Source organism: Talpa occidentalis, unplaced genomic scaffold (assembly GCF_014898055.3).
Source record: "Talpa occidentalis isolate TD23 unplaced genomic scaffold, MPIMG_talOcc4v2.1 talOcc4.10, whole genome shotgun sequence".
Taxonomy (NCBI): domain Eukaryota; kingdom Metazoa; phylum Chordata; class Mammalia; order Eulipotyphla; family Talpidae; genus Talpa; species Talpa occidentalis.
This window is the reverse complement of record NW_023600993.1, coordinates 41,272,118-41,848,833: the sequence shown is the minus strand read 5'-3', so window position 1 is coordinate 41,848,833 and position 576,716 is coordinate 41,272,118. Positions and strand designations below refer to the sequence as shown.

General features: G+C 42.0%; 15 protein-coding genes, 3 long non-coding RNA genes, 1 other non-coding gene and 2 pseudogenes across 53 annotated transcripts in view; 11 read left to right on the top strand and 10 right to left on the bottom strand.

The window, feature by feature from the left end:
* The window catches only part of CFAP20DC (CFAP20 domain containing), a 190,244-nt gene extending 22,351 nt beyond the window's left edge, over positions 1-167,893 (top strand). For 2 of the 9 annotated variants that reach the window (XM_037491944.2, XM_037491880.2), the window contains exons 5-17: positions 49,603-49,717; positions 58,348-58,504; positions 65,737-65,901; positions 75,705-75,841; positions 76,492-76,651; positions 78,078-78,185; positions 79,357-79,479; positions 81,815-82,149; positions 91,545-91,916; positions 109,378-109,581; positions 119,927-119,988; positions 153,016-153,110; positions 165,510-166,124. In XM_037491944.2, coding sequence (XP_037347841.1) covers positions 49,700-49,717; positions 58,348-58,504; positions 65,737-65,901; positions 75,705-75,841; positions 76,492-76,651; positions 78,078-78,185; positions 79,357-79,479; positions 81,815-82,149; positions 91,545-91,916; positions 109,378-109,581; positions 119,927-119,988; positions 153,016-153,110; positions 165,510-165,622 — 2,049 coding nt within the window. In that variant the 5' untranslated portion in view covers positions 49,603-49,699 and the 3' untranslated portion in view covers positions 165,623-166,124. Of the gene's footprint in view, positions 1-49,602; positions 49,718-58,347; positions 58,505-65,736; positions 65,902-75,704; positions 75,842-76,491; positions 76,652-78,077; positions 78,186-79,356; positions 79,480-81,814; positions 82,150-86,031; positions 86,081-91,544; positions 91,917-109,377; positions 109,582-119,926; positions 119,989-153,015; positions 153,111-165,509; positions 166,125-166,381; positions 166,670-167,584 lie in introns of those variants that run through there. The other 7 variants (XM_037491908.2, XM_037491915.2, XM_037491899.2 and 4 more) reach the window with 7 other exon arrangements.
* Positions 28,563-28,793, bottom strand: LOC119230633 (small nuclear ribonucleoprotein G-like). Its single transcript, XM_037491967.1, has one exon. The coding sequence runs from the start codon at positions 28,791-28,793 to the stop codon at positions 28,563-28,565; it is 231 nt and encodes a 76-aa protein (XP_037347864.1).
* On the bottom strand, positions 43,818-43,952 carry LOC119237754 (small nucleolar RNA SNORA16B/SNORA16A family). Its single transcript, XR_005123399.1, has one exon. It is a non-coding gene; the product is annotated as a small nucleolar RNA SNORA16B/SNORA16A family (small nucleolar RNA).
* Positions 167,894-168,286: 393 nt separating the features above from the next.
* Positions 168,287-183,073, top strand: LOC129145774 (uncharacterized). 2 transcript variants are annotated; one of them, XR_008551805.1, is made up of 4 exons: positions 168,287-168,330; positions 168,440-168,524; positions 169,681-169,774; positions 182,850-183,073. It is a non-coding gene; the product is annotated as an uncharacterized LOC129145774 (long non-coding RNA). The 2 variants fall into 2 exon arrangements; XR_008551804.1 differs by having other exon boundaries at positions 169,568-169,774.
* A 35,054-nt stretch (positions 183,074-218,127) lies between these two features.
* Positions 218,128-221,316, top strand: LOC119252998 (uncharacterized). Its single transcript, XR_005126964.2, has 3 exons — positions 218,128-218,363; positions 219,392-219,647; positions 221,188-221,316. It is a non-coding gene; the product is annotated as an uncharacterized LOC119252998 (long non-coding RNA).
* A 4,669-nt stretch (positions 221,317-225,985) lies between these two features.
* FAM3D (FAM3 metabolism regulating signaling molecule D) lies at positions 225,986-247,231 on the top strand. Its single transcript, XM_037491869.2, has 9 exons — positions 225,986-226,033; positions 227,807-227,914; positions 231,568-231,588; positions 235,551-235,668; positions 236,358-236,416; positions 240,014-240,064; positions 243,336-243,420; positions 244,150-244,276; positions 246,463-247,231. The coding sequence occupies exons 1-9, from the start codon at positions 226,021-226,023 to the stop codon at positions 246,550-246,552; spliced, it is 672 nt and encodes a 223-aa protein (XP_037347766.1). The 5' UTR covers positions 225,986-226,020; the 3' UTR covers positions 246,553-247,231.
* Positions 238,956-373,082, bottom strand: KCTD6 (potassium channel tetramerization domain containing 6). Of its 9 annotated transcripts, XR_008551791.1 has the most exons (9): positions 372,660-373,082; positions 367,141-367,285; positions 342,795-342,864; positions 339,830-340,907; positions 299,013-299,119; positions 274,615-274,669; positions 250,258-250,295; positions 249,035-249,179; positions 238,956-238,974 (listed from the first exon to the last, which is right to left on the bottom strand). XR_008551791.1 is itself a non-coding variant. In XM_054695043.1 (4 exons), the coding sequence occupies exons 2-4, from the start codon at positions 367,188-367,190 to the stop codon at positions 340,221-340,223; spliced, it is 807 nt and encodes a 268-aa protein (XP_054551018.1). In that variant the 5' UTR covers positions 367,191-367,285; positions 372,660-373,082; the 3' UTR covers positions 339,527-340,220. The 9 variants fall into 9 exon arrangements, 7 of the variants coding, with proteins under 7 accessions (XP_054551018.1, XP_054551027.1, XP_054551022.1 ...); XR_008551792.1 differs by lacking the exons at positions 238,956-238,974; positions 249,035-249,179; positions 250,258-250,295; positions 274,615-274,669; positions 299,013-299,119 and adding an exon at positions 336,650-336,668; XM_054695043.1 differs by lacking the exons at positions 238,956-238,974; positions 249,035-249,179; positions 250,258-250,295; positions 274,615-274,669; positions 299,013-299,119 and having other exon boundaries at positions 339,527-340,907.
* FAM107A (family with sequence similarity 107 member A) lies at positions 251,363-297,852 on the top strand. 5 transcript variants are annotated; one of them, XM_037491823.2, is made up of 5 exons: positions 251,363-251,789; positions 277,978-278,041; positions 294,455-294,629; positions 296,181-296,337; positions 296,856-297,852. In XM_037491823.2, exons 1-5 carry the CDS (start codon positions 251,766-251,768, stop codon positions 296,961-296,963), a joined length of 528 nt encoding a protein of 175 aa, XP_037347720.1. In that variant the 5' UTR covers positions 251,363-251,765; the 3' UTR covers positions 296,964-297,852. The 5 variants fall into 5 exon arrangements, with proteins under 5 accessions (XP_037347720.1, XP_037347728.1, XP_037347747.1 ...); XM_037491850.2 differs by lacking the exons at positions 251,363-251,789; positions 277,978-278,041 and adding exons at positions 287,009-287,234; positions 289,078-289,282; XM_037491831.2 differs by lacking the exons at positions 251,363-251,789; positions 277,978-278,041 and adding an exon at positions 280,012-280,217.
* On the top strand, positions 276,176-276,257 carry LOC119237790 (U2 spliceosomal RNA; annotated as a pseudogene).
* Positions 309,014-337,176, top strand: ACOX2 (acyl-CoA oxidase 2). 3 transcript variants are annotated; one of them, XM_054695001.1, is made up of 15 exons: positions 309,014-309,096; positions 310,943-311,155; positions 311,863-312,025; positions 312,196-312,347; positions 312,740-312,847; positions 314,973-315,092; positions 315,354-315,469; positions 316,065-316,237; positions 318,255-318,417; positions 319,537-319,727; positions 321,157-321,336; positions 322,941-323,046; positions 327,275-327,492; positions 333,609-333,741; positions 336,860-337,176. In XM_054695001.1, exons 2-15 carry the CDS (start codon positions 310,996-310,998, stop codon positions 336,920-336,922), a joined length of 2,046 nt encoding a protein of 681 aa, XP_054550976.1. In that variant the 5' UTR covers positions 309,014-309,096; positions 310,943-310,995; the 3' UTR covers positions 336,923-337,176. The 3 variants fall into 3 exon arrangements, with proteins under 3 accessions (XP_054550976.1, XP_037347707.1, XP_037347699.1); XM_037491810.2 differs by having other exon boundaries at positions 310,924-311,155; XM_037491802.2 differs by having other exon boundaries at positions 310,896-311,155.
* A 57-nt stretch (positions 373,083-373,139) lies between the features above and the next one.
* On the top strand, positions 373,140-378,100 carry PDHB (pyruvate dehydrogenase E1 subunit beta). The gene is made up of 10 exons (XM_037491762.2): positions 373,140-373,256; positions 373,345-373,398; positions 374,656-374,763; positions 374,852-374,914; positions 375,023-375,058; positions 375,209-375,494; positions 375,906-376,016; positions 376,346-376,437; positions 377,132-377,273; positions 377,574-378,100. Exons 1-10 carry the CDS (start codon positions 373,215-373,217, stop codon positions 377,717-377,719), a joined length of 1,080 nt encoding a protein of 359 aa, XP_037347659.1. The 5' UTR covers positions 373,140-373,214; the 3' UTR covers positions 377,720-378,100.
* A 1,292-nt stretch (positions 378,101-379,392) lies between these two features.
* On the bottom strand, positions 379,393-451,841 carry PXK (PX domain containing serine/threonine kinase like). Of its 7 annotated transcripts, none has more exons than XM_037491737.2 (18): positions 451,635-451,841; positions 428,732-428,782; positions 425,878-425,925; positions 418,203-418,389; positions 410,028-410,105; positions 409,622-409,695; positions 408,692-408,766; positions 404,971-405,075; positions 404,298-404,399; positions 402,594-402,755; positions 402,085-402,202; positions 400,436-400,514; positions 398,157-398,205; positions 393,757-393,834; positions 393,147-393,233; positions 392,341-392,410; positions 389,606-389,665; positions 379,393-379,774 (listed from the first exon to the last, which is right to left on the bottom strand). In XM_037491737.2, the coding sequence occupies exons 1-18, from the start codon at positions 451,734-451,736 to the stop codon at positions 379,557-379,559; spliced, it is 1,743 nt and encodes a 580-aa protein (XP_037347634.1). In that variant the 5' UTR covers positions 451,737-451,841; the 3' UTR covers positions 379,393-379,556. The 7 variants fall into 7 exon arrangements, with proteins under 7 accessions (XP_037347634.1, XP_037347626.1, XP_037347644.1 ...); XM_037491729.2 differs by having other exon boundaries at positions 389,606-389,668; positions 451,635-451,835; XM_037491747.2 differs by lacking the exon at positions 389,606-389,665.
* A 1,810-nt stretch (positions 451,842-453,651) lies between these two features.
* On the bottom strand, positions 453,652-459,903 carry HTD2 (hydroxyacyl-thioester dehydratase type 2). Its single transcript, XM_054694982.1, has one exon. The coding sequence runs from the start codon at positions 459,888-459,890 to the stop codon at positions 459,384-459,386; it is 507 nt and encodes a 168-aa protein (XP_054550957.1). The 5' UTR covers positions 459,891-459,903; the 3' UTR covers positions 453,652-459,383.
* A 94-nt stretch (positions 459,904-459,997) lies between these two features.
* Positions 459,998-465,193, bottom strand: RPP14 (ribonuclease P/MRP subunit p14). 2 transcript variants are annotated; one of them, XM_037491699.2, is made up of 6 exons: positions 465,035-465,193; positions 463,364-463,461; positions 463,181-463,265; positions 460,986-461,062; positions 460,497-460,575; positions 459,998-460,054 (listed from the first exon to the last, which is right to left on the bottom strand). In XM_037491699.2, exons 2-6 carry the CDS (start codon positions 463,438-463,440, stop codon positions 459,998-460,000), a joined length of 375 nt encoding a protein of 124 aa, XP_037347596.1. In that variant the 5' UTR covers positions 463,441-463,461; positions 465,035-465,193. The 2 variants fall into 2 exon arrangements, with proteins under 2 accessions (XP_037347596.1, XP_037347579.1); XM_037491682.2 differs by lacking the exon at positions 465,035-465,193 and adding an exon at positions 464,722-464,924.
* Positions 464,963-471,100, top strand: LOC119230517 (uncharacterized). The gene is made up of 3 exons (XR_005121773.2): positions 464,963-465,119; positions 469,242-469,331; positions 470,506-471,100. It is a non-coding gene; the product is annotated as an uncharacterized LOC119230517 (long non-coding RNA).
* On the bottom strand, positions 469,048-519,231 carry ABHD6 (abhydrolase domain containing 6, acylglycerol lipase). Of its 3 annotated transcripts, none has more exons than XM_037491655.2 (10): positions 519,113-519,231; positions 504,192-504,256; positions 493,889-494,041; positions 484,404-484,560; positions 482,920-483,033; positions 479,957-480,089; positions 476,978-477,135; positions 475,553-475,607; positions 475,237-475,337; positions 469,048-470,644 (listed from the first exon to the last, which is right to left on the bottom strand). In XM_037491655.2, the coding sequence occupies exons 3-10, from the start codon at positions 494,005-494,007 to the stop codon at positions 470,468-470,470; spliced, it is 1,014 nt and encodes a 337-aa protein (XP_037347552.1). In that variant the 5' UTR covers positions 494,008-494,041; positions 504,192-504,256; positions 519,113-519,231; the 3' UTR covers positions 469,048-470,467. The 3 variants fall into 3 exon arrangements, with proteins under 3 accessions (XP_037347552.1, XP_037347540.1, XP_037347545.1); XM_037491643.2 differs by lacking the exon at positions 519,113-519,231 and adding an exon at positions 516,639-516,744; XM_037491648.2 differs by lacking the exon at positions 519,113-519,231 and adding an exon at positions 508,264-508,305.
* Positions 498,738-498,972, top strand: LOC119230509 (translation machinery-associated protein 7-like). The gene has a single exon (XM_037491709.2). It carries the CDS (start codon positions 498,755-498,757, stop codon positions 498,947-498,949), a length of 195 nt encoding a protein of 64 aa, XP_037347606.1. The 5' UTR covers positions 498,738-498,754; the 3' UTR covers positions 498,950-498,972.
* On the bottom strand, positions 508,312-516,922 carry LOC119237595 (V-type proton ATPase subunit D-like; annotated as a pseudogene).
* A 17,758-nt stretch (positions 519,232-536,989) lies between the features above and the next one.
* On the top strand, positions 536,990-558,432 carry DNASE1L3 (deoxyribonuclease 1 like 3). Of its 2 annotated transcripts, XR_008551772.1 has the most exons (9): positions 536,990-537,282; positions 543,985-544,073; positions 546,380-546,466; positions 547,576-547,688; positions 550,226-550,338; positions 552,955-553,112; positions 556,314-556,410; positions 556,657-556,956; positions 557,049-558,432. XR_008551772.1 is itself a non-coding variant. In XM_037491619.2 (8 exons), exons 1-8 carry the CDS (start codon positions 537,133-537,135, stop codon positions 556,771-556,773), a joined length of 924 nt encoding a protein of 307 aa, XP_037347516.1. In that variant the 5' UTR covers positions 536,990-537,132; the 3' UTR covers positions 556,774-558,432. The 2 variants fall into 2 exon arrangements, 1 of the variants encoding a protein (XP_037347516.1); XM_037491619.2 differs by having other exon boundaries at positions 556,657-558,432.
* Positions 540,370-573,012, bottom strand: LOC119230461 (uncharacterized). Of its 2 annotated transcripts, XM_037491630.2 has the most exons (3): positions 572,433-573,012; positions 554,889-555,002; positions 540,370-540,443 (listed from the first exon to the last, which is right to left on the bottom strand). In XM_037491630.2, exons 1-3 carry the CDS (start codon positions 572,950-572,952, stop codon positions 540,388-540,390), a joined length of 690 nt encoding a protein of 229 aa, XP_037347527.2. In that variant the 5' UTR covers positions 572,953-573,012; the 3' UTR covers positions 540,370-540,387. The 2 variants fall into 2 exon arrangements, with proteins under 2 accessions (XP_037347527.2, XP_054550954.1); XM_054694979.1 differs by lacking the exon at positions 554,889-555,002.
* LOC119237525 (translation machinery-associated protein 7-like) lies at positions 542,618-542,857 on the bottom strand. The gene has a single exon (XM_037501533.1). The coding sequence runs from the start codon at positions 542,855-542,857 to the stop codon at positions 542,618-542,620; it is 240 nt and encodes a 79-aa protein (XP_037357430.1).
* Positions 573,013-576,716: the final 3,704 nt, after the last annotated feature.

The following is a 576,716-nucleotide window of genomic DNA, read 5'->3' as shown; positions in this document are numbered from 1 at the left end:
CATTTAAGTTCTGTGTTGCCAGGAACTCTTAACAACTGATTTTATGATTTAAATGATCAGTATTTGAAATTAAATATTAGGTTGTGGTTTTAGGCACCCTAGTTCATGGGGAAACATCAGATTTATTGCAGGCCAATCTTTAAAAATATACTCCCATAAAGTTGGTGGTCACTAAGCACCCTAAGGTTTTGTATCTAATCTTAGACACCCCTCACTCTTTAACTCTCAGTCCACTCCTCCCTCTTGCTATAACATTCTGTAACATATAACATTCTGGTTACTGACCACCTCCCAGGTTTTTATGCCTTTGCTTAAATTTTCATCCAACCTAATCCTATCTCTTTGCATTTTGAAAACCTAATTACTTTTTAAGGTCAAACTCAAATGTATATCCTCCATGAACCCTCCCATGCCCTTCAGTTGCAGTAAGTCCTTTCTCAGTGTTCCCATAATTGTGCACATGATTGTTTTGAGGGTAAGGATGTCTTACCATTGTGATTCCTACGGCACTTAGAAGAAGTCTGTATATGGGGGGGGGGGGATTCTCAACAATGGTCACTGTCAAACTGAAGTGTGTTGGCAGATTGCCAGTGTGGTTCTCTGATTAGAAAAAAGATAGGAAAAGAAACAAGAATTAGAGTAAGAAGCAGATGAACTGTCTTAGGAGTGTTCAGCTTTCCTTTTCTCAGCCTTGGTTTCTAGATAACAAATGTCTAAATCTTAATTTAACCTTTTCTTTGCCCTCTCATATGTAAAATGCACTTCTCCTAGCCACACCTCTACTGGCATAATAGTGACTTTTAAAGAATGAGGAAAGGTGGAGGAACTTAAAGATAAATAAATTCTCTGGAATTTCCCCAGAGTGGTCATCTGGGTAGGTATATTGTAAAAATAAATATTTTCAAGACTAGACTAAGTAAGGAACTCCAAACTTGGCTCTTAGATGAAAACTCTGAGTATAAACCTATAATAAGACTCCCAGACAACTTTAATTAAAACCAAGTAGTCTGCCCTTTTTTATTCAAACACACTAGTATCTTACATTACATATCTCCTGCAGGCTATTGAAATAAACAAACAGTAGTAATGATATGAAATTATTAGTATCATTGAAGGTTGGTTGCATTTGTTACCAGTAAATAGGAACAGCTGTTCTGTTTCATATATAGTTTTTAATATTCTCTTTTTTTTAGGTTTCAATGCCATTAATTTATAGCTTATAAAATAAAATATCTCAGCATCATTTAAAATCATGTGTGATTATTGATATACCATAAGCATAGTGATGTGTAATAAATCTACAAACTCACTATATTTTAGAAATGAATGGTTTAGTATAAACCTTAAAACATTTTAGCAGCTCAAGTCTCTATTATTATGGTGAAAATACAAATCTCATTCAACTCCCTACTTTTGTAGAAAAAGTCTTGAGGCCCAGAAAAAGGGATGTGACATTCCTCAGCACACAAATTTCTTAGAGGCAAAGTCAAGGCTAAAACCCAGATCTCCTAATTATCTAACATCTTGAGTTGGAAAAGGCTGCCATGTTATTTTGTATGGTTCTGGACTTTTTAAAAGTGAATTTTTCTCTGCAAGTATTTTGGACTCTCAGTTACAGAAAGTTAATCTTGTTACTATAATAAAAATTTCTACTCCTCCCCCAATCCTGCTCCCCCCAAGTCACCAGAAATAAGTTAAAATTTTTGTTTGGATCAGTATTTACAAGTTGAAAACATAAAACTTTTTTTTTTTAAAGATTTATTTATTTATTTATTTATACAAGCACTGGGCACAGTCAGAAGCGCGGGAGGGTGAGAGAATTCACCAGAGCCAGAGCAGGGAGCAGAGCAGGCAGAAGGACCAAAGTACACCGCTGAGGGGAGCAGCGGGCGGCAGGAGAGGTCTGCGCGCCATGCGGGACCCTCCTCCGGTGGCCATGGAGCAGCCGGGGATTGAACTGGTGCTGCAGAGGCCGGGGGCAGCCTCGCAACCCAGCGCTCAACCGCTGCGCCACCAGGGAGGCCCGAAAACATAAAACTTTTAAACATTGTTTCCTAGGGACAGAAAATCTATTTCAGTTATTTCAATTGAAAAGATAAGTATTGGAAGAATATGGAGAGATATTCCTATCAACTACAAAAGTTGATATGAACCTCAGGGGTTGATAATTTCAACACCTCTCTTTCTGTCTTTCTCTCTCTCTCTCTCTCTCTCTCTCTCTCTCTCTTTGTCTCTCTCAACTCTTATCTCTCATTCTGTTTATAAGTTTGCTCTGTTCTGACTCATCCTACAAACCAGCTTTTTCTGATTGCTTGTCACTATGCATTTGAAAAGATAAGACTGCCAGTGAATCCCCTGTGCCCCTACCACTCTGACACCTCTGTCGTCTGACTAACCAGGTTCTGTCTGTGTATCTTGTAGTTGAAAGTTTTAAAAAATAACCACATTTGGTCCTTGGCCTATCATTCATTGGCTTTAAGCCAAGTACTCCATCCTTAGTTTCAGATTCAGAAATTGTAGCTGAAACAGATTCCCTTGGACAGGGCAGACAGAGGAACTGATATACACGGTACAGTACAGACTCTTTGACAGCCACCTTAGAACCTTTTTCTTTCTCTGTCACCTGCACATGACCTCTACTACAGATATTTTTGAACCCCTCCCATAGTATTCCAGGGTAAATAGCTTTTTATTAGAGTCATATCAACTTTGATGTCACTTTTGTTCCATCTAGACCTTATAATTCATTTTTGTGGAATCCTAAGATTATCTCAGTGATACTGTATAAATTGTCTCAATCAGGGTAGACTCTGCTTTGTGCAGTCACTCAGGGATTAAGCCACAGTTCTTTATTGCTTCTTTAACTAAGTGATAATACTGATTAAACTAGTGAGGTTTATTAAACATCTACAATATGTTAGACTTATTTCATACTGTATTTGCCAGGTTTGCTAAGGTGGCTGACAATTTCATATATTTCTGTGTGGCATTACTTGAAAGCTGTAGGTGAGCTCTACTTTAGCTATAGGTCGACTATGTGTCTGTTCTGTGTCTTCTCATTCCAGAACCTGGATCGAACAAACAGCTCCTATCTGGGACATGCTGTTCATGAGGCAAGGGCAGAAGAGCAAGATTCTGAGCAGAACCACACAATTGAATTTAAGGCTTCTCAGATATGTGTGACACATATCACTTCTACTTACATCCAGTGGCCAACACAAGTCATACGACCATACCTAAAATCAGTGAGACAGGACTATTTTATTTTTTAATAAGAAAGGGTGGGATAGGAATAATTGTGAATAATGAAAATTTATATAAACACATATTTCTTTCAGTCAACACACCATTCTTAAATGTGCATCCTCACCATTCTACAGTTTATTAATTTAACAATTATATATTGCACATGTAGTATGTCCTATACATTATGCTCTTGAATTAATAAGGTTCAGGTGGGGACCCTCACAATCCTGTTTCTTATGTTATGAGAGCATGTGTTTGTTTAAAATGTTGTGACCCTCAGATATACATATATTTTCTTTGATATAAAATAGCAGTTCTCAAACTCTTTAGTCTTAAGACCCCTTTACACTATAAAAAATTATTAAAGACCCCAAAAAGCTTTGTTTATATATTTTGTATCCTCTTGCCATGTAGAAAATAAAACAGTAACTTAAAAGAGGCTATTATTTAGAAATAACAACCCATTACATGTTAGCATAAGTAATTCTAAGTAACTATATCATAAAATCTATTTTCTAAAACAAAAAGATATTAGTGGCATTGTTCTTCATTTTTGCAAATCTCTTTACTGTCTAAGTAGAAGACAGGTATATTCTCATATCTGCTTTGGTATTCACTTTCTTGTGATATAATACATAATGTCACCTCTGGAAAATGCCATTGTATACTTGTGAGAGAATGAAAATAAAAAAGACAAATGACATCTTAGTGTTATTCTAAAAATAGTGACCTCACACAGTCCCTAAAGGGTCTTAGAGACCCTCTAGTGCTTCCAGACCACGGAGAACCAGGGGTCCTTAAGCACACTGAGAGAACTGCTATTTTAAAGTAGATTTTGAAGCAAATAGATGACATCCACACTTTGTGCATTTACCTGGACTGTCACCTTTCTGTTAATTCATTTTGTAAGTGAGGTGTCTTTGTTGGTCAGGTAGGCTAACTACTATGACTCTAGATAATTTCCAGATCTCAGTGACTCAACATAGTAAAGGTTCATTTCTTGTTTAAGTCACAGTCACAGTTTAAGTGCAGGACACACACACACACACACACCCAGTCATTTTAGGGACTGACCAAGAGCCTTCCATTTCCAGCCTTGGGCCTTTGAGTCCTCTACTGGATCCTCTGTTTCTGCTCAGCAGAATAGAGGAAAAGAGAGCCTAGAGGTTCATATAGGGGGATATTTGAAGTCACATTTCTCTGGCCAGAACTCATATACCACCCATAATGGCATTGGAAGCTGGAAAATGTGGTCTAGCTGTGTGCCCAAAAGAAAAAGAAACAACAGGATTTGGCCAAGACATACCAGAATAATCAACTAAGAAAAGTCAACTACCAGAATAACCAACTAAGTGTCTAATAAACAAGTTAAAATAAAACTTTATGATTTGTTGTCAACTTTTTTCCCCATGTGAAAACTAATGTGTACAAAATACAAAGTAGTAGTACCTCCGCTTTAAGAAAAGTTGTAGGGACATGCAATCTAAAATTACTTTTTAACTTTTCATTTTGAAATACACTAAGTCCTCTTTTAATATCATCAGTAGGTTCATGGAACCTGACTTTAAGCAATACAACATACGACAAAGCCAATTTTGCCATAGATTAATTGATATAAGCAAGAGCTAGGTTCCTATGCCTTGTTTCTGATCACACACACACACACAAAATTCTTACTAAAGAACCAAAACAGTCATTTGTATTCATTTACTCATTGTGTGTTTGAGATATGCTTTAGAAAGGGCTCCTACCCATTGTTGGTTTTCATCTTGCACCCTGACTGGGAGACACATTAGACAATTAGACAGTTTAGACATGCCAGTAAACCTCATGTGCACATCATCTTCCCACGCAGACATGGGGAGAATGCAGACTGCACATACAGTCGCCCTGGTCAGAAATTGACTTTTTTTTTTCCATCGTTGTTACAATGAAATAACATTATTCAAGGAGACCTATTCTAATTTCAAGCTTAAGAAAAATTACAAAAATTATACTAAGAACTACAACATAGCTTTTGCCAAATTCACCAATTATTAACACTTTGCCATACTTGCTTTTACTTGTTTTCTCTATTTATGTCTGTGTCCATACACATTTTCCCCAAACTATTTAACAGTAAGTTGCAGACTTCATTCATACCTCTTTACTAAATACTTCAGTGTGTTTCTAAGAATGGACATTTACTTATATAACCACAATAAAATTTTCAGAATGTAGACATTTAATATTGATAATACTATTATTAATGGTGTAGACTTACTATCTTTTATGATGATTATGACTTTGGTCTAGGATTAATTTACGTTAATTTGGAGTGGTCCTTCGGCCTTTCTATATCTTTTTATTTATTTTTAAAACATCCTTGTTTGTTTTTTCACAATATAGGATTTCTCCCTTCAGGTGTGGTCACCATAGCTTTCCCACCACCAAAGTGCCAGTAGTCCTGCACCACATTCCAGTATGCTCTTCTCCCTCACTGCATTTCCCACTCTACCTTACTCCCCTTCCTTTTCCGTCACATCAATTACTTTTCTGAAAAGTATGGGTTATTTTATAGATTGCCCCTTGATTGACTGTGTCTGATGTTTCCTTATGATTAGATTCAGGATATACATTTTTGACATAAATACTATGAAAGAGATGTGTGCTCAGTGTGGTTTTAGCATGGTGCATTTTATGTATTTGTATGTTCCATTGAAGGCGATATTAACTTTGATCACTTGGCTGAAATGGTAACTGGCAGGTTTCATCATGGGAGAGGTACTATTTTCCTCTTTAAATTGAATGAGTCATTTGTGGGTTCGTACTTTGATGCTATGTAATTATCTTGATCCTCATCAAACTTATATTCACTAGTTTTGCATATTAGTTCTTGCCTGAACCAGTGATTACTATATTTACAAGATAAAGTGAATTTTACAGTTATTTCTCAGTTACACATGTATGAAGCAAGTATGATAAACATTTGTAGATTCTCTGCCTGGCATACTGTGCCACTTTTTTCTCCTCCCCAAATTATCTGAGGAGCCTAAAGACTTCTAGTAAAACTGATCACAGCTTAGCCTACCTGGTGTCACTTTGATTGATGGGTCAGTTAGTGCAGTCCAGCCATTTAGCCACATTTATTCTTTTTGAACTGGGTATCTGATCTGCTCTGGCCCGATCAGAGTGAATTTTAGATCTCCTGTTTCAGATGCCGGACTAGGAGCCCTGTTTGCATCTGACACTGGTCCTGTGAGCATGAGGATAAAATTGACCCTGGTGGCAGAGGGGAAGGAATAGAAAAAAATAGGGTCATTGATGACAGTGTTGAGCTGTTAAATAAGCTGTTAAGTCAACCCCGAAGCCTGCCCTTCTTCTGTGATTTCCAATAATAGCTGTTTTACCTGATTTTAAAAAATTGTGAAGAAGGATGTATGTATGAAACGTTTTTATTACCCAACAAAGAAATGGGTAGGTTGTGTGTGTGTGTGTGTGTGTGTGTGTGTGTGTGTGTGTGTGTGTGTTTGCTCACTGTGTTGGTAATGGAACCCTGGCATAGGCTATTATGGAAATGTTATAATCAACAGTGTACATCCTAAGTACCAAAGGGCATATGAATTTATTTTTAGTAGTAAAGTTGTTACAGCTGTGGAAAGGGGCTGGATTCATTTGGTCTCATTTCAGCCAACCAAACCAACTTGAGTGAATTAACACATATTGGGGGGCATCAAATATAAGTATGTTAGGGTGTGACATGAAACCCAAGGACAATAATGCAGCTAGGTTTGCAAGCAAGCACTCGAAAGCCTTAAGTACTCTCTCTATATATATTTTTCTTTCATCTCAGCTTTTTCTGTGTTTCTGCTTCATTTCCAATCATAAAAGGCAATTTCAAAATACCTAGAGAGAGAATATGGTTGTATTAGTGTGGGTCAGGCATTCACCCTTGTTCAGTTCAGTTGTGCTCATTGGTATAAAAGTGGTTTCAAATAACCTAGCCCTAAGGGTAGGGAGATGATTTCAGGGAGCAATTCTGAAAGAGAGTCCAGAGTTGGCTAGTAGAAAAACAGTGTGGATGCCACAGCTAGCTGAGGGCATAATTACAAGCAGGAAAATTGACTTGTGGTGCCTTCTCTCTCTCAGAACTCTGCCCCTCATTATTAGCTTGTATTTCTCTTATTTGAATTCTTGAGAAGATGCTCACTAAGAAGGCCTTAGAGTTTGGGTTGTAATCATTCCCAGGATGTTTATTTTATTAGCCAGTGTTTTCACCGGTAGCAGCAACAACTGTGAAATTTCTTCTAACTACAAATTCTCTTGTCCTACCCTGTAGTACTGAAAGAGAAACTGGGGACAGGGCCCTATAGTCTGTTTTAGCAAGTCGTCCAGGTGATGCTGATGCACTTGAATTTGAAAACCACTGCCATGGGGAGTTCCTGAAAACCCACAAGGTGGCCCTGTCTTTCCCCCAGGATCTATGTGCCAGCCTGGGCAGACTGGCTTTGTTTGAGTACCATTGCTCCAAAGAGAACCCTAATCTCTGGCTTGTAAAGAGTAAAAACAGCATAATGGTAGCTATGCCCAGGTCAGAACCTCCATCTTTTCAATTTAACTCTAAGAGACCACCACATAATATTTCTTGGACATTTTTCTGCCTATGCACAGAAATGTGAATATTTCTTGTTCCCCACCTTCCTAGTCTTTCTACTCCTCTTTTTACCCTTCTGTTTACTTCCTTTTTCCCTCCTCTTTCCCTCCTTCTTCTTCTTCTCTTTGCCTTCTACATCTTTATTCTTTCTCTTTGCTTTCTACTCACTTTTTATTTCTCATTTCCTTTTTCCTTTTCCTTCTCATTTCTTTAATTGTCCACTTGCCCCTCCCCTCCCCCCTTCCACTTCTAGTAAAGGTAAACTTGCTCAAGAAAAGAAGGTGAGTGTCTGAGAGCCAGAGTGAGTAGTAAATGCTATTTCATAGTTTTCCTTATTACTTAAAGATGTTCTTAGACATCCAAGGCCCCTTCAGGATTATCCAGGATCTGAGCCTCCTCCTTCCTGTACCTTTTGAGCAGGACCTCAGTCTTATGCTCTCAGCTGTCAGTCCCCTCAGCCCCTAGCCCATGCCAGCCCTCCCCTAGGAATGAACTCACACTGTCATATGCTGGTGAATAATTTAACAAATGGCTTTGGGGTGAGGGCAAGGTATTGAGGAGTCCTCATGTTAGCACTTGCTAATTTCAGTGGTGTAAATACTCCCATCCTGGCCACTTTCAAGCTACCACCCAGATGTTTTTGATAGAGGAGCTGAGAAGAGATGCTCACAGTCTGTCATAAAACAGACTGTTCTCATACACACTAAGGACGTGGCCCATGTGCACTGCTGTCTTCCATCATTAAATGCATGTTTTAGAGTCTACCATTAATGAATGAATTGCTGTAATTTGAAATATCAAATGTTTGATTAATCCTCAACAGATCAATTTTTAGGACTGTCATTGGAATAACATAAAGCAGCATATAATACCACAGCACTACCTTTTAGATGAAATAAAATTCAACTGCAAATACTATCAAAAAACATTACAGCCCTTTCCATGATTTGTAAACTGTTACCTCTTTTTTATTTGATCAAAATACCACTATAAATTGATGACACTTTTCAGATTATAGATTATAATCAAGTACCAGTTAATACCCAGTTAAAAAACAGACTATTACCCAGTAACCCTGTCTTTTTTATATGCATTCTACATCATCTCTGGTGTATTATTACTATTTTAAAGTAACTTCACATTATGTTTTATGATACATTTCTTCCTGGCAACAGTTTTGCATACAGATGGAAATGTTGGGAATCTAGTTTAATGCTGATCTTATTTTTTTATTCTGTTATGTGATTGATCTGGTCAGTGAACAAGAAATTCTTCGAGGCCATCCATCACTCCAGGCAGCAGCTGAGCTAAACCTTCTAACTCACTGCTTCCAGTCAGTCATGCAAGATTTGGGTTATAAATATTGAATGTGCAAACAACTGTTTAAATTAGCTGTCCTATCTATTTTATGCAATTTCAGTAGAAAAGCAAGCTGATATATTGTTTAGTGGCAGGAAGTTGAAGACAGTGAATTCAGTATTATCCTTCCATACGTCAATGAAGCCTTCCTGTTGGCAAATATTTAAAATAGTTAGATCAAATTAATTCTTGTTCTCATAAGTTAAATTAGAAGTAAAAGCAACTGAGCATGTAATTTATGTAGCTTTTTTTGGTTTTTATATTCAAACAGTAGCAAGACTGTTAGTAATTGTAAATGTAGCCATCTGTCATAAATACAGTAGCCAATTGTTAAATGCTTAGTTATGTGAATCTTGTTACCTCTTTGCAATAATGAAAATAGCTTAATATTTGGAAAATATTTGGGCAGGAAGCAAAGTAGCAGCTGTCTTATCCTACCATTCCTGGTAAGCATCTAGAATATTGAATATGTGCAGGTGTTTGTTCTTCTGTTACTTGGAGTTGTAACAAGTGTACATACTTACACTGGTGTTGATATATGTAATAGATAAAATGCCAACCATTTTGTCATGATTCCTAAGAGCCTTTTTGTGTATAGTAAATTTAAGCAAACTCAAAAATTGCTGTCTGTGTCTTAAATTTATCCTTCAAATTATATTGTACTGGGAACATCCTTTCAAATGGAAGACATGTATCTAAGCCTTCATTAATAGCATACATGAACTGCCTACCAAAGAGAAAATTCTTGGTCTCCCTATATAGGCATGCAGGGTGTTCAGCAGCATGTGTCTCTTAGTAGTTGGACTGCAACTGAACAGAAAAGCTGGGCAAGATTTTATGTTACTTTCTATGCCAGCCTCTGCTCATTGCTTACCCATATCCATTTATCTCTTCTTTAGCAGAGTTTTGGTTAGGATAGGGACGAGTCTAGCTAAATAGATTTGCCTTCTAGACTCCCTTATAGCTAACAATGACCATGTGACCCAGGTCTTGGGGTTTTGTTGTTTTTTTCTGTGTTTTTTTGTTTTGTTTTGTTTTGGGTTTTTTTTTTTTTTTTTGCCCGTGAAATGCTGGTGGAGTTCTCTTTGTAGTACCTGTAGGGAAGCCTTGAAAAAAGGGACAGTCTCAACTAACTTGATCCATTAGCCCTATCTTTTGGCACTTTGCTCTTTTCTTGTTTTCTGCATAAAATATGACTGCAATGCATGGAACTACAGCAGCCTTCTCGAGCATGGATGCCAAATCTATATCCTAAGGATGGCAGAAGAAAACAGAAAAAATGTGGGTCTTTAATGGGGTTATTTCACCCCTAATCTGTCCCAAAATCCCTATCCTTAGACTTAGTATATAAATTTCATTCTTGTTGAAGCCACTCTTTTGGGTGGAGATGAGGGGTACCTGTAGCCTAACAAATTCATGAGTGATTTACTTTTGTTTCTGAATTATCTCAGTCTTCATGAAATTGTGCATGGTGTTATTTGTTTGCTTTGTTTTGTTTTTAAAGAATCTGCTTTGGGATTTAAAAAAATACATTTATTTATGTTATGTGGAAATAAATTGAATCATATTGCCATGTTAATAAGCTTCACTATTGATGATTATATTGATTCATAATTTTAGTGACAAAGATCACAATTGCAGGAAAATTCAGGAAATGTTCTTGATACCATCTCTCAAATCTTATTTCCCTCTTCTTTCATCAACTCTTACTATCTTTTCTTACCTTTCAGTTGCTCATACTTTTTTAACTAGTTGTCACAGATGCAAACCTGCTGTTATTATTTTACCTCTTAAAGGCTTTCTGTGATTTTTTATTTAGTCTGAAAGGCATTTTTCATTCTGACTCTAATAGTCTTGGACAGTAACATCCCCTGCTCTCTACATTCCTTTTTCCAACATATCCCCTTAGCCTGTACTGTCTCTAACTATTGGTAGAGTACTAAAACTGTCATTTACTTTCATTTATTCAGTCTTCCATGTCCTTTTTATTCTGAGCCCTTTCTTTTTTCTCCAACAAAATCCTATTCATTCTAATAAACTAAGCGCCAATGTTTTTCTCTTTAGAAACTTTCCCTTACTCTTCCAACTATATCTTCTATACTTTTTATAATTCTGTGATAGTATGTACTAGGTTTATTTCTAGTTACATACATGTCTGTCTTTCCCAGCAATGGGAGTTCCATGAAGAGATGCGTTGTTTTTTATTTTTATTTTTTTTAAATATTTAATCTTTTTCCTTTTCTTTCTTTTTTTAAAAATTTATTTATTTATTTATATAAGCACTGGGTACAGTCAGAAGCACGGGAGGGTGAGAGAATTCACCAGAGCCAGAGCAGGGAGCAGAAAAGGCAGAAGGACCAAAGTACACTGCTGAGGGGAGCAGCGGGCGGCAGGAGAGGTCTGCGCGCCATGTGGGACCCTCACCATGCAGCCGGGGATCGAACTGGCGCAGCAGAGGCTGCAGGCAGCTTCACAACCCAGCGCTCAACTGCTGCGCCACCGGGGAGGCCCCACGTTGTTTTTTATTTTAAAGGTTCAGTATCTTAAGTCAGTATCTAGAGTAGAGTAAATGCTCAGAATTTTTGATAGGTTTTTATAACAAGAAAATTAAAAATTTGGGCCTCCCTGGTGGCCCAAGGGCTTAACTCTCACCACTATGAAACTATCAGGCCACTGTAGCACAAGTTCCATCCTGGCCAGGGAGCTGACCCACATGGCACAGCAGACCTCTCCTGTCTCACCCGCTGCTCCCCTCAGCAGTGTATTTCAGTAGATCTGCCTGTTCTGTTCCCCTCTCTGTCCTGGAGAATCCTCTCACCCCCCTGCACCTCAGGCCTATACCAGCTCTTGTATGCATAAATAAGTAAAATAAATCTTTTTAAAAAAGAAAAGAAGGGCCTCCCCTGGTGGCGCAGTGGTTGAGCGCTGGGTTGTGAAGCTGCCCGCAGCCTCGGCAGTGCCGGTTCAATCGCGGGCCGCAGGCGAGGGTTCCACTTGGCGCACAGACCTCTCCTGCCGCCCGCTGCTCCCCTCAGCAGTGTGTTTCGTCACTCTGCCTGTTCTGTTCCCCACTCTGGCTCTGGTGAATTCTCTCACCCTCCCGCACTTCTGACTGTACCCAGTGCTTGTATAAATTTAAAAAAAAAAAAATTTAAATTTAAAAAAAAGTCTTAAAAAAAAAAAGAAAAGAAAACTAAAAATTTAAACTTTCTGCACTCTTCATTGAGTATTAGGATTATGTACCTTCTTATTAAATATACTTCTTGCTGCTGGTAATCAAAGAATATCCATCAGCTACATAACAAATAATGTTCCTTCTGGGTTATCAGTGCCTTAGTGTTTTATGACTCATGACTGATTTTCTTGTTTCTTTGTGTGTCTTTAATTCGGGGATTACATATTACACATTTCATGTAAGTTGCAATGAAGCTTGAAGTGAACAACAGTTACCTCCAGAGAAGAACATGCCTTCTCTTTTAGGTGGGTGCGTGTGTGCTGAGTGGTTCCATGGTTGGGCTGGAACTAGGCTTTGTTGTAGCTTCAGTGTGATTCAGTTTGTTACTAATCTTTTGAAGTAAGGTCAAATCTTTCCCATTAGAAGGGTTTAAAGCAGACTTAGCAGATTTACAGATGCATGATTTCCAAACTAAGAGATCTCCCTCTGCTTTATAGCCTGGATGTCAGGTTGTTGGGTTACTAGTGAATTCCCTGTATTGTCAGTCATATCCCTGTCTTTCTGTGCCTTGGGAAATCTTTTTCCTCCTGTTGCCTGATTCATACCTACTGAGAAGGTCGCCCATACTCTGAAGGCCTACAATTCCTGGGGAAAGTCTTTGTCAGTTCTCCTGGACACCCCTAACCTTTGGTATCTGCAATCCCAGAGTACCTTAGGTGAATTTCTCTCTACTCTACCCTTCCACCTCTACATTCAGTCTGCTATTCCCAGCACTTGGTGAAGAACCAAGTTAGCTAATAGATAGGGGCTGGCTTTTAGTGGGGCTTCTCAAAATTCTGATCCATCACTCTAGACTACATGCAGCTGTTAAAAGTTAGGCTAGCCGGGCCTCCCTGGTGGCGCAGGCGGTCGAGCGCAGCGCTGTGACACGGTCTGCAGCCTCTGCAGCGCCGGTTTGATCCCCACTGGCCTCGAAGCAACCCACATAGTGAGCAGACCTCTCCTGTCTCACCCGCTGCTCCCCTCAGCAGTGTATTTCGTCAGTCTGCCTATTCTGTTCCCCGCTCTGTCTCTGGTGAATCCTCTCACCCTCCCGCGCCTCTGGCCTGTACCCTGGCTCTTGTATAAATAAAATAAATCTTAAAAAAAAAAAAGTTAGGCTAGCTGTAAGAAAGGCAGTAGTGAATGGACATTGTGGCAGACACAGAGGAAGTAGCTAGTCCCTTAAGAGTAAAAATTCACAAAATCCTGTGGGTGAGGTCTTGGAATTGTTATGGAAACCCAACCACCTTCCTATTCCTGTTCTTTCTGACCCTGATTAATCAACCTTCCTTGGGTTTCCATAAATAAGTATCTTTACAATAAAATTTATTTATTATTATTAAAGGTTTATTTTTAAGCCTTTATTATCAACCCTTTATAATTAAAGGTTAAATTTTAAAAAGGCTGTTTTCTCCTTACCTTCATCCATGGGTGGTTCTCTGTCTTTCTTCTGTCCTGCTGTGAGTCTTTCATATCCTAAAAAGGTCTCTGTCACTTCTGGAATTTAGTTCATTTGGGTCTTTTTGCATCCTTAGCATACTGGTGGGTTTTTAAAGAAACTATGGATTCATAATTTGTCAGGTTTGCTTTTTGTTGAGGTGAGGGAGAACCATCTTTCGCCATGTTCCACATCCTAGCTTCCTCCTTTCTCTCTCCCTTCCATCCTTCCATCCATCCATCCATCCATCTCTCCATTCATGCTTATGTGTATGTGATACACACACACACATATACACACACAGACGTGAATATATATTTAATGTGAGGACATTTAAAAATATTTTTCATTGATGAATAAATTGTTTCTGTATTTCTTATACACCTTGTATCATTTATTTTCCTCTCTACCTCCAAATTGCCAAAAAAGTATTTTCTTGCACTCCAAGATTCAGTGGCTTAAACATATTATCGCTACTTCTCGTGCATCTGTGAGATGGTTGGCTGATCTTGACAAGGCTTGCCTGGCACCAGTGCTTGAAGTCATGCAGGACAGTAGCCTGTATGTACTTCCTTGTACTACAGCAGGAGGACCCTGCCCTCTCCCTGGAGGGGCCATATTGAGCACTGGAATTTGTCAGGTACAGTAAGACACATGTAAGCGGACAAAGACGCACAGTGAGTCTGAAACAGGGCAAGTTTTTCCCACACAAGGGGACAAGTCCAGCAAAGGCTGTGAGGCTTCGTTTTTTTAAAATATCTTCCTAAAGAAATGTTCCAGACTCCTGGCCCATTCTTATGCAACCAAGAGGAGGGTCAAAAGACCACACACATGAGGAGCGTGCCATTCCCAAAAAGCGTTTTTCACAAAGACAAGAATGTCAGTTTTGTCTTTGTGGTCAGATTAATCCAGTGGGACTGTTAAAAGAACTTCTGTATTTACTTTAAGCAGAAAGCACTTTTGAAATGAGTCCTAAGTAATTGGGGGCAATGAAAGTGAAATTAGAAAACCTTCATCCTAATATATATTCTATGTTTGTTTTAAGTATGGGCTCCTCTGCTTTCTTCCTGCAAGCTAGTTTCACACTTCTCCTGGTATGGTGAATTGGGATTGACCAAATTTTCATAACATGTCTGGAAAATAGATAACAGACATTTTCAGACTTCCGCCCAGTAAATTGAAACTTAAATTGTCTGTATCTAGACTTATTACCATCACCAACACTGTTTCTCTGATATTATTAACTTGGATCTTATATGGGGAAATTTAGGATTGCTTTAGGATATAGATGACTGTTGGTTCAGAAAGGCATAGAATAGTACTATAAATATAACTCAACTATGAAAGCAGACTCTGTTGAAACACAGCTATTCTGAAACACACCTGACTCTATCATCTCTGTATCTGAATCTATTTAATGCATTAAGTTACCTAAACCTCTAAATACCAAGTTTCTGACTAAAGGACCTGTGTAATAAATCTTCATATTCCTCTTGCCTCTTCTCTGTAACTGTGATGCCTTCTTGTTTTGCACGACACTGTTTTCTTGTTAGAGAGAAGAGAGAACAAGGTTGTTACAATGCAGAATTGCATCCATAGCTTTTCATAATCTTAAAGCCTTTCAAAATTTCCTCTCCCTTCTGTGATGCATTTTTAGTATGATTAATCAATGTATTTCCTAGCCTTCCCCCACCCATCTGGCAACTCTTGAAATGATTATAAAATAGGTCTACATATGACTCCAGGAAAGAACATAGGATTTTCCGTCAGAAATTCTGGATGTCTTACATCTTTGTCTTTAACCAAGAACTTGGTGAATGATTTAATTTTCTGAGAACTCCAATTTCTTTATACATAAAATGAATAAATGCCTACTTACTGTGAGGATTGTTTGATGATAAAAAAAGAAAGCAGTATTTAAGTTGTGCAACTGTTAGTTCTTGTTAAATACGAAAAGGTCTTAGGTGCTCTCCTTTTCTTATAAACTTTAAGAGACAGCTCCTTGGGTGATGCGGAAAGGTGAAAAATACAGCTAATCTCAATTGATAAGCTCAAGAACATTGATTTGGCATCTCTCACTGTACCTGACGTTACATCAAGTATATCAGATTTGTGGTTGAGAGAAGGAATAATAGAAAGTAAAATTCCATAATGCTTTCTGTGGTGTTAATTTGTAACTTGTTTTGCTTTTTTCTTTATGACGTCTGGGATGTACTTCAGTATTGCTTAAAATCAAAATTATAGTATTTTCAATGATAGTTATTAGTACATATATTACTAAGTAGATGTTTTTAGAATTTTGAATGAAATTTTTTATGAAATTTAATAGTAAACCGTGCTTAGCACATGATAGTTGCTCAATATAATATTGAATGAGTATATGATTTCACATTTAAAAATACTTCCACCAGCTTTTTTTTGCTTGAAACCATTTTTGTTATGCTAGATTTTGTAAAATACCTTGATAAGGAACATAAATTTTTCCCAATAATTTTTGCACAGAGATTGGGGTTGTAGTCCCTTGTGGGAGGACCACATATCCTTTAGGACAGAAGCTTATTTATTCAGCACATGTGTTTGGAAGATGCTTTCTACTTCCCTTGGATAGATGAGGAAACTGAGACTCTTGGAGTATGTTTTCTGCAGCTTCTTGTGGATTAACAGAACTGGGACCCCAACTTCTTTCTTTCAGGCTCTGGCAATGCACACACCTTTAACTTCATTATTCTGACTCCTGGGCAAATTAAATTAAGATGGTAGCAATCATGTGGCCTTTTAGAACATTGTGGGTATTTTAAAATGCCAACCCAGTTTTATTTAGTAGTTCACTTTTTCCATTTAGAACATTCTTAGTTTTGGAATCCTCTTTGCCACAAGTTACATTTTTGTTCTCTCAATCTACACTAGTTGGTTAGAGACTGTGGAGCCCCTAACTGCTGTTATAACCAGACAGTTACATCCGGTCCTTCAGCTTTCTCCCCAAGGCTGCCCCACATCAGGTTAGTTCTCTGCTCTGGAGAGATTAGAAGGCTTTCTCCCTCAAAGGCCAAGTCCCAAAGTTTTAGGATTGTTATACTTTTTACACCCATGTTGTCATCTACCAAAAGTAGTAAATTGGGTCCTAAGTTTTTGCAGTGATAGGAAAGAATCTTTAAGTATAAAGTGTTGAGATTTAGTACATAAATTATAATTTACAATTCTATGTTATTTTAACATTGATTTCAATCTTCTTGGTCTTCTCTCCTTTTTATTGTTTTGTTTTGTTTGTTTCCATTCAGCCACTTGAATTTACTCCTTTCCTAATTCTTATCTTTGATTCCAACATGCATCCTAGTAATATTTAATGTTTTTTTAACCTTCTTGGAATTAAGAAAACAGAATTTATTTTCCATCCTTGATTTTGTTTTATCTGATCCTCCCCTCTCCCAACGTGGAAGCCAGACCCAAAAAGATCCATCTGGACATTGTTATTGAGAAAGTTACCTATTTGCCCCTCATTCTGTATATTATTTATCGGGCAAATAATAGATTAAAGCATTTTGCTGTCCTGTGAGGCTAGACCTGCCCCCTTTCGAGGCTTAGGGTTCAGAGTATATCCTTAAATGAGCTTATTGGCCTCATGTTCACTTTCCTAAGCTCAGAGCAGGGCAACCCTTTCACCAACTCTGCATCTTTCTTTGAAGCATTCTTGTTAGGGAAAAAAAAAATGTGTGCTTGGTGATAAAGCTAATTTACATCTAGCTCTTGCTTGTCTTCATTGTAGGTCAGTAGCAAACAGTTACAGATCACACCTTTTGTTTCCCTGGCTTAGGACGTAGTAGGCAGTCAGTGAATTTAATTATGTACTCTAGACTGGAAAAGAAAACCCCTGTTTAAGTTGCCTTATTAAGGTAAATATTTACATTTTGTAAGTTTGAAGTTATCTATATGTTATGTATTATAAATCTGCATATATATATATATATAATCTTTCTCATGCCTTCAAAGTTCCAAATAGAGTAAATCACAGTCACTTTTTGGTTAAAGTTCTCAATGTTTTTTAGTAGTGAGCGCATAAAATCAACCATTTGGGTCATCACATGAAGTCTAGAATAAGCTTTTCCAAGTAACAGGAAGACATAGTGGCAGAATCCTCATTCTCTTTTGTCGTCAGTTTAGCATTTATTGGCAGAGTTAAATATAAAAAACGCTAAGCACAGTTTTTATAGGTGAAGCTTATTTATGTAAATAAGTTTGGAAACTATGCCTATAGTTTACCATAAACCCCAGTGCAGTGATATTATCTAAAAAGGAATTAATATTGGGTCTCCCCTGGTGGTGCAGCGGTTGAGTGCTGGGCTGTGAGGCTGCCCTCAGCCTCTGCAGCGCCGGTTCATTCCCCAGCCGCCGGCGAGGGTCCCACAAGAAAAAAAAGAAAGAAAGAAATTAATATTATAAGTCAACATCTCTTTTTGCTACATTTATACCAAAGTAATTTAGCATGAAATTAGTAATTAGTCTGCATTCTCCAGAGAATTAGAACCAATAATATAAATATTATCAGCTATTATATGACATAAATATTTTATGTTATATTTATATTAGAAATTTATAAATTATATATATATCACATGACGAGATTTATTATAAGGAATTAGCTCTTACAGTTATTGAGGCTGAGGACTCCCACAATTTGCAGTCAGTAAGAAAGAGACCTGGGAAAAGCCATGTCCAAGTGACAACCAGGGGAAGGGTATAAGCTCCAGTCCTTGTCTGAGTTTGAGTTCATAGGCAGAGGGCCTCTGTCCCAGTTCAAAGACTGTCAGGCAGAGAGAATGAGTTCTTTTTCTTAAGTTTTCACTCTGTTTAGGCTTCCAAGGAATTAGATGGGGCCCATCCACAGTGGAGAGGGCAATCTGCTTTATTCAGTTTGCCAACTGTTTGAAACAGCCTTACAAACATAATCAGCATAATATTTAGCCAGATATCTGGGCACTATGTGACCCATCAATTTGATAGTGAAATTAACCATCACAGTAAGTATGAGCCATAATGCCCCGTGTAAAGGTGAATTTCTCTTATTCATGTATATACTCTTAAAGATGTGTTTTTATTTTCCTACACAAAGTTAATTATTTGGCCTGCTTTTGGATTTTTATTCCTTAGTTCTATATAAAATTTTTATACAAAAATTTAATCTTTTTAATTTCTTCAGAGTGTAGTGTATTTTTATAAAAGATTATTAACAATTACTTCTGCTGCCATTCATTACAGTTTAAAAGCATATGCCAGTGGTTGTTCTGGAAAATTTTCAGTTTGGGAGTCTAAAACATAGATTTGATAGACTAGAGAGAAAACCTTTTGAGTGATGGGGCAGAGGGCGGGAGACTGCTTTATGCAACTGTATCTCTAATATCCTCAAAATGGCATTGTGAGGATATACAGTGAAGGTGGTAATTTTGTCATTGCAGAAAAAAAGGGGCTGTAGGCAGTGCAGCCTGCAGCTTTTCAGAACATGGAGGAAAACGTTTCAAAAACAGAAAAAGACAATTTGAAAATGCGAAAGAAAATGGATATCCTAGGAACATATTAGATTATTTTTCACATATAGCGTTCCTGTAACCCTAACGAATAGTACGATAGCTCCACCTACTGCATAAAGAGGCAAAGAGGCAAAAACAACCTTCATCCCCATCACAGATTATTTTGTTTTTTTCTAGTCTTTTAACTCTTTACCTAAGTAGAGTCATTTACAGTGTTCTTATTTTTTTATTTCCAATCATCATTTCTGTCCTCTCCCTACTAGTTTCATCTTTGAAAGATTTGTGAGTGTCATTTTAAAAGCTGTCATTTCAAAGAAAACGTTATAGGAACTTATAATTTGAGGATTTTAGTTGCGGTATCTGGAAAGGCATGCTCATAAGATACAATTGTAGGTATATATTGTAATTGAATAAAATATGTGTGAGATGGAGCAAAGGAAAGGTGATATTATTATCTGATGAGAACAAGGATTTTAAAGACCTGAATTCACTAACACTAATTTGCTTGGTGCCTTCAGCAAGTTACTTAACTTTCTTTGTGTGCTGCAGTTTCTCTATTTAAAAAAATGATGATAATGGCATATGCCTTTTCTCTGCCTCATAGAATTCTTATCAGAATGATAGAAGATAACGTAATGCCCCACTTATCCAGCCATCATACTACTTCCAGCTTCGGCCATCTGTAATGAATTTCAGAAAGCGGCCAAAAAAAGCCTGTGAACCAGGAAAGCACTGCATGCTTTAAGAAAGGGCAAAGTCCATTCACTGGGAATTGTGTGTAAATTAAGCTCAGGGACTTAAAGCTGGTGTGCATGTGTGGATGTGTGGACAGGTCTTTTCTCTAGTTCCTCCTGTAGTTCTTTCCTCACTATATTTACATAGGAAAACATTTTGAAAAATGGAAAAGTAGGAAAGGATGATGGAAATGAGTACAAGTGTCTCCTTAGAAATTCATCATTAAGGTAGCCGAAGAGATCCCAATGTCCAGTAGCATGTAAGGCTAGAATTGGAAGTAACCAGCTTTCTGTATTTCAGTTAATCACACTATTCTGGGGTCTCTGTTTCAATGTTTACGGGCCATAGCAAAAGTTTTCTGAATTGTGCCTCGAATGATTTTTTAAAAATACATTTGTACTGCATTTTAGGAAGAGTTCCATTTAAAACAAAAGTCTTTACAGGGATATGCATCATTTATGTTGGAATCAATATATGTAGACTATCTCAACTTTTCAAATTTTGATTTCCTCAATCAATTGGAAATTTACTGTTTCCTTCTTTGTGATTTCTACTCTAATCACTTTCTAAATCATTTCAGAGCAAATACAAGGGATTAGATTCTGGAAAACTGATTTTGAGGAGTAGGGGATATATGTCTTACAAAATAAAAATATAAATCAATTGTTTTCTTTATATTTATTCTTCTATAAAAAGGCTTTTTGGGGGGCCTCCCTGGCCACCAGTGAGGGTCCCACATGGCGCGCAGACCTCTCCTGCCGCCCACCGCTCCCCACAGCAGTGTACCTCGGTCCTTCTGCCTGTTCTGCTCCCTGCTCTGGCTCTGGTGAATTCTCTCACCCTCCCGCACTTCTCACTGTACCCAGTGCTTGTATAAATAAATATAAATCTTAAAAAAAAAAGCTTTTTTGGGGGGTAGAACTGAAAACTTAAAGTTCTGAATGTTTATGTGTGTACTTTTTACATATCTTAATTGACTAAATTGTATTTTCATGTAGTAAGGGCAATACTTTTGTATCTATTTCATATTGAAATGCTTTTAAATAACATCTTCATTAAAATATGTACTAAATTTGTAAATGTAAAACTGAACAGCTCCCAAAATTGTTTCTGTCCAGTGGGGCAGGCAAAAAGCCACACCCTCATTGTTCTTCCTATCTGAGATGGGAAAATCTGAAAATTTAAATGAGGGTAGGGTAGATCAAGGCTTCTCAGACTATTTGAAGACCCAAACGGGCCTTTTTACCTTTTTTTCTTTTAATTTCCTGTTTCTCTTAGACCATTATGTCATTCAACTAACTCTATAATGCTAGAGCATAGCAGTAGTCACATGCTATCCATGTGCGTTTGACAACCCCTAAACTTGTCTATACCATCTCTAATGAAATGAGTCCAGGGACAACATACTTGAATGTCACAACAATGTCATTAAGTTTCTGAATATTTACTCAGTTTTGTTACTTACCTGATCATGGACTAGTAATAATCTACTTGCAGGCAAACATCTTGAAATAGCACTTGATAGAATAATGATTAATGACACACACCCTGGAACCAGACTGCTTGGATTTGCATTCTGGCTTTGTCATTTTGCTAGCTATGAGATCCCAGGCATGTGATTCAACCTCTCCATGTCTTGAGTTCCTTATTGGTGAAATGGGAATAACATCTTATATCAAGTATCCACAAGCATGATAGGAATAAAGCACGCAGTCACTCAGAACTTAATAACTTAAAAGCTTGCTCACTATATGGTTGGCAGCCACGATATTATTACTTAAATCTGCCCAGCTGAATTTTGAACCTACTTGAAATTTCTATATTTTCTGACATTCCTAGAACAATTGTTTTTGAAACCTAATTTACTTTTTAAGTCAATTTTAAGCAAGTTAGGCAATCTAAGTCAAGAATACTGTTTCGGAAGTTTGTAATTCATTCACTCAATATGAATAAATGATTCATCCATTAAAGAATATTATCTACTGGATATTTATTAACACACCTTTTTCATGTTCAGGGGAAGTGTTTAGAAATCATTAAGTCCCCAGTTTATTACCGAGCTGTTAGAAGTCAAAACTGAAGAAATTTGGCTGAAGATGGGTGTATCTCTTTTCTTACTTAAAAAGATGTTATTGTCAGGTCCTTAGTTTGAATTATTTTACTCATCTTCCAAAACATTTAAATTGGCATACTCAATGCTGTGCAGGCTACAGCAAATATTGTGCCTTTGAGTTATACAAAATGAAACGTGGGCCTCCCTGGTGGCGCAGCAGGTTGAGCACAGCACTGTGAAGCTGTCCACAGCCTCTGCAGCACGGGTTTGATTCCCGGCTGGCCAGGGAGATACCCACATGGCACGGCAGACCTCTCCTGTCTTGCCCATTGCTCCCCTCAGCAGTGCTTTCTGTCCGTCTGCCTGTTCTGCTCCCTGCTCTGCCTCTGGTGAATCCTCTCACCCTCCCGTGCCTCTGGCCTATACCCCGGTTCTTATATAAATAAAAAATAAATCTTTAAAAATAAAATAAAATAAATCTTTAAAAAAAATGAAACATGATCAATAGTTTTCATTTAGTAGCACCCCAGTGCCAGTGGTGAGTTTTCCTCTTTAGTAGGTTACTATTGACATTTGTTCTAAAATTGATGAGTATTTGTTTCTTTGGGAAATGACTGAAAATTGTTGGGAATATGGGCTACAGTTGAACATGCAGACAAAAAGGTATCGAAAATACCATAAATTCCTTCCTTTGAAAAGAGGCTTATTCATGTATTCATCAGTTGTTTGTGATTGTATACCCAGAAAATATGTTTTTAGTGTCTTTGTTCATTCATTCATTTGATAAATATTTATTAGTGTTTACTATGTGAACACTATGCTATGGTTCTAGGTGCTGAGAATATTTTCAGTGATAAAGTCAAATAAAATCCCTGTCCTAAAGTTAACATTGTAATAGGGAGACAGGGAAGAAAACCAGACCTAAAAAAAAACATGGTAAGGTAAGCATTATGGAGTAAATAAGTAATAAGAAGGTACATAGAAAGATCTATTTTAGGAAAGGTGGGCAGAATAAATGTCTCTAGGGAGATTCAAAGGATGAGAAGGAGCAAACCCTGTGAAGAGCTGGGAAGAGCTTTCTGGCAGGTGAAAGCTGTTGTTTACACTGTGCAGTGTCTTGCACCAGGCATTTCAAATAACTCATCAGTTGTGGTAGAAGCTGTATCTTTTTCTCCAGCTGTTTACAACCTGTAGTGGAAGACTACAAAAATGACTGCCAAAAAAAAGTAATTTTTACTTTCATTTGCTATGCCAGTGTTTCTGCCTCTTTGGAGCTGTTAATTTCTCCATTATCTACCACATCCTCCCAAGACCTCTCTGAGGACTGATCAAGGCTCTGGTTCGAAGTTCCCGAGGCATTGTCAGAGCACAAAATGCAGTCCATGTGCTCATGACTTTATTACATGTTATCCATCAGCATACTGCAGGCACTTCTCAGGCATTTAATTCTATTGGGAGTTTTTTCTGATACAAATTACCTTCATTAACTGTAATTTTTTATACATTATCTACAGGATTAGCTAGTTTTGGAACTCTTGACTAATACCTTTTTCAGAGATCATAATTCTGTCCATTTCTGCTCTCTCCATCTTATGCTTTGCTAATAATGAATCACTACAATGGCTGTTTCTTATTCTTGCCCAAATGAAGCCATAATTGGTAAGCAATAATTTAGAATTTACTTCCAATACTGAGAAATAATCATCTGGTGAAATGTAAACTAAATTTTGGTTTATTTTTTTGCAAGTAGTATGCAAGTGAAACATTTTTTATTTAAAAGTTAATTTTTATAGATTTCTTGTAAAACAGATTTATATTATAAAATTTCATCTTTTTTAGTGGAGTGGGAAGTATCCAGAAAAGTTCATTAATGAATCTTGAAAATTTTGATCATGAGCTACTTACAGTGTCCTTTTTGCATACTTCAATGATACTGAATACCTCTTTAAGACAGGAGATGAGTAATGCTGTATCTAGTGAAACTCTAGGAAGAATTAAATGCAATCATCATTAGCAAAAATTCTAAAAACAGCTTGTTCTTACTCAGTACTTTGGCTTCCTTGCTATCTTAATTCTGTATGTTGCTTCTTTATATAAGATGTGCTACTCTTAGTATTGCAAATCTGTAGCCAAGTATGAACAAATGACCTGGATTCTGAGTTTCTTATACACTGTGAACTGGATTTTAGTCTCAATTTTAGTAACAGTAAATCTGTAAAATAAAATGATAAATATGATGTAAATTTCAATTTTTGATTGGATTGATGAAAGACTTTAGAATGTTTACTGACCTTTTATCTATAATTTCTATTACTTATACAGTTACCATTAATTTTATATTGTCTTGTTAAAATATAATACACTGATTTTGTGTCCTGTTCTCTAAATCTAAGCTGTATAACGTGATTTTTTAAATGCATAAAATATAAATATTTTAGGAATGATTCCTTTTGGCAGAAAACATCATAATAACATTTAGAACAATCAATGAGTTTTGGTGTTCCCTTGGCAAATTATTATTTTTTCTTCAGGTTTCCAGTTACAAAATAATAATAAATATCTTACTAAAATGCTGAGTATTTAAAATGACAAATAATTATTTAGAACGAGACTAAAAGTGGAAGAAAATTTAGAATTATTGATAGCTAAGTATTGTATATTTATATTTCCCTATTAGGTCCAGCTGAAAGTACAGAAATATTAAATAATTAATCTAATTAATGAACATACATCTAAAATCCCTTAGCAAAGAATAGAAAACTGAATCTACCAAGGATAAAAGTACTATGTGTGATGGTTATCTCAATGGGTTATTGCAGGAATGGAAAGATGTTTAAATATGAGAATATCATTAATGTGATCCATGCCATTTAAAGATTAAAAAAAAATCAACAGTTGAATATGCATTTAAAATGCATTCAATAAGGCTCATTATTCATTCATGACAACAATCATCAGCAAACTAGGAAAATAAGCACTTTAATCGTGATTGAACTATGTGTTGAAGCCTTGTTTCAATCAGGAAAGTTTGGGCTAAAATCACAAATAACCCCCAAATCTCAAAAGCTGAATTTATAGCAAAAAGATTATTTTTTGTTCATACTACAAGTCCCAGGGTACAGCAAGAGGCTCTGCTTATTCTAGTAACTTGGAGAACCAGGACAGTATATTTTTCCATAATCAACAGAGCAATGAGAGAGGAACATTGTGACTGGTACATTAATTTTAAAACTTTCTTTTAAGATAACAATGTCAATTCTGCTCATGTCACTGGCTAAATCAAGTTATATGACTAATCTAATAAAAGGAGTGGTGAAATGAAATTCTACTATATGTCACGAAGGAAAACTATATAACATTTGGAAACAATCCAAATGACTGTAATAAGAAATATATATATATTTGATCTTTGATGTTGGTTCCTGTTACAGAGCTCCTAAAGCCCTTGGAATTTCCTGAGTGACAAATGAGAGGAGCATTTTTTGGTTATTTATAACAATCTCGTTTAAGCTTTCCCTGAGTTGGTTGACTCTAGTAAGAGTTACCTGAAGTCACTCTTGGTGGGCCTCATACGTATGGGGACTGGTTACCAAAAATCCGACCAGTGATTAAAGGGTTGGGATTTTCACTACCAATGGCCAATAATTTAATCAAATGTGCTGGCTGAACAGAGCCTCCTTAATAATCCCCAAACAACAGGATTCAGAGAACTTTTGGATTTACAAATGCATTAAGATGCTGGAAGGAAGGAATGCCCATGGAGAGTTTGGAATTTTTGTACCCTACTCCCTCTTAACTTTCCCTGTGTATCGCTTCCATTTGCCTGTTTCTGAGTTGTATCCTTTATAATAAACCAGTAATAGTATGTAAAGCACTTTCTTACCTGACTTGTGGGAGTTGTTTTAGCCATTACTGAGCCTGGGAATAGTCATGGAAACCCCCAATTTATAGTTGGTTTATCAGAATTATGGGTAGCCTGGGCACCCTATTGCACCTGGCATCTGAAATGGGGGCAGTCTTGTGTACTGAACCCATAACCTGTGGAGCCAAATACTAACTACATGCATTAGTGTCAGAACTGAATTCTGTAGTTGGTTGCAAACCCAGTCAGAGAATCTGAAACTCTCACATCCCACTCCCATAAAAATTAAAGGTTTAAGAGATGATTATTATATATACCAGAGAATCATTGCATTAATTATTAATTTAGTAATGTTATATTAATAAATTATTTACTAATACATTATTTATTAATATATTGATAATTATTGATGTTATAATTTTATTTCTATTATATAATTTTAATAGCAATGTGTTTGATAAATTAAGTTGGGGAACTTTTACTCTTCTTCTCATCTCAATCAATTAGTATTGAGTTCCTTAAAGGTTAGACAGAAGTTGTCTCTAATGCTTCTAGACTTGGTACTTTTTGGTGGATGAATTTTTTTTAATTGACATGATTTTGCTACTAAAATCATATTTTACATCTGTTACATTTGTATGTATGTATTTTTCCCATGATGTGGTTCTATAATATAATTATAGTTAAAATTACAGTTAATAAAGTGTTGCTAATATTGGGAAAATACCTATAACATTAGACTTATAACACAGGATTCCAGTGACATCTGTAGTATGACTTGCTAATATTTTTAAAACTAATGGAGAGAGAGGAAGAAGGAAAGTATCCTCCAAGGATATCCTCTGCTGCTGGGTACCCCAAGGCTTTTTTACTGATATTGAATGAATTATTAAATGTCTTTCTCGGTTTGGGATTTCCTCACCACAAAGGGTGTTTTAAAGTCAGACTACATTCATGTCCATGCCTTGAGTTGAGGGTTTTGATTTTTCTCACAGTAGGCTTTTCCGCAACCCAGAACCTGCCCAAAGGCAAACTTTTTTGCTTCCTGCATCAGTGAGTAGAGGTTTCTGGTATCTCTTTCAAAGAGGGGGGCAGTTATTTCACAGTCTGTCTTTATGCAGGAGTCTCAGTTCTAGCTTCTCGTTGTATGTAAACCCAAGACCACATCTGCCATTCCCATATAGATGTTACAATCCATAATTTTACACACACACACACAGAGATATGATTATTATATATATTTAGGCCAGATCGCCTCTTTCCCCAAATCCCCTCAACTCATAGCTGGCTTTTTATTTTATTGTATTACTTTTTATTACTGGGGTGACACTGGTTCAACACTATATATGATTCAGGGGAATAGGTTCACACCCCCTCAGATGTACATCACCACAACACAGCCACCACCAGACCACAGATATCCCTTCACTATATACCACTGGGCCATTTTACCTCTTTATTCTCATCACAACTTCTGTTCCAGTAGCCTCAACTCTGCAGTTATAGTTCTACTATTTGTTTTGGTTTAGGCTTGTCTATTCCTTTGTTTTATTTCTCTGTATTACATATGAGTGAGATCATCCAGTATTTCTTTCTCCCTCTGTCTTACTTCGTTTTACATAATCCCCTACAGTTCCATCTAGGTCGTTGCAAATGGCAAAATTTCATCTTTTCTTATACCTAAGTAGATTCAATCGTGAATATGTACCATATCTTCTTAATCTACTCATACGTCCTTGGGTGCTTAGGTTGTTGCCAAAACTTAGCTATAGTAAATAGTATTGCAATGAACATAGGAGTGCATATATCCCGTCAAATTAGTGTGTATGAATTCTTTGGATAAATATCTAGGAGTGGAATTGCTAGATCATATGGTATATGTTTTTTTACTATTTTGAGGGGCTTCCATACTGTTTTCCATAAGCCCTGGACCAATCTACATTCCCACCAAAAGAGTATAGGATTCCATTTGCTCCTTTTGCACAACATTTGTTGTGTCTCGATTTTTTTTGATAGGAGTCATTCACACAGGAGTGAGGTGGTATCTCATTGTTGCTTTGATTTGCATTTCCCCTGATAATAAGTGATATTGAACAATTTTTTAAGTGTCTTGTAGGCCATTTGTATATCTTCTTTGGAGAAGTGTCTATTTAGCTCTCTGCCCACTTTTGAGTGGGTTCTCTGTTTTCTTTATATTACTTGTATGAGTTCTTTGTAGATCTTAGATATCACTCCCTTGTTGAATGTATTATGTGCAAATATTTTCTCCCAGTTGGGGAATGTATTTTCATTTTAATGATAGTTTCATTCACTGTGCAGAAGCTTTTTAGTTTGAAGTAGTCCCAGTTGTTTGTTTGTTTTGACTATTACAAAAGTTTATTTAAAAAAAGTTCTGTAAGAAAATGTACATAACCCAATTTTTATATCATAGTAAAAAGAAGCTGTGCAGAGAGGACATATGGAAGTGGCTGATTTCTCTGGCAAACACAGCCACTGCTTATACTTGTTCCAAGACTTCTAACATGATAATACTATTTCCTTGTATTACCACCATTCCACTACTGTTCTGTTGCCCACTAGTTGCCATCTCCACACATTTATCTATCACAAGATTCATAAAGGGATCAAATCCCCCTGGTACTCCTTGGAAATGTCTGCCACCATTTAATTTCAATGATAACTTTTTGCCCATAAATTTTTTCAACTCAGGAAGGTGACCTTTGCTCATGGTGTCTACTCCACGAGCTCAAAGATGCCTCCAGACAAAATTTGTGGCCTCCCCCTCCCATCCAATTGTTTATTTTTTATTTTCCTTATAGCTGGTTTTTATTTCTCTTCATTCTGGTGCAGATCAGTGTCATTCTTTATCACTTAAACTTTGTCTTTCTTTTATTTTTCCAGACTATTGTGTTTGTAGCAGGCAAAGAATATCCATGAGCTCAGTCCACCACATTGATAGAATCCCTTGCTTTATAATGAAGGAAAAATAATAGTTTACCAAAATATAGGAATGTAATGATGACTTATGAGTAATACATTGAATCAGGTTGAGAGTAAACTAATTGGGGAATGCTACCTAGATCTTTCTTCATTCAATATTTACTCAGTATGTACTATGTGAGATGCTAGAAACTGTTCTACACCTTGGAGATACAAAGATAAATAAAATAGAATTTCTTTCCTTAAGGAATTCATAATCTGTCAAAGAGAATGATATAGAACAAATAGAATGCAGTGAGATAAAAGCTAAAAAAAGTATTTGTAATTGCTTTGGAACATTTTAGTAAAATGCAGTATAATTATTTTTGCCTTTCAGAGTTAGAGATGTGATAAGAGTGTATGATATTTCTAAAAGATCTTATACTCAATAGAACAAAGGAAAACTCACAAAACAAAAGGAAAGAATGATATTTAAGGCAAGGGCAAACCATATATTGATGCCATATATTGATTTGCGTAGGGAATTAGGAATAAGTAAAAAAGTGATGGCAGATGAATTTAGATGACTAGGCACAGGTAATTGCATTTTATTCTGTAGGCAAATGATTTGTTGCTTTTGTAAATTAGGAGGATGACATCAGTGTTATCTTCCTAAAGATGTAAGTTGCTGAGAGAAATGCTTGACACAGAGGGTCAAGGGAGGCCTGTTGTGCCCAGTCCGGTCAGTGATGATGGATTTTGAAAATTAAGAGAAGTGAAGAGAAAGGATAAGTAGATTTCAGAAGTGGGGGACTTTAAAAGAAAGTTGCAGAGTTAGGATAAACAGAGGACAGAAAGGTGATTAAAAAAACCAAAATTTATTGAGCACTGACACCAAGTCAGGCATTTTACCAACTTCCCTTAACTCTCACAATTCTGTAAAAATAAGTGATGGAGTTAAGACAGACTCAGACAAGTTATGAACATTCCAGCATCAAACCTGTGAGCTGTAAGCCAGTATGGTCTGACTTACAAGCTGGTTTTCTACTCCTTTGTTACTCCACTGTAGGGATTTTTTTTTTTTTTTAATTCTAATCATTTTTTTTTTTCATGGAAGTCTAGCTCATAGTTTAATAAAGTGAAATGATGAGCAATTCAACAGTCTCTAAATAACTATAATTTGAAACTTCAAATTACTTCTCAACTGTAAGTTAATTAAATCTTCCAAGACTGGCCCTCTAAAGTTGAAAAGAACTTGGCATGTGTTACATGTCATTAGGCTATATCTATCTTTGCAATGTGATGATTCTGCACCCCAAATTTTCTATTGATGTCAGTGTGTGATTTGATAGAGTTTTGGGGCTAGAAGGGATAATTAATCCCAAACCTTCTGGTGAAATTTATCAGAAGCTAATTCACAATCTGTATCCTCAGCACTAAGCTAGTTCATTTTTCAAAAAACAGTGATCACTCAGGAATATCTGACAAATACTGTGTCACTACACATGGAAGCCAATCACAATTATTGATGGATCAGTTATTGCAGGAAGTCATTTTGGACCTTCAAAAGAAAGGTTTTCTTTAAGTCAGTACAGAAGATTTGATTATAATAAGCAGAACAGAATACTATCCCTAACTAGTTCTGCAAGCTAGATTCTTCCCTTTTTCCCCACTCTAAACTCATATACATTCTTTCCTTTTTCCTTCAAAACACTAATGATGGGAACTTAAAAAATACTGCCATGAACCTCAGTTTCTAGGCTTACCCCACCTATGCTTTACACATAGGTTAAATTATGATTTGTGGGTCAGAGGTAAAGGGAGTCTGCCATGGTGGTTTCGAAGACAAATGTTAGAACTGGATTGCCTGGATTTAAATCCTTGTTCTGATACTCACTTGTTATGTGATCCTAGGGTACTTAGCAAGTTACTTATTAACTATAAATTAAGAATAATAAGATCTACATCTCATGGGACTGTTTGAAAATTAAACTGTATGCAAATAACTTGGAATAGAGCCTGGAAAATAGGAAGCCTACATAGTGTTTATTAGCACTGGCATTACTGATATTTATAAGCAATAACTTCTATTTCAGTGTGTTAGAGTGATTGTTATTAAATTTAGAAAATAAAATATTTGCTATCTTATTTCCAGTAAGCAAAATTTTTAGTACACTAAGAACAGGCAGTCTCTTTTATGCTTTCCCATTATGGTGTTTCGCACCCATTTTGTTGTGTAAATCTTTCAAATAGAATTTAAAACTGAAACATAAGTTCTAAAACTGCTATCTAAATTGAATATGGCTTTTGTGCTTTTAAAAATGTATTTTCTTTGTTACATTGGAAATTTGGTACATCTACAATCTTCCTGGTTTAAGTAATCTTTAGAAAATTAAAATGACAAGAAAGGTGGGATTAACCAGATTTATGGTTCTCAAAGGAAAGTTGTGAACAGCTTTCAAATGGCAGATGTAGCTATTTTAATGGATAGCCCAGACTGGTCCATAAGCCTGCCCAGTGTTGCACTGTCCCATAGACAGCCACTTAAATAATGTAATGGCATGAAAATGGTTCTGGTAAAGAATTCTTTGAAACAAACTGCAATGACTTATTGTTTGGAGCTGTCTAAAATGCCATCATCATCCTAATGGCCCATGGTCAGAACATTTTTCTTCAGATGTTTTATTTCTTCCTCTGGCTCCCCTTTATCTGTTGAAATTTTCTTTTTTTTTATCTGCATATTTTTAGTAACACAAATCAGGCTTAAGTTTCATTCACATCATCTAGCCTCCCCTAAATTCTTTGCCCTTCTTTTTTGGCTTTAGATCAAGAGACATCCTGTCTTCTAATCTCATCCTTTGTGAGTTGGTTTTAGTAAGATTTAGGGTAACCTTATCTTCAGGTTCAGAGGGCTACTTGACAGAAGGATTAACAGCACAAAGACTCAGTGGTGAGAGGCCTGTGGCATTGAATTTGAGAAGACACGTATACATTTAGCAGTCCCTTATATAAGGCACAGCATGTTGTATAATGTGCCGTGCTTTATAGCTATAGTAATGGTAGCGTAACTAGATGTATCACAAAAGCACCACACTTCCTTATTGATGTCCATGGCAGATGATGCTAATTGATCATGGCAACCTTGCTGTCCTTCTGAACAGTCACTGTAGACAGTCACTGCCAGTCTTTTGATGTTGGGTCTTAAGATGAAACCTATTTGCCATCCAGGATATGATTTTTGCAAAAGACAAAAAGTGTTCTTCAAATGGGTTTTTCTTATATTGATTCTCCTTAAAAAAGAAAGAAAAACAAGAGGACAAAGCTTTAAATCTCAACATTTCTTTAGGGAGGAAATATAATATGGTTCAAAATATCAGACATCTCAAGCAAGACTTTGGCAATGCTGAATTCAGTCTGTTCATAGATTGGCAGCCTAAAGTGCTGAAACTCAGTGCTATTCCTTAAGATGAGATCAATATACTTCAGTAACAGACTGGAAACAGAGTTGACATTCTCTTACAGAATTTCAGAACCTGAATTTCATATTTCTCAGGCTGAGCGCTTTCCTTCTTTCGTGCAATGGTGGGTGAAAAGGGGCGACTCATTTCTCAAGAGCTTTGATTATGCTCAAGCTCTTGGATAACTTCTTTGTTGTGCCATCAAAGTCCTAGAATATGAACAAAGTTTACTTAATAATGACAGCCAATACATAAAGCACATAAATGCCTTATTTTGGCCATGCTCAGTACTCTTAGACAACATCACTTTTCATTCTCTTGGCAATTCTCTGAGGTAGGGCATACTTTCATGCCTAGGGAAAAGGTGAGGAAATTGAGAAGAGGGAGCCCTAACTTGCCCAAAGCCCTCCAGCTATCAAGTAGCAGAACTGAGGCTTTTGTCCAAGGCAGTCTGACTGCAGACTCTGCTCTCCTGACTTCCACAGGAGCCCTCTTTCCTTGAACTGCAGATTTTCTAATTCTTCTTGTTTGATGGATCATATCATCTAGTCTGTTTCTAGCTCCAAAGAAGGAAGATCTTTGATCATGTGAGATTTTCTCGGTTAGTACATTCTAGAATATTAGTCTGGGGTTGAGGTATCTGGTGAATCATAGCCTCACCATCACTAGCAGGAGTAAGGAACCCTGGTTAAGCCGAGGCTTGAAGAGTACATCAAGAATGCTTCAGGACCTGATGAGAGTGAATAGTTCTGAGTTTAGCCAAGAGGAGGCTGGGGTTGATAAGAACTAAAAGCCAGAAGAGTACTTTTCTAGTGAAGTCAGCCATGTTTCTTTAAATGTTGTCTTTGAACCACCTGCATTAAAAGTTAATACATCCCAAGTCCAAAAAATATCTCCTCCATATTGTTTTGTTTTGATTATCAAAATAAATACATTTGAGCTATGTAAGCTTATCAACTATGTGTTAATTAGATTGCTTTTCTTTGCAACCTGAGAAACTAGAAATAGGGAGAAGTCTTTGGCTTCTGAAACTTAGAAGACAGGAAGTTGGAAGGTAAGGGTGGGAGGATATTACAATTCCAGGGAGTGAGGAAGCCAGAAGGTGCATAAGAACACGGGGAACCTGGAAGAGGGAATAGGAAGGTAAATGTTAGGGCTTGTCTTCCTTTTTTTTCTCCTTACTCTACCCCAGAACAAAGAGCTGTTCAGGACTTGGTGCTCTCTAACCTATGTCCAGACCTTTTCTTCTTGGGTTCCATCAATTTTAGAGAGGAACTACCTTTGCCTTTCCCCACTCAGTTCCTGAGAGGAAGAGGCTGAGTTTTCCCCAGGGCCTCCCTGGTGGTACAGGGGGTTAAGATGCAACCTATGAAGCTCTCCACAGCCACTGCAGCATGAGTTCAATCCCTGGCTAGGGAGCAATTTACATGGTGCAGCAGACCCCTCCTGCCTCACCCACTGCTCCCCTCAGCAGTGTATATCAATCATTCTACCTGTTCTCTTCCCCACTCTGTCTCTCACCCACCACACCTCTGGCCTATACCCCAGTTCTTGTATGCATAAATAAATAAATCATTAAAAAATTGCTTTTGGTAACAGGTCACTTTCCTCTCCTTGCAGCTACCTTCTCTTCTTTCAGATTCTTACACAGATTTCTAGCTGACCTTGGCCCAAGGTGGAGTGAGGAGAGACAGAAGGGGGAAGTATGAAACAGCTCTTCCTTGCAAAGGAGGTAGTTTCATACTGTCTTATTGTCTCTGCCGATTTTCAAATGTTCTTTCTTTCATCACCCTTCCTGTTTTTGTCTTTATCACCCCAAATAAAAAATGTTTACCAAGGAATAAACTGTGCCTAGAATTGTAATATCCCCCAAGTCTTGCCACATGGTAAAGAAGCCCTGAGTGTTTATCATGTTATCTAATTAGGCATCTCCTTGGTTAGCCTTTTGTCTTTTTCCTTCAGAACACTTACCACAATTTATAAGTACAGAGCATAGTGGGTGCTCCGTAAATATTAACAAAGTGAATGCTGTCTGGGAGCACTGTTTGTGACGCATAGGGATACCCACAGAGGCCAATTTGCCAGCTATATGCATAATTTAGTTTCCTGGCTATAGTCAGAGCTTACCCCAGTGTTTGCTAGAATGTCTGGTATCATCTTTCATAAGTTTTCCTGTACCTAATGATTACTGTTGCTTGTGAAAAGTATTAGCTGCAACTGTTTTACCCCTTTCGTTCTGATCATAAGCCTTCATGCATCCATGGGAATTTCTAGCTGTGAAAGACTAATCATTCAGGTATTTGGTCCAACCGAAGTATCAAACAAAGGAAGGACAGCAAGAGTTTGGTTGGGCACAGAAACGAATGATATTAAAAGGGCTAGGCTCCTATTTCCACAATAACCTTGCAAGTGAGATATTAGCTCCACATTACAGATGAAGAAACGAATGACCTGACAATTAACTACTCACTCAAGAGTCACAGAAAACAAATGGTAGAACCAGGATTTAAAGCAGCCTGGCTTCCATGACCTGTGTTCATCCATTTGCTCTTTCGGGGTACCAGTTGATGATAACATTCCTAAAAACAGAGTCTTCCTTTCTGCTCTGGATTCTTCAGCAAAAATAATGATATCATCAACCTGGTAGCAGTGACTCAGTGTTTTGACAGCATTCTTTCTCATCCACATTTTAGCTTTCCATTTTCCTCCATCCTCCACTGCTATTTCCTGGCCTACCTTTTCTTCCACTTTTACCCCCTTCCAGAATTAGAATATTTCCTGAATTTCCCTCTCCTACCAACACTCAAAATTAATTTTAATCTCTGTAAACTGTTTAGATATTGAGGTATACTTTGTTGCATAAACAAGTAGATATTGTCCATTGTAAATGCAATTGCCTTAGAAAATAACATTGTTTATAAGTGAAGTCAAAGGTTGCTTTTTACAGATTGTTTCTGCAAAAGCAAATAGACCCTTGTCATTCATAATAAAGGTTAAAATGCTTTGAAATTTAGGATCAACTGCTGCTCCTTTTTCAGGGGAGGTAAGGAAACACTTGGATGTTTAAATATACTTGTGTGGGAGTGTTGTTACCACTGTAGATTGTGCTTTACAGTTGCCATTTTATCACATCAAAAAAATGTTATCTATAGTCAAATGTTCCTATATTCAAAGCTATCCCCTGTTCTTTTGTCCCCTTTCTTCAACTAAAAGAAAAAAAAAAAAAAGCTGTGGAAATGACTAGCATGTAGTACCAAGAGTATCACAGACCAGAACAGGTGTTTTTGTACTATTATTATAGAATCATTGGCAAAAGAAAGGAACATCAACCTTGCTTTAAATCATTCAGTTATTCTCTTTTAGACTCTTGGTGCCATAATAGACTTTTGATCTCAGGCTTCCCTGTCAATGGGAAGGACCAACAGGAGATCAGAGGACAGAGAACGAGAAGTAGGGGTATTTCTTCCCTTTCCTCCTGTCAGTGACCTCAACTGTGAAGATCCAGTTGTTCTGTCTCTATGGGTCTTTGACCCTGTAGATCTAGAAATGATAATAGAGGCCCACTGATTGGTATGTCTTAGTGTCTAATCATCCTCTGTGTGTTTCTTCAGCCCTGTTCACACCTCTGTAAGGAGTTATTTATTTGAGCCATAAGGAGTGAATTGTTTCCTTTCAGGTCCCTGACTCTAGAGAATGAGACCTGGAGCCTCCCTGGTGATACGGGGTTGAGTCTCAGTGCTGTTATCACTATGGTCTGAGTTTGATCCCCGACCAGGGAGCTAACTCACATGTGGCACAGCAGACCTCTCCTGTCTCACCCGCTGCTCCCCTCAGCAGTGTATTTCAGCAGCTCGGCCTGCTCTGCTCCCCACTCTATCTCTGGTGAATCCTCTCATCCCCCACACCTCTGACCTACACACAGGCACAAAAAGAATGGGATCTGGTAAATATAGGGTTATTTATTGACCTTGTGAGCCAGGAATTTAGATTCTGTACTCAGAACAGGGTGAAACCACTGAAATGTGATAGGATAATGGGTCCCCATTTAAGATGAGTATATTGATAGGGTACAGGGGATAAGAATGGGAGAAGGGAAATAACTGGAAAACTGTACTGGCAAGGAATGTATAGCTAGAGTCTGAGTGACAATACAGGAAATAGAAAAATGAGTGGATTCAGCATAAAACTTGCAGAGAGAAACTTGCATAGACTTGCAGAAAGGAAATAATGAATCAAGAATGACTTCTAGGTATGTGGTTTGAGCCACTAGAGAATGGTGAGGATGGGGAACTAGGGCACATTTCTTGATGGGTTACATTTGAAATGTCTGTGAAATATCCAGGTAAAGATTCCTTGGATTTCAAGGAATGAGTTGGAGCTAGAGATACAGATTGGGTTGTCAGCATAGTGATAATATTTAAAATCAGAGATGGAAGTGGATATAGTCCTGGAGAAAAAGAATATTTAAAAAACAGAGAAGAAAGCCCAGGAGCTCCCAGCATTTAAGTCTTTAGGAGCTATTTGAACACACATTGAAATTCCTCCCAAAATAGTGTTTCAACAACATATGAATCTAATTTTAGAGAAAAGAATGAATGCTTCAGAAATCCAATGTGAAAATGCTAGGTAGTTCAGTTCTCCCTATTAAATAAGCTTGATATCTCACTAGACATATCTTTAAAAAAGAGCAGTAGTTCTACACCTTCTAGGAATACTTCTTACTTCAGCTTTGAACATTGACACAAATATAACTCATGTGACCACTTAAGTTGCAAACTTGTGAATTGACTATAGATCTTGTACAGTTAATTTGCCTCCTTATCTCAAGCTCTTATTCCTAACCAACAGGATTACGCTCAGGTGGTGAATTCTACATATTGTCTAGCTTAATTTAGAAATGTGCTTACATTGATAAGCTCTAGCTTAATTCAAATGAAGGAAAGCCTTTGAATTCCACTTTTCATTTACTAGAATATTTGACAATAAATGTTTGAAAACGACACCAGTGTGTTACTACTAATGCAAGCCATCAACACCTAAATTTATTTGCTTTTTACTTCAAAAGTATCACACCCTGCAAGGAGACATTCCTTGTTTTTTTCTTTAGGTCCTCTACAAATGATCATCCTCTGACTCCAGGGACCTATAGATTTTATTATATGGCCTTCCAGCTTGTATATTATAACATTGAACTGTCATCTGTAGCATCCATTAGAATGTTATTGATAAAACTTCCACTTGTATTGAACTAAGCACTCAATAAACCACTATAAGTAAATTGTTGTGCTCTTACCTCAAAGGATAGCCTATTGATTCCCCCTATGAGTATGAGCCTAGCAGAATGACCGTAGTTACAATTCCCTTGTAGTACCTGTAAAATGTTGCATAATGTCTTTTTTGAGGTTTCAAGAAATAAAGAATCATTTTTAACATCCTTTGCTAAAACCCTGTATCATTTTTTTGTGTAGAATATTTATTTTAAATAAATAATTTGCCACTTAATTGTTGTACTATTCTAATCGATAGTACCGGCTAGAACGTTTTCATTTATAATTGCATTATATAATAAAAGTAAACCATGCCCATAATAAGAAAATTGTGCTCATTCTTCAAAGGCAACTCCTCTTAATAGTTCATTTTGGGTTTTTTTGAGTGCCTTCAGAGATTGTGTATATTTGTATTTGTGTGTATATTACAATTTTGTTTTCTCAAGTAGAATCATAGCATTCCTACTCTGAAAATTGGTTTGGTAGTGAAAATGAAACTTTCTCCTTTTTCTATCTTAGGAATCTTTCTACATTGCCATTGATTAATGTGTCTTATTTTTTAAAATAGCTTCCATGCATATTATTGCATAGCTATGGCTTAACGTATTCATCTAAACCTATATGATGGACCTCTAAATTTTCTCTCTGTTTTTCTGTAAGAGTTATAATGAGCATGCAATGAAATTGTATCTCCATGAACTTGTAAAATTTCCTTCATTTAAAGATATGTGAGATTTGGGTGTGAAAAAACAGAATACCATATATGTTACCTAAGGAGTTAAAATCTTCTTCAACTATAGTGACAGCATCAGTAGAGCAAAGTTGAGGAGGGAGAGAAAAATCTGAAGATTGAGGATTGGAAGTATTCAAGAACACCTGACAATTTTACTCATTTTTAGATACTGTCAAATTTTCACTAATGGGCAACTTATAGCAAGTTTTTCAAAAGTTTTCAAGAGTAGGGCCTCCACTGGTGGCGCAGGCGGTTGAACGCAATGCTGTGAAGCTGTCCGCAGTCTCTGCAGCGCCGGTTCAATCCCTACCAGTGAGGATCCCACATGGCGCAGCAGACCTCTCCTGCTGCTCCCGCTGCTCCCCTCAGCAGTGTATTTCGCCAGTCTGCCTGTTCTGTTCCCCACTCTGTCTCTGGTGAATCCTCTCACCCTCCTGCGAATCTGACATGTACCCAGCTCTTGTATAAAAATAAATAAATCTTTTAAAAAAAGTTTTCAAGAGTAAATAATTTGAAATCTCCAATAATTGGAGCTCGTATAGTATTTTTATTGATAATTTAGCATCCTTAACTCATTTTATGATTTATGAAAATATACTTTTAGCACCAAGTATCTTCTTTATTGTGTTCTTTGAAAACTGATGATTTATGATGGTCCTATTCAGTTCAACAGAAGAGTCAATTAACTGGAATAAACCTCTGAATCCTAATGTCTTCATATATAAAATAACAATTTATAAAAAAACCATTGTGACCATTTTAGAAAAATAGACATCTGTACAAAAAAAGTATAGAGTGCTTGTAAAATTTGAACAAATGTAAACCTCAGTAGTAATCCAAAAAATGGAGGGAATATGAAACTTTTTTCCTTATTAAATTGCAAAGATGTGAGTATGGGTAGTGAAATGGGTACTCATTATTTTCTCTTATCTGGAGTTAAAATCAGCAGAACCTTCTTAGAAAACATTTGAGTAGGGCTTTCAAGTGGCTATAGACTAACTATACAATTTGACATAGCCAAATTCCACATCTTGTTATCTATCCTAAGAAGATGGTCAAAAATACCTGCAAAGATTAGTATACACGTATGTTAATCACTGAAACCTAACCCATAGAGAATACATGAACCATGGTGGACCTCTGATAAGTACCTACATATTTCTGGGGGTCTGAAAGTCTCCATACATACATTCTTGGGGAGACTGAAAAAACCCTTTGCTATGAACAAATCTCTGACTAAATAAGCTTTGAACTCTTGCAGAGGAAATACAAGTTTTCCAGACATAAAGCAAAAAAAAGATAGATGACTTACAGTTATGATTTCAGAATTTATAATAAAATTACAGAAATCAGGAAAATAAGGTTCTGACATGAAGAAGATCTATAGATCACTGGAGTAGCATGCAGACTTGAGAAATAAGATCTTGCATTCATGGTCAGTTGATAGTTTACAATGTTTCTAGGTGGGTAAAAGAATAGTCTTTCAACAAATAGTGTTAGCATATTTGGATATCCACATGCAAAAAAAATTGATTTAGATCTTTCACAAATGACTGCAAACAGACATGAGGGATCTTTTTGGAATGATGGGGATATTGGACAGCAGAATTCTGGTGATAGTTTCAGAACTTCTTAAGTATACTAAAAATCTTTGACTTGTACACTAAAAATGGTGAATTTTGTAAATTATGCCTCAATAAAGCTGTTTTTAATGGGGCAATCAAGTGATAGAGAAAAATTTCAAGAGTTCCAGTTATTAATTTAAAATCACATATGTGAAATATGCATTGTAATGAAAGTTAACTATAAAAATTAACAAAGTCTATATTTTTTTAATAATTCAATTAAGTGTATTCAGAATTATCACTGTTCACCATTAAGGACAGAAGAATTCTCAATGAATTTAAACATCAGCTGAAAGGATCCAGGAAAAACTAATAGAATAAAATTCCTTGTGGTGATTGTTAAGCTTAGGAATGAATGTATAAGGAAGGCCTTAAACCTGGAACATCTTCTGGACAACTTTAAATGTCAGTACACAGTCAGTTATCTAAATACCTAAACATCATTGCATATATTTAAATATACTCTTTTGCAAACTCACTATTTCCCTATGATTACATCAAATTACTTGATAGCATCCTTGAAGATATGCATTCAAATTTGGTGATTTTTATGTCATAAGAAAAATGAATACCATTTGATTTTAAGAACAAATGATTCTAATAAATGGATCAAACCATCAAAAGTCTGACAACATTTTTGCAAGTTCTTTCTAACCTAAAGTGAACATTCACAAATGGTTGTTAATGTACATACAGAAGAAAAGTGAATAGGTAATCTGAATAGATGAGTTTATCTACACTCTTGGTTGGTTGCTGCCATTTACTCAAATACCCACCAAGGTTGCCATAGTGAAAAAGAAATTGTCAATCAAAGATGAAGATATAAAATGGAATTGAAAAGTAATTTTACTCTCAAATGGTTTGCAAATATAGATGTTAAGTTTGGAATGAATGCCGTTAATGACCATATTGGGAGAGTTACACACCTGCTGATCACTAGAATATTATAATAAATGAGGTTGATTTTCTTGTTGACTACCTCCATTTTCCCCGAACATTGTCTCATTACTTTTCCTATCACGTTGTTGACCCTTCACTATTAATATTCACAGATATAAAAGTATATTAACTCAGTTTTTAAATATGTATAATGTAGGCATCTAATACACATATTTTTATTTATTTTTATACAAGAGCTGGGGTACTGGCCTGAGGTACAGGAAGGTGAGAGGATTCACCAGAGACAGAGCAGGGAGCAGAACAGGTAGACAACTGAAATACACTGCTGAGGGGAGCAGCGGGTGCGACAGGAGAGGTCTGCCATGCCACCTGGGAATCTCCTTGGCCTGCTGGGAATTGAATCTGTGCTGCAGAGGCTGAGGACAGCTTCACACTGCTGTCCCTCCACATAGTTTTATATGTATATCTTTAAGCATAAGAGGAGCGATGCCGGTGTTGCTTGTCTTTTTCTGCTTTGTTAGGTCACAGAAGGTTTTAGATGGTGAAAATCAAGCCTATATAAGTGAAAAGCTGTTTTACAAAGCAGCCTTTCTTACAGCAACTAAATTGTCCCCAAAAAAGCACATAAGCGTAATGAAGCTTTTAAGTAGTCACACATATGCATTTATATTCTCTCATGAATGACTAATTTTAATTTTTTTTTTTTAAGTAGCAATTCAGCATGCTTTCAGAATCATTTAAGCTTAGCTCATGATTTTGTTTTCCCTCCCAAACCAACTATTCTTGATTATGAGATTGGGGAGGTTTGCATATTTATTTTTGCAAAGACAGTAGGCTAAATCCTCATTACCATATGGGTAGCTTAGTCTTAATACCTCTGTCCTAAACTGGGCATGATCATTTAGAAATTCTTCCTGACATTAGAACCATCATAGTTAGATTTAACCGAGAACTACCCTGTAAAAGCAAAACTTGACCACTGTGAGGGTGAAATCATGCTGTACATCCATTGTGTGGTTCTTGTTGAGCTTCACAGCTTAAGTGGCTCACCTCTTTTAATAAATATTTGTTGGATTACATTGAAAGATCCATTCTAAGAAGAACAAATATTTATTTTGAATATTCATAGTCCTCCTGCTCTTCCCAAATATCTGCATGATTCCTACCTTTGCGTCATTCATTCCAGTGGTTTTGATCCTTTGGTGCCTTCTCCAGAGGGCCTTCTTTAACTACCTTTTCTAAAAATAATTTTTTTTACATGCCCTCTCCTTCCCCCCACCCTTGCTGTCCTTTTTTTTTCTTCTTGGCCTTATTGTGCACAGTTCTGTTATATTATCTCCCCCATTAAACACATGCTTCCTGGGGGTGGTGGTGTTTTCATTTTGATATCCCTATATCTCCCAGATTTAGCACTAAATAGTTAGTTGTTCAATAAATAGATAAGCATGGCAGCAGAAGGGCTTCAAAAAAGATAGTTCTATAAATATTTCCTAAATAACTACAAAACTCTGAACCTAGCTCTGTGAGAGTACTTAATAACCAGTATGTGGTGTCAACCCTTGAAGAATTTACAGGCTAGTAGGAGAGACAGATTAGAGAACAGTCCATGTATGATGATTCCCACATGAATATTTTTTGGTTCAAACAAAAGAAATTTATTTTCTTCTAGTCCTGCAGGAGTACAGTCCAATATCAAGTTGTCAACAGGTTTGACTGGTTCTGAAGCCTCTCTCTTTGACTTGCAGAAAGTCACTTTCTTGCTGTGTCTCCATGTGGTCTTTCTTTAGTGTATGCATGTTCCTGGTGTGTCTTTTTGTTCTCCAATTTCTTGGGGTTTTTTTAATTTGTGTTTTATTGAAGTATTTAAATTTCAGGTGTGAATCATTCAGAATCAACATATATGCACTAAATTAAGTTCACTGCTAAAATCCCAGTTCTGTCTTTCACCATACCATTGTCCCTTTTTTCCCCAATCAATCCACCTACCCCCACCTTCCTCTTCCCTTTTGGTAGTAGAAAATTTATCTATTTTTTTTCAGTCATCTGTTTGTCTTCTCTGTATACCACATCTCAGTGAAATTATATGGTGTTTGTCTTTCACTATGGGCCTAGTAAACTAGGCACAATTCCCTCTAGATACTACCATGATACCTTTTTAATGGATGAGTACTATTCCATTGTGCATATATACCACACATTCTTCATACATTCGTCAGTTGATGGACACTTACGTTGTTTCCAGTTCTTGGCTATTATAAATAGTGCTGCAATAAACATAGGAGTGCACATATCTCTTCAAATTTAAGTTTTTATATATTGGGGTTAAATACAGAAGTGGAATGATGAGGTCATAGGGAATTTCTATTTTTAATTTTTTGAAGTATCTCCATACTGCTTTCCATAAAGGCTGCACCACTTTATAATCCCACCAACATTGTATATTTGCTATTTTATACACACACATACACACACACACATTGTGTATATAACAATGTGTAGGGCTCCCTTCCCTGCACATCCTCTCCAACACTGCTTATTTCTTTCCTTTATTTATTTTTTTGTTTATTTATTTATCTTTACACAGCTGTTGAGTGACCTTCCAGTTCCCTTTCTTTGGTCTTCAGCATCAAAGGTGTGACAGGCCTTTGGTTCTGGTACTGATGCATGAAGCTTTTCAGGGTAATGCCCCAAAGCACTAAGATCTGTGCCACCTGCTACTGGACTGTCCATTACAGAAATCCATCCCACCCCAAGTGCCCCACCACACTACTTCTCTAGTTAATTCAGACTCCAGCAACAGAACATATATACTGGCCTCTGGAAAGGTCTAAATAGAAAAATTGTAGGTAGAACTGTATTTTCCCAAAATGTTGCAGATCAGTTACAGCAAACAGAATGGCGACCGTCAAGGAAAACTATTACTCTGGGTTCCTTTTTGATCACAGCGGCTACGTGGAAGCAACTACAGCTTCGATAAGGGCCCCTGTTACCTTTTGTATAATTGACATTCTGACAGGTATGAGGTGCTACCTCAATAATGTTTTGGTTTTAATGCCTATAATAATAAAAAAAAATTGTGCCCATGTCCTTTACTCAGACTATGATTCGAGGATGTTCTTTTTAAAGAAACTACACAATACAACCATGTATATGAAGGAGCTGAAAGGATTAGATTATCAAACAGACTCCTAAGAATCAGAGGTTGTAGCCAGTCTTAAATTTTATTAATTTCACAGATACAAATTGTATTGCAGAAAGAGATCTGAGACTGCAGTTACAGCTCTCCAGTCCTTTCTAAATGGACATTGGCCCAGATTTAACAGATGAGTTCTCTGTACAATACATGAAATATATTATTCAAAGGGAGCTGTTTTGGTCATTATATACATTTGTAGCTAATCTGATATTTTCCAGGGAACTGTGCCCCAAAGTTCATGGATTCCAGTTTGTTAACCATAAGCAATCCCAAATAGGCCAGGTACATCCTGTGAAAAACATTACTTTTCCCTTAATAAATACCATTAGTGTTTTTGCCTGAAGGTTAATCATGTTTACATGGAGCTTTGGCTGATCACCTTTCTCTTCTGGAATGTCCTTTAGTAGAAGAAAAGAATGAATTGCAAGCCTGTTAACCACCTTTTCCTTCTAGGTACACTAAGCCAGGTGACTACCATCCACTGGAATTGTCAGATAGACTTGTAAATAACTTGCCATTATTTCTTCTTGCTTTACCTTTTTAGATAGTTTCCTGGCTCTGCCACCTGCTAGCTTTGAGACATTGAACAAGTTACATAAAGTCTCTCAGCCTCTCACTAAATTGGTAAGGTGTGAATATTAATTCCTATTTCAAAGGATTGTTGGGAGGAAGAAATGAGATAACACTGGTGAAATAATGTGCAGATTCTGACCCATAGGAGCAATTCAGATGTTGCTTTTCTATTTCCCATCCTTTCTGGGTTTTTTTTTTTTTTTTTTAAGATTTATTTATTTATTTATACAAGCACTGGGTGCAGTCAGAAGCGCAGGAGGGTGAGAGGATTCACCAGAGCCAGAGCGGGGAGCAGAGCAGGTAGAAGGACCGAAGTACACTGCTGAGGGGAGCAGCCAGCAGCAGGAGAGGTCTGCACGCCATGTGGGACCCTCCTCCGGTGGCTGGGGAGCAGCTGGGGATCGAACTGGCGTTGCAGAGGCTGTGGGCAGCTTCGCAACCCAGCGCTCAACCGCTGTGCCACCGGGGAGGCCCTCCCATCCTTTCTGTTTGTAATTATGACCTTCATGTCTTCCCTCCTGGGATCTTGGTATCACATGTTATGGCTCCCCACAACCAACCCTGGCTTTATTCAGTACTACTCTTTCTTTCAACCAGCTGTGATGTTCTCGCCCAATATGTCTGAAGAACCCCTTTCCCCCATGTCAGTCTTGCTGTCTTTGTTACATGAGATCGTCATGAGCATCAACGACTGTGGTGCATCAACAATTGTGGTGAAAAGTGATATTGGAGTAGACTAAGACTGAGAAGTAAAAGATAATAGGTAGGGAGAATAGTAAGGAAGGGTATTTAAAGCAACAAATGACCTGAACTAGCATCATGGCTATGGAAAACCAAAGGAAGAAACCGATATGAAGTTGTTAAGAAAGTGACTTTGACAAGATGTAGCTACTAATGAGCTTAGTTAAAGCAATCAGTGGTTCTTAGGGATCCTCACTAATAAATGAAAGAATATTAAGTATATGTATGTGAGTAACTATAGTGAGACAGTTAGGTGATTCCCAAAACATGGAAATGAAGAAAGCAAGGTTAGCATTCAGATTTTAATTATAATAGTTCTTGGAGCAGAGGTTTCAGACAAATCTAGTGGAACACTTTGTCAATGGAAAGAAGATAAGCACACATGAGCAGAAGTACATGCACACACAGGCACACATGGGCTTTGTCCATCTAAATGCAGTGAAGGTTAGAAACATAGCTGTCAGATATTAAATATGCTTGCAAGAGCAAGATCTTCTTAGTGTGGATATTTATAGGTACCACCTGCTTTAAGAGGAAGCCAGCATGAGCTTAAGTAGATACTAGAATCATTTAGATGAAATTTTATATCTGGATTCTGTTTGATGTGTGACTTTGGGAAAGTCACTTTGCCTTACTAACCTTAGTTTCCTTACCTGTTAAGTGGAGATGATGATAATAATAATAATAGCTATTTTGTAGGGTTTTTCAGAGGATTAACTGAGAAAATACATAGAAGTGCTTGCTAGAGTGATAGCATGTTGGAAATATTCAACAAATGATAGATACCTAGTAATACCTTTCCTTTGTGGAATGAATGCATCAAGTACAAAAGCATAAGTCACTTATTCTAATTATATGCAAAACCAACCTTCTGATACTTGATAGATTATTTTTCTTCAGACAAAGTACTACATTCTAGTAGAATACACTCCAGTCTTGCTAGCTTTGAGATCTTTTTAGGAAGCTCTACATGAAATCAAGGTTGAAAGGAACATATCTGTGACCTACTGGAAGATTGGATTTAGAATGGAATCCAGAATAGAGCAAGAAGAGATTCTATCGGATTAAGAAAGGGAGAAGATAAATATATTGAAAGTGTTTGGCTATGATTCTGTAAGAACATAAACCAGGACACTCTTGTCAGTGCCGGCACAGTGTCTGACAAATAGTAGTTACTCAGCAGACACTGAGCAAATGAAAGAGCCTCAGCTTTTTTCATTTACAGTTGTGGGGTTTATTGTCACAAGTGGACTTTGGCCCAGATTTAACAGATGAGTGGAGACACACAGGTGACTACACATTTATCAAAACAAATGAGATCGTACACTAAAATCTGTGCTTTTCAGTTACAGAATTTTATCCCAGTAAAAAAATAAAAAAGACCATAATTTTCTATTTTCTGATTTCCATTCAACATGCAGTGTAGACTCCTGAGCCTCTTATAACTCCCTGTGGGGAACAATAAATGTATAAGCCCCTTACCTTGAAATAAAAGCCATGCCCTTGTGATTTGAGTCTTACTTTCCCTTTTCACCTGATGTCTATTCCTTACCTACTAGGTCCTAGCCCAGCCGCCTTACCTGTCTAAAGTGTTCATTCCTTGATATTTTCTAGTTGGGCCTCTCTTTGTTTCCCTTGAGTGCATTAAGGATAACTTGCATTTATTTTAACTTTACTGTATTTATGATAACTTTGCACTTACTACTTTTTTCACCTGCCTTTTCCACTAGAATACAAGGTCTGGGAGCATAGGGACCTTACCTTTTTCACCATCATATTCCCCAGTGTATTGGATATTGTCTGACTCAGTGCATGTTTGTTCAACATGTGATAAATATTAACATATGAATGAAAGTGTGTTTCTTTTGTTCTATATGTTGATAAAGAAGTATACTTAAATGTTCCTATAGAATTTGACCCTTACCAATTCAAATAAAAGTGACATGGTCTTATCCTTACCAGCAAAGCAAACCTTTAATAAACTGTCTCAATAAATTTTAGTTGATGTTACCAAACTTTTTGTTTGATACAGGGGAACTTTTTCTTCCATTTTTCCCTTCTACAATCTCTATGTAGCTCTTCTATTTCCTAATTAGACCTTCCTACAGAAGAGACCCTAATGGCATCCCTTATGACAATATTTCCCAAAGCACTTGGATCCTGTATTATATTGGTGAAATGTTTGAGCACACTAACCACGTAGGTACATTTATTTATTTCAGAAATAAATAGGTTGCTGTATAACATAATAATCAAAGATGCATAAAAATAATATTTTAAAGGATGGGATGAAAATCCTAATATTTTCATCCTGCACTTCAATGGCTATTTGTGTACTCCTCTCTGCTCCCCTTATGTTAATCCCACTTTTTTTATTTTTTATTTATTTATGCATACAAGAACTGGGGTGTAGGTTAAAGGTTTGGGGGTGCGAGGCTTCACCAGAAACAGAATGGGGAGCAGAACAGGCAGATCTAATGAAATGCACTGCTGAGGGGAGCAGTGGGCGAGATAGGAGGTCTACTGTGTCATGTGGGTAGCTCCCTGCCCAGGGATCGAACTCATGCCACAGTAGCTGGCAATAGCTTGATAGTGCTCATACTGGAGAGGCCCCCTGTTCACCGCACTTGGAAGATACTGCCTTGAAGCAATATACAGCACATCACTTATACATCTAAATGTAACGCTACAGTAGTGTTAACACCTTTGCATTTTAAATCTTACCTCTAATGATGGATTGAATGGTTTTGTTGTTTTATTTTGCCAATAGATTACAATTTTAGGTCTAGGTGTAATCATCTAACCTAAATTTTTACTGTATTTATTCTTAACAATGTTCAATCATAGTGTTTCTGTAGAAAAAATATGTAGACCATTTTTAGAAGGAGGAAATAATGAAATTTGAAAAGTAGAGAAGGGAGACAAGAAAAATTTATAAAAAAGTCTATGTTGGCTTAAAAATAATTAATTACACTATAAATATTGATAGCAGTACTTGAATGAAATGTTATCTCCTTAGGAAATTGTTAACTGTAGAAAATTACCCATTATTACTTCTAGACAAAGTCACTAAAAATAGAGGGGTAAGTCACTATTCTCCAGTAAAAGACAGTCTTTAAAGAAGCATCAATTCTACAATATAGCAGCCTAAAACAGGTATGGAGATTTTAAGCCTGCTATGTTACCTCTGAGACCTAAAGGAAGCAGAACATAAAAATGAGCCTCTATCAATTTGAAGTAAACCTAATCTTTGTGATCATGGCTGTGGTCTAAATCTATTAAAGATGTTCAAATTCAGTGTCCTTGGTATCATTGCAGGTTGACCTGAATAGCGAGCAATAAACTTGTGTATTATAATTCTGTCTCAAAGATATGTGCTTAGGAAGTGAAACCGACAGTCAGTGTTTTGTCTGTCTCTAAGCAGACTAAGAGCCTATATAAAATGACAGGTGCATTTTTGGGGAAAGAAACCCATAATGTTTTCCTATTTAGTTGGTGACAGTATGTCCCAAGATAACACACGCTTAAGGGGCTGGAACAAGCATGGTTATTAAAGGCTAGCAGTTTCTCAGTTCATACAAATTGAATTTTTTCATAGGTTGCAAGACTGTGGAAATCTAGTGTAGAATACTGAAATAAATTAGCATATTAAGTGACTTTATACATCCAAGCTTGTGAGCTCTTTGAATTTAAGGAAGAAATTTTATTACTTCTTGAAGGAAAAAGCAATTCTTAAATTCCATGGTTGATCTTCCTGTTAGAAAGGACCTATGATAAATGATATCATTTTGATTATTTTTTAAAGACTTGGTTATTTATACAAGAGCTGGGGTACAGGCCAGAGGCATGGGAGGGTGAGAGAATTCACCAGAGACAGAGTAGGGAACAGAACAACAGACTCATTGAAAACACTGCTGAGGGAAGCAGCACCAAGACAGGAGAGGTCTGACACACCATGTGGGTTGCTCCCTGGCCAACTGAGAATCGAATCTGTGCTGCAGAGGCTGCAGAAAGCTTCAGACAGCTTCACAGCGCAGCACTCAATCTACTGCTCCACCAGGGAGACCCCATTTTGATTATTACTCAAAATGGTTATTATATTGATGGGAATCTTTCCTTTTTCAGCATTACTGATTTAGGGAACATCAAAAGAAGATTGTATTTATCAACAGTCCATAAGGAACTGTCCTCAACCCCTCTTCATGCAAAAATTCCACTCTTCATGATCAAGCGCAAAATTGTAAGTATCACATGAATATTGCTTAAAATAATAAATTCAGTTCAGCAAATATTAATAATAGGCCTATTCTGTGTATAAGTTATTTTGTTCAGTACCATGGTAGTCTAAAATATGAATAAAATTCACACACTTTCCTAAAAAATCTGTTAGGTGAAAGAATATTATTATTTGAACATCTAGAATGTCACCAAAACTGTGATACAGGAAGCACAGTGGAGAGAAAAGTTACTATTGATACAGTGAAAGGGAAAGAAGTTCATCTGACTACATGATGGCAGAGATTGCATTTGGTATATACGTTGAAATTCTATGGGATTCCATGGGGGGCCATGGGAGACCAAGCATTCCAAGCAGAAGAAACAGGAGCTGAAAGCCTGGAGGCTGGAAAATGGTATATCTTTGGAGAACAGAGAATGATTGTTGCCAATTTGGGGGGAAAAGCTTTAAGAAAATATCAGTCCTACAGTAAATCAACTGATATATTGAGAGGTTGGGAGATTTTATGCCTGTTATTTACAACCTCTGAGACTGAAAACAGCTTAAGAGTATAAGAAAGTAAGCAATAGGGGATAGGCCCATAAATGTGGTATGATATGAAATCTCTCTCAAGCTTCAGTCATTTCAGTGCTGCTGTCACGGCTTTACCATGTTAATATACTCTCTATTCTAGTATGTTCTTAATATTTTCCTTTAAATCAACCCAACATTTTTTGGCTTAGATAAATTTATTATAAAAGAAAACTTGATATGTCTCTTATAAATGGAAAACAAATGAAACTTAATTTCCAAAAATGAAATGTAACCACAAAAATATGCACTCTCAAAACAAATCAATATTTGAAAATCTAGGTAAGTGCTGTTTCCTGGGTATGACTGTTCTGAGGTCTGCTCTTTGTTAAAATATTTCAAGCTTTCTCCCAGGAATACTCAGGAATAAAGGAAAACTGATAGAGGGAAATTCATTCTGTGATCCAAAATAAATGACATTTATTCTGTCATTTAATGTCACTACCATATACCATCTAAGATAAATTCACAGGTGGTGCATGTTCCACTCTTTGGGAAACATAGTAGAGAAAAGGGAGCCATTATATTTTTGATTTGGGGCACACAGTCCTGTGTTTGGAATCGTTTGGAGGAAATAGAAGAAAGTGGAGGTGAGATCACTTGCAATAAACCAGTTGAGAGTTATTAAGGATCATAGTGGTAACAGTAGAGGAATGAAATTGAGTTAGCATCAAAACCTTATAGTCAAATGAGCTAAAACATGTAAACAGAACTTTTCCATATTGGTACATTCTATGAGAGAAGGAATCACAAGGTCAGAGAAGTTCTTCTGAAGAAGGGGGCACCAGAGCTGGGCATTGGAGGAGGAGAGGGAACTAACTAGTGTAAGTGCTGCATTTCTAGAACAGAATTAAAAGTAGTTGCATGGGGTGTGCACGCAATTCCACCGATCCAGTGCTGCTGAAGAGAAAGCAGAATAGTGGGGACTTGGTAAGGCTGGAGAAGTAAGTGAGGACAACCTCCTGGTAGCCTCTATAATTCTAGCCAGGTAACCTGGACTTTTATCTCATGAGTTATAGGGAGTCATTGAAGGACTTAGAGTAGCAAGGGGTCATTTAATCAGATTTACATTTTAAACAGGACATCATTTTAGAGATAGGTGGAAAGTATAAGACTGAAGACCTGAAGGGCCACTTAAAAAGCCACTGCAGTGGGCAGTACATGGGAAGTTTGGTCTGATTTTATTGCTTTTGTACTCCCAGTGCCTATGCAGCACTTGGCTCCTCCAATGCATAAATATGTAAGTAGGTAGGTGGGCATATAATGGATAGAAGCATGGGTTAATTATATTTAGGTGATAGTAATGAGGTGTTTGGGTTGAAACTAGGATGAAGAAGAGGAAACAGGGTTGAAAAATAGATGTTAGAAAAGAAGAAGAGGAAAGGCAAGGTTGACTCTCAGATTTCTAGTTTGGATAATCGAATGTTAGATAGTGGTGACATAGAAAGAATCCAGGAAAAAGAGCAAGTTTAGAAAGGGAAGATAGAAATGTTAAAGGGTCTCCAGGACATTCAGATTGAAAATTTTGCAACTACATACATTTTAAAGTCTTAGAGAGAAGTCTTGTCTGGATATGTGAGTGAGTTCAGCATGGAAGTAATAGTTAAAGTCATGAGAATGAATAGCATTGCCTGCAGAGAGAGTATAGAACAGCAACAACAAAAGAGTCTAGAGAAGGAAATGCAAGGACCTGCCCAATAAAAAGGCAGGCACAGGAAGAATCCATAAAGGAGACGGGGCAAAAATAAGAAAATGATGTGAAGCAGAGTGAAGTATTGTAGAAACCATGCGTGTTTCAATAAAGGGAGTGAAGATGTGAAGGTATTTAGGGAGGTTGCAATCAGGAAGCCATTAGTAACTTCAGCGAGAAATTTTGGCCTATGAAGAAGAAGTCAGGGTCATGGACTAAGAGAACAAAAGATAGAGACAACAAGTACATGCTGACCATTTCTTTTAAGTAGGCGTATTCACTGAACTTGATGTTGAGTAAAGGAGAGAAATCAAAGATAACAGATTTTGAGTCTGGGAAACTTGGAGATTGGCAACTCAGTAACAGATAGAAGATGGGTTGTGGGATAAATTGTATCTGTTTGCAGTATAATTCTTTAAAATATGCATTTCATACTAAACATTCCCAAGTGCTCAAAGACAAATTTTACATTCTCCAACTATTCAAATTAAATCATTTAATACATGGAGGAAATGCCTTAGTGCCTCACAAATAAAAGTTGTTTTCATCTTCTTTTATTTAAGTATTGATTTCTTATTCATCTAGGATTGTTTAGAGTTCAGTGTTGGTTGAGTGGTTTCTAAGAGTTAAATCATATGTGGGACCAATACACTATTTTGTGTGTGGTTAATAAATCAAATTTGTCATTACCTTGTTTTAGTGAGTTCAGTCACCCTTGTCAGTTAACTAACTCTGAAGTTTCTGGATATTGTATTAAAATCTAAACACATTATATTCTGTACGTGGCTATAATACATACAGCATGTCCTCCATCCAGTGACATTATTGAGACTATAGTATTTGAAAATAAAGTGTCATCTTTCTGTTATAAGTAGGCCACACAAATATTATGTTGAGATCGGAAGTAAACTTGATTGAACTATCTTTTATATTTAATAAATGAGTTCTGGAGATGAATATGGGCTAGAAGTACTAGTTACCTAAGGACACCTAAGGACACTATTTTGACTTAGACATAAAATAAGGACACCTAAGGACACTATTTTGACTTAGACATAAAATAACTGTAGGTCTGCAGGGGAGTATTCCGTAGATCATCTGTCTACCCTTATCTTTCCCACTCCAATCAGATATCTCAGCAGAGCATATAAAAGAAAAGAGATGCAGGTTCAAACATTACATGTAGTTGTTTAAAAAAGAATCCTCATGTGGAGAAATCAAACTGGTCTCTATCTTAGATGGCTTCAGTTCTTGCTAAGTGTTAAAAAATGAAAGTCACAATATAGCTGAAAGTTTTCTTCTGAATGTTGTTAAATCTGGAAAGAATTGCTCAATTACATTTAAGACAGTGCTAAGCAATTAACAAAGATATTTGTTCCTATAATGAAATCATCAAGTTATAACTACTGACAATGTACTCTATTCTGTATTTTGTTAAATATTATCATGTAAATAATATACAGGGGTTAGTAGTATGGCAACTGAATTTTGACAATTACTAGTTATATAACCATGCTTAAGTTCCTGTATTCATTTTTCTTATCTATAAAATGCAGATAACATGAATATGTTTTTAAATCTTACTATTGAGATTGTTGTTGAAATTTAAATGAGTTAATAAATATAAGATTTTTAGAACAATGCTTGGAGTAGACTAAGACTTAGACAAGAATTATAGGATCTATTAGTTCTTTAGGCTCTACTTCCAGGAAGCCCTTGATGATTTCACTCTCTGTGAAATATATATTTTGGATATAGCCTATCATTGTCATTCACAAAGTCATAACTCTAATAACACTTCTTGCAGTTTAATCTTCTGCTTATTTCTCTTTTATCTGTAGTCCCTATCAGCATAGTAAGTAGTCAATAAATGTTTGTTGAACAAATTGGCAAGGCTTAATATATCTACTTACATGGAAGACAAAATTATGAGTTTATTGTGAAGAAGTTGTATAAGCTTATAAATGTGCTTGGCAATTCCATGAAATGTCCATGAAATTTAAACAAATATCAAGGAATTCACTTTGAAAACTTGCTCTGATTTCACCTCAGTTTCCTCCAAACCAAAGAGCTGCTGTGGCAGCAGGGTCTTTTCTTTCTGCTGCTAACATAGTTATTCCCATTGCAATCTTATACTATTAAAGCTGAGTCATATTTTAGAGAAAATTTCTAGAGCATCAAGGTGACATTTAAAATGCCAATCAAAACGTGCATAGAAAACATACAGATGATCAACAAGCGTATGAAAAAACATTCAATATCACTTATCAGAGAAATGAAAATCACAACCACAATGAGATATATCTCACACCTGTGAGAATGGCCATATGAAAAAACTAGAAAGAATAAATGTTGGTGAGAGTGTAGAGAAAAAGTAACCCTTATACACTGTTGGTAGAAATGCAGACTGGCTAAGCCCCTATGGAAAACAGTATGGAGATTCCTCAAAATAGAAAAATTAGATCTACTGCATGACCTACTCCTGGTTGTCTACCTGAAGAATGCAAAAAACACTAACTAAAGGGAATATACATATGCCTGTGTTCACTGAAGTACTATTTACAATAGCCAAATTATGAAAACAACCTAGTGCCCAGCAACAGGAGTTGATTAAGAAGATGTGACATTTTATAAACACACACAAACACACACACATGATGGAATACTACTCAGCTATAAAAAAGATGAGCTGTTGCCATTTATATAAACTATGCTATGTGAAATTAGTCCAAGAAGAAAGACAAATACTAGATGATTTTACTCATGTGGAATATAGAGACAAAAAAAATAACAAAGATAAACTAAGATGAAAACAAACCCTAGAAATATGACTGCAGAATTGAGACTACTAGAGGGGGAGGGGGAGGAGAGGTAGAAACAAAGGGGAAAAGGGCACAATGGTCAAGGATAATTTAGCCCCAGCATCCCCTCCTCAACTCCCATTTCTCCTTATAAGGACGTAAGATGATTTGCTTTTACTGGGAAAATTGCTTTTTAATACAGTATAACAGTTATTGCTTCTCCTGACCATGTGATGAAACAATGTGATGGCCATTAGAGATGAATAAGGTCATTGTGAGCAGATTTTCTACTGAGAAAACTAACCTTTGAAAAGTTTTTCAAAGCTACAAAAATAAATGACTTAAAACCCCTTTCTTCACCTTCATTTTAGGAGCACAAAAACAGAATGAAGTTCTAAAATTCTGGAAAGAGATGTATTTCAGGATTGCTGGGTTATGAAATTGTGGTTTCTTGTCATTTCCTTTTATAAAGGCAATGCTGGCTCGAACTGTGCACTGCGTGTTTAGGGCTCTTTTTTGACTGGCAAAATGAATACAATTATCTTCAGCTCTCTCCCTCAGTAATGGCAAAGAGTAGGGGCATGGGACATAAAAAAAGTGCTGCGACTGGGACAACCAAAAAAAATGTTATTGCATGCATTTGAGTGTGTGAGTGTATGTGTGTGTGTGTGTCTGTGTTGTGTGTGTGTTTTCACAGAATATACTGTGCCGTTACCATTATAATGTTATATTGACATGAGTCAGTAAAAAACTAAAAATTGTCATTGAATTATTCTTTCACCCTTGCCTGCCAATTCCTTCATGCAAAATATCATGCTAAAAGTAAACAGGATAACTCTTATTAATCCAAGCACCAAACTGAACAGAACTTTCTTCTCTATTAGATTGCTTGCTTTCTATTTTATATTTCTTAAGAACCCCATAATTATGAATATTTTATGTCAAGAACTCTTCCTTGCTGGACAAGAGATGCATACAGAAATAAAATGATCAAGAAAAATGTCAAAAAGGGAATTTTAAGAGCTGATGATATCACAGGGAATAATGAAAATAATATTTCATAAAGATCAACTGTAATTCAGATAATCCACCTCTTGCTAGTAAAAACTTCATATTCTTTTCCAAAGCTTCAGAAACTATATCACAGCATTTATATTTATCTGAATAATGAGTTATTTGTTGAAGCTTATGAAAATTGGAATCTTTATAAATATCAGCTAAACCCCCATATAAAACTATTTCCTTTAGACAGGGAGATTTGTGAAAGTTATTCTCATCTTTTTCAGGAACTACAGCCATTTGAACTTCTAAGAGATGGATTAAGTAAATATGTTTTCAGTTCACAGACAGTGGATTTGTTGAATGATTTGTAAAATGAAAAATTGAAAGTATTGGTGGTAGGAATGGATGTATATGCATGACTTCATATATTCATATATTCACACAAGCCTACCATTATTTGTTGAGTCCAGACAGAGGGAATAAAAGCAGCTTGACTGTAAAGGATAAGCAGAGTATGTAGTGAGTCAGGGCCTGGTTTCCTAGGACTCAGTTTTTGAAGAAGGTGTAGACACCAGTTCCCCAAAAGAGCCGACCAACTGGGTCTGATAGAATGTCCAGGTTCAGCCACCTGCAAAATTTTAACTACACAGGGAATAAAACTGCAGGGTCCTGAGAAGGAATGCCCAACATGTCCGTAGGCCTCTGGACCAGAAAGCTCTTATTCATTGTTTAAAACCAAACCTAGTATCACCTCCAAGCCTCTACTGAATGTAGCAATATTTGGTTTCAAAGAAAATGAAGCAGATAATTTAAAAAACAAATTTTAGCTCTAGAAACAAAGAATTTATATAAGAAAAGGAAAGGTAATCTTAGATCATCACTTGGCTCAGTTGTGCACGATATTTGTATAGTTATAATGAGGAAAACACAGTGTATGGTTTTTAAGGAAATAAAACAGAAAGAATGGACGATAATTTCCTAAGGAGCATGAATTGGGGAAAGTAAGATATGTAAGTGAACTGAAAGTTTTATCTACCATAATAAGAAATCAATAATGGGGCCTCCGTGGTGGTGCAGGTGGTTGAGTGCAGCGCTATGAAGATGTCCAAAGCTTCTGCAGTGCCGGTTCAATCCCCGCCGGCCACGGAGCAGCCCACATGGCGCAGCAGACCTCTCCTGTCTCACGCGCTGCTCCCCTCAGCAGTGTATTTCAGTCAGTCTGCCTGTTCTTTTCCCCGCTTTGTCTCTGGTGAATCCTCTCACCCTCCCGCACATCTGACCTGTACCCCGATTCTTATATAAATAAATAAATCTTTTTTTAAAAAAAAGAAATCAATAATGTCTAAGTATTATTATTATTAATACTTTAGAAGTATTAAAATACAGAGAAAAGAAACAGTTAAGAGTTGACTCAGATGAGTGGTGTGGTGACAAGACTGCATTTCCTATCTGTCTGACTTAGATTTGCATGTAACATCACGATGAACATTTAAAAAAATTTTTTAAAGAAGTCTTTCCTTAGTCTCCCAACCCTCCCACCTTGAGCCCCATCTGTATTAACTTAACTGTATATAGTAGGTATCACATATGTGCCTCTCTTCGTTTATTTAAGAAATAATTTACTGCAGTCTCTTTTTCCTTACTACAAAGGAAACCACCTTAGGTTTGCCTCCATTGAAATCAACATTCGTAAATAGGAAAAGTTTGCCTAAAAAAAAGACATTATTTCCTTTATCATTAATATAACTTTCTATTTCAATAGATTAATAAAATGAACCATATGTAAACTGTGCTTCTAAACAAATAATGAAAAAATATTTATTTACCAAGACACACAATATCAAGTACAACTTTTCTCTTTTTTTCAGAATTTTTTCCTGCAGTCTTAAGTATCTTGATTTCCTACTAAATGATTATTTTCCCTTTCTTTAACTCAGTCGGACCATTTAGAAAATACATTTCATGATGCATTGAGGGATCTAATTGTTTAATGGGCAGATTAGTCCCTTTAAGGGTACTTTAAAAACTGATGAATACCAGGCATACTTACAAATTCTTTAGAAGAATCTGTTTCTGTACAATAGGTTAATTGCTTATAAGTAGACAGTACTGGCCACAATTTAAATCCGCTTCTGATTTCATCCATGCCTTTTTCTTAACAAAAGTGAGTGGCTAATTGTGATCCAGTCGGTCCCCTTGAAGGAACAATTGGCTACTTAGTCCTGATTTTCAAGATTTAAGTGGTCTAATGTACCTGCAATTAACTTCCTACTACCGTACTGTCTACAGACCTAGAGTTATTTCCCAAAGTTGTCAAAGCCTTGTTTTATGATGGGAATTCTGAAAGTGATTATCATATGACCAATGTGTAGTTTAAATTGTGATGATTTCTTTGGAAGAACTGAGGAATTTTTTAAGAAAACTGAAGCCAAGACATAGATTTGGCTAAAGGGGAGAATTGGTTTTGGACTGATGGATACAACTAAGGTCCTTAGTTCCTTAGACTTTCCATGAATATATGGCTTATCATATGACTGTAAGTTAACTCTTCTTTCCTTTTCTTGTTTTAGTGGTGCAATCTGTGCATTGACTTAGTGGCATTTACCAGTGAAATATTTAAGGGAGCAGTTTTCCAGTCATTGGATGGAATTATTGTCTCAGCTAACTGTAAGCTACGGAAAATCTTCACTTTAAAATCAAAGCCTCAAGACACTGCTGATAAAGATGGTATGTTCAGGTTACTATTAAGATTTTTAAATCCTCCATTTTTTTTTTAAATTAGACATGCCTTTGGATAATATGAATACACGGGAGTATATTCTTTTTTAATTTTATTTTGCTTTATTGTGAAAAGAACATTTAACCCAAGATCTGTCCTCTTAACAAAATTTTAAGTATACAATATTGTTGATTATAGATACAATGTTATATAGCAGATCCCTAGAGCTGACTCATTTTCACTGAAACTGTATCTATCAAGGACTCTTTACAACTCAACAGCAAAAGGACAAACAGGGCCTCCCTGGTGGCGCAGCAGTTGAGTGCTGGGTTGCAAAGCTGCCCACAACCTCTGCAGCGCCGGTTCAATCCCCGGCTGCTCCCCTGTGGCCACCGGAGGAGGGTCCCATATGGAGCGCAGACCTCTCCTGCCGCCTGCTGCTCCTCTCAGCAGTGTACTTCGGTCCTTCTGCCTGCTCTGCTCCCCGCTCTGGCTCTGGTGAATTCTCTCACCCTCCCGCGCTTCTGACTGTACCCAGTGCTTGTATAAATAAATAAAAATAAATCTTTAAAAAAAAAAAGGACAAACAGCCCCATTTAAAATTGGTCAGAGTTTGAATATGTAATTCTCCAAAGAAGATATAGATGTTCACCTTTAATCATTAGGGAAATACAAATTAAAACTACAGTGAAATACCACTTCACACCAACTAAGAAAAATAAATGTTGATGAGGGTGGAGAGAAGTTAGAAACCCTTGTACATTGCTGATGGAAAAGCAATAATGGTCCATCCACTATGGAAAACATTTTGGCAGTGCCTAAAAAAGTTAAACATAAAATTACCATGCGACCCTGCAATCCCATTCTTAGGTATTTGAGTTGTGGTGTTAGTCCAGGCTTATTTACCCCTTTAAATAGCAAACCTTTATTATTATTTTTTTAGTTTTATTGAAGTACCATTGATTTACATAGCTGTTAGTATTGTGAAAGTATAGGACCTCTGCCCCCCTAGATGAAGTCTCATAGCACACCCACTACCCATAGTCTACCACCATAGTCTACCCGTGCTTGCTCCCCACTTTGTTCTCACCTCTCCCCAACCACCCCCCCAACCCCCACCCCGGCAGCCTCAGTACTATAGTCATCTTTCAAGAGTTAGTTTTTAAGTTTGGCTTTATCTGACCCTTTGGTTGCTCTGTATTCCACATACAGGTGACACCATCTGGAATTTGTCTTTCTTCTTCTTCTCATTTATTTCCCTTAGCATAATCACTTCTTGCTCCATTCATGTTGTTGCAAATGGCATGAGTTAATTTTGTCACTGAGTAGTATTCCATTGGGTATATATACCACATCTTCTTGATCCATTCATGTTAAATGTCTTATTAAAACATGCTAAGATATAGTAGTTTTATCATCATTGTAATGAAGATTCCTTGCTCTTAACCACTATAATATACTGCCTCTTAATATCTTTATGCATTACATAATAAACGCCATAAAGACAAGAATTTTTAAAAATATGATACCAAATGCCCAAAAATAGATGACTGGATCAAGAAGATGTGGTACATATATACCATGGAATATTACTCAGCATTCAAAAAAGATAAACACATGCAATTTGCAGCAACATGGATGGCGCTGGAAGGGATCATGCTCAGCGAAATAAGCCAGAAAGAAAAAGAAAAATACTGGATGGTCTCACTCATAGCAGGAATCTAGAAAACTTAAATAAGGGACCAGGAAAATGAATAACTAAGAAAGTGAAAATCAAAATCAACAAAAAACTATGAACCAGAGACACTTTTTGGGGGGTGAGGGTCGGGAGGGGAGGGATTGGGGTCAGAATGGAAGGGTTGCAATTGTATGGGGAATATAAAAATAAAATTAAGTCATATAAAAAAAAATATGATACTTGTATGGCAAATGAATGAACTAACAAAAATGAACAGACTTTATAGTAACGTTGTTGTAGATTATTTCTGTCCTCTAAAATTCATGTTGAAACCTAATCCCCAATATGATACTACCCCAATATGGAACCTTTCAGTAGTGAGTGGCTCATGAGATTAGAATATGATCAGGGTCCTTTTTAAGAGTCCTTAGAGAGCTCCTTCACCCCTTCTGCCATTTGAATTTATGACAAACAGCAGGTCTGTGTGTGAACCAGGAATCAAGCCTTCTCCATACACCAAATCTGCTGGTGTCTTAATCATGGAATTCTTAGTCTCCAGAAATGTAAGAAAGAAATTTCTGTTGTTTATAAGCCACCTAGTCTATGGTGTTCTCTTTGGAGAACCCAAACTAAGTTAGAGTTAGAGACACTTTTGTGTTTTCTGCATGGTTCTCTCCGGTGATCATAGGTGAGATGTCATATGAATAAGGCACTGTACTTGGCTCTGCAACTATTCTCATTCTTATAAATAAGATTCATAATGTTAGGTCTAGGACCAGTGAACTATTTTAAAAAATCGTTCCTTATTTAAACTATATGAATTAGAAGAAGCCATAAACTGAAAGGGAAATATTCCTATTCTATAAGATACTCACGCCTGATAAAATGGGGTTGAGGATTTTTAATCTAAAAGTGCTTTATATGTATTCAAATTGATGACTTAATTTTTAAAGCTAGTTAAGATCCTCATCAACAGTATTAAACACCTACATATAATGGTTCATTTTATGATAGTTTGTAGTCAAAGAAAGGCCAACAGGGTTGCAAAGTCACTCAAACATTTAATAATACACTAACTCACAGAGGGAGCAAAAACACCAAAAACCCACCATCTGGTCGTGTTTGGATGCTACATGAGCAAATCTGTTTCAGCTTTTCATAGCCTTCTCCTTCATGTACCATTTTGCCATTCTAAGCAGACCATTCTAGCCAACATTATGTTCTTTCAGAATTGTTAGCAAAGGCGGTTTAAGTTCGATTATGTCATTTTTCAAACATGAATCAAGCAGTCTGCATGTTTCCACACACAGTCCCTTCCAGAAGACAGAACTTGTCTGAAAGAACAATGCATAAGGGCCCTGGTTCCTTAGTATCGATTGCCATCTTGATTTGTTATTTGCCTTCTGGGGAGAAAGATGTGACATCCAAATAAAATGTGCATGGAGTACTTTTCAAGATATAGCTGAACAAAGAACAACCAAAGAAGAAGAATGGAAGACATGGCAGCTGCATTTAATCTTGGTGGAGTGTTTTTAAAGGGCTTTTGTCCATGACCCTTTATTGAGCATCCCCTTTGAACCAGATGCTGTACTAAATAAATCTTTGGGATTCTCCCACCCTTCTCTCCCATGCTAACAACCCTTTGGCAGGGCTTTCTTGTAGTTCCTAGAATGCAGCAGTCCTTCCGCCTTGGGAGTCTTCAAATCCCTGTTCTCTCCACCTGAATGATCTCCTTTCCACAAGGCTACTTTCTGTTTAGCTGTTATGACTCAACCTAAATGTTTCTTTATTAGAGGACACTTTCCTTGATACTCTGTGCTGTCAGATTCCCTTTTCATAACACCTTCAGCTTTTCCTTCAGATCACTTAACAAAATTATAATTGAATACATAATTTATGATATAATATGTTTTATAGTCTCTGTTAGGTGTACGGTTCAAGAAAGTTCTAGAAAACCAGAGCAGAGTACTGTGGCTCACCACTAGATTCTCAGCTGCTACACAAGTTCCTATTGCATAAGAGAGCCTCAATAAGTATTTGATGAATGATAAAATTAGAAGGTGAATTAGAATACAGACCATACCCACTATATACTCACAGTTCAGCACTATTTAATTTTTAGCTAGAACCAATGCTATTTTCAGAATTTAATCTTTATTTTTACATTAAGCTGTTAATTGCTGAAAAATAAAATAACCCAGAAATTGGACAGGAAGTAGAGAAGTGTTTAGCTGTAAGGTGGTGGGGAGACAATGTAGCTTTCATTAGTTCTATCAGAAATCCAATTACCAGCTTAAAAGCCTTCATTGTTTGGTTTCACAAAAATGAGACTAAAGCTCCTTTCCATGCAGTTCTGTACAAACTTCCAGAAAATCTGAGAATTAATAGTTGGTAAATGGGCCTAGTGATTTCTCTTTATTTGAAATAATAAACCAATAGTTTTTTCTCTAAGTTTTCCTTTTATTGCAAGGTTTATACTACCCATAGTTTCCCTCAATGAATAGTCCAGTAAGTACTGCCTTCTGTGAACAAATAGCACTGTGGGAACAAAGGGACAGTAGATCTATAAATAGGCAAGATGACACAGGAAATATTTTTAAGACTTTTAAGGTAAAGTCTGATTTGTTTGGCCAGTTATATTCCTGTAAGAGTCAGATTGGAATTTTGTAATAGTCTCTGCCTTGTTCTCTGCATAAAAGTTTATGAATTTTTGGTTGCCAGGGATTTGCTGTTTGTCCCTTGTTAGTTGGAAAATCATACTTTGTTTTGAATACATTTCAATCTTTATATGGCACTGTACCCTACACCATCCACCCAAGCCAAAATTTCCATAATTTCTCTTATGTTGATTGTAGATTTGAGAATGCAGCATTTTCTTTCAGTTTTTTGTGGCATACAGAATTTTCTTCCTCTTTTTATGTACAGTCTTAACCTATTGATATGATATTGTTGTGGAAATTGCTTTTTTCTACCTCAGAGGAGTTTGAAATGATATGCTAAATATGTCTCTGGAGTTATTTTACTTATTTTCCCAAATGTTTTCTATTTTGAGAGTTCATTTACTCAATTACTTTGTATTGATTTTCTAAATGTTGAAGACATATCAGAAATGGATGGACAGAGAACACCTGAAAACTAAGATTTGTAAGTCCTACTGCAATTTTAATGACTGGAGCATCAGGACACTTAATAACCATTACACTGCTGCTGATGAGTATTTAAGTTTTTAGTTAATGATTCCTTTTCGTTTTCAAGATTAGAACATTAGAATTTAATTAGAAAGCTGCCAGGGGTTGGGTGCACATAAACCTAACACCATTTGCCTTTATAAACATGGATAAAGTTTAAGCTTATATAATAATGATCTTTGAGGGATGATTTATAGAATTTTCTTCATACTGCTTACATTCATATATGCACACTTTTTTTTCTAAAATATACATTCTAAAACTTGAAACATTTTACTTATAAAAATTAAATATAAAGGAAGTGTTACAAAGAAGAAAATAAAAACTATGCTTGCCACTGAAAGATATTTTACATTTCATTGTAGTTCCCTTTAGTATTTTTTTTTAAAGATTTATTTATTTATACAAGCACTGGGGTACAGGGCAGAGGTGTGGGAGGGTGAGAGAATCCACCAGAGACAGAGCAGGGAGCAGAACAGACAGGAGGACCAAAAGCACTGCTGAGGGGAGCAGCGGGCACTACAGGAGAGGTCTGCTGCACAATGTGGGAATCTCCCTGGCCAGGAATCAAATAGGTGCGGAGGAGGCTGAGGACAGCTCCACAGCGCTGCACTCAACCTACTGCGCCACCAGGGAGGCCCCTCCCTTTAGTATTTTTGCTATTCATACCTGGGGTGGGTGTTTAACCAACAGGAATTTATTTTCTCACAATTCTGGAGGCTGAAAACTCAAAACAATGACATCAGCAGAATCGGTTTCTTCTGCAGTCTCTCTCCTTGATTTCTATATGGCCATGTCATCCCTGTGTCTTTACATGGTCTTACATGTGTGTCCTAATTTCCTCTTTTTTCCCCTCCAGTTTAATTCAGAAACAAATGTTATCTATCACCATATAAGTTTGATACACTGCATAATGGTTTGATTAACATATATTGTGAAATGATTATGACAATAGGCTCAGCTAATATCCAGCCTTCTGATGCATCTGTTTTGGTCTCTGAGGTGCTTCTAGAATTCTTTCAGTGGTGTCTTATTCTTAAATTGTCATAGTGAGGGGGAGCAATGATAGGAGTGACCTGTGTCATCTTGTTGACTTTCTCTGTCATTCACATATTTTATTTATTGATTTTCTATACTTGATAGTTTTTGGTATTATTTTGGTTTAGCTTCATATCTTGAGCCTCTCCCATGTCATTCTCACGTTGATAAATACAATTTCTTATGACTACTGGAAAATTCAAGTTTTCATTTTTCAGAAATGATAAGATTTACATAGATCTTCACCTGAGTTTCTGAGTTTTTTTAACTTCAGAATAGATTCATAAAGTGAAACTACTTAGTAAAATGGCGTGAGCACGTTTAAGGCTTGTATACATATAGTGAGATTTTTTTTTGGAATGCTGATACCAATTTAACTCCTGTATGTTACAAAATACACAAGACTTAAAGTAAAATAGGTCATAAAACCAAACCAAAACAAACCCTAGAAATCTGAATATAGAGAGGTTCCAGAAGAGAAGGGTGAGGTGTGAAAAGCAAAGGAAGGGTCGGAGGGTAGGGGGTGCTGGCACTCTGTAGTGGAAGATTACTGGTGTTGTCGTGGTAGGCATGGTGTGATAACTTATATTTGTAGAGGTTTCAAACTATACAACTAAAATATATACAGTGCTGTAAATCAGCGTTACCTCAGTAAAATAATAAATAAACAGAATAGGTCATATAAATAAATAAGAAAAAATGTTCCCATAGTAAATTGAGTTAAAAACATGAACAGAAAATTTAGTAAAATAAAATTTTAAATACCTATATAAACATATATGAATGATATAAAATCTCATTAGAAATGCAAATTATAATAATAAAATACCATTGTAATTATAAAACTTTTTTCTTTGAATGTATTTGAAGCTAAGATGTTAACACTTGAGAAAGCTGGGTAAAGGTAAAATTATTTCACAATAAAAGTTTTAAAAAATTTTTATTCATACAATGGTTGTAGGTACTTATTTGATTGTATGAGCCAGTATACTCTCAAAAATCTTACTTAAGAACATACCTAACTAGTTCTTCTGTTAAATATTGAAAAAACTAGCATTTGTGAGCAAAATATTTCCAATGAATACTCTCATTTTTTACACAGGTTTCTGAACCTGTTCCATATGTTCTATACTTTAACTCATTTAATCCTTTCTACAGTCCTAGAAAGTAAACAAATTATCATGCTTGTTTTACAGATGAGAAAACGAAGACTGTAAAATTGAGTAACTCATCCAAAGTTGTACTCTAAAATGTTTTAATTGGTTTCATTTGTAACATGTGTCCATTGGCAGAAATGGCCTACATTTTGGGAATGAATATTTGTCTATATTTCCAGCTGGATATGCTGTTCCCTTTCCAACAGATGAACCTACAGACATTATTCCACGAAGCTGCCAACTAACGACAGATGTTCCACAAGTCACACAGCTGCTAAATATGACTAAACTCCGCCAAACTGAAATAAAATTTGGAGGTCATCCTCTCAGTTCAGCAGAATCAGGTATGCACTCAGGCTCTTAAGTTATATTTGTTTGTAAGACCAAATAGGTAGAAAAAACATCTTTGCAGTGTTCTTTAATAGCTTGAGATTAAACATTGAGTCACTTTTACATTGACTTGTGTGAGTGATGACTCATTATTTTAAATTTCTCTTTGGTGACTAAAATATTTTTGGAAATTTTTACATGATAAACCAAAAGATTCTTGATTATTCCCCTCCTTTTCCTTTATGCCTCTAAATCCTACCATCTATATTGCCAAGCATCCCTCAGATGTGTCTCCTATAGTTTGTTGCTGCTTCCATTATTCGAGTCCCCACCATCATTCATATTATCTTTCTGTAATACAGATATGATCTTTAATTAATGCCTTTGCAATTATCTGAAGACAAAACAAAAAGAACCTTAGGAAACCACCCAAAGCCAACCTCCCCTATCTCAGCCTACTCCAACATTCCATCTCCAGACCTTTCTTCTCATTCCCTGGGTGTGATTTTTCTGACCACGCCATTGGTTTTCACATGTTCCTATCTTGGGATTTCTGGGTTCTTGTTTTGTTTTGTTTTGCTTTGCTTTGCTTTGCTTTGCTTAAAATTGCTTTCTTGCTTTTTCTGCTTAGAAAAATTCCTAATTCATCCTTCTAGATCAATTCAAATGCTACTTCTTCTATGCAGCCTTCTCTAATTCCATCAAACATTATTCTCTTCTTTCCATGACTTCCTTCCTTTACTCCTTCCTTCCTTTTTTCATTCTTTCTTTCCTCCCTCCCTGCCTCTTTACCTCCATTTCTCACAATACTTTATAGTGTAGATTACTGAATGAAGCATGACACTCTCTTGAGCTATACCTTATTCATCTGTGTCCCTGGCATCTAAAACCATTCATGCCATATGCCAGACCAGAGGCTGCAAACTCACATCACTGCAGAGGCCAGTCAGATAACAAGAATAATGTGGACCGGATGCCTGAATATTTAACATGGAAAAATATTTTCTGCTTCCACAGTGAGCCTAATTGGGAGTGGAGGATGTGGCTAGGTGAGAGTGGTAAAGTATTAAGCATCAAAGAGATTGTTCTCTCTACTATTAAAAGCTGTGCAAATGATATCATAAATGGCAGTTTACATTCAGCACTTATGAGGGTGCTATAGGAAGTGGTGAAAAATAAATTAGAGATTCATTCTCAGTTTTGAAAGGGTAGCAGCTTCAACCAAATATTACAGTCTCACCAGATCTTTCATTTGTTTTTCAAGAATAGCTAAGTATCCCAATCTTTATGATAAATCTCCCAATTTAAAAATATTGTCTTAAGTCTAAAGTTTCTTTAAACACTCGGTAGGCCAAACAAAACATCCAGAGCTGCCAGTTTTTCTAATAGACACCCATAGCTATTGATCAGATGAGTTAATAGTACTTACAACTCAAGAAACCTAAGGTTAGTTAGCTCACTAGTGCTCCAACCTTTATATGTTAGAATTACCTCAGACATTTAAAAATTTAACATGTACATTTTTTCCCAATATCTGTGTTCTATACCCAAAGATCCTGACTTAATTGTCCTGGAATAGAGTTTTCTATCCCTCCCCACCCCTCCAGTAATTTTAATGTGCAGCCAGGGCTGAAAACCACTGGATCACTTATCCCCACAAAGGTCGTGTGGTTCGGGTGACATTCATAAATACTGAAGTAATTCGGAGGAAGGTGAAATTCTGGTCATAACAGAGCATTTATGGAGGAGAGGTATATCTTGAAAGTATTCAATAAATACTTATATAAGTATCTATAATAAGTGAAAGATTTATAGAAGTGTAAGATGGTACAGAAAACTGAGCAGAGACAGCAGAATGAATGGAGAGTTTACTGAGGGATTACTGAGAGGAATGGTTGGAGTAGGCACAATGACTGTATTGCAGGAATACAAGACAGCGTGCCTTATGTTCCTAAAGCAGAGGAACAATGACTTTTTTTTTTTTAGAAAATTTGAATTTGACGTCAGAATTCAAGATGAACTTTTAAATCATTTGGCTAGAAATTAAGGGACACAACTAAGATGACTTTGAAGGAGTCTGGGCATAAATGAGAAGTGACTGTGAAAGTGAAAAGCAGTAACCCTAAGTGAAGCTGCAGAGAATAAAAGTGTGGCAGTGACCCTGTGAGAAACTGCAGGGAAATAAGTGTGATTCACAGATAACGCATGGAGAGAGAATGATCCGCATTATACCAACTGAGTAGAAACAGGAGAAAAGAGATAACCATGATAAAATTAATGAGTTTCAAAAGTGGACTCAGTTTTCCTCCACATTTGTCTGTTCTGTGTGTATCTAAATATTCTTGGTGTATCTTCTTTAACCTCCTATGATGAAATTTCCAAACTTACAGAAAAATAGGGAACCCCCATGTCCCCATCATTTCCACATTACCAACTTAACTTAGCATATTTTGATAGTAGCAGTGAAGGCCCAGGTTGTGAGAATATGTATATTTATTATGTGCAATATCTTTGAGAAGCAGGGGAGAAGAGAATATATACAATCCATGTTTGCTAAATTACATGAACGTACATTAAACTTTGTAGTTCTCTTTATAAAAATATGTTTCAATGGCTAACTTTGACATTTCTGAACTTTGAAATTCACTATCAATTAATATAATAATTATTGTTTTGTTTGAGATATTTTATTTGAAGGATATAGATAATGAATATGTATAGAAACATAGACTATAGATAAAAAATATTTAAGAGGATGAAAAATATGTCTTACTACCCAGACAACCACTATCAACACCTCGGGTCACAGTTCATTTTTTTTTTTAATAGCTTACATTTTTGTTTATTTTTTGTATATAATTTTTTTTTTATTTTTATATTCCCCATACAATTACAACCCCCTTGTTTTGACCCCAATCCCTCCCCTCCCCGCCCCCCACTCTCCATAGAGTGTCTCTGGTTCATAGTTGTTTGTTGATTTTGATTTTTACTTTCTTATATTCTTTTTCCTGGTCCCTTATTTAAGTTTTCTAGATTCCTGCTATGAGTGAGACCATCCGGTATTTTTCTTACCACAAAATGAAACGAGTAAGAGTCTTTTCAATAACCAAACACCATATCTGTATCTAATATGCTGTGATAGCAGTAACAGAAGAAATGACTAGTCTGTAAAGTCTGTCATAGAACTCTTTGTGATTATACATGCTCTTTTTTAAGTCTATATCCAGATATTTTAAGTCTTCATTTAATTTAAAATTCAAGGATACTTATAATGTCTGAGATTAAGGAATGAATATTAATTGCACCGTTAATTCAATACTATAATTAAACAAACTTTGTCACAGTTCATATTTCTCCCAACTTTTAGAATAGGATATTAGTGTATATTTTGCAAATTACATAAATGGGCTTTCAATGCATTTAATAGTCAACTTGAGGTATAAGTACAGAAAATTAATAATCACCATCTAATAGCATATTTCTTCTGTCCTGTGAATCCTAAATATATTTATATTAATTTGTAGCCACAGGGTTTATGATTACTCCTCTCAAGTAAATCGGAATTGTAGATGTATGGCAGCTAAAATTATGTCAACATACATTGAATTTGGTAGCTCTCTTTCTAAAAATACTTTTCAATTTCTAATTTTGACATTTGTAGGCTTTAAAAAATCACTATAAATGAATATTATAATTATTGTTCTCTGTGTAGGACATTTTATTTGAAAGGTGTAGCTAATGAATAATGCCCAAGGACAGACTTTTTAATCATGGAAATGCCATGAGTTATTTCTTTATTTGAATTATTGTTTTTGTGTCTTAAAAAGAAAAAAAGCAGGCTCCCCACGATGAGATTTGAATTGCATGAGAAAATGCTTTGTGTGTTCTTGTAATTGACTGTACAGAGCTCATGTAAATTGTGATATTTTATTATAAATGCACATATTGAGAAATCCCAGCAAAGCTGCTGCAAAAGGAAATAGCTACTTCCTATGGTTGCTTTCTAGTTTTCAAGCAAAAAAAAGAGATCTTGAAACTTCTGTTTTAGCGTGCATTTTGTTGAATATCCTATAATTTGATCAAGAACATTTAATGAAATGAATAAAATAATGCGTTTCAAAAAAGGATATGTAACTACACATTTACACTGTTCACTTTGTCAATTCCCAGTGCACATTAGCTAATGACTGTTAGTCTGCAAAGGGCTGTGGGTTCTGATGATATTTTCATTAATGGGACCTAGTTTAATTGAACCAGAGAATCAGATTTGTTTATTGAAGTTGAACATTCAGCTACTAATGACAAGAGGCAGTGGTCCACTAAGCACAAATCAAAACTAGTAATTTACTTAAAAATTAGAAGGCAGTTTTACTGAGTGCCCTCCTTCCCACAGCGGCAGTCTTACTTGATTTTTATTTCTTTTTAAACAAGAAGAGACTGACATCCCTATCCCTTAGCACAATCGCAAACAAGTAAATTGAGTAAATTGATGTACTTAGCATAAACCATGAAGTAATCATCTAACTATATTTGGCATTGACCAGATCCTTATTAGAATTTCTTCTTTGGGTTCCACATTATGAAAGCAAGATTCAAATCAAGGAACAAAATATACTCTAAGTAAAACCTAAAAGAAAAAGGAGTTAAATTCTGACTTGAAGGAGAAAAAACAAAACACCTTATTTCTTTTTTATACTTAGACTTTTGGTAAGCCTTGTCTCCAATTGTCAGTTAAAAAGACACCACACTTTCTCGTTCCAGTGTCTTATGATAATTCAAGATTAAATACAGCCACCTCTTATATTTGAATTATATATTCTCTTTCTCCATCTTTATGAAAATGAGGCATTACTGGTCATTTTCCTTCACTGAAGTTTTTTTTAATGTGAAAGGAATTCAGTATGGATGTTGATATCACAAGCCATTTGTTGAATGACATTAATTTTTGTGTGTTTTTTTTGCCAAATATTGAAAAAATTTACATATATGAATCATAATATTAAATATGAAGAATACACATAATCAGTTTGATAATTATGCTGTGTTTGTATGGCTGACTCATGCCAACCTTACATATCCTTTAGATGCCTATTGTGACATTGCTTGTAACAACAAAAACCTGGAGGCAACCAATTTGCTCATAGTAGGGATTTGATTAAATACCCAATACTAAGGTACTATGTATGCGGCTCTGTGGAGGACCATTTGTGATGGTCTGGAAAGGCCTAAAGAGCCATCACATTAAAAAATGGACTCCTATAAGGCTGTTTGTGCATGATCCCCTTGATGTAAATTAAAAAGACACTTACCTACAGATATCTGCATATACACACATTTAAGGAAACACAAGAAATTCAATAATTACCTTTGGGAAGAGGGACTAGTAGAGTCCCCAAAGACCAGATGCCAATTCCCTGTTAAACATATTTATAACTGGGCCTCCCCGGTGGCACAGCGGTTGAGCACTGGACTGCGAAGCTGCCTGCAGCCACTGCAGCACTGGTTCGATCCCCGGCCACCAGCGAGGGTCCCACATGGCGAGCCTGCTGCTTCCCCCAGCAGTGCCCCCCACCCCCGGCTGCCTGTTCTGCTCCCCGCTCTGACTCTGGTGAATTCTCTCACCCTTCCTCGCTTCCGACTGTACCCAGTGCTTGTATAAATAAATAAATCTTAACAAAAAAAAAATATTTATAACTATTTGAACTTTTTCTTCATAGGTCTTATCACATCTATAATCATGAAGCTATTTACAGATTATTTATTTTAATATCAGTCTCCCCCATGAGACTGTGAGCTCCTTGAAAGAGCTAAAGAGTCCTAACAGTGGCTGACCAAACTAGGTGTCCAAGTACTGCTGAATGAAAGGAGGAATAAAAGAATAAATGATTGAATGAACTATGTAAATTGTTAAGTGCTATGAAAGATAGAGAACAATAAGATACTTTCTAAGCATATATTCCCTAGTAGGCACAGAATTTAGCATGTTATGCACGTTGCTTCATATTAACTAACAAAAATGCCATGACTTAAGTACTGTTTTTAGCCCAGTCTTATGAAGAAGGTAAGTCTTAGAAAAGTACCAAGCTTATTGCTCTGCTAGATCAGACTTGTTAGTATCTTTGGCATTCTTTATAACAACACACATAATAAAATAAAAATTAATCCAGTTCAAAGTCTGGATTCTGGTAGCAGGTTTAATTTTTATTTTATTGTTAGATAATAGATGTAAGTCTTGAGCATGACCCTTCAATGATTAGAGTTGAAAATTCAGCAGGTTTTTTTGGTTGATCTTTGAAAACCCTGCAAATTTAAATGACTGTACTAATTAGAACATTGTATCGTGAGACAAAAATTAATGTTTATTTTTCTAAAAGACAATTAGAGAGTAAACCCTCAGGTTTTACAATCTAACTACAAAGGCATGTACCCTTCGGTAAAATAGCAAAATAATTAATGGTAACATCTCTGACCTACACCAAGTTCATTTTCCGCAAACTCAAGAAAATGAAATGCCTAGAGCATGACTTTAATCTTGATTTTTAACCTTATATTATGCATATTGATATCAGCTCTTAAAAGAACTCCTTTTAGAATTCAAAAGGCGTGCTTTTCTTCTTGTAGTTTTCTTTTATTAAGATTTTTCTCATTATAGAAACTTCGTCCCTTCTGCTTTTTTATTTTAGAAACCAAGGGTCTAAATTAATTTTCCCTGTAGGTTTTAATTGGAACCCTATTATAGTAGATACATAGCATGATACAGGTTTATAGAGGTGATTATAACACCATAATTATAAACAGAGAATTGTTGAAGTGAAAGAGACTGAAAGAATGTGTGTTAATTGTACTAACAAGTTTTAAAAGGTCTGTTAATTAAAGAGATACCAAAAATGGAGTACTGGTGTGCTTTGCTTTGTGAAAAAAAAGTGTACTAAAATTTAGAAAATTTTGACAGTAGAGTTAAGTTTAAATACACAATGGTAGATTATTAAGGAAATTTGATAGAAGATCATCCTATAAAATACAAAATAATATCTAATTTTTTATGACTTGGGGGATCATATTATATCAAGTTTAGGTGTATCTTTAATAGCAGTAGACATCCACTGCTAAGCAAGAGCTTCCTCCAAACAATTCAAATTATTTAAGAATTTTATTTTTATTAGTAACTATGAACTAAATAATATGTTCATTTTGTTGAAATTATAGTTAAATTATAGCTGATTAAAATTTTCCTTTTAATCTGGGGTATTAGCCATAATTTTGGTAGAATTTATCCATTGTCTCCCATGCTATCCTGGGTGCATCAGATGGGCCTAACTATAGTACTAAATAAATCATCTTTCTACTGAAAAGAACTTAATTAATTGAAGGCGATCTGCGTTGTAGACAAAGAATATAGAAAACAACTTCAAAGACACCAAAGATGGTGGAATAGGCAAAATTTGTGACTACCTCCTTTCATGATTGCAACAAATGTACACCTAAGTGTAGAATTATTTACTTAGAAGGGAACCTGAAATCTGAACAAATAGAGCTAACATGACAAAGGATAAAAAGGTAGCGCCCAGGAGAGTAACAGGGATAGAGACTCTCACCTAGTGGAGAAGAAACTCAACTAAGGGCACAATTGGGAAGACATTGCTAAGGTACAGAACATTTCCCAAGGAGGTGGAAGGAATGGGGGTAGGGTTGTGTGTAACGCCCAGCATCCCAACCCTATAGTCAAGCATAGTGGAGATGAGCCTCTGAAACCCTTCAGTACCCACAATTGAAAAGAGAAACAACAGCCTAGGTCACAAAAGATACAACTGATGAGTCCGTAATAGATTATTCCAACTGACCTGGAATTTGGGTGTTGTTTTTTTCTGTTACTGATCCTGACAGACCACTAGTATTGTATTTTCCCAAAATTGATATTTATAAATCAATGGGGAAAAAAATCCAGGTGTACACATAGCCACGTCTGCTTGCTAACACTAAGAAAATCACATGTAACCATATAGGCCTCTGATTGTGGTGCCATAGCACTGTTGTGTTGAAAGCCTCACTGTTTATATAAATATTGATGTCCTGTCATTGATGACCCTCCACTCTCATCACCTACATTCTGTCAGCTCCCCAGTTTTGTCTTTGTCCTCAATTCACACAAAAAGCCTTCAGGTGTTTTTTTCTTAAAGTGAAATTCTCATCAAAGTTAGAAATATTTAGTCATTGAATTCAACTTCCCTCCCAACTCATTACATTCAATGGTTCATTTTGCCCAGCAGTGATCAATTGTTCCTACTCTGTGTTGGGCACTGGACTGGGCACCAGCACAAAAGTTGACGAGCAGTCCACTGAGTGTAAATCTACTGAAGTATACGTTATCAGAGCATTCCATAAACACACGTAAAATTGTAATTCTAACAAGTTCTGTGAAGGAAAGGTTATGGGAGTATCTGTACTGGGGAAACTTAGCCCAGTCACAAAGGTCAGGGAAGATGTGTCTGAAGAAGGGAAACAAGAGCTGAAACATAGAGGCCAAGAGGGAAAGGAAGAGCCTTCTGGCTGTGGGGAATAGCGTGTACAAGTGTTCAGTAGGCAGGAAGAACTGAGAAGGCCAGTCTAAGTGGCCTTCTCATTTTCTTCCATCTCAAAGTGAGATGGAAGAAAATGAGAGGCTTAAGATAAGAACTGAAGCCAGAATAGCATCTTCATGCACGTGATGCTAAGGCTTTTCTTAATTTTAAGAATTAAGTGGGGGAGGCACTGAAAATTTTGTGTGTGGAAAGGGAATGACTCAAACAAATTTATGTTTGTATAAGACTGTTCAGGCTACATTTTGGAGAAAACAAGGGCCAAAATAGGCAGTAAATCACTTAGACTTTGATATCATCTATGAGAGGAAATGTGCTTGCTGGGACTGAGTGCTGGTGGGAAAGATGGAGAGAGAGAGAAATATGGAGAGGGTGGGGGATCGAGGATGACCCCTGGATTCTGGTTTTTCAAACTGCATGGATTATGGGGTTACTCATTAGGACAATTTTCAGGTGATGTGTCCTCGAGCCATCTACTCTACAAGGAGTAGAGCTCAGTGTAGAGGACTAGGCTAGAAATGGAAATGCTGTCGTTTCCCCAAAACCTTCAGTCTCCGTTGCCTAGGTATTTAGCATTCTGGGGCTCTTTTCAATGAGTCTAGTCTGCCTTCCATCCAAACTGGTCATTTCCTCACTCTCCTAGTCCTTTACTCGGGTGCATTTTTCTGGGACACCATACAGCTTTTATTCTTGAAATCAGTCACTCAAGGTCCATTCAAGAGGTCACTAATTCTTCATTCTCACTGATCTGCCTTATGGTATAGTTGCCTGTTTGCTTTTACTGTCACCTCTCTCCAGACTCTCTCCGGGGAAGCAATATATCTAATCTATTTGTGTCACAGACAACCTCTAGAAAATGCCCAAGGCAGTGCTTAATCAAGTATGTGTTCAATAGAGTTGAATAGTTTTATTTGTTATGTCCTTATGAAGAAATATATGCATTTTAGTAGTTTTTCTTTCTCTCTTTTTTTAATTTAGAAAAAACTTGTATCATAGTGGTTCTCAAATGATTTTAAGAATCACTTGGGGAAACTTGTTAAAAATGTAGATTTCTTCCTCCATTCCCAAGATTCTAATTTTACATTTCTAACATTGGACCCCAGTATGTGCATTTTTACCAGTGCCTAGGGGCAAAGGGATTTAGATCATATGACACTTAGACTCACTTTCAGAAATATGGCAGCATGGTGTTTGCATTTTGCCCACTAACGAACTGTTAATGTCTTCCTTTAACAAAATAGATCAATTCATAAACAGAGGAACGAGTGGTGTGCGGAACAATAGAAGTCAAGATGTTTGTCACATTGCCTTTGGATCCAAAGTTCTTGGACCACCTCCACTCTCTGGCAGAAGGAATAACTTGAGGATGTCCAGTGAGGTAGGAGCAAGGCTTTAAGAGCCAATCTAAGCTTGAATGGCATGGTAAGCAAACAGATTTTTTTCCCCATGGAGAGGAAAAAGAGACACTATATGCCGAAGGCAAAAGAACTGAATAAATTTGGAACAGAAAATCTATATTTTAAAAGACCTCAAAATTGTTTCCTTTTTGTCATATCAACATAATTAACATTTTTGAGTACTCTTTTCATTAAATATGTTCACAAAACTTAAAAGCAAATATAGATGAGCAAATTTTGTGGGCTCCTTCAAAAAGGAGTTGGATCATCTCCAGACACCTTACAATGAACAGATTCTCAAATGTTATATTTTTATTTTTAATTTCTCCTGAATTTCTGACATACACAGTGATTTTTCAGTACAACTCCTACCTGCTAAAGATGAAATATAGCAAATAAGCACATTCAATTTATGTGTCTAGAAGACTTGCTAGTCTTCTATTTTATCTCACAATTTCTCCTTCCTTTTTCTAATTTTCTACCAAAATTGCCCTCTCCACCAACTTTTTTACCTTCTGTTTTTTTTTCCCCACTCATTTGTCCAAATATTGTTTCTTCCATGTATAGTCTGTGGGAAATAAATGTAATTCCTATATTTTAAAATGTATGTATTAATTCCTTTTCCTTATAGACAATAAAATCTGTTGGGTCTAAAAATAACCGATCTTGCCAGCAGTCCACTGCACAAAAGTGTGAAAACAGTGCAGAGATGTCAACCTTGCTGTCTGAGTCTGAGGAACAAGGAGATAAAGAAAATATTCGCCAAATAAAGCAGACTGTACCTATTCATGGTAAGAAAGAATCCTGCATAAGGATCGGTAGCTAGTGAGAGTAGCGAGAAATGTTCTTAAGATAAATCCAAAACTATGTATCTATTTAAAAATGAAAAGACTGCTAAATATTAAAATATATTTAGAATTTTCATATGTATGTTATCTCCTAGAACCTGTCATTGTATTTATTTATTTCAAATTGCTATAGAAGCCTGTGTTTTTATATACTTTATGATGACAAGTAAAGAAATAACCTAATGGCTATTTTATAGATTTAATATTTATATTCCAAAATGGTATTTTGGAAACTCATTTTAGGTTTTTTTTTTAATAATTTTATCTTTTAATTAATCTCTTCCATTTGTAAAGTGCTCCTTATTTTCTCTCACTGAAAATAAAGATATTTACATTTTATTATTATATTATAAAGCAACCCTGTTGGTTAAAAAATACTTTTGTCCCATTTTGTATCAATAGATTGAGAGTACAAGGTTAACTAGCAACAGAGAGGTAAAGTGATGTACAACTTGTAATCATTGGAAAGAATTGAGGCCAGAATCCAAGATTTACTACTCCCTGTCAGTTTTTCCCCTCTCACTGGTCTGATTTTTGTGAGAGAGTTGGCAAGGTGTGGGGAGGGTATTTGAGTTCATTTTCTTGAATTCAGAAATTAATGATCACTGTTACAGACTATATCTCCCATGGAGTATTAAACTGAGATGAGAAAATAAATAACAGCTCTATTACTATGAGACTTTGAACAAGTTTCTCAAATCCTGTCTGTGAGCCTCATTTTCTCATCTGTAAAATGGAAATATAATTATTACTGGCACTAGTATGAGTAAAACATAACAGCCATCTCAAAGTGTCATTATGAAGGTTCAGTAAAATAAACCAGTACAACGTATCATATTGTGCCAAGAAATTAAGCATTCAGTAAATGTTAAACGCTACTCTGATGATGATGATGATGATGATGATGGTTTAAATTATACTTACGGTTCTTCTCCAGGTTTGCTTTCAGTTCAATAGGATTCTTTTGGAAACTGCTCTCTACGTTCTCAGTGAAACATTTTTAACTATACTTACTCTTCCAGAGAAAGAAATATTGTTTTATATTGACTGTCAATTCTATTTTTTTATGTTTTGAGATAGCCTGTTGCATGATTAACATTAATCAAATTGCTTGTAACTCTCTCTAAGGTTATTTACATTAATAAAATGTACTGGTAAGTTTTGAAAGTCTGATAGACTACTAATATTAGAATAGGGATAAACATACTTCCTAAGAAGGAATAAATTGTGTCTTTGATACAGCTTTACTTTATGTCAGGATGGCACATGAACATTCTCATTATAGCTATAATTGTATTTACTGAGTTATTTCAAACCATATAGTACTTTCTGTTCTGGCTTTTTGTTCTTTAATATGAAAATGTACCAGCCAATCTGCATCCACATCCCCCTCAAGAACCATCAGCAGATAAGAATAACAACAGGAGAAGATTACGGTTAAAAAGCACCAGCAGAGAAAGGACAGAGACACCCAGCGGTATGGCACTAATTCAATACTATCTTATATCTGTATATTATTCAGAGCAATGGGATCTCTCTCTGTAGGTTATAAATTTCAAAGGATTATGAGCCAATTCATTTAAAATATAAATGTCTGTTCTACAGGGATTATGGAAATCAAATTTTCTGCAAAAGAATTGCTCTAAAGCCCTAACAGAGATTTGCCAGATTAAATAGAGAGCACAGAAATAAAGGACTTCCTATTTTTACTTGCAAAGACTGAAAAAGTTCAATTATTGTGGTTTTTTTTTTTTAAAGAGCCAAATTTGATAGCGGAAGTTCCTGCCTACAGACTTCACTAAAATTGAACTTACCTCATAAGTTTCTATATTTCATTATGTCTCTGCTTTTTAAATTGGGCCCTTTTCAATCTGTTTTTTTTTTACATTTGCTTTCTCTCCCTTTGGACTCTTGGCCACCTGCTCTAATGTAGGTTGAAATTTAAACTCTTTGCAATCAGTTAAGCTTTAAACAAATGTAGATGTCTATTATAGATACTTATTTAAATATTGGATTTGGGATAAATCTGCATAGATTTGTATATACCTACATTGTTAGTCTATCCTGAATCAAGCCCAGAGTACATCATGTACATATCTGTTAGCATAATTTCTCCAAAATGTAGGGCTCTTGGATAGGTTGAAAGTCAGCTTGCTGAGTTTCATGTTATTTTTATAAAATACTAAATAGAGAAGTTCATTCTGTAGTATACCTGTGTCTATTTTCTTTAGATGCTAAAGGAAAAAGCTTGGCTTCAAAGAATCAGATTTAGTAAGAATTGGAATTTAAAGAAAACACTCCATTGTAGGTGCTTGGAACCAAAGAAAAAATATAAGACTCTTTAAAAATTATATGGGTTTTATAATTCCTTTTATCACACAGTATAAACCTTAAATCTAAACTATCCCCATGAAAATATCAAGGAATTTAAGATGAATCTCTAAAAAAATGCATCTTAAACATAATACTGAAAATTATATTGTCATTTATATGTGTGTGTGTGTGTGTGTGTGTGTGTGTGTGTGTGTAAGCTGTATTATCACCTCTAACATACAGGGAAGTTTACCAAATTAATACCATTCTTCACAAATTAATTTTTATAATTATCAAAACAAGTAATATAGTGGAAAACATTTATTCTAATAAAGGCAGTTCTTCAGGACATAACAGGAATGAAGATAAAGCAACAACTGCCCTCACCACTGTGTTGCAACAAAGAGCAGAGACGTTGAACCCTAGCATTCCAGCACCCCAGTCTCCTGATCAAGCAGGTTGGCATCTTTATTATACCATAATTGCTAATAACGGATATAAATATGTTAAAATATCTCAAACCCAGTAAGTGAATAGTTACCATCTAGTCATTTGCTAATCTATCACTTTTTGTAAATCTCCTTTCAATTTTGATTTTTATGTCAAATTTTAACGGATGGAAGAGTGTTCTTACTTTCAAATTTTATGACATTGGTTTTCCTACTCTGCAAAAAGTTTAAAACTTCGAAGTTTTCACATGATAATGTCCCCCTCCCCAATATCTACTGTTGCGTTTCTCCAGTATTCTTTATAATAGAGATGGCTGGAGTGTAGAACATCAAGCCCAGCATCATATCTTGCCTAGCAGGTGTGTGGTACTTTCAAAACAGCAAATTGTTTTTGAGCAAGGGAAAAAGGAAAATAAATGAAAATTGTTTGTAGTTTGTCAGTCTTATTTATGCAATGTTGAAACCTTCATTAAAATGTTAGGCGCAATTAGTGTCTCTAGCATAAATCTGACTGTGTAGAAAAACTAATTAGATGTTTAGGTGATCATTCTTGCATTTATCTTGTTTGCTGCAATATTGTGATTACACAGTAATTTACATATTTTCCTAAGAAAACACACCAAATTATTCATTACAATTGATATGAAAATACTTGAGGTAGAACTATAAATTCCAAAAAAGCATGTGAATGTGAGATAGAGTTTGTTTAGTTTCTTTCACCTTGACTTTTTGACAGTTAATAATATGTTTGGCAATAGGTCATACAAGTTGTGTAGTTGCATAATGAAGATTCCCAGTAACTTTTTCTTCAAAATCTGCATGCCCATATGCATAATGCAACACATTAGTTTTTATCATTTCTAATATTTATGAAAGCACTTACCATATTTGCTAAGCACCTGCTATGTGCTTAGCACCACAGGGGTTACTGTCCAAAAGAGGACAGCCCAATGAATCTATTCATTTCCCCTGCCCTCAACAATACTGTCTCAGGAACCTCCACATCCTCTGTGAAGGTTGTCAGATGAAATAGACTCAGTGTACCATTGACATTATGGGCATACCTATATAATCTGATCCTAAAAATATGAAAACTTTGTCCCTAAGGATTTCTTTAAAAGTATACATTTATTATCCTTTTTGTCAGCAAATTATAGTCTATGATTGTCCTAGGTTAAGAAACAGGTAAATTATGATAAATAAAATTTCATTTGTACATCAATGTTATTGTCGTTGAAGGTGCTTTTGTGTTGCTTTTGCTTTGGTAATGTAGCCTTTAGAGTTCCAAATTAGGTACCTTTTTCTTTTCTTGTGATGATAAATATAATCAGATACAATAGTCCAGCATAAAATGACTGCATCCACATCATGGTCCTACAGAACACAGATTCTTGTAAGACATTTACATTAACATATTTGAGCAAGTGAAAGTAAATTTCAAGAAAAATATCGATAAACTAAGTTGAGAAAATGCTAAACTTTTTCTTACTGTCATTTTAAAGAAGAAAGTGAGCCTACTTTTAATGATATTGATTATAAAGATTTGTGCTTTCTTATTTGCCTGGGTCAGAGTTATAAAATCTCTCTCAGTGTTGAATAGAAGATTAACATTGTTGAAAGTTTTGACAAATGTATCTCAGTGATAGCATATGCTATTTTTAAAGAAAACAATTAATGCTGTGCAAAACAATCTTTTTATATCAAATCATTCTCTTCTAAAATTAAGCATAAAATCTTTTTCACCAGATCAATGAATTCACCAGTCACATTAACAAGTATTTCTGTGGATTTACTGTTACTTGAAAAGTCTACTCAGTTTAGTCTGTGAATTATCCTGTTTCAGTCAGGATAGGAGAGAAAAAGGAGAGAAAAAGACTCAACCTTTTCATGGTTTCCTCTCCTCCATGACTGGTAATTTGAACAATGCCCAGATAATTTGTTTGAAGAAACTTGTTAAGGACTCCATCTTCCTGTAGTTAAAAGAAGATATTAATACATCAACCCCTTTAAAATTTTGAAGATTTTCCCCTTCTGAAATGTCAAATTAATGAGGCTGTGCTATAAGGAACTTGCTGCAAAACAGGTGATAATTATTTCAGACTTGAATTTCCTGGCCAGTGTTACAACTCAGATGCAGAAGTGCAAATGAGTTGCCCGTAGCTATAGACACTGATTTATGAGTTAAATATTTGGCAGCCTACAAGATGGTGGATAAATTGCCTTCCTTGGCTTTTACATTATTTGATAAATCTCTAGTTCAACAAGAAATTTTAACCTAACTACATGCCTAAAATAACATTTACAGAACACTGCTCTAATTTTTTTCATCTTTTCCAAATGTCAGATGAGTGGATATTTCCTGCAAATGATGACCACATTCCCCATTTGGCATCCAGCAGACAGTCTTTACTTCTGGATGATGATTCCCACCAAATTTCACACCTGTGGCTAGAAGCCAGCCAGGAAAGTGAACATGACCTTCAGAGAGAAGACACCCAGATTGTTCCCAAGGACATTTTCACTTTTTCATCAAGACCACGATCAGCACCTCATGGAAAGACACAGAATATGTCCCCAGAAGGCTGTCCATTTATTTTGGATCTGAATGAAGATACCAGTATAACAAGAAGAGACACCCAATTGGAGAAAGATCTTTATGGCAGTGACAGCAGCGAAGAGGTACACTGCTTGATGAGTGAAGTAGCTTTAAAGCAGAGTTGTTCTATTAACTCCAATAAGCACTAAAACTAGTTGAAATGAAAGAGGGGAAATCAACTGCTATTTATAAAAATGCAGCAGATTGCAGTGTCAGTCAACAGTTGCTTCAGGTTGTTATGGTAACTCTAAATTGCTGCCTTCTTTTATTAACAGTCAGCCAATTTCATTTTTAATTATGGAAACTCGTTTTTGGTTTGGTTTGTTTTTCATTTTAATCTTTGTCTCACAGAATGAGAACTAATATACAGTTTAGTTATAAGAGAGCAAGACGAGTAAAGCATTGAGACCACATTGTTCTAGATCTCTGGGGAAATTGTATTGCAGTTGCTAAGCATTCTAAATTGACGGTTTTCTGGCTCCCTTACTCCCCTGCCATCTTTTCACCTTAGACCTATTAGGACTCATTATTTTCCATATGGTCCCAGAATTTCAAGCCTTGTGCCAATTAAAGTTTAGATAATGATTATGGCTTAGTGCCGGGACTCGCCTTACAGTAGGTTTTTTGTTTACAGTTTTTTAGAATGCAAATGTGTCTTATAAATTAATAAATTCATAAAAAGTTTAGGAAAACTTATTTAAATCAAACTGAATATATTCTGAAACATTTGTTTTAAACAATACATTAGGGTAACTCTTTTTTGCCCAATGAAATGAATTTTTGAGATGGGTATTCAGATTTTCTAGGAAAAATAATTACTTTAAAGGCAGATTACAGTCTAGTTATGGTTTAACAGAATTATACAAATCATTTCCATGTAGAAATTTTAGAAATAATTAGAAAAACATTTTGTGTATGCTTACAAAACTTTTTTTTAATAACTATCACTGATCAATTTTTATCCCCCTTGGATAGTGGGATGTAGATTAAGTCCATAGCATCTACCTTCAGAGCCAGTGAGAATATGGTGATTTTATTCAGGCAGTAATTGTGGTTTTTTACAAATTCAAAGAAATTTCTTCCCTGAAGTATCTGGAGAGATCTTTTTTTCATAGTAACCTTGTTTCTGAGTGTGATGGTACTATTAGACATACCAAACATAAACCTACTACTAACCTCTTTATGATGCCAGCATTTTAAATTTTGCTGTGGACATCTTTGTTCACTCTGAGTAACATTAATATTTGTCTTCAACATGTAGTATTGTTCCCATCCCAGTTGTCTATTATTCTACAGTATTAATTGGCTCATATGATAAACTAATTCCTATCTTTTTGTTAATGGGACAAAAAGATCCCCTTCCCGTGCACACAGTGCTATCTCTCTTACCTAAGCCAAATGAAGTACTATATTGGTGGAAATTTTATAACAGGAAGGAAGTGGTAGGTCTCTGAAAAACTGCGAGGGAAATATTATGGAGAAACTGTCCTTTGAATAACCAGACATGAAAAACGTACCTCTTTCATCTGTGTGAAGGATAAGCCTTGACAGGAAGCAATAGAGTTTCATGAGAAAATGAAGTCTAGATTCTGAATGTTTTCATTTGTTATCACTCTATGTGCTCCTCGCTACTCTGTGTGCTTTTTGCTACTAGCTACTCTATTTCTGACATCCTTCAACAATTATGATGCAGACATATACTTATTACCACCTATATGAAATTCAAAATAAATTTATCATCCATTAGCCAGTTCTCGCTAGCATAGCTATCTGATCGCCCCTGTGCCACGACCAGCAGAATGACCAGTAGCATGTGGCTGAGTCTCTTATGACACCATCTCTTTGCTAATACCTGCCCTGGGCAACTTTTAATCAGAGAGACAGCCAGAAAGAAGGGCAGATGCAAGTTTGGGAATTTACTGTTAGAAACAATAATGAGATACATATGAAAATATAAAACTATAACCAATAAAAATGCCAGACTATCCTTAAACAAGTTATAGAATTTTTAGTCAAATTATAGATTTTTTAGTTATCTCTTCCTTATCAAATTGAGTTTTGCTTTTGCTTTTTTGTGGGGTTTTTTCATTCTTTTTCAGTAAAATTATTTCTCCTGCTTATTGTTTTAGTCCGTAGGAAATAAGATTGCATGTGTAAAATATTTCTTTGCATATAGTCTTTGAAGAAAAATAAATTTAGTTGATTTAGATGTCCTTATATATTAGTCACATTATTTTAGAATGCTATAGCCTTAGAATAACATAGTTTAAGGAAAACATAATATGTTATAAGTAATGATGGACAAATGAGTAGTAATTACATTTTTTATTATGCTTGAAGTTTATAACTTGTAGTTAAAAGTCTTTATCTGATATTACACCACTGAGTATTTTTAAATGGAAATAAAGCATATGCAATAGCGTATAAACTAGGCAAAATCAAATCACATTGTTATGATAAAAGAATATTGCATGTATAATAGTAAAGGCTAATTAAAATAAGCTTTCAGCGATACATTGTAATTTAAGTTGCTAATAATTAATTCACATCTGAGATCTTCATTAGTGTGAAAGCCTCAAAAGTATGAATTGTTTTATACATGTTCTTGTCTTAATCTTTATTTTACTATATATTTTATTTTATTACCCAGGCAGTCATATATACTAATATTGCCTGATAATTAATTTATAATTCTTATTTGAAAAGCATTCTATGGCAATATATTTTGTGGTGAGCTGTAAAAATCAATGCTACCATGTAAAATGAATTATCTTAGCAAAGCAATTAAAACAGTGCCTTTCACACTATTGCAGCATCAGAAAAAAAATACGCATGTTAATATCAACTTTATTTTGCACTTTATGCTATTATTCTCAACGTGTTTTCCAGAATATATACCTGGTTTGCAACTTAAAATAGTTACCTTTATATTAATTTTCTTACTCCTTAGTTTAATTTTTCATCTAGAAACACTGTCATTTTTTCCCCCTAAACTCTGGCACTGTATAACATACAGAAGCAGATATTTGCAAGTCCAGGTAATTTGTCTTGCGTAACAGCCCAAATTGGAACATTTGAGCCAAAAAATTATCCATACTTGGACATAAATTATGTGAACTGACTACCCGGTGTGTTCAAAATAGCTAGGAAGCGTCCTGATCTTCTCTCCATCTAACTCTGGAGGACTGCAAAGGACACATTTACAAAGAACAGATTAAAAGGACTATCTGTGTTCATCCTCCCTCTAAGCTTTCCCACCATTGTTGCTTTCGAGATATTTTTTTTAACTCAGTAATTAAGCTATTTCACTTCATTTTTTTCCTGGTAGCATATATTCATGGGTTATACACCAAACCTCTCACCGTTACATATGACTAATGATTTTGAATTACTTTCTCTAGCACACTTACATATAGAAAATAGAAAGGATATTTCCTCAATATGAAGCTGTTTATATGTCTGTATTTAAAATGTTTAAATGTCAATTTATGCATTAGAAAAAAATGGAAGGACTCTACATTGAAAATATTATCTTGCATTTTTATTCCTGTATATTGTAATTACACTAACAGGGAAATTTAATATTTATTCCAAGTAAGTAATTCTTTTAGTTGGTTGACATCTGTGTGTCTTTATTATTATTATTTGAATTTCTGCTCTCTGAAAAAGTCACAGGCCCCTTGCTTCCTGTGATTTGGCTTTTTGTTGCTATAGGCAAGTAACGAAAATGTAAAATGCTTGTCTGCTGAGAAGAACATTCTATCACTTTTGCTAATAGATAAGCATCTTGCAGATAAATATTTGGTTGTGGATAACAGTTTTCATAAGAAATATTTAAAGTGTTGTCAGTTTTAAAAGCTCGAAAGCTAAGTTATAGAAAAATATCTTTTAGGCTTGGATAATTAAAGGAATGTCATCATTTTTCCCCAAATATTCACGTGATGATATTTGCCCACCCCACACAGTCCCAGTAACTGCTGCTATGATTTGTCTGTGAAGCATCATTGACTACAGGTAAAGACATTTACAAAAATAATGTTCCCTACTCCTTAATATGCTCCTTTTATTAGCATGCTGCCGGTTAGTTACTTATTAGAAACAGTCATATCTCCCTCTCATTTTATTAGTTTATAAACTTGTAAAATGCATTATAAGCCACCATTATCAATCTTGGCCACCCAGAGAGCATTGTATTTTAATAGTTTCCTATAAATTTCATGAGGAAGAAGTAGAAGTATTCTTGAGGATAGTTCTTAGTGAAGAAATTTACATTATATTTGAATGGTCCATCTTGTTATCAAAGAAGGAATCATCTTTTCATTCTATTATGACCAACATCTTTAACTCTATTTATGCAAATAACTTTTTTAGTTGTCAACAGATTTACCAATATCATTTCTATTTTCCAATGGTGCTGTTGTTCACCTAAAAAAATGCTGTCAGTTTCTACATTTAGTTACTAAAACACTGGATAAAAATTCCTGCTGACTCGATCTCAATTACAAATTCAAACTGCCATCAAAAATGTGTTTAGAATATTGCAGATGTGTTTTGTTACAGAACTTTTAATAATGTTGTATAAGATCTTTTTCACAGTGAATTGAATTTAAAAATCAATTGAAATATAAATGAATATGATCATGCACTCTTTCAAAGACTAAAACAGAGTTATATCCTAACTCACTCAACATTAAAGTTGGGGTACAAAGAGCCCGGGTCCCATCTGCTCCAAGTAGGTGGCCCTCAAGAGTCATTAAAATTTTCTTTTTAAAATTACAGCTCAGCAAGAGCATTCCATTTTGTGCATCAAGAAATTATTGTCCAAATGCCCATCTGCATGTCCTTTTAAGAAATGTAGTTCAACAGAGGAAGTGCTGGCTCCTTGGGGAAATCATTCTCATCTTCAGTGTACATATGCTGTGCTACAGTTAATCAGGCAAATTCTATTGATGTTCCTGGCACTGGGGCGTGATTGAATATTTAACAAACAAATGTTTCTGAGCCCAGAAGACAAACGGTTCAAGAGATTTGGGACTTTTTAAAATATATATATTACTTTTAAATCAAAAGCATTTTGTATTTGTTCTTCTGAGAAACAGATGAACAGATGATTGGAATGTGAAATTAGCATGACAGTTTCTGTACTATTCCGACAAATTAATTCAATTGCTGTACAGGTTTTCAGTAGCGAAATACTAAACCAAAGAGGGAGAAGTGGTTGTGGTTCAATTAAATCATAGTAAGCTAACTTCTTATGCATATAACAAATGCATATGTTATATATAAAAAATTAACCTAAAAGCATTTGAGCCCAGTTGAGTTACACCTGTGAAACCAATAAATGTCATCCATATTTGTATCATCTATTTTAGTAAGGTAAAAGTGTTACTAACAAAAAGAATAGGGTTTTGCCAGTATACCATTCCTAGTAAATACTGTACCATTTTTTATTCTCCATTTATTTCCTCTCTGAAAAAGAAGCTGACCCAACTTAAATCAAAATATTACTCTCATGTCATCTTGCCTGTCTCATCATTTTTCCTTGTTTCCCTTGTAGGATCTGGGATAAATTGGAATTAGTGATTTTGGGATAGGCAGAGTAGACAAGCCTTTTATACCTGATGCAGATTTTCTAGCTATTTGTCCTTTCCATATATTTAAAATAGCATGGAAACATATTATCATGAAATGCACTATAACCAAGTGATTACTGACCAGGGAACACAATTAAATCTGTCCATTTTCTTGGTCCATCTCCAAAACGGGTATATCTTTGGACAAAAGAATAGTATTATGAAACTTCTTAAATGACAATTGCTGCTTTCTGTCTTATCAAATTATTACTTTTGTAGGTATCTGTCCATGTTCTTTATGCCTTTAAAACTTTATGTCTTTTAAGAGCGGTGTCTGCATTCTTCTTAACTGTGCCTCAAAAATGCTTTACACATAGCAGGAGCTTAGTCAATATTTGTTGAACTAATATTTATTACAAAATCTCTTAGTTTCTGCCTAGGTCATATACAAAATGGAATCCTAGAGTGATCCAGAGATTCTGGCCCAAAGAATCACAATCATAACTTTTCTACTAAACCAGCCTATTTTTAGAGCCAGTCTGTTTTAAATCCACAGTACACATCTTTATTTTTAATTATGAAAATATGATGGAAATGAGTAAGTAGAGTATCTTTTCGTCACAGAAATTCTACTGCCAATTGTATATGACAATTATGGGAAGTCAAGCTGGATTTTTTTTTTTTTAAGTTGGAGAAGAGATAGCCAGAATGAATTTTTAAAACTCTATCCTAGCTGTTTCAATGCCTTTTTAGAACTAAAAATGGAGGATGATCTCTACTTACCTTCTGTAGATGAAACTAAGCTTTTTTATCTCTGTGAAACAAAAATTTCAGGAGTCATCACTCCATCCCCTAGTAATTTAGAACATGAAGTATTTTTCAGGTCTCTGGCACTTTTTCCAGTTTTCTGCTCAATTGTTCTTCAATGGTATGAACATCCTCAGGATTCCCAGACTTATAGTGAAGGTGAGCTCACTCAGAAAAGGGCACACATATAGCAACATACTTGTTGCCCGAAGCCTGCAACTGAGACCACGTAGTACAGTTGAAAGGGCAAAACTATTCTTACCCTTCTTACTTTTTCACTTGGGACATAAAATAGGCCCATGGATTGATACCAAATCACCTTCACTCTCTCTGGTCTCTGAATATAAGTTTCACCATCTTTTTTTTTTTTTTTTTTGGATAACATAAAAAGAAGGGAAATGGGTTTTAATCAGATTCAAAAAAGGATTAGACATTTTGGATGATCAGTATCACCATCATTTTTAAAGAAAGATATTTATTAGGTCAAGCCAACATAGACAAAAATACAGCCCCAAATGAGTACATGAAGAATGTTCATAGAAAATGTTCATAGGCAAGCTGTTTCTTAGGAGAGATTCTAAAACCAAGTTCCCGAGCACAGCTATCTGCTAATCCCACCGACTTTGCACAAAAGGGAAAATCATAACACCACAAGATTAGGACTCTCAGACTCTATATAAGAGGTTTTCAAAGTCCCTGAGTACAGTGTACTCTGCCTTCTGGAGACTTCTCAGATCAGCCTAGCCTCTCCATCATCACCACCATTGCCTTAACTCAGCCATCTGAGGATCTATAATAACACTATAATGGTCTCCTAAGGCCTCCCTTTCTCCAGTCACCACAATCACACCAGATACCCCACACACAATATCCACACAAACTCACACCTTTGTCTTCTCTTCTGTGCCATGCTGGCATTCCCCTGCTTCTGGCCACTCAGTGATTCCTCATTGCCTCAGGGACAAATCCCTGAACAGCAGGGACTATGTTCTGATCTACCATTATGTTCTCCTAGAATCTGTAGCCCTGGAGCTATAGCTACCCCCAGGCATGATGAAGATAGGAAGTGGCAGAACAATGATAGACACATAGGCAGTTTGACCCCTTCCGATTAAAAATTTTAATTAATTCCTCCGTGTGCTGTGTCCAACCTAGAACAGGCTTTCTCACATTTACACACATTTCACTTCTTTGAAAGGGGAGTTCTACCTTATGTAGTGATCGGTACATTGAGTATGTACGATGGCGAGAAATGCAGGAAGAAATCGAACAGTTCAAAGTTTAAAAATACCCAACTTTGCATGTTTGGTTCTGTGTAGCTATATATAAAAGGATGGGGGAATAGCTTCCTGAAACTGATTATAAAATATACATCATCAGACATCAAATGACTTTAAAATTTACTTTGTTTTTATTGATTTTTTTCTATTGTAAGTTTATCATTTTAACATCCATTTATTTATTACATGTTAAGTAGAGGAGACAAATTGAAAAAGTGTGCAAGCAACACTTTAAATTTATTACTTGATAGCAGAAAAATCTAACAACTGAAATAGATTTCTCATTTTCATTATTTACCCCCATGGCCATTGATTTTATGTAATTCCTTCTTCTTTGGGTTTTAAAATTTTAAACTTTTGCTTGCTTACAGACAATCACAGAAAAATGTACTTGTAAAGTTCTAGCTTTGACTTTCAGCTTTTCAAGAAATTATAGTTAATGAGAGTCATATCTTATCAAAAAATACTTTCTATAATTGAAATTCTCATATAAGAAAAATAGTTTACCAAGCATATCCTGCTATCTATTGCTCATGAAGAATAAAACTGTCCTATAATAATATCAGGCAAAAATACTTTATAGGCCCAATTTTTTTTTTAAGGCTGAAGAAAGTTATCTTTTATTGAGAGATACATGAAGAAGAGGAGCAGGTTTTGGGGGGCATGGAATAGGGATTTCATTTTGACACACTAAAATTATATATATATATAATGAAATATATATTTTATATAATAGAATAATATATATAATATATTATATAATAATAGAATGGAATAATATATTATATTATATTATTTATATTAATATATTATTTATAATATTTATATTATATATATTATTATATATAATATAATAATATATTATAATAATAATATAATAATATATATTATGTATATATAATGAAGAGCCATTGTTTTACATCCTTGCTAATGTTTTGACAATATCGGATTTCCCCTTTCAGGTGTAGTCACCTTGCTCCTCCACCACTAAAGCACTCAACTTCCTCCACCCTAGTCCACTGTGCTCTCTTCCCACTTTTTTCCTCTCCCTCCACCTCCACCTCTAAAAGCTATAGAACTGTCATCAGCTTTCAAGGGTTAGTTTTAAAGTTTGTCCTTGACCCTCTCTTTGGTTTCTCTATATTCTACATTTTAGCGACACTATCAGGTATTTATCTTTTACCTTCTGGCTTATTTCACTTCGCATACTCCATTTCAGCCCCATTCATCTTGCTGTAATGACATGAGTTTATCTTTTTTGATCACTAAGTAGTATTCCATTGTGTATATATACCACATCTTGGTCCTGTCATCTGTTTTGGGTCACTTATGTTGTTTCCATATCTTGGGTATTGTAAATAGCGCTGCAGTAAACATGGGGGTGCAGGTTTCCTTGTTTTTAGAGTAGCATAACCTGCTCACATAAGTTAAGTGCCATAAGTTCCTGTTCTTTCTCTTCCCAAGGAGTTAGTTTATCAGGAAATGAGGTAATAATTCTTAGATGTATTAAGTAATTCCCTATAGATCCTCTTCTTTAGACACTCTTTGGAATTAATATAGTGACTATTTTCTTGATTGTTCTCGTTACTCTGGTAAAAATTGTGCCTTTCCCAGACCAGAGGCAGACTTAGCAGGGCATTGTAGCAAATGATTTATATTTATTTACCTTGCTGCTTTTAGTTATATTTCATTGCAAAATAAAGTAATATACATATGCTTTTTCTTTAATTCATAGAATATATACACTTACTAAGAATTTGTCAATTTATTCACCACAAATTTCAACTCAAAATGATTTTCACTTTGTTCTCCATGTAGGGTAACCACAGTGTCCAGGGTTCTCCAGTTTCAACAAGTAGTCCTTCAGGGTTAACTCAGTTAACATTAGAGAGCAAGCTGGGAGAGGCTTCAAGGTGGACAAGCAAAGGATATCTAAAAAGTGCCCACTCAGAAGCAGAAGCATCAGAAAGCCAGAATTCCTTGGCAAAGCAGATAGATAGTAAAGACTTTCAAACGAGTTTGGTGCCTACACCATGCCTTTCTCCCCCTGGAAGAAGAAGTGACTCCACCCAGAAAACTCCAGATCCTATTACCAAAGCAAAGAACCTACCAGCCCAGCAAGTGCCAGTAAACAAAGGCTCCCTAAAGGAAATCTCAGGGGAAAAGTTGAAATTGATTCCCGAAGTGTCTGTAAGTGGTTTCACGTGGTTTACATATGCAGGCAGCACAGCCTGCTGTGTTCTGTTCTGTTCAAATGGCACACATTTTAGCAGTGTCTGTTTTTCATCATTTGGGTGATCAGTAATGTATTTTCTTTCCTATTCATAGCAGCTGTTAAGAGTACATTGCACATCCCAACAATAATAGAACGCCTCTTGTTTTTAATGAGAAAGATAATTATCATATTAGTTATTTTTTATTTCCCAGTTACTTCTCATAATTTTAGTTATCACGGTCTGCAAATCATAAATGAAGATCTTATTTTTGAGCCAAAAGCTTGCCAGTAAAATTGACAGCTTTTCAATAACAGTGTACATTAGGAACCATAAAAATATCATTATTCTATTCACTTTCCGGTCTCTTTGCAGCAGTTCCCCAAATAATAAATGATATGAGTGAAGGTTAACAGTAAAGCGGTGTCATTGAATAAATCCCTAGGCTAGTTTGGTGGCTATATTCATGTCCATCAGATTGATGGACATTCTGTGTTAGTTCTTTTCTTCCTTCACTTCCCCCATAGCTGCACTTAGAAACTAGAGACTATGCAGAACAAATGACATATATTCCATTTTCTTCAAACATCAAAGATTTTCTGTATTTGTCATGTCCTAAGTATTCACTGTATGTTACAATGTTAAGCTTTGGTTCAATTATGTTCTAAGCAATTTAGGATGGGTTAATTATTACTTAGCACCAGTTATAGACATATTTTGTATATACCAATATCAACAACATAGAAATAGGTAATATTACTTAAACATTTCCCATGTGCTAGTCGCTGTGCTAAGCCTTTTTCCATAAACTATTTCATTTAATCCTCACAAACAAAAACCCTGAGAAAGTATCACCATCCCCATTTTTCAGACAAGGTAACTGAGGTTCAGAACAGATATACAATTCGTTCAAGTACAAGAGCACTTTAGTTAAGGAATCACAACTCAAACACCGTTTGTCTGAGTGGGTAGCGCCATGCTGAGCTGCATAAACAAGTCTTAGAAAAGTGATGGCCTCGCCTCAAGAAACACCCAAAGATAAAACTGAAGTGTGTTTTCATCGTTATATCTCATATTTGTGTGCGTGTGCACATACGTAAGAAAATAGTAAATCTCTTAATCTAATGAAAATTATGTTCATTATGGTGATTAAGGAAGAAAGCAGGCACTATTTTCCACATTTTTCACTTTGAAAATATTTCTAATACAAATGTTCCACCTGACTGTATTTTTCCCCTTTGGCTGTGCTACTAATTGGAATACAACTAATTAACTGACCATCCAGATTTATTCTAAAACGCAGCTTCAGTTGATAAGTCAATACTGGGCTGCCAATAACAGAACCAGAGCAGGTCTTTGAGACGCTTCTATTCAGTTTTACCTAAATTCTTTGCCACCACTTTCTCTTGTAAAAATCTGTCACCCTATATATCCCCCCAAAAAATGGTTCTTTTCAATCTTTTTTTTTTTTAAAGATTTATTTATTTATTTATACAAGCACTGGGTACAGTGAGAAGCACGGGAGGGTGAGAGAATTTACCAGAGCCAGAGCGGGGAGCAGAGCAGGCAGAAGGACCGAAGTACACTGCTGAGGGGAGCAGCGGGCGGCAGGAGAGGTCTGCGCGCCATGTGGGACCCTCCTCTGGTGGCCGGGGAGCAACAGGGGATCGGGGATCCAATCGGCGCTGCAGAGGCTGCGGGCAGCTTCGCAACCCAGCGCTCAACCACTGCGCCACTGGGAAGGCCCTCTTTTCAATCTTTTTATTTGTCTGTAGAAATAAAACCAGAGCATGAAAATAAACTTGGTAACTTCAGTCACAAATGGGCTTTGTGTACTTGGCCACTCAGCAGAGTACACTGCCTGAGAAACCGTGCTCTCTGACAACACCAGGGAATAACAAAACAGGAAAGGGACCGACGTTTGGAGAGAGGGGGGCCCTTCTTCACCCATTCTCTTCATCTAAGAGGTTTTTAGGGGCCTCCCCGGTGGCGCAGCGGTTGAGCGCTGGGTTGCGAAGCTGCGCGCGGCCTCTGCGGCGCCGGTTCGATCCCCGGCTGCTCCCCGGCCACCAGAGGAGGGTCCCGCATGGCGCGCAGACCTCTCCTGCCGCCCGCTGCTCCCCTCAGCAGTGTACTTCGGTCCTTCTGCCTGCTCTGCTCCCCGCTCTGGCTCTGGTGAATTCTCTCGCCCTCCCGCGCTTCTGACTGTACCCAGTGCATGTATAAACAAAAAACAAACAAACAAACCAGCAAACAAATAAATAAAGCATGCCTCTATTAAAAAAAAAAAAAAAAAAAAAAGGTTTTTAGGATAAAACAGTTCCCAGAAACCATTTTGATTATTTTAGGAGAACCTTTGGGCAGCCTCTCACTGCAGATTACATAACACCTGCCTGACATACTGTCTCTTCTTCTGCACAGGGTCCCTCTGAGATATTACTATTCCATTTTACAGCTAAAGAGACTGACAGAGCAATCCCTTCAAAGGGATAAAAGGGAGAAGGAGCTTAATCTCTGATGAGGGAATAAAGGCACAGAGGCATGGCTTCCCATTTGTGCAGAGAGGTTTGACCTCAGTGTCAAAATTTGATTTCTAACAACCCACAGAATCACTGCAATATGCCTCACGATTGTGAATGTGATCATCTCAGTTTAATAGGGTAGAAAATTATTGAAGGCAAAGGCAGTTTGCCTCATTTCAAAGTGAATCTACAATGGGAATAGAGTGTTTTTCAGAGACACCATTTGAAAAGGAAATTCATGTCACAGCAAAAGGGATCTTGCAAAGGGTCATAGCAAAATGGATCTCCACTTGATGTTTGAAGTTAAGTATCTGAACACAAATTTCCTGAGATGAGTGTGTGTGCTTATTAACTCCACAAAGGGATTTTTCTCTAGGTCCTAGAAACCTATAGGGGTGACTTAAGTAACCACTGAGTTTCAGTTCACACAGCATAGAATTCAGCCTTTTTTAGATCATTTTCATCACTCCAAAAAGAAACTCCAAATCCATTAATAGTCACTCCCCTTCCCTCTATACCTCCCCCTGCCCAAAACTCCTGGTGACCATTAATCTACTTTTTTTTTTTTTGTCTCAGATTTGCCTATCCTGGACCTTAGATATAAGTGTAATCACACAATGTGTGATCTTTGGGGTCTGACTTCTTTCACTTAGCATAGTGTTTTCAAAGTTCATCCATGTTGTAGCATTTCATTTTAATGCCTGAATAATCATCCACATTATGGATTTGGCATATTTGTTCATTCATTTATCATTTGATAAACTCTTGGTTGTTTCCATTCACTACTATGAGTGATGCTGCTGTTAACTTTCACAAGCAAGTCCTCATGTGGACAAATGTTTTGTGGAAAACTGCCCAGCTGTTTCCAAAGTGTCTGTACCATTTTACATTCCTACCAGTAAGGTAGGAATCTATTAGGTATTGGGGGAGGAGGGACATGGAGGGCGGGGTGTCTAGTTTCTTTACAACCTAGTCAGGACTTGTTATTGTCTGTCTTTTTTTATATGAGCCATACAGTATGTGGGGAGTGGTATCTGCGGTTGGGTTTGCATTTCTCAGTGACTAAAGTGCCTTGAATCTTTTCGTGTGTTTATTAGCCATTTCAAGCTCCTTTGGAGAAATGCTTATGCAAATCCCATGCCTATTTTTTTAATTTTTTTTAAAGATTTATTTATTTATTTATACAAGAACTGGGTACAGGCCAGATGTGCGGGAGGGTGAGAGGATTCACCAGAGACAGAGTGGGGAACAGAACAGGCAGACTACAGAAATACACTACTGAGGGGAGCAGTGGGCGAGACAGGAGAGGTCTGCTGCGCCATGTGGGACCCTTGCCAGCTGGCCGGGATCGAACCGGCGCTGCAGAGGCTGCGAACAGCTTCACAGCACTGCGCTCAACCACTTGCGCCACCAGGGGAGGCCCCCATGCCTATTTTTAAGAGGATTATTTATCTTTTCATTGTTCGGTTGTAAAAGATTGGATACTAGTCTCTTGTGAGGTAGATGATATGCAAATACCCCCTCTTATTACCTAAGTTGTCTTTTCATTTTTTTTTTTTGATGGTATCTATTGAAGCATGAAAGTTTCTAATTTTGATGAAGCACAGTTTATCTATTTTTTCCTCTGTTGCTCATGCTTTTGGTATTACATTGCCTAATCTGAGGTCACAAAGATTTACTGTTTTCTTCCAAGAGTTTCATAGTGCTAGCTCTTAAACTTAGTTCCATGTTGAGTTAATGTTTGTATATGTAGGAAAGTAGAGATTCAACTGTGATTTTTGCATGTGGCTATCCAGTTATGCCAGCATCACTTGGTTGAAAGATTGTTCTTTCCCCATTGAATTGTCTTGTCACCCTTTATGAAAGTCAGTTGGCCATACATTATATAAGGGTTTGTTTCTGGACACTTAATTCTATTCTCTTTATCTATATGTATCACTTTATGCAGTGCCACACTGATTTGATTAGTATAGGTCTTGTCCATTTGTTTGTTTTTTTACATTTTAAAAGGACAGGTTTAGGAGGAAAAGGAGAGAGAAAAAGCGGTGCCTGCATAGTCATGGGCAGCCAGGAGTGCTGCTGATTATTACAGTTTTATCATCAGTTTTGAAATCTGGAAGTGTGAGTGCTCCCATTGTTTCCTTCCTCTTTTGATTGTTTTTATAATGCTGAGTCCCTTGCATTTCCATTGAACTTGAGGATCATCTTGTCAGCTTCTGAAAAAAAAAAAAAAAAAAAAGCAAGATTTTTATTTTGATTGCATTGTATTAAATCTATTTCAATTTGGAAAATACTATCATTTTAATAATATTATACATTGCAATCTATGGCATATCTTTCCATTTATTTGTGTCTTTAATTTCTTTCAGCAGTGGTTTATAGTTTTTTTAGTATAAAAATCTTTGCTGCTTTTGCTAAATTTATTCCTAAGTATTTTATTCTTTGTGATGCTATTGTGAATGGATTTGTTTTCCTAATTTCATTTTTTGCTTGTTCATTGTCAGTATATAGAAATACAATTGATTTTTATATTGATTTTGTATCTTGCAACCTTGCTGAACATTTATTAGTGTTTTTGTGAATTCCTTAGAATGTTCTTTTTACAAGATCATGTCATGTGATTCAAGACATATCTACTTCTTATCAACTAGATGTTTTCTATTTCTTTTTCTTACCTAATTTCCTCCATAAATGGATTAATTTAAAAGGAAAACTTTTCTTTCAGGATCCTTAAATTTTTAATTACTTATTATTAACCCCAGTATGAATTCTAGCACATGATAAACTCATTTAGGCCTAGGATTCTATTCATATGATTCATAGAAAATGTAATTGATACAAGAAGAAAATTTTGAGAATTTTCCTGGGACTGAAAGTCCATGTGATATTAACATGAGCACAAGTGGGAAACTGCCTTTACTGATTAGCAATCATGGTACTTATATGTAGAACACTAACATGCATGTGAGTTTCTACCACCTAAGCTGGGTTTCTAAAGTGATAGGATATAGAGCTATTCTGGTTCTATTTCTGGATAAGAACAGCTTCTCTTCTATTGAGCACCTGTCAAGCCAGTTACTCTCCCAGATACTAGTGATACATTGGACAGATAAGACCCCTCTCTTTGAAGGCTTCTATCTATTGGGAGACACGGGCAATGAACAAATAAGGACATAAAGTGATTATAAACTATGATAAAGACATGTGAAGGGAAAAAGCAGGGTGATTCTATAGAGTGGCAGGATAAGGCATAATGGTAGGTTCTGTAAGTATTATCTGACTGAGTAGATGACATCTGAACTGTTACTTTAAGTTTAAGATGAAGCCAATCATGCGAAGAACATTGGAGTGTTTCAGGCATCAGGAATAGTAGGTGCAAAGCTAAAATGGGCACTTTTGTTCTCAAAAGTAGGCCCAGACAGCTTTCACCTGTAGTTAAGGGGAATTTAGAGGAGGACAAGGTCATAGAAGTTGACAGGGCTGGGCCTCCCCAGTGGCGCAGCGGTTGAGTGCTGGGCTGCAAAGCTGCCGGCAAGGGTCCCACATGGCGCGACAGACCTCTCCTGCCGCGCCCACTGCTCCCCTCAGCAGTGTATTTCGTCAGTCTGCCTGTTCTGTTCCCTGCTCTGACTCTGGTGAATTCTCTCACCCTCCCGCGCTTCTGACTGTACCCAGTGCTTATATAAATAAATAAATAAATCTTTAAAAAAAAAAAAAAGAAGTTGACAGGTCTCAGATCGTGTAAGTTCAGGAAAGCCATGGAAAAGAAGGTGATGTTTATTCCAAATAATGCAAAGACCTGCCAGTGCTAGTCTTTAGCAAGGCACTGACATTTACATTCAAAAAGTTTCCTGTAGTTGTGTCAAAAGTGGAGGCAACAAGACAAGAATGGAAACAGGGAAAGCATTTAAGCCATTACTCTGATAGATGAGAGTGGAGATGAAATCGCAGGTTTCTAGAATATTTGGAGGTAGAACAAACAGGGTATGGGGAAGAGGCAACAAGTTGACTCCACGGTGACTCAGATTTGGAACTTGAGCAACCAGGTAGATAGTGATATCATTTACTGGGTAGCAGAAGATTTCTGGTGCATCTGAGCTATAATCTTAGCCACCAAAGTATTGCAATTGGGAATCTTAAGTGTACATTCCATTGAAACTCAGCTCTTGCAAAGTGTCAACACGAAGTGACTTTATGGTAAAGGGAAACTAAAAGCTCTTAAGAAAGTATAGGAACGGCCCTCCACCGTGGCGCAGTGGGTTGAGCACAGTGCTGTGAAGCTGTCCGCAGCCTCTGCAGCACAGGTTTTATTCCTGGCCAGCCAGGGAGAAACCCACATGGTGCAGCAGACCTCTCCTGTAGCACCTGCTGCTCCCCTCAGCAGTGTATTTTGGTCCATCTGCCTGTTTTGTTCCCCACTCTGTCTCTGGTGAATCCTCTCACCCTCCCATGCCTCTGGCTTGTAGCCCAGTTCTTGTATAAAAATAAATAAATCTTTAAAAAAAAAAAAAGAAGAAAGTACAGAACACTTTCCAATCCCCTGCTGGAGAAAGGTACTAGTAATTCTTAAGGAACACTTACTGAAATTGATTTGCAAACTGCTTGGTAACTTCTTTCTTGAAATGTTTTATTCATATTATAATAGAGCTCTTTATTGTTAAGTTCAAATATTTTTAATTAAGAAAGAAGTAGAGCCCTCTGGGTAATATTGCAACTAGGTAGATAGCTGGTAATTAAACTTTTCCACATGTATAATTGCATTCAAATAATTTTGGATGAATCATTTTAAACCTAAAAATGTCATTATGTGCATCTTTAGACAAACAAACAAAAGATGTGTGTAACAGACTTTGTGGCTCCAGAAAAAGTTTGAGCTTTTTGAAGAATGGTTATTTTCAGAGGAAAAACAAAATATGCTACCAGCTAGTTACACATTCAGGTATTCTCTTTAGGAAAAAATACCCATGACTTTTTATAGGAAAATATTGTAAAATGTATCACATAAAACTTTTGAGTTTAATTTTCACATTTCCATTTTTGAAAATAAAGACCAAATTATGGAAGGACACTTTGAAAGATATTTCAGGCCATAGTATAATGTGAGAATTTTTATCCTTTAATTGTCAAACCATTTCCTTTGGCTAATATAAATGGATTAGTTTCATTGCCTTCTTGATGAACTTTAGCCCAGTTAGGGCATGACTAGCATCATAATTTTTTTAGAAATAAAAGTTTACTCTTCTATGCAGTTTGTGTCCTACAAACTTAGAGAAAAATGAATGTCTAAATTATTTCAGAATTTTTAAAACATTGTTCCACTGCATAAAATTCTGCATTTTCTAGGGTATATAATAGTCTTTGTTCAAAAGGATGCCATCTGTCTCTCTTTGAAGTTGCCACTCAAGTATGCCATTTGCAGCTGTCTTTCCAATAATGCCCCATTGTTTGAAGAATTCTGAAATGTCTTCTGACCCCTAATTTGCTTCAGCTACAACAATATTGATTGCATTGTTTAAAAACACCTGTTTGGGAGTCAGGTTGCCCTGTGTATTGTACATATGTTCATCACCCTGGCCCAACAGTATAGATTCACCTAGGGGTGATTCTGTCATTTTTGGTTGTTTCTACCACAGGTGTCCACTGACATCATGTTGCCCTGGACCACCTGATGTTACAGCCTTCCCCTTCACCACCCTCAGGCACTTCCCCAATAGGGTCCTATGACAAGTCTGTCTATGTTTTCATTCTTCAAAACAAGAAGTCAACAGCAGGGGACCTTATGGTTCATATAGCAAGGCAAGTCACACAGATCTGGACTTGAGTCCTGGCTTTGTTTCTTGCAAATGTGCCCTTAAACATATTTCTTAACCTTGTTTGAGCCTCAGTTACTTCATATGTAAACTTGGAGAAAATAATATTTATTCTGTAGGGTTGATGTGATTATTAAATGAGATAATCCGCGTGGCACACTTTGCTCATAATCCAGCAGGATAATTTCTTTTACCTAATTCTGAGTAATTAGAAATATAAACCAGTATGCCTGGAATTCTAAAGCATCAAAACATTTTCAAATTTAATAAAATTCCAGAAACTAATTATTGGTACTGTTCAATATGTGATAGCCATGTGTGCTTCTTGTCTTCTGTTTATAGTTTATCGAGTGTTAACATAAGAATGAATTAATGGATTACTTCTGCCAGGTTTACATGTTAGGTTGTTTTCAGTTACACTTCAGAGAGAAAAATTATTAGAAGCAGGGTGAGGTCCCTCTCCAGTTATTCTCAGAGACCATCCACTATGTTCACATGCAGAGGCCTATATAGCTTCATGGTTGATGGGATAGACTTGGATAAGACTAGTAGCATTTCATACACCAGAGGAAAACCACAGACATGCCTACCAATTAACAACCTTTACAAAAGAGTCTGATATTTCTTGTTTTGTCAAAACTGCATCCTTTCTTTGTCTCTGAAAAAGCAAGGTCTCTTATCTCAGTTTTACTTCTCAGTGTCTGCTGTATTGCTAAAGTTGCAGAATTTGTGCTACCAAGAAAAGTATTTGAATTAGGCATAGGAATTTCCCAGGTGAAACTTGCTTCTAGCCCCCACCTTCTTTTTGAATATCTTTCAATCCAAACTCTATGCTGATGCAACAGAGCGGCTTGGTCCTTTTACTTTCTCTGTCTCTAGTGTCTGTAATTTCCTGTTGATCAAGGCAAAGTGATCTAGCTAAAAGTATATTAAAAATAAAATTTGGGTGATGATACAGAATTACAGAAGGTAAGAGAACATTTTCGTATCTCCATTTCTGAGCAGTTAGATGTGCAACCAATGTGCCAGCTACTCATATGAAGAGGAACAATTTCAAATCTCAAAAGTTTCAGAAATTGAATAAAGACTATAAAAATTAAGGGACTATCAGAATTATAAATCCATGAAATTACATTGTTTTTTTTTTTAGCCAATATATCGTAACATTTCACTGTCAATTCTCCAAATTCTAATGCTAAGGTGAGCATCCTCTTAGCCAAATATTTAAGAAACCTCTTCTTAAAAGTCTTAATTTTCCTAGTTTTGAATAGAAGCAAATCATACTTGCCATTTTCCTACTTTTGTAAGAGGCTCTAGGCTGACAATATTTCCTAGACACAGTGGGTTCTGAGGTCTTTGATTAAGAAGCTTGTTTGTATCTTTAAGGATTGAGGGTGCTTGCCGTGTGTCAGGCCTTCTACAAGGTGCTTTATGCTCAATCTCCAGTTGCCATCCTTCCTCACAAGAGGCCTTACCTTTTATTCTTGTTTCACAGACCAGGACATAAAGAGACTAAGCTTGTTCACAACTAATAAGTGACAAAATAAAGTGTCAAACAGAGGAGTTAGGGCTAGAAAACCTAGTGCACCTTCCACCACCACCACAGAACCACCCCAATCCCAATGAAAGGCACTGAAGAAATTCTGTGATTACTTGATAACTTAAATTCTATTGCCACTTTAATCTTTGGAGTATTTTAATGGGCAGAAACGTACATATGTTGGTATATCTGTCATATACTACAACCAAATTGTTTTTTATTCTAGAACAGTTCAAATTTAGTTATCTTGTCACTCCAGAAAACATCAGTTGTCTTCTGTTTACATGTGTGTAAGCAGCTTCAGTACTTGTTTACTTCCTAGTTCTTTTTCAAACTACCATTTATTAAATGGCTAGATATGTTTGTCCCATGTACAAGACTATACTCACCTTGTAGATGTTCTGTCCCTGCATATAATAAAATGCCTGTTTAATTTGGTTTTATTAGATTCCTTCTAGTTATGGAAGTACCCTGAACTCAGAAGATAGTTGGTAGAATATTATTGTTTTTCAACTCACTTTAAGGTTGGTAAGAGTTAAGCTGTATTTATCAGAGAATTCTTTCTGAAAATTGACAAAGCAAAATGCATGGAAGTGTGTTTCTATTCAGGTCATAGATTAAAAGGTTATTCTACACGTATACTTGTGTATATGATTATATATATGTATATGTATACATGTCTATTAATACATATGTATATACATATATACATATGTGTAGATGTATGTATATATCAATATATAATTGATATTGTTTTAATATCTCTTGTGTTTCCCCCTCCCAAAAAAAAAAAAAAAAACCAAGAGAAAGACACATATATGATACAAAGTTCTCTCTCTGCAAGGAATTTTGCCACTATTGTGTTTAATTACCCAAGAATTCTCTACCTGAAACACTCTTAAAGGATTAGTATGCCTAGATATTGACTTGTGGATGAGCCAGAGTTGTAAAGTGTCTCCAGGTCACATGTTAGAAATGCTTGTGACAGATATTTCAGAGGCAGCATTGGGTCTAGATACACTTAGATACACATGACTGTTGTTGAAATAAACACAATTCAGATTCTGAACAGTTGATTCTTTTAGCCTTACTCCTGATTTATGTTGTTTAAGTTGACATAGCATCCATTAAATTTAGTAAATTTTTACAGGTTGTACTGAGCTTGGTCTTTAAGTTTTGATTTACCTCTTTGCATGGTGAAGACACATGCTGAAAGCTACCATAAATTGGGAATGAGTTATGTGCTCAAGTATGTGTCTCTTACGGCCCTCTGCTCTCTTCATTCTTATTGTTAGTCGACCTTGTGTCCCCAATGGATCAGGGCAAAATCTCAAGTGGAATGTGTAGCTCAGGAATTTGAAACAAGTCTTAAAAGAATACTACTTGGGGGACACTAATCTACTATCAGCTATTTAAAAAGTAAATGTAGAATGTAAATGCTGTCTGCAAATAGCAATAAAGAAGAAATTAATCTTCAATTAAAATGCTAGTTAAAGTTTAAAATTGGTTTTGGAAAATGGACTTCTACTTTTCTTGCTGTCATGTTGCGTTTCAAAAAAAACTTCCTATTTATAACTTCAAGACTCTTAATAAAAAATACAAATTTGAAACTACCAATGATACTGACTCCCCAGCCACATTTACACAATGCCAAGGGTTGGTGGTGGGGAGGAGGTTGATTTTCTCACTAGGACAGTCCAGAGTGAGGTGCAAATGACAACAAACCACTTCTTGGGAAGTTTTTTTTTTTTTGAGTCTTAGTCTTTGCTATTGTTAATCATAGAAAAGTGCACGTATCAGATACATATACCCTGATGAATGTACATAAAATGAACAAATCCATGTGAATATCACCTCAATCAAGAAAGAGAACAATACTACTACCCCAGAAGCCCTATTGTACTCCCTCCCTGTCACTGTTTCTTCCTATCACTACCTTCTCACAACTTTCCCCAACCTGAGACTAGTTTTGCCACTATATACACTCTTGTGTCTGGTTTCTCTCCCTTCGCATATAATTTGTGAGATTCAATATAGCACCATTTCATTGATATATATCAAATGTATACTGCTGCGTGACATCACACCATTTATCGATAGTTTCCACTTAGGAATGATTAGGAATATGTCCTTTGGTAGGATCTTTTAATAAAAACGCACAGGGAAATGAAAGTCACTTGGTCTTAGAAGGTTTAGATTAAATTCTTTTAATTTTTATCCTTGTTACTTTGAAACAGTCTTGCTGATTTAACTTTAAAATAGTAACATATTAGTATATATAGTCTTTTTAAGATTTATTTATTTATTTATACAAGCACTGGGTACAGTCAGGAGCGTGGGAGGGTGAGAGAATTCACCAGAGCCAGAGCTGGAAACAGAACAGGCAGACTGATGAAGTACACTGCTGAGGGGAGCAGTGGGCAGCAGGTGAGGTCTGCGAGCCATGTGGGACCCTCGCCTAGCGGCCCGAGATCGAACCGGCGCTACAGATTCTGCGAGCAGCTTCACAACCCAGCGCTCAACCGCTGCACCACCGGGGAGGCCCTGTATAGTCTTTTTAGTGCTTTGTTTAAGTTCTGTTTTAACTCGCCCCATGTTTTCCTGACTGATGTTTTAAAGATGCTGCTGTTACACCTTTCTTACTCTTCAAGGTCCAGCTTCGAGATCATGTCCTCCATAAAACCTTGACTAATCCTGTAAGAACCTTGACTAATCCTCTCTTTTCTGAAATTCCAAACTATTTGGTATATCTCCCTTTTCTCCCATTGCTTTTTTATATTATATCCTAACAGACACAATCCCCTTTGTATTAACTCTTTTTTGTATCTTGGTACATTCTTTGTGTCAAGGATTGTTTGGTAGATTCTCATTTAAAGTATTTACAATAGGATGTCCTCTGTGCCATGGGTGTCAGGCAATTGCAATGCAAAACTGATTCAGAAAGAGTCTCAGAGGTTTTGTAGGCTCCAGGATGAGAATAATGACCCAAATAGCTCCCAATTCTCTTACCTTCTCATCTGTAGAGACTAGAATAGAATAAGGCTCTTGATCTGATCTTATTCCTTGACTGGGTCTTAATTTTGCCCCACACCACCACCGTAAATTTACACTATGTTACCCATAGTTCAGTAGAACTGATCTAACTGAGGCTCACAAATTTCTATAGGAAGATATTTAACCATTAAGCTATTCTGTCTTAAAATCTTGAGAAGAGAGATTGGACAAAGAATATCAAGTTGAAAAATTATTTTTGTTTGTTGTGTTTTATAATTTTTCTGGTGTTAGCAACTTTTCATCATTATCAGGGCCCTATATGACTATTGATACCAAAACTCAATACATGCTACCTTATTTTATATTCATTTTCTTGTAATTCTTAATTGCCCTGCTAGAAATTGTAAGGCCTGTGAAAGCCAGGGCACATTTTACTTGTTTTGGACTTCACTGTCTTTGGCTCCCAATAATGTCCGGGGAAAGATCAAGGAAGATGAACAGCTTGAATGGCTTCAAGAGCAGAGAACTTATGTGGAAATCTGATCGCAGCTGAATTGCATAGCCTTGAGCCCATTACTTCATTCTTAAAACAAATCTGATAATCTCTCCCTTCTTTCCTACAAGGATATTTTGAGATGAAGAAATTGGATTATACATAATATTTTGAGTCTTTCAGAGGTGGAATTACATAAAGCACTTTGCCTCTCAGCAGTTGCATAATTTAGTTAGATGACATCTTGTGTTGGAGTCCACTTTAATGTGAAGACTTTATTGCAAACCTTTAAAAAAAACATTAATAAATGATTCAGCCTTTCTGGTGATTTTGAAATGGTTTAAGAGAATGAAAATCAATAATGTATCAAGAGACCTGTCTCCACCACCAGTTGTTCTATTCATGACCCTGGAGAAAGTTGCTTCTTTCTCTCTGCTCATTTTTGGTTGCCCCCTTCCAGAGTGTTGTCAGTATACATTTTACTGTTGTATGAAATAAAATCATGGAAATATGCAGTTCTAAGTAAGCATAGCACCAGGAGTCCCTGGCACATAATAGGGTCTCAGTAAGTATCTATGGAATAAGTGAATGAATCACTGCAGATTGCTGCAATATTCTAGTCAGGTATTATTTCTTCAGCCTGTATTTCAATACTGCTAATGGTAGAGAACTTTCACTACCTCTGAAGGCCACTCATTACACTTGTCAATAAGTTTAATTATTATCAAATGCCACTTTAGACTTCTGTGAAGCTTTCTCTAATTCTGCTGCACAGCTGGACACTTCTGTGCTGTATTCCTCAAGCAAATTTCCATTGTAGTATTGACCGTGACACATTGTAGTGTTCTCTTCTATAAGACCTATTATGTCTCTTTCTAGACTGTGAGCTCCATGAAGACAGAGGTTACCTTAATTTCTTTATATGCCCAGCTCCTAGAATAGTATAGAATGGATGAAAGATGGAAGGAGGGGGACACAGAAGAAGGAAGAACAATATTAACAGGAAGCACATGTGTTGATTGCCAACTCAGTGGTCTTTTAGAGAAATGTACTCACACCAGAAGGTGTGTGCCAAAGAAAATTCATGGAACTTCAGGCTGAAAAATTTTAAGCTATCTCCATTTATTTGGTTATTCAATTATTTGAATTCTTTTTTTTGTGTATAATTTTGCATACATAAATACTATTTTAATATAATTGTACTTATGTTAAGTTTATAAATAAACATACTGAAAGATACATATTCAAACATTTTATCAAAGATGCAAACGAAAAATTTAGAGCACCTTTACCTAGCTCTTTGTCAGTAATATGCTCAGTGTTTGAAAAATACCATTTCATTTTTTCCATGGGAAATCTGATGAGATAAACACTTTGGTTCCATTTTACAGATGAAGAAGCTGAAGCCCAGATAAGTTAGGTGATTTCCCCACTCACATGCTCCTGGTAAATGCTGGAGCTAGGACCCACACTAAGATTTGTCTGACTCAACTGCTGCCTTACTCTCTCATGGTTTTCTGTCCCAGCACCTAGAATTGCTCCACAGGCATAGCACAGGCTTGTGGATTAAATAAATAAATTGAATGGGGCCTCCCCTGGTGGCGCAGCAGTTGAGCTCTGGGCTGCGAAGCTGCCCATAGCCTCTGCAGCGCCAGTTTGATCCCTGGCCACCATTGAGGGTCCCACATGGCATGACAGACCTCTCCTGCCCGCTGCTTCCCTCGCAGTGTATTTCATCAGTCTGCCTGTTCTGCTCCCTGCTCTGGCTCTGGTGAACTCTCTCACCCTCCCAAGCTTCTGACTGTACCCAGTGCTTGTATAAATAAATAAATAAATCTTAAAATAAAATAAAATAAAATAAATTGAATGGATGAATCAGTTATACTCCATACATAATAAAGCTTTCTCCTTAAGAAAAATTGTGAAAATGAAAATAAATTACCTTTTTCAATGAAAAATCATCGCATTGGCAATGAGAAGCCAAACGACACACCTATTATGTGACACATTAGAACATCTAGTTCCATTTTTGACAGAAAAGCCAAAGTGAAAGACATCCTGTCACTGTTCATTGTTGAGTCTAAAGTTTGGCTGTTGGTTTCATTTTCAAATTCAGGAGGGTTTGTTGGTTTGTTTACTTAAGATACTGTGATCATCACCACTACCTAACTTCAAAACATTTGTGCCACTCCAAAAAGAAACCCCATATCCATTAGAGTCATTCTCCATTCCTTCTCCACCCAAACCCCTGGTAACCACTAACTTACTTTCTGTCTCTGTAGTTGTCTATTCTGAGTATTCCATACTAATGAAGTCATATAATCTATGACCTTATGTCTCTAGTTTATTTCAGTTAACACAGTGTTTTCAAGGTTCATCCATGTTGTAGTGTGTCTTTGGGGAAGATTATTTTGATCTAGTTGGCCTCAATGACTTTCTACTCATTTCCTTTGTGTGTTTGTTACTTGTCATTCTATCCATGCAATCTCTAGTGGGACATTTCAGGAAAAAACATTTTGTAAAAATTGAAGAACTTGCTTTTTATATGAACTCTTGCTGTAATAACTTTACAGTACTTTCAGATATGACCTGATAAATAAAAATAAATGTATTTCAGGAGGGGGGCTAGGATGGGGGTGGAAGAACAACTGCATGGCTTCTCAAGGTGGCAAGTTGTCGGAACTATGAAAAGTAAGAATCTAAGTGAGTTCCCTCTCACAACTTTTCAGAATTCTCTACATCATATTTTCAGATGACAAGTTTTTACATTCTCCAAATTATGATACTACTAATGCTTTATTAAAAAGCTTTCAATGTCATAGGAATGCCAAGAATTAACTTCATAATTGTATTTTCTTAATTTTTTATGTCCCTATAAGGCAGAAAAGAAACAAGAGAAGGCAATAGCTGTCTCAAAGTGTTCTCTAAGGAAGTAAATGTAAAGGATCGAATATTTAAAAAAATGTAATGTGTCATGGAAAAACCTTTTTTGAACATAACCAGTGTTTCCAGATATACAAGAAAAATTCAAGATTGTTTTTAAGTTATAAGCCAGTTCTGGGTGTGAATCACATGGCTCATAAGTGATACTAACATTTTAGCAATGTTGAAATGAACATTTTCTTTCAAATTTGGTTTAAACCAAAGAGAAAGGAAAGGTTTGAAAACTCCATATGCCAATTTCACCCTCTACTGAAAAGAATATTTTTATTTTATTTTATTTTGAAAAGAATATTTGTATTAACCGCTAAAAATTTGTTGTAGTAATCCACATGCCCAACAGGTCACATACATAATGAAGTCCATATCAATGTGTTTATTTTAGCTGCAAGGTCTTTCTGGCTTTCAGACCTTCATGTTCCAATCTTATCTTTCTTTTATTGGATGGTTTTTAATAGCATTGGTCATTTTCAGTCTTACTCTAAGCTGAAAGTATTTGGTCATAACATTCACAGTGATGTAATTCATCAGTTCCTTGGTAAACTGCATTTTTAATGGGGAGCAATTTTTCTTTTTTAAAAATAATGGCTTTGAATTTTTATCAAGTCAATCTTCAGATACCAACTATGGGAAATAGAATAAGATAGTAATGGTGCTTGACTTTGTAGGACTCATAACCTACCTGTGAACTCTAAAGACAATTCTGTAACTTCAGTTATGACAAAACTGAACACTTAAGAATCTGTGTGAGCACATAATGCAGAAGGTGACTAAGCTTGTGGTTGCCAGAAAAGACTTCCCTGAGGAAAGGACACATAATTTGGTACCTGAAGGATGTCTAAGGAGTTAGCCAGTTCCTGGGACATGGGGCCAGCTTGTACACTGACCCTAAGGTACACACAAGTTTGATGCTTTGGAAGACCTTAAAAGATAGTATTATGACTAAGGTGTTAGGAACAGAAACACCAGGTGAGGTAGGTAGGGTAAGCATCTTATAAAGGTACTTTAAAGACTTTAACCTCTGTGAGTGAGAAGCCATTGAAGAGGTTAAGACTGACAAATGCCATTTGTCAGTAGACCATAAAATTAGGAAAGGCCAAATGACTCTTTATTCTGTCACTTTCTTCTCTCTTGGTCAGGAATATGACTGGAGAAACTATCAGACCAGCCAGATGAGTGAATCTGAGTTACAAATGCTGGCGAGCTTACGGCGGCAACAGAATGAAGAGCTGGAGGACACTGGGGCTTCCCATGGCCTAAGTGCATCCCAGGTTGACAACTGTAATGTCAGCATAAGCACCAGCAGCGATGACACAACCACCTGGAACTCCTGCCTGCCACCTGTGAGTACCAGGCTTCGAGAGGTTCTTTCTAACAAAGCCCAGAATTGCCTAGGAAAACTAGGGCCCAAAGGAGAATGTTCCCTATCAGAAATATTGAGAGCCCATTCTATATAATGTTTTAGGACTGGAGGCATTGTCTTTTCTTTGAGTCTCTTACTTTCAGGTAATGTGTGTTAACTCTCTGATGATATATAAAGAAAAAACAATAATTTTACTGCAGACTCGGTATCCCATTGGATCCCCAGCTTCTAGCACAAGCCCTAGCATGTAGAAGGGACTCGGTATTTATAAATAAATATTTGGTACATGAATGATCAGCAAGGAAAAAACTATCGATATAGTAAGTATTGTTCAGATATGAGGGTAGAACAGAACCTTCTGTAGACGTCACCAGATGTTCACTGACTGTGTCTAAGGGCCATGAGGAGCACTGTAGGTATTTCAGTGGCTTATATTTCCCCATTTGTCTATACAGTTAAAGCACTTTATTTTTTTTTAAAGATTTATTTATTTATACAAGCACTGGGGTACAGGCCAGAGGCAGGAGGGTGAGAGAATCCACCAGAGACAGAGCAGGGAGCAGAACAGGCAGAAGGACCAAAATACACTGCTGAGGGGAGCAGCAGGAGAGACAGGAGAGGTCTGCTGCAACATGTGGGAATCTCCCTGGCCGGCCAGGAATCAAGCCAGCGCCATGGAGGCTGCAGACAGCTTCACAGTGCTGCGCTCAACCCGCTGTGCCACCAGGGAGACCCAGTTAAAGCACTTTAAATATGGCTTTTCATATTTTGAAATAGGAATTTCATATTTTAAATATGGCCTCACTATGAACTGTCTGGGGAGCTGGCACAGGTTACAGTCTTCCTGTTTTTTTGGGTGAAGAAATGAAGCCTTGGGCCTCCCCGGTGGCGCAGCAGTTGAGCGCTGGGTTGCGAAGCTGCCCACAGCCTCTGCAGCGCCACTTCAATCCCTGGCCACTGGGCGAGGGTCCCACATGGCACGCAGATCTCTCCTGCCGCCCGCTGCTCCCCTCAGCAGTGTATTTCATCAAGTCTGCCTGTTCTGTTCCTCGCTCTGGCTCTGGTGAATTCTCTCACCCTCCCGTGCTTCTGACTGTACCCAGTGCTTGTATAAATAAATAAATAAATCTTTAAAAAAAAAAAAAGAAATGAAACCTGTGTGTCCAGGCTTCCCCATTGGCTCAGTGGTAGAGCCCAGAGCAAAGTTCAGTATATCTGACTCAGTACTTCCTCCAAACTTCCATCGTCAAGGATCTTATGATTAGTTAGAAAGACTAAGGAGAAACTTCAACAGAACACTTCTATATAGCCCAAGACATGTCTTGGTCATTGTTATAATTATGGTAATTAGAGTAGAGCTACCATCTCTTTAAGCTCCTAGAGATATTTTAGATCTCCATAAGCCCTTAGAACATTTACTTCTAAGGCCACATTCCTTGGTTTCATATTTATACATAACTATATAAAGGTTGAGTTCAAGTGTAGTTGACAGTGAACATTTTAAGTGTTTTATTAAATATTTATTAATTTTGAAAAATGTACTCTTAGTATTTTAAAGCCAATTGATTTCCAGGTCTCCAAAGTCTATGTGGGCCTTGGCAATCTCAGAGCCCTGGCACTAAGCCTTACATGTGTTGTCTAATATATCCTTACTGCACATATGGTAAACACTGCTGAGTTCCTGTTTCCAGAAGAGAAAATTGAGACCCTTGAGTAAAGTCATTCAGATTTAGCTTGGTTAGATTCTGAAGTGTGAACTCCTAACCACCATAATATGGTGACTTCCTGAGATGTGACTTAATGTTAAATGAGTGCTACTGATAGCCAGTGGAGGGTGAAGTTTCTGCTCTGGAGAGAACTCATATGTCTTCATGAAGGAGGAATTCAAACTGACTCTAAGGAGCTGGGCAGAGGAGGCAAGAATTATGTCAATTTTTCATCAGAGTGAGACCCACCCACCTCAATCTCCCCCTCCGTCCCCCAGGTTTCTCTTGCCTTCATTATGCTTTCATTAAAATGAACACTTAGGCATGCATAACCTTGCTAGGCCTCAAACAGCCTTCGTGCATTACCCTCCCAACATAAATACCCCTTTGTGCTGTTTTTTCAGAATATCTTTATAACCAGATCTAAAAACATAAGGGTAAGTTGCAGATTATTGTCAGTGCGATTTGCAGGGGAATTGAAATATTGCCTACCTTATAAAATATTCCTCAGCAGTCATTTAAACTACAAGTAAGAAAGAAACAGTGGCCTCCTGTCATGAAGTAGCTGGGAGACCAACATTACAAAGGGCAAGCTGAGGAATGATTATTTATGGACTGAAAAGACTGAACTCTTGGTTGCCCTGGATACCATGTTCTCATCACTGTCCTGTTCTGGCAGGGACTGAAGTCTCATGCATGACAACTACTTCACTCTAAGAGTATACAGACAAAAATAACCCCACTGGTAATGAACTTAATAACCCCCATATGAGAAATTGAAAATAGTCTATTTTTTAGATAGAGAAAATAATTGAAAAGCCTACCTTTGGTATTCATAAGATACGTTTATTATTTCATCAAATTCCATCTATTCTAATATTGGTACTATCACCAAATGGAAAATTGTATTCCTTAATGAACTCTGCATCTTGTTGCTCATATGTAGTTTAAATAGAGCAATTTACAGGAACCATCATGGTCTTTCTGAGAGCTCATGACTTTCTCTTTAGAAGCTGTACAGGGACAGCGAAAAAGAAGAAATGAAAGAATTCATTGCCTTTATTTATCATAATGATACCCTGCATTTCTTATATCTCAGTGAATGACACCGCCATCCCCACTGGCACTCAAATCAGAAATTCAGAAGACATCTCCACTTCTACTCCTTCATTTCCTATACCCAGCTGGTCTCCAAATTCTGAGGATACTCTCCCCATTTTACTTCTTAACCCTCACTACCTAATGCCATAGACTTGGTACTTTATTTTTCATTCAGATTCCCTCAACAGTCTCCTAATATCACTGGCCCTCCAGTCCAAGCACCTTAGCCTGATGGTTAGTAATATATGTTCTGAAAGAAAATTGCCAAGGTCCAAATCCTTATAAAACCCTTGGCACTGGGCCTCTCCGGTGGCGCAGCAGTTGAGCGCTGGGTTGCGAAGCTGCCCGCAGCCTCTGCAGCGCCGGTTCGATCCCCAGCTGCTCCCCGGCCACCGGAGGAGGGTCCCACATGGCGTGCAGACCTCTCCTGCCGCCCGCTGCTCCCCTCAGCAGTGTACTTCGGTCCTTCTGCCTGCTCTGCTCCCTGCTCTGGCTCTGGCTCTCACCCTCCCAAGCTTCTGACTATACCCAGTGCATGTATAAACAAACAAACAAACAAACAAATAAATTAATTAATAAAATACATGCCTCTTTAAAAATAAAATAAAATAAAATAAAACCCTTGGCACTGTGTGTGAGACATAGTATTTAATAAATTAAGTCTGGTTGTTATTATTACTATTGTGATTATTCATGCTAGTGCTCTTTCTAAAACCCAAATCTGATCTTTACTCCTCCCTGCATAAAACTCTTGCAGGATTCCCCACAGCCTCTAGTTTGGCATATAGGACTACCCTTAATTTGAGACCACTCCCTCCTCCAGCCTCATCTCTCACCACGCCCTACCTTTTGGTCTATGCTTTAGTCCCAGTTGTAATTCTTGTCCCTGGTACCTAACTGTCCCTCAAAACTTAGCTCCAAACACCTTTATGTCCCTTCTCCCATCCTCATTGTAAGAACCCAGGATATCTCCACAATCACTCTCACCACAACCTAGCTAGTCTGTCTCACATTAATTTATCCCACGTATTTTTCGATAGATGTGATATGCTGTGGACTGTGCTAGGGATTCAAATAAGGCTTTACTCAGCCTTAAACTGTTCATTTTGAAGGGAAGAAGAGAGTAAACAGTTCACTGTAACTCAGGGTGGTAAGTGAGAATATCAATAAAGACTTTTGGAGCTCATGAGAGGGAGCAACTAGTTCTGCCTGTTGTTTTCAGGGATGCTTTCACAAAGAAGGCTCCAGGTAAGCCAGAATTCAATAATGAGTGCAATTTTACCATTATTTTACGCTCATGTAGAAAGAAAGAGAAATTTCAAGTCCTGAAAAGGGATAGAATTAAATCTGTGCAGGTGAGAGTGGAGTCTCTCTCAACAAGATAACCTCCTTTTATTATCTTTCTCCATCAGCTTTAACAGAACTTAAAATGAGTTTTTGCTTTTCTTACCATCACTACCCACCCTGCACCCAATATTCACACAGAACATACTCTCACCACACTGTGGCTTGCCCCACTGCCCTGCCCTTCAGGTCATGCTTTGCTGATGATCTCTCTACCTTCAGACCCTCTGATCCGTATCTACCAAGAACACTCCTTAACTTCCAAGAATCCAACTGAGATCCCACTGCTTCATGACATCCTTCTTAACCCGCAACCACCCTGCACAGAATTATTTGTTTTCTTCTCTGGGCTCCCATTATTTTCATGCTTAAAAATAGCACTTACAATTTCAAGTAACCATTGTTACCAGTATCCCCCAGGCCTGGTTGTGAGCCCCTGGAAGGCAAGACCGTGCACAGCACAAAGGTTGGCATGAGGGCACATTTAATCACTGCTCTCGATAGTTGTCAGTCGTTGGTTGAATGAATTCATCAATAATATGAAAATTTTCCTTTTTTGCACTAAAATAATCTTCATCAAAATTCCTAAATAAACATCAGCTTTGTTTAAATAAATCCTGAGTGGTGCAGATAGTATTTTACATTTAAGATTTGATAAATGGATATTAAATGGGAAAATCTCCCTCTGGGCAGGATCTGATGACCAATGGTAAAAACAGGAGGTCTGGACGGGTCACATTATGTTCAGCATCTTCCTAACAGCTTCGCACGCGTTGCAGTCTGAAGCCAGAAAGTCCATGCAGAGTAGAATGCAGTCTTTAGCAAAACCTATTGTGTTTACCACAAGCTGTGATTCCTCAGCTTTCTTCAGGATCTGTACAATTCAGAGTAATATGTCCTGTTTAAAAGGTGTTTAGATATAATAAATTAGTCATTTAAAAGTGTAATTAAATGTAACCATATTTCTCATAGCAAATTGGCTTTTGTAGGCATCTCTTGCTGAATAAATCAAGCCTACTGAGAAATCCATTGGCCTTTGACAGACAAATTTTTCAAAGTTTCTAACTTAGAACCAAATTCAATTAAAACAATACTTTACAACTTCTGTGGAAAACAGACTACAAGTAATCAATTTTGGAGGGTTTCTCTAAAGAGTAGTCCTCATGAGATTTGTTTCAGAAGTGGGCTCTAGGCAGCCTTAGGAAAGGAATTAGATGTTAGTTATAATAGATTCTAAAATAAATATATTTTAGTGAAGCATTTTGATTGACAATAGCATAAAACCAGTCGTGTGTGTGTGTGTGTGTGTGTGCAGTGAGGGGACCCACATTTTAAGGAAAAGAAATAGGCATAGCTATTAATAGGCACAGCTTCATGTGATGAGCAAAAGAATATGGATTCTCCTTCAGCCAACCTGGGCCCAATCCAGTCAGTAGCATGACCTCCTATAAAATGGGCAGAATATTGGCTTGGTGAGAACCTACTGCACGCATGGCATGTAAGTGCATACTAAGTCTGCTGCTGACAGAATAAGTGCATACTAAGTAAGTCTGCTGCTGACAGAGTTAAGTGCATACTAACTAAGTCTGCTGCTCCTCTAAGGTTATTCTCCTCAAAAGGCCACTTGAGTGATCAGAAAAACATTTCTAGGACATTTTCTCTTTTTATGACCACTAAGGGCTAGAATGGGGGACAGAGGTTCTGTTGTATTTGTTTTGAAGTAAACTTACTAACATTGGAATCCATACTGATCCCCCTCAGAGCTTCACTATTAAATTCCTTGATTATTACAGTATTTCAGTATCTCCAATCCATCTCTAAACAGGCTTCAAGATATGCGTGCTTTATGTGCATGCCACCTTATGAGCAAATGCCCCAAAACCGTCACTCCTTCAAGTTAAGAATTCCCATTACCAGGCCTCCCTGGTGGCTCAGTGGGTTGAGCACAGCACTGTGAAACTGTCCACAACCTCTGCAGCATGAGTTTGATCCCAGCCAGCCAGGGAGATACCCACATGGTGCTGCAGACTTCTCCTGTCTCACCTGCTGCTCCCCTCAGCAGTGTTTTCCGTCAACCTGCCTCTTCTGCTCCTGCTCTGTCTCTGGTGAATCCTCTCACCCTCCGCACCTCTGGCCTATACCCCAGTTCTTGTATGCATAAATAAATAAATCTTTAAAAAATAATAAATAAATAAATTGTTTTTTAAAAAAAGAATTCCCATTACCTAATATGAAGTGCATAAGTCTCCTCAGCTTGTTTAAAAAAAAAAAATTATCACATGCATCCATCAAGATGGCACAGTACAGAGCATAATATTTGAAGGAAAAAAAGGACTTCAATAAAATTACAAGCATATGGTGAGGTTCTCAGACAATTTATTTATGGTCTTGATTAACCTTGCAACATTATTGCCATTTTCCTAGGTTTTCCATAACAACATAAAAATATTGTCTTTACCTTTAACACGGCGGGATTATCTCATCTCCTGTTCTTTTAGTTAGCCTTCACTTCTCTCCCTCACCCCAAAATTTCTAACAGCTTGATCATGGAAAAGCAGAGCTTCTTGTGCTTAGTGGTAGTAATTTTTTATGAGTGCTGTTTTTCCTGGCATTTGTGCATAGCAACAGCGCCACCCAAAGGACTAGGTCCCCAGTTTCTAAGATCTAATCCTTTTCTTTGCTCTATGGCATGTCAGTGCTTTACAGGATGATTGCTACCCGCCGTGTGTCCAGTATGTAATATACTGGCATTTCAGGCTCTTTATAAGTTAATAGGTCTTAATTTGTTGTGATCTACAGATTCATTAACTTCTCAGCTCTCTTTGGGTGTAATGAGTATTCCTTTAATCCTCCCGAACTGAAAAGGTAAGTAGTTGACTGTGCTAAGCTGCAAATAAATCAGATGAGCAGATGTTCTTATACCACCATAGAAATGATATACGAAAACTGATATTAGAGTCAGTGTAATATCTGTGCTGTCAGGAGAAAATATTGAAATGTGCGAGCTGTTCTGTGTTTAGTGACTATGAAAGTCACTCCATGAAATAAACTTTCCTCATTCTCATAGTATTATCTTTTTGTTTGTTCCAAATTTAGTATTGTGGCAAACTTATTTATTTTAATTTTAAATATATACTGACAAGTCATGAGAATGAAATCAAAAGAATTTAATTTATGTAAGAAGATAGTCATGTATTTCAAATAAATGCATTTCTGGACCAGTTCTTTTTCCCTGCCATAAACGGTACTGAGTTTGTCGTATTTGTTATTCAAAATCTTAGGAATTCCCGATAGGTGAACCATCCCCCCACCTGGATGAAGCACTATAACCTAGTGGGTAAGAGGATAAACTGTGGAATCAGACTGCCTGCGTTCAAATTCTGGTTCCACTGCCTTCTGGCTGGCAGAGTTTCTGAATTTCCTCTTCTGTTAAGTGGAGCCATTAAGCCTATCTGTTTCACAGAATTGCTGTCAGGACCAAATCAGATACTATCAAAAATTTAACAGAGTAAATCCTCAATAAATTTCAATCACTGCTATTATTATTATTGTCACAGTTATTTGTAGGTGTTGGTTGTTATTCCTTTGCCTCCTCTTATGGTATTCTTTAAATATGGCTGAATTCCAAAATCAAAAAATGAATTTTTAAACTTGTGTTTTCATGGGATATTACCTACATAGTAATCAACAAAATAAGTTTATGCTGCCTAGATGTAGAAATATATCTATTTCCTTTTGTGGATGGGGACATCTGGCTTCAGACAGTCCATCATATTGCCCCCAACCCCATCCAGTGTGCTTGGAGAGCTTTTAGAAACCATTAGGCACATTCTCATTCATTTTCATTTGGGCCAAGGAACACAAAGACTTAGTCCAAATGAAAGCTTTCAAAGAATCAAAACAAAGTTATGGGACTAAACTATCTTAAAAGAACTTTTTAGCTACATCATTGCCATAATCCTGTCACTGAATCTGATTATAAAATTGGGAGACATGTATAGAGTAAGTAATGTGGGATCACCCAGTTTTGTGTGGCACCTACTCCAAAGGAAGACTTGCTTCCTTCCCAAACTGGGTCATTAGCAGTTGGGGTTTATAAGTCAGTTTGTAGCAGCTATATTTATAAATCAGAATGCTCCACCATTGTTGTATTATTATTATTAAAGTTAAGTGAGTGAGTGAGTGAGTGAAATGTTTTTGGATACAGCTTGGTAGTTAGTTTTCAACAGTAAAAATTAAGGAGTAATGCATTCAGACTGAGTCCCATTGCCTATAATTATTTTAACAGAATTTTTTGTTTACCCTTGTATGTATTCATGTCAGCAGTCCTTACTCCTTCAAAAAGTTTCCACTAGTTATTTCTTTTTTGTTTTCTAACAGTTAAGAATCACTGTGGATATGAATCTTTCATTGATTGCATTCGCTTTTACTCCTTGTATCGTTGGATTTATTTATGTAAGCATGAGCAAACATGGAATGGGGCCAGTCTGTGTAGTCTTAAGTGAGAGCTAAGTCACAAATGAGACAGGATTCTGTAGCCATTTCTGTTCTCCAGAGAATGCAGTTAGTCATTTGAAATAAAGGTCTGGGGCAGGTGTAAATAGAAGTAATGGTATAGAATTAAGAAAATGACTATTTGGCTGAATATCGGGACTATGATGTTTGGAGAGTTATGGAAAGACCACTGAAAGTAAATAAGCACAAGTCCACTGGAGGCCTGAGTACAGCAGAAATACTAGGCGAATGCCAATGAATGTATTATCAGTAGTATTTCTGCAGCAGTGCGAGTTAGTCAGTTAGGCCCTTTGCTTGCTAATTTCTTTTTTGCTGTGAAATAATAAAGCCTAAATCATAGAACTAAATTTCACTTGCAAATTGCCGACAGTCTTATTTCTCCAGTGAGATCAAATATGTCTTATGACATGTTTTTCCTTCCACTGTTCTCCCAGCTGTTGTTTCTTATTACTGAAATGGTGATGCATTGATATTGGTTCAATTACCAAAGTATCTGAGTACATTTAAATTCACAGTGCATCACAGATAGGCTAAGTGACTGTGATTATCAGACAGGGTGTTTGATTTAAATTAAAGGAACACTTCCAAGAGATTATTTATTGGGAAGACAGTTTACTCTGAAGAATTCCCATCACCCACATCATTAATATTTTAGGAGGCATTTAAATCAGGAATATGTGGAAAATAAGGAATGTGTGCTCAATATTTCCAGGCACCTCTGCTGCACTGTTTTCCCCAGTTGAGATCAGCCCTGTGGGGCCACATTATGGGTAAGAAAATCTTAATACCATCCCCATTGGGTAAACAAATAACTGAAGTCATTCGAATGCAATTCAAGACCATAAACCAAATTCCAACCTTTAATAAAATGAAAATCTTAAAAATGATTTTCATATTACAGTTACATAGCTGTTAACTATATAAGAAAAATTGAGCTGATGTTTGAGAAGAAATTTGTATCAAATATGGTAGAATTTTGTACTTTTATAGTACAAAAGAAAAAGATCAAGATCTGTTGGAGACAAGTGTTTAAGGCTAAATGGAATGTCATTGTTTAACTGTGTTTTGAAATTGACTTTTTTTGTGGAGGGAAAAGTTGAGATTTCACATTTTTTATTAGGTTTTGGCGTTGTTTTTTTCACTTCCGTGATTTATGCTTGAGGTTTCATTACACACTTGGGAAAAATGATCACTCTGACCTAAGATTTACTTGTAAAATTCCATTAATGATAACAGAAGTTACCCTTGCAAGCTTAGTAACATGGAGATATAAATATATATTCTATATCTCTAGGTCTCTGGGTTATTGCTGATATTTGTTATGCAGCATTAGTTCCAGAAGATACCTTGTTTTGATTTTGCTCTATCTGGAAATATCAACCAATGTTAACTGCATAAAAATTTCACAAAGAGAATAATTCCACACATGAACTTTAATTATACCATTGATGCTGCCTAGTTGAACGACTGTTTTCTCATTTATATCACTCTGTTATTTGCTGGATCTCCCAAACAGTCATTGACTTTACTTAAAATAAACTCAGCCTCTTCTTGCAGATTGCGTCTTAGGAAAAAATTACAATAATGAGAATGCCTGTGAAAGTATATGTAAAGAGCATTATGCTGATTAGTCCCTCACAAATGTTTTGTCTTTTATAGCCTGTCAACCAAGGTCGTCACTATCAGAAAGAAATGAATCCACCTTCCCCTTCTAACCCCAGGTAAGAATCATTTATAATCTAAATGGTTTTGTTTAAAAAAGTTTATTAGAAGATTTTTCATTTTTCTTGGTTCCATGAAATTGTTTTCTAAAACTTCCAAAGAGCTTCCAATGTTCTTTAGAAGTCATCATTTGGTCTACTTCTCTTATTCAGACTATGGTCTTGAGATCCACAGTTTACATAGGTTTAAGTATCACCTCTGCCTTTTACTAACTAGGTCTTTGAGCATGTCATTCAGTAATTCAGACATAGATAATTCCTCAGAGTACTTTGGCGAGGATGAAATGAACTAATACATGAAAAATTAATTCTTAACACATAGCAAGCTGTCTTGCTTTGTTCTATTTTTGTAGATATTTTAATAAGTATTTGGTATTTAGTGTATTTTAGAAATAAATCTTTTTCATATATAGCCTAGTGTCTTTAAATTTATCTAGATAGCTAATATGAGTTCCCATGGTCATTATCTTTTTTCATAATTTCAAAACTATTTCATTACTTCAAAAATGTTATTGACATATGAGTTATGTCGATGTAGAAAAACCTCATTATTTTAGGCTCATTCAGGACAAGCAAATCTGAATTATATATTATATATTATATATATATTATACATATATATGTGTATATATTATACATATATATGTGTATATGTAACAATATGTGCTAAATGTATGTAGTATTATATGGCTTTCTTAATAAATAGCTAAATAAGGCAGCTTATCAGTATAAATGAGTTATTTCTTTATTACTATTATTCTATGAATATATTGAAAATTAATCTATCTTGAGTTCCACCCACAAGGTCTCAGTCATTGTAATGCATCTCATTATCAAGCTCTCACCTATACTGTGGTTGTTCCATGAAATAGCCCATAGAGCCAAGCATTGTAGCTTGGCTCAAGATGTGATATCTGTAACACAGGTTCTGGATTAAAAGCCCCTGGTAGTGGTATCAAAAACAACTTAGCTAGTATTAAGAAAGAGGAAGAGATGGAGAAAGGAGGAGAAGTTTGTTTAAAAAAAAAAAAAACAGGACTGTATAGGGCTGTGTCCTAGAACCCAAGGGCAGTTAAACCTCAGGAGGGGTCTGACACTGGTAACTGGAAAGTGGGAGGCAGCCACACACTATTCCAACTCCACCTCTGCTTGTATTCTCCTGTCTGCTCCATTCTTCTCTCTGAGCACCAGCTTTCTCTGCTTCCCAGTCACGTAAGGCTGATGACAGCTCTTGAGTTCATGTATTACAGCTTCAAGTGCAATCTTAGATTGACAGACTATGTCTGGATCCCAATTCCTATTTTCAGGGGGTGAGAATAAGATGGACCTAATTTAGGTCACTCACCTATTCCTGGTCCAATCAGCAATAAAAGTAAACAAAGCTATGTAAGACTCACTTAGCTACTAGGAGACTGCCTACTTCGTTTACAGGACTTTCAGTGGGACCCAGGATACTTATGACATACATAGTATAAATGTTGTTTATTAGTAATCTTTTCTAAGTGGACTTATACATCTGATCTATTCATTCTTTCTTTTTTTCTAGTAGAGAGAATTCTCCCTATCATATATACTGTTGACCCTTGAACAACACAGGGGTTAGGAGCACTGACCACCAAGCAGTAGGAAAATCCATAAATAATTTATATAAATTTAATATTTATATAATATAGAATTTATATATTTATTTGTATAACCAACATCCCTGGTTGATGGAATCTGTGCTTGTGGATAGGAAAAAACTATGGATAGGAAACTTACATATATACCGTGCCAGGCAGTTCAAACCTATGTTGTTCAAGGGTCAAGTGTGAATACAGGAGTTCAAACTTGAGATTGTAATTGCAATGCATATAAAATGGTGTTTTAACATTCTTAAAATCAATTATCCCTTGATATGTGAATTTGTCTCTTGCAAACTTGCAACTCTAGAATTGACTACAAACTCTTTTTGTCCATTAGTGAACTTTCAAGATAACTAGAAATCCAATTTTGGTCCAAATTATAACAGTCAGAATTTGTAGTCTGAATGAATGAAAGTGATAGTAAGAAGTATTAAAAGTAGAGCTCTTTGTTTCATTAAAAGGAGAGAGGGAGCCTAACTCTCATCCTAATTCTGCTATTAACCTAATAAATGATCTCAGATGAACCTCTCAGTCTGTCCTGACCCCATTTAATAATATGAATACCCTCATGTGTAAAGGAAAGGGATTTAAGTTACATGCTTTCTGAGAACACTTCCAAATTTATGATCCCGTGTCTTTAATGAGACTCGTTAGAAGCTTTACATCCAAAAACCAGTTTCACTATCAAAGGGAACACCACTCTACATAGAAAGCTTACTCCAAAATACTGGATTAATTTTTAATTGATATTTAGGTGTGGTAGTATGTGGCTTTAAATATTTCTTTTAAAATGTGATTCCCAAAGATGGAATGTAAGAAAATTCACCAACTAAAATATGTATTTTATTTGGCCAATTAAACTTTCATTCATGTAGGAAGAATAAATTTACTGTTTCATACCATAAAAGTCAAATTCTAAAGCACAAAATAAAATGCTGTCAATCCTATTTGCCGGCAGGTTATCCACCAGTTTCCTAGAAAATTGTTAGCTGTTCAGAAAACCTACAGATTATATGGCTTGGCTCTGGGCTCATAAATCCAGAAACTTGGGAAATTGACAGAAAGGCATTATTGGGCCATAAATAAAAAAGATGATGAAATTATGAGGTCAGCATAGATCATTGTATAAAAATGGGATAAATTGAATCATGTAATACACATTAATTTAACTCAAAATTGAAAGCAATGAATCTTTTTAAGATGTGTATGTATTATATTTCGTACAAATAATATCCTATGCTTTTAGACTCTACAGTACTTTTAAAATTAAACTTTTAAGTTAAAAGGTACTGTTTAACACACATGAATAAATATTTCAGAAATGAAAAGATAATCTTTAAGTCTACTCTTGAAGAAACAAGCATCCAACCTGAATCCCGGATTGAAAGTTCAGGATATAGAGGCTCTGAACAATACTCGAGAAGCAACTGAGCTCTTAATTTCCTGGTTGTGATGAGAGTAATGCAAATATGTGAGGATGGGGAACAGTGTACATGCAAGACCACCAAGGGGGCTGTACGAAGGTGCCCTGTGGGAGGTAAAATGATCACATTAGCTTCACTGAAACACCTGCATCCAGAGTAGAAGCCACGATTTTCAAATTATGTATGTTCATACCCACATACATACATCGTCAACTTTAACTTCATTAATGTAACAGAGCAACCAGCATACCCCAAAATCTCTCATTTTGTTCTGAAAGATTTTTATTTCTGCAACACAATTACCTTCTTAGTTTTGTGTTTGTGATTAAAGATAGTATGTAATCCACAAAGTAGGCAAATCTGGGTTTTGAAGAGTTGACTCTAGGATAAAAGTGGCTAAAACACTGCATATATTCATATATTGTTTTCCTTGGAGTAAAAGAATTCATTTGCACTCACTGGGCAGTGCTTGACATTGGATGGAGGTGGGATAGAGCGGTAATGACTTCCTGAGAAGTGTACTAAGTGAAATATACAGCGTGGCTCACCTACCATATTCCCTTAAATGTCTGCATTTACAACAAAGCCATTTCCCAGAGTTGTTCTTGCCAAGCATGGGTGTGATATTTCCCATTATTTTTGCCAAACATTTCGACTGATATTCAGGCAGCGTCTGAGACACATGGGGCTCTTGCTCCCAGTGTCCACTCCACTGCCTCTTGGGGTACTGACAGCCTTTATGACAAGGTGCAGAAAAGGCTAACATAATCTAATACAATTTAGAGGATTGTCGGGTAGGAGGAAACAATTTCACAGTTCATTCATGTTGAGAAATGTCTCCTAGCATATTTGCTGCCAAACAGAGCAAAATGGATGCTGTGTTTATTTTCAAATGCCACCTATTGGTTTGTGGGGTTCAGAGCTGTCCCTCAGGCACATCCATTTATGTGTTTATGTATTTTCTTCAAAACAGCTCGACATTTTAGCTCAAGAATGAGTTTTATTTTTTTAAACAGTAGAAAAAATATGAGATTAGTAATATTCAGCTAGTGTGATACATATGTAATAAATATACCTATATATTAATTAATAGATTGCTTACCATTTAAGTAATTAATTCTTGACCACTGTTTTTGTTAGGAAGGGGTTTTAAAAATAAGCTGTGATTATGTTCTTCTTGTCTGTTCATATGAATGGAATCGATAACCAGTCTTTTAGTTCAAACGATTATACTTGCTACTTTTATAACCCATGGAAAAGTTAGGGAGAGGTGGAAATGTAGCCCAAGGGCCTTTAAGTTTCTAAATATTTGTGCAAATAAACAATATAGAAAGTAATTCTGGAATGCCCAAACAGTAGTAAGTGGCATGGTTTTCTAAAGTGTTGGCTTTGTGATTTATCACTTAATCTGTAGTTTTTTAAATGTCATTGCAGATTGTGTTAGGGCCTGAATCCTTTGTAGCTTTGCCACATGTTTGTGTGTTATAAACATGAGTATAACTATAATTATCTGATAAAGCCCTGTAGACATTGACAAATGATTAATAACCACTAACCTCAGTTTACTCTGGCTCAGCCAGTCTGACTGTGAGGCAAGCTAGCCTATCGTCCTAACCTACAAACTCTACTCTGGACTGATCACAGTGGCTTCATTTTTCTTTTCTCTACAAATGCCAGGGGCTCAACCTGATGGACATCCCCTCTACGGCTTAAGCTTCTTTCGTCCCAATACAAAAGAAGGAAAATGTATAAATAAATTATACATTTTCATTATACAAATACAGGACTTACATGGCCTGCTTCTCTTCAAACACTAATTTTGAATTATTTTGAAAAGAGTAAGTCAGATTTTTGACCAATAGTCTTCCTTCAAACCAAAACACAGTGGAGGATTTCCTGATTATCTACACAGTTTCCCTAAACATAATATGATTATTGTTTTCAGTTACCCATTTTTGTATTAAATATTGATGGTTTGTTTATAGAACCAGAGGCATCTATTTTTTTCTCTCATTTCTTATTAGCTTTAGTTAGAAAAAACCATAGATCTCAGTGCCTCTCATTTCATAATCCTATCGCCTCAAATTAACATCTGCTTATTTGAAGGGAATGTTTCTCCATATTCAGAACTCTGGGGTCTGGTTCAAGCTCCTTGACTAAAAAACCTGTTAGGCTATTTTCAGGTTCCCAGGGCAGAGTGTTACCTGTCTCTCCTTCCTGTGGTGGCCAACACAACCTTAGGTAGGAGATCTATCAGTATTTGAACTGAGTGTGGGCAGCATGGCAGGAAGGAGTAGAGGTATGACCAGATATCATGGAAAAATGACAGTCTTCATCCTAACTGTTAACTAGTTAAATTTCAAATTTTTTCCTAAGTCTTTGCAAGAATTGTCCTTTCCTTTTCTGAAAATAGGAAGATGGTGGTATCTCTTTATGACAACCAGATTAAAATTATGTTTTTATGATAGGGTCCTGTTTGAACAGAGCTTAAAGCCAATTTCCACGCATAGTCTACTCTCTTCCAGCCCAGAGACTCAAACACACTAGTAGCCACTAAAATAGCCCTAATCCTTAATGCATAATAGAGTATTATTACTTATACAAGTTATTTAATAACTTCCATATTGCATGCTGGAAGTTTTATTTCCAGTCCTGACCCTCCCCTGAATCCCTACTGATGGAGCTAACCTGTCTAAGCTGCCAACTTGCATTGAGTTTCTAATGCACACCTTGAAGCCAAGCAATCAAAATACGACTTAACCTTTCTCTCCCTCTACATACCTGTTTGTTCTTCAGTCTTCACATCTCAGAAAATACCATCATCCCTTTCCACTCAAGCCGGAAATCAAGAATGATTCCTGGTTTCTATCTCAAATTTCCAGCCTCAGAAGTTGTCTGGGTTTACCCTCCAGCCATACTGTATGCCAATTCCAGCCATTAAACTCTTCACTGCTACAGGCCTTGCCCAATTGCCATCATCTCTAACCTGGACAGATGCCATAGCTTCCCACCTGTTTTCTCTGATCCATTGGCCCCTACAGTCTGTTCTCCACACAGCAGCCAGACTGGTGTTGTTCCACATAAACAGGCATGTAAAACCTCTCAAAGTCTCTCTCATATGCATAAATAAATAAATCTTTTAAAGAAAAAAAAAACCTCTCAAAAGTTTCCCACTGCTCTTAGAATAAAATTGAACACCTCACCTGAATGCCCCCTTCTTCTCAAACCACATTTCATACTATTGTGCCTTTGATTCAGTATGTATCAAATGCCATGGTCCCCTCTTTTTCTCAAACACTCCCACTCTTAAGAACTTTACATGAGATGGCCCCTCTGTCTGGAGTTTTCCTGTCCTAGAGGGGGCAGAGCAACCCTCTTCTGTCATCAGGTCTCCATCTAAATGTCATCTCAGGGCCTCCCTGGTGGCGCAGCAGTTGAGCGCTGTGCTGCAAAGCTGCCCACAGCCTCTGCAGCGCTGGTTTGATCCCACATGGCACGCCGACCTCTCCTGCCGCACCCGCACCCGCTGCTCCCCTCAGCTGTGTTTTCAGTCCTTCTGCCTATTCTGCTCCCCGCTCTGGCTCTGGTGAATTCTTTCACCCTCCCATGCTTCTGACTGTACCCAGTGCTTGTATAAATAAATAAATAAATAAATAAATAAATAAATCTTTTAAAAAATGAAATAAAATAAAAAATAAATGTCATCTCAGAGAGGCCAAAATAGCCTCAGTCAACTTCATTACATAATCTTTTTTGTTTTCACCCTAGGGCCCCTCACCACCTTAAATTTTCATGCTAGTTTGCTTATTGTCTTACTCATATAAACTACATGAGTTGGGGGAGTTTATCTTCCTTACTTCAATATTTGTACTCCATGAGAGAAGCATAAGCCATTAGGACTAGAGAAATACTAATCAATAATTTAGTTATTCCCATGTTTCCCAAAATTACAAACTTAGAAAATCCATGTGCCTGAGCATTTGAGAACACCAGATTGCATCTTCTTCCACCTCCTCAAAGCTTCTATGTCCAAAATGATGACTCCCTGAAGAATCTTACCCTAATTTTTAAGTCTTCCCAGTAACTGCTATTCATCCTATAGTGAAATTGATTACCTTTGGTACAAGGTCCAGTATAAAGAAGGTAATTACCAAAGCAATTATTTAACATTCTAATGTTTTATAGTTTCAGCTTTTAATGAAGATTCAGCTTTCCCTTGTAATGAGCATCTGTAAAAAGTCGAAGTACTCTGGTTTATAGTTGCTTGTTGATTTTGATTTTTACTTTATTATGATTAGTCTTTTTCCTGATCCCTTATTTAGGTTTTCTGAATTCCTGCTATGAGTGAGACCATCCGGTATTTTTCTTCTTCTTTCTGACTTATTTCGCTGAGCATGATCCTTTCCAACTCCATCCATGTTGCTGCAAATTGCATGAGACACACTATGGAGTGGCAGGGGAGAGGGGAGGAGGGATTAGGATCAAAACTACGGGGATGGGAGTTGTATGGGGAATATAACCAAGAAGAAATTGCATACATTGTGCAAAAATGAAAAATGATGTAAAAATATATAAAATAAAAAAAAGTCGAAGTATTAATCCAGTTTATAACATACATACACCTCTATTCTGTCTGAGAGGTGGGAAGAGAGTGCAAGCTGAGAGCCAGGATAATGACATGAACCTAAGGAAAGTATGACCGTAATTATGTTTAAATGGCCACAGTTTGTTGCATCTGTTGGTTCACTCACTGCCTTATTCATTTTATAACCTAAAGCAGAATAGCTTCCCTATGCTTTAAACAAGGAACCACTACAGAACAAAATGATTGAAACTGTATTGCTGCAGTATTACCTTCAGCAGCATTCAGTGAGTATTTCTGAAACACCTACTGTGTGCAGAGCACTACACTAAAGCCAGAGAGATGGATTTAATGTGCTGTGGGAGAGCTTGAGACCTCCCAGCACAAGGCTGCATGTCATCAGAACAGTGTGTGACTTTTAGGAAAACTGCCTGGGGGTGGGGGGCCGTGTGCCGAGCCTGGCAGGGAGAAATCTCAGCCTTTCCAAAGTTGTGTCCTCTCACAAACTTTGTGCTTTTGTTGACAGTTGGTTTTACTTCTTCCCCGTAATTCTTTTATGTCTCTTGCTAATGAAAAGCACTGCATTTTGAAATTGATTGAAGTGAAAAATACATAATTTTTCACTCTAGCCAACATATTATGTTTACCAACATTTACAGTTTCCTATTAGGCTGTTCATTACTGCATAAAAACTCACTCAATATAATATATACTTTGCAATTCACACGTCCAGCCTGTTTAAAATGACTTGAAGGAGAAAAAGCAAACAACTTGTAGCTGATTTGATTGAATTAACAATAACATTATTGTTCTATTGACTCTTTCTTGTCCATTGATTTTTAAAAGCCTTTAGCTCCCTTGCTATCTATTAAGACAAATCAGATGCAATTTGGTGCCCAGGACAAGAAAATGAAATTGGATGGTAGGTTTATACATAGAAAAAAATTATATAAGTGCTGAAACAAGACTGATTAGGAGGCAGCTTCTCATATTTTGCTGTAAACAACTTCTTTGCTGTTGACTTCTAAGGTTAACGATAATAACCTTTATTTTATTATGTGAACACTTAGACCAAATGAAGCCAAATGGATTCATAGGTAATGTACTTTATCTCTTATTTAAGATAAAAGGAAACTTGCTAAAATTTTACATATTCTCATGTTTTCAGTGCTTGTTTCTCTTTATTTCCTGGTCTTATAGACTAATAAACAACCCAACCAACGCAAGAAAGGAGAATAAAATATATTCTGTTGAATTAATTGCAATTTTTAGACAGTAAAACTATTTTGTTATCAAAATAGAATGAACAAGAAACCTGAGATCTGGCCTGAGCTAGGGTCAGTCATTATCATGATAAAAAGTAGAGCTCAGTTTGAAGTCCTATCTGTCTTTATGGAGGGCAGTCCATCCCTAAATGCCTGAATGAATGCCTCTTTTTTTTTTTTTTTATTTGTAAAGACTATCTTTTTCTTAACACCTATGGGTTTGGAGGTGGAGATTGAGAATCTATTCATCCACCATGAGCAGTGGAAGAAAATTCCATTTGACCAGTGTTTTGACTTGGTCAAGGGTGCAGGCGCTTTGTGTTTTACCATTTGCCCTCTTCCAGCCTCTTGATCAATAGGCTTTTATGGAAACCTGAAATTCCATTTATTTTGTAAATACTAATAACTCACATGAAGAGTCAAAAAAAGTTTTAGTTTCTCCTGCGGGAATAACGAAAGAAATGGGAAACAAACAAGAACAACCACCCATATGACATTCTCTAAATTTGCTTGTGATTTTCTAAATTTCAGTGCTAGCAAAAAAGAAAGTTGCAGCAAGGCATACAGTAAATGAAGATATTATGTATTAGAGAAGGAATGAATCTGTCACTTTGACGGATTGTGAGGCGAAGAGCAGATTAACAGATTACTCATAGTCAGAAGGCAGCTCAGTGTGAAAAATGTGCAGGAAATGATAAGTGTGGGTTTGTGCTGATTTAATGATATTTTTAAACTACAATAACACTCTGGTAGTATAATATAATAAAGCCCTTTGCTTGCATTTTAAAACCATCAACATATGTCCAGTTTGACCTTAAAAACATTTTGGACCATTCCCTATTAAAATATGTAGCTTTCAAATTAGAAAAAATTTACCATCGAACACATCACAGCAATGACCTACCAAGAAATATCATTGGCTTTTTTTTTTTTAAAGATTTATTTATTTATTTATACATACAAGCACTGGGTACAATCAGAAGCGCGGGAGGGTGAGAGAATTCACCAGAGCCAGAGCAGGGAGCAGAGCAGGCAGAAGGACCGAAGTACATTGCTGAGGGGAGCAGCGGGCGGCAGGAGGGGTCTGCGCGCCATGTGGTACCCTCCTCCGGTGGCCGGGGAGCAGCTGGGGATCGAACCGGCGCTGCAGAGGCTGCGGGCAGCTTCGTAACCCAGCGCTCAACCGCTGCACCACCGGGAAGGCCCGATATCATTGGCTTTTAAAATCACTTCTTCACTAACATAGCATTTGTAATACAAATTTTAATTGCATTTTTAGCATACTAACACTACATGTACTTTTTCTTTGTGCATTTAAATCATTTACAAGAAACTGGTATCTTCTAACAGCCTTTTCCAGTGAAATGCTTCATAGATGCCACTGATCTGTCTTCATATTTTCATTGCAGTTTTTTAGTTTTGTAGATGAGATCGTGGAGTACTTATGAATAAAAAACTATTATATTTTCCCATAGATAATGGATAAAAGTAGTTCAAATTTGAATTGAATACTCTGACTCACAGCAAGAAGATGAATTATTTGTTTCACTTTATATTATTATAAATATTTATCAGAAGCAAAACTTTTTAAGAGGTTACATTTTTATATAAAATTTGGTATTTGCATAGCCTACTTTCCGTTAATTTGACAGTGATAGACTGACATTGCCAAGAATTTTCAGATAAAATTTCTATTATGCATTTAAATGGTTTTTATTCTAATGCCTTAATATCCTTAATGTAATATAGGTTTGAGTTGTTTCATATTATTTTCTCTCAACTCACCAAAGATGGTTTTACATAATTAGGTATAATGAAACTTGTAAGAGAGTAAAATATTACATTTCTTGTCTAAACACTTGTATCTGACCCAAGTGCAAATAAATATACTAATTTAGCATGCCCAGGGCTTGATCTCAGACATGATTACGATTCAAATTGTTTTACATATACAGTGAAGACTTCTCTCAGAATTCACAATGTTTTGTACATTTCTCATTTTGAATATATTAACACTCTCAATTTGCTGTCAGTAAACAACTAATATAAAAAGGTAGTCATATTCTTCTTGATAGAAATTTTAAATGTATGCAAAAAAAGTTGTTTATGTGTTTCCTGTCTTCCTTGCATATTTACTGTCTGCGATAGTTAACATGATTTGCAAAATAGTCCTAGTTCTCCCAATTCCAAGTATGTTGTTGGATTGCAGCTGATTTTGGACAGAGCCAATTAGCCCAGCTAACTCTAACCAATGAATTGTGAGCAAAACAATCTATTGCCTGTCTAGAGCACTTTTTTTGTATTTTTTTTTTTTTGAGGTAACATTGGTTTACAAAACTGTATATGATTTAGGGGTATAGGTTCACACTTCTTCAGAAGTATGTTTTACCATGCCACACCCACCACCAAGGCACCCACTGTCCTCCACCATGGCCCCCTCATTCCTTTGCTCCCTACCCTTCCCCACCCCATCTCATGGCCTTAATTTGGCTGGAGCATTTAATTGCAGGTAGGAAATCCTCTAGAGTTCTCTTTTCCTCTGACACTAATATTCAAGATGGTGGTAGATTTGTCTAGCTAAGACACTGAAAGACTCATAAAGAGAGCTCCCCTGCTGATCTTTTATGGACTTTTAATGTGAGTGATGTATAAACCTTTGCTTTTAAGCCATTGAGATTTGAAAGGCTGTTACTAGGCATAACCTAGCCTTAATCTGACACAGTTACTAGCTATGACATTGAATACAGTTAAGTCAAATTATTTAATGATATTTTACATGCTTTCATATTTTAAGGGCTGCAAATTTAGTTAAAATGTTGAGCTCATTTATGTGACTCATTGGCTTATGGTGGTTTTAGGAAGTAATACAGACCAGTTTAAACCATAGACTTTATAATCAAATGGCCGATTTGTATCCTTGTAAAATTACCTTTCTAAGCCTCGATTAAGTTATATAAAACATAGGGATTTTGTTTTACTCCCTACTTTATATTGTTACTATTAGGATTAAATGAGATAATGTGTGTAGTTTTGCATAGGGCCTGACATTTATTTTCATTAAATGGCAGAAAGGTATAATGCTTGTAACAGGGATGTTAATAAATTTCATAGAAATAAAGTTCCAAAGTAAGATCACACTTTGAATCAGATTCCTAGAGAGTTTGAAGAGCTTATAGAGATGATTTCATCCAGCATCTCTTCAAAAGCCCCTCTATACATCTTTGCCAGAGAGGCATAAGGTATCAATTCCATTACTGAACATTCCTTATACTGACCTGACAGGCTTTCCTACAGCTTCTCCCCATTGGTCCTAGTTCTTGCTCCAGAACAATAATTTGAGTCATTTTTCTTTCACATTGCTTTGTGGTTGTTACACTTTCTCCTCTAGTTCTCACTTCTCCAGCCTCTTACTTTTTTGTCATTTTTCCCCCTGGCATAATCCTAATGTTGCTGGTTTTTTTTTTCTTTTTTTGGACACCTTTGAGTTTATCAAATTGGCATTCTCAAAATTGAACAAAAATAATCTGTTTGGACTATTGTTAAGGTACTGTATATTATTAAGCTATTGTATATTTTAGTATAGCTTGAATCACATTTATTATTTAATGCCCTTATCCCACTAATGTCTTATCTTTGACTTTTAGTCACCTAAAACTATCACCATCTTGCTCCTGGACTATTGCTATAGCCTCTTGAGTAGTCTCCCTGCATCCACATGTGCTTTCTCACCACAGCCCATATCCATTCTCTACAGAACAGCCAGAGTAACCTTTCCTAAACACACATCTGACTGTGATAGATACATATTAAAACCCTCCAATGACCTCCATGGCTCACTGGTAAAGATCAGAATTTTTTAATTACCTGCTAGGCATGAGTGGCTGGTTCATGTGGACTGAGTCAACATTGTTTTGTTCCATTTTCTTTTTGCAGATCTGTGTGTTATCCATACTGGCCTCCTTTTCTCTTCTCAAACCTGCCTACTCAGGGCCTTGGCCCATTGTTCCTTCTTCCTAGAATGGCTTTTCCCTGCCTTGCCTCCCACCTTGCCTGGTTAACACTTACTCATCATTAGATTTCCTCTCAAGCATCACTTCCCCTAGGGAGCCCTTGAGTCCTCATCTGTGTGTTCTCATAGCACCATTCAACTTCACAGCACTTACACATTTTTGCATGATTATCTGATTGATGTTGGTCTCACCCCACTCTATAAGCTCTAAGAGGGTTCTGTTTTTGCTCACCTGTTCAGTCTGTGCCAGAATCTAATACAAAAGCTACATTACACAAAGCTACATTTTACACAAATCTGATGGAATATTGTGGAATAAAACTTGTACAATATTCGTGTCTAAACCAATTTTTCTTGACTATCAAGATCATTCTGAATTTCAATTCAGTCATCATATTCCCTTCTCAGTCCAATGTCTTACATAAATTTGAAAATCATGTTCACTGTCCCCATATGACATTTATTATAACCTTATATAGATCATAACTGATCTATGTAAAGATTTCCCACTATGTTAATATTTATCAACAGCCAATTTTAAATAATGTGATTGTGGAAAAGGAAAAAAAAAAGAATTTTTTTTCTCCAACCTCCTAGGTTCTGAGTCCTGAAAAATTAAACTGACAAAAGACAAATTAACAAGAAAAATACATACAAATTTTACTTAAGTGTGTAGTACACTTATACACAGGGGAAACTCAGGAGTGACTCAAAGGAGTGGTTAGAACTTAAGACTTATGTAGCATCTTAACACGGAACAATAAATTTTTCCAGATGTAACAAGACAAAGGAAAAGGAATTTAAGCCTTTAGAATGGCAGATTGTGGGAGGGGAAATATATGGAGGAAATTAATGCAAGTTAAGGATTGTTTTAGTAAGATTTGTTATGTAGTCTCCACTGCTGTCTCTGACCTGATAATATCTGGTTATTAATAGTGGTAAGTTCTTATACCTTGAAAGACACCTTCCTCATGAGAAATTTTATGTCCTTCTTTTAGAATGGGGGAGGTCAAAGAGTCTTTCCTGAATCTGCTGTGTCTCAAGTATCTTCAGCTTAAAATAATCAATATGACAAAGCAGTTACCCCCCATCCTTTGACCATGGCAGTCATTGCTAGTGAATCACAGTCCTCTTGCCCCTGAACCCCATTATAAACATAAATTATTTCTCATATACAACAGGCACATGGAAAAAAGTGCTAAATTTTTATCAGAGAATTGCAAATCAAAACCACAAAAATCTCACACCTGTAAGAATAACCTATATCAAAAAGGCCAGAAATATATGTTGGCCAGATTATGGAGAAATAGGAACCCTTGTGCAGTGTTGATAAGAATGTAAATTAATGCAACTTTTATGGGAAACAGTATAGAGATTCCACAAAAATCAAAAATTCCAAAAAAAATCTACCATATGATCCAGCAATTCTACTTCTAGGCATCTAGCCAAAGAATATAAAAACACTAATTAAAAAATACGTATGCACCCCTATGTTCATTTCATTATTTACGGTAACCAAGATATGGAAACAATTAAGCATCCATCAGTAAATGAATGGATAAATATGTGGTATATAGACACAATGGAATAGTATTCACCTATTAAAAGAAGATGAAATCTTGCCATTTGCAATAACATAGGTGGAAGTGGGGGGGATTATGCTCAATGAAATAAGTCAGAAGGGAAAAGACAGATACTGGATGATTTCACTCATGTAGAATATATTTAAAAAAAAAAAAAAAGGAATAGACAAAACCCAAACAAAACAAACCCTTGAAATCCAACTGTATTATTGAGGCTACCAGAAGAGAAGGATAGAGAGGTGAGAGCATAGGAGAGAGAAGACCAAATGGACTATGGTAGAGGATTGTGGGATTTTGTTTGTGAGCGTGGTATGATAACATACATTTGTAGAGTTGTGCACCTAAAACCCTACACCCCTAACATATACAATATTATAATAGACCATTATTACCTCAATGAAAAACTAAAATAATAAAATTCTCAATATAGCAACATCCAGATAATACTGCCAAGCAGAATTAGCATAATATTTATAATCTGTCTTCTTTTAGCTAGAATTAAACAGTTAGGGTATCAAGTGATATCTATTACTGATCCTAAGGACACTCACTAACTCTGGCGTTACCATTTGGCTAATGTCTCCTACTCTAAAAGTCATCCCCTCTCTTTTCTAAAACCTTCCTTGACTGAAGGAAGAATAACTATGCTTCTCCACAACCTTGACTCAGTTCTCCAAATCAACCATTATTCAATACATACAACATTAAATGACAGGCATGATATATTTTTAAATTAATTAATATAAGTTCTGCCTTTGGCAATGGCAGACTTGGTTTTTTCCAAGAACTTCCCTCTGAGAACAACCAGACAAGCCAGACAAAATATGAGAATCATCTGATTGAAGTCATTGGAGAGCTTCCAAAGCAGTGAGAATTTATGGGGCCTTGCTCCAGAAGAGAAGGGAAGCCAGAAAAGGCAGCCTGCCTGTTGTGCCACTTTTCTCAGGAAAAAATCCACTTCAGAAAGCAGCTGCTGAGAGGCTGAAAAGCAACACAGTCTCCTACAGCCTCGGGGGACAAAAATTCGTTCAGGACTTATGAAGAGAAAGGGCCATAGTAAAGCCCACAGTGCTACACCTTAAGTAAAAGAGTTAACCAGAAACAGACCCACTCACTGAAGGATTTGAAAAATTTATTTTGAGTCATCCTAATTGCTCATGGCCCTCTGACCCTACCCTAATTGCCAGAAGCAAAGGAATCACATCTCAAGGAAGAAAACATCAGCTAGAGCTGCTGTCCAAATGAAATAAAATATAAACCACATATGTAATTTAGAAATTTCTAGTAACCACATTTCACAGTGAAAAACAGGTGAAATAAAATTTAATGATATATTTTGTTTAACCTGCTGTATCCAAAAATATTACCATTTCAACATGAAATTGCTGGGAGGAAAATTTTTCTTTGCTGACTTAGATTTGGGTAATTGGGGAAGAGCCTGGAATTAATTGATAACAAATTAATAGGAGAAAAGGTTTATTACATACACATGTGGATGCTTTCTATATAAGGAATGGCTCTGAGCAGCCGGGGTAAGAGTTTATAGATCAGCTTAATCAGAGGAATTGGGGAGTGACTAGGACTTCAGTGGGAAAGGATGGAAGGTTCTCATAAGGTTTGTTTACACAGTTTCTTGGAATGCCCAGTTACTAAAGGTTATTACCTCCTTCACTGGAGACCTTCTGGGGGTGGGGGGTGGGGGGCGGGGGTTTAGTAACCCACTCTTGAAAAGTTCTGCTTTCGTCAGATGAGAGAAGTTCAGGTAAGATTTGTTTCTGCATCTGCTTTTTCTTCAAATGTTTTTAATTTAAAGTAGTCTTCATGATATTCTGGTTGTTTGTTAGTCCGTTCGTAATCAGTATAAAATATTGTATTAATAAGATATTTTACTTTCTTTTTTTTTCAAATTAAGTCCTTGAAATTCAGTGTGTTTTATCTTCATAGACCCTCTCAATTCAGACTAGGCCCAATAAGGGCTCAGTGGCCACTTGTGATTACTGGCCACCATTTTGAACAATGCAACTTTTAAAGAATAGCTTCATGACCATAGAATAGGAAAAGACCTTTTAAATAGGTCTCGAGTGTCATTAGCCATAAAGGACAATATTGATAAATGAGACTAAAGAACATATTAAAGGACACTACTTAAGAAGGTCAAGAAAAATTAAAAAGGAATGCCTAGAGGGGAGAAGATATTTGTAACACAGGAAGGGATTCAGAAATATATGTCTAGGATATGTAAGGAGTCACAAATCAGTAAGAAAAATGAGGTAATCTCAACAAAACAAGCAAAATAACCAAGAGACTTGAACAGGCATTTCACAAAAAAAAAAGGTATGTAAATGGTTAGTGAATGTATGAAAATGTGCACAGACTCATTAAAAATCAGAGAAATGCAAATTTAAAATACCTATCATGACTAGAATATAAAACACCAGTAATTTTGATAATGATGTGGAGAAATTGGAATTCTTCCACACTGCTGGGGCGGATATAAATTGATACTACTACTTTGGGAAACCATTTTGGCAGTATGTACATGAGCTGAAATATCCTATTGTTCTATCCAGGCATGTCTCTCCTGGATATATGGCCAATAGAATACAAATACAGGTGTACCCAAAGACATATATAAACTGTAGAGACCCCCTCAGACTCCTATAATTGACAGAAAGATTTTTAAATGAAAACATTTGAGCCACAGAAATATAGAAAGAAATGTTACCTGACTTTCCTTATCTGATTAGTTTCATGAAAATACAGCTGCCATTCAGCTGTCATGACTAAACTTCCCATTCCCTTTAGCATCAAAAAGCCCAAAAGAACCTTCTATACATTCCCAGTGAAGTTCTAACCACCCCCCAACTTTGTGAAGTTGGCATATAAACTGTAATCTCTTGCTCTTCAGTGAGTACTTATTAGTAAGCACGTATGTTTATTACTAAGCACATGCATGTATAAGTAAACTTTTTTTTTCCTGTTAATCTGGCTATTGTCAGTTAATTTGCATATCCCCAATTATTGGATCCAAGTGGGGAAAGGACATTTTTCCTGCCAACATAAACATATTCACAGAAGTCAAAATCAGAAACAATCTATCTCCTTCAATAATAGAAGGCATAAGTAGTGATATAGTCACACAGTGGATTCCTATTTATACTCAATAATATGGATGAATTTTGCAAAAGTGGTTTTCAATGAAAGAAGTTAGACAACTCAGGAGTACATAGTTTGATCCAATACGTACAAGATTTAAAAACATGAGACACCATCTGAGCTACCTTTAGGGAGCAAGTATGAGGTCTAGGAAAAGGAGTGAGGAAACTTATATTCTTGGCCAAAGTGCTAATCAACATCACTTTGGTATCATTCCTTGAGCTGTACATTTATTATCTCTGCATTTTTCTATGTTTGTATTAAAGTTGAATGCAAGAGTTTATCCATAAGAGCTGTTAGCGTAACTCTTAGTCTGATACAGTCAGTTTGCTCTTCAGTATTACTGTATTTCCTGTCTTTTTTACAACTTAGCATATCAGTTTTCTATAGAACAAGGACAGTATTTAGGTTGAATAGCAGCTGGAGTAACACCAGAAATAATTATGATGATGATGATGGAGGCTTGGCAACATAAAATTATTGCCCTCCCTGGCAAACCAACTTAGTCACCAGAATGGTCCAAGCAACAAAAGAATTCTGATTATTTCCTCCCAATGATTTAAAAATAGCACTTTACCGCCATATCTGTTCAAAAGCCCATTTATCACCCACATCAGTATTCTATCACAATATTTTTCATAACTGAAATGTAACAACACACCTTGTAACTACTGGAAAGTAAATCTAGTCAACTAAAGATCCTGACAGCTTGCCCCACTTCTTTATTTTCTTGTACAACCAGCCAACGTTGGGGGAAAATTAAATTGTCATTCACCTCACAGAGTCTTCTTTTTAGCACATCATTGTTTTATTTGACTACTGAACATAAAGGAATAACCAAACTTTGAAAAGAAAATGGAAATCACTACATAAATATGGGATCTGATGATCTGACACACTTAATGATGAAAATGATACCCTGTAGTTATTCTTTACAAAAGCCTAAGAGCTAAATTAAAGCATTATATTAAGCCCCACCTACTCTTTCTGCACCATTAAGTCCCATCATCCCTTCGAAAGGTTTAGATGGTTTTATTTTGTATTCTAATTTTCAGGCACTCATTCTCTAGTTAAAACCAGAAAAGAAAAAATGCAAAGGTTTTTGCTCTTGATTTGCTGATAACTTAGTTACAAAGCATTTAACACAGTTGTCTTAAAACTATAAAAGATGTTATATAAAGATGCTCAAAAGTGAGTCTTTTGTGTAATTTTAAATAATACTAACTGCTATTACTACAACTATCACTTATTGACTCCATCTCTAGAACAGACACTAAGTGACAAAGAATTTCTACTAACTCTATTACTTTCATATTCTCTGCCACGACCCTCTGTCCCCAATTATGTTTTTCCTATATTGCAGGTGAGGAAACAGGGAGGCCCAAAGCTTCCAAGATAATTAAAGTCCAAATCAAAAACTGTGCAGCTTGAATTGTATGCTATGTTGATACCCCCAAATAGGTCTAATGTACCAGCACCACACTGGATTATTGGGTTTTCTATAGCGGTGGTGATAGTTGTTCCTGTTATCACAGCCCAATGCTAGCCACCTTTCATCCAGATATGCAGCGTGGAGATGTGTTAGTGTCCCATATGGAACCAGTCAGGTCTGGCTGGATTTTAGGAAATCAATCCTAGAAGTTGAAATGGTCCATCTAAAGTCATGAAATTTTTCTCTTTAATTCCCCATTGCCGCCCCTCATTACTTGTACAGTGCTTTAGACATGTAGCTCCAAAATATCTGTGGATTCTCAATGACAGGATATCTTTGGTGAACTGGGTTTAAATGTGAATTTAATTTGTTCATCGGAAGCCCATTATATTGGAAATATCCATCTCTGGCCCCAAATCAGCCATTCTGTGGTCCCAATTCTTCCTGTGGATTCCGAATCAGTGGTAGAGTATAGGTTGGAGTTTTTGTGAGTCCCGCTCGTCTTTACCCTGTGATGGAGCTGTTAATAAGAAATACTCATTAAACCCTCTTTTATTTTCAAATTTCAATAGTACTTTTTGCTATCTGAAATATTCCTCTGCAGGGGAGAAAAAACTTTTCCCGTCTATCCTCTAGGTTCTCCTGCAAATTAGACTGACAGACAAATTAACAAGAAAAAAACAAACAGAAGCTTATTAGCAAATGCTTTGTGTATGTACACAGCAGTACTCAGTGATGAGTAGCTCAAAGGAGTGGTAAGAATTGGAACTTAACAAAAGAATAGTAATTTCATAGAAAAGCGATGAGATAAAGCAAAGGGGCTGAAGTAGGAGTGGCAATTGTGGGAAGGTAAATATATGAAGGAAACTCATGGAAAGTAGGGCCTAATTAATAAGGTTTGGTATGCAGGTTCCTTTGCTGCCATCTCTGCTAAGTGTCAAGAGTTGTCTCCAGTGATAAAGACTCAGCACACCCTTTCTGATAGAGGAGGAGGACAGAGAGTTTTTCTTGTTTCACTTGTTCTCATTGCCTTCAGCTCAGAACAGTCTTTATGTGGCATATTTTGGGGTGGTATATTTTGGGATGGCATATTCTGAACCCCTTCACTTCTTTGTGTGCTCATATATTATCTCTCTCCACCTGTAGACTGTTAAGTCCCTGTGAGCAGGGACTATGGCTTGGTTAGTACTCTTTTGTCAATACCTAAAACAGAAGTATAAAGCAGCATAGAACAGGCATTTGCCTACTTTTTTTTTTTTTTTTTTTTTTTTTTTTTTTTTTATGTTCCTCAAAGATGTGATGTTAAACTCGGGTTTTGGAAGATCATTTGTTTCCCCCGCATCTTCAATGATGCTGTGTTTACTTGGAATAAGAGTTCTTGTTCTATATGCATCTGTCTGCTGGTAAAACAGTAATATTTAAGTCTCCCACAGAAATAGAGAGGTCTAAAGAGCTTTTTGAAAAATATCACAGCTTCATAGAGTTTTTCTCGGCCTATTTCTTTTGGGAAAAAATATCCAATAGATGCCATTCACACTTTGGTGAATAAAATACAGGACCCTCTCATGAACCTAAAAAAAGTCAAAGTTGGCTGTGGCCTAACTTGATTCTCATGCTTGCCCCCATGTAAGAAATGACAGAAGACTTAGCCCCCCAAACCACCTGAAATGGGTAGCCTATAGAATACAAAATAGATTCTCGGAAGAAGAGCAAGAGAAAAAGTATAGTAGGCCAACCAAAATCATAGCTACCATAATATATTAGTAATGGGTAGACTTTAACTCTTCAACAATTCACTCCATAAGTATTCATTGAGTGACTATGTGACATTTATCATCTTTCCTTTCCATTTCTCTTCAAGAAAACATGTGAATGCAGATGGTATTGAAATTACCTTGAATTCTCCTAAATTTATTTTTTCAGGTAAATTATTTACATATTTCCATAATGCAGCTATTTTGGCAACATTCCATTCAACAAATGTAATGTCTAATTGCAAAATGCTAGTTAGTAAGTATTCATTCAATTCTTACTAAATTCAGTGCACAAAAAAGTTAGGATTTCTTTTTATCCCCAAAAGGAATTTTAACAGATCCAGCTCCAGACTGTATTGCAGAGATCATCTACACAAAACATAATCATCACTTTATAGCTATAACTGTAATTTTAAGAGCAAGAAATAAACCATTAATAAACCAATCTAGCATTAGACATCTTGACATTTAAATTGACTTACTGCAAATAAAATAAGCAAATTGAACTTTTTGATTTACTCATCAGACACCACATAGATGCAGTTCACATTCACATCTTAAAAATGTAATAAGAAAATTTTCATCTCTTTATGTCTGGCATGTCTGTTCCTGATGAATTCCATAACCAACTTGGAAGGCACTAAACTGAGAGAAATCTCACATCACTTTTTTATCTCCATTTTATTATAGTATGATCTTTCCAGATAGTTGATTTTTTGTATGTGTGTCTTCAGTATAGCATTCGGAAGTTACTACCCATATCTACTACCTAGATGAAACTTAGCCTTCTGGCATGGAACATGAAGGTGGAGAATGGAAACATTCATGTCCACGGTTCTCATCCTAAGAAAGAGTTTTCACTTTAGCCTGACCTGATTTTGCATATTTAGAGAAAATGTTCAATTTGTAGCTTTAGCTAATGGCATTACAATGTCACACTTCTCTGTTTAACATTCAGCTTTGTTAATCAAGAAAACCAGATTGGCTCTCTGCATGTTGATTAAATTGATTACAGCTGTAGGCCTTGATAGCATTTTTTTAAGTGTCTCTAATTAATCAGACAATGCTTGATTAGTTTTTTCTGTTTTGAGGAGATAAACTGACTTCCTTGAGAATTTTCACCCCAAAACGATTCCCCTCCAGTGAAAGGTAAAGGATAAGTGAGTCGCTGCCTAGTTTTCTATGATGCTGAGACCTTTTATCTTTAGCAACTGAAAAATAAGAAAGCCTTTGAATAGCAGATTAAAACCTAATATTAAACCTCTTTTCACATCCTCACATGAATATATCTCCTGGGAGGAAGAACGCCTGTGTGTGCCCATGCCCTCTGGGTTTCTAGCCCGCCTGCCCTCTATTGCAGTGTATCTTCCAGCTTCCCTGTTGTAACCATTCACTGTCACCTTATGTCATTGAACTGTCATACCTGAAATCGCAGATTTCAGCCCAGGAACCATTTTGTTTTAATAAGCCGTCTCATGAATGATGTGTTAAAAAAAAAAATAAAATAAGCCACCACCACCACCTATTTTTTTAGTCATAGCTCGAGCATTAGGTGAAACAGCTGTTGTTTATACAAATGAAAATTTGACAATTTCCAGGAACATTACCAACATTTAAAAAGATCCAAAATGTTCTGCTTTCATCGTTAAAGCTGATATTTCTAGTGGGGAAGGCTATTAGGATCAGCTCAGATGGTGTGTGTGGGCCCGAGGAAGGTGCCCCTTGTTCCTCTTCTCTTCCAAGGTTGAGGGAACAATCGAGACTCCTGTTTCTAATAAGCACTGGCACCTAAAATATTTTTTCAAAGAGATTTTAAAGCTGTATTTCAGAAGAGTTCTTTTATAGATATTATCAAATTGGAAGGTTCTGAAAAGAGAGAATTTGACTTTAAAACAGAAAGTAATAAAAAAGAAAAAAAATTCAACCAGAGTAGAAAAATAGAAAATGAGAAATAGTTCTAAGTCCCCCGCTCCCTAACCCCTAATTACTTACTACTCCCAGGCATATGATGGTTATCAGTTTCTTGGCCATCCTCCAGAGACCTGTAGTCCAGAGACTATGCATATATAAGAAAATGTGTTACATTTATGATTTTTCAACAAAATGGGATGACGCTCTATACTATTCTACAACTTACCTTTTAGATTTTTACTGAATAGACTTTAGATACCTTTCTAAGTGTGCATTTATCGATCACCAGGTCCTTTGTTAGCTGTTGGATATTGTTTCATTGTTTTGAAATACAGTAATTTTCACACGATAAAAACTATTATAACAAGCATCCTGATGTGCATATTTATGTGGGCTTGGGCAAGTGTGTATTTACAATAAATTTCTCACAGTGGAATAACTTGTTCAAAAGGTAATCCTAGTAGATATTACCAAATCATTCACCTCTCTTTATGCTTTGCTTCTAGATCATAATGATTTTCATCAAACTTTTGCCAAGCTGTTACATGTTAATAGTAGTTCGTTATTTTAATTTGTATTTCTATAGTTATATATATGGCAAACATCTTAACATATTTGGAGCAATGGGGTATTTTAAATCTTTGACCTCCCCATTCATCTTTACCTACTTTCTGTATCATGTCTTTTATTTGTTCAGTATCCTTTGAACACATGAACCCTCAATAGTTGTTTGAATTTAACTCAGGAACACATAGAAAGAATCTTAAATATTCCTTAATAGAGTGTAAGATTCTTGCGGCAAATTGTCATCTCTGGAAAGCTTCACTGTCATAGGATGACAGAAACAAGATGTCTTCTCAGGAGACTTCTGTACATTAATAATACAATGGGAAATGGATTTTGTCAAGGGACAGGCTCTGTGTTTCTGAGATGTAGTTTCATATACACATGTACTATTGATAGATTTCCAAAATAGAACCACCTGTCTTGCCTAGATCATGAAGCAAAGAACTCCTAATTGATCTTTCTCACCCCTCTCTTATTCCCCACCAGTCTGTTTCTACACACATTCTAGTAAGTCTTACCAGAGCCCTTCTCCTTACTGGTTAGAGGTTCTGTTCCCTCTAACATTACTTACTTCACTCTCTTATGAGTGTTGAGCTAAGCTTCATCTCCCAGAAACTGAATCCCTCAAAGGCAAGAATCATATCTTATTCCTAGTACTCAGAATAAAAATTGCAACAGTGCAGGGGTTCAGTAAACATCTATTCAATGTAAAATTATAAAGTAGCCACATTACAGCATAGCAAAGGCAAGACAGATGTCAGCCGTTTTCCATGTTGTCTCATGTAAGTGGGCTATTACCGTTCACATGTTGTAGTTGAATTTGATGGCTGATGCCTGGATTTGTGCCTCCAGAGCTGAATTACCTGCCATATCTAATGAGTCAGTGTCTATAAAATGGTCCCAAGATGCTATGTTATTAATGTTTTCTTAACCTGAGGGAAAACACTGCCAAAAAGGAAACACATCCAGTTCTACAAAGAATGTATAAGGTATATTTAATAATATAAGAGAAGTTTATGATTTTTGTGATTTCTTGGAGCATTGAGCACTTAGAGAGAGCTGAGTCCTCTCTGTTCTATGAATTTTCTGACACAGACATTGACTAACACTAGAGGCCAGAAGAAAAGAGTACTGATATCAGATGAAAATATAGTACTTTCTGGCATAACTTTTGTTATGGAGATGTGAACCTATTCCAGATGTCGCCATAATGTAAACATCCTCTGGGACACTTCTAGGAGGGAGGGCAAGAAATGTCTAGGAAAAAGGGGCCTCCCTGGTGGCGCAGACGGTTGGGCGCAGCGCTGTGAATCAGTCTGCAGCCTCTGAAGTGCCAGTTTGATCCCCACTGGCTACGGAGATACCCACATGGTGCAGCAGACCTCTGCTATCTCGCCCACTGCTCCCCTCAGCAGTGTATTTCAGTCATTCTGCTGCTGCTCCCCACTCTGTCTCTGGTGAATCCTCTCACCCTCCCTCACATCTGACCTGTTCTTGTATAAATAAATAATTTAAAAAAAAAAAAAGTCTAGGAAAAATAATTCTCATAGTGTTCTCAATGAGCTGCCTCGGGGTCTTCCTCAGAGAGGTCATCATTTTCCAATCTTTTCACTCTCACTTTGTCTTTTTCTTATAGCCCTGATCTTCCCATAAGTATCCATTCGTTCATTCAACAAATATTTTCAAGAATCTAATATGTGTCAGAGCCAAAGTGAAGAAGACATGCTTCCCTGCCTTATAGAGCTTATCCTCTGGTCACAGCTGCTCTGAAGAAAGCACTGTCTCCACACCTTTTGCTTTCTGAGTTCTGCTCACTATTCCTTCCTTGTTCCTTAGTGGTGGCCAAAATCCTGGGATTGTGCACTTTCTCTTGTGGTTTCCCTATATCTTCTTTACCTTTGTAATAAAACCCTTTCTTCAACCCTCCTCAAATCATCCTAATTTCATTGTATCTAGTGTTTCCCCCTGGGAATTGACTGATTAAAAAAAAAAACTTGTAGTAGACTTAAATCTCAGGCAAAGCTTCTCTGAAGTAAAATTTAAGCTGAAAGATAAAAGAGTAAATAAAGTGTCTTAGTCTATTTGGGATGCTGTAATAGAATACAATAGACAGACTGGCTTAACAACAACAGAAATTTCTCACTGTTCTGGACACTAGGAAATTCAAGATCAGTATGCTAGCTGATTTGGTGTCTGGTGAGAGTCCTCTCACTGTGACCTCACACAGTGGAAAGGGCAAAACAACTTTGGGGGTCTCTGTTTTAAGGAGGCTCCACCCTCCTGAGCTGAGTACCTCCCAAAGGCCCGATCTCCAAATACCATGACATTGTGAATTAGATTTCACATTATGAATTTTGACAGAGATCCAAGCATTCAGTAGGTGATTTTGAAGAGACTGAGGATGTGACTCTCCCTCTGAAACCTGGAGGTGGTATGGTAGCAACAGTAAGGGGAAAAAACAAAAATATGCTGCTGCAGAGATAGTAAGGACCAGACTATGCAAAAAATAAGCCAATTTAGTGATGTGTAATTTTACTCTAAGACCAAATTCTGAAAAGCTTACTCTGGATTAAGGTAGAAGGAGTTCAAATTGGGAATCACAGAAGGGAGAGATTCTAAAGCCATAGACTTGGATGGTGGTAACATGTTCGAGACCTAAGGCTAGGACCTTGTAATGTACCCCTAAAAATTTCCAGCACACCTTCACATAGAGAACTACCAAGATCTCATGAGCTAAACTAAACCAAACTCCTGTATCATCCCAAATGGTTTTCTGCTTTCAGATTTCCCAGATCATTCCATGGCACCAACATTGTTTCATTCCCAGAAACCAGACTTCAGCTTCTCATTCACTCTTCAGAGTAACTTATAGCATGCAACAGGGAGTAGGGTCACTAGAGGCATATGAGTTTCACTTCTTTTGGCTCCCATCTTTATTTGTGGGACTGTCACTCATTTTCAGATTTGTTTCAGGAGTTCTAGGGAAGCAGAACCCTGACCCATATTAGGTCAGGTATCCACCTTTGGACCTACATAAGCTGCGGGTTCGTGTAGGAACATGACAACACCCAGAAAGCCGTGAGGTTAGAGGCAACTGTTTATTACAGAAGGAAGGACGCAGAAGGAAGTCTGGATAGTCTCTCAGCTCTCTTCTGCACTGTTTTAAAGAGAGATTAGAATCATTCCTCAGAGGCCCCAAAGAGAAAAGGTAGAAGAAATGGCTAGTAATGAAAAGAAAAAGATTTTAGCAGTCAAAGCTATTTGAAGATGAAACGTGATCTATGAAAGTAGTCAAGACACCATTGCTGATAGTGATCAAATATGGATTCCATACCTTTTGGTAGAAATGTAGAAGGATTTCAAAACCTAGATGGGGGTTGTTCTTCCAACACTAAGAATTTAATGAGAGAACTGCTGAAAACAAACCAAAATTAAACAACAGCATCTTAATACACATACTAGTTCATCTTAGGGAGATACAAAAGAGTTCCCAACTTACAGTTTGTTTCCAACTTCTATTTTGAGCTTCCAACTTCAAATGGGAGATGAATTGTATGAAGAAATATCATTGGTATCTCTTTTTATAAGCTTAAGTTTTAATTTTTATACTAGTAAACATATTTCTGAACCAGCATTCTGTTTGCTGAGGCAAAAAATTAAATTTTTATGTTTTCACTATAATGAATATGAGAAGAATAGACAGGACACAGCCTGGGCAAAGGCTTTCTGATGGTAGGAAGAATGGAATATTCCAGTAGTTGAGAGAAGACCTTTATAGCTTGGGCATAGGAGTGAGAGGGGAAAGAAATGCAAAATGATGTTGGAAAAATACAGAGGTGTGTCCCAATACTCTCACCAAATAGTGTGTGTACCAAGAGAAAGAGGAAACAATAGCTTGTTCCCAATAGGTGGAAAAGGAGCAGTATGGAAGACAAATGCAAAGTGAGTGGCAACAGTAGTATTATTTGTTGTTATGGAAACTTTCAACACTGAATGGCAACGAGTATTCTGGACTGACAAAGAGACTCATTTAATAGTCATGCATTTGATAAATATTGAAGTGCCTACTCTGTGCCAGACACTCTGCTAGGTGCTAGTTAGAGTCAATTGGGGGAGATTACATTCATCAAATGATCAAACAAATGCTGTAATTATGAGCTGAGATAAGAGCTGTAATGAGATCACTGTTGAGAGTAACAAAGGAACTCAGCTAGATTAGAGAGGGGGTGCCAGGAAGATTTCCCAAGAATGCAATGTTTAAGCCAAAATCTGAAGGTTGGGTGGGATTTTTACCAAGCCTAGCAAGGGTAGGAATAGGGGAAGAGGAATAGACTGAGCACAGCCTGCACAAAATCCCCATGATGGTAGGAAGCATGGAATGTTCCAGGAATTGAGAGAAGACTATAGCGTGGCTTGGACAAGGCGAGTGAGAGGGAGTAGAATGCAAGATGAGATTGAAAAAAAATACATAGAAACTGTGTGGACCCTTGAAGTCCAGGGTGAAAGTTCTAGTCTTACCAAGTACCATAGCTCCCAAATAACAATGAAGGGTTTTAAACAATAAGCTGACATAGATTAGAATTTTACCTGGTGTGAATTAAAGCCTGAACAAATGACTGGAAGGAGATCAATGGAGAGCTTTTGCTAGGGGTAATGTGAGGCAAATTGTCACTTGGACTTTGGTGGTGGAAGGAGAGCTGGTGAGAAAAATAGATTCAAAAAATGATTTGGAGAAAACTGACAGGAGTTTTCATAAGAGCTTTGAGAGTGTTCCACTTCACAGTCCCTTCTTCTCAGATAGGGGTTGTTCAACTGCAGTCTGTGGACCAAATCTTCCCTGTTGCCAGCATAAATTTTTCAAGTAAAATTTTATTGGAACACAGTCATGCCCATTTGTTTACTTACCATTTTCCTGTTTTCACTACAGCAGAGTTGAATAGCTATAACCAAGACCTTATGGTTTGTAAATCCTAGCATAGTTTACTGTCTGGTCCTTTACAGAAAAGCTTTGCAAATAATGGATTTTACTCTTCTCGGAACCTCACCTTTGTGATTTTCCTAAGTCCACAAATTCTTAATTTGGGATCTAAAAGTCTATGAATGCAGTTAGATAATCTTTAACCTCCTGAAATTGGAAGGAAAAATTGGATTTATGGACATTTTTCTGGGAAAACTTTCCACCAGCTTTTAAAAAGAATCTCAATTTCCTCCAAAATAAGATATGTCCCAGTCATCTCCCCAGTGTGTTCCCTGGCAATAGAAGATTTTAAAACCCAAACTTATTTTGTTGAATAAGAAATGTGCACTGCTACCAAGAGGTAAATATCATTAGATATCAGTTTGAAATTGCGGTGAATTACTCAACTCCTAATATAAGGTCTCCTGTCCATGTATATCACTGGGCTCACTCCTCTGACCCAGAGTTAATATAGCAGTACTATAAATATAGACTGTATATTAACTATTGTCATGTTTTTTAAAGTTTCCAAAGAATTACTTCCTTAAATAAAGATTTAAATGCATACAAGGTGGTACATAGCTTCATTGCAAGAGAATTCAAGGAAAAAACAGATCAGCCTATGTGTGCAACACAAGTGTTCTGTTGTCATTTTCTTGGGAAAAGTCACAAGATATGGTATTTATTCTTCATCTATTCATCGTCTTAACTCTTCAAGAAAATACATCTTCTGGTGAAGGGCTCATCATCTACAGATGTGCTTAAAAGTTCTTTCTCTCCAGTTTCAAGAGGGGCGGCAGGGGCGGGAAACCTGCTTGAGTCCATGAAAGGAAGGAAGCCTGTGAGCGTGGGCAGCAAGTAGGCCTGACTGAGAAGGATGCTTATCTACCAAAGAAGATGGAGACTTTTCATAACAAGACTATATTCAGAGCTAAGGAAAGCAACCAAAACAAAGTATCAAGTCCAGAGGAACTAGCTAAGAACGGAAATGGTAGAGCAAAGAGCAAGAACAGATTCCAGAGGGCAGATAGCCAGGGTTCAGAACTGTAGCTCAGAATGGTGTGCTGTGAGTAATCCTGCGGTCAGACTCCTCTTGATTAGATGTTTGCAGCTTACTATTGAAAGACATGGAGGTTTAAAAGAGTAGATCAGGGGTCTTGACAATGGGATGGCATTACATATCATATATAAAGATATAAGCAGGTAAGTGCTTGACTACATTTTTACTTAATAGCAAGTCATAAAAAGGGCTCTTGGGAAAATGAAGCTGTTAAATATATGTAGACAAAAATGAACAAAAACAATTTCAGCAGACTGGTTAAACTGTATAACCTGAAACAGTATCTCTCATTGTGTGGTCTGTGAAATCCAAGAGAGATAGGGGTTCCAGATGCAAGAATTTGAGCAATGTGCATACTCCATCGTGTGTAAAAGACTCTCAAAAGTCCTTCAAGAAGCATCCCGGTTGACTTTGTTTAGCCCAATATTTTCATTATTTTATAGTTCACTTGGAATTTTTTTCTTTTGAAAATAGACCTTGCAAATGCTTACTTAGCAAAAAGCCAAACAAATTAGTTGCTTTGATCAAAATTTCTTAATTATATAGTCTTCCAAATCGTAAGATAACCACTTATCAAGAAAATTCTGCAGTCATGTTTAAAAGATAAAATTAAATGCACCCTACATCTTACACTTACACCATCTACCAGAATAAACTCTAAATGGACCAGAAATGTAAATGTAAAAAATGAAACCATACAAGAAGCTGGAAGAAAACTTGGGTGAATTTCTATAGCACCTCATAGTAGGGAAAAGCTTCCTAACCGTGACTCAATATAGAGAGGTGAAAAAGAAAAGAAAAAAAGATACATTTGACTACAAAAAAGTAAAAAAATTCTGCATTAAAAAACTCATCATAAGCAAAGACAAATGACAAAGTAAGGGGAAGAGACAAAAAAGTGTGATAGAAGAAGGGGCAAAAGATACAAACAGACCAAAAGATGATAGAGACAAAAATATACACATATGTGTGTATATTGCATACATGAATATAGTCAGCTCCACTCATAATGCTCATACTGTAAACAAATGCAAACAAAACTGCTTTCAGACATCAGTTCTCATCACTCAGATTGGAAAGCATTAAAATTTACTCAACAACATATTCCTGTGCCATGTCTGTGGGAAACCAGCACTCATACCCTACTGGTGGGAATGTAGATGGGTATAAATCATCTGGGGAAATTTGTCAACATACAACAAAACCAATTTTGCATTTATCTTTTATTCCAAGAATCCCACTTCTAGGAAATTACTTTGAATATAGACCTTCAATTATAAAAAAATTGAATATGCCCAAGGTTATACTTTTCCGCATTAGTTATAATAAATGTAAAATATGGAAAACAAGTTCAAACATGGGAGAATGGTAAAATAAATGACAGTCCATCCACAGGGGGGAGCTGTAGACAGCTGTTTAAAAAAAAAAAAAAAGAAAAAGAAAAAACCACACAAGGAACCTCTAAAAACTGGTACCAGTGAGTTCCGGGAAGTGTTAAGTTGTAAGGTGAAAAAAATGAAAGTGTGAAAGAGTAGTAGTAGTAATCTACCTTTTACATAAGAAAGAAGAGTAATAAAAAATAAATATATATCTGCTTATTTTTTGAAAAAAAAAAAAAAAAGACATAGGAAATACAGAACTAATGAAATTGAGAGTTGTAAGTGGGGATGTAGGTGGAAGTGATGAGAGGAGAGGAACATACTGGAATAAAAGAATGTAAGCCTTACCTGAATATGACTTTCTGTATAGTTTTGACTTTTGAACTGTTGATGTTTTATGTACTCAGCAACATAATAAATATCAACAAGATTAGAAAAGGGAGCAGGGGGCTCAGAAACTAACTCAAGTAAATTTTTGAACGTAGCATTCTGTCTGAAAAAAAAAAAAAAAACTTCAACAGAGAACCCTGGAGAGTAAGTTTAGGGTGTTTTATTGGTTGCTTTATTTTGGTTGCTTAAGCAATTCTGACACTACTTTTGGCATTTTGTGTACTTCAGGAGGTGAGATGTGAAAGAGGAAAGGTGAGAATGAATTGGGGTTTGTATTAGTATTGCAGAAATCAATATGAGCCTATAGTTGTAGATCAGGGTCATCAAACTTTTTCTGCAAAGGGCTAAATAGCAAGTACTTTATCGAGTAGCACAAAAGGAGCCACAGCCAATAAATAGACAAGTAAGCATGGAGGTATCCAGTAAAATTTTACTTATGGTCACTGAAATTTAAATTTTACATGAAACATTATTATTTTTTCCAGCCATTTAAAATGTAAAAACCATTCTTGGTTTGCATAATGTGTAAAAATGGACCAAATTTGGCCCATGGACCATAAATTTGCCAATACCTATTGAGAGAGGTGATGATGAAGTGGACAGGTAAGTAGGTAGGTAGATATATCAGTAGGTAGGTAGATAGATAGATAGATAGATAGATAGATAGATAGATAGATAGATAGATAGATAGAGTAAATGTGATGATGTACAAATTGGGTGATCTGAGTGACAGGTATATAGGAATTCTTTGTATTCCTTTTGTAACTTTTCTATGAATCTGAAATTATTTTGAAACAACAAAGCACAAATGACAAAAAGAAGAAGTCTATACTTTTCATAGCTGAGAAGGTAAAAGCATTAATCCAATCATTAGCCTAAGACATGAATGTCTTACCTTTTAGAATAATCAGATAGCAACCCCCACCTACTTTTCCCCCCATGCATTGACAATTAGTAGGAGCTACTAATGACATTGTATGCTTTCTAATTTTCCTGGGATCATATGTATGCAACATCATATGATAACATTATTTTGCTCCTGCTCGTCCTTGCTCTCCATCACTCTTTGTGAGTAATGAGGTCACTGTTCTGGTAATTTGTGAGTGACCTTGTAATTTACTATAATGTAGGAATTTTTTCACCTGCTATAATTAAATGGACTAAATAAAAGGTGCTTATCAGAAAATGCTTCATTAGCTTGGAAGTCTGTGACAAATTCTTTCTGATGCCCTTAATGTGTTGTTATGAAATTGAATTACACAGCACATCGCCTTGCCAGTTTCACTAGCCATAATCTAGTGATAGCTAAGGTGAACTGTGACTGAACATATCTTAAAATATTACAAATCAGAATTGGGTAATTTTTATTTTCAGGCACTTTTTATACAGAAAGAATGAATGGCTTGCAAAGAAAGTCTCTACTGCATAGACTTATAATCTTATTCTGCCATACTTTCCCGGGTTAATGCCAACAGAATTCATTTCCTATCTTGGCTTATCATTGTAGATAAAGCACATTTTGATCTTCATTAATAATGAAGATTGTGGTCTTAGCTGAAATTTATTGAATTCTCACTCTACCTACATACATACCAAATATATTTTCATCCTTTTTTTGTCATTTATTATTTACTTTTTACTGATGAGGCTTAGTGATATGAAATAACCTGGCCAAGTTCTTAAATTAGGAAACTTCAAGCTGGGATTGCCCTGGAAAGCCAGCACTCTTAGTTATTGGTTGGGATTGTCTACCATTGTAAATAAAGACACTGGATATTAATTTCTAGACATCTTATCTTTCTGAAATGTGAAGGAGGAATAATGAAGATCCTCTTTGTGGAAACTCCAGGGAATTAAAACTCCAAGGGAAAGGTAAAATATGTATATGGTATTAGAGACATGTTGCTGATTCACTTTTTTCTCTTCTTTTCAGGGACTGGTTAAATATGTTGAGTCCACCAATTGTTCCTCCCAGTCAGCATTCAGCAGAGCTGCATCCAGATTCTTCTGGAAGTTTGAGTGCGCAAGGTGGGAATATGAAAAATGCTATGCATAAAAAATAAAAATAATTAACTAGAAACAGAAAATCAGTCATTTGAGATGCCACTGATTTTATTATATGCTGATCACTTAGGTTCACACACAAAATGAGGTAACCTACGCCTCATTTTAGAGGATGATAATAAGTTCTTTGCAACTACAAAGAATGTAAGAGAGAAATTGGCCTTATTTTTCTAAAGGTTAATCCCAGGGCAAAATATAGTTTAAGACATAAGAACATGACTTTTGTATCAGAATGACCTGCATCTGAATTACAGTCCTGTCATCCCTGCTGTGTGAACTTTATGAATTTTGGTTACTGCATTTATATAAGATGACTAATACAGAGCATCCCTGATGGCACAAGGGGTTAAGTCGCAGCACTATGAAGCTATCCACAGCCACTGAAGCAGATCCCTGGCCAGCCAGGGAGCTGATCCACATGGCTCAGCAGACTTCTCCTGTCTCACCTGCTGCTTCCCTCAGCAGTGTATTTCAGTCAGTCTGCCTGTTCTATTCCCCATTCTGTTTCTGGTGAATCCTCTCATCCCCTTCACTTCTGGCCTGTATTCCAGTTCTTACATGCATAAATAAATAAATCTTTAAATGATAATAATAGTAAGACTAATACAATAGATAAAACATCCACCAAAAACTTTCTTATCATGATTCAGGGGTATACTGTGTACAAAGCACCTGAGAGTACCTAACAGATATTAGCTCTTAGTATTATTATAAAGCAGACCAATATTCCACCATCAATGAGATACATATTTTCATTAATAGAAACACAGTCTTTTCATTAAAGCAAAGGCTGGCACAGAGCTACAATGGGTAGTATTAGTAATAGAAAAATTGAAAGGATGCAGGAATGAAAATTTGCCTGGGGTTGCCTGTGTTGGCTAAAGCCATAAAGATGAACTATCAATTTCTAGTTGTAGCTAGAATATGACTATTAGAGTGCATGGAGGAGAAACAAAAAAGAACCTTTGGTGAAAACAGAGAGTTTGAGATAGTAGGGGTGGAGGGAGTCTAAAGTGCATAATTAGTGTGACAAATAACCTGAGAGTCGGACTCCCTGAGACAATTTTAGAGTTGAATTTGGAAGGTGGAGGTGCTATATCTGAAGTAAAAAAAAAAAAAACTGAAGCCAATATAAATTGCTTCAACAAAGGTGCCAGGTTTTTTTTTGTCCCCTAACTGCCCCAGGGAGAAAGTGGAGCATCCCATTTTTCTTCAGGTATGGAGAATTCAGAGCAAGAGCTCATACATCTGAGTTACACGTTTTGGCCACCCAAGGGATGAAGATGTCTCTATGATTTACTATCTGAAATAGATTATGCCCCTCAAATTGGGAATCTTTTTAGAGGTGTACATTTATAATTACTTATGACAGAAAAATAGAATCTTGGCTGTCAGGAGGAGACCTTGCTGTAAGGGAACAAATAATACGTTATGATAAGTGTCCTAAATAAGCCACAGGAACTGAGAGCATGGTCCTTGAGCAAAGGCACCTGAGATATATTTGTGATAAGTACCTGAAAGGATATCTTAAAGTCACCATTGCAAAGTGACGTTTTGACAGCAGGAGCTTAATTATGTTGAAAGTAAACAGAACTTCCATCGAGGGAAAATTAACAAATTAAATTCAGAGGATTGTAAACATGTTCTGGCCAGCATTATCTGGTCTTGTACTCCTTCTGCCTGTCACCCTAGATTTTTGTCAGTTTTCATTTCCTCAGTTTTCATCTCTGATATACTTGTTTGTAGTTATTTAATACCATCAAAAACTAGTGTTTCTTATCTGGCTCATCTTTCTATGTTACTGGCATAGTCTATACTTAAAAATATACTGAGACAGAATTACCATATGTTCTAATAAATGTTTGTCAAAGAAAAATAATGGGCTTCAATAGCCAGCTTGGGGCACACTAGTGGGTTTCTGGTGCCCTGTACCACTGAGTTAGCACTTCCTCTATGTCAGGCACTGTGCTAAATTGTTGCATTTAGCCCTCACAGCAACTCTATGAGAAAGGTACTATTATTGTGTGTATATTTGTTGTTTTTTGCTGCTAAAGAAACTGAGGCACAAAGTGCTTCAAAATTTGCCTAAGGTCACAGGACTGTCACTGGCAGAACTGGGACTTGTACCCAAGCAGCCTGGCCCCAGAACCCAACCACTGCTTTTATACTTTTTGGTTTTAAGCCAAATAAATAGATTACCTACTAAAAAAAAAAAAAAAAAAATTGTATGTGTGAAGGAGGGAGGAGAGGCATCTCCAGGCATTAAAACATTATTTTCCCGCTGAGTGTTTGAACTACAGGATAACGAAATTAAAATATCTCAAGGGTTAAGTTGCGTGGTTCTTTAAAGAAAAAAAAAAAAAGCAGACCTCCAGTCACCTACTTAGACCCTGGACTGGCCTCCCTCTCCCTCTCATGCTTATCAGAAGTGTCAGGTGGCCCCGGGTCCCCCAGAGGAGTGACTGAGGGGTGCAGGGCCAAGGGGATAAGGAGCAGAACGAAGGACACCACCACAGAACTGCAATGTCTGAGTATTTGCATGTTGTAGCCCATCTTTTTAAAGGCCTTTCTAGATGATCTTGTGTCTAAGTAGGTCTCTCACTTAACCTTGTACAATTTCTTCATGGTCTTTTGAGTTTGTAATTTGTGGTTTGCTTACTGCTTTACTGTCTTTCTTTCTAAATAGCCTATGCTTTTTTTTTTTTTTTTCAAGATTTATTTATTTATACAAGCACTGGGTATAGTCAGAAGTGCAGGAGGATGAGAGAATTCACCAGAGCCAGAGCGGGGAACAGAACAGGCAGACTGACAAAATACACTGCTGAGGGGAGCAGCGGGCGTGGCAGGAGAGGTCTGTGCGCCATGTGGGACCCTCACCCGGTGGCCAGGGATCTAACTGGCGCTGCAGAGGCTGCGGGCATCTACGCAATCCAGCGCTCAACGGCTGCGCCACTGGGGAGGCCCTAGCCTATGCTTTTTTAAGAACAGAAACTTTGTCAGTTTTCTCACTCCTGGATCCCTAGTACTTCTCTACAATTTCTGGTTATAGTAGATACCCTCCAAATTCTTTTTACAGTGAGGACAAGGAGGAGGAAGGGATGAAAAGAGGAAGATAAATGTTCTTCAACTAGTCATTTCTTAGTAACAACCTGGAGTTGGTTGGGGGTGGCATAGGGTCATTCATTGTAATCTGATTTTCGATTTTCCCTCAATTCCAAATTTTTTTGTATATTAGATATATTCCTAAAATTCAACAATGAGAGTATTGAACTTGGACCCATGCATTTTAGCAGTTAAAACACCTTATGCAGTGCATATATAAGCAATGTAAAGGTGTCTTTTAAATGAAATCTTCATATGGAATCCCAGTTTATAAAACAAATAAAGCAGAACTCCTCTAGCTAAAGAGGGAATTAGGGTCTCAGAACCCTCCCTGGGGCTCTGATGAACCAGTTAAAAAACACTGATGTAATCCGACCCCCTCCATTTGCCTGAAGAGGTAAATGAGTTGACAAGATCAAAGGTTCAATCAGAGCCTGAGCTAGCATGGAGAACCAGGTTTCCTCCTCCTCAGTGCCTTTCTGCACAGACATTGCTGGGACATGAAGGCTTATTCTCAAAGAAAGGGGGTGTCTCTGATCCTCAGACTTCTGGAATATAAATAATAACTAATGTTTAGTCCATCTTCCAGGGTCCCAGGCCCATCTGCACAATAATACAATAGTCACTGGGTGCCAGTACTAGTGTTACTTATTATTATTCCATTTTTCACATGGATGGTGGGACTTAGAGCAGGGAGCCCTGTGCTGAGCCACAGATGGAGAGGCCACAATGCTCCCATGCAGCTGGAGGCATTCACTACATTTTAACAGGGAAAGATGGCCTGACTAACATAATTCCAGAAAACTTTCCCCAGGCCCTACAAACATAAATGCATGTGTGGCCCTTGAGTCCCTATTTTACTCAGTACAAGTTTGTGTACCAGTTAAAAAACACTGATGTAATCCGACCCCCTCCATTTGCCTGAAGAGGTAAATGAGTTGACAAGATCAAAGGCTTGTTTGTTTGGAGTCAGTTTCTAGTTGGCCAGAATGTGTCTCAGGTGTGTAAGTGCCACCTTAAAAGTGAACAGCTGGCTTCTAGCAGAGCCCAGCAGCCAGCAGGAGCAGCACTGTGCTCAGTGCCTTCCCACTGGACAGAAGAGCAGGCCATGGTCTCCATTCCTCATGGGCCATGATATACTTGCTGAATATCAGTTACCATGGGCACAGGTGCCTGAACACTTACTAAAAATTGTGTTTTCCTCGAGCTCATGTAAAATGTAAAAAATGGGAAGTTAAGTTTTCAGAACCTAACTCAAGAAAACTACCAAACTGACCTTTAAAAATGAACTGAACGTTGCTTGAAGAATAGTCGTCAATTTGTTTTTGACATTTGTTCCTTTACAGATATGACCCTTAAATTATTCAGGCTTACCAGCTCCAAAATGGAATAATAATGATCCCCGCTTTGGGTCTGTAAACCTCTCTTACAGTTTCCATGGATTTTGACTAAGAAAAGTATTCAGAAGAGTTTTTGGAATTGCCAGTCTCAAAAAAACAAGTTACTTCTTTTTATGGTGAGGGAGAAAAAAAATCTCTTTTGAGAATTTTTCCCCCCAAACTGACCTTTCCATGACTACATGGTCTGCACTGATGCTCCATCTGTGATTTGAAAATTTCTCAAAAAGAAATTTCAATTTAAAGTAATTTCAGATGACTAAGGCTTCCAGAAGACGGAAAAGTCTAAAAGCCTCCTGGACAGCACAAGCCTGCGGGCTACAGAAGGGAACTTTCCTTTGATCCTGATTTCAGGTTCGCCCTCAGCATTATCTCCTCGCCTGTTGTCCAAAGTCCTCTACCTTTCTGGCTTTCTATCCATAGAAAATAAACCTCCAAACTCCACCAGGAGCAGGAAGAGGCAGGGCCTGACTGTATAGGGTGAAAGGTGAGGAACCAAGGGAGAGAGCACACGCTGTTGTCTAGCAAGACTTCATCGGCCCCTGTTTTTAATACCCACTCCCCATGCACATGTACACACACGCGCACACACAACTTGCCGCTTCTGCAGAATGTGGTGTCTCCCTGGAGTTGTCTATAAACAGCAAATTGCTTTCTTTGGCCCCAACAACTTCACCCCTACCAGCACTTAGGCATAATCCTGTCTGCAAAGAACCTAATCATCTCTCCATTCACTTTCTCCATCATATATTGTAACGGAAGTTACAGATGGCTCCCAATTTACCCCCTGCCCCCATCCCTTACACCCTTATAACCCTTCCTCCTTCCCACTCCCTCTGAACCTCAGAAACCTCCCTTGGTTTATTAGGGTCCTCAGTTTTTATAACACTTCTGTGCAAAGCCACATAGGATATTTCTTAGTGACCATTAATTTATCTCCCACAGGATAGAAATAGGCAGCAGATGCTTATTTTGTAGATGTAATATCCAAATTACTAGTAAAGACTTCACCAAAGTCTCACAGTGCTATGACCAGCAGGAAGGGACCCTGGTCCTTGCACAATCCTCCTGGCTCCTGCCATGCAGTTATTTGCCATTTCCCTAATACTCCAAGTCTAAAAGCAGTCTTCTAAAATCTGCTTTAAAATTCATTGTCTCATTAGACATAGTGCTTCGTGGAACACCTGGTAGCCCCAGCACGTGATGTGGTGCCTCAGACATGCTAAAGGCTCCGTGATGTCTAATGAGTGAACAAGCACATCTGCATGGGAAACATGAGGATGATTTGGCCTCCTTGTGGGTCTTCCCTTTTTCTTAAAGATTTATTTAAGACGCATAGAAGGTCTCCTCCAAAAAACAGTGTTGGTTATTTGCAAATCACAATAGATGTCGATATTAATAGAGCATCTGCCTGCTCCTGTGTCACCTTTTCCTGTGTGTTTCCTCAGGGTGGCATCCTAGCACACCTGGCGTGGGGCTATGTTATGCCCCCACCATACAGGTCAGGTGAAGGCCACAGCTAGTCCACACACCCACTGTATATGAAGCAGGATGCTCTCCAGGACTGTCTGGCCAGATAGTCAGACAGTAACCCCCGCACTACAACCGCATCACAGAATTCCCATCTAGGTTTGCAAAGACCTGTATGAATACCATGGCCACTGCAATAGTTTTAATTTAGTAATTTCTTCCTGGAGCTTTCTGATAAAATAATACTCTTTATAGTACTCTCCTTAGACACATAGTGTCCCTATCTCAACTCTGAGCTATGAAATGATTAGTATTAATGTCTTCTTGATTCCAGAGTCCCTGTCCCTTCCCCTGTGAGGCAACTAGTTGCCTTTTGTTCTCTGATTAGTCTTGGGGTAGGGAGATTTTTCTCTCTCATGCAGCTATCAGGGCCCTGGGATGTCTTCTCTGAAGAAGTGATGAGGCAGGGGAATCAGCGTTATCACTGGTATGAAGAGATCCCTTCTTTGGGAACTACTAGAAATAAGCCCTCCAGTAGAGAAGTAAGCATGTTGTTAGTGTCTGAGGCTCCCTCCCTTATTCAAACATCCCTACCTATTTATTCCCCAAATACACGTCAAAAGGCCTTCTGATCCAGCATGAGGTCCAAGCTTACTTTATGGAATTGGGATACTTTTTCCCTAATGGCAGCTTTACCCCCTTGCTGAAATTAGGCTCTGTAGGCTTCAAAGCTCAATAATCTGGCTAAAGACCTTTCTTCATGTGTAACAAAATGCATCCAGAGTTGTAAGCCACACAGTTATAGGTGCTCGTTTATTTTGTGGGGGATTTTCCAACTTTCTTGAGGTATAATTAACGTGGGACAGAGTTTAAGTATAAGATATACAATAAGAAGGTTTGGTGTCAAGTATGTATTTGAACACTGCATATTTATAAGAGTACGTGAAAGTGAAATTGCAAGAAATCCTAATTAATCATCCAAATCCTTCAACATGTCAGTGTAAATGGCATTTTCCAAGTAAAATATAACCTTCATTTTTTTAAAGGGTGATTTATTTATTTCTTTAATGAAAACTGAACTATGATTATGGCATGTTATTTGCCTTCTAAAAAAAATATAGCTTTCTAATAAAAGAAAGTCTTTTTATTCTTTTTATTTCATTGTTATTCCTTTCTCTTTCTCTGGATAGAGGGCACATATTTGCTGAGAACTGAAATCCAGCAGACTTCCTCAGGTTTTAGTGCAAGTTAATTTTGCCGTACTCTGAGATATTGGTGGAAGAGTTTGCAAGCACTTGGTACTCAGCAGAATCTTATCTAAAATGTCATCTTTATTGATCCTAAGGCTGACTGTTCCAAACTGTGATCCCACACCATTGAATTGTTTAAACAATAGTGTATTAGTATGCACATAAAAATACAGTCAATCAGTTCTCAAGATCTATAAAAGAGAAAATGCATTAACCTTAAAAAAAATTCTTGATGGCAGCATCAGAAAATCGAAAACCAGGGATAATGTCTTGATTCAGAGATTTTAAATCTGATAACTGGTGTGTCATCATTTATTTTCACATTTGAAGACTTTGCTTGTGCTTATAGGTTTCCTATTATCTACAGATAAAATGCATTAAATATAGATAATTAAGCATTTATATTAATTGACTTTCAAACAGTGAGAAAACTGGAGGGATTATTTGCACTAGCTGATCTAACCTCGGGGAGAGCCTCCGATATTGCTGTGTTTGCTCTGGCCCCTTCTGTTATTACTATTAACAAATTTCAAAGTGGATGAGGCTGAAACTTTATAAATAAATCATTGTCTGAAAGACAATTTCATTTCACTAGAAATGACTTTTTGTGTGAAGAAGAGTAAAAATGTAATTTGGACCCCTGTCCAGATGCTCTTAGTCTAGTAACAGAGAATGGTTTTGTTTGTTAATTCATCCTTTTAGAGTTTCTGAAGCCAGTCTTTAAATAGAGCAATTTAGCATTTGGGGGAAAAACAAACCCTGCACTATCCAAGAATATAATTGAAAATTACCCTATACCCATGCACAATAATTACCTTTCAAAACATTTCCCATTGCTTGACATCATAGTGGTAATTGCTTAATGATAATATAATTTCATTACGTAGGGATTACAATGGCAAAATGATGTAAGTTGGAAGCTTTGAAAATTAAGTTATAATGAAAACAAACCTTTTATGCAAGTTTAAAGCACTTATTTCAATGTAAAATTATACATAATATCACCCAATTTTTGTACTAATGTCATTGTTGGTAGGATTTTTAAATTCATCCATTTAAAGCTTTAGTGCTAAAACCCACAAAGCCTGCCTTAGTCCCATGTTTATAATGCATGAGGTTCCAGTTTATAGTGATATGTATTGGAACAAATGCATTTATATAGCAGTTATAGCTTCAGTTTGTGTGCATTGTGTAGCAAAACCTCTACGAATGAATTGGATCCACCTCAATCCCTTTGCAGTTAGGTGAAAAAGACCCATGGTCCATTACAATGGTTATTTCCATCTTGAAAAATTCCTGACTAGTTGTACAATATTTTGAGTGTTCTAATTTAATAGCACCAGTTTAAATTTTTATCTTTTTGGAAAGTATAGGCACATACTGCATTGAGCAATTGTATACCATGTAACAGAATTTCCCCCACTGCGTGGATGGAGTATGAACAAGACATCAGATTACAGACCACCGAGATTGTTTTATTCATAATCATTTACCTCAGTGAGACGTAGTTTTACCATTATGCCTGATGGAGAAATTAGTTTTCTTTCTGAAAAACATGATCTATGGTGAAAGAACTGGTTTGTTTGTTTGTTTGTTTGTTTGTTTTAAGATAAATTCATCACAATGGCCTGTGTAAAACTAGCTGGGAGCTTTGTATTTCATATCAGTCCACTCTAAGTATTTTGGTAGTGAAAAATCAAACATTCAGTTTCTGGGTAAGGACTAAGGTATGAACCCCCACTGGTCTGACTTAGCCATCTTGTGCTTTCCACCATGATGATGATAACTATGGGTGTGTGTGCTAAGTGTCATTTTCTCATAGTTACTATCCTTACTTTACATATGAGTAAGATGAGGCTCAAAATGGTGAATTTCCCCAGGGTTTCACATCTGTGTCTGGCTGATTGCGTTGCTAAATGTCACACTGATTACCTCTATGAAGCCTTTCCTTTGTACTTTAAGCTTTATCAATGTTCTTGTTCTGATTTGCTAAAAAAAAAAAAGAAGAAGAAAATTATAGCCTATGGTTTATGACTTCTTTTTATATCTTTCTATCACTTACATCTTTAATGATAATAGTAACCACTATTTATTGAACAATTGCTGTGTGCACTGTACTATGCCTGCTACCCAATGTTCACTATATTCTTCCACAAAATCCTATAAAATAGTCATTGTTATTCTTATTTTATAAATGAAAAACCAAAGGTCCAGTAAGGTAAAATAACCTATAATTAGACTAATCCTATTCAGGTAATAAACCAAAAAGTTTCCATCCATCTCCAATTTTTCACTCTTTTCCATGTTTAAGTTCCCAGGTTTGTCAGGTTCTAGAGGCCAGCAGTGCTAGATCTCAGCCAGTCTGCAATTGCAACTCCCAGTTTAACTCCTTACAATCTTTAGTAGCTGCTTTTGTTTCGTGTGTGTGTGTGTGTGTGTGTGTGACCTCCAACTAGACTGTCACATCCACAACTAGACTGCTCAATCACATAGCAGGCACACAATAGTTACTTATTGATAAACTGATTTTGTTCTGTTCTCTGCAGTAGGTGAGATAAAAAAGGGATGATGGATTGAATATCTGAAAGTAAAGGAAGTGCACACTCTTCTTTGATGTGCTTGATGTGGAGACGTGACCTAAAGGGACTCATCTTCAATATGTAGCAGCCACTTGAAAAGCATTCTCAACCTCTCCTACCTAGAGGGAGAGGGGGAGGCAGAGCCTGGGGAATCACTCTTAAGGTGACAGTAGAAAATGAAGAAAGGCAGCCTGCCTTCTCTGAGGTCCTGTTCTTAAACTGTACAGGGCCCTCAGGTCAGCTACCACTAATAACGAGGGCGTTAGCAAAGACCTGTCATACTTCAAGGACATAGACCACTGCAGCCAAGAGTCACAGAAGCTCATCAAAGGCACTGCAGGCATCATTGGCTTTGGTCCCCTGTCTTACGCAGGGTGCATCTACAAAAGCTTGCACGAGTGACTGCCCCTGCTTCATCGCCCCCACCCCCACCCCCAGAGTCCACATCCCATTTCCTGATCAGCTCTAATGTTTAGAAAATTCTTCCTTGTGTTAAACCCAAATCCGGCTCCATGTAACTTCTACCCATTGGTCTTACTGTTTCCTCTTGGAACCCCACTGAATCTTCTCTCTCATTTGCCACCCTCTATCTCTTTAAAGCCAGCAGGGCTGCTGTGACCTCCATCAAGCTTTCTCTCCTCTGGAGTGAATAAACCTGGTTCCTTTGGGCTTAATTGGACTTTTTGCCTCTGCTTGTCCACGTGGACTTTTTCATCTTTGTCAGTGGTTTTTGGAATATGCTTGTTTCCAAACCTAATTTCTGTTAATGTAGGATGCCTTTACAATTTTTTATTCTTTTCCATCTTTAAATTTCCATAATATACTAGCTCCCAAATGAACATGTTATACCACCTTTTGAACAAAATCATCAAGCACGGTGTGGCAAAAAGAACACAGAAGCAAGTTTAAGCTTCCTCCCTTACACTGCTTCTGACTCACCTAGGGACCTCAGGTGAGCTGTTTAACTTTGCAGTCCGCTTTCCGAATCCATGAAATGGGCACGATAATTCCCACCTATCACAGGATTGTGAGAGTCAAACCAAGTAGTGCTTGGGAAGGTGCTTTCTAAACCACTGATGTTTTAGTAAGCATAGCAGACGCTTCATTGCTCAGTCAGGCTCCACTTTTCAAGACTGCCAGCACTGCGTGCAACTTACAAGAGCATCAGCTGACCGCCTGGTCTGCCTGCATCAATGCACACTCCTGAGAAACATGGTGTGTTTCTGATATCATCACATCCCTAACACCTAACTCAGTGCCTGGTGCAGGAAGGGGTCACTTTCAATGCTTTTGAATATTTAGGAGGATGGGCAGAGGAATGGCTATGCTGTGGTTTCAAACCCCGCCCTCTTCACCCCTTCGCCTTGTTTCCTTGAGCTTAACTCCAGTTTGTCACCATCCTGACGCTGCCCATGTACCAGCATGGTCTGAATTTGGCAGAAGTCCCACCACCACCACAATCCCTTACTTGGAGCAGTGACACTTAAGATCACAAGCATTGCTGCACAATCATTTATTCACCCTTTCAAAAAATATTGTTTACTGAGCCTCTATGATGTGCCAACCCTGCTCTTTGCCCACCCTCCAAGCCCAGGTTTGCTTTTCTTTGGTCCTCAGTAGCCTGGGCTAGGACAGAGAAAGAAGTGTTGTCTTAATCATCCCCTTCCCCTTGGGCCTGCTTAGACCTTCAACTTGGGAAGGTCTTTACCTCCCAGCCTCTGAACTCTTATTATTTGGATATTCAGAAGTGTCTAGAAGGTTCTCATTTCCTGGTGATGGCATCAAATTCCAAAGTACTTACCACAACACTGGGCATATAATAGGTGTTTAGGAAAGATCTTAGAAACACATTTTTTTCATTGCATGCTATTTGTTAGAAACCAACCAAACCTTACTAGTATCTTGGACAGTAAGAGTTCTCTTCATCCAGATCACCTAAATGACTCTCACCAGATAAAATCATCAAGCCAAAGGTCATGTTCCCAGCAAATATGACAGACCTTAACTACCGCTAATAAAGAAAACACAGGCTGACACTGTGTTTTCCTCATGTGTTCTATGCTTTTTGTATCTCACATTTCTAAACAACATTATTATTTTAATTCATGTTTATTTGGTAGCCTTTTTGGATCGATAGGTGAGGACTGAGTTCTGTGATATCATTTAATTTGTCCTGTTTTGCATGTGTACAGCTCTGGCTGTGAAGAAGTCCGGAACTAAGATCATTGAATTTTGAATCCTGCTCCAATTTCCCTAATCCGAATTAGCATAACTCCTGAATTCTTTGGCCCTCCCCCTTTTTGCTCCTCCCTGCCAATTCTCCATTCCAATTTTTCTTATCCTTTGTAGCAAAGCTGCCCTTGCAGTCTCTGTTTCTCCTCCACCACGCTGTACTGTAGAGCTCTCCGCCCGTCTGCAGCATTTCTCTTCTCCAGCGTCAATATCCTGCCCACTTTAAGAAAATCTCTCGGGAGAGATGGTGATTCCCACTTCGTTGCCCTTCCGGTTTTGCAATTTGGGAATGTCCGGCCAGCAGCTAACCTGTCTGTGGTTCCCCTTCCACAGGTGAAGACGACGTGAGTGTGGAAGAGGACGAGGAGGTGCTGACTCTACTGTATGACCCATGTCTGAACTGTTACTTTGACCCCCAGACAGGGAAATACTATGAGTTGGTGTAATCCCTCCTTTCAGAGCAAGGAGTGCCTTCCCCACCCCCAGGCAGAGCCAAGGGCAGTTGTGACTCTGCGGAGTTGGCACCTCAGTGTGTGTTTGTGTGTGTGTGTGTCAGCAGGCCTGCAGAATCAAAAGTAACGAGAGAGATGAACTCATTTTTGTAAATAATGTTCAATGTTAAGAATACCTACATTCATTTTGTAGATGCGTGTGATTTTTTGGGAAATGTGAAAGAATTAATACAGATGTGATTTTAGGACTTTGAATTGGTTCTCATTTGTTGGTTCTCATACTGTACATGTAATTTTCTTTATTTCATATAATTTTATGTGAACAAATTAAGAGTTATTAAATTCAAATTTTGCGCAGTGTTAATCTGTAAATGATGGCTTGATACACAGAAAATGTATTCTTGTTTAAAAGATATCTGGATAACCTTTTATTTTACTACCTATTTGTATTGAAAATAAAGTATGATGGTCAGACGAATACCTTTTCAACTGCTTCTTTTTATTCACCACACTTTCTTTACCAGAATATTCCTAGATGGTACTTACTTTTCCTTAGATTCTTACAAAGGAAACTCCATGAACTGGTCAGATTTTTGAACACATTTTATTGGCACTGGCCCCACCACTTCCATGTTATCATAGTTTACCCAGAGTTTGCCATAGATCAGAACAGTGTTAGTCACTTCAGTTTCTCAGTGCTGTGCTTTGCTTTGTGGTTTTGTTGTTTCATTTTTTTTGTTTTGTTTTTACCAGTTATCTCTGAATTCTAATAACAATCCACATCTAGCTCATGGGTCCAGATTTAAAAAGAAGTCACTCATTTGAACACCCCTTGAGCTGGAGCCTTTTTTAAGTCCATGAGGCTGTATCACTGAACTCCACTTCCTGCATTACTAGGAAGAAATCTTAACGCATCTTGAATCTGAGGAAGCAGTCTTGAATTGTGTGCCACGTATATTAATATTGAGCCCAGGGAAGTACTTATTATGTTAACTGGCATATTTTGTTATTTAATAAAGATTTTTAATAAAGAAGAGTACCACTGCAAATGAAAACTTATTGATGTACAGTTGGATTTAATGATGGACTATAATTTCTTTTAATGTTGCTTGATAGAGGAAATGAGAGCTCTTCTTTCAGGGGTAGATTTGGGCTGCTGTTCAAAGGATCATACATTATTTAGAACCATGTTTGTATTTGATAAGCCTTTAATCCCACTGTTCACAAAGTATACCTTTGTTATGAATTTCTCAACTGAGACCTTCATACTTAGAAAATGCAAATAAACCACTGAGACTTCAGAAGGCATGCTTCAGAATGATAGCTGGGTTATCTTGTATGTGACCTTGAAGTTTGGAGTAGGGTTGGAAAGTCTTCCTTCTTTAATCAGTCTCAGGACCATCCAATTGAAAGCCTCTACTAATTAAGACCTGTAGTTACAAATGTCAAAAACATCATAAGCTAAAAGTACTTAAGGATACATACTTGAGTGCTTCATAAACCCAAAACACAATGCCACAAGGCTTCCAGATGAGTTCAAGCCAGGACATAGATAATTCATTTGGGATTCTGGAATTCCAAGCAACAGAAACCCTTGATCCCAGAATTTGAAGGTTTGTTGAACAGTCAGACTACTGGAGGCACAGAAAGCAGGGCAGATCCAGGAATCCTACAGCAGTGGCTACCAGCTTCCCCCAGTAAGGTCACCAAAATGACAATGCCAACTTTTTCTGCCTCAGGTCTCTGCTCTAGGAACAAGAGGCTGATAAGCTTTGCCTTGTCCAAGAATTAATGGAATGGGAGCAAGATGATCCCTAAAAAAGGAGGGTGGTATTACCAAATGGGAGGGATGCAAAGCCTGCGAAAATGACAGATATTTACCCTGGAAGTCTAGAAGCCTCATTAACCTCTGATTTTATTTTTGCCCATCTCTTCTCTTCCTCTTCTCTTTCTCAGCTACTCAGCCTGCCTGCTGGAACGCTCAGCCAACAACACAGAAATATTAACTCTCCATTCCAATTCAGGAATCCTAGACCTGGGATTCCTATTGGCCCAATTTAATCTGATGCTGCAGAACCTTCTATTGCAGATGAGGGCAGAAGACAGTTAAGGCATTCTCATGAACCTAGCAGATACTCCAGAGTTATCTGCTACAGGGTTTTACCATTTTTTCCATTTTGTCTTTCTAAGAGAATTAGCTTCATCGCTGTTGATATTTCTAAAGAAACTTGAAAAACAGAAACAGAGTGCTTCACACTGCCAATTTCAAACCAAAATAATAATAAATTTCCTTGGAAATTCATTGGATACTGCTTTACTCATGATCAAATTTAACTTCATTTTAGAATCTCCTGGAACATGTAGAAAAATACTGATGCCTAAGTTCCACTCTCATAAAGTCTAATTTTATTGGTCTTGGTTCAACCTGAGCATCAGAAAATTTTAAAACCTCCCCTGACAATTCTAATGTGCAGTCATGGTTGAGAACCGCTGCTATCGATTAAATCCAACATGATGAGAGGGCAGAGGCTTTACCTAATAGCACATGTATCAGTAAGGAGGAGTCAATATTATAATTAGTCTCCATTTTCATGACCTTGATTTCTATTTTTCTAACCAAATGTATACTGAGCATTATATCTGAAGCTGTTCCAAATGAATCCTGAAAAAAATCATTTGACTCAATAGGAAAATACATCAAGGTAATTTGGTACCAATTTGGGGACTGATTCAGTTTCTTGTTTCACCTATTTCATGATACAACTTGCCAGTGACTTTGTCTTTTGTCTTTTATTTATTATTTAATTATAGAACAGGGTAATGGGAATCATGGAAAGACAACTGTCAGTTGATACGCGTCATCCATCACCTTAGTGATTTACCTTCCCTGGAAATTGTAAGTTCTCTCTCCTATTAATTTTATTTTCTATTAAAGGAAAATACCAACATATGCAAAATACAGTGACTTTTGCAAAATAACTTGCCCTATTGCATTTCTCCATATTTTTAGATTAACTTCAATTAAATCCGACGTTTCAACACATCTTGATAGTTTTTGGAAGTACAAACTGTGCTTCATAACCAAGAATACTTTAGTCACAGAATGTATAATCTGAAGGACAATTAATTAAAAGAAGTAATTTTAAAGTTGCTCTTTGGCTTTAATTAAAGATTTAGCTGCTGAAATTTTCTGGAGTGTTCCTCTTTAAAACACGTTTAATGACAGCAAGTACAGTATGAAAACAGTCTTTTCAAACTTGCATCCTATGACTTTGTCTTCAATCAAAATAACCTGAATAATGAGGACTAAGAATCACCTAGCCAGATATGGTTGTATTATAGGATTTCTATTTCATAAATCATTCATTTTGCATTCCCAAAAAGTTAGTCATAAAGAGAATTCTTGTCAAGCAAATCCTATTTGTCTTTTTCGTCCATTATACTAGTTGAGATAGAATCATCTAATTGGCCCTAGGAAGAACAATCAAGATCATTTCTTAAACTCTGATTTTGCAATTGAGAAAAGTGAGATTTAGATTGGGAGTTAATTGTCCAAAGGCACTCAATTGTAAAGGGGAGAAGAGAGCCCATAAATTCTCACTTCCAACCCAGTTCTTTTCCCAACCTGAGAGAATGAGAATGATTCAAAAGTCCCAGTTAGATGCACATCACAGACACTGGACAGTGGTCAGTGGAGGGCACTGGCACCCTTTGGGAACCCATTCTCTGGCCCTCACCTAACATTTCCTTCTCTTTTGCTTTCTGCAAATTCTCTTCTCCCATTATCGGCTTTTACAATTTAAAGATCAGCATTTCCCAAACTGTGTTCCAAGCAACAAATTGCATGCAATGTTAGTTTAATGGGAATCGGGGAGGGGTCCATGGTCAAACAGTACTGGAGAATACTGTAGAAATAGAAATGTTCATTTATCTTTACAGGGGAGGTTCTCAATTACCTTAATAGACTAACAGGCAGAAGGAATGTCCATGAGGAATGGAATATGCAGCACTTCTCGAATTGTTTTGTTCTCAGAACTCTTTTTCACACACAGGACTTCCTTTACTGCAGTCAATCCTTCTCCAGTGTCTGCAAGACCTGACTCCCCCAGAACCCCCAAAAATGTGTCTCCCCAAATGGATGGATGGGTAGGTTGATTAATTTTAATTTTGTGTGTGTTGGTGGTGGTGGGGGAGGGGGTGATGTGTCTACTTTAAATTTTTGTTTTGCCCAGATATTTCACAGACCCTGACCATGCAGTAACATTATTGTTTGGGATTTCATCTAAAACAAGCTATGCTGAAATCTGAATATTTTTTAAGTCAGAGGCTTTGGTCCTCTAAGATGGAGGAACTATTTTTTCCCATATTTTAAATTACGCAAACATAACTGTAGGGAAAAGTTAACTTATAACAAAGGATAAATCTAAAAGTTCATTTATCACCTATATTGGAGCTTTACATCTTAATGAGTGTTTTGGTTCTGTTTTGGGTGGTGGTAATATAATTTAGACACACATTAAGTCAAAATAATTTGACTTATGAGAATTAAATAACCAATAAACATGGGTCACAGATAACACTAAATTTTACTGCTGACATATTCTTCTGTAGTTAATCACCTATAATCTTGTGAAGCATTACAGAAGTGAAGTGTGGGAAATGGTATTGATTGGTTTTCATCAGCCCAACTTATCATTGTCAATGTTTATGCTGAACCTGGCAAGATTTAAGCACATAAACTTGCTCCTCATACTATTAAGTACTGCTGATATTTTAACCTGTAGATCAGGGTAAATTATCTCTAATTTGCTATAAAGGATATTTCGAAAGACATGGGGTGAGGGGCAGGGAAGGAAATGGTTGTGCCCTTGATACCTTAATAATTGAGATAAGCATACTCATCTAGAAGTATTTGACTTAAGAAGTCCAGGAAGGGGAATTTGTCTTTGTTTCTGATAATATGGCATCCTGAAATAAAATTTCTATTAGTGATAGAGTTTCAATAACCTACAAATAAGTTCTAAAATGGAATTAAAACTATCTCGTTTTGTTTTACAGCTTGCTAAACCCGTTTATCTTAATTAATGACCCATGGTAGAGGATTACTAGGTCTTTGGTGGTAGGCATGTGGTGATAACTGCATTTGTAGAGGTGTGAAGCTATACCCCTAAAACATGTACAGTGTTGTAAATCAGCATTACCTCAATAAACAGTTGTTAGAAAAGGAAAATCAAAGATTAACACCTTGTTTTTCCTACTCTACTATAGGCAAAAAACAATTCAGACATTTCAACACTGAAAACTTAAAAAGCTTTCAGCCAAATCAGTTGAAGAGAGCTTTCTTTCAAACCTTTCAGCTGGTCAAAGAAATTGATAGTATCCTATTATGAGCTAATTCTAATAAGCAGAATATACTTTCCCCCTAATACCTGTCTTAGTCTTTGATTTTTAATATTTAAATATTTCTGAAATCCATTTTGGTGTCTAGGTCTCGGCAACACGCTTATAATATCTTTCAATTCACTTATTTAAAAAGATTTTAATCCCCTCAGGGCAGGTAATTCTCCAAAACATCTGCCATTATCAAAAGAAATTTGATTTAAAGGGAGAAGTGGATGCAGCACCTCCATTTATTAGCTAAACAGAAGAATGTCTGGGTGCTTCAAAGTACAGATAAACAGCAAAAGACTAATTCCAGATATTCCTGTTGTAATTGTCTCTGATCTGCTGGTGTAGATCATGGTAAAATCCCTGGTAATATCTATAGCCTTAATTTATAAGAGTTATCACTGCTTATATTTCTCTTAAAGTCTTTGAGAACCTGTTCGTGTCTTGTCAATTGTAATTTTCATTATAATCCGAACACTTAACCTTGCCCACACACTGCATTAGCTGGGAACTCAAAAAAATGCAGCTGCCTGGACCCCTCCCCTGGGGATTCCTACCTGCCCTGGTTTGAGCACCACTGTGTTTAAAAGTAGCCAAGGCTGAGATTCTCTGGCGTAATCTGCTCTCCTTTCTTGTGTTCATCTCCCCTCTTAACTTCCTGTGGTGCCTGAATCAGTAGTTTGAAGATCCCCAAGGGCATATATAGTCAGTGACCTTGGAAAGTTTCCACCAATAAGCTAACCATCACTTGATGGATTTCATCTGTGAGCAATCAAGTAATGTTCTAGCAAGCAGCTTTGGCTCCACGTGGTTGGTGACCACTGGACTGGAATACACAAGTTGCTTTGTTTTGCTTTCTTTCTTCCGTCTTGTATACATTCCAAGCTAAACTATTCATTCTCCTTCCTGAATGTCAGATTATATTTTATGTTAATGAACATACCTGGATTTCAGCTTCCAAATCAACGAAGGAAGGAAGGGTTATCAAGGGACTGGATGAACATGGTGAAAGTCTCTGTCTTGGGCTATTGAAAATAACATGAGTGTGCATGCTTTTAAGTGTATATTTTATCACTAGAACCATCAGTTTACAAAACTATTCATGACTTAGTATCATTAAATTAAATACGGTTAGGAGGTCTGGGTATTTTCCTATTTGTAGTAGCTGTTAGTGAGTCAGATCTGTTTTTCTTCATATAAACCTGCTACTTTTTCCCACCTGAGCAAAGGTGTAGATAAGTGGCATTCCATTTTTCTGCATCTGTGGCATGCTTCTAAACAGGAGAGGCACTGGGAATTAAAAACCTCGCTCAAATCATTCCCTTCACAGTCATAAACCTTTTGCAAAATCTGTTTCATGCACAGCCTTGAATGGGGATGCTTTGAGCTCTGAAGGTCTTGCGATGATTCTTGAACAGTGGGGTTAAACGGCACAGGAAAGAGTGGGAGGAAAGCTTGGAGATCGAGAAATCAGTGAGTCAATAAGCAAGCTAGATGGGACTTGGAGGACCTCAGCTCCCGCCCAATTATCTTTGCAGAGTGAAAATGGGGGTGACATCCATTTGTGAGGTAAGACTGTAGTGTGGTGTTTTCTCAAATCTTCAAGGACAATTTGACCCCAACACTCTGGAAAATTTGGAAACATCCAAGATGCCGATAAGTGTACTACGCATGACAAAGCAGTAGCACATAGCAAGCCCTCAGTAATGTTCACTGTTGTATTATTTATGACTGGGCCTATGTAGGGTCAGGAAGACCACAGTGCAGGTTTTCTGATCCAGCAGATCGAGTAAAGGAGGAATCAGAATCCTCAGTGGCTTTTTGCAGGCCTTTTATTTAGATTACCAGGAACACGGCAGGCAGGGGTGCTGGGGGGCCGGGAGGCTGCAGTTCTCGCAGCCCCCAGCAAATCCTCACTCTATCTGGACTCTCCGGCCTTCTCTGCTTCTCTCTCGGCTTCTGCTACTTCTTTCTCGGCTTCTCTTTTGGCTTCTGTTCGTTCTTGGCTTCTGCTGGCGTCCCCGTGACGCCGCCCTTAAAAGCCCAATCTCAGTCCAGGTGAATCCCATCCACCTATGCCCACACCCTACTCCAGGTGCCCGCCCTCAGGCATGCATTCAGGACCGCAAGGATCCATCATCTATCCTGATGGCGGGAGGGCAGAAAAGCCTGACATTTTTCCTTACCCTACAACCTACCAGACCAAGAGCTTTCAGACTTGGAACTCTGGCGATAGACAATAACTATGGTATCATTACCTGAAGGCTGGCTGGTCTTGATTCCCTTGGCCAATAAAAGGAAACAGTTTGAGGAGAAGGAAAGTAGTTTAATTTGTCAACGAATGGAGGAGGGCTGCAGGCGCGTGTCTGAGAGACCACCATCCTGCTCTTGGGCAGAAATCAGGGGTATTTATCCAGGGATACAAGGGAGTAGAAGGGGGAGTGGGCAAGGGTCAGCATGTCCATCCTTCCAACACAAGTGTCTGGAGGTTTTGGTTGGTGCCAGCTTGCTTTCACGAGCACCTGGTGGTCAGCTATTCTGATGTTATCTTCCTAGTGATGCTCTTTTCCTTTGGGATGTAAGAAAATGAAGTTTGTAATTTGTGAAGCCCAGAGGGCAAATGAAGGAAATGGGAGAGCTTATTTGGTGGGCCAGAGAGAGATACTTTGTTGCTGCATCATTATTATTCCTATAAATATGAATGATAGGTATTTTAATGTACATAAGTTAGAATTTCATATCATGCTATAAAACTAAGCTAAATAGTGTTTTATCAGTATTCTCAAAGAATAGGAGCGTCAGTTTCAGATAATTAACCATAAAGTAAACTAACAATTTCCTAAGAATTAGGGGAAATATGACTCACACTAACTATAGATTAAACACCTGGGGTCTTGTAGTTGGAAAATAGACACTCCAGGAATTCTTCAAAACTGTATTTAGCCAATATCTGTAACAACTCTGGTCTGATCCATATGGTTGATCTAACTGGCTGCACTATGAATTTTCAGTGTCTTACTCCTAAGTAAAATAAAAATCTAAGACCAAATCAACCATTCCTTGCCAAAACAAAGATTTCAGAAATGATCAATTCCAAACCATGTACCTCAAGTGTGTTTAAAAAAGGGTTTTTAACTTTTAATCTTCATGGTAAATTGTCTTTGCTCAGCTAATTTGTCTAATACATATTCTTAGGGATTTGGAATAATTAAACAACACTTGTTAAAAGTTTGTAATCCAGATTTCGCATAATTTCAGCCTGACGCTCTGTTCCTCTTACACTAAATTAATGAGGTCTTTCTCATAAATGGATAAGCTTATGTTAAGAAGTTACAGGACTAATCATGTTTATCTTTGCCTTTACTTGCTATTCCGGTCAGCCATCCTCTACAAATGTTTCTCCCCAAATTTCTTTCTAGAACTTAATCACAAGTTACAGATATGAAACACTTCACAAAAGAAAAAATTCCAACGTCTTCAAACCACCCCCCTTTCCATTCTTTTCAGCCATGTTTGCTGCCTTTGAGAACTGAGAAGTTGAGGGAAACTCACAGTCCCCCTCACTGCATGTTCTCACCACAACTTTCATGCCACATAGGGTGTTGTAAACCAGTTAGGGTGAGAAGCAGTTTTTCTCCTTAGTCTTTTTATTCTCCTACTGATTCCAGCACCATCAGGTTTTAGTTCCATTTCCAATACCAAGCTGTAAAAAAATGTACATGTCAGCCTCTAACGTAGAGTCTACCATAAACTTCTAATAATGCTTTCTGAAAGTTATAGTTTCATTCTCGAAAAGATTAAGGGCATTTTGCATATCTTTTGATTAACCCTAGGCCACCAAGATTCTAAGGTCTCTCATCCTTGGTCACATTCCCTAAACAACATCACCACCTTTGGGCCTCCCCGGTGGCGCAGCGGTTGAGCACCGCTCTGCAAAGCTGTCCGCAGCCTCTGCAGCGCAGGTTCGATTCCCCGCCGGCCAGGGAGAACCCCATATTGTGCGACAAACCTCTCCTGCCTCGCCCGCTGCTCCCCTCAGCAGTGTCTTCGCTCTATCTGCCTGTTCTGCTCCCCGCTCTGGCTCTGGTGAATTCTCTCACCCTCCCGCGCTTCTGACCTGTACCCCAGTTCTTGTATAAAATGAATAAATCTTAAAAAAAAAAATCTCCACCTTTGTTTTAACAATTACCGCTTCAGATTTATATGCAAATGCAGTGTTTTTTTTTTTTTTTTAAGATTTATTTATTTATTTGTTTGTTTTGTTTAATTATACAAGCACTGGGTACAGTCAGAAGCGCGGGAGGGTGAGAGAATTCACCAGAGCCAGAGCGGGGAGCAGAGCAGGCAGAAGGACCGAAGTACACTGCTGAGGGGAGCAGCGGGCGGCAGGAGAGGTCTGCGTGCCATGTGGGACCCTCCTCCAGTGGCTGGGGAGCAGCCGGGCATCGAACCAGCACTGCAGAGGCTGCGGGCAGCTTCGCAACCCAGTGCGCAACCTCTGCGCCACCGGGGAGGCCCAAAAATGCAGTGGTTTTTAAATACACTCCTATGACATCACTATAGTATTTCTACTGATCTAAATTTACCAGGTGCTACGAGATACCATATCAAAGGGGAAAAAACATCCATTGCTTTTTCATTTGACCTAACGATTCATTAGGACTATGACTCTTCCCAGTATTCTGTTCTGCCCCAGAAATTGTACCATTACCACTTGGTGAAAATGACTCTCTTGCCAATTGTCCTCATCATCTTTGTTATCATCCCTCAACCATATATTGAGCTCTCGCTGTGTTGCCACTGAACTGGATGTATGCGTTTTCTCATTTAACAAACTCCTGAAACAACCACTTCGTAAGTTTCCACTTTACAAATGAGGAGACTGAAGCAGGGACAGGTTCTGTGACTCTCCCTAATGGCAATACAGGGCCTAGTAGGCCTGGGTGAGATCAAGTCTTATGACTGACCATGGGCAGCAATAATGACCAGCAATTGATCTTGTGATAAGTAATGTCCACATTGCTAGTTAAGAGGAAGTGCTCACTGAGACACCTTGCTTCCTGATTTGCTTGAAAAATATTTTTCTGTTTCTCTGTTGTACCTTATACTAAAAAAACAGAGTCTGCATTAAAAAATTTGTTAAATTCATAGGAAATGTGCTATATTATCTAAATATACTTTAAGGTTACTGATATTTATACATATTACTAGCATTCCTGTCTATTATCGACACATTTTACAAAGGGAAAATTTGGACATGGTGTGCAGGTATCATTTCAAAAATCTACTCCACAGACTTTCTTCTTACACTCGCCATTCCTGTGTTGTTTCTGTAGTAACCTGGCATCTCTAGCTATTACCTTTTTGTTGGCACTAAAAGATCATTTATAATCAGCCCTCCACTTGTTCTGCGATGCACCCCTCAATTCATAGCACAACAGATAGTGCGTGTGTTTAACAGGACCTGAAGCATTTATCTTGAGTTAAACTCACATTAGGAGGAGTGAAAATATCAAGAAATGTGGTGCCGATTCAGCTTTCAGTTTCACAACTAATAAAAAGAACCAAGATCCTGGTTTCTGGATCTTGGGAGCCAATCTTGGCCCCTTCACACCCATAGTTCTCCTTCTGCTTACACAGGGAAGACTATGCCTAAGCAGTCACACCCCAGAAAGGGAAGTTTCAGAAACTTATCTTTTCAAAAGTCAGTGTTTGGGGTTTCCTTCTCCTGAAGAGCCTCTAGCTCTCCAGAACCGGATATGACAGTTTTTAGTCACATCAGTAATCAAATAAACTCTATATTCAGGGCCTGTTAAGTCAGAGGTAGAGGAACCACCAAGCTGAGCCCAAGATCACAAAGACACTCACATGAATGCGGGGTTGGACACACAGACTTTACGGACTCCAACAAAGAGACAGCCATGTGACTTCTTTAAAAAAACAAATTCTGTGATCATTTTATAAGTAGTCCTATTACATTGCATTGTCATTTGGGAAGAGTGAAAGAGTTAAAATGTCAAAAAAAAAAAAAAACACATTCAAAATCACACTCCATTCACCATCTTTATGCAGTCAGAGTCTTTCCCATCTAAACCAACAGCAGAGCCATCCTTCCAGCTGCTAAGACCAGAATACTGAGAAGTAACCTTGACTCCCCCTCTCCACACCCCACCTTCAGATGTCAGGAAATTCTCTAGGTAGGCTTCAGCCTCAATATATTCAAAATTTAACTACTCCTTGCCACCCTCATCATGATCACCCTACAACAGCACCACTGCCCTCTCTCCTTATCTCATTACAACAGCCCCATAGCTATTAGCTTCCTGTTTGAACATCCCCCATTCCCTCAGCACACCACCACCCATCTGTTTTCAATATGGCAGCTACAGTGAATCTTTAAAATCCTTTAAAAATACAGCATATCAAATCACTTATCTGCTCAAAACCTTCTAGGGGATTTGAATTTCCAATAATGGTGGACTCATTCAAGCTTCCCTTTGGGAACACTTGAAAAGCCCCTAAACAAACAAACATACAAAAAAAGCCTTGGGCTGCTATAACAGAATACCATAGACCTGGTGGCTTAAACAACAAACACTTATTTCTCATAGTTCTGGAGACTAGGAAGTTCAAGATCGAGGTACCAGCATCTTCAGTGTCTGGAGAGAGCCTGGTGTGCAGACACCCACTTCTTGCTGTATCATCACACGGTGCAGATTCCACTCAGTTGGCTGCTTTCTGGGGCCAAGGCCCAGGCCCCAACAACCAACTGCTGCTCCCAGGCTTTTGGTTACCTGGCTCTGCCTATTCCCACAACCATGCCCAGAAGAGTTTACTCTTACCACCTTCAGAGGGGGGTTCCCAGGCCTGAGCAGGCCCTAAGCAGGCAGGGAAGAGGTAGAATCACCTGACTAGCATCTGATAACCAGTCCCCAGGGATTGGACAGCAAGGAGTCTGTCCCTCCTTTCAAAGGGATTAAGTGACAGCATCCTGTATGGAAAGGTTCATAGCTATGTTCTTTTCCTGACCCCATTAAGTAAATGTTTGTCTTATGTCCATGTTAGATACACCAGGACAACAACAAAAAGCATGTTTAAGGGAACTCTCGCTTCCATTAGAAATCACTAGCATATTTTTAACTATAGTTGTCCTTTCTCAAAAAAAAAAAAGTGGAGGGAAGATAAAGGGGATTTTATTGAACTCTTTCTGTGTCAGCTACTTTAATTGTAATGAGAGCAAATGGTCCTTAACAATACTGTGGGCCAGGTATTGCTTGCATTATGTAATCATCACACACCCCCCAAGTGGAAAGTACCACTTAAACCCAAGGTGGCAAATGCAAACACTGAGGACCAGAGAGAGAAAGGACTCTGCCCCAGGTCACCCAGGTACTGAGGGGCAGAGGCCTGCCAGTCAGCACAGCCTTCTCCTAACCATCACTCACACAGCCTCATATCAACCAGAAGCAAATAGAATCGTATAATTAATAGTCACTTATCAATGCCCCCCAAAGTTGCCAAAAGAAAAGGGGCAAGAGTGCTTTCTAAATTAAAATCAGGAAAGTTTCTAAGAAAGAAAATGTTCTTGCAAAGAAAGAACATAAATAACAGCTTATGTATTCTTTCCCATTATCACCACTGCTGAACTAATAAAATTGATAAAAGTGGAACACTATTTACATGACATGAGTTAAATTTTTCCATTAAAAAGTATAATGTTGGATGATTGTACACTTTTTGTGGGTGGAAGAGGGGGGAAAGCCTTTAACCCTCTGCAATTGCAAATGTTGGTACAAAGTGTTGCATATTTATTAGCCCATCTGCCTTTATAGCATTAAAGGGGGTAAAAACCTGACTACAAGCAATTTATTCACAGTTTCAGTTTTACCACCTGATGTGCAAAATAACACCACTCCATAAGCATTTATTATTGCGCTGAGTCATTTCGATTTTCAATTTAATTCATAACATTTTTTAAAAGATCACAAAAGCAGACATCAGCTTTTGCTTTCAAATTTTGGTTGAAAAGAATAATCACTAGTATTCGGGGTGAGCAAGATGAGTCTCTCACCAGCTTGTTTTTTGGGGATTGTGTTTGAGTTTTCAGAAACCTGATTACTAGGTTGTGAATGTGGCAGCTGCCCATTACCTAAACGGACAAGGTAGAGATTTGAAAGGTGAATTTGAATCAGGTATTTCTAGGGCAGATGACTCTGCTGGGAGGCAGCTGCTGTTTTTTTTGCTAACACTGAATGCATTCGCAATATAAGCTGAAACTGTTTATTGCTCTTGGCAAAATACCAGCAAGTGTCTATCAGCTGGGGCATCTTTCAAAAAACAATTGATCCCAAAATAACAATTAAATAAGGACTCAGGCAAACAACCACAGCCAGCATGTGACTTTTACACTTGGAAAAATGCAAAAAAGAACTTCAAGAGTGACCTGTCTACTCAATACTCTCTTCCAACTTGGCCCTGCCTGAAAGGGGAGAAATGGGCTTTTGAGTGAACAATAGTACCTCTCGGGTCATCTATTCCACCAAGAAGCAGAATAAGAGTCCTGTAAGCAGTACCTCTGAGTTCCAGTCTGATCTTTGGAGTCCAGATGTTTGTAGCTGTGTAGCAACCACACCAAACCTACCTGGTGGAACCCACGACCATGGTATTAAACTCCTAGATTCTGTGAGTGGGAAATTCATCTTCATGACAGGGGCCTCCACTGGAAATGCTCAGATGCTGGCAGCATCCAGACATCTGGGAACTGGAATCATCTGGAGACTTCTTGATGCACATGTCTGGTGCCTGGACTAGCGTGACATGAAGGCTGGGCTGTATCTGGAACTCCTGACAGGAACATCTACAAATCGGCTCATCATATGGTTTGGACATTCCCAAGAGGGAGCATCCAGAAAGCAAACGTGCCAAGAGAACCAGGTGAAAGCTGTGTGACCTTTTCTGAGCTAGTCATACGGCTTCCCTCTCATTTCGTGGTTACAGCAACTCTGGTGAGAGTTCAGAGCAGCCTGGGTTCCAGGGCACTTGGCAAGATCACACTACTGTAACAATCTTGGAAAAATATACTAAGGGGCCTCCCCGGTGGCACAGCAGGTTGAGTGCCATGCTGTGAAGCTGTCTGCAGACTTGGTAGCGCCGGTTCGATTCCCGACTGGCCAGGGAGATTCCCACATGGCACGGCAGACCTCTCCTGTCGTGCCCGCTGCCCCCCTCGGCAGTGTATTTCAGTCGTCTGCCTGTTCTGCTCCCTGCTCTGTCTCTGGTGAATTCTCTCACCCTCCCGCGCCTCTGGACTATACCCCAGTGCTTGTATAAATGAAAAAAAAAAGAAAGAAAAGAAAAATATACTAAGTCACAACTTGACCAGATCATGCAGCTTCCGTCGGGATTCCTGCTCTGATTCTCTGAAAGCAAAGTGTCGAGAAAGAAATACAAGATCCCAGAAGTGGCATCTTTGGAGAAATCCCTTCATTTGTTCCACAGTTAGCTATTGTGTGTCATGGTTATCAAAGTCCTGGGTGACATAGTCTTCCTGCCTCGCTCCAGACCCATCAGAACCATGGGACCCACCTCTCTTTCTTTCTTTTTTAATATTTTAATATTGTATTATTTTTTACAACACTGTGTATGACTCAGAGGTACAGGATCATACCTCGTCAGATGTGAGTTGCCCCACCCCTCTCTCCAACCACACTGACTTGCTTTACTTGTCTCTGGGCAACTCTTTTCTAGAACCTTCCCCCGTCCCCACTCCCCACCCCAACTCCTACCCCCACCCCCCAATCCCCAACTGCCCTATCTCCACCTCTAGCTTGTTAATGCCTTCAGATCTCAGCTTTAACATCATCGCTTCTTTGTGAAAAACTTTCCCAAACTCCCTGATTAGGGCAAATTCTCAGAGTAGATACTCACAGTGCTAAGTATCTTGTCATTCTTGTAATACTTTTAAAGTATTGAATGTCTATCTCCTCATCTTGACTATAACCTCTATGAAGTCAATAACTCTGCTTTTGGAGACCATGGTAAACTTCACACACATGTTAGACAGAGACAGACAGACAGACAGATACACACACACACACACACACACACACACAACTATAAAATCCCTGGCCCAAAGAAGGTATTTAATAAACATTTGTTGGAATAGATTTATATAGCTATTAAGTCCCTCATATCCATCAGACACTGTGTTAGTATGGGACTAAATAGTGACAGAGGCAATCCCACTACTGTCAACTTGAAACCACATCTAGGAGGGAGCCAGGTGACAAGGAGATGTGTATGGAATGCACACACTGAAAGAAGAGGCCTGGGAATGAAAGTAAGGGGGGTCTAACCTAGCCTTGGAGTCTGGGAAAGTTTTCTTGAGAATATGAGATTTCCACCAAGCCTTTCTCCCACCACATACCCTCAAGGCCCCCAGCCCACCCAAGCATTCAGCATGCAGGTCTCAATTTCTTTCTTTCTTTTAAGAGCAAATAATTACTCCTTTTAATTTATATCTATGGAGTTTTGCAGGATAAATCAGGATAAGCCAAAGAATAGGGAGTGTAAATATATTTCTCATTGCGAATGGGCTGTTTAATATTACCATGTGCACTAATTAAGTTGTGTGTAACACGGAGAGCACTTTGACACTGTTAAACTTAATGACCCTCTACTTAAAGAGGAAAGACACATTTACAATGAAATTATAGTCTGAGCTGTAATGCTAGCTGGAGGAATGCCTTCGAGTAGATTGTTTCCAAACGCCTCAAAGCACCAGCTTTGAAATAGCAATAATGTACAAGAGGCAGTGCTATCCTTTAAGCAATTTGTTTGCTGGGATATGTTTTCTTCCTATCCATGCAGCAGAGCTGAAAGTCAGAGCAGCTAGTAAGCTCTGGAATTGTCTTCCTGACCTTTGGAGCCCAAAAAGCATTAGATGCACCGTCTTGTGTCAAGGGCTCACATCAAGGCCATCACTCCCACGCAGGATCTCAGTTATTCTTGATGACAGCCCTATCAGGCGTTTTATAGCCATTTGATAGATGAAGAAACTGAGGCTGAGAGTCTAAATGATTTATTCAGTCCTTCATTCATTTCGACAAGTAGGTTTCAAAGCACTGTGTTCTGAGCACTGTGGATTCAACGGGGTGGGGGTTGACAGGTCAGCAGGGAGCTGGCATGCAGTGACGGGGTGTGGGACTGCCAGGTGTTCTCTCTATAGGGAAGTGGACTCCAGGCAGCTCTGTCTGATTCAGAACCCAAGTCCTAACCTCCATGCTGCACCGCTTCATGCCCAAAGGAAATATCACAAGCGAACCTGAGCTGGTTCTTTGGAGAGAAAGAAGATGAGCAATGAGTTCCAGTTCTTCTGGGGAGACACGAGCTCCCATACCAGGCATAAAATGGAAGAAAGAGAGTTGAGTAGAAACAGATTCTTCCAGCCTAGCCGCAGCCAGGTGAGACTTTTATCAGAGAGAGCTGTTTCTCCAAAGGACGTGTGAAGCATCACAGCTGAAAAATCTGGGCCAAGCACAAGATCTTCCAGAGCTACAGGGTGAACTATTTGCTAACACAAGTCATCATATATTTTATTAATTCATTTCTTAAATAATATTATAAAGCACCTACTGTGAGTCAGGTAAAAACTGAAACTTGTGCACAAGGTAGATGCTGCCCCCATGTACAGTGTTGACAGTGTAGAAAGACCTAGATTCACTAGAAAGCAACTAGCAGAAGCCTAATATGTTGTCTCCCTAACTCAGGATCAAGAAACAATTGTGTAATCCCACTAATTTTCTTTTTCATTTCTCCCTCCTCTACACTGTAGGATTCAAGGAACTCCCGACCATGGCTGTTTTGTTTAACACAATCTATCCATTGCCTAACTAGACCAGACACAAAATTGGTCCTCAACAAGTAGTGAATGAACATATGGATGGATGGATGAATGAATGAGGCCAACCTTGAATTACTCCAAACCTAACCCAAGTAGGAATGGTAGAAATCAGAGGCTTATGAGAAGTGAACTTATTAAGAAGCTGGTCTGGGGCCTCTCCGGTGGCGCAGCGGTTGAGCGCTGGGTTACGAAGCTGCCCGCAGCCTCTGCAACGCCGGTTCGATCCCCAACTGCTCCCCGGCCACTGGAGGAGGGTCCCGCATGGCGCGCAGACCTCTCCTGCCGCCCGCTGCTCCCCTCAGCAGTGTATTTCATCAGTCTGCCTGTTCTGTTCCCTTCTCTGGCTCTGGTGAATTCTCTCGCCCTCCCGCGCTTCTCACTGTACCCAGTGCTTATATAAATAAATAAATAAATCTTAAAAAAAAAAAAAAAAAGATCCTTATAAAGAAGCCGGTCTGGTTAACATCATTTTTATCTACCAATATCCCCTTCCCTTTGTGTTGCTAACACAACCCTGGCTTGGCTAGCAATGCACCCAATTAGAGCATTCCTTCCCAGATTCCCACATAGCTGGCGATAACCAGGTCAACAATTCTGGCTAATGAGGTGTCAACTGAAATTAAAAGTGGGGCTTCCAAGAAAATGATTGTTTTCCTGATAACAATGAACAGACTCAGCTGGCACACTATTTTTTCTCCTCTTCCCTCTAATTCCTACCTGAAATTCAGAAGCAATGCCTGGTGATGTCATAGCCATTTTACAACCATGAAATGCAAGTCACAGGCTAAGGATATTAGAGCAAAAAGCCAGAAGTCTGAATCCTTGATTTTTCCTTAAGCAACTACCCACAGACCTGGACTGTAATTTCCATAATACATTCCACGTGAGGAGAATAAGCCGCTCTTTCTGTCTCCACAGATTCCAAAGCATCCTTGGACAGAATTTGGGTTTCAGGAACTTGCGGGGGGAAAAGGTTACGTCATTTTTAAAAACCTCTGAGGTACAGCATTCCCTTCCATTATGTAAGTGGGCAAGAGACCAAAGCAGAATCAGCAATGCCTGTGACTTTGTCGATAGAAATCACAAAAGTCTTCATTTAACATTGCAGTGGTAGCTTTTTTCTTGAATTATCACTTGCAGTTATTACTATTAAAAATTTCTGGTGACTAGTTATCAGACTCATTGCTTGATCCAATTATTTAATGCTTTAATAAAATGGTATATACACTGCTACATCCCAAATTTGAATTTTTAAAAATATTTTAATAACTATTTCAGCATAATTGGTTACCCTCATAGTTTTACATATTCTTTTCTATTCTAATCTAGTCTGTTCTAGTCTATTCTATCCTATTCTATTTTATGCATGTAAAAACAGTCATCTACAGGATTCCCCAGATTGCAAAGGAGGTCATGGCTCACAAAAAGTTCAGCTCCTCTATTCCATTGAGTTAAGCTCTGTGATCAAGTTTCTTTATACAAGCACAACAAAATTCCCAATGGACCTCCCAACATCACCAGCTGATACAAGGGCAACTCTGAGGGATGGCAATTTCTAGAACCAAAATAGAGATGCTGATAAGTAGAGAACATGTTTTGTAACTGATTTCCCTTTGATCTTGATATTTTTTCCCTAGCCCTAAGAACCCCCTGTTGAAATGCAGTTTCAGTAGGAAGACAGTAGAGGAGGCCCTCACAAGTCTCTCGCGGACTGGGTCTTCCAATAATCACAGAGCAACATCAGGTGCTGATGTGGAAAATGGCAGCCTTCTGTCAGTGTATGGTTCCCCAGGCCCAGAAAGTTTTAAAAATTTATGGGGATTTTGCCCTACCTGTACTATCACCCTCCGGCAGGCTTCCCCCATGCCCTTCTTGCAGGCAGTTGCTGTAAACTTTATGGTGGCTGATGTTATGTCCTCCTGCTGGCATGATTTGTACTCTGATGGTTATGCAGCTTGGCATGCCTAACCTTTGAATGGCCTGCCCTTCATCACAGCTGCCGGCTTGCCCAGAGCCATTTGTCCAGACCGCAGCCTCTTGGCACCTTGTGACATGATTCCCATGGACTGATGGGGAAACCATAAGAAATAATATGTCACATCTACAGAGTGATCAGAGGTCACCCCTTCTCTGTGGTAATAGTACATCTGCCCCAGAGAGATGAAATGACCATCATTTGTAATGATGAAAGCCAGTCAGCTTTATTTTCCTATTGTGTTTGACCATAAAACAGAGCCAGAGCCTGAGAAAGACCCAGAAGGTCTCAGACACCAGTGGGAACGCCTCACGTTGGCAGTTGCTGGGCAGCACGGGACCCTTATGGAGTGAAGGTCCTCTGCTCCCCCCAGCCTAGGACCCCAAGACAGATGCTACTCTCATGCTTGTCAAGGACCCTGAGTCCAGTGAGTGTCCCTCCCAGGAGGCTTTGTGTACTACTTTGACTAGAGGTAGACAGTGAATGTGGCAGTTATCTATTGCTGTGTAACAAATTACCTCAAAACTTGTTGGCTCCAAATAATAAACACTCCTCTGGTCATAAATCCATGCACTAGAGCTCTGGTCTCAACTGAAGGCTAGACTGAGGAAGGATCTGCTTCCAAGCTCACTTACATGACTGCTGAAAGGGTTTAGTTCCTCACAGGTAGTAAGGGCCTCAGTTCCTTGCTGCTAGTCAGTTGCCTCCCTCAGTTCCTGGCCAAGTGGGTCTCTCCACAGGGACAGCACATGACATGGTAGACGGATGCCATGAGAGCAAACAAGTGAGAGCAGCAGAGCATGACCAAGATGGAAGCCAGAGTCTTTTACATTCCTTCACTCTTGTCACATTCTGTGAATCAGGAGCAAGTTGTTGGATCCAGAGGACCCCTGAAGGGAGGGAACTGCACAAGACTGCATCACTGGGACTCACCAAAGAAACTGCCAACAACAATGGTAAGTATTGTAAAACTCTGTTCATACTTGATGCATGCATTACATTTCTGAACCTAATTTCTTAAACTTCTATCTCCAAGTCACAAGTATATTGTTGCCCACCACCAGGGGTCCTTAACCTGAGATCCCTGGCATTGTGGGAAGGTTTTAGGACTTTCCTGACATTGTGGGTCAAAGGCTGGATATACATAGATATTTTGGGGTAGACTCTATTTTCATTAGATTCCCAAGTGGGATCAAACCTTAAAAAAAACGAAGAATCACTCACCGTGATGTTTAGAAACATCTGTGTTCCTAAAATGCCCTCAGACCGTATGGAAGGCCAGTCAAAGAAATGGCCACACAGCAAGTTGGAGCTGGTGGGACTCAGCTGGCCTGCTTGAGTTCTTCTCAGCCTACAGGTAGAGAAACAGGGGCCTGAGGAGGGGATGGGGGACAGGTAAAGGTAGAGGCCCAGGATCACAGATGTCCTGGCGTGTCTGCAGGCCAGATGGTTGCATGTGTCTGCTGCCCCTGATCTCATTAGAGATCAGGGAGCGGTGCTGTGCTTTTTAGACGGCTGCCCCGCACATGTGGGTCTTTGCCAGGAAACAGTATAAATGTTGCTGCAACACAGTGTCCTGACATGTAAAATTTATCCTCAACTCTTTGCTTATACTTCCAATTTTTTCCCTTCAACTTGTCTGAAAAATGTTGCTAAATATAGCAGTTCACTCTCCATAGGGCAGCAAATGAGCACTATTGACTTGGAAACTCACACTGTTTACTGTCGGGAGGGAGAGGAGCGAGAGATGAGGGGTGGTGCCTATGATGAAGCCACTTTTACAAAGGCACTCCCTCTAATCCAATCCTTAGTCAATAGTGTGTCTGACTTTAACTACCCCTTCTGCACCCTTAAGATATGTGACCGTGAGTGAATCACTCGACCATTCTGGGCCTCAGTTTCCCTGTCTGCAACATGAAAATAATAAGGGGATCCTCCCTATAAGACATGGGGAGTATTAGGTCAGATAATAGTATGAAACACTGAGCCTAGCATCTGGTCCAAGAAAGACTTAGACAAGGGAAAGCCCTGCAGCCCAGGACCCCATGGCTGAGTCTCTTCTCTACCACTCCCAGTTGACCTTCAGCCTCCAGCTGCTCTCTCAAGAACAGGACAGACCTGCTCAGAGATGCTCAGAGCCACAACCTCGCTGCCCTCCCAGCCTTTCCATCTCCACCTTTCAGTACACTTTCTATTCATCGCAGCCCCTGGGAAGGACATGGGAGCAGCGCTCACAATCCTCTCCCCCTCTGGACTGGACGGCTTGGGAAAGAGAGCAAAATGACTCAATCAAATCCCCTTGCAAACATGCTAATAACCAGCCTTTTGAAAAACACAGATAATACTCACGGGGACCAAGTCCTTACCCATGGAATGTTCTCAGCAGGATATACCTGCTTATGGCAAACAAATCTGAAACCTGTAGATTCATAGGGCAAGCCTCCCTGGAAGGTGTCATGTCATCTTTGTATTCATCAGAGTATAAAATGGAGATGCTTAATGATGGGAATCGTTCTCTTTTGACTAAGTGTTGCTTGCACAGGCTTTGATGAATGGCTTCATTTGCTAAATCTGGAAGAGGGCGCACCCTCTGTAGCAAGAGAGGGTCTGGGGATGACACTGCTAGTCCCTGGCCCCTTCCTGACTCACCGGTGCTTGGCAATAGACTGTGTCCTTTAAATGGTAGTGAAGCTGGATACCAGGTAAGGGCGCTGATTCTTGCAAGTCTGACTTGGTAAGCCAAACCTGAAGAGTGAGCTGCAGAGGCTGTGGTAACATGTACCGTGACCACATGGGGTCAGGGCCCTCATCACATTTGTGTCACCCACTGGACCTGACCCAGCAGGTGCTCAGTAAGTGGTCACTAAGTAAGTGTTAGTTGTTTCATCTTAGGAATTGCCTTTTTAGCCCCCGACAGTTTTAAAAAAGCATTCAGCAATCACACAGCAGGGAGGAGAGCAGGAGAGGGAGCTAGACAGGTTAAGGGGGAAGAAGTCATGCAGAAAGCTGTGTGTTTCCTCAAACCCATTCTGAACACTTTAAGTCACCACCCAGAAATTGCCACCAATGTGACAGAGATCTGGCAGGTATTGAATGCCATTCAAAAGCAGTCCCCCCCAGCTCAGATTTACTCCCTGTCATTGTGATAAATAATGCATGGATTAAGAAGGATTTACATTGGTGAATGAAGCCATTACAATCCACGAGGTTGAGCTTGAGATTTTTGTGGAAACAATCCATTTTTGAAGCATATGAGGCCACAAAATCAAGTTTCCACAAAGTCTACTAAGCTTTTCTTAGTAAGGAAAAAAAGCAAATACCATTCCTTTTCCTCAAAATAAATCAATAATTAATATGAAATGCTTTTTTTTTTAAGTCAGAAATGCAGAGATGGGAAAGCAACACAGCAGGCTTTGTCAGCCCGTTTGTCTGGGGTTTGCACATGTGTGACACAAAAGAAGAAAACACTGGACCGGGTGGCAAAGAGAAAGAGGACTTGAAAAGAAATTTAACATTTATTGGAAAATAATTTTCCACAGCATTATAATAATCCATTAACCTCAGAATAAACCTGAAGTTAATGGTTATTATCATTATGAAGCAACATATCTCATTTCCCAAGGCAAACAAAACCATCATTTAAAACAATAGTGCCTCCTTAGAAGCTGCTTAATGCTAATTTTTTGTGTGTGAATTAAAATCCATTACCCAGAAGAGGAAGTCCCCAATGCTAATGACAGGACTGTGCCTTAGTCCAGGGCGTGGGTGGCATCGCACACCTATCTTAACAGGAGCGGAGCCCTGAAATTGAATCACTGCCTGGAGATTTTGCACAAAATACAACACTGGGAAAGGACCTTGTCAGATCGTATTCTGTTTTATAAGGCACCTCACAGTGTACATTTAGATCTCACAGATCTTACTCTGGGGCACCAGGGGCCCAAGGCTGTGAGCACCGAAGTGTTAGAGGACCAGGGGGGCAGTAAAATGAAACACTGTCCCTTCAGTGTCTGCCATAATTCCTTCAGCTTTTAAAGTGATACTGGAAAAACAGGTGTGTATATGTGTGCACACACACGTGTGTGTGTGTGTGTGTGTGTGTGAGAGAGAGAGAGAGAGAGAGAGAGAGAAACAGAAATAGAGACACACAGAGAGAAACAGAAAAGAGAAATAAACAAGAGAGGGAGACAAAGAGACAGAGAGATAGAGAACATTTCTCAAAACCCAGGATTTAAAAGAAGACTTGTTTGATTTGTTAGCTAATTATCTCAATCGGCATTTCTCAATCTTGGTATTATTGACATTTGGAGCCAGATAAGTTTTTGTTAGGCGGCGGCTATAGGGCTGTTCAGCCACATCCCCCAGCCTCTACCCACTTAGTAACAGTCACGCCACTTTCTTCCCACTTTTATTTTATTTTATTTTTAAAGATTTATTTATTTATTTATACATGCACTGGGTACAGTCAGAAGCGCGGGAGGGTGAGAGAATTCACCAGAGCCAGAGCGGGGAGCAGAGCAGGCAGAAGGACCGAAGTACACTGCTGAGGGGAGCAGCAGGTGGCAGGAGAGGTCTGCGCGCCATGTGGGACCCTCTCTGGGGGGGGCCAGGGATCCAACTGGCGCTGCAGAGGCTGCCGGCAGCTTTGCAATCCAGCGCTCAACTGCTGCGCCACTGGGGAGGACACCTTCTTCCCACTTTTTATAACCAAAATTGTCTAGAAACTTTCAAATGTCTCCCATGTAGGGGAGACTGCCTAGACTGAGAGAACTACTGACTGGGGGTGAGAGGCTATCAAAGGATTAGGACACTGGTGCCTGCCTCCCTAGTGGCGCAGTGGGTTGAGCACCCCGCTATGAAGCTGTCCACAGCCTCTACAGTGTGGGTTCGATTCCCGGCTGGCAAGGGAGAAACCCACATGGCGCGGCAGACCTCTCCTGCCTCGCCTGCTGCTCCCTCAGCAGTGTCTTCGCTCTCTCTGCCTGGTCTGCTCCCCGCTCTGTCTCTGGTAAATTCTCTCACCCTCCCGTGCCTCTGACGGTACCCCAGTTCTTGTATAAATAAATAAATCCTAAAAAAAAAAAAAGGATCAGGACACTGGACTAGGAAGGACAGTGTCTCTGGTGTTCCATGTGCTGGTGATGTGCTCAGGAAATCTGCCCGGAAGCTACAAAAGACAAAATGCAGTTTTCAGAATCTTTTCACCTGTGATGTCATCAAAAAGAATATAAATGAATTCACAGACATCCTTTCATCACCTGCCCACAAAAGAGGAGTCAAGCTTGCCCCAATGTATTGGTCAGGTTTCCCCAGGAAAATAGAGTGGATAGGATGTGTGTGTACATGGAAAGGGAAATTGTTACAGGGAATCAGATTATGCAATTATGCGGGCTCAATATAAGTCTAAAACTCAATATAAGACTGGAAGGCTGGAGACTCAGTAAGAATTGAAGTTCAAATGCAAAGGAATTCCTTTTGCTCAGAGGAATTCAATCTATGTTCTATTTAAGCTTTCGACTGATTAGAAGAGGCCCTTCCATATTACAGAGAGCAATCTACTTCACTCAAATACTCAAAGTCCACAGATTTAAATGTTAACCTCATCAAAAAAATAAAAATGCCTTCACAGAAACATCTGGAATAAGATTTATGCAAATGTCTGGGCACCATGGCCCAGCCAAGTTGACACATGAAATTGACAAGCACAGTCCACAGACTCTATACTCCCAAGAAAGGCCTGACCCAGCCAGAGGAGTTTTTGAGTTTTCTGATTGGGAAAATTGAGAGGAAAATGAAGTGAAGCATCACAAGCAGCAGGCAAGGGCAGGATCTGAATGAGGCTTTTGCTTTGTGTTCCTCTAGGGAACATCTGTGGTTATGAAAGGGAGTGAATGGCAGAGATTTATAAAATAAGATTTCAAGAATATAGTGAGGCTATTTATCATCATCAGAGCACTCAGAGTACTACAGATAGGAATCTGGTTGTTTACAAAAGTGCTTGAGCTATGTTCTTTCATTCCTACACTTTTTGGGGACAGATCAACGTGGGTCTTGGCTTTCTAGGCATTACACACATATGGGAGTCACCACCAAGCCACGATGTCCTCAGGTGAGGCATGGCTGCTGCTGTGCTGAGAATAGTGTACTTATTTGCCAACCACAATGAGAGGGACCCCAAATTTCCTCTAATAGTCATGTCTTCTCTGCCTGAGCACCTCCTGAGAAGCTCTCTGACTTTCTTCTCATTGAAGTTCTCCAGCAGTCCAGATTAAAAGGGCAGATAACCAGGCAGCCCTACAACTCAACCTCCAGGTTTAGCCAATTTGGAGTGATGGGCAATGACGAACCACTTTAGTTCAAGATGCACCAACCAAATTCTCTCTCTGCAAACCCTACAATCAGCTCAATGGGATTATAAACAAAAGACTTTATAAGGTAGGGCTGATGTGGTGTGGGCCAACCACAGCAGAGAATGAGAGTTGGCAAGAAAGGAGAATGAAACAGACACACAGAGAGAAGTTAGGAAGTTGTCGTTCCTTAGGTACAAATGTCTGAGAGCTGAGATCCACGGATGGTAGCCCATTAGAATGAGGCCCCCCATACTTGACAGAGCTACATTCTCATGGACTCTGACATATCCCAATATTCTCCAATAAGTTTCCTTTGTCCTTCAGTTCATTGGACTTAGTTTCTCTATCTGACGAACGAACAATGCTTGGTGAAGTCAACGATCTACCTTCATCAACAGAAAATCATGTTCTGTCTCTGCACGGGGCCTCAGTCAATACTATCTAGCAGATTCTGTTCATTGTCCCTCAAACAGCTTTCCTCCCCTCTTCCTCGTTGGATTGGCAAGTACACCCTGCAAACTTCAAAGGAGTAAGACCCAGTCTATTGCCCCCTGGAGTAAATGAGGATTGGGCTAAGCCAGGCCACTTGCTAGTGATGATACATGATGGCCACTTGTCATTGTTCTGGTCAATGACATATCAGAAGAAACTGCTAAGGTAAGCGGATGGGGAGACACTTCTGTGAAAGATTTTACTTGCTGATAAAAATAAACTGATGGAAGAAACTGTCCTTGATTCTATCAAAATGCATGTTTCTATGTACAGAAGTTTCTTATGAATCAGTCAAGGACCAGGTTATGTAATACAGAGGGCAGAACAAAAAGGAGAAAAGAATCAGGGTCTTTTAAGATGTTTTTGAGCCCCCTGAAATCTACCCTTCTTGGGCTCCTTAATACTTGAGGAAATAAATTCTTTATTTTAAAACTAAGTAAGCCTATTTTTTAGTGTTGTTTTAATGTTGTATGTTCTGCAACAACAGAAAATATAGTTCTCCAACCCAAGAAAGTAAATAGTCTTAGAGAGATCATATGATAGTGATGATGATGGTGTGGTGATGGTGATGCTGCTGACACTGGTTGTGACAAAATGATGGTAATGATTACATTCAACATGGAATTACCCACTGTGGTGAGTGTACTGTGCACTATGATGGTAGTGGTAGAGCTGGTGATAATGATGATGGTGGTGGTGGTAGTGGTGCTAGTGGCAGAGGGGTTGGTGATTCTGACAGAGCTGGTGATTATGGACAGGAATGGTGACAGTGAGGACCACAGCTACCATTTGTTGAGTGTTTTCTTTGTACCAGATCTACTTCTGACCAGCTTTCTCAATTTCTTAGACACAGAGGAAATGAGATAATAGTTGCAAAAGCTTCTTTAAAAGATTCTTAAATCATTACACTTAAAATCTACTTATTAAACAGTTACTGCAGTCCTACACTGAGCTTAGGGCTTGAAACAGTTATTTTCTCACAACTGCATATAATAAATACATTGTATATGTTATATATATATAATAAAAATGATATATAATAGAGTTGCACTCCTTTTTTTTTTGTTTCACCACTGACAGCTTCCGTCTCCCCCACCACCATTCCCATTTCCATTTATCCCACATCTGGGCAAACCAATAAGAAAGCTCAGATATTCCCTCCTGGACTACTGGGGAAATTCTAACAGTGCAAAAACCTGCCCAGGTGTTAAAACCTCATTCCAGTCCCACCCCCATAATAAAAAGTCAGAGGCACTGCCCACTCACGTCATTTAAGATTAGCTTGGTTGCCTGCTCTCCCCTCCCTAAAAGGTCTCATGACACCATCAACATGTTCAAACCCTTTTGGTATGTGACGTCATCTGTCTTGCCATCTGAACCAATTTTTCAGTGGTGGGAGATTGGTCTTATCCTCTGTAGAGGACAACCACAAAGCAAATCCTATGAGATACAGAATCTTATTCATCTCATTTTATGGATGAAGAAACTGAGAATCAGAGAGGTAAATTTACTTCCCTCAAGTCACATAACTGATAAACAGCAAAGATGGGATTCTGCCTGACTCCAGAAACTGAACTCTGAGCAACCAAGCTGTATTTTCTCTACTTCAGGGGATGGAGGATGAGGTTAAAAGATTAAACAGGCCACTTACTGTGAATGAGTCTTGAAAAATTGAAAACATTTTTTCACTTATTCATTCTTTCAATCATTCAACATTTAATTAATTGTGTTCCTGCCACATACCAAGCTAAGGCTAGATTTGGGGACCATACATGTCGACAGAAACCATTTGAACCAACTGGAACCAAATGCTCTTCTGGATGAGATTATATAGTTTTGGAGTAAAGTGGAGGTCAGCCAGGCCAAATCCCTAGAGAAAATGCTCAGAAAAAAAAAATAGCCAAAGTGGGTAAGCTGATTGAGAATGAAGGATGAGGGAAGGGCCAGAAAAAGGTAGCCACAGTGCAGCAAGCCTGAGTCTTCTGGTTGAGCATGACACAAAATCAGGTCGAATTGTTAGGGGGAAAGGATGTCCTGTGCTAATCCCATACAGACTTTGTGGACCCCACCCCCACTCCAGACTAAAGCCATCAAGACATTGGGAAAGACAAATCCGGTCACCACCAAAGGGAAGGTGGCTGGGATCTGAGGGTGGAGTTAAGCAGCCAGGTTGGGTATAAAAACCAAACAGTGGGCCTAGGTGGGGCTCGCTCTCTCACTCGCCTCCTGGCTTCACGGCTCCTGGCTCGCGGCCAGCTCTCAGAGCGCCATTGGGGATTCCAGATCCGCGGATCGGGTAGGACACATTTAAAACTTTGTCTCCCACTTTTCTCCCTGAGTTGTACATTTCCTCATTTGCCCTTCCCTTGTGAATAAACCTTTTATTAACCTTTCGCATGTGCCTGCAGTAGAGCAATGATAAGTCCTTTAAAGCGCACGGGTGAGGACCCACAGTCAGGCACCCCGTTTTGTATCGGGGCTGCCCTATAACAGAGGGAAGAAATTCATTGAAATGAATCATTTTCACTTAAAATTACTGATGAGAAAGTCACAATAATCCTCAGCACCATCTTGGGCTGGGAGACTGCCTCACTAATTAATGAAATGAAGGATTAATTTATAAATCAAATACTCATATTAAAAATTCAGAGGGCAGCAATCAATATTTTTCTACTCATGCTAAATTTATCTAATTTTCTGTAATAAATGGTATTAGAAGATGATTATTGGTAAATTAACAGAATATCCAATTGAAACACTTCTTGAGAACGTTTGCCTATTTGGAGGGTTCATTTATGGAAAATACAAGGCTTAGGTAGATCCTAAGGACCGTGAAGTAACTGACTCCTCATTGAGCAGTGGAGAGCTTTAGTTTGAATGGCATAGTGACAGATCATCCAGGACCATTCTGAGAATAAGTCAGTGTGTAGAAACATTCGTCTTTCTTTTTTTAAATGGGTCAGATCTTACATCTCCCACCCCGGGGGTCTGGGTGTATTGGTCTTAACCAAGCCAAATGGACACTACTTCCCAGGATTTTGAATCCAACACTGATATTCAGGGACAGAGGGAGCAGTAAAAGGCCTGTCATAGTGGCCCCAGGGCCACAGTGACTACATTGCCCCTGCTGCCTGGCACTACAGAGAACTCTTGATTCTCACCCATTTCCTAAACCTGATTTTCAAACCACCTGTCAATTTTAAGGACTCTGATGTCCTTCCAATAAATTCCTTTATACTAAAGGTGGCCAGAGTCCACTTCTCTCTGGCAACCAAAAATTTTGACTAAGACACAAATAACCTGAGGGAAGAAGTAAATTATGCATTAATCAAGTTTCTTGTTCAGGTTAGGTTCACAGTGTCAGGTAAGAGGAGCTTGCTTTTAGAAATATGAGAGAAGGCAGCAGGAAGCTATTTAGCTTTGATATATGGGGAGAGTGTGGTTTGGAGGGCACCTGTCTCCAAATGAAATGGGGACAGAGAGAATTATGACCAGAAAGAGAGGCAGGAGAGGGGAGTTGATCTGTTTAAGCTGAGCACGTGCAATGAAGTCATTATCTAACAAACAAACAAAGGGCAGAAATGCTATTGGGTTGGTGCAATTCCCCCGGGTCCCTTCTTAAAAGGATGAATGGCAAATGTGCAGGTCTGGTCGTGAATCAAGTCAGTCCGCCTTCCTGGGCTTGTCTGTCTGGTTCCCAGGTGTGTCCTTAGTATTTGCTCTCTAACAGGGCTCCTTCTGGAAAGGTCCTAAACAAACCAGTGACATATAGCAGGTACTCATTAAATACATGTTGAAAGAATGAGCTAAGTAGAACCCCTGAATTATGCCCCTTTGGGTGGAAAAAAAGGGTACAGTCTCCAGAAATGGTCCTGCGCTTAGCCATTGGAGAACTCTTGCCATCTGGAAACAGATGTTCATTCAGTAATATCTTTCTTTTACAGGTTTTTGAAAGACTCCCAATGACTCTTTCATTCTGGAATTCTTGCCACCCGGAGGCCCCTCCCACACTGATTAGGGCTAATGTACATGCTAATAAGATATTGCAGAAATGATGGAGTGCAACTACTTCCAAGACTGTCATAAAAGACATCACAGCGTCCACATTGCTTTCTCGGATTCCTTGCTCTGGAAGAGGCCAGCTGTCATGTTGTGAGAATGTTGGTGCAGCCTTCTGAGAGGGCCCATGGAGGAATTTCAGGTTTTGGCCAACAGCCGGCATGAACGTGTCAGCCAAGTGAGTAAGAAACTTTGAAGTCAGGTCCTCCAGCCCCAAATCAAACCTCAGAGAACTGCAGTCTCATGTGGGGTCCTGACCCAGAATCACTTAACTCACTCCTGAATTCCTTATTGACAGACATTATGGAAGGTAATACATTTTATTCCTATTTTAAACTGCTAAGCTTGGGAGAAATATGTTGTGCAGTAATAGATAAATAATGCACGAAAGGTATGTTATAATCCAAAGTGCACAGAAAAATAGAGATTTGAGGTGACAAATGTCAGGCTTTTCTGCCCTTCCGCCATCAGGACAGATGATGGATCCTTGTCCTGAATGCATGCCTGATGGCGGGCACCTGGAATAGGGTGTGGGCATAGGTAGAAGGGATTCAGCTGAGCTAAGACTGCTTTTAAGGGCGGCGTCACGGGGACGCCAGCAGCAGCAGTAGAAGCCGAAGCAGAAGCCGAAAGAGAAGCCGAGAAGCAGCAGAACGAACTCCAGAGAGCTCAGATAGAGTGAAGACTTGCTGGGGGCTGGGAGGCCTGCCAGCCTCCCAGCCCCCCAGCCAGCACCCCTGCCTGCCATATGCCTGGTGAACCCCAATAAAAAACCTGCAAAACCACTGAGGACTCTGACTCCTCCTTTACCCGGTCCGCATGGGATCAGAAGACCTGCCCTGTGTCCAGTTCCTGCCTTTACAACTCTATTCAGAGTATGTCCTCTATCCTCAAGTTTTACTCCACTCCAGTAGATGTCTAGTAACTTAAGGGTCACCAACTCTTCAAGTAAATAATTTGTTAATCATTTTCTTTTTTTTTTCTTAAAGATTTATTTATTTATTTATACAAGCACTGGGTACAGTCTGTCAGAAGCGTGGGAGGGTGAGAGAATTCACCAGAGCCAGAGTGGGCAGCAGAACAGACTGACAAAGTACACTGCTGAGGGGAACAGCGGGCGCAGGAGAGGCCTGTGCGCTATGTGGGATCCTCGCCGGCAGCTGAGGATCCAACCAGCACTGCAGAGGCTGCAGGCAGCTTCGCAGTCCAGCACTCAACGGCAGCGCCACTGGGGAGGCCCGTTAATCATTTTCTTACAACATATTCACAACTTATGGGGATATATGGTGACTGCCAAGATCAAAGTTCTGGCAGATTCAGTGCGTGGTAGGCACCACTTCCTGGTTCACAGGTGGCCATCACCATGTCCTCACATTACAGAGGGGGCAAGGGAACTCTCCGGGGCCTGTTCTATGAGGACTCTAATCACATTTATGAGGGTTCCACCCTCATGACTCAGTCACCTAAGGGCCCCACCTCCAGATACTGTCACACTGGACATTAGGAATTAATATTAGAGAAACACAACCATTTGCTCTGTGGAAAATCTCTCTTGAGACCCTGTGGTTCTGAACCAGAATGATCACAGCAAAGCTGCTCCTGAATTTCTGACTCCCCACAGAAACTGTGAAAAACAATAAATACGTATTGTATAAATTTTAAGCTGCTATGTTTGGGGGTGATCTGTTATACCGCAGTAGATACCACATTACCAAGGCTGACTTACCAGAGGAGCTGGTAATAAAGTTGTCAGTGGTGGGAGACCAATGAGCACAAGGACACATCATATCTCTTGCCTCACCTCCTGCCACCTCCTCATTGCAGGAAGCAGCTGGGCTGATTATAAAAAATGCCAATATTGAAATTGAAATTTGAGTATTACGGACCTGCTTGGGTGCCTGCTTTATATTATGCTCTCCAAATGATCATATCCCAGAATGTACAATAAAATGAGTTTGCCTCGAGCACCTTGGACCCAAGGGGGTCCCTGAAATGGTAAGAAGCAGAGGGAGGAAGGGAGGTGCCGGGCTCAGCCACATACATGGGACTCCCCTGACCAAGTAGCACAAATGCTTAAAAACTTCTTCAGCTGCACTCAGCCAAAAACGCCTGGCCTTTAAGGCCTCAATCCCTCAGTAAGATTGCAGCCTGTAATAAGAGCCACATGAAACCCTCACCTTGTCCAAATATTGCCAGCTCTCTCCTGCCTAGCTCTGTTTCAGTTCCAGGAACAAAGGTACAAGTTGGCACACAAGGCAGAAAGTGAAATCCTTGTGAAAACCTGGGTAACCCCTAGCTCTGGTAAAGATGAATTGTGTGTGAAGAAAATGGACCCAGTAATGAAACACCATTTGGTAGAAATGTATCTTGTAATGAAACCATGTGACTCTATACACAAGAATCCTCTCAAACATTTGTTTTTAATGCTTATGGTTTTTTTTTTTTAAGATTTGTTTATTTATTGATACAAGTACTGGGTACAGTCAGAAGTGTGGGAGGGTGAGAGAATTCACCAGAGCCAGGGTGGGGAACAGAACAGGCAGACTGACGAAATGCACTGCTGAGGGGAGCAGCGGGCACAGTAGGAGAGGTCTGCTGCGCCATGTGGGACCTCACTGGTGGCCGGGGATTGAATAGGCACTGCAGAGGCTGCGGGCAGCTTCGCAGCCCAGCGCTCAACCGCAGTGCCTCCAGGGAAGGCCCTAATGCTTATGTTTTGTGAGTGATAAAAGGAGAATAGGAAGCAAGAGAATTTGCTTCCATTCATGGAAGATGAACAGGAGGTGGGGATAATGATCTAAGCCATGGACCAGAGGCTGGGAGAGAAATCTCTACATCACCAGACATTGTATTTCATCCCATTCAGAGTCATTAAAAGATAATCCAACACACTTGTGAGTATTGACCTCATTCCTTGAGAGGGATTTCAAGAATTAGGATACACTGGCCTCCATACTCAAGAAGGGATGCCAGGCAGCCCAGGGCTGGGAGAATAAGATTTTAGGCAAGTGCTTTAAGTTCTCTATACTTATATCTATAAAATAGAAACTATGATCCTAGTAATTTCCTCTATACTGAGCATTAACCACACACCAGGCAGTAGGCTAAGTACAGTTTATCTAATCCCCCAAACACCAGTGGCTGATGAGAAAGTTAAACAACTTCTCCTGGATCCTGCTGCTAACCAACAGTCAAATTGGGTTTAGTCCAGTTCTCTCTGACCCCAAAATGTACACACCTAACCACCGAGCCACACTACCTCCTGCTGCATGGGTTCAAATTTGAATAATACCAGTGAAACTGCTGTGTGGACCCTAAAGTGATAATCAGATATCAGAGCTGATTGTGATTATTATTACTATTAGTAGTTAAGAGAATTATAAGGTCATCACTCCCAGCTGAAGCAGACGAGTGTTGGATATACACGCATTTAATATATACATGATAAGAGGAAAAGTAAGCCAAACTGATGATTGATAAGTAGAAACTAAAGAAAAATACAGGGACTAAAGTTAAACAAAAAGAGACAATTGCCACATTCATTCAATTAGGTCCTGTTTACCGATCTGTTGAGGTCTGAGCCACATTTACTGGTCCCTAAGGGATCCAGACTCGAAATTGAGTGCTAGTGAATTGTATACACAGAAGCCTTCTGATAGGGACAAAACCTCAGTCAATATTTGCTCTCAATAATATTTTTCATCAAGATATGGGGAGGGCCTCCCTGGTGGCACAAGGGTTAAGACATAACCTATGAAGCTGTCCACAGTCACTGCAGCACAAGTTCAATCCCCGGCCAGGGAGCAACCTACATGGCTCACCTGACTCGCCCGCTGCTCCCCTCAGCAGTGTATTTCAGTCAGTCTGCCTGTTCTGTTCCCCACTCTGCCTCTGGTGAGTCCTCTCACCCCCGGCACCTCTGGCCTGTACCCCAGTTCTTGTATGCATAAATAAATAAATCTTTAAAAAAAAAAAAAAGATATGGAGACTTGGTTAAAATAAGGAGCTATTGTCCTTCAGGGGACTCCAAACAGGACCCAAGTCAATGAATTTATTTAGCTTTCTTTCTGGATTTACGTCAAGGTTGGCCTCTTGAAGCAGATTTCAAACATTATTCCAGGAGCCAAATGCCTATAGAGGGCCAAGAATGAAGTCAGAGCATCGACAGGAACTAATGGAGGCAGCATAATGGACCTAAACCTTATCCCCTGAGTTGGTGACAAGGATCCTCCCCAAAGCTGCTGGACTTTGGCCCCAAAATCTCTTCAGAGCCCACACTCTTCCTAAGACAGAAGCGGAGACACGGGTTCCCCTCCCCCACAGATTCTGTCCTCTGATTCAAGTGCTAGAAAGATACTGCCCAGCCAACTCAGTGGGGAACAGAATTTCAGCAAAAGGGAAATCTGAAATATTCAAATCTTGAAATCATCTCTCAGAGTCACTGAATTCTATTAAATCCTCCAAAGCAGAGATCATTTCTTGCTTATAGTTGCTCCCTCAGTGCCTAGCGGAGAGTCTGGCACAGTAGAGGTAATGAAATGTTTTTGTAGTCCTAATATATTCAGGAGCCTCCACTCCATGGCCATGTCTCCGCAGAGTATGTTCAAATAAGAACTGTAGTCCAGAGAGGTTGCTGCAGGCTATGGGAGAGCTGGGGTGACGAGGCAAGTGTGGTTGGGGGTTATTAACTGACTCCTTTTTCAGGTTTTCTAAGAAACACAAATAAAAAGAGGAATTCTTCTAAATGTTTCTCTTAGAGACCGGAACAGCAGGAGAAGGTGGAATAGCAGGGCCTTGGCTGTGGAGGTACAGACTCAACTCCAAGGCCTCTGGGCAACAGATTACCAAGGGCTAGAGATCCAGGAAGACCTTCAGTCTGGTTTTAGTTCCTTTACCACCTTGCTCCCACCATTAAAGATAAAGAGTGTTTAAGTCGAAGTAATTTATATATCCCATTATATTAGTTTCAGGGGTACAACATGATGATTCCATATTTGTATATACTGTGAAGCATTCACCGCAATAAGTCTAGTTACAAACTGTCACCACGCATAGTTTCAAATATTTTTTTCTTATCATAGAACTTTGAAGATTTACTCTCTTAGCACCTTTCAATTATGCAACATTGTTATTAATTATTGTCACCAGGCTGTATATCGCAACCCCAAGAATAATTTTATAATTGAAGTTTGTGCCTTTTGACCCTCCCCACCCTTGCAACCATCAATCTTTTCTCTATATCTATGAGCCCAGGATTTGTTTTCCCTTTTTTTTGTAGATTCCACAGCATTGAAATCATCCAGTATTTGTCTTTCTCTCTGACTTATTTCACTTAGCATAATGACCTCAAGTTTCATCCTTATTGTCAAAAGTGGCAATATTTCCTCCTTTTTAATGGCTGAATAATATCCCTGTGTTTGTGTTATATTTGTAAAGGTATTTCTGAATGTTCATTCTTTTCAAATTGCTTTCATCCCTTCTTCCTTGTCTGTGCTTACCAAAGCCACCTACCGGGCAATGGGCTTCATTTGTGGGGTTTAGGAGTTCCCATTAAACTCTCCACTGGAGGCCATTTTTGAGTAAGTGCACCAACACCGCCATTTTATCCTCTAGCCTCCCAAAGAGAGAACCTGCTTCATCCCGCAGTTCTGTAAGCACCCTCTCGCTGCTCACGGGCAAAGGTTGATTTTTTATGCTCACATGTGCACATTAAGAGGTTAACCGATAAGGAAGATCTTTCTCAACAGCACCAGTCTGGCTTTCGGAAGCAGTGACTGGCATATGTTGTGGGGGTGAGGGAACCATACGTTTAAGCACTTTCGGAAACTCTAAGTGTGCTCTTCCTTTATCGTGCTACTGGGCAGCCATCCAATAATACCAGCTGCTCTCACGGAGATGTCTCTAAAACAGCTGGCTGGCTTGCTCGGAATGGGAGCAGCTGAGAGATAATGTGATTGCACATGAGAGATGTGGGTGAGGGGGTATTCTAAAGGGAACAGTGGGAACATTATATTAGGATGGTTTTGGAAAGGGCAAAGACAGTTTATAAAAGGTCACAGGAATCTAATATGGTTCTTGATAATGAGATTTAGAACTGAGGGTTCACATTGCAAACAGTGTCAAAATGCCAAAGCAAGGCGACCTCTTCCATTTACTAGCAAATAAGATGAGTTGAACACCTGCTGAGCATTGGTCCCTGTGCCATGTGTTATGACAACTGAGAGACATAAGGGAGAGAGACTGTTTGGTGGTGTCTTCCATCAGATAGCGCAATTAAACCCCAGCTCCTCCATTCACTAGCTGTGTGTCTTTTGGGGTATTGTCAAATGTCTCTGTACCTGTTCCCCTACCTGAGAAATAAAGCTTTCCTCATAGGTTGTAGGAATTTAGCAAGATAGTATATCACAAAGGGCATAGCATTGTACATTGTCAGTGCTTAAAAAGTAGATGTGATTAATTTTAGTAAATTAATTTTTAACAAGGTCTGAGGTAGACTCTGGTTTTGCTGAACTTTCTTTCAAAAGAAAGAAAGACAGTGTGCATGTGAGAGAAGCAGGGAGAGCTCTTGGATGAGGAGACATAGGTAAAATTTACAAAATCCATTCCACTAAAAGGTGCTTAAGGAGAAAGTGACCCTCAACTTAAATTTTCACACTCAGGTTAATGAGTGTGGAAGGATCGATGAGAAATGGAAAGATGAGAGAAATGTCCACAAATAAAAATTTACCAGAAGTGGATAAAGTGATTTAAGAAACAATAAGAATTAATAATGATTATTAACTGTCATATGTCATGGAAGCCAAGACACACCAATATTTCATGTGCCACAAAGAAAGAACAAAAGCCACTAATTGAACAAGGAGTTTTCTTAATAGCAACTGTATGAGGCAGCCCAATTTCAGATATGCTCAAGGGTAAAAGAATGCACATGTGAGAATCAGTGAAGTATGGTATTTGCCATACTCTACAATAATGATGATGCATTTTTCAAGCATTTTTAAAGCATTGAATCCCCACAATTAAATTGGCATAATGGAACCCATTTGGCAGATGAAAACTAAGTTTAATCATTTGTCTAAGGTCCTGTAGCCCATAAATGCTAGAAGTGGCAATCAGATTTGGAACTAGCTGACAAAAAAACCCAAGAGTTTATCCACCATTCTACACATGAAACATAAAACCCAGAGCAGTTGAGTGAGAGGGACAGAGAGAGCACCATGAACTAGCTCAAACCCCAGAGAGCCCTGAAGGTCAGGGTAAGTAAGCAGTGGTCGTCTGCTCCAGAACCATCTACTGAGCCATGTTATATGGCAGGCACTGAGTTGAGCATGGAATAAAAGCCAGAGGGTTCCTGCCTTCAGAGAGCTCATGGCCAAGCAAGGGATCAGCAGTCTGTGGGACATTCAGAGGGAGGGGTGCCACGTTGACAGTGTATACGAAGGAAGAAATCTAGACCCTGTACCCAAAGACTGGGGAGGGCATTCTGAAAGAAGTGACTATTCAAGGGGACCCAATAGGTCAGACAAGAAGGGTGTGGCACCAAGGAGTGCTGCTCACCAAGTGTCTGATGTTCTCCGCTACATTACCCAACCTTCCTTTCAGTTAGCAAGGGACCATGTGACCAATTCTGGTCAACAGAGACTGAGAGAAAGTGGCCCATGACATTTGCCCTCTGAGTCAGTTAAGAGCAAGGTGCCCCCTTTATCATCTTAGTCTTTGTGCCAGTGACCTTGGAGGACCTCCAAGGTCACTGGTCCGGGTGGAGAAAGACCACCTGACCCACACTGCACTTTGGAGGAGTAAGACAGAAACTGTAGTGTGAAAAGTGACTGAAAACTGAGTCCTATTTTATTATCACCACACAATCTACCTGATCCTGATTAATCCAATAGGAAAGACTGTCCTGTATAGGAAAAGCAGAAAGTGCAAAGGCAAGGAAACATGGGAACCCAGAGAAATCAAATACTTTCTCTGGCTAGAGCAAGAACACCAGGGGTTGGAGGCATGAGATGAAGCTGGAGAAATAGGGGTGCCCTCTGGGGTCTATAGGCTATGTAGAAATTTAGGTTGCTTTGTGTTAGAGAATGGATTAGAGGGGAGGTAGGCCAGGTAATAGATGCTGGATACGCAATGTTCTTAGAACGGCAATGAGCATAAATATAAATATTTATTATGTGAGAAATATTATATTATGTGAGAAATATCACCATGTAGTACCCAAGTTGGGACAAGAGAGAAAGATGGTCCAAGTTGCTTCTAAGGTCTTGAACTTGAGACACTAGGTAATGGTGGTATGCCCACCACCAGTAGGGCAATCCAAAGAGAAATTCATGGTGGCGAGGGGTGTTGATGGCGCTCACTTGTGGCACATTTTTGCAGCTGAGTTTATAAAAGAGCATCATCTTGGGGAATTTGTGGAGCAGGGCTTGGTGGGGGAAATCCAGGAGCTCGTCTCTGCCTATTCCAGGCTGCCATTCTTCCTGCTTTTTTCCATTTGCAATCGGTTCAGTTAGACACGATCTCTAAATTAAGGCTTCTAATGACAGCCCAGGTTTTCCTAAATGTTTTATAAGACCAATTAATTGCACTAATTTATCTATCAGCTTTTTCTGAAATGAGTTTCCAAGACATAATTAGACAATTGTCGTTAAACCTGTGCAACAACTCCCTGAGAATAGAAGCAATGAAATAGTGTTTTCCTTTGTGGCTGCCACCTCAGGTAGCTGTGGGAAAATATGAAGAAACAGAGGTCTAGAGTTGATGGGGAAGGAAAGGAACTCTCGCTGGCCCGCAGGCACCACCTGGTGAATGGCTCCCAAAAGAGGAAACTTCTGAGGCCTCATGGAAGTGTCTGGAGACTGGCTTCAAGATCTGATTAATAACTACTAAGGATTCTTATGAGCTGGTTGATAGCCTGAACTCGGCCATGGTGAGAGTATTTACAGCATGGGAATCAGCAGATGCTACCAATCAAGGCTCTTCTTTTTTTTTTTTAATATCTCTTACATCACGTGTGTTCCCTGTAAAATTCCCACCCCAATTCACCCACTTTTTGTGGAAGGAGAGGGGAGCCTTCTTTCCCAACACACCACTGGTTTATACCAAAAAACGGTTGCAGGGATGTGGAGGTTGAAAGCCAACCCAGTAGCTGGCTCCACCAGTGAGAAGGGGGTCTCTGTGGTCTTTGGTGGAGGATTATGGGTGCTTTGGTGGTAGGGATGTTGTGGTAACGTTCCTCTGAAGAGGTGCGAACCATATGCCTAAATTACATAGTGTTTTACACCAATGTTACTTCAATGTTACTTAAAATAAAGTTACATAAATAACTGAAGCAATATACACTAAACTGTGTCATGTTTGTAGCCATTACATTTGCTTTTGGGTTTTGGATTTTTTTTAACTATTTGATATTTTGTTTGTATTTTATCTGATTCAGTAAAGAAGTGATCATTGATAATCACACACAGTTCTGACACCATCATTGTTTCACTTTCATCTTACTTATTAAAGTAATTGAAAATAGGCCTCCCTGGCGGCACAGTGGTTGAGTGCTGGGTTGCGAAGCTGCCCTCAGCCTCTGCAGCACCGGTTTGTTCCCCGGCCCCCAGCGAGGGTCCCACATGGCGCGCAGACCTCTCCTGCCACCCACTGCTCCCCTCAGCAGTGTACTTCGTCAGTTTGCCTGTTCTGTTCCCCGCTCTGGCTCTGGTGAATTTATCTCACCCTCCCGCGCTTCTGACTGTACCCAGTGCTTGTATAAATAAATAAATAAATCTTTAAAAAAAATTAAAGTAATTGAAAATACCAACCAAGTTCACGACAAAACTACACTTGCTCACTCAATGACCTGAAAGACTTCTTTGCTGAAGCAGAATGTAATCAAGCATGTGTGCATTAGTTTAATCTTGTTAAATCTTGTTTGAATTGCAACCATAAGTTGGCTAATACAAGAAGTCCTCAAAAAGAATTGAAAGTATTCTGAAAGCCAAAGTCCTTTGCATACAGAACTTAGAAAAAAGAGCTTATTTTATTATTATTTAAATAATAAGTATGTTAGATACATATCTTTATACCAGTAAACTATAATAATCTTATTTGTAATTAGGTGTGCACACTCTTTTTTCTGGAGAGCTGGTTGTAACATTTACCAGCTTACCCCTCATGGACACAGATGTCTCAGCAAGTTCAGAGTAGGCATCAGAGTGAATGTGCACAAAGTCCTGAGGGAACATCAGGAGAGACTTGGCCTCGAACCAGAGGGGTATGTGGTCAGGACTCTGACTCAGATTGCTGCTCTCAACTAGGTCAGGGACAGTGTGGATGGTTCTACTGGCCAAGGTCAGACACCCAACCTGGATCTAATCCAGCTTGATAAGGAATAAAATTTATGGAAAGTAGGTCAATCAAGGAGTTCCCTATGCTGTTCCCTGTCTGAGTTCTGGTTCCAGAACCTTCCACAGCAAGGGAGATGAGGTCACATTGTTACAGGGCAGGGAGAAGGGCACCCCAGACCCTGCAAACCTGCATGCTCTAAATAGGTTCTGCTATCTGCTGCATCAACACAAAACATGGGAAGGAACTTTAATACAATTAGGAAACAATACAGGAAAGGCAAAGAAAGTACCCAAAGTTACCCATCCCCTTGTGGGTAAAAGTCCACCCAAGCAGGATTGGCCCAGAGCAAGATCCCAAAGCCTGCCACAAGTCTAAAGCATCTTCCAGTGGGAATGCACAGAAAAGGATCAGAAACAACCAGACAAATCTGGAAGTGTTACAGGGCAGCCCTGATGCAAAATGGGTTGCCTGACTGTGGATCCTCGCCCGTGTGCTTAAAAGGGCTTATTAATACTCCACTGCAGGCACACACAAAAGGTTAATAAAAGGTTTATTTATAAGGGAAGGGCAAATGAGGAAATGTACAACTCAGGGAGAAAAGTGGGAGATAAAGTCTTAAATGCGTCCTACCCGATCCGCTGATCTGGAATCTCCAATGGCTCTCTGAGAGCTGGCCGCGAGCCACCAGCCGTGAAGCCAGGAGGCAAGCGAGAGACACCCCCAAGGCCCACGTGTCTGGTTTTTATCCCAAACCTGGCTGCTTAACTCCACCCTCAGGTCCCTGCCACCTTCCCTTTGGTGGTGATGGGATTTGTCTTTCCCACTGTCTTGATGGCTTTGGTCTGGGGTGGGGGTGGAGTCCACAAAGCCTGCATGGGATTAGCTCAGGACATCCTTTCCCCCTAACAGAAGGAAAAGAGCAAAATCAAAATCAAGACAAAAACCACCATTGTTGCCTCCCCTCGGGCCTCTCACCCACATCTGTTTCAGCCAGTCCATGACCAAAATGCAAGTGCAGTTTCTTCACGCATCTCTCAGCTCATGTGCCTCCTCCAGGTCTCCTTCTGGCTCTCCATCCCGCTTCCTCCTTCCTCAGTCTCCTCTGCAGCTTCTTCTCTCCCTGCTCAGCTCCACCCTCCTTTTTGGGTGGGGCAGGGGACCTGGAACCTCCCCCTTTCCTGGGGACCACCCTGTTAAAACATCTCCCGAGGGAGCAAGTCCTCAGCATCCATCAGGGCTCCTTCAAAGGAGAGGACCCAGCAGTCCTGGGGTTCACAAAGTGTATCAGTTGGCTGGGAGGATGCATTCTGCTCTGAGGCAGGCTCCTGCTGTGAGCTTTATCTGCATCTTTCACTTAATCCTGGGGCTAAGAGAGATTTGCTCAAGCAAATTCACACTGCAGGTGAGTGCTGGAGCCAGGATTTGAACCAGGTAGAAGGACCACAGGCACACTAAATCTCTGTGGGAAACTAGCTCTTTCTCAGCCTAGTAAAGACAAAGCCTGACAAGCAAGGTAGGAGGACATATGGCCTCATCCACATAAAGCCCATCACAATGGCGGCAACCGTGGCAGTAATGATGACAAAGCAGCTGTAAGAATGGAGAGCAAAACTCTCCATTTCATTTCATATGAATTTCAGATTTCTTTGCTGAGAGATTGTGTCCTCTGACTAACAGGAAACAAATTTTCATTCTTTTCACAAACTTTTATTGTGTTTTTACTAAATTCTAGAGATGGGAATTACAGAAGAAAAAAAAGAAACAAGACACAGGAAGAAATAAATGGCGGAGCCCCTAAGATGGCCTCCAGCCCATGCTGTGTTAGGAAGCAGACCTCTTTTTTCCTTTTCATTGTATTCACCTGTCCCAACTGGTATAAATCCTTGCTGGTGCTCTGTTGAGTGGATAAATGCCCTAAGGGTCATGCCTGAGCACTGCCTCCTGCGCAAAAGAGGCCTGGAGACAAAATATCCTGAGGGCTGCCCTCCCTCAGGCCTGCCTTGGGAAAAGACGGCCAACCCCCCTCCCTACTGGGCCACCCACTCAGAGCCCAACCTCTGGGAGGGAAACTTCCAGTCACCCACCCTATGCTCTGACTCTCTAAATGGCTGCTTTCCTCTCTCCAGAGAAACCAGACCCCCTGACAGGAGGACAGATTCAAGTCAGCACAACTGCCTGGAAGCTGGGAGAGATGAGCCCTCCCTGTTGGAACTAAAGGACAATAGGTATATGAGCCACAAAAAACTATGAACTGGTCGTGAGAGCCAGCTGCTTAATCCCCACACCTTCCAGTCTCCCTGCCCTGCCTGAATGCTCCCACAGCCTAGAAAAGCAGGTTGGCCCCCAGGTAGCATGCCAATCATTTCTCCTTGTTATCAAACTGCTCCAAAGCAGGCATCCATCCAAGAAGGATTCCACAGCCGTGGAGAGGGGCGCTCGGCTGAAAGCAAAGTCTGGAAATGGGAAGATTACACAGAGTATTGACAATGAATACTGATTATTGTGATGACTGATGATATCAGTTAACAGTGATAGATGTTAACTGTAAAAATGTGGGGAGAAAAGAGGTCCATCGGCCTCCCTGGTGGTTCAAGGGGTTAAGACGCAACCTATGAAGCTATTCGCAGCCACTGCAGCACAAGTTCAATCCCAGGCCAGGGAGCAACCCACATGGCGCAGCAGATCTCTCCTGCCTCACCCACTGTTCCCCTCAGCAGTGTATTTCGGTCCTTCTGCATGTTCTGTTCCCTGCTCTGTCTCTGGTGAATCCTCTCACCTCCCACACCTCTGGCCTGTACCCCAGTTCTTGTATGCATAAATAAATAAATCTTTAAAAAAAAGAAAAGAAAGAAAAGCAGTGCCCACTTCCAAGAGTCACGCTATTGGTGCTCTGCCACTTTTCTTGCTGTCTGTCATCCATGTGTGTCTATTACTTACATTATTTTAATTGGAATCATTCACAGAAAAGTATTTAGAAATCTGTGACTGTGGTAAGAAAAGGAGAAGCCAGATCCTGTTACTGCCACATAGCTAAGGCCCTCCCCGCCCCTATTTTCTGGCAACCTGGAGGGCTGAGGGGAGCTCCGGAATTGTGGTTGCTACTGAAGTCGAATTATGATTGATACTGAAGTTCCCATCACTCTGACAAGTGGAGGTTTGGAATGAGATTTAACTTGATTTAGAAAAATAAAGGAATATGACATTTCTTATAACCATGGTTTGGAGTAAGATTCATACCAGCTGAATGAATGGGTAGATTGATGGATGGGTGCTTGGATAACAAGCAAAAAAAAAAAGAGAGAGAGAAACAGACAGGAACAGAAAGGAAAAGGGAAAGGGAGTTATAGAACAGAGAGACACATATAGATGCTCATATGTGCATAGAAAATTCTAGAAGAATACTTAGAAATTGTGAACAGCTGTTCCATCTTGGAGAGTGGATAAAAGTGGGCATTTAAATGGTTATTTCATACAGCTCTGCACTGTTCTGAATATTTTAGCATAAACAGCATTACTTTTATAATTCTCAAAACAGTTTGAAGTGATTTTCCCACTTCAATTATTATAAATATGTTAGGTTACATGGCAAAGGAGAATTAGACTGCAGATGGAATTGAGGTTGCTAATCAGCTGACCTTAAAATAGGGAAATTATCCTGGATTATCCAAGTAGGCCCAATGTAATCACAAGGGTCCTTAAAAGCAGAAGAGAGGAACAGAACAGAGTCAGAGAGAGAGATGATAGAAGTGTCTTAAAGATGCAACATTGCTCTCTTTGAAGATGGAAGAAGGAACCACAGCTGAGATATAGCTCCTCTCCAGAAACTGAGACAGGGTAGGAAACATTTTCCCTTGGTGCCTCCAGAATGTATGTAGCCTGAGACACCTTGATTTTAGCTCGCTGAGATCCGTGTCAGACTTCTGACCTCATTCAGCCAACCTATCCATCCCCCACCCAGAGCAACAGACGCCCACTGTGGGCAGTCTGGCCTAGCTGGTGGCAAATCCTCCAAGCAGAAGAGATTTTGCCAGCTCTAACCCTGGCATCGATGGAAAGACTTCCATTCTCACTGCTTGTTGCGATTGTTCAAGGGAACAGCAGTGGCACTAAAAGAATGGAAGAATGAATTATTAATGCTTGTGAGAGAAATATCTAACGCTATTAGTATTCTATCGTTAGCTGTGTCTCTCAAGCCAAGGCACTGATTTTATTACTAAGCAGATCAAGGCACAAAGCACACATGGTCACATTGGATTTGGTCGATTAACGAGGGTAAGGAAAACCGTAAATTGTTGGTAGTTTATTGATGGCACCACTTGGCATAGTAATGCTTTGTGTCTTTCTCCCTTGGCCTCAGCACACACCTGGCTTCCTTTTGTTACCAAGGCCCATGCTTGCTATGGGAAATGCTGCTGATTTGATGCTCAGGCGAGTACAGAGAAATCCCTATGAAGGTCCTGGGCCAGTTTCTTCTCAAAGATTAGAACTAGAAAAATTGGTGTGTTCGGCATTCATTTCATTTGTAAGCTAACTCTTACATCTTTGGACACCCAGAAAGGCAAATATAGCCTATCAAACACACACAGTTGTGTGCCCCCCGGTACACACATATGCACACACACTACTGGCACCCAAGAAACACACATATTCATGTGCTTCCACACACTTAGACACACATGTGCTCCCCACACACAGGACTCTGCTGGGCCATGTTGTCTCAGACCTGCCAAGGGTAGGTTCTGCTCCTCTGGGCTTTTCTCTGAATGAAGCATTCTAATTCAGAAACTACCCCAGCTCTGGGGAAATAATCTTCAGATTATTTTTTCTGCCTGCCAGGAACACCAAGCAATGATCAATTTTTAAAGAACCCGTCATTTTAGGGAATGCTGGGGCCCCTGGGTGTTCTGAAGCCCCAGGGAAGGAATTGCTTAATATTCTGGAGCCCTCACCCCTGCCTCCACAGCTGTCAAAGAAGGTGTGTGTGTGTCTGTGTGTGTGTCTGTGTGTGTGTCCATCCCTTCTCAACTGCTTGCTAGCTGTGTCACCACGGTCAAGTTAACCTTCCTGTGCCTCAGTTTCCTCATCTGTAAGTTATAGGTAAAAATAACACTTCCCGGGGGGATTATGTCAGGATATGTTTAGATAAGCTTGTACCTTGTGTAAGGGAGTACCAGGCAGACAGTAAACACTGCATAATGTGATGCTGATATTTTTAGTTCTATACTTATCTAATCTCCTGGCTTTTCAAACACACACACTTTGAAAAGGCAGTGCTCCAAATCCAGTCTTCTATTCAGGGGACTCTTTCCCCAAAGTTTTGAACAACTTCGATATCCCTTTTCTCACTTTTGCTTCATAAAGGCTTGTGGGGTAGTGTAAATAGAAAGACTCAGATTTTCCTACTTTTGTGTTGGAAAAAACCTGTTGTCCCTACCGTATTTCTTTTCTATATGTCTCCTTTACTTTCACATGAAACACTTCATTTCTGACACTTCTTATCACCAAAAATGTGGGATTTTCCCAACACCAAGCTAGTCTCTGCAACACCAGCTGGGTGCCCTATACTCTTACTCAGTTCTGCCTCTATCTAATTGCAGATCACATCCAAGCCCACAGCACTCAGTCCCACAAGACTGCTACATACACACACACACACATTTTCAGAGGTCATTTGCAAGCCTAGGTTGTCACCTGTGCTTCATACCAACTGGTTATAGATCAGAGGTTCCAACGATCTCCTCAATGGGTTTGATTAATTTACTGATCAGCTCACAAAACTCAAGGAAACACGTACTTACATTTACTAGGATATGATAAAGGGTATAAAGATGGAAGAGAGGCATAGGGTGAAACATGTGGGAAGGGGTACAGGATTTCCGTGATGTTCTAGGGTGCCACAATCCCAGCTCCTTCACATGTTCACCAACCCAGGAGTTCTCCAAACCCAGTAATAGTGGGATTTTCGTGGAGGCTCTATCAGATAGGCATGATAGATCATTAGCTACATTTTCAGTCCTTCCCCCTTCTCAAGAAAATTGAATGGGTGGTGGTTTAAAAATTCTAAGCTTGGGCCTCCCTGGTGGCTCAAAGGGCTAAGCACCACACTATGACGCAATCCGCAGCCTCTGCAGCACAAGTTCAATCCCCGACTGGCCAGGGAGCAACACACATGGCACAGCAGACCTCTCCTGTCCAACCCGCTGCTCCCTCAGCAGTGTACTTCAGTCAATCTGCCTGTTCTGCTCCCCACTCTGTCTCTGGTGAGTCCTCTCACCCCCTGCATCTCTGGCCTGTACCCCAGCTCTTGTATGCATAAATAAATAAATCTTAAAAAAAAAAAATTCTAAGCTTCTAATCACAGATTGGTCTTTCTGATGATCAGCCCCTTTCTAGGGCCCCACCTCATTAGGACAAAAGACACTTTTATCACCCAGGAAAAGTACAAGGGTTGCAGGAGGGCTGAGTCAGAAACCAAGGTCAAAGACCAAATATTACAATAAGAGATGCACGTAGTTCCCTTATCACACTCAGGAAATTACAAGGGTTTCAGGAACTCTGTGCCAGGAGCCAGGGTCAGAGATCTATATATATATGTAGAGAGAGAGGTTTTTATCATATTTATCATAAACCACAATACTACTGAGAGGAAGGTTGGAATTATTGGTCCCATAAAAAAAAAAAAGGAGAAAATAAAGCTGCACAAAGATCACAAAATGTGCCTCCAAAGAGTGTATTTATAACCTCCCACATACACACACAATTGAAATGCCCAGCAGCTATGGGGGTTAAGTTAGGATGGTACGATGTTATTGTGAATAATCATTAAAAAATCACATCTACAATATTTCATTGATGAGAGGAAATGCTTAAGTTATTATTAAAAAGAGAAAAGTACAAAGCTGGATGCACAGGAAAGTTCTAGAACACAGTCAGAGGAGGAAATTGGCCAAGATATTAACAGCATTCCCCAAAGAAGGTCACACCTTCCTGATTTTTTTCCTTTACACTGTTTGATGCTTTCCAAAATTTCCATGATGGAACTGTCTTGTTTTTATACAATTAATTAAGAAAAGTAAGTTTATTGAGCTGCAATTACTCCTCTGAGTACATGCAGCTGGTGTCAGCAACAAACGGCATGGTGACCAGTCCCACCTCCTCGTGCTGTAAAGTCAGCCTTTGGCACCAACACCACCAAAGAAAATGAATCAACTGTCAAACACCAACAATTATGCTTTCCAGACCTCCTGCCAAACCGCACTTAACACTGACTGGCAAGCTCTTTCAAAGCAGTCATCTCAGACAGAAGGATTCCTGGTTCCTTTTACAGCAAAGTTGATTTCAAAGATAATATTACACCAATAAGAAGTGATTATCATCACAGCCAGAGTTCATTGAGTCTACTATGGCTAGACCCTCCACATACTCTCCTACTTTATTTACACAACCGTCCTCACTAACAGGGATTATCCCACTTCATAGAAGAGGAAATTGCACCTTAAAAGGGGAAGTTTACTTGACAACAGGACCCAGCAGTGAGGAGACACCTGTCTGAGCCCAGGCCTGTATGCTCTACCTGAGTGGAGGGCAGGGCAGTGGGGTACATGGGAAGCAGCATCAATACTGACGCCCAGTTGGTTCCTCGCTGAGTGAATACTGGGGAGAATGCCCCCTTGGAGGCCTGCTCAGGCCGATGCTTCAGTGAGCACTTTGCCAGTGGAAGGAAAATGAAGGAAAGATTTCATGATGGTAATTAACTTCTCCAAGATATAAAGTCCTTGGAGAGACTTCCCTGAGTCTTCTGTTCTTTCTGGGGCTGTCAGGATGATGCCTAAGACCAAGATGGGGAAAAACGGGTGGAAAATGGAGCTGGGGGGAAACCCAGGGTCACACGACTTCTCAGTGTAGAGTGGGGGCTACAGTATCTGTCCCTGGTCCAGTGCTGCAGGATGGACCAATGCAGAAATGAACTAACACTCATTCATTCATTCACTCATCCATTCATTCAGCAAACATTTATTGAACCCCTGTTGATCACCAACAAGAGAATAAGATTCATACCTGAGCCTCAAGGGAAAGGCACTGCTTACGAAACATGCCAACATCAGAATTAGGCTACAGGTGAAGGGTCATTTGCAGTTTGGGGCTCTGGGAGAGTGCCACTAGTGGTCTGTGTTGTCTTGCCATACCTTTACCAGATGGTGAATGCAGATTTCTCCCTCAGTTCAAGTAGCTACAGCACTAAAGGAAATGTAAGCCTTTGGCAATCTAGTGCAGCAACCTTATCCCCACCCCCACATCTCTAGCCCACAGCCTATGGGCTGGGTTCTAGGACCCCCACCCTGAACTGACTCTTAAGCTACAGTTATCCTGATTAGTGATAACATTACAGGGCAGCCCCGATACAAAACAGGTTGCCTGACTGTGGGTCCTCACCCGAGCGCGTAAAAGGACTTATTAATACTCCACTGCAGGCACACACAAAAGGTTAATAAAAGGTTTATTTACAAGGGAAAGGCAAATGAGGAAATGTACAACTCAGGGAGAAAAGTGGGAGATAAAGTCTTAAATGCATCCTACCCGATCCGCCAATCTGGAATCCCCAATGGCTCTCTGAGAGCTGGCCGCGAGCCACCAGCCGTGAAGCCAGGAGGCAAGCGAGAGAGACCCCAAGGCCCACGTGTCTGGTTTTTATCCCAAACCTGGCTGCTTAACTCCACACTCAGGTCCCTGCCACCTTCCCTTTGGTGGTGATGGGATTTGTCTTTCCCAGTGTCCTTATGGCTTTGGTCTGGAGTGGGGGTAGGGTCCACAAAGCCTGCATGGGATTAGCTCAGGACATCCTTTCCCCTTAACAATAACATGTCAACCAATACAACAGAAAGCACAGCATTCAACACCAATGCCCTAGGTGATCCGATTCTAACACAAGACCTTCACAGCAGAACTGGGAAGAAAAGCAGTGTGTTTTAATCCATAGAAATCATCTCAGAGAATCAAACAGAATGAGGAGGTAGAGGAATTCACTTCAATCTACAAATCAAAACAAAGCCCTCTGGTACAGTGACTTCACGGATGTCTTTGGGGACTTGACTAAAATGGCAACTAAAAGCAAACAAATGGGACTACACCAAATTAAAATGCTTTGCACAGTGAATCAAAACTACCATGAGATACCATCTCACACCAGTGAGAATGGCACATATTAAAAAAACTAGCAACAACAAATGTTGGCGAGGGTGTGGAGAAAAAGGAACTCTTCTGCACTGTTGGTGGGAGTGCAAACTGGTCCAACCACTATGGAGAGCTGTGTGGAGATTTCTGGACCTACTAAACATAGAGCTTCCATATGATCCAGCAATTCCACTCCTAGGTATTTACCCAAAGGACACAGAAACATCAGTTCCAAAGAGCACCTGCACCCCTATGTTTATAGCAGCACTGTTTACAATAGCTAAGCTTTGGAAACAACCCAAATGCCCAAAAATAGATGACTGGATCAAGAAGATGTGGTACATATACACCATGGAATATTACTCAGCATTCAAGAAAGATAAACACATGCAATTTGCAGCAACATGGATGGCGCTGGAAGGGATCATGCTCAGCGAAATAAGCCAAAAAGAAAAAGAAAAATACCGGATGGTCTCACTCATAGCAGGAATCTAGAAAACTTAAATAAGGGACCAGGAAAATGAATATAAGAAAGTGAAAATCAAAATCAACAAAAAACTATGAACCAGAGACACTTTTTGTGGGGTAGGGGGCGGGAGGGGAAGGATTGGGGTCAGAATGGGGCGTTTGCAATTGTATGGGGGAATATAAAAATAAAATTTATTATTTAAAAAAAAAAATGCAATTTGATCAAAAAAAAAAAATGCTTTGCACAGTGAAAGAAACTATCATTAAAACCAAAAGATACCTACTTAATGGGAGAAAATATTTGCAAATCATATATTCGACAAGAGATTAATATACAAAATTTACAAAGAACTCCTATAATACAATAAGAAAACAAATAATCCATTCAAAAAAATGGACAGAAGAGCTAAATAGACACTTATTGAGGAAAACATACAAATGGCCAACAGGCACATGAAAAAGTGTTTATCACTATTTACCATCAGGGAAATACAAATCAAAACCACAATGAGATATCATCTCACACTTATGAGAATGGCCTATATCAAAAAATCCTCACAGGGGGAGTGCAAACTGGTCCAACCACTATGGAGAGCTGTGTGGAGATTTCTGGACCTACTAAACATAGAGCTTCCATATGATCCAGCAATTCCACTCCTAGGTATTTACCCAAAGGACACAGAAATATCAATTCCAAAGAGCACCTGCACCCCTATGTTTATAGCAGCACTGTTTACAATAGCTAAGCTTTGGAAACAACCCAAATGCCCAAAAATAGATGACTGGATCAAGAAGATGTGGTACATATATACCATGGAATATTACTCAGCATTCAAAAAAGATAAACACATGCAGTTTGCAGCAACATGGATGGCGCTGGAAGGGATCATGCTCAGCGAAATAAGCCAGAAAGAAAAAGAAAAATACCGGATGGTCTCACTCATAGCAGGAATCTAGAAAACTTAAATAAGGGACCAGGAAAATGAATAACTATAAGAAAGTGAAAATCAAAATCAACAAAAAACTATGAACCAGAGACACTTTTTGGGGGGTGGGGGGCGGGAGGGGAAGGATTGGGGTCAGAATGGGGCGTTTCCAATTGTATGGGGGAATATAAAAATAAAATTTATTATTAAAAAAAAAAAAAAATCCTCACAGGACCCTCCTGTTGGCGCAAGGGGTTAAGACACAACCTATGGAGCTGTCCGCAGCCTCTGCAGCTTGAGTTCCATTCGCTGGGGAGTGGCCCACATGGTGCAGCAGACCTCTCCTGACTCGCCCGCTGCTCCCCTCAGCAGTGTACTTCGGTCAGTCTGCCTGTTCTGTTCCCCACTCTGTCTCTGGTGAATCCACTCACCCCTCACAACTCTGGCCTATACCCCAGTTTTTGTATGCTTGAATAAATCTTTAAAAAAAAAAATCCTGACAGAAGTGTTGGTGAGGCTGTGGAGAAAAAGGAACACTCCCACATTATCAGTGTTAAGTAGACTGGTCCGGCCTCTATGGTAAACAATATGGAGGTGTCTCAAAACATTAAAAATGGATCCACCATATCATCCAGCAATCCCTCTGTTAGGTATCTACACAAAGAATACAAAAACACTCATTCCAAGGGATATATACAATCCTATGTTCTTTGCAGCACTTGATAGAGTCAAATTTTGCCACTTTCTGGGCCTCCCTGGTGGCACAGGGGTTAAGACGCAACCTATGAAGCAATCTGCAGCCACTGCAGCACAAGTTTGATTCCCGGCCGGCCAGGGAGAAACCCACATGGTGGGACAGACCTCTCCTGACTCGCCCGCTGCTCCCCTCAGCAGTGTACTTTGGTCTGTCTGTTCTGTTCCCTGCTCTGTCTCTGGTGATTCCTCTCACCCGCCCCCCCATCTCTGGCCTGTACCCCAATTCTTGTATAAAAATAAATAACTCTTTAAAAAAAAAATTTGCCACTTCCTCTCTGCTGCCCCATCCTACCTACAGTTGATCCATGTCCCTCCAGCATTCCCCACCTTAACTAAGAACCTCAGAACAGGTGATTATCACCTTCATTAACTCATTCTTCAGGTTTCACCTCATCCCTTGGGGCCCCAGGAGGTTGTCAGCTGAGGGCTGTTTTAAGGTGTGGTGTGTTTTAATTTTTTTTTTTCCAGGTGAATGTTGTGTTTCATTCCTGATTAAGTTGTTCAAGTCTCCCCACTCTGATGCCTCCACCCTACCCCCCAGCCAAGGCCAGGAAAACTCTTTGAGGAAGAGATAATCACTTGGAAAGACTTTGGACTCATTTCCTCCCAGGTGAGTATTTAATTCCGTCCTTCCTGGTGAGATTGTTTAATAGGCCAGGGAGAGAGTAAGTCACACCTCCTCAGCGCACAGGAGGAGGAGCTGGCCCACCCACGGTTCCCATAAGCACTTGGTTTCTCTTTACTGCTTCTAGAGGATGCATCTGGGAGGCACCAAGCCCTCAGAGAACCAGGAGGCTGGATTCTCTTAACAGCGGATGGAGGGTAGTAGTTGACGGGCTCACAGACCCACGGCGCCAACTGAGCCATCTTATCTTCTCCACGGAAGCAGGAGGAGGGAGCCCTGAGTCTTCAGGTATGTTTCTACTAGAATGGAAAAGGTTATAACTCTAGGCCCATATTATTAAGAGAAAGGAAAAGAATGGTGGAGAGGGTAGAAAATAGGAGTGAAGAGCCTGAGAGAGAAGGAGGAAAGGAAGGGAAGAAGGAAACCATGTCATCAAAATTGTTTCTGCGATCAAACTGAGGAAAGCAAGTAGATTTCAGCTGAGAAGCCAAGTCTGACCAGTTCATAGTCAACCATGATACAGATTTGGAGGCTGTGCTGAGGCACAGTGCAAAGGTAGGCCATGAGTGATTTGTTATGTCCACCACGGGCATGAGAAGGGGGTTATCAATTATCGCAGGTAATTGATAACCCACACTGCAGGCTTTTTCTAAACCACAGAGTCCCCTTGACATTTATTCATTCACCCATTCATCTGTTCATTCAAAAAACATTTTGAGCTATGATCCACACAAACATATAAAAAAAAATGAGTGAAAAAGGGAGGAATGTTCTTTGACCTCATATCTCACTTTGCCGTGAAAATAATGATTTGAAAAATTACAAGGAAAGCGCATGGTCTTCAGAGATTTTCTAGCTGTGTCATGTCAGCTAGTTCCTTTCTTTTACTGAACCTCAATTTTCTCATCTGTAAAATGAGAGTCACTGTCTGCATATCCCTTATAAATCCTTATAGCACTTACTGCCTAGGCAGCCATGATAATCATTGCAAAAATATATAACATAGCACCTATCTCATGCCAAGCTCAGTGTTAAGTGCTGTCTATATAATAACACACCTGATTCATATCACTTATCCGAGGAAGGTACTGTTAGCACTCTCATTTTGCAGATAAGAACCAAGACGCTGAGGTTAAACAACATCTCTGGGCAGTCTCACACAGACCTGATCATGGCTACAGAAATATCCTAGTCTTGTGCATTGTGCCTGCGTCCCGAGCTCTCTATCACCCCACTAGTGACGCCTAGCGCCTATCTCCTCCATGCCTCCACTCAAGCACAGAGGCCTGAGCTCCATGCTTTTACTTTTCTCCCAGGGACTCCTGTACTTTGCAGATCCCACTGACTTCATTGGGGTGACAGCCATCTTGGTTCATCAGAGTTCATGACCCAGCTGCTTCTGATGGAAAGGGAAAGACTAATCCACTGAGTCTAAAGTGCCTTTCCTCGTGCTTGTCCTACTGAGGTGATTCAGAGGGACCAACAGCAGGTTGACATGGCTCAAGGGATGAACTCAGAAGCTCCAGGCAGCCCTACCAGGATCCAGTTAATCCACTCTAGTGACACAGACAGGTATTGAGCAGAGAAATTCTGGTGGTACAAACTTGTCGCTTGGAATAAAGTACCCCAAAATGCCCAGAAAGCTGAGGTCACCCCATTCCCTGGGATGCTGGAGGGAGGGGTTAAATGTTTGGCCAGAAAACTTCCACCTTTCTCCTGTTGCTCTGTCTGGGTCTGGAGGAATTCATTCCTCATCAGTCCCCACATGTCTCTCATCCTAGAGGGATCTCTGCCTCCTGGGAGGGAGAATGGAGAGTTACAAGGGCCTCCCCAAGGAAGAGAGCAAGGGGACCTACTTAATTACAACTGTCATAGAGTACTTCCTCCAGCTGTCTGTGCCTGTTGTATCTTGCATTTAATCTTCACTAAATGAGGGGTTGTGATGGCCATGCACAGAATGGGAAATTGTGGTTGAGAAGACTGTGTCCACAGTCCACGGCAAAGCCCAGATGAGTGAGGCTCCAAAGGCCCCACTCTTACCCATGATGCTATGCAGACTGGCAATTCTCTTGCCAAAGAAGGACTATTTGAACCTGAAGGTGTAAATATAGCCACAGCTGAGTCTACTAAGGCCCCAAGCAAGGCACCTTCAGATGATGATCCAGTCAGGTGACCTGGGAGGAAGGTTGCCTGAAAGCCCACGTGACAGAGAACACACAGCTGAGCCCTGCACAGGATGTGGGGGGAACACCCGGGAGGAGGGCACTGGCTGGAGAGTGGGGAGGAGGGACAGAACCTTAGAAACTCTGTGTTTTCCCATGAAAACCTTCCTCCTCCATCTCCTAGGTAGGCTGCAACTCAACAAAGGGAGCACCAGGGCTCGTGTGCACCTTGGGCTAAGAGTTGGTGCAAGTTCCAGCCCAGGGCCAATATAGTGCCCCTCCCATTTTTATTTTTTATTTTTTTAAAGATTTATGTGTGCGAGAACTGGGGTACAGGCCAGAGGTGTGGTGGGTGAGAGGATTCACCAGAGACAGAGTGGGGAGCAGAACAGGCAGACTGACTGAAATACACTGCTGAGGGGAGCAGCGGGCAAGTCAGGAGAGGTCTGCTGCGCCATGTGGGTTGCTCCCTGGCTGGCTGGGGATCGAACTCGTACTGCAGTGGCTGCGGACAGCTCCTGAGGACAGCTCCCTTGTGCCACCAGGGAGGCCTCTCCCTCCCATTTTTATAAATAAAGTTTTTATCAGCACACAGCCACATTCATGCACTTACAATGGTCTATGGCTACTGATTACCACAATGGTGGAGCTGAGTAGTTGTGACAGAACACAAAGCCCATTAAGCCCCCAAATATTTCCTTTTTGGTCCCTGACAGGAAATTGCCAAGCCTTAATCTAGAAAGAAGCAAAGTAGTTAAGAATAGGGACTCCTAGGTCTGTCTTGCCTGAATCTGTCTCTGAAATCCTTTCTTCCTCTGACTCTTACCAGTGTGAGGACTGAGCAACTCTGTGCCTCAGTTTACCCAAATTCCTCATTAAGCTGTTGCTGATTAAATTGTTCAAGAAGATTCTTGGAAAACATCTAGTGCACAACTCTTATCTCGTTCTAGGAAATAGCCCAGGAACATCAAGAGTCAAAACCCTGCTCCTCTTCCTAACTCCTTCCAACTCCTGCTGAGTGGCTCTGCATGACCCAATAATTCTATCATTGGCCAGAACTGGAAAACCATTAAGATCAATAAAATTAAAATAGGACATAATGGAAATAATGGGCTTATTTCCTTCTGAAATAAATGTCACTGGAACAGATTGTTCAAGTCACCAGCCTTTTTGTTTATGGATTGATTCGCTATTTATCGCCCTCTGTATCAGTGACATAATCAATAATTGCCTATAAATACCAAGGGTTATGAGAAAGACCATTTCGAGAATGAAAGGCAGCCTCTGGTTACTTTGATTACCTTACACAGGACTGAGCCATGGTAATCAAGGTTCTGTGTGGTCTTGGGTGTTGAGTAGAAATTCAGAGCAAGGGATTATCAGGTCTGGTGGAGTTACATGCAACCCCTGGTTCCAAGTGGGCACTTAACAGCGCCCTGACCCACAGGGTGTGTACACAAGTGTTGTGTGTGTACACGAGGGTTCATGTGCAAGTGCCATGCCAGCGTGTCTGTCACTGTCAGTCTCAGATTCTCTGCTGCTGCTTCATTCTGTTTGTCTTTACCTCAGTCTTCTCTCCCTGAGTCTGTGTTCCTCGGAACTGTCACTCCCTATATTATTTCCGTACACACCCAAAAGAGGAAGCAGAGATCCAGAGAGGTGTGTCTCAAAACACACTAGTCAGTGCAGCCCAGGTCTGCCTGGTCCCAAAGTCTATCCTCTTTCCTAACATCCCAGGCTTGTCATTGCCTGATCTTTCCAGGCCAAGGCCACCCGCACTGCCCCTGCAGTTCAGCCTTTGTGTCTGCATCTTCTGGTGGGACTTGTCTGCAACGGGAGGTGACAGGTTGCAGTTGCTGAGAAAGGGACTTCAGCAGCTCCAGACGGCAAACTTAGCGTTATAAGGGAGAAAAGAGCTCGGTTTCCATAGATCTATCTCGGGAAAAGCCCTGACTGGTCCTGTTGAGGCCATACACGCCTCCTGAAGCAAGCATAAGGAAGCCTAGTGCTCTGACAGGCCAGCCCCTTTTGACAAGCTGGGGTTCTCTGATCTTCCCCCATCCAGGACCACGGGTGGGCCAGGAAAGCCTTCCCAGAGGAAGTCACTTCCTCTGAGGTCACAGACCTGAAAGATGAGTAGGCTTTCCAGGCGGAGAGGCAGGGCAATGTTGCTCAGACAGAGGGACTAGCAATGCAAAGGCCCAAGGAGCCTCACAGCATGTCTTACTTGGAGCCACACCCCCCATGCCTAGCACAAAACCTCCCTTCCTATGGTGCTCAGAGAGGGCTTCAGGAATGAAATCTGCAATTGACTGTGTAGCCTTAGACAAGTCATTTGTCTTCTCTGATCCTCAGCTTCCCTCTCTAGCTGGTGATTTATCATCCTAACTTAGGATATGCAAGAATCCAGTTCATTCTGTACCCAGAAACTCAAGTTCTCCCTTTGTGCCCAGCATTCATTGCACTAGGCCTGCAGGAGATAAAGCCTGTGTGAGGCAGGTTGGGGGTGGAGAGCACCCTCAAGGTTTATGCCCTTGACAGCCAGAAGTCAGAAGGGGCGTGGGGAAGGACAAAAGGAGAGGTTCCTGTTGAGGGTGTGACCATGGACTCCCAGGTCAGGGAGTCAGGTCAGAGAGTCGGCAGGTGCTCAGCAATTCCTGCCTTCCCATCCCTCAAGCCCCCACCGGCATTTCCACCCTCCCACCCGGCCTGCCTTAGGAATATATGCTACCCTGGGGCCACCGTGTCTGTGTTCCAGGTGGTAGAACTGTTGTAGAGCAACCCCGATACAAAACGGGGTGCCTGACTGGGGGTCCTCACCTGCACACTTAAAAGGACTTATCAATGCTCTACTGCAGGCACACGCGAAAGGTTAATAAAAGGTTTATTTATAAGGGAAGGGGAAATGAGGAAATGTACAACTCAGGGAGAAAAGTGGGAGACAAAGTTTTAAATGCGTCCTACCCGATCCGCCGATCAGGAATCCCAAATGGCACTCTGAGAGCTGGCCGCCAGCCAGGAGCCGTGAAGCCAGGAGGGGAGCGATAGCGAGCCCCCCCAAGGCCCACGTGTTTGGTTTTTATACCCAACCTGGCTGCCCAACTCCACCCTCAGGTCCCAGCCACCCTCCCTTGGTGGTGATGGGATTTGTCTTTCCCAGTGTCCTGATGGCTTTGGTCTGGGGTGGGGGTGGGGTCCACAAAGCCTGCATGGGATTAGCTCAGGACATCCTTTCCCCCTAACAGAACCAGCATACAGAGCAATAGAGCTTTTAGTTCCTGTGATTTTATTCCTGTTGCCCCATAACCTGAGTAACAGGTTGTACAAATCCCCCAACAGGATCAAGGAAGAAACTGTTTCATTTTACCTGGCAGCTGCAGAGGAAATTCTTGCCCCACCCTCCTAGCTGTTTCAGGTGCTGTTCTTCCTCCTCACCCCCCTCCTAGCAAGTCAGTCAGTCCTGAACTCCAGCTGTAAAGCACCCACACGGGTCTCCAGGGTGGCAACTCAACCACAAGGGCCACCAAGTTGAGAGCCCCCCGCCACCCTGTCCTTCCTCACAGCCTCTCCCGGCAGCCAGGATCTCTGTTTAAATTGGGCATGACAGCGAGAGATTAGGTATGTGCCCCAGCCTCTACCTCTGACCTATCTTCTCTCCCCCCTGCACCCCCTTCTGTCTTGTTCTTCATGTGTGTCTCTTTCTGAGTCACTGCCGTACCCCTCCCCTGCTCCTTGTCCTGTCTTTCTGTTCACGCTCTTTCTACAAATATCCGTGTCTGCCTGTTGGTCCAGCTCCATTTGTATGAGCTCCATTTGTATCCTTCAATCTAGCCACCAGTCTCCTGGATCTTCCACACATGGGGAAGCCCACAGAATGTCACCCCTAGAGGCCTGAGCACCTGGAATATAGTGCCTACCCGGCAACACTGGAAAGCATGACATAGCGTGTATATGGAAGAAAGACAGGTTGGCAATTTAAATTTTCAGGAAGTTAAAGTTCTACAAAATCTGAGGGATTGGGGTTGAGTGATAGCTCAGCCTTATCATCCCAAAGGTCCTAGAGGGGAAGGGTCAGGACAGGTAAGAGGATTTTTTGAATTCTCAAAAAAAGATGAAGGTTTGCAGCTGAGTCGTTGCTTTAAATATCAAGGACTGACCCGGCCCAACCACCTGTGCCTAGTGCTAAGGTCAGCCTCCTGTCTCCCATCTGGGTCCTGGCAGTTGGGCTTTGGAGACCATGTCTGTTGAGATGGATTCTTAGGGTAAAGAAGATTCTGGGGTGGGGAGGGGGCAAGAAGGGAGGTTGAGAGCAAGTTTTTGCAGTTAGAGACCCTCTGGAGGGTCTTGGAGTGTCCAAGACCTGGAAATTACCCAAAGTCCTGCCCTAGCCATCCCTAAGTCTCCAGAGACCTGCTGGCTGTTTCAGAGCTGCCATATCACTGGTGACTGCCCAGCACCTGGGAGGTCGCACAGAGGAGAGATGGGGCTGAGGATGACCCTGTTCCTGCTCAGGACTCAAGAAGGCAGGAGACCAGTTTTTTTTCTCTACTTTCGAGATAAAAAGCACTGGCAGGGGGACGCTGGGCACTGGGCAGCCGGAGACCTGCATCCAATTTCTGACTCTGACCATTGAAAGCTGAATAAACCAGGACTTAACCATGGTGCATCTCAGCTTACCCATTCCTACATTGGGGGTGGGGGGATTGTGAGGATTTACACAGCAGCAAAAATCACTTGAGTTTCTGCTGCCTGTTGGTCCCCCTGGGACTAGCTAGCACGCTGTCCCTTGGCTGGCTGGAGAAATGGAAGGAGGGAGGGAGGGAAGAAAGGGTGGAAGTATGGCTGGATGAACCAAAGGCTGGATGGGTGAGTGACGAGATCCGTCCTCTAAGAGACAATGACTGGCAGACTATGCCGTCATCTGGTTTCTAATAGATACACTTAAATAAAAGATATGCTGAACTGAATATATGAATATAACTAAAGATATGCTGGACTCTTATTTCATATGGCAGATGGTGAGGAACCAAACTAAAAGGACTGTGTTCTCCTCAGAGGTACTAAAATGGAGCAAACCTGTGGGTACCTGGGTTGACCCCAGTAGGTGCAGCCTCACCTTAATGCTTGTAAATGCAGGACATGAGCCAAAAAGCAGGCACATAGGCTGAAACACCCATAACAGGATTTAATTATACAGGGAGCAAAGAAAGGGACTGATGAGAGAGAGAGAGAAAGAGAGAGAGAGAGAGAGAGAGAGAGAGAATGAATTTATAGGCTATCCATATGCTATCATACCCCAGAAAGAATCCACTGAGCAGAGATTGAAGTTCTAGCCAAAGCTGTACATGGCAAACTGGCAACTTATCCACACCCCTCCTAACCAGCAATTTAGCTGTCAAAAGCCAGAGGTATTGTGCCAAAAGTGCCAGCAGCTTAGCTATTAGAAGTCCTTTCAGTCAAATTGCCAAGTCTCATGGGCTTTACTGCCCAAAGCCCCAACCCCACACTTTTTCCCATCAGCCCCTGCCCAAGGGGTGGGGTTTGAAAAGCTCGACCTTCTACCATTGAGTTGACATCAGTGGGTGAAATCTAGAAAGCTCCACCTTCTTTCGCAGAGTTGGCCAGGAGTACCGTCCACTGCCTTGAAATTTGCTCCTCACTGTTCTTATAGTACCTGTTCCTTAAATCTTTTTCATAGCCATACTTCAGATACTGATACCCAATTCATTTTTATTCTCTCCGCAGGCTAACACTGACCTGAAGCTGCTCTTTATCTGGCCAGGATGAGAGTGCCAGGTAGGACCAGTTCTGAGAATCCTTAGGCTCGGAGTTGGGGTCTGAATTTGGCTTGAACTCTGAGGTCATTTGGCCGTATCTGTTCTCAAATGATCAGGCTAGAATTCCAATTGGGGAGGCCTGCAACAGTGAAAGAGGAGACTTTCTGCCTGTAGCCTGAGGGGCTGGAGAACCTTTGGCACAATGGCCCCACCTGGCTGGCACCATGGGGATTGACCATATCTGGGAAATATCTGACCCTCAGTGGAAATTAGGAACTAAATAAAATAAACTAAATAAAAACAGAACCCACAAGGAGGGTTCTGTTAGATTCTTCATAGCACAGGAGTTGGGTAAGAGGAGAGGCCTTTCCTTCTGTTCCATACCCTCGTGCTGTACCCTCTTTGTACAGATAGGGAAAAGGAGGCTCTGAATAGGAAGTGGACAGATTCATTTATATCCCCAAACAATTGTGAGGGAATTAAGAGCATGAGATTTGAAGACTGCCTACTTTGCAGGGTTCTAATCCTACCTCTGTCATTACTAGCTAAGTGACCTCTCCAAACCCATTTCCTCACCTGAAAAATCAGTAGCATCCAACACATAGGTTTATTGTGAACCAAACTGAAATAATATATGTAAGAGCTGTCCACACAATGCCTGGCACAAAATGAGTGCTATATAAATGTGAGCTGATACCCAAGAGGAATACTGGGTGCCCTGAGCTACACTGTGCTCTAGAAGATGATGAACCCCATACCTGAGCCCCACCCCACAGGACCCAGGGGCCATATCCCTGGACCCAAGTAGCCAGAGGCCAGCACAAGCTCACAACTGAACTCAGGGCTGAGGAGCAGGATGAAGCTGAGAAGGGGGCCATCAGAGGAGAGGGAGGGGAACTTGAAATTGATCCTGAAGGCAGAGGGGGTTGGGGGCATTACCAGAGTCCTGGAATACTGGGAGGTGAAATGGTAACCACCTCTGGTCCTCTTGGAAGAGTGAGGAGAGCAAGTGGGACAGGAAGCTCTAGATAGCCCTTTCTGTGTGTGGTTTCCTCCCCAGTGATGTATGGGGAGTCAGGTCATAAGGACGAATCAGCAAGGCCAATGTGTATTCCACAGACAGCATTGTGTGATTACTTGTGGTGACTTTCAGAAGAAGATAATGGAAAATGAGAGGGACCAGCCCAACTCCCCCAAGCCACCCTGGAGGCTTCCTCCTGGTGACAACTACCCATCCCTCCCAGAATGTCTTGACTTCAGTGGCAAGGACATTACCATGTCTTCTCTGTGATTAAGGGACTCCAGGTCATAGAGGCCAAGCCCTGCCCAAGCCACACTTGGAGTTGGCTCCCACACCTGTGCTAGAGCTCCCCTCCCAAGGTCATCGGCCACAGACCCTGCCTCCTGCACTCCTGCCACCATGCTCAGACCTCACGTCAGGGTGCTGGATGCAAGTGCTGATGTTCAGTCATCACCCTAGAAATTCTCTCTCTGGTGAGCTAAGGAGAGCCCAGGAACATGCATTTCTAACTTTCTTTTTTGGTGCCCCCACTGTGGGAAATATTCCCAAGTAATTTTGCCCCATGATCTCACCACTTGATCATCCTGTGGATTCACACATGGTCTCACGAAGTGGCCCCAAGAACTGGTCTCTGAGGTGGGTGTGGGCTGGGCCTACCACACCAGGTCTCACGACATGGTCCAACTGGGGGATTTGGTAAGGACCCATGGGCAGTCAGTCTTGCTACAGGACCTGCCAATGTGCTCTCATCGCTGCCTCCTTGCTCTGCAGTGCTTCTTCGCTTCGTGGCCCTCGTCTTTGTCCTGGTCATCACGTGCGTCTTTATTAGCAGCTACACCAGCTTCAACATGAAAACCCTCCACTCTCACCGCTGGATAAGTGAGTGGGGCTGACTGCGGGGGCCAGGGACTGTGGACCGGGGATAGGGGTTAAGAATTTATTTATTCCCCCAGGAGACATCCAGACACAGCAGGGATCCCCATCTGCCTGCCTTTGGGACCCCTGCCGTTGGGGATGGGAAGGGAAATTGAAAGAGGAAACCCTCAGGCTGTCGGGAAGAATGTAGCCCATGGGGAAGAGAGAAGTGTTCCAAGCCCCTGGCCAAAACATGTGCCTACAACAAGGACAATTTTGGAAATGTGACTCCAGGAAGGAAGGAAGGAAGATAGAGGGAAAGAGAACTTTCTATGCATTGAATGGCTTCCCTTAGCTCTTGCTGTTTCTTCTGCCTGGAACCCTCTTCACGCAAATCTCCCAACTCTTCTCCACCTTCAGGTCTCTGTTCAGATGTTACCCCCTCAGAGAGGCCTTCCCTAACCAGGCCCAGATCCAGCCATGCCCCTCCCCCTACTTCAGCCTCCCTCATGCCAGCCAGTGCCTTCAGAACCTCACAGTCGCCTTCGTTATGCTGTTTATTTGGCGTTGGCGCTATCCCTTCGAATGGGAGCTTTCTGAAGGCAAGGAGTTTGTCTTGTGTATACCCATCTTTCCAGCACTTGGTGCAAAATAGATCCTTAGTAAATATTTGATGAAAGAAAAATGGAGGATGGATGGATGGATGGGTGGATGGATGGATGGATGGATGGATGGGAAGGGGTCATGTATACTGGCTGCTTTACACACAAAGACTTAATCTATATAAAATCCCCATGGGATGATCCAAGATATGGTTGTGGAATGGACTCGTGCATGATCTAATGGTGTCGTTCTGTGCATGATCTGAGAATATAAGAGCACAGGGATATTTTTTAAAGTGCCTAAATTTCTCTTGCAGATATTAGAACAATAATGGGAACTCAGATCTCCCAGACCCAAATCCTTCAAAGTAAGGAAAGAAAGAGATAGGATTTCTACCTCTAACCCTTTGCACTCCGAACCATTCTGGACATTGGCTACCAATGTCCCCTGAGAGGGGACAGCAGAGTGCAAAGGGCTAGATTTGCCCTCCTTGAAAACCAAGAACCACTTCCACTGTCGTGGCCAAGCATGACATATAGTGACCCAGGCTAGCTCACAGTTCTCCAAAGCAGGGAGTAGCCAGCCACCCCATCTTTAACACAAACTGCCCCACACAGTGGAGTGCCAGAGACTCCGTACCTCATCCTCTTCTTGCCAACCTGGCTATACCATGTCAGGATGATGTGTATAGATGTGGTGGCCACGATGTCCCAGCCCTAGGGCACTGCTCTTACAGGTCAGAGATTGATTGGACCGTGCTGATAGCCTTGGAGAAAATGGACCCAGGTCAGTCTAGGAGGCTCAGAGCCTGCATGTGCTCAGGGATGTCCTCAGAACGAGCCCCAGCCCAACGTGGGAGAGGAGACAGTGTCGAAAGAAGAATGCCAAAGACAATTCCCTCTCAGAACTCAACACCTCCGACTAACAATCACTAAGCAACCTCTCTGATTGATCCCAGAGACCCCCCAGAAGAGGAACAGGTGGCCCCCTGCTTATGGTCTGAGTCAGAGAAACAAATAGACTTACTCATAGAATGCACAAAACCAAAGGTGACCCAGATTGGAGAAAGGCTTGGAGCAGCAGGAAATGTAGCCGTGGGAGAGAAGCCATCAAAAATGAGCAGCGAGGGGCCTCCCTAGTGATGCAAGGGGTTAAGTCTCAGCATTATGAAGGCACCGGGGCAGCTACTGCAGCACGAGTTCTATCCCTGGCCAGGGAACTAACCCACATGGCGCAGCAGACCTCTCCTGACTTGCCCGCTGCTCCCCTCAGCAGTATACTTCAGTCAGTCTGCCTGTTCTGTTCCCTGCTCTGTCTCTAGTGGGTCCTCTCACCTCATGCCCCACCCCCCCCGCCCAACCCCACCTCTCTGGCCTACACCCCAGCTCTTGTATGCATAATAAATAAATCTTTAAAAAAAAAAAAGAGCAGCATCCAGGAGCCAAGGGGGTTCGTTCATTTACCCCAGAAGTTGCACACACCCCTAATTATTGAATGCATTAATATATAAGAAGAGCTTTTACTATAACACAAATTCATTTTTTGCTTTTGTTATTATATTGATACATAATTTCCTTTCTAATCTAATCCATTTTACTTTATGTATTTTGTAACTTGCCATCTGTTAAATAAGCTAGTGTCAAATGTCTTGGAGACGTGCAAGTTAATTTACTCCAAGGGTGGTTTTTTGTATGTTTATTTTAATTTTTTTATTGCATTTAATTATTTGTTTTCTTACATTGTTGTTCATTTTTGTACAGTATTTGATTTCTCCCCTCAGGTGTAGCCCCCATGGTTCTCCCACCACCAGATCACCCGTGATCCATCTCCAGAGTCCCTTGTGCCTTCCCTTGTTTTAATCCGCCCCCTCTCTTCCCCCCACTGCTGTGTGGCTTAGATCTGTATTTTGTCTTTTTCTAAGGGTGTTTTTCAAACCACCAAAAGGGTCCGTGGCACAGAAATCAGGAAATGGTGAATCTTCCATTCACCTGGCAAATTAAGCAGGGTGTTTCAGCTGGGGCTAACTCTCACTTATATTAAAAGAAAGAAAAAAAAAAAAAGATGGCATGTCATGACTCATGTAACAGGGACTTCCACAGGCAGCAGGTCATAGGTTTGGCTGCATTTAGAGTCCTCCATAAAGTCCCCAGAATCTGTCCCTGTGTCCCTGGACTCTGCTCGTTGCTACCTCACCTCATTCCATGGGCAGCTTTCTCTGCGAGGCAGGTGTGATGGCCCCAGCTGTCCAGATGCTCACCTTCCAGCTTAGCTGAAAGAGGCTCCTTCTCTCCCCCAGGCCAGATACAGAGGAATATAGCATGTGACTGGCCCCTCCTGGAACTTCCCTGGTGGGGCTGTGCGTGGAGGCAAGGGTAGGGGCACTCCAGGAGAGATAGCCCCCCAAATTGAGTAGAATGTGTTTGGGGGTTAGCCCAAAGAAGAGAACACCCTCCCCAGCATCTCTCTGTCTACTGGGGGCCATGTCCTGTAGGACTCACCACCTGTGTGGTGGGAGACATGGTCTAGAATGTAGAAACAGCCAGGACACTGCATAGCCAAGGTGTCTGGAAGTGACTGTGGCCATGAAGCCCCAGGCAGGCAGGCAGTGCTGCAGGAAGTCAGAAGAGGCCCCCTGACTGGGCTGAGAAATGACAGCAGGGCCAGGGTGCTGGGTGCTAGGCTAGGTCACTGCATCTTCCCTGCTCCCTGTGAGGGTGGATGACAGTCCCCAAGGTGTGGTAAAGGAACTGAGGGCTGGGAGGTTAAAGCTCACACACCTGAGGCAGCCCCAAGCTGCAGTGGGTCCTACAATAGAGCCAGGGGCGGGGAGGATGGTGGCAGCCACAGTGTGAGCAGACTCATGGGAGATAGCAATCTTAAAGCATTTCCGCATGAACTGACTGAGCGTGAACATTTCAACATGAACTAGAGGGGGCCTCTACTTGAGCAGGCCAAAGCCACTCTAAGGTCCCTCTTCACACACCCCAGTCCCAATCTTCGACCTGCAAGGGGTAGGGAGTGGGCCGGGGGCAAATCTCTCTCTGACTAACAAGATTCTGTCTTCTCTCCAACAGATTTGGTCACCAAGGAGAAGCGTGAGTATCTACTCAGCTCCCACTGCCTTAGCTTGAGATGTCTCCGGGTCTCTACTCCGGATCTTATAGTCCCAAAAAATCTCGGTTTCCCAAGTGTGCCCAGCTCTCTCCTCCTAAGGCCCTATGGTGCCTTTTGAGGTCCCTGAACACCGTGGCTGGGTACCTTCTCTCAGCCATTCAGAGGCATAGGAACTGCTTGACTGCTCCTTCCTAGGTCACCTGCCCTGCAGGCTGGACCACACCCCACCTTGCCTCCCCTGTAGTGCTTCCTCCCGTCTCCCCTCCCCCAACTTGGAGGCCAAGAATGGGGCCTATGTTTATTATCATCACTGCAGTGAACCCCACCACCACCACCAGGCCTGGTTCATAGTTCCATGTCAGGCTTCGCAGGGCCTCCAGAGACAAACAGAAGGTTCTGTCGATTATCCATTGGGGTAAAAGAGCCAAGTGTGCCAAAAAAGGTGGGGAAAGTGTTCTGAATTCCAAAAGGGACACCCCTTTCCTGAGGAATGGGGCCACAGAAAATATCAGGGAGGAGGTGGCTTTTCAGCTGTGCTTGCAGAGGAGGGGGTGGCTGTGCTTGCAGAGGCAAGAGTGCCTAGGGCTCCAGGGAAGACTTTGATGGGAGAGTCCAGGAGGTGAGGAGTGAAGAGAGTGCTAGAGGACAAGCATGTCCCACACTGAGATGTGTGATCAGGGCTTCAGGAAGTGCCATGCGCCGAGGTGCGGAGAAGGTAGAAAAGACAATAATAGTAACAATGGCTGGTGCCTACTATGCATCAGACGCTGTATTTAGAACTTCACTAGCATCTCATGAGTCCACACCACAAACCTATATAGGTGCTGTAATTATGTCATTTTATAGATTAGTAAACTGAGGCTGAAAGGGTGAAATCTCTTGACGAACATCTGCTGGCTGTGAGTGATGGAGCAAGACCTCCCATCTAGATCAGAACCCACTCTCTCAATACCCCTCTACCAGAGGCAACACCTCCGGGTCTCCCCCCACATACCCCAACCTGGTAGTATCTGAAGAGGGATGCAGTTCCAGGAGAAGGGCACGGGAGTCCCAATATGCTGAGGGATTACAGCATAACAACTGTAAGAGTCCACACAAATCTTTCCCCCAACATTCTCAACCCCATCTCTTTGAAGCCCCACGGAGTCATAATCTGGGCATAGATTGTCACCACATCTTGGTACTGAACACTCAGACATTAGCTGCTGGAGGATGGCAAATCCAAGAATGGTGCTGCCTCCCACCCTGCCCACTCCCGCGGCAGACATCACCAATCCCTCCCAGCACTCCGTCCCTCCTAGCCCACAGCAAGCCTCAGGAGCCTTATTGAAGCTTCTAATAGATCCATTGACATTAAAGTTGGCATAGCTAAAGGGGGAGATTTCTTTTTTATATATATTTTAAGAGCAGGTTTATTAGAGAAAGGGATCGGAGAGTAAAAGACACTTGCATAGACACAAGCGGGCAGGAAGAGCTGCCTGGAAAGGGACAGGTTTGCAAAGAGAGGCCTGCAGCATTGCAGGTGGGCAGCCTTGAGAGCGGCCTCCGCTGAGGGAGGTCAGTGAGGAGAAGTCCCGGCATGGTACAGGTCACGGGCAGGCAGGAAGGCTGCTGCCCTGCAGAGGGAGAGAGTTGGTGAAAAGAAGCACCTGCATAGGTGGGCAGAGGACTGTTGCCTAAAGGGGGAGATTTCTGGCGAGTCACAGAGCATATTGCTGGAAAAGTAACCCAAGTCTCCTGATTTTACCCCATCCAGTGCTCAGCTCCATGCCCTAACCAGCATCACTTAGGATTCCCAGAGGAGTTGGGCAGCTCATGGGGACAGTCCTCCCAAGCTGAGCCCAGAGACAAAATCCCTTGCCTCCCACCGACTTGATCCCACGGGCATCGTCTCCTTCCAGCGCCAAGACTGTGAAGGCTTGATGGTCAGATAATCAATTCCAGAAAAGCCTGCTTAAGCCAACCTGCTGACACCAGGTTTATCAGACTTAGCTGCAGTTGTTTAGGTGCTGGGTAAACTCTAAGCGTGGCCTGAGGCCTAGAACAACCCTCGGCATAGGTGGAAACCTCTGCTTTCACGAAAAACTGACTTTGCCACGAAGGGGCAGGTGGCCTGCGGTGAAGCCCAAGGCTCGTAGATGAGGCCCCCGGGCCAGCGCCACTTCACAGCCAGCCCTGGGTTGAGAGGTCCCTTCCAGAGTTTGGGGAAGTGAGTTAGGTCCACATCCCCAGCCCAGCACTCTCCCTCTGGAGCCCCAAGCTTGGACACCGCTCCCTTCTGAGCAGCCCCCAGGGAGTGCCTCCCCTGTGGCCCTTGCCCTGGTGATAATGTCCTGGTCTGAGCTCGGCTTCCACCCATTGGGGGATGTGCTCAGCATTGGCATGCTGGGGGTGGAGGGCACAGGACAGTCATTTCTGCTCAGGTCACCAGGGCTACCCACTCAGATGAGGGCAAAGTCCATCAGGGTGCCCTGGTGAGGGCAGCATTCACTCCTAGGAAGGGGCACCTTCACCTACTCGTAGGTGCCGTGAGCTTGGCAAGCCTTGTACCAGTGGCACGTGTCCCCCCCAGAGGGGTGCTGTCTCCTGATTCACATGGAGGCTCCCTGTAGGCTAGCAAGGGGCCTGAGACCCTCATGGCCCCGATTGCATCGTCCCTCCCAGCTCTGCCCAAATATTTATTGAGTGCCTACTACATGCCAGACACTGGAGTTGCTGGGATGATTTATCAGGATAATACATACATATAAAGTGCTTGCCTCTGTGCCTAGCACAATAACCCCCTCAGGTACGTGGCTTCTATTAGGAAGACTGTAGATTTGTTCCAAGCACGTGCCAGCGTAGCTCAGCAAGACGCCTGGCACAGGGGCTGGGGGGAGAGAAGCTGCCCCATCACCACTTTGCAGGTGAACTTTCTCTAATTCCATGTTTGCCAATCTTCCCTAATGGTACTTCTGAACTGTCAGGTGATATTAAAAAACACACATTAATATAAATTAGAACCTGCCAGGCAGAAAGCACAGGTGATGGTCCCAACTGGCAAAGAGCCCGCTGAGGGCTGAGCAGCTCAGCAGCTGTGTTTGGGGGTTCTATCAGCATGTGCTGCCATTCCCGGGCCTCCAGGGTTTGCCCTGCGAGGGCCTTGTGAAGGGGACATGGCTTTTAATAACAGTCACAGGAGTCAGAAGAGCCTTGAAAGGAGTCCTCGGTGGGTTCCAAGTACCATGCTAGGCGCTGAGTTGCGGGGGGCTGGTAACTTCAGCCTGATTCATGTTGTATCCCAGGATCTAGCCCATAGTAGGTATCCAGGAATTGAATGACTGATGGAATGAATGAATGAATGAATGAATGAAAAAAAGCCAGTATGTACTGACCATTAACCTCTGTTCATTTATTCCTCACAAGAACCCACTGGGGAAGGCATTAGTTACTCCATTTCAGATGAGGAAGCTGAGATGGAAGGGGCTTGAGAACTTGCCCAAGGGAACCCAGCAGTTGAGGGGTGCTCCCACCCACCATGTTCAGGCCCCCAGTAGGCTTTTTACAAGGGTCCCTGCGAGCTCAAAAACTGCCGTGGCCCTAGAGAAAGGTTCTCAAGAGAATCCCTTACTGACACTTACTGCTTTTTAGCCCCACTCAAGCTCCACATAGACATACTGGAGGCCTGTGTTGAATTACCCAGGGGCTGTGCTAGGACTGGAGCTGTGCTGAGAAGCCCAAAAATAACTCTGGGGTGATCAGACCACAGTCAGTGTCCTGTGTCTGTTCTGAGCTTGCTGGAGGCACTGAGGGAGAACAGAAGGTGGCCAACCCTCCAGCCTGAAGTGGTCAGCAAAGGCTCTTGGAGGGGTGGGGAGGCGGCTGAGCTGGGGTCCCACTGTCCCATCCTCCCCGGGGCCCCTTCATAGCTGCTGTCACCAAGGTTGATCTGTTTCTCCTCCAGGGTTTGTGAAGAATAAGTGCGGCCTCTTAAAATCCTGTGCAGCCAACTTCTTTGCATTTAAAATGAACAGTGGGGCCGCCAGCGTTGTGGGTCCCACCTTGTGCTTCGAAGATGAACTGTAAGCACCGAGGAACTCCTATTTATTTCTTGCATTCTTTATTCATTGAGCTAGTGTTGGTTTACATTGTAGTTTGTATTTGGGGGGGTATAGGACCCCCCGCTTAAAGTATTATTGCTGTAGAGTACCCACCGCCAAAGTGCCTGTGCCCCACCACCTTAGTCCATCTCCCCTCTGGATTCCTCAGTTCTGTAGATCAGCCTCTGCAAAGGCAGAGGCTGCAGGGGCAGGCCTGCCCTGAGGCACCCTCAGAGAGGTCTGTGCTGAGAACATTCCCACCCCCTCCTCCCCCCCGCCCCAGATGGAGAAGGAGCATTTTCCCCAGGATACCACAAAACATGGGCATGAACACTGGCAGGCAGGAACACAACTGGGGTCCCTCTGGGCATCCCAGAGGTCAGAGGATGGCAGCAACCTTCTGTGTTCTGCCTTCCATGTGACCCTGCCTGCCAACACCTCAGAACCCCAAGTGGGCATCTTCCCTCTTCTCTGAGCAGACTGTTCTGGTCCAAACATGCCATGAGAGAATCCTCAGAGATCCCAGCCACGGCTCATTGCCAGGAGACAGCAGGTGGCCCGCATTATTCCGTGTGTTTCCTGATGCTTTTGCACGGTGCCGGCTAGGCCCATGTGGAGCTCCAGAGTCACAAAAGCAGGACCAACGGTTATGTTTTGTCTTTCTTCTTCAGGATCATGAGTCCTGTAAAAGATAATGTGGGCAGAGGCCTGAACATCGCCCTGCTGAATGGTGAGTTAGCGATTCACTGCCCCCACCCAGACAGCCCCAACATGTTTCCGCACTGGAAAAGGGAGGTGCTGAGGGAGGTCATTGCTCCTTTATTCAACCAACATTGCCTCAGCTCCTGCCACATGCAGGCATCAATCCCGTAGTGCTCAGGAGGGATGCCTGGTTGGCCTAAAGGATCTGATGCTGTTCTGCCAGGCTCCTGCCCTTTGCATCTACCTCAAGAGGAGATGCTCCTTCTGTGAAACATGACCCCATCCTCAAACCACCCTAGCTCACACCAATGCACAGGGTCAACCAATGGCAATGTAACATCACAAGTCAAGTGCATACCTTCATTCATTCATTCAATAAATATCAAAAGCAGCTACTATGGGCCAGGCCCTAGACAAGGTACTGGGGATCAGCCATGAACTAGAAGGTTTCACAACCCCTTTGGGTAGCCATGAAGTTACAATCAATCACAATGTGATGAATATCTGTGGAAGAGAAGGAAGCACAGCTACAGAAGCTGGGTGTGGAGGCAGTCAGGGAAGGCTTCCTGAAGGAGGCAATAGATGAGGTCTGAGAATAGTTGGGGTTGGCCAGGAGAAAAGTATGGAGGTTCCTTCCAGGCAGGGGCAACATTATATAGGGAGCAGGGAAGGGAAGAGAAAAGAGAGGCACTTAGGGGTATGGGAGGGGGGCATACAGGTTCTTTCTGGCTGCAATATGGAAGCTGGCAGTGTTAAGAAACAAGGCAGTGGGTGGGCTGCTAAGAAGGGAATTTGAAAACGCTTTGAGGAGGGCCTGAGGGCCAGATGACATTTCAGAAAACTTCTTCCAGCTCAGAGTAGGGAGGCTGGAGGCAGAGAGATGGTGGAGGGGTTGGGGAGAGTGGGGAGGAAGCCCACAGTCTCACTAATTCTTCATCTCCAGCCTAATAACTAAGAGACCAACTGCAGGTAATGACTGAAACAGGGACACTTCTTAGGAGAGAGTGGGGCTTAAGGGGCCACAGAGGACAGGTAGTCTGGCCCCAGTCAAGACCCTCCCCTCTGCCTCTAAGAGCCATTTCCTGGGACAAGGGTCAGAGCAAATGAGAAAAAAGGCACAGCAGACACTTAGGGACATGGTAACAGCTGTGTGTGGCACAACCACATGACTGCACTTAGGAAGTGACAGGTTAAGTGGAACCCTGGCCTTGCCAACTGCAAATCCCTGCACCTTGCTCCTTCAGAAGCCAACTCCCCTCTGCCAAGGAATCCTCTGGTTCAGAGGAGAGGAGAGGTCAAGGTCTGAAGCAAAGACGGAGCCTTGCCTGGAGTGGGGTGAGAGGGCAGCTGTGCCAACTTCCTAGGGGCCCAGGAAAGGCCAGGAAAGCAGGAAAAGAGGCCTAGTTCTCTTCAGTGGCATGTGGGGTGCTCAGCGTGGTCTCAGAGTTACTAGTTCCCAGGTTCTTGAGCTCTCCAAGAAATAGAAATAACAGGGATTCTGGTCTTGCAGGTAGCAAATGAGAATTTATTAAAACTTATGCAGTTTAGCCTAAGGGACAGGGTCTGTATGCTGCTTCCCAAGAAAAGGGTGGAGGCTCCATTTAAGCAGTTTTAACCCAGCGTAACATAATTAGGGGGCTGGAGTCCGTTCTTTCTTCTTCTTTTTCAGGGGGTCATTTCATCTCTTGAACTCGATCTTCCCATGCCTGTGACCTCTAGCCAGTAATATGGTGGATTCTGTAGCATCAGCCTAGAGGGATGTTAGCCTAGGGGTGTATTCATTGTGAAAACTTTATTTTAGCTAAAGTATGTATTGGGGAAAGTTTCCTTCCTAGAGGTAGGGACGGTCACCATCTGATTGTGGGTGGCCTGACCTGGTCTCACATCTCCAGTGGAGAAAATGCTACTTTCTAGTTAATAATGACTTGGTTGGCCTCAGCCTGAGTCAATATCAAGGATCATGGAGCTTCTGGAGACTCACAGGACACAAGAGCATTCTGGGCCTACCAGACCCCAGAAGACTATAGGAGCCCCAGTTTGCATTGACTGTCCCCCACAATCTGCACTCATCCTCTGCCCCACCCACCTACCCTAGTGAGGAAGGCAGGAACAGGCTGGATCCTCAGCTGCCCAGGCTGAACCGCGCCAGTTGCTCTTCCCTCAAGTGGGCCGCTACTGGAGAAAGCCTCTTTGAATAGTCTCTGATTGCTTGGACTCAGATGAGGGCCTTCCTCCCGCCCTTCACAAAGTGCAAAATAAAAAAAAAAAACCACTAATATCATAAAATGCTAACTGAGCACTTACTGCGTGCTAGTTTCCTTTAACTTCCTCACCTTGCTACAGTGGATCAACATCCCCGTGTTGCAGGTAAGACTTGGGGGCTCAAGGAGTTTAGGCGACTTGCCCAAGGATACACAGCCAATGGAATCATCTAGATAGATTTGATCCTGGATCTGGCAGAACCCAGATCTTAATCACTCAGCTGAAGTATGTCCTTAACTACAAATGTCTCCAGGCAGGTTCACAGCACCTACCCCTGCCAGCTGTGGAGAAGCTAACAGCTCACTGTCCGGCTGCAGGCCTCACCTGTACAATGAACAAACAACAGTTTTAAAAGGATTGCTAAACATTAACCTTCTTACCCTTTCAGGGGAGCAGTGGTTCCTTGAAATTGTTCAAACTTAGTTCCTCCCCCTAATTCTAGAAATTTCCAAGTGCCCCAGGTGAGCTGAGGTGCCCCTTGGGTTGGACTTAAGTGACTCTGAGAACTTGGAGGAGCTGCAGAGTGAGCAGCCCCCAGGAGAACTACCAAGGCTCAGGTCCTAATAATCCCCACCCTTTTCAGAAATCTGCAAACTGCAGTGGGGGAGGGAGAGAAGGGGAAAATGTAGTCTCCATCCCCTCTGCAACACCTCCATCTAGTGGTGCCATGTAAGAACTGCAGCATTTGTCCAGGACACCTGGTCCCTGTAGAACTTGGCCCCCTTGTAAAAACCACAAGCCACAATTCAGATTACCAGACTCAGGACACTAAGTCATTGAGCCCACTGCAAAGCCCTTTGCTTCAAGAATTGGAGGGCTCAAATTGCAGGTGTCTTATTTAACGCAGGAATAATGATGACGATTGTATTTTGATGACTTATTTTGCTGCTAAAATTTATCTCATGTGCTTACTGTTTAAAATATATCTAATTTGAAGCCCATTCTATGGACACAAAAAAATAACATCAAAATTGCATGGTGAAGGATAGACTTGGGCTTTCCATGGTGAACTTAATGCAGTGCCTGAAAATTGTATAATGTTACCATACAGTGTTACTTCAATTTAAAAAGTGAAGACCAGAATGCTAAATTGTGGGTTAGGAAATGACCAGGCAGAACACAGACCTACACTGGTTCAATCCCATGCATTTCCAGAGAGCCCACTACACTATGTTCTAGTACCTCCCAGATCAGCCCAATCATCATGTACCTACTTTAGTCCTGTACACTTTCTGCAGCACCTGACTTTATTCTAGTCTTATCCTATTTTTAGATCTTAGTCTAAAGAGTAGCCTCTTTCTGGAAAATGACAGGCAGACTGACACATCACAGGAAATAATAGTTCCACTCTCTTATCCCTTAGGAACCACGGGGAAGATGCTGAAACAAGACTGTTTTGACATGTACGCTGGAGGTAGGCATCTCTGTTGGCACTGAAGTCGGGTGGATTGAGCTACTTCCTGTGGCAGGAGAGCCATGAGGGTGCTGGGGTGTTTGGCTTGTGTTTCCATCGGAGACAACCAGAAAGAGGCAAGGTGGGGCTTAAAGATCAGGCTGCTGCCTTTGAAATTCTGCTGTCTTAATTGGGCTCTCCAAGATGCAGACCCTGAGGCAAGGGTTCAAGTGCAATGTTCATTCTCAAGGGTTGGCACTATGGAGTTGGGGAGACCGGGAAAGGAGGCAGCCAGCACAGCAGGGTATCAAGCCATTGAACACTGCGGCAGTTGTAACTCCAGAGCCAGTGTCATGTCAAATGCATGCCTCAGAGATATCCTGTAGGGGCAAGGGAGGTGCCCCAAATTCCTTGGCATCTCCTAGCACGTCTGACCTGCCCCAGGATGCAAAGTAAGATCTGGAAGCCAGAGCAGACTTTCAGGCAAAGAAACCCCCAGGACTGGCTATTGGGCATCCAGGCTATGTACACCAAATTGCCAAGGATAAGAGCACGTGGCCCAGTTTCCTCTAGGTAACGGGTATCTTCTTTCAAGACACAGGGGCCTCTGCCAGGCCTCAGGAGAGAATCAAAGCCTCCCAAGCTTTATCCCAGAAAGGATAACTCAGATTGCAAGATCATGGATGGAGTATCTTTTCTGCTCTCTCTGCATAGACATGCTTCTGAGCTTCTATCTGCACATGACCCCCCTTTAGGAAGTCACTGTCCTCCTGGCCCTTAGCATAGCCCAGTGATGAGTCACTGACCTGGGCTGGAAGCTGGTTCATCTAAGTTCCCAGCAGCAGCTTCTTCACTCACAGGCCCCCAAACAAAGCTGTAGTTGTGGGTGAGATTGACAACAAGCCCCACCCCTCTGCCAAACCTTCCAAACCAGGATAAATCACTCCTGGGCCCAGTATGCACCCACTGTCCAGCTGGCAACTGAACCTCCCTCCAACATATTTTTGCTCAACCATAGAGCAAAAATGCATGGGGCAGCCCTTTGCAGAGGGCAGCGCAGCCCTGCAAGGATTGGGCCCAACCCCTCTTCAGAGTGCTGTCTCTCTCCCCTTCCCCACCATCACAGGGCCCTGGGGGCTCAGGTGTCACCTCCCACTCCCAGGAGGTTGCTAGTGGAGTGGACAGGGCCCTGCAGCTGCCAGACAATGGGCTCTCTTTCTTCTGACTTCCCCAACTTTGCCTCCACCTCCAGGGAAGACCTCCCCTACTGAGCCCACCTACCACATGAGCCTAAGAGGGAGACAGGCAGCAGGCACAGAGGCCAGAGGCCCACTTGGCTTTGCAAACAAATGAGATACAATGGGAATCTACTGTCCTGAAGCCAGGGCTGGGGAATATTTAGAAGGTACTCTGTGGTGCCAGCTTCAGCCACAGGAAACTGCGATTCTGGGCTCCAAAGGATCCCCCCAATGGCAGTCCTTTCTGGTGGGGGCTGCAAACCAGATGTGCCAACCAGAACCCAGCTCCAAGATGCACTAAGGCCTCTTCTCCGGGTATGTCCCAGAGCTGCAGAAGCCCCAGGCGGTGGCTGCTGAGGGGAAGGTACATGGCTGCAGCCTGGACAGGCACATGGGGGTGTTCACTTGCAGGTGTGCAAAGCACCTTCTAGTGCACAGGGAGCTGGGGCCAAGGACAGAGAAGAGAGCATGGGCCATGGGCTGAGGGCAGAGGCCTTCACTTATTCTCTGCCTAGGATCCTTCAGAGAACTGGGGTGCCCTAGGCCAGGTTATAGAAAGAGGTCCAGTCTCCAGAGTCAGAGATTTCAGCCTGTGTGACCAGAGGCAGGTGACTCCTCATTTTTTTTAGAATTAAATATTTATTTATTTATTTATTTAGTGTATGTGTGGAAGAACTGGGGTGTAGGTCAGAAGTACGATGGGTGAGAGGATTCACCAGAGACAGAGTAAGAAACAGAACAGGCAGATTGACCAAAGTACGCTGCTGAAGGAAGCAGTTGGCGAGACAGGAGAGGTCTGCTACGCCATGTGGGTTAACTCCCTGGCCGGGGATCGAACTCAGGTCATAGCATTGATAGCAGTAAGACTTAACCCCTAGGCCACCAGGGAGGTGATACCTCCTGAATCTCAATTTCGTCATCAGTAGAATAGAGCCAAGCGTCCGCGTCCTATGACTGATGTGAGGATTAGGTGACAAACTGCAATGACTGGCTGGTGGAGCGACCCAGGAATTTTTAGTTTTCTCCCTTCCCATCCCTCCTCCCTGACTCCAACCATGTGGTTGAGTTGCTGGGGGAGGGTAGCATCTGGCAGAATGAATAAAGGAAAAAATAATTCAGAGGATGAAATTAAGTTTGATAACGGCTTATTAAGAACAAGGACATAACCATGTTGTGGGGAACAGGAACAGAAGTGTCTCAAGACCAAGTCATCCCTTCCCACAAGACACCAAAAAGGATGATGACTTTTTAAAATGAGAAGATAATTAACAGAGGACACACTTCATTTTTTCCAAATATGTCCTCTCTGTCCAAGACAAAAGTGAGATCTTGATAATCTGCTAATGGACTTTCAGAACTCCCACTTTTTGTCTGCAAAGCTCATTTTGGGAATGCGGCTGCTGTGGAGGTTGGTCACAGGCTTGTCACTGCCTGGCGGTGGCTGGCCTCACCCTGATGATTCTCCCCCAAGGGCTCTTAGACCCTTTGTTCTCACCCCCACCCCATCACCCCCACCCCCACCCCCACATACACACATAAGAATTGCAGATGTTGGGCCTCCCTGGTGGCGCAAGGGGTTAAGCACTGCACTATGACGCAATCCGCAGCCTCTGCAGCACGAGTTCGATCCCCTACCAGCCAGGGACCAACCCACATGGCGCAGCAGACCTCTCCTGCTCTCCTGTCTCGCCCGCTGCTCCCCTCAGCAGTGCCTTCGGTCTGTCTGCCTGTTCTGCTCCCTGCTCTGTCTCTGGTGAATCCTGTCACCTCCCCCCCACCCCCCACCCCCCGCATCTCTGGCGGGTACCCCAGCTCTTGCATGTATAAATAAATCTTATAAAAAAAAATTCACAGGTGTCCAGAACCCACCCCAGACCACCTGGGTGAGGGGCCCTCCTGCACTGAGCTCTCCCCAGGACAAGGGCGACAGAGCTTCCCCGGGCGCCTCCTCTGATGGAACTCGGGGTTGGTCTCCAGACCCGGCAGCAGGAATAGAATGAGAATGACCGACTGTGTTTCCCCTAGATGATGAGTGCTTTTCCTTCCTCCCCCAGATCCTGCTTCCCTGGTGAAATTCCTTAAAGAAATTCCGGAGGGCGTGCTGGTGATGGTGGCCTCCTACGACGACCCAGGGACCAAGTGAGTGGGACCCTCATGCCAGGCCACCCTTGGTGACGCCAAGCAAACATTCACGTCCCCAGGGCCCCTCCCACTCTCCTACATGCCCCATCTTCTGTCAACTTCTCCTGAAGAAATAACCAGACAGTGGTGCACACTGTGGCTGGGGTGGGGGTGGGGGGGCCATCACTGGCTCAGTCACAAAAGTGGAGGCTGGAAACACTCCCTGTCACCTGAGAGCCGATGGCTACAGAAATTGTGACGTGCCGTGACAGAGGGCCTGTTATATATATGACAGGATAGACAGCCTCGAAAATGATGAGGCTGAGAATACTTAAGCACAGAGAAGAATGCCTACCCTTGGGGGTGGGGAAAAGTTAAGAAAGAATGTTCTTAGAGTGCATGGCAGGGAGATATGAAGAAAATACATTAGCATTTTCCAATGATTATGTCAAGGGGGTGAGATGGTAATTTTTGGTTACCCTGTGACCAGAATGAACGTATATTGTTCATTGTGAATGTCTATCACAGTGTCCAAATGAATGTATATTACAAGTGGAAGCAGAAGGAAAACCTTCTCAACACCTCTCAGCCCCTCTGAGTGGTCTTTAGAGGAGAGTCCTTGTGGTCCTGCCCAGTTTCTCCTGCAGGGGACACAGCTGCTGCACAGCAGGGGGAGAGGGCAGCCCAGTATGGGGAAGCTCACCCTTCTCCCCTCGCCCCACCTCATGGCTTTCTCCTCCTCTGCAGAATGAATGATGAAATCAGGGCGCTCTTCTCCAAATTGGGCAGTAAATATGCAAAGGAAATAGGCTTCCGGGACAGCTGGGTCTTTGTAGGGGCCCGAGACATCAAAGATAAAAGCCCCTATGAGCTGGTAAGTTCTTGGTGGCCTCCCCAAGCCACTAAAGTGGGGTGGGTAGTGTGCTAGGGATAGGTGGGGTGGACTGGGGTGGCTTGGGAAGGGCACACAGGGCAGTGTGGGGAGGACCATCCCAGAGGTCAGGATGGACCAGCTGGCCAGTCCCCCAGGAGTAAGTGGTCTTGACCTTTCTTCAAAGAGGTGGGTCATGTATAGCTATATAGATAAGTACCAAAAAGGAGAAAGAAGGATGAAGTGAGGGATGGAAGAAAGAGAAAGGAATGTAGAGATGAGAGCTCTGTGATTGAGCAGGAGAGCCCAAAGCGAGGAGCCTAGCTTCTGCTCCCAGCCATGACCTTAGCCAAGCCCCTTGTCCCCTAGGCCTCGGTCTCCCCACCTGTAACAGGGAGGTTTTGGACCAGGGGAGCCTCAAGGCCCTTTCTAGGTTCCCTGTGGAGTTGAGGGACTTGCACCAAGAACAACACACAGCAGAACCTCCCTGAGTATGTGGAAGAAGTAGGAAGGGTCCAGAATATGGGAGTGCACAGTCACAACCTGGGGTGTGGGGGGGGGGGAAGCAGAGGAGTCTGAGAGGCCCCCAGAAGTGGAATTTGAGAAGCACTCATAGGAGGAAGGCCCCCAGGAAAATGCTGTTACACACACATACACGTACATACACACACACTCACAGACACACACTCACACACACATATACAACACCAAGGCAACCATCCCTGCATCCCCAGCTCAGAGCAATTCTGGAAGCTGGGAAAACTGGCCAGGCCTTGCCCAGCTCACAGCAGTCCAGTCTCCGCTGGTGAGATCATTCCTTTCTTCCCAGATACCACGATGGGGATCTCGATCCTTCATACACAAAGGGCTGTTGAAGAGAACAAACTCTGCCTGAAGGCAGTGGGAGTCAGGGGAGGCTTAAGCAGCAGAGTAACAAGAGCAGACTGATCATAAAAAAGGCTAGCAATGGCAAGCACTGGCTCTGTGCAGGCATAGCCAAGCTGGTCCCGTGCAGGGTCTTATTTAACATCACAGACCAGGACCCAGAGACATAGGGAGGTGCCAACCAGCTTGCCCAACCAGAAGGCCTTGGGCTACTTAGGTCTGCCTGCCTCCACTAGCAGTTCCAGCACTGAGAGTTTGAGAACTGCCTCCCTGGCTGAGCGTGGAGAAGGAGGTGGAAGGAGAACAAGGCCGGGGGCTGATGCTATCACCAAACAAGAGAAACATGGATGGGACAGGGGCTGTTGTGGGCAGAGAAGACAGTCAAGGGCCCCCTGTATTCCAGGAGGGCCACCATGGGGGCTGTGAGGGGGCTGCCTTGTCTGAAAAATGTTGCCTCTGTTCATATGTGTATGTTTCTAAGAGAATGAATCAAGGTAATTAGAAAGTACAAAGGAGAGGATTCTGTTACTCCCTGGGAGCGAAGGGCACAGGATGCAGGGGCCAGAGGCTCAGGACTCCCTGCGGGAAGCACTGGGGCAGGACTACCTAGAAAAAGTTTGAGGCTGCACTGTAGGGGTGGCTCTGCTCTTTCTTCAAGCGTTGCTTCTGGAGCCCAAAATTCAGGGCCAGGACAGCAAAGAGGAAGTGTAGAGAAAAGTCAGTTCCATCTTTGTCTCACGCTTAAGATCAGCTGGTTGGGACGAACCAAAGGGCACGACATGATTAAAACTGCACATGGAAACTGATTTTTAGAGAAGTAGTTATCTAGAACTTTTTGCTAAAACTTCTTGTGTAGGTTAGCCACAATTATTCCACGGTAAATTTTTGCCATTTTTTTTTTTAAGTTAGAATTTTTTTTTTAAAGATTTATTTATTTATTTATACAGCACTGGGTAGAGTCAGAAGTGCAGGAGGGTGAGAGAATTCACCAGAGCCAGCGCGGGGAGCAGAGCAGGCAGAAGGACCGAAGTACACTGCTGAGGGGAGCAGCGGGCGGGAGGAGAGGTCTGCGCGCCATGTGGGACCCTCCTCTGGTGGCCGGGGAGCAGCCGGGGATCGAACCGGCACTGCAGAGGCTGCGGGCAGCTTCGCAACCCAGCGCTCAACCGCTGTGCCACCGGGCGGCCCTGAAGACTTTAGGTTTTAAAGCATAATGCAAACGCAGGTCTGAATCCAAGACTGCCCCACTCCCGCCCCCTACCCCTCTACCATGGTTGATGTTTCTCTCTCTTCTCTCTCCCTAGTACTTAAAGAACCACCCAGACTTCAACAAATACGATGGCTGGCCGGAAATGCTAGAGCTGGAGGGCTGTGTGCCCCGGAAGGTATTTTAGGGTGGATGTGGCTCTGCCTATGTGAGGACCTGAAGAAATGCCCCCTGACTTGGGAATCGGAGCCCAGGCTTCAGGCCTGGACTGCAGGAGCTTGAGGAGAAGGGAGAGGAGCCGCAGAATGGAAATTGCTGAGGGCCCCCACTCTGTGTGCTTTCCTCTTAAGAAACAAAATCCTCCCAGGACTGAGGCCCCCTGCAGGTGGTCATCTGTGGAAAGAACAGGTGTGTCTCCCGTGGGGACTGCTGACTGGTGCTCTGCCCACACCTGAGCACAATTAAATTTTATTTTTGCTGATTTTTGCATGAACTTTTTGAGTACTCCATGTGCTCGTTTCCCCCTGGGGTGGACTGGTTCAGACTGGGTTTGCCTGGACCATGAGTTCAGATAGGCCAGTGGCAGCCTTGGGCAAGCTGTTAGGTAGCTGGGAAGATCAAGCTCATAGGGTTTCATTCAGGCCTGAAAGGATCTGTTGTTCCCACATAGCAGTCACCGGAGGACTCCTAGTGTTGGGGGTGCGGTGAATTCCTGCTGTGTTAGACCCATAGCAACAGAGAAAGCCAGAGGAACAGATGCGGAGGGCACTGTCTTCACTGGCTGTTTCAGGGAGAGCTGGAGGAGGCAGGTGGTGTGAGAATGGCCAGAGCAAAAGGAAGCTGCAGGGGGACACGGGGGAATATACCCTCTTGTTTTCTGTACCTTTCCCCTCCACATACCCCCCACCCCCCCCGCACACTCCACCCCCACCCTCCTGCTATAGTCCCTGAGATGAGTTTCCAGTGCAGGCAGTATGTTTGGGAAATGATTCCAAAATCCAGAGAAGCAGGACTATAAGTCAGGGAAGGGGGCCTGCAATGAATGTGTGGACCTAGCTTCACCCCACAGGAAGACCATGCCTCAGAAATCTCTTAAAGGGAGTGAGCTGGGCACTTATACACCAACTCCCATCAGTCACTGGAGGACTGCTGGTTTTAGGGGTGCAGGGAATGCCTGGGTGCTTCTTCTGCCCTGCAGAGGAAAGGACTGCTATCTGTGGCTTCCCAGTCCTCAGCCAAGAGATATTGACACCACTGGCCTGCTGGAGGGGGACAGCCTGAGAGAGATGGTGCTAAGACCTTGCCTGGGGTCTCTGAGAAGCGCCTGGGGGGGTGCCCTAGCCAAAGTCCTGGAAGGGGGTCACAGGAGCAGGAAAACATAGGTGCACAGGCTCCTGGAGTGTGCCAAGGAGACTGCAAGGCTCATGAAGCTACCCCAGCCCCCAAGCCCAACAGCAGAAGCTGAAGTGCTGTGTGCACTGGTGACATGGGACTCTGAGTTCCCAAGCCCTGGGGACAGGCAGGACTTTATTATTTTTTCTATCATTGTTCATTTTTAAACAATATTTGCTTCCCCCCACCCCCTCAGGTGTAGTCCTCATAGAGTTTCCTTCACCAATGCACCCATGCACCATCACCTCAGTCCCCTGTGCGCCTCCCTCCCTCCCTTTGCTGCCTCTCCCTCCTCCTCCCCTGCAGGATGTCTCTGATTTATAATTGTCTGTTTTGTTGTGTTTTGTATTATTTTTCCCCCTGATGTCTTATTTGGTTCCCCTATATTCGTCCTATAAGTGGGGCGAGCAGGATGAGGAAGGGGAGGCAACCACACAAAGGGGCACTTGCAGATGAAATCCCAGCTTCCGGGGCCTCCCTGATAGCTCAAGGGGTTAAGATGCAACCTATGAAGCTATCCGTACCCACTGCAGCACCAGTTCAATCCCCGGGCAGGGAGCTACCCACATGGCGCTGCAGACCTCTCCTGTCTCGCCCACTGCTCCCCTCAGCAGTGTTTCAGTCAATCCGTCTATTCTATTCCCCATTCTGTCTCTGGTGAATCCTCTGACCACCCCACACACACCTCTGGCCTGTACCCCAGTTCTGTATGCAAAAATAAATAAATCTTAAAAAAAAAAATCCCAGCTTTCATTTGATCCCAGGAATGTGAATTATGCCCCATGGTTGCCCTGGCTGCATTATGGAGAATGGAGTGGAGGCAGGGAGGCCAATGCAGAGGCTGCTGTATTAGCCAGAGAGAAGGCAGTTACCTGGACCAGGATTGGCATGAGGATGGATCAATGGGAACTAGTCTCAGGGATATTCAGGGAGTAAAATGGGGACTGACTTTCTCATCATCAGGATGGACAAAGTTTCAGGGATCTCTGAAAGCTACTTGTATGCTCAGAATTTGAGTCCTGTATTCTCTACCCCCTCCTAGTCAATATGCCACCCCTCCCTCCCAGGCATGAGGATGGGGTGGTGATTAGGGATTTGATTTCTTAATATATAAATTTATTTTTTTTATTTTCTTACATCATTGTTCATTTTTGTACAATATTTGATTTCTCCCCCTCAGGTGTAGACCCCATAATTCTCCCACCACCATGACATCCATGACCAACACCGTAGTCCCTTGTGCTCTTTATGCCCCTGTTTTGACCCCTCACACTCACCTTCCCCTGCTGTAAGCCTCAGATCTAAAGGTTTGCCTGCAAGTTTTGTCTTTGTCCAGGGATTGGTCTCTGTTCCCTCAGGCACAGTGAAATCGGTCCAGCAACAGCTGTCATTCTTGTCCTCGCCAGTAGGTGGCAGCCCAAGCTAGAAAGGAAGGGGTGGTGGTTGTACTGGACTGTACCTGGAACTTGCCAGGGGCAGTGGATTTTATCATCAGCATTATTAACAGCTTCAGAGCAGCACCCAACTTCTGTGGTGACTCGCTACTGTCCACATATGCTCTGCACAGAGCTTTACGTGGATTACCTCATTTCATCCTCACAGCTCCAGGGGTGGAGCCATTGTTACCTCCTTTTACACGCGAGGAAAATGACTCAGAGAGGTCAAGTGACTTGTTCAAAGTCACACAGCTGAGGAGCCACAGAATAAAGACTGCATGCCTGTCTTGTTTCCCTTACATGAATCAGAATCAGAACATGAATCAGAACTACTCAGAAACACAGGCCCTAAAACTACTTTGATTTAAAGTACTTCACTGCCCCACCTCCTCCCAGCCTTCTCTTTCTCCTCCCGAATGCCTCCAAAGATTCTTCAAACTTGCTCAGGACCTCCACGCCAGCATCCTCAACTTTCGCCATCATTGCTTTGGAAGAGATGGAGATGCAGTGGATTTGGGAGATTTGGAATTTCTCTTTCTAAACCCTCTCATATTTTGTATGCCTTGCTTCCTTCCACCAAGTGGTGGTTCATACCCATATTGCAGACTCTAAGAGGTGTGCCCAGACCACACTGGTGGGGGGGGGGAGGTGTATTTAAAGCACCTGCTCTGTGCCAGGCACTGTACTAGGCTCCAGGGTGGGGGGGGGCGGGGGACCACCCCCCCATTCCTTCTGCCCACAGCATAGGGTTCAAATGTTGCATTCGGGACCCATAACCCACCAGAAATCAAGATTCATACCTTCAGCCAGTTGAGGCCTCCAGTCAACCAGGCTTTCGGTACAGCTTATAAGTCTTATTTCAGCATGACTCCAAGCAGATGGAGAAAATGAATAAATGTGTAAAATTCCTTTTCTCTCCTCCCACCCTACCAAGAGCCAAGCTGGTGGATAATTATGGGACAGCTGCCAAAGGAGTCTGATCTTCAGGGGTGACTTACGGCATTTTTACTCTTCTGGCTGAATGCCAATTAATCCTTGCCCTTTATAATTTCATGGGTGCTCACCTGAATGCAGGAAATTGGAAGCTGCATCCCGGTCATATCTGGAACAGAGGGGAAAATGGGGAAGTCAAGAATAGGAAAGTCAAGGGTGAGCCCAAAAGAAGGGCAGCAGGAAAAAGCCTTTTTTGGGGGGGAGGGGGGACTTAGCTGGGTCTTAGATGATGGGGAAATACAGCAACAATAGTAACAGCATTAATCGCCATGCTGTGAGCATCTGCTCGGAGTCAGGGCTGTGCTAAGCACTCTTCATACTTACACTATTTCATTTAATCCTCCATCATTTATTCATCCACTCTAACCACATTTATTTGAGCAACTGCAGTGTCTGGTTGTCCCCAAAACTGATTGTTTTGGACTCGCCAACGGGCAGTGGATTTATCATCCGTATCAACAGCCTCATCAGTATTCGCAGCACCCAGCTTCTATGGAGAACCGTTGTTGTCCAAATATGCTGTGTACAGAGCTACGTGAATTACCTCATTCCATCCTCGCAGCCCTTGGTGGGGATCACTGTTATATCCCCTCGAGTCCAGTGGAAGATTTTCAAGCAGGGAATGACAGGACTTGATTCATGCTTTAACTAACTGCTGGCTTCAGCCACCCACACGCCACCCCTTTCACTCTCAGCACCCACCATCCACACACAGAGATGAGGAAAGTGGGACCCAAATTAAAGCATGTCCCCCAGATCACACAACTGTGAAGATGTGAAGAAGAGTCTGACCCAAGACCAAGGTGATTCCAGGCTCAGTCTGACTCCATACTGGCAACAGAGAAGTTAGGGGGTGGCCAGTGAGGAGGAGGGTGGCTGCCGGCAGGACTCTGAGAACTTGGCCTCAGCGTGGAATCGGCCTCCAGATAGTTTCCTGGCCTGAGCCCAGACCAGAGGCCCTCGAGACCTCCCACCCGATACACTGCCTGGGTGAATGAAGTGTTCTGCTCTCGGAGTCTCTGCTCTGGGAAAGCCCCAGGCCCACGTGTCCTCAAAGATCCATTATTAACATAGTTGTTCAGCTGAAGTTTACATCCCTGTGCACTCCCGCCCTGCACCCGCCGCCCCACGCAGCCTCCACTGTCTGGATCCTGTTTGCCTGGTGAGAAGGCCAAGTCCAGCCCGCTGGGCTGACAGAGGTCACTGGCCAGGCTGAGCTGCGGACTGTGTTGTGAGCGTACTGCCTGACTCTCCCCCACCCTGGCCACCTCAGTTTCCCTTCCTGAGAGAGGCAGGAGTCCAGGAAGAAAGGAACTGCGGGGACCACAGGAGGACACGTGGGACTTCTGGGGACACTGGCCCCTCTGTCAGGATCAGTCACCCTAAGCCTGCCCGAGGAGTGCTGGGCTTAGGAGCAGCTGTGAAAGCCGTCTTTGTGCCCAAGGAGAATGAGCTGCGAGAGGATCGGGGCCCTTAGCTTGGGGAACCCCTTGGGCCCCTCCTGAAATCAGGACCAGAAGAAAAGACCCCCTCGCCTGGCCCTCCGAGGCCCACCCAGGCCCAGCGCCCACTTCGTGCCATGGGAGCAGCCCAAGGGAAGAAGGTAGGAGTCCCCCGAGTGTCCTGCTTGGCCCTGGACCTGGGAAGGGAGATTGGATCTACTCGGGGGAGGGGCTCACCCATCTGGGCCCCTTCCCTGAGAGAATAGCCAAGATTTGTATCTAGAAGTCTGGCTAGGGCTCAGGGCAGAGCCCCCAGAACAAACCTGGGAGCTGCCCAGTCTCTAAGGCTCAAGTCTTCTGCACAAACCTCTCTACTGCTCTGCATACAGACTCCCTGACCACCCAGCTCCCTACACAAGGGGAGTGTGGGCACAGAGGGGTGCAGGCGCTAGATGAAAACTAATGCTCATTATAATGAAGTTGGCTAACTAGCTGTTACCTGATGTAGGGCTGCGGGCAAGTTATTGGCATTTTTCTCTAAATTCCTCACCAATAGAATGGGGAGAGCAGTCACTACCTCAGAGGTCATGGTGAGAATGAAATTAACGGAAATCAGTAATGTGCTTGAAACAGTGCCTGGTACACAGTGGGCTATATAAGCTATGCTGTCATTATTAGAATTCTACTTATTTTCATCCATCACCTTCTGCATCTGAACTCTCAGCTGGGAGCCTGCAGACAGCACCAACAATTAGTGCTTCTGAAAGTATGGTCTCTGGATCCCTGTGTGGGCTTCAAAGATGGGGCAGGGAGGGGGCTTGTTGAATAGTCACCTACTTGAATAGTCACCTAGACCTCTTGGCTCAGAGTCTCTGGGGAGGTGAATTTATTCACCAGCTCTCCAGGGATTCTCATACATGTTTGTGGTCCACAGGGCGCAACACTGTGGTCCCAGCGGTGTGGTCAGGATGCCCAGGTGCCCGCTCCCCAGCTCCCTACCATTGGAAAAACTGAACCCCTCTGGATCTTGGCTCCTCTTGTCTGTAAAATGGGGCTGCTTCCCATGGCCTCATAGGAGGTTCCATGAGATGATGGTGCCTTCATAGTGCTTAGCACTGACACCCAGGGGGTCCCAATAAACAGGGATCTCCAGGCCTTAAACAACTCCTGATGAGCTATATGACAGAGTAGGAAACTGAGGTTTGGAGACAAGAAGTGATTTCTTAGCCAGGGTCATGCAACTAGTGGAGGAGAGAGTGGGATTTTGACTGTTTTGCTTGGCTCTAAACTTTCTGTTGACCCAGCCCATCCCATATTTTTCAAATTTAAAATAAAATACATTATGGGCCCCATGAAGGAAGCTCTCTGAACTTCACCTGCAAAATGAAGAGTGATGGGCTAGATAACCCCCATGGGCCTCCTTGTGCTGGCCTCCACTTCAGCCTCTCTTTATTTCACATGTAGTCCAGCCTGGAGGGTGCTGCCTGCCCCAAAGTCCCCGGAATTACATTGTCCTAAAAGTTTGATATCCTGGGGCTGTTGCCAGCAATGCTCACTCCTGCCTGCAGGGGTCAGTGTGGGCCACCAGCTAGGGATCAGGGCTGGTAGATTATCTGACACAACACCCTCCTTCTACACCACCCAGGGGGTCCCAGAGCTACCTTCCCAGTCCTGCCTTGAAGTCTGGCCACACCCATTCCCCTCTTCCAGAACACTCTTCCTGATTCTCCCCCCTCCCAGCAGAGAATGAGCTCAGCCTCTAGATCCTATCTGCTGAACGTGAATATGGAGGAAATGACCTTGGAGGCCAGTCCTAGAAAAGACCCTAGCAAGATCTAGCCCAAGAATGGCCAAATATAACCCATGTACTGCTTCTCCCAACTCCCTCACCCATGGCAGACATCACGAATCAATCCCTGCCATCTTTCCCATTAATCTAGATTACCTTAGAATCCTTCTCACATACCATCCATAACTACCCTAGCACAACTGGTATAGAAGTAGTACTCAGGTCAAAAGCCATGCCTATCCCAAGGCCTAGCCCTTTCCCCTATCACAGGGCAAAGCCCTCATTACACAAGGAGGCCACAGGTCCTCGGACAGCAATGCATCCAGGAAAAACAACTCCATGGGCCTCAGACACCAACTGAAGATTCAGAGACCAACAGGATCTGGGCATTCTACCCCAAGCACACCACTCAGTGCCAATGTCCCTCCCCCAGGAAGGGGACAGGCCTTTCATGGACCTGGGCTGTTCCTGGACAAGTCCAGGACCACAGGCCATGATCCTAATTCTACCTGATATTAAACTACCAAATGAGGTTAAATGACATCCTGATACTAAAAAGAAAATATTACTGATAACAGTGCACATGCATTGTCATTTTTGTATCAATTTTCTCACTAATTTTAAACAATTCTTGGAGGTAGGAATTTTAGCACCCCCAAAAATCAAAAGCATGGAGAGATTAAACAAGAAGCTCAAGGTCACCCAGATAGTAAGTGGTGGAGATGAGATTTGAGCTGTGAAGAGAGCCTGACCTTTTAACAATAAACTCCTCTGGCAGTGCACATGAAGGTGGGCTTTTAAGCTGGGTGTTCAAATCCCACCCAGGACCCCATCAGGGCTACTTGTTTATCTCTCTGAGCCTCAGTCTCCTCATCTGCATCTGTCAAATGGGAAAATGATTTCACCTCCCGCACCAGGAAGGGGTGAGGTACCTGGCACATATTAGGCACTCAGGGAAGGGTGCTGGTAATGTCACTGCTAGGTGCAATTTCTGCAGAGAGGGAGTTGTCTGTACCCCCAAGTTTATTAGAGTAACCCCTCAAAGGCGTGGACATTAGCATTTTCTAAAACATTTCTCCAAACCTAGTCATCATCCAGGTTTTCCGCTTCCCTGAGTGGATCCTGTGTTCTGACTCTGTTGATGTTTGCTAAGATGCTCATTGCTTTGCATTCATCTTCATTAGAAGAAAATTTCCCTGACTGAAACAAAAGGGGGAAGATATGGGAGCCACGGCTAAATTTGATAAATGGCCTGAAAGGGAGCGTTCATTCTTACGGAACCCAAAAGGCACACATCTGGCTGGGCCCACTGGCTTTCTAAACAATTATCCCTGCAGAAGATGGATGGGCCTGCCTGGCACCAGGGCCCAGGAGGGTTCCACTTACCCTGGCCCAGCTCAGGGGGCTGTGAGGACCTCGTTAGGAGGTTGCCGCCATCTGTGCCACCCTCCTCGCTTCCGTTCTGCCCACCTCAGACTTCTTCTCTGAGGGGAACTGAGGCCAAATTCCCCACTCCTCAGCATTGTGGCCTCCACAGCTGGGTTCCCAAAGAACTCCTGGGCTCAGAATACGGAGCTGGGGGACAGAAGGAAGTTTTCAGGTGCCTCATTTTCACTCCCAACAAGAGCTGATCCTCTGTTCCTGCCAGCAGCCCCCTCACTGCTCCTAGGGTCACCCAGCACCTCGCCAGGTGCCTCTCTGAAACAGCCTCCCTGGTCACAGTCCAGCACATCTTGATATCCAGACCCAGCACCCACCACCTGCTCCTAAAAGTATACTGGAGCCAGCAACCTGCTAAAGATGGATCTTCCATGTGATCCAGCAATTCCACTCCTAGGTATTTACCCAAAGGACACAGAAACATTAATTCAAAAGGGCACCTGCACCCCTATGTTCATAGCAGCACTATTTACAATAGCTCAGCTCTGGAAACAACCCAAATGCCCAAAAATAGATGACTGGATCAAGAAGATGTGGTACATATACACCATGGAATATTACTCAGCATTCAAAAAAGATAAACTCATGCAATTTGCAGCAACATGGATGGAGCTGGAAGGGATCATGCTCAGCGAAATAAGCCAGAAAGAAAAAGAAAAATACCATAAGGTCTCACTCATAGCAGGAATTTAGAAAACCTAAATAAGGGTCCAGGAAAAAGACTAATTATAATAAAGCAAAAATCAAAAATCAACAAGCAACTATAAACAAGAGACACACTATGGGAATGGAGGAGGGAGTAGGATCAAAACAAGCGGGGGCTGGGGGGAGGGAATTGTATGGGGACTATAACCAAGATGAAAATGCATACATTGAGCAAAAATGAAAAATGATGTAAAAAATATATAAAATTAAAAATAAGTAAATAAACAAAAATTAAAAATAGAACTGCCATATGATTCAGCAATCCCATTGAAATTAATAAAAAAAAAAAAGTATTCTGGAGCCAGGTGTGCATGGGGCTCTGACTTTGCACCCAACATATAGTCCATCAAGGTGTGAGGGAAAGTAAGGACGTGGGGGTCAGACCTGAGCACCCACACATGCAGCCATGATGCTGCTCTGCTAGGTGTTTTTGAGTTCTGTCCCTCCAACACCCCAACATTCCCCCGCTGCAGTACAGGCTGCCAGACCCACTTCCTGCAGGGTGAGAAGGGGGCATGGTGTTGGCAGCAGCTGAAAAGGTATTTGAAGGCAGGCAGAGCGGCCTTTGGAAGCAGGGAAAGGGCACCGTTTTCCTCTTCCCCCAGGTTTCCCAATGGGACTATCATTGTTCTCTGCCCTTGGCCTCCCCAAGGTGGGTTCAGGGGTTAAATGTCCAGGCTGCCTCAGACAGATGTGCAGGTTGTCTACTGCACAGAGGAGATGAGGGATGGGATAGTAGGCATGGGAATACAGCTTAGCCTCTGCTAGTCGGGTCTGTGCCCAGGTGCTAACCAGGGCTGCCCAGAGGAAGGAACAGAGCTTGTTACTTCACAGTGTCACCACTCACGGCCCTACAATCACCTCTCCCAAAACTAACATTGTTTCAATTCTTAAGCTCCAAGGGTTGGTAGAAAAAAGCAGCAACAAAAAAATTCCTAACATTGGTAGCCTAGCTTGGGAGGGAAAGAAATAGAAAGAAAGGAAGATGCCAGCTCAGCTGGTGCTTCTAGGAAGGCTTCTCTGAAAGGATCTCAAAGGTCTATGCAGGGGCTTAGAGAAGGGGGGGTGGGCATGGTGCAAGCTTGTCTGGGGTCACATGTGTGTAACTGGGGCCACAGGCTTTACTAAGCCTGAAGGATTATGAAGGAGAACAGCGAAGAGGCCAGGGAGATTAGAAGGGGGGAAAGCTCCCTCAGAGACCCTACAGCACAAGTGCCCCTGACTCTACCTTCATGCTCTCAGCATTGTCTCCACTGTATGGACCAGGGCTATAATTTCATATTTGGTGCAGTGATTTTATCCACGAGGTGACAGAGACGACACTTGACTTTTGGCTCATCATTGTGTCCCCTGTACTACACATAACAGGTGCTCCAAAAATTGAGGAAGGAAGGGAGGGTGAGAGGGAGGCTGAGTCCCCAAAGAAGGAATTTGAGGGTTAAAGGCCAGGCTCATGGAAAGATCCACCAAAACCTCAGACTGAGGAAAGGACATAGTATAGGCCGCTCAATTTCTCCCTCATGCCCCTTCCTTTCCTTCTAAAGGTTTAATGCTTTGGCAAATTCCTTCATGTCCCAGTCAGCCTCCACCTGCCCAACACACACACACATACACACATTCAGCCACCACCTGCCCAACACACACACACTTTCCACCTGAGCAACTGCCTGGCCAAATACAAATCCCTCATTGATTGTTCATCATTGATTCAAACACTGACAGCGCACCTAGTGGGCACCAGGACCCCACACTCGGGAGACAGACCAGAGAACAGTGAACAGGTAGGTCTCAGGCCTGCCCTGGCAATGCACAGCCCAGCAGGAGAGAAGCAAGTCACCAGCGATGACAGGGCAGGTGCTGGGTGCCCTGACAAGAGAAGCACAGAGGACAGTAAGCACAGAAGTGGGTGGGGCAGGAGCACAAAGTAAGAGCAGTTGAGGGAGCCCCCAGATGCCCACACTGGGGTCTGAAGAATGGTTAACTGGTCAGGCAGATGGAAAAGGTTTACAAGAGACACAAGAGGATTTAGAAGGCCCAAAGGCATATCCCAGGAACTGAAAGAACCGCTTGACTTGCCAGCTCCCCTTCCCAAGTCTAGTGGGGTCTCCCAATTCCTGGTTCTCGGTTGGGACTACCACAGAACTGGTTCAAGTGGGGTCTTGATGCCCCACACTCCCACCTACCTCTCCACTTGCCCTGCCACAGGAATCCCTCCCCAAAAAGCCCAATTATGGATCTGCCTCAGACTCTTTGATTGAGACAACATTCTTTTTGTTGTTGTTGTTTCTTCTTTCCTTTTCTCAATTGTTCAAAATAGAGCTGAGAGAAAAAGAAAAAGTAACCAAGAGGAAAAAGGAGACACAAAGACACAAAGAGAAAGTACTCAGGAAAAAGAATGAGGAAACCCCCAGCTGCCCTCCCAGACCTATCCCCTGTGCCCCATACTCTTCAGGTATGCACCTGGGCCTCTATTTCACTCCAAGGTGTTTAATGCCTTAGAAGAAGAAAGGGGGAGAAGTCAAGATGGCTGCCCTCGCCCCATCCTCAGGCCATGGAAGGCCAATCTCCTTTCCTGGACAAAGAGAAGGACATTTCCTTCATTCCCTTCCCTTCCTTCAAGCTTCTCCTTTTAGTGAAGGTTTCCCCACCCAAGACCATGCAAAAGATTTCACCTCAGAGGCCCTGAGGGGCCTCCGAAGATGTTCTCCCATTCAGGGATCTAAATGTCAAAGCACTTGGATCCTGTCAAAGTAGCGTTGGGAGTTTGGTACCCACTGATGTAGGGGTACAATGAGACAACAGACAGTGTGGAACAATCATCCCCCAAAAGATGCAGCGCCAGGGCCTCAAGCATGTGCTGTCATTAGCTCCTCTCAGCAGCCTGGCCATGAAAGGGTGGGGTCAGATCGCTGTGTTAATGCAAGTAGGGCTTCAGAATCCTCCCAAATGCACCAAAATCTTAGAGCTTGTAGAGACCTTGCACAGCACTGCCCAACTTTGGCCCATGCTGCAAGCCAAACGGAGGCCACCCTACAGAGTCACATTCCTCTCAGGCGATGATCTTTCTCATCTGTAAACTACGCACTTCCTGAAGATAAAAATAAGAATGCTTTTCAATAATTGAATTCTCTCAGAATCCTCACAAATCTGGCCACAAATACAACAGTGTCCCCATTTCACCAAGGTAAAAACTCAGACTCAGAGACGATGAGTTCACCGCTCAAAATCACACAGCCATCAAGTGCCAGAGCCGAGACATGAACCCAGATACATCTGACGCCACAGCCCACGTTCTCACTGACTTGTTTTTCAAGTGTCAGAATGAAACTGTGTCTTTCAAGCCAGAATAAACCTTCACCCTGCTGGGTAGAGTTACTAGCCGGTGGTGGCCCTCTGGGAGCAGCACTGAAGAGGGGCCTTAAAGTTCAGAAGAATTTAATTTCCACGGTGAAAGGGCTTGGAGGTGGGGTAGGAGAGGCCAAATCAAAAGCTGGCTTTTGAGAAGGCAGAAACCCAAAAGCCCAGCTCCCTCACTGGCCCAGGGATCTGCTTTCAGAACATTGTGTTTCCTGAAGTGACATGAACGAGGGGCTTTGTTTAAGTGAGAGATCAAATCTCAGGGCTGGGGTAGAAGGAAAGGGCAAGGAGCTGGAACTTTTCTTCTATCATCTAAATCTAAGAGGAGGCCAAAAACATCAGTGAGGGAAGTTGGGAGGCCTGGCTTGGTCCCTGGGTGACATCTTGCTCCCAGGGAAACTCAGAAGGGGACCTGTCATGTCCTGTGAAATATGTCACCTCCAGGATCTGTAGCACTCAGCCAGAAATCAGAAGGCGCCCCTACTCTGAGAGATCACCCAGAGGGGGTTTCCTTATCTACCTCAGCTCTTTGGAAAAACTTGGTGTCATTTTGGAGCATACAATGTGACAGAAGTTCACAGAGTCCTGCCATGACGCCCTGCAGGCCCCAAAGCAATCAGTGCCTGTGAAGGCCCCATGGTGACTCTGTGATCACAGCCGGGTCCTGGGAAGTGACATTAGTTTCCTGCGGTTGCCATAACCAATTAGCACGAACCTAGTGGCAGGAAACAACAGAAATTTATTTTCCCACAGTTCTGGAGGCCAGAAATCTGAAATCAAGGTGTCAGCAAGGCCATGTAAACCTGAAGGTTCCAAGGGTGACTCTATGCCTTTCTCTAAGCTTCTGGTGTTGCCAACAATCCATATCATCCCTTGGCTGTAATACATCACTCCATGGTCACATGCCTTCTTCCTGTCTGTCTGATTGTCTGTGTGTCTATGTGTCTTCTCTACTTATCAGGATACCAGGCATCTAAGCTCAGGGCCCACCCTAGTGACTTCATCTTAACTTGGGTCACATCCGCAAAGACCCTCTTTCCGAATAAGGCGACATTCACAGGTACCATATTCAAACATATGTCTTTGGAGACACAATTCACCCATCACTGTGACCCTTGCTCTGCTGGACCTGGACCCCTCCAGGCACCTGAAGTTAGACATCATGCCAGTGAAACCCCACGTCCTCTGCTGGCTGTTCTCCAGGAGCTTCGGTTCACTTTAGCTCCATTCATTGCAGTGGTTTCCCACACAGTAGAGACTGAATGAGCGACTTTGATTCAGAATCTGATCCTCTATTCTCCAGAGTGAAACCCTTGAAGAGCAATTACCAGGAAATCCACAGCCAACAGGCCCTCTGCGACCTCACTCCAGCCTTACCTATGACGCTTCCTCTCCCTCACTCTGCTCCAACCAGCCTGGACTCCCTGTGTTTCCCGACAGGCCAACCTCTTTCCCACCTCAGAGCCTTTGCCTCCGCTGCTCCCTCCACGTGGTGCACCCTTTCCTGCTTCTTCCCAGGACTGAGAGAAGAGGCCTTCCCTGACCCTTCCAGCTAAAGTATTGGGGACCATCTTGGTTCCCAGTCTTCATCACCAACTGAAATTATTCAGTTGGTTATTTGGTTATTTCCTTCACTGTTTCATGTCTGGCTTTCCCAGCCAGTGTGCCTGCTCCATGAGAACAGGGCCCTGTCACCACTCTGGATACTCAGTGCTTAGCACAGATCGATACATGACAGGCAAGAGAAAATGAATGAATGAATGATTGGCCAGGGAGCCATAAAGGGAATTCACCTCTACATTCTGCAAATATTTCCTGAGATTACATCCACTCTGAGCCAGACACTGCATCAGGCCTAGGATCTGAATGACCATAGACTTTCTCTCCTCTGAACCCTGCTATTCCAGAGCCAGGCCAGAATCAGCAGAAAGTTCCAATGGTGATTTTTACCCAGGTTTTCTCATCCAGGCTTAGCCAGGAGAACTTTGGAGAGAGGGAGAGATGTACCAGAATCACTTTGCTGATGTATCAGCAGGTAGTCCTCTGCCCCTGGCCCACTCTGCCCATAACCAGGCACTTCCTGGCTTCTGAGCTCTGGCTTATATGCCTGGGAGCCACAGGCTGAAGAACCATGGTGCGTGCAGTAGTTGAACCAGGAGGCTGTCTGGGCAGACATGACATGGAGACCAAGGATAGGCCATGAAATCTGAAGTTTCTAATCTTCTGCCTCTGGCCTGGCAAAGTCTCATCATCTCAGAGCAAGAATATGGCAGTCATGGGAGGCTGAGCTCCCTAGGAGTGCTGGATGGGGACAGTCTCCCCCAGCGAGCTGGGTCTCCTCCAAGCTTACCCCTTCACAGGGAGGTAATGGCCCTAGGGTACCCAATCTTAGGGAGGGGGTAGCTGGGAAGGCTTCCCAGAAGAGGTGCCATCTAAGAGTCCTAGAGGAATGAGCCAGGCCAAGAGAGGGGTGACTTTGCTTCTAGGGGAAGGTGGAAGGGTTTTAGGCTTTGCTGCCACCAGGGAATTGCAAGCAAGTTGGCCAGGGTGGAGGAGGCAGAGGCAGGGAAAGGTGAGAGCTACAGGAGAAAGGACAGGAAAGGCTGAGGTCTTGGGTTCTAGGGAACCACACCAAGGAGCTTGACATGGAAGGTCTGAGGTTAGCTGGTCAGAGTCAGTTCTAGTACAGCAATGGGAGCTGGTATGTCAAGTCATGCAAACCTCACTTTGACTCCTGGCTCCCCTATTCACTAGCTACCTCCTCAACCTCTCAGCCTCAGCTAAGAACCTACCAAACATAAGGCTTGGCACACAGTAAGAGCTCTATGAATAGCTACTATTTTTGTTATTATCTGGTCAAAGAGACAGTCAGGTCCTTCGGATTGCGGATGTGAGGAGTCGTGGCCAGAGGCATGGAGCTGCCAGCCATTGGTAGCGAGTGTCCTTCCAGAGAGGTGGTAATTGGAGCGCAGGAATGGAGGAGGGAGTGTAGGAAGGGGGAGAGCAATTGTTCCCTGTTCTCCACCAACCACCAAGATGAGAGTGGAGGGGCTCTCTGTCCATAGCAGCCCAACGGGGGGCAGCATTATCAGGGGCAAAGCAGCCAACTCCAAATGCCAAGGCCAGAGTTTTCTTGAGCTAAACCAGCCACAGTTCGGTCCCCTCACCCAAGTGGAAAGAGGTAAATTCAGTAAGTCCTCTTGGATTAACATCCGTGATAAGAGCAATTAACAGTGGGATTCGTTGAGTGCTGCTTGTGCCTGTGCTAGCATCTGTGTTACCTAATGTCATCCTCTCGGCAACGCTTTGGCTATTTGCACGTTACAGGTGACTCTGAGTGAGTACTCTGGGCTGGGAAGTGCTTGCCAGGGAACTGGAGAAACAGAAAGAGGATGTAAGAGTGTTTGGAGAACCCCCATAACACCCCAGGGTCTAGAGCAGTGCCTAATTAATATTTGTTGGCTAACTTTTGCTGACTATAACTGATGGTTTTGTTTGTGGAGCACAGTGATTGAACCAGTCATTTTTTTATATGTGCTTAGAAAGAAAAAAACTGGAAGGATATTCACCAAATGTTAATCCTGATTATCTTAATTGAGAAGGGGCTTTGGGGGAGGGGGCGTCTATAATGGCTATTTTTGTGTCCTTTTGGCACTTTTTATATTGTCTACAATGAGCAAGTACTAACTTTATGATCAAAAGAGAAAAAACTTTTCTGAGTTTAAGACTCATCTCCTTTTACAGAAGAAATTAAGGCCGGGGGGGATAAGCCATTCGCCCAAGGTCACACAGTAAGAGAGATGGCTGGGATGGACCCTTAGCTGCACCCCATCCCTACACCCCTGGGAACTCGAGGCCTCAGGCCATTTCCGGCTCCTTCATGGTCAGACCTGCTCACCCCTTTTCCCATGAGCAGGCCCTAGAAATGGCCTTGCTCACTCCTCCCAGTCCCCCAGCTTCTGAGAGCATCTCCTGAGAGCTATGGATCCCTGCAGATTTCAAGAAGGTGACCAGTGGAAAGAGATCCACATAAACCACCCCGCCCATTCCAGTTCCACAGACTCACTGCTTATTCATAAATAAAAGAATGCCCTGGCTATTTTGGGCACCTGTAATTTTCTACTTGAATAACCAAGGAAGTGGCTGCCTGCCCGCTTCTCTGCCCTGCTCACGGCGCCAGAATGGGGGAAATGTGATCTCCCCTGGCGTAATGGGATCTGGGGCTGATTTCCTTGCCTTTGTCCCGTTCCAGAAAGCCCAGGTGTCCCACATGGTACCTCTAAGACAGGGAGGGAGAATCCCAGCCAGGTTTGGACGGTGTGGACTAGCTGGTTCCTTCCAGGTACAAGAGGCAAATCCCAGCTCAGGCACTTAACAGTTGTGGGGTTTCAGGTAAGTGACTCAACTCTTTGACCCCCAGTCTCTTCCTCTGTGAAATGGGGATAATTAGACCATCTTGCAAGTTTAGTAGAGGTGAAGGGCCTGGTTCTTATGGTAGTTATTATTGCTATCCCAGGTACGAGGAAAGGGCTTTTCTGGAAGGTTCCCTGATATAAGATTCTCAGGCTATCCTCTGGCTTTGCTGCTGAATAGCTCTATCCCCTCAGACAAGTCAATTCTCTCCTTAATTACTTTAAGCAAGATTACTTTTTCTATTTATCAAAGTGATCATGATAAATACTAGAAATTTAGAAAGTAAATGAAGAAAATTAAAAATTACAGTAAGACATAACTGCTCTGATTTATTGAGCACACACTGTTCCAGGTCCTACACTAGGTGCTTTCCATTCATTAGCTCTAATTCTTCCAGTTTACACCTCATTTATAAATGAGAAAGCTGGGCTCCAGAGGGGTGAGGTCACTCATGCAAGGTCACAACTGGTATGTGGGACAGAAATTTAACCCAGTTCTCCAAAGCCCATTGTACCAGCTTTCTATTGTTGCAATAACAAAGTATCACAAACAACACACATTAATAACAGTTTTCATGGGCAGGAGTCCAGGCCAAGCTCAGGTGTGCCATCAGCTCGGAGGTTCTCAGGCTACAAACAAGGGATTAGTTGGGCTGTACTCTCCCCTGGAGGCTCAACTGGGGAAGCATCTGCTTCTGAGCTCATTCAAGTTGTTGGCAGTATTTCCACTGTTGTAACACAGAGGGCCCAGATGTTTGCTGGTGATTCGCTGGAGGCTGTCCTCAGGTCCCAGGGGCCACCCCATAGTTCTGCCACGTGGACTTTTCAGCATGCTCACTTCATCCAGTAAGCAAGGAGAGTCTCTTGTTAGTGCGTACTAGCAAGATGGAGTCACACAAACACATCCACAATTATACATTAAAACATATATTATCATACTTATAAGAGTGACATGCCAGTGGTTTGCCATATTCTATCAGAAGCAAATTAGAAGCAAGTCATAGGTCCCCCCACACTCAGAGGTGTAAACCGAGGCATGAACAACAGAAGACAGGGTGATTTCAGGGTGTTTCATTCTCCTTTCACCATGGCAGCTCCTCTTTTCCCCACTAGTTTCCTTACCCTCACCCACCAGGAGGAAACTCAGAAAAGCCTACAATCATCCATGTGAAGGGTGATGATGGCCAAGTCCAGGGGGCAATGGTAGAAACAAGAATAAATGTACATGGAGAGTGATGGGATACAGGAAAATGCATAAATCGGCTCAAAAAACACTGCTGTCTTGGTGAAGATGAAAATGAAATTTGTTTTGATTTTAGCTTTTCCACTGAAAGCAAAGATAGTACAGGGATAAAACATGGACTCTGAAACTTGCTTTGGCTCCAACACTTTGTCATTTGGGTAGATTACTGCAACCCTCTAACCTTGGTTTCTTCACTTGTCAAGTAAGGATATTAATCCCTTTTTCTCGGGGTTCTTGTGAGTATACCAGGATAATATATAGAGTGTCCAACTATTAGCTAGATTTCTACTTTTGGCCATGATGGAGAACCTAATACAGATCAGCCCTCATACTAAAACAACCTAACACTTGACAAAATAAGAAGCAACTGTTTTGAGGCAGTTGTGAGCAAGCAGTGGACAATAGTACTGTGATCCTGAGGGCAGGGAAACTCACAAACTCACCAGGCACTCATCCTGGGACAATTTCTTAAGCAGGGCACAAGGCCTTGGAGCCCAAACAGACCATAACAGTCCCTCCGAGCCCAGGAGGCAGAGATCAGAGTTTGGGACAACGGAGACAAAAAGGGAACTGCAGGACGCGACCTTGGAGAGGGACCCAGAAGTCTCTCTGTAGATCCCCCAGGACCCACAAATCTTTGCCCAAGTGCAGGGCTATGTATGCACAGGGTGAGATTATCCAAGGTTTACTAGAGAGCAGCTATTAGAGGGTTGAGAGCAAACTGAGGTTCTACAAATCAAGCAATGCTGTGGAGCACTGGAGAAACCTTCTCCCCAGACACAGAGCTGACACCAGAAAGGATGTGTCTTAGGAGTGAGGACCATGTCCTAGTGCAAGGGCTGCTCCAGACCTGCCCTAACAAGGCCTAAAGTCAAATCCTTCTAGGTGCTCAGAGGAGGAAGTTTGGAGTTATTAAGCAGTAATAAAGTTAGGGAGACTTGGGGAATTGCTTGGCCTTTGCATACATTCTCCATAACAAAATTCCATGGAATTTTCAGAGGAACCAGCAAGTAATTGTACTGCCTGCTAAAATAAAATTCTTCAGAAGATTACAGAATCCAAAGTCTATACAACATATCTCATATACACACATCTAGCATAGGCTCATAATTTGCTACATATGCAAAGAAAAGGGAAAATGTCATCCTTAGTCAAGGGAAAAAACAGTAAAAACTGACCTCAAAAGGATCCAGAGGTGAGATTTAGCAGAATAAGAGCCTAAAACACCTACTCCAATGTTTGTGATCTAGCAGTTTCTGAGTAAATGCCATCTGCCCTTTGCCATTTGAGTAACAATCAATTATCCTCTCCCCACACACACGTACGTACAGAGGCTTTGAAACCCAAGGATTAATAAAGGGAAATGATCCCAGTGCTCACATACTGAGGTCCTGATCTCTCACCATATGGGGTTTGAAGAGTGGGGTGAGGTAGGTGGAGTTGCCTGGTGCAGGAATGATAGACTAACCCTAACTCTGCCACTAACTCAATGTGTGATCCCTCAGCTCCTTGTGCCTCGTTTTCTTCATTTATGTAATGGGGAGGGCAGTCAGACCATCTCAAAGGACCTTTCTTTCCAGGATTCTGAGTTCGTCTGGCACAGGAACTGTTTTTCAGCCAAGAAACACTCTGAGCTGGGGCCTGGAATAACCAGTTGGAGAAGGAATTAGATCTACTTCTAATTCTTTGGGGGAAACACACTCAGGGAAGTCTCTATTCCAGATATAATAACATGGGGCTGTGGGTAGAGACTGAGCTCATTTTCCAAGGGGACATTTCTTAAGAAATATCTCCTAGCAACCAGCTTCACCAACACCACAACCTTCAGGGACTTTTGCAGAAACACAAAGGCTTTTTGTGACTCCCTTCTTCACAACCCCGGGATAGAGGGGGCACTTGGTGGCATAGAGGACATTGGAAGAGTATCCACCCGTGGCCTTGACTTCCTTACCCTCTGAAAAATTACCAGCAGACTAGCTTTAGGGCTTGGAGCATGGGCTTCAGACCTGACTTCAAAACCTATTGCATCTCTTACTTGCTGGATAACCTAACTTAACTTAGGTTAAGTTACTTAACCTCTCTGAACCAGTTTCCTCATCTGTGCAATGTAGAAGGATATTAATATGTAGGATATTTGTGCTCTACCCAGATGCCCTGCACTGGTCCAGCATGCCCACTCCCCCAGTTGCTGTGAACATGGCTGCTAACAGTTATACTCTTTCCAAAACAATTGCCCTTGGCTGACAAGAGATATCTCATCCAGAGATATATATAGGTGGTTGACCCCAGCTCCCTGCTCATCCCTTTCCATTGTCCTATAACCAATAACCAATCGATATGAATAAAAGCCCAGTCTCCTTGCCTCAAAGTAAGACAATGTTGTGGGGTCATTCATACTCCAGAACTGCCCAGAAGGTCAGGCCAATGCTAAGCTTTACCTGAACCCATATCCCTGCTTAGTCCTTCTTCTCCTGCCCCACCCCACTTTCTTCCCTTATTTCTTTACATATTCCCCATGAGAGTGTTCCCTCCATAAATCACTTGCACAAAAGTCCTCATTTCCTAGGAAATAAGAGGGAAAAACCCTATTAGACTTTTATGAGGATTCACTGAAAGAACACATATGAAGGACCAGCATTTGCCTGGCACACAGTGTGAGCTCAGTAAATGGGCAGGTCTAGCTCAAGGGGGCTTCTGATGTGGACAAGAACTCGGGATAATCTTGGTGTGGGAATGACAGCATCAAGACCAGCTAATACAGTTGAGACAGTTACCAGCTTTTCTTGTTTCCTAAATTAATACTATATTTTTCTTTTTACAAAAGCAATGCAAGTCATTGCCAAAAAAAATCCTCAGGAATTGCAGAGAATTATAAAAAATGAGTAAAATCCCTACCACTTGAATATAATCCTTGAGGATTTCTTGATTTATATCCTTCCAAACATTCTCCACATACATTAGTACCATATACACATACATAAACACACATACACATATTTGCACATGAATATCTTGTTACATAATAGACATATTTTATATTTAGTGCACATAAAACACTGACTATATCATAATCTATAATATGTAACAATATACAAAATCAATATTATAAAAAATGGAATCAGTACATGTTCTATAACTTTTTTCACTTGATTTTCCTATGTAGATAGTGAGCATCTTCCCTGTTTCCAAACACAGCATTATTTTAGCCATAAATTGTTATATTTTACTGAGATAACAGCTCACTTAACCAATCCTCTCTCTCTGGATACTGCTCTTATTGCCAACATTTTTATATTTTGAACAATACCTGTTAATGCACATCTATGAGCATGTGCCTTTGTGAACATGTTTATTTCCTTTTAAAAGCTCCTAGAAATGAATGAGCAAGCACATGGGAATGCACCTATTTCCCTGCCGGATGACCCTGCTAGCAACACTCCCTCCTGGAGTGCACTAGAGTGTCCGTTTCCCCACACCTGATAGCAACACTCTCCACTACTAAATATCATTTTGTTTTTATTTTTGCCAATCTGATAGATTAAAAAAAATACTTCATTGTTGCTTGAGTGTGTATGTCTTTGGTTTCTGGGGAGACGGGGCATCTTTTCTTACGTTTGCAATATGCTTGGGTTTCACCGGCTGAAAACTACCATTGTCCAGTCCTTGGCAAGACCCTTTTGGGTGTCCTCTCTCCCTTCCCGACCCTTGAGCCACGGGCCCAGTAGCTCCCCAGGAGTGTTATTGCATAAGCTCTCAAAGCTCTGCTTCTTAGAGGGATTGGCCTCCCAGGAAGGCAGAGCTTTTGCCCTTAGACCCCAGCAGCCAGCCAGCACTGGGATTAGTGGGGATCCAGTTCCTTATAACCTCCAGGTGCCTCCTTGCTAAGTCCCCTCACCTGGCCCCATCCACATCCCTACACCATGGAGACTTTTAGAAATCAGATCTGCTTAAAGAAAGTAAATCTGTTTTCTCCAAAATTCCAAACCCACCTGGCAAATATATTGCAGGAATGATTATTAGCATGACTTGAGCAGTCTCTTCAGAAGTATCTACTAGAACATTCATTTGAAGTCCAGCATTCCTGAGAGGTTTAAAATAAATTGTATATACCAAGATCTCTCACAGTTTGGTTTTTTTTTTTAAAGATTTATTTATTTATACAAGCACTGGGTAAAGTCAGAAGCACAGGAGGGTGAGAGAATTCACCAGAGCCAGAGCGGGGAGCAGAACAGGCAGACGGACGAAGTACACTGCTAAGGGGAGCAGCGGGCGGCAGGAGAGGTCTGCGCACCATGTGGGACTCTCGCCGGCAGCCAGGGATGGAAACGGCGCTGCAGAGGCTGCGGGCAGCTTCGCAGCCCAGTGCTCAACCGCTGCACCAGGAGAGGCCCAGATCTCTCACAGTTAAAAAAAAAAACAAAACAAAACAAAAACAACCCAACTATTGATCCAGAGATCCCACTAGTAAGAATTTTCTACCCGGCTAGGTGCCCTTTCCAATCGACCGAAAGACATTATATATAAGCTGCTCATTAAATATCGCTCACAACAGCAAAATAAATGGTAACAACCTTAAGGTCCATCAGCAAAATAAGTAATGAAATGACCTTTGCCAGGAAACCTCGAGCAAAGAGTAAAATAATGCAATGGCTCTGAATATGCTCTCTCGGAAAGGTGCCCTTCAGATATCATAAAGCAACAAAACCAAGTTATAGTGCCCATAGCATGCTTCCTTTTGCACTTTTCAAAAGGATAGATCAGAATTGTTCAAATGTTTACAGGAGCAGAGATAATTCATAGGTGGGCGCATAGAAAACTGTTCACAAAAGTTTCATCTGGGGCCTCCCCTTGTGGCGCAGGTGGTTGAGCGCTGCGCTGTGAAATTGTCCACAGCCTCTGCAGCGACGGTTCTATCCCCGCCGGCCGGCGAGGGTCCCACATGGTGCGGCAGACCTCTCCTGTCTCGCCTGCTGCTCCCCTCAGCAGTGTACTTCGTCAGTCTGCCTGCTCTGCTCTCCCCTCTGGCTCTGGTGAATCCTCACACCCTCCCGCGCATCTAGCCTGTACCCCGGTTCCTGTATAAATAAATAAATCTTTAAAAAAGTTTCATCTGGATGGAGATTTGGGATTAAAGAATTTGGAGATTTCTAAGTCACACTATATACCCATCTGTATCATTTACATTATTACTGTGCATATGCATAAGGTTTTATAATGAAAAACCTTAAGTTTAAAAGTCTATGATCAGGGGCCTCCGTGGTGGTGCAAGGGGTTAAAGCACAACCTATGAAGCTAACCTCAGCCACTGCAGCACAAGTTCGATCCCTGGCCAGGGAGAAACCCACCGTGTGGCAGACCTCTCCTGACTCACCCACTGCTCCCCTCAGCAGTGTATTTCAATCTGCCTTTTCTGTTCCCCACTCTGTCTCTGGTGAATCCTCTCACCCCCCCTCACCTCTGGCCTGTACCTCAGTTCTTGTATGCATAAATAAACCTTTAAAAAAAAGTTTATGATCAATAATAACTAATAATGTGACTTAATTTATGAACGCCAATTATGTGCCAGGCTCTGTGCATTCTCTCATTTAATCTTAAAACCAGCCCTATTTTGATATATGAGGAAACTGAGAATTAGCTTAAGAGGCTGGTTAAAGGTGCATCTCTTTACAAAGTCCTGGTTCTGGTACTTGAAACAAGACCTACCTGAATGTAGATTTTGCCAGGACCCCTACCAGTGGGCCCTCCCAGTGGACTGGATTGTTATCCACCTGGGTCAGCTGCTCTGACCTCTATGTCTGTGCTCTGTGGGTTCTTGCTTCTCCTGAAATGACTCCTTTAGAGTCCCACTGTCCAACACTTATATAAATTAAAATTCAATAAGACTACAATTGTGGTTCCTCAGTAGCACTAGCTGCATTTCAAGTGCTAAATGGTGTTATGCGATGAGTGGCTACCATCCTGTCAACCCAAATATTAAATTCTTTCATCACTGCAGAACATCGTAGTGGATAGTACTGTGTTATCACAGCTTTAGAATCAGGCAGACCTGAGCTCAGACCCTGCTCCACCACTTACTACTTTGAGCAAATTTAATTTCTCTGGGCCTCTGTGTTCTCATCTGTAAAATGTGAGATCATGCTTGTTGCATAGTTAGCCCAATGCCTGTTTCACAAGCAACTTAAAGCAGGCTAATAGGACCCTATAGCCAGAAGACTCTTCCACCTTGCACAGGTCACCTCACTGCCCTAAGCCCCCGCCTCCTTCTCTATAAAATGAGGTGAATGGCACCCAATCTGAAAGGTTGCTGTGAGCACCTGTGAGTGCTCAAGGAAGATCAAGTCCCTGTTCCTATTTTTAAAAGAACCAAAAGGAAGTGTAACAGCAAAAGAGGGTTCAACCTCCAAAATAAAATAATCATGAAATGCTGTTTTGTGACCATCATATTGGGGTGGAGGGTGAGAATAGTTTGAACTTTTTATTGAATAATATACACATAGAATAGTGTACCTGTCACTCAATGAATTTTGAGAAACTGAAAACATCTGCATACCACTATGCAGAACAAGAAACAATATCAATAGCACCCCAAAGTCTCCCTCTTATCCCTTACCATCTTCTATTATCACCCACAAAGGGAACCACTATCCTGACTTCTAATACCATAGATTTGTTTTTGGTAGATAAACTTAAAAGATTTCATTACATCCATTTGGTGAGGATCTAGATAATCCAGTTAGAGCAGACCCCCATGGTGGCATGTGAAATGATAGTTATCCTGAAGGCTAATGTGGCAGCATTTGATAAGATCTTAAATATCTGTAGGCTTGGCCCAGCACTATATGCAATTGGATTGTTGCGAGTGTTAAAGCAGCAAAGGATGTATGTATTACTTATGTGAACAATTTTGCAAGCTTTTAAGGAGGATTAAACAGTACTCCCACACAAGCCCAGGTGGAGAGAGGCAGGCTGCCCCTCGGCCTCCTGGTTGGGGGGGTTGTCTCCTCCCCAATGCCTAAGCTTGGGCTCCAGGAGCACAGTGTCCTGGGTCTAAGGCATAAGAGGCTGAAATGAATGGCGCAGTAAGAAGACACTGGAGACAGGAATCAGGAAACTTTCCTTTAACTGAAGTCAACGCCCTCGTCACCTCACCACAGCAATGGCAGAACCCAACACCAGTACAGGGCTGCAAATGGAGCTGCTCCTCCGCCACTCACGACTGCTCCATTGCACGGTCCTCTGCCACGGTCCATCCTCTGATGCTGCCCTTACATGCTCAGTCGCTCAGCTCAGGTGTGCCCACACCACACTCAAAGTTTCCACCACGCATGCATGCCTCAAGCCCACGATCCCAAGTGCCTCCTGCATTTAAGGCCACAGGTGATAGCCACAGAGGCCAATCCACAAAATCCTGACCCTCTTCATTTACCCTATAATCCACCCCTTCAGGTTTTTTTTCTGTATGATCTACACACAAGTTTCCCTTGGCAAATGTGGAACACTGCAGCCATGACCCACAAAAGTAAACAGAATGCAACTGAATACAGCAACACAACAGAATACAACTAAGCCCAGGCAGGGCACCAACCTAGGGGCAGAAAAGACAAGACAGTTATTGGCACCAGCAGATGATACATCAAGTTTTCTACTAAAGGCACTACTTATATGAGGGAGATCCACTATTCACTCACGGCATCTGCCGTCACACCAGCCTTCCTGGCCTTCTCTGGCTGGGTCTCAGCCACAAACCACATACACCACACCGCCCCAGGATGCGCTTACTCTGAGACTGGCGACACACTATACTCTTTTGGGGGTAATCACCCAATCTCCAGGGGTACTCACTGCTGTCCCCAACACTCGGCTTTCATAGCCACCAATGTGACACGCAGACCCCAGTACTATAGCCAACCCTTTGCACACGCACATGGGTTGGGGCCCATGGATACAAGCTCCACACGTGGCCTCCTTGGTCTTCTCTTCGGCTGTGGTCCCCACCACAAACCATGTTCCCCACCTATCCCCCAAGGATAGGTTCCTCAGCACCTCACCCTTATTCAAAAGTCAACAGGGCACAGGTGATTTCAAGATACAATGTCTTCTGTAACATCCTTTCAGCTGCATAATAACCACCCAGGGCTTCCTGACCTTGGTACCAGCTTTTGCCTTTTTCAAGTTGGCTTTTTTGATACATCTCCTCTGCCTGGCTGCAGAGAACTTCACACAAGGCTGCTTTAGGCCACCCCTTGATTTTCATCTCCTGAGGTATACAAAAGATCCCATCCACCCCCAGGGTCCCATAGATATAACATTAACCTGCCAAAGTTCCCTGCCTTCTGGTGGAATTATAAGTCCATCAGTTTTATCCTTGCATCAGCACAGGGCGAGCTCCAAATGACGAGTCGTGGTCCTCTTATATCCCTGACGAGTCTGCTGTGTGAGGGGTCATGGGCTGGTCCTCACAGGCCATTCTCAAATCCGCTCGAGGTTTTGTCCTGCATCTCCCAGACCTTGTCCACTCCAGTGCTCCTGCAGCCTCTTTAGCGCTTCTCAGAGCTCCTGGACTTTAGTCACCACCTGTGCTGCCATGGCGCCTCCAGCGTTGTCCTTGACTCCATTTGCAGAGCTGTGTGGGAACACTCAACCTGCAGCCCTGCCTCCGAGCAGGCACCATGTCTGTCCAATGCCTTCCCCACCATGTGCAGTCCTCTCCACTTGCAGCGGGGACTCGGGAGACACCCACAGAGAGGAGGCCGGCCACCCAGCACTATAAGCTCGCGCCCACCACCTCTCAGTCCCTCCCAAGGTTTTCAGAGGACTCCATACCTGTCTGCGTTGAATCCTGCCGACCAACGCCAATTGCAGTGCAGGCAGGCAGTAGGGCAGAGCAGGTAAAGGAGAGTCCAGGAGCTCTTTGTGGCGCTTTCAAGCTTTTAATGATCTTTCTACATCATTTGTAGTAAGGTAACCAGGTGCAGGACAGGCAGGGGAGCCTCCTAGCTAGCCACCCATGAATCTTTACTCTCATGGGGCTCTCTGGTGTTCTCTGCCGCTCTCCACCCACTCCACCTCACGATCCTGTACTGCACACCGTCCTGTGATGCCGCCTTTATAAGCTCAGTCTCTCGGCTCAGGTGTGCCCACTTACGCATGCGCACACCATACTCCAGGTGTCCACCATCAGGCATGCGTACCCTGAGCCCATACTCCCAAGCACTTCCTGCATTCAAGGCCGCAGGTGATAGCCACAGAGGCCAACGGCACAAAAGCCTGAGCATCTTCATTTCACTACAATATTCCACCTTTAAGAAATAGCCTGGCAAGGAGGCTGGCCCAGCTGGCTCCATAGAGAAGGGTGCCTTAATCTCTCTAAGAGAAGGGTCTCTTAATCTCACTTGCCTCTTCTGTAAAATGGAATGAAGGCTGTTGCAACCCTCACCCCCACACCACACACACACACACACACAAACACCTAATTTGTAAATGTGGGTAAACCTGCAGGCCCTCAAGTCAGACATCCCCCTGCAGACAGGTCAGATGGTGTTTATTCTGGAAGAAAGTGGGTATTGAATGAGAATGTCTGCAAGGGGGGATGCTGGCAAGACTGCAACTTGCCAGCAGTGCATGCTAACTTGCTGGAGGCCTCAATTTCTTTTCTTGTTTTTAAAATAGGAACTCCACTCTTCCTTCTTCTCAAAGGACCTTTATGGGGTTTAAATGAGACCATAAGGATTGTGCATCAAAGTCACCTCAAAGTGTCAAAACAATACCGCTGTTGTGAGACATCAAAAGCACACACACACACACATTGATACAATCACAGTTGACTGCTCTTACTATAACTAAACATTGTGACCCAGAAATTCCACTGCAGGTATTTGTCTAACAGAAATGAGATGTGTGTTTACCCAGAAATTCACTGACGAGTGTTCATGGCAGCTGACTAGTGACAGACATCCCAAACTAGAAACCACACAAATGTCCATCTTCGGGGGAGTGGACAACCTCACGGTGACAAAGCCACAAGGTAGAATGCTACTTACCAATAAAGAAACAAACCGTGGACACAGGCAACAGCACTGGTGAATCTCAAATATTCTGTTGAGTAAAAGAAGTCGAAAGAAAAAGAGTCAATTTTATGATTCCACTTACATAAAGTTCTAAAACAAGAGAAACAAGTTTATGGTGATAGAGGTCAGATGGTGTTTATTCTGGAAGAAAGTGGGTATTGAATGAGAAGAAGTACATGGGAGACTGCAGGGGTGTAGGGAATGTTTCTAACTTGATCTTGGAGGTGGTGTCTTGTGGGTGAACCCAAATGTAACTTCACTGCGCTGCACATTTAAGATTAGTGCATTTTATAGATGTATGCTGTGCTTTAATTTTTAATATGTTTACAAAGCAAGGTTCCATAAGAGCTACCTGGTGCATGCATGCTGTGGGGGAGACTGAGGCTGCCATGTATTGGGCCCATGCTCTCCTCCATCCTTCTCAAGTAGAGGCATCAGCCTCCAGGAATAGGCTCATTGAAGGTCATCAAGGACCAACCCTAAGGCATTTTTCTCAACAATCAGGGTATGCAGGAAGGAGAAACAGGCGGCAGCCATAGGAAGGATGCAAATGTCTTTGGCATCAGTCAACATTGAGTGGTGTTCAGACATAGTCAGGTATATTGCACGATATACAATAGCATTTCCTCTGGAAATTGTGTGCGTTAACTTCCACTAACTAAAATTATAATGAAGCCAAGATCTTCCCATCTCTAAATGACTTGAACAAATGAAAACCGGCTGTATTTATTAGCTAGGTCCTTAGGAAAGACTATCCATTACCAGTAGTACGTCAGCAAAGACCCAGGCAGCTTTTCAAATCAGCTTTGCCTTCACAAGTGGCTGCATACAAATAGAGTGTTTTCTCACTCACCAAGTTCCTTGTCATTGAAGGAGAGAGGCCTCTGCCTTAGTCATCAGGGTTTTGCTGGACAAAGTTTGGCCTTATTTTCCAACAAATCTTTCATGCAAAAGGGAATTGGCAAGCATACAAGGGACAATTCTTTGAACTTCAGATCTGAGAGCTGCTCCTTATGAAATTCTGGCTTTGTGATGCTAATAATGTCGCCCTTGGGGCCCAGTCCCACCTCCCAGGTCTGTGTGGGGAGATGTGAGAAGAAGTCTGGATCTTCTTCAAGCCCTCCAGAGCAGGTCCTTTTTCTATGTCCTGGAATTTTCTTCCACAGATTAAGTTACTTGTCCTCTTACTTCTTTTGTTAAAAACCACAAAGGAGGCCAAAGCCCACACACCTCCCTCTTCTCTGCCCTCACTGATGGCAGAGTTCAAAATATGGGCCCTCAGGGGAAATGTCAGGGTCCCAAGCCTTTCTTTCTACCTCACAATAGTCCCAGGGCAGGCAGCAGGGAGGCCTCCCTGGGTTTTGGCCCTGGTTTATACGCTGGGAATTACCTATTTTTTCCCTACACAGCCCAGAGAGCCCCGTGTAGGTGGATTCTTCTTCCTCCATTTCCTCCACCTCCTCCTTCCTCTTCCTCTCTGTCTCATTCTGTCTCTCTGTCTCTCTCTCCCCCCTTTCAATAAATCTCTCCTTTCATCGCTTCTCAGCCTTTTGGCTAAGATCAAGTGTAGTAAATCTCTCTTTTCAAATAAATCATTATTGGGCATCAAACTCAATTCTACACTAAGCCCCAGGCTATAAACAGGACCCAGCACCCCACCACCACCACCCCAATGCGAAGAAAACAGGGCTCCAACACTCATCATTCATGATGAATATTAATATAAGGGAATCCTGGGTGCTCTGGAGATACATGATCAAGGGAGACCTCCTTGAGGAAATGGCAATTCAGCCAAGGCCTCCAGGATAAGGAGTTCTAGCCAGGCAGAATTGGGGTGTGCACCCTGGGTAGAGGAAGTCATTTGTAGAAAAGCTGGAAGGAGAGAAAAGACATGGCTTTCTGGGAACCCAGTAGTCTTAGTGGTTGGAGTGTGGTTGTGAGGGAAGGTGGTGCCCGCTTCCTTGCTGACCTTCCCCCATGTGACTGCCCTGCATGCCCCCCACTTGAGTCACACCAGCAGCCTGGCTGTTCCCTGAGCATTCCTATACCCTCCAGCCTCAGGGCCTTTGCTCTAGCTGCTCGTTCTGTCTGAGACACTCTTCCTCAAGATCTCTCTTGGGCTAACTGCCCTGCCCCTTTAGGTTTGTGCTCATCTCACCTTCTCTTTGGGACCCTCTGAGCCGCCATTTATTACCACACTGCCCCACTGACCATGAAGTGCCCCTCCTCCTCCTCTACTTTTCATTTTCCCGTAGTATCTATAACATACGATCTGCTTTGCCTACTCATTACGCCTGTTGTCTATCTCCCCCACTAGAATGTCAACTACAAAAGCCTTGTCTGTTTTCTTTTCTGAGGCATTCCTAGTCCTTAAATAAATGAAAGAACAAATAGATGGGATTTTGAAAGACTGGCAGGAGGGACCAGGTTGCAGAGGCCTTGTAGCCTAGGGGGATTCATGTGAGTTTGATTCTAAATGCAAAGAGAAGACACCTAAGTGTTTTGAATTAGATCAGGATTAGAATTAGATTAGAATTAAATTAGAATTTGAATTAGATTAGGATCAGAGTCTGAGTTATATTTCAAAAGTTTGTTTGGCATCTCTGTGGAGAACAGCTTGGAAAAGGATAAGCTACTGCAGGGTTCTGGGCAGGCAGTGGTGGTGCCTAGACTAGGGTGGGGTGTCTGGAGTAAAGGACAGACTGAAGAGACCCCAGGACTCACTGTGATCCTGGTGCCTGAGGACTGTGGGGTTGCAGGAAGACAGGACAACGCAGACTCCCAGGCTCCTGCCTGAGCCACTTGCCCAGATGGGGCAAGAGAGGAATAAATTAGGGGTGGGGTGATCAAGAGTTCTGGGTCATGGTGAATTGGAGTAGACTTTCTCTAAGCTATGAGAGTACAGATGAAGAAGAGAAGATGTCTAAGAACTGACCTTGAGACCCAAACCCTGAAACAAAGTATAAACTGGAATAATAATAAATGAATATTGGTTCACTAATAACTGCACCAAGCTAAGTACATGTACATCTACATGCATGTAATAAGTTAATCATAGGGAAACTGCATGCAGAGTATAAGGAATTTGCTGGACTATCTTTTCAATTTTTCTCTAAATCTAAAACTATTCTAAAAATTCACCTTTTGGGGAAAAAAAGGAGCATGAATCTCACAAATGTCTCCCTCCCAACATCCTCCCCCACACCCTCCAAGCGCTACAGTAATTTGTTTCTCTGGAGAGGACTTTGGCTCTGACCAGTCCTATGAAGGACACTATGAATATTTCCCCCTTCAAGGAACAGAGGGTCCTCACCTCCACCTACTTTCTGTTCACAGAAAGAATACTCTCCTCAGGCCAGATTTGATACTGAAAATGCAAAGCAGAAAGTAAGTGGCCCAGGTAAGTCAGACCTACCCAGAATTCCTCAGAGGCACAACTAGATCCTTTGGGATGCTCTGTAAAAGCCATTCTTTAGTCATAATTGTCCTGAACCATCACCATGCTCCACAGCTGACTTGGTTCCCCACCCCCTTCTCAGTAAAAGCTTTGGCACCCCCTGAGTTCAAATTCCACAAATTCTTGGGCAAGGCATATGAACCTTATTTTCTTCATCTCTAAAAGAGGCAAACCATGGTTTCATCAAAGAACAATTGAGTGGATTAAATGAGATGAATGGTGAATTGGATATAATTTCTTCCTCTGAAAAATGGATGTGAATTAGTAAATTCCAAGCATTTGGCATCGTGCCTGGCATGCATGGTGGCTGATTATTGATGAGAGACTAATCAGTCTGGCCAATCAGTGAAGTCCCTGAAGATCAAAATGTGACTCATGGGTCCTTGTGAACCTGAGTGATGTCTGAAGAACAGAAAAGTACAGGGACCTTTCAGTCAGAATAGAGTTGGGCCTGGGCCATAGCCAAGGACCAGCCATAGAGTGCTTGGCTGGCACTTGGCCAGGGAGGCACCAAGGCTGGAGAGGACACAGAAGCAGAGGCTCCAGCAAGCAGCCAACTCAAGAACCTCTGACCCACACAGGCAGAGCCTTAAACAGAGGTCATCCAGTACCCTGGACAGCTCCATAGGGGTGGGGTTTATGGATGAGGGGGCCACTAGTTTAGTGGGTGGAGAATTGGATTGGATTTTGGGCCCTCCAGCTAACTCTATGAGCATATGCAAGCCACCTCATCTCTCTGAGTCCCAATTACCTCATCACTAAACTGGAGATAACACCACAGCATGATTCTGAAGAGCAGATGAGACAAAAGAGGCAGCAGAACAGAGTGCCAGTGTCTGAGCTTTATCCCAGCTCCACACTGTGATTTCAGAGAAGTCAGTTAACCTCTCTGAGCCTCAGTTTACACATCGGTAAAATTGAAATCCCAATAAACCCTAATTCATAGGGTTTGGAAAATTAAACAAAATAGGACATAAGACCCACCATAATCATTAGTTATTTGACAAGAAACTTATCACAGTACCAGACACAAAGTTAGCAAAATTATCATTTTTTTAATATCTTCTAAAACCACCTGGTTAACATTGTTCTTCTTCCTTTCAATTCTCTTGTGTGGTTCTCCCATCCCTGATGGCTATAGAGGCTTGGCAAAACCAGAGATAGCCACTTTTTGGAATCCCACAGCAACCTTCCTCTCCCTATGTCTCAGAGCTACCCACTCAGGCATACTCAGGATGCCTTGGAACAATTTTTTTTTTTTAACACAGTATATAGTGTTTGTTCTGTGCTAATCACACTTGAGAGAGAACAGATAGATAACTGGGTGGAAGGATAGATAGATAGATAGATAGATAGATAGATAGATAGATAGATAGATAGATAGACAGACAGACAGACAGACAGACAGACAGACAGACAGACAGACAGATAGATAGATAGATAGATAGATAGATAGATAGATAGATAGATAGATAGATAGATAGATAGATAGAGATAGATAACAAGTGGGTTATCCTCACAATCCAACAGGACTTGTACTATGATTATCCCCACCTTGCGGTTAAGGAAACTGAGACTGCAAGGTGGGCCATTAAATCATGGGGTCACAGGGCTCTTAATTGGTGGCACTGGGATCAGATAGCAAGCATGGCATTTCAGGACCCCACACCAGCTGGTAGCTTTCAGTGAGGCCAGCAACTAGGAAAATGGAGGCGCTTCGGTGGAAGATGGAAGCTGGAAATCAGGACACCAGGTTCTCGCCCTGGAGCCCTGGATCAGGACAGCTCCCGCCCAGCGCTCACCTGCACCCAGTCTCCTGCCTGGGCGGGGACACCTGCCTTTGCCACTGCCCCTGGACCGCCCCTTCACCCCCGGCCCCCCTGGTGTGAGACTCCACGCCAAGCCGCCGCGGTAACCTGACCCGCAGCGGAGTTGGGAACTCCAGGCCGGTCCCTGCGCCGTGGCGCCCGGGCTCCCGACTGCGCTCCCGCCGCGCGCTCCGGCCCCGCAGTGCCGCTTGGCAATCAGGCGCCCCGGCCCATGGCGCAGAGGCTGGGAGAGAGGGCGCGGGGCCCCGCCGAGGCCACTGGGCTCTACCGGGCGGTGCTGCTCAGATCGGGTAAGTGGGGCGACGCCACCTGAGCCCCGCAGCCGCCGCGGGGTGAGCGCAAGGACCACAGGGCGGGCACACCACGCGCTGGCCCTGACCAGCCTCTGGGCACCGCGGTCCTCCCTGCTTCGCTTTCCTCTTCTCCTTTGCTTTTTTCTTCCCTCGTTCCTCCCTTCTCTCATTCTTTTTAGTGACTTTCCCCCTGTCCTTTTTCTTTCTTTCCTGCCTACATCCTCCCTTTTAGAGTTCTATCCTCACAGGTATTGCTTTCTTCTTACTTGTGATCTCTGTCTCTCTGTCTCTGTCTCTCTGTCTCTGTCTCTGTCTCTCTCCCTAACCTCATCCCTCACTTTCCCTTCCCCTTCTCTCCCACCCCCTTTTAAGAAGAAGCAAGATTTGGAAGGAAACACTCAGGGGTTGCTTTTGATGATGGGTGTTGGATGACAGATGTTTCTTCTATTTCTGTCTTTTTGTTTACTAATTTGCAGTGTGCGTGTACTACTTTCTACTCAGGCAGGTAAGAGGCTCGTTATTTAGAAAAATGACACGAACATAATATATGCTCACTGTCAAAATAATGTGGAAAACCAGGGATGGAGAAGAGAGAAAAAGCAGGCCCGCAGTAAGTGCTTGGGGCATTGTTGTTGCAGTTTTGGTTTTCCCTACTCTGGAGAGAGACATTTGGGGAACGTGAAAAAGGGTCTCTTGCAGGAGTCCCTGCTGGTTGGGGGTGCCTAGAAAGTCCCTGCAGCCTGCACAGGGTCTGCTTCGGGGTTGACTGTCTTCCTTATTTAAACTAGCTCTGCGCTGGGAAGATCCAAAGTTACTACTTGGGAACATTGGCACAAATGTCCTCTAAGTCTAAAATCAACAACAGCCAGGACTTCAGGACAGGTGGTGCCTTCATGAGGGGGCCCTAAATCTGGCAGTAGGAGGGGGTGCAGAAAGAGAGAAGTCTATAAGCAAGTGAATCTGACTTCACCTGCCAGCTTCAGAGATTTCCCCACTAAACACTGCCTCAGCTTCTCCTCCCTGTTCCTATCTTCCACAAAAACAAGGAGGAAGTTTCCCTACTCTGAAGATAGTGTTCCCTCCAGCCCAGAGCTGGCTATGAGCCTCACTCAAAAGGTAACATTTTTGGCTCTCAGCTCACCCAGCAGAGCAGGCCTGTCTTCCTCTTTCGGGTGACTACATGCTTGCCCAGGAACACGCCACGCTCAGCTACAAGCCAAGGAGGAAGCAATTGCCACATGTTAGGGACTGTGGCTGCCTCGGTTCAGCCTTCAGAACCCTACAAGGTCACTTCTCATTGTCCTCCCTTCTTAATAGAAGAGGAAACTGGGGCTCAGATAGCTTACTTAGCTTTCCCTTGGTCTGCAAGGGAGCCTCCCTCCCTTCTTCCCTTGCATCGCTTTTTCTTTCTTTCTTTTATTTTGATTGACGTGCCATTGGTCCACATCGTTGTTAGTATCTTGTTAGTGTAGGATCCCCCAGCCCAGGTGCAGTCTCCATAGCCCACCCACCATGAAAGCACCCATAGTCTACTGCCGCAGTCCATGGTGCTCTCCCCATTTTGTTCCCACACACCCCCACCCCTTGGATGTCTGAGGGAGCTTTCCTACCCCACTAAAGACATCTCTTTCTGGCTCTGCATAATTTGTACATGTAGTTGTGTGTTTGCACATTGCTGAGATGTAATTTCTTTTTTTTTTAAGATTTATTTATTTATACAAGAACTGGGGTACAGGCCAGAGGTGTGGGAGGCTGAGAGGATTCACCAGAGACAGAGCGGGGAACAGAACAGGCAGATGACCGAAAACACTACTGAAGGGAGCAGCAGGCGAGACAGGAGAGGTCTGCTGCGCCAAGCGGGTAGCTCCCTGGCTGGCCGGGAATCGAACCCATGCTGCAGAGACTGCGGACAGCTTCACAGTGCTGTGCTCAGCCCTCTGCGCCACAGGGGAGGCCCTGAGATGTATCATCTTTAATCTCACCTTTTTTACTTGGATGAACATTTTTAGTACTCTTAAATAGGTTGTTGTCGCTCGGGTGCTCAGACTCTGTGGCAGGCACTATGGAAAGGTGGCCTATGCTATATCTCCCCTAGTCCTCAAAGTAACATGTGCTCCATCATAGAGATGAGCAAAGGGGAAGGTGAAGGTCCTGGGTGCCCAGCAGAGGATGGCTATCTGCCTTAACTTCATAACCCATGCGCTAACCACTGAGGATGAAGGGTCACCCGTGGGGAACACCCATATGTGGCGGTGCCTGGTGAGCACTGCAGTAAAGGTCCCCCTGAAGGTCATTACCAACGTCCTACCTGCAACTCAGGCCAGGTTCCTGTCAGGGAGAGAAGTACCTCTCTGCAGCATGGACAGAGGGACACCTTCCTGGGTTCTTGGGAGCAGCAGTGACTGTGTTTCTCTGCAGCCAGGTCAGTTGTCACCTCCATGCCTGCCTGCCAAGTAAGCTGGCCAGACAGAATACAGGGTGTGCTCTTAAATTGGAATTTCAGATACACGACAAATAATATTTTAGTCTAAATATATCCCAAATGTTGCATGAATGTGCTTGTGCCTAAAAATGCTTATTCTTAATTAAAAAATATATTGCTTATCTGAATTTAAATTTAACTGGGCAAAGTGCATTTTTTTATTTGCCACATCTGGCAACCCCACTGGCAGGACGCATGGAAGCTTGCTTGACTTAACAAACTGTGGTTCACCCAAGTACCCCTCTACACACGCACGCGCATCCACAGGCACCCCCACGCTAATATCCCTCTCCCCATCCCTAGATCTGTTGTCCATCTCTTGTTTGGTTACGAGTGGATTGAAATGTGCTGAGCGGGGGTGGATAACTTGAGGTCCTTCTGCTGCTAAGAGACCAGATTAACCATGCCTAATTGCAGCTGGGTTGAGAGCCAGCTTTCTGAAACAAGACTCTTAGTTATTCCCCACTCCCTCACACTTTCCCATTTTCACACTTGAAATCCCTCTACTGGGTAAATTCTTCCTGGTTCAAACTTGTTGTAACGGCAACTCTCATTCCTTTCATAATCTCTCCAAGTATCCCATGACAAGTGTTTCTGCCAGTACAGCTTCTCCCCCCCATGCCCTTTCAGCAGAGCATGCTGGGGGTGGGGAGAAGGTCGGATGCTAGGGCTGTTTTGTGGGTGGCTTCTCAGAAACCTCACTGAGACCTTGAAAAGGGGCCTTGAAGATTGAGACTGAATATGAGGCCAAGGAGGAAGTTTTGAGTTGCCATGGAAACTTCTGTCTGATGTTTCTGGACCCAGATAATCTGGCGCCTGTCAGCTTAGAGAAGGGGGTACAAAAATGAAAGGAAAGATGTTTTTGCAGTTTTTTCATGCAAGCTGCGGCTCCAGCCCAGTACAGACACAGGAATATCCCCAGCTCCCATTCATGACCTCCTCTCCTGGTCTTTAATATCCCCTGCTTTTGACTCCCCTAGTTCTCAAGAAAACAAACTTCAAAGGGGCAGGAGTGTGGGAGGAGTGTACTCAGCTTCTAGAATCCCCCTTCAACCTTCCATGGTATTGGGCAAGGATTCGGATCCCCAGGGCCCTGCTATTCCAAAGTCCTTCCTTTTAGGAGACTGAGAAGGCCTCCTGGGATGGCCTCCACACAGACCAGCACTGGAAGAAGGCAGCAAGTGGGACTTGAATTCAGCCATTACCCAGAAGAAACTGCTAAAATGTTCTTTTGCCCAAAGGGTCTCTATTTTGCAATCTGCAAAATGAATGCAACAGAACCCAGTGTGACTAGTACTGTAACTATAGTTGATTGGAAAAGGTGGCCCTTGCTTGTGGGTTTTGGTTTTGTTTTATCTCTATTGCTCTTTTCAACAGTAAAAGCTGTGTGTGTGTGTGTGTGTGTGTGTGTGTGTTAAGTTACAAATACAGTGACTTAAAGTAGTCTATATAGAATAGTGTTTTTCTTAACTTCCCGAATAAAAACAAATCCCCAGAGGGACATGTTAAAAATCCGGATTCCTGGAGCCCTCTGAGTGATTCATTCCATTTTAGCATTATTCCAAATGATGTCTAATAATGACATTTAGATACAGTGGTTTAAGATTGATCTCCCTTAACAGCTCAATGCATATGCCTCCAGACTGATTCTCCATGGGTAGGCTAACTTACCTATCTTGAAATACAATCACATGTTATATGTAGTGGGCATCTTTAAGATCATTAAATAGATGTACTATCACCTGTATCCCATTATGGGGTGGAGCACAGTCTCTCACTGATGGGATGTGGTGTGGAAATGGTCACTGGTGACCTCACAGACATGTGCACGTGCACACAGACACACACAGAGCAAGGTGGTGCTATCACAAGCTCAAGGTTATTGATGTTTTTTTGTGTCTGCAAGTCAACAATAGCTATTGAGCACCTTGGTACTAGTACTTGGTACTAAGAATGGTAAGGTGAGGTCCCTACCCTCAGGCTGGCAGTCTGGTGAGAGAGCCTGATGGGCTTGTACACAAGATGGATGGTGAGAAGAGTTTTAGTGGAAAAAGTACGGTGAGTCCCACCTGCCTGGGAAAAATGATACTCAACTTCAGGGGGTACTTGCCCAGCTCTCCTGGGCCCCTGATTGCTCTGAGGCTGCCATCATAGACCCCTGTAAAAGAAATGCAAGGTGTAAATGGAGGTTGTTATTGGCATGGGGACTCTGAGTCTCCTCCAAGCAAGCTGGATTATGGATTTTGTCTTCTCCAGGGGTTGAGCTGTAGCTGTCAGCAGGCCTTATTCCCCCAACTACTCAAGGGGCATTGGGATTGGCACAGACAAAGCACTATGGCCACAGGTAATGCCCAAAAGAGTCATCTGGGAGCAGGATATGTGGGTAGGGACGAGGGCAGCAAAGAGTGGTTTGACAAGAATTTAATCGTGGTCTTCTACCATCAGAATTCAGTGAAGCTAAGCCACAGCAGGGCGGAAGCTGGGGGAGGACACCAGGTTACCATTCAAAGTATCTCAAGAGAAGCAGAATTTAGGAAAAAGAAACAAAAAGGACCATATGTTTCCAGAAAATTGTTTTATACCCAAGAATTTAAGGCCCTCTGAGTTTAAATGGCTCCGGAATGGCAAGCCTGGCCAAGGTTCCCAGAACTTGTACAACCTCCCCCCTCTTCCTTCCTCTTCGCCCTGTCTTCCCCTCCCCACCCACACCCAGATCCTCAGCGCCACCAGCCTTCTTCCATCATACCCAGCTCTTTGCCACCCTAAGCCAGTTACACTGGCTGTCTGCACTTCCTAGAACGTTCTCCTATGGGAGATTCCTATGGGAACTCTGAGTCTTCTCTGGAGCAAACTGGATTATGGATTTTGTCTGCTGACTCCTCACCACTCAGGCCTCCCTAAAACATCATCTCAGTGTCCACATTCTAAACTGCCCTTTCCTATCACCTCATCCAGTCTTACTTTGACCATAGCACTCATCATAGCTGAATATTTCCTTGTCTCCTCATTTTTTTTAAAGATTTATTTATTTATACAAGAACTGGGGTACAGGTCAGAGGCGCAGGAGGGTGAGAGGATTCACCAGAGACAGAGTAGGGAGCAGAACAGGCAGACGACCGAAAACACTGCTGAGGGGAGCAGTGGGTGAGGCAGGAGAGGTCTGCCGTGCCATGTGGGTTACCCCCGGGCCGGCCGGGAATCGAACCCATGCTGCAGAGGCTGCAGACAGCTTCACAACGTGGTGCTCAATCCGCTGCGTCCCGGGAGAGGCTCTGTCTCCTCATTTTTTGACTTACCCAGACACTCAGGGATATGTCTCCATCACACTGACTCCACGGCACTTGCCAGGCTCTCCAGAACAGTGCCAGGAGGTTCTCAGTAAAGAGCAGCTATGAGAAAAAGGTAGGCAAAAGAGGACAAAGTTGCACTTTAATGCCTCTATTCAAGCTCAATGTATGCCTTAATGCCTCTCTCAGTGCCTTCCAATCAGCCAACCCTTAGTGAGAAAACAAAGTTGGGACGAGGGTCAAGTTTAGCTGACACTCTTACTAGGAGACAAAAGATAATGATAAAAGCTAGAAAACATCTCCGCTTCTCAAGTGAATGCTGACTGTAAGACTACCCCCATTATCTGCTGCAGGTGGGCCATCGGCACCTGCCCATTTCTTTATGTTTACACTCACACATTCACTCCCTGGACCAAATTTAATGGAATACGGTGCTTCATGCTGGGGCCCTGCCCTCAGGCACAGAAGACCGAGGTCTTTGCAGAAAAGGCCGAGGTACTGAGCATCGACTATCTGCTTTCACCGATGTCATCTCATCTATGTCATCTCCCAGCCGCGCTGCTATTGTCCACATTTGACAAACACAGAAACCAGGGGCTCTCAGCGGCTGAGTCCCAAGCGGGGACGGGCATGGGTCAGCTTCCCCGCCCCATCGCTCTCTCCTGTGTGCTTGGCTCCCTGCAGTCCACATGAAGTTCAGGCTACGGAGTAAACAATATGTTGGGTGTTTTCAACCCACGGTGGGGGACCGAGAGCTGCCCCTGCGCGGAGTGGCTGCCATGCAACCCTGAACTGGGCCAGGCCTGCGACGGGAAGTGGCCTCCCAAGAGTGCCAGAACACTCTCTGCCCAGGAACCTCCACGAGAAACAAGGGAAATGCCTGGGCCTGAGCCGCCTTGCTCAGAACAAAGCTTGGCATGTTTCTCAGTCCTCAACAATCCGACAAAATAGGTATTTACTTGCGCCTTTCAAGCATATGGCTCGGACACGGTGTTCTGCTTCGTGGAAGTGGCCCTGTACCCAGTAAAATATCCGTTACTATAGTAACAGTTCCTTTTTATTGACACCAGAATAAACAGGAATGCGAAGCTGCCCCACTCTTGGCACGTTTCAGTCGCCTGCAATCCCCAGGAGTTTAAGAACCGCCCTTTGGAGGCGGCCCTCCTCGCTAGCCTGGGACTTCCCGGTGGAGCGAGGACCCGGCAGCGCTGCTCCTGCGCTCCCTTCCCCAGGACCCAGCCAGAAGTAAGGCCACTTCTCTTCTATTTCCCCCCTGCTGACAACCGGGGTGCTGTGCTGGGAGGAGGTGCGAGGAAGGGGGGCAGCCTGGGAGCCCTGAGGTGGGTCAGGGGAGCGGAGTGTCCAGGCTGTGGCCCCGTCTATGAAAGGATTTGGGGATGCGGACTGGCACCCTGCCTGGGTTTGGGGAAAGGATACAAGACAAAGTGCAGGGGGCAATGCACTGCGTTCTTGGTGACCTCTATCTTCTAAATCCGCAGATGAGTCTGAATTTATGCGTGCTATGTCCTCACCTAAGCCCATTATCTCACAGCATGGGGATTGTGATTGTCTTAATAGCGGGGATACAAACAGCCAGAGCGCTGCAGGGCGGCACAGATGAGAGAACACGGGTTTTGATGTCAGACAGAGCGTGGCTCGGGTTCTGGCTTCTTCATTCACTGGCCTGGGGAGATCAGATGACCCCTTAGAACCTCAGCTTCTTCACCTGTTAAAAGGGGTAACATCAGTACCCACCTCCTCCGTCTGTTGTGAGAGTTTCATGACATATGGCTGTGCAGGGCTTAGCTCAGTGCGTGCCCCATAGCGAGGGCACGTTAATATGTGAGCTGTTCACCTCTCTGGTGAATTTGGTTTTTACACCTTGCAATACGAGGCAAGTCTGGGGTTGGGCCAGGAACCAGGGGTTAGAGAATTGGGTGTGTCACTCGTTGGAACTCTTACCAAAGCCCCATGTTTTCCTGGCTGTGAAGCAGCCCCGGACCCGTGTCTCCTGTAGCTGGCATCCTGAGTAGCTCTTAGCTCTGGTGGGGTAAGTACCTGCCATGGGCTTTTCCCTGAAGGCATCTGCCCAGTGGGATGCCTGGCATTCTGCCACCAGGGGGACAGCAGAAATATCTGGTCTGCCGACCCTTGTTCGTTGATCGACTACACAGTGTTCTCCACCAACCTCACTAAGGACCCTTCATGTGCAGCCCTGGACTCTGCTATACAATTGATTCAAAACCCTAAATGCCCACTCACAAGTAGTAAGTCACAGTGGACCCAGGGCAAGATGTTCAGGAAGTTTGTCTTGAGACATTTTATCCTGGGGGTGGGGAGGTTGCATCCAAATGAACAAGAAGCTCAGACAGGGTCTTCCAGGCATCAGCCACGGGCTGCTGGGAGATCTGGAGTGGCTCCCAAATAGACTGTTCCTTGGTTGCTAGCCAGGGAAATACAAATGGGCACTTTCTCCATCGAGAGGAAAAAGCAGGAAGGGTCGGGAAATCCAGTGGTCACGCTTGTCACTTTAACTCAAAGCCTCTTTCTCCTTTGCCAGTGGGTATTTAAAAGTCCCTCTTCCTCTGTCCGCCCGCCCCCTTGAAATGTTGACCCAAGAAGGTCTCGGGTATATTCAGAACCCAGCAGTTTGAACAGTAATGGGGAACAAGGGCAAGGGGAGGAAGGCAGAGGGGCGAAGGCTCTGACCAACACCCTGGGGAGGGAAGGCCACCAGCTGGTCTCCTCCTAAACAAAGGCCAGCCCATGGGCAGACAGGCCTGTGGGTTCTGGCTTCAGTTCAAAGTTGCTGGGTCCAGCTGGGGCTCCCCAGTGAGGGTTTGTCTTTCATGTGGGCTAGGAGTCCTGCAGTTAGTTACCAGCCTCTCTTTTCTCATCTATAAAATGGGCTCACACTGACTCTTCACTGGGGCTTCTTGAGCATCCAGAAAGAGAAAGGGAGTGTAAATCTTCTTTGCTGACTGAAAGACACTCTGCACCTCGAGGACAGTGGAGTGGTAGAAAGAGCACTATCTTGGGACAAGGAGTTTGGTCTCTATGAGCCTCAGTTTTCTCATCTCCAAAATAGGAATAATAAAATGGTACCATTAGCTGCCTCCAGAGACAACTGTGAGAACCAGTTTGGGGTGAGTGTGGCTTCAGCAAATGTCAAGTGCTCCCATGGGTCCTCTGAGGACAGCAGAACCACAGTTTGCCTTCACTGAACATCATTCTGCCGGACATTGGACGAACCACATCCTATCATTTCATCCTCCAAACAGCCACATGACTAGGTATTGCCATTATCCCCACTGTACAAGAATTCAGAAAGGATAAGCTATTTGCTCAAGATCACACATCTAGGAAGGGGTGCTGCCATGATTCAAACCTAATTGTTCTCTGAACAACTGCTTTAACCCTGACTCAGGTGTCTTTTGTTATAATTGATGCCATCAAAGAATCCGAGCCACCAGAGCAGGGGAGAGAACAGATGAAGGGGACATTAAGGCTTAGACAGCCTGGGCTCTCACGACTGTTCTCCATATGAACTGGGACCTGGTCTCCATCAGGGCCCCTACCCTGCCTCTCATCACATTGCTCTTCTGCCACCAGGAGGCACCAGTGCTTAGTTTCAAAGCTGCACCCTTAACTTTAGCCACAAATATCCTGTGGGGCTAGTGAGCTCCTCCTGGGAGAAGGGGTTCCTGCTCTGTCTTGCCTAGAGTGGAGCTGACGTCCTGCAGTCTCTAGGGCAATGTGGTACATTTAGGTCATCTGCAGAACTGAGGACGAACCAAGTGAAAAACTCCCAATCTCTCCTCCAATCTCTTGTTACCCGGGGCCATGAAAGATGAGGTCAGTCCTGCAGTCTGCATATTAAGTGAGATCACTTGCCCATCTTGGAGTCATGCACACCTCTGAATTTAGCTGCCACCTACTGGCCACTTCTATTCCATGCCAAGCACTTTAGCTCTTTCAGTCTTCACAGTATCATGATTTTACAGTGAAGGAGGGCCCCAGAGGTTAAAGACCCAGCCAGAGGTACAGAGCTGCTCAGAACTGTGACTTTAATCATACCTGCTCAGAATAACTAATAACTGGGCTATCCAGTCAGGTGAAATCACATAGGCCAAAGCAAAGAAGCTAATTTTTTTTTTTCTCCATGGTTTGCAAAGTTGGCAGACTCCTGGGATTACCTGGGGACCTTTTTAAAAGCCCAAAGCCAAAGCAACCTCCCAGGCCAATTAAATCAGGGTCTCCGGGGTAGAACTCAGGCATTAACTGGTTTTTTTACAATTTCCTCTAGAGATATCAGTTTGCAGCCAGGGTTCAGATCCGCTGATTTAACCAGAGCAGTTTTTAGGGGGTAGGGGCAAGAAAATTCAGTCCAAGACCAGGAATGGGATTTAGGCATAGTGATTGTTAACAACTGCTAAGGGAACAGTCCCACTTGTAGTTTCATCTACAGGTGTGAGACTCTGGAGGTGTGTGGTTCAAAACCTGCCTTGCTAGGTGCACCGCCCTGGTCCCAGGATTAACAGAGTACTCTGTTCTGTGCCAGACACTTGCCAAGCACCCTGCAAGGATCACCACATTTATTTTGCAACAACCTCATGAAGGAGGGTGCTGAGCAACAGTAGCCAGGGCACCTACTCAACTCGCTGTTGTAGTGGAAGGCAGCCACAGACGTAAGTAATGAGTGGCATAGCTGTGTTGCAAGGGCTTTGATATGGTGCAAAGGCTGTAGGGTAGGTAAACTTGCCCAAGACTAAGGAGGGGCAGAACCAAGATTCAAATCCAAGTCTAAAGAGCTCCAACATCTGTACACTTCTGCTTCATTCTGCATTTCTTTGACAACTAGTGGAGGATCCTCACTGGCCACTTGACTTTATCCTGGGTTGGACTGCCAGCTCTTCCTGTGGGTGTTCATCTTTTTCTTTTCAGACATCTCTGTCTGAACTCACCTGTCCAAACTCACCTCACCTCTTTGCCCCAATGGGCACTTCCCTGAGAGTCTCAGACTTCTTGGGACACCCCCAGCAGCCTCAGAGAACTGGACAGAGCAACCTCAGCAAAGGACCCCACTTCTGCTCGTGAGACCCAGCTAACCTCCAGGAGAGCCTGCATTTTCTCAGCTTAATACCTGTGCTTTGTTGCGCTGTCTCTTATGTTCCAGCAGCTGTGTGAGTCTCTTCTACTTGGAATCCTTTCAATTAAACTAAAAGGCTGGAAATCTGGCTCAGCAGTTCTCTAAGCCCTGGGGCTCCCCAAAATATGCGCCTACTGCCCTCACATGTGCTGTCTGCTGGAGTTCAGCACACTGACTGGCAAAGGCAAGTTTTCCCAGCCTGCAGGTCTGCACTGAAGAACCAGTTCTCCTCCCTGAACCACCACACCACTGCCCTCCTTCCTCAGCTCACTGTAGACTTAAATTTTTTTAAAAGCTAAGAAAAAGGTCTGGAGCAGATATTTGAGCCGGTGCTGATCACCGATTGACCTGGAGGGCAGAACTGGCTCCCAAAATTGCAAGGTCCCTCTTCTAAACACAGAGCTGTGGGACTGGATCCACAGTCAAAGCAGCCATCGGCTGGCTGGTGACCTATGGGGTGAAGGTTCTCAGCTGGCCGATCAGATGTTTTTCCTCTGGAATTTAATGGGATACAGAGTCAGACACTGTCCACTGGAAGTGGAAGAAACCAAAGTGAAATAAAAAATTTCCAAAATCTGCTGACAGATTTTTTTGCCCACATAGCAGTGAGAATGACCTTTTAAAAATGAGATCAGACACAATCTTTCCCAACTTGAGCCTTCCACCCTCCACTCTCACTCATAACACCCCATCACTCGCTCACGCCACACCAGCAGACTATGCCTTTTTGTTCCCTGAACAGATCAAGCTGTTCAAGGTACATGAGTCACATATGCTGTTCCCTCTGCTCAACCATCAGATCTTAAATGTTGCCTCCTCCCAGAGGCCTTCCCTGTAACCAGCCTACGGGGGATCCTCCTGTTAATCTCTATCACAGTCCACCTGGTTCCTCAGTGCACTTCAATTTTTTAATTTTTATTGTTTTCTGTACCTGTTTATTGTCTGCCTCCCTAATAGAATGTCAGCACATCAGAGCTGAACCCTGCTTGCTTTCTTACTTCACTTTTATGTGACCAGCATCTATTCATAGTTCTTGGGAATTCAGGAACATACTGTGTAACATGATTTTATCATCATGTATTTTGCCAATGGTCATCCATGTTGCCCAGGAATTCTTGGTTTTGTGTAGTTACTTTGTATCTGGCCACATTATTGAATTATCTCATTATTTCCAAATGCTTTTCTGTTCATTCATTTGGAAATTCTGACTATGTAACAGCACCTTATGCATCTATTACTTCACCATGTCTTCTTCCTAAAGTTATACAATTTATTTCTATTCCTGACATCACTTTGGCAACATGGTTAGTTCTTTTAAAGACTTTATGGCTAAAGAAAGTTATGAAGCTCTGGAAGGTTTGTGGTACAAGGAAACTAAGGGCAGGATAAAGAATGACAAAGCTGCAATTACTAAAGCACGGACTAAAGCACGGTGTGATGGTGTGATAATAGCCTGGAGTGGATGGGGGCTGGGGAAATAGGAAGTATCGACAATTACTCAGATAAAGATCTGGCAATAGATAGCAGAAGGGGAGAAATTCCAAAAACTCTAATCTGAATGGGGGTCATGTAATCTGAATGGGGGTCATGTAACTGACTCTCAGACAACTTGATCCCACAAGCTAAAATCCAGAGTTTTGTAAGGAGAGGTAGTTGATAGAACCACTTTCATTTCGTCGTGCCCGTTTTTAAATAACACCAAATACTATCACCATCATTTATTTAGGGCAAGATCGTTAGGAAGGCAATAACCTGAAAACAGTTTTATTTTTAAAAGCTGAGGAGAAAGGAAATTAATTAGAATTCTTGTTTTAAACAGTTCTTAGAATGTGAATTCAAGAAAAAAGATGAAGCAGGTTAGCATAGATCTCTATGCTCTGACACAGTCTGACTGCATCCAAAATAGCCTGTAATAATTAACACTTTTTCTGGTTTACACAGCACTTTTACAAATGTGGTCTCACTTAATCCTCTTAGCAGCGCCCTGCGGTAGGCACTAACAGAAATGTCGAACATGTGTCTGGCATGACATCATATGCAAAGTCTAGTCTTCCCTTTGATGCCTGCAGGCCCTTGCAATTTATAGTCCATGAAGCCCTCTCCCCCTGTATTTTCCAACACCAGTATGTTGTTACCCACTTCCAGACTTTTGCACAGACCACCACCCCTGTCCAGTTTACCAAGAGAACTCTGACTCATCCATTAAGCCCTATTCATCCTCTTCTCAGTGGGCAGGAGAAGCAAGGGTGTGCGAGGTGCAGACAAGCCCCTCAGTTGCCACATGGAAACCAATTGCCTTAAGGCACGGGACCAACCTGAGTCTCAGCTTGCTCATTTCTACAACAAATGTTTCTACCAGCAAATATTTACTGAGCACCTACTGCCTATCAGACCAGAGACTGCCAGGACCTGATATATAAAGGTTCAGCCTCAGAAAAACAGCACTTACAAAGTGGGCAGAAGCAATGTCTAAATTTTCACTCTAATATGTAAGCTGCTAATGGTCAGTGTCCACCCCCACTTGAGATTTTTTTTCTTAAGTCTCTCCCTCTCCCCCTCTCAATCTCTCTCTCTGCCAAACCCTCCCCTACCCCCACCACATACCTGCACTTTGGGGCATTTCAAGACGTATGGGGCCAGCTCACAGAGGAGAGAATCCTCCCTGAATTTCCAGTAAACTGACAAATTTCAGCTGCTGTGGTCATCCGGAAGTGCTAAGGATATCCGCACTGAAGATGACAACCATCCTCTTGTAATAAGAAACATAACAGCCCCAGATTTCATCTTCTCTTCTTTTATCTGGAAAAAGTGAAAAGCTGGCCTCCTCAGGAGGAACCTGGAAGTGTAGATAGGGAATCTGGACCATAAGGGCTGCTATTTTCATTTTATCCAAGTCATCTTTAACAAGTACCCATGACTCTTTTTAAATCTTTTCTTTTTCTGATACAAATTCATTGAAAAACAAACGCAAACATAATTCATTTTTTAGAGGGGTAGACTGTCTCCTCACAGTCAGGCCAATGCCAATGTCATTGTCAGATTTTGTGACCCAGCAGCACTTACCTCTTTGCTTGCCTCACAAGCATCTTCCCCAGTCCTCACAACCGTACTGCACACAGGCTCAGTCATTTCCGTATCACAGTGAAGAAAGCAAGGCTCAGAAAGTCAGGCAGTTTGCTCAGGGCTGCACAACAGTAGGAGGCTGAGGGCCATCTAACTCCGCGCCTTTGCCCTTAAATGGTAGCCCACAGGGTTGGAGGGTAGGTAAGACCATGGACCCTGCTCTCATCAGCTCATGCACTGCCCATCTGTACAGCCTCCATGTACTCGGAGATCCAGAGGGAGCGGGCAGACATCGGGGGTCTGATGGCCCGGCCAGAGTACAGAGAGTGGAACCCGGAGCTCATTAAGCCCAAGAAACTGCTGAATCCCGTGAAGGCATCCCGGAGCCACCAGGAGCTGCACCGAGAGCTGCTCATGAACCACAGAAGGTGGGAATGGAGTTCGCGGACATGGTCTGGCAAGCGCCTCCTCGACCTGCTGGGAGCTGGGGTAGTGTTCTCTGTGGGAGCCCCGATGGCTGAGGAGGGCTGAAGGTTCTTTTTGCGGTCACCAGCAGTTGCCAGTGGGCCCCTAACCCCCAGATACACACATTACACCTGCCTTCCACATGCATTTAATGAACACCTACTATGTACTAGTCACTGTGCCCAGACGTAGGGGCAGCTACCCTCACAGGGGAAATAGGTGCATAGCCAGGTGGTATGATGGGTGCTCTGAGCATAAATGGGCCTGATACCCCAGAGGAAGCCCTTGGGAGGAATTCAAGATGCCCTTACATAGGAAGTGATGCTTCATCTCAGATCTGAAAGATGGACAGGAGTGAGCCAGGTGAAGAGGTGGGCACTCACTGGTAAAAGGAAAAATGTTCACAGCAGAGGAAGGGGCATATGCGATGAAGTTGAAACACAGTAGCTCAGGGTGGCTGAAGCATGTTGTGAGGTAGGGCAGAGGAGACTTGTGGACCAGGAAAGGGTCTCATGTAAGGATATTACAATCCTGGAAAGGGCGTGAGTGGGGCAGGGAGGCCTGAGATGCCATGAGAGAGACAGATGTAAGATGGCAGGGCTGGGATGCAGGAACTGCGTGATGCAGAGTAATAAGCAAGAGGGAAGCTGAGCCTCCCTACCTTCCCAGGCCTGGGAAATACCTCCCCGCTCACCAGGACCAGGATGATGGCCATATGCCTTCACGGCTTCCTCTGCTGGCTCGTTCTGGTATTGGCAGGGCTGAGACTCGTCCTTGTTTTCAGCTGTGTGCAAGGGACCTTCCACTTACTAGATCGCAAACATCTGAATGCCTTTTAGATTCATCCCTTTTAACATCAAAAATCACAATAAAAAAACAAAAGCCTAAAAGATAAATGAGGGGAAATATTTGCAATATAAATCATGGAAATAAATATATAAATCTATGAAGAAAAATGAACAAAAGTTATGTATAGTTAGCTCACGAAAGAAATGCAAATGGCTTGTAAACATCTCAAAATCTGTTCCATGTGGATAGTAATCATAGAAACAAACAAAAAAAAATGAAAAGCAATATAAAAATATCAGCTGGTGATGGTGAGGAGATATAGATGCTCTTACACATTGTTGACAGAGTGCAAACTAGATAACTTTTCTAAGGGCTATATGGAAATATGTATCCAAAATTTTTTTAAAGTCTGACTCAGTAATCCCATCTCCAGAAACTTATCCTGAGAAAATACCCAGAAATAATGTAAAACCTAGTATCTGCAGTCAGGCTGGCCTGGGTCCACATCCTTGCTCAGCCCCTTTGCAGCTATGACTTGGACTGATGTCTAAGACCTGCTGGAGCATGTTTCCTCCTCTGTGAAATGGGACAATAATGGTTCCGTGGCCCTGGGCTGCCAGAATTGCACCAGATAACGGGGTAGGTTGATGTTACCACAGGTCACCACCCTGAGACTGGGGTGGACGGACGGCAGAGGGAGTCTCCTGACAGCTCCCCCACCCTAGGGGCCTCGGTGTGGACAGCAAACCGGAGCTGCAGCGTGTCCTGGAGCACCGCAGGCGGAACCAACTCATCAAGAAAAAGAAGGAGGAGCTGGAGGCCAAGCGACTGCAGTGCCCCTTTGAGCAGGAGCTGCTGAGACGGCAGCAGAGGCTGAACCAGGTGGGTGGGGAGCACACAGCCCTGCCTGCATCTCCTCCCAGGCTGTCTCCAGCCCCCCGCAGGGAAGAGCTCTGCATGTGGCCACAGCTGGCAGGAGGGAGGAGGCTGAGGGGAATGAAGATGGGGCCAGGAGTCTACCATTGGCCTGAGTCTCCACTCTACCACTCATCTGGCTGTGTGACTTTGGGCCAGTGGCTTCCCCTCTCTGAACCTGTTTCTTCATCAATACAATTTATTACATGCCGATTCCCATTGCATTCACAACTGCCCTGCGAGCCAGGTGGCATGGCCACTTTACAAATGAGGAATCAGAGGCCCAGATGAGGTAAGCGATAGGAACTGGGCTTCACAGGGAGAACTTGGTCTCATGCTCTGTGCCCCCGCCCAGCTACCAGGTGGCCAAACTGATCCCTAGTTCTGCTTCCTCAGAGAGGACTCTTGGTCCAAATCCAGTGACTTTTGAGAATAGGAATTCTCTAATCACGCACACTTCACCCCTCTGCTTATATCTCCTTCAGCTGGAAAAGCCACCAGAAAAGGAAGAGGACCACGCCCCTGAATTTATTAAGGTCAGGGAAAACCTGCGGAGAATTGCCACGCTGACGAGTGAAGAGAGAGTGCTGTGAGCTGGCTGGCCCCTGCCCCCACCCTGGCCCTCACACCCCCCCCAGCCCTTCTGAATCTGGTGGCCCGGGCCCTGGGCCATCCGTGATGTGCATGCTAGCTGCTGTCCAACTGCACTGCCCCTGAGGGCCTGGCCCTCCTTGAGAATCTGGGGATCCTGAGTTCCAGCCTCCTCCTCCCAGCATTTACCTCTCCAGTTCCAAGATGAAGCCACTGCCTCAAAAACCTTCAGCAAGGCACCTGTCCCAAAAGGTCTTCCGAGCCCTGCCAAGATGCTTCTGGCGAAAGTGGGAGGTGGGAAGGGGCAGGTGCCTCTCTGGCCAGAAAAGCCTTCCACTCTGCCCCACCCTGCAAGCCCTGCTTCTCGGAGCAGCCTAGTTCCTGGGTCTCAGAGGACTTCCTGCCCCTACCCCAGGCGGGGGCCAGCTAACTGGAGAATCTTCGGACACTGCTTGAAAGCCAGTGGTTCAAGTGCAGCTGTGTGAGGCAAGGAAGGGCCGGGCAGCCCCCCGGCGGCTTGTGGCCTGTTGTGTCCGATGAAGGAGGGCTCCTTAGGATTTGCCAGCCTCCCCCTCACCCATGCTTTTATTTTCTCCCTCCGTTGCCCTCCCTGTCTGGGCCTTGTAACCACACCTAGTCAGGGCTGCAACCTTCCTGTTCCCAGAAGCCTAGACCAGTGTTTCTCAAACTTTACTGTGCCTACAAATCACTGGGACTCTTGTTAAAATAAGGCTTCTGATTCAGTAGATCTGGGACGAGCACTGAGATTCTGCATTTCTAACCATCTCCCAGGCTGTTTGTTTGAGGATCACACTGTAAAGAGCAAGGCTGGAGCATTCAGGGCTGTTAAATATTGGAAAACTCAACCCTGATGCCATCTCTGTCCCCTCCCTCCCCCCCCCCCCCCCCCCCCCCCAGGACCCTCTGTCCTGGGGCCTCCCACCCCGCCTCTATAGCCCCAAGTGCTCTTTGTCATCTGCTCCACCCCAGGGACTCCATACCTGGGTAGACTTTGCCTAGCAAATTGCATTGGTTATGTGACTCCTGTTTTCACCAGCAACATATGTAATTGCCAATCCGCATTTCTTACCCTGCTGCTATGATGCAATTTCAACCCCGCCCCCCAAATAATTTTTTAACCTTTCCTAAAACCTAGGGAGAGAAAATATACAATGATGTCCATTAGGCTTCTGGAAATATCAACGGTGGCTTGAAGATCCCACTGCCCCTCTGAGTCATTTCCACTCCCTGCTCCTGAGACCCACCCCTAATTGTTTTTATCAGCTGGGCCAGCTCCAGGGAATTCACTCACCCTCCCTCAAAGATCCCGTCTCTCAAGAGACCCAATGTTTTAACTTCATGTATCTGCACCATTTTTAAAGACTTAGAGGATAAATCAGATCTGTTTCTTTTCCCCTAAAGAATAAAATCCCTGCCTCTGGCTTTGCAAACTCATCATTTAAGGTGACAGGGTAATATTAGAAAAGCATTTCCTTTTATCTCCCAAAACTACAGTTTGGGATGCTATTTAATTCCTGGAACCAAAGGTGGAACTTACAGGAGGAAAGGGTTTATCTGGTCTTACTCCTAACTAACTGCAGGGTTTGGGGGTGGCTAAGCCTCCTGTGGGGTGTCAGTGCAGGGTGTAAATATAGATATGCTGCCTGTGTGTGTGTGTGCCTGTGTGTGTGTGTACAAGTCAAGTTTTAAGGCTCCTGAATGTGACTATTTTAGTGAGAATGTGGTAAGGCTGTTTTAATTGCCAGGAGAGTAATGCTCTCTAAAGACGCACAGTCCCTAAATAAAGGCGATCAGCTCCTCCAAGGAAGTCACTGGCAGGTCAGTGTGTTGTGAAGACATGTGAAGAGAAGCAAGACAGGGTGTCTAGGATGGAGTAGGACCCTCCAAGGAAGTGCTTGGGGTGTGTTTACTCTTTGGTCCCCAGAGGTGCTCCATGGAGGTAGAAAGTCATGGAGAAAAGCCTCAGAAACCGAAGGGACCTCAAGCACCCTGTCACCTGGGAGCCACGGTAAACAGTCCTGATCACTCACCCGTGGTGAGTCCCAATGCCTCTGTAGCCATCTCCAAGCACAGAGGTTGTAAATCCAGATTCTTATTGCTCCAGTCTCCTTTGTAGTTTGGGGTGACCAGGTATGGCCTGTGAGATTTAAGAGGAGGTCTATCAGGGCTTCTGGGAAAGCTTATGCTTATCTAATAAAAGAGATAGACATAGCTGACACCTCCCTGCCCCTCCCTTCTTTGACTGAAGATGTGACACCTGGAGCCACAGCAACCATCTTGCTACCATAAGAAAAAAAGCCAAGAAACTCAGAAACACTGACCCTATCATCATTCAACTAAGCCAATGCCAGCAGTCACCCGCCTCCAGAATTCTTGTAAATAAAAATAAAACCCTCTTTGTGTAAGCCATTGTTGGTTGGCTTTTATTATTTGCAGCCAAAAGCATTCCTAACTGATACAGAAGGTCAACTCTGCTGCTCAGAATTACCTGCAGACTGTACAAAAGTCCAAATTCCTCTTCCCCAGCAGAACCTACCAGGACAGGAAACCCAGCAGTGGTGCCAGGATCTGTCTTTCTACATGGCCTGCATGGCCAAGACGAGAACAGGATAGGCATCACTGACTCACAAGTATCTGATGAGTGCCTGCCCTGTTCCAGGAATCACGGCACGAGCGGGACACAGTGGGAGTGATACCTCCTTGCCCCTTCCTTCTTTGGTTGAAGATGCGATGCCTGGAGCTGGAGGATGAAGACAGTGGTCTCCTCCCAACCGGTCCCTCTGCTTCTGCCCCTGCCCTGCAACCTATTCTCAACAGGGTACCCGACATGATCTTGTCACTCCTCTGCACATGGCTCTGCTCTGGCTCCCGGTAGGGTGCTCCCTGAGACTTAGAAGGCATTTGTGCCCAGCTCCCTCTGACCTCTGCCACCGCTGTCCCCCTCACTCCTACAGCTCCAGCTAGCATGGCCCCCCGCACCCACCTGGCACAGCACCCCTTAGCGCCTGTGCACCTATACTCCACAGCCCGTGGTGTCCTTCCCTCAGAGAGCCACACAGCCCACTCTTTCTCTCTCTCATTCATTGGGTCTTCATTCCTACTCATTCTAAATGAGGCCTCCATTCAAAGGGATGACTAAGGATGACTAAAAGGCAGTCAGAGAAAGTACTCACAATAAAACAAAACATCTAAAATCTCAATATCTACAAACTTCCCACCTCTTCCTTCCCTGCCTTATTTTTTTCTCCTTACCATTATCAGCATCTAACATATTATATGTTTTACTTTTCTTCTGTGTCTCTCTGAACCACAATGTCCGCTCCACAAGGGCAGAGATTTTTGTCTGTTATTTACTGCTAAATCCCAAAGGTTCTTCCGCTTCCTCCTTCCCTGCCAGCAGGTGACCCAACCCATACCAATCTGGCAGAGTAGGCCCAAGGGACAAGATCCCAGACCCATCCCACTCACAGTTTTGAGAAAAGGACACAGGACACATAGTAGGTGCTCAACAGTGTTTGTTGAATGAATGAATGAGTGAGAAATCCTTTCTCCTCCTCATGATCCCATCATCATAAAAACCCCAAAGGCAGTAACCTGCCACCGCTCTGGCCCAGAGATGTCTGTTTGGTCCAGAAGCTTCCCTTTGGTCAGTAGGCCATCCCTTACTGACATTTGTGCCTGCACCACCTATGTTGGAGCTGAGTGACTCCTACACTCTGGGTATTCAGAGAATCAGCTCATCCCTGAAGGCAGAAAGTTGGGCCATTTATGCAGTCCCAGACACCCTGGAGAAGGGTGTAGTTCTGACATCAGACCCACCCTAAACAGCTTGTCAAGAGGCCACACTTTCTCACATCCACCAGACCACAAGTCCTGGGCCAGGTGTAGAGCACCATCCTCAATGGCAGACGGGCACTGAAGACAAGCTGAGAAGACTGAAAACCTCAGGAGGCAAAGGGCCTACAGGACCAGGGCACCCAAGCTCATACTTTCTGGTGTCAGTCCTAAAATACCAGTTCCTCTTATAAGGCTCGCATCAACCCCAGCTCAGCCAGTCAGTATCTGTCACGAGCCCAGACAACTTGCTGGACCCCATCTTCCACATCTGTGCCATGGGTTAATGATTGAAACTTACTGAATATTCAGTGTCTGTACCAGGGCCTGGGCTGAACACCTTGTGCATATCCTCTCATTTAATCCCCCAAGGCAGTCACTGTCTGCATTTTACAAGTGAAGAATCCAAAATGCAGGAACAAAGCCACTGCCCAAACGCATGTGGTCAGCAGGCGGGACAAGTGAGCTGTGGACGCACGTCTGTCTGACTGTGGAGCTGGCACATTCATCCTGGCAGCATTCGCCGGTGGAGGCTACAGGAGGGTGTTTTTTCAAAGCACCCACATTCATGCTTCCCCATCTGTCGCCAGGAACATTCTGCAGGCATACTGAGGTCAAAGGCTCCTCCTTCCTCATTCCCTGCCAGGCCCACGCCAATCTGGCAGCACAGGCCCCAGGGAGTCTCACCCAGAGTGGGTGAGGATCTCAGTTCCACTGCTTTGAGAAAACGCAGTGATCAAATAGGACACAGGGTCCACCAGCCTTCCCTTGGCACAGAAGTCCTGGGGAGGAGCAGGAAAGACAAAAACACACATTGAGCACCTACTGCCTAGCAGTGCCTAGAAAGTGAGCGAATAGACACAAAGCACCTAGGCTGGGACCTGGCTGACTTCAAGGGATGGAAGTCCCTTCTCCCTCTCTCTTTCCCCTTTAGGAATAGTGAGACAGGGCCTCCCCGGTGGTGCAGCGGTTGAGCGCTAGGTTGCGAAGCTGCCCGTAGCCTCCCCGGCGCCGGTTCGATCCCCGGCTGCTCCCCGGCCACCAGAGGAGGGTCCCACGTGGTGCGCAGACCTCTCCTGCCGCCTGCTGCTCCCCTCAGCAGTGTACTTCGGTCCCTCTGCCTGCTCTGCTCCCCGCTCTGGCTCTGGTGAATCCTCTCACCACGCCCCCCGCCCCAACACACACACCTCTGGCCTTTACCCCAGCTCTTGTATGCATAAATAAATAAATCTTTAAAAAAAAAAAAAAAGAAAGAATAGTAAGACAGGTGGCCCAGGCTACAAAGTCTGATGGACTTCAGATTGGGGAGGTGGGGGTGGGGCAGGGGATCCAGCCCTGCCATTGGCCAGATGGATGACCTTGAGTTTGTCATCTGTTAAAGGACAGTTCCAACACTACCAGCTTCATGGGTTGTTGAGAGAACAGAATTAACCAATATGAAATATTTGGGAATTGCCAGCACTCGATAAAAGTTAATTATTATTGTCTTCCCTTTCCTGGGTAGTTCCACTCCACCATTATCTGTCATTAACTCGACCCCTCCATGTATTATTTCCCCTCTTTCATTATCCTTTGGGCCTAATTTTTGCAGCATCCGTCCCTCCCCAGTGACTGGCTATCCCAAGACTTCATGCCCTTCTCCCAATCCTCATTTTTTTGGGGGTGGGGGGTACACCCTAGGACTTCTGTTAGAAAAGAAAGGAGGCCAAGATTATCAGATTGAAGGGGGCTTTATTGAAGTCCATGAGGGACGCCCCCCTACAGGCTGAGAGTCATGCCCAGAAATGGGGAGAGTGGGTCTTTATAGGTCAGGCTACTGCCAGAAGTGAACGTGGGTCTCTCCTGCCAGAGGGGTCTGCTGGAGTTATTTACCGCTGTCAGCTTATCTCTAGTTTAGCTATCTCTGGTGCCTTGGCATGGTTTTATGGTTTTGGTTTTACAGTGGGTTTAGGCAGGTGAGTGGGAATGGGCTGGTGAGTGCTTTCAGTTTCCTCATCCCCTTATCATCTACTCCTTTTTCTGCTATCATTTTTTAAAAGATTTATTTTATTTTTTTATGCATATAAGAGCTAGGGTGTAGGCCAGGGGTGGGTGGGGGAATGAGAGGATTCACCAGAGATAGAGTGGGAGCGGAACAGGCAGATGTACTGAAACACACTGCTGAGGGGAGCAGTGGGCCAGACAGGAGAGGTCTGCTGCGCCATGTGAGTCAGCTCCCTCGCCAGGCTCAGGCTCGAACACATGCTGCAGCAGCTGACAATAGCTTCATAGTGCTGCGTCTTAACCCCTTGCACCACCAAACAACTCCTGAGAATTTCTCCTCTGCTTTAGGCCACTAAAGACAAGAGCATGTGCGTGGCAGGATTACCATGGCTTCCTATAATCCGGCTCTCTTCTCCCTGGGCAGTTGGAAGACTGTTCCCCAGCTCCCCAGCCTATAGACAGTGTCCTGCAACTAGTTCTCATCAAGGAAATGGGAGCAGACCGTGATAAGGGTCACTCTGGGCTGAGTGAAAGACTCATGGGGATCCTGTCTCCTTCTGCCTCTCAGCAGCAAGTGCAGTTGCTTTAGTTAAGATAGAGGAGCCACAAAGTTGAGGCAGCCTGTCCCAATCAGAGGACAGATGTCCCTGACCGTCCCCATGTCCACAGTGACGTGTGATTAGCCATTCAGAAGTAAACTTGTGATTAGCTATTCAGATTGGGGGTGGCTCGTTTGGTAGCATAGTCCAGCCTGTGCCACCTAATACAGTGATACAAGCAAAAGCATCCCTACCTTGGCGTGCACAACTAGAAAAAAGGATAACATTCAACAATGTTTTAAACAAGTAAGTGAATTATATGGATATTAATTTAATTCAAAATACAAATTATTTAAAGAAAATTATTAAAACACTAGACACTATGGGGGAAAAGTGGGCAAATGTGTTCCTCTGGGTTGGGGAGATGAATTGATATTGTAAACTGTCTATTAATCTAGGGAGGTTTTAATCTTTATTAGATTTTAAGTCTCCACGAGATACCCATAGACTCTGACAGTGAAACTGTATTAGTCAAGGCTCTTGGTGGCAAACACAAGAAATATAACTCAAACTGTTGGTAGCAAAAGAAGTTTATATTCCAAAAGTATAAATCAAGCAACAGGGATGGCTGGATCCAGGGACTCATAGCATCAGCTGTCATTTTCGCCCTTCTCTCACTCTTACGTAAGCTCTCTCTAAGGTGGGGGTAAGATTAACTCCTAATAGCCCCTAGGCCATTTTCCAACTTAGTAGGTACAGCAGAATGAGTATATCCCAGTTAGGAACGATTTGGGAGTAAGGGGTCAGAGAAGAGAGTTTCTGGTTGGCTCAGCTTGCCTCATGTATTCATTCCAAACCAATCATTTTTGGCCAGCGAGATGAGACTATGATTGGCCACACTAGGGCCATATGCCCACCCCTATGTCCTCAGGGAGGCAGGAACAACAGCAGCACAAGCATGTATATCCCAGCAGAAAGGATTCTCTTACCAAAATAAGGGGAAGGATTGCAGAGAAAGCAAGAGCAATAAATGCCCAGTAGAGAAATTCACCTCCAAGAATAAGCAAGTAGGAATATTTATAGTTGAGTTCCTGGACCCAATTCCTCTGGGATTGTGGAGGCTTCCCCAGATCAATAAGCAATTGTCAGGCACCAGCAGGGTGTTGGGGAACTCAGTTCAATTCTAACACTCTCTACCCAGAGATAGCACCAGGTTCACAAGTTCAGGGTTCACCTGTCCCAACAGGTTCCTGGGACACCCTCTATTCCAGATGCCAGCACAGCCCCAGCCAAACCCCCGGCAGTTACCTGAGTTTGCAAAGACCAACCAGCTAAAGACTGGAGACTAGAACGTCCCCAGTTATCAGCACTTCATACACATTGTCACAAGGGAGAATTAAATGCTGTCCACACAATTCTACTGGCAGAGTATAACCAGAGGTTCATTTCTGGTCTCTCCTGGACTCTATCCGACACACTTTTTTTCCTTTGTTGATTTTAATCTATATCCTTTTGTAGCAATAAATCATAACCATGAGCATAACAACTTTTCTGAGTTCTGTGAGTCCTTCTAACAAATCATTAAGCCTGATGGTGATCTTGGTGACCCTCTGGCACACTCAAATAAATTCTGAAGATTGGTTAATCGTATTGTATTGGTGTTAATTTCTTGGTTTCAATGATTGCACTATAATCATGTAAGCTGTTAACACTGGCGGAAGCTGAGAGAAAGGCATTCAGAAACTCTTTGCAACTTTCTGAAAGTCTAGTCATTTTGAAATAAAAGGTTAAAAACAAAGAATAACAGGACATGGCGATGCCAATTGGTAAAGCTGGGTGTTAGGTGTGTGTTTGGTTCATATATTGTTCTCTCCACTTGGTATAAGTTTGAAATTTTTTCGTAATAAAAAAATTTTAAGCTAGAAAATTCATAGTTTGGTGCAATAAATTTGAACTAATCACATCCAATATGTGGCACAATCGACTACAAAGTTGATGAAGAAACAATTGGCACGCAGAATTTGTCAAGATGCAGAAACTTTGTTCAAGCCCTATTATTCACATTTTGATTACTCTTTCAGAAGCAAACTTCCACTAAAGCATGGTGACCTGAGAGAAGCAGCCTGGGGACGTTAGTAACAACCTTTTGCCCAGTTTCCAGGATGCAGCTTAGACCCTGGTATGAATTTGCCTCATGTTCAACCGTGTACCGCCATGAGGCAGAATGGACCTGAGGGGTCCCATGACTACTGACTCTTTACTCACCCCTTGATATGCAACTATACGACTCACTTCTTGGTATGTAGCCACGTCATATCTGACCATGTACAGCTGCCAAAGCAAGCCCACCTGGAACCTTGTAGAAACTGAAAGTGTATATAAGCCCCTGACTTCCTACAGACAGGGTTCAGCCTTGGGACACAAATCCGCTGAGTCAGCACTGGTGCATTAAACCTGTTTCTTGTTGGCCTTGGTGTTCATGTTTCCTTTGTCCCAGACAGATTGAATGCTGAATAATATTCCATTGTGTATATGTACCACATCTTCTTGATCCAGTCATCTATTGTAAATAGTGGTGCAATAAACATAAAGGTACAGGTGTTCTTTTAAATCAATGTTTTTGTGTCCAAGAGACAGTAACCAAAACAAAGAGACACCCCACTGATTGGGAAAAAATCTTTGCATTCCAGTCAACTGATAAGGGACTGATCACAAAGATCTACAAAGAACTCACAGAATTCAACAAAAACAAAGTAAACAATCCAGTCAAGAAATGGGCAGAAGAACTTAAAAGACATTTCTCCAAAGAGGAACTGCAAATGGCCAACAGGCATATGAAAAAATGTTCAACATCCCTTATACTCAGGGAAATGCAAATCAAAACCACACTAAGATACCACCTTACACCAATAAGAATGGCACATATCAAAAAAACTAGCAACAACAAATGTTGGTGAGGATGTGGTGAAAAAGGAACTCTCCTGCATTGCTGGTGGGAGTGCAAACTGGTCCAATCACTATGGAAAGCTGTCTGGAGGTTCCAGAGTCTACTAAAAATGGAGCTACCATATGACCCAGCAATTCTGTAATCTACTTACTGTGCAAATGCAAGCAAGTGACACCACCTCTCTGAGCTGCAAAATGCAGAGATGCATTGACTTTCCATTCATCGATTATGCAATGGGGGTGAGAAAACCTATGCACAGTTCACCCACTTAGTAAGACCTGGTTCCCTTCTAGGTCCTACCCTGCACAATGTTGCTTGCTCAGCAGGTGCTCCAAATGTATTCATCCAGGAAATGAGGGAGAGGAAACTGCAAACACTAATGCTAAGCATTATCAAGCCAATTTTAGAGCAGAAACAGTGGGAGGGGGGAAACATTCACCTTAATAGAGCAACCCTTTCACAGACGAGCCTTTTAAACTCTTGTGATTCTAACAGCTTGAGTTCTTAAAAGGCTCAGGATGGCAGGAGCCATCAGGAAAGATCAGCAAAGAGGGTAGGAAGACCAGGATCTCTTTGGAAACAGCTGGGTATACAGCTTTTTGGTACAAGGAGTCCCAAAGGAATACCTTGCTTTGAGATTGGAGGGATAGGTATCCCAGGGTTTGCAAGGAATATAAATAGGTGGACAGACACACACACACACACACACACACACACACATAATACACACACCCCTTTCAAAAAAGTGTCAAAGCTTCAGAGCACTTCCTTGAGTTTGCTCATGCCCTTGGAATAGAGAATTCTGGTTCCTGTCAATCTTCGTTATTTCATTCACCTGCATGCAGCTAGGACTGCATCCAGAGCAACACTGTTCTTGCTCTCACTGAGAATTTATATAGAAACCAAACCACTGGTTAAAGGAGAAAAAAAAAAGCCACTGCTATATTGGGAGTGGCGCCTTTTCTAACACTACTTGTGACATGAAATACGTGCTTTTCCGCACCAACAACCAATTTCCCATTTCTCTGACACCGAATGGGTGTTCAACTATCCAGTTGAATTCTGACCCTAATTCCTAGAGTCAGTGCAGACCCCAGAGGGTTAGGACTCAGCGCCACAAGATAGCTCCAACTTCAGACACCGATCACAAAGAGCAGGGATGCTCCCCCACTTCTGAACAATCAGTAATACACTCAGGGGTTGCTAAAACCCCTCCATGGGTTGGATAATTTGTTAAGATAGCTCACAGAATTCAGGAAATCACTTCACTAAAGCTCACAAGTTTATTACAAAGGATACAGCCGGAAGCGATACATAGGCCAGGTATAGGAGGTCGGGGGCAGTGCGGTGTTCCATGCCATCTCAGCCCACAGCAGCCTGCTCGTGTTTGCCAACTCAGAATTTCCCAAACCCTATATTTTGGGATTTTTATAAAGGTTTCATGATGTAGGCATAATTGGTGTTCAATTATGGTCACCGATGATTAATAGTCTCCAACGCCTCTTCTCTGGAGGTTGAAATTGGGGTAGGGGGAGCAGAAAGTCTCAATCCTAGATTAAGACTTTCTCTTCCTGGAGAGCAGCCCCTATTCCGAAGCTATGTGTGGGTCCCCAGTCACAGGAGAAAAGACGGTCTTATCACTCAGGAGAGCCCAAAGCTTCTTAGGAGCTCTGTGCCAGGAACTGGGAACAAAGATCAAATATACATTCCTTATTATGCCACAAGAAACAAAAGCTTGAAGTTAAGAAGGAGGCGCAGAAGCTTCTAATCCAGGCTGGAATGACTTCCCTAGAGAGTTAGACATTTACAGTGAGGTGAAAAGACAGAGGAGCTGAGCAGGGGAAGCAGGAGGAGTTTGGGGACAGAGGGAACAGGAAAGGAGCAAGAAGGTGTTAATTCAAAAAGTTATAAATTCACTACAAGTGGCTGTGAGTATCCCATCCCGATCCCCTGCCCATTCCTGCCGTGATTATCTGTCTCTCCAGCAGCCCCTCCCCGCCCAAACACAGCCTGGAAGTTTCCTACGGGCAATAGACTAATTCTGAGTTTGGTTTGTTTTCTCCCTGCTCTACCCCAGTGCTTAGATTGCTGTGGGTCCTGCGGTGTCTCGCCAGCAGGCTACCCCAGAATCTAAAATCCCACTATGAAACACCATCCTGGGAATTAAGAAATTCTTATGGGGAACCAAGAAAACAGTAATAATCTCCAGGTACACACACATCTCGGGATTTTACATGCTTGACAGTTTACCAAGAGTTTTCCTTCATACCTTGTGAGTTGCAGACGAGGGGGGGAGGCTTAAAAAGGTGAAGTCACTCAGAGTCACACCTCGAGATTTATACCCTGGTCTCTGGGTGGGGGTTGTGGTATTTCTTTTTGTATGTGAAAGCGACTGCCTCTTCCAGGGGGAGCCTCTGGGAGGCGAGGCGGGATGAGCAGGAAAAGAAGAGAAAAAACAACGCAGGCTGACAGCTGTCACACTGCACCGGCTGGCAGCCTTGTGCTGAGCTCTTTCCAGTCCACCCTTGGCAACTCTTCCAGGGCAGCCCCAGGGTTGGGCACGGCAAGGTCAAACTGACCCCTGAAGAAGAGGTGGGAGGCAGGAGGGAACACGCAAGGGAGCTTAGCAGGGACAGCTGAGAGCAAGAAGCCGTCTGGCAATGCTTTCAGTCTTCCGGGTTCCAGCCCCTCTGGGGGAGGAGAAAGGGGCTGGGCCATCCGCGTCCTCTACAGCCCAGGGCCTGCAGTCAGAGACCTAGGCCTGCAGCTAGCTGAGGCCAGCCAGGCCTACACAGCAGGCACAGGGCAGAGGTGAGTCAGGCAGATTGGGGGAGGCGGGGAATGGGCTGGGAGACCCTGAGCACCGGACCACCCAATGACCCTCCTGGACGCTCCTAAGGTCATGGAGCACTACTTCTTCCACTGAGCACCCTTATTTACTAAGGGCAGGCCCTGCACTAGGTGTTAGGGCTATAGTATGTATATGACAAAGATCCCTGCCCTCCTAGAGTTTTTACCTTTTAGTGGTGGGGTTGAGGGGACAGGAGTAAACAGAAACATACTTAGTGGGTAAATTATCTAGTATGTTAGGATAAATGAAAAGAGAAAAGCAGAGCAGATTGGGAATTGGGATTGCCAGGAGAGGAGGTTTGGATTTTAAAGAGGGTGATCGCCCCATTGAGAAGAGGGCATTGATCAAAGACATGAAGGGGGTAATAAGGTGCCCACAAGGTTGTCTGGCCAAGGGAGAGGGTTTTCTAAGCAGTGGACCAGAACTGGCAGAGGCTGGGGTGTGGGGTGAGAGGTGAGGCCTGCAGTGTTCAGCAGCAACTGGAATGGAGTGAGGCAGGAGAAGGAGAGGCGAGGGCCTTGCAGGTATCCAAAGGGCAGATGACAGGGACTCCTGGAATGCACCAAGCCCCTCACTAATACCGGGCAGCCCTGCCACCCACTTGTGGTATCTGTTTGGAAGCCTGCAGATAAATCCCTTTTGTGGCTGTGTGACCTTACAAAGTCTTTTTCCTTCCTGAGGTCCCTGCCCTCTCTCTAAAATGGTTATAATAACAGCGGAGTATTGAAGGGTCGTGGTGAAGAAGAGAGGGGGAATCAAAATAGTGACCATCTGCAAGAAAATTTACTGCACACTGCTTGTGAGCTAGGCTCTTGGGACCTAAGAAAAAGCGGTGCTGTTCACACCCCAGCACTCACTGCAGTAAGGGACATTCAAGTAAATAAGGAACTGGTCCTCACTGTCCACTCTAATAGCACTTGGCGGGGCAGTAAAGGGCACTGCTATCAGGAAGCCTTCTTAGTGGGGCCCCTGGAGACTGGCACTCACTGAGAACACCAGGGAAGGGGGAAGGGACTCGGGGTAGAAGGTCCTGGAAAGGAGGCCCAGGGTGAGGTAAGTAGGCTCAGTCCGGGTCAGGGAAGTAAGGCACAGGGCATGTTGGCTACCAGGGAGCATGGATCCCTTCCAGGAACTTTGGCCACCAAGCAGCAAATTCTAAGCTGAGGAAGGAAACAACATGTTTTGCAGTTTAAATGCTCACCCTGGTAGCCAGGAGAACAGACAAGGGACACTGACACCAAGAGAAAGGTGTGGGTGGTCTGGGTGGGGGCCGGGGATGGTAAGGGCAGATGGATCAGAGGGATTCTAGAAGAAGGAACCATACCTGGTGGTGGCCTCACTGTGGGAGAACAGGGGCTTCAAAGAGGCCGAGGGTTTGCTTTGAAGGAGGGAGGGTCCACCCTGGCTTTGGGGGATACAGGGGCTCCAGAGGGAAGACTTCACAGGCCAGAAGCACACCTCCTTCCTCAGCAGCACAGTAGCCCACAGGGCTCCCACAAATGGGTTGAAGGGGCCCAGGACTCGGGCCAGGTGAACGGGACCTCAGGTTTCCCCAGCAAGGCCCCATGGCAGAGCCACAGCACGAACAGCGCCTGTGCTTTGCGGTCAGACTCTGGTTTACACATGAACTGCCCATGCTAAACAATTACTGATACCAGGCCTAGATGGTGCCTGGCACACAGCCCGTGCTTCCAGGGGGGTGAGTGAGGGTGGAGAGGTGCTCATGTACTCAGGGGGGTGAATTTTCTCCACCAAGCAGCCCCTGGCTGACACCGTCTGCCACAAAGGCTTGTGGCATTTCCCAAGGTTCAGACCCTCAGAGAGCCAAGCCAGAAAACAACAGGCAGATCCAGGTCAGGATGGGCAGCCCAGTGCACCGAGTGTCATCTGGGGATACCTGGAGCAGGCAAGAGCACCCCGACATAAAGAGCGAGAGGTATGAGCGGTCCTTCAATGTGGAACGGCTCACCAACATCCTCGACGGAGGGGCCCAGCAGACTGCACTTCGGAGAAAAGTTGGTAAGAGGAGGCTGGAGAGTGGAGTGTCTGCCATGTGCCCACGGGCTTTTCTGGAAGTTCCACCTGTAGCTCACAAACTCAGCTCTCAAAATTCCACTGTTAGAGAGATTCGTTGCTTTGGATTGTGAAGGCATGTTTTTAACTCGTCGACATTCCCTGGGTCCATCTGAGGGACACAAGGGTTCTCAGCAGCAGAAGACCGGATGATGGTCCTTATTCTGCGCCTGCATAGTTTTGTCACTTGGGCAACTCACTGTCTCAGCTCTGGACTGTAATTGTCACATCTGTAAAATGACAGTAATGTCTGATTTATTTACTCACTTGCCTGTCCATGTGGCAAGTGAGTGGGAAGATCTAAAAGTGCCAGTAACCTCTCCTAAGCCTCTAAGTCCTCTGTTTTCTTTTTTTTTTTTTAAAGATTTATTTATTTTTATGCATACAAGAACTGGGACACAGGCCAGAGGTATGGGGAGTGAAAGCATTCACAAGAGACAGAGTGGGGGACAGAACAGGCAGACTGACTGAAATACACTGCTGAGGGGAGCAGCGGGAGAGACAGGAGAGGTCTGCTGCACCGTGCCGGTAGCTCCCTGGCTGGCCAGGAATTGAACTTGTGCTGCAGAGGTTGCAGGTAGCTTCATAGTCCTGTGCTTAACCCCTTGTACCACCAGGGAGGCCCTAAGTCCTCTGTTTTCTATCCCTGGCAGAGCGCATCATCCATGATGACCCACAGTTAAATCTGAAGGATAATTACTTCATGACGCAGAATGAACGTTACGAGGCCGCCATTCAGAAGAAAGTCCACATCCAGATGCTAGCTCAGCGCCTGGGCTGGCCAGATAATGGTCAGGAATTACGTTACGCTTACAGGTGCTCACTCCCAGGACAGCCCACGGGAGAGGAGTTCACCTGGGATCTCCCAAAAGTCCCCAGGCCCACGAGCTGTCTTCACCCAACAAAGGCGTTTGGGACCCCGGGCTGCCTGGGCCAATGTGTCCCACGGGCTGCTCAACCACAGCCACGGTGTCTCTCTCCCACAGAGCCCTTTCTGGAGACCTGGCCTTCACTTTACACAACGTCTTCCAGAATGCTCTCAAGAGCCTGGGCTCGGAGGAACAGATTGCCAAATGGGCCCCACTATGCAAGAAGTTCCAGATCATTACAACATATGCCCAGACAGAACTGGGACATGGTAAGTGAGGGCTGCTGCAGGAAATGTACACCGCTCCATTTCAGAGGGCCCACAGACATCTCTGTAGTCACGGGTTTGTCTATTTAATCTGAAAATATTCAGCAGGTAATAGTCAAGGGTATGGAGGAAGGGATGCCCTTTTCTAGTTTATATAAACAGATTGTGTGAGGACCAGGGAGGCAAGTTCAGCAACTGTCCCTTGTCAGAGGCTGGTCATGGGTCCCGCACAGAGAGCACAAGCGAACAGAGAGACATGCCTGTGAGAACAGCTGGCAGCGGTCCCCATTCCATACTGGGCTAGTGCCCAGAGTTCCAGGCCCACCTAGAAGCAACTCCCCAGGTCAGATTCCTTCCTGTTCCCAATGTCTAACTCCCCTCCCCTTATTTCCAAGGAACAAATCTTCAGGGTCTGGAGACTACAGCCACCTACGATGCAGCCACCCAGGAGTTTGTGGTGCACAGCCCCACGCTTACTGCCACCAAATGGTGGCCTGGGGACCGTAAGTATCCATCCATCCCCCAATGCCATCTGTCCCCCGAAAACTAAGCTACAAGGCAAAATAGCCTGGGCTTTGCTATCCAACAGACCTCAGATGCATTCCCTATTCTAGGTTTGTAACTTTGGGCAAATCAGTTCACCTCCCTGAGGCTCGGGTTTTTACTTTGCAAGGAGGTGAGAGGTGAAAAATTTCATCAGTGAGTGACTATCGGCCCGCAGAGGAACTTAGAACTGGAAATCAATCCAACCCTTGAGGAATGAGAGCCAAGGCCTCTCTGTCCCTGGCACGCCTCTCATCTCTGAGTTAATAACTAAGCTTGCCAGCAGTCAGAGCACAGGACCCTGTGATTTACACAGAATGTGAAAAGCATCCTCTGCAGCCCAACTCCAAGCAACGTAAAAATCTCAGGCTCACCACCACAGTAGTCACCCTGCACCTCCCCCTGTGACCACCAGGTGGCAGCCGCACAGTGCGCCCCGAGGCCCAGAGACCTGCCAAGTGCCAGGAGGGGATCCCACCCTCTTCCTTCAATTTGAAAACACATTTCTGAGGACACATGTGGCACTTGGGAAGCCATTTGGTGACGCTTATATGGGGGGAGAGGATCATAAAACAAAAAGAAATTCAACTACAGCAGTAAAAGAGAGACAGGTGAGAAATAAGCAGGGAGAGGGAGAGAGATGAGGAGCCGAGAGAATGATCACTGCCGTCAAAACTGCAGAGAAAAGAAGTCAGCCTTGGAAATCAGGCAGGGCTCAAATCCCAGCTCTGTACCCTCCAGGCCAGGGACCTTGAACATCACTGCCTTCTGTGAGCCTCAGTTTCCTTATCTGGAATACTAGACTCATCATACTTGCCTTGCAAAAATCAGAAAGTTCCATCACAGGGTCTGGCACCACCTAGATTTTGATAAATGGTAATTATCTGTATTCATTATTATTATTAGGTGGGTGGCAGAATGATTCACTAATAGGCTTTTGAGGATGAGGGTGGGAAGTTTGCTTATTTCACAATGCTTTTGGCAAGTCGCTGCTAGATTTGTTAGCTCTTTGGGGGCAGTTTGCCCTCTCTGCTATCGGTGACTTTTTAAAAGCCATCTGCCATTGGGCCAGCGATGCACACATCCCCCTGTGATTGGGGTTCCGTACTTTCCCCATGGCTCATGATACACACCCTGGCATCTCTGATATAAAGATCCTGTCTTCTTGATCCAAACAAAATGAATCAAGGGCATATGCTTCAGTCAGTAGACTACAGAACCAAATGTTAAAAGATGCCAACTTTCACAGATTTTTCCATTTGGCCTGTTTTCACTAAAGTCCATGGTAATCTTTTGCAAGATTACCCAGGGAACAAGAAGGGCTTTGGTCCCCTCAAGATTTCTATCAGCCTCCACAAGCTCCCCTACCCGTGAGATCCACCTGTGGAACTGTAGTGTGGTGGCCACACAAACATGGCATTAGGCAGAAGCTCTGCACCTCCAGCCACCAAATAAGCTGTCACAAATTCCTTCAACCCAGTACATTCTATTTTTTTACTGACTGATTTATGCATAGAAGAATTGGGGTGTAGGCCAGACGTGCAGAGGAATGAAAAGATTCATTAGAGACAGAGTGGGAAGCAGAACAGGTGAAAACTACTGAAATATACTATTAAGGGGAGCAGTGGGCAAGGCCTTTTGAATATTTGCTGTCATTTCCAAGGATGACAGGGAAGATCCTGTGAGTCAAGGGGTATCCTGAGTAATCCTCAGGCCTTTGTGACCCTGGATGTTACCTCCTCTATTGCCCAATCCCACCCAACTGATCCAATCCTCAAGCTTCTGAAGTATGCTATTTCCTCTGCCTTACACTCCCTTTCCTGGATGGGTCCCCAGGAAAGTGCCTCTTGGCCTGCAAGTTCCTTGTATATTACCCCCTAACCTACATTTTCTGCGGCAGCTCAAACAGACCCACCATACCAGCCTTGCACAGTGCCCTGCCCTTTCTCATGCCATGACATGGCTTTTCCTAGCCCATTAGACTGGGCCCACATCCGCGTTCCCAATGGGGAGGGCTAGCCTGCCTGCTCTGTACTCCGGGGTCTCATCAACAGGAGATCATGCTGAACTTCTCTCTGCCCACAGTGGGACGGTCAGCCACCCATGCCCTGGTCCTGGCGCAGCTGATCTGCTCAGGAGCCCAACAGGGCATGCATGCCTTTATTGTGCCCATCCGGAGCCTCCAGGACCACACCCCACTGCCAGGTAAACCCATGTTTCTCCCTTCACAACCCATGCCAGGACACCCCATCAAGCCTCCCTGTCCTGGGGCTTCCTCCCTCCTCCATGGGAGAAGTTATCATACAGTGATAACTGTCCATCTGACCTCAGTTTGGACATCCGCAAAACAGGTGTAGTAACCCTAATGTGCCAGGCTGCTGTGAGGCTTAGCTGGATGTGTGTGTGGCACTTGGCACTCAGCAAGCAAGGACCAACTGACAGACATCGCCATCCCCACCTTCCTAGGAATCACTGTTGGAGACATTGGGCCCAAGATGAACTTTGAGCACACGGACAACGGATTCCTGCAACTGGACCACGTGCGAGTCCCCAGAGAAAACATGCTGAGTCGCTTTGCACAGGTGGGAGACCGGGGACCAGCCTGTATTGCCCGCAGGCTGCTGCTGGCTCTGAGTGCCCCACCACCGACCCCAGAGAGGCTCTGACATCCCACAGTCCTGGGTAAAACCCAGCTAAGAGTTGACCTTGGGCAAGGTCACTTGGCCTCACTGAGCCTCAGAGTTCTCATGGGCAAGTGTTCGGCTCATGGATCACAGGGCAATCGCGGGGTAAGGTGGTAAGGCAATCTGAGAAGAAGGGTGGGCAGAGGCTGACTGGAGTATTTATTTACAGCAAGGTCTGGATACAACCAGTCATGAGCACACATCCACTGAGCACTGGAGGACATTCTGGAGGTCCCTGCTTGCCAGGCATGACCTTTGGTTGTGGACTGTGGGCAGGTCGAGGAGAGGGGTCCAGGAAAGGGCACTCGGCACAGTGGCTACTTAGCAACAAGCACACATTTCAGTATTTTAACAATTGGCATGTTTATAGTGGTGACAACCCATTGTGTCTGCTCTGGGGGAGCAGTTTGAGGACTATGGCGCCCACAGTTCTAGGCATGGGGCAGGCTGGGAAGCCTTGGCTCAGACCCAGTACCTACCGTTGGTCTACCAGGTCTTGCCAAATGGCACCTACATCAAGCTTGGAACAAAACAGAGCAACTACCTGTCCATGGTGGTGGTACGTGTGGAACTGCTGTTGGGCGAGATCATCCCCCTGCTCCAGAAGGCTTGCATCATCGCCATTCGCTACTCGGTCATACGCCGCCAATCCTACCTCCGGCCTGGGTAAGGGGTGCCCAGAGGCCCACCACTACAGACAGGGCTACCTCTCTACCCCACAGTACCCCACCTCTCCGTCCCGCAGTATCTGCCCACTCAGACCCACCCCCCCCCCACCTCCCCTGCACCAGAGCTGGGTGCTGAGAGCACACATCCTTCCCACATGCACACCTGCCCTGCCCTAGCCCGTATGGCCATTCTACCACAGTCTCTCTCTGACCCCAGCTGACCAGCCAATCCAACTTGTTCTGTCAGTGTCCGGCCCCACTGGGTGCTGTGTGACCATGTGTCTTTGGCCTTACACCACCAGATCTGACTCTGTCCAAGTCCAGCGGGGCCCTGTCTGGCTGTGACTGGCTGACTGTGCCTGGGTCAAGCTGCAGGTGGCTGTGGCTCCTGAGTTTGTTCTGGGTGTAAGCGATTGTGTCTGGCTAAGCCCACCTGTCACATCAGACTGTGATGTGGCTGAAGTTGATTCTGTCAGTCTGAGACTGTCAACATATGACAGTGGTATTGCCCAAGTCTCAATCCATTTTGTTGTGTGTGTCAGTATCTGACTCATAGTTCCTCCACTTAATGACACTGAATGGCAAGGGTTGACTATTCTTTTAACATGTGTACACATGTGTGTACATGTGCACACATGCATACTGTTTTTTTTTTTTAAGATTGATTGATTGATTTTGTATAAAAGAGCTGGGGTGTAGGCCAGAGGTATGGGATTCACCAGAGACAGATCAGAACAGGTGGATTTACTGAATCACCGTTAAGGGAAGCAGCGGGTAAGGCAGGAGAGGTCTGCTGTGCCATATGTGGGTTATCTCCCTGGCATGGGATGGAACTCAGGCCTCCTAGTGATAGGGTGATAGCACTGAGACTTAACTCCTATGCCGCCAGCGAGGCCCCCACATGCATTCTGTGTCAGATTCAGCAAATAAAGATACAGGACTGTCAATTAAAATTTAAATTTCAGGTAAACCACAAATCATTTCTTTGACTAAATGTGTCCCAGATGTACATAAACACCCAGGATGCAGCAAATTGGGGCCCAGGGAGGTGGCACCGCCCTGCAAGCATGAGAAGAGAGGGGAAAGCTGAACACAGCTGAATAAGCAGTTTTTGTCCCAACTCTGCTAAGTGACCCTGGGAAAGGCCTTTGTTCTCTCTGGACCTGTCTTCTCACTCATAAAGTGAAGCATAAGATCACCAGGACTGGAGCGTGAGCTCCCCCAGTCCAAGCACATGATGTTTCTTTTCATGGCCTCAAGGATCAGAGGAGTCTCATGCAAGAACAGAGGGTCGGATGCAGGAGCACTGGGTGCCACAACTCAGTTCAGACACTTGCTAGCTGTGGGCACTTAGTCTAGCTGCCTCTTTCTCCCTCGGCTTCTTCATCTACTAAATGAACATGCCATGAGCAGTCTTTCAGGGAAGTACTGAGTGTAAAATGAAATGGGTGGCAGGCTCTGAGCCCAGGTGCCTCTCTTCTAGTCAACCCAAGTACCCACGGTCAGCCTGGGAATCAGAATCCAAGCTGAGGAAGTGTTCTCTGTAGGACAGGGACTGAGAAGTTTTTGGGGTTGCAGAAGAGTCCTAAGGATAGTTCTAATACTGCATGTCCAAGTGAGGGGCTGTTGCCCCACAGAAAAGACCCCAGGATTCTCCCTATCAGTTATTTCAGGTGTCTCACATTCACAGCTTTCTTTAATCCATAAATAGTTAATGCAGGCCCCGACATGCTGAACAGACTCAGGCACTACCTGATCTACCATCTGCCTGGGGAGTCGATCACCCCATGTTCATGACCTCAGAGTGACCCATTGGGTTCCACATATTTCCCAGCACACACATGTATGTTCATGTCATGGGCTTACATGGGATTTTAAGAGCTTCATGTCAGTCATAACGTTTTGTAATGAGTCACCAAAAATCTGTCAGTGTTGAAGCATTTTAGGGCATTAGGGATATGGGGAGGTGGATGTGGCACCTGGCAATCTCCTCACCCTTCCACTTCTCCACCCAGCAACCCGGAGGCAAAAGTGCTGGACTACCAGACACAGCAACAGAAACTCTTCCCTCAGCTGGCCTCAGCCTATGCATTCCATTTCCTGGCACAAAACCTCTTAGAATTCTTCCACACCGCCTTCAAAGCCATTCTGCAGAGAGACTTCAGCCTCCTGCCTGAGGTACCTGCTATCTGCTGGGGGGCAAGAGCTGGGGACGGGGGTCAAATTGTTCTACCCACTGGGAAATGGCCCATGTTCTGCCCCATGAGCCTTTCCCCAGCTTTCCAATATCCTGGGGCACCCACAGTGAACTGGACCCCAACACATAAATCTACCCCCACCAGCCTACCAGAAAGCTCCCAAAATGTTAGAGGAAAGGTTCACACCTAGTATACAGAACACAAGTGCACAATTCCTTGTGTGCACTTGGAACCCATGAAATGCTGAAAACCAAAAGTCATTTAGAAATCATTTGGCAGCACAGTTTGGCCTGGCTGACCTGATTTATTCCACTGAGTGTGACTATATATTCTGCAGCAGAGATATTGATGCATTCAATCACTAAACCTGACCCCAGGCTCCTCTAAGAGGTATTATATAGAATCTACCTTAAATGCCCTGCATTATTACCCTTCTAAAGAACAAGGAAAAAAATGTTCTGATTTCAAGGATCTCAGATAAAAGACAGTGGATATACAAAGACCCTAAGACTTGTCTGTTCAGGCCCCCGGCCTTATAAGCATTTCTTCACTAGTCCTTCCAACAGGATATAAGCACCACTTATATCCCCACTTTACAGATGAGGAAAATGAAGCAAAGAGAGGCACTGAAAGTCCTCCTAGGGACTTGAAAGTCTGAAAGACAGATGGGAACTTTCAAGAACCAAAAACTCAAACCAGGCCTGCTGCCTGCCAGGCGCTCCTACAACCCAGGATGGCGAGTTGATGGCAGACTCCATCCTCACGGGCCCCTGCTCCATCCAAATCTTCTGCTTGCCAGCACAATGCACGACTCCTGGATGATGGCAAGCCCCTCCAGAAAGCACCCTCTTCCTGAGATCCTGGAGGCACTGGCCTGGACAGTCCCTTTGGTTTAATTGCCCCGCCCCACCCCCAGTTGCACTGCCTAATTGTGTGACCTCGAGTGAGTCTTCTGATCTCTCAATCTCGGCCCTTCATTCATAAAGTTGTGAGCTGAAGAAATCATTCTGACTTCACAGGGCTGTGCTCAGCAGAGTGGGCAGTGAGCACGGATGTTACTGGAGGGCCCATTTATCTGATGCTCTTCCTGTTTGCACAGCTCCATGCACTGAGCTCAGGGATGAAGGCCACAGTAGCAGACTTCAGCACCCAGGGGACCGAAGTATGTCGCAGGGCCTGTGGTGGACACGGCTACTCAATGCTGAGTGGACTGCCATCGCTGGTTACCAAAGTGACAGCCTCCTGCACCTACGAGGGTGAGAACACGGTGCTCTACTTGCAGGTGGCCAGGTAAGGTCTAGGCTAGCTCAGGCCTTGGCCTGACATCTGGGGGTCCCACCAGCCTTCTGCTTGGGTTGAAGCATCCATCTGATGCCCACAGAGAGCAGACTTTGGGGCGCACAGACACATTGTGCCTCTCACAGTGTGACTCCAACCCATCCACTTCTCCACATTCACTGCAGCTCCAGCCAGGCTGCCATCCTCTCACCCGGACAGCAGTCTCCTCACTGAGGTCCTGCTTCTGCCCTGTCCCACTGTAGTGCCTTTCTTCACAGGCAAACAGAGGGATCTTTTCAAAGCTCAGACAAGATCACATCTCTCCCTTGTTTAAATTCTCCACTGGCTTCCCACCACTCATAGGAAAATGGCACAGTGCACTCTGTCGCCTACAAGTCCTCACGACCTGACCCTGTTCCCTCTCCATCCTGCTTTCACAACCTCCTGCCTCTACTCACAGCTGCCAGCCACACAGTTCTTCTTTCCTATCACCGGCCTTTGCACTCACTTTCCTCACCCTTAAACTCTGCCTCCAGTTTACTGCATCACTGGCTCCTTCTCCCCTCCCAGTCTCAGTAAAGACACCCTCTTGAGATGTGCCCCCTGACAAGGCCATCGGGGTAGCTGTCTCCTTCTGAGCAGTTACCACAATCTGAAAGTATCTCCTTTTTTGGTGACCCCACTGAGGGCAGGGAGTACACCTGCCTTTCTTGCTGCCCTCTGTGGATTTAGTGCAGGGCCCAAGGCCCCGAGGCTCCAACTTGAGAGAAAAGAAGGAATGGCTGAGTCAGTCTGCTCCCAAGTGGCGCTTTCTTTTTCTCTCTCCTGCCTGCCTCATGTCTGAAAAGGTCTTTCACATTCCTTTATTCATTAGAGATGGAGAACCGGAGGCTGAGGGAGGTAAAGTAACTTCTATAGGATCACACAGGTCTCAGCAGAGCTACAGGGAATCCAAAGTTGTCTGAGCCCAGAGCCTATAACCACTGGGCTGTCACAAGGAAGAAACTGAAAGTCACCTGTAATCCTCCCACTCTGCTAGCATTCTTGGATCTTAACTTTTTTCACCTAAGAAAACTGAATTTCCATAGTCACTGTACAATTCATCATAAATTCCTAAATCACAAAATCCTACCCAGCAGAAGAGATTGTTTGCTCAAATATAAAAAGGGTTTATGTTCAGGAGCCGAGTGTCTGCCAAGCTCCAAGCTCCAACCCATTTCTCAGTGAAGAAACCGCCTCAGGGTGCTCCTCCCCAGAGCCTCACAGCCCAGCTCAGGAGCGCTCTGAAGAGAGGACGAGCCATCAGGAAGGACAGGACAAAGGCATGGTGGCCCTGGCTCTCTGATAGGGAATACAAGAGTGCAAGCCTCTGGGAGAGAGGGGTGCTGGGTTGTCCCACAGGGTCTCCCATCCTCTCACCTGCCTCGACTCCCACCCCCAGGTTTCTGGTGAAGAACTATCAGCAGATTCAGAAATCCCCAGGATTCACATCACAGAAGTCTCTCCCTAAGTCCATTGCATATCTGGCTGCACCAGTCGTAGCCAGGTGCCCAGCCCAGGGGGCAGCTGACTTCCTCCGCCCGGAGCTCTACACCACAGCATGGGCACACGTGGCAGCCAGGTGAGCCAGTGCTGAGAGATCAGCCATCCACCAGGAGGCAGGCGCCTTCCCACGCTCGGGCTTTGGGGATTGGTTGGGTGGGCGCTCGTGGATAATCTGAGAACCACCCCTGGCTCCAACTCCTCAGTGTTCTTAGCTCCTGCCACTATGGACAGAGAGACGGGGAAGCGACACCCTTCAGCCATGTGCTACCATCACTTCCTCATCCTGGTGAAGCTGGCCAGTAGGACATCACCTCCCTGGCCAGTATAAGGAACTTTTAAAGTTTTTAGGTCCTTATGATATGCAATACAAGGAATAGGTAAATATTTAGAATGTAGCAGTATGTAAATACCCACAAATAAAACAATACTCATATGGTTGAAATATCCTACAACCTAAAAATAAATTTTGAAAATATGACGATATCAAGGGATGGAATTAGTTTAGGGCCAGGTGTAGTAGGCTCCAGGGAATCATTCATTCTGCCATTCAACAAATATTATCGGAAAAAAATTATATTTTTTCTAAGCAAATATTGTCAGGCTCCTAGAGTGTGTCCAAATATGCCAGGGGCTGAGAACAGAGGTCCTAGCCAAACACAGATGCTATCACAGAAAAGATGGAACGATTTAGCTACCTAAAAAGGAAACCTTCTGGACCCCTACCCAAATAAAACACCAAAAACAACCTGAAAAAAAATATTTTTACTATCTAATAAGAGGTATTATATCCCAAGGGATGATCCCAGGGATGGTTGATGGTTATTTCAAGATCACAAGCAACTTGGGATATTCCCTTATTTATACCACAAATATTAAATGCCTATAACATGCCAGGCACTATTCTAGGTACTAAGGGTCCATCAATAAACCAGTTCAATTAAAAAAACCCAGGCTCACAGGACAAAGATTTCAGTTGGGTCAGGTAGGGAGGGCAAACGAAGGCTGCCCAGGATATAAGTTGTCATTATATTGCCTTTTGCTTGGAAATCAATGTGACATCTGCTTATCTCTTCCCCGAGAAAGGAAATTTTAATAAATTGCATAAAAATTCCAAGGGTCATGGGAGGTGGGGCATGGCAGGGAATAGAAAATAAGATTAAAGGTTAAGTAAATGGTACATGACCCATTTAGTGGTTTAGAGAAGGGTTGCTTTTTTATTTTTTTTTAAGGTCCCCTGGAACAGACTGGTGGACCACAGGCCTCATTAGCCTTTACAGAAAAACCATTCTCCTTGCTCTGCCGCAGGAAGTCAGTCAATAGAAGGGCCTGAAAACACTGGTGTCAGGATGGAGTCTGCATTAGAAAGAGGGGCCTGCTCCTGGCCTGTGGTCCTGCAGCTTTAAAGCTCTGAGGCTAAGAAGGGCTCCACTCCCTAAGAGCTGTGTAACCCTCGAAAAGTTATTTAACCTCTAGAATTCAGTTTTCTCCATTATAAATTAGGAACGTCTGCTCTAAAAAGGGCTAAAGACATAAGGTATACAAAGTATTTAGCTTTGTAATACCTAACTGGTGAATAAGTGGGAATTATTCCTACTTCTGAGGAACCCCAGGCAGGCTGGGCCCCAAACCCCATCAGTCTCTTTTCCACATAGTCAAGAAGTTAAACCTTTCTCTCTTCAGGCTCACCAAGGACTCAGTGCATAATTTACAGACTCGAATGCAATCTGGGGTTGACAGGGTGGAGTCATGGAATCAGACCACTGTCATACACCTCCAGGCTGCAAAGGTGAGTTTCCAGTCAGCCGAAGCTGAAAGAGACCCGTTTTGCTTCACAGACGGCTACCCTGCTGGGAAAATCCAAGCTCTGCCATTATTCCCCAACTCTGTTCAACAGCTGCCCTCATTTCACTTCCAAGGCTTAGTCCAAGGTATTTTAATTAAAGGACTTAATTCCAAAGCAATCTTGCTGGTAGCTCTTAGGGAAAAATGTAATGAGGCAGTATTATTGGATTTGCTTTAGGTTGTTCAAATATTTCCTCCCAGATAGAAAAGCAGGTCATGTCTCCCCTTAGCCCCACAGGCAATCCTTAGATGTCTGATTCAATTTCACTATGTTTTCTATTTGTGCCTAATTCAGACAGTCAACAAATATTTGAGCCCCCACTCAACACCAGGCGCTCAACACCAGGCACTGAGGTGGGTACTGAGGGCGTGACAGTGCCCATTACACAACTACAGTTCAGAAACACTGTGATGGGCTAACACAGGTGCCACAGGACCCCCGAGCAGGCACATCTCTATCCACATTGAGGAGTCAGAAAGGCTTCCCAGGAACGGCATAAAGGCCAAGACTTCAAGGATGAGCTGAAATTAGCTGGGCAAAGAGGGGGACACTGTGGCTTTGGAGAGGAAGGTTTCCTGACAAATGGAACAGCAGGTACAAAAGGAGAGAGCAAGAAAAGGCTTTGTGTTCAGGAGAAAATGTAAATCTTCCCAAGGAGGACCTAAAGAAGGAAAATTAAACCAGGGAGAGGAAGAAGGTAGGGGAGAAGGAAAAGGAAGCAGACTAGGGACCTTCTGCACTATTGTGAGAAGTTTGGGTTTTCTTTTCATGGCAAGGGAAAGCCTTCACAGAGTTTGCACCAGAGGAGTGAAGTGATCAGAGTTTCATTCCAGAAGGATCATTCAGGCTGCAGGGAGAGGTATGGACTGGAGCCTAGAGACCAGTTAGGAGAGGCAGCAGCAACCGGGGTGAGGGCAGAGGTGGTCCTGACCATGAACTTGGCAGATGATGTGGAAAGAAGTGGAGAGGTGCAGAGATATTAAGGAAATAGAAGAAAGGGACAGGCTTGAGGGAATAATGGGGAAGAAAAAGATGAGAACGACCCTGAGCTCTATTTTAAGCAGCTGGGCCTACCTGGAGCTGGAAAACCAAGGTGATCACTTCAATCCTCAAGCATCACACATGGAAAATGGCCCTGAAGGAGTGTTTTGCAGCTGCCCTTATGGGGCGAGGGCTGGTTGGGCAGGCTACCTAGTGACCCACCATCTCCATTACATCTGCCATGGCCCTGTACAGGGGTGCTCCCTGTTGTGCTAAATGTCCCATCAACACAGAGGAGGGTGAGCCCAGGCTGTGCTCTCACCTGACCACCAGAAAAGAACCACAGCCGCCCATTATTCTTATGTCCTCCAAGCTTCTGTCTTGCCTTCAAATGGACCAGACACTGCTTGCCAGCTTTACGTCATTTCATGCATACAACCTTGGGAAGGAGAGTGGCATAATCTCCATTTTAAGGATGAGGAAACAGAACTCAGGAGTGTTAAGTCCCAGTGGTAGGACAGAGCAGAGTCAAGCAAGATGCTTTGCTTTCCTTTCCCCATGGAGGTAAGTCATGCCACCAGGGAGTCTGTGTGCCGGAGAGAGATGAGCCCCAAGCATCTTAATCTTACCAAGAGTAAGATGATCAACCAGCCTGGAGGAAAGCAAGTCCCTGCACCTTCCTAGCGAGAGCCTGAGCTGAGTCTCAAAAGTCACACGGGCAGGGAAATCTGTACTTTCGGGGCTTTGTGCTTTAGCCAGCCTTCTACTCCACAGAAACCTCAAACAGCCAACCAGATCCCATCTGCATACCTCTCTCTGCAGATAGAGAGTGGTAGCAAGCAAGGGGACTGGGAACAGTAGCAGAGGGTTGCACAAGGAGGAGTGAGCCCTAGCCTGAGTGCTGGCCACAGCTCTGTAGATGACCAGTCATGTGACCTCGGGCATTCCTCCCTCTCTGGGCTTTAACTTCTCTTTTGTGAAAGTGACCTGGAAGAGCTGGTCAGACTATGATGGGCCTTGGTCCGATAATCTCAGACCCTGCCCAGAAGAGGTATCAGTCTCTAGGGCCACTGAGACAAATCCTGGTATTCATGACAATCCAGCTTCAGTCTCTTGTGGCTTTGGCAATAAATGAGGGTACAGATTCTCACTGTTTTGGACCTCACTGCTACAGTTTACCAATCACGCGACCTCTCGAGGTCTCAGTCTGCTCACCTGCAAAATGGAACCTACCTTATAGGATGATCATGAAGATTAAACGAGTTAATATATGTAAAACTTAGAGAGGCACCCAGTATATAAATGCCTCACATCCCATCCCCAAATCAGTAAGGAGACAAGATTTGAACTAAGACACGCAGAAGTAAATTAAGTTCGCTGTGCTGAGAGCAAGGTGGCAAGGCCTGGCTCAACCTTTCCCTGAAATGTAGAAGCCATTTTCTCTTTCTGGTTCTTTCTAATCCTCATCCTGCCTTCCAAGGCATAGAAGCAGCTCTTATCGCTCCACTCGTCCATCCAGGGCCCTGAGAATTTAAGTAAGCAGCCCCCAGTTAGAATAGGGCAACAGGGCTAGGTGAAAAAAGTGAGGGTCTCCAGTTTTGCCAAACTGGGCCCCCTATGAGCAACAAGGGCTGTTTGACATGACAGGGGCAGGAGAACACATCTGCTCCACATACAAATGTTGTAAACCCAGCATGTCTGTGAGCACACCAGGTCCAGGTGGCAAAGTTCATGATGCACAGGAAGGTCCCTCTGCCTGAAATGACCTTTCCTCCTCCATTCTTTGTCCCTCTTGGTAAGCTCCTTAAAGTTCCCAAGACACTCTCAGCCTTAAAGACACTACCAGCAGCACAGGCATTACTGGGGAGCTTGTCAGAAAGCATAGATTCCCTATCCCAGAATTTGCATTCTGACAAGACCCCTATGTAACCTGTATGCACATAAAAGTTTGAGAAGACCTGTTTGTTCCACTTTCCCTTTCTCTCTGAGCGCCCCCCCATGGAACTCAGTTATCCTAGCTGATAAAAATAATTAAGTGCTTTGGTCTTAGGGAGAGTGGAAATAGTCAGAATATTTAGTAACCAGTGGGAAGGGGCATCGACCAATCACAAAGGATGACAGGTCAGGCATTAATTCTTTAGATGCTGGGCTGTGGGGACGAAGGGGTTCCAAGGAAGGAGCCTGCTGACAGAGGGGGCTCACCTGCCCACCTGCAAAATGGAACCTACCTTATAGGATGATCATGAAGATTAAACGAGTTAATATATGTAAAACTTAGAGAGGCACCCAGTATATAAATGCCTCACATCCCATCCCCAAATCAGTAAGGAGACAAGATTTGAACTAAGACATGCAGAAGTAAATTAAAAAAGTATTATTTGAACCACTGACCAAGCCAGTCTGTTGTACATGGCCTAAACGACAGCACTCCTTACCTCAAGGAGTTTACACTCGACCTGGGAGAAATTCTGTATACAAATTGAATCCCTACTTCCTGCTCCAAGGCCCATACCATACACACAAACATACACACCACAGCCTTTAAGATAGCAGGCAATAAACAACTTTTCCTGAGAAAAGTGGTTCTGTCCCCCACCATCCCCAGTCCAGCCTCCAAGACTCCCATATTCTTCCTTTCTACTTTCAAACTTACTTGAAACTGCCCTAAAAAAATAAGAAAACTGGGCCTCCCTGGTGGCTCAAGGGGTTAAGCACTGCACTATGAAGCAATCTGCAACCTCTGCAGCATGAGTTCGATCCCCAGCCGGCCAGAGAGAAATCCACATGGCACAGCAGACCTCTCCTGTCTCACCAGCTGCTCCCCTCAGCAGTGTATTTTGTCAGTCTGCCTGTTCTGTTCCCCACTCTGTCTCTGGTGAATCCTCTCACTCCTGTGCATCTCTGGCCTGTACCCCAGCTCTTGTATGCATTAATAAATATTTTTTAAAAAATGAGGAAACTAAGGGCCAAGTTCTGGAGCCCGCTAGCCCCCCACAAATGTACAAAATACACACACCTTCAAAAAAGCTGTCACGGTGAGCTAGGAGAAAAGGCGGTTGCTTGCCAGTCTGTAGGGAAACATGAGGCCACAGTAACTTGTATACACAAGTTGTCCAGCAATCTGGCCAAGCTTCCAGCATGACTTCTGGAATCAGAAATCAGAGGCTAATGCATCTTTGTACCTTCATAGGCACACTGCTACTATATCATTGTGAAGAATTTTGCAGAAACTCTGCAGAAACTAGAAGATGAACCAGCAATTCAGCAGGCACTCAAACGCCTCTGCGACCTCTATGCATTACATGGCATCCTGACTAACTCGGGCGACTTTCTCCATGATGGATTCCTATCTGGGGCCCAAGTAGATATGGCAAGAACAGCATACCTGGACCTGCTCCCCCTCATCCGGTGAGTGGCTGACCCTCAAACCAGAGTAGTCTTCAGAGAATAACTCTAGACATTAGTTCACAGGTTACTTTAAACTCCAAACCTTCAACACAAAAACCTTGCTTAATAGGGTCTGGCAAAAGCAACAGCGTTGGTGTAATAACAGCATTATTACACACAAAGCATTATGGATTAGTGAAAAAAAAAAATGAGAAAAAGTTGGAAGTAAAAATGCTTCAATTACCTAGCTCCCTCAACTGAACTCTTCAACACTGCCAGGGAGACACAACAATATCTAAAGAAAATGAATAAAATGAAGCATACTACAAACTAATATGTATTAGCACCAATGTTAAATCTTAGAGCTAATATTTAAGGAGCATTTGTATGTGCCAGGCACTATGCCAAAAGCTTTTACATACATCATCTCATTTAATCTTTACAGCCATTTTAAGTTGATACTCTTAATCTCCTCATTTTACTGGGAAGGAAATTCAGGTTTAGGGGCGTTAAGTAACTTGCCATGGCCACCAATTAGTCAGAGGAGGACTCAGGTATACTCTGGGGTCTGTCTGACCCGATCATATTCTCTTAATGTATATATATTAAGGTTAAGGCTGGGCTATTGTTTGTTCCAAGTATATAATATATACCGTTGTCTTTGTTGAATGTATTTAAGCAAATTCTTACTAAGCTGACCAAACTTACTTTAATATTCCCTCAGCTTCGAGATGGAAAAAAAAAATGAGGAGGGGGACATGGTGCTAATTAGCCTACAAGACACAGAAAAAAAAATTAATTCTAGTAGTTTATATAATAATTTGTAAAACAATACCTAGTTTTTAAATGCAGCACTAATGGTGTGCAATTTAGGGTCATGACATACTAATGCTATGCTTCATTCTTTTATTTTACATGTAAAAAACTATATCCAAACCAAGGCCTTGATCTGACCAGGGTGCTAAAAGAAACAGAAATCAAAACAATACAAATTATCCACTATTTGTTGATACGATGAAAAATGGGTTAATTTGAGTACATAACCTTTTTTTGAGAAAACATGATGCCTGTTGTACATGGGTGTGTGTGTGTGTGTGTGTGTGTGTGTGTGTGTGTCTTTCCCCCTAGAACCTTCAACAAGTCACATTATCAACAAGACTAAGAATAAAAAGGGAAAAGATTTGAAATTTTTTAAAATAAGATTTTCATGAGAGGTTAAAAAATAAAAACTAGACCAAATTCTTTTTATTTCTAACAATATGCAAACTTACACACCATTCATGACTACATATAATCACCTAGCAGTTAGTTTAGTTGGTGGTCAATAAATGTTTGTTCAATTAAATCATCAAAAAATGTCAAAAATACAATTATGCCCCAGGTATTAAACTCTAATATAGAAAATCCAGTGGAACCATTAATAACATGACTGAGCATTGCACACTTCATGCCCAAGTGTGTCTAACTTTCTGAAATACTTGGTATTTGAAAGCACATAAAGACAATAATGTTCTAGCCTTGATTGTCCTTGGAGATGAAACACAAGATCACCTCAACACCTCACAAGCATGATTTTCTCATTTGCAGCAGCATTTCTAAGCTCTTGCCTCGGCTCCAGAGACATATAATTCAAGACAAGACAGACAATACTGATGCAAATAGACAATTTATGTATGCATCAAACCCACAAATTGATTTACTCACATTATGGTTCCTAAGTAACCTCCAGACCACTGCAGGGTAATTAGGTATGTAAGGCTCAAAGCTTTTCTATGTCAGATGGAGCAGATGATGAAGGAACTAGAGTCAAAAGCTTGTCCTCAAGCAGGCAATTCCCTGATTATTCAATATCACCCTCAGATTTATGAGATGACAAGCGAACGATGGCACACTATTTTAGGGACACTAAGAACCAGCTCTCTGTGTAATGGTAATTAATTTACCCTAATGGGTTTTCAGTTGTTAAATCTCCTCGGTTGGGGGACTTGCAGGCAAAGATGGCAGATTGAATGTATGCATTTACTTTTGTTCTCACCTGAAACTCTATTAAAACAGCAAGTGGATTTAAATTTTTAAAGACATAAAACCACAAAGAAAAATAAGAACAGGAGAGGAAACATGAAATTGGAAAGTAAATAGACGAACTATAATTTACCCATCTGAGAAAATGCAATCGTCAACCAGAAAAGGGAAAAAGCAAAAAGCAGTTACACCAAAGAAACCCAACAACCCAATATCGAGATCTCCGGTATCAGGGATAAAGAGAAGACTGATAGAGAATGATTAAAAGTTTACCACAAAAGTTGAGTCCCTAGTTCCCCTCCTCCTCTCTAATTTTTTTAAGCCTTTCCTCAATCCCATCCTGCCAGAAGGATAAACAGAGGATCTGTGGACTAGGGAACACCAGGTATAGCTGAGCCTAAGGGTGAGGCTACCCTGTCGAAAATGAGGACTTGAATAAAATTACAGCCCAAATGCTGATGCTGCTTCTCAGCTCTTCTTCCTCACTGGTTCTAAGTTCTAAGTTCATCATGCTCCAGAGGATCACTCAGGGATCACCAGACATCTGAGAAAAGCCCTAACATAAAATACAGATACCAAAACAAGCAAGAAAACAGCAACTCAAGGGACACAAGAGAACACACAGTAAGAAGAAAACTTTAAAAGATCAGTAATATCCTCAGAGTTAAGAGGAGATATTGCCACCATAAAACAAGAGAACATCATTTCTTAAAAAGCAATATTCACAGAACAAAGAAAAAGAGTTCTGTGAAAATTAAAATACTACAGTGGGATAAAAAACTTAATTGAAGGACCAGAAGATAAAGCTGCAGAAATCTGCCAGAAAGAGTAAAAAGACAAAAAATAGGAGAGAAGATAAAAGTGGTAAAAGGACTCCTCCTAACTGCCCAGCTGAAGAACAGGTCTAAAAAGAGCAGAGCAAACAAAAGGGAGCACGTTATTATATGATAATTCAAGATAATTCAAATGAAGGATAGAATTTTCAGACCAAAAAAGCCACAAATGTTTACAGTACAGGAGAGACACGCACATACACGAAGTAAGTCAAACAGTATGTGAAATGGTAATAAGTGCTATAAAGAAAAGGAGAACAGGGAAGGGAAATAAGGAATGCTGGGGATGGGGTGAGGGGACTGCAGTTTTTAATAACAGGTCAGGGAAGCCTGTTAGGAAGGGTGACATTTAAGAAAAGATCTGAAGGGAGAGGAGCCATGTGGTTGACTGGAAAGGGAACATTCGAAGCAAAAGAACAAGTACAAATGTGGGAGGCCGGAGTATGTTTGGCACATCTATCCAGAGAACAGAGAAGAGGCCACGGAAGTTGGGAGTGCTGTGAATGAGATGGAGAATGAAACCAGAGGTCAGAGAGTTAAGGATGTATCAGGAAGGGCAAGGAAGAAGGTGTAAATCATTCAAAAACCTAAGACTTTGGCTTTTACTTTGTGCAAAAAAGGGAGGGTTTCAAGCATGGGTTAGATAAAATCTAAAGGATCACTTGCTGCCATACCAAGGATTGACTGTGGCAGGGGTGGGGGGAGGTGATGAGTAAAAAACTGGGAGACCCATTAGGTTTCTACAATAATCCAGATGAGAAATGATGGTGGATTGGACCAGGGTGCTAGCACCAGAGGTAATGGACGGTGGTCAAAGTTGGACAGATTTTTGAAGAACAGCATTGTGGCGGATTAGAAGTGGGATGTAGAGACAAAGAGGAGTTCAGGTTTTTGGCCAGGACAGAGGTGCCATTTACTATAAATAGGGAAGTCTACAGGAGGACCAGATTTGGGCAGGATGGGCAGATCTAGAAGATCAGAAGTTTGGTGCTGAACACGTTAAGTTTAAAGAACCTGCTAGAAATCAAGTAAAGTGTTAATAAGCAGGTGAGGCTGGAAAGATAAATTTGGAAGTCATTGCATATGGCTGGTATTTAAAGCCATGACAAGGCAGATATCACAAGGAATGAGCTTCTGAAGAGAAAAAGCCCAGGAACTGATGGTCGGGACACTCCAAAGATGATGAGGTGGTGACACTGACAAGAGTCAAGTAAGTGGAAGGGCGAGAGTGAAAACCTGAATGTGTCCAGTTTAGAACAGGAAAACTATAAATAGCAAGCATAAACAAGCTCTCAAAGTTCTGTCATAAAAGGGAGCCAAAATATGGGGCAGATGATGAAAGAACTAGAGTCAAAAGCTTGTGCTCCAGCAGGCAAGGGAAGGCACCTAGTGGAGATTGGCCCGAGCTGAAAGCGTGGACCAAGGAAAGGGAAAGCAGCATACACAAGTGCATGGATGGGAGGTGGTGAAAGTGCTCGACTGCTTCTATGTTATCAGTGAAACAGGATGCCAAGGTAAGAGAGATGGGAACATAGTAGAGATTTGACGATCAAAGAGAAGGTGTGAAATTATCATTTAAGGGAATGAAAAATTCAATAGATCGAAGTAATATGAGATTGCTAGGAGGCACAATAAGGGTCTTTAGCCCTTATTACACTAGTCAGTATTGGTTTTTGCAGGCATAGTTAGACACAAAGTTGGTGATTACGAAGGACAGGGTTTTGCTAAGTACGTATGACAAAGCAAGAAAATGGCTGAATATATTTTGAAAGGAGTGATTATAATAGACCACAGAATTTCAGCTGGATAAGGAGGGAAGTGTGGCCACAGGGAGATGAGGGACATTAAATAGGTGGTAAGTGCTAGTAGGGGCAAAGAATTTTAAATAGCCCTATATGAAATTCCCTCATAAAGATTGATGATGGTTATCCAGAAAAGTCTAAAATAGGTATCATATCTGGGCCTCCCTGGTGGCGCAAGGGGTTGAGCACCGCACAATGAAGCAATCCAAAGCCTCTGCAGCAAGAGTTCGATCCCCAGCCGGTCAGGGAGAAACCCACATGGCAAGGCAGACCTCTCCTGACTCGGCCCCTGCAGTGTGTTTCAGTCAATCTGCCTGTTCTGTTCCCGGCTGTCTCTGGTGAATCCTCTCACCCCACCCCACCCCGCGCCACACACACACACCTCTGGCCTGTACCCCAGCTCTTGCATGCATAAATAAATAAATCTTTAAAAAAATAAAATAAAATAGGTACCATATTCCAGTCACCTCAAATGCTTTGTGAAACGAGCATTAGTCAAGAGTGTACATAATCTCATTATGTTTTATATCCTTTGCTTAAAAAGGAAGGGGAGCATGTGGACAATTAATTTTACTCAATAGGTTAAAATACAATTTGTTGCTTGAAAAGGAAAGAATTATAGATTACCAGAGGGAGTAAGGTAGGAAGATAGGAGATAGTAAATGGAATGTGGCTGATATTATGGGCAAGTTACAGCCATTGTCACTCCTGGTGTGTCATCTTGGCAGAGAAAGAGAGTTTCTGGAAACTGTGGAACAAGGTCAATGGAGAAGATTCAAAGAACTGAGAGGTTAAGTTTTAGAAGAACATCCACAAAGATGGTAAAATCATTAAGAATTATAGCAGGAGTGATAATTTATAGTATAATTTATAGCAGGAGAGAAACATTAAGCCTGGAGGTAAATTCCAATAAAAGAGAGATGTGGTAGGCACACAGCACAGCTGTGAAAAGGATATATAAAGTCATAAAAATATATAGCTATAATGTCCTAAAAATGTAAGCACTGAACATAAGTCTGGCCAAAATTATAATTATATTGGGAGGCAGGAGGGTCAAGGGGAAGCAGCATGGGGAGATGGTGGGTGACAGGTAGGGGTGAGGAGAGGGTACTAAAAATAAATCCTTGTCTTTTGTAATGTAGAGTCAACAGATAATATCTAAAAGTGAATAATCAAGAAGTAACAATATGAACATGATATTTAGACATTCAGGTAAATAAAAAAATATCAGCTAAAAAACTGAAATAATGGCAGCAGGGGGAGAGGAAATAGAAGTTAGAGACAGGGAATATGCTGATTTTAAATAACTATTTGGCTTTTCACACTGACACACAGAACTCATCAAAAATTAAAACAAGAGAAAAAGTAAAACTGAATTGTAAGAAAGTGAATAATGATGCTGCTTCCGATTATTCTCCATCCCAGATTAATGAGGTTCGTAAAAGCAATCTAAAATACATAGTCTTGTTTTCTCTTACAGGAAGGATGCTATCTTGTTAACTGATGCTTTTGACTTCACCGATAAGTGTTTAAATTCAGCACTTGGCTGCTACGACGGAAATGTGTATGAACGTCTGTTCCACTGGGCTCAGAAGTCACCGACCAATACTCAGGTAGGTAGTTAGTATTGGTTTTGTTACAAAAAAAGGCACAAAACATAGTGACTACACCTCCATTTTTCCCATTTTAATTGATTCCCAGTAAGTTGGAAATCACTTGCCATAGCCTACCAGTTTTACATATTTTCAGAATACATAAAAGAACACAAGTGTGGGGATAAGTCATGGTAGCAACTCAGTGTGGACTATAATCAGCAAAATGCATTTCTCAGAATTTGGCAAAGGAAATTAAGAGGAAGGACCAAGCTAAATCATGGTTTGACATACCCAGGGGCATACAAACATAGGGACAAACTGACTTAAGTTAACAAAAATAAGACAAATCACTGCAGTGACTTAGCCATCTTATATTTCAGTCTTTTAACTCTCAATTTTGGGTTGTAAAACTGGTATTCAGAAGTGAAAAGGCAGCTTGGGGTGTCTCTCTAAGACCTAACTGCCTGATAAAGATGCCTCCTTCCTCTTTATTCTGAAGAACACAATCCCAATTACAAAGAAGGCTACTGCACTGTCCTCTGAATCCAGGAAAGTCATATAAATGACAATTACAAGAGTCATAGCAAAAAGATCCTTATTGTCCTAAGAGAGAAGACCAGAACTCTGTGTCATAAATCCTAACACTCCAGGGCCAGCGTCCCAGCCTCTGCTGGGAAGAGCTATGAATGTCAATGAATACATTAAGTGATGAGAAGACATAAGCCCTGTACTTAGAATATAGGGAACCAGTGTTTAATACCAAATTTGATATAGATAATCAAAACAGATAGTCTACACAACACATGTACGTACACAACAGATTTTTTAAAAAGTTCTATAATGTAAATATGTTATTCAAATGGTGGCACTTACTTTTTTTTACGTCTTTGGACAAATTTCAGAAAAGGTGTCTTAACAGCTCATCAGATTGGCAACTCTCAGGCTTTCATTCACACTTAACTTGGTGTTAGACTTGCTTTTAACATTTTGCATCCTGTCATACCTCAAAGCTTAATTTAACACAATTATCTAAAGTGGTTAAACACAACCAGTTACCTCCCAAGATAATTATCAGAAGAACGTCAATCCATTTTGGTCACTCCCTATCTCCAGGAAGGCATCCTTTAAACGCAACAAGCAAATATAAACAACTTATCTAAAGAAGGTATGCTACATTTATGGCTTAGTACAACTAAGCTACTTCCAGTGTAGCTGGAACTCTTTCCAATATCATCCACTTTCTAACATTTAAATCCTGGTATAAAATACAGCGGTCCTGTCCTTTCACGCTAAATTAGCTCCATGATCTTAAGATAAATGTCTGCCCTTTGGTGCTTCAGAGAAAAACCTACCCTGCAGGAACACCTGTCAGGAAATGCTGACATATATAGCTCAAACCTGTTTTCGCTAGCAACACAAGGAAACATGCCAGTTGTCCTGATTCCTCATCTTCACTACAGAATGGGGTGGGGGTGGGGGTGGGGGGGAGTAAGTGTTGTTTTTTTATTTTGTTTCTGATCTTTATTTTTTAAAAATTTAATCTGCATACTACGTGAGGACAGGCCTAAGTGATTGGTATGGCTGACCCACAGCACCAACAGATATAATGAAACGCTGATGCACTTCATCCCATTCACTTTTCTCTATCTCTTACCACTTGACTAGGAACAGGATCTTTCTAACTCCAGGCTCTATCACAGAGCAGACACTTCACATTATGGAATAAACGAACATGATTTTATACAATGAGATGAAGGAAGCTGCTGCATACACAATGCTGCAGGTTCTTGCCATCCCAACTTATATTACCTTGCTAAAAATGTCACAGGTATAGCAATGTGGCTCTTTCATGGTCAGTAATCTAATTATGTGCGGTTACCAATGACTTTGGAGAAAGAATGGTTTCTAATAAGTTAAAATGACACCTTGCTGACTGCCACACACTCTTACATTTCTGGCTCCTCCACAGACCACCAAAATAGCACTTTTAGGCTGTATTTTTCGAATCTGCAATAGATAATTTTAAATCTGCTATAGACTTTTTTCCTCAATTGCAACAGTAGAAAAAAAGGCACTTGCAGATATCTCAAACAAATTAAAACTATACTGAAATATGCCCTGTAGACACAAAAGTATAAATGAGAATATATCTCACTGACATTTTCTACCAAAAGAAAAGTACTATGCTAAGTTAAATACTTTAGAGTCATTATATGACAGACTCTCTTTATCCAAGGTAGGGTAAGTGCTGAGCTTCATTTCCAAGCAGGAGGACGTGCTCTCTCATGATTTACCTTGCCCATGGAGTCTGCCTTTTGGCTTTTTTCCTCATCTGGATTTTATTTCAAGCCAGTTTCTCCAAAGTAAACCACAAAAGGCTGTTCCCATCACCCCCCTCTCTCCCTACACATGTGAATGCATGTCTAAGTGATTCCCTACAGTTCAGGAACCACTGGGGATAATTTCAAAACAAGAACCCTATTTCTCAGAAATTATTCTATTGTAAAAATTTGTCCAAGCAGTAGACGTGTCAAACACATCTACTGATTCTTCAATTATTCAACTAATACTGAGTATATTCTATGTGCCAGAAACAATTCTAGTTACTGAGCATACAGTGGAGCAAGCTTGTCTTCAAGGAGTTTACAGTTTTAGCCTAAGTAGTCAAAAAAGGAAACAAGTAAATATAAAAGATGAGGCCAGAGATGTGAAGAATCAATATGTTACATTAAAGAGTAATGGAGATAACTTATTCTGACACTGAATATTTACCTGATTTTCCACTTTCTGGTTCCTTGCTTTGTGGTAAAGTTTAATTTCAAAGAGCCTCAGAAAGTCAAGCCTTTCATTTGTATTAAATTTCCAAAAGCAAATAATAAGCTGTGTATGGTTTTTTTTTTTTTCTTTTTTTTTTAAACTGGCCACCTGCAGCCACAATTTAAAATCTGCATGAGAAAAGGAAGGATGCCCTTTGGGAAAAATGTTTCTCCATATGCTCACAAATTTTTTTTTAATTTTAAAAATTAAGCATCTTATGTAATGTTATATTGTGAAACTAAAAACTTATTTGAAAGTAAAAATTACTAAACTTAGCAGAAATATTCTGTCTTAATAATGTACTTCTTTCTATAAACAGGGAAATCCTGCCTATGAGAAATATTTAAGACCACTATTACAAAGTCAGAGATCCAAGCTATGAAATCATCAACAGCACTCAAGAGGCAACATGTGATAATGGTACTATGGCATATATCATTAAAATTTTAAAGTATATAACGTGTATTTTTTAAAAAAGTCATTATCTTTTAGATAGTGTCTGAAGTAGATGAACTATGTGGTGATTTACATCAAAATAATATGAGGGAAGAAAAGGAGGGAATAAACAGTTGTTGAAATTCGTGGGTGGGTACTTTTGAAGTTTAAAATTTCCCAAAATAAAGAGCACTATCCATTCATAGCTTCTATTCTGTTAAATACCAGAATTTTGCTTTAGATCTAGCAAAATACAATCAATTCATTAGTTATTACTTGTTTTTAGCACACATTTATACTAGGGTTTAAAAGGATACACACACACACACACACACACACACACACACAAACTTCTCCTCAAGCATGCCTATTTTTGGTATAATTTAAATAAATATAGAGCCTAAAGAATGCAGTCAAGTATCAATTTTTAAAAATCAACTCTTCCATGTGAAAATGATTAATAACTTCATAAAAACAGACATATTACCCCAATATAATCAAGCTATATATTTCATACCATTTAAAATGGCCTAAGTAGATAAAGCTCTGAAATCAAATGTCACTAGACAAATTAAATTGCGAAAAATTCTCAGTGGCTACTTTTCCTAATTTACTCATAAAAATAAATATTTAATTGTTAATAAGTAGCAAATCTCAGAAAATTTACCAAAAGCAAACTTTTCTTCAATAAATTAGGCAAAGGAAATCTTCTAAGTTTTTAACTTTTAAAACCTTGGAACAACTAATATTATTCCCATTTCTTTTTTTTTTTTTTTTTTTTTTTAAAGTGAAAGTATTTTTTTTTTTTTTTTTTAATAGAGGCATGTTTTTCTTTATTTATTTGTTTGCTTGTTTGTTTGTTTTTTGTTTATACATGCACTGGGTACAGTCAGAAGCGCGGGAGGGTGAGAGAATTCACCAGAGCCAGAGCAGAGCAGGCAGAAGGACCGAAGTACACTGCTGAGGGGAGCAGCGGGTGGCAGGAGAGGTCTGCGCACCATGTGGGACCCTCCACCGGTGGCCGGGGAGCAGCCGGGGATTGAACCGGCGCTGCAGAGGCCGCGGGCAGCTTCGCAACCCAGCGCTCAACCGCTGCGCCACCGGGGAGGCCCTTATTCCCATTTCAAACCAAAAAATTTTCTGTTTTCAAATCAAATAATTTATCTCATATTCACCTCAGCTAACTCAATAATACATGACCATCATTTTATCTCACATTCACCTTGCTAACACATAACTTTTTGTCATGGTTTTCTTCTTTGGATTTTTTGGGAAGCCACTAATCAATCAATTTGACATAGGAGACAATTTTCTAAAAACATAGTTTCATACTAGTACCTCTACTGAGACCAATCAACTTGCCAACATTAAGGGATTTTAATTTGAAGGAGGTGAAATAGGAGGAATTATAGGTTTCTGGATGTTGGTCATTTGTGAAACCTTAAAACACATTTTAGAAAGACATGGGGAAAAATGAATGTAGGGGGCCTCCCCGGTGGCGCAGAGGTTGAGCGCTGGGTTGCGAAGCTGCCCACAGCCTCTGCAGCGCCGGTTAGATCCCCGGCTGCTCCCCAGCCACGGGAGGAGGGTCCCACATGGCGCGCAGACCTCTCCTGCCGCCCGCTGCACCCCTCAGCAGTGTACTTCGGTCCCTCTGCCTGCTCTGCTCCCCGCTCTGGCTCTGGTGAATTCTCTCACCCTCCCGCGCCTCTGACTGTACCCAGTGCTTGTATAAATAAATAAATAAATAACATAAAAAATAAATAAATCTTAAAAAAAAAAAAAGGGAAGAAAGCAAAATCCACTTTAAAAAAAAAAAAAAATGAATGTAGGTAAGTGTTCTCATTCTCCTTTCAGGAGAATCTTCTGAGAAAAGACATTCCCAGAGCAGAACCTCAGAGCACCTCCTTCCTCAGAAAACAGGGAACACTTCCTTTATAAAGTGTTCTAGCAAACTAGGGAGTCTCACTAAACATAATCCTTTTCATGAGTAACTTCAAAGAAATAGAAACAAATGAACTATGCAAGTAAGGCAGTGAAAGAAATGAAAGTAAGTACATACATTTCTGTTTCAAATCCTTCACTCACTACACTTTATTTCTTCTCCTCAGAAATAAACATAGCTTTAATAATAAAACACATTTGAGTCACCACAATATACAAAAATAAGGTGGCTGAAGAGTCAATTTGTCCCTATGTTCAATACAAAGCTAGAATAAGGGTCATATTTAGAACTATAACAACTAGCGGCTTATTGAAGAAAAATCTGTAATCTTCAACATAAGTTCTGTTGGAAAAAAGTTGTCGAATAGCATGTCACTGTTGAAATATGTATTCTTTTAGATAAAATTAGTAATTACATCTATTCCTGCTTCAATAACACAGTAGAGTTCTCTAAACTGCATCCTAAGGTTCCACTGAGTCCCCATGAACTAAATTCCAATGTGCCTAGCTAGGCAGTATATACTGGAACATAGAACAAACAAAACATGCAAGTATGATTTTTCTCCCTTAAGTAACAGTAATCAGTAAATACAAACCTAATTTTCATATTCCATTTTTTTATTAGCTTTTTTTTTTTCTGGTAGACAGTACACATGGAAATCATACTGCACCAGGCATAAAACATAAAATTTCTATCACAGGGACACTTTTGTAGTCAGAATTCAATATAAATATTTCTAGTCAGACATATCCATGGCTACAGATATTTGGTTGCTTGATTTATATGCATAGAAAAAACAGTTGTCATAACTGTAAAAAGCAGTACTTAACAAGTACTTTTAAATGATTGGAACAGTTTTTCTTTAATATTACAATACTGCTTATTGGTTTGAAAACTAGGTCACCCTACCTGTTCTGATTTTTCTCAAAGGCATCATGAGTTCTCTGTTTATTCTTTCATTCCTGCATGTTTAGCCTTCTAGTTGAGTTAGGGACCATTTAATCAGAAATCATTTTAGCACTGTAATAAAAAAAGTTCTGTTAAGGGTAGATTATATACCATAATAATTTTCAGACTTCTTTTTATAAAAAAGGTATCTGGAGGCTCTGAACAGGCACATGCATACACAGATGAAGGAAACAACATACAAGTCTGCTAAAGCACAAAACCTCCTTCTGATCCTCAATGCTTTCAAATAAATACTTTTTTTTTTAAATCCCACACTGTGATTAAAAAAAAAAAAAATCAATCTCTTCCATGTCCTGGAGAGTCAGTTTCCAGAATCTTTCTGGGTTGGAGCTCAGTCATCTGTCTTCCGGGCCAACCTACAGAAAGTCCAGTTGTGCTCCACTGTGTTCTCATTCGCTCTCTCACTCATATGATGCACTCGGGTATTACGGATCGTGAAACCTTGTTTTGTGATGTATTCCATCAGGTGGACCCGGAGAGAAACTTCCTGATGATAATCACATGGTCCAAAAGTAAAGGAAACCTGGCAATCTCTGGTGTCCATCATGTGCTTATTCCACTTCGTAAAATAGTTTGAGATACCTTCTAGTAAGGAATGGACCTTTGTGGTGATGGTTAACTGGGTTATGATGACGGCTACTGGATTGGAGTACTTAGAAAGCTTACGAGTACTAGATAACTCCACAACTTCTTCAAAAGTATCCATGGGATACAAAGGTTTAGGGTCATTGAGACACTGAATCAAGGGTTCAATCTGATAAAAATCTGCTTCTTTCCGAAGCAGATCAAATTCCTTAAAATCCAGGGGTAAGGTCAATTCTGAAGTTCTTAAGAAGTTGAGGACATATCGGAAAAGAGGTCCATCTCGATCAATGAAGTAATTGCCTTGAGGGTCTCGAGCTGTGGGGAAGTCCCCCCCAAACATAGCTCCAAGCATGGAATCCGGGTATCGTGTCAATGTGGTGAGAGACGTTGTGTACAAATGTCCACCTACATTTAACGTGACTGGGTCAGTCATCTGAAATTTTTTAAAATATGATCAGTTATCTGAAAAACTTAAAATTCCAATATTGACAAATTAGTAACACTAACGGTAACAAGCAAAGCAAAAGATTCCTTTAGGCTATAATGTATTTAGCAATCCCATGATCCGAAAAAGCTTTATTTTCAGAGATAAGCCCATCCAGATGAAGAGAGCTACTATTTTCTTTCAATAGAAAAAAAGAGTTAAATCTAATCCTTCTTAAAAATTTTTATTAATTCAATCCTTTAAAGATTTACACGAAGAGAGGAGGGTATGACTTCCAAAGTCATTTAATTTCAGGCCCAGTATCTACAGAGAGGTTTTCCAATCAGTGTATAGTGTAGGAAGAGAAAGGCCAGACTAAAATACACTCTTTTTTAATATAAATAAAAAAGGCTTTCATGCTTCTTATTCCAATTAAAAATAAAATGATAGGATATATAAAGATATCTACTTTCAATAACTGTTTTGTTTGGCTCCCTCAAAAAGGGGAGAAAATCATGAATTTTAGAAATAAAAATCTGGGTAGACGTAGTCTTCATAATTTCATGAATATAACTGTGCCAATTACTAAGTTAAAATATACAGTTTAGAGCCTCCCCTGGTGGCGCAGCGGTTGAGCACTGGGCTGTGAAGCTGCCCACAGCCTCTGCAGTGCCGGTTTGATCCCCGGCTGCCAGTGAGGGTCCCACATGGCAGGCAGACCTCTCCTGCCGCCTGCTGCTCCCCTCAGCAGTGTATTTCGTCAGTTTGCCTGCTCTGTTCCCCACTCTGGCTCTGGTGGATTCTCTCACCCTCCCGTGCTTCTGACTTTACCCAGTGCTTGTATAAATAAATAAATAAATCTTTAAAAAAAAAATACAGTTTAGTCAATACAATCTCATCTATTCAAAGGCTAATAGCTTTCAAATTTCATAATCTGATAGTGTATTCACTTTTATTTTATTTATTTTTTTTATTTAAATTTTTTTTTCTTTTTTTTTTAATAGAGGCATGTTTTATTTATTTATTTATTTATTTATTTGTTCGTTTGTTTTGTTTATACATGCACTGGGTACAGTCAGAAGCGCGGGAGGGTGAGAAAATTCACCAGAGCCAGAGCAGGGAGCAGAGCAGGCAGAAGGACTGAAGCACACTGCTGAGGGGAGCAGCGGGCGGCAGGAGAGGTCTGCGCACCATATGGGACCCTCCTCCGGTGGCTGGGGAGCAGCCTGGAATCGAACCGGCGCCGCAGAGGCCGCGGGCAGCCTCGCAACCCAGCGCTCAACCGCTGCGCCACCGGGGAGGCCCTGTATTCACTTTTATAACATTAATGCTGCCATGTGGTCTTTAGTTTTGAAAAGCAAGTTTCTGTAAATAATGCACACTTTTGGTTTTAGAAGTCATATTTAAGGGAAAAAATACACACGGATAGTCTTCAGGTACCAGGTAAAAATACAGTATTTCTTACCAAAGAAAAAGGAAACTAGGGAGATACATGCACATACAAAAAAAGTGCAAGTGGAAAAAATGGCAGCTTCTCAACCTTTAACTTCCCTACCACAAGGAAATGTCCTCTGACATTACCTACTAGATGCTTTAAGAGTCACTACTCCATGAGGAACAATTCAGAGGAACATACTTTAAAGACCAAAAAGTCATGGTCTCTGTTAAATAAGTGATTATAAAAAGTTACTTTGAGAGTCCATATTGAGTTTGCCTACATAAAAACACAAACCAAAAAATAAATCTAAACTAATTAAAAGGGGGCACAAAATATGGGTGCACCTATTTATAATTTTCATCCTTAAAAAATGTCTACGCCTAAGAATACATAAGAAAGGGAAGAGATACACAAAAATAATTTGCCAGTCTTCAAAATGCATCTGCAAAAGCTCTCACCATATAGCCCCAGTCTCCATTATCCATCTGCTCCAGCGCTGAGTCTCCGGGAGCCCAGGTTCCAGGTAAACTTGGGGAAGAGAGAAAGACATGTGATAGCACCTGTAATCACAAAAATAGATAAGACTGGTTTTTCCACCCAACAGAGCAGGCTAAGCACCGAGAAACTATTCATCTCTGCTCAACTAAAACCTACTACAGGGCAAATATCTGTGAAGAAAGAATTCCTCTCCAGCCTTTTACACAACCTCTATCTTTACCACAACTGTACTTGAGAAATTGACAACCTTTACAGGGGAACAATTATCCTATACTTAGAAGGAGGAAGTCTCTACCAAGTAAAACAGTCCTTCAAATTCTACCTATCTTCTCGGAAAATTCAATTTTTTGAATTTCTATAGGAGAACATTATTAACTCTATAAACTTACCCTGGCACAAACCTATAACAATCTTTATTTAAAAGACCATTCGTTTCATCTACATTGCAGCTATACAAACTAAACATCTCAGTAAAATACTAAAAAGTATAAACCTCAAAGACTCAAGTACTGCTGCCTTGGACTAGCTACTGGGAACTGTGGGCGGCGCTGAATGGCCAGGTGCAGCTACAGAACATGGAAGGAAGCTGGCTGAGGGGCTTCTCCAGCTTGGACTTGCACCCAGAGACTTGGGGTGACTTGGAGGCAATGCATGGAGAAAAGATATGAGAAACACTTGGAAGGGACATGTGGGGAGGCTGTCATTGGCAGACAGTGGTAGCCGTTATGTTCATTTGTACTTTGATTTAGCAACTTTTGTCCCTGACTTGCTTGGCTCCTTTTGCCCACTTCGTGCAGCTCCCCACTAGAATGTGCCTGAAACTTGTAGTAAGCCTTCAGTCCTCAGTGCTCTGCTTCGAGCCTGACCCTGTTTGGCTGGGCATTTGCCCATGAGAAGATGGGTAATTTGGGGTGTTGTTGGGAAACTTTTAGCAATATCCTCTCATCTCTTCCCTCTATATGCACATTAATTCTGTTAAAGACCTATCACATTAAGAGTCTGCTTCCTTTGTCTTTATGTGGGTGATGGCAGGACCCTGATTTAGAGTGTGCACCCCATTTGTATGGGATCCCTTGATTACCTGCTATTTGTGCTTTTCTAGAGAAATACGTAAGAATGGTATTTCTTTTGTAACAAAAAGCTAATTATACTTTTAATAATGTTGCACTTGATTTTGTACAATAATCAAAACAAGTAAAAATCAATTTAAATGTCAAACAATGAGAGCAATTCGGGACAAAAAGAACCTTACAAATTTGAGAGTCACTCAGCCAATACTTATGAAAAGACAGCCTTAAGACACTGATAAATACTCAGATATTAATGATGCCAGTTTGAATTTACTTTTATCTGCAATTCAAAAGCAATTTCTCAGTTACTGAACAGTCCTTCTCACACATATCATTCCCCAAATCAACCTGAAAAGCACACTGCAGAATAAATTTCAAAAATTCAAAAACTCTGACAAGAGATAGTAAGAAACATGGACTTATCAGTATTTATCCAGGAAAGCAGTGGCTTTTTTATGTGGTCTTTAAACAGATTCACTTTTCCCACTTTTAGAGGAATCTGGCACACAATTCCCAGAGCAGGCCCTGGCCACTGAAGATCACAAAGGCTCTTTCTCAAAAGGTCACTCAGGCATGTAGAGAACATTTGCATAGCACAGCATGGGCTGAAATCAGAGCCTGAAGCATCTATTTCTCCACCTTGCACATTCTTCAAAGCAAACAAGCAAAAATATGCACCAGACAATGTGCAGTCAGTTTCTATTCTCCACACTCAGCACTGGAGACAGATAGGTTTCCACATGTTAGAGTGAGATATGGAACAAATGTCAAATTCAGGGCTCTGTGGCAACCTATCATTTTTCTGGCTTGCTTCATAAACATTATTTAAGTGAACAGAATCAAGAAACAGGCTTTACCAATTGATATTTCAAGAATTTAAGTCAGTTCTGATATAAGTGACAGATCAGTAACTGAGGATTTAAAAGGCTAGTCATCCAAAGGTTCTGGCCGGATACTCATCTTTGGCATCTTTCCATCACCCAAAATATTCATTCCTGACAGTCTCAAATATAATTCAGCCAACATTTATTATAGGTCAACCGGGGAGTGGGGCATAGAGGAGGAGGGATTCTATGTACAATGCAGATACAGGTTTATAGGTTTCCTGAAAGCAGAATGTTCTGATTTGAAAAGATTTGGTAGGTTATTCTGGGGGATCTGGGAACACGCAAATATAAACTAATAGTAATAGCATTTCCAGACTCCCCAAAATAACCTACCAACTCTTATCAAATAGAAACGTTCTGCTTTTAGAGAGCAGGAGAAAGCTGTACACAGAAATAGGAAAGGCACAATCCTTGCCCTAATGCAGCTTTCAAACTATGAAGAAAGGCAACATGCAATAACTGCAGTACAGAGAAGAATTCAAAAGTGCTATATAATAAACAGAATGGGAGAGGTCTGCAGGAAGAAAAAGAACAATTACAAATGGGGAAATGGAGGGCAAATTTCTAGGAAGAGCTTGCTCAGTAGGATACTGAAGGTATATTTGGACAACCTGAGAAGGGATTGTAGAATGAAGAAACAAGTAGACAAGGATATTGAAGGCCTCTCTTTCCCTCCCCAACCCCCTTAACATTCCTACAAGCAAGGTGTGGGTTTCTTTACCCATTTTGGAAATGCAAAAGATAGCAACAGAGGTGATTAAATGACTTGCTCAAGGTCCTACAGCTGAAAAGCAGCTGGATCTTTCCGTAAATCCCTTCCTGGGCTGGAAATCAAAAGAACATAATTGAAAAAAAATTAATTAATTAAAAGGGCATCCTGGTAGTGCAGGAGTTAAAAGTCTCAGCTCTGTCAAGCTTTCCCCAGCCACTGGAGCTGGAGTTCTATCCCAGCCAGGGAACTGACACACATGGCACAGCAGACCTCTCCTGTCAAGACCGCTGCTCCCCTCAGCAGTGTATTTCAGGAGATCGGCTAGTTCTGCTCCCTACTCGGTCTCTGGTGAATCTTCTCACCAGCCCCTGCCATGCCCCACCTCTAGAATGCATAAATAAATAAAAAGTCTTTAAAAAAAAAAAAAAAACCAGAATCTTATTTATTAAATGAATATATTGGTAGTGCTAACATAAAATTGAAGAGGTGGGATCCTACATTTCTGAATCATATAGTATTGTAAACCTATGTAACCTTAATGAAAATAAAATTATGAAAAAGAAAAGTCAAAAAAATTGTAAATAAATCTTAAAAAAAAAACACAGAATCTTAAACCCCGTACAGTCACCTACGAGCCTTATCCACCTAGTAGAGATTTATTTACAAATAAACAGGAACTCAGTCTAAGAACAGGGGTCATAATGGATTTGTAAAAATTCCCCTTGAGGCAAAATAGTGAGAACCTACTCACTAGTGTGATTAATGCGTGCTATCTTCTGTCTTAAGTGACCTTAAGAACTCCAATCTATGAATATCTGAATGGTTAAATAAGAAATGGAAGACCAAAGACAAGGAAAAAACAAACATCATCAATGTTACAGCTGTTATGCAACATCTGTCCACTATTAATTTATTTGTTCCTAGTGCTAAATCAAAACAAGATAACTTCTTAAGCAATGGTTTAATCAAAAAAAAAAAAAAAAAAAAAAAAAAAGATGATGCGCCTGAATCTGTTACATAGCAAAAGCCAAGGTTCTATTCTGGTACAAAGATGTAATAAAACCTCAAGTTTAATAATTCAGGAAAGCAATTATGGGAATCTATATAAGCCTATGTTTCTTAAAAAGCACCTCAAAGCCTCAAAATGAAACAGAAGTTACTATTAGTCACTTCCAGTAACAGTGACTAAACTGTCCCCCAAAATCAAACTGTCCACTAAAGAGCTCTAAGGAAAAACATTGTATTGATTAAATTTTACCTCTGAATCTCTTCTGTGGAAATGTTTATATACAGCAAGAAAACAAAACAAAAAAACAGGAAGATTGCTGGTTATCCAACAGCTGGACAATCTATCTCTGAATTGATGACTATTAGGGAAATCTAAGAAACAATGCAAATGAATGAAATAAAACATAATCCAAAAAATTTCCAGAATAGCTTCAACCTCTTCTTCTGAATTATTTTCCAGAGTTGCTAACAATTAGAAAATGATTCATGGGCCTCCCTGGTGGCACAAGGGGTTAAGCACAGCACTATGAAGTTGTCCGGAAGCCTCTGCAGCAGGAGTTCAAGTTCAATCCCCAGCCAGCCAGGAAGCAACCCACATAGCACAGCAGACTCTCCTGACTTGCTCACTGCTCCCCTCAGCAGTGATTTTCAGTCAGTCTGCCTGTTCTGTTCCCCACTCTGTCCCTGGTGAATCCTCTCACCTTCCTGTACCTCTGGCCTGTGCCCCAGTTCTTGTATGCATAAATAAATGAATCTTTAAAAAAAAAAAAGAAAATGATTCATTTACTTTTCATCCTCTCTCCCTTCTGGCACAGTCTCCAGTGGATGGTTTAATGAGAAGTTAAATGACCACAAGACAGGCAGCAGAAGGATTATCTTGAAATGGGCATCAAATGGGCGTGATTCACCTGATCAAGACAAAGAAAAATCTAGTATTTCAAAAATATTGTCAGAAATAGAGATTATAATGGTTACAATGAAAAAAAATCCCTTTAAAATGACTTTTCTTACTAAAGAAAAGTCTTAACAAACAGAACAATGAACATTCAAAGAAAGGTTCCTGATCCTGTAAAATCAGTTTACCTGAAAAGATCTGATCTTTGGTACAGATAAAATTCTTTTTTTTTTTTTAAAGATTTATTTATTTATTTATACAAGCGCTGGGTACAGTCAGAAGCGCGGGAGGGTGAGAGAATTCACCAGAGCCAGAGCAGGGAGCAGAGCAGGCAGAAGGACCGAAGTACACTGCTGAGGGGAGCAGCGGGCGGCAGGAGCGGTCTGCGCGCCATGTGGGACCCTCCTCCGGTGGCCTGGGAGCAGCCGGGGATTGAACCGGCGCCGGGAGGCTTCGGACAGCTTAGCAACCCAGCACTCAACCGCTGCACCACCGGGGAGGCCCCAGATAAAATTCTTACAGAAACAACTGGCTGACCACCCCTCAAAAATATAAAACAGTACTAAAATTCACCCACATTAAGGCTTCAAAGGTTAACTGTGACTAATGTATAAATTCTGACAATGCCATATCAGCAGATAATTAACCAAGAGAAAACACATGGTAAGGAATTTATAAAAACCTTAAAAAGAAATTGCTAAGAATTTTCTAAAGTAGCTAATCCCAAAAACGCACATTTCAACAAATTAGTAACTTAAAAAAAATAACCTAACAACACTAAAAGTCATTATCCTCCCCTCTACAGAATTGCAATTATAGGCTTTATGGTTTTGATGAAATAATTTAACATAAATATTGTGGATTTACCATTTCTGCTACAGACGCAAGCTAAGAATTTTCCTGGGCAAAAGTCCTACTTCTCTATAACAACCTATACATTGCAATACAGACTTCCAAACTATAACTGTTGCTTTCCCAGAGTTTCTACAAGCCCTTTTAAATGCCTTTCTACTAAAATCTTTATGTCTGGCATTCAAGAAAAGAAGACACAATAAATTCTACCTAAACATACCTGCAAAATTACCTTTGTACTGAATTTCTCTGTTCTTGAAACGTGGGAGTTTAAAAGTGAAATACTTTTTATAGCAACTAGTTCAATGACATCTAAAGGAGTCTTTTGGGTTAACATTCACATACAGGCTAGCACAAGTAGCCAGGAGAAAGTGATTATAGTGTTAGGTTATTCTTAATCATACCACTGAAGAAATGGATTGTTTTCTCTAAATCTAATTCTTTTTTCCTTTCTTCTCACCATGTAGTCTTCTTTTAGATGCCTTTCTTTTAAGACACTCTAGGTTGAAAAGTGACCTTAATGCTGAAGGACTGACACAGTGACAAAGTCATTAATATTTCTCTTACCCTCAGTTTCTACAAGATGAAATGGGGTAATAACACCTCCTCAAATGTAATTATACTACTTACAACACAAAGGCAACAACTGTCCTACAGGGCAACAGATCAGGACTAAGGTTCTGAAGTCATAAGCAGGTCAGTATCAAGGAAAGAGAACAGGTTATAGGTGGGAATCTGTATCCCAACTTGGTTCCACTACTAAATACGAGAACCTGAGCAAATCACTTTTTATAACCAGCTTCTTTGCGGGGGTGGGGGGGGTGAGGGGGTGGAGAGACAATAATCAAGATCATCAATATAAAACCATCTGTAAACTTGCAAATATTAAAAATGTGAAAACACTAGTGGCAGTATCATAAACAAAATTTCTGTGGTAGACTGAGAAACTTGAGTGTGGACACAAATAATTTAGAGCACTGGCATACAGGGATAATATGAAAGAAAATGCTCTTAATGTGGTTCCAGTGTCTTCAGGTTCTACATTCCCCAGAGCTCCAGAAGGGAGAACTACAGGCAAAGGGGTGCATCTGACTTTTATACAGACCACCAGACATCTGAGCTCTTCATCACAGAAGGAACTTCTTTAAAGCATGACTCAGGATTATCTCCAAGGTAAAGTTGAATCCAAATAAATGTGTATTCCCTTTAAATACATCCCAAATATCAAAACCCAAGACACTGAGATTCACAGAAGGATCCACCTTCTGAACCCTTTATGTAGTAACGCTTTGGCTAAAATAATTAGGAAAATTGAAATCACACAAACCTAGGAAAGGCACCTATGGGTGTCCTGACCACTTAATCCTTATGCATGGCACGACACAAAATGAAGTATTAGTATGGACAGATAGTTCTCGACCAAAGGACAAGTCTCTCAACCTACCCATTAGGGTCAGGTAGGTAAAAAGATTTTCCTTTTCCTAGCTACACATTTGTTCATTTGAAAAGATCTCAATCTTGGACTCAGGCCTAGGCTAAATGCTGTCCCCTAGCTTCTTTCCTATCCTTGCAACCATTCATGCACTGTGACATGCGTGACAGCAAGAAAACGAAAGTGCTAAGTGGAAATGATAAGTGACACTTGAGCTACCCCAAACATTCTTAGACAAACCAGGTCACCCTGGGTGCCTGCCACTCACGCCTCTTCTATCAAAGTCCTAAAATTGGATTTATCAACTTGTTCTGGAACTGGAATACTTGAACAAAAAAATGTAACTTCAGCAGAATATCCAAGCAAGAGCTGTTACATTTCTCCCAGCCTACCCACAGCCACAGCCTGCGCTCCCATCCACCCAGCAGGTGCCCAGGGGCCCCCCGTTAGCACGGCCATTTATCACCCCTGACATCGAGCATGAAACATGCCACGATACACACGAATCTGAGCATAAAGAACTCGGCTGCGGTGCGAGTCTCTCTGGGCTGGAAAACCCTCCTAGGCTTCCAACTAGGGTAACCGGCGGCTGATCATGCCACCCCCACAAACAACCCTCTCCGAGCAAACCTCGGGGTGGCCCCGTCTGGGCCGTGCTCCGCCGCTGCCTCGCAGGCGAAGTTCCCCCTCCCGGGCTGAGCCCCGGCACGGGACAGGGGGCGCCCCGAGCCCCGGCGGGGGGCGCGCGCCGGAACCCGGGTTCGCGGACACCGCGAGCCCCGCCGGGCGGGCCCGGAACCCCCGCCCAAGCCCGACCCCTCCGCCCGGGGCTGCCGGCCGCGGGTTCGTGCCGGCCCCGGAGCGCGCGTCCCCGCCTCCCCGCGGCCCCTCAGCGCGGCCCCGCCGCCGCGGCTTCCCCGCGCCCCCGCGCCGAGGATTCTCCTCAGCCCCGCTCGCCCGGCCGCCCCGCGCGGGCTCCTCCTGACGCCCGGCCCCGCCGAGCCCCCGGCCCCCGGCCCCCAGCCCGGGCCCGCCCCACTCACTGCGCGGCGGCGGCGGCTGCCGGGCGGGGAGACGCCGGCGGCCCGAAAGCCCGAGCGCGAGGACAAGCGAGCCCGCGCCCGGCGGCGGCGACGGCGGCGGCGGCTGAGGGGACGACTGAGCCCGCGCCCGGAGTTGCTCCAGCCGCCCTGCACGGGCGGCGCCTCCCCGGCGCAGCCGCGGCGCCTCGAGCGCGGGCGCCCCCTACCGGCGGCGCTGGCGGGAGGCGAGAGGGCGGGCGGCCGAAGGAACCGCGGCGAGGGCAGCCTGCGCCGCGCGGTCAGGCCGGTTCCGCTGCCGCCGGGAAGCCCCGCCCCGAAGCCGCGGCCCCGCCCCCGAGGCCCCGCCCCCAAGCCGCGAGGACACGCCCCTGAGCTGGGGCTCGTGGCCAGTTTGGGCTCAGCCCAGTCCCGTGCCCAGTCGTCGCTGGGGTTCTCGGGCCTGGGGTCCCCACAGTGGTGTCGGCTATGATTTCACGAACCTGCGTGGGGCGCCGACCAGGTGCCAGGCCCGATGCCACTACTTCCAAGAGAGGGGGCTGTCCTGATGAGAGAACAGAAAAGCCCGAGGAAATAGACAAAATAATGACAGGCTATGATATGTGTCGGGAGGGGCAGGGAGAGAGGAGTTTGATGAAGAGTAAGGGCAGGGACACCTGCTTCTGACGCAGTGGCCAAGGAAGACCTGGACGCCAGGGTTGTGGCCAGAGCACCTCCTTGCTTGTCCTTCGTGAGGGTGGACGCCCTGTAGTAAGGGTTGTAAAGGAGCGTCCGCTATGGTGGGGCGATGAGGGGCTGATAGCCATGTTTGAGGGTCAGTGTAGCCACCAGGTGGGGAGAAGGGTAGAGCTGACTTCAGCAGAGAAATCGACCAGCTCCTGCTCTTACTTTACTCACCCCAAGACCATCCCCTACGGTGCATCTACCCTTCCCTGGGGACGGACTCAGTCACCTCCATGGATTCTATTATTGTCTCTAATCCCCAAAATTCCCATATCCAACCCAGGTCTCTCTCCTGAACAGTGAAGATGCAGATGTGGCATCTCCTATGGTCCCTAGTAGTCACTGTGCTCAGAGTGCCTTCTGTATCAGTTATTCATTGTCATGGAATAAACCGTCCCAAAACGCAGGGGCTTAAAACAACAAACAATTCATGGTTTCAGTCGGTCAAAAATTTGGAAGCCAATTACTAGGCAGCAGATCTTGCAGTCTAGATGCTGGTCACCTGAAGGCTTGGCTAGGGCTGGAGAAACCACTTCCAATCCCATTCATGTGACTTTAAGCAGGAAGCAGTGGTTCCTTACCACACCAGGCTCTCCTCATGACAACATGGCAGCTGGCGTACTCCGAGCTAGTCGTGTAAAAGACAGCAAGATAGAATACATAATGTCTTTTACAACCCAGCCTTGAAAGTGACATACCTGTATTTTCTTGGTCTCACGGATATTACAGCGTGGGAAGGCACCACACAAGGGCATGATTACCAGTAGGGAGGTGGGGTTCTTAGGGGTTATCTTGCTCTAATAACACCCTTCCAAAAGCTCTGAGGGCAAATTACCCTTATGGTCCCATGGTATAGATGAGATAAGGCAAAGAGAGGTGAAGTCATTGATCAAGGCCACACAGCTAAGTGTGGGAAGAGAGACACAAACACAACTCCGCCTGGCTCCCCAAAGTTTTCTCCTCCTTCTCCATGCTCTGATGGTCCAGCACCAGCCTTCTCACCTTCAACATGTGCAAACGTGAACCCTCTAGCCTCACCACCCCCAAAAACCCAAGTCCCCAGCCCAGCACCACAAATGATGCCACCATCCTCCCATCTGTCCAAACCAGAAGCTTTGAGTCATGCCTACTCCTCCCGCCCCCTCACTTCCCAGTGCCAGATAACCCAGTCCTGCCAAGTCTTCCTTCTCAGTGCAGTCTGGATCCATTTCCTTCTCTCTCTCTCTTCATCCTTGCCACTGTCACGCTGGGCCAAGCCACCAACTAGTCATTCTGGGATCTGCAGTAGCCCCCACCCTGGTCCTCCACCCCACTCTACAAATCCATTGTCCTGTCTCTAGAATGAGTGATCTCTAAGTGTGCAAAGCTGGTTGTATCACCCTGCTTGCTTTAAAATCCTTCAATGGCTCCTATTACCTTCAAGATTGGGTCCAAATTCTGTGTGCCTGCCTTGTCCAGCCTCTTTTCTCTCTCTCTCTGTCTCTCTTTCTCTGCCCCACCAACCATTCTTTGGTTTCTGGGACCCGCTGCACATTTTTTCACATCTGCTTTGCTGATCCCTTCACCTTGAACACTCGTCTCGAGCCCCTCACATGTCTGTCTCCTCATCCTTCAGCATTTTGTGACCATCTCAAAGAAGACTTCCCTAACCTCCCGGGCACTTAAAACTTCTCCAGTGCCTGTCCTTCTCTCTCCCCACCACCCTGCTTCTCAACTGGACTATGAACCTCTCTCGAGCAGAAGCTGTGTCTGTCCAGCTCACAATAGCACCCCAGAACTTCACAATGTGCCAGGAACTTAGCACATACTCAACAACTATGAAACTTCGGTGCATTCTCTCTACTCTCTCTCTTCCCCATTGCGTTCCATACTCCCACCACTGGACAGTGCTCCTTAAATGAATCCTGGGATCTCTCACCTCCAAGTAACTTTGCAACATGCTATTCCCTCTGTAGGATGCCCTTCCTGCCTTCAGCAAATTACTGGTTATTCATCAGGAACCAAGGTTGCCAGATTCAGCAAATGAAAATACAGTTTTCTCAGTTAAATTTGAATTTTAGATAAATAATACATTTTTAGTATGTCCCAAATATTGCATTAAATATAAGCACACCCTATATTTTATCTGGCAGCTCTAATAGGAATAAGCAGCACTTCCCCTCCCCCCTTTCTTCTGGACGATCCCCCTGGCCTCCAACCTTACCCACCTACGTCTGTTCACCCCCTATCCCTGGGTTCACAAACTGCCCCCCTGCTCGGCTGCCCCCAGTGAATATAAATGCTCCCTCTGTTTTGAATTTGTCCATTACCAACCAGAACTGACAGAGAGAACTGTGTCTCAGTCTTTGCTCAGAGGGTTTCATTTCACCTAGGACAACTCCGGCCACAGGAAATAGTAAAGTTCACTGAGTGGAGAAATGAAAGGGAGCTGAAGAGGAAAGGTAAACAAGATGGGAAAAGGAACCAGCAGATGAAACTCAGCCCCCAAAGTAGGATGAATCTCTGGAATGATAACCAGCAATGGGGAGTTCCCCTTCCTGGCTTACCTCCACCCCCTGCCTCTGTCACTTAGAGGCCCCCCTCTCACACTTCACTCTCCAGTCTCGGGAGCCCCAGGATTGGTAGGGCAGTAATGCAGAGTCTGTGTCCCCTAAGGAGTTTTCTACATCAACCTCCTAGGCATTAAAATGGAAATCCTTGTGGGGATCTTTTCAATCAGCAACAGTTTGAAAGGGGATAGTAAGGATCTCCTGGGAAGGGAAGTGACACAAAGATTGGGAGGGGCATGGGGGGCAGTAAAAGGGGGTATCTGCTCTACAGCAGAGAGCTATCTAATCCAAGCAGGTCACCTCAAGACTGAACTGATTGGCTGATTCCCTTCCGCAACCCCTCCCAAGCAGGGGGTGTCACTAGGAATCCCGGAAGGTAAGTGACCCTAAAGCAGCTCACTGCATGAATTATCTGGACCCAAGACTCTGCTGAGCTCCTTCTCATTACTCCTCATGGAGCATTTTGAACAGCCAAGAACAGGTCAGTGGAGGAACCCATTCCACTTTGCTTCTGTTGGTGACAGATCCTTTGTCTCTTTGGGTGTCTTTTTCTCTTCCTCTCAGACCCCACTGGTCTTTGTACCACTGGTTTTGCCAGCTGAGCTGCTCATGAGGCCTTCCTTAACATTTTACTCATTGGCTGCCCACACTGGGAAATACATTTCCAAACAGATTTCCCCCCCCCCTCAGTCCCTGAACCCCAGTACCAGTCCCTCTGTGCACGTGCCCCAGCCACTGGGCCACCCCCACACAACTGACCCTTGCAGCCAGCAGTTTCCAATGCCCCCCCCCCCTTCCAGCCATGGAGACGCTTTGGTAAGTTTGACAAAAGCATTTTTTTCTTTTTATATGGTTTCTAATTACCTATTATTTGCAATGTTCTCTTTAATCAGCTTCCAGAACCCTGCTGGGAGCTGCAGAACCAGGGGGAGGAATCTGGTTCTCACCAGGACTGAGCGCTTGGCTCTGTGGCTGTCCTTGGATGTCACCATTCTCTTCACCACCATGACTCTGTAATTACAGAGTGTGCATCTTATGTCAGTCCAGAAATCAGAAACTCTGCCTTCTGTCTTTAGTCCCAATGTGTCTTGGTGCGCCACATCTGAGAAGTTCATGAGTCTTGAGAGTTCTTATATGTCAAATGGCACTAAAGCTGCCTGACCAGCTGTCATGCAGGAGGCAAAACGACTCTGGACTCTGAATTCTCATCCACCCTACCAGCTCAGTGTCCCAGATGCTTCTCAATTTTAGGCCTTGGTTGTCCACATGCCCCTTTCTAATTCAAACCACTTCCTTTGTGTGTGTCTGCTTGTTCACTCACAAAATATAGCTCCTGCCTCGGCTGTCTGATCCCTCCAAAGCTGGATCTCTCCTGGCTCTATGATCTCTCTTTCCTAACAGAGTTAAGGTCTCTGCACACATCTTCCTGCCTGTTTCCCACCAAGTTCCCTCCCCACAACCCAAGGAGGGGGCACCCATGCACCACCACCCAAATGCCTTGATTTGTCAAGGAGTTCTGTGAGACTCTGCATCGCCTTTACAGAGTGCCTATGTTTTTCACAGGTGCAAGGTACATCACTGTCATAGTATAGGATCTGTTAATGTGCCAGGAACATCTGAAATAAAAGATGTGATTAAAAGGCAGGAATGCTATTTTAAACCTATTAAAATGTCCCTTGAGTTTCATGATGATGGTTGAGGTTCAACACCTCAACGGCTAACAGTGGATTCATTGTCATCTCAGCAAAAAGGGAGCGCATCATGTAGAGAAGTAACTATAGTAACCGTGTGAAGAACCATGTTTTGGGATTCAGAATTCTGTTACACGTGTCATTTATTTCCTGTCACTGACGTCAAGAACTAGACTAGCAGAGCACATAGGGTGGGACCCCAGCTTGCTCTCTGGCTCTGTCCCTCACCAGCAGCTGGGGCTGGGAGCCCCTCAGCAATCCCACAGAATCAGTTTCCTCAACTGTAAAATGGATTAAAACAACACTTTTTGCAGGGTTGTTGCAACAATGAAATGAGACAATTAAAATATGAAAAAGTCTGATAATGCTGAGCCTGGCATGAAGTCAGCACACAATAAATTGCTAGCTCTTATTATAATAACTAATTGCTATACTGCTGATTTGAAAAGATAAATATAGAATCGAAACTCTGGCAGGCAGCGGGAGAACTGGGCTGAAGAGGGGGACTTTTTGAGACTGATTTGATTGTTCTGCCAAGGCCTCTTAAAACATCCATCTATTTTGGTTGCAAGTTGAAGATCGTCCACCTGGATAATTGCTATGAATAATTAAGGAACAATGGCTTCCGCTGACATTCTTGTAGCACTTGTGTGATTAGCTAAATAAATCTTTTTTATAACCCTTTCTGTTTGAAGACACACAAAACTTAAACTCTAAACATTGTGAAACTAAGTTGGCAGGGTGAAGTAATTATATAAAATCATAAGCAGGAAACTAATAACTTTTTATTATGTGAGAAGAAATGACGTCCCCCATCTTGGCTGAATATCTTGGTACATTTTGCTACTGGGTAATAACGTTCATATAGAAATGTGCACAGGGCATCAATGAAGGGCTTAATGAATTTTCACAAAGTGAACATACCCTTGTAACTAATACCCAGCTCAAGAAACAGTGCAACCCAGTTGCCAGAAGCCCCCTCACACCCCCGCCTAGCTGACCATTTTTCTTCTCCTCCTCCTTCATCTTCCACTTTGAGACATAATTTACACACCATAAAAATATTCATTTTAAATATATAGTTTATAACTTCATTCTAAATGTATACCATCACTACCATCCAGTTTTAGAATATTTCCAAAACTTCCTTGGTGCCTGTTCCAGGTCAATCTCCAACCCCAAACAGTCACTGAAATGCTTTGTGTCTCTAGAGTTTTGTCTTTACTCACATGTTCAGATAAGAGGAAGCACCCACTGAACCTCTCTGGTAGCACAAAGGGTTAAGATGTAACCTATGAAGCTATATGCTGCCACTGAAGCATGAGTTTGATTCCTGGCCAGGGAGCTACCCATGTGGTGCAGCAGACCTCTCCTGTCTCACCCGCTGCTCCCCTCAGCAGTGTGTTTCAGTTGATCTGCCTGTTCTGCTCCCCACTCTGTCTCTGGTGAATCCTCTCACCCCCTGCATCTCTGGCCTGTACCCCAGTTCTTGTATGCATAAATAAATAAATCTTTAAAAAAAGAGGACGTACACAATAGTACCCATGTAACAGTAGTCTTTTCTGACTGGGTTTTTTTTTTTAATTATAAAATACAGCCAAATTTGTGTTTTCCAATTGTGGCACATGAAATAACATTAGAGGGCACATAGATCACGATATGCTATTTTAATTGGGTATTTTTTTCTAAGATACATGAAAAAAACAAGCACATCAAGCCCCGGATGTCACCAACACTATTTCTTAGGTCTATAATAGTTTTCAAAACTAATCAATATAAGGAAACACAAAAATTGTCAGGGATATATGCAAATGAGTGATGCCAGTGAAACAGTGACTTAGATTAAGAAAGAAATAATTTATGTGAGCCCTGAATTCCCTGCATATACATCAATATGGAGCCTTTGAAAAATAATATTCAGAATTTTAAGGCCATTCAGGTGTTTTTGTTGACTAACTCAACACTTTTTTACTGAGTGTCTTCTACACATTAGATGCTAGATAAATGTTCATTTAGAGATTCTAGTCAAATTGCTTTTTAAATCTACATCATCAATATTTTTTAAGGGGCTTTGTTGACTTCCACTAAGTCAGGAAATGTCTATGGAAACTCAGGAGCATGAAGAGGGGCTGTGCTCGTCCCCACAATGAGGGAGATGCAAGAGATAGAGAGTTAATGATGAGGTTGATGAGAAAGGATACTAATGAGATGGGAAATAACATTAAAAGGGGAACAAACAGTCCCCCAGGAAACAGTGACACATAGGAGTGTGTGTTTAGACTCTTGAATAAAGCAGCTGCCAAAAGGTTCTGGGCTGACAAAAAATAAGCAGAATTTAGGGAAGGGAAAGAAGATATGTTTGGATAATGAGGGATTTTGCTCAAGGGAGGGTAGACTTTAAATAAGCTGAGAAGAGGGAAGGATGGTTCTAGTAGAAGCGGAATTAAAAACAGCATATTCCAGGGTCAATAAGCAGACCCTGCTGGCTAGTCTAGCATTGAGTAAAGAGTCGGTGACAGGACTAGAGGACTGATCCAAATGTGGACCACTCACAACTGCGAGCTAGACACCATGAGTAACAATCAGAGATGTAGTCAGAAGGTTTAGCTGCCTCAATACATTGTGGATGGCTCACTGAAGGGAAGGAGGGATGGCTAGCTGGATGGATGGCTAAAAAGAGAATGAACAGATGAACAGATGGTGGGTAGATGCATGGATGGACAGTTGAATGGATGATGGAAAACAAGGAAGGGAGGTTGCTCAGATGGCTGGCTGGCTGGCTGGATAGATGGATGGATGGATGGATGGATGGATGAATCCCTCATTGACCCTTGTGGTGTAAGATCTGAAATTAAAGTTTAATTTTATGTGCTGCTTTGATACCTAGTGGAATTGGGAGGGACTTGGATAGCCTAACCATAAAGCACCCTCCTGAGTCTTTTCTCATGGATCAGGCCAAATACTTTTCTCATCACCAGCACCAAGCACAGTTCCTTCTTATCTCTAAGAAGTGGGCTTCAGTTCCTGCCAGCCCCTGGAATTGTCTCAACAAGCCAGCGCTGTCCTCCTGAAGGAATTAAGGAGTACACTACCCTCTCAATACCACAAACACTCTGTTCCCAAGTGCAACCCCTCATGTGGACCCATCTCCACCATGCTGTGAGACAGGTGATTGGTGAAGCACTGTCGATTTCCCCTGCCCAGTGCGTCACGTGTTCAGTTATCCCATACCCTAGCACGGCATCCCTCCCTCACTAAACAGGTGAAGAGGAGGTGATCAAAACAATCCTCCCCATTTTCCTTTGCTAATGGAACCTGGATTTCATTCCAGGAACAATCTTTCCCCACATGACTTAGGAAATGAGCTCTTCCCCCCCAGCTCACAGATAAATCCTAATTGGGTTAATTCCATCTTAGTGGTCCCATCAGACGCTAGTGTGTGACCAAGTGAAATGTGAAGATACAGCTGATAGGAGATTTCTGGGAAAGACTGCCTGGCTGCTAAGAAAAGGACACTGGAATAAAAGACCCCTGTTTTACCTCTGGCTATTACATGATGCCTTTACCTATTGCTCCAATTAACCTGTGGCCTTGGTGTAGTCTACCCTAGAGGAGGCAGGAGTTGCAATGGAAAGCCTGGGTCCACTGAGCCACTGAATCAATCCTCACACCTTTCCATTACATATTTGCTTATTATTTAACCCATTCCGAGTCAGCATTTCTCTTCCTTGCAGCCAAAAACACCCTTCTAACGCACTGTCTATCAGCTACATTGGTAAACAGTCCATCCAAAGGGATGGCAGCCTTTACTTGAAGGCTTTTCAGAAGGACCTAATGTTTAAAGTTCAAATAGTAGAACACGCTGAGGAACTTGGTTGAATGAACAAAGGAATGAGATGCTGAGTGCTTCCTATGTGCTTTCGCTACATCCTGAAGTAGGTTTTATTATATTGCTCCCCTTTTATGGGCATTTTAAGGAGGCTCAGAAAGGTGTGTAACCAGCCCAGCTCACACAAACGGCAAGTGTCCGAGCTGGGATTTAAAAGCCAGGTCTGTCTGTCTTGCCAAACCCTGCAGGGCATCCCATCCCAAGTGAGTCTGGTGGGGAGCTGGGCAGCCAAAGCTAAGTAAAAGTTGAAGGAGTCTTGCGGGCAATTTTTTTTAAAGCAGAACTACAAGGATTTTCCTTATTTCTTTTAGGAAGACAGTGCCACCAGCAACTTCTCATTTTTTCTGCCACATCTGAAACAGTCACTAAACTGTTTGAAAATGCAAAATTACTTGTGAAACATGCAGTCAGAAAGTATTTGTTGACCTGTGACGTGGGCCCTGCAGTTGGAGTAACTGCTGGGTACTGGTTTAGAGTCCCATGGATAGAGGGTCATAGAATAGATTGCATAAAAATTACATTTTTTAAGTGGCACACCAGGTTTATGGATCTGGCTTTTTTTTTTTTAGCAGTTGATCTCTGCTTACAAGTAAGGACTGGGACTTTAGTGTCAGGAAGGAAGGGATTCAAATCCCAGCTCCTGCACTTTTTGCTAGGTGACCTTGGGCAGATTGTTTACCTCACTGGGCCTCAATTTTCTGATCTATAAATTGGAAATAATAATAGTCCTTAGCTTAAAAGGGAATTATGTTGATGGATTCAGAGAGTGCCAGGTCTGAACCTGGCACTACGCAATAGATATTATTGCGCATACGCAATAGATATTAGAGAATATTACATTTTGTCATATTATCATTTCTTTTGATAAAGTACATGCCTATAATCTCCCACATAGAAACACAGCTAGAGAAAAAGAGAGTTGGCTGCCAGCCTGGATTATGCTGGCAGGTATTAATCCACACTGTTGGTTCTTATATTTTCCTTTCTCCCCCTCCTCCCATTTAGGAAGGGAATTGACGCTGAGAATACTGTCTGAAGTCTGGAAGACTGTAGAAGGAAAGTGGTATGATCAGCCATGAGAACAGGCTCAGAAAGATTCCTGGGGCTCCAGGAGGGCAAGAAAGCAACAGAGACTCCTGGAGCCAAGGGGGCCCCATGGGCAGAGCCAACTGATCCCTGCAACAATTATGTGGACTGATGACCCGGAACTCAAACCATCCCACTCCCTTGCCTTGGCCTTGACACTTGGTATATGTGTGTTGCTAAGGAGCAGGGAGTATAAGCCCAGGAAAGGGGTCTTATGCCAGCTAAACAGGGCAGAGGTCTGTACTCAGGGGATTCTAGGAAAGAAGGCTTTATTTTTGTTCACCTGAGTTAGAAACTGAGATCCATGCCAGCTATGGCAAGATAAATTCAGTGTTATTTTGTTTCAAGGAAATTGGGGTGAGTATAAAAGTCCAATGATGCACACCTGAAACTTATACAATGTGATGCTGCGAAGCTACTTCAAATAAAAAAAAAAAAGCACAGATTTCAGGAGGGAGTAGGGAAGAAAGGCAGGTTGTAGTCTTCACCAAGGGCCATCGCCTGGAGGAGATCATGCTGGTGCAAATGTCCATGAATGTTTGGTCTGGGCTCAGGCATCGTAAAGGAAGCTAATGAAGAAGGGAAGGAACAAATAAGCACACCTGGCAGAAAACAGCCACTAGTCACACCTTTCACACACAGTTCTTATGAAATCCTGAGATTTGGGTTCATGGTTAAGGTTTTGCAATTAAAATTACAAAAAAAAAAAAATTGCTGTTGCAACACCTTTTCCGGCTAAATTGGTGAAGACATAAGGTGTGTGAATTTGTGAATTGAATTTGACACCACAACTTTCTGTGCAAACATCTGACTCACTCTGCCCCTGCTGGAGGGAAGAAGCCAGCAGAGTTTCACTATTAGCCCCCAAGTCCTGCTGGGAATGTCAGTTCTTTCCCAGAAGCAAATTGATCTACCAAGTCTCTTTAAATCAGTGCTGACAGGCTAACCCCATGTTTTTGAAGTCTCAGGCCACAGAAGAGGCTGTCTGCTCTAGGGGCGCACCAAAAGGGGGAGAGCACGTCTTACGCAAATGAACCAGAGACCAGATTTCAGTATTTTCATCACCTTAACATTTACATTCTGAGAGCTTGGGGAAATAGATCTTTGAGACACAGAACATTAACCTTTGCTCTGTCAAAGTCTTGGCTACCTTCAAGTGCTGAACAAAAAATGGCATTCCTTATCTCCATGCAAGCCTCTCATGGACTGGAAAGGTCAAAACATGGGAGGAGCTCTGACAGCAGCGAATGTCAGGAAATCTTCGAGCTTACAGAGATTGTGATGGTCATCTAAATCCAGTCTGGCAGTTCATGCTTGAGTAATAAACTCAGGCTGAGGAGCAGTTAGGGAACTTTTGCAGCCACACAGCTGGATGAGCTAAGAGCAGTGACTGCAGCCCATGTTACCTGCCTCTGTCTATTCTTTACTATATAACTCTGTTGGTTACATGTAAAGACCTTTGTGCTATGTGAGTGCCAAATTCCACTATGGAAGTCAAAGAGGCCCTAAATCTATACCCTACGCCCATCCTGGTAGCCAGAGGCTGGTGTGTGTGTGTCCGCGCGCGCGCCTGTGTATGTGTGTGTGTGTGTGTGTATCTAGGGTCAACCAACAGAATACTCCCATCCAGCCCTACTATAATGGCCAAACTGCTCATGGAAGCCATGTTGGTTCTGCCCTGGGAATAGACCACTGAGATAAGAGAAACATGTCCCAGTAATAAATTTACCTAGTGACCAATTTCAACCGATTAAATAATTTTCATAATTATTTGCAAAAAATTCAGACTTCTTTTGAGTAGTCTTGCATTCACTTAGCACCATTCTCTCTCTAAAAATATGTGTGTGTGTGTTACCTTGTTGGCATTTTTAAGGATTAAAAAACATAATTTTTTTTCTAAGAGGATTTCCCATACTAAATTTTGTATTTCTGATGAAGGACTTATGAAATATGTCACCTTTATAGACAATGAAATTGTTCTTTATTGTGTGGTATATTGTTCTTCATTGTGTGGTATATTGATAATATATGAACCTTCAAACACAGTGTAAGGGGCTTTTTTTTGCAAGTTTGTATGAAGATTATTCAAAGTTGTAGATTTATGACAAGAGACTCTTACTGAATTTGTTATTCAAGATATTAAATCCAGAAGTTAATCCTAGGATTTAAGCACAAAATGAGTGTCCTTGGTCAGCAAATGATCTCACCTTAGCAACGGAATGACCAGGACAGGTACCAACAATTAATGGCGATTAATGTCTGACTACAATGGACATGAATATACTAATCCAAACGTATTGTCTTGGGTCCCCATTTCACTGACGTCCATAAACAATTATTGCATTTGACTATAAAAATAAAACAAAAAACATCTTTTGAAGGCTAACTATATGGTAAAATCTGGGCCTACCACTGCACACATGTTTTCTCTTCATTACCCTCCTGAGGGAAGGGTCTCCTCTTTCTTCACACTGTATCCTGAGTTGGTCCATAGTAGACCATCTGCAGAATAACCATATTCTGGCTCTCTTGGCTGGTACTATTATTTTCTATGGTCTCAAGTGTACAGATGAGGACATTTAGGCTTGGGAGTTGTTACTTGCCCAAGGACACCAGGCCAGCCAGCATGAAACCCGGAGTCTGCACTCCTAAGACAAGTGAGTGTGACTGCACCCCTGTAGTTTAACTGAAGCTTGGAGGGTTGGTGGGGGTAGGGAAATTTTAATGTTATTTAGTGCTGGGGCTGGGTGTGTGGGTACAGAGGGGGATGGTTCTGAAATTAGTCTGACATAGTCAATTAGATCTCTAGAGATTTTTGGAGGTAGAACTTTGCAGAATGAGTCCAAGCTTTATGGGGAGCCCTGGGACAGAATCCAACCAGAGGTCACAGGTCAGGGATAGACCCTAGTGACCTGCACGATGTGTTAAAAGTAGCTTTCCAACAAAAGGTTAGCTTGATGGTGAGGAAAGAAACATTCTGAAAATCCACAAGGATAAATATGGGATCCTGTGGGCCAGCAAAGAGCTTAGTCTTGACCTTACTTTGTTTCCTCATTGAACATATATTAACTTTATTTTCTCTAGAAAATAAAAATGTCTTAGAGCCTCAAGTGCCTTTGGCCTAGTGCCATTATACTAACAGTAGTCAATAACATTTTGTATAAAAAGAAAACTGTGCTTGGAAATGTAAAGTGGTACAGCACTCTGGAATAATTTGGCAGTTTCTTAGAAAAACTAAGCATACACTTATCCTACAACCTAGCAATTGCAGCCCTGGGCATTTATCCCAGAGAAATGAAAACTTATGTTCATATAAAAACCTATGTGTGACTGTTCATAGCAGCTTTATTTGTAATAGTCCTAAACTGGGAACAACCAAAATGTCCTATAATAGGTGAATGATTAAACAAACTGTGGGGCATCCATTCCATGGGATTCTATTCAACAATAAGAAGGAACACACTACTGATATAGACAAAACCTTGGATGGCTGTCAAGGGCATTATGCTAAGTGGAAAAAAACCAATCTCACGCTGTATGATTCCATTTATAAAATATTCTCAAAATGACAAAATTAGAGAGACAGAGAACTGATTCGTGGTTGCCAGGCGCAGGGACTGGGGTGGGGGAAGGTGGGTGTGACTATGGCAGGGCAGTGTGGGGGAGATCTCTGTGGTGATGGAATAGTTTTGTATCTTGATTGTGGTGATGGTTACTCAAGTCTACTCAGGTGATACAATAGCAAACATGCATTGTACAAATGTCCTGTCCTGGTTTTGATGTTGTACTATAGTTTCCTGAGCTGTAACCATTGGGGGAAACTAGAGGAAGGACACAAGGACCTCGCTGTGTACTTCTACAACTTCCAATAAATATATAGTTATTTCAAAACAAAGTTTTTTAAAAAACAAAGTAGTGGTGGAAAGTATCACTGACTTTTCAAACTTCCCTTCAAAACCATTCCGAAGAAGTTCCAGAAAAGTAGAAAGATGGTTATCCCTCTCTTATCCAGAAAACTTCTTTATTCATTTTATAGTTTCATAATATTCAATTTGTGGCTGTACCATGTCCATATGTGTATATATATATTTTTTATCTACACCCTTACCCATGAATATCTAATTATTTCCTTTTTCTATTATAGTTACAATATTTTTATAAAGTTACTATGAATCATCTTTTACAGAAATCTTTTCACCCATTGCTTTTGTGATTATGTTTACAGAACAAATTCCTTGAAGTAGTAAAACTGGCTTTCTCAACAACTATGCCATATTTCCATTTTTATGGTATATTTTAAGCAACATATACATTTTTTTCAAAGAGCCTCATCTCTGGAAATAGATATTTATATATGCACAAGGCAAAAAATTTAGCCTACTTCAAATGACAGCATATGTCAACTATAATATAATAATGTCTGTATTTGATTAGTCATTTATTTATTGGTGTTGATTTAAATTTCTTTGTTACATATTCATTAATATAATTAAGTTCCCTTTTACAGGATACAGAGAAGATTTGATGAACTCTTGTCTCCCTAAATATAACAATTACACATAAAAGAAGATTGGTACTATTAGTTGAGACGTAGTCCATGCCCACTGTTACAAATGGGTTCTAATGTATTAAAGAAAATGACTTTCCATTAGTCAAAAAGGACTACTTAACCTCATCAAGTAATCAGCAACAAAACATCAAAATGCATGGAATCTTATGAAGAGTCTTGTGCCCCAAATGGGGCATTTTATCCATCCTCTAAAGGCTCACAGTACAGCACGTGGGTGAAGAAGCTTTCTGGGCAACCTTTCCCTCTTTCAGCCTTCGATGCTGCTAAGCCAAATTGTGGGCTCAGAGTCTGAGTTTTGCAACCCACAAGAAATGTGGTTAAGGCCAGAGAACAGATGTATTTATACTTTTGGAGGCCCCACTTTTCATGAGTCACGTGGCGGCAGCCCTGGCACTGTGGTTTCTGCACCTTCTGCCATTAGCAGTTGTCAATTAAGTGGAGAGGGTGCCCTCTATGGGTAAGTCTTGGGAACAAAACAGTCACCTGGGAAAGTGGGAATTCACCTGGATGGCCCAGTCCTGAACAGCTCTGCTTCAAAAGCTTTTCAAAAACTAAATTCCACTAATGTGGTACCAGAAATAGCCTAAGGTGCCAATGTGAGATCATGAGGGAGACTGAGACTGAAAGGAGACTCACTTTCTGTCTCTCAAATTTATTCCAAAAAAATTTCAAACATACAGACAAGTTAAAAGAATAATGCCATGAATTCCCATCTACTCACCACCTACATGCCACACTGTTACTATTTGCCATATTTGATTTATGTCTGTATTAAGTTTCTTGACCTATTTGATAAGAGACCCACATTTCAGTAATGTCTTTATATCCTTTGAATTTTTTACTGTGAGTACAATCTATCCAAATAAATTAATTTATCAATAATAATAACCACCTCTGAGAGGAGTTGTGAGGGTAGATTAAGTTAAATGAGAACATATGTGTAAAACACTTGGCACAATGCCAAGCACAGAGTACCAGCTCCATAAACATTGACTATAGTCATTTCAGATTGCCTTTCATTTGCTTTTAGGTCCCAAGGTCAGTTCATTGTCTTTGAGTTCACCCTAAAAAAAGCAGTACAGACAGGACAGGGCTGCAAAAAGCTCAGGTACCAAGAGGCCTCCATGGATGGGCCTGGCATTTGAGCCTTTTCATAGCCCAGCCCTCTTTCCATTTTTTCATACTCCCCCACTTCTCAAAGGCTCCCGTCAGGCCCAGAGCTGGTGGGATAATCACATTGAGCAGAAAAGTGACAGAGCCCCTAGAAGCAGGCCAGTGAGTAGGAAGTGGGTGGCCATGACACTTACCCCTTTTGGGCTGCTCCAAGAAAAATTGCTCCATGCCTTTCCCCACAGACTATTGTATTACATGTTGCTATTTTCTGATATCAGAAAATGCAATATAAATATAAAATATAATTCAGTGTTAAGAACCAAATTGATAACCTAATTTGTATGAATTAATACATTCATAATGCACATGCATGTAATACAATATACCTATTAATATATGCATGTTAACTTGTAATGTATGTGTTACAATATAACATAAATGTAAAATACAATTCAGCATGTGGTAAAAACCAAGTAGTTAGAATTCTTTGCTAACTAGATCTCTTTCTCCATACACATATATATAATATACATATGTTACATGTTTTACACACTATGTACACTATGTTACATATATGGTACATTTTTTAAATTAATTTATTTCTGAAGGGATCTAGTTAGCACTTTTTCCAAGTTGGTTTTTACCACATAGTAAATTATATTTGGCCAGACTAATTCTTTTCCAGCCAAGATCCATTAAGCCCCTTCTCTAATTTTTCTATCACATCACCCACCTGCTTTTCATCACAAACAGTGTTTTCCTGGTCTTCCTGCCAAGAAGGGTGCTTACCTGCCAATCCAGGGCCTATTTTTCACCTGCATTAACTGTTGCTGCCACATAGGGTACCAGCGTGAGCAGGCAGTTAAAGCTGCCGGGATTCTCCACTGCCAGAAGGCTGCACCTCAGGACCTAATGTACTTCAGAAGGACTGTTCCTAGAAAAGAAGAGTTTCCTCCTGCAAAGTCGCAGTGGACTGGGTACATCAGACCTGGCTACTAACTCACAGCTACTCACTGTAGAACAGCCCACAATGAAAACCAGGGAAACCCCAACAAGAATAATGGTGGGTATTTATGGAGCATTAACTATGTACCAGGCACTGTGCAAAAGCTCATTTAAAGTATTTAATATTTATTATTTAAATGTATTTAAAGTATTTATCATCTCATCCTCTCTAGAAGGTAGGCATAGGGAGTTTCTCTTGGAAGACCTTAATTCATTTTTAAAAATTAATTAATAATTATGATACTTTCTATATGACAGACACTGTTCTAAGAAGCTTTACAAACATTAACTCAATTAATCCTCATAGCAGTCTTACTATTATCCCCTTTGCAATTAACTTGATTTTTTTTTTAAAGATTAATTTATTTATGCATACAATAGCCGGGGCACAGGCCAGAGATGTGGGGGGTGAGAGGATCTACCAGAGACAGAGTGGGGAACAGAACAGGCAGATTGACTGAAATACACTGCTGAGGGGAGCAGCAGGCGAGACAGAGAGGTCTGCCTCGCCATGTGGGTTTCTCTCTGGCCGGCTGGGGATCAAACTCGTGCTGCGGATTGCTTCGTAGTGCGGTGCTTAAACCCTTGTGCCACCAGGGATGCCTAAGTTGATATTTGTGTCCCTTCAAAACTCATAGGTTGAAACCTAACCTCAATGTGATATAGGTCTTTATAGGCCTTATGAGATGATTATCTCTTAAGGCGAGCCCTCACAAATGGGATTAGTGCCCTTATAAAAGAGACCTTAGAGGTTCCCTCATCCTTTCAGGCATATGAGGACATTGAGAAGACAGTGTCTATGATCCAGGAAGCAGAGTCTCACCAGAAATTGGATCTTTTGGTAACTTGATCTTGAAACTTCAAATCTTCAGAACTTTGAGAAATAAATTTCTTTTGTGTATAAGCTAGCATATTTTGTTATAGCAACTCAAACTGACTAAAACATCCATTCAACAGATGAGATGCCTGAAATATGAGATGCTCAAGGTCCATGGTAAGTAAATGGCAGAGCTGGGATGCCTGTTCCTGCCAGCAGAAGCGTAATGCAGATACCTCAAAGTAGAAACATGTGCACATGAATTGGCAAGGGTATAGGAAAATAGGCACTTTCAGTCAATCCACCAGTTCTGTTCCCCACTCTCTCTGGTAAATCCTCTCACCCCCAACATCTCTGGCCTTTACCCCAGTTCTTATATGCATAAATAAATAAATCTTTAAAAAAAATTGAAAGCAATATGACAGTATTTAACACAACTTAAAATGCCCCAGTCTGGAGGCAATACCTTAGTGGTGTTGGTGACAGAAGTGGGTAGAAGCTTGAAAATTTGAGGTAGGGGCAATTTATTTGCCTTTAACCAATTTATTTGCTGTGGTTCCAAGAATGTGGAAAGAACCCCTTGCTTTCATTCTCACTAATTCTGCCTTGGCCCCTGATGCAGAGAAGAGCAGGGAAACTAAAGCCCTACTCTACTGAACACCAAACTGTGCTCCCCCAAAGTTCATATATCAAAGCCCTAATTCCCAGTAACTCAGAATGTTACTGAATTTGGAAATAAGGCCTTTAAAGAGGAGATTATGGTAAAATGAGATCATTAGGGTGGGCCCCAAACCTATGACTGATGTCTTTAAAAGAGGGTATTATGACACAGGTTTATGCAAGTAGAGAGGAAAGACCATATGAAGACACCACAAGAAGGCAGAGAGGGAGGCTTCAGAGTAAACCAGCTCCACCAGTACCTTGATTTTGAACTTTCAGCCTCCAGACCTCTGAGGGAAAAATTAATTTCGGTTGCTTACGCCACACAGTGGGTGTTTTGTTATGGGAAACTATTGGGTTATGGGAAAAGTCATGATATATTTTTGCTTGAAAAACATAGAAAAAATACATCATGATTTTTCCAACAACCCAATACTACACCTCTTTTTCTGGCTGGAGTACCAGGGAGACTCTAGGATATCAGAAAGTATTGGGGATCATAGAAATGAGATCAAGAAAGACAGCCCAGAGTATTGTATATGAACTATTGGGCTCACAGGTATAGAGCTGACCCTAAAGACATACCATAATCTTTATCAACTGAGCTAAGGTAGTCCAGGTCCCTGGCTGATCAGTGGGTGTCCCATTTGTGGAAATGATCCAAATAACACTGCAAATGCTTTCAAACTGACTTTGGAACTACAGCCTGACTTTGGAATTACAGCCCACAACACACAGACTGAAACTTGTAACTTAACCTTCTGGATTACCTGCTAAAATTAAAAATAACAATAAATTATTCCAATTCCATTTGTTCAGAAGAGTATACAATCTTCATGGACTTGCTTTTGCATCTTTGATAAAAATCAGTTGCCCAGACTTGTATAGGTGGGTTTCTGGACTCCTGTTTCATTGATCTCTCTGTCTGTTTTACTTCCCCAATACCAATAAAGTAGTAACAAATTTAGTTCTACTTTTTACTGTTAAACAATTGTAATTCCAAAATTAGGTGGTATGATTCATGTAACTTTACTCCTTTCAAAATCATTTGACATATTCTAGGTATTTTACCTCTTAATATAAATTTTAGAATCAGCTTGTCTGTAGTTCACTCCTTTTTATTGCTGTTTACTGATTTTACCATCGAGTGTGATATGGCTATGGGTTTGTCATTTATGGAATTTATAATACTTAGTTGGGCTCCATTTATTCCTAGTTTTTGGAGGGTTTTTATCATAAATGGATGTTGGATCTTGTTGAAACATTCTTGAAATAACAAATTACAGTGATTGAGAACAGATCAGTGATTGCCAGGAGCTAGGAGTGGGAGGGGGTGTGACTGTTTCTTTTTGGTGATGGAACAATTCTATATTCTGATTATGTTGATGGCTACATGAACCTGTACATGAGATAAAATTCTGTAGTACTACATATATAAAGAGCATATAAAAACTGGTGAAAGCTGAGTAAAGTCTCTGAGTTGATAGTTGACAATGTGTGAGATATTAATGGGCAAAGCTGGGTAAAGGAAGCATGGGAATTTTTGAACTATTTTTGCAACTTCTTTTAAAGTCTTTCAAAAGCAAAAAAAAAATGTAAGAAAAAAACGAGCAAACTTTTGATACTTAACAATATGGATGACTCTCAAAAGCATTTTGCTAAAGAAGCCAGACACAAAAGAGTACACATGGTGTAACTACTTTATTTCAAGTTCTAAAACAGGCAAACTATAATAAGAGGATGGAAATCAGATCTGTGCTTGCCTGTAAGGTAATGTGAGGGGAATGACTGAGGTAATTTTCTGGGGTGGTGGAAATAGGTGTTCTATTGTGCGAGCATTAATACCTTGATAAAACCTTGCTTACCATGGAGGGGCTGGGGAGTCAGTCAAGCCTATAGAGGTTGAAATCTTTGAATGGGGCCTCCCTGGTGATGCAAGGGGTTAAGCACCACAATATGAAGCAATCCGCAGCCTCTGCAGCACAAGTTCGATCCTCGGCCGGCCAGGGAGCAACCCACATGGCGCAGCAGACCTCTCCTGACTTGCCCGCTGCTCCCCTCAGCAGTGTATTTCAGTCAGTCTGCCTGTTCTGTTCCCCACTCTGTCTCTGGTGGATCCTCTCATCCCCCGCATCTCTGGCCTATACCCCAGCTCTTGTATGTAAATAAGTATATCTTCAAAAAAAAAAAAAAAAAAAAAGAAATCTTTGAACAAAGGATTTTCTGATGACTGACAACCCAAATGTGCCCATAACTTCAGAAAGATTTAATTCTGAGAAGGAAAAGGTCTACTGAGCAAATGAATATAGACTGGTTATTAAAAAGACTTGGATTTGAAATTTAGCACTTTAATCTTTCATTCTTAAACAGAATGTCTTTCATTCTTAAACAGAAAATCATGCCTAGCTTTTCCAAACTGGTCATTTACAGAGTTGAAAGGAAATCACATCTACCAGGGAATACACCTAATGGGCCTGAAATGTCCACAGTTATTATTTAAAAAGAAAATTCTAGACTGAGGTAAGCTGAGCTCTGTGGAGCCACATTGCCTTTCTAAGTTGGCTATGAATTAACTGCAGTGATTCAGTGTTATCATCTTTTTTTGACTCTCCATGTAAACGTGGCCCAAGAATTTTGTCCATTCTCTAGAACACAGTTCAGATTCTGACATCTCTTTGGGTCATTGTTTATTCACCTGAAGGTCCCCTTTTGCTTTGTAATGTTAATGCTGAGATCTTTTAGTGTTGGATGGTGTGAGAAGTGACTCACATTTTCAGTCTAAGGAGAACCCAGGAGTCCCTGAAGGCTGACAACTCAAATCCAGGGTTTTCTCAAGGATGCTGTAACTGGGGTTTCCTGCCAAGGACTAAAGGATCTAGGTGCTAGTGGCAGGTAAGGGAATGTGCAAGGTCTTGATTCCATCCTAGAGACCATCTTTTCTTTTCACAGATAATGAAGCAGAGGTCCAGAGATTAAAGACCATCTCAGTGCATTTGTTCCCGAATTTATATCATAGCACTAGCTACCCTCTAGCTCCAGGTCCCTATGTCTGACCTGTGTATGACCAGTCATTTAAACTCAGTCTGTTCAGAATGGATTCTTGCTTCCCACCCACTCCCAAGCTCCTCGTGCCCTATCCATCCAACAACAACAAAAAATCTTCCTCAATTCTTCCCCTTCCCTCACACCAATCTGACTCCAATCCCAAAGAGATCTCAAGACAGTCTCTACCTCTATCTGGAGGCTGCTCCCAGTCCAGCTCTCTTTACCAAGGTCTCTCTTGGGGCTCCCTGCTTCTGCCTTCATCCCCTTATCTCTCATTCTCACTCAGCAGCCACACTGATTCCTACAATCCAGTCACTCCCCTGTTGTAATGGCTTCTCAGAGCCCTTAGCTTAAACCCAGGCTCTGAGTTTGCTGTTGGGCAACCTGAGCTCACAGAACTATTCTTTGGAATTTCTTGAGGACAAGTGGGGCCTGAGGAAGCTCCCAATAGCTCCATGTAATCTTCAAGGATTAAGCTAAAAGCAAAGAGCAGAAGCTTTCAGAGACTGCCTCTACAGTCCAGAATTTGACCACACAAGACTCTCTCTAGATACAGGTTGTTGTAACCTTCTCCCAGGCAGGACCCCAACTTCTGCAGTAGGAGACAGTGAGAAAGGACTCCCCTCTAGAGTTGGATCAGCTAACATTCATGCTGACTCATTTGCGTCAACAAACCGATCTCTGCCTCAGTTTACCCATCTGCAAAACGGGGATAATACCAGTAACACTAGTTACCTGGGAGGGTTTCTGTGAGAATAAAATGACCTATGAAAGCACTTACCACAATGCCTGGCACACAGTAGGCGCTTAATGCGTCAATGAAAGCTCGCGTTCGCATTCTGAGGAACCAACAGACACGACGTTCCAGGGAAGACTAGACTCACTGCTAAGATGGGAACCCCTTTCACTGGAGAGGATAAAATCGCTCCTTGGAGCCCAGAGCATTTCAGCGCTGGCAGAAGGCCGGCTTAACTCTGCAGCTGCTAGTCATGCTCTGCTCTATGAGCCTGACTTTCATTTTTTGTGGAATCTGACTTTTGCCCTCCGCCCCCTCATTCCATCCCTTCAAGCAGCACTAGCTAGAAACGTGACCCCGGCGTGCCTGTCAACTCCCTCTGGCGCCCGGCAAAGTTGATTAGAGCCGCCCCAGCGGAGGGGAGGCCGGGCGCGGGCACCACTTCGCCCCGCCCCTCGGCCCCTCACCCGAGGAGGGAAGTAGCGGGGCACGCCGGCGCCGCGCCCTGCCATTGGCCCGCGGCGGCGAGGGAGGCGGGGCCTCACACGTCCGCGGCCCCGCGGTGTTGTCGTTCAACTACAGTTAGAGGACACGGTCAAGATGGCGGCGGTGTCTGCGCTGGTGCGGAGACCCCTTCATCAGGTAGGCGGCTTCACGGGCGCCCCAGGGCCCCGCGCGCTCCCTGCCCAGCCTGCATGTCCTCTGAGCGCCCTTCCTCTCTCCCCGCTAGGTCTCCGGGCTGCTGAGGAGGCGCTTCCACCGGACCTCGCCCGCGGCACTGCAGGTATCTGGCCTGGACGACGCCTGGGGCGGGGTGGGTGGGTGCCCGGCGGTCCCGGCGGTGCCGGCGCGGGGTGGGTGGGCGCCGGGGGCGGCCGCGAGCGCGGGAGGCGGCCGAGCGCCCGGTTCTGCGTGGGCCGCCCCAAACCAGTCACGCCAGCGTGTGACTCCAGAGAGGCTGATCCGGGTCAGACGAGCAAGCTGAGGAAACTAGACTGGACACTTCCTCCCGCGCCCGCCCTTTTTAATTTTGATTGTGGTAAATACACACAACATAAAACTTAATCATTTTAAAGTCTATTCAGCGGCACTAAGGACATTCACCCTACTGTGCAGTCACCATCATCCGTCTGCAGAACTTTATCAACACCCCAAACAGAAACCCTGAACCCATTAAACAGTTAACTCCTCATATCCTTATAGGACCTGGTTACCTCTATTGTAGTTTCTGTGTCTGTGAATTTATTCTAGGTAACCTCCTAAACGTGAAATCATACAGTATTTGTCTTTTTCTGTGTAGCTAATTTCAATTAGCATAATGTTTTCAAAGTTCAAGTCTCTTGTAGCATGTAGTAGGATTTCATTCCTTTTTAAGATGTAATATTATTCCATTGTATACATATGCCTCATTTTATCTGCCCAGTCATCTGTTGATGGACATTTGGATAATACCCATCTTTTGAATTTGAATGATGCTGCTATGAAGGTTTGTGTGCAAGTATTGAATTCCCTGCTTTCAGTCTTCTAGCTGTACATCTTTAAAGTGCAACTGTTGGATTATGATCATCTATGTTCAACATTTCGAGTTCTACCCTCCCCCTTTTTAACTAGAAGGTTCAACCAACTTTGTGGTAAAATAACAACTCCTGTATCCTGAAGGCAAAGTGTTTGGCAATGCCTGGCACCTACTGGTGCTCAATATGTAGTAGTATTTAGGCTTACTTGGCTCACTGTCCCATGCGTGGAAATAAAATTTCAGTGTTCTTTGCACTTAGGAAACTGGTTATGAGCTGGTCTAGCTTTAGCTTTGGTGCACGTCAGGGAAGTGTTGAGTAAGCTCATTAACACATCCAGTCAAGACTGATTATGAGTGATAGAAATGTTACTTTTAAAATTCTTTGAACTTTTAGTGAGAAGCCTAGTCAAGTGATAGTTTTTATATTGTATGCTGTGGGCAGCCTACTTAATTATAAAGAGAGAATCTCAGTAGGTTCTTAAATAATCCTGTAGTTTATTGACAGTTTTCCCACACCTGTGACAGGTGACAGTTCGTGATGCTATAAATCAAGGAATGGATGAGGAACTGGAAAGAGATGAGAAGGTATTTCTGCTTGGGGAAGAAGTTGCACAGTATGATGGAGCATACAAGGTAACTAAGATAGGTGAAAGCTATCCAAAATTGAGGTGGCTATTCTATCCCCAGATGTTCTTAAAAGTAATGAGGTTAATAATTGTAGGTTAGTCGAGGCCTGTGGAAGAAATACGGAGATAAGAGGATCATAGACACTCCTATATCTGAGGTAAGCCTTCCGTCAGGAAGCAGACCTTTGAAGGGCATGTCTGTTAAAGTATACATTGTTAAAGTAATTTTTGTGAATTTTTACTTATGCTTGCGTTTTACTTTATAGATGGGCTTTGCTGGAATTGCTGTGGGTGCAGCAATGGTATGTATTCCTCTTTATGAAGCTTATCCAGAAAAATCTCTTTCATTCTGACCTTTTAGAAACATTGAATATTGGAGGAGCAGAGCGGTTGTTTGCCACTCTTCATTGCTGCCTTTTGTGTTTCTAACATCTATAATTTTGATTTGACAGGCTGGATTGAGACCCATTTGTGAATTTATGACCTTCAATTTCTCTATGCAAGCCATTGACCAGGTTATAAACTCAGCTGCCAAGACCTATTACATGTCAGCAGGCCTTCAGTCTGTCCCCATAGTCTTCAGAGGGCCCAATGGTGCCTCAGCAGGCGTAGCTGCTCAACACTCACAGTGCTTTGCTGCCTGGTATGGGCACTGCCCTGGCTTAAAGGTGGTCAGCCCCTGGAATTCAGAAGATGCAAAAGGACTTATTAAATCAGCCATTCGGGATAATAACCCAGGTTAGCAAAGTGACTCTTGGTTCTCTTTTGAATATTGAAAAACTAAAATGAAATCTGTGTATGGAAGGAACCATCAAAGGCTCATGGTTAGGCTTTCACATAAAAGGTGTTAATGATTTAGAGAGAATAGTGAAAATAGTAAAAATGTGGAGCTTTTCCTGATTTCTGAATATAAGGGGGGCAGTTAGGTAAAAGACATTTACTGCATACCTACAATGGTTTAACCTCTAGATAAAATTAGGATTGATAATACTACAAATGTCAGTACCTACTACCCTGTGGGCTAAACTAAATGCATGAATTTGGGGCTTCATAATCAACATGGTAAAACTTTCCACAAAAATGAATGAAATACTACATAAAAATTTTTTAGTCACACATTACCTTTGTTTAAATATTTTTATTTTTCAGTGGTGGTATTAGAGAATGAATTAATGTATGGAGTTCCTTTTGAACTTCCCACAGAAGCTCAGTCAAAAGATTTTTTGATTCCTATTGGAAAAGCCAAAATCGAAAGGCAAGGTAAGAGTATAGAATTAACCATTATTTGTGATCCAGCCCCTCCATTTATGTTGGTGAAATTTAATCCAGCCATTATTGCCCCTTACTTTGACTAGGAAATTATAGGATGAGCTCAAATTAAGAATGTATCATGCCCTGATTGCTCATACACTTGTACTTTTCTAAATCTCAGTCCACTAGATCTGTATTTTATTTCTTGAAAGGCTGCCACATTCCTTATCTCACCAGGATGAAGTTGGGCTGAAGATTTTACAACTGAACAAGAGCCATAGCTGGCTGCATCATCTTTAGTTCAGACCTGATCTCTAATCTGTCACACTCTGTTTCAGGGACACATGTAACTGTGGTTGCCCATTCGAGACCAGTAGGCCACTGCTTGGAAGCTGCAACAGTGCTATCTAAAGAGGGAATTGAATGTGAGGTGAGTGGACATTCACTTCTTCATAGCAAATAAGAGAGGTTCCTTTTAAACTTCAGGTTCAAAAATAGGAGCTCAAATTCTGTAACAAGCTATATAGAAACTTGCTTTGTCAGTCTGCCTCCACAAGAAGCTAGAAGATGACTTGCTTTTCAAACACTTAGCTTTATACTACTTAGGTCCTAGATCCTTTAAAACTGCTTTTGCAAGTTAAGGCCTTGGAGCTGGGGATTGGGAGAAAGAGAAACAGAAATCAGCAAGACTTAACCCTTTCATATCTAGAACCTACCACTTCATAGTTACATTTGGGCAAGTTATGTACTCCAAGTCCAGTTTTATAAGCTGTAAAATGGGGATAATATATTTCCCCATTCTCCCAATGGGACATTGGGGTAAATGTGAAAATTACATCTAGTGAAGTATCTGGTGCATGGAAAGCAGTCAAATGTCAGTTACTATTTTGAAGAGAAGGAAGTCAAAGCTAGCGAAGGATAAATAAATTCTGTAAGTTAACAGAGCTGCTATGATAGGATATATATTTTTGTTTTAGTTAGTTTCCCTTTTTACCTTTTGTTCAGAAATAGACAATTAGATTTTTCTAGAAACAGTAACAGGAAATAGAAAGGATATAGTATTGTGGAAATAAGACTATTTGTGATGCAGTGGCTCTGTAAACTTTATTATGTTATCTGTTTAGGTGATCAATTTGCGTACCATCAGACCAATGGACATTGAAACAATAGAAAACAGTGTCATGAAGACAAATCATCTCATAACTGTGGAAGGAGGCTGGCCACAGTTTGGAGTAGGAGCTGAAATTTGTGCCAGGATCATGGAAGGTATTTCAGAGAAACTGGTTTTAGATTAGTTGAGCTGTCATAAACATTTTATACCTGGATGTTGGATAAAGACATCAAAACATAGAGGTGGCCAAATGACTTAAATTTTCAACTCTGTGAGTTTGGCATTTTTCTCCTTTAGGTAAATGTTTTTAAAAGCAAAACCAGAACGATCCCCATAATTAGCACTCTTTTTCTTAGGTTTTCTCTTCTTTGGGCAGCCATACCTCTTGTGTCAAGATAGAAATGCTCAGCTGGCTTATCTTGTCTTTATCTCAGTCGGGCCTCCTTCTCTTCTAGGGCAAGCATTCAATTTTCTGGATGCTCCTGCAGTTCGTGTCACTGGTGCTGATGTCCCTATGCCTTATGCAAAGATTTTAGAAGACAACTCTGTGCCTCAGGTGAAAGACATCATATTTGCAATAAAGAAAACATTAAATATCTAGTTTGGACTTGAATTTCAAGTCATTGGAATTTACTTAAAATACTTGCTGACACTTTACCTGAATTGTACTGTAATACCATATGACTCAAAGTTATCTCTAAAGCAGCAACACAGGTGTTTTTGTACTGGGAAGAAGTGTAAATGTGCTTCTATGTGGAAAAACTCCATTCTCCTTTCCTAGGCTTTTTTTTTTTGTCTGTTACAGTGACCATGTTCTTTGATAAGACTAATGTAAAATTTTACCCTTGACTAGAAGGATAAGATATGAAGGTGGCAGAGTAAGATATATCCCAAAAATGTTGTATGTAAAATAAAAGCATATAATCTACATTTACTGTTAAGTTTTTTTTTTTTTTTGATAAGGAATAAAGGAATTCCTAACTATGAAGTTTTTACAGTCTTGAAATAACAAATGTGGGGTGGGAATCTTAAAATTCTATTAAATTAGTGCCACCAGGAACTAATCACTAATCATCAGTCACCTAGACTGCATCACACAACAGGAACTTGTCCACACACTCTTCAAAGGTCTGGTTATAAGAGAGTTCCTTCCAAATTAAAGCAAAATTCATGTCAGGTATTTTTCCCATTGTCAAAAAAAGATGATAAATACAAGTGATCCCTAACTTAAATAGTAGGATGGATTGTTAGCTCTTATTAAAAGGGAAAACATGACAAAAGAAAACAGAGAGGACAGATGGGAAGAAAACTTCAGAAATACTGTATGGATCTATTCTCTGTTTACATCAGTGCTACAAAAGCTATCATTTAAAATACCAAGCCAAGCTAAGACAACACATTTTCTTGGTTTACTTTAATAAAAAATACAGTTGAACATTTATCACAGATTACATGAAACTGTACACAATGACATTCTGCATAGTAACCAACACTGATGGTGTGTAATTGAATTTTTAAATGGATTATTTATAATCCTTTAAAGTGCAATTTATTTAAGGGTTTAAGCAAATCATAGGATAAAGGATCTTTCCTATAAATGAGTAATATTACAAAGGTGATGTATTTGGGTAAATCTTTCAAAAATCAGAATTGATTTCTATAGATACCAAATTTACTTGTATTGTAATAATAACTCCCACACACCTCAAACTTGACTTAATTGCTGAGGATTAAGAAGATCTAGTTGGCAAGAGTTTTTTCTGATGTTACCAGGTCTTGTCTGTTTAATACATTCTAACTAAAAAGAACTATGAGTCTAGAGTAGTTGTCTTAGCAGCCCTGAGTTCTATTATCATAATGGCATTCCTGTTAGAACATACAGAATGTTACAAGCTTCCCCCATTCTATTTATGGGGAAAATGAACTCAGTTGCATCTCTGACTCAGTGACATAACTATGCTTCGGGCTACAGTGTTAATGTCTAAGATGAAATTAAGGTAGCAAAAATGGTAATTACCTAAGAAATAACTGGAAAATGCTTTAGGATAGAGAAATGAACTATGAGAAGAACACGGTTCAATGAGCTGACAGGTTAGAAGGGACTACAACACACAGGCCGTTCACTCTGACTGAATGTTGTCATTGTTTTTGTTATTTTGTCTTTCCTTCACTTGTGAAAATACTGATTTCAATATGCTGCTGCCCCAGGATGCCCATCAGAGGATGAACAAGTCTCCTTTAATAAAGGAGCAAAATATTTCCTAAGGCAGCAGAGCCAGCCTGTCTTTATTCTACTTGAAGAAAATTTCCCTCTTGAAAAGCCTCATAGGTAAGCCTCTGCAAAATGTGGCTGTACTGGCTCAGCAGTTCATCCAGGAAGAGGGTACCTGGGGAGGGGAAGAATAGAACTTCTCCCCCCAAGTGTATACACAAAGCTTTTAGCTGATCTTGGGGGCACTGTGATCACAGGTTTCAGCTTTCCTCAGAGTTCCCTTTTGGAAATTCTGGATGGAGCTGAGTAAGGCCCCTCTGCTCATGCCATTCACAGCCTGGGGCAGGAGCTGTGTGGGCGCCTCTGTGCTGGCAGGAGGCAAGGGAGCTGCTGGTGGTGGAGGTGGAGGCGGAGGTGGAGCAAGTGGAGGTAATGCAGATATCCCTGTGGAGGAAAAGTGACAATCAGTACCATCTCGCCGACACCTTTCACACACGCTACTATTCAGTCCTTGGCAGAATGTACTTTGCTGAGATTGAAAGTGTTCTTCCTCAGGGGACCAAGACACCCAGCACTATGGTTTTTAAAATACTAAACAGGAAAGCTAGAAGCATCAAGGGGAAATTAAATAAAGGTTGACATTTCCCCCAAGTAACAGTCAAGTGAGAAAAGACTGAACAAATATCACAGGCTATAGGAAACTACACAGTGACATCCTCTCATGAGGCTCTAACTCCATTTTCAAATTTTAGTAATGGTCCCAAAAGAAAAGTTCCATCAGTTACTTTAGCCATATCCCGGGCAGCTCCATCTATTCCTGAGCTAGCAGTTAAATACAGACATCTGTGCGTGCAGAGTTGGGCTACCTGAATATCAATTACTAAAATGGAATGGATAATTTTTAGCTGTTTCAACATACAACAATACTTGAAGGATATGTGATTTAATATAAAGTGACAAACCAACTTGGTTCTCAGAAAGGAACCAGTGCCTGCTAGTTATAGATTCCCCAGAGGCATCTGTCTCAAATAATCATTTCATATTATTCTGCACTAAAGAAATATAAAATGCTAATAATTGTTGGCAACCAAAGCAGGGGATAAAGGGCTTTCTTTCCTGGCAGTGGTATTCTCAGGGAGGCGCTTCCTCAAGACTTCTTTCCTTGGTGGTCAAACCAAGAGCAGAATGGGATTATGCTAATCCTACACCTATGCTCATTCATCAGTATAGACTAGAATGTCCAGCTCTACCCTAGCGGGCAATGCAAAGAAAACTGGACAGCAATCTAAATCATCCCTTAGCTGCCTGACACATGAACATTTGGCACTTGAATTTTCTTGTTTTGAATCAATGAATGAATAGTTCTCTCTGGACGAAATATAAATACCAAGTACAGAAAAAGTTCTGCTTTCAAGAACTTGCCTGTGCCACAGGGTTAGTTTCCTCATCTCCTGTGAATGTTATGGCTTTTGGTAACTACCTGTTTCTATTCTTACCTTTGACCCCCTCCTAGGGGCTGTGCCTGGATGGCTCTGCTGGGTGGCTGCCTCCTTAAACTGCTACTGTACTATGGTGATAGCAATTACCACTTAGAACTCATTAATACTTATCAAAAACTTAGATGTGTGCATTCTTTTTTTACTAAGTGTGACAGGCAAGGGTTTTAAAGCCTTGTATTTCATAGAAAACCACTTACCTTCTTTTACCCAAACCTAAGGCAGCTGAAATTAAAGAATCACACATACACTTTCATGCTCTGTAATCTTAGAATTCTCAAATAATGATAATAGAGCAATACATATAAGCATTACAGACAAACGAGCAACATGTAATTTTCACTGTTTCACACAGTAACAAGTAATGAATGAAGTTCCATGCCAAGGTGGAATGTGAAAAAAATGTTCCTGGCTTTCCATTACAGTTAGACAGCTGAAAAGAACTTTAAACCTGAAATGAGTGTCGAGATGAGAAGAGCAGAGACAATGAATACTCCTCAGAGGGGCACATAAGCACTCCTCAGAAGGGGGTTTTTGGGTAGTGACTAGTGAAATAGGAGCAGGATGGGAGATTGCTTTAAAGGCTCTTGGAATTTAACTGCAGCAAGGAGTGAGAGGGCACCCAATACCCACCTCCTAACCCCCGCCCTCCCATGACCAAAAAGGGGCAGTGGAATCTGGACTTGACCTTCAGGCCCCAGTGTGCACCAGAATGAGCACCAGTGTTCCTGCATCCTGGCTTTGTGCTTTAACCCTTGCAGAAGTGTCAGTGCAAGTGACAGATGAGAAAACAGGCTACGAAAGCACTTTGCACTCTAGTATTCTACTAAAGGCGCAGAGGCGACCACCTAGAGAACAGCTCCCCTCTATTCCAAGATTCCAGAAGCAAGAGGTGGGACCAGGGACTGAACTTGGGCATGGGGCTGTCCTCTCATCCCAGAATAAAACTGCTTGGCTCTGAGCAGGAATCAACACTTGACTTTGGCATTATTACCAGACACTCAAAATTAGAAATATCAATTTACTACCACAGAGCTTTGGAGTTAGGGGTGGTGTTCAGGAAATGGATCTTTATTTTCCAAGTAAAGGTTGAAATTATTTCAACATTTAATGAATTTCTTTGAATATGTAGGTAATGCAAATAAACACACTGGCCAAAGCACCACAGGGTGACCTGTGCCTATAAAGCAAACAGGATGCTGGGGGTTGTACAAAAGAAGAGGCTGTTCATCCCAGGAGTAAGGAGCAAGTCACCTGATGTCCACTCACAGAGGCCAGACCAAGAGAACAGCAGGCCCACTCTGCCTTCCCACACCTGCGGAAACTAGTGCAGATTTTGATCTGTCTGACTAAGGCGAGCAAGGCTAGAGCTCTGCTTGCCAGCTCAGAACAGTGGGAGGGGAGAGGAGGTCCAGGAGTCACCAGGTCAGTACTGGAGGAGCAGGGACACAGACTTGGAATTCAGTCTCTGACTACAGGCCCCATTGGATATTTTCTTTTTACTCTTTCTTTTTGCCTTTTCTATGGTCCATAATCTTCCTTTAAAGGTTCTTTGGGGCTTCAGCTACAACACATTGGTAATAAGGGGAGGGGAATGCGCTAATAAGGACTAAATCCAGCGTTGGCTGTTTGGCCTGTGACAAAATGGGGAACAACTGCCTACTGCCTGAGCTCTCTCACTCCTCATGTGAAAGAGCTCCTCCCACCAAAGAGCCTCTGCTAGCCCTTACCCCAGCAAGGGGGCATGTCCAGACAAACTGGACAGATTCCGTGTTAGATGAACTGCCAGCTGAACTATCCAGCACTGGCCTGCAGCAACTTAGGAGGAAGGATGATTATCTGCAATTATAATCAATCCTGATTTCTCCAATCTCACTTTCTCTTAGACAACAACCCCAAGAGCCAACTGCTACACCCTCCAGCAACCTTATTCTCCAAACGAACTTGGGTGAGATCTAGGGAGGAACGCTGGACCAGAAGCATCTCACCAGCCTAATGGAAAGGACTGAGGGTGCTCTCCTTGGAGCCAACTTTAGCAGTGGGCAATCTACAGGTCCCCGTCTACTCACAGAGGCCTGACCAGTTCAGTTCCTTTGTGGTCCAGAGGTGGGGAGGCCATGTGGCTACCAGAGTGACATACCTACCAGCTACCCTTGAAGGGGAATGAAGAGCAGTGACCCCTAAAAGCAGGCAGCCCCCAGCTCTTGGGACTACCTTCACCTTTTGCCTCAGACGAATGAGGAGGCTGTTCTCACATCCCAACGCAAGAACTATTAAGGGTGCTTTAAAAAAAAAAAGTTTCCCCTAGTATCAGGTATAAAAGTAAGTTGCCTCCCTAGAACCAAAAACTCTATTTCCTAACACCCTTCCCCTTTCATCAGAGTAATAAGAAACCAACATTTTCAACCGAACTTTGAGATATGGGTTTCCAAAATTAAAATATACCCAAAAGCCATGCAGCTGATTTGCAGGTTTTAGTACTGTATTTCACAACTAAAATCACAGTGGAAATGAAGATTTTGAAGGTCATGATGAAAATGAAATGAATATAAAGTCACTTGGGTGCTTTTTAAAGATGCTGCATTTCATTTAAATGTTCAGATAAGGAAATTGTTTTGGATTTGCTTTCCCATTTGGTCATCATTTCAGTGATCTAAAAGCACTGGGTCCCATTGCACAAACAGAAACAGAGCATCTTTAAAGTTAGAGAAATCAGTATAGCTTACTTTACCGAAAATTCACGTTCAAAATGGTGCATGCTCTACTGAAGACAGCAAAGAGAGGGGGGAGGGGAGAACAGTCATTATTCAGATTTTAGTGTCATTTAAGCCAACAGAAAGAGACAGTAAAATATTAGTCTGAATCACATGCTGGTTATTCTCACCACCAAACTAGGAATATACTTAAGTTAACCACAAAATGCACTGGCTTGTAACACAATTGTGACCCTTTCAGAGACATCAATTTTGAGCCTAGAATGGGCTTCAGATTTTGATTTAATAGACAAATTCTAGAACATCCAAAAGTCTAAGTATCCATCTCTTTTTGTGTGCCTCATTTACTTGTTAATTAAGTGCTCCCTCACTGTGCCCACAGAGCTCTGTTTTCCCTCCTCCAGCTCTAGATAAGAAACCTAACTTTCTCCCAGCTTGTTCTTACAGAATGGGTTTTCTACAAACTACCCTGCTGGCTCTCTTCACATATACACAATGAAATATTATTCAGCAATCAAAAATGATAAACTCATGCCATTCGTAGCAACATGGATGGAACTAGAAGGAATTATGCTCAGTGAAATAAGCCAGAAGGAAAAAGAAAAATATCAGATGGTTTCACTTATAGCAGGAATATAGGGGAACCCAGTAAGACATCAGTGTAAAAAAAAAATAACTACAAAACACAAAAAACAAAATGGACAATTATAAATCAGAGACATACTGTAGGGGAGGAGGCAGGAAAGGGATCAGAGGGAGGGAGGGAGGAGCACAGGGGACTGAGGTGATGGTGCACGGGGGCATTGGTGAAGGAAACTCTATGGGAACTACACCTGAGGGGGTGGGGAAGCAAATATTGTTTAAAAATGAACAATGATATAAAAAATAAAAGAAATTAATATGAAAAAAATAAATAAAAATGAAAAAAAATTACTCCTTAATTTTGGGCTAGAATTTTCCTGTAGAGTATTCTTAGATTGTAACTAATGATAATTCACTGCTCTTAAAACCTGTTGTGTACACTATCTACTTCATACAGACCAGGAAATCTTTTGGGAGATAGCTTCAAAGAATGGAAATTACTTGTCCAAGGTCACAACTGGAAATTGGGAGAGCTAGGACCCAAATCCAGGTTTTTGGACTTGACTTTCAGGGTTTTTTTCCTGTTAGCAAGCATAATTGTTTAACAACAATACAGGCCTGCAGTGCATCCAAGAACACCCTAAAAAATGAGTGGAGTTTTCACTGGGTATTTGTGAACAAAGACAGACCAAGTTTGAATCCTGGCTCTAGCATCCCCTACTTGTGTGACCTTGGTCCAGGTCCTTTATCCCCCTTAAGAACCTCTGTTTAATCTGCAAAATGTAGCTACAGGGCCTCCCCGGTGGCGCAGTGGTTGAGCGCTGGGTTGCGAAGCTGCCAGCAGCCTCTGCAGCACTGGTTCGATCCCCAGCTGCTCCCCAGCCACCAGAGGAGGGTCCCACATGGCGCGCAGACCTCTCCTGCCGCCCGCTGCTCCCCTCAGCAGTGTACTTCGGTCCTTCTGCCTGCTCTGCTCCCCGCTCTGGCTCTGGTGAATTCTCTCACCCTCCGTGCTTCTGTACCCAGTGCTTGTATAATAGATAAATAAATAAATAAATCTTTAAAAAAAAAAAATGTAGCTACAGTAGAATCTGTTTTCACTGGATGGGAAAGTATTCAAAAGGATTAATCAAAATGAGTATAAATCACTTAGAATAGTGCCTCAATATGTTAAATATGTTTATTAAAAACCCCAATAATTTACGATCTCCACCTTACTTAACTTTCCCAACATACGCTTTTGCAAGTCTGTCTGTTGTTTCTTGGTGGTGGTGGTGGTGGTTCTTTAACACATTAGCAAGGCAACAGGTCTGTCTGCTCCCAAAAGGAGGATGGGAGGAAAAATCAGCTTCTAAACCACTCAGTTCTATAAATCCAAAGAGTAAACACTAGTTGGTGACATTTACCACTAAGTCAGGATAAAGAATTTTAAATTTCTTGAAAGAGCAACCTTCTAGATTCAGGAAACATAACCTTTAGCAAAAAAAAAAAAAAAAAGTGCTAAGAATGTTTTCACTGAAAAAAGAAATAAATAAATAGCTTTAGAGACTTGCAACCCATCTGAGGGATCATTAGCAGGAAGGGAGATAATGTCCCTCCCATCAGTTTGGTAAAGATCCTAGGAAGAGGGTCCCACTGCAGGGAGGTCCAGTAAGAACAGGAGGGGCCCGGCCTTATTAAAAGCTAGAAAATGGCTCATGAGAGAAAGACCCCTTCACTTAGAAACATCTATCACTTCTGCCCCATCCAAAGAGTAACTGAGCTTAAGACCACACTCAGTGACCATAAATGTGCTTAAAATGGATGCTTTGAGGAAGAAAGGCAATGCTGTCAAACTGAACTTGCCTAAAATTGATCTATTGCATAGCAAAATGCCTAAGGGCAGGGGCCAAGACAGATTTAGAGTATGCTTGATTAGAAGGGACTGCATTGGTCTCCTGTAGCTCCCACTTTTTTGCCTTTTACAGATAGGGTAACCAAGACGTTGCACAGAAAATGACTCATTCCAGGTCTCCCAGTCACAGTGTATGGAGTTCCTGTGCCAGGCACTGTTCTAACCTCTGTGCACATGGAAGTCACTGGATAATCATCATAACCCAACAGGACTGACATTCCTATTACCCTCATTGGCAAGTGGGAAACCTGAAACACAGGGAGGTGAAGTGTCTTTTCTAAGTTTCCAAAAGTAGCAAGTGATGGCCTTTGGGTTTAGTTCCCAAGGACTCCCAGGTTGAGTTGAGATGCCACCTTTATAAATCCACCTAATAAGGAATGCCTTTTCAACACCAGCCCTTGAAAGTGAAAATTTTTCCTTCATTTCTTGAGAAAGTTGCATTTCATCATAAAGCTGGATGACACCACCCCTGCCTTAGTTCCTGAAATGCATGCTTTCTTTTAAAACCATAAGCCTGGCCTAAAAATAAAGACATAACTTGGAGTAAATGCAATTCTAACAAGATAGGCAGTGTGCAGAGAGCTTAAAGATGAACCTAAAGAGAACACCAGCCTCTTGTTCTGGAAGGAGGAGCCCAGCCAAGCAGGGTAAGCCTGCTAGAAGTGGCAGCCCTGAGGCTGCAAGTGTACCCTCACTCACTCAGCAGAGCCTTTGGGGCAGAGCAAACCACTGCAAATCCACCAGTAAGAATTTACTGAGCTTCTCCCATGGATCAGCGTGTGCACCTGCATCGCTCGAAGCTGCTACCTATTTCCATCTCCCTGATGTCTTGCACAGAACAGAAGCTCTGGGTGTTGCTTGTTGGTGACAAGTTTTCAGGTGGAAATCCTCTATTTAAGAAGTGGACTACTGGGAGAAAAAAATGCCATGGTTGGATCCCAAGGCAAACATCTGTTTGAATTGTGTCTATCATTTTGGAGCTCCTGAGAGGCACTAGACCACGCCAGCCGGGGCCTTGTCTGGCTGTCCACCTCTGCCACCCAGGACCAGGCACAGTGGCTGGCATACCATGGGCTCACAACAGATGCATCTCAAGTAACTGAAAGCATCACCTCAATATGGGGTGCCTTGTTTAGGGCCTGAAAAGCTAGGCAGGCAATGCTATTTGCTGTTTTTATGAGATGCATTATAATAAATGCCCAGAAGAGGTCAGAGTGTAATAAAAATTAAAACGGGGGATTGTACCAGGGTGGTCCCCAGGAAAGGGGGAGGTTCCAGGTTCCCTGCCCCACCCAAATGGAGGGTGGAGCTAAGCAGGAAGAGAAGAAGCTGCAGAGGAGACTGAGGAAGGAAGGAAGCAAGATGGAGAGCCTGAAAGAGATCTGGAGGAGGCACGTGGGGCCAAGAGACATGTGAAGAAACTGCGCTTGCCTTTTGTCGTGGACTGGGTGACACAGATGTGGGTGAGACCCGTGGGGAGGAGACAATGGCAGCTTTTATCTTAATTTTGATTTTGCTCTTTTCCTTCCGGGCTTGTCTGGTTGTTTTTGACCCTTTTTCTGTGGGTCCCCACTGGAAGATGCTTTAGACTTATGGCAGGCTTTGGGGCCTTGCTCTCGGCCAATCCCATTTGGATGGAGTTTTACCCACGAGGGGACGGGTAACTTTGGGTGCCTGATTTAGAAACTAGATTCTTTGCCTTTCCTGTATTGTTTCCTAGTTGTATTAAAGTTCCTTCCCATTAAAGTCTCATATGTTTTGTGTTGATGCGGCGGATGGCAGAACCCATTTAGAATAGGCAGGTTTGCGGGGTTTGGGCTGTCCCTCTCCCTGCCCTGTAACAAGAGCACAGTGTTTGGGGCTAAATCAATAGTTTCATCAACAAAACATTAAAGGAGATAAAGGAAAGAGGAGCCAGTATTGCTGTGTAAGGCTCATCTCTGCCAGGCATCGTGCTTAGGGCCCCATCCCTTCAGGATGGGTGTTGTCAGATTCACAGCAATGCCCCCCACTGCTCCCACCCACTTCAGATGAAGTTTTTCCAATGCTGACTCTAATTACTAAAGACTCTTCTTTTTTCTTCTCATCTCATTCTAAAAGTTACCTCTTGTCATGCAAATTTGCTAACTGTATGAAATAACTCTCCTTCAAAACACAGGAAAATTAGATGATTCATGAAGAAATCCAAGTAGATTGTGAATTCCCCAAGGCATTTGAAAATGAGAACTGGTAGTTAACTTCCCAGCACCACATCTAATGCACACAGCGAGGTGCTCTATACGACTAAGCCTCATTTCTTAAATCAAGTTTATGAATTCTATTCTCTCCAATTTCCTTGATGTATCTAATGGGTGTGAAATTAATATCCTGTCTTCTAGAAAATGGTTTCACAGGAGCTAGGTAGTGGATCTCTAGAAATTTCTGATCAGCTTACACAGATCCCCTCTATGAAAGAGTTTATTTTCTGTCTTGATCAATATTTGGGGACTTTCTAATAAAAATATTCTGACAAAGCCACACAGGGAAAAAAATATCATCCTCATGAACTAAGGACTCAGATAGGTCCCAGAATACTCTGGTCGCAGAATACTCTCAGCAAGTCACCAGTGAGCACCCGCAGCAAGGAGAGACACCCTCCAGCCAGAAGTAATTCATTCAAACTAGTCCTATATTGCTTGTCATTTTTTTGAGGCAGGTCAGTCAGAAGCATTTGAGAGTGGTCAGTAGCGCTCTTGGCAGCTCCTGGGTGCCATCTTAATCTCAATGAATATGGCATCATCAATTCATAAATCAACCCCTGCCAATGATTCCTTCTACTCAGCTGCAACAACTCTTCCAAGCATAGCCTATAAGCTCAGAGGGGCAGAACCAGCTCCTCGACACCTAAAACATCTGGTTCATTTAAAGAAGTGAAAAGAGAGACACTGGTGGCCCCAATGTGTTCTTACAACATGGTTAGGAGAGAGAAACTGGTTCAAAAGGAAAGAAGGAGAGAGAGCATTGTGAAACCACAGAATTTGAGATTTTTGTACATATTCTTTCTGATTTTCCTTTTACATTTTTCAAACAAAACACAGTATTTAATTCACAAAGGCAAAACAAAGGCTAGCCACAGAAAAATATTCAAAAGACTAAATGCACTGCAGAACAGAGTAGAATATAAATAGTTATCAGGAAATCAGAAGCTGGGTGGTTATTACACCCCTATTCCACAACCCCATTATGTTTGGGCTCCCTGAGGAGAGCGCTTGGGTGGGAAGGGCCCCTGGACAGCCAACGTTTGTTTTGTTTGATTAAGCTCTTAGCAAGACAAGCTCTGATCCCAGGAGCCCTGTGTGAAGCTTTGTAGCTGGAGGCAGAGGGTTAGTGGCCCTGAAAGCAATTATTCCAATCCCTGTGAAATCCAACTTTAGATATCTAGGCACTAAGCTCTCCCAAGTGACACCACTAACTTGCATCCCACTGGTTTCTCTGGGGAAGGCTGGTGCTATAAGAACCCCTGAAATGTGTGAGTCAAGGTGGGAAAAGAAAGTCCTCCTCCTGTGGGGGAAAGAAGGAGGAGGCAGGCTGCTTTGACTCCATCACTAACCTGCTGTAGAAGGTGGGGTTGGTGATGAAGGGGATGTGAGAGGTGAGCTGGCCCCAGATCCTGCTAAGAGAAAACACAGAGAAACCATCATGGGGTTAAATGCCCAACCTGGGACCCACAGTTGTCTAAGAATCTGCACATAGCTTAGTGTGTAGGCCTTGTGGTAAAAGCTAAAGAGGTCCAAAGAATGTTGGGACTAGAACATAGAACCAATGACCATGGCTGCCACCAAGTGCTCAGTAAGCTTCCTTCCCCAGCCACAAAAGGCTCAAGGTCTGCCACTGCTCCCCGTTGCGGTCTGGTTTGAAATCAACTTTGCGTAATTGACAACTTAGGCAATTGGCTGCAGCATCTCTTCCTGACCCAACGCCTGTTCCTGGGTAATGACTGACAAAACGACAGTGACCACAGCAGTCCAGGGGACAGAGGTGCACACCAGTGTGGTGGAGGCCTTTCCAAAGTAGGTGAGAATCCCCCACCATATCCCCCCAATAATGCCCTCTGTAGAAGTTCCAGTTTATCAGTAGTATGTTCAATTACATAGGCTCAGCCTATTCACTGTGTGAATTTCCTAGGCCTTTTCTACCCCAAAATTCAGTAACACCCCTTATTTATATTAAAACAATGTGCCTATTCCTATATGTTGCATACTTTTTCTGAACCTAGGTCACCTTGTTATGTTTCAAATATTCCCAAGTTCTCAGCACCTCCACATTGCTCAGAAATCTCCATAAAATCTCTTTCTTGGCTGACATGGAAGTAGCCCAATGAGCACATGGAGGTCCCTACATAAGCTTCCTCCTCCACATGGAGGTCCTATTTCAGGGTTAAGCTCCAGGGAGGGCTGTGATCACGCCCTCAAGAAGCCACTAGCTGTTCCGGAGACATCTCCAACCACCACTCATCCACGACCCATAGCTCTTTTTGGGCATGAAGTGGACAGCGAGCATGAGAATTAATGTCCTAATTAAACCACACCGCTTTTCTACTATTTGTAGCATTCTACTACCTTCCTATAAATCATGAGAAGAATTTTACTGAAAAAGGAGGTAAAACTCAACTAATGCTATTTTCATACTGGTTTGTAGTGCTCACACAGATTTCAATGGGGAGATTAAACTTGTGATTCCAATGGGCTCTGGAGATGATCTGTTCATTTCCATCAAGTGCACTTTACTCTCCTAAACTCCTTGAGATAAGGCTGTGTACTGGAGTCCTCAGAATCCTATTTGGATGCATCTGGCACAAACCCTTGCAGGCAGGCAGGGCCTCTGGAAGCAGAAAACACAGCCTTCCTCTTATTTATAAAGAATTAGCTGCTGAACAGAATGCCTGCCAGACATACAGGTTGGAGACACAAGTCTCGGCCTAATGATGATAATCTGGCCCATGTCCATCCCATCAACCATGAGGAAAACAGACCTCCAACTCTGAGAGTACCCACCAGCCACAACAGCATCCTGCCTCTCTCCTCTCCTAGCCTCCATAACAAGGGCCTGCCCTGGTCCTCACTGGACCTCCAGGGCTGGGGCTTTCCCTCCTTCTCTTCCCTTCTTGGTCTCCCTGAGCCCTTCTCTGGCCTAGATTCTGCAGGCAGTGGTGTCAGCATGATGCTCACCCTCCTTCTGGAGTCTGATTTTCCTCCTTCCCAGCTCTTACCATCTCTTGCCCACACCATCTGCATTCTCTAGCTGTGGCTAGTCCACCCTTCACATCTTGTGGCTAGTCCACCCTTCACTGTTTCTCCTTGTGCCCCAGAAGACATCCTCCTCACCGACTTCACCTAGAAGACTGAGAGGGCATGAATGTGAACACTCAGTTTCCTCCCTTCCTTCCACTTTTAAATACCTCTGCCTCTTGGCTTCTGCCTCGAGGGAAGATAGATGGGCTGGTGGGCTTCCTCTAGGGCTGAGACTGCCAGCTGGGCTCTTGATGCTAAGCCCCTTGGCTTTCTGCCCACCTCCATCCTGCTCCAATCACTCCATCACTCTCTTTAGTATCTTCGGCTTCTCCCTCTGCCAGGTCCTTCTTCTGCCTGAATGTATATACAGCTATACCTCAACCTAAAGCCCTCTCCTCCCTGAGGCCCCCCCAAGATTAAGCCAAAGTTGCCTGGGTTAGGATTGTCTCCCCTTCTTTTTGTGGAACTCTATTCCACAGATTCACAAGGTAGAAGAAGTAGAATACCCCAAGGCATCACTCAATCTGGGCTTGATTTCCAAAGATGGGTATATTAAGGCCCAAAGCAGGGCTAGATAAGGAATAGCCGGGAGTGCCAGGGAGGTCAAGACAGAGCTCTCTGTTACCATCTCAGGCCTTCTTGAATAAAGATTTTACCAGCCCACATGCTTCCCTTAATCTACTCAGGAGGGGATTACATCATCCTACCATGGGGCGAGGGGGCGGGGGTTGGGGAACTGGAGTATATGGAAGGATTTTAGGCAGTTTCTGCTTGTATATGCTTTACTGAAAAACAGGAGGCCTTGGGTGAGTTTTTTCTCATGGCTAATGATCATCTTTGATTAATCGAGTCTCGCCATTAGAGAAAATGCTGAGTTTGAGGGCCCTGCCAGTATCCCTATGAATACTGTCACAATCCTTCATTAGGACAGAGTTCTTTTGTTGTCTACATTCACTACTGCACCACCCAGTCTCTGCCACCAGAAGACAAGAATTCTTGACTCTTAGTCCTGGCCTTTTGATCCTGGGCTCCCTTACAATCTATAACAAGTTACCTGAATTATTGGAGTTGCTGTATTTTGCTGAATGTTCTTCACTGTTTTCAACAGCAGATCGTTTTGACTTCTTCAAAAAGGAGAGAGAGAGAGAGAAAAGCAAAGAATAAACACATTGAAGCTGGGAGTTAAAATATTTTCCAGGGATACAGTTAAGCTAGTAACAGACAAGGTCATTATCTGGCCTCATCACTAAAAATAGTGAAGAAGCCACAAGCCAAAACCAAAGGGGGGAAAAAACAAACCCAAGAATGCTGACTTCACTACCTCAGGCCAATTGTTTCCCCCAATTACGTCAGGCCAGAATCAGCCCAGCAGGCCCGAAAACTGTGTGGTTCACTTCACTGATGCTACTATAGAACTCCTTTTCAAAAACTACAAACCAGTGGGCCTCCCCTGGTAGCGCAGGCGGTTGAGCGCTGCGCTGTGAAGCTGTTTGCAGCCTCTGCAGCGCCAGTTCAATCCCGGCCGGCTGGCGAGGGTCCCACACAGCGTGGCAGATCTCTCTTGTGCCCGCTGCTCCCCTCAGCAGTGTGTTTCTCATCAGTCTGCCTGTTCTGTTCCCCGCTCTGTCTCTGTGAATCCTCTCACCCTCCCGTGCCTCTGGCCTATACCCTGGTTCTTGTAAAATAAATAAATCTTAAAAAAAAAACAACTACAAACCAGTCATGTGAAAACAGTTGTTAACTTTCAAGGAGAAAACAGCACAAAATCTGTCATTAACAAAATGTGTATCATTAACTTAGAAATTCCTTCTCATGTTGCGAAGAATTCTTAGAGAGACTTCAGAGAGACACCAGGCTTACCTTTCGAGCTAAAATCTTTCTCTTTTTTCTTTCTTCTTCAGATCCATGATGAGACTGAGCTCTTGTTAGTCTTCGATGCTGGTGAATCTTTAAGAGACCACAGTTCACCACAAATGTAAGTGTACCTTGTGCTAATGAAAATCCCTATCATGCTTTGCCAAGTCAAATTACTTGGATGAAAAAAATCTTTCCTTACTCAGCCTGTCTGCCTCCAAGCTTAGGTCTGGATGTTTCAGAGAAAATATGCCAGAGTATGAAATCTTCCTACTTCCCAGTTCCTTCTTGCCTTTCTCTCTTTTAAAGATGAGTGTGGTTCCCAGTATCTTCAGAGCATGGACTATAACTGCCCCTCCATCACCCAGCTTGGCCTAAACACAAAGGATAACCCTCTTTTGGGGACATTCTTGTATCTCCTATAGGCTGAGCTGATAAGAGAGCAGGGCTGTGAAGTTTCAGCTGTCTCACAGGATCAAGCCTGGAACTTGGTTCAGAGCAAATATGCAAGAAATGTTTATGGAATGAACAATCAGTCAAAAGTAAATCACTGTGATTAACACAACAGAGGATGGGATACTGAAAGATCAAAAGGTAATGAATTTTTAGCAAATACCTGTTTCTGTTCTTCAACTAGTCTTTTTTCTATACATTCTTTGGCAATTCTCAATGCCTCTTTTAACTTTGTGGGGATCTGAAAGAAGAGAAAATACATAATCCATTGAGTAAATGGCTGGATATTCTCAAGTTGTAATAAAGGAGCAACATGCTATCAAGAAGGAGAATAACTAGAATAAAATCAGTTACAAGCTGTCCACTTAGATCCTATCCCTGCCACATTTAGTATCCCCAATATACTCACGCCATTAGCATTTTTAGCAATGAATATATAAAACCAACACACAAGTAAACATGGTATACATTTCAAGTAATTCTAGTACTTCTTAAGTGACTCCAAATTGCTAAAACAATCTTGGGAAAAAAGGTAAAAATTGGAGAGCTCACACTTCCTGATATCAAAATATATCATAAAGCTATAGTAATCAAAACAATGCAACACTGGTATAAAAACAGACATACAGAACAATAGAAAAGAATATAAAGCCTAGAGATAAACCTTCATTTTGGGTGCCAAAATTACACAATAGGGAAAAGGTCAGTTTCTTCAGTAAATGGTGCTGGGAAAATAGTATATCTACATATAAAAAAATGAAGCTGGACCCTTAATATGCACCATATATGAAAATTAACCCAAGATTGGATTGAAGATCTAAATGTAATACCTAAAACTATAAAACACCCAGAAGAAAGTAGGAAAAGCTTCATGATATTGGATTTGAAAATGCTTTCCTGGATAGAATACCCAAAGCACAGGCAACAAAAGCAAAAATAGACAAATGGTATGACAGAAAACTTAATAACAATCAACAGTGTGAAAAGAATAGAATATGGAATAGAAGGTAAAAACCCATAAATCTTATGGAGTTAATATCCAGGACACAAACAGAACTCCTACAACTCAACAACAAAATACATAACTCAACTGAAAAACTGGTTAAATACTAAACCTAATGACAAAGTACATTTGTTATAAAACAATGGAATATATCACAATAAAGCTGAAAAAAATCAGAAAATCAAAGGGGAAAAATGGGCAAAGAAACTGCACATTTCTTCAAAGAAGATAAATATGTATGGCCAATAAGCATATTTAAATATGATCAACATCTCTAATAATTAGAGAAATGCAAATAAAAGCCATAATGAGATACCACTAGAAAACAACAACAGAGAATAATAAGTGTTGATGAGGATGTGAAAAAATTGCAACCTTAGTGCACTGTTGATGAAAAGGTAATATGGCACAGCTCTTATGGAAAATAGCATGGAAGTTCCTTAAAAAAAAAAAAAAAATTAGAATTACCATATGATTCAGCAATCCCACCTCTGGGTATATATCCAAAAGAATTGAAAGCAGGGTCACAAAGAGGTATCTACACACCCAAGAGATGGGAAAAATCCAAATGTCCACTGACAGATGAATAGATAAACAAAATGTGGAATATATACATACAATGGAATATTATTCACCCTTAAAAAAGAAGGAAATTCTGTTACATACTATAACATGGATGAACCTGAGGACATTACACTAAGTGGCATAAGGTAGCCACAGAAGGACTAATACTATACAATTCCATTCATATGAAATATTTAGAGTAGTCAAAATGATGGAAGCAGAAAGAGAACTGTTTTCTAAGGACAGAAAAGGGGAGAGGGAGTGCAATTCAGTTTGCAAGATGAAAAAGTTCTAGAGATCTTTTACACAGTAATGGGAATTTTATCACCACTACTCAATTGTGTACTTAGAAATAGTTAAGAGGATACATTTTAATTATTTTCTTTATCATAATTAAAATAAAAAAATATAAACTTATTGGAATGTGTACACATGTATATTTTGTTAACTTCAGAGAAATTATCTCTGTGAAAGATTTATTTTCTGACATTCATAAGATTAAGACTTATCCTGCTGGAAGATATTCTTAACAATAGCCTGGTATGCTTCTGAGCCTGTCATTTATGAATTTAATAGTTTTTCAAATTATGAGAATGTCTGATAAACAGACATCCATCGATCACAATATTTTGTCTTTATTATTCTTTTAAAAATCTAAATACAAACCAGTTTTGAGTAGGTAATAGTTACATAGTTCAAAATTCAAGTTATTAAAAATATGCATGTAGTAGGGCCTCCCCTGGTGGCGCAGCAATTGAACGCTGGACTGTGAAGCTGCCTGTAGCCTCTGCAGCACCGGTTCGATCCCTGGCCACCAGCGAGGGTCCCACATGGCGCGCAGACCTCTCCTGCCGCCCGCTGCTCCCCTCAGCAGTGTATTTCGTCAGTCTGCCTGTTCTGTTCCCTGCTCTGGTTCTGGTGAATTCTCTCACCCTCCCGCGCTTCTGACTGTACCCAGTGCTTGTATAAATAAATAAATAAATCTTAAAGAAAAAAGAAAAGGTGTTCCTCAATATTTAAAAAAAAAAAATATGCATGTAGTAAAAAATCTCTCAACTAGCTCCCTCCATGGAGACCATGAGTTTTTTGTGTCTTTCCAGAAATAAAACATATATCAAAAAAATGGGTGTTTTTAAACATTTTAAAAATCATATTGTCTTTGCTATAGACTCTCTGGTCGAGGAGAAGAATATGGTGTGACAATAATCCCAGGGCTGGACTAGTGGGGCTGAGAAGAAAGCATATTTATTTACAAGGCGGAAGACATTTCCTGAGGAATTTCAGTGTGAAAGAGATGAATTTAAATGTGTTTCTTTCCTACTTTTGTTCCAAAGAAGCCATTATTGTCAGAACTCCTCTAAAAGGTAACCTACAACAGAGGAAAGCATCTCTCTCACCTATATAATCTTCTAACTCCACCCCTGGTTTGGGTTTTGTTTTTTTTCCTAAATTTAATTTCATCATAATAGTATTACATGTTCTTCTGGAATACAAAGAGAAAGAGAATTACCCTTATTCAAAAACCTAAAATTATGATAACAGCGAGCGCTGATGAGAGCCAGACCTGAACAAGGCAATTACAAACATTATCTCGGTTGTCCAATGACAAAAGACAGGTATTTCTCATCAATTCTAGACGCTGAGTAAACAAAGACTCAAAGATTAGGTACTTGCCCATAGATCAGTGACTCTTAAATGTGAGTGATTTTACACTCCTTAGCACCTAGGGGACATCTGGCAACATTTGGAGACATTTTTGATTGTCAAGTCAAAATGGATGGAGGGGGAATATGACTGAAAATGGATATACTAAATGATCCAGTGATTCCACCCCTGGGAATATACCAAAAGAACGCAAAAACACAAATTCAAAGGGAAATCTGCACTCCTATATTTATTGCAGCACTATTTATAATAGCTAAGACATAAAAACAACTTAAATGCGCAAAAAAGTAGATGACTAGATCAAGAAGATGTGGTATATATACACAATGGAATGCTCAGCGGTCAAAAAAAGATAAACTCACGCCATTTGTGGCAACATGGATGGAGCTGGAAGGGATTATGTTCAGTGAAACAAGACAGAAGGAAAATGAAAATATACTGAATGGTCTCACTTATAGGGAGAAAACAGGGAAACCGAACAAAGGATCAGGAAAAAGACAAAACTTGCAAGCTGACTACAGACTTGAGGCATACAGCAGGGGAGAGGGGAGGGAGTGCAGTCAAATAGGGAGGGAAGAGCACAAGGGGCTATGGTGATGGTCACGGGTGCCTCAGACGTGGGAGAATTATGGGGACTAGACATATGGGGAGAAATCAAATATTGTACAAAAATGAACAACTATATAAGGAAAAAAAAAAAAAAAGAAAATGTCACACACACAGAGAGAGAAATATTATTTAGCCCTAAAAAGGAACCTGCCATGTGACAACATGGATGAACCTTGAGGGTACTATGTTAAGTGAAATAAGTCAGATGGAGAAAGACAAATACCGTATCATCTTAGTTATATGTAGAATCTATAAAAAAAAATAAACAAAAACAAAACAGAGCTCACAGCTACAATGAACAGATCAGTGGTTGCCCAAGGAGGTGGATGGGAAGTGGGAGTTAGGAGGAGGGTGAAGACAGTCACAAGGCACAAACTTCCAGTTATAAAATAAATCTGGGTGATGTGATATACAGTATGGTGACTATAGTTAGTAATATTGCATTATATATTTGAAAGTTGCTAAGATAGTAAACTTTAAAAGTTCTCATCACAAGAAAAAACAAATCTATAATTTAGTGGTGACAGATTTAAGTAGATTTATTGCAGTAAACATTTCACAATATATACAAAAAGCTAATGATTATGTTGTACACCTGAAACTAATGTCAATTGCATCTCCTTATATGTCAATTGCATCTCCTTAAAAAAGAAAAAAGATCCTAATTTTCAAAATCTCTTTATTTATGTGACAAACCAGAAAATTATATCATTTGCTTTTACCTTAAACTGTGGCTTTTCAGAAGTGGTTAGTAAAACATCACTGAACAATCTGCAAAAAAAAAAAGAAACAATCTTTCTTAAACCAGGTGTACTCAGAACAGGATCAAAGCATGAGACATTCTTAGGCCATGAGGTACCCACTGCACCCCCCAGTCCTGGACCAATTCATTACTTCATCTTTACCAACAAGCTCAAAGGCGTTTCCAGGCCACTAGTGTGACCTGGAGAAAATCTCACTCTCCACTATCTCAGAGGTGTAATGGGGGATTGGGTTAGGGCTGTGCTGGGGGTTATTTCCCTATCATGCAGCAACATTCCTCTTATGCTATATTGTAAATTAATGAACACTTTGAGAACATTTATTTTTGCAAATCATATTTATAGTATTATTTCTATTCTACTCATTATATTCTAAAATAATATGCAGCAGATATTTCTAAACAGAATAGTTGATTTTCATATATATTTTTTGCCTACTAGGAAGATAAAATTTATCCTAAAGCTCAATAATAAAAATGTGCAATATGAAAGGAACTGTTCTGATTGGAATCTAATGGGAAAGTAATTTTCTTTAAGAAAAGTAGTGTTTCTTGTGCTCTCTTAGGAAGAAATAGCAGTTTTTAGAGTATATCAATTCTCTCTTCAAAAGTACATTACTAAAAGCATGTGGAATTCTGAGCTACTTTGGCTAAAACTGGTTAGAGAATTTAGTTGGCTGTTTGGGCAGAGCCCATACAGCCATGGGTGGGTCTTTGCTTGAAGAGCCCCCTTGTTAAAGGATAGGAACTGCATCACAAGTAGAAGCCACAATGCTAATTTCTTGCCCGCCCCCCCGCCGCAGTGCTCCTCTTGGGCAGCTCTAGAGATGGAGAGAAAACTCCCCTTCAATGTCAGGGGTCCATTAACTTCCAGACAAGACATTTCAACTGAACATAGTTCATAGCTCTCCAAGCACTCTTTTTGAGGCCAAAGACCCAAGGGTAAAAAGACTTAAGTGAACAAAAATTATTTAGATTCATTTTAGAACTGGAAGACTAGGAAAGATGCAAGAGACTTGGAGTGGACGGTGGAAATGCAAGTGAATCACATGGAAACAGACTGTTCCTTAGCTACAAATGCATTTTCTTCTAAACATTTCTTGCAAATGTATTTGTTTCCCTAACTGGATCTAGTCTCCCATTTCACACTGTCATTAGTGGTAGCTGGTTTGCAGAGGGACATGCTAATGTCATCTGAACATTAGAATGTCACATCCACAGGCCTGAGGCTAGGGTTGCTCTCTCTGTTCATCTTGGATCCTCAGGGTCTAGGACAGTGCCTGGGCTACAGCAGACCCTCTCGACACACAAGGCAACTGAAATGTTACCACCTCAGAAGTCTGGCAAGCCCCTTGTTTCCCCATAGTACTCTTTGCTAATGACTCGTGCTATACAACAAGCTGGTATACTGCCTGGTGCACTGTGCTCACAAAATAGAAGCTGAATCAATATTAATCATAACTAATATTTAATAAGCACTCATTTATTGCCTGGTACTATATTAGGATCATCTCATTAAATCCTTTGAGGAGAGGGTGATATAATTTCCTCAATTTACAGTTGAGGAAACTCATCTTCAGCAGGTAGTAAACATATCCATGGTCACCCAGCCAGGTAGAAATGGCAATGTTGGAGCCATCCCAGATATGTCTAACCTCAGGAGCATTCTTCTTAACCACTCTACTGCCTTTCAATAAAGGGGTAGAAAACATATCTAAAAGAAGGCTCCAGAGCACTATTCCATGGCCTCCATGATCTATTCATAATCCTGTTTAAAGGAGAAAACCTCTGGCTCTAAGCTCCCTAGCACAGAGTCTGGTAATGTCAGGTAGTTAATAAATGTTATCCAATGGGTAAATGAACAAACAAGGGCAAGGGAGGCCAGAAACACAACGTCCTCCTCTGGGAGGGCGGACCTTGTGCCTTATTCACAGCTGTGAACCAACTGGTGCACTGAAACAGGGTCCTAAGGCTGCCACATGTACATGTACAAAATCTAGCATCGACAGGGAAAGGCACGTGAAGATGACACTGATGTTAAAGGACAGCAATCAGACTAAGGTAGCAGAGTGGTCACAAGGAAAGGTTAGGAGATCATGCAGCAATGGACCGTCAGCAAGCAGGTCACTTAGGCTCTGCAAGGACCACACTGAGTCTTCACTACAGCACCAGGCACTTGGGTTAGTGGTCTAGTGTTCAACACAGTTATGAAATGACAACCAGGGCATACGCTTGACTTACGGCATCTGTAAGAGGCGGGAGACGGTAGGCATGCCATTTTTACAGGCTTCACAAGACAGCGTAGACTCCAACACGGCCACTTGAAATGAACAGATACACATTTTAGTTCCACAGAACATGCTGGCAAATCCACTTGGTGACGAAAAGTTTGACACTGCTTTGCCACCACTGTCTGCAGGCTGATGGGGACAGTGTCAAAACTCTTCACACAGAGACAGATGGCGTATGTGCGATGGGCGAATGCTGGCAACACTGACGTTACCGATGACTCAAAATAAATGGTTCAGAAACCACATGCGCACAGAAAGCTAAATATATTTCAAAAATAATTGGAGGATGGATTTAAGATATCATTCATAAAAGTGTCTGCTTCTTAAAAGAGAAGTAAATACTACACACAAATAAAATTCTGGACTTGGAAGACATTTTGCTGCTCGCCTTGCTTTTAATCAAAACCAGCACACAGAAAGGCAATTGTTGATATTTCATCATCCAACACCTTAGATGATAACAAAAGCAGTCATATCTTCTACTCATGGGTCACTGCTCAGTTTTAGCTGTTCCAACTCAATACAAAGTAACCTTAGAGCCTATTCCCTTGAACCACCCCATGTGACACAGAACTAACAGCTGATGGAGGGTTGACTTGCACACCTCAAAGGTCCAGTGGTCCAAGAGTTACCCTGGTCTCCCCTCTCTGCTCTAGCAGTGAGTTCTGAGCTGGATGGGGAAGCGATGAAAGGGTCCTTGGATGAGTCTTACCTACATCCATCTCCTAGAGATCTCTCCCACCTGTTCCTTGGCTCCCCACAACCCCCTTAATATGCTGGAAGAGTTCCTGGACTCCACTTGCCAGGCATCTGCATTTCTGTCTGCCTTTCCTAGCCCTGGAATTGCAAGGCTCCTTCCTGGCAGGTCCTGCGCCAGTCTTGGTCTGAATTTTAACCCTAGCCTGGGTCCATAAGATGGGCTTCAAGGTGCCTGGTCCTGATTTCTTCTTCTGTACCAGACTCACTCTACTCATCCTTCTCTTCCAGAATTTTAATACATGTTTCAAAAACTCCCTTGAGGTTTCAGATAGCTTGACAAATGGACAAGCCATGTAAATTTCCAGTGAAGTGCATTTAAATAAATTACTGAGATCTGGTTTACATTTTTTACATTGAATAAGAATTCTCGCTGTGGGGCCTCCCCGGTGGCGCAGCAGTTGAGCGCTGGGTTGCGAAGCTGCCCGCGGCCTCTGCGGCGCCGGTTCGATCCCTGGCTGCTCCCCGGCCACCGGAGGAGGATCCCACATGGTGCGCAGACCTCTCCTGCCACCCGCTGCTCCCCTCAGCAGTGTACTTCAGCCCTTCTGCCTGCTCTGCTCCCCGCTCTGGCTCTGGTGAATTCTCTCACCCTCCCGCGCTTCTGACTGTACCCAGTGCATGTATAAACAAAAACAAAACAAATATAATAAATAAATAAATAAAAACATGCCTCTATAAAAAAAAAAAAAAAACTATTAATAAAAAAAAAAAAAAAAAAAAAAAAAAGAATTCTCGCTGTGGAGCATGGTAACATCTGAGTTTTTTCTGAACTCTGGAACAGGGAGGAATAGTTCTGCAGATTACCAGGGCCCAAAAGACCTCTCCAAACCCCATACTGACCCACAGCCATAGATGGCGAAGGAGGAAAGGAGTCTACAGGCACTGAGTCTGGTGGTCGTCCATAAGTCATTTCATACAGTAAGTGGCCAAAGCAGTGCACGTCCACACTCTCCAATGTCTATGGAGGAAAAGAGAGCAATGGCAAAGTTGGGTTTGTGAATCCCAATGGTCCTGCTCCATCCAGGCTTGCACTGAGGAACCCACTCCGAATCAGCAAAAATGCAATTCCAAAGCCTTTTGTAAGCTCACAAAGCATTGCTCTGACCAAAGATCCTGGTCCTTCCCTCCATGGTTTTCCAATCAGTGATTCGTTATCCCTCCTTGTTCAATCTACCATTTCAACTTAGATTCTTGGAGATGTAGAAATCTTCTGTGGGATAAATAAGGGCAAGGATGGCTGATCTACCCCTACTGTTCCATTTTCTACATAGTGCGGATCACCTGCTCTGCCGTGGGGATCATTTATAACTAAAAATGAATCTGCTGTTTCATTACTTTCAGAAACTTACATTGATTTTCCTGAATTGTAAGAAATAAGATCGGTAGAAGGAAGGCAGGCCCAATAAGGAATTCTCAAGATCTAGCAGCCGACAAGTGTCTCCATCTAGCATCACGTTGGAGGCATGAAGATGCCCATAAGGAAATCCCTTGTCATGTAGAAACTTCAGTACCTGTTAAAAAAAAATGTCTAGGTTACATTTTCCCCTCAACTCATTCAGATATAAAATAGGTTAGACTTGCTTCTTAGATCAACATATTTTGAAACAAACTCAAATAGGTCACTGGGGAGATTCCTAAAGAAAAATGTCACCTCCATTTCTTTATAAAAGGAGATGATGCTGAGTGCTTTCCAGCTGTGAGATTCAATGCCAAGCTCCCTCATTTCCAAACTTTGGAGAGGGAGCCTGCATCTACTTGTGGTTAACAGATTTGAGGCCAGAAGGTTCTACTGTAAACACTTTCTGATCCTAACAGGCCAGTTCTCTTCAGAGCAAAGTCTTGCTCCTCCTGCACAGATGAGCTTATCATGTCAGTGTTTCGGCCAGTTATTCAGGAAAAGGGATTGAGTTGAAAACATCTCTAGCCCAATCTCCCCTCAGAATATATTTGGCTGTTTATTAACAAAAACGCATGGCAGGCTCCCACAAAAAGAAGCAAACTTTCTGGCAGCCATTTAACAAACAGTGGCTCACCCATCAGCAAAGATGCCTAGACACAAACTAAGGGCAGTGTTAGCCAAAGAGGGTGCCCAGCACAACCCACTGAGGACTAGAAGAAAATATTACAGCATCACTATTTGTTTTGTCTTTAATATCACACTTTCTTAACTTATAGTGTGAGAATTATATTAGTAGTAGTACGTGTATATAATAGTTCCATATATATGACATTAGGGAGGATGCCTGAGTTGTTTTCACTGTTGGGGCTGTACAATCCAAGGAGCTTGGAGGACACTGCTCTAGAGAATGAAGGGGAAGGCTTTTCGTGCTAGTTACTCTTCTGTAAGGGAGCCAGATGGTAAAATATATAATAAAGTCAAGAATTTTGCACAGGGCCTCCCCAGTGGCGCAGGGGTTGAGCACTGGGTTGCGAAGCTGCCCGCGGCCTCTGCAGCGCCGGTTCGATCCCCGGCTGCTCCCCGGCCACCGGAGAAGGGTCCCACATGGCGCGCAGACCTCTCCTGCCGCCCGCTGCTCCCCTCAGCAGTGTACTTCGGTCCTTCTGCCTGCTCTGTTCCCCGCTCTGGCTCTGGTGAATTCTCTCACCCTCCCGCGCTTCTGACTGTACCCAGTGCATGTATAAACAAAACAAACAAACAAACAAACAAATAAATAAAACATGCCTCTATAAAAAAAAAAAAATTTAAAAAAAAAAAAGAATTTTGCACAAAGATAAAGATCAAGCAAAGATAACACAAAAGTTGGTGATCACACAGTAATGTTCTTGAAAATCAGACACTAAATTCCAATAGATGATAATGCACTGTAAGCCAATTTAAAAAATTAAATAAATAAAAAGCTAAAAAATTATTACTGCTATACTCTCAAGTATCTGCTTAAAAATTAGCTTAAGTGATCATATTATACAACTTAAAACTATTTTGGACACTGCCTGAGAACGTTCCCAAAAGAATAATGTAAAGCTGGGTGAAATTTCAACCAATATAAATGAAAATTAATTGATTGATTTATTAAATAATTAATGCCTCTTACCTCTAATATTTGTCGCCCGTATGTTTTAATTTGTTGGAGTTCAAGGCCTTGAATCTTCTTGGGATTGCAGTACTTTTTCAGGAATGGGTCTTTTGGTTTTGACTTAGGAAAAGAACAAAGAGCACATAAGAAAGCAGTAGAGGAGTCAGCATCTACACTTGGCCACCTTCTGCAGAGATTGGGGGCACCAGGCAACGTCAGCCCAAAGGACTTGGGCTTTAGGAATGCAACAGTCTGTATAGCTGATACAAAGACGCTGACCTAGGTTTTGTCCTCTCCTTTAGTCCAGTGAAGATATATCTAAGATATATCTTAGCCTTAGAAGACTCCCAAAGTTTTATATACCCTTAGACTTTTTTGGGAAAAATTTTTTTCCCCAAGTTTTATTAAGATAGTTCAATACTGTTTTGTTAAGTGAAAGACACAAACTTCAAAACCTATGTAAGAGAGCAGCTCACAATGTAATGGATATAATCATTAAATATTCAACCTTACCTATGTGGGGAAACGAATACTATTTAAACAAACTGGGCAGATTTCAGTGCTAAAACAAAAATAAATTTCAAAATAAAAATTGAAACAAAATCCCTGAACCTTAGGGATCAAGTATCAATAACAGTAGCAAACGGGCTTGTGAACTTCTGTTATGATCATGAACTTGTACACGTAGTACCTTGTAGATCAGGTCCTTCAGAGTTCCTTTTTCATTAAACATCCTAATTAGCAATGCTGAGGATTCATTAGCTGTGGCAAAGGTAACCCGATAGATATAAGGATGCTGCCAAAACAAAAAAGAAATTCACATTTGCTTTCATCAGATGCAGGGTCAAGTACCACCTCACTAGTCTAGTTACATACAAATGTGGGGCTATTCCCTGAACACAAAGCATTTTTGAGTTATTAGATAGCCAACTATGACCTCATTCCTTAGATGAAAGCAAGAATATAAACTATATTGACAAAAGGAAGTGGAAATAACTGACACTGTAAACTCTACATGTGTGAGGGTATCTGCTTAAAAAGCCCATTCTCACAGTTCAGGCAAAAGTATAGTCGGAGAAAAGCAAAGTATGAATTTTTGGAACAGCAGTTTTAATAGTTTACCTCTGTAAATTGGCAAAGAATAGAGTCAAATCTTAGAACAGCCAAGTGGGGACCAGGATAAATGTGTCTTCACTCACAGCTTTGCCTAACACTTCACATTCTGTTCATTGCCAAGCCAGGGACACACGTGACAGGTAGAAAATAAGCAAAAGCAGCATCTCTTGGCATCATGGTCCTTACCCCAAGCAGTAAGCATGAATCTTTCTGTCCTTCTAGTGGAGTGTGTATTTTGATGATTCAAAATGGCTGATACAAATATTTTTGAAAAATAATTACAAATGTTTTATGGAAATATAGTTTGCATGATTACAATTCATCTATTTAAACAGTACAATTCAATATTCATAAAGTTCAATATTCAAACAGTACAATTCAATAGTCATAAAGTTATTCAACAGCCATATAAAACATTCTAAACATTTTTGCCACTCCAAAAAGAAACCCAATGAATAAAATTAAAATCCCTGAGTTCACACTGATTAAACAAAGAAGAAAGAATAGAAAGCTCTTCCTTATAGTAGAATATCAATTAACAAAAACAGAAGATTCTATGGTGTTAGAAAAATCCCCATGAATGTAAAAACTAGTAAGTTTGGTAAAGAAGAGGATATTTACATAGTCTCAAAATGTCTCCCTATAATTAGTTAACTAATTCTAGCAATTTATCTTAAGAAATTAATTAAGGGCCTCCCCTGGTGGCGCAGCGGTTGAGCACTGGGTTGTGAGGCTGCCCACAGCCTCTGCAGCGCCGGTTCGATCCCTGGCCACCAGCGAGGGTCCCACAAAAAAAAAAAAAAAAAAAAAAAATTAATTAATTAAGAATGGACACAAATGTTTAGCTAAAATTATTCATTATGACTTTTTTATATAATGAGAGTAAAGAAACTGGATGTGATCTGAAAGTCTAATAAGTTAGTTGACTAAATTGAAGTACAGAGGGGAAGGGAAAAAGAGGTAAAATGGGATGCTTATACAATGAAGAGTAAAGTAGGCCTTTTAGCGGTAAATTTAGTGTAGTAAATACAGATGATGATTTTCAATGATGCACACCTTGAACTTAATATATGTTTTAATGAAATGTTACTTCAAAATATTGCTTTTATTTAAAAGTGAGCAAGAGCAGCTATTTCAAGGGCTTTTTGAAAGAGGAGTTGAGGAGTAAAGAATTATAATTTGGGGGGTAGGCTGAGAATAGGTCGAAGGAGTAAAGGCTGTCAGCAAGGTCCAAGTCATTGTTTTGGGATCAATGACAGGAAAGGTGGGAAGCATATTTTATTTTTAAAAGTGAGAACAGATTTCAGACAACCTATTCTTATCAATTTAATAAAATGATCAAAATATCAATTGAAAAAATCAATTGGATATAAGTTATGTAAATCTCAGTGCCCAAACTCTAGTTATTTATGCAACAAATTTTGTTTAATCTCATATAAGGAAATCTTTCTGAAAACGAAAGTATCAAAATCTACGGTCCTCTTGTAGTGTTCTCTCCAACTCCCCCTTATGTGCAGGGTGGAAATTTGGTGATGAGTATTTGTTGCTACAATGATGGGGTGCAGGAATAGGAGCAGTGTGCCTGCAACTTTTGTACAATACACAGATTCCCCCTCTCCTGTTAGACATACAGAAGAGTGAAAAATCTGCTTAGGATAAATTTTAGCCCAGAATCTAACTTTATTTTACATGTAAACAGAGAGTATATTTTTGCTATTGAATTTTCCAAGAATGTGACTATTTATGAAAATTTGAGAGAACACTGTACTTCATCTCATTCTAGAATTTTACCAAGGGCTGTTCACCAGTTCAGAAAATGATATAATGGTAGGTAATACCATAAATTGTATGTGAACTTCAATAAAATAATAATAATAGTAATATATTGAGGTATAGCCAATAATTTTATGTAGCCAGTACAATGATGTTTTACTATTTTATAAAAAGCAAAAGATATTATTGGTATACCATTAATGAAACCATCAGTTTTTAAAACAATTTTTTGAAAATAATCATATAAAATTTTAGAAAAGCAACAACTAAAAATTTTGGCTACTACTTCTGTTTGGTTGAGATTAAGGATGAATTTTATTTTCTTATTTTTGCTTATCTATGTTTTCTGGCTTTGCTGCAATTAATACACACCACTTTCTGTACTATCTTCTTTTTAAAAAGCACATCCATTAATGGAAATTTAGAATTGTGCCATACAACTAATCAAAATTAAAGACCATGCCATTTTTTTTTGGGGGGGGCATATATCACATCTCATTAAAGGCTTGGTTTTTCTAGTTTGACAAGAAACTATCTGAAAAATGAATTTGCTAACCCAACTGGTTGAATGACTCATTCTAGGATCCTACACACTTATACAGACCGCAGATAAAGAACATCAACACTAATTCAATTTTCTGGTCAGATTAGTCTTCTGAAGAAAGTCTATATATATTTTGAAATATATCGATGTGATTTTTTTCTCTCAAGACATTTGGTTAGAATTGTGCATTAGTATAAATAATACCAGGCACTCTTCAAGGCTAACTTCAGCTAGTTAGCCTGAGAAAGTGGTAACTCAAAAAAGCAAAAGGACTATTTTGCCTTTCCCTTGTTTAGCTTATCTAAATCCATATTAGTCCTGTTTTCTCAGGCTAGAAACAGATCTTTCAATTCCACCCTCACCAAGAACAAAAGGCTCAGAGAAGTGACTGCTTTCCCACTGATATTTGCTTCAAACACAAAGGCTACATTTAAATGACTACAATTCATGGGGTGTGGAAATGTCCCAAATGCCATTGAAATGGCTTCTGATTTACTTGACGGGAGCTGCCCTGCATAATTTCAGTCTTAACTGAAATCCAAGGTACTGCTCCATTCTCTTGAGTCTGTAGAGTATTTCCAGTTCTGTCCACAGTCACCCACAAGAAAATAGTGTAAACTGTGATCAGCACCAAAAATAAAAAACTTGTACTGGGCCTCCCCTGGTGGCGCAGCAGTTGAGCACTGGGCTGCGAAGCTGCCTGCAGCCTCTGCAGCGCCGGTTCAATCCCTGGCCACGGGCGATGGTCCCACATGGCGCGCAGACCTCTCCTGCTGCTCCCCTCAGCAGTGTATTTTGTCAGTCTGCCTGTTCTGTTCCCCACTCTGGCTCTGGTGAATTCTCTCACCCTTGCATGCTTCTGACTGTACCCAGTGCTTGTATAAATAAATCAATAAATCTTAAAAAAAAAAAAGTCTGTGTGTTTATTACCACTTTAGCACCTGAAATTTAAAAAAAAAAAAAAAGAACTTGTACTCACCAAACAGGAAGGCAGAAGTTTGATTAGACACTGAAAATCTTTATCTGATAGATACTTGTCAGGGCCAAGGTCAGCCTGAAAACATGTGAGGAAATATTAGAGTGTTGCCTTGGTCATCAAAAGAAAATTTCTTTATAAGGTTTTCCTTTTTCAAAAATTTGTTCAAATATATGACTGTCAACCAAAGATGAAAACCACACTAAGTTTTCTGTTTCAAAGCTTTTCTAGAGAAGCATATGTAAACATATTAATAACAGGACTGTAATACTACCTAATTCCACTGGCCAAATGTATTACTGAACTCCTCCCAAGTGAGACACAAAATAAAGCAATGCCCATGTATTTTCATTAAAACAAACTGCAAAACTGCCAGCCCTAAAGAGGTTTCAGTAGACCATTTCAAGCTGTTCCTATTTCTTTCCAAATGTTTACCAGTTGATTAAATATAATCACATAGCTATAACTAAATGTATAAGCAAAGTGACTTAAAATGACTCTCCTTTAAAGAGGAGGCCTTTACAACATCCTTCAGGAACAAATACAGTTTCATAATGCTCTTGTCAATATCGACTTTAAAAAACCCATCTAGGGGCCTCCTTGGTAGCGAAGGGGTTAAAGATAGCGCTGCAAAGCTACTGCCAGCCACTACAGCATGAGTTTCATTCCCCCCACTGGTCAGGGAGCTAACCCACATGGCACAGCAAACCTCTTCTGTCTAGCCTACTGTTCCCCTCAGCAGTGTATTTCAGTCAGTCTGCCTGTTCTGCTCCCCACTCTCTGGTGAATCCTCTCACCCACCCCACCCTGCACCTCTGGCTTACACCCCAGTTCTTGTATGTACAAATAACTAAATCTTTAAAAAAAAATCTAAAGTTCCTGAAATGAGACGGAAGCAAAAAAGAACAACAGCAAAAAAATAAACTAGCTTACCCAGCTTAACACTAGCCGTTCCTTTGGCTGATTTTTAATCTTCATCAAGAAATATTTCTTTCTTATCCTCCAACCTACCATAAAAGCATAGATGTGTTTATGGCTACATAATTTTTACATTAATGGATATAAGTTTCATTAACTAAGTAATTAATGAAAATTAAGTTTGGCAACATTACCCATAGCTATACAGGCACCAGTAAAATCACCATTTGGTAATGTTGACATGATTAAAGTTGGACTAAAAAAAAAAAAAATCAAGCACCGCATCCTCAAGAATTAGGAAGGTAAAAGGAAAAATCACCTGCATTTAAGAGCTTTCTTGGGATAACTATAAGAAAGCATGACAAAGAATCCAGTCATGTGATTCATCTTTTTTAACAGAATGGGTATGCCAATCTCTTACCTATGTCTTTCAATGGTTCCACTACCTCCCACTTGGGTTCTGATCGGAAGAACATGGAAACCTGTTGTAAGGCAATCTCTGCAAAGACATTTGAGAGACTCATTAGTTAAACGTATCAGGAAAGCTTAAGACTATAAAGGATGACCTTCTTAAAAAAACTTAACTATCGAAAAAAAAAAAAAAACACACAGACTAAATACAATGTGGGCGTCTACACTGTATCCTGGAATAACAAAAAGGGTAGTGGAAAAATTAGTGAAGTCTGCATAAAATCTATAATTAATAGTAATATGCCAATGTTAATTTCTTAGTTTTGATAACTGCCAGGGTAATATAAGATGTTAACAGGAGAAATTGGGTGCCAGGAATAAGGAAACTGTATTATCATCACCATTTTTACTATAAACTTTTCTGAAATTATTTCAAATTAATATATTTATTAAAGAAAAAGAATAATCACTAATAAATGTGTACATATATGTGTACATATGTACAACATATATATATATATTTAAATTGGAGATCTAGAATATGTAAAACTAGCTGGTGTAAGCCAAGAATTCAATATATGCACCAAACAACAACCCAAGCACAAAACTAGAAATATGTTTGAAGGTCATCTTGGAACAGCATTTAATGCTGCTCCCAGAGATATTTATCCCATCTTCATTCCTCATGAAAGTATAGCTTTCACAAACAAAGAAGTGATTAGCCTTAAATATATAGTGGAAATAAAAGCCAGTGTTTTAGAAAAACATCTATGTACAGCAACAAGTTCTATTGTGGGAAGTCACCAAGTGCCTGTTTACTAGGAAAAAAATTCATCCTTCTCTTTGTGTTCATTTATCATGAGAACATTCCCCCCTTTTAAGAAGACAATAAGAAGAGGAAGTTCTTTCAAGTTTATAGTAGTAAGAAATTATCAGAATAACTGTGCCCTTACATTTCCTGCAAATCGCAACATCTGTTAACTTGCTATTTCCCCTCAATTCAGTGAGCAAATGTGGCCACTTCAGATCCCTGAACGCAAATAGCAATCCTGCAAATTCAGTGGAATTTCACCTCTGTCTGGCATTAATTACATTCCAAGCACAATGGAAAGGCATAAAATTTGGCAGAAATGCTCTCCATATGTCAAAATGACCTAGACTGGAATTATCATGCCAAATGCTTGGCAAACAATGTCATTTTAATATATTTTACAGTTCATTATGAAATAAGAGATTCAGGGAAGAAAACAATCTACTAGCTCTGTTTACTGACTCAATATGTAAAATGTCAAGCTATCCACACAGAAGAAAATCTGAGATGATCAACTGCAAAACTGACTCCATTTACATTTGTTCTCACTACCCTAATGTGACAAACTATTGGGAGGGATTGGGTGTGGCAAAAACACATAAATTTTCATTGTCAGCACTGGGAACTCCACACTTCTTCTGCAACTGATATAAAGTGCTTTTAATATTTCCCAAATAACTTGACAACAAACAATCCTAAAATAACCTAAACATAAATAAAACTTGAAAGAAATTATCTTAAGTGAAAATCATTCATATAAACTTTGAGAGGGATCATGAAAAATAATTTTCTAGACGTGGTATGATGTCATTTTAAGAGACTATAAAAGATGGTTTAAGACTAGCAGTGACTCATAATTCCCCGTAAAATCATTATTCAAGTGTTTATTATGTGCTATTACCACATCTTGTTTTAGGAAGGGGAAATAGCAGTGAACATGGAACATGCTAGATTTGTTACTGATAAATTGAGGACTGGAAAATAACATTTTTTAATCTTGAGAGGACAGAGAATTGTAGAAAGGACATTACCCTTTCTTTCCTCCATCTTCAGATCTACTTCATTTATCATCAAGTATATCAGGAGACTACCATGCAACCAATATTAATCCCTCCTTCCCTAGACTCAGGCAACACACTTTGATCCTATTGGCAACACACTTTGATCCTCCTTATTGGTGCCTGTGTCCTTAACAAATCAAGACCAAGTTTCTAAACCTAGTGTTCCGCCTAGCTCTGGCTTTAGCCTAGCTTTCTGGCTTCATCTCCTCCACATGAGGTACCTCCTACTCTCTTCATTCTGAGATTTGTCTCCCTTGGTCCCTAAAGACTGACCTGCCTCCAGCCCTCAGCATTTTTCTACTCCTGTCCATTTATCCTTCAAGGCTCAGCCAAAGGTACTGCTCCCTTTTTTCAGGAGTCCATTCACTGAGTTCTCCCAGGGCTATATCTGTCCCCCACCCACAGTCTGCCCCATATTAGGGTTATTCTTTTCCACTAGATTCTGGCTGGAAGGATACATCTTAATCTCAGTAAAGCACATAGCCATATGGAAATACTTCTCTCTTCTGGAGCACCGGTCTCTGCCTCTTAGCCTAGCTAACTGACACTTATCCTCAATCTCCATGTGAGTATCACCTCTTCTGAGAAGCCTTCCTCCATCTTCAGCTCTGCATCACCTATTCCCCCATCCTAAGGTGTTTCCCAGTATTTACCCGGCTGGTCTTCACTGCTGATCTCTCTGTAGAAGTGCCTTGAGAGGGGTAGGAGGACTATCCCATCCTCATTGCTGTATTTGTAGCACCTGGCACATAGTAGGTACCCAGATATTTGATGAAGCAAAAACTAAAGGGTCAGTGCATGTTCAATGGCTATAAAATGTCTCTCCCATTAAAACATAAATTAATGGGGCCTCCCTGGTGGCGCAAGGGGTTAAGCACCACACTATGAAGCAATCCGCAGCCTCTGCAGCACAAGTTCAATCCCCGGCCGGCCAAGGAGCAACCCACATGGCACAGTAGACCTCTCCTAACTCGCCTGTACCTCTCCTCAGCAGTGTACTTTGGTCATTCTGCCTGTTCTGTTCCCCACTCTGTCTCTGGTGAATCCTCTCACCCCCCGCATCTCTTGTATGCATAAATAAATAAATCTTTAAAAAAAATACATTCATGAACAGGAAGACATCTGCCCTCTATTTTCTTGGCATTGACTGACACATGGGAGGAAACTACATACTTTGCACATGCTGATAAACAACTCCAGACATGAAATGCAGAGCAAAACCTTCAAGCCCATTCCATGCTTCCCACAAAGCTCCAACTTTTCAGCTCAGGATATACCAGCTACCCCTATTGTGTACAGCATTGCAACTCCTAGGTCAAGCCCCATACTATGACTGCAGGGAACAAACATTGACCCCCTCCAGCCCTACAACTGGACTCCAGATCCCCAGTCTATATAACAGAGGGTGACACAGGAACGCACACACAGTGGACACGGGATTCCAGCTTCTCCAAAGCATCCTGTTCTTGTTCTGAGTAAAATGCCCCACTACGTTGGAATAGAATAGAGAACCGAGAAATAAGCCCACACAAATATGGACAGTTAACCTTTGACAAAGGAGTTATGACCATACACTGGAGAAAGGAAAGCCTTTTCAACAAATGGCACTGGGAAGCCTGGACAGCCACATGCAACAAAATGAAACTAGATCATTACTTAAGTCCATATACAAAACTTCATTCAAAGTGAACTAAACACTTGAATATAAGACCTGAAAGCACAAAATAATACACAAAGGGAAAGTGGGGATACACTCCTGGAGATCAACTACAGAGACATATTTGGGGACACATCTCTAAATGCAAGGGGGAAACAATAGGAAAAACAAACATGTGGGGCTACATCAAATAAAGAGCTTTTGTACCTCAACTGTGAAAAGGCCACTTAGGGACTGGGAGAAGAGAGCTGCGCATCACACCTCTGAGAAGGGAATAATTTCGAAATATGTAAAGAACTCAAACAACTCAACAACAAAGATAACAAGCAATCCAGTCCAAAAAATGGGCAGAAGACTGAAATAAGCAATTCTCCAAAGAAGACATTCAGGTGTCATGTGAAAAAATGCTCAACATCACTTATTATAAGGGAAATACAAATCTAAATCACATGAAAAACCACCTCACCTCTGTAAGAATGGCCTATATTAAAAAGACTGTTAACAACAAATGTTGGCAAAGATGTGGGGAAAAAGGAACACTTATTCACTGTTGGTTGGGAATGCAATTTGGTACAGCCCCGTGGAAAATGGTATGAGATTCCCCCCCCCTCAAAAAATGAAAATGGAAATACCATATGTTCCAGCAATATCTCTGCTAGGTATTTACCCAAAGAATATGAAAACACTAATATGAAAAGATGTATGTACTTTTTATGTACTTCTGTGTTCAAGGCAGCATTATTCACAATAGGTGCGACATGGAACTAAACCAAATGCCCATCAACAGATAACTAGATAGAAAAACGGGCCTCCCCGGTGGCGCAGCAGTTGAGTGCTGGGTTGCGAAGCTGCCCGTAGCCTCTGCAGCGCCGGTTTGATCCCCAGCTGCTCCCCGGCCACCGGAGGAGGGTCCTACATGGCGCGCAGACCTCTCCTGCCACCCGCTGCTCCCCTCAGCAGTGCACTTCATCAGTCTGTCTGCTCTGCTTCCCGCTCTGGCTCTGGTGAATTCTCTCACCCTCCCGCGCTTCTGACTGTACCCAGTGCTTGTATAAATAAATAAAAATAAATCTTAAAAAAAAAGTCTTAAAAAAACTAAAAAATTAAAAAAAGAAAGAAAAACTGTGGAAAATATATTCAATGGGATACTACTGAGCCACTAAAAAAGATGAAATGGTGTCCTTCTGCTGCAAAATGGGTGGATCTTGAGGTGAGTATGCTAAGTGAAATAAGTCAGAAAATGAAAGAGTTACCAAATGGTCTCACTCAGTTGTAGAATATAAATAACCAAAGAAAAAAATAGTAAAACAAGAATAATTCAGAGACTCTGACTAATACTTTGAGAGAATGGGGGGAGGGGGAGGAGACAGGGGACAGAAGTTGGCAGGATTGTAGCACTAGAGCTTTGGTGGAGGCTAAGTGAGGCATGTTCACATACGGAGGTATGAAGTTGTACTCCCAAAATTAATAGTTATGTAAACTACTGGCAACTAATAAAACTTAAGAAAAATAAAGAAACTTTTTAAAAGTCCCTTTTCCTGCCCCTTCTTTGTCCCTTCCTCCCTCCTTTTACCATGGAGTCTACTACGATTGACCTGCCCCTGGGATTCCTGGGGTTTTGCACTAAAAGGTAACTTCACACTTCCCGGTCTACTCTCTACTCTCCCAGCTCTTATTAATAGGCCAGGACCCTGAAGCCCACAGATGGGAAATGCTGCTGATGACAAAATGGGACCAGGATCCGACCTGCTGATTTCTGGTCCAAGTGACTCTGCATGGACATTTAAAAATCCCTTGCTCTCGGGGGGGTTGAGGTTTGAGCTAGGAAGATAGCCACAGTGCCAGGAGGTGTTATAATAATAGAAGTACCTTGTAAATAAGTGGGGTTTGTGAGTGTGTGTGTCTGTATTTCCCCACACAAACCATCATGATGGGGATAGCTGTTCACCCTATACATAAGAGCTGTCCTTCAATTCGACTTCTGACTCAAACAGAACTCACAATTCCCCCACAGAGGATGAAGGGCTGGCATTTTCTTTCTGTGGAGACTGTCATCTAGCGAACATAGAAAAGGAAGGATCAAAGTCCTAGGCTGGGGGCTGGGGAGAAGAAGAGGCAGCTGCCATTGTCTGGAGAGTTCCTGGTGTCCTGTCCCCTGGGGACCAGGCTGACATCACAGTTGTCCCCCATCAAGACATCTCAACCTCAGTCATGGAGTCATGCAGAATTGCCATTGTGATTGTAGCCGCACATAGAAATCAAGTCCTGCTGGAGTGAGGCTGGGCAATGATCACAGACTATTTTGAAAATGGCAATAGACAGAGACATTACCCACATTAAAAGGGGAAAGTAGCCTTGCTTAGAGAAGTGCCAGAAGTTGGAGGTACACAGAGGGTGCTTGGAAGCATGAGCATGCTGTGAATTTCGGGAAGTCTGGCCGTGTCTGTCTGTCTTTCCGGGGAATGGCTCACTCAAGCTGGTGTGGAAGAGAAGGCCTGGGCTTCCTTTTCTGGTGGTGACTCAGCCTAGGAGTACGACAAGTTCTGACATTTCATTCAAAGGGGGAAATAAATCAGCATCTCTCTCAAAATAGCATCCATCCCCTATTGTTTCAGTACTGGACTGTGCCCTCTAGATAGTGGCCAGCCTCTTGAACATTTGGATTCTGGTGGGAGTCGCTGGTGGCCTTCTTATATCCTCCCCACATCTGCTTTGGACACTTGACTGCCTGCCACGCTGGGAGAGAGTGACAAGAACAAGCAGCATGTAAGGGAGGCTACAGTAGCAGGAACTACAGAGATCAGACAAAGCCTTCTATGGGTCAGGCACCATTTTAATTGGAAAACACTCAGATAATCACACAAATGTGCAACATTGGGGGCTGGAGTTCTCATCTTTAAAATGAAAGTAAGTCTTGATATGCCTCCTCCAAGATCCCTTTAGCTGTGACCCAAAGTGACTCACTGTACCTCCAGGATAAGTTCCCTGAGAGCAGGGAGTGAAATCTTCCTCACGGGGCACCCCCAACACCCAGCTCTGCACCCAGCACAGGTATAGGCAAAGCCCAGAATCATGGTGTGTGGGACAAAGAGCATCCTTACATAACGTGCACCACACCTGGATACTTGTCCTCTGGAGAACATTTATAGGCAATTTCAGGAAAAGAATGTAAACAAACCAGTGAAATGGAGCTGATTCGATAAGAGAGAAACCAGAGGACTCAAGGCTTTTCAATCTTGAGAACAATTAAGGTAAAGCATGGTGAAGTGAAAGCTATGAGAGATAATACTCTGACAGGAGGCAAGTTGACCTGGGAGCCCTGGCCCTGTTATGCATGGCAAAAAGCAAGTGGAGGAAGAAGAGCAGCCTTGTAACAATTCAGTGTGCTGTTTCATAATTTATAGTTGGATGAATGCAGGAAAGGCATTCTTCTTACTCCACGGGCACTTCCATTAGAAGACGGCAGGCACATTTCAGAGTAAAACTTCTCAAACTGTAATATGCATGCAGATCACCTGGGGACCTTATTAAAGTCAGTGTGTCTGAGATGGAGCCTGATTTCTGCATTTCTGACAAGCTCCTAGTGATGCCAATGGTGCTGGTCAAGGGCCACACTGTAAGAAGCAAGGCCCAAGAGCTGTGGTTTTCAAACTCGGCTGCACATTGGAATCTCTTGGGGGAGTTTTACACCTCCAGAGATTGATTGAACTGGTAAGACCAGGCATCAGAATGTTTTTAAAGCTTCCCAGGTGATACTATTACACAGAAAAGTTTGGTTCCTGATAAGGAGGCTTCTATTTCTCTCTCTCTATAACAAGATAAAAGTGCTTCCTTTTAGTGAATTAAAAAGCAGTGTCTTGAGGGCCCAAAAAGTAAGTAATCTATTCTCTTAGCAAGGAAATCAAGTTAATAATAACCAAATTTCCACTTAACAAAGACCCTAAACTGGTGTAGCTTTAACATCAGTTGAATTCTAGTCATTGATGTAGGTCTACAACGGTTTCTTTTGGTCTCTTGAAGCCTTCCCTAGAGTATAATAAATGTTTAAACACTCATTCTGCTGACACCAGGCTTAGGTTATCATCACTGCTAGCTTTGTGTGGAAGGCCTTTCCACCCGAGTGCCCTGGCTGCTGCCCTGATCCAGGGAAACAACCTCCTCCTTAGGCTTTGCCCTGAAACTAGAAAGACACAGAAAGGATGCTTCTAAATCACCACTGTGTTTAATGTAATTCCCAGAAAAACCCAACATACTATATATTGTAAATACAATAACAGGAAAATACAAATCAAACTGAAACTACATATAGATTATTGTGGATTATTTACTTTCTTTTCTGTCAGAGAAAATAATAAAGAGTGTAAGTATGTAGACACAATAACTTCTCTTCCATATTTTTCTGGGGAGACATTACAAGCATACAGAGCAATTATTTTCTTCTATACATATTGCAATTAGTTAATATATAAACTATATTAGATATATAGACTATATAGACTATATTAGTTAATATATAGACTATATCTGTTAATAAGCAGATAAAACCCTATAACAAATGACATACCTCCGCCTTGTAAGTAGACAATACATGTTATCTTGGGGAAAGACTAGAGCCTCTCTAGCCCCATGACCCTCACAGCAGGTCCCTTGGCTTACCAGTGTAGTTTGCGGAATAGTTGTTTGGATCTAAAAACTTCTTAACCAGCTCACAATTAGATAAGATATGATTTGTCGTGATAACGTTGAGATAGTTCTGAAGACCTTTCTGCCTCTCAGCTATGAATTCACGGTCCATGTTACCAATCAGTTTCTTGGGAGGAAGAGGTAGACTTAAACCTGCAATCTTGAATTAAAAAGAAAAAAAAAAAGATAGTATACTCATGCCATCTCCAAATAAGATAAATCAGAATCCTGAATCATCATATTTCACTCAATCTAACACCATGGATTTTAAGATGCATGCTAATTTCAGTGATACTATAAAAATGTGACAAAACTGCACATAGAATTGACACATACTGTCTTAAATATGACAACTTTAAAACTCAAAGTTCGATGTGTTTTTATACAAATTATACACAAATACAATTTTGAGAGTCAAAAGTTCATTATTATTATTATTATTACTACTACTATTATTTGAAGTCCCACGACACGCCTCCACTACTACCCCTGCCATCAGGTCACATATCCATTCCCCACACCTACAGACAGCTACTTTCAATTCTTTCCTGATCTTTGGCAATGGCAAAAGTTCATATTGTTACACTTGACTTTTCACTTTTTGGGCATTATTTATAAATCTCTCATTATGGAAGATGAGGATTAAGTTCTCTTTCACAGTCCTGACTTCATCCCATCTGTCCTTCCAATATAGTTATAGGACATTAGGTAAATGACAGTCACAACTGAGCCAAAGATCCACACTCACTTTTCCATTAACTGGTAGTCTATATATTTTAGTTTTATATTCAAATTCTTCATATAAACCTCAGGTAGATATTCAGGTAGATATATTCAGGTAGATATATCACTTTGATATTTTTCTGGCGTATCTTACAGAACCCACCAAACTGCTCCAAGCAGGTGTCCCTCCACCTTCGACAAAGGTAGCATCCTGGAACCTCCCTTCATCATCATGCCAGGGATGCATTTGCCTTTCTCCCACTGAACCCCATTTCCATACCCATCCCATCCTTTTTCTTAGACTATCCCCTTATTTTGACGGCCCCTTATTTTGTCCGTTTCCTAAAAAGGGGGGGCAAGGAAAAATATCTTTATTCTACCTCACAATTCCTTGGCAGCATGTATTGATATGGAATTCTAAGTTGGAAATTTTTTTTCTTCAGAATTTTTAAGAACTACTTTATTATGGTCTAGTTTCCAGCATTGTTATTAAAGGATCACACAGTAGACTCTTGATTGTTTTTTTCTTCTCTGGTGGTTTTTAGGATCATCTCTTTGACTTTAGCTGATGAATTTCATGTGTGTCTATTTTCATCCTCTGTGCTGAGTACTCAGCCATTTCAATTTAAAACCTAATATCTTTAGGTTATTTGATATTTTCTTGTATTAGGTCATTATTTCTTCCCCTCCATGCCCTTTTTTTTTCTGGAACTCCTATTTTCCAATGTTGGAACCAGTGTTCCAACTTCTGAACCAGTCTTCTATTTTTATCTCTTTTCTCTTATTTTCTACATAGGTTAAACACTTTCTAAAAAAAAATCTCAAGTATTTCTTTTCTCTTTCAATCCTTTAAAACAGTTTTCATTTCTACTATAGCTCTTTAATTTCGAAGTACTCTTTTCTTTTGTGTTTCCTTGACAGCATCCCAAATGTAATGCAATTTCTTATCTTTCTGAAATTAGTTTTTCAGAAGTGCATTTGTTCTGCTTCCTGAAGCCTCTTTCTTCTTTTTTCCCCATTTTTTGGGGTCTTTATCTTTCATGCTAAAAGTGTTCCTTAGAATCTGGTGGTCCTGGGTTATCTTCTCCTATTTAAGAGGGAAGCACCAAAACCGGACTAGAAGCTCTGGGTAAGTGGCTTCAGTTTATCTACAGTGGACTTTTAGTAGCACCTGATCTTAACTATTTCATTTGAACTACCTGTGACCTCAATGTCTCTAGCTCCTTCCTCTTAGGCTGGACAGATTCACAAAAAAATAAATAAATAAAAATCTTCTGTCTCCTCTCTGGAGGTCTAGGTCTGACTGCCAGTATTTTGGAAGCTGAGAGGAAATAGGCTTGGGGAGGACAGGTGGGGTGAGGTGAAGCAGAGCTCACATTTATTGTGTAAATATTTTCAGCATTTCCTGCATTCCCCAATCCAAAGTCATTTTACCCTTTCCAGAGAATAAATACACAGTTTTCTGCTGAAGAGAGAATGGCTGGCATAAATACTCAGACTGGGGCGATATGGGGACCTGATTGCCTCTTAAACAACTTTCAACTTCTTTTATTTTGACCTTGCCCATACTGGAGGCCTTGTTCTGTCAATTACTAAAGCCTTGTAGGTTTTGTGGTATAAATTAGGACCGGTGGGGTTATCCCCCACACTAGCCCATCTAAGAATTCTGCCTTCCCTTATCTGCTTAATCAGTTAGGTCTCATCCACAGGATTTTCACCTTCTGATGTTTTCTTGTAGTTTTCTCCTTTCTATTTTTTTTGTCCTTGATAGAGAGTACGCATGTGTGTGTTTATAAGATCAACTTACTGTTTTTTTAGAGTGGCTTCAGGAGTAAGGGAAAACAAATACAGATGCTCAACCTACTATCATGTTCCAGACCATTAAAAACAGTCTATTTTTTAAAACACACAAAAAAACATATCAGGTTAGCATCCTAATTTAATGCACAAGATCACACTCATATAGCTGTGCTACTCTACACTTGTCCTTAGATTAGAATCGTCGAAGTGGCATTAGAACACTGTAGGGTAAAGAAAAAATGTCAGGCTTTTCTGCCCTCCCGCCATCAGGATAGATGATAGATCCTTGCGGTCCTGAATGCATGCCTGATGGTGGACACCTGGAATAGGGTATGGGCATAGGTAGATGGGATTCACCTGGGCTAAGAATGGGCTTTGAAGGGCGGCGTCACGGGGACGCCAGCAGAAGCCAAGAAGCAGAGAACAAACAGAAGCTGAGAGAGAAGCAAAGAAGGCCGGAGAGCCCAGATAAGAGTGAAGACTTGCTGGGGGCTGGGAGGCCTGCCAGCACCATTGCCTGCTGTGTACCTGGTAAATCCCAATAAAAGCCTGCAAAAAGCCACTGAGGACTCTGACTCCTCCTTTACCCGGTCTGCTGGATCTGAAAACCTGCACTGTGTCCAGTCCTGCCTCTATAGAGATAAATGTATTTTGTACATGGTATTATTAATATAATACTACATATCTGTCATTTTTTATGAGAATTAATATTTCTTGTTCTCTTTTTTAGAATATAGCAGGCTTGTACTTTCCACCATACTCTGACTCCTCCTTTACCCAGTCTGCTGTGTCCAGTCCTGCCCCTACAAACACTTAGAACAGTCCAAGTGTATTGATCAAGAGGAAGGTCTAATGGGAAGGGCATCTTGAATTCAGACAAGGATGTAATCTAAACCTAACTTAGTCTGTCCCAGTCTGTATTTTTCAAACAATAACAAAGACCTTGAACTCGATACGAAACAAGAAGAAAAGATGAGCTGACAATTCTAAACTGCCTATTTCTCCAACATAATTATAAAAATATGTTACAGCATAAGTAGAATGAATTTTCCACTGTGGCATAATTCACTGCCAGATAAGACACTTCAATTTCAGGTCGTTTTCCTCATTTATACAATTAGGTATTACCTAAGAACAGTTTCTTTATTAGCTAAAAAAAAAACCACACTTATAAAGAAAGTTCATCACTTAGTAGTACACATTAAAATCAATCACTTTCTTATTATTTTGTTGTTGTTTAGGAGTATTGAGTAATATAGGGTTACTGGGTTATCAAAAGGAAAATTATTACAGAAAACAGCTGATTTATTTCTCTTAAAAACTCTGCAACTCTGATTGTTGCAGAATATAATCTCGTGTGTGTGTGTGAGAGAGAGAGAGAGAGAGGAAGTGAGGAGGGGAGAGAGAGTCCAGGGTTATGGTTATATGTGCAAAAACAAGTCTTGAAAATAGCTTACCTCTGGGAGTGGGAAGTGCCCACATTCTATACTATGCAATGTCCACATTGCTCATTACTACTTTTTTTTTCTATTAAAAAGAACTCCTTTGCTTATCCAACTCATCACATACACAGAAAGGATTAAAAAAACTTATCATTGACCAATAACTACAGATTTGCCTGTACAATCTACACAACAGCTGACCCAGCTGAACCCATGTCACTCAGGAAGGAGATCACATCTGACACCCACAGGGCTATTTTTCATTCATGGCGGGGATGTGGAAATGAATTTGAAAAAGTATTTGTTTTGAGCTTGTGGTCTACAAGTTTCAACCAATCTATTTTCTCATGCTTCATTTCACTTTAGGAAAATGTACTGATCTGCCCCAAACTTTCATCAGTTCTTGCAACTCATCAGGTAAAACAGAGTTCTTTGCCAACAACTGTCCTTGCTGTTGTCCATCTGCTAGACAGATGGAGGTGCTTTCTTACCCTGGTTTAAGATCTCTTTAAAAATATTGCTAAAAGTAATAAAACTATACAGTATATGTATTTTTAAATTTTGCTTAAAGAAAAATATAGATTAGCATTCAAGAGGTATTTACTTTCCTTCAGCTTTCACCTAGAATTTTTTTTAAATGCTGACCGATCACAGAATAAAAAACTTAGAACTCCCATGACTAGATGGGAGGGAAAGAGAATATCAGCATATAATGATAAAGTCAATAGGCCAGGGATTCCCTAGACACTCCTACACTGATGGCTTTAAGCCATGGCACCTCGTCATCCCATTTTCAGTAACCTTCCTCTTCAGTGTGCTCTATAGATGCCCTTCTTGAATTCCTTGTAGAGGGAAAGAGAACAAGAAAGCCAGCAGAGACTTCCCAAAGGTTTCCATTCGGAACACCTGCAGAATGACAGAGCAAAGGAAGAACTGCCAAAAGGGTGTCTAGAGCCCAACACCAAAGCTATGTTAACCTAGTAGAAGTTTCTACATTAATTACACGACAAGTCATTAACAGTTTCAAGAAAACTAGTTTTCGTTTGATGGAGGAAAAACCTTCAAATTCTGAATCTGTTTATCTCTCACTTTCATTAGATCTTAATGATCTGCAAATTACATCCAGCCATATTCCAGTGAGTATTCATTCCAGGGAATTCAAATCTCTCCATAGACTCTTAACTTTCTTCCAATTTCCCCCCAGTGTACACTGAAGTCTCTCCTATATCAACAATGGGCAGTAAAATCCAAATAACAAAATATTTGTCCTATAACAGAGTTGAAAGCCATCTGTTCAACCCCTTTGTTTCACGTGAGGAAAGTGAGGACCAAGAGAGGAAATAACTAACCCAAATTCTCAATGCTGATAAGGGGCTGAGGTGATTTTTTTTTTCCCAAGTCTGAGGACTCTCTACCCAGTTCCCATCACTTCAACACCTAATTCTTTCTTTTTCTTCATTGTATGCTGTCTCCCTAGAGGGTTACTAAGTTGATGCTGCCTTTAAAGTAAAGGGGAGATTTTTCTTCATTGTTGCCACAAAATATACTCACTATAAAAAGTTGGAAAGTGCAGGTTTTTTTCCCCTATATTTGTGCTTATTTGTAGAGAACTTGGAAAGTACTTAACAGTTTATAGTACCAGAAACAAAACATAACCTGTAATCCCACTACCTGAGGATCACCATTGTTAACATTTTGGCACATTTCCTTTCAGCCTTTTCCCTTAAACATGTCATGTAATTATACTGTACTGTGTGTATAATGTTACATTCTACTTTATTTTTTCACTTAGGCATTTTTCTGCTAGGCAATTCTGCATGTGTGTATTGTATTTCTCTTCCTTCAGCAAGAACTCATTTATCTGCTAGAAGGGTAATCAGACACTGAAAATCATGGACACAGTTTTATTTTGTGGTTTTGGATTTTTTTTTGGTATGTTTTGTGGAGGTTGTTTTGAAATTATTTTGTTGCCAAAAAGCTGTATATAGTTTCTTCTGTTTGTTTACTTGGATCCAGAAAAACCTCCCACTGAAATGATGTCTGGCCCAATCCTGCTCAACACAAGCCAATATCAATACACGTGGATATTTGCATTTGAAATAAGATGCTCATTGAAAGCGCCCACTTTAAAAGAGAAAATTACACTGAAACAAAAATAAAATTCCAGTATACTTACATGGCCATAATTGAATAGCCACAGAGATTCAATCTTATATATCCAAAGCAAGAACAAATAGATAAAACCCTCTCTTCTAACCCCCATTCTTGGGGAGTGGCAACTTCAATTTCAGAAATATTTCTCCCACAATTCTTACTCAGTCCTGGCTGAACATTTGTATAAAGACCACGCCCCCGTCTTTAAGTGGACAAGGATCACTTGTGGATAAAAGTAAAAGCACATAGTAGGCCAAACGTTAACTCCCCAATGCTCACACCACTCTGGAAATACCACATGGAAATGTCTGGAGGGACTTATGGAGAAAATCTGCTGGAATAAAATGTACAATAGAGCTTTATCTACAGTGTCACCACAACTTTTGTTTCAGTGGAAAGAATATAGTATTAAAATCCGTAAGTGAAACCAATTAAAATTCATCTATGAGGAGAATTCAATCTCTGCCAATGTTCTATCTAGAGATTTAAATTGGTCATACTATAATTAAAATTTAAAAAGACAACATATGTCAAATGCATAACAATATGGCAATTACATAAAGGTCTACAGAGATTTGGGTCAATTCTATCAGAAGGCACTCATGCTTTCAGCAGTGTTGTAAATAATGTTAAAGTTTGGATTCTACAAAAGCTATTTTCCAAAGTATAATCAATAAAACGTGGCCTTTTGAAGGAAAGGGAGCATGATGCTCCTTCCCAGACAGCAGTTTTCCTGACCTTTATGGACAGGATCAGAGGCTACCTAGAATAAGTGATGGAGGCTGGCCCACGGAAGGAGGGAGCAGTTCTTCCTCTCACAGCGAGCCAGTCATAAGCCAAGTGTTCTGACAGGTTTAAGAGGCTTTCTACAATCAAATCAAAGATATGATATAAGCCCAATGGTGTTCAGTAATTCAAAGCACTTGAAGACCAATTTGCCAAGTAAAAACATGGGTGTTGTTGCCAGTACTTTCTATGGTGCTAAAGCCCTTTTGGGATTTTATTAGCAATCATTATCAGCACTGGCTATGTTCCCAGACAAAGACTTTACAAATCAGACCTCTTTCCATTATGGCCACCATGTTAGGAATGTTAAAACCAAATGGATTTAGAAATAGCATTTAAGAAAAAAAGTTATACTGAAAAAGTCTCTAGTTACTGCTGAATGTTGACCTGGCATGCTAACTGCAGCCCAGTTTAGTGGACAGTCCCAACTTATCTAAGTGAACAACTCTAGCAATCCACTTAATCATTCCTAATCTGCAAAAAGAAGACAGTAGACAGCACCCCACAATTGTGCTAAGGACTCCATCTGTGCAAAGGTACTAAATTGCAAGGTGTTATTAATTATAAATCACATTAGTTCCCAGAAATTTATTTTTATAGCCACATGTCATCTGTTTAAATATGAGTTGATCTTCTTTGCCAAGGAAATTTGCTATTTTTTGTTCTTGATATTGCCATTTCTAAGCAGTTTCTAAAACACCCCAAGAAATGAATGTGTGCCATCAGTGTTTTAAAATATTTACCTGCAAGCTGTTGTTCAGCAAATCAAAATCACTGTATCTTCTAACAATCTGTAAGAAACAAGACAATGTTTTGATTCAGCAAGATCATCTCTTTTCAGTTCTTTATTTAATATTTATTGGCATTCTAGAATAGAGCTGCATTAAAGGTGGTAGAGTTTATATCTGGTGCTTATCTTGCTTAACTTGTCAGGCCTAGAAAACATACCTAGCAGTGCCCCAGTGCTGGTTGGGCTGGAGGGAACTGGTTAATGTCAGCCAAACTCACAGGATGTCAACAGGCAAGAGGAATCATGATGTGTTTGCTTTCAGGGTGAAGAGTCCTTTAAATGTCTTTCTGATTTTTTCCCAATTTTATTGAGATTTAATTGATACATAGCACCATATAGTTTTAAAGTGGACAGCATAATCATCTGACTTACATATATTGTGAAATGATTACCACAGTAAGTTGGTTTAACCAAATGTATTTCTCCTTAACATGGTACCAGGAAAGAGGAATTAATAATTTACCAAAAAAAGGAAGTTTTACTGAACATGAAATCAAAGCAAAAAAAAAAAGGATGGGGGCTTATTTCTCCTTATCCTGGAGAAAACGTTCCCCAGTTGAGACCCCACCACTCTAGAGACTGCACTAAACCCGCAGCCAGGCTGGCCACACCTCTTTCTGATACCCAGTGCTTCCCCTCTTGGCAGGCAGTCCACCTCCCATTGTCTATACTTTCCTCCTCATTTACATTGGTGCCACAGATTAGGTCGCAGTCAAATTCTCTGGCTCTTCAGGATCTGGTCAACGAAATTATTTAGCTTTGACTTCAACCTTTATTGATGATTCTCAAATGTTAGTGTGCAAAAGATCACCTAGGATCCTACCCACAGAAAATCTAATCCATTGGGTCAAGGGTAAGGCCCAAGAGTCTATATTTTTTGGTAAGGATCCCCAGGGATTCTAAACCACTGGATCTAGAAAGCTGCAACAAAGGTTGACTTTTCTAGTAGTACCTTATTATTGGTCATTTATCAAATATACATCAAAAAGTTAAATACAAAGCCATTCCTGTTAAGTGCAAAGGAGTGAAACATAAGAGATAAACATAGAGAATATGTGAATTTCAGCTCTGGTCTGTCACTGATTTGAGTGTGATATTGGACCGTTACGTACTTCTTGAATATAAAATGGGGCAAACATTACCATATAGGACTGTTTTGCATTGTCTTTGATAAGAGGAGGAAAAAAAAAAACAAAGAAGATTAATAATAACATTATACCTCCTGTATACATGGGAGAGACCCCATAAAATTAATTGACCCATGAGGCTTCAGACACCATCTGAAATAACCTCGGCTAAGACATGATGTTAGGGGGCAAAGAAAATCGGTTATAGAAGGTTACCAGGGAAGTTACGGAAAACAAAGGTATGACTGATACATTTAGTTCTAAGTTCTCCATTGAAAGAGTTAAGATCAGGCCTTCCCAAACTAGTTAGGGAGACAGAGTTTTCCTTCACTCACGGAAATGTCTTTTACAAAGAAGTAACCCGCACATAGCCTTCACTGCTTCTCCTATGGAAATAGACTTTTTGCTAAAAAGATACATTTTGGGGTGGCACATTTTTGCTCTCCTATATCCTCCCTTTGGGACTTCCATAATTCAGAAACTGAGCTTGAATATGTCATAGAACCAGTTTCTCAATCCTGAGAATAGATCAGTCCAATCAAACAGTTGTACACATGGACAGTTATTAAAGGGTTAAGTGAATTAATGTGCTTGAACCAGTGCCTCATACATGTTGAAATAGATGTTAAATATTATAAGTATTTAAACAAAAAAACAATGTGAGGGCCTCCCTGGTGGCACAAGGTTAATTAAGTACCGCACTATGAAGCAATCCGCAGCCTCTGCAGCATGAGTTCGATCCCCGGCTGGCCAGGGAGCTACCCACATGGCACAGCAGACCCCTCCTGACTCATCCGCTGCTCCCCTCAGCAGTGTACTTCGGTCAATCTGTCTGTTCTGTTCCCCATTCTGACTCTGGTGAATTCTCTCAACCCCCGCCCCCTGCATCTCTGGCCTGTACCCCAGCTCTTGTATGCATAAATAAATAAATCTTTAAAAAAAAAAAAAAAACAATGTGAGATTTCAGACAAAGAAATGAACAAGTGTGGATCACTGTGGTCCAAGACTGCTTAGGGTAAGAGGTCAGGTTCATGCTAGGCTGTGGGTAAGATTTTCAGAAGATGGGAGGAGAGGGGGATACTTCAATTACTAAAATAGGAAAGAAACGGCCCCTATTCATACTTCAGCCACCCTTTGCCATCAACCAGGGTGAGAAGGACCTAGAGCTGTGTAGTTTTGTCTCTCTGAGATCACCACTGAGCAAAGGAGAGCAAGGAGCAGTGAGAAGACCCGCACCTAGTCAATGAGGGAGCTCAACGGATCACTAGAAGTTGCTCATAGGTGGACTTTGGAGTCCATGAATATAGTGTCCCAGACTACACCATGTCCAAGACACTGTCTCACCTTTCTACTCTAACCCCCATATCCAAACCAAAGTCTCAAGGGAAAAAGTTTGAATTTTGAGCAATAAAATAAGTGATTTGTATATCCTACCTACCTTCATTAAGCTAAAGAACTAATTCTGAGATACCTTCATGGTAACAGCATATACAAATTTAACCAAACAACTGGGGATACGTAAAGCTTTTTATAATACCTGTCTCAAAGCTAAAGATTTATATCTGAGAGAATTCAGATTTAGATTATGCATGTTCTGGTTTTTCCAATTTTTTAGATGCCCCAAGTCAGAATTTTATTTTAACATTTTTCACATTTTTCTAACGACAAAAAAATCCTTACCTGCCAGCTGTTTTCTACAGAAATTCCTCTTTGCACTCGAATGATATATTCCTAAAAAAAAAAAAGAAAGAAAACAGCCTCAATTATGAAATCCCCAAATGAGAGAATCAAAATAAGTGAAAATACCAGATCAAGTAGAGACAGAGAAGGAAATTTTGAGGAACGCTGATGAAAAGGTAATCTATCAAGAAACACAAAGCAAACTTGGGGCCTCCCTGGTGGCGCAAGGGGTTAAGCACCGCACTATGAAGCAATCCGCAGCCTCTGCAGCACGAGTTCGATCCCCAGCCAGCCAGGGAATGACCCACATGGTGGCGTAGACCTCTCTTGTCTTGCCCACTGCTCCCCTCAGCAGTATATTTCAATCAGTCTGCCTGTTCTGTTCTCTGCTCCATCTCTGGTGAATCCTCTCACCCGTCGCATCTCTGGCCTGTACCCCAGCTCTTGCATGCATAAATAAATAAATCTTTAAAAAAAAAAAAAAAAGGAAACACATAGCAAACTTAAATGTATATCCACCAAACAGCTGAGCTCCAAAATATGTGAAGCAAAAACTGGTGGAACTGAAAGAAGAAATGGACAGATCCACAATTATAGTTGGAAACTTTAACTGCAATTAAAGACTCTCAGCAATTGATAGAAACAGAAAACCAGAAAGGATATAGAATAACATGACAACATCAACCAACATATTCAATTATCATTGAGAGACCACTCTATACAATAACAGCAGAATATACATTCTTCTGAAGAGGATATACAGACAGCAAATAAGCATGTGAAAAAGAAGTTGAACGTTCCTATGCTTCAAGAAAATACAAATTAAGATCATAATGAGATATCACTACACACCTATGAGGATGGCTGAAACAAAAAAATAATAACACCAAGTCCTGGCTAGGATACAGAGAAACTAAATCACTTATATGTTGCCAATGGAAATGGAAATAGTACAACACTCTAGAACAACATTTGGCAGTTTCTCAAAAAATATAAATATCTAACTATTATTCAATCTAGCAATTACACTGGATTCATTTATCTCGCGAAATGAAAACTTATGTTCACATAAAAACTTGCACATTAATGTTCTTAGCAATTTAATGAATAATAGTTCAAAAATATAAATAAACCAAATGCCCTTCAAAAAGTGAATGGTTAAATAAAGAATGTCAAATACATGTCATGGAATACAACTCAGCAACAAAAAGGAATAAACTACTGATACATACAACACTTGGATGACTCTTCATAGAATTAGGGTGAATGAAAGAATCTCAAAAGAATACATATTGTGGGCCTCCCTGGCGGCACAGGTGTTAAGTCTCAGCGCTATCACTACTATAGCCTAAGTTTGATCCCCAATCAGGGAGGTGAACCACATATGGCCCAGCAGACCCCTCCTATCTCGCCCACTGCTCCCATTAGCAGTGTATTTCACGAAATCCACCTGTTCTCTTCCCTATTCTGTCTCTGGTGAATCCTCTCACCCCCTGCACTTCTGGCCTACTCCCCAGTTCTTCTACTAAATAAAAATTAAAAAAAATACATATTGTATAATTCCAATATATTGTATAATACCACTTTCGTGCAATGACAAAAGTGTAATATGAAGAATAGATTAGTGGTTGTCAAGAGTTGAGGATGCAGTAGTAGGGTAGGTGTGAGAAAGAGATAGATGTGATTATAGAAGGGCTAAGAGAAGTGCTAGAGTTTGAATGTGTCTCTCCAAAATTCATCTGTCAAAATGTTAATCCTCAAAGATGATGGTATCAGGAGGTAGGATCTTTGGTAGGTACTTAAGTCATGAGAGTGAAGCCCTCATGAATGGGACTGTGCCTTATAAAGAGGCTCCATAGGGCTCCCTTGCCTCTCCTACCATGTGAGGATATTTTGAGATGGTGCCAGCTATGAACCAGTAAGAGGACCCTCACCAGAAGGCAACTGCACCCGCATCTTGATCTTGAACTTTCAGTGTGTTGTTTATAATCATCAAATTTATAGTATTTTATTATAGCTCAATCTGAATGGACTAAGACGAGGGATTGCTTGGATTGAAGGAAATATTCTATTGAATATATCTTGTCTGCATCAATGTTAATGCTTTGATCGTAAGACTGCACTATAGTTTTTTTATTAACATTTTATTTTATATAATTCTTACATCATTTTTCATTTTTGCACAATGTGTGCATTTTCATTTTGGTTATATTCCCCATACAATTGCACCCCCCCTTATTTTGACCCTAGTCCTTTCTCTCCCCATCCCTCGCCACCCCCCTCCCCGTAGTATGTCTCTGGTTTATAGTTGCTTGTTGATTTTGACTTTTACTTTGTATTAATTAGTCTTTTTCCTGGTCCCTTATTTAGGTTTTCTAAATTCCTGTTACGAGCGAGACCATCGGTATTTGTCTTTTTCTTTCTGGCTTATTTCGCTGAGCATGATCCCTTCTAGCTCCATCCATGTTGCTGCAAACTGCATGTGTTTATCTTTTTTGATTGCTGAGTAATATTCCATGGTGTATATCTACCACATCTACTTGATCCAGTCATCTATTTTTGGGCATTTGGGTTGTTTCCATAGCTTAACTATTGTAAATAGGACTGCACTATAGTTTTTCAAAATACTACTATTGGAAAAAATTGGGATCTCTCATATGCACAAATGCATGTGAATCTACAATTACCTCAAATAAAAAAATTAACCTCAGGAATCCAAAGTTAGATGGTAGTAGTAGTCAGAAGACAATGATCCATGACTTTCAGTGATCAAAGTTAACATTTTTAATGCATAGTCAGCTTAGAAAAGGCCACAATTCAGAAAATAAGTGAACACATGGAATAGATACACACTAATGACATTTCCCAAGAAACCAAATCCAGTGATCCCCAAACTTTCATTGTTAGACTGGTAACTGAGCTTTAAAATAGATCATGAAATCACCAGAAAGTAAAGAGAGAGTTTAGGTTGCAGGGGTGGGGGCAAGTGAGGGTGTTAAAATCCACATTCGGAGGCCTTGCTCCAGACACTGAGTCAGAATATCTAGGATAGAAAACCAAGAATTAGAAATTTTAATAGCCTCTTCAGGTAATTCTTACTAATAAGTAGGTAGAAAACACAGACCTAATCCAGCCTTATATCAGCTTATATGTCCTATATCCAGCTTAAATATATACAGGGAGTTATGACTAATACACAGATTGAATCTTATAATGTTAACAATTTTTCCTCAAATGCTCAGAATTATTTTAATATATTTGGATAGTATGATTTAGGCAATACTCAAAGTCAGTCACTACTCAACAAATTCTTTCTACTGAATTAACTATGATTTAAATAGGTTATTTATAAAATGAAGTCAAATGAGCATTGAACCTGGTAACTGAGCTTTAAAATAGATCTTATTACACCATCATTCATATCCATTCTGTTTATGTAGCAAAGGTTGATAAAGACCACATTGGTAAGAACTTCTGCCTCCTCTGGAACATGTTAAGGACAATATCTACTAAATTATAAGTGAATTAGTTATATATCTGGCAAGTTTAGCCAGTTTCCTGTGGGGTTGGAAAGTAAACATTTCAAAATGAATTTGTGGAGTGTGGCAAATCTGTTAAGCAATATGCTAATGCAATTATTTCTGAATATATACAATTTCTAAATAGATAATATGCTAAAAACATCTTGACAATCTTATATTTTGGGATCAGTCTTTAGCTTTGAAATGTTCTTCTTTTCCCAGGCTTGTCTTACTGGCAAAATTGAAATTAGCACATATAATTGAATAATTCCAAACAACTAAGTATAGACAAGTTTTTTTGGTGTCTAAAGCTGGGGGAAAATGTTCTCAAAAATCATTCCATGCATTTGTTGCTTCACTGTGATTTATCAGAAGAATGTTTATTATGAATTTTGAAAAATTCAATGTTGGGCACTCCGGGTAGGTTGGCTGATAAGTAAACATGTGCTGTTCTGCATTGTGAGTTTAAAGTTTGTACCTATGCCACTGGCATCTACTAGACAGAGGTCAGTTAGGTGTTCAACACCTACAGTGAAGAAGAAAGTCCCCACAACAAAGAACCCTTAGTCCCAAATGTCAATAGTGCTGAGGCTGGGAAACCCAGGCTTAAGTGGACCAAGTATGGGGGGTCATCCCAGTCCATGGGCAGGTGGGATACAGGGTGGAAGTGGTGGAATTATTTCCTCATCATCTGCCCTTGTATGTAACTGGTTCCCACGCCACTCCCAAACACCATTTGTACAGTGTGTGCACATCCACCTAAAATGGTGCAAGTGGTAGTCATATCACTACTATTTACTGTGTTTTTTTGTAAAGAGACACAGAGAGGCTCCATTGTAAATGCCAAGTCCCATGTGCCATGTGGCTACAGATATGGAAAGAGAAGGGGAAATAAGGTAGTTTTGCTCAGAAATATTCTTATTCCACTTCGATAGCTAGTCCCTAACCATAAACCATTTGAATTTTTAAAAATTTACTTGATATCACCATCCAGCCTGACCAAAAGGAATTTCCAGTGCTATAAACTGAAAAACATAGCACAGCTGTCTACTGCTTGCAACCAGGCTGTAGTTATTCAAGCAGAGAGAAGAGTGCCCTGGGGACCAGTAGAAAACCAACATTTCAAGTCAGGCCTCCACCTCCTGAGCTAAAGTCAGCAACTCAGAAATCTCCAGTGAATCATTTCCATCTTTACCACCCTCTCTGATGTGGAGTAGAACCTACAGTGAGTATAAAAGAGACAATAAACCACCAAGGCCCATTAAGCATGGAGGAAAATCTAAAGGCCCAGCAGTATGAGTCACATGGATCTATGCCCACCATCAAACCCTGCCATCTGCGGCCACTTCCCCAAAGGGCCTGCTTCCTGCTCCTCCTCAGGATACCAAACCCTTTATTTTGGTGGAGAATGGCTGCTTGGCAAGTCCTTGCATGTGGGGATTTTAGCAAGTCAGTGTGGTCTGGAGTTAAAGTTCTTCAAATTGGAAAGATCCCAGGACCACATGATTTCTGACTTAAGTGAGGGAAGAGAAGAGAATTAATGTCAAATGAGCACCAATATTGTGCCAAGCTTTGCTAAATCCCATTCTCAATATTTGTCATTCATTCCTCACAAGTTGCCTGGAACATAGGAGATCCCAGCTCCACTCAGCAAAACCGGGTGAGCTGTCCAAGGTTGCAACACTAGGAAGCAGCTGATTAGTCACTGATTCCTAAGAACTTCCAAACTGGCCAGGCACATCTGGCAACCCTCAGTTACCCAGGATTCCCTGAATCCCAGCTCTTTCTGCAGCCCTGAAAGATAGGGGTCCTAACTAGTCTGGAACTTAGGGGGCTCACCCTAATAATGTGGATCTATTGAGTCCTAACCTGAGGGTAGGAGCTGTCATCTCCGCAACTACTAATTAATGAGTTAAACCCAAGTAAGCATTCTCACTTGCATTTTCTGTTTCCTGTGTCTCCAAAAAGGTGTTTAAGATTTCACTACACTGTAGCTGATATTCAAAGATGCTGCAGATGATGAGATTTTAGGAAAACTTATTTTGAATCTGTCTGAACCTAAATTACTTTGGTTAGGCTACAACACAAATGACTTTGAAAGAAAAGTGTTAAAAGAAAGAAAGGTAAAATTCCAAACCAGTGTAACCTAAATAATTCTTCTCTCTTCCCCTTTGGCACAGTTACCAAATTTACTCTGAGACTAGGTACAGAAAGACACAGGCAGTTATTTGGAGATATTTTACCTGTCAGTGCTCCCACATTTCTATCTCTAAAGCACAAGACCTGACCCTGCTACATTCTAGAATCACCTAGAAGAACTTAAAATCAAACAAAGCTATCTATGCCTTGACCCTTCTTCCCAGAAAATCTGATTCAATTTGTCTGGACTGAGCACAAATATTAGTAGGTCTTAAAAATTTTCCCAGGTGATTCTTATGTACAACCAGGGGTGAGAGCCATGGTTCTAAAACCTCTTAAACAGGAAGCAACACCACACTACAAAAACATCCCTCTCACAAGAGAAAGGGAACAAATGAACCAAGCACCCACCAAACCTCAGTCTCCTCTCTCCCACCCCCACTCCTCCCTGCCCTTCTGTACGGGTTCAGCTCTTCCGCCTTCGTGGGTGTAGCATGTACCTGAGCCCTCTACAGATCCCCCACACTGGCTCTGTAGCAGTGGCTTCCACTGCAACACTCAACTCACACTATCAGCAAGTGGCCCTTTGAAGTGAGCAAGGAAGACCCTTGCCCTCAATTCAGACCTGAGGGATGATGAGTCTCTGGAAGGATAGATACCTTGACGGGAGAGGGGCAGGCTGGGAGAGGAAGGAGGCCAGGTCTGTTTGTTTCTAGCACTCACTGGCCACCCCACTGCTCTGGGTTCAATCCCCAAACCTGCTGGCACTTTCCCTCCATAAGAAGGCAAGCAAAGAATGCTGGGCGCAAGTGAACTCGCTGGGCCTCCACCACTAAGCTATTACCTACTCCAGATCCTTCCAGGGCCCCTGTGCTCTCCTCTTGCCTGACCAAAATTGTCCTGACCCTTCCTTCTATGCAAACCCTTCTCCACCCCGCCAGGCTCTTTGTCCCCAACAACTCCTACTTACTCACTTTGTTGTTCTACCTATCAAAACCTGGGCAGTTCACTTGCTATTTTGTCTATGTGTGGGGAAGAAGCCTCTCTCTAACGTGATTAAGTTCTTCAAAGCCTAGAATCAATCACATTTTTTTTGCATTCCAAATAGCACAAGGTCAGGTCAATAAGAGAAGCACAGCAAATACTCATTGATGGCACACTAATTATTTAGCCTCTGAGCGGAAGCCCATATGCTGCTCATTTTCATGGGTCCCTACACCCAACTAGCACTCCAGAAACTCAGGCAATCTCCCAGCCTACAGACTTACCATCCCCTTATACAGTCAATACTCAGGTCATGGTACTGCACAGCACAACAGCCGCAGCCCCCCGGGCAGCAGGCAGCATCACCCTGAAGGGCAGCTTGGTTTCTGAGGACATTCTCATAGCTGCAGGACTTCTACTCAGTTCACTGGCCGCCAGCCCGATGGCTTACAATCCTCACTATTTCACATAGAATTAAGGCTTACTCCTTGCTCTGCTAAATATTCATTATTTATCATTATTTCATCCACAGGCTTCCAGTGCTGGAATGCACCTGCTTTATTTTCATTGCTGTGCAATCCAACAACGTGCAAAATCTACCCCAAACAAATTAAAATATTAAGATTTTTTTAAAGGCTCCTGAAGAATCATCACAAGCTTAACCGAAATTTTCGCAGGCGAGGGAAGCCAAGTGTATCTCCTTTTCAACCAAGACAAATAACTTCACTTTCAGTCTAACTGACTGCTTAAAGTTCATGCAAAACAAATTCTCCAGTTTCTAGTCCATGTTCACAGAAGGGACAAGGAACATATCACAAACATGCTTTGATTCCCACAGTGAGCCGCATTGGCTGGTATCACACAGGCCTCTCTGCCTTCTCTGGAGCTTTTGAAGTCCACACTCTGCAGGGAGCTCTGCAGCCCTGCCTGGGAGCTGTCTCCACAACAACTTCAAAGACAGCCATGTTCCGGCTAGCAGCAGTACAGCAAAGCAGCACTCAAAAAACCTTTTGACTTCAGACAGACTCCAGAATGGATACAGCATTTTGGAACAACAGTTCCTGAAGCATTTTATAGTACAAAGACCCTTAAGTGACACGGAAGCAAATTACATGTTAGCAAAGCAAAGGGAAAAAAAAAACCTTGAAAATCTGAGGCTCAAGTAGTAAGGAAAAATGAAATACAAGCTTCACTTGTTCAATAAGCCTCACAATGTGGGGGTAGACACCCTAAAAGCATAAAAACAGACACAAAGAATATGATTGGAGAGAACTACATCACCACGTGTTTAACTGGCTAGAAAAGATGATTAAACACACAAACTCTAATCTGGTTGGAAATATTTTTATGTGGGCGTTGGTAGCTAAGGCGGCCAACTCCTCATCCCTCATACCCTAGGCTGGTACCAACCTAAGTCCCTGAGCACTGCAATGCTCTTCCCCTCTGGCTACTTCCCCAGGGGCAAGGGCCCCAAAGAGAGGCCACTCAGAGTTCCCCTGGAACCTGAAGGAGTTGCAGGTCACTGTGTAATGATCAGCACTGTGTCACCCCTCCCCCATGCCACAACCACAAGTGGGAAAAGGCAGGGGCTTTATTTCACAGATAGACAGAGTCCAAGCCCAGTCATCACGGATTGGTTTTGTGACCTAACTTCTCTGAGCGTCTAAGCCTCAGTTTATTCAGTCCATGTTCATACCTTTCCAACAGAATTGTGGGGAGTAGTAGATGAGATCACAGATTTAGAGCATCCAGCTTTGTAACTGTTAGTTTTCATCTCTGCTAAGAAAAATGGCAAACACAGGTATCTGCTGGTGAATCTGTCTTGACTTTAGTCATCAAGCAAAGGAGACAGAGGCAGTATTATTAATCGCACCAAAGACAAATAAAAAGCAAACATTCTCTTTGAACACAAGAAGCAAGTGTATCAGTCTCAGATTTTTATCAGGGAGTACATCATTACACCAGTCTCTACTGTTCTAGCTCCTGTGCCCACTTTTTTAATATTTTTTACATCATTTTTCATTTTTGTACAATGCATGCATTTTCATCTTGGTTATATTCCCCATACAATTCCCACCCCACCCCCCCTTATTTCAACCCTAATCACTCCTCCCTTCCCCCACCATGCCCACTTTTAAATGTGCCAAATTTAAGTCTCCTCCCAAAGCAACCAACAACCTAAATATCAACAATAAGGGAGTGGATAAGTTATTTATAGTTTATCCATACAGTGGAAGAATGCAAGCCTTTAAAAGGATGAATTAAAAGAATTTTTTACTACATGGGAAAAGGCATTTGCTATAATGTTAAATATTTAAAAAAAAGATAAGATAATCTGCGAGACAATGGATTATGGGTGCCTTGGTGGTGGGTGTGGTGTGATAACATACATCTGAAGAGTGTGATCCTATACCTCTAAGTCATATAGTGCAGTAAACCACTGTTACCTCAATAAAAAAAAAATCATTGATAAGAAGAAGGAACTCACCAACACTAGCAGGTGCTGTCTCTGAAAGTGAAATTATGGGTGACTTTAATTCTTGGCTTTTCCCCTCTACATTTTTCAGGCTATACTCAATGAGTATATATTACTTTTATAATCAGGAAAACAACTACTTTACATTTCTTGGTTTGCTACACATGTAATTTAAAATGTATAACTTTTTTTAAGCTCTATATTTAAATTTCCATATAGTAAAACTCATTCTCTAAGGGAATAAAGAGTTCTGACACTGCAATTGAAATCAAAATCAGTTCATCACCCCAAATCACTCCCAAATAGCCCTTGTGCTGTCTATTATACTCCATCAACCCCACCCCAATCATGGGTAGCACCCATCTGTACTCCATTCCTATCCTGTCTTTCCCAGAATGTCATGTAAGTAGAATCACACAGCATTCAGTTCTCTGTATCTGACTTTCACTTAGCAAATTGCCTCTGAGATGTAAACATACTGTTGCATGAATCAGTAGTTCAATCCTTTTTGTAACACATGCTGCTTGAAAATAAGGAATTCTGAGTGTAAAGATAAGGAGAGAGATCTGAGTTTGGATAAAAGCACAGTATGCCATTATTTTTTTTCCTCTGGAAAAGGAACTTCTGGCCATTTTATGACCATCAGGACTTTTACTGTCTGGGTGGACTGGGGAAGCAGAAGATGAACGTCAAATAAATGAACTCATCTACTTGTATCAAGGCTAGTCAAACATTTGGTAGAAAGAAGACTGAAGCAATGGGTTGAAATCAAGCTAGCTTGGAAGTCCATACTGGTTTTAACAATTTACAGTAGAACTAGTCACCATCACTAAGGATAATGAAGGGTTGACTACACATATATTTTTTCTATCTTGCTTAAAAATGTCGTTGTATTCTCTGAGACAATAGCTCCAATTCACACCAACCACATAAAGACTATATATGTCATGCTCTCATAGATGTCCTTTAGAGCTGAAGGTAATATCTACTATGTTCATGGAGCACTACCTGTATGCCTTCTGTCCCTCAGCTCATTCCACCACCCAGCAATACTTGGAGGCAAGCATCACTACCTCTCTTTTATGAGAAACCCCAGGTTCAGAGAGGTAAATGCCTTAAACAGGGGTGCTCGGCTGTAAGTGATGAGAATGCACTCAACCCCAGGTCTGCCCGACCCAGTGGCGTAGCAGTCCCTACCTTCCATGGTTTTAGGCAAAATACTTTCAATCATAAACGCTCTCATTCTGATGAACAGAGGTCAGCTGAACAGGCAGAACCAGTTCATCCAGTCAGGAAAGAGCTGGAAGAGTGAAGAGCAGAGTACAGACAAGAATCCAGACCTGGGAAATGAGTTAATGTAGCTGCAGAACTCTCAGAACACCGCCTGCCCACTGTCTCCTGATATGGAAATCCCACCTCCTATTTCATGTACACAAACTGCTATCCACAAATCTGCGCTGATCATAATCTGGCCCTGTATAGAAATTGTGTATAAGTAAGAAAACTATTTTCTGTCCACATAATGCTAAACAAGCCCCACCATACAGTAGGCAAGTGCTGATAGAAAGGAACATGTTCAAATTAACATGCCTAAAGTGGACATCAGGTTTATGGGGTCTTCAGTTATTGGAATGGAAGTTAATTTCAGTTGGACTAAAACAGAACAGGTCTCTGACTAAGCTTTTTTGTTTCCACCTTATGATCCTAGTAAACTCTAACAGTGGCTACGCAGTAAATGACCTTCTTGCCTGTGCCTTATTTAAGAGCCATGGAGGCACAGGGTCTCGGGTCTCAATGGTCACCAAGCCTGCTGGTTGCAGGGTAACAGGTCCTATTCTCTAGCTCAGGCTTCCTCAGTAGGTCAGCAGTTGTATGAAGAGACTAATAACCTAAGGCTGTGGCGTCCATTGTGGCAACCACTATGCAAATGTGGCTACTGAGCTCTTGAAATGTGGCTAGTATGACTAAGGTACTGTATTTTTTTATTTTTTAATTAAAAAAATATTTTTACTAAAGTAGTCTTTATTAAAATTTACTTTTAATAAAGTAAATTCTTGCAGAGTATAATTAAAGACTTTGTAGACATAGTTATGAAAATGTAAGCATATTAAACATACGTGTGTTATTACTTCTTTTACACTTAATAACTTAATATAACATGAATCTCTTTTCCATTTTAGCAACCAGACATTTAGATATGTTACTAAATGTATTGTCCAATATAATAGCCACAAGCAATATGTGGCTACTGAGCACCTGAAATGTGGCTAGTCCAAATTGAGATTTGTTGTAATTGTAAAATAAACATCAGATTTCAAAATTGTCTGTGAAAGAATGCAAGATAGGGCCTCCCTGGTGGCACAGCGGTTGAGCGCTGGGTTGTAAAGCTGCCCGCAGCCTCTGCAGTGCTGGTTCGATCCCGGCTGCTCCCCGGCCACCAGAGGAGGGTCCCACATGGCGTGCAGACCTCTCCTGCCGCCCGCTGCTCCCCTCAGCAGTGTACTTCGGTCCTTCTGCCTGCTCTGCTCCCTGCTCTGGCTCTGGTAAATTCTCTCACCCTCCTGCACTTCTGACTGTACCCAGTGCTTGTATAAATAAATAAAAATAAAAATAAATAAATAAATAAAAATAAAAAATAAATCTTTAAAAAAAAGAATGCAAGATATATTAATAATTTATATTAATTACGTGTTGAAGTGATATTTTGGATATATAGATTAAGTAGGATATACTAGTGAAGTAATTTCACCTGTTTCATTTTAGTTTTTTAATGTGGCTACTAGCAAAATTTTTATTTAGATACCTGGTTTGCATTATATTTCCACTGGACAGCACTGCCCCAAGGCCTCAACCACGTGGAACAAATTAACTCCACTCTTATGAAGCTAGCATGGGAGAACTGAGGAAATGGTCACCTAAAGCAGTGTTTGGTTCTGTAGTTCAGGAGAAGACTCCTAATGTGGGGCCTCCCCTGGTGGCGCAGTGGTTGAGTGCTGGGTTATGAAGCTGCCCGCAGCCTCTGCAGCTCTGGTTCGATACCCAGCCGCTGGCGAGGGTCCCACATGGCGCGACAGACCTCTCCTGCTGCCCGCTGCTCCCCTCAGCAGCGTATTTCATCAGTCTGCCTGTTCTGTTCCCTGCTCTGGCTCTGGTGAATTCTCTCACCCTCCCGTGCTTCTGACTGTACTCAGTGCTTGTATAAATAAATAAATAAATCTTTAAAAAAGACTCCTAATGTGTCCTCGTCTAGGACAAGGAATAGTGGAACCATCAAATAGTCCATCATTCTGCAGATATCAACTGGTCTCTTTCGTTCAGAGGTCACTGGTATACAAACTTTCATTCAGCTGTCACAGCCCTATGGTCTGGAACAAATTACTTACTCTATAGCTTATTTTCTTTGAACTGGAAAATGTAAATAATAAACTCAATTCAGAATTGTTTATGGGACTCTAGAAAACTTTGACAGTTTCTTACAAAGTTGAATATATGCTTAGCACATGACTCAGCAATCCTACTCCTTGGTATTCATCACCCTGGAGAAATGAAAATATGTCTGCACAATAGCAGTTCTATTCACAATATTCCCAAAGTGGAAACAATGCAAATGCCTACAGACTGGTGTGCGGATAACAAACTGGTATATCCATACAGTAGAAAACTACTCAGCAATAAAATGAAACTTGAAACAATAAGGGAGACTCTCGGAGCTCTACGCTAAGAGAAAGAAGTCAGACACAACTATTTCCTGTAAGATTCCACTTATTTACGACACTCTAGAAAAAGTGAAATGATAGTTACAAAGCGTATCAGTAGTTGCCTGGGACTAAGGGGGTACTGACTACAAAGAAGCACCAAACACTTGGAATGATGACACTTACGTGTGGTTACATGAGTAGATACATTTGTCAAAACTAATCAAATTGGTAAATTTTATTGCATGTATTTAATAAATTATACCTCAACAAAGTTAACCAAGATAAGAGGGAGAAGAATGAGACAAGTAATATAAAGCACTTAGTACAGGGCTTGGCACATAGTAAATAAGCGCTTAAACAACATTAGGGGTTACCACAGCAAGTACCACTGCCTTCTCCACGTTCCTCAAAATGTCTAAAACCAAATTCAGACTCATGATCTGAGAAGATCAGCTACTCCTCACTTACCTTGTACTGTTTCTCTAATCATTTCTGCGGTTTCTTTCAAAAAATCTAACAGACTTTTCCTTTGTTGTATTCCTTCCTCTCTCATTTCTTCTCTCCTTCCTGCCACTGACTCGTGATGTGGTCTTTCTAACTTGACTGCTTCATTGGCACCCTGGACTTGCTGCTCCCCTTCCTTCACCCTTCTTACTAAACTTTGAGTACCACCAGGGTAAAGCTTCCTAAAATACCACTTTCACTGCCCCCTCACATCCCTTAGCCTGGTAACCAAGGGGCCTCACAAGTGACCATATTCTCCCAACATCATTGGCGCCATAGCAAAATCCTCCACAATAAATCCTTTTGGGGGCCTCCCCGGTGGCGCAGCAGGTTGAGCACTGCGTTGTGAAGCTGTCCGCAGCCTCCGCAGCACCGGTTCAATTCCCGGCCGGCCAGGGAGAATCCCACATGGCGAGACAGACCTCTCCTGCCTTGCCCACTGCTCCCCTCAGCAGTGCTTTCGGTCAGTCTGCCTGTTCTGCTCCCTACTCTGTCTCTGGTGAATCCTTGCACCCTCCCACAACTCTGGTCTGTACCCCAGCTCTTGTATAAATAAAAATAAAAATCTTTAAATAAAAAATAAAAATAAATAAATAAATCCTTTTGGAATAGATAACAAAACAAGGCAGGGATCACAATTGTCTTGCTTAGACCTACACCCCAAGTGCCTAGAACAGGGGCCTGGAAACATTGGCATACTTTCAGCAGTACCTGCTGAATGAACTGATGAATTCCTAATGTCTGCAAGGGTTGCATCCAACAGACTTTCCCAGAGAACATAGTCATTCCTGCATTTCTGAAACTGAGATTCTTAATAGTAGTTTAGTAACAGTTGAGAACAGGCTGAACAACTAGGGGACCTGGAAGGTATTTCTGGTTTTATGTATTAAAAGCTATAAATCTTCTGTTTCTATTTCCACTTAAAAAGAATCTGTGAATAAAATATTTAAATATTTTCTCTCTTTAATTCATACCAGACTGAAAAACTCTGAGTGTGTATAAAAGAAGCGTGAGAAAGGTCACTGGGGATCAGATGAGTATGGTCATGATTTAGTTGCTTTATCCTGGTTTTGACAATTATACAGCCTTTTAAGAGATTTTGTTCTTAGTCATATATGGTTTCATTTACCCCCACAGTAGACCATCACTAAAGGGAGGCTTAAGGAACACAAAACACAAGTTAATGAGAAATACAAAAATTGTAAATCATCCTAAAAATGGTAACTCTGCAAATGGTCTGAAGATGCTCTTATCAGTGCCTTAAGTTGTATTCACCTTAGCATTCTTTCTGTCTCTAAATATTTCCAAAACCAGTATGGTTCAGATCACAAACATTAGTTGTGATTTTTATTAATGTACTGATATGAATAAAACATTCTTTTGGTTTGAAGTCATCTTTCTTTTACAATTTTTGGTAAACTTTTGCAACTCAATATTACTATGAAAGGAGTTTACAACAATGTTGGGGGTGGAGCGATACTGGCTTAGATCAAGTTCTCTGAAAGACTTCTGTTAAGCCTTTCCTAGTACTCCAACCCTCAGGAGGACCTGCAGGGAGCCATTGCCACCATGCCTTCACTATCCCCCCTGAAAGGCACCTTGCTTCACCTTTGGTTTATGTGTCTGCCACCTCAACCAGGATGGATGTAAGCTCCCTGTTAAATTCATGTTTTTATCTTAATACACAGCACGGGGCGGCCAGGCACAAAAGACTCTTCATAAGAGTTTATTAATATCCCCAACACCTGAAAAGCTTTCCAAAATGCTTCATGCTACGAAGCACACAGAAGCCAAAACTGTGCTTCATTGCATGAACTATATTCAAAGTCAGGATAGGCACTCACAGCCTGATTACTGATGTGCACCACTTAGGGGAAAGGAAGTCAGCTGGGTCATATAGCACATAAGTACATTTCTCAGGAAACAGCATCCTGAAGATACCAGCTATACCGCCCCCCCCCCCAAACGTCTATTAGCACCATCACTTGGCAGGGAAGTGGCAGGAGAATAAACAAAGCCCAGGACTTTCTATTCTATTTTTCCACCCCATTGCCAGAGGTCAAATGTGTGGACACCAACGTTGAAACTCCTCAACTGATGAACAAAAGCTGGATGTGGAGAGCCAAAAAGGGCATTTGCCAGGGGCCTCTTGCAGGAACCCATCTGCCAGTTCTGAGCCTGCCTACTTGCCTCTTTGGTCACTTTTGAATACCACCTTCACTCCCCCCTCACAAAAACCCAAGCACCCTTAGAGCAGGGCCTGCTCACCCCTGCATCCCTGGAGTCACCCACAGTGCCCATGAGAGCAGAGCTTCAGAAACACCCATGGAATAAACAAGTGCGAGGATGCCAGTGAATGTGGTGACCTCCTCGGTCACGCATATAGGTGCCTCTGGCATGGCAGTTTCCTGTGTTCTGGTAGATTAATGGGTGCTGTCATGATGGCCAGATGCTAGAGGTCTGGTGTGAGCAGGCCTGCTTCCGGTGCCACTTCCCTTTGCTTCTGCAAAAAGGAACGCATGCAGGACTAAAGTGCAGCGAGTACCTGACCAGGAATCATTTATCACCTGAGCAGAGGGCAGGCTCAGAGGGAGGCCCTGGTGAACAACACTGCTTTTGCTTTCCACCTCGATGGCTGACAAGACTTCAGACCCAGGATTCTCCCATACCTACCCTCTGTTCGTTCCCTCCTCCTACAACCTCAAAAAGGTCTCCACTAAGTTAAGGAGAAATGACCTGTTTCTGATGCTCTATGTCAAAGAAATATGGGCAGCCTTGTTTAGATTTGATAAACAGAGGTACTTGAGAAGCAGGAGGAACCATGGCACCGAGCCCTTAGCCTTCCCCTGGGCCACGCTGTTGAGTAAGTCATCGAGGCACAAACACCCAAACACACCTAGAGCAATTTTTTTTCCCACACGAACAGGAAATATTTCATCTATTGTTTTAAACAGAGGGTCGTCTTAAAGTAGGGTATATGTGGTAATGTAGTGCATTTTTTTGATACCTGTATTTCACTGATGAAAATAATTAATTCTTCACTTTACAGTTTTTTTAATTTCCCCAATCGTCATCCTTTCCTCAAGATCCACAGCCTAAGGGGAGGTTTCAAGTCAGTGAGGTTCTGAGAGGTTAAATAAACATGGAGATATGACTTTACAAAGAATTTGTCCCTCTGATAAGGAACTTGAAGCTGATAGACCCAAAAAGTTAATGAATTTATTCTGAATTTAGCATCCTGCCATGATTTAAGACTTTCCAGGATGACAGCTTAGGGGTCCAGGGCTTCTTTCAGGACAATAAAATTGTTCTAAAATTGATTATCATCCTAGATATACAATTCTGGAAATATACCAAAAACAAAAAACCACAGAACTGTTGAATTGTATTCCTGAAATGTACATAGTATATGAAGTACATAAAGCTGTTATAATAAAAAAAAAAAAAAGACCTTTCCAGGAAACTCCTGTTACACTGCAATGAATTCTACCAATTACCATTATGTTCAAAAATAAGAGTCCCCTCCCAGTCACCAAAAAATAACTGCTTGATTATTTGAAGACAACTAATGGAATGGAAATCCCTTTGGCTTTCAACTGTACTCCTACAGTAAGCAAGAGGAAATATTTCTTATCTTGATCTTCAGTTAGAAATGGCCAGTCTTGGGCCTCCCCGGTGGCGCAGCAGTTGTGCGCTGGGTTGCAAAGCTGCCCGCAGCCTCTGCAGCACCGGTTCGATCCCCGGCTGCTCCTTGGCCACCGGAAGAGGGTCCCACATGGTGCGCAGACCTCTCCTGCTGCCCGCTGCTCCCCTCAGCAGTGTATTCAGGTCCTTCTGCCTGCTCTGCTTCCCACTCTGGCTCTGGTGGGTTCTCTCACCCTCCCGCGCTTCTGACTGTACCCAGTGCTTGTATAAATAAATAAATCTTTTTTTAAAAAAAAATTTATCTTAAAAAAAAAAAAAATTGGCCAGTCTTGCCCCAAATTTGATACTCAGCAAGGTCAGATAGAGATTAAATAGACAATCTACACAAACTTTCTTTCCAGGAGCCCACGTATTTGCTCGAGATAAAGTATTTGTCCCTTAGCCATGAGTCAAAAGTTTCAAACTGAAAATTAAGAGCCCACTGTGATGCCCTCTGAGGAGAAGTCACACCTGAATTTCTTCCTCCCAATGCTCATGTTACTTGTGAAAGAAATCACTGATAAGGATAATCCAGTTTAAGGGGAAAAAAACAGGAAAAAGTCTATTACTCTTCCTTACTATGATGCCCACTGCAACACATAAGAACTTTACAAGTTCTAAAACAACGTTCAGGTCCAGCACCCAATTTCTCAGGACGCCTAAATCTGAAACATAAAGGAACTTCATTTTAGGTAAAATGGAGCAAAAACCTCTAGCAGCTTGAAAAAGGAACCATTTAGACCTTCAGCCACAATCTCTATTTTGAACAAGCTCAAGATCACAATCCTGTGTACATTTAGGTGGATGTTTTCATCACTTCCCTTGAAACAGAACATGTAACTATCTTTTCATATAAAATAAACTTCAGCCCCAGACTCCAACATTTCCTCCTAATAATTACAGTCACATTCTTATTTGTATTCCTATTATAAGAAACTTTTTAGTGGGATAATCCTCAAAAAAGGTGATATATGAGGATTAAGAATCACCAACCCCTAAAGTAAGTTGCAAAAAACTGACTTCTTCAAGAGAAAGAAATAGCAATCTCTGAATTAAATAATCACCAGTCTCTAAAAGTTTCAGACTCAGAGTTCTCTAATTATAGGATAAGTGGGAGAAAATATATAACCAAGCAGAAAATGAGTGACTAGTTTCCCAGAAAAAAACAAAACAAACAAAAAAAAATCACAATTTTTCTCCTATTACAATTGGGGGAAGTGCTTCAAGTTAACTATCACACTCTCTGCATTAGTCTTTGCAAATACCTTCAAAGCAACTTTTTAAGTATTCTGTATAACTTGGAATTGTAAAGAAACTTCCAAATGGCATCCCAAAAGAAAGTCAAGATTGATTCTGCTACTGAGCCCAGTCACTTTAAATGTCAGGATGGGAAGGCAATGGTGTCTCCTAATTTGGTATTACATTTGTATGGGCATTCTGGTGCTAAATAGAATTTAAAAGACTAAAAAAAAAAAAGGTGCCAGATAAGAAGCTGAAGTTCAATAAATCAGGCCACAAAAGAAACTTCAAGACCATTTATGTTATGACAAATGAAGATCCTGGTTGACTTGACTGAACCTTGGAAAACAGAAATTCTCAGAATCCAACAGAACAAAAGCTCCATGAAAGCAAGAGCAGTCTAGTTCACGACCACCTCTCCTGCCCAGAGTAGGCACTGAGTACATTTTTGTTGAGTGAATGAATCTTGTCGAGCAAATAAACCATGTTGGAATGCAGTTTCCAAAAGTGAAAGGTTCAAGGAGAGATCCATTTTCAGTAAAGATTTTAACATGTAATACTATCTTTCCCACAGATTTTTTTAAAATGTTCTGTTATGTCTCAAATATCACTAAAATTATCTTTTGTTTCTCAAGAACAAAATGCACCAAATGGTGAGTAAATGGGCCTTGATTCAGACGAACCTCACAGAAGAGTATTTTAAAAGGAAAAAACTGAGATTAAAACCTATCACACCACAGCTTACCAACCAGCAAAATTGGATATGCGTATTTGATAACAACCATCTCCAAAAACTGTTGGTTTCCTCTGGTTTCTATTTCAGCTAAGTAAGCAGTTTTTTCAGCCTATTGACTTTAAAAGTTTTCCCTTCATGGAGCCAAGAACTTAACTTCTCTTGCTATCTCTCTTAGTCTTCCCAAACTTTCTCACAATTTTCCTGTGCTGCTTTAGCTTAGAAAATCCTTCCCTTTCCTCCCACCCCACACTGAAAGCTCCCTCCCCCTAACTACTATCCATTCTAATTTTATGGAAGCTTTATTATTTCCTTGTAGCAGAGGTCCGATCTATTTTTTTCAAGCTAAATTGACTTTACGCTATAAAGTAAAATCCTCTCCTTAAGTTTTTAAATATCTTCCCCTATAGAAAATAAAATCATTCAAACTACAGTGAAGCATAGAATCACCTACCAGACTGTACCCTTTCTGCCGTTGCTCCTCCAATACTTGTTTCTGGTGGCAATCTTGTGTTCCCTTCATCATTCTAGCATCTGTATTTTCTAATCCACAGAATCTAATTTTCACAGTCCATAATTTCTAAGTAACAATGTAACTTAAAATTTTCTGCTATTAAAAAAACCAAACAAACTAGAAACAACAAATACTGGTGAGGAGGTGGTGAAAAAAGGTACCCTCTTGCACTGCTGGTGGGAATGTAAACTGGTCCAGCCACTCTGGAAAGTTGTGTGGAGGTTCCTCAAAACATTAAAAATGGAGCTACCATAGGATCCAGCAATTCCACTCCTAAGAATCTACTCAAAAAACACAAAAACACTAACTCAGAATGAAACCTGCACTTGTATATTTACTGTAGCACTATTTACAATTGCTAAGATATAGAAACAACCCAAATGCCCCAGAGCAGCTGAATGGATCAAGATGATGTGGTTGGTATACATACACAGTGGAATACTACTAAGCAATCAAAAATGATGCCATTTGCAGCAATGTTGTTGGAGGAGGTAGGGATTATGCTAAGCAAAATAAGTCAGAAGGGGAAAGATAAATATCAGATGGTTTCACTTATATATTGAATACAGAGAAAGTGAACAAACAGTCAGATAAAAGACAAAACTTGCAAGCTGACCATAGATATGGGGGATGCCAAAACAGGGGAGGGAAGAGAACAAGGGAGTATGGTGATAAAGCACGGGTGCTGTGGTGGTTGGTAGGAGAACTACAGGAATTACAACTGTGGGAGAAATCAAATACTGTCCAAAAATTAACATTGTAAAAAAATAAATAAATAAGTAAAATTTAAAAATCTACTATAAATTGTTTCCCAAGGGTAAACAACCTTGATAAATGAAAGGAATTATGGACAAAAATTAGTTTACTTGCAATAGCAACCAACACTTTAATGTGTTTAATCCTTTGAGTATTTGTCACCAGGAAGTGAGTAGATACAGAAGAAGGAATGCATGTTACAAATAATTTGTAAAGATCATTTCATTTGATCTTTATAACAAGTAGGCAGTAACAAGGCAAGTAGGGCAGGCATTTATTACCCTCATTTACAGATGACGAAACTAAAGATTAAAAAGCCTAAGTGACTTAGCCAACTAATGTCACCTGACTAGTGTCAGTCCAAACCCATATGAAGGTCTTGCCTCTTCCAACACAAGGTTGTCTACTAGAGACTCCTCTGTATGCTTCTGTCTATAGTCAAGGAGTAACTCCCCAGAGATTCAGCATTTCAAAGGGTGGACAGATCTCTGACTTTTTTGGGGGGCAGCGGCTCCCTTCTGGAAAGCCACCTTCAACCCTCTCCTATAGACCACCCTTGACAAATAATTCTTTGAAAAATAATTTCCAACAGTTCCTGTTTTAAAGGAACTTACTCATAAAAAATTCTAAAAGTTTGAATCAGCATACGATTTTGCTAATAAAATTCTGGGCAAATGCAATATTTCTCAGTCTCAGACTTGAAAGCTAGAATAATAAGAACACAGAGCAGTCAAAAATTATGCAAGGCAATGCTGCGTGTTTTTACTCCACCACATCTGCCTCCATGAGTCTCCTGTGAGTCACTGTCTTTGGTGTTCAGTCATCATTACCGGAACTGTCATTCTCTAAATTATTTTACCTTGTTTCTTAAAGAAAAGCTCTACAATATTATACCTTTCACCACCTAGCTAAAGAACTTGCTAAAGTTAAGACCTCCTAACTTAATGCCTCAGATGTCTCGTTCCAACTTTTACCACTAACACTTTATAAATGGAAAGAGGCAAAATAAGGTTCCAATTCAATTATTTATTCATTCAACAATACACACAAAAACGCTATCCAATGCCAGGGACTAGGACCCCAAAATGAGTAACAAGTATCGCTCCTCTCTGTCAGAATAAACCAATCAAGGTTAATGTGGAGTGAAACAAGGCTTGAGGCAGTGGCCATCATAGAATACTTCTAGGAAGCAGTGGCCTGTGAGCATTTATAAGCAACTCTATTTTCAGCACAAAATAAATCTAAAAGACTCACCCCCACTCTCTGAAAGGTACAAAATTTACTTGCTAATCTTCAAGCTGAAAATCTAATAGCAGAATTTATTTAGACGCCCTGTCTAAATTTCAACTCATAACCTATGCTCTCTTAGGCAAAATTACTACAGAAGGTTGAACAAATTTTTCCTATACAGTGGCTTCTCACAAGTCTATAGAACAGGATTAAAGATAAGCACCGTGAAATAAAATGTACTTTAAAATATACAATCATTTTCCTAACTGGAAATGAATACTTTGAACAACCCAAGTCCCACAAAACATAGCTGTTGGAAGAGGAAACAGGTTCAAAAAAGTCCCACTTTAATACAACAGAATAAAAGGTTTCTTTGAAGTCACCAGAACAGCTTAAACAAAAAAAAGAAACAGAAAGCTATTGTGAGCTTTAGCTCCAGATGATGAACCCCAAACACACTGCAATGGTAAACAAACAAGTCTCTGAGCTGGAATCTGATTTGGTGACCTAACAAAACATTACAATTTAAGGAATGTCTCTCCCCATTCATTATTTCCCAAACAAAGTCCCACTGGCTGGCAACTTCTGCTTTCTTACTGGTTCCTGGATTTAAGGCTTGTAAATTATAATGCATAGTGTGGTTGGGGGTGGGGTGGTACATGCAAATGAAAACAACAATAAAAGAGAGTCTATGTTACAGAAATGAACTCTATCTTACTATGAGAATCTATTACTCCTTTATGTTACTCCAATGGATTTTAAACTCAAATGAAAGCTACCACTACCCACTAGAGAGCAGGTTGGAGGAAGGAAGGAGCACAATCATACACCTGCCATAACAGAACCCTAGAACGCCTCCCTCGCTTTTCCCCCCAAGCTCCTGCCAAGTCGCTTACCTGGAAATGGGGCGACAGACCCTCGACACTTTTGCTCTTCTACCCCAGCAGGTGAGCTCTATAGTCAGCCTTCCATTTGCCCGGCCCACCCTCGTCTGCACCACTCGGATCTCCATGTGAAAGGAGGGAAACTCAGCGGCCCCAAAGGCGGAGGAGAAGGCTGGGTGAGGGTCCTGGGTGATCCCTTTACCCCGCCCGCCCAAGGTGGGCCCGGGAACCCAACCCCAACCCACCCCCAGCTCGAAGCTGCTTTCCAGGATGCCGCCGAGTCGCTCCGAGCCTCGCTCCGGGCGGCCGCTGACCACCTCTCCCGTTTCGGGGGCTGCGGTTCCCACCCGGACCCCTCCGGACCGCGGCGTTCGCCTGGGCCCCGGGGCCCCGACCCAGAACCACCGCCACCCCAGAGTCCTCCCGGCGGCGCCGACACCCCCCGCCCGGGTTCCCGCCGGGGCAGCGCTGACCGCCCGCACCGACCACCCGCTGCCCCTCCGCGGCCCGGGGCCGCCCGCCCGCCCGCCGGGCCGCGCACCGTGTGGGACTGCAGGCTCTGGCTCGCCTCGATGGCGGCTGTCAGCGGCACCGTGTCGTCCAGCAGCACCTTGCCGGCCGGCAGCTTCTCCATGAAGGCCATCCCGGGACGCCCGCCCGCCAGCGCCTCGGGACCCGGGACAGGAACCAGAGGCGCCGACTCCCGCCGCCCGCCCGGCTCCGCGGCCGCGCCGCTGTCAACACGCGCCGCCCCGCGCCGCCGCCGCCCGCCCGCCCCTCGGGTCCTAGCGCCGCCGCCCGCGCCGCCGCCTCCCGCGGGTCCTAGCGCGCGCCCGCCGCCGCCCTGGCCCAGGCCCCGGGGTCGCCCCCAAGCGGTCCCCATAACGCCGGGCCTCAGACGCGGCACCCCACCCCACAGTTCCTCCCAAGATTCTCCTATCCGAAGACACCACGTCCTGGGCCTGCTGCCATTCAGGATCCCGCAGGCCCAGAGAATCCCACAGCAGTCCTCTCAGTTTGGGGCTTCTCACATGAGGCCCTCAAAAGCCTGGTCTGGCAAACTTCGATCTTTACAACTGCAGCGTCCCCACCCTGGCCTCCCAGGCCCAAGGTCCTTAAGACCCATAAAACTTCAAGAGAGGATCCTTGGTCTGCACCCTACAGTCCCAGAAACTTTTTAAAATTGCCCCCACCCCCACCCCAGATTCCATTTACAAGTCCCTTGAACTTGGCTCTTCAGACCCAAGAACCTAAGAACTGAGCACTCAGAACTAGGCCCCATTCTTGAAGCCCAGAACTCTCAGACCCAAGCTCTTAGAACTCTGAACCCTAAAAAGTGACCCCAGATCTTAGTTCAACACAATGCCTTCAACCCCATGAATCCTTCACCAAGATCCCTCAGACTTGGAGTCTTAGGGCCCACTGTGGGCCCCAAGAGCCATAAACCCAGAGAATTTTGTGGATCGATTCCTCAGCTCCAAATTTGCCCACAGTCAGCCAGAACCAAAGACCATCATTCTGACACTGTTAGGGGGAAAAGGATGTCCTAAAGCTAATTCCATACAGGCTTTGTGGACTCCACCCCCACCCCAGGCCAAAGCCAAAGACACTGGGAACTCCAAATCCCATCCCCACGAAAGGGAAGGTAGCTGGGAACTGAGGGTGGGGTTAAGCAGCCAGGCTGATATAAAAGGCAGACACGTGGGCTTTGGGGGGGGTCCCCCATTTTGGCTCTCCACCAGCTAGCAGCATCTGGCCAGTTCTGAGAGTGACTTTGGGTTTCCAGGTCAGCGGATCGGGTAGGACGCATTAAAGACTTTATTTCCCTATTTTCTCCCTGAGTTGTACATTTTCCTTATTTCCTTTTCCCTTGTAAATAAACCTTTTATTAACCTTTTGTGTGTGCCTGTAGTGGAGTATTAATAAGTCCCTTTTAAGCACGCGGGTGAGGACCCACAGCCAGGAACCCGTTCAATATCGGGGCTGCTCTATAACAACACCATCTGTACCAAATCTCACACACACACACACACACACACACACACACACACACACACACACACACAGAAATCACAGAGATATTGCATTCTAAGGATGGTGGAGTTAGACTTGAAATTAGATGACCTTGATCTCCAAGACTCTGGGTCTTACCAGATGTGTGTGACCAACCTCTCTGAGCCCCAATTCCCTATCTCCAAATGGAAACAATACCTGTATGGACACAAACTGAAAGGTCCATGCAGGAGGCTGGAATGCAGAAGCCAACCAGGAAGCCCACCTGGGGGGCAGGAATGCGGATACCTGCCAGGAGGATTCAGGCAGTGAGCCTCCCCCCACCCCCTACAGTCTCTTCTCAGACAAAGAACCTCTACCTGCCCCAGGAACCTTTTCGCGCCCTACAAACTTTTCCCGCCTACAAACTTTTCCCGCCGTCAGAGCCCAACTTCCCACCTGACCCCTCCTTACCCTATAAAACCCTGCTTTCCCCCTAACAAAGTGCGTGGCTTCATGACCCCCACCTTGGGTGTGTGAGGTCCGCCCGGGGAGCAATAAACTTTCCCTCCCTTTGAGAAATGTAGCCTGGTTCTCCTTTTCTTTACCGTGCCGAATCTTTCACAAACATTATCCGTTGCTTTCTTCCTCTTACTTCTGAGAACGCCAGGTTTTTAACTCATAAATTTATCACCCCTAAATTTCTATATTTCAGGCAAGTTTTCTGGTGACAGCATCAACACCACCAAAATTTGACATCTAAATTGCACTCTAAAGGGTAACCTCTGCAGATCTTAAGTTTAATGGATTGTGGGTAACCCCAAGGGGCCAAGTAGTCATGACAAACTGACTTAGGGACCAAGACCCAATGGAGAGAAACATGAAGAAGGAAACATGGAACTTCATGAGTTGGTGCTAAAACAATTAAAACTCTTCCTGCGTTTCACTGTGTCCCAGTATGTTTAAAACAAAACCATGTGTCAGATGGAAGATTCAACTTTTTACTTCCGTTTCCTCAAAGCAAATGGGTTATTTTATTGACAGACTCACAGAAATCAAAATTCTTCTTTAATCATTACTTCTGTCTGATGCTTACTGACCAAGACAAGGCTATTCTCATGTACTGCTGGTAGGAGTATAAATTGGCCCAACCTCTCCAAAAGGCATTTTATTCATTTACCAATTATTTACTGAGTACTTACCATGTAAACTAGGAACTGGGATTTGACAATACTGTACAGATCAAGGGCTCTGAAAATGTTCTTACCTGGTAATTCCACCTCCAGGAGGATATACCAATTGTAACAGGGTGGTCCCCAGGAAAGGGGGAGGTTCCCTGCCCCACCCAAGGGAGGGTGAAGCTGAGCAGGGAGAGAAGAAGCTGCAGAAGAGACTGAGGAAGGAGCAGGATGGAGCCAGGAGACCTGGAGGAGGCTCCTGGAGCCTAGAGACACGTGAAGAAACTGCGCTTGTCTTTTGGTCGTGGACTGGGTGACACAAATGTGGGTGAGACCCGTGGGGAGGTGACCATGGCAGCTTTTATCTTGATGTTGATTTTGCTCTTTTTCTTCCAGGCTTGTCTGGTTGTTTCTGACCCTTTTCTGTGGGTCCCAACTGGAAGATGCTTTAGACTTGTGGCAGGCTTTGGGGCCTTGTTCTGGGCCGATCCCATATGGATGGAGTTTTACCCACGAGGGGATGGGTAACTTTGGGTGCTTCATTTAGAAACTAGATTCTTTGCCTTTCCTGTATTGTTTCCTAATTGTATTAAAGTTCCTTCCCATTAAAGTCTCATGTTTTGTGTTGATGCGGCGGATGGCAGAACCCATTTAGAATAGGCAGGTTTGCGGGGTTTGGGCTGCCCCTCTCCCTGTCCTATAACACAAGGAAGTAATTAGAGATTAGTGCAAATATATAACGCACAAAGATAAATAGCTAACAATAAGGGGTTGGACAAATCATGGTACAATCATTAGAATATTTTGCAGTGATTAAAAAGCAGATTATCAAAGAATATTTACTGATGTTGGGAATTGCTCATGATATGCTAATAAATGAAAGAAAATGTATGCACTTATATGGGCCCATGTTTTATTTACAAGAAAAACACCAAAAGGGACCACCAAATATTAAAAATGTGTTCTCTAGGAAGTAGGATGATTCTTTGCATTTTTATGATTTTCTGATTTTTAAAAATGTCTCACGAAAATATTTCACTTGCATGTTTAGAAAAAAGTCATACAACTGAGTTGCCCGGGTCAAAAAAGAACACCTTTGTATAATGTTCTTGACAAGGGAAATGGAAAAATGAGAAATCAGATATTTGATGGAATGATTCCAGTAAATAACCCTTAATCTAATTTCTCCCTTTCTCTGGAAATTTTGCCAGAAGCCCCTCAGAATATAACAATATGGTAAGCCTTATGATTTTATTTTCTACCCAAATTAGTGCCTTGTCAGTGATCCTCTGAAGATCCTGGACTTAACTGGGCCCCTATATACCTTTGAGGGGTATATAGCCCTCCACATCCATTTGGTTTTGGAATGGCTCATGCTAAATGTGGGGAAACCCGCCCCCAGAGCAGAGCTGATCTGAACCAAATCAGCTTTGCTTTCTGTCTCAGGCTCGGTAAAGCTCATGAAGAATGCAGTCCCGTAGTTTTTGCCACATATACAACTACTCAGTGCTAGCAAGGGGGAAAAGATTTATACTCTTCATTGTTGCCAAATGTTTAGATGGCCCACAGGTTGTTTATCTAACAACTTGACATTTGGCCAGACTGACTGAAAAGAATGAGTTTTAGTGAGGATATTTCCGGACCTGGCAAATGTTCTACAAATCAAATCACTGAAGCTCGTGAACAACAGTGGTTCCTAAGCACTATCACCTCCCAACTTAAAATGATTTTCTTTAAATATTCATGATCTGGATATAAAACAAAAATTCAACTCATACTTATTTCCTTGACCTGTTAATATTTTCCACACTACAGAGGAATTTTGCCCAGGGTTTATACAGAGGTCATTTGAACTGGATTGTATTTAAAAGCCACCCTAGAAATTGTGGCCTACAAATTGAAGTGGGGCCCTCTACTAATCCTGTTCTAGAAGTATTACCAAGATTAAGTCTTGGGTTTCTAATGATTTTGAACTTAAATGTCTTCTGCTAGCGATCTTGTTCCAACCCATAATTTCTCTGAGAATTCTTATCTCTGCAGTGTTTGTAATCCAAATGAAGACAAGCTCAGAACAAAATAAAACATCTGGAATCCTGGAGATACTTATGCGTAGCCCAAGAGTAATTCTACAACACTCCTATTCTTCCCAGACAGAGCTAGTTAATAAGTTATGCCAACACATGTGGCATTCAGAGTGACACAGCTGCTCAGTGACAGTCAACTCTTAGTAGAGTATGTTTTAATATAAAACCTTAATAGATGTAATTTAATAGCAATTTTCTTTGGGAGCAAATTGGTCTCTGAATCATACTCCAGGAACATAAAAGAAAAATGACTAATAATTCAGTACAAAGTGAAAACCTGTGGTTACCTAAAAGGTACTGGTGTACATTTAGCAATCCCTTTTTCTAGATGAATAAACAAGACAAATGGTGTCTGTGGTGAGGCTTTCTCTGTTTGCTACTCAAGATTTGCTGCTCAGAAAAATGGGTGACATTTCACCAATATAGAAATGTTTCTAATAGAATATAAAAATTTGTTAAGCAATTTTCCAGTACATTAGGTTGAAATTGCTTAAGATGGGTATGTCTTTCCATGATAATGAGACTTCGCATAATTTGCAGGCTTACAATGCCCCTATGTGGAAAGTGCTAGTACAATTTGCCTGTTTTAGTCAGTGCTTTTGTACTGACATGTGACCTGGTACAATCAAGTTCACCACCTCTCAATTATCTGGAAGAGATTTCCTCATCTGAAGGTCATTTACATTTTAATTAGAAAAGAGTCATTCTTTCTAACAATTCACACAGGACTCAAAACGAAAACGCAAGGCAATAGGCTTTCCTTATAGCTGGCTTTTACATAGTATGAGTGATGTGAAACTCTTGGCTTTAAATAAAAGTGACAAATCATCATTTACAGAGCAGTATCCCTAACTTGTTGCCTACTTTCTACTTCTCTATTCTGACTTTGCAATGATTTACAGATACCAAAGAAAGCTATGACACGTGCAGAGCACTTAAAAAAAAAAAGGGAAATTGTATTTAGACAGCAGTAGTAAGCCAGATCTGACATTCCTTATTTCCCCACCATATTGGATTGCCACACTTCACTTTCAGAATAACCTTTTGCTGGATGTCCTCACAAAAAACAGGAGGCAACAAGTTATGTGTGGAAGCCACCAAAAAATACTATATAGGAAATTGCTACAACTAGAATAGGGAGTAAGATCAAGACTACTCTAATGAGAACACTATAGACCCACAGAATGATAGAAAAAGGGCTTTGGAGACAGGCAGGCTCCCAGTTTAAATCCCACTTCTACCACACACTAGCTGTACAACCTTGGGTAGATCACATAGTATTAGTCTGTTTTCTTGCCTATAAAAAAGGGATATGAACCTCACAAGTTGTTTCAAAAATACAGAAAATTAGCTTGTGATAAATACTAGTGATAACATCACTGTATTTTTGGACCTGTACTTCAAGACTGCCACTAAGTCCCAGGGATGAGTTTTGCAGGCATAGGAAATGTTAGCTTCAAGTTCTTATTTGTACCTCAAGCTGCCCATTTTTTCTTTCAATGTTACATCAAATTTTCAGCACGTGTAATGTTTTACATATAAATAAGCTCTCTTCAGGTGGATCTGACTCATGAGAATAAAGTATCCTTGCTCCTGATAGTGATTTTGGTATTTCCACCTTCATAAATGAGTATGAAATACATTAGTTTTTTAATCCTCACTATATATGCATCACTGCCCTCTAGTGACTAGAAAAATTCCTTAACCAATACACTTCTAGCTTAAAAAAAAAATCTCGTTACTGATTATTAGCAGGAGGAAAAAACTTTTTCCACCTGTATGTTCCATTATAGATCCTTCTCTTAAAAAATGCTGCAGATGGGCCTCGCGGTGGCGCAGTGGTTGAGAGCTGGGTTGCGAAGCTGCCCACAGCCTCTGCAGCGCCGGTTTGCTCCCTGGCCACAGGAGGGTCCCACATGGTGCACAGACCTCTCCTGCTGCCTGATGCTCCCCTCAGCAGTGTACTTTGTCAGTCTGCCTGCTCTGCTCTCTGCTCTGGCTCTGGTGAATTCTCTCACCCTCCTGCGCTTCTGACTGTACCCAGTGCTTGTATAAATAAATAAATAAATAAATCTTAAAAAAAAAAATTGCTGCAGATGACCATTCAGTACGAATATATTTCATATTTCCTCTTCCTTAGCCCTCACAAAAAACCCAGTCTCTATGATGGTTTTGTACTTTTATTTTTTTTTTTACAATAAGCATGTATTATTTATGCAATGGGAACTGCGTAATATTTTCAAGAAAGGGAGAAAATAATGTGCACTAAAATAGAAACTTTGCATTAAAGATCTATTATGTTGGTGTAGATTTCCAACACAGAGAGCTTGACATCTTGAAAGACTGGTCTGTGTATACTGTGTTTATCTGTGTATAGTGTGGCCCAGTTAGCTTTCAAGTCAGGGAAATCTCTAGCCTTATTTAAAGGAGAGAATGGAAAATAGTAGCTACTGCTACTGTTTTTATACATGACAGTATATAACTGAGTCCAAATCCATCTGTAAATCCTTCTTCAAGAACAGAAAATCCATTTGACAGGCAAGTGCCACTGAAGATTGAGCAAGAAGCCATCTTGTTGTAAACATAACAAATTAGAAAAAACTTTAACAGAGACACTGTTGAACAGGATTTAAAAATATTTACTAGGTATTCAAAGGTAGGTATTCAAGGATGACCCAACTTCTCTCATCTTCAATAATTAAATGCTAGCTAGTTATAAATTCAGTGAGACACAGGTAGGTCTGTGTTATCCAAACACAACTAGGTTTCAAATCCTAAAATAACCTTCAGCTAAATAACCTTCCCAATTTTTCTTCCAATTTTGAAAACAGATGATGAATATACTCAAGTCTATATTAAGCAGAGGTCCAAATTGGAAAGTGGATATTTGAACACCCCACCACCAACTGTCCTCCCCTAACATGGCTTCTGGGCCTGTTGGTCATTTCTTTGTAAAGAGCAGCAGTCCTTGCTTTCCTCACAAGCTGTTAATAACAGTAACACTGAAGACTGAACTTGCATCTTTAGATACATACTTTAAGATTTTGGAGTTTCTGGGACCATAACTTTAACCCAGCCTTCCATAACAGTCTTTTGACTTTCTATTACAGAACATGACACTGCAATAATAGCAATGAGTCGCTTCAGCTTTTTCACTTCTGCAGATGCTAAAACAACTTCTCCAGTATATAAAGGTGCTGGAAAGTTAATTTCCTGGGAAAGAAATATACACCCCGGTCCTGGCATTTTAGTACCAAGGAGAGCAGAAATAAGTCCATTGATCAACACTCCATGTACAATTGTCTTTCCAAACTTCGTATGTTTTGCAAAATCTTCATTCAAATGCAAAGGGTTGACATCACCCGTTAATTCTGAGAAGGTAACCACATCCCTCTGTGTGAAGGCCCTGCTGAGTTCAGCCCGGTCTCCAACTCTGATGTGCACATGCTGAAAGTGCTGCTTGCTTAGACCTGGCTGGTTCAGGCAGATTCTCCTCTGAAGTCCACACCACCAAAGATGATAGCTGGAAATTACTGGGAACATCTTTAGCAACCCCAAATCCCACCAACAGGAGATGATAGCCTGCTTCAGTCTTCAAACATTTTGTTGGCATCAAAAAGTAGAAGAATGTTTCTAACATTGAAGACTACTCAATCCAATACTAGTTCCCTACTATTACCAGACAATGCAAGGAGAAATGGAGAAACCTAAAAGAAAAGTTAACATTGAATATAAGGAGAAAATTGTATTGGAACATAGGACAATATAGAAACATGCCCAGTTTAATATGATAACCTAGACTGACATAGTAGTATTTTAAAGAACATCCTGAGCAGTAGCCTTAGATAAACAAGTGATCCCAGTAAACTCAGAAAGAGCATTTCAATATGTATGGTACAAGGTATTAAGAAAAAAATTAAGAGACTTTACCATTAGGATTCCAAGTTTTATCTCAAAACATCTCCCATACAATCTAAAATCTAAGTGTTCTATTGTAAGCAATGAAGTCCTAAGTTCCAAGCCCTCCCACCCCACAAGATGATGTTAATTAACCTAGATTTATGCAAGCACAAAAATGGGACATATATTAAAAAGCAGTTTTACCCACCACCCAGTATCACCTGAATTTCGTGAAGGAATACTTTTTACCTGAATTACTCTGAAAGCACACTTCTTGCCTTTATAGGATCCTAACAGGGTCAAAGAGCTCCACAATTTGACAAGGCCACTGAGGAAAGATCAAGCAAGTATAAATAAAGATATGCTTTTGCAACATGCCCCTAGTACCTTTTGTTAGTGATGGTCCAGAAAGTTTTTTCCAGATACCCTAACTTAAAAAGCATTAACAGTAAAAGCATAAAGATAAAATGAGTCTCAATTAAGAATGTTTCTAAAACATCCATTTGAATTTGCAACGATAATCATCAATTAAGAAAAGGTACAGTTTTAGCCAAATCACAAGTTTTGCTCTCTAGAATATAAACTCCTACTGGATATTTATATTCCCCCAGCAGCTTCTAAAAGCTGCTTAGAGTTCACAATAACAAAACTCTTCTCATTCTCAGCAATGAACATTTTTGCTCTATTTCTTTAGTCATCCCTTTACTGTTATATCAGAAAATTTCCACTATCTCATACCTGCTACATATTCTCAAGATGGCTGACAAGGTCTTCTCTTCATAGGTTAGGACATCCAAAGGTAAGGCAGCATCAACCTAAGTATGGAATAATGTTATTAGCAAACTATTATCGTCACCCTTAAGTCCTAAGAATTAATCCTGTCAACTGCTTTTCTCCTTCAAAAAGTGTCATTTTTTTTAAGTTACATATTTTTGTCTTTTTTTTTTTTTAAGATTTATTTATTTATTTATACAAGCACTGGGTACAGTCAGAAGCGCAGGAGGGTGAGAGAATTCACCAGAGCCAGAACAGAGAGCAGAGCAGGCAGACTGACAAAGTACACTGCTGAGGGGAGCAGCGGGCAGCAGGAGAGGTCTGTGCGCCATGTGGGACTCTCACCCGGTGGCCAGGGATCGAACTGGCGCTGCAGAGACTGCGGGCAGCTTTGCAACCCAGTACTCAACCGCTGCGCCACAGGGGAGGCCCAAAAAAAGTGTTATCTTTTTTTTTTTTTTTAGCATACTGGAACTGTTTATTGCTAACTACTCCTGTCTGGAATTTTCCCCCTATACTATAATTTCTTTATAATTCTCCCTTCCAATAATTTCTTCATATTGCTAAGGCTTCCTCACTTTTCAAATCTTTAAACTGTTCTTTCTCTGATTCTCAAGACTAGGCTCAATCACTTGCTTTGCTCTTTCATGTAAAGGTCTCCATTAAGTCCTTTTTCATAATGGTCATCATTCTTACCATTGTATAAGATAATTCCTGCCAAAATAACCAAGACCATTAGACTATGAGACAGAGGCTATTTCTGTCTATTTACAGTTATAACCCCAGGAACCAGGTTTTATTCCTGACATAAAGAAGGTGCACAATTATTTTTTTTCTTAAACATTTAAAAAAATTAGAATTACATGAGATTGCAAACAAATGTTCAGGGAGACACCGTGTACCCTTCACCCAGCCTCCTCCAATGTCAGCATCTTGCATAACTATAGTATATTATCAACAAGGTCACTGAATAGAAATGCATTCATTTTTGTGTATATATTAATATACATAGTTCTGTGCAAGTTTATTAAATAAGTTTCATGTAACTGTTATTAAATAGTTTTATGTAATCATCAGCATAATTAAGTTAAAGAATGACCACGAGGCTCCCCTTTTACCTCTATATTGCTACCCTCATCCCCACTCTCTAATCCCTAAGCCTAGGCAACCACTGTTTCTCCAGATAGTATAATTACGTTATTTCAAGATTAATGGAATTTTACCAAGTATGTTACTTTGTGAAAGTGAATTTTTTTTTTTAAAGATTTATTTATTTATGCATACAAGAACTGGGGTCTAGGTCAGAGGTGTGGCAGTGAGAGGATTCACAAGAGATAGTGGGTAGCAGAACAGGGGGATCTACTAAGATACACTGCAGAGGTGAGCAGCAGGCAAAATAGAAGAGGTCTGCTATGCCATGAGGGTTAACTCCCTGGCCTGGGATCAAAATCAGGCTGTCACAGTGATAGCGCTGAGACTTAAGCCCAGGCCACCAGGGAGGCCCTTTTTAGCCTATTTTCTAATTGGATTATTTGGCTTTTTACTATTGAGTTTTTAGAGTTCTTCCTATAGTGTAGGTATTAGTTGTTAGTCAGATATATGTTTTTAGGAAGTATTTTCTCCCAGTAACTCTTGTTTTTTTATATTCTTAACCAAGTCTCCTGAGGCATAAAAATTTTTAATTTTGATGAGGTGCTTAGCAGATTTTGATTTGACAGAATGTATGAATCAGATAATAATTTCCTGAAAATCTTCTGTCTGTGTTCCATCTCAAATTTCTAATTGCTTTCAAGTGAATGTTAAAACAGAAGTACTCAAGATAAGGAACTTCATCAGAATGTAAATCAGCAATATCACTAGGCACACTGTTTAGTTCAGCTATTGTGTTTTTTATAGGCCTTCTCAGTAAGGGAAAAGGTGTGCTGATTTACGTTCTGACAAACCAGAAATCTTCACAATTGGCAAAAAAGCAGTTTGTGGGTTACCAGTCTAGACCATACTATAGTAGAACAAATGTTTGTTTAGCAATTTCCTTGTCAAACAGAAGGCATTTGAGAACCTACCAAAAATTCACTTAGAAGGTCTGCCCCTGTAATTTCAAATACAATTGTAGAGTTTGAACATCTTAGGAGTATTCAATCTTCCAAATTATTCCATACCTCTCCAAACAGGTCCTTCAGGGCTGAAATAAGCAGTTGTTTGAACTGTGCGGCATTCAGTACAACTCCACGCTCCTGAAATTCTCTGTTAAAAAAATTAGAGAAAAAACACATTTTCTTAAATTTGATGCTACCCAGAGTCATAAGAAAGCAATTTAAACTAGAACAGGAGACTGAACTTACAGACAGACTTTCAGGTAGTAGTGTTCAGAGGGATTTTTGTAAACTACTCTTTCATATGTGGTACCTGGAGCTGGCATCTTCTCCAACGCTGATCACACCTATGGTAATTATGAAGAGGACTAGGAATTATCAAGATGAGAGCAATTTCACATTTTTTAAATAAGAATGGACCTATTTGAGTTTTAAAGACCTCCTAGTACAGTTATTCATCGAATCCCGGTCAAACTAAAGTTTTACACACATAGACACAAAGGAAGTTTCTATATTTTACATATGCCAAGCCATTGTACTCTTTTTTTTTTTTTTTTAAGCCATTGTACTCTTACTTCTATTAACATCTCCCACCTAACACTTTCCCTTACCAAGTAGTGAGCTCTGTGCTAGATGCGTCACATGCCTTACGGTCACAGGACTTCAAAGTGATCTTATGAAATAAAAAATATTCCCACTTTTGAGAGAACACTGGGAAAGAGGTACCCTTGCTTCCACCAGCTCCCTTCCAAATCTAGTCTCTACATCAGCACAGTGAGCTTATTAAAACCTACTCCAGCCTCAATATTTTTCTGTTCGAAACCTTGTATCTTCCATTTCACTCAGAGCAAAAACAAATTTCTTAAAGTTGACAGAAAAAGCCCTACCTATGCTGTTGCTTTCTCCACCACTCTCACCTCAAGTCCTACATCTCTGCTCAATCCCCTCTACCACACGGGTCTAGTAGGACTTCCTCACACACCAGTTTCCCTCCAGCCTCTAGACCTCACCTCTACTTTTTCCACGAGCTGAGAATGCTCCCGGCTGAGTCCCTGAACTCCTTAGGACATCTGCTCAAATCTCACCTCTCGATTTGGTCCATGGGCTAAACGATCACAACACCTCCCTTCCACGTCCCTGTCCCTGCCCTACTTTCCCCTCATAGCAATTCGCGCCGTGTAACACATGCATGTAATTTACTCTTTTTTTAAAAGATTTATTTATGCATACAAGAGCTGGGGTACAGGTAAGAGGTGTGGTGGGTGAGAGGATTCACCAGAGGCAGAGTGGGGAACAGAACAGGCAGATCCACTGAAATACACTGCTGAGGGGAGCAGCGGGCGAGACAAGAGAGGCCTGCTGTGCCATGTGGGTAGCTCCCTGGCCGGCAGGGATCGAACTTGTGCTTCACTCCCCTGCCCCAAAAGACCGAATGCTCCACGAGAAACGCGAATCTGTCTTGTTCATCGCAGTTTCCCAAGACGTAAAAGACTGTCATGCACACAACATGCATTCAATATATAATCCGCGGGCTAAATCTCGATTTAAAAAACAAAAATAAAACTCAACCCCCTACTCTCAGATCAAGTAGTCAATTTTCAACTAACCTCCGCCATTTACTCGGCACCAACCATTCGCTCTGCACCTCTGTGCCCGTAGTCTTCACAGCCACTCTAGGAAACCGAGACCAGAAGTCGTGTTGTCTACCGACCGGGGAGGTTCGCCGCCAGGTTTCCCCTGGCGTCCGCGGCAGCCTCCCGCGCTGGAGCTCGGGGTGATTTAGGCCGCGTCGCGCCGCGCTGCCAGCCGCCGCTCCCCAGTGCGCAAGCGCAAGACCGGGCGCGCGCGTCCATGCGTCACCAGCACGGCGACTGGGCCCGCTCCGGGAAAACAGCCGCTCTTCCATGGGCTTTCACTTACCCGCTCTCCGCCCGAATAGCCCGACGCCTCGCTTATCTCCTGTTACGCGCAAGCACCCACCAAGGTTTGGCGCTGCCGAGCAGAGGTCAGAGCCTAGGCCGGCAAACTCGAGGGGGTGTTTACATTTGGCTGCTGCCTGTCCCGCCCCCGGATGTTTGATCGTTGCTACGGATATGACGTAATCACGCGGCGTCCCCTTCAGGACCCAGGCGTAATCATCAGAACTCACGCCTGGGTTAACTCTGCGCTCCCTGGTGCCCACTCGGGAGAAAACTGTGTATGCAAATATATCTGCATAGAGAATGGGGCGCCGGGTCTGTTTGTTCGATCCGGAAGCTCGCTTCGTAGTCATTTGTCTGATTATTCATCTTTATGCCTAACACCCCTTTCTGCTGAGCATCTTGTAAGTCAGGCACTCGGGAAGGACAGTTCTCAATGTCCCTTCTGGTGCCATCACAGAGTAGGTGTTCTGTCTGGGTTGACGTGAAAAGATTCAGTTGATCCCGTTTCCAAATGTAAACCAGGTTTCATCCATGCATTTACTCAATAAGTCCTTGCCGAGCTCCCGTTTTTTACTAGGTACTGGGAACTCAGTGGGGGACACCACCTATACTCACGAGATATATATGGTTTTTAATAACAGCCAATATTTAGCAGATGCTCACTTTGTGCCAGACACCATGCAGAAACCACAGCTTATCTCACGGAACTCATATAATCCAAAGATAGCTTTTAATATTATCAGATAACACCCACATAATGGGAGAAAATGTCCTAAACCAATCTTCTGGTAAACCCATCCTACCAGAAAAAACTGAGTAGCTCAGTTTTGGACATAAAAGAACTTGGAAACTTTTTCACTTTCTAATACCAAACTGAAATTGGAGTGCCTTACAATTGCTTGAATTCTCAGTGTTCTCTTGTTCAGAATTGAGGATTAAAGAGACTTTTAAATGAGAAAGACCTAGTTGGTGGACTTCTGACATACATTTCAGCTTCTGATTATATTTATACATGTATATATAAAATGAGAGAGAGTGTGTGTGTGTTTGTATGTGTGTGTGTTCACTGAGCGCCAGCCCAGGAGGCTGCGGCGGACGCTAGGCGAAACCTGGCGGCGAACCTCCCCGGTTGGTGGAGGCTTAACGTGGGAAATTTAGGATAGAGGCATCACAAGACCAGAAATTGGAGGTGGGGGTAGAAATTATCAACATTATCATTAAACCAACTATAAAAATGAAAAATCCTTAATCCTGGCCCAGAGATGGAGATAAAGGAATTATCGGTGTAAAGGCAGGAATGGCCACAGTGCAGGTTTTCTGATCCCATGCAGACCGGGTAAAGGAGGAGTCAGAGTCCTCTGGTTTTTTTGCAGGGTTTTTATTGGGGTTCACCAGGCATATGGCAGGCAGGGATGCTGGGGGGCCAGGAGGCTGACAGGCCTCCCAGCCCCCAGCAAGTCTTCACTCTATCTGGGCTCTCTGGAGTTCGTTCTGCTGTTTCTCGGATTCTCTTTCGACTTCTGCTTTGGCTTCTGCTGCTGCTGCTGGCGTCCCCGTGATGCCGCCCTTAAAAAGCACAGTCTTAGCTCAGCTGAATCCCATCTACCTATGCCCACACCCTATTCCAGGTGCACACCATCAGGCATGCATTCGGGACCACAGGGATCCATCATCTATCCTGATGGCGGAAGGGCAGAAAAGCCTGACATTTTCTTTACCCCACAATCAGTCATTACAAAGAACTGCTCTAGAAAATACCCATAGGTGTATAGTCTTCGACCAGAGGTTGGATATGGAGGTTGAGGGCCATTACAGAGATTCACGGGTCCTTACGAATTAATTCATTTACACCCTAGAAGTGATTGATTTAACAATACCACAAAGGAATAAACCCTTACCCCCAAAAGGAACACTATATCAAAGTAACTCCTGCCCTGGCAAAATGCAGCTCTCATCCCAAGACTGCCTACCTATGTCTGCACAGGTGTTTCTTTTAAGAAACCCACCCCTTTCAAAGGCAGCTGTTTCTCACTGCTTGTGTCTGTGGAAACATCTTCTTCCCTTTTTTCTAATACACCTGCCCTTTTTCCTAATACATCTTCATCTCCATGCAAATTTGCTGTGTGCCACTCAAACGGGAACCCTGCCAAAACTTTCCTCAGAGGTAACCTAAAGATCCCAGTCATCTGAACCCCAGTATCTCATCTGAACCCTATTATTTAACATGGGGCTCACAGATGAAGTCCTGAACTGGTTCTGACTGTATTTTTTTTTCTTTAGCAAGATTTTTGAATCATAACAGGACCCAAAGGTTAACCAAAATAGAGGGAGTTTGAACAAGTAGGGACTGGATTATCTTGTCTTAGAACATGCAGACATTTTCCCAGAGGTGCTGGGTAGGCAGGAAAGGCCGCAGTTTGCCTCCTTCCCCACTCAGAGATGTCAGCCTTTCCATAATATGGGGTAGTTGAAGCCTTCTGTACAAAAAAGCACTATGAATAAAGGAAATTTATGGCAGCAGGTTTCTGGCCTAGAGTCAGATTTATTTAACCTTATTATTTACCAGCTGAATGTAAATAATAGGAATAGCAAATCTCTGTCCTTGAGTCCTGTCCCTCTGCCTTTGTCTGTACCCTTCCTGTCTCATTCTCCCTGAGAGATCCTTCATCCTCTAATTTCTTGAAGTGGCAAAGGGATGATAGCCTGAATCTTATGTAGTTACTACTGCTGAATATGATATAGTCCCTACCTATATGTGTGAGGAGTGAACTTCTGTCTTAATTCCATGGCTAATTTTTCTGTCTGGGCAATGAGAGGTCATCTTGAGGACAGCAAACGCTTTTCTCGGCCGGCCTGCTCTCTGAAACACAATTGTCAACTTACGAAAAATCTATTCTTTCCCTCATTTAAAACAGGAAGGTGTATTTTTTATTATTATTATTTTTTTAATCTCGTTTCACTCTCCCAAGTCTGCCCTGCTGTCCTTACAAGATAAGCAGAAACAGGAAAAGACCATCATGACCACCCTGGCCCTGTACTCACGAGGCTTCAGTGGAAGAGCCAGCAGGACCACCAAACTAATGCATTTCTTGCATCAGTCACTCCCAGTGTTACCTCTGCCTGGGACAAGAAGCCCAGGCTGATGGTAAACTGGGTTCCAACCATTGCTTGTCCCTCAGCCTCTTTAACACCTGCCGGGGAGGGTTCATCTTCAGCAGCCCTGACTCCAGGTATTGGGATCAAGAGCCCACTTGTGATTGTGGAGCTTTCCATTGTTGTTTCAGAAGCTTCTGGCAGTCTTTCACAGTCTTTTCAAGACTGTGATTAAGGCACACACCACAAGGCCCTGGGGGAAGTGGGGGGTGTGGCACACAGGGCAGTTAGCTGGCAGTAACTAGAAGCTTCTTCACAATCACAAAGGTGAGCACAAGGGGGAGCTGTGCTTTTTGTCTTCCTCTCTTCCTAGCACAGTGGGGCCAGAAGTGTAGGGCCAAAGGAGAGGCATGCAAACCCACTTTAAAGGGACAGGGATAAAAAACCAAACCTTGCAAGCAGACCATAGATCTGAGGCAAACAGCAGGGAAGGAAGGAGGAGAGGGATCTTGGTGCTATGGTGGTGGGAGAAGCAAGGCAGAAGGGAGAAATCAAATACTATCCAAAAATTAACAAAGATGTAAGAATATAAATAAATATTAAAATCTACTCTATAGATTTGTCAAAAGCGACACTCACATGCTCTGCTCATGACATTCAGTGGATGCTTCCCCATCATGGGTCCTTCAGGGGGGAGGGCCAGTGTACACCCTGCCCGAAAGATCCTACTGGGGATGGGCATGGAGACTCCTTTGGAGGTTTGGAGATGATCTTTAGACTTTGTTCAATGCAGGACATAATAATTCCCGCACCCAGTAGGGGTTCTAATTGGAGGTACTTACGCAGGTTCAGGGCATCTTCAGTGACCCTAAGGAAACTCATCTCTGAAACCCACCAAGACTGACCTCCTCTCCCAGAACCTACTAAGCTCAGCGTTAATGGTAAATATAGGAGATTAGAACCAGCAGCATGGCTAATAGCATCTGTTTTCTATTTCATTGATTTTTTTTTTCTCCCATCTGTGGTAGTTCCTCTCATTTTTTCAAGTTTGACTATTGTTTTCTAGGTTCCTAAGATGGAAACTATAAAGTTCATCTCACTTTTTTTTCTAGAGCTCCTTGCCTACAGACTATAAACATTTGAAAGAGTAAAGCTACTGCAGAGACTAGGTAGATCCAAGAGAAGAGCAGCAAACGAAACAGGTGAGTCATTTTTGCCTTTTGTTTTTGAAATACAATTTCAATTGAATATAAACTAATACATAATTTCTAAACATGAAGCTAACAATTCATCCAAGCAAGTTCTTCCTAGCCTGTAAAACAAGCATTACTTTTAAAAACACAAATGTGCCAACATTGCACTTAATTAGAAGCTTAGAAATAGAAACCATCTGCATGTTGTTGATCTAGACTTACTGAATTTATTTCATGTCATATTGTGGTCACTTTTACAGCTGTTAGACTTATTTTCAATCACATTACTGTTCACAGAATTCACAGAATTCATTAACAAGCTAGTATTTTACATCCAAGGGTTTTCAGTAGCACAGCAAAATAGAAAAGAGGCCCACAAGGTGCTTGAGCAAGGAGCCCGGGTCTGATATTAGATAGCTTTCTAGAATGTTATTGCTTTATTGGTCTTATTGTTAAAAATAATAAATTATTCCCAGGAAACTCCCCCTGCCAGGTGTTCTTTATACTGAGACTGTTCTGGATTCACTGGAGACAAACCTGACATGTGGGGGCCGATCAAACTCCCACCTGTGTTCTCTGCTGTTCTGGTAGCTCTGAGGGCTGGCTGGAACATCGCCCTTCCATGCCTGTAAATACTGTCCAGTTTGCTAGTTTCCTTCCTGTACTTACAGCGATGGACTGTATTCACATATCTATCTTATGTAAAACTTAAATAAGACATAAACAGAATGGGCTCAGTGAAAGGGAACTAATGTTCCTAAGACAGCCAGTGACCATGCGGGGGAGAACATCTAAAGCAACAGAAATAACTCGAGTCTCAGTCTTTGACACATGTCTTAAAGAAAATGGCCAAGGTGGTTATGGTCCAAGGTGACTGCTTTGCGACATGAACTTAAAGACTTCTCGGTAGATTTCATGGCTGGGTTTTCTTATATTGTTCCATGTGAGTTTGCATTTTGTGAAAAACATCTTGGAGATTTCCTCATGGCCCCTGAAGCTCTGTCGAGACCAGGGAGAGGGGACTGATTTGCTCAGGGACACTGGCGCTCCGGTGCATCTGGGGCAGGATCCCTGAGAAGTGGTGGTTGCATCAGATTTGGGGGTGGGAGAGGATGCGTGTGCAGAGTGCAGGTGCAGTCAGGGCCTCAGTCCAGCTTCTTGTTGTTGTCTGTGTTGTGCACAGCAGCTAAGAAGTCGACGATGAGCTTGGCTGTCTTCCTGGGTCTCTCCATCACCACCGAGTGCCCACAGTTTTCCAGAAGTTCTACCTGGCTGTTGGCAATTGACTCGGCCAAAGTATCCGCACCAGACACATCGAGCACCTAAAGGACAGAAAAGGAAACAACAACAGATGGAAAAGATTCAGACACCCAGGTCAAAACTCCTACCTCAGCCTGAATTTTAGGACCAAGTCATTCCTGTGACTTTCAGATGGAACTGACCGCCTACCAGGAGTTGTGCAGCTGCCGGCATTACTGAGGGGATCTGGTCTGGTAGGGTTGCCAGACAGGTCCTGAAGTCTGTGAATAACTAGGAATGCTTTTCCAACAAAAAGGCTACCACTTTTCTAAAGCTGATTTTTTAAAAACTAACTCATTTAAGTTCATCTGAATGACCTTGCTGTTCTGCCAACTTGACCTAATTTTCCCCCCAACATCCTCTCTGGCACTGGATTTGCATTCAAATCCCCTCTCTTAATCACTTTCCCTTTCAGCTCATCATAACAGGAGTGCCCCTTCTCTCCATTGTTAACAGCAAAAATAAAACTGTAAAGAGTGCTGTCTGCTTTTAAGCTTTATTCTTATCTACCCAGATCATCAAAACCAAGATTTCCCACCTAGCTGGAAGGAGAGGTGGGACTTGGGGAAAAATGCAGAGCACCCGTGGATCGTGAGAGGGAACATTACTGGGAAGCCTAATGAAAGGGGGGAACACTGATGACTAATGGGACCTCTTTGCTTCATCACTCATGCACAGCTAAGGCTACTGTGGTAAATGAGCAGAAATAAAATCCAGCTCTGTGGAAAAATACCCAGAGGAAGTGCAGGTGGAGTCAACAGGTCAAAGCATGGTAACTCCCAATAGAGTGTCCATCCTTCTTAGAGGTCAAAAATCACCATGCATTGACAAAAACACCTACCTGAGCTTCTAACTTTGACACTCTTATGCTGGTCAAATCCAGCATTCCTCAAGGTCACCCAGAGGCCCATGGAACAGCTGAGGGGTTCCCCTGAGATACACATGTCTGTGGGACCTATGTCAGCTGTTTCTTGTGCGGGGCGTACTACCGGTGTATGTCTGTGAAGTGGAGCACTGACCTTGGGCACAAAATTCAAGCAGGCTCTAAAAAGCTCAGTAATCAACCTGAATACTACTTGTATATAGTGTTTAAAAAAAAATAAACACCTTGGTTGTGGAGAAAAGGGAACTCTCCTGCACTGTTGGTGGGAGTGCAAACTGGTCCAACCACTGTGGAGAGCTGTGTGGAGATTTCTTGACCTACTAAACATAGAGCTTCCATATGATCCAGCAATTCCACTCCTAGGTATTTACCCAAAGGACACAGAAACATCAATTCCAAAGAGCACCTGCACCCCTATGTTTATAGCAGCACTGTTTACAATAGCTAAGCTTTGGAAACAACCCAAATGCCCAAAAATAGATGACTGGATCAAGAAGATGTGGTACATATATACCATGGAATATTACTCAGCATTCAAAAAAGATAAACACATGCAATTTGCAGCAACATGGATGGCGCTGGAAGGGATGATGCTCAGCGAAATAAGCCAGAAAGAAAAAGAAAAATACCGGATGGTCTCACTCATAGCAGGAATCTAGAAAACTTAAATAAGAGACCAGGGAAAAGAATAACTATAAGAAAGTAAAAATCAAAATCAACAAACAACTATGAATCAGAGACACTCTATGGGGTGAGGGTCAGGGGAAGAAGGGATTGGGGTCAAAATAGGGGGTTGCAATTGTATGGGGAATATAAAAATAAAATTAAAATTAAAAAAATAATAATATAAAAAAATAAACAAAATAAACACCAATGCGAAAGATCTGTAATGAACGAACTGTCAAAATTATAAATAGGTCAAGATCTGACTCTGTACTGACATGCACATCTCACCCAGCTTCCAGCCCTGCCAGATGCTATAGTGGTAGGTGGGAGATCAGCTGCTGAAGGGCATGAGCCTGTCTATCTTGGTTGCTACTGTATCTTGAGGGCCTAATACAGTGTCATATATATATATATATATATATATATATATATATATATATATATATATCTCAAAGGAGACCAATCTACCAACTGTTTGCACATTTAAGCCAGCAGCTGGCTTAAATGTGCAAACAGTTGGTAGATTGGTCTCCTTCCCTAGTTAGCAGTTTCACTTTACTTTCTTACTTGCTCACTCACTCTGGGTCTCCTGCATACCAGGTACTGTGCTGGCAAGAAGGGACAGAAAGAATATATAGACTATATATCTCCCAAAGTCCTTCCTCCTCTGGTGGACTAAAGAGTGGAGCTCTTTTGAGCTGATGTGCACTTCTCAGGAATGACTGCCAGTTTCAGTTCTACAGGTTGTGTACTGCTCAAATCCAGTGGACAGTGTTCACACAGACAGGACAACAATGCACAACGTTCCCCTTACAGTTATGCAGTACAGTCACAGGGTCAAAAGGAGGCTGAATTCAGCCTGGCAGGGTTGGGTCTGTGTTACCAAATAATGATGACAATGCAGGACAAAAGTCAAAACAGTTTGGAAAGCAAAAGATCATGAAATAAGGAGCTCCCAAAATATCTGCTGTTTGGCCTTTGCCTTGAGAGTAGTGTACAGGACACATTAATGATCTGATGATATTTACAGTAGGCCCATGGAATTTGTTTCCGGAACAAAATGGACTTCAGAGTCCTGGAGGAAATTGCATCACAGGCAGAGGCCAGTTATCAGAGGCAAAGGGCCTGGGTGAGAATTAATTTATTTTTTCACAACTGGAGAAAGACCATCTTAAGATATTACCTCACTTGAGTCTCACAATCACTCAAGTAGTAGAAGAGAAACCGCAATATGGAGCAAATGAATGACTTGCTCAAGGTCAGAGGTTGTTAAAGGCAAAGGCAGGGCTGGGACACAGACTTTCAGATTCCAAAGCCAGTGCTCTCACTTCTGCACTCTCTCTAAAGGGTGACAGGTACTCGCCTCTCTCCCTGTTGGGTCTGAGAGACCTCAATCACTTTTGGGATTTTCAGAATGAAAAAAGACTTGATTGTTCTGTCCCTTGATTTCTGATTGACTGACTCGCTGTGACCTGGCCTGAGTCAGGTACACACAAAGCTCTTTTGGAGTGTTGGCTGCTGCAGAAGGGAACACTGGAGGCCTTCACCTCTCTAAGCTCATGTTCCTGTGCTGTGCAGCCTGGGCCACACCTGGCTGATTTGAGATCACAATGATTCAGCATCCAGACGCCAGCATTCCTCCGTCCCCATACAACATGGACACAGGCCTGGCTTCTCCTCCCCAGTCTCTTCTCTTGGGCTGTCACACACAGTTGTGGGCCTTTGCGGTCCCAGTCAGACTTTCTGCCTATGTGTTCATCAACAACACAGTTAGGGTGTGTGGGTCACTCAGGTAAGGCTTACAATGGTGGCTTTCACCTCAGGGTCCTTAGAGGAACTGTCTTAATGGGGACAGCTTCTCTGATTTCCTTTTCACACAATATTCAATAGCATAAGACTCCTGGATACCCTTTAACAAACACTGTAATTCTGTCTGCGGGCCTTCTAAATGCTCCGTTTCATACTACCGCCTCTTGTTTTAAACTTTGGAAGAACTTTCAGTACTGTACTATTTCTAAAGACTAGTTGCAAACAAAAAAGGAGCTCTGGATGCAAATAAGTATCTCTATTGAGGACCTGTTACAGGTTGATTGTGCCCCCCCAAACCCAAATTCATATTTTGAAGTCTTAGGCCCCTGAACTTCAAAAATGACTTTTTTTGGAAATAGGGTCATTGCAGATATAATGAGTTCAGAGGAAGTAAAACAGTTGACTATAGTTAATACTGCTTTTTAATATATATCAAAGTTGTTCAGAGTAAATCTTAGAATGCTCATGACAAGGAAAAATTTTTTTTTCTTTTATATCTATAGATGATAGATATTAACTAAACTTATTGTGGTAATCATTTTATAATACATGTATGTGAAATCATGCTGTACTCCTGAAAACTTATATAGTGCTGTATGTCAGTTTTATCTCAATAAAACTAGGGGCGGGGGAAGACATGGTTATAAAACTAAAACACAGAGACACACAGGCATAGGGAGAAAGGCATGTGAAGAGGAAGGCAGAGATCAAGGTGATGTATCTACAAACCAAGAAACACTAGATTGCCAGCAACTACCAGAAGCAAGAGGAGAGGCATGAAGTAGGTGCTGTCATAGCTCCCGAAAGAAACCAATGTGCTGGCACCTAGATCTTGACTTCCAGCCTCTAGAACCATGAGATGATCAATTTCTGTTGTTAAAGTCACCGAGTGTGGTACTGTTACAGTAGCCCTAGCAAACCACACACAGCTATCTGATAAGATCTATTAAAATTTAAAAATGCACCCACCCTTTGACCCAGGGATTTCATATCTAAGATTTCACCCTTCAGCCCCTCTCACATTTCACAAACCACATGCACAGTGATGCTCACTCAGGTAGTGTTTAGGTGCAAAAAATTGCCTTTCAGAGGTTGCTGAGACCAGAGTTGTTGCTCTGAACTCATAGAATGATGCTCCCCATAAACACTAGCATCTGACTCTTCCTGATGTGGGAAACCAAGCAGGGAGTTGGATGCCTTGTTTTCCTCAGAGGCTAGTGTGACTGGCACAGGCGACCCCAGGGTCACACGGCATACCTGGTCTTGTTTCCCCCAGATGATCTGTGTCGGGACCTTGATCTTGTTCATGTTCTCATGGAGGGCATATCTTGACTTCTCACTGACGATTTCCAAAAACACTTCAGGAAAGGAAAACAAAATGAGTAAATGCTGGGCTGTGCCTGTGGGTGCCACATAATTACAGTCTGGGGACCATCATCGAGTCCAGGCCTCCACTTTCTCTTTTGAGGGACTCCAGAAAACAAAGCCTCAGGAATTTAGGAAACAAAATCCAGTCACAAATAAACTTCACTTTTCATAAGCTCAAAACTTAAATGAAAGCAGGACTACTCACACTTGCGGTAGAAGTCGTTGTGCGGGATGCGGACATCAACAAGACCTTGCAGGATCTAAGTGTAAATAACAGAGTCAGGAAGCAAGAGATTTGTTTCTTCAGGCCTCGCATGGCACTGGTACGACGACAGAGATAAAGTCTAGAAGTTATGGCACTGTCAAGGTTTTTAGGGCCTGGTGCTCTGAATTTCCATATGTGGTATGCAATATAATAGGGAGTAAAGGTCATGAAAGGCTTTGATCTTTGTAATTAGGAAAGAACTTGAGTACATAAAGTCAAAGGTCCCTATAGCATGTAAAAAAAAAAAAAAAAAAACACCCAAGATGGTGGCCTGAGAGCCACTTTATCTTAAGAGAGCCTTTGTTTAGCCAAAGACACAATCAGAATGAAAATAACATCAAGTAATTACTCATCATATCTAAATACAGAACAAAATCTATTAAAAAAATTAAACTGCTGGAGATAATGGGCCTCTTAATGAAGACATCAACCACTGGGAGACCTCTGGGAAGGGTTCCATAGTTCCCTGTTTATTATTTGACACTGTCTTTGCCTTCCCTGGTGAGGGCTGGCAAAGCTGCAGCAAATGTAGACAGGCTGGAAGTGGACCTGGGATACTGATGCAGAGAGGTGCCTTGGCCAGAAGGAACACAGCTCTCCTGCCTCAGGATTCTCCTCAGGATTTTCCTCCTGCCTCAGGATTCTCAAAGTAGCATACATGGTTCACATTAGCTGCTGTGCGTTCTCTCATCTACCCGGTAAGAGTCTCTCAGGACTCCTGTGTACTGACTGAATTGGGAAGATCAGCCATAACTGCTTTGAACTAAACCAACTCTCTGGAGCATGACTAGAATCTGATTAGTAGAAGCCCAGAGAGGAAACCAGTGGGAAGTTGCCCGATACCCAGTGCTCCGCATCAGAGATTTGCTTTATTCTGTTATCTACTCTGCACCCATGCATCTGTCCATTTTGCATCCATCCATCATTCCTTTTCAACCTCATCTCAATCCACTCTCTCCCTCACCTCTGCGCACTAGTCACCCTGGCCTCCTCTCTAGCGCCTTGGGCTTGCCCTGCTCTTCTCCCTCTCCATGTCCTGTTCCCTTAAGGAAGTTTACCAAACCTCCCCTGCGTCCCTGTTTTCAATCATTGTACTATCTTCATTTCCTCTATAAAATTTATTATAATTTATAATTCTTTGTTTACTTGTTACTTTGTCCACCACCCCTACTGGTCTGTGTCAGCCAAGGGGCTTTCTCTTTTTATTAATCACTGTGGCCAGCACAGTGCCTGATTTGTCACAGGCACTGTACAGATCCTTGCTGAATTCACCATTAGATAATTAGTACAGGAAGGAGGGAAAGCTGTACTTGTCAGCTGAGCCTTTGGCAGAGGGCAGGCATACTGCTGCTGTGATCACATTACCTGCTGGGGCACCTTGAAGCGGACATAGGAGCAGAGTTGGAGCATTTCACTCATCTCTTCTGGGGTGGAGGGAATCAAGGGAATCTTCTCTACAGCAGCTGAAGCCTGCAGTTCTTTGAGTCGTTGTATAAACTGATTATCTTTTGAGTACATCAGGCCTGTGGGATTCAAACCAGAACAGCTTGACAATATATTCACCTTCTCACCAAACCTCATTCTCTCTAAGGAAACTCTAGTATCAGCCCAGAGCTAATATATTTCAGGCATTTTTCACTAGATTCCTTTTTTAAATATACTCCCATCTTTGCCTAAAGTAAAAACCATATTCTGAGAATTGTGGGGAAAAAAATCCTTAAAACTATTTTAGACACTACTCAAACTGTGGTTCAAGGATTAGCAACATTGGGAGCCTATAGAAATAAATAATCTCAGCCCCTCCCTAAGTCTCTTGAATCAGAATTTGCACTTCAACAAGTTGCCAGGGGATTCAGATGTGTGATAACATTTAAAAAGCTTTAGTTTGGAAAACAACTTGCAAGAGACCCTCTCACACCTGTATCACTGAGAGGAAATCTGATGACATACATGATGGGAAGAAATCAAGCCTGGAGTTACTACTCCTCTTGGCCTAGACTCACTTGGTAATCACTTATTTAGGGGACAATACACAAAACACAGGAAGAGGGAATCCCCTACTGAGTGGGGGAATCCCCTACTCAGGTTGCGGCAATAGCTGCCTCCACACAGTTCCTCTTTCAGGAGAGCATCAGAGGATCCTGTGACTGAACAGCTTGGAGACTGACCATTATTTCCTGTCACCCTGGAGCATAACACAAGAGTTACGCAAACTAATGTATGCAGAAGGGCAAAACTAATTTTCACATCTTTTTTTTTTTAAAGATTTATTTATTCATGCATGCAAGAACTAGGGTACAGGACAGATGTGCAGGAGAGTGAGAGGATTCACCAAGACAAAGTGGGGAGCAGAACAGGCAGACTGACCGAAACACACTACTGAGGGGAGTAGCGTGCAAGATAGGAGAGGTATGCCGCACCATGTGGGTATCTCCCTGGTTGGGATCAAACCCGCGCTGCAGGGGCTGCGGACAGCTTCACAGCACTGCGCTCAACAGCCTGCGCCACCAGGGAAGCCCTAATTTTCACTTCTAACACTAACAAGTTTCTAGGTATTCATCTGAGTTGAAGAGGTAGATTTCAGAAAGAAAGGCAGGGGTGTCAATACCATGCTGCAGAAATCCAGACTTTATCAATGTCCCATATTCAGCAACTCCTTTAAATCTCACATGGGAATTGTGTGTAGCTTTCAAAATGCCATGCAGATTGCATGACCTATTTCCCCTAGTTTTAAAAGTAATTCTAGGTTAAATGTCATGTGGTATCCTGAATTGGATCCAGTAACAGAAATAAAAGCATTCATGGAAAAGCTAATGAAATCCACATAAAGTCGGGAATTTAGTTACTAGGAATACACCAGGGTTGATTTCTTAGTTGTGACAAATTTGCTGTGGTCATGTGAATTGTTAACAATGGGGGAAATTGTGTGAAGGCACATGGGACTCTCTATATTATCTTTGCAACATTTCTGTATATTTAAAATTATTTTGAAGTAAAAAATCTAGATAGGTAATAATCCTGAACTTGTTTCTATGTTTTCATTTTCACATACTAATTTAATTTAAAATTTTTTTTTAATTTAAAATTTTTAATTTAAAACTAGGTGTAAAACTCTTCTCTGACAATTCAACAAAAATTTAAAATCCAGTTAGTTTTGACCTTCTATGAGTGATTTAAAATCTAATAACCTTTCATAGGCACATTCCTTCAATTTTAAAACTTTATTATTAAAAGAGCAAATGATTTCAGACATAGCACTTAGGAAAAGAGAAAGAGACAACTCTTTGGAGGTTTGCTTTCAATTTTAATGTCCTTAACAAACCTGAATTCATATAAACTAAATTCATGTAAATAATTTTCAGAGTGATACACTTTAAATCATATTAGTTACATTTCAGGAGAAAGTGTATGTATTAAATTCATATCTTGGTTCTATTTGAATCATAGAAAGGATGCAGAAGACATGAGTCATATGAGGTACATAGTTAATACTGAAGAACTTCCAAAGCGGCCACACCTTGGTTGTAGAGTCAGAAAGTCTCCGATCCATTCCTACCTAGGCTCTTGGACTAACAGAATTTTTTTTGTGCCTCAATGTTTCTACCTATAAAATGAGCATGATAACTTGATCTACATAGTAATTACACATGTAAGAAACCACTAAGATGAGTTAAAATTTGGGCAATATCCTATATTAAAATCATACCTCTATAAAGAACCAAAGAAAGAGAGAGAGGAAACAAGGAAATGAGAAAAAAAATTAAGAACTTTTTCTCTACCACATTATAAATCCAAGGAAAAAATGAATGTAAATAAATTAACTTCAGGTCATAACTTCCAGGGACATGTAATTGCTTACATGGATGTGCATGTGGATACATATATGAACAGAGAAACTAAACTTCATTTTAAAAAAAATCTTGTAAGGAATAAAGATCTCTGAGTTTTCAACAGAAAGCATAATAATCAAAACTATACTTCACATGATTATGGAGAGAACTAAATTTATATAAAGAACTTAGCTAAAAGAACCAAATAAATGTCAAATGACAATATTATCATTATATTTAAACATATTTATATGTTACAAAGTACTAAACATTTTTAAATTAACCATCTCAAAATTTTTGTGGAACAAGGTTAGCTCTATATTTTAAAAGTCAGGATGATTATGATTGTGGTTATACAGCTACTGTTTGGTAAACAATCACTAAAGTATTTCATATCTTGGAAGGACAGATCAAAAAGATGATTCGAAGAAGTCATAGCAGACATTGGCTCTTTTAGATTCATGCCCCACTATGTTCAAGTCACTCATGGGGATATTTTAGCCTTGTAACTTACCAGCTGGACACACAAGAGTCAGGCTGCAGACATCCGATGGGTAAGAAGCAGCATACACCCCAGCCACATGGCCACCCATGGAGGTGCCAACCAGATGGAAAGGCTTTTTGTTTAGCTTGAGGCATTCTACAAACTAGACAGAGAAATGAGAAGGAGGTTTGGATAAAACAAATATAAAATTTATATGGAGCCATAAAATACCCAAAATAAACAAAGAAATCCTGGAAGAAAAAAAGCAAATGAAGTTATCACACTGCCTGACTCCAAACTATATTATAAAGTGCTAGCAATCAAGACAGCATGGTATTGGAACAAAAACAGAAGTACAGACCAATGAAATAGAATAGAGAGCCCAGAAATAAACCCATACAAAAGCTAATCTTTGACAAAGAAGCCATGATCATACAATGGATAAAGGAAAACCTCTTCAACAAATGGTACTGAGAAACTTAGACAGCCACTTGCAACAACTTAACTCACTCCATACTCAAAGTTTCATTCAAAACTGATTAAAAACTTTGACATAAGACCTCAAACAAAATACTTAAAAGAAAACACAGGTGATACACTGCTGGACATCAGCCACAGAGTTGCATTTGGGGACACAATTCCAATGCCAAGGGAAACAAAAACAAATGGTGCTATATCAAACTAAAAAGCATCTGGTGTGAGAAAGATATCACAAAAACAAAAACGCAACCTATGGACCAGGAGCAGATAGTTTCCCATCACACACCTGATTTTTGAAAATATATAAAGAATTTATAAAACTCAACAACTATAGAAAAACCAACCTAATCAAAAAATGGACAAAAACCTAAATAGATACATTTTCAAAGAAGTCATTCAGATGGCTTATAGGCGTGCGAAAAACACTCAACATCACTTATTATTAGGGAAATGCAAATCAAAACTACAATGAAAAATCACCTCACACCTATAAGAGTGGCCTATATCAAAAAGACTGGAAACAACAAATGATGAGAAAATGTAGAGAAAACAACAAATGTAGAGAAAAAGGAACACTCATCTACTGTTGGTAGGAATGCAATTTGAAGCAGCCTCTGTGAAAAACGAAATAGAGAGTCCTCAAAAAAAAAAAAAAAAAAAAAAAAAAAAATATATATATATATATATATATATACACACATATGATGTAGCAATACTACTGCTAGGTATTTATCCTAAAAAGATTTATGTATTTCTGTGTTCCAAAGCAGTATTATTCACAACAGCCAATATTATTCACAACAGCCAAGTCATGAAAGCAACCCAGATGCCCAATGACAGATGATGGGACAAAGAAATTGCAGACTCAATGGAATACTACTGAGCTATTAAAAAAAAATGAAATAATGCCATTTGGGACAAAATGGAGGGATCCTGAGGTGACTATGCTGAGTGAAATAAGTCAGAAAACAAAAACCAGTTACCAGATAGTTTTGCTCATTTATGGAATATGAATAACAACAAAAAAACCCAAAACTGGCAAAACACAACAAATTCTTAGACTTTGTAAAACATTACACTAGAATAATTTAATACTAAAATTATACTACAATATATCCTATACCAGAGGGGGTGAAGAGGGAGGAGGAGCGAGGGAGGGCAGGTGATAGGCTATTAGCACTAGAGCTTTGGTGGAGGTGCATGAAGCATGTGCACGCATGGAGGAATGAAGTAGTATTCCCAAAATGACATAGTTATGTACACAATTGGCAAATCAATAAAACTTGAGGGGTGGGGGAATAGAGAAGGAGCCTGGTTTTATAGCTGTAGATAGTGACAACAGTGACTACAGAGCAAAAATCCCTAGTACTTCCTATGAGGACAACTGAAAAGAGCTATTGATGAAAAGGGATCTAAAATTCTGCATTCATTATCTTGGCAGGCTTTTTACCTGGCACTAGTGACTGAGGAGTGACTTATATGTATAAAACTAACAAATATTCTGCTAATTCATGAATCAGCAAGCTTTTCAATGGTGTAAATATTTCCTACAGAGGAAATATATTCTGCTTTTTGGGCCATATGATCTTGTCACAATGACTCAAGTCTGCTGCCAAGAGAAGCCAAAGACAATATATAAATGAATGGATAAAATTGTGCTTCAATAAAACCTAGGTTACAAAAATAGAAGGCAGGACAAATAAAGCCCCTGGGCGACAGTGTGCTGACACTTACCCAAATTCAAGGCACTTCCGACATGTCTAACTGTCCATTCATATAACTATCCACCTATCCATCTGTCGGTTCAACCACCCAAGTATTCATCTATCCACCCACATATATCCATCAGTATAAAAAATAATTATTGGATATCCATTATATATCTGGTCAGCTGCTGAGGATAGAGCAAAGAGCCAAGGTTCTTGACCTCATTAGAATAGTTTAATTGGGGGGGGTATGTGAGAGACATCAACATCCTTATAAAGGGACTATACCTAAACATCAGGTCCTAAACATCAATTTGAAACGTATGGATTACTAAATTCTAGAATTGTGTTTGAGCCCCCTGGCCTTGAAAGTATAGATGGAGGGGGCCGAATATAGATGCTAAAATACACAAAATGCAAAGAGGGCCCTCACTATCCTCCAAACTAGGCAGATGGGCTACTACTATCATCAATATAGTTGGTAAGCAGAAAAAGAGACTCTAGGGAAATGGTCTTAATTCCTTTTTGAAATTTGAGAATTCTTAATTCCTTTTTGAAAGAGCTGAGAAAAAGCCCAGATAGCAGAAAAAAAATATTAGGCATAGAGAGGAACAGTCTGCAATAAACCCTGGCTTTCCACAGTCAACCAAGGAAACCACTGGGATGTCATTTTGTTTACAGTTGCAGGCAGAATGCATGGGTGACTGGTTATGAGTCAGTATGAGTCCGTTAGGTGCTGTCCAGGTTTGGGCATGCTGTGGTGGCAAGACCCTTTATGGACAATTTCTGATGGAGCTTTCTGCTTACCTGGTGGATCCTCTTGACTTGCCCCTGTATGGACAGGTCATCCATGGAAGAACGGGTGGTGCCCTCATGTCCTGGCATGTCCACGCAGACCAAATGCAGGTTCTTTGGAAGGAACTGAGGACACACAGGCCAACAGAGTCAGTATGTGGTATGTAGAATACGTCTGCCTACTTTTCTGGGGAGATTGTACCCACTTACCAAGCAACCCAGATGGTCATCCTTGAGGATGTATAGGCCTGGGTCACCCAGAATTCAACCCTAGTAACATCTGATGTGAATAAGCACTGTCAGTAACTTCACAGAGAGTACAGGCCCCAAAGACACAAGAGGGAGGGGACTTGGAAAAAGACGGATCAAACAGGACAATATCAGAGTAGCAGCTTGAGTCTCTTCTTCTTTCTTGATACCTGTTGGCAAGTACTACTACCTTCTCCTTTCCCTCATCCCTTCCACACTTATTCCAGCCATGTAGCCACTGATTTGGAATGAGATGGGATGGTTCTGGTCTCCCAGAGTCCTAGACAGCTTCAGAACCAACCTACTAAGGGAACCCAACCACCATCTCTAAAAATCTCATTCTGGTTTCAACTTTTCTTTTAAACACTAAGGTTTAATTCTTGGGGTGATTATTTTCCAAAAGCACCTTCTTTCATTTAAATATGTGTCACTTTTAACCAGGAAAATGAGAAACATCGGTTATCAACTAATAAATATCCAGTTATATGAAAGACACTTATACTAAGGTGGGGACAAGAAGTGAGAGGCTCACCAAGACATGAGGACGACTGTCCTGGGAGCAGAATTTGGGAGGAAGGACACAGAAATAACTAGTGGCTGTGTGAACCTTTTCCTTCTAGTATACACAATACGGTACTTGGGGGGCTATGGTTCTATTTGAGAATGGGATCCTAGGATGCTTCCCTCCAAGACCTCTCCCAGCTCCAACCTTTGCCAGCTCAACACTCTTAACAAGTAAAACAAGTCATCAAACCCGCAGGACAGAAAGTGACTGATTTGGAAAACTAGCCCAGAAAGCTGCTAGATTGACTTTTTCTTTAAATGATTAAGCCAAAAAAAAAAAGCAGACGTAGAGGGACAGAGAAAGGGAGGAAGGGGGAATAGGGAAGGAGAAAAGAAAGAAGAGAAACTTAGAGTACAAAGGAACAAACAATTTTTTAAACACTTGACCTTAATAGTTACGATATTGATGGTTCTTAAGATGAAAGTAAGTGTCAGAAACCTTCCCTAAGAGATATTCATAAAATGAAATGATTTTGAAGATTTAAAAAATAACATCCAAGTCAGATTTTATCTGACAAAATTTATAATTTACAAAATTGAATTATATGTTGCATTAGTTTCCAGATGACTTGAACTATAACTCTGGTTTCTCTTTGTTTTCTACCATTCTAATGGTACCATATCCAAGGGGAAACCCTTTACTGAGTGACATCATCTTGAAAGAGAAGAATCTGGAACTGTACCTTGACCACGCTGAGCCACATATCCTTGTGTGCAGAGAATCCATGGAGCATAAGAATGGAAGGTTTATACCCAGGCCTGCCCCGGAATGAATAACAGAACTGATAGTCTTCATGGTTAACATAGCGGACCTGCATGCCCAGCGTCCTCCGCCAGTACCTGAGGAGGGGAAATAAAGGCAAAACAAAATCAACACGCTCCAAAGAAGTGACCTCAGGAGGGAGCGGAGAAAGATCCTCTCTATAATCTTACTTCTGCCACTCCTCCTCCTCCTCTGTGCATATTTCCAAGTCTCCTAGACCTTGGCCCTCAAGAAACACTTAGCAAAACCATTTCAGAAAGCACCTTAAGTGGACATTCTGGTATGAATACCCCCAGTGACTCTAAATAGAAAGAAGAAAGTGGCATTTCCTCGAAAAGTATAACACATAATGGCCTTTTGCTAATACAGCTTTCTAGAGCCTCTGAGAGGGAGAAATTGTTCTTGAGATCTCCCTGCATTGGTGCTCTGGCTTTATCCCTCATAATGTACGACAATTAATTGAAAGCTCAGCTTCTGCTGGTTACATAAGACTTGGTGGTGCTGGAGTTTGGGCCCTGAAATTGATTTCAATGTGAAATTACTATCTAAACTAAGTGAATTCTCTGCATGAAAATCTCTCCAAGATGAAAGATAACTCAGAGAATCACATTGTTGTATACTTTGTATCAAAAGCAAATAGCCTAAATGACCATTTTAAACCCATTTTGTAAAAGAAGAAGAGACAGGGATGAGGATGATACATATTTGCTTGTATCTGCATATGAAATCATAGGAGCTTATACAAGACACTATTATGATGAGTATCTGGAGCAGGGGTGGGGAATACAGCGAGAAGTAGGTGGAGAAGGAACAGTGGTGGGAGGGAGATTTACAAAACATTGCTTTAGTACTTTTTAACAGAATGAGTTGCTATTCAAAACATTAGAACTATAATAAAATTGGCTAGCTTAAAAGCTCTGATGACAAAGCAAGCGTATTTCAAAATTCGAAACCATGGCACCACAACACGAGTTTGCTCATACATTCATATCCCAGCTCATTCATTTAATTGACTATGATATTGAACCTTAATTTCCTCATCTATATGGGAAAATGTTGCAATCTACTAAGGATATGAAAGATAAAATGAGCCAACTAAAGTATAGTTTTGTTCAATGCCCAGCACATGGTAATTGATAAATGTAGTTATTAGCATTACATAAAAAAATTGTCCCTCAAAATATATAATTTGTCAAAATATAAGGAAAAATGAGGGAAATTTGCAATAAATGACAGTCACAGGTAGAAATCCTTAATATGAGTCATGCTAAATCCCAACTTGATACTGGGCAAAATAAACAAAAAGATTACTCAGAGTAGAATTACTAATGATTAACAAATACAGGAAACACATTCAACGTCAATAATGATTAAAACATGAATATCAAACAAGATATACCTTTTTATGGACTTCAAAATTAGAAAATTTTAGCAATTAAATATATATACACACATATAATGTTCAAGTTTTCTAAAAAGGAATCCAGCATTGAACCTCAGGAGTCTTTAAAAATCTGATGTCCTTTGACCCAGTAATTATACCTCTGGGAATAACCTATTTCAAGAAAATATATAGAAATTTTGAAAAAGAAATTAGTTTACAGATGTACAAGACGGTGTTATATAAAATAGGAAAGAAAATCAGTACTAACCTTGAAGTCCACAAAAAGAAAATTTATTACATAATTTACAATGTAGCTAGATAATGTAATATCATGCTGTTGTTAAGAATGATATTTTAAAAAGAATATATAGAGAATATATAATAGAATATGCATGTATGAAAAGATCATTAAAATTATTCATATCTCCATCATGTAGGAATAATCACTATTAATCTATGTGTATTTTTTGCCTGTTTGCAACGGTACATAAAACACCAAATTGAACTTTTTGAAGAATCAAGTTTTCAAAGAATATTCAATAACATAGGCAAATGTTTATGACATGATCAAGTGAAAAAAACAGACCCAATTTTCATACTTAAATTTTTTTATTATTGATCCAATTCTGTATAAAAATTTTTTTTAATGGTGAAAACTAGAGGTATTTGAGAAAATGATTTGAGAGGTTATGTGTAATTTATATTTTCTTTCTGCTATCTTTGGATAATCTTCAAATTCTCTACAAAGTACAGTGTGAGATTAAGGGGAGAGCTGGGAGGATCTTGTGAAAAAAGAAGGTCTGAACAGACACTTGGATACTCAACATATATTAGGTGAAGACGACAGAGAAAGATGTCCTGACATGGGCTCCGCAGAGGCAGGACCACCAACAGCAGCCAGGGTGAAGGGAGATGTGGACAGAAGCCTGAGTGCCGGGCTCAGGACCTGAGGACTTCTTCATTACCAGATGGACCTCTTGGTACTAGTCCTAGTCCATGTTTTTCATTTATTGGTGCATCCAATAGAAAATCCTACCTAGTCTTCAGAAAAATGAAAACTAATATTTTCAAACAATCCTCTCAATGAAAGAGTGAAAATAATACTCCTTAAGCCACTGGGTCAGCTGAAAAAAAATATGAAAGACCCAAAGTCCAAGTGGAAAAAACACAAAATTCAATTTCTTCAGCTTAAGAATAACAGAGAATACATGATCTCTAATTCAGAAACACGAAGGCAGAGATTAGAAATAGCTGCTAATTCACAAAACAGAAATAAGAACTAATTGGGATGAACAAATGTTTTAGGAGCAAGATCCTTCACAGACTAACAATCTCAACATAAAATCCAAATTGCTCCAGTTTCACAGACAGAAGTCATCAAAGGCTCTACTGACCTAAATAGAAAATCCCAGAAAAGGAGCCTCTAAGGAGTGTCTCTTTGAGCAAGGATCTCAGGGTCTAGATCCTTCATCCTACATCTCATCTCACCTTCCTGAGCTTACAAGAACCTCTGATGAAGCATTCCTACACATCTTTTTTTGTGGTAAAATTTTAACCAAGTGTACAACTGAGCGGCATTAACTATGTTCACAATGATGTACATCAACCATTACTACTACACATCCCCAGATCTTTTCCGGGCATCCCAGGTATTCTGTGCCCATGAAACAGCACCTTCCTGTTTCCCTCCTCCTCTCAGCCCCTGATAATCTGTATTCTGCTTTCTGTCTTTATGAGTTTGCCTATTTGAGGTACCCTTTACAAATAGAATTAATGTACTATTTGTTCTTTCATATTTGGCCTTTCTCACTTAGCATAATATTTTCAAGGTTCATCCATATTGTGGCATGTGTCAGAATCTTCTTTTTTTTCAAGGCTGGATAATAATCCACTGAATGTATACACCATATTTTGCTTACCAGTCATTTTTTGATGGAATATTTGGTTTGTTTCTAATTTTTTGACTCTTGTGAACAATGCTGCTATGAACATTGGTATGCAAGTATCTATTTCAGTCTCTACTTTGAATTCTTTGGGGTATATATCCAGAAATTGAATTCCTAGCTCATATGGTAATTCTGTATTTAATTTTTTATGGAACCACTAAACTTTTCCACAGCAGCTGTACCATTTTACTTTTCCACCAGCAATGCATAAAGGTTCCAATTTTTCTACACCTTCATCAACACTTACTTTCCTTTTTAAAATGTAAGAGCCATCCAAATGGGTGCTAAGTAGTATCTCATTGTAGGTTTGATCTGCATTACCTAATGACTGGATGGAGAATATACATTTCTTTTTATTGAGACATAATTCACATACCACAAAACTCACCCTTTTAAAGAGTACAATTGAGGGGTTTTTAGAGTATTCATAAAGTTATGCAACCACCACCATTATCTAATTCTGGAACATTTTTATCACCTCAAAAAGAAACCTGACTGAACTGTACACTTAAAAATGGTTACAATGGGCCTCCCTGGTGGCGCAAGGGGTTGAGATGCAGCCTATGAAGCTGTCCGCAGCCACTATAGCACGAGTTTGATCCCCGGGCAGCCAGGGAGCTACCCACATGGTGCAGCAGACCTCTCCTAACTCGCCCATTGCTTCCCTCAGCAGTGTATTTCAGTCAATCTGCCTGTTCTGCTCCCCACTCTGTCTCTGGTGAATCCTCTCACCCCCTACACCTCTGGCCTGTCCCCCAGTTCTTGTATGCATAAATGAATGGATCTTTAAAAAAAAATGGTTACAATGACAAAATAGTTAGAATTTTAAACTAAAATTTTATGTTATGTATGTGTTATAAAAAAAAATGGTTACAATGACAAAATAGTTAGAATTTTAAACTAAAATTTTATGTTATGTATGTGTTATCTCAATTTAGAAAGAGAGAAAGAAATGCATACCCATGAGGAATCACTCTCCATTCCCCCCTCCCTTAGCTCATGACAATCACTGGTCTGCTTTAGGTATCTAAAGATTTGCCTGTTCTGGATATTTTGTAAACTAGAGTCATGCAATATTTGACCTTTCTGTCCAGCTCATTTCATTTAATATTTGGTTTATTTCACTTAATATAATGTTTTCAAGTGCATCCTTGTTATTGAATATATCAGTGCTTCATTCCTTTTGAAGGCTAAATGACACTCCATTGATGAATATGCTACATTTGTTTACCCATCATTTGAAGGACATTTGGCTTGTTTCTACTTTTTGGCTGTTAAGAATAATGGCACTATGAACGTTCATGTACAAGTTTTCCTGTGGATCTATGTTTTCAGTTTTTTTTTTAAAGATTTATTTATTTATTTATTTATGGAAGCACTGGGTACAGTCAGAAGCGCTGGAGGGTGAGAGAATTCACCAGAGCCAGAGCGGGGAGCAGAGCAGGCAGAAGGACCGAAGTACACTGCTGAGGGGAGCAGCGGGTGGCAGGAGAGGTCTGTGTGCCATGTGGGACCCTCCTCTGGCGGCTGGGGAGCAGCCAGGGATCGAACCGGCGCTGCAGAGGCTGCGGGCAGCTTCACAACCCAGTGCTCAACCGCTGCGCCACCAGGGAGGCCCGAAAGTCAATTTTATTTCTTCTTTTCAAATTCTTATCCCTTTCTTTCTCTCATATTTATGATTTCTTGTCTGTTCACTACTGAGTTCCTTTGGGAAAATAAATATCTTAGAAAATGTATCTTTTTCATCTTGTGAACAGTCTTAATATTTTATATATGAAAATTATAGCTGGTCTTGATGACATTCACAGTGGCCGTAGCTCCTCCAGTTGAAGCTCTTCATTGACTCACTGCAAAGCGTTTGGTGCCTCTTTCAAGAACAATCTTAGTCCATATTGCTGTGGAAATAGACTGGCCACGCTCCAAGGACACTTATCTAGAGAGAGCTGCTCTGAAGACCAGCTGTGGTCTACCAGGGACACCTGTTCATTCCCTGAGGAGCTCTGAAGATCCCATAGGGAAGTCCAGGAGAGAGCACAGAGAGATGATTTCACCATACCCCCATGTTCATAGGGCAGGGAGATGGGGTATGGGGTGGAGGTGAGAGCAGGACAGGGTGCCCAGCTACCTCTATGGTCTGCTGTTCCTGTCCACATGGCAATCCTTAAAATTATCTTATTGACCCAGGTTTGCTGGGTGGCCCCACTGGTGGTCACGATGGAGCAGTTGAGCTAATGAAGACCTTTTAAGGAGTAGCTGTGGTTAAGGAACATAGGTGACTCATGGTAAAACTGCTCATCTTGGGCCTCCCTGGTGGCTCAGGGGTTAAGTCTCAGCACTATCAAGCTATTGCCAGCCACTGCTGCATAAGTTCAATCCCTGGCCAGGTTGCTAACCCACATGGCACAGCAGACCTCTCCTGTCTTGCCCGCTGCTTCCCTCAGCAGTGGATTTCAGTAGATCCTCCTGGTTTGCTCCCCACTCTGTGTCTGGTGAATCCTTTTACCACCTGCACATCTGGCCTACACCCCAGGTTCTTGCATGTATAAATAAATTAAAAATAAATCTTAAAAAAACTAAACAAACTGTGTATCATATGATAATCAGTGTGTAGAAGTGACCTGCAGTAAGGAGAAAACAAGGCATGCATTTCAGTGAGGTAAGGAAAAGCCACTTGCTGAATTTCCAACAGCTCTTTGCAATGACAATATTCCATTTCTATAATCAACTCCCCCCTACCCCTATGTCACAACACTACCTGGTACAATCCAAAAGGTTTTTTAAGATGTTCAGTTTCCCCAACCAACTGGTTTTCCTGTTGTCTACATGCATGAATTCAGAAAATAAAGAGCCCTGTGTCTCTCCTCCAGCCACAGCTCTGAGCTGAGTGATAGGCTTTAGATCACATGCATCTGTGCTCTCAGTGAATAAGGGACTGAAGCTCTACTCTGTGGGCCTCTCTGGGATGTGTGGATATTATTTGTAAATAAGTCATTTTTTTTTTTTTTTGCTATGTGACATTACTTATGACAGTAAAAAAGTAAAAAAGAATGCAAATCCTCATTTAGATAAATAAAATGTTTATCATCAAACAATGGGCTATTATTCAGCCCTAATAATGAATGAAGTACTGATATAAGCTACAACATGGATGGCAACAAGGGTGAACATTGAAAACATACTGAGAGAAACCAGACACAAAAGGCCACAAATTGTATGATCTCATTCATATGATATTTTCAAAACAGGCACACCAAGGGAGACAGAATGTAGTTACTTGTGGCTAGGGGCTGAAGGACAAGGAAAACAGAGTAACTGCTAATAAGTATGGGGGTTCCTTTTGGGGAGATGAAAATGTTCTGGAATCAGACAGCGATAATGGTAGCATGATACTGTGAATATATTAAAACCATTTTGAAATGGTGAATTTTATGTGATGTGTATTTTTACTCAAAAAAAAGCAAATTATTTGTTATGAGGTTATTCCTCTCTTTAAAGATAAAATGTCAAAAATATTCTGACACTCTTGATCTGAAAACCTCCATGGCCCAAGGAACTTGGGGGCTGAGGACGATGTAGCAGAGAGGCTGGTTTCCACAGGTGAGGCAGGTGGAACTAGCCTGCATGAAATCACACTTGTGTACGCAGCCACATGCATGATTAGGCCCACATCACCCAGTGGCATTCCTGCTTCAATTTGATTTAAGAAAAAAGGCATTTTTTTTTTTTTTTTTGGAGGTAACATTTTTTTTTTTTTAAATATTAAATTTTATTTTTATATTCCCCCATACAATTGCAAACGCCCCATTCTGACCCCAATCCTTCCCCTCCCGCCCCCCACCCCCCAAAAAGTGTCTCTGGTTCATAGTTTTTTGTTGATTTTGATTTTCACTTTCTTATATTCATTTTCCTGGTCCCTTATTTAAGTTTTCTAGATTCCTGCTATGAGTGAGACCATCCGGTATTTTTCTTTTTCTTTTTGGCTTATTTCGCTGAGCATGATCCCTTCCAGTGCCATCCATGTTGCTGCAAATTGCATGTGTTTATCTTTTTTGAATGCTGAGTAATATTCCATGGTATATATGTACCACATCTTCTTGATCCAGTCATCTATTTTTGGGCATTTGGGTTGTTTCCAAAGCTTAGCTATTGTAAACAGTGCTGCTATAAACATAGGAGTGCAGGTGCTCTTTGGAATTGATGTTTCTGTGTCCTTTGGGTAAATACCTAGGAGTGGAATTGCTGGATCATATGGAAGCTCTATGTTTAGTAGGTCCAGAAATCTCCACACAGCTCTCCATAGTGGTTGGACCAGTTTGCACTCCCACCAACAGTGCAGGAGAGTTCCTAAAAAAGGCATTTTTGTGTGGCCTCTGCATGGTGCCTCTGCAGGGCCTGCAGGGACACCCAGCTCTGGCTTCTCCATGTCAGAACCACACAGGCACATTGGCCCCAAAGCACTCCTGCTGCCAGCACTGCAGAGAAATGGCATTCAAGCAGCTGGATTCTCAGCTTCGTCAATGCAGAGGTGGGTCTTGGGTGACCCTCTGAGGGGGCCACCACTCCCTCAAGAGAGAGCAAGAGAGTGAAAGATGAAAAGCTCCCTTCTTTTCAATTAGCTTCCTTTCAGGGATCAGAGTCTGGCTAGCAGGCGGAAAATTCCACTCTAATGAAACAAAAGGGAGTGAGAAAGCAGGGCAGATAAAGGTCCAAGCACAACACCCCTGCAGACTTCTCTGTGTGCAGTTAGTTCTAACTCCAGAAGTCCCAGTTAAATCTTGATGTGCTTACCTATGGCACCAGTTCTATTTCAGTATTTCCTTCACCATGGGATACATGCTATGGGAGTAAATAGGGTGATTCTATTTGGTAAAGGATCTGTGGCATGAAAATTCATTGAAACACATCATGAGAAAATTTCTCTTTAATGGTTACCCTTCTGATTCCATCAGGAGGAAGGTTCTGCTCTGGGCAGCCTCATCTCTTATACCTCTCTTATACTTTGTAATAAAGAGAAGAGATACAGTCTCTATAGGTCACAACTTAAGAACATTGCTAATGGCATTGAATCATTTTTACTTTTTTAATATTTACTATTTTATGGCATGCTTTCCACTTAAAGTGGTAATATTTATATCACTCTTAAATTGAATTAAGATTTGTTTTAAAAGGTGATTTACTCTAAAGAAAATAAGAAAAGTGGAAGTGTGTGGAAGGAAAAATTCCAAAAGACCATCATTATTGACAAGGATGTTTAAAGTAGAGTCAGGGAGAATTGCAGACTATAATACTGATGAAAATATTTAAAAGTGCACCCCCTGGTAAAACCACTAACATCCTGGAAGCAACTGCCGGTGGCTTATTTTTTTCCTTAGATACTAACTTAGTAGCTGATCATAATTTTCAGAAACAACTTAAATAACTGGAAGGTCCCCCTCTAAGTTTTGCCAAAGTTCACTTGGGAATGTGTGATTGGGCTGCAACCTTTACCTTTGATCCCAAATAAAAGTTTTCATTCTCTCTGAAAGCTCAAAAATTTTCTTTCAGAAAACAGGTGGAATGTAAATAGGGAAAGAAGTATAAAGGTGATGTAAGAATAAAAGTTTTGGATATTTGTGTTTCTTTCTGTCACTTTACTAGTGAACACTTTTAGAACAAATGTAAAACCATTCTGTCTTGCTCATGCCATCTCCACGGTCCTGCTCTTTCTGACTCATTTTTCAGTGCCCATCACCACATCTGTCAGGACATCACTGGATCAGAATCCAATAACCAAGAAAATACCAAAGTAATCCCCATGAATACATATAAGCCTTGTTTAAAGACAGAATTTGTGACTTTGGAAGTAAGGGTGGCCTCCCAAGTTAAAAAAAACTATCAGAAACCTGGAAGAATTTTTCTAGTAAGAAGCTACTATGAATATGTCAAGAAAGGTCCCCAAATTCAAAAAAGGACATCTTTCAACTTTTCCGTAAATTTGAAATATTTCATGATAAACTCTTAATACTTCCCAAAAGGACAAGCAGAGATGACACAATTATAATACTCTTGAAAACTTCGATTATAAATTTAACTTACCAATAGTAGATTTTTATCAGCGCAGAAGGCCACAGTAGAAAGGAGGCTACAAATGCCAGGATGGGAATGGCAAGGGTCCCACCAGCGATCACGAACATGTTAACCACATCAAGATCCATCCTGTTTTGTAGGTTGGTTGACACCTATGGGGGCCTAAGAAGCAAAGGGAAAAAGAAAAGTGAAGGCCAGAACAAGGTAAAGATCAGAAGGAATGGTGATAGGGAGGCAGAGTGAAGATGTGGGGCTCATCTCCTCTGCACATTCACAGCTAGACTGCAGCAGAAAAAAAAAAAAAAACACACCAGAAAGAAAAAACAGACAACTGTAGGACATGCTAGGAATCATATCCAGAGGAGAAGGGCCTGAGTAAGCAGTGGTGAACCAAAGAAGCAGCCCCCTACGCAGGTGCATAAGCCCTGGTGGGCCCTGCAGCCCCAGAGAGAAGTAGAGAGGAACTAGCAAGGCCCAGGCACAACCCTTCACAGACTTGGGTGGGCCCATGACAGGATCCTGGGGCAGAACTGGGCAAACACCACTGTGACCCTCATAGGATCATCAAAAGCTGGCTATTTGAAAAAAGATAGATAAAATAGACAAACCTCTGGCTAGGCTCACAAAGAAAATAAGGGGGGAAACTCACATATATAGGATCAAAAGTGAAAGAGAAGTTACAACGGACACCATAGAAATTCAGAGGATAGTAAGAGACCAATGTCATAGAGTAAGAGAATACATTTATGTGCTAGTAAGTTCAATAACCTAGAAGAGAAGGACCAATTCTTAGAATTATACAACCATCCAAGAATGAATAGGGAAGAAAGAGAAAATCTGAATAGACCAAGCACAAGCAAGGAAATTCAAACAGTAATCAATACTCTACCCCAAAAAAGAAACAAAAGTCCAGGGCTAGACAGTTTCACACGTGAGCTCTACCAAACCTTCAAAGAGGAATTAACACCAATCCTCCTCAAACTTGTTCAAAAAATTGAGAAAGAGGAAATACCAGGCACACAAACCAATGGTATAAAATCGAGAGCCCCCAGATAAGCCCATATCTATATGGTCAATTAGGACCTCCTTGGTGGTACAGTGCTATCAAGCTATCACCAGCCACTGTGGCATGAGTTTGACCCCTGGCCAGGGAGCTAACCCATGTGGAGCAACAGACCCCTCCTGTCTTGCCTGTTGCTCCCCTCATCAGTGTATATCAGAAGATCCACTTGTTCTGCTTCCCACTCTGTCTCTGGTGAATCCTCTCACTCTCCACAATGCTGGCCTACACTCCAGGTCTTGTCTGCATACATAAAAATAAATCTATGACAAAGGCACCAAGAACATATACTGGAACAAGGAACACTATTCAATAAGTGTTGTTGGGAAAGCAGAATAGTTACATGCAAAAGAATGAAACCAGACCACTATCTCACACCATAAACAAAAATCAATTCAAAATGGGTAAAAGACTTGGATGAAAGACCTGAAACCATAAAATATATAGAAGAAAATATATGCAAAACCCTCCATGATCTAGGTCAGAGATGCCTTTGTGGATTCATCTCCAGCAACAAAGAAAACAAAAGAGAATATAAACAATTGGGACTACATCAAACTAAAAATCTTCTGCACAGTGAAAGGAACTGTCATTAGAACAACAACAAAAAAAAAAACCCACCCTATTAAATAGGAGAAAATATTTGCATACCATAGCACAAGGGGCTGATATCCAAGATCTACAAAAGAATTCATACAATTCAACAGAGACCAATAACCCAATCTCCCCCCGCCAAAAAAAAGGGCAGAAGAGCTAAACAGACACTTCTGTAAAGAATACATACAGACAACTAATAGGCTGAGTGATAAGAATGCTCATCGTTACTTTTTAGGGAAATGAGTTACAACAGCTGTGAGAATAGCTAATCTCAAAAAACCCAGAAACAGTAAGTGCTGGTGAGGATGTGGAGACAAGGGAATCCTTTTACACTGATGGTAGACATATATACTGGTCCAAGTTCTATGGAAAATGCTGGTTTCTCAAAAGACTAAAAACGGATCTGCCATACAAAGGATCTGCCAGATATCTGGCCATGCTTAGGTATCTACCAATATTACCCCGATAAAATAAAATAAGGTAATCTGGTTTTGAAAGTGGAACGGAAATGTGCCAGACAGAAAGCACCAGTATGAAGGCAGAGGGAACAGCATTTATAAGGGTATGGACTCATTAATAAATTAATTCATTTATTAATGAAAATAAGATAAGGAGGAAACAAAAGCAGGCAAGTACTTAAAAAGTCTAAATAGAGACAGCAACTAAGTGTAATGAGGAATCCTTGAGAGAGGATTTTTTTTTCTTAAAGCTAGAAAGGTCATTGTGGGGATAGTTGGGGAAATCTGAGTAAGGACTAGATATTAGATAATATTATTGTATCAGTGATATGATTCTTAAGTGTGATGATGAAATTGTGTTTGTTTGAATGTAAAAAAATATCCTTGTTCTTAGGAGATATCTGCTTAAGTATTAAGGAAAAGAAATAATAACGAGAGGGTAGATAATAAATATTTCAGCATTGTGGACCAGAGTGTCTCTGTTAAAACCACTGTTATGGTGAAAGACAGTGGCATACAGCACACAATAAACAGGTATGACCATATTCCAAAAAAACTATTTTGAAAAACAGGGTGCAGGATGAACTTGTTCTTGGACTATAATTTGTAATCTCGATATAGCATACCAACCCTGTCAAACAAGCAAGGTGTATATTTTATCACCTATTTTACAAACTGAAGAAGCAGGGTCACAGAAGTTAAGTAACTTGCCCAAGGTCAGTAAGATGATAGCGTCATGATTACAAAACAGATTTCTGACTTGCAATCATGTTAGTTTTTTTTTTTTCCAAATGGCCCCTTCTCAACCTTTATAACCTCTTTGCTATTCAATAAATACCCACACTTGTCACTTCTAATTATCAGTGAAGATTTGACATCTCTACTTAGATGGCTTGAGTGAGTTTCGAAGAGAAAAGCCCCTCACACTGTCTAGAGGATGCCACAGATGTGTGAATTGTGGGTTAGCTAGTTCTTTTCAATAATTTTCAATCATTCTTTTTCTCTCTGGGGACAGTCCTGAGTCCACAGTTATAAAAGCTACTCTCTTGTCAGCAGCAGAGAACTGTCTGTGTTTCTAATTCAATTATACTCTCAGTTTCTCAGTCACTGTAAATACTCTTTTCTGTACAACTGAAATCATTGGACTATTTCTCTCTAAAACTGGAGCTTTTTGAGGGTGGGGATGATCATGTATATTCTTTCTCAGTGCCTAGAACAGCACAGGACACAAATGAGGTGCAAATGAATTAATGAAAACAAAGTTACAAAATGGGTCCAATTCTGTTTCTTTCAGGGACTATTTCCAATGATGCTGTAAGAAACCTCTTTCAGTTACAATAAAACTCCCCAGAAGCGTCACCCCCATTTATGAGGAGTTCAATTTACGATGCTAAAAAGCTTTATTATGCAGCAGTAAGCCAATGAATCTCAGAGTGAAGGAATTTTACAGTGTTTGAACACTGAGGTTCACAAAAGAGTTGATGAAAATGGGAACCCTCAGCTTCAAAATGATCTTTCCACATCACACAAAGTCCTTAAAAACTGCTGAGGGTCACCATGAACTCTGATCCCTGAGCTACAGGAAGTAAATTACATTATAATCCTTTGGATCAGGAATTAGAACATTTTAGACTGACACTTGGAGATGGCAGCCCCAATAGAAAGTTGATCATCAAAAGGAAACCTCATTGTTTCGCAGGTTCTTGCTATGGATGTTGGTCAGTTTGATGGAAGGCTTTACCTTGCTCCATCTTCCATTTAATGGCAGAATAGTTTTCATAAGGAGTTTTTGTAGAGCATGATCAATTTAGCAAGACTTAGACTTATTACAAAGCACCCTACACACTCTTTAATGAGGTCAAGTACACGCAAGACCTGGGTGAAGAAACTAGTGAATTTTCTATGCAGTAAAGAGCAGGTGATTATTCCTATCTCTGAAGAATCCTTCATTATACAAAGTACTCACCCCAACTGTCCTTTAAAAAGTCAGCTCTCCGCTTCTGTACAGCAAAAGAAACAATAACCAAAACAAAGAGACACCCACCGACTGGGAGAACATTTTTGCACACAACACTAATGATAAAGGACTGATCACAAAAATCTACAAAGAGCTGATGAGACTCAACAACAACAAAGTAAATAATCCAGTCAAAAAATGGGCAGAAGAGCTAAAAAGGAACTTCTCCAAGGAGGAAATGCAAATGGCCAACAGGCATATGAAAAAATGTTCAACATCACCTGTAATCAGGGAAATGCAAATCAAAACTACCATGAGGTACCATCTTACACCAGTGAGAATGGCACATATTAAAAAAACTAGCTACAACAAATGTTGGCGAGAATGCGGAGAAAAAGGAACTCTCCTGCACTGCTAGTGGGAGTGCAAACCACTATGGAAAGCTGTATGGAGTTTCCTCAGCCTGCTAAAGGAGCTTCCATATGATCCAGCAATTCCACTCCTAGGTATTACCCAAAGGACACAGAAACATTAATTCAAAAGGACACCTGCACTCCTATGTTTATAGCAGCACTATGTACAATAGCTAAGCGATGGAAACTACCCAAATGCCCAAAAACAGATGACTGGATCAAGAAGATGTGGTACATATACACCATGGGATATTACTCAGCAATCAAAAAAAGATAAACTCATGCAATTTGCAGCAACATGGATGGAGCTGGAAGGGATCATGCTCAGCAAAATAAGCCAGAAAGAAAAAGAAAAATAGGGCAGGGTCTCAGGTGAGGGAAGGTGGCACCATGTCCGGCCGCGAAGGTGGCAAGAAGAAGCCCTTGAGGCAGCCCAAGAAGCAGGCCAAGGAGATGGGCGAGGAAGATAAGGCATTCAAGCAGAAGCAGAAAGAGGAGCAGAAGAAGCTCGAGGAGCTAAAAGCGAAGGCTGCAGGGAAAGACCCCTTGGCCACAGGTGGAATTAAGAAATCTGGCAAAAAGTAAGATGTTCCTTGTGCCTGAGACAATGGTGGTCCTTAATTCCATTCATATTTCAACATGTGGATTCTCTGCCATAGTATCTTTTGATGCCAATAGCTAGAATGAAGTGTCTTGGCGCTTGTTGTACATTTAAGAATAAATTTTGTAAAAAAAAAATAATAAAATAAGAAGTCATGCACTGAAAAAAAAAAGAAAAAGAAAAAGAAAAATACTGGATGGTCTCACTCATAGCAGGAATTTAGAAACCCTAAATAAGGGACCAGGAAAAAGACTAATTATAATAAAGTAAAAATCAAAATCAATAAGCAACTATAAACCGGAGACATACTACGGGGGGTGGGGAAGGAAGGAGAATGGATGAGGGTCAAAATAAGGGGGGGGAATTGTATGGGGACTATAACCAAGATGAAAATGCATACATTATACAAAAATGAAAAATGATATAAAATATATGTCAAATAAAAATTAAAAAAAAAAAAAGTCAGCTTTCCTACCCTACTGGGTCTGTTTATATGATACTCTACCTACCCAAGGGGGAGGATGGAGCCCAGGAACCCACCAGTGATCAAAACTCTGAGGGGTATAACATGGGGTTATAGACAGTATTAGGTCTGTACATCCAATGCCTACAAGACAACTCTAAGAAGCAGGAGAATACTAATTCTCAGGGTTACACAGCATTAGATAAGAGAAATTCTCAGTATGGTGTTAAACTGCTCTCTAACCCTTAAGCCTTCCACAAGTTGAACAGTATCTAACTATTTAATAATATGACTTCACTATTTGACTTTAATGGATACTTTCAGTTTATAGCAGGGATGGAAATTAATTTTTTAAATTAATTTAACAGGCAGATTTAAAGAAAAATGCTGAGGCAATACAGGGAAGCTGATAAAAGTTGTGATGGTGATACAGGAAAGGCTGTCAGTGAGACAGACTCAGGAGGTAGACGGGCCCCAGCCTGGTTTGGGGGTGGCATTCCAGCTGGCTGACTTCTACCAGGCTCTTCTACACTCCAGCTGCGAGGCCTTGCTTTCCTCATCTATTAAATGAGAACATTCATCCAAATCATCTCTTCTGTCATTTCCTACTCTGGTGATTTAAAATATTTCTGAAATTATGTCAGGCAATTAAAAAGTAGGGTCTAGCTTGCCCCGATGATAATCTTGTTCCTTACTGTATTTCCCTGGAAACTAAAACTGTACCTGGCATAGAGTTGGTGCTTGAAAATGTTTATTGCCTGAGTAGACTGAGAAAGAAAAATGCACTCATTTTACATACCTGTTGTGTGAAGTGTGGCACACCAGCATTAAAGACAGTGCTTTTGGTGGCCCTGTAGCTCAGTGGTAATTGCAATGTCAGGAAGGAGAACTTCCATCATGGCACTAGGGTGGGTGACACATACTTACATCCCAGAGCAGACCTGCACATGCCTTCCTCTGTGACCATTAGTATATTATTAATAGCTGTGCTTTCCGGGCCTTTATCTTTCAACATAGGGGCAAAGACTACCTGGCCTAAAGGTATGTCAGTGGGCCCAAATAAACATTGTGTCAGGGAAATTTCATGTTCCTATTTATTTATTTTAAAGGTTTGTTTGTTTATTTATTTATTTATTTATTTATTTATTTATTTATTTATGCATAGAAGAACTGGGTGTAGGCCAGAGGTGCAGGCAGTGAGAGGATTCACCAGACATAGGGTGGGGAGCAGAACAGGCAGATTTACTGAAATACACTGCTGAGGGAAGCAGTGGGCAAGACAGGAGAGGTCTGCTGTGCCATGTGGGTTAGCTCCCTGGTGGGGAATCAAACTCAGGCCACAGTGGTGATAGCCGATAGCATGATAGCTCTGAGACTTAACCCCTACACCTCCAAGGAGGCCCTGTTTCTAAATTTAATCTTTTTTTTTTTTTTAAAGATTTATTTATTTATTTATACAAGCACTGGGTAGAGTCAGAAGCGCGGGAGGGTGAGAGGATTCACCAGAGCCAGAGCGGGGGGCAGAGCAGGCAGAAGGACCGAAGGACACTGCTGAGGGGAGCAGCGGGCGGCAGGAGAGGTCTGCGCGCCATGTGGGACCCTCCTCCGATGGCCGGGGAGCTGCCGGGGATCGAACCAGTGCTGTAGAGGCTGCGGGCAGCTTCGCAAGCCAGCGCTCAACCGCTGCGCCACCGGGGAGGCCCTAAATTTAATCTTTTAATGGTCTCACTGAAAACTGGGAATCCTGAATTCCAATACTTTAATCTTAGAGTATAAATCAAAATTCCAATTTATTCCAGAATAAAGAATGGAAGACACATTCAAGGAATCTTGCCTTTTCCTAGACATCTACCTGTATTTTATTAAATTTGGTTACCTAAAGTTCTGGTCTCTCCACTATAATAACAATTATCATAACAACAATGGCAACAAATGACAATAAGCAGGCCACCACTACCATAGCTAAAGATGTCAGAGTGACAGCCTCCATCTATGGAATAACTACAGTATGCCAGGGCCTGTGGAGACAGTTTATCATCTCCTTTTATCCCTTACAACATTATGCGTTAGGAAGCATTTCCCCCATTTTACAAATGGAGAAGTTAAAGAAGTTGACAAATGCCTCCAAACTTATCTGCATTTCAGTCCAATATTGGAGGTGTCCCCAGTTCACGCCACCTTGGCTCCCTTTCAAAGTTTGTGATGAAACAAAATTTATTGTGCATCAGTTACATACAGGGCTCAGAGTTCAATGCCTGCAATGTGATCATCAACATTCTTTACACTTATCTAGAATTACTTATGAGCAGGTAACAAGCTGACTTTACAAGTTACCAGTCAGTGTCTTACCTTATTCCTGCTGTTTTTTTAAAATTCTGCCATATGAAAATTCTTTATGCAACATTTTTTGCTAGGAAAACACTATGTTTTTGAATCTAAGTATAATATCCCAATTATTAAATATTGTTTCATCTAATCCAATTTGTAAAGACAAACTGATTCCTCAAAGCTATCACTGATGACCAATGGCTGCAAAAGAAAAAGATCAGATTCCCTTTGCAGAAGTCCAGGATTGATTAGACAGAATAATTTAAGAAATGAGCAGTTCTAACTCCTTATCATAAATATCTTCTTCAGCATGGAGGAAAACTATACTGAAATTTCCAGAAAACAGCCAGGCTTCTGTTGTCATCACTGACAGCATGGTGTGGCTCCCAGGCTTACTGCCAAGAGGAACTCACCTCTGCCTTCTGGTCTCATTTGTCTCCCTCTCCACCCCTGCTCTGGCTGAGCCCATTTCTTTTCTTTTGAAAGATTTATTTTATTTATTTATGTACACAAGAACTGGGGTGTAGGCCAGAGGTACAGTGGGTAAGAGGATTCATCCAAGACAGAGCGGGGAGCAGAACAGGCAGATCTACTGAAATACACTGCTGAGGGGAGCAGCAGGTGAGACAGCAGAGGTCTGCTGCGCCATGTGGGTTAGATCTTTGGCCAGGAGTCAACTCAGGTCATAGGGGATAGAACTCAGGTCATAGCAATGGCTGGGGATAGCTTGACAGTGCTGAGACTTAACCCCTGCACCACCAGGGAGGCCTAGCTGAGCCCATTTCTCTGTACTGTGCAGGTGACAGCCCTGCTGGTGAAACAAGCTGTGCGCACACCTGCCGTGGGTCCTTGAATGCTCTCTTCACTCTCTCCTCTGGATATTCCCAAGATGCTCTCCTACTCTCTAGCCTAGATATTCCTCTGATGCTTTCTTTACTGTCTTCCTTAGAAAGCTCTTCATCCCTACATCCTCCACAAGAGGGAATGGATCAAAAACTCCCTCTTGTAGGGTATTAAAAAGTTAATATAACTGAGGGCCTCCCTGGTGGCGCAAGGGGTTAAGACACGACCTATGAAGCTAGCCACAGCTGCTGCAGCAGGAGTTCGATCCCCAGCCAGGGAGCTACCCACATGGTGCAGCAGACCTCTGCTGACTCACCCGTTGCTCTCCTCAGCAGTGTATTTCAGTCAGTCTGCCTGTTCTGCTCCCCACTCTGTCTCTGGTGAATCCTCTCACCCCCCCATCTCTGGTCTGTACCCCAGTTCTTGTATGCATAAATAAATCTTTAAAAAAATGAAAAGTTAATATAACTGAGTAGGACTTCCTTCTAGATTTTTTTCTGAAACCAGTTTGCCACTCTCATGACCCAACAATTTTACAATCAGATACAGTCCTCCCACTTCTGATTCACTGATTTCTGCCAGCAGTAGCCTCATCAGTCTAGCCTCCTGGACTCCGATGTGTCACTCTTCCTACTTGCTTACCATCCTATTATGTGGTGCCAGCACTGCAGCCAAATCAAGTCGACACAAACTATGCCATTCTAGATAACTATTTAAATTTAAATTAACTAAATAAAATGAAGTGTTCAGTTCTTTAGTCACACATATCACATGTGAACAGGAGTTACCATATTACACAGCACAGCTTTAGGGAGTTTACACCCCTGAAAATCTCTTACAATCAATTCCTTAGGCCAGTCTGGTTCCATAATTACTAGGAATGTTGGGTGGGAAGAGAAATTTTCCAACTGATACTGATTCGCCAGATGTGAGATTTTGTATAAGTTGGAGCACAGGTCCCTCTGGTCCTGGTCACTTCTTGCTCCCATTTCTAAAGGCTGCTCTTTCACCTCCCATTCAGTCCTTCCACCACCAGCTGTCAGAACAACCCTCTCAATTCACAGCAGGGACTATATTGTTCTGGTCAAATAGGAATGTCAACCACTCCACATGATCCCAACTCAATTTCCTGTTTGAACTCCCACATCTCCATCTGCACCCCAAATAACACTCCTGTCCCCATGCAAGCCCCACACAACCTCATGCTTTGTTGTTCCTCCAGCTGTCCCCTTCCTGTGGGGCACTCTCATGCCCTGGCTGCCTAATGATCTCTCTGCCTTGAAGGCAGACTCCAGTGTCACATTCCCCAGGAAAGCACTGGCCCAGGTCTGCAAGACTGCCTTCAAACTCAGAGCCCTGTTCCAGGTACAGTCATTGAGAACTGTTTGCAGGGAGCTTTCAGATACATGTCTGAGCTTATGAACACCTCAGCTGCCCAGTTCCCGCTCCATTAGTTCTAAGGAACTAGAGAAATCACCCTTTACATACTGGCCTGCCAAGGGGTTGTGAGGGAGCTTATGAAGGAACAGGCTCAGTATGGGCTGCTGGGTGTTCTTTTTTTGTTATCTATGGTGTTAAAAATCCATACTCACTCTTCAAGGAGTACAGTCTTCTTTCCCAACTGCTGCTGGCTCTGGCAGAAGCTGAAAATGAGATTCTGGAAACACAAGAAAGAAAATGACAAAGCATTAAATCATATTAAGGAATATGAATGAAGTGCAACAGCCAGCAAAATTGCTGGGCTGCAGGGGAGGCAGACTGCTCTCCTCCTTGGCACAAAGTACAAATATCCTATGGCTTTATAGTTTGCTTCCAGTTCAGGTCACCTCCCCCAATGAAGTAATCTGCATTGGCCATGCCAATGTGCACAAAAGGCAGAGCTTATCAGATATTGAGCCAAGCCTCCAAAGGTGTGAAGAGGGCAAAATAGAGATCTTAGGGTGGTGTGAGGTGAAAGCATGAGAGTGACATAGTGACTCTGGACTAGGGTGAGAAAGCAAAAACAGGGGAGTGGACGGAGGGTAAAACAGGTCCACTATGGCAAAAGGGGTTCAAACTTAACTTAAACTCTCCTTTAGGGTTAGGGTTGACTTAAAAGTTATATTCAGAAAGGAATGGGAGGAAGATGGTAACCAATGGACAAATAAAGGTATGTTTCTACAAGTGGCTGGCAAGAGGGAATGGATCAAAAAGAGGCAGACAGCAGGAAAATGAGACAGGCAAAGGATGGTAAATGCACAAAACATTTGGAGAATTAAACATTAAAAAAATTAAACCATGAAAGTTCTAAAAGAAAACAGCTTTCTTAAAATATTTCCACAAGGGAGACCTTTTAAAATAAGACATAAAACCCAGAGGCATCACATAAATTAACAAATAGACTGCATAAAAATGTTCTCAAATGTCCACATGGAAAGAGATACCATGAACAAGATTAAAATTTATCAACACAGGGACTCCCTGGTGGCGCAAAGGGTTAAGCCCCGCACTATGAAGAAATCCGCAGCCACTGCAGCACAAGTTTGATCCCCAGCTGGCCAGGGAGCAACCCACATAGAGTAGCAGACCTCTCCTGACTCACCCACTGCTCCCCTCAGCAGTGTACTTTGGTCAGTCTGCCTGTTTTGTTCCCCACTCTGATCTGGTGAATCCTCTCACCCATTTCCCCCACATCTCTGGCCTGTACCCCAGCTCTTGTATGCATAAATAAATAAATCTTTTTTAAAAATTTATCAACACATTATCAGGGTCAATAGACTAATTTCCTTAATATATAAATATATAATATATATTTCTACACATCAACAAAAACAACAATAATGATGACCCAAAAAATCCCATTAAAAATGGGCAAATAATCTAAATAATTTACTAGAAAGGCAATACAAATGATTATTCAACATGTAAAAAGATGCTCAAGCTCATTTATAATAAGAGAAATGCAAATGAAAACAACAAAGTGATGGAGAATTTTATTTTCTGTACTGATAAAGAACACGAGTTTCCTAATAGACTGAACTGCTGAGGCTATGGGGAAACAGAAGAGTCACACAATGTTCTAATTTACAATTCCATCAACAAAGTCTACATGGCATTTGGGCCAAAATCTGTGGCAATGTAAAATACATATACCCTTGACCTTAGGATCTCACATCTCGGAATGTATCAATGTTTAACCCTGAATATATATTAAAATGTTTATGCAATGTTTCTTGTTACAGGATTATTTAAAATCAAAAAAGGTTGGCAATAACTCATATACCCATTTTATAGGGGATGCCAGGTAAATGAGGACACAGCTTTATAAAAGAATATTACATGTAGCCATTCAATACAAATAAAATTAAATGTCATTAAAATAATAGGGCAGTTCTATTTGTTTCTATGGGTAATGACCCCCCAAACTCGAAAAAGCAAGGAACAAAGAGATCAGAGAGAATAATACCTCTTGCGCTGGAAGAAAGATAGAAGAGGGAAGAGGGGGAAGAAAGGAGAGAGGTAATAGGAGATGAAATGTTGTTTCTGGAGGCGACAAAAGTTGTTTTGTCATGGCCACCATGGGGGCTAGAGCAAGAAACAAAGGAAACGTCACAGATACCCTTTTATACCTTTTGCATGACTGCTATTTGCATGTGTATGACTTTTCCTATTTCATTGAACAATATACTTCCCTGCACATGTTGTTAGTGGCTACCACACTGAGCACAGACAACACAGAATATTTTTTATTACCACCAAAAGTTCTAGTGGCCAGTCCTAGAGTCATTGTAAGGGGAAAAAAAAAAAAAAAGACTCCATTAGAGCAGCTAAGACTTCATTGTTTACCATGAGGATGAAAGAAACACAAATGTGGGCCTCCCCAGTGGCACAGCAAGTTGAGCGCAGGCCGGCAGACCTGCAGACCTCTCCTGTCTCGCCACCCGTTGCTCCCCTCAGCAGTGTTTGTGGTCTTTCTCTCTGTTCTACTCCCCACTCTGTCTCTGGTGACTCCTCTCACCCTCCCACGCCTCTGTACTCTGTTCTTGTATAAATAAATCAATCTTTAAAAAAAAAAAGACATACAAATGTGAATGTTAAGAACAAAACCTCTCTAAACGATAGTGGCCTGGCTGCCTAACAAGGTAACAAAGACTGGAGGACCCTATGTGACCATCCAAAGATTAAATCATCCTGGCAGGTGCTTCAGTGTTTAAGGGTCAAAATCAAGTACTCTAAGATTGAAGATAAGAATTCCCATCCTGTTTGGTGGTAATGAGCTTGTAGTGTATACAGCTATCAAATTATGATGTTATATACCTGAAATTACATAATATCATAAACCAAAATTACCTCAATTAAAAAAAAAATTTCCATGCTAAAACCAAACCTTCCATAAATCAGACATTCGTATCTCCTCTGAGGATCTGAGAGAGGAGAAGAGAAGTTTTGTTTTGACCTGCTCTAGACCAAGGTGGTTCCCCACAGGGGTTCTTGTTCAAGAACTACACAGCCCCCTTCCCTGCTTCTGCCTCCTGGGCATGCAGCACAGTGGGCAAGGAAACAGTCAAACCAGGATGGTCCTGTGGGTGGAGAAATCAGAGAACCAGGAAATCCTGCCACCTATTCCTCTGGGAATGGAAACAGCCAGAGGAAGCAGAGGCAGGCAGCTCAATCAGGAGCCATTTGGAAGGCAGGGGGTTTATCTTCTCACCATCATATTGGTCAAGAAGCATGAAATGAAACAAGTAGTATGTGCCCAGGCGTAATCTAGCACTTTCAAAACATAAGCCTCTGGAGTGAAGATGTGGGAGGTGGAGATAGTTTGAAATCACCACCCACTTGAAATCTTGTTGAAAGCAAAAAAACCCTATAGTGATACAAACCAGTCTCCTACTGGATAAAAGAGCAGCCAAAAGTCACTTGACCCTTTACCTCCAGGGATCCCAAAGTCTTCATGGTCTTAGGGAGCCCAGAACAAGCTTTTAAGAAAACACTTCTCTATGAATTAGAGTGAATGCATGCGCTGTTGTCAGCCAGGTCACCTCTCAAAGGTAAACTGCTGGAAAGAACATCACATAAGTGGCTATTTTCCACATGACTGAAAAGAATTAAAATAGCCCTCTCAATGGGTGTGCAAGAGCAGAGGGACTGAAATAGAACCTTGGCACCCAAAAACATTCTCCTACTGCCTACATCTGCGTTCCTAAGTAAAAGGAAAGGCAAAATTAAAGAGAGTCTAGTCATTTCTTAAGGAGGTGAAATTGATCTATAGTATTTTCCAAATGCAGGAACAAAGCTGGCATTAGACAAAAAGGAGCCTGTTATAAAGAGCCAGGAGGTTTCTCTCAGGACAAGATTTCTGGCACCCAGAACTACGTTCCACCATTAGGACCTTTTGGGATCTAGTCCCCACCTTCTTTCTAGTCAATCTTTTTCCCCAGAGGAGATCTCTGTACACAGTTGAATTAGCATCAGACAAAGGGAAATGTGATAAAGCTGCAACTGGAAACTTCACAGTTAAGTATAAAACTCAGTTTTGCTTAGAACTTTATCCAAATAAAAACAAAGATCTATTTTGTTTAACTCACTGGCAATATGTATTTATTAGTCCCCTAAAATTAAAAAACCATCTCAGTAAGCTTATTAGTAAAATATATGAAAAGAGGGCAAAGACAGACTACCCACCTCCTATATGTCTGCAGAGAAAGCTCTTTGCAGATGGCAATCCTGTGTGTATAAGAACATGGCTTATTTATATCAACAAATTAATAAAAAAAATCATTCTAAGTCATTTTATTGTTTACTCCATAGTCACATTTAAATTGTCAGAACTGCTCCCAGCACAGTCAGGAAAGAGACCGTCATACAAGGAAAAATAAGGTTTTCATAAAGCTTGGGGAGAGAAGCACCACAGTAACACAAAGATAGCTACACCAATCTCAGAACAGCTGCCCCTCAGTTTGAGATTATGACTTATTTATATCAGCTATTTCCTAAGGGGTGATTTCCTAATATGCTGTAAGCAAATCACCTGTAACACAGATGTAAATGGAGTAGGGTGGCATTTCTGCAGAAGTACAGACACTTCTGTAAGTTTCTGGGATGTTTCTTCAAATCACTTCTGTGGTAAATGTGGCTGAAATATGATTCCACAAAACCCATAACTAGAGAGTTTAAGGCCAAAAAAATTGGCACAAACCAAACCTACATAACATGAATTAAATGGTGCCATGTTAGGGTTTCAAAAAGAACCAGAGCAAGAAAGATTATTCAAACAGAAGAACCTCATTGTTTTCTTCAGCTAGAAGATTGGGCACCACTCTAGCTGCCTTTCATTGCTCTAACTCCTTCTCCGATTTTTCCATGAGAATTTTTTCTCCTTTTGTGCTTTCTTTAACTGGTAGAAGTCTTCTTGTTCTCTCTCATTCAGTTCTGTGATGATATAGGCAGGGGTCTGTTCAATGGGGGATAGATGATTTGTTCAATGCATTTACATGCCTGTTGGTTATCTTAACAGCTTCATCCAAAATAAGCAAAGAAGTCTGCAGAAAGGCTAGTTCCACTGATTTACTGTAATTCCACTTGAATTTAGCTAACTGCTCCCCACCTCGGGCTAAACAAGTCAGTTATAACTGTCAGTTCCTTCATGGTGATCTTCAAATACTGGTACAGTAATACCTGCTACATTCATATCTTCACCTGGGCTTTATTTACATTTTGGGTAACTGTGGTGCTAAATTCCCCTGCTCTGAACTTGTCCTCAGCAAGTGGAAAGGCAGCCCCTCTCATTATTTCTCCCACCAACATTTTAGTCTCTATTATCTTCTTTAGAATCTATCGAAATCAGAGTTAAGGCATCAGATTTTTTCTTCAGGAAGTTTCAACCTGTCTGTGCTCCTTTGAAGCGAGTCTTCATGAGGCTCTGTGCCAGCTATGAGAGGAAGATTTCAGTTTGGTTTTTGCCTGCGATTCTTACCAGTTTGGTTCCCCAGCCAACCAATTATGGCTGCACCCAACCCAGGCACACTGTCTACCTCTTTAAAAAAAAAAAAATTATTTTAAAAGCAATAGCAAATAGTGGAGAAGATTTAGCTAATAATTGCAGTCCTGTGCTAATTCTTAGAACAAAGAATAAATTTCATGCAGATTGTATGATAGTATAATAAATCCTTTCATTTAACATTTGGTTATCACAGTGCTATGTTAAAGAGGACATTTTCACAAAAATTACCTTATTAATTTCTCAAGGGCTTCTCAGTTCTTTGATTTTCATTCTCTTCACCAATTAATAAGCCTCCCAGGGCAGATCCTCATCTATTTAGTGCCTTGACATATTATTCAAGCGGTCCTCCAATACCACTTGCTTACATTTCATAAAATCCTGCCCCTTGCACAATAGTTAAAATTTCACTTTCCCCTGTCCACAGCCTCTGAGGCGCGGGTTCCATCCCGGCTGGCCGGGGAGAATCCCACATGGCACAGCAGAACTCTCCTGCTGCGCCCGCTGCTCCCCTCAGCAGTGTCTTTGGTCCATCTGCCTGTTCTGCTCCCCGCTCTGTCTCTGGTGAATTCTCTCACCCTCCCGTGCCTCTGACTATACTCCGGTCCGTGTAAGAATAATTAAATCTTTAAAAAAAAAAAAGTTAAAAAAAATATTCTGCAGCCTGGGAGAGACAGATGACCAGGATGTGGAGGCACCAAGATCCTGCTTGGACACTAGGCTTGGATACTAGATGTGCCAATAACTTCACCCTTCAGTGACTGTTTGAACTGGATTTCTATTTTTCTTCATTTTCCCCATTCCCTCTACTTGAATGATATCCTCAACTTACCCCATTCTTCTCCTACACAAATCTTCCTGGCAGTTAGGAATTAACCCCTTCAGTTACCTTCCATCAGCCCCAGAATCATTAGGAAGTTCCACTTCATTCACTGCACCAGAGTATTTTGTAGACGTACCCTTTCTCGTGGCACTTGGGATCTGTGCCTTCTATCACAGTACTCATGAGAACACCAGCTATATCCTCCACTACGTTACAAACTCCTTGAAGACAAGTCTTGCAAAATCTTTGCATCTGCCATAGCACTTTAGTACATACTGTGGCTTGTCCTTGGTGGGCACTTCGCAAATACCAAACACTAAGTTGGAAAGTCAGAAATGGACAGGGCTGCCCACCAGTGTCGATGGAGGCCATTTCTTCACCAACAAAATCAGAGCAGGGTTAAGAGACTTCAGTTCAGAGAATGAGCCCGACACGGAGCAGTTAAACAAGCTGCCCAGTGTCACACAGTTGTCTTCTGCCTCCAGTCCACCAGTGGCTCATGGTGGCCCTCAGCACAGTGTGGATTAGGTGCCTAACTCTCTCAAGTGTTATCCTCTTCTATCCCCAACCCCCACCTTCCTTGAATGATGTGCAGTACCCCACCACACATTGTGGTCCTCATACCTACAAGGCTTTGGCACCATGCTCCCCTCTCCCTGGCATACTTTTTCTCCCTCTTGCCTGGTGAGCTCCAGCTCAACCTATAAGTCTTGGCTATAAAAGCATTAACTCTGTTGTTAATGCTCCTCAAAGAGTTCAGTTTCACAGTTCCATAACCTGGTTCAAATCTCTGCTCTGCCACTGACAAGCTGGGTGACCTTGGCAAGTCACATAACCTCTTAGAACCTCAGTGGGGGAGGAAATGAGAGGATGCGTGGAAGAGACTGCTCAAAATGTTGTGCAGCAAATTCCCAGTGCTCACTCTGAACAGATGAAGTAGTTGGCTGCCCTATCAAGTCAAGTCAGGCTGATCTGCCACACCTCCACCACCCTGAATTGTCACTGTGCTTAGGTCTGCTAAGATGCTTGAGTTTGTGGGCACATCTGTGTGCTATCTTTACACCCCCAGAGTCTAGCCCATATCTCAGTTCTCAAACTTCATTACATATAAGGTTTCAATCCTATTCAGGGTATATCACAAGGCAAACACCAATGCCAACAGCCAGATAGCCACAGCTCCTGGAAAACTGCCTAAAAGCACAGGCTGCTGTTACTTTAAGGTAATTACTTAAGATCCCAGCCTGCAGCAGTGTAAGGACCTCTGCCCACATCTTCTGCAGTTGTTTCCCTGATTCAGCACTTGGCTTAGTGCATCCCTAAACACATCCAACCACAGAAAGCAACATCCCATATGGTTTCTGGGACTGAAAAGCCTAGAATATGATCAAAAGGGATTCGGAGGGTCTGGTTTAGGAGAATATCTTGATCCTCTTTAAGGAAGCAACCATATCCAAGGTCAAAGAGAACTTTGGTTTGCAAAAATTATGTCTAGATCAGGGTTTCTCAACTGTGGCACCAGTGATATTTGTGGCTGGTTGATTCTTTGTTGTGGGATGCTACCCCACAGGACATTCAGCAACATTCTGGGCCTCTACCTAGTAGATACCACCAAGTTGTGAAAACCGAAACTGTCTCTAGTCACTGCCACATGCCCCAGATGAGGGCACTTCGAGAGGAAGTGAGCCCATGCAACTCCAACCCTTATTACCACATAAATCAATGAGGAACAGTTTTAGTCCCCCACTAAATGTACCTTGAAACACTGTCTTCCAGTCCTCAGGGATTTTTTTCTGAAGCTCAGTCCTGAACACAGTTGTACTCAACCCTGGATTCACATTAGGATCCCTCAGGGAGTTTAAAAAAAAAAATTGATTCCTGGACCCCACCTCTGAAGATTAAGATTCAGCAGGCCCGGACATATGCTGTTTTGAAAGTTCCCTGGACAGAATATGCAGCCAGGGGGAAGTGCTGCTCAAAGACATTCCATTCTTTCCCTCATCCTCTGAATCTGGCAGTATGAAAGCCAGTGAGCCGAGAGCCAAAAGGAGACTAAGGGCCTCCCTGGTGGCACAAGGGGATAAGCACTCCACTATGAAGCAATCTCCAGCTCTACAGTATGAGTTTGATCCCCAACCGGCAAGGGAGCTATCCACATGGCGCAGCAGACCCCTCCTGTCTCGCCCGCTGCTCCCCTCAACAGTGTACTTCAGTCAGTCTGCCTGTTCTGTTCCCCACTCTGTCTCTGGTGAATCCTCTCACCCCCTGCGCCTCTGGGCTGTACCCCAGCTCTTGTATGCATAAATAAATAAATCTCTTTAAAAAAAAAAAAAAGAGACTAAGAGAATTTACTAACATGCCTATTCTTTTTTTTTTTTTTTTTTAAGATTTTTATTTATTTATTTATTTACAGAAGAACCAGGGTACAGGCCAGATTCGCGGGAGGGTGACAGGATTCATCAGAGACAGAGCAGGGAACAGAACAGGCAGACTGATTGAAATACACTGCTGAGGGGAGCAGCGGGCGAGACAGGAGAGGTGTGCCAAGCCATGTGGGACCCTCGCCAGCTAGCTGGGATCGAACCGGCACTGCAGAGGCTACGGACAGCTTCACAGCACTGTGCTGAACTGCCTGCGCCACCAGGGGAGGCCCAACATGCCTCTTCTTGACAATGAAACATTCTCTGCATTCTCCATTGCTTGGCCTGCAGATGACTTGCCAGGAGGATAGAACTTAACCCTCGATCAAGCACCTTGACCATGGCCATATTGATTTAAACATACTTGTCCCATAGACCTTTCTACAATGCTGGGAATGTTCTCTCTGTTCTGCCTGATACAGTAGCTGCTAGTCACGTGTGGCTATCAAAGTCCTGAATGTGGTTAGTATGCCAGAAAACAGAATTTAATTTGAAGTTAGATAGCCATATGTGGCCACCATATTGGGTAGTACAAAAAGTGTTTATGTCCCTACAGAGGCACAAAAACAAAGAAAAGTCCTATAGTCTGTCAAATTCCACAGAAGGATGAATTATCTTAAAATATCTAAACTCATCAGTCTTTATCAATGCAATACTAGCTATTCCACTGAAGAACTTATTTATGAGAAATGTTCAGTTTTTTCCTACTTGCAGAACTAGTTCCCAAACATATTCCAAACACTTAGCTTTGAGGGGGACATTCCTGGACCTTTTCTTCTGAATGCTCATCACTATAACTGATTTAGTCACCAAAAAAGGCAGAAATTGGTTAAGAATACCACTCAGGGAAGTTAATTTCCACTCCTAACAGCTGGCTAGCTTACAAAGATCGAGCACTCCCCCTTGCTTTCCTTCCCTTCAAATCCTGAGATAACCTTCGATTCTAATCCCTTGCTCCTAAAATAGGGCTAAACCAACACACACTGCAAACCAAGGTCACTTCTACGAACAAGTCATTTCTTTTTAGAACAAGTTTTTTTCTACTTTCTCATAACATTAACTTTCATAATGACTTACAATCACACAAACTGCATTCACACATTCACTCTAAGTGTGTACATCCTCACAGTATTCAAAGCCCATAAATTTTTAAAGCTAAAAAAGAGAAAGGCATATGGATGGTTTAGAGTTAAAGAAAGCCACATAGATCTTTCTTTTCTTTTTCACAGGTCTGTCTGAGCACAAAACTGCTTACCTAGTCTTGGCCCAAACTCCTTTGACTCACCTCTAAGCAGTCAGTGTGAACCACTGAGTAATGATCTAATATTTCTCCAGTAATTCACGGTGATGGCCAACTTTGCTCACCCTTCCTAATAGCTGTTTATTGAGAGCTTGCACTATCAGACCTTCTGGGCCATGTGTCTTAGTTATCTAACTCTTACCACTGCCTTCTGAAGCAAGAACTATTACTATTTAATAGTTGGCAAGGCTCAAAGAGATAACCCCCGCCTCCTATAGCCACATAGCTAGTAAGTGGTAGAGGTCAGTTTTTGACACAAATCTCTCTGATTTTCTGGTGAGAATTCTTTGGACTGTTGGTCTCACTCAGAGCAGGAATTTAGAAAACCTAAATAAGGGACCAAGAAAAAGACTAATTATAATAAAGCAAAAATCAAAATCAACAAGCAACTATAAACCAGAGACACACTACAGGGGCGTGGGAGGAGAGAGCAGGAGCAAAACAAGGGGGATGGGAATTGTATGGGGACTATAACCAAGATGAAAATGCATACATTGTGCAAAAATGAAAAATGATGTAAAAATACATAAAATAAAATAAAACATAAAAAAATAAATAAAAGAATTCTTTGGACTATGAACACACTCAGTTATAATGTTAGGCACCAGGCTGAGCCATTCTCCCTGTGATTAGGCTGCAGTTCAGTGAAAGGAAGATAATATTATAGAATACAAAAATTCTGAGAACCAACCCAACCCCCTACGGCCTCTCCCTCTGTCCTGGGGAATCATCAGGGCAGGTGGAAGGAGGGGTGTGATCCTGCCAGTACAACTGCTCCCCAAAGGCAAAGCAGACACATGCGACAGAACTTTCCAAATGCAATCACAGCAGTGGGAGGTAGTAGAGAGGGGAGAGGAACAGATTTCAGTTGGAGGCAGAGAAGAAATCAGCATGTTCCTGGAAGGAACAGCTGAGTTGGACCCTGAGGGATAGATAAAATTTAGACTTGAGGGGTGATAGCAAAGGCAGCTGAGAGGGGGGTGGGTGTCAGGATGCAGAGGAGGGTGGGGGCAGCTTCTTTAGGTGTCTAGGCTGATGGGCTGGGGCCAGGGGGAGAGAGCCTAGGGAACAGTACCCTTTAAGCATTCCAAAACCATCCCATTTTGCATCCCAGCCTTGGAACTTTCTAGCTCTGGATCCTCAAGCAATCTCCTCTGCTCTCCGAGTATCAGTCTCCTTGAGGAGGACACCGAGGACCCCCTAGCTAACCTGAGAACCTAATTTTAGAAAAATTTAATTGGAGCTAGGAGCATAGGTTATTCTCTTCTTTTAACTTCCTATACTATAAAAATGTGGATAAGAATGTACAGGTTACAACTGTGTAAAAATAAGGCTAGTGGTTCACAACAGGGGCTTTGAGGTCAGACTCACTGTGCCCTGGGAAGGGACCAGCCCTGGAAGCCGCACATTCCTCCTCCAACAAACGGGCACAGCAGAGGGACCTACTTTATGAAGCCATTGTGAAGAGCAAGGCAGGCAATGTCTTTAAGGTGCTTAGACAGAGTCTGACAATCAGTATTTGCTTATTCTACACCACCTATTATAAATAATAAACTATTTTTAACTCCTAGTCTAGTGGAGCTACTCGTTAGGGATTACCAAGCAGGTAAGGGTGGAGACAAATGTTGCCCTTCAGTCCCTGCTGGGATTTCCTAATCACCCACCCTATGGGGCACAAAAAGGGCTCCAAACAACATTCCTGGATGCACACCTTCTAGACCCTCTCGCATCCTAAATCTTCCTCCCTACCTCACAGTCAGCTGGCCTCCTCCACTGGTCTGCAGGTTTGGGGGTGCAACTCTTACACGTGCTTTGCCCTGCAGCGGGCGTTACACAATCCGCAATTCCCAGACTATCAGGACCCGCGTAGGCGTGGGTGGGGGACGCGAGGGTGGCAGGCTGGCACCTGGCTGCCAAGGAGGTTGGACCAACATCCTGATTTACCGGTTGAGAGGAGGAGGCACAAGAACGAGGGTGCCGGGGCAGGATGGGGAAATGGGAGCTGCAAGCCTTCTGGGGGTAGGCATTGGCAGGGAGCGGTCTGGAGGGGTGCAGAGGTCTGCAGCGGGACTGGGAGAGGTGACCCGGGAACGCAGGGCGAGCTACAGCCCTTCCCCAGGAAATGGAAGAAGGGGGGATGCAGGAGTCTCCAAACCTTGCAGGCGTTGGGTGGGGGTGCTTAGGGCGCGGGGTCAGGAGGCAGAGCGGTAAGAGGGTGCAGGTCCCCGACCCGTCCTCACCTGGCCGCTCGGCTTAGGGAGTCAGGCACTTCCCTCCCGGGGAGTGGAGGGACGGGCATTGGGAATGTCAAACCTATCCGGGGCTGATGCTGGAGATTGGGGAACGGAGTAGCAAGGAGGGCGCGGGTCCCTGACCCATCTTCACCCGGTGCCCCGCTTGTGGGGAGGCCAGGCAGCCGCACTCGGTAAGTGGAGGGTGGATTATGGGGCCAAGAGGGAGCCCCGATAACTCCCTTCGAGGTGCGCACCCCTCCCCCGGCCCAGCCCCGCCCTCGCTCACCTGAGCCGACCCAGGCCGTCAGGGTCGAGAAGCGCGGTCCGGACGCCTGCCCGCGGCCCCCAGCCCCCCACTCGGTCCGGCTGCAGCGCTCGAGCCCGAGCGCCTCTCCGCTCCCAGCTCCGGGCGCGGGTTCTGCTGGATGCCTTAAAGGCGCAGCGCGTTGGCCTGCTTCCGCCGACAGAAAAGTTGGCTCCGCCCGCGTCCCTCCCCCTCCCCCGCTCAGCTCCCCTTTCCTCGCTTTCGGTACTGGGGACCTTGGGAAGAAGCCCCGAGGGCCTCCGCATCGCTGTGCCATAGTGTTAAACCTGGAGGGCAAAGGTCATATCGCGCAAAACCCGACCCCAGCAACCTGTCTGCAAGCATCCTAGAGCCAAGGCAGGACACCAGCGCCTGCAGTGTTCTGGGCGCAGAGCCAGGTGCGGAGGCAGAACCCAACCACCACGTCCTAAAGAGCTCGTTTGGGCGGGGGACAGAGGGTGGGGAGGGGGTGGGACGGATTGGAACCCAAAGAGCCACAGTTCCACAATGCGACTCCAGAATTCGTTGGGGGCATTGTTTCATTTACTGAGCACCTACTGTGTGCCTGGCACTGCTGGGCACTGCACTGGCCGAAGAGACTTGGGCTGGATCTCTGCCCCTAAGGGGCTCAGAGTGAATGAATAGGGACAGACAGAGCTTCACAGGCAAGCAAAATTACTCTACCATACAATGGTTTTCTCATTTAATCTTATGAGGAGAGCATTGGTGTTGGCTTCCTTTCTTGAAAGAAGAACCTCTTGTCAGGGGTTCAGCCTGCAAATGCCAACCCAGGATCCTCTAGCTCCAAAGTTCTGGGGGTAGGGAAACCAGAATCTTGAAAGGTCTTCAGTTATCTCTGGTTAAATCCCCCAAAGGCCATTTTTCTTTTAAAAGCAATCAAACCTCAGACCTCCATGGTGCTGCAGGGGTTAAAGTCTCAGTGCTATCAAGCTATCACCAGCTACTGTGACCTGAGTTTGATCCCCAGCCAGGGAGTTAACCCACATGTGGCCCAGCAGACCTCTCTTCTCTGGCCCACTGCTTCCCTCAGCAGTGTATTTCAATAGATCTGCCAGCTCTGTTCCCCACTCTGGTGAATCCTCTCACACCCCTCCCCCCACCTCTGGCCTACACCCCAGTTCTAGCATACATAAATAAATCTTTAAAAAATAAAAACAATCAAACTGAGACACAGGGCAAGCTAGGAATTATGCAGTTTTAGGGACAGTGCAGGAGGGGACCTCTGAAGAATTTAGGGAGGCTTCAGAGATAAGGACAACCAAGGGAAAGTAACCCATTCCACTAGGAAAAACAAACATCTCAGGACCAAGGACAACATTGTTAACGCTGGTCCTGGTTTTCTTCAGGTGGTAAAGAGAGGCGAGATTGGAGAAATGGAGAGTGGTTTAATTTATGGACACATTAGAAGGGCAGCTGTTTAACTTCAATGCAGGGATGTCCATCCAGAGGACTGGGCCAAAAATTTAAAGATGCAACCAATGGGAAAAGAGAAAGCTGTTAGATAAGGAATGTAAAGATCCCCACTCAGTAGCAAATTAAGTGAGACAGCCGAGAACTAACCAATCACAAAGAAACTGGTGGAGCTTTAGAATAATGAGGGAAAAAAGGTATATATTCCCTGAGACACGACTCCACTTTGGCTTCCTTGCCCCTCCCAGGCCTGGTTCCCTGGCCTGGGAGTCCCACTTTATTTCTGTTCTTTTTCTCCTCAATAAACTTTTTCTTCTTCTAAACAAAACCTGCCTCTTCTCGCTTGCTTGCCTGAGCGTCTGCGAAGTTCCTGCTGCGGCTTCGTGAGACACCAACCCGTAGGGGTCCAGCGGCTGGGGCTCAGCGCTGCCCTGCAGCCTGGGATCCGTTCCTGGCTAGAAGACTAGGCCTGACAATTCCGGTATCAAAACCACATTAGGAGTGGGCCTCCCCGGTGGCGCAGCGGTTGAGCGCTGGGTTGCGAAGCTGCACGCGGCCTCTGCGGCGCCGGTTCGATCCCCGGCTGCTCCCCGGCCACCAGAGGAGGGTCCCACATGGCGCGCAGACCTCTCCTGCCGCCCGCTGCTCCCCTCAGCAGTGTACTTCGGTCCTTCTGCTTGCTCTGCTCTCTGCTCTGGCTTTGGTGAATTCTCTCACCCTCCCGCGCTTCTGACTGTACCCAGTGCATGTATAAACAAAACAAACAAACAAACCAGCAAACAAATAAATAAAGCATGCCTCTATAAAAAAAAATAAAATAAAAAATAAAAAAAAAATTAAAAAAAAAAAAAAACACATTAGGAGAAAGGAAAAATATATATATAATGGCAGGGAGCATAAAAGTTATAACCACTGAAAGCAAGTGGAGCTTCCTGACTAGCTTATCTGCTACAAAACCTGGGTTTTAAATACCTGGCTTCAATTTACTATTCTGACTCATCTCAGCATTCAGACTGAGCTCTTACCTCTTATGCCTTTGCATGGGCTGTTCCCTTCACCAAGAACTTTTCCCTTCTTGCATTTCCTGGCTACTTCTTCCTCTTTTCCAAACCTGGATTTAAATGTTACTTCCTCCAGGAAATCTTCCTGAAGTCCCCTTTGGGACCACACTGCACTTTGAGCTTCTCTCATCAAAATGTTTATTCATTCCTTTAACATATTTACTGAGCACTTCTGTTTGCCAAGCACTGAGTGTGGGGAACAGGGAGCCCTCCTTGCAAGTTTTCTTGCTGTGCTGAGGTCTTGGCGTGTTTGTCTGCCTTTTCCTGACCTAGGTGGGATCCATGCCCAGCAGTACTCTTTATCCATTCTTTCATTCCTTCATTCAGCAAACCTTTCCAGAACCGACTTTTGGGTGAACAAAGATATGCCCGTTATGGCAGAATTCCATCAGGGAAGCAGGCATCACTCAGAGAGGAGGAGAGAAGGTCTTTCTTTATGCCGGTGGGCTTTATACCAGTGGGCCCAGAGGAGGTATCTCTTCAAAGTCTGAGCCCCAGCAATTAGTTTACAGAGTATTTATTGACTAAAGCAAGAGGTACTGAGTCAGTTGGGAATGAATGAATCAGGGTGCCTGTGACCTTGAGGGCGCATATCAGTTGGTCCCTAAATCTTTCAGTCTACAGGCTATGTCCTGACTTGAGCTAATCCACAGGTCAGCCTGACATTTTCCACTTTATGCCTTCAAGGTCTTAGAGTCTATTAAGAAGTTTTGAAAACATAGTTGTTTATTGATTTTGATTTTTTTCTTTCTTATAGCTATTCTTTTTCCTGGTCCCTTATTTAGGTTTTCTAGATTCCTGCTATGAGTGAGACCATCTGGTATTTTTCTTTTTCTTTCTGGCTTATTTCGCTGAGCATGATCCAACAAACAACTATGAACCAGAGACACACTATGGGGGGCACCGGGGAAAGAAGGAGTTGGGGTCAAAATAAGGGGGTTGAAATTATATGGGGAATATAAAAATAAAATTAAAAAAACAAACAAACAGGGGAGAGAAGAGCACAAGGAATTTGGTGAAGGTTCACAGGTGATGTGGTGGGAGATTTACGGGGACTACACCTAAGGAGAGAAACCAAATACTGTACAAAAATGAATAACAATGTAAGAAAATTAAAAAGTTTAATAAAAAGTTAAATATTTCCCAAAAAAAAAAAAAGTTTTGAAAACTTTAGAAATTTTCATCTGGTCTCCCGAACAGGATGGGGTAGGCTTTTCTCCATATGACTAGACAAGGTCTCTTGTCACCTTGGTAAGGGATCTAGAGATCAATCAAGCTCTGGTGACAGGAGGCCTATTACCATTAAAGAATGCAGATTATTTTGAGTTGAGAGCAGCTTCTGTCTCTGCTTAAATTCTCCAACGCTCCCTAACTGAATATGTTATCACTTGCTGAACTTTTGTCCTTTTACCTATCAGAGAAGCAATGCACTGTTTCTCTTTAATGACCTAGAAGAATGTGGTTTGGAAGGTCTCATCCAGTTGTAGGTTTATCAGCAAACATGTTTCAGGACAGGGTGAGGGGCAACCCAGAACTCTCAACCCTGCCCACTCTAAATAGATTCTGTCATCCACCGAATCAAGTCAAAACATGCTCTAATGCATACGACCTTTAATGGAAAGAACTTTAATACAATTAGTGTGCAATAAAGCACCAAAAGTTACCCATCCCCTTGTGGGTGAATGTCCAGTCAAAGAGGGTTGGCCCAAAGCAGGCCCACTGAGGCCTGAAAGCCTGCCCCATGTCTAAGGTACCTCCTGGTGAGGACCCACAGACAAGGCGCAGAAGGGGCCCAGCATGTCTGGGACAAAGGAGCAAAATCAAGACAAAAGCTGCCATTGTTAATCTCCCTACGGACCTCTCACCCACATCTGTTTCAACCAGTCCAGGACCAAGAAGCAAGCAAGGTTTCTTCACATGTCTCTCTCCATGTGGCTCCTCCAGGTCTCCTGCCTGCTCCCCACACTTCTTCCTTCCTTCTCCAGTCTCCTCTCTAGCTTCCCTGCTCAGCTCCACCCTCCCTTGGTGGGGAGGGGCAGGGAATCTGGAACCTTCCCTTTCCCTGGGGACCACCCTGTTACAAGCATGTTCTTTCTAAGAATTTTATCTTTATTCTCAGAGTGACGATGAGGCAATTCCCTTCTTATCTGTCATGTGATTCCACCCTCGCCCCCTCCAGCTTGAAACCTTGCGTTTCTAAACACAGGAAAATACTCCTGGTCTGTTCTATTATTCTTTTTTTTAAAAGATTTATTTATTTATGCATACAAGAACTGGGGTACAGGCCAGAAGTGCAGGGGGTGAGAGGATTCGCCAGAGACAGAGTGGAGAACAGAACAGGCAGACTGACTGAAATACACTGCTGAGGGGAGCAGTGGGCAAGACAGGAGAGGTCTGCTGTGCCATGTGGGTTGCTCCCTGGCTGGGGATTGAACTTGTGCTACAGTGGCTGAGGACAGCCTCACAGGCTGCGTCTTAACTCCTTGTGCCACCAGGGAGGCCCTGTTCCATTATTCTTATTAACAACCATGTAAATTCTCTGTATGTATGTTATTACACCAATTGCTTTTCCTTTGATACCATTCTGATGCTGTTTTGATTACTCATGCATCTCAAAAAGAACCCAGAAGGGTGCCAGGTGATTTTCTGTGTGCCTTGACAAAATTATTCAATCAGGGACCACAGACAAACCATAATGGAATCATGAGTAACACCAAGTACAAAAGCTATGTTGGCATACAGAAATACATGCAGGGGAAGAAGAAAAAACACAATATACCATATGCTCACAGACCTCACCCCTGAGCTTAAGGGCGTGCGCATGAGTCTTTCTCCAAACATTTACTGCATAGCATTTCTAAGCTGAGCCCCTGCCCATTATGTGATTCAGATGTTACCACTTCACAGCAGCCTTTCCTGAAACTGTTCCATTATCCATACCCCTTTAGCACATTGTACGTGGTTACATATTTATTCATTTCAGTGTCTTTTTTTTTTTTAAAGATTTATTTATTTATGCATACAAGAGCTGGGGTACAGGCCAGAGATGTGGGGGGTGAGAGGATCCAACAGAGACAGAACAGGGAACAGAAGAGGCAGACTGACAAAATACTCTGCTGAAGGGAGCAGCAGGCGAGACAGGAGAGGTCTGCCTCGCCATGTGGATTTCTCCCTGGCCGGCTGGGGATTGAACACATGCTACAGAGGCTGTGGATTGCTTCTAGTGGAGTGCTTAACCCCTTGAACCACCAGGGAGGCCCTCATTTCAGTGACTCTTTATCCCACTGAGTTCTGAACTCCTTTTCCATCTCCATCTCCCCAGGGACCAGCATGAAAGGTGGCAGAGTAGACACATTAACTAATTAATAAATTAATTGACTAATTATTACAGCCCAGGATACTTAGATATGATCTCAGAAACATATTCAGTGATCTCCAAGAAGTCATGCCAGAAGATTCTTATAAGAGCAAAGGTCCCATATCAAATAAGTAGAAAGTTCATGTGCACCTTGTACTCTGCTTGCGTGCATTATCACATTGAATCTTCCTAACAACATAATGAGGTAAGCATTGTTATTTACCCCATTTTATATATAAGGAAATTGAAGCTCTGAGCACTTACATAATCTACCCAAGGTAATACAACTAGTAAGTGAAACTGTTAGAGCCCAAACCAAGTTGTGTATGTGTGATTCTAATCACTAAGATGTCTGCTGCCATAATCAATAATGGAATTAAATATGATAGCTGTGGTAGCCTTACCTCAAAAGAGCTGTATCTATAAATCTGTAAAATATTCACATTCTTTTTTTTAAGATTTATTTATTTATTTTATACAAGAACCGGGGTACAGGCCAGATGCGCAGGAGGGTGAGAGGATTCACCAGAGACAGAGGGGGAACAGAATAGGCAGTCTGACGAAATACACTGCTGAGAGGAGCAGCGGGAGAGGCAGGAGAGGTCTGCCGGGCCATGTGGGACCCTCACGGGCCAGCTGGGATTGAACCAGGGCTGCAGAGGCTGCAGACAGCTTCACAGCATGGCGCTCAACTGCCTGCACCACCAGGGGAGGCCCAATATTCACATTCTTCAGGCAAAAAGCATCCCCTTTCTAAACAATTCAATATATTGCTTATTCATTTATTTGTTAACTAAAGGTTTTGGAGCATCTGCTATGCATAGGCTGCAAACTGTGCAAGATACATTGAGTATCTTCCAGGAATACAGTCTAAGTTGTAGTTATATACACCTAGTTATCATTACATGCACCTTAAAAAAAAAAAATCAATGCAAGAGTTACATAATAGAACATGCTGAGACAACATTTTAACATATGTCAAAATGTCGCATATGATCCCAGAATGAGGAACTCAGTAATAAGGCGGTAAATAACTCAGCAAACTTGATTTGGTGAAAATGTCAGTTGAGCCCAGTACTAGGCTCAAGGGTTTCCTGGATTTGAAAGGGAAGACATTGAGAGAGTGGTGTGACTGCAGAGGTAGCTCTCTGATAAACCCAGATTTTTCAAGCACCCGTGTATACGTTGAAAGATGATGCAAAATTTCCTGGATCTTAAAAAAAGAGGAAAGGAAGGCTGATATTCAGAATCACTGAGACTAAAATGCTGCAGACAGAAAAAAAATTGTTCATTTACATTCATATTTGGATAAAGATGAATTAAAAAGCAACTGAACATGCGTCATGGCAACAGATAGCAGAAGGAAGCAAAGCTACCAGTTTCCTACTTTACTTCATCACAGAGAAAGAGCTTCCTTGGTCAGATTAGAATATCACAAAGAGGGAAACCAAGTGCAGTATAGGAATAAAGGATAGGGAATGAATAACAACAATTTAAATTCATTCAGTTTATCAGATCACAAGAAAGACTGTGATAACTAAAAAAAGACAACCATCACTGGAGCCTCCCTGGTGGCGCAAGCACCACACTATGAAGCAATGGCAGCCTCTGCAGCAGAAGTTTGATCCCCCACCGGCCAGGGAGCAACCCACATGGCGCAGCAGACCTCTCCTGACTCCCCCGCTGCTCCCCTCAGCAGTGTACTTCCGTCAATCTGCTTGTTCTGTTCCCCACTCTGTCTCTGGTGAATCCTCTCACCACCCCCACTCCCCAGCCCTGCATCTCTGGCCTGTACCCCAGCTCTTGTATGCATAAATAAAAAAAAAAAAAAAAGATAACCATCACTATGTAAAGGGGAGAAAAGCTTTTATTCTCAGAGTCAAAGTTGAGGATTAACCTAGATGAGAACAGTCCAGTGAGAAAAGGGACCCAGACAGCTCTTTTCTTCACTCCCCCACCAAAACCCCCAACAAGGTAGGGTCTGATTAATATAGCATTGTGGCAGGTGGTGTTTCTTGGGGGGTGGGGGAGTCACTTAAGGCAAACTCATTAGAGAAACAAAGTATTCCTTTTCATGTGCTAAGGTAATTTTCTGACAGAGGATTGTGCATGCTTTAAGCTCAAGGATTGTTTTTTCTGTGACAGATGCTATCTGTGTGTGAGGCAGGCAAGGCCTTGAAAGAGTAAACTCTCTCATGGCGAACAGCTGACTTGGTTAGACCCTGCAGGTCTGCACATTGCTCCAGTGAGGGGAAGGCTTCCAGGCTTCCAGATGGTTCAGTCATTTCTGGACCTCGAGTGCCTTCTTTCTCACAGCCGGTCTCTTTGATCTGCTGACTCAATGTCTGCATACTTGTATTTCCTTCTGTGCCCAAATTCGTTGATTTTCTTTCACAAATTTGCTCGTTTGGTGAGATGATCAAACTCAAGTTGAACTGACTCCAGTGTAGATCCTTTCACCTGTCCAGGAAAAATCCTGTACTATAATCCAATTATTAGGATTTGAGAAATTCCTGTTGCCTTTTCTCACATCTAGACTAAGAGCTGAACTGGAGACAGGGCTGATTTATAAATCTTCACTAAGGGAAAAACAGGTTACATCTTATCTATATGCTGGGCAGTCATTTCATTAGCAGAGGCAACTTGTCTATTAATACTACCAATTACAATTTTATTTAGGATATAAAAAAAAAAACTTAGAATATAGCTATGACTATTATACAGAAAGGAAATACAGATTTTAACCAGTTTGAATCAAAGAACCAGTTTCCTAATTACCCCATCCTCCCCGCCCTAGGAAGGAAGGGGATCGATCATCCATGGAAGTGATATGGGTTTTCTTAGGATTTAAGAAGTAACACTAGAAGGATCAGGTACAACATTCTGCACTTTGATGGTACATGTGCTGCCCTGGGGGACTCTAAGGACATCTAAAGCCATTGGGTTTTGTAAAACTGCCTTACACATTAAGGAGACTTCATTGTTTAACATTTCAATACTCTACTGGCAGTTATTTCGGGCCTGCTGAGTAAATTGTCTTTTTTTTTTTAATAACGATTTATTTATTTATGCATACAAGAACTGGGGAACAGGCCAGAGGTGCGGGGGTGGTGGTGGGGGGGTGGTGGTGAGAGGATTCACCAGAGACAGAGTGGGGGGCAGAACAGGCAGATCGACAGAAATACACTGCTGAGGGGAGCAGCGGGAGAGACAAGAGAGGTCTACTGCGCCATGTGGGTTAGCTCCCCCGCCAGGGATCGAATGTGTGCTTCAGTGGCTGGGTAGCTTCATAGTGCTGCCCCTTAACCCCTTGCACCACCAAGGAGGCCCTGAGTAAATTTTCTTAATTGCCTCCATGTGTACCGTGACATCCTGACACCAGAAGATGACACAAAAATAGCAGCCAAAAGATTATACCAGTGAAAGACTGATGTAGCTCATTAGCACTTTAAGGTACAGAAGGTTAACTGGAGATTTCAGCAGGAAATCCCAGATATACCCTTGTGTCCAAAGAATTCCTAGTGTGCCAGGTGGGAGCCAGGATCAAAAGTTCTTACCATATATCCCCTGTGTGCTGTTAGGGGAAGTTCAGTAAATTTCAGGTCACCTTTGCCAACCACTGCCAAACCAATCATTAAGTAAAAAATACATGGCAAGACTCCAAAGGTGTCCACCCTAATTTTTGAGTATTTTCTGATTAGAAAATCTTGGCATGATTATTTTCCTTCCAGGATATAGGCATCTTTGGATTTAAGTGGAAATAACCATGGGTCAGGCAGATAGGACAATTGGAGAATGATGCGCCAATTGTCAGATGTTGGTTTCTGTCTAAATAGCAGTTGTTTCTTTTAAGGTAACATTATTTGAAACTTAGGTAGAGATCTATGGTTGGGGCTTAATGACCAACTTATACTTCCTCTTAAGCCACAACTTCCTTTATTACAGTATATCCATGAACTGACTCTTTGGGGTCTTCATAAAATAATGGCTTGGTGGAAGTGTTACAGGATTGGGACCACCCTGTTACAGAAGCAGTATTTCTGGAAACCTCCCTTTACTATAACACATATAACCCTTGATTCATCCTCATGGGTCTGCCAGTATCAAATTCAAATGGTGACAACTAGTGTTTCCCAAAAGGGGTAGATCTAAAGTTAAGAAGCACTAATGGAAGGGTTTTTGGCCAAGACAAAGAAAATGCATCTATAAGTTTTGACAGTTGGATGTTAATAATATTAGTATGTTTCTCTAGGCCTGGTGATTGGGGCTGATAAGCACAGTAGGAGTGTTTTAATACAGGGCAAGATTTGATAATTTCCTTGATGCTTTGTCCTGTGAGTCCTTGATCACTATGCAGTCCAGCAGGGACTTCCCACATGTGAATTATATGTTCCACAAAATTTTTCCTACTGTATGAGACACTGCCCTTCTGCTTGGGAATGCTACAACACAATGAGAAAACATACAAACCATACCTAAAACATATTGATATCCTTAGGGAGGTTGCATTTGCATAAAATCAAGTGCCAGAATTCAAATGGACCAGCAGGTAGCAGAAAGACACCCTATGGCTATGAGGGAATCCAGCAGTGGGAATATACCTTTCGTGCTACATAAGGTGCCCCTGCTCACAGCCTGAGGTGTGTTCCAAGCTCTTGAGGTCCTTCCTAATGTATGAGATAAGCTGGGGGCTTCAGAATATGGAAAGAAATCATCCCTACTCTCTGGGAATCTGCAGGGCAAGGGCATGGATTGTTCTCAGTATTCTGAGCTAGAATATTGGCAGGGCCTTTGTCACTGCTATGTGCCAGAGAGAAAACGGTATAGGAGACTGACAAGGCGCCCTCTGTCCTGGCAGTGTCCATGGTTTCCATCTGTCCTGCAGTGCCTCTTACTAGTTTTGAAGTCTGGGGCATGTGACTCACCCTCTCTGAGATTCAGTTTCTCACCTGTAAAATGAGAATAATAGTATTTGGGTGGTTTTGAGGCTTAAAGGACCTAGTACATTTAAGGGTATATAATATGGGATGTAATACAGCTTAGTACTGAGTACTGAGTACTCAGTACTGCTATTATTGCTTTATTATTGGCAAGAACAATGTAAGCACCTCCAGGCAACATTGTTCCAAGGGAAGGATAGCCCCTAAATCAACAAATGCAAAGAGGAATGTCAAATAGCAAGCTCTCAATAAATGTTAGTTGCTGTTATAAAGAGCTTTGAAATAATCTGCTTCCTGTGTCTCAGTCACTTGGTTGCCCTGTGAATGCCAGGAAAATCTCCTTTAAGAAATTCCATGAGATACATAAGTAGTATTCCAGCCCCCATTGCATTACCTGAATCTAATCTAATCCTTTGGCAAATTGAGGGACTGCAACAAAATAACCAGCCTTTACACTTGGAAAATGTCAAGGATATGAAAGACAAAGAAAAGGTGAGGAATTTCTCAGATTGGAGAAAACCAAAGAGACTGGGACTTCTAATGCAATACACAATCTTGGTTTGAATCTTGAAGCAGAAAAAAAAATATATTGACAAGGACATACTTGGTAAAATTTCATCAGGTTTATAGATTAGGTAATAATATTCTATCATTGCTAAACCTTCTGGTTTTGAAAATTGCCCCATGATGATATAAGAGGTTGTACTTGCACTTGGAAAACATACCCTGAAGGAGTTAGGAATAAAGGATCATAATGACTACAATGAACACTCCTATGGTTTAGAAAAAAATCTGGACATGTAGTATTAAAACGTAAAATTCATTTTAATAAATGAAGATCTATTTGGCTTTCCTCCTGATTCATGAACCTGGGGACATTCCATCTAGCCTGTGAAAAGGGTGGTACAAAATGGAAGGTCTTTATAGTCAGAAAGAGGGTGGGACAAAGAGATCATTTAGCAAAAGAAAAGATTGGTTCCAATGACGTCATCCTCCCTTGGGTGAAGGGAGGGACAGTCTGTCAGATCTTTTGCTATTGTTGATGGGAGTGGTTAAGATGACATTCCTGGGAGGGGTGGAAAATGCAGTTAAGTTAGATATTAAATCTTGATGTTACTTGAACTTTGGCACAAGTAACTCCATTTGGGGCCTGATTTTTTTTTTTAACAATAAAAAACTAATGAAAAAGCAAATGCAGTTGATGGTTTGATAGTAGATAAAACCGAGGGGTGCCCAGAGACCCCAAATTATTAAGGGAAAAAAACCATATTGCCCGTTCTAGAGGTCTGTGCTCACCTGTATACATAAAAGCAAAGTAATCAAACTAAAGTGTGTGCAAAGAGTTTTAACCAGTGAGAGTTTTGGTTTACAGACGACCCCCAAGATATCAACTGAAGTGTTAAGATACCAAATAGTCAGAGGTAAATTACTGACAGAATTAGTCACACATGGTGTCATAGTACTCGTAGCAGGCAATTTTCGAATCTGCCATGGAAACGGGCATGAGTCCTCAGGTTTTTCTGCTCAAGGTGTTCATGACAGATAAGCCACAGACCCAGCTCAGTGCAGTGACCAGGGGAGGGGAGGGTTGGGGTGAGAAGTGCCAATGGCATCATTTGACCTGCCTGCCATCTAGATGTCTCAAGTAGGATCAGGGTGAAGAGGCTGTTCTAGCACTGACATGCTAAGAGGCAAAGATGAACTTGGCTCCCAGGAGAGAAGCAGTGTTTGCTCTCAGCCAGAAGAGGACACTGTTTTCTGTGTCATCTTTTGAACCTAAAGGCCTTTCCACTCCAGATGCCCCCAGAGCAGCTTCACACCTCTGTGGATCCCAGGGGCAGGATTAGGATGAGGCAGTGAGGTGGGGTATGAGAGTACAGGGTTGGGTCCAGTCTTGAAGATTGTAACACTTAGTTCATCATGGCTGTTTCTGCATTAATCTTGATTATTCATAGTTAACTGAAAATATTATTTATCTTGTCACTGAGTTGTTTGGTACCCCCCTTGAATTTTATGCTTGAGGCCAGTGCCTCATTCTCCTTATCCTGTCCCACCCTGGTAGGTTTAACCCATTAATCAGCTCAGACACCAAACAGTTCAGAGCTTGCAATTGATCTAAGGAAGTTTAGAGTTAATGCGCCTTTTGCGTCTATGAGGAAAGGGCTGACAAAGGGAATTCATGCTGAGAACTCCAATTCCTGCCTTTGATGTTACTTCATTTCAGTGCTGTTCTAGCACTGACATGCTAAGAGGCAAAGATGAACTTGGCTCCCAGAAGAGGAATGACCTGACCTTTATCACAATTTTTCTCATCTCTGAAGTGGGGGTGGTAATTCCTTCTTTGCACAGTCTATTTTGAAGACAGAACATCACTCCTGTTGAACACCCCTAAGGACCAGACACTGTGCTGAGTTTGCCCTTCAGTTGGGAGCTCGCTAGATTGCCCCAGATCTATCATGTAAGAGCTATTATTTGAAGATGAGAAAATGGGCACCAAGAGGTTCAGTTCCTTGTTCGAGGCTAAACATCCAGGAAGCAAAACATAGACACTTTATCCTCCACACCAGCATCCTCAACCGGGAGCGGCCACCTCCCTGCTCCCCCGGAATATTTGGCAATGTCTGGAGACATTTCCGATTGTCATAACTACGGGAGTACTTCCAGCATCCAGTGGGTGAAGCTAGGGATGCTGCTAAACATCCTACACTGCATGAAACAGTCCCAGCAAACCAGAATTCTCAGCCCCAAATGTCACTAGTACCAAGACTGAGAAACTTGGATCCTGCTCTGCCCCCACAGTCTGGGAGAACTTAGCACTCAGTGCTCCATGAAAGGCAGATGTTGTATAGTGGTGGTTGCAGTGGCGGTGTTTTTTTGTTTGTTTGTTTGTTTTCTGTCTCCATGGTCTGGGATTTCCCTTAGTTATTGAGGGAAATGTGAGTCCTGCTGACTCAGCACCCTGGCAAGTGGTGGTGAAGCTGGGCTCTGGAGTCCACCAGAGCATGATGTCATGCATTCAACCATCATTCCCTGAGCACCTGCTACATGCTGGTCGTGACTGGGGCAGGGCAGACACACAGAGAGCTGGCTAGTGGGGAGAGAGACATTAGATAACATATAGGTCCATACACCACAATGCGTGGTGATATGCGCCATGAAGCAAAGGACACAGGCGCCACAAAAGAGAACAGAGGGAAGAACCTATTGGATTGAGAGGGAACAGCAAAGCCTCTCAAAGAGAGGGGCATTCAAGCTGAGACATGGAGGTGGGAGTGTTACAGGGCAGCCCCAATATAAAACGGGGTGCCTGGCTGTGGGTCCTCAACCGTGTGCTTAAAAGGCACTTAATACTTCGCTGCAGGCACACACAAAAGGTTAATAAAAGGTTTATTCACAAGGGAAGCGCAAATGAGGAAATGTACAACTCAGGGAGAAAAGTGGGTGATAAAGTCTTAAATGCGTCCTACCCGATCCGCAGATCTGGAATCCCCAATGGCTCTCTGAGAGCTGGCCGCGAGCCACCAGCCGTGAAGCCAGGAGGCGAGAGAGACCCCAAGGCCCACGTGTCTGGTTTTTATACCAAACCTGGCTGCTTAACTCTACCCTCAGGTCCCAGCAACCTTCCCTTTGGTGGTGATGGGACTTGTAGTTCCCAGTGTCTTGATGGCTTTGGTCTGGAGTGGGGGTGGAGTCCACAAAGCCTGCATGGAATTAGCTCAGGACATCCTTTCCCCCTAACAGGAGGAAGGAAGAGCACCGCGAGTGAAGGGGCCAGCTGTGCAAAGGCCCTGAGGCTGGAACTAAATGTTGGGCAGTGTGAGGGGAGGCCAGTCGTGGGTTAGAAGGGTGTAGAGCATTGTGATCTTGAAGAGGCTAGAGGTTACAATAGTGTGGTCTTATGTCCAATGAAGCGTCTTTGAAGGATTCCATTCAGAGCCGTCACACTGAGACCTGCCCTTCAGAAAGTGATCCCCTTGGGGTCTGGGCACCAGCCCTATGTAGAACATGCTGTGTGAGGTCAGAATCCAGGGCCTGCTTCATCAGCCGGAAACCCTCACACAAATGAGATTTGTCATAATCCTGCAACCTGAAACAATGTGCCTTCCCTGCCCCAAGCCCCAAGCAGGTTGTGAAATGTGATGACTGGAGCAACGTGCATACATTACAAGATTACTGCCAGGGCTTATTCATCATTAGACAGAGAGTAGTATCAGTCACTGGAAACGCCTATTTGGATCATGCGGCTCTTCCCTTGCCAGGAGCTGAGCTTTCCCACAGGGCCCTTGGTTTTTTTTGTTTGTTTTTTTTTTGTTTTTGCTGCTTTTGGGGGTCATTCTGCTTTGCAGAACTTTCTCTCCTTCTGGAATCTCCATTGTGCCTTTCTCAGATGTGGAGGCATCCCTTGTCCAGTGTGTTAGCACCCACTGATTCCTATTCCACCAGGGTGTGTGATGAATGGCTGAGGCTGGGGCTGGGCAGCTGCTGCTGTTTGGGGACCATGTGTCTGAACTCCTGATTCTCATTTCTGCTCAGTCATATGACATACTTGGGACTCTTCTTATTGAAAAAGACAAGAACTTAAGGCTTTGAGAGTATCTGATTGTCCCTGCCCCATCAGGATGGTATTTCCAAAGGTGGACATTGCCCAAGATAGTAAAAGGGATTACATGGAGAAAAGGGTTGCAGGGATGATAAATTCAGGGCACCCTGTTTCAACAGAGTTAAGCAGCTTTCTTTATTATAGGACTTTTAATATGCTGATGTGCATTATAAATCTTCCAAAAGGAGTGCTGTATATTTATCTTCTTTCAGGAGCATCTTGCAGGCCAGAGTTTGGAAGTACATGCCCCAGGAAACGTCATCCACAGCCACGGGGTGGCAGAAGGTGGGACGCCACATTGTGATCAGTGCAGGTCAGGCCCAACAGAGGGATGAGTGAGGGTTTTCCCAAGGCAGCCTGTCCTGACGGGTCACTCCATCCCTCCACCATATGGTGACCCCAGGGCCTGGGTGCGAGCTGCCCTTGGCGTAGCTGCACACAAAGATGTAGACATGTTGACATGGGAATTGTTTGACCTGCTTAAAAATCTACAGAGCTTTTAGTACTTTTTCTCTGCCGTGAGCCAGCTGCAGCAGCCTGGGTGTCAGGGGTTCCTGAAGGATGGGACGGCGCAATCAGAGAGAGAGAGTGAGGAAGACACAGACACAAGTGTTTCATGCTAGTATCTCCTGCTGAGGGTCTCAGCGGGTCTTAATTTATACATTAAGGCAAGCGTGAGATAACATCAGTATATGCATTGAAGCAAAGCAGAGACAATCAGTACATTCCTTTCCCATGGACATCTGGTGCTTACGTGCACTCTAAAGAAAAGGTCCCCTTTAGGGTTAATAGATAAAGGAATTATAATTAACTTCATTACTGGCTTAATCAATCATTTAAAATAGGGCATAGGGCCTCCCTGGTGGCGCAGTGGTTGAGCGCTGGGCTGCGAAGCTGCCCGCAGCCTCTGCAGTGCTGGTTTGATCCCCAGCCACTGGGGAGGGTCCCACATGGCATGCAGACCTCTCCTGCTGCGCCCGCTGCTCCCCTCAGCAGTGTATTTCGTCAGTCTGCCTGTTCTCCCCGCTCTGGCTCTGGTGAATTCTCTCACCCTCCTGCACTTCTGACTGTACCCAGTGCATGTATAAATAAATAAATAAACCTAAATAAATAAATAAATAAATAAATAAAAACAGGGGATAATCATCAGTGCATATCCTTTCGCTAAAGTTGTGACATCAAAGAGTATCTATATCTTTATAGCCTCCAGTTGGGAGTCGGCAGCATGGAGTCAGCAGCGTTATCAGTCAGTAGTGTCTCCTGTTTGCCAGACTCTCATTCTCCTAAATCAATTTTCAACCAAAACTTCTAAGAGGTATAAGGGTCAGGAGCTTAAAACAAATTCTCAGTGTGCTTTGTTGAGCATGCTCACCCACCTAGTCTCCTCCAGTGTGCCATAGCCCAAATCAATGTTTAACCTGAACTTTATTTTTTTTAAAGATTTATTTATTTATTTATACAAGCACTGGGTATAGTCAAAAGCGTGGGAAGGTGAGAGAATTCACCAGAGGCAGAGCAGGAAGCAGAACAAGCAGACTGACGAAATACACTGCTGAGGGGAGCAGCAGGCGAGGCAGGAGAAGTCTGCACGCCATGTGGGACCCTCGCTGGCGGCCGGGAATCGAACCAGCGCTGCAGAGGCTGCGGGCAGCTTCGCAGCCCAGCACTCAACTGCTGCGCCACCAGGGAGGCCCTAACCTGAACTTTAATTGTTATGTACTACAATCAAAATAGACTATTTGCTTCTGTGGCCAAGAACAAAAAGTAAGAAACATATGTGGGTTATGGCACAATCTTCAGCCCCACAGTGTGAGGCACCAGAAGTCTTCAGCCCCAAGATGTGAGGCACAGGGGGTCTTCGGTCCTACAGTGTGAGGCAGTTTCTTCGGCCCCACAGTGTGAGGTAATCAGCCTGCCCTGATGGCAGGACCCCTCACATTTCTCTATCTTTTTAATTACTGACTAGTCATATTTTTATTAAAAAATCTATCAAATATCCCAGAGCGTAATGTAAAAAGTGGAAGTCCTTCCCAACGCCCACTCAGCATTTCTTCTTAAGAAGTTTTAACACCTGGTTTGGTGGTAGAGAAGGCTGGTCTGGGGTCAAAGTAACTGGATTCGAGTCCCATTTCTGCCACGTGCTGGCTGTTATCCCTGGCACAAGCCTCAGTAAAATGGAGGGAGCATAGCAGGAGCTGGGGAGCACTGCCTGGGATAAAACAGAGCACTCAGTAGATCACCCCCCTGCACACACACCTGTTTGGATTAGTTAAATTTGACTCTTAGCATCTTCCTTCCAAAAACCAGGTAATTTTTTTTTTTTTAGTTTGTTTCCATGCAATGAATACACTAATTATAGAATGGGGTCAATCTCTTCAGTCTGTTCATATGATTTTTTTTTTTAGTCCTCAAGGGGAGTTTCTATAGCAGAAACCACTATTAAGAGGTTGACTTTATTTTTCAAATGAATATTCAAATTATCAAACTTTAAAATTAAAAAAACAAGCTGATTAGTTGATTCTCTTATCCTGTAGACTAGTTTATTTTTGTTTTGTTTTGTTTTTTTTCTTATAGAGGCATGTTTTTTAAATTTATTTTGTTTATTTGTTTGTTTGTTTGTTTGTTTTGTTTATACATGCACTGGGTACAGTCAGAAGCGCGGGAGGGTGAGAGAATTCACCAGAGCCAGAGCGGGGAGCAGAGCAGGCAGAAGGACCCAAGTACACTGCTGAGGGGAGCAGCGGGCGGCAGGAGAGGTCTGCGCGCCATGCGGGACCTTCCTCTGGTGGACGGGTTGCAGCCGGGAATCGAACCGGAGCCGCAGAGGCCGCGGGCAGCTTCGCAACCCAGCGCTCAACTCCTGCGCCACCGGGGAGGCCCAGACTAGTTTATTTTTGATGCAAGAACTGAAATCTTTCAGGATCCTGATAGCATGGTTATTGCCTTAGAAAATATTGTGCTTTTAAGTTTAGTTTATAAAAATTCATACTCTTTTTTACAAATGCAGCTAGCATGGCCAGATAAAACATAGGTTGCCCAATTAAATTTGAATTATGTAAACTTTAGTTTTACATAATACTTCATATTAAGTAAGTTGTAAGAAAAATACTTTGTCTTTTCTAAATCTGGCAACTCTACATCCAGGAATTAAACAATAACTTTCAATTATTTAATTATTTAATTGTTTAATTTAATTGCAATCACTTTAAACTTCTTTTACACATTTAATATATCTTACTTCCTCATAACGTTCTTCAATACAGTACTAGCAGAAAAAGCACCCTTTTAAAGTCCTGAATAGGGCCTCCCTGGTGGCACAAGGGGCTAAATCTCAGCACTATGAAGCAATCTGCAGCCACTGCTGCACAAGTTCAATCCCTGACCAGGGAGCTGACCCACATGGCGCGGCAGACCTCTCCTGTCTCGCCCGCTGCTCCCCTCAGCAATGTATTTTGGCGGATCTACCTGTTCTGTTCCCCACTCTGTCTCTGGTGAATCCTCTCATACCCCACACCTCTAGGCTGCACCCCAGCTCTTGTATGCATAAAGAAAGAAATCTTAAAATAAATAAATAAATAAATAAATAAATAAATAAATAAATAAATAAATAAAAAACAAAGTCCTGAATAAGTTTAAGAAATTAAACTTATCAATTAAAAATTAAACTTATAAACTTATAACCCAAAATTCTTATAAATGCTCCAGAACTATATGTAAACCTAGTAAGTCAAAGTCATGAATCTAAATCAATCCTCCCAATTGTGTATTTTCTGTTGGAGTTACAAGATTGCCAATTTAACAGGTCCAAATCTGTCATATGTTACAAGTTGATAAAATAGCACATAGGCACAAATTCCTTTTTAAAATACAAACAAAAAATGTACCACACTTAATTCTAAATCATCCTCTGGTTGGAAGATGCTTCCTTTTGCCCAGCTAAGCAAAGTAACTTATCAACAGATTCAGTGAGGCCTGAAGTCTGGGCTGAAGACAATAGGGAGTTTCACTCATCAGGAGTTCAGGAAATCACTATTTCCTTCTCTGTATTATTTGGGATTATGTCCTTAGAATGCCTAGACACTCTTGGCCAGAGATTTTTGTGGAGATGCTGACTGCATGTAAGTATATGCATGCTTTTCCCTTGGGTCCAGCACCACCCTTCACTTTAAGAGGGGTTATCCAGAGCCCCCCAACACTGACTTCAGGTTACTCTCAATACTTCTCTCTTCATTCACAGAAGAATTTTCCTCGCCAAAGTCTGCAAATCTCACCCAGTTTTATCATCTAATTGGATTTTATATTTCTTCTGCATTTCAGATTTTCATATCTTCCCACTCAAATCTCAAAAAGTCATTTTACTGAGGCTGAAATCCTATAATTCTTACAAAATCTTCCTTTGTCAGGACCAAAAGACTCTTCCAAAAAGGGAAACTGTGCTCTCTCCAGGAGCTTCACTGGCTCCTTGTTCTTAAAGTCCAGGGATGTTTTAAGGACCTGTTCTTAGAGACCAGCACTTCTCTCCCTGACAACACACTGCTAGAATTTAGTGTGTGAAATTGTATCTAGGAAAACCAACTTAAAAATCAAGAAACATAAGTAGAACTGACTTAATCACACCCATCAGAGGGCTTAGAGTTAGAAACTGCACATGTCAGCACAGCTGGCTGCCAAATGGCAGAAAACACACCAAACTTTCCCCTGCCCCTGCCTTGCTGTGCCAGAGAAGGAACCATCACCTCAAGTGCCCTCTGGAATGGACCACTTTCAAGTTCATCCATTATCAGGAAAAGGCACCTAACAAGAAACCACAGAAGAGATAACATGTCACAATTGAGAGATAAAAGATTTTGCAAGGGATGTTGTCTAAATTAGGAAGGCCAGTGACCCCTAAAAGGCTGCCTTATTTCATTCATTTCTCTGGGGAATGAAACCTAAGACCTTCAGTTCCTCAAAAAAGTGAAAGAAGCTGAGAGCAATCCAGTAATTCCTGTTATTTGCATGCTATATAAGGCAGCGAGTCTGAGGAGGTAACCAGCAACCAAGGTCCTTCCTAAGCCCTGAGGCCAGAAGAGCAGAGGAGCAAAAGATGTCTCAGCCACTGGCCTCCCTGCTGCTTCTCCTGCTGTGCATCAGCAGCACGCAGGCCACTCAGGCCCTAACGATCTGCTCCTTCAATGTGAGGTCCTTCGGAGAAGCCAAGAAGGGCAATGGGGAAGTCATGGATGTCATCGTCAAGGTGAGTCTCTTTCCTGTTTGGAGGGTCGTTGGCCTCCCCTAGAGCTCTCTCTGCTGCTTTCAGGTTTTAAAAGACTCAAGGAATTGAACTCATGAGTTAAATGAGTGGGCTGAAGCAGGGTGACGGTGGCAGCTGGCTTAGAGTTGTAACAAAAACAAGAGTAAGAGATGAAATAGCTGTTGCTTCTCTAAGCTTCTTGTCATCATCTTAAAATGGGGATAAAAGCAGTACCTCCTTCAGAATTTTGGGGGGAGTATGTGAATTAGTAAATGTCAAGCCCCTAAAACAGTTTCTGGCTTGGAGTAAGTTCTGGGTGAGGGCCGACTAGTGCTATAATTCTTTTCACCATTTATTGAATGCCGGTGTCAGACATAAATACATAATTTCCTTTCATCACCCTTGGGAAGGAGGCTTATTATCCACATGTAGAAATGATGAACAATAAAAAGTGAAGTGACTTACAGCAGGTGGGTGGCTGTGGGGGTGACAGGGACGCCAGCCCAGTCTTATCTGTACATACAGCACAGAATTTGCGCCTTTCTTTTCTCATCTTCTCTCTGCTTCATCCTTCCCTTCCCCACGCCCCCACCCCTGGGTCCCATCAACCTTCTCGCAACTCCCAATTGTAATCTTCCTCTCCATGTAGACAAGACCTTCCTTAGATGATGGGATTAGTCTGCTCACAGTTCTCCAGAGTTAGTGGACTCTCTTTACCCTATAGGCTGATTTCTTTTTGAAGCTAGTTGCTCAAACCCTTTCCCACGACTGGGTATTAGTACCTTCAAAAACCCTGGAGGCACCATAGTATGGTGGGAATGCCAAAAGCCCTGGGTTCAGATTTCCTCTGGCAGCCCTTGAGCGAGCTCGCAACAGGTGTCTTCTCCTCCCTGAGTCTCCAGGAAAACGGCGTATCGTGGGTCTTATCCAAGCCGTGGTTCTAGGGGAGTGAGAGAGCTCAGGGGCATCAGGCCCTCAGCAAAGCCTGTGACAAGGCAGGCGATCCTCTGCAGAGCTGTTGCTGTTGTTACCAGGCCAAGTGGATTAGAGCGAGTACTGACTCGCTTTGTTGTAACTTTAGACAGTCCCCTCCCTAGTTGGCTCTGCCCTCTGGATGGTACCCAAGGCCTTCTAGATATTGTTTATCCAGGAAAGCCAGGCCAAGCCTGTGGGAACCCTGACTCTCTAGCTCAACAGGAAACTCCAACATGCAAGGAAACAATTTTCCCCTCTTCCTCACGCATGGGCCCCTGGAGCATGGACACTTACAGAGTTCCCATCACCTTCCACACTTATTCCACCTGGGAACTGTCACCTCCATCTTTAGAAGCTGTCTTAGTGTTCCCTGGTGAACCAGTACAAGGGCCAACACTCAGCACACTCCTGAGGTGCTGTGTCCTGGGGGCCCACTGATAGACCGCTCATCACCCCAGACAGCAAGCATGTCTGGTCTTTCTCAAGGCCTCCTTACTTCCCAACACTGCAAAATCATCCTATAAACAAAGACCATCCCAATTCACAACCAAAGTCACCCAGAGCACCTACAATGAAACCGAATCCCAGGCATGAAGGACAGCAGTATTTATAGGGTGTGAGCACCTTCTATATGTCAGGGATTTTATATTGTTATTTAATATTATGATATAGGTAGCACCATCCCCACTTTATAACTGAGCAGACTGAGACTCAGAATGGTGAAGTGACTTACCCGGGTTTCTATAGCTAAGGGGAAGAGCCAGGATGGACACCAACTATATAAACTAATCGTTTAAATGGAGATGCCTTTTCTACTCTTTTCACACTACGTGACGAGTAGAGCATTATCATGCTGTTGTCATGGTTTGCTGGGGAGGCTGGAGAGTGAGGGAAGCCTGCCTTCTCCACCTTTGGGTTTGCAATGCCAGGAGTTGGACATAAAGTCATGAATAAAGCAAGGTCTAGCATTTCATCTGGCACACAGCAGACCCTTGGTAAAATTTTATTGGCTGGATGAACCAACAAATGGATAGACATGTGGGAGGGAGGATGTATTGTTGAAAGGCAATCTGATAAAGTTGTAGGTTTCATTCCCAGGAGAATGTGACAATGGGACCCTGAGTCATTGTTCACCGTAGGGAGATCCCAGTCTGTATGAATATTCCCAGAGGTATGGAGGAGACTGTTCGAAAGAAGTGGGAATCAATAACTGCTGCTGCAGTGGGGTGTGGGGGTGGTTGTTCCATAGGCAAAGGGGTTATAAGTGGGAATCTGGAGGCTCAGCTCTTCAACTCAGGAAAGGGGATCTGAATTCCTGGGTCATATTTGTCCTGCACTGAAGGCTCACACTCGAAAGGGGGACCTTTGTCTTTTCTGAGGAGTAGTCACAGGAACACCCAGATAGTTGAGTGCACAGATCAAGAAGGGGCTCTGCAGTGTAAATCCCATTATCCCATATTCACTGATGTTTGAATGATTTACCCTCACGGAGTCTCCAAGTCTCCATTATGTGATGGGGATAATAAGAGGACCTTCCTTGCAGGGTTATTATGAACATCCAATGAGTCAGTGAGAAGAGCTAACATTTACAAAGTCCTCACTATGTCCCAGGCACCATATTAGGCACTTTATATAAGACAACACATTTAACTTATGTTAAGTAAGCAGAATCACACCTGTTAGCCTTAATAAATACTGGCCATCATCTCCTCCCTGACAATTTCTTCCTCATCAAGCAGTTTTTTTTTAAATGACACTTTAATATTCTAAATTGTACATTTAGCACTTATAAATTCATATTATTAAACTGAAAACAGTCACTGTGGACTACTTTAAAAATATAGAAACATATAAAGAAAGAAAAAGAATCACCCATTATCCTGTCACTTGAAGATAACAGTTGTTGATATTTGGGTAATTTTCTTACAGGCATTTTCTATGCAAAAATAAGCACATTAATCTGCAAAAATTTTGCAGCATGGAGACTACCCTATGACACTGGTTTTGCATATTGCTCTTATATTAGAAGAATTTTCCATGTCAATACTCTTAAAACTTGACTTTTGATGCCATATAATGCCCTATATTATGTTTGCAACCAATTTCATTTAATACTTTCCTTTTTGGGGATAGTTAGGTTGTTTTCAGTTTTGTTTTTGTCATTGTTGCAAGGCATCTTCCCTTCTGATCTGTACAAGTAATAATAAAAGCAACAATGATAGTTACAGTTACTTGTGTGCTTCCTATATAGTACTGCTTTACTTACCCACTTAATTCTCCTGCAACCTAGTAAAGGAAAAACTACACCATCCCAATTTGTAAATACAGAAACTGAGGCAGAGAAATAATAGGTATTTTCTTAAAATGGAAGACCTTCCTCAAAGTGGAAAAACTGAACCAAGAGGTAAATACATTTTTTAAGACTATTAATACATATGCTACAATGCCTTGCAGAAAGTCCTACAACCACACGTGACTAAATCAACAGGCTGGCTTGGTGAGTGGCACCCCTCCCCACAAGTGGGAGAATCAAGTGGGATAAAACCCACTTGATATCATGTATAGTTTTTGTAATATATTGTTGAATTCAATTTGCTTGTATTTTGTTGAATATTTTTGCATCAATATTCAGCAGGGATATTGGTCTATAATTTTCTCATTCTGTCTCTGGATAGCTTCTTTTTTTTTTTTTTTTTTTTTTTTTTTTTAATCTTAAATTTTATTTTTATATTCCCCCATACAATTGCAAACGCCCCATTCTGACCCCAATCCTTCCCCTCCCGCCCCCACCCCCCAAAAAGTATCTCTGGTTCATAGTTTTTTGTTGATTTTGATTTTCACTTTCTTATATTCATTTTCCTGGTCCCTTATTTAAGTTTTCTAGATTCCTGCTATGAGTGAGACCATCCGGTATTTTTCTTTTTCTTTTTGGCTTATTTTGCTGAGCATGATCCCTTCCAGCGCCATCCATGTTGCTGCAAATTGCATGTGTTTATCTTTTTTGAATGCTGAGTAATATTCCATGGTATATATGTCCCACATCTTCTTGATCCAGTCATCTACTTTTGGGCATTTGGGTTGTTTCCAAAGCTTAGCTATTGTAAACAGTGCTGCTATAAACATAGGGGTGCAGGTGCTCTTTGGAATTGATGTTTCTGTGTCCTTTGGGTAAATACCTAGGAGTGGAATTGCTGGATCATATGGAAGCTCTATGTTTAGTAGGCCCAGAAATCTCCACACAGCTCTCCATAGTGGTTGGACCAGTTTGCACTCCCACCAACAGTGCAGAAGAGTTCCTTTTTCTCCACACCCTCGCCAACATTTGTTGTTGCTAGTTTTTTTAATATGTGCCATTCTCACTGGTGTGAGATGGTATCTCATGGTAGTTTTGATTTGCATTTCCCTGATGACAAGTGATGTTGAACATTTTTTCATATGTCTGTTGGCCATTTGCATTTCCTCTTCAGAGAAGTTTCTTTTTAGCTCTTCTGCCCACTTTTTGACTGGGTTATTTTCTTTGTTGTTGCTGAGTCTCATCAGCTCTTTGCAGATTTTTGTGATCAGTCCTTTATCATTAGTGTTGGGTGCAAAAATGTTCTCCCAGTTGGTGGGGTTTCTCTTTGTTTTTGTTATTGTCTCTTTTGCTGTGCAGAAGCTCTTTAATTTGATGTAGTCCCAGCTGTTTATCTTTGTCTTCACTATCACTGCTTTGGGTGATGTGTCTGTAAAGATGTCTTTGATGTGCAAATCCCGTAGTGTTTCGCCTATATTTCCTTCTATGTATTTTATGGTTTCAGGTCTTATGTCTAGTTCTTTAATCTGGATAGCTTCTTAAAGGCTGCACAAAATGGTGCTGTTAGCTCTCCCTGCTCCCCCTCCTAGAGAAGGAACTAGAACATATGCTCTGGAAATAGGGCCAGTAGCATAATCCTGTTGCTCCATGTCTTTTTTGGCTGTGTGAGAGGATGAAATTAATCTTTATTTTTTTTAAGATTTATTTATTTATGCACACAAGAACTGGGGTACAGGCCAGAGGCACGGGAGGGTGAGAGGATTCACCAGAGACAGAGTGGGGAACAGAACAGGCAGACTGACGAAATAAACTGCTGAGGGGAGCAGCAGGCGAGACAGGAGAGGTCTGCTGTGCCATGTGGGATTCTCGCCCGCCGGCTGGCTGGGATCAAACTGGCACTGCCAAGGCTGCGGACAGCTTCACAGCATGGCACTCAACCCGCTGTGCCATCGGGGAGGCCCAGCTAGTGTATTTTTTAAATAAAAATTTATGTTTAAATGTATAACAGGTTCCAAGACACTTCACTCTAGCTGTTGGCAGCAACAGATGTTATAGAGGGAATCCAGATGTTTAAACAAGAATGGAATTACGGATCACTATTGCCTTAGGCATAAGGAACAGTTTTTTGCCAGATTTCTTAGTTCTCCCTGTGGTTAGGGGGCCTTTCCCCTGAGTTTTCACTTCTGGTTTCCAGAGTTTCTTCTGCAACTCTTTCTGTTTCTGACTGAATGCCTTATCTTCCTCATCTATTTCTTTGGCCTGTTTCTTGGGCTGCTTCAGGGGCTTTTTGTCAGTTTTGTTCCCAGACATGCACCACCAACCTCGTAGTTCCAATTTTGGCTCTGCCGTCTATACTTTCACCTACTTACTCAGTTGCTCTAAGCCTGGTTTCCTCCTCTGTTTAATGGGCTTATAATTGTAGTCATCTCACAAGGTTCATAAGGCTCAGAGTAAGCACCCAATAAATTTTAGCTCTTGTTATAATTATACTTCTTTATTTTTTAAAAGATTTTTTCATTTATTTTTGTGTAGAAGAACTGGGGTATAGGCCAGAGGTGTGGGGTTGAGAGGATTCACCAGAGACAGAGTGGGGAACAGAACAGGCAGATCTACTGAAATACACTGCTGAGGGGAGCAGACAGGAGAGGTCTGCTGTGCCATATGTGGATTATTTCCCTGGCTAGGGATGAAACTCAGGCCAAAAAGGTGGTCGCGCTGAAACTTAACCCCTAGGCCACCAAGAAGGCTCTATACCTCTTTATTTTTGCAGTATCCAGCCTAGTACCTCTCACTAAGGGCTTAACACATATTTATTATTACTGTTGTAAGTATTAAAGCAAATTGAAGAGGTAGGGTGTAGGGTACCATGATTATGGGTTCTAGACTAAGATTGTCTAGGTTTATTTTCTGCCTCAGCCAGGCCACTTTCCAACCGGGTGACTTTGGGGAGTTTACCCAGCTTTCCTAGAGCCTCAAGCTTTTTGTCTTTAAAATAGACAACACAGGACCTCCCCGGTGGCACAGCAGGTTGAGCAACGCGCTGTGAAGCTGTCTGCAGCCTCCGCAGTGCTGGTTCGATCCCGGAGGCCGGCGAGGGTCCCACATGGCGTGGCAGACCTCTCCTGTCTCGCCCGCTGCTCCGCTCAGCAGTGTCTTCAGTCTGTCTGCCTGTTCTGCTCCCTGCTCTGTCTCTGGTGAATTCTCTTGCCCTCCTGTGCATCTGGCCTGTACCCCAGGTCTTGTATACATAAATAAATCTTAAAAAAAAAAATAGACAACACAATAGCACCTACCTCAAGGAAGACTTCACTTACTTCAGGGAAGAAGTTACATGAACAAAGACCCAATCTGATACTTAAAATATAGCAAGTGCCCAATAAAAGGCCTTATCATCTGAAGTAAATGACCTCAAACATGTGGGAACCCTCTCTTTATAGGTCATCAAGCGCTGTGACATCATGCTCCTGATGGAAATCAAGGACAGTAACAACATAATTGGACCCATGCTGATGGAGAAGCTGAATGGGTAAAGACAGCCCCGCCCTCACCCTTTGCAGGTTCAAGGTCAAATTCAAGTGTACCTGAAATGCCCTGGTGGAATGAAATTCATGTGAGAGCCAGCACTTCCCCTTACCACCAGGTTATGTGGCCAGCACTGCCCTGACTTTCAACTCTATCAGCCACGGTGCTGAGAACTTTCAACCAACTAGTTTTAATACGATAGAGCAAAAATAGGGGAAACAGGTGAGGAGTCAGAATACAGAGAGAAATGAAAGAAACAAGCAAGAAATGAACTAAGAAGTACTGTTGCAATGAAAAGATTCAGTGTACATAAAAAATTATGTTATGCCTGCAGAGAGGACTATTCTGTACCCATTAAAAATCATGCTTACTAGAAAAGGTTAGAAATGAAATATTCCATCTTTGGGTAAAGGGGCTGCAATATATTGGAAAAAAACAAGTTCAGAATTATAGATAGAGTTGCCTACTTTTTTTTTTAAGATTTATTTATCTATCTATCTATCTATCTATCTATCTATCTATCTATCTATCTATCTATCTATCTATTTATTTATTTGTTTATACAAGCACTGGGTACAGTCAGAAGCGTGGGAGGGTGAGAGAACTCACCAGAGCCAGAGCGGGGAGCGGGGAGCAGAGCAGGCAGAAGGACTGAAGTACACTGCTGAGGGGAGCAGTGGGTGGCAGGAGAGGTCTGTGCACCATGTGGGTCCCTCCTCTGGTGGCCGGGGAGCAGCTGGGGATGGAACCGGTGCCGCAGAGGCCGCAGGCAGCTTCGCAACCCAGCGCTCAACCGTTGCGCCACCGGGGAGGCCCAGAGTTGCCCACTTTACTAATCATCTTACACTCTACTTGAGTAAGGGTATGTTTGAGTTTGCATGGGAAGCAAGATTGGAAGGAATGCTGTAAACTGTTGGTGGTGGGTAACTATAGCGGGGAGAGGTACTATGTGGGGCAGGTAATATTACTGAGGGGTAGGTGCTATAACTGCTTCCCTTACAACTGGGAGAACTAAGGCTCAGAAATGAGGCACCTGCCCAAGGTCACCCAGTCAGTAAGTAACCAAGTCTACCATTGAACCTGGGTGATATTTGACTCCCAGCCAGTGCTCTGTTTTGAGTCCCCTTAGTCTTGGAGTAAGGTCAATTGGAGCACAGTCAATTTTCAGAAATATAGGGGATTTATGGGACAGGGAGGCTCTAGGCAACTCCAGAAACCCTCCTACAGTTGGTCAGGGGTGTGTCTTCTTCACACCCCCAATGCTCTCGGTGCTCCCCTACCTACCTACACTGTGCCATGGACTCCAAACAGTCAGACCTGTTTGGCCCCTGAAATCCAGGAGGGGCCTTAGTCACCTCACAGCTGAGTCACTGTAAGCAGTTTGCCAACTCAGGACTAGGCAGGCTAAATTCAAAACAGGCCTAGCCTTCCCAAACAGGTAGCCCAGCAGAATCCATTGTCCACACTCCCGGGACCCCAATGGCTGGATCTGTCTTAGAGTATGCATTTAAAGTCCCAGGAAATTTCTATAGATTCTAGTTGGCCCCTAAAAACTCCCTCTGCTTTTTTCCAACTGAGACTATGGGGCATCTTTAGACATGCCCTAGATCTTTTTGTGGGCAGATGGAATGAAACTGTGTCAGGCTCTGCCCAGGGTGGAGCCATCAGCAGGTCTGGCAAACACAGCCAAGTTCTTGGGGTACAGGTAAGGGGGAGAGTCTGCGGGACTTCATGACTCTGTCCCCAACTTCCAAGGAGGGCTGATTTGAAATGCTTCCAGGACTTGTGAGAAAATATCTGGGGACTTATAGAGAAGAGAATGCCAATGAAAATGTTATTAGGAATCTTATTTATGATAAATGCTCAGGAATGGGGCATGGACAGAGTGACTTGATAAGGTTTGCACCATCGGCAGGTATGAGGTTTCATCCAGCCTTTACCAGAGGGAGTTTGGGGCTAATGCTGGACTGAATCGTCTCTGTTCTTAATTGGATCCCACAGGTGTAGGCCTGTGGGTTTGGGATGAGTAGCATCTGAGTTCAAATGCTAGCTTTGTACTTGCAAACCATAAATAGTGGGTAACTATAATTCTGCCTTATAAAGACAAGAAATAATGGTTGTAAAGATCCTGGCAAATATCACACTCCTAGTCAATAGGAGGAGCCCTTCTTAATAGTCTCCAAGTTTATAATGAAGCGTAGCCTCCTACATGATGTCATTGGGAATATGGAAGGAGACTGGAGAGAAGGGAAACTGTGAGTAGGGAAGTGTTTATTCTTTATGGTGCAATGTGAAATCTTTATGTTCTAGAAATTCAAGAAGCACAACATACAACTATGTGATTAGTGATCGGCTTGGAAGAAACAAATATAAGGAACAGTATGCCTTCCTCTACAAGTAAGTATAATCTACACTTCCTGAACCATGGTCCACTTATAAATAATGACTATAACTTGAACAAAATATATATCTATTCTTCAAAACCAAATTTTGATCTCTAACCAGTTCTCAAGATCGAACCAATAATCACTGTCAAAATTGGAACTAATGTAAGAGTATTGACTTTTCCAACTTGAACATATGAGTTACCTTCCTCTTTTGTTTTAAGAAGTGAGGTACAGGCCAGAGTCACAGGTGGGGGCGGGGGATGGGGTTGAGAAGATTCACCAGAGATAGCGGGGAGCAGAACTGGCAGACATACCAAAATACACTGCTGAGGGAAGCAGCGGGCAAGACAGGAGAGGTCTGCTGCGCCAAGTGGGTTGCTCCCTAGCTGGCCAGGGATCGAACTCATGCTGCAAAGGCCGCAGACAGCCTCACAGGGCTGTGCTCAATCCCCCTCCCTGCCTCCAGGGAGGACCCATGAGTTACCTTCCTAACACCTAATATTATTGTTGACTCAGTGGTGCTTGAGTTGAGTTCTTTTTTTAAGATTTAAAAATGAATTTTTTTAAAGATTGATTTTTATTTATGCATGCATGCAAGAACTGAAGTGTAGGCCAGAGGTCTGGGGGTGAGAGGATTCACCAGAGACAGACTGGGGAGCAGAACAGGCAGATCCACTGAAATACCCTGCTGAGGGGAGCAGCACAAGAAAAACAGGAGAGAACTCAGGCCACAGTGGCTGGCAATAGCTTGATAGTGCTGAGACCTAACCCCTGCACCACCAGGGAGGCCTGAGTTGTGAGTTCTTTACTCCTCATACTCAAGTCCTGATCCAGGGAGGGAAAAGTGAGTGAGTTGATGAGCATGGTTGACTCTGGAACTTGACATTTTCATCTTCCTACTAGTAATTTGTGAAGTCTCAACATCAATTTGTGGGGACCCCAGATAACTAGTACTGCTCATATATCTTCAACTCCCAAAGCACTGACCACTGAGAAAGTTGACTCAACCTGGTCAGGCCAGTTTAGGAAGTCAGTGAGGCCATGGGAACTTACCTTTGTCTTGAGAAAACAAGAAGATAACTTTCTAAACTGAGAGGACTTCGTTTTTTTCTCTTCTAGGGAAAAACTAGTGTCTGTGAAGAAACACTACCTCTATCACGATAATCAGGCTGGAGACGTAGATGTATTTTCCAGGGAACCCTTTGTGGTCTGGTTCCAGTCACCCCACACTGGTGAGACCCACAAACCTCTCTCATCCATGATCAGCAGCCCTAAGTGTGAGCTGTAATCTCAGGATTTATGGAGCCTCTTTAGGGAGGCATTGGGCTTAAGATGGCCTTTAAGAACTTCTACTATGTGAATATAGAGGGCACAATCTGATGGCACCAGACTGGCTTCTATAAATCCTTAACTCAAGACCTCCCCAGCCTAGAACCCAACTTCTGGAATCAATGATAACTTCATTCTCAATGGAACATTCAGGTTGATGGAAATTATTTACCCTACTTCCTCAGCCCTATCAAGCATAACTATTCCTTCATTGAAAAAAATTCCAGTGATGGCCAGCAAAGACGAACCCCCAACCAGGAGCCTCACTCTCCCTGCAGAAACAACATAGCAGTCTCCTCCATAGACTTGGGGTAGAGAGGATATTGAAATAGATTATTGCACTCTGAAGCTAACAACAATAGTACTAGTTTTAGCTACTAACAACAATGGATCTCTGATTAATGCCAGGCTCCTCTTATCTGTGCCGTGACCCTATAAGGTAGAAACTAGGATTATCTCCAATTTACATTTGAGGAAAGTGAGGTTCAAAAGGCTGAGCCTCATTTATCCAAGGTTATTCAGTAGTTGTTGAAGTGGCCCAACCAGGGAGGTAAGCCCATGCTCTTAACTTCTGTGTGATGACTACTCAGTGGAAAGTCAAGAAAACACTTGGTTTGCAGATTGAAGCCACATAGAGTCAGATGTTTTATTTTTCAGTAGCTACAATGTGCCGTACTCTATCCTGTGCACCACTCTTGTCTGGTACCCTTTATAGAGGTACCCTTATGGAATCGCTACCCTTATGGAATCAATACCCTTAGGGAGTTATGTGTAATAGAGGTCTCTATCCTTATGGAATTATGTGTAATAGAGGAGACAGATACATAAATGCTGAGTAGTTAGGATGTACACCTATATCTTATACTACACAAATATTCACATCCTACACAGTTAACCTATTTCTGCCCAGGATTAACTAGCTCAGAGGCAGAGTACTTCAGGAAAACAAGCATGCGCAAATAATGGGGAAATTACCAACAGAGAAAGAGAAGGAGATTGTGGCTATTGAGGCTACGAAATATCCTTCAGAGCGAGCAGACAATAATCCTCTTTGTCAGGCACGTGATTCACCTTTGGCTGACCAAGTAGTATTCAGAAACCCCTCCTCCCACTATCCTGCCCCCCAAATGATTATTTCTTCTCCAAGAGAGTCCTTGTTCTTTGTGACTTGCTAAACAAACCTGTTTGTCTTGCTTCTACCCTCCCACCCATCCTTACCACTCCCTCTCTCATGTGGGATGCAACACAGCCAGGCCATGTTAGTGAGTTTTCTCTAGTTCAAGGAAATCTGCTTATGTTGATCTGGGATACAAGATGAAAGAGTTAACCATTGCTCTGTCTTTTCTTACATTCATTCACTTACTCATCATTCATTCATTCCTTCATTTGTGCATTCAGTCAACAAACTTTTTTAGGACATTCAACATGCCAAGTGCTATGCTAGGTGCTGGAGCTCCGAGGTGCAAAACAAGTCATTCTGGAGCATGAAGACGTGGGTAGGATGCGCTGAGTAGCAGGGTGAGGGTGGGTGAGGCTCACCCACCTTCAGTGGGGTGACCAGGAAGGGCCCCTTCCTAGGAGGTATCATTGGACTGTGATCTGGAGAAGCCAGTCTAAAGGACTGGGGAAGGGGATGCCAAGGGGAGGGCACATGAACAGACAAGTTCAGAACTGGGAATGGGGTAGGAATGTTTAGGGGAAGGATGGGGGAGTGGATGGAGGCATGAGGAGGGCAGGAAATGGAGCTGTTGGGTAAGTGTGGGGGTCTGAAGATAGGCTGCCCGGTCTGAGTCCTGGCTCTCCACTCTGTGAGTTGAGCGGTGACCACACAACAGGCCCCGGCTCCAGAGTGAGAGCCTGGACCCGGGAACAGATGAAGGGAAGTGGGAGGAGGCGTTCAGCGGCTGCTAGCAGGTGGGCCCCAGTCTCCAGCTCGCCCACATCCCCACACTCACGTTCTCTCAGGCCCTCCTGGCAGGGAGAGGTTTTAGATATTTCAACAAAGACTTTTATTTTTTGAATGATGTTTCTGGGGTTTTTTCATTGATTACAAAAAAGAATATAAACTGGCTTAATTTTTTTTCAATTAGGAAAAACTTGTCCCCTTAGCACAAAAACCCAACAGGCTGATTATTTTTAAAAAACAGAAAATATACTCCTCCAAAACTGAGAAAATAAAACACCCACAATGCCAGCAAGGAGCAGGTTTCTCTTAGCCATGAAGGGCAAGTGGGAGAAAAGAGGCTTTCATGTGCTGAATTTAGCCCCGAGCTCCTAATGACTAAGATCGTTCAAATCTCAGCCACTGACTCGGCTCTGGACGGGGGAGACCCAGATGACACGTCTGTATATTCTAGGAGGACAGCCTTTTCCTTCGAGCAGTGTCCCTGGAGTCTTGCCAGGCTTAGTATGTGACCTCCACCTCTATCCCGTTCCCCAGCTGTCAAGGATTTCGTGATTGTCCCCCTGCACACCACCCCGGAGACGTCCGTTAAAGAGATTGATGAGCTGGTTGATGTCTACATGCACGTGAAACGCAGCTGGAACGTGGAGGTGAGACCTTCTGTGTTTGTTGAATTTGCATCAGGCAGGGGAGGAATCTGGACCTTGAGAGGAGTGAGCGACTCCCAGGGAAGGGGAAGGCACAAGCAGACCAACACCACATACTCATTCTAGGCCTTTCCTCAGCCCAAAATTCCCTCTCACCACATCTGCTTGGGGACTGTCACATGGGTCTTGGGAATTCACATGCGGCTCCATGGTAACAGCGGCCGCATCCCACTGTGTGAATGCACAGCTGGTGTCCGGCGCTGTGGGGAGGTGGGACACAGGCAAGTTTTTCAGCCCTCCCAGTAACCCCACGAGGCAGCTGTATTTATCATGCTCACTTTGTAACTGATAATAGTGAGACAGAGGTTAGGAGTCACACAGTGACAAGTGATAGAATCTCAAACTGGCTCTTGAAAACTGCTCTTCATGAAAATGAAGAGCAACTTGTTGGCTCTGTAAGGACAATGTCTACAGTAGTTTAGGCATAGCTGGACCCACAGTTCAAACAAGGTAGCCAGGGCTTGGCTTGACTCTTTTCCCCCATCTTTTGACCCTCATTTCCTCCAGATGGGCTTCCTTCTCAGGCCCGCTCCATCCGTGGGATGGCAAAGTGGCCTTTAGTAGCTTCCAGGCCAATTGACAAGTTTTCTTCCCCACAGTGCAACAAATACCACAATTGTGTCTTATTGCATGTCCATCCTTGAACCAATCACTGTGATTGGGAGTTTTGAGAAGCTCTGATTGACTAAGTCTGTGTTGACTCCACTCCAGCCTCACAGCTGATGTGGAGGAGGAAACTGGGTGCATAAAGAAACTCGAGCTGCTACTCTCACAAACGGGAAATGCATCCACCATCACTGTTGGTCTCAGATACTGTGCCTCCCGCTGCGGCTGTGCGGGTCTATGAAAGCTCTCGGCAAACATGGAAGAGCTCTTCTGATTTCTTTTCTCATTTTGGATATGACTCTAGGGGTCCCTCTTCCCCCTCCTCAGTTCCGCTACTCAAAGTGCGAAATGAGTCAAGTAACGTGTGGACACAGAGCTGGGGTGTGGAGAACGTGGGGGTGTATTTCAATGCTTATTTGTAAAAAGCAGAACAATGGAAAGACTCATTCATTCCTAAAATTATGAATTCACCCATTCATTCAACAAGAATTTATTGAGCATCTCTTAAGTATCAAGCTCTGGGGAGGCATTAGTGGAAGAAAAATGAACAAGAGGGGAAACTCTTGTGCTAAGGGAGCTTCAGTGAGACAGATTTGGGTTCATTTCTTGTCTTTACCATGTGAACTTACAGTTGAGTGGCCAGAGCAGGTCACTTAATCCCAATATCCTGTGGCCACAGGGTTACTGGTCCCTTCTTCCTCCTGGTATTTATTGTGAAATTTCAATTAACTGTATTCAACACTTAGTGCTGGGCTTGGCACACAGTCGTGCCGATATTCATAGAAAGTGGTGGTCACTAGGGTTAAGAATGACATTCTGTCCTCAACTGTCTATCAATCTCAGGGAAAACCATGGTCATTGAGGTCAAAATAAAATGTTTTTGAAGAAAACACTAAAGTCAGCAACAGCCCCAAACAATAACACAAACAAGGAAATCTGACATTTCCTCTGGATTAAGGAATATTAAAATTCTGTTCCAAGAACCCTGCAGGGAAAAACACTTCCAAGATAGAATGTTTCTGCTGGTGGCCTCAGGGTTGGAGGTGAAGGGTGAGCAAGTCACTCCAGGACCTCCGCAGCTTAGGTTCCTCCCACTTCCTTAATAGATTCGTCACAGAAATAAGTCCCCAAGTGCAAAACAATAGTCAAGAAAGAGCGGTGCCAGAGCTGACACAGACAACACCCAAGTTCATTTTTCCTGCTCAGAAACAAAAAGTATTGGTTCATTCATTTATATCTTACAGTAGTTTCAGTCAGAGAAAAAAGATGTGAGGGAAAAATGAACTGAATTCTTTTATCCCCCCTTAACTGTGCACACTGATTAGAGAGCCATAGTAACTAAGAACAGGAGGCAGCAGCTATGGTGAACGCCCTCCTTTCCATCTAGAACACCCTCCCTTGTACACACTTGCCTGTCAAATACTTATCAAAACTGTGACTCAAATTTCAACAGTAGCCTCTTCTTAAAAAAATCAAAAGAAAATTGAGAAAGAGCCTATATTCGTTTGCTAGGGCTGCCATAGCAGAGTACCAAGGACTGGGTCACTTACACAAGAGAAATTTATATCATCGCAGTTCTGGAAGCTACATGTCCAAGATGAAGGGTCCAAGATGAAGGGTCAGCCGGTGTGGTTTTTCCCAAGGCCTCTCTCCTTTGTTTTCCCCCTGGGTCCAAATCTCCCACTATTTTATGAGGACTGCAGTCACATTGGATTAGGGGCCCCCCTTATATAATCTCATTTTACCTTCGCTGCCTTTTTAAAGGCTCTATCTCAGATTGTCACAGTCTAAAGCATCGGGGTTAGGACTTCAACATAATGAATCTGGGGAACACAATTTAGCCTGTAACAAAACCCACTGTTTACTGGACGTGGAGGTGGAGTCACTGATAGAAGTTCTGAGTGAAATCTTTTGGCAACAATGCCCACCAGTGATGGCAACAATGCCTTTCAGAATTTCATTTTCATGGGCGACTTCAATGCCGGCTGCAGCTATGTCCCCAAAAAGGCCTGGAAAGACATCCGCCTGAGGACTGACACCAAGTTTGTTTGGCTGATCACGGACCATGAAGACACCACAGTGAAGAAAAGTACCAAATGCGCCTATGACAGGTAGGAGGCTGCACCCCGCCCGCCTGCCCACACCGAGCTTGGTATGCATTAGAAAAAGCGCCCCTGACATTGAAAGTGCTTGACTTTGAAAGGTGAGCAGATTGGACTTCAGACCCCTCCACTGGGTGCTGTGTGCAGTATACAAGCTACATGACCTTTTATGGTGACCCTGAGCTGTCTGGTGACACTGCACCTTAGCAAGGACAGGCTCAAGCTTTGGTATCGTACAGCCCTGCATTCAAATCATAGCTCTGCACTTAAGTGTTCTGTGTCTTCACTTTCTTGCTTGTAAAATGGAGATTGTGGTAGTGCCTCATTCATAGAAAGATGAAGAGGATTTACACAGGAAGAAACATGTAAATATTTTAATGCTGTTCCTGACTTAGGGTAAATGCTCAATACACTCATGGGCTGCTGATGGTTCCTTCACAACAATACCACAGTTTACTCACACACTCCCCCATCACTGGGCATTAGGTTGTTACCAAAGGTTTGCCATTAAAAGCACTGCTGAAGGGCCTCCCTGTGACGCCAGGGGTTAAGTCTCAGCACTGTGCAGCTATCAGCAGCCACTGTAGCATAAATTCGATCCCCAGCCAGGGAGCAAAACCCCCCATGGCACAGCAGACCTCTCCTGTCTCGCCTGCTGCTCCCCTCAGCAGTGTATTTCAGTAGATCTGCCTGTTCTGCTCCCCACTCTGTCTCAGGTAAATTCTCTCATACCTCTGTCCTATACTCCAGCTCTTGTATGCATAAATAAATAAAATAAATCTTTAAAAAATAAAATAAAACATTGCTAAACCGAACATTCTAGATATGCATTTGTGCATGTAATTATGATTCCTCAGAGTAAAACTCTAAAAGCGAGATCAGTGCAAGGGTATTTATTCTTTGCAAACTTTTGCTAGACATTCCTAAATGCAAATACACACATTTCCATACTGACAATCCCTTGTGTTTGTAAAGTTCCTCGGGATTTTCAATCTGCTTTTACCTTTGCTCCTTAAATCAGGAGGGAGGTGGTGGTGGGAGTGCCTGAAGCTCGTGATTATTCAGGGTGTACCATCTCCCAGCAGAGACCACAGGCAGGGAAACCCCTAGAAGCCCTGTCTTGCATGTGGCTCCAGTTCTCAGAGCTCAGCATTTGCTGGGGAAGAGATGGCTATCTGCAAAGTGGTCGTTCTCACACCTCTAGTTCTGTGGTCTGGCTTTTATTTCCTCACCATGACCTCTTTTGTTCCTCTAGGAGCTTTCAGGGCTAGTGTGTCTCTTGCAGAAGTCATTACCCCAACTCTCAAAAGGGGAAACGGTGGAAGGCGGAACCAAAGTGGGAGTTACAGGAGACTGAACTCCCACAGGCCTAGCCCCCCCCCCCCTCTGTTTCAAGGGGCTGCCAGCAAAGCTGGTTGGAGATGGCCACTTGTCCACTCACTTGCCAGTCATATGACCTTGGGCAGGTCAAGTCTTTTCTGCCATCCGTCCTTCTCCCTTGGCAAAGAGGGAGAACCATGAAGTGGAAAAACATTGAGTCACTAGGAAAGATGCTCACAATAGTTTAGGTGGGATGGACATCAGGTTAAAAGGACCCTGATTTTATACACATGTATGCCAAGGGGTGGGATTACATCATATTTTTTAAGGATTAATTTCTAATTTTGCTGCACTGAATTTCCTGTTTTCCATAATAGCACATATCTAGTATGGTTATTAAAAAGGAAAATAAACATTTAATAAGGGGTCCCAATTCCAATCTTTGTCACGTGTTCAAATATTTACCGAGCTTCTCTAGGGCTGAGCGCTGGTGGTCGTGGGGAGACGTCAGCGGTTGGCCAGTGCCCCAGAGCAGCCTCGGGAGAGCTTCACGGGACCTGCTGGCCCCTGGGCATAGGCCTGGAAGGAGAAGTCAGAAATGCCAAGGCTTCACTCTATTGATCTGGACTCTCTGGGTCCAAGAGGATGACTTTAACAAATCTCTAACCTGATGTGAAATGTAAACTCTGGGGCTGAGTTAGAAGTTAACCGGGGATGTTGGTAGCAAACACAGGAAACCAAAGCAGCCAGTGGGAGTCAAGGACAGCTCAGCGGGGAGTCAGACAAGGGAGTTTACACACCTTGCTAGTCTTCATCAGGCTGTTGGGGAGACTGTTAGACCCAAACTGCTGCACCCCGCCTGGGGCACATTAGGGTCCATGTTTCCAAGACTCATTTAATTACCACATTCCCATTTTTTGTCACCACAGTGAAGTAACTATACTATGATTTTTCTGTATATCTGTCTTTAAATCCATTGATTTCTTACTGAGGTAAATTAACTTTTAAAGGAAACTTCATAACACTATGGTAAGAAACAGCATCATTTGCCATAAATTGAATAAAACTGTAAAAATAAGTGCAATTGTAACAGGGTGGTCCCCAGGAAAGGGGGAGGTTCCCTGCCCCACCCAAGAGAGGGTGGAGCTGAGCAGGAAGAGGAGAAGCAGCAGAAGAGACTAAGGAAGGAAGCAGGATGGAGCCAGGAGGCGAGCGATCGCGAGCCAGAGAGAGAGACCCCAAGGCCCACGTGTTTGGTTTTTATATCCAACCTGGCTGCCCAACTCCACCCTCAGGTCCCAGCCACCCTCCCTTTGGTGGTGATGGGATTTGTCTTTCCCAATGTCTTGACGGCTTTAGTTTGGAGTGGGGGTGGGGTCCACAAAGCCTTCATGGGATTAACTCAGGACATCATTTCCCCCTAACACAATGAAAACTGAACAACGATCAAGTCTGCCTCAGTTCTCTTGCCTGCAGAATGCTTGGTGGTTGCTCTCTGCTCTCACTTGGTCAAAATGGGACTTGGGAGGTATTAAAAACAAACCAGCACCTTGCTCCATAATTAAATAAGAAAAGTGATGCAACTGAACAACATTCTTAGCAGGCAAGTCACTGCTGCGTGATGTGGTGCCCGTATTACATGAAATCTCTTCCAGCACGAGAGCCACCTGATCTCACAGGGAAACACTGTCCTGGGGCTACAAAGCTGCAGCAGAGACTGATCCTATTTTCCAACCTAAGGGTCACAAGTTAGAGCCAGGTCTGGACTTTGAGTACCACATGAAAAGGATCCGTCTGTTGAGTAATTCCACATGTTAAACATAGACCTTAGTTCCATCTCAGCAATCAATAGGGTGGGTTAACACGACTGTCTTAACTTCTCTTCTCCAGGATCGTGCTTAGAGGACAAGAGATCGTCAGCTCTGTGGTTCCCAAATCGAGCGGTGTCTTTGACTTCCAGAAAGCTTTTGGGTTGACTGAAGAGAAGGTAAGGCTGCCATATTGTCTTGGGAGGATGGTCAGTGTCACCCTTTTGAGTCCACCACAACATTGGACCATTGAGTCTTGAGTCTCAGAATCTAGGACCTGGTAAAATTTCTGATGGAGCTGGTCCAGGAATGATGCTCACCAGTGTGCGTTCTCTTGGGCATTTCATCTTCCCTCCCGGAGGCTGAATTTACTCCCCACTAAAATGAGAGCTGCTTCTAATTCCCAAATCTATTTCTCTTTACAGGCCCTTGAGGTCAGTGACCACTTTCCAGTTGAATTTAAACTAGGGCCTTCAAGGGCCTTCACCAACAGCAAAAAATCTATCTCTCCAAAGAAGGGAAGAAAGGGCCGCCGCTCCTAGATATAAGGGTATCATTTTGTTGACCATTTCTTAACTCGAAATAAAACTGCTCTGCCAGTGTGAACTGCTCCTGCCTTCAGAAAACTGCTTTCATCTTTCAACTTGAATCTGACCTGCGCCAAACAGGGAGGAGAGGCTTCTATGAACCCTCTCGAGCTCATGCCCCTCTGAATTGCCCAAAAGGTAACTGGGGGCTTTTACAGTTCAAAGGGATGGTCTTCACATCCTGAGCTGGAGTCCCATCAGCTGTCACTGCCACTGCTGTCCCTCTGCAGTGAGAGAAGCTGCAGGAGGAGGAAGAACCTCAGTTCTTCATCTTCAGGACGGGATCCTCTTCCACTGGAAATGACCAGAAATGCCAAGACCCCAACTGCACTCCACGGTTTGGACAAGTGACTCTTTTAGGGATATGTTCTCTCCTGTCTGAGGTCAAGTCACCATTGTACCTCTCAGGGATGGAGGGTAAAGTCCACACCCCACTGGTCTCCCTGTTTCTGAATTATCCTCCAACTCTGTAACCACCAGAGTCATTTTGAAATTCCATTCTGACTACAAGCCACCCTGGTCCTATCTGTGTATAAATCCCACAGGGGCTCCCATCGAGGAGGAGCCCAGAGTGTTTGGATACCTGTGAAGTTTTCTCTTACTGATTTATGATGTCGGCCTCACCAGGCCAGCTTCCACCCCGTACTATATCACCAGTACAGTACTTCTCCTTCCCTGCACACTCCAAACCCTTCCTCCCTCTGCGCCCTGGCTCTGCCCAGGTGCCCTGCCCCCACATGTGCCTGCCCTGAGGGTCATAGTCATTGTGCTTGACACCAAGATCAGTATAAGGGCTCCTGGGAGGACCCATTGTGACAAAGGTCCTGGGGCTAAGGTTGACAGGGGTTTGAGTATTTTGTTATCTTTGGGCCACAAACCAATACAGCATCTAGCAACAGCCAGTTTGCCAGCATCTATGGTGACCATTTATGTTTGTTTTGTTTTCCCTCATATTATTTCTTTGCTCAAGTAGGAAATGAACATGTATAATCATGCAAACAGTACCAAAGAATAAGCAGCGACAGGAATGTCCCAACCTGACCTCCACCCCCTAGTTTCCTAGCTCAGAAGTAACCCCTCTTACCAGCTTGCGGTGTTCTTCTAGAGTCTATGCATAAGTGAGCACTCAATGTTGCCTTGTACAGTACAGAATATAGCGTACCGTGCACACAGTTCCACCCCTTGCTTATTTTCCTTAATATATCAAGTGTGTCTTTGATATAAGAGAAATAGACCATAGCCTGATTTTTGAAATTTGGTAACATCTGAAGAAATAAAATAAAAATTAAAAGGGGGAATCATTTTCCCCGAACTTCTCAATTAAATTCTCAGATGTCTTATTGGAACTAGAGGAGGGTGGCAAGGCTGCTAAGGCTCTATCAGGGCCTCCCCTGGTGGCACAGTGGTTGAGCGCTGGGCTGCAAAGCTGCCAGCAGCCTCTACAGCGCCGGTTCGATCCCCAGCCACCGGCAAGGGTCCCACATGGCGTGACAGACCTCTCCTGCTGCGCCTGCTGCTCCCCTCAGCAGTGTATTTCATCACACTGCCTGTTCTGTTCCCCGCTCTGGCTCTGGTGAATTCTCTTACCCTCCCGCGCTTCTGACTGTACCCAGTGCTGGTATAAATAAATAAATAAATAAATCTTTAAAAAAAAAAAGGCTCTATCACCCTGATACCGGAATTGTCAGGCCTAGTCTCCCGACCGGGCATGAATCCCAGGCTGCAGGGCAGCGCTGAGCCCCAGCCACGAGACCCCCACGGGCTGGTGTCTCACGAAGCCGCAGCAGGAACTTCACAGACGCTCAGGCAAGCAAGTGAGAAGAGGCAGGTTTGTTTAGAGAAAGAAAAAGTTTATTGAGGAGAAAAAGAACAGAAATAAAGTGGGACTCCCAGGCCAAGGAACCAGGCCTGGGAGGGGCAAGGAAGCCAAAGTGGAGTCGTGTCTCAGGGAATATAGACCTTTCCCTCATTATGCTAAAGCTCCACCAGTCTCTCTGTGATTGGTTAGTTCTCGGCTGTCTCACTTAATTTGCTACTGAGTGGGGGATCTTCACATTCCTTATCTAACAGCTTTCTCTTTCCCCATTGGTTACTTCTTTATCTTTATGGCCCAATCCTCGGATGAGCATCTCTGCATTGAAGTTAAACAGCTGCCCTTTTAAGTTGTCCATAAATTAATCCACTCTCCATTTCCCCAATCTCTGCCTCCCTTTACCACCTGAAGGAAACCAAGGCCAGCGTTAACAATGTTGTCCTTGGTCCTGGGATGTTTGTTTTTCCAGGTGGAATTGGTTACACTCCTCTTGCTGCCCTTATCTCTGAAGCCTTCCTCAATTCTCTGAGGTCCCCTCCTGCAGTGTCCCTAAAACTGCCTAATTCCTAGCTTGCCCTGTGTCTCAACCCCCTCTTCTTAGCAGGGCTCATTGTCCTGGAAACCTAGCTCACATGATCCGACATGGCCAGACAGGCAAGTCACAAATGAGCTTATTCGAATGAAGAGATCATCCTCCTGCCCCAAAGGCCAAGGGCAAGGCCTATGCTGGGAGTAGCATGCCAGGTGGCCTTGGCTTTGACCTCAGCTCTGATTTCATCCTGTTGCTGTTTGAAGAGGTGTTTGGGGAAGAGAGTGGGGTCCTGGGGTTAACTCTGGGAAAGTTTCACCAGAGCTTCCCTTTCAGTGGCACAAGGCAAGTTTCCCAGGCAAGTTTTGCCACAAGGCAGATACTTATTTATTTCCAAAAGAGCAAGTTTATTATAAAAAGGGAGAGAAGAGTAAATGACAATTGCATAGACACAAGCAGGCACAAAAAGCTGCCCCTGAAAGGGACAGGTTTTTTAGTAGAGATGCTTGCATCTTCCACAGGTGGGCAGGTGGGCTGCTGCCCCTGGCCAGTGCACAAATTGCCCTGCTTTAGTCTTCTTCTCGTAGGGAGGGGCTCATTTCTTTGTGGAGCTGTAAACTTTTGTTAAATTAATTACTTTTAGGGTGTGGCTAAGTTGATTTGGAAGTACTAGTGATTCCCTACAACGGCCCTCAATCTCTATATGTCCACCTCTGGCCTGCATCTCAGGATACTTTCTTAGCAGGCTGATACTTGCATAGCAGTTGTTGCGTAAGGAGTTTTCTTTAAAAAAAAAAAAAAAAGATTTGTTTTTATGTATTTATGCATACAAGAACTGGGGTACAGGCCAGAGGGGAGGAGGGTGAGAGTATTCACCTGAGACAGAGTGGGGAGCAGAACAGGCAGATCTACTGAAATACACTGCTGAGGGAAGCAGTGGGCAAGACAGGAGAGGTCTGCTGCGCCATGTAGGTCACCTCCCTGGCTGGGGATTGAACACATGCCAGCAGTGGCTGCTGCTAGCTTGACAGAGATGAGACATAACTCCTGGGCCACCAGAGAGGCCCAAAATTTTAATTTCAACAGCTAGATTAACAACTGTGTTAACACTTCTACCCCCACCTCCAGCATTTGGTGGCCTTGTGTGAGCCAATATCTGGTCTTGTGATGCCTCCGTTCCAAATTCTCTGCTCTTAGCCTCCATCGCAGGCACCCTGTGACCTTGCTGGTAACTAGATAGCCCTTTGTGCCTGCACTGGAGCTGAGGGCATCTGTCAGCTCTTGTTCTGAGCAAACTGCCAGGACAGAGTGACTATAACCAACCAGAGCCACCGAGGTCACCAGAGCCATCCCTCTCAGTCACCCGACCTGGCTGGAGCCGGGAACTCCCTTGGGTTCTCAGGGAAGGCAGCTCTACCTGATCATACGTGCCCTTGCAGCCTGATGTTGTCCAGATAGTTTGAAATTGGCGTGCACCAGAATCCCAGGGAACCAGTCACTATGGCCATTCCCAGGCCCCAGTCCCCCACAGTCTGTCTCAGGAGGCTTGGGAGAGGCATGCTTAGGATCCTGCATTTTGTAGCAAGCTCCCAGGTGATCTGAGGACCAGATATCTTTGTAATTATTTGTTCAGGACAGGATTTTGAACACTTTCTCCAGACTCAGTGAGAAGAGGGGTTAGGAGACAGATGCCTCCTTGTAGCCATGGGAACTCGAGCAGGAGACTGACCTTCAGTTTTCTTATGTGCAAAATAGGACCATAAGACAAACAACCTCATAGCTGAAGTTTAAATAATAATGAATCCGAGGGCAAGTTAGGGAGAATTAGGCAGCCTCAAGGACAGCGCAGGTGGGGACCTCAGGAGAATTAAGGAAGTCTTCAGAGATAAGGGCAACAAGAGGAATGTAACTAATTCTGCTGGGAATAATAAACATCCCAGGACTAAGGTCAATATTGTTACCAAATGCTGGCCTCAGTTTCCCTCAGCTAATAAAGGGAGGTGGAGTTTGGGAAAAGGAGAGTGGTTTAATTTGTTGACAAATTAGGAGGGCAGCAGACTCATGTCTGGAAGACCACCGACCTGCCCTTTGACAGAGTGCAGGGAAATTTATGCAAGGGGGAGATGGAAGGGGTCAGCACAGAGACCTGTGGGCGCCAGCCTGTTTTTCTTCAATAGCTGATGTTTGACTTTCTCTTCCCTAAAATACAGGGGTGCTCATCTGGGAGACTGGGTCATAAAGATAAATCTATCAAACAAGGGGGAAGATGCAACAAATAGGGAAAGACAAACCTGTTAGATAAGGAATGTGAAGGTGTCCCCCCCCCCACCCCCTGCCAGATTAAGTGAGACAGCCTCGAAGAACTAACCAATCACAAAGAGACAGTGGAGCTTTAGAATAGTGAGGGAAAAAAGGTCTGTATTCCCTGAGACACGACTCCACTCTGGCTTCCTTGCCCCTCCCTGGCCTGGTTTCATGGCCTTGGAGTCCCACTTTATTTCTGTTCTTTTTCTCCTCAATAAACTTTTTCTTTCTCTAAACAAACCTGCCTCTTCTTGCTTGCTTGCCTGAGCATCTGCGAAGTTCCTGCTGCGGCTTTGGGCTTTGTGAGACACCAACCCGTGGGGGTCCAGCGGCTGGGGCTCAGCGCTGCCCTGCAGCCTGGGATCCGTTTCTGGCTGAGAGACTAGGCCTGACAATCCCAGTATCAATAAGATAATGCACGTGAAATGCAGAGTGTGTGCCTGACACCTCATAAGGCATCTATCAATGGAGGTTATATGTTTATGAATGGGATTTGCTCCATTAAAAGGAGGCCACTTTCAATCTCTGAGTATTTATAGGGCTCTCATTTAATTTTCATTATGCAAAGCCAAGTTTTGTGAAGCCAAGTCTCCACTTCTTTATCTTTTATCACAGCTCTTGAGTGATGGCAAGTGAGCCTTGAGAATCCCAGGCCACACCCCGCCCCCTTTCAGTCCCTGTTATTTTCTCTTCCTTGTCAACACCCCTTTCCGGCCTCAAATATAGAAACAATCTCCCCACCCCTCAACCCTTCCTCCTGTCCCATGGGGTGAGGGGTGAACTCTAATTCAGCAGCCCTAGCGCACATCTTGCCTGTGAGTTGGAGGAAGACTAGTTTAAAGGGCAGTTATCAAGTTGCCAAAGCAGGAAAGGACAAACTGCAGCCACACCTTCTTCCCTGCCAGAGAGGAGGCAAGGACTCTGGCCCTGGCCAGCGTGGGTGTCAAGAGCTGCGCCTCTGCGAGGTCGTTCCACCAAGCACCTAGCGCTCCCGAAGACAGAGGCCACGGTGAAGAGCCAGCGTTCCCTGTCCCAGCGCACCCATGTTACCGAATGCGGGCCTCAGTTTCCCTCAGCCAATAAAGGGAAACAGAGTTTGAGGAAAAGGAAAGTGGTTTAATTTGTCGACAAATGAGGAGGGCAGCAGACTCATGGCTGAAAGACTGTCGTCCCTGCTCTTTGGCAGAGTGCAGGGGTATTTATATAAAGGGAAAAAAAAGTGGAGATGGGCGAGGGTCTGCAAAGGGGAGGGAAAGGGGTCAGCACTGAGACAGGTGGGCCCAGCTTGTTTTTCTTCTTAAGGGAAGGGGTCAGGGGTCAGCAGGAGGGCGCCAGCTTGCTTCAACACCCACTTCCTTTAAATGCGGGAGGACTTGTTATCTAAAGACAAACCTGTCCAAACAAGGAGGAAATTGCAAGAAAAGGGGAAAAGACAAACTTGTTAATGTCTATCTAAGAGACCGGTCTGGTCGTTTGTAACTATCACCCACAGGTCACATCTTGAAGGATGCATGGGTAACCAAGGTCCCACCGACCCTGGTACCAGTAATTTCAAACTTCAGGATTCAGGGAGGCCACGGAAATCAAATAAAACTAAGGGGATGTCAAGGAAACAAGGATGTGAGCATGCAAATATACACGTGTGTGTGCTTGTGCTCTGCGTAGGTGACAGACGGCTGCAGACAGACCCCAGGGCCCATGGGGTCAAGGCCAAAGACACTGCCTGTAGGGTAAGGAAAATGTCGGGCTTTTCTGCCCTTCCGCCATCAGGATAGATGATGGATCCTTGTCCTGAGTGCATGCCTGATGGCGGGCACCTGGAGTGGGGTGTGGGCCTAGGTGGATGGGATTCAGCTGAGCTAAGACTGTGCTTTTGGGGGTGGTGTCACGGGGATGCCAGCAGCAGCAGTAGAACCGAGAAAGCAGCAGCAGAAGCCGAAGAGAAGCCGAGATCACCAGAGAGCCCAGATAGAGTGAAGACTTGCTGGGGGCTGGGATGCCTGCCAGCCTCCCAGCCTCCCAGCCAGCACCCCTGCCTGCCATATGCCTGGTGAACCCCAATAAAAAAACCTGCAAAACTACTGAGGACTCTGACTCCTCCTTTACCAGGTCTGCATGGGATCAGAAAACCTGCACTGCGGCCAGTTCCTGGCCCTTTACACTGCCCTAGTGCAAGTAACTTTACTTATTTGAAGACATCTCTGGTCCCATCATTTCCACCCTTGCCCCCCACAATCTGTCCTCCTCCCAACAACCAGGGTGTAATTCCTAAAATGCAAACCCCACCCTACCTCCCCCAACCCTAAAACCCTCAACGGTTCTTCATTTCTCTCTGGATAAAGACCCATGTGCTTAGCATGGCTTACAAAGTTCTGTATGTCTTGGTCTTTGCTAATCTCTTCTGACCATTTTGTTTCTTTCTTTTCTTTAAAAAAGATTTACTTATGCATACAAGAGCTGGGGTACAGGCCAGAGGTGGGGGGGGGGTAGGAGGATTCACCAGAAAAAGTGGGGAACAGAATAGGCAGATTGACTGAAATACACTGCTAGGGGAGCAGCGGTCTAGCCAGGAGAGGTCTGCTGCACCTTGTGGGTCGTGCTGCAGACTGCTGATTGCTTCATAGTGGGGTGCTTAACCCCTTGCCACCAGGGAGGCCCCATCTTCCGTACCATTTTCAACCATCCATGCACCCTGGCCACAGTGTTGCAGCAGGTGCTGCTCCCCCTCTCAGACCGCTCTTCTACACCCTGCATTTAGCTAAATTCTTCTCAGGCGGTTTAAACCTGGTTCAAGCAGGGAGACCTCTGAGTAGCCTCCGGACTCCATCCCCCACCTCCGTCTATTTTAGGAATCCAAGTTACCTCTTCCCAGGGTATCCTGTGTTCTTCTTCCTAACTATTTATGTGTGTACTTACAGTTTGTGTTGCTGAATGACGGAGACACTTTCTGAGAAATGCATCATTAGGTGACTTCATTGTTCAAACACTCTAGAGTGTGTTTACAGGAACGCGGGTGGTGGAGCCCATGCAAGCCAGGCCGAGTTGAGCAGCCTACTGGGATCACCTGCGCATGTGCGGGCCTGTCACTGATTAACACGTCGAAGCAATGCTTGACTGTCGTTGTCTGCTGCCTGTCACCCCTCCACAACCTACAACTGCTGCGAGGGCAGGGTTGTGGCTTCTTAAGTCACTGTTCAATACATTTTTGTGGAATTAATTTAACTTGGGGACAGGAGCCACTCCATCTTGGAGTAAAGAGTAAAATTAGCTTTAACAGAATTTCCTTTTTTAGATAAACTCATGCAATTTGCAGCAACATGGATGGCGCTGGAAGGGATCATGCTCAGCGAAATAAGCCAGAAAGAAAGAGAAAAATAACGGATGGTATTTTTACCATTTATAGCAGGAATTTAGAAAACTTAAATAAGGGACCAGGAAAAAGACTAATTATAATAAAGTGAAAATCAAAATCAACAAGCAACTATAAACCAGAGACACACTATGGGGATGAGGGGGAGGAGAGGAGGGATTAGGGGCAAAATAAGGGGGGTGGGAATTGTATGGGGAATATAACCAAGATGAAAATGCATACATTGTGCAAAAATGAAAAATGAAGTAAAAATATATAAAATTTATAAAATTTTATATAAAATATAAAATTTTTTATATTTTATATATTTTTATTTATATACTTTTTAAATTTTTTTATTTATATACTTTTTCCTTACCCTACAACGGTCATTGCTCAAATATTTTTTCTTTTTTAAAAAAAGGAAATTCTTTTTTTAATTTTATATATTTTTATATATAAATAAAATTTATAATATATAAATAAATATAAATAAAATGTATATATAAAAATATATAAAATTAAAAAAAGAATTTCCTTTTTTTTAAAAAAGAATTTCCTTTTTTTAAAAAAGAAAAAATATTTGAGCAATGACCGTTGTAGGGTAAGGAAAACGTATCAGGCTTTTCTGCCCTCCGGCCTTTAGGATAGATGAGGGAACCCTGTGGTCCTGAATGCATGGCTGATGGCGGCACCTGAAGTGGGTGCACCTGGGCTGAGAGACTGAGTTTATAAGGGCAGCGTCACGGGGACGCCAGTAGAAGCCAAGAACAAATGGAAGCTGAGAGAAGAAGAAGAGAAGCAGAGCGAGTGCCAGAGAGCCCAGACAGAGTGAGGATTTGCTGGGGGCTGGGCGGACTGCCAGCCTCCCGACCCCCCAGCACCCCTGCCTGCCATATGCCTGGTAAATCTAAATAAAAGACCTGCAAAAGCCACTGAGGACTCTGACTCCTCCTTTGCCCGGCCTGCTGGATCAGAAAACCTGCTCAGTGCCCTGTTCCTGCCCCTACAATAGTAAACATTGGCTAGTAGATTTGTTATTATTTTTCTTTTAGATGCCCTTCCAGATGGAAACACCTAACTTACAGTTAGCTAGTGATTTTGCTAACACAAAATTGGTTTCAAAAATTAACAGTGCAGGGCCTCCCCGGTGGCGCAGCGGTTGAGCGCTGGGTTGCGAAGCTGCCCGCGGCCTCTGCGGTGCGTTCGATCCCCGGCTGCTCCCCAGTCACCTGAGGAGGGTCCCACATGGCGTGCAGACCTCTCCTGCCGCCCGCTGCTCCCCTCAGCAGTGTATTTCGTCAGTCTGCCTGTTCTGCTCCCCGCTCTGGCTCTGGTGAATTCTCTCACCCTCCCGCGCTTCTGACTGTACCCAGTGCTTGTATAAACAAACAAACAAACAAAGAAACAAAATAAATAAAGCATGCCTCTATAAAAAAAAAAAATAAAATAAAGATTAACAGTGCCCTGTAATATGTTAAATTATTCTCTAAGAATAATTGAAGGATCTAAAATGGGATGGCACCAGGGACGGGAAATCTGATCCCAAGATCCGGTCAAAGTAAACTTCACTGTGCTTCCCTGAGCTTGCCTTCCACCCTCAGGCCTCAGGTCTTCACCCAGGCTGTCTCCTCTGCCTACAGCACCCCTCCCCTCTTTTCCCTGCGGCACAATGTTCCTCTCTCCATGAGCTGAGGCTTCTGTGGTTTCAAAACTCCATTACAATCTTCCCTTCTCTAAAATGGGTTCTCACACGCATGCGCGCTCACAATGTACGCTCACACACATTCTCGCTCAGCCCCTCCTCCCACTGCAAATACCGGCTTTCCTGAGGGTCTGCTCACCTGAAGCATATTCCCCAGTTGGCCCAGGTTCAGGCTGACCAGGACAAGCCCCTGCTCTACCTCATCTGCGTTCCCTGATAGCAGGAGCAAATATGTGTTAGCCATTTGCAAAAACTCCTGGTGACATTTTCTCTAGGAAACTCTTTTATTTCCTCCATCAAATACCTCGGAAGCTTCATTTTTCTGACGTTTGAGTTTCCTCTTTACTTGAGACGTTTAATTGTTCTATACAGATTCAGCTGAAAATATCTTTCAAGATAATAGTGATGATGAAGATGATGGTGATGCCACTATTTGTCCAGCTTGCGCCGTGCCAGGCTGTGTTCTCAAAAGGCAAGGCATATTCTAACCAGTTCACTGAAAAGGTGGCATCTGTTGCCCATTTTATAGATGAGGAACCTGAGTCCCACAGAAGCTAAACAATGTTGCTGAGGTCACACAGCTGCTGAGTGGGGTGGAGCCCAGGGCACTGCTGAGACATAGTCTCCAAACCATGATACCTTTCGCGGCCATGAAAATGTTTAATATTCTTTCCGAATAAGAAGGAAAAAGATAAAATTTCAGGTTGAAGAAAAATGTAAAATTAATATATCTGTCTTTATAACAATATAGTTGTAAAATATAATTTTAAATACATTTTTTATGGAAGGAAGGACTTGCAAAGGCAAAAGTGCCTTAGGGCCCATGAAAATCATACTGTGACCCTGGTGTAGGCATAAGTCAAATCAAGTCAATCTGCTGCCAAAGCACATGTTTCACAAGCCTAGTCTAAACTCTACAGGTGAGGAAATTGAAGGCCACGCAGCAATTGGATGGCTGAGCCCAGCTGAGACAGTGCCTCACGGCTACAGCCTGCGGTCCAACAGCACCCTCTCGTGGGCTTTCAGGGAACTTCCCTTTAGTCAAAGGCTCGACCTAGCTGCGGGCACAGGTTCAGATATCCCAGGACCCCCCCCACAGACCTGTGTGCACTTGGACTCCACACTCTGCAGTGCGGGGTCAGGCCCAGGAGTCACCTGCATGCACTCTCTTTAGCTTGTCATTGGAATTCGCACATCCACCTACACACACACACACACACACACACACACACACACACACACACACACCCTCTCCTAGGATATCAATTCTCCCACGAAATTAATATTGGTAAAATGCTTTGAATGATCTGACTAGTACGAATATCACGTGAGCCAATATGAATTTGACATTTTCTAATAGCCACATTAAACAAGGTAAAATTAATTTTAATAGTATATTTCCTTTAACCTGGAGGTTGACCTGTGGGTCAAATCTGGCCTACTTGATCCAGTCGGAAGGAAAAAGAAAAATGTCAGATGGAATATAGGGAAACCAAATAAGACATGTGGGAAAAAATAACAATACAAAACACAACACAACAAAACAAAACAAAAACAATTATAAACCAGAGACATCCTGCAGGGTAGGGGGAGGGAGAGGAATGAGAGGGAGGGAGGGAAGCGCACAGGGGACTGAGGTGATGGTGCACGGGTGCATTGGTGAAGGAAGTTCTACAGGGACTACCCCTGAGGGGATGGGGGGGAAGCAAATATTGTTTAAAAATGAACAATGATGTAAAATAGATATAAATAAATTTTTAAAAAATCTACTCTACTGTCTATTTTTTTTTAGATTTATTTATTTATTTATGCAAGCACTGGGTACAGTCAGAAGCGCAGGAGGGTAAGAGAATTCACCAGAGCCAGAGCAGTGAGTAGCATAGGCAGAAGGACCAAAGTACACTGCTGAGGGGAGCAGTGGGTGCAGCAGGAGAGGTCTGCGCGCCAATTGGGACCCTCGTCGGGGGCTGGGGATCGAACTGGTGCTGCAGAGGCTGCAAGCAGCTTCGCAGCCCAGCGCTCAACCGCTGCGCCACCGGGGAGGCCCTCTACTGTCTCTTTTTAAAAAAGATTTATTTATTTATGCATAAAACAGCTGGGGTACAGGCCAGAGATGCAGGGGATGAGACAGAGTGGGGAACAGAACAAGCGGATTGACCGAAATACACTGCTGAGGGGAGCAGCAGGCGAGGCAGGAGAGGCAGGTCTGTTTTGCCATGTGGGTTTCTCCCTGGCCGGCCGGGGATCAAACTCGTGCTGCGGAGGCTGCGGATTGCTTCATAGTGTGGTGCTTAACTCCTTGTGCCACCAGGGAGGCCCTGTCTATTTTTTTAACTGAAGTTTTATGGGAACGTAGCCATGCCTGTTTGTTTCTGTACTCTGTGACTTTCCACATGGCAATGGCGGAGTTGAGTCTGTGCAGCTGAAAATTTGACCATCTAGGTCTTTACAGAGAACGTTTGTCAACCACTGACTAAACCCAAAATGTCCAAATTTGGTTATTTCTATATGTAATTCAACATAAGCAGCATTAATGATATATTTAACACTTTCATCATGCTAAATTTGGAAATTCAATGCATCTCATATTTCTAGCACATCTCAATTTAGATGAGTTGGATGAGACACATTTCAAGTTCTCCTGGGTACTCAACCATTCCTGATGATGGAACTGGACATACAGGCTCAGGAACTATCATAGATATGATCATTAACGACATAAGTAAATTCCCAGAAGAATTACGCCCTAACACCTGGGATATCCACTGTCTGTTTGAAGCAACCTTTTCTCCATGCCTCTGGAATGGCACTAGCTCCATAGACCCAGCCTTGGAAGAACTGAGATAATAGTCACTCAAATCATTTTCTGAAAGCCTAAATATATTCACAAAATCCCAACTGAGAAAAGTTGCCCAGATGGCAGCCTGTCTTCTCCTAAACAGCTTGCAGACTTGCTGCTAATGGAGATTAGCATAATAATTACTATAATCCACAAACAGAGAGCCAGGCCCTTGAAAGGCATTTTCTCAGCATTGCTTCATTTAATGACTGAAATAATGGTGACCACCCTAGGGAAGCCCACTCCAACACCCCATGCTGACGCAGGTGCCTCTTCCGTGCCCCAAAGTCACCCATCTTCCCTTGCTCCAGCCCTTCTCACTCCATGCTATGAACCCCAAAAAGATATTTACCCCCCACTCTCCCCCCTCCCCCATGCCCCAGGAGGGCCAGCCTAGGCCTGGTGGATGGCAGCAGGGAGGCCAATGTTGGTTATGTTCAATCAAATGACCTCAGAAGAACACAAAGGGTGTTGTATTTGTTTAAATATGGCAGTTATTTCTCTGGCACAAGTGCCAGCAGAATCACACCCACACATTAGTTTAAAATAGTGAACTACTTCTCATAGTTAGGAATAGTTGCTGCAGCCTTGCACCCCTCAGCCCCTACTCTAGGGTCCCCATTCCTTCCCGGGATCCAACCACTGACAGGCATGGCATAGCATGGGAACCTCAAGACCCTGCTTCAGCTCCATGGCCAGGATCTGCCCTGATGGCTGGACTCAGGTCTTCCCACTGTTAGCTCCTTGACCCCATCTCTACCCCAAGTTCATTTGCCCCTCATCACATCTCTCTCCCCTGTCTAGTGATAGCCAGCCCATCCCAGGGCTCCAAAGAACACCACCAGGGTCCTGACCAAGCTGAGCTAGCTCCCTGGGTGCCCACAGGCTGCAAATCCTGTCTGTTCTATTAGTGATGCAGGTGCTGATGAAACCAGCTACCATTCTGGGGGCACTTACCATGTGTCAAGCACTAGCCTGGTTCTTTCTGTATGTAAAAGGACACTTTGGGCTGACCCAGTGGGGCACAGACAATGCCTTCAATCCCTCTTCCGTGGCTGTTTGTACCCACCAGGATGATGCTCCCATCTGTAACTGCGTGGGGGAAGGGTAGGAATGGCCAGCATTATCTGTCATCTGTTCTCCATCTGAGCAGGCTTGGGTTAAAGGCATGAAGCCAGAAGCTTATAGAATATTCCAGAGATTTTGGGAACAACTGTGGGTTTGAGTAGGACTTCTATAGAGGAAAGCAGTCTTCCTGTCTCTGCCCCAAACCTGGCACTGTGCTTGCTAGTACCCAGGGGCATCCAGTATCAGCTCCTCTAGCTCCAGTGATAGGGTTGCTGGATGAAATACAGGATGCAAAGTTACATTTGAATTTCTCATAGAAAAATGAATGATTCTTTTAGTATAAGTATGTCCCAAATACTGCATGGGAAATACCTACTAAAACATTGCATGTGGTTTATCTGAACTTCAAACGAAACTTGGCCTCCTGTATTTTCATGCTCCGCCTGGCCCTGGCTTCCCAGGCAGTGGGCACGAGCGGTAGCCTGAGCAGGGCAGGAGGCAACCCAGGGTTGCCTAGAGGTATTGGTTCTGTGGACACAGGGAATCAAATCCATCCCAGAAGACTGATGGACTCAGGAGTGTCCGCTCCCCACAGGTCTTCCCTGACTGCCACGTCTGCCACGGTGGCCCCCTACCCTCCTCCTAATTTATCTTTTTATAGCCTGGACACTCAAAATGTGGCCCACGGGCCAGCAGCATCAGAATGAGCTGGGAGGAGCAGGGACCGCTGCCTGCTGTCTGCCACCACTTCCTGTATCTCTGCTTGTTGTCAGCTCTCCCTGAGGGCAGGGTCGGTATCCTGTTTATTCTCTGCTAGACCCCAGGGCTGAAAAGGGCCTGAACATATCAGGTGCTCAATAAATACTTGAATGAATGAATGAGTCAGAATGAAAATGTTGGTGTTTTCCCTCCTCAAACTGTCACTCTTTTGTGTTTGTTCACTCACCAGTTTGGGGGCAGAGCTTGCATTCACTGACTCCTGATCTACCTCCTCAAGCTGCCCTGAACAAAGGGATCAAGGGAGAGAATGGATATCTGACCCACCCACTTACTTCACGGGCTTTTGTGAGGGTAATTCCCGGTCAAGGAGCTTTTTCACCTGATTTCCCCAAAACACTGTGACATAGGAAGGCAGTTCCATTTACTCCCATTTTTCAGATGTGCAAACTAACGCCCAGAGAAGATAAGGTTCTAGCTTGAGCTCATGTAACTTTGGAAGAGGTGGAGCCAAGATTTGAAGTCACACTTCCGGATTCCAAATCAAGGCCTCCTTCCCTAGTCCATATTCATTTGTTCATTCATTCCATAGTCATTGAGTGCCAGCCCTAAGTAGGGAGCTGGGAGGACCTTAATAAAGTTAACTGAGAAGTCCTGGAACCTGGGCCTCCCCATTGGTGCAGCAGGTTGAGCGCAATGCCTGCTAAGCTGTCTGCAGCCTCTGCAGCGCCGGTTCGAGTTCAATTTCCCGCCAGCCAGGGAGAAACCCACATGGCGTGGCAGACCTCTCCTGCCTCGCATGCTGCTCCCCTCAGCAGTGTCTTTGGTCTGTTCTGGTGAATTCTCTCACCCTCCGCGCTTCTGGCCTGTACCCCAGTTCTTGTTTAAATAAATAAATAAATAAATAAATAAATAAATAAATAAATAAATAAATAAATAAATAAAATAGTCCTGGAACCCACAGGGCTCAGCAGACCAGGTGCATACTCAAGAAGAAACATGACATGACAAGCCCAGTGGTTTTACTGACTCTAAAAGGTGAATCAAATCTGCCTGGAAGACTCTCCAACTTCCCAGTGGTGGTGACAAGGGAAAGGTGCCAGCAAAGAGAGGCAAGAGGAACATTCCAGGCCTGGAGACGAGCGTGTGCGAGACCTGGAAGTGTGAGGTGCCTGAATGGTGAGCCCGTGGGATGTGCGGGCGGGTGAGGGGTGATAACAGACGAGGTTGGAGAGGGAGGCCAAACCTGCGTGCCAAAGGGCTGAAATGGCAAGATACCGGCGGCCTTACCCACATGCCAGCCGTAGTCCCAGGATGACAGGATCGGGTATGGAAACTTCTCCTCTGGCTTCTGCCGATGCCGCTCCCGGAGGTACAAAGCCCGGCCTTCACCATCGTGGGAGATGCCTTGGAAGAGCAGCTGCAGGGTGCTAGGGGGAACCTTCCTCATTTCTAAGCCCTCTGGCTTGGTCTGGCCTGCTGGTGTCTGAATTGCTCTTTGAGCCGCCCAGATTCTGTCTCCTTTGCGTGGGGTGCCCTGGACATGTACTTCCTTGGGTGGCTGAGCCCCAAGTCCCTTAGTCTCCGGCCATCCAGCCCATGCCTCCTTCCTACGAGGGTAGCTGGTGGCAGGCACAGACACTCCCAAGTCTGACCTGAGAGGGGCCTGCCAGACCTGCTTCCTGGGCTTGGGCCTCTCCTTAGGATATTTGTGGCCATAGTTGATCTTCCAAGCAACCCGGGCAGCGGCCTCCTTCTGGATGCACTCCTGCCAGTAGGCTTGGTTGTGGGAAGAGAGCAAACCCCTCATGACAGTGATGGGGAGGCAGGAAACATTCTGCCCACAGCTCAGTAGCCTGTGTTTGAGCTGCAGTTGCCTCGTCTCCAAGGATACATGCAGCCAATGAGAGCTGGTTGCCAAGGCCCTGCTGGAGAGGGGGGAGGGGCTGGGCTGCTCAAGGACCTCGAGCCACCCATGGGTAGCAGGCACACCGGCATGCACCCAGAGTGCCCGGCAGGGAGCCCTGCTCTGCCCAGAAGGCCTCAGGGCCCAGTGTCTGCCTCTCATACTCACAGTGTCAGGGGTGGCTCAGGGGTTACCACAGACTTTTTTCCACTTAGTGAACCTCAATGTACACATGCTATGGGCCAAATACCCAAAGGGGGTTGAAAGAGAAGCCCAGTATTCATCACTGACACTCCAGACACTGGGGAGCGGGACAGCAGCTCCCCAGATACAGCCCGACAGACAGCCGTATGGTCTGATCTGTATAACAAAATCATAGCGGGAAATAGCTTTAGGGCTGAGAGTGGCATTAGGCCAAGTGTACAGGGACCTGGCTCAGGAGCCCTCGCTAAATGTCAGCAGCTCTTGAACGAGCCCAGACAGGCACCAGAGCTTGCTGCATGCTGTGTGCCCCAAACCACCCTCCTCCCCTGCTGGGGCTCTCGTAACCTCCTTTTCAGGTGCGGAAATAGACTTAGAAATGAGGTGCCCACTCCAGGGCACACCACTGGTATGCGGCAGTACCTACTCTGTGCCAGGCCCTGGCTATGAGTGAACTGTCAATCCTCATAACATCTTACTATCAGGCTCTCTTTCATCATTTTTCCAGATGAGGAAACTGGGGTTCAGTAATGTTAAATGGTCATACTGGCATTGATTCCAAAACTCATATCCGTGTGTTACAGACACAAAACTCACCCCAGAATGTGAGAAGCATCAAGAGGGGTCTGTAGGCAGGGCGAGGCAGGGAGGACCCAGTAGTGGATTTGGCATCACCATAAAGTCAGCCACCTGGATCCTCGAACCCACTGCCTCCCTGACCCTCCAGAGGTGAGTAACAACAAGGAGTTTGAACATAATGATCCCAGGACATTTACTTTTCCACTCTCTGCCAAGTTTACTCTTGTTTATTCATTCAACAAACATACATTTGCTCTTGACCTTGTGCAGGCACCAAATCTGACACTAAAGGTAAATGAAGAAGGACAGATCGAGATGCTCCTTGCCCTCAGGGTTTCACAGTCCAGAAGTGAAGACAGATTAATAAGCAGGTGGATAGAGGGGGATCCAGAGGGATGGGGAAGCATGGTTAAAGAAGGTTTCCTGGAGGAGGGTCCTTTTGATTGAGTCCTGAACTATGAACATGAGTTACAGAGGCCAAAGAGTACTGCAAACTGAGACCCCGGTTCTGAAAGGCAAGAAAGGGCATGCTACATAGACTGTCCTCTGTGCTTTGGCCTTCCAAGTTGTAAAATGAGGGCTCTGCCAAATTTGGGAAATTGTGCAAGATTAAGAGCTGGTTAAGCAGTCCCAACTATCAGCTGTTACAACGGGCTGCATGGGACAGCCTGGGCCTGGTCATTCTCCTTTTGAGCACTCACAATGGTTTTTGATTTATTGTGCAATCACAGCTTTCATGCAGGCTCCCTGACCAGGCCTTAAAGCTACTCATTCTTTTGGTACTGAGATCCTTCTATGTGCCTGGAGCTGCAAGTGAACAAAACCCACCAAATGTCCTGCCTTTATAAGAAGTTGGCTCCTGTGCCCTCTTTTGTTCAATGTAGTCCTTATACCTCCAGGACCTCTCTGGGGGGGGGGGGGGAAGGGTATTGCCTGGCACACAGTAGGTGCTCAGAAAACCTTCTCAAGAAACAATAAATAGGCGTCCTTTACATTGACTTTGTTGTAGGGAAGTGTATAGGGGAGAATAGAAGGAGGAAAGCCTGGAGCGTCAGGCCAAGGAGTGGCAGGAACTGGGGCTACTTGAGTTCGTTGATGATCCCCCAGATGATGTCTGTGTGTGGTGTGGGGGGCGGGGTGGGGGTTGCAGTGGGATGGTTCTTGATCCCAGAACTCCAGAAAGCCTTCCTGACCCAGCCCCACCTTCACACTGGCAAGTCCAGTGCCCCTAGCAAGCACCAGAGGGCAGAGGTGGGTGTCCCCTTCCAGTGCCTTCCAGAAACACAGGAATCGCTGTTCGTCCTGCAGTTTGCGCGTTCAAGGCGACCTCTGGTGGTCACCGCAGAGAGGACAGCCTGGAGGCTGTGTTCCCACTCACATGGCAGATTACTAGACCCTGTTAGTGGGTACAGGATGAACAGACTCCCCCAGGAGGTGGGGAAAGTGTGCCCGCCAATGCACACCCAAGGAGAGCTGCCTCAGGTTCGATTCTCCATGGCTGCAGCCACCCAGGGCCAGGCCCCTGCGTGCGGTCCTCTGCTTCGAGGCCCTCTTCCTAAATTCTGGTTTCTCAGGTTTTTACATAGTCTTCACCATTACTGCCTGTTTGACACTGGGCCAATCATTTTACCTCCCTGAGCCCTGGCAAAATCTCCTATAAAAAATGAGCATAATCATAACATTCAGGGCTTAGCTTATCGTGTTACTTACGATATTTTTTCTTCCTGAAGATTTAACTTCATAATTACAAACCCATTCAACAACTCCTGCGAAGGTGTGGGGGGAGCCTTCAGCCCTGTCTCTGGCCTAGGCCTGTGCTAAGGGAAAGGGGCCCCTGAAGTGTAGAAACTGGGAACAGAGCTGGCCAGGATGTGAACTGGAGCCCTCCCCGGGGCTTCTGATTTATCTAGCTCTCCTCCCACATTTCTGGCCACACCCCCAAGGCCACCAATGTCCCCCTTGTTTAGAATTGTCATTGGCTCGCCCCACCCACACCCACTGATGGTGCTGAACCCCAAACCCCTGCCCCAGGCTGGCTCCATCCGCAAGTGCCTCTCCTAGGACTCGGTACTTGCTTGCGGCCTTAAAGTAGCCCCTCTCCGGTTTAAGGTCTCCGTGTAGAAAATCGTCTTGGTTACCTCAGTAATTCTGCAATGCTTTACCATGTCCTGGACACTGTGGCATGTCCTTTATGCGCCTTTTGTCAGTTAGTCCTCACAACACTGAGTGGGTAGGTTCTATTACCTCATTTCTGTTTTTTTAATTTTTAAATTTTTTAAAGATTTATTTTTATTTATTTGTGCATACAGGAACTGGGGTTCAGGCCAGAGGTGTGGGGTGGGAGGGTGGCGAGAGGATTCACCAGAGACAGAGTGGGGGACAGAAGAGGCAGATCTACTGAAAAACACTGTTGAGGGGAGCAGTGGGCAAGACAGGAGAGGTCTGCTGGGCCATGTGGGTAGCTCCCTGGCCAGGGATTGAACTCAGGCTGCAGTGGCTGGTGATAGATTGATAGCACTGACACTTCAACCCTTGCACCACCAGGGAGGCACCCCTATTACACCGTTTCATTAGAGAGAAAACAGAGGCACTGTTTTCTGTGAGACAAGCAATCTGCCAGAGGTCACAGCAGGGCCAGGAATCAAACCTGCTGGCCCCTGCTTGTAACCACCCTGCTAACCCACCCTCTAAGCCATCCTCCCTGGAAGTGATGGGGAGCTGAGTCTCCCTAATACTCCAGCAACCCCTCTCCTAGCAGCTCTGGGTGGGGAAGGGTTTGCCCAGGCCACTTGGGGCATGGATGTGTTGGGAGAAACTTTCTAGAGGCTAATCCTAAGATGGAAGTTTCTCATCATCTCCCCATTTTATGGATGAAGATGCTGGGCACA

Bases quoted from the DNA above. Each gene is read 5' to 3' on its own strand.
- LOC119230633 (XM_037491967.1), bottom strand. From the start codon at position 28,793: ATGAGCAAAGGTCACCTTCCTGAGTTGAAAAAATTTATGGGCAAAAAG.
- FAM3D (XM_037491869.2), top strand. The intron at 235,669-236,357 runs GTAAGCACCGAG...TTTCTTCTTCAG, and splicing joins TTGTGCTTCGAAGATGAACT to GATCATGAGTCCTGTAAAAG. The intron at 243,421-244,149 runs GTGAGTGGGACC...CCTCCTCTGCAG, and splicing joins TACGACGACCCAGGGACCAA to AATGAATGATGAAATCAGGG.
- FAM107A (XM_037491823.2), top strand. From the start codon at position 251,766: ATGGGAGCAGCCCAAGGGAAGAAG. The intron at 251,790-277,977 runs GTAGGAGTCCCC...TTCTGTTCACAG, and splicing joins GAGCAGCCCAAGGGAAGAAG to AAAGAATACTCTCCTCAGGC. The intron at 296,338-296,855 runs GTGGGTGGGGAG...TATCTCCTTCAG, and splicing joins GGCAGCAGAGGCTGAACCAG to CTGGAAAAGCCACCAGAAAA.
- ACOX2 (XM_054695001.1), top strand. From the start codon at position 310,996: ATGGGCAGCCCAGTGCACCGAGTGTCATCTGGGGATACCTGGAGCAGG. The intron at 315,093-315,353 runs GTAAACCCATGT...CCACCTTCCTAG, and splicing joins GGACCACACCCCACTGCCAG to GAATCACTGTTGGAGACATT. The intron at 318,418-319,536 runs GTACCTGCTATC...CTGTTTGCACAG, and splicing joins ACTTCAGCCTCCTGCCTGAG to CTCCATGCACTGAGCTCAGG.
- KCTD6 (XM_054695043.1), bottom strand. From the start codon at position 367,190: ATGTGGCAGCAACAGTTAATGCAGGTGAAAAATAGGCCCTGGATTGGC. The intron at 342,865-367,140 runs GTAAGCACCCTT...CTCTTCCCCAAG, and splicing joins AATAGGCCCTGGATTGGCAG to TTTACCTGGAACCTGGGCTC. The intron at 340,908-342,794 runs GTGAGAGCTTTT...AAAAAATTTCAG, and splicing joins ATGGAGACTGGGGCTATATG to ATGACTGACCCAGTCACGTT.
- PDHB (XM_037491762.2), top strand. From the start codon at position 373,215: ATGGCGGCGGTGTCTGCGCTGGTGCGGAGACCCCTTCATCAG. The intron at 374,915-375,022 runs GTAAGCCTTCCG...TTTACTTTATAG, and splicing joins TAGACACTCCTATATCTGAG to ATGGGCTTTGCTGGAATTGC. The intron at 377,274-377,573 runs GTATTTCAGAGA...CTTCTCTTCTAG, and splicing joins TTGTGCCAGGATCATGGAAG to GGCAAGCATTCAATTTTCTG.
- PXK (XM_037491729.2), bottom strand. From the start codon at position 451,736: ATGGCCTTCATGGAGAAGCTGCCGGCCGGCAAGGTGCTGCTGGACGAC. The intron at 410,106-418,202 runs GTAAGCCAAGGG...ATGTCTTTGCAG, and splicing joins CTATTCCGCAAACTACACTG to AGATTGCCTTACAACAGGTT. The intron at 392,411-393,146 runs GTAAGCCTGGTG...TCCTTTTTGAAG, and splicing joins GAAAGATTTTAGCTCGAAAG to AAGTCAAAACGATCTGCTGT.
- HTD2 (XM_054694982.1), bottom strand. From the start codon at position 459,890: ATGTTCCCAGTAATTTCCAGCTATCATCTTTGGTGGTGTGGACTTCAG.
- RPP14 (XM_037491699.2), bottom strand. From the start codon at position 463,440: ATGCCAGCTCCAGGTACCACATATGAAAGAGTAGTTTACAAAAATCCC. The intron at 461,063-463,180 runs GTATGGAATAAT...TTCCATACTTAG, and splicing joins TGAAGGACCTGTTTGGAGAG to GTTGATGCTGCCTTACCTTT. The intron at 460,576-460,985 runs GTATGAGATAGT...ATCTTTCCTCAG, and splicing joins ATCTTGAGAATATGTAGCAG to TGGCCTTGTCAAATTGTGGA.
- ABHD6 (XM_037491655.2), bottom strand. From the start codon at position 494,007: ATGGATCTTGATGTGGTTAACATGTTCGTGATCGCTGGTGGGACCCTT. The intron at 483,034-484,403 runs GTACAGTTCCAG...GTGTGTCCTCAG, and splicing joins TGTGGCTCAGCGTGGTCAAG to TTCCTTCCAAAGAACCTGCA. The intron at 480,090-482,919 runs GTAAGCAGAAAG...TTCTCTGTCTAG, and splicing joins AAGTCAAGAGGATCCACCAG to TTTGTAGAATGCCTCAAGCT.
- LOC119230509 (XM_037491709.2), top strand. From the start codon at position 498,755: ATGTCCGGCCGCGAAGGTGGCAAGAAGAAGCCCTTGAGGCAGCCCAAG.
- DNASE1L3 (XM_037491619.2), top strand. From the start codon at position 537,133: ATGTCTCAGCCACTGGCCTCCCTGCTGCTTCTCCTGCTGTGCATCAGC. The intron at 550,339-552,954 runs GTGAGACCTTCT...AATGCCTTTCAG, and splicing joins AACGCAGCTGGAACGTGGAG to AATTTCATTTTCATGGGCGA. The intron at 556,411-556,656 runs GTAAGGCTGCCA...TTCTCTTTACAG, and splicing joins TTGGGTTGACTGAAGAGAAG to GCCCTTGAGGTCAGTGACCA.
- LOC119237525 (XM_037501533.1), bottom strand. From the start codon at position 542,857: ATGTCTGGGAACAAAACTGACAAAAAGCCCCTGAAGCAGCCCAAGAAA.
- LOC119230461 (XM_037491630.2), bottom strand. From the start codon at position 572,952: ATGAGGGGTTTGCTCTCTTCCCACAACCAAGCCTACTGGCAGGAGTGC. The intron at 555,003-572,432 runs GTAAGGCCGCCG...TTCTCCTTCCAG, and splicing joins GGACTACGGCTGGCATGTGG to GCCTATGCCCAGGGGCCAGC. The intron at 540,444-554,888 runs GTAAATATTTGA...TTACTTGTACAG, and splicing joins CTCAGCCCTAGAGAAGCTCG to ATCAGAAGGGAAGATGCCTT.